This window comes from Heterodontus francisci, chromosome 30, assembly GCF_036365525.1.
Source record: "Heterodontus francisci isolate sHetFra1 chromosome 30, sHetFra1.hap1, whole genome shotgun sequence".
Classification (NCBI taxonomy): Eukaryota; Metazoa; Chordata; class Chondrichthyes; order Heterodontiformes; family Heterodontidae; genus Heterodontus; species Heterodontus francisci.
Genome location: NC_090400.1, coordinates 16,056,726 through 16,571,387, shown reverse-complemented (window position 1 = coordinate 16,571,387; position 514,662 = coordinate 16,056,726). Strand labels below are relative to the sequence as shown.

Genomic DNA, 514,662 nt, shown 5'->3' with positions numbered 1-514,662 from the left:
CCTCTGTGTGTGTGTGTGTGTGTGTGTCCCTCCCTCTGTGTGTGTGTGTGTGTGTGTCCCTCCCTCCCTCTGTGTGTGTGTGTGTATCCCTTCCTCTGTGTGTGTGTCCCTCCCTCTGTGTGTGTGTGTGTGTCCCTCCCTCTGTGTGTGTGTGTGTGTCCCTCCCTCCCTCTGTGTGTGTGTCCCTCCCTCCCTCTGTGTGTGTGTCCCTCCCTCCCTCTGTGTGTGTGTCCCTCCCTCCCTCTGTGTGTGTGTGACCCTCCCTCTGTGTGTGTGTGACCCTCCCTCTGTGTGTGTGTGTCCCTCCCTCTGTGTGTGTGTGTCCCTCCCTCTGTGTGTGTGTGTCCCTCCCTCCCTCTGTGTGTGTGTGTCCCTCCCTCCCTCTGTGTGTGTGTGTCCCTCCCTCTGTGTGTGTGTGTGTGTGTCCCTCCCTCTGTGTGTGTGTGTGTGTGTGTGTGTGTGTGTGTACGTGTGTGTCCCTCCCTCTGTGTGTGTGTGTGTGTGTCCCTCCCTCTGTGTGTGTGTGTGTGTCCCTCCCTCTGTGTGTGTGTGTGTGTCCCTCCCTCTGTGTGTGTGTGTCCCTCCCTCTGTGTGTGTGTGTCCCTCCCTCTGTGTGTGTGTGTCCCTCCCTCTGTGTGTGTGTGTCCCTCTCCCTCTGTGTGTGTCCCTCCCTCTGTGTGTGTGTGTATCCCTCTCCCTCTGTGTGTGTGTCCCTCTCCCTCTGTGTGTGTGTGTGTCCCTCCCTCTGTGTGTGTGTGTGTGTCCCTCCCTCTGTGTGTGTGTGTGTGTCCCTCCCTCTGTGTGTGTGTGTGTCCCTCCCTCTCTGTGTGTGTGTCCCTCCCTCTGTGTGTGTGTGTGTGTGTGTGTGTGTGTGTGTGTGTGTGTGTGTCCCTTCCTCTGTGTGTGTGTGTGTGTGTGTCCCTCCCTCTGTGTGTGTGTGTGTGTCCCTCCCTCTGTGTGTGTGTCCCTCCCTCTGTGTGTGTGTCCCTCCCTCTGTGTGTGTGTCCCTCCCTCTGTGTGTGTGTCCCTCCCTCTATGTGTGTGTGTGTGTCCCTCCCTCTGTATGTGTGTGTGTGTGTCCCTCCCTCTGTATGTGTGTGTCTGTGTGTGTGTGTCCCTCCCTCTGTGTGTGTGTGTGTCCCTCCCTCTGTGTGTGTGTGTCCCTCCCTCTGTGTGTGTGTGTCCCTCCCTCTGTGTGTGTGTGTCCCTCCCTCTGTGTGTGTGTGTCCCTCCCTCTGTGTGTGTGTGTCCCTCCCTCTGTGTGTGTGTGTCCCTCCCTCTGTGTGTGTGTGTCCCTCCCTCTGTGTGTGTGTGTCCCTCCCTCTGTGTGTGTGTGTCCCTCCCTGTGTGTGTGTGTGTCCCTCCCTCTGTGTGTGTGTGTGTGTCCCTCCCTCTCTGTGTGTGTGTCCCTCCCTCTCTGTGTGTGTGTCCCTCCCTCTCTGTGTGTGTGTCCCTCCCTCTCTGTGTGTGTGTCCCTCCCTCTCTGTGTGTGTGTCCCTCCCTCTCTGTGTGTGTGTCCCTCCCTCTCTGTGTGTGTGTCCCTCCCTCTCTGTGTGTGTGTGTCCCTCCCTCTCTGTGTGTGTGTGTCCCTCCCTCTCTGTGTGTGTGTGTCCCTCCCTCCCTCTGTGTGTGTGTGTCCCTCCCTCCCTCTGTGTGTGTGTGTCCCTCCCTCCCTCTGTGTGTGTGTGTCCCTCCCTCCCTCTGTGTGTGTGTGTCCCTCCCTCCCTCTGTGTGTGTGTGTCCCTCCCTCCCTCTGTGTGTGTGTGTCCCTCCCTCCCTCTGTGTGTGTGTGTGTCCCTTCCTCTGTGTGTGTGTCCCTTCCTCTGTGTGTGTGTGTCCCTTCCTCTGTGTGTGTGTGTCCCTTCCTCTGTGTGTGTGTGTGTCCCTTCCTCTGTGTGTGTGTGTCCCTTCCTCTGTGTGTGTGTGTCCCTTCCTCTGTGTGTGTGTGTCCCTTCCTCTGTGTGTGTGTGTCCCTTCCTCTGTGTGTGTGTGTGTCCCTTCCTCTGTGTGTGTGTGTGTGTGTGTGTCCCTTCCTCTGTGTGTGTGTGTGTGTGTGTGTCCCTTCCTCTGTGTGTGTGTGTGTGTGTCCCTTCCTCTGTGTGTGTGTGTGTGTGTGTCCCTTCCTCTGTGTGTGTGTGTGTGTGTCCCTCCCTCTGTGTGTGTGTGTGTGTGTGTCCCTCCCTCTGTGTGTGTGTGTGTGTGTGTGTCCCTCCCTCTGTGTGTGTGTGTGTGTGTGTCCCTCCCTCTGTGTGTGTGTGTGTGTGTGTCCCTCCCTCTGTGTGTGTGTGTGTGTGTGTGTGTGTCCCTCCCTCTGTGTGTGTGTGTGTGTGTGTGTGTGTCCCTCCCTCTGTGTGTGTGTGTGTGTGTGTCCCTCCCTCTGTGTGTGTGTGTGTCCCTCCCTCTGTGTGTGTGTGTGTGTCCCTCCCTCTCTGTGTGTGTGTGTGTCCCTCCCTCTCTGTGTGTGTGTGTCCCTCCCTCTCTGTGTGTGTGTGTCCCTCCCTCTCTGTGTGTGTGTGTCCCTCCCTCTCTGTGTGTGTGTCCCTCCCTCTCTGTGTGTGTGTCCCTCCCTCTCTGTGTGTGTGTCCCTCCCTCTCTGTGTGTGTGTCCCTCCCTCTGTGTGTGTGTGTCCCTCCCTCTGTGTGTGTGTGTCCCTCCCTCTGTGTGTGTGTGTCCCTCCCTCTGTGTGTGTGTGTCCCTCCCTCTGTGTGTGTGTGTCCCTCCCTCTGTGTGTGTCCCTCCCCCTCTCTGTGTGTGTCCCTCCCTCTCTCTGTGTGTGTCCCTCCCTCTGTGCGTGTCCCTCCCTCTGTGCGTGTGTGTGTGCGTGTGTGTCCCTCCCTCCCTCTGCGTGTGTGTGTGTGTGTCCCTCCCTCCCTCTGCGTGTGTGTGTGTGTTTTTGTCTCCCTCCCTCTGCGTGTGTGTGTGTTTTTGTCTCCCTCCCTCTGTGTGTGTGTGTGTGTGTGTGTGTCCCTCCCTCTGTGTGTGTGTTTGTGTGTCCCTCCCTCTGTGTTTGTGTGTCCCTCCCTCTGTGTATGTGTGTGTGTGTGTGTGTGTCCCTCTGTGTGTGTGTGTCCCTCTGTGTGTGTGTGTCCCTCTGTGTGTGTGTGTCCCTCCCCCCGTGTGTACCTGTCCCTCCCTCTGTGCGTGTGTGTCCCTCCCTCTGTGCGTGTGTGTGTCCCTCCCTCTGTGCGTGTGTGTGTCCCTCCCTCTGTGCGTGTGTGTGTCCCTCCCTCTGTGCGTGTGTGTGTGTCCCTCCCTCTGTGCGTGTGTGTGTGTCCCTCCCTCTGTGCGTGTGTGTGTGTCCCTCCCTCTGTGCGTGTGTGTGTGTCCCTCCCTCTGTGCGTGTGTGTGTGTCCCTCCCTCTGTGCGTGTGTGTGTGTCCCTCCCTCTGTGCGTGTGTGTCCCTCCCTCTCTCTGTGTGTGTCCCTCCCTCTCTCTGTGTGTGTCCCTCCCTCTCTCTGTGTGTGTCCCTCCCTCTCTCTGTGTGTGTCCCTCCCTCGCCCCGTCTTGCTCCTGGCCCCCCTTCGCGCTCTTGTGCCTGGCTCCCCCCTCGCGCCCCCTCTCTACCCCTGGTTGCGCCTTGCCCCCTCTCTCTCCTTTCTCTCCTCTCTCTCCCACCCCCCCCCCCCCCTCTCTCTCTCTCACCCCCCCCCCTCTCTCTCTCTCACCCCCCCCCCCTCTCTCTCTCTCACCCCCCCCCCCTCTCTCTCTCTCACCCCCCCCCCCTCTCTCTCTCTCACCCCCCCCCCTCTCTCTCTCTCACCCTCCCTCTCTCGCTCTCTCACCCTCCCTCTCTCGCTCTCTCACCCTCCCTCTCTCGCTCTCACCCTCCCTCTCTCTGTCTGCGCATCCCCCCCACACCCAGTTTTTTTTCGTTAAGTTGTGCTGTCAGTTTCACAGCCGTCAGGTGTTGACATCAGAAAAAGCAGTTTCCCAACTTCGACATATTCGGGGTTTTATAAAAAAAAATGTTGGAACCTGTCAAAAACTCTGAATCTGTCTGAAGTTGGAAATCGCTGTTCCTGATATAGCAGCTGTCAGCTGTGAAACACGCAGACCGGATGGAAACCTTTGGTGGGCTGGATTCTGGCCCGGCGCCTTATGTTGGATAACGCTGTTCTACAGGGCTGGTAGGATGCAAGCATAGTGCTTATGTTTGGGATGTCAAATTTGAGCCAAGCAACAATTGCCCCCTAGTTGCTCATCAGTATTGAGTACAATAATGGAAATAGTTATGAAGTGTAGGCTCGTGGAGTACATGTATAACAATATGATTTTAAAAACACCCAATATAAATTGAGATGGGAATATCTGGCTGGTAAACATGGTTGACTTTTCTGAGGATGTTACAAATGAAGTAGATAGCAGAATACCCTGTGAGGGATCTTTCAGAAAACATTAAGTCCCAATTTAAAGATTCCTAATTAACCTTGAACTTATAGGAATCCAGTATAGAATATAGGACTAGATTAGAAATGGAGAGCGATACAATGTCAGATTTGATGGGGGGGGGGGGGGGTGTTGCGTGGAATATCTAAGTGGTCACCGCTTTAATTGCTGTTGTTTTTAATGTATGTTCATAATCTGGATATGAAAATGTAATGTAGACTTGCCAAACTGACTGGTACAGATCAAGAATACAGCAAATGTTTTACTGAGCGGAGTGTCTCCTGACAATGCAGAGCACATGCAGAACGATTGCCGACATCATCAGTGCGTCCGAACATTTGCCAGCTGGCCAGTATGAATCAGCGCATGCGCGTACTGACGTCATCAGGTAATGATGTCTGAGAGTTGCCTCACCTCATCCCTCAATGGCTGCAATCCATTTCCCCCCAACAGTACCCCGCTTTGGCTGTTTGCTTCCTGCCTTGCCGCTCCCCTCCCCCCTTCACTCACTCACGGCCTTGCCGTTTCCCCTCACCCCCTGGTCAATCGCTCCTCATCTCGCCGTTTCAGCCGCTTTCCCCGCTCGGCCGATCACTCCCCACCGTGCCACCTGGGGAACGAGCTGCCAAGGCTGGTGCGAGTGGCCAAGGGGGAAAAGCAGCAAGGCCGGGAGCAAGCGGCGAGCAGACAGGTGCGGGAGAGAGCGGCGAAGAGAAGTGCGATGGCAGGAGGAAGCAGGATACTGTTGGGGCTGGGATGGAGGCAGCGATCACAGCCATTGAGGGTGTTTGAGTTTAATTTGTTTTTTGTGACAAATTGAGCAGCACCAATTTCTTTTTACTGGCAGCTGCCTGCGATGTTGCAGATAGTGACGTTTCAGTCGACAAGGCTGCACTTGCGCATGTGCCAGTACTGAGCCACCTAGTGTTTGCATTGTCAGCAAACAAAGCTTTTACTGAAAGATTTGTGAGAAATGGCAACACCTTATATTTCTGTAATGTTCCTTATAATAGTGAGACTTGGAAACTGGAGGAGCAAAGGGATTCTCTTGAGTTTACAAGATTGAAAGGTGATCTAATTGAGGTCTTTAAAATGATGTAGGATTTGACAGAGCAGATACAGATACATTATTTTTTTCTGCTGAGGGAATCCAGAACAAGGACGTACAATCTTAAAATTAGAGCTAGCCCATTCAGGAGTGAAATCAGCAAGCACTTTTTTTTAACAGTGGGACTCATCACAGCCGATCATGACCTTGCTCTTAGCTGATGTCTATATGTGCACACATACACATTTCCCTTCAGATATCACTGCCCAAGATCCTGCATGAGGTCGATTATAGTACATCTGCTACCCTAGCTGACATCAGCTAACTTAACACAGATCATGGATCAAACCTGGGTCTGCCCAGTAAGAGGAGAGCTCCACTGTATATTTCTGTAGAGACTGAGGAAGAAAAGCCGAATGATATATTAAAAGAAATGTATTGTGTTCATTTCCTTAAGTTCTAACACCTACTTCCTGTAATAGCGCTCTGTCATGGTATTTCAATCATGCCTGAATTACCTATTTTGAACCATATTTCTTATACTCCCGTCAAGTGAAATTTTCAAGACTGAGATTGACAGGCATTTTTGGGTAAGGGTAACAAGTGATTTGGATCAAAGGTGGGTAAATTGAGTTAAAGTGCAGATTAGCTTTGATCTAAATGAATGGCATTATAGGCTCGAGGAACTGAATGGCCTACACCTGTTCTTATGCTCCATGTACAGAAAGATGTCTCAACACTTTAGAAAGCAGAGAAACAGTGCAACTGAAAAAAGAAGTAAAGAGGTAAGGTAGTAAGTTGGGAGTGGTAGGTTTAGGGAGGGAAAACTACGGCAGAGGAAGTTAGAGGATAGATACATAATTACTTAAAGAGCAACTACAAATAAGGGGGCCAAGCAAGAAATAATGACAAATAAGGCAGGGTGAATGTAGTGAGACTGTGGAGATGTTTGAAAGTGAGCATTAAAATGTAAGTCAACTTGTTTGGGTACCGGGAACCAGTAGAGCTTAGGGATGAGAGTGAATACATGGGCCAGCATTCTGATTGAGTTCTACTTTGTGAAAAGAGCAGATAAGATTGGAGAAGTACAGACCTGAAAAGATAAAGGTGTTGACCTTGGCGGAGCTGGGCAATGCGTTTGGCAGGCAACTTAAATCTAACTTTGCTGAATATGGTTAAAACAAATGGGATAGAGCTCCCAGAAGGAGGCTTGAAAAATGATAAACTGTTACATTCAGCACTTTCAATGTCAGGATCATTTGATTAAGCAATTAGGAAACGAACTAAAATGTTGAAAGATATAGTTGAGAATGTTTTTTATTTATTCATTCGTGAGTTGCACCCATCGCTGGCAAGGCCAGTATTTATTGGCAATCTCTAATTACCCTTGAGAAGGAGGTGGTGAGCTGCCTGCTTGAACCACTGCAGTCCATGTGTTCGTGTGTTGTCGGTACACCCACAGTGCTGTTAGGAAGGGTGTTCCAGAATTTTGACCCAGTGACAGTGCAAGAACAGCAATATAGTTCCAATTCAGGATAGTGCGTGACTTGGAGGGGATCTTGCAGGTGATGGTGTTCTCATGTGCTTGCTGCCCTTGTTCCTCTAGGTGGTAGCACCTTCCAAACTCACGACCTCTATTGGAGGAGCTTTGTTGAGTTGCTGCAGTGCATCTTGTAGATGGTATATACTCCAGCCACAGTCCACCTGTGGTGGAGGGAATGAATGTTTAAGATAATGGATGGGGTGTCGATCAGGTGGGCTACTTTCTCCTGGATGGTGTCAAGCCTGAGTATTGGAGCTGCACTCATTCAAGTGAGTGGGGAGTGTCCCATCACACTCCTGACTAGTAGATGGTGGACATGTTTTGGGAAGTCAGAAGGTGAGATACTCGCTGCAGAATTCCCAATCTCTGATCTGGTCTTGTCACTGTATTTATGTGGCTGGTCCCATTAAGTTTCTGGTCAGTGATGCTCACCCGCTACCAAGGATGTTGTGGTGGGGCATTCAACAATGGTAATGCCATTGAACGTCAAGGGAAAATGGCTCGATTCTCTCTCATTAGAGATTGCCTGGAACTTGTGTGACTTGAATGTTACTTGCCCAAGCCTGGAATGTTGTCCAGGTCTTGCTGCATGCAGGTAAGAACTGAGCACTGCAATCATCAGTGAACATCCCCACTTCTGATCTTATGATGGAAAGAAGGTCATTGATCAAGCAACTGAAGGTGGTTGGGCCTAAGACACTCCCCAGAGGAATTCATGCAGCGATGTCCTGGGACTGAGATGATTGGCCTCCAACAATCACAACCATCTTCCTTTGTGCTAAACATGACTCCAGTCAGTGGAGAGTTTTCCCTCTTATTTCCATTGACTTTAATTTTACTAGAGCTCCTTGACTCCACACTGGGTCAAATGCTGCCTTGGTGTCAAGGAGTGGTCTCTCATCTCATCTCTGGAATTCAGCTCTTGGGTCCATGTTTGAACCAAGGCTGTAATGATATCTGGAGCTTAGTGGTCCTGGTGGAACCCAAACTGAGCATCGGCGAGCAGGTTATTAGTAACTGTCACTTGATAGCACTGTTGATGACACCTTCCATCAGTTGTTGATGATTGAGAGTAGACTGATGGGGTGGTAATTGGCTGGATTGGATTTGTCCAGCTTTTTGTGGACAGAACACACTTGGGTAATTTTCCACATTGTCGGGTAGGTGCCAGGGTTGTAGCTGTACTGGAACAGCTTGGCTAAGGGCATGACTAGTTCTGTAGCATAAGTCTTCAGCACTACAACCAAGATGTTGTGGGGCCCATGCTTGCTGTATCCAGTGCACTCAGCCATTTCTTGATACCACGTGGAATTAATCGAATTGGCTGAAGAGTGGCATCTGTGATGGATGGAGACCTTAGGAGGAGGCCAAGATGGATCATTCACTCGACACTTCTGGCTGAAGATGGTTGCAAACACTTTAGCCTTGTCTTTTGCACTGACGTGTTGGGCTCCATCATCATTGAGGATGGGGATGTTCGTTGAGCCTCATCCTCCTGTTAGTTGTTTAATTGTCCTCCACCATTCATGGCTGGATGTGGCAGAACTGCAGAGCTTAGATGTGATCCGTTGGTCGTGGAATCGCTTAGCTCTGTCTGTTGCATGCTGCTTCCACTCTTCAGCATGCATGCAGTCCTGTGTTGTAGCTTCACCAGGTTTCCATCTCATTTTTAGCTGTGCCTGGCATGCTTTCCTGCATTCTTAATTGAATCAGATTTGGTCCCCTGGCTTGATGGTAATGGTAGAGTGAGGGATATGCCAGGCCATGAGGTTACAGATTGTGAAGGAATACAAATTCAGCTGCTCCTGATGGCCCACAGCAGCTCATGAATTCCCAGTTTTGAGCTGCTGGACCTGTTCCGAATCCTTTCCATTTAGCATGGTGGTAGTCATAGTCATAGAGTTATACAGAACAGAAACAGACCCTTCGGCCTATCGTGTCTGTGCCGGCCATCAAGCACCTAACTATTCTAATCCCATTTTCCAGCACTTGGCCCGTAGCCTTGTATGCTATGGCGTTTCAAGTGCCCATCTAAATACTACTTAAATGTTGAGGGTTTCTGCCTCTACCACCACTTCAGGCAGTGCGTTCCAGATTCCAACCACCCTCTGAGTGAAAAAGCTTTTCCTCAAATTCTCCTGCCCCTTAAATCTATGCCCCCTGGTTATTGACCCCTTCGCGAAGAGAAAAAGTTTCTTCCTATCTGTGCCCCTCATAATTTTGTATACCTCAATCATGTTCCTTCCTCTTCCCCCCCCCCCCCCTTCAGCCTTCCTGGCTCTGAGGAAAACAACTCTAGCCTTTTCAGTCTCTCTTCATAGCTGAAATGCTCCAGCCCAGGCAACATCCTGGTGAATCTTCTCTGCACCCTCTCCAGTGCAGTCACATGCTTCCTATAGTGTGGTGCCCAGATCTGTACACAGTACTCCAGCTGTGGCCTAACTAGCATTTTATACAGCTCCATCATAACCTCCCTGCTCTTATATTCTGTGCCTTGATTGATAAAGGCAAGTATCCCATATGCCTTCCTAACCACCTTATCTACCTGTGCTGCTACTTTCAGTGATCTATGGACAAGTACACCGAGGTCCTTCTGACCCTCTGTACTTCCTAAGGTCCTACCATCCATTGTATATTCCCTTGCCTTGTTTGTCCTCCCAAAATGCATCACCTCACACTTCTCAGGATTAAATTCCATTTGCCACTGCTCTGCCCATCTTACTAGCCCATCTATATAGTCCTGTAATCTAAGGCTTTCCTCCTCACTATTTACGACACCACCAAATTTTGTGTCATCTGCGAACTTACTGATCATACCTCCTATATTCACGTGCAAATCATTAATGCACACTACAAACAGCAAGGGTCCCAGCACCGATCCCTGTGGTACACCACTGTTCACAGGCTTCCACTTGCAAAAACAACCTTCGACCATCACCCTCTGCCTCCTGCCACTAAGCCAATTTTGGATCCAATTTACCAAATTGCCCTGGATCCCATGGGCTCTTACCTTCTTAACCAATCTCCCATACGGGACCTTATCAAAAGCCTTACTGAAGTCCATATAGACTACATCAACTGCCTTACCCTCATCTGCACATCTAGTCACTGCCTCAAAAAATTCAATCAAGTTAGTTAGGCACGATCTGCCCCTGACAAAGCCATGCTGACTATCCCTGATTAATCCCTGCCTCTCCAAGTGGAGATTAATCCTGTCCCTCAGAATTTTTTTCCAATAGTTTCCCTACCACTGATGTTGGACTCACCGGCCTGTAATTACCTGGTTTATCTCTGCGACCACATTCGCTGTCCTCCAATCCTCTGGTACCTCTCCTGTGGCCAGAGAGGATTTCAAAATTTGTGTCAGAGCCCCTGCAATCTCCTCCCTTGCCTCACATAACAGCCTGGGATACATCTCATCTGGGCCTGGGGATTTATCCACTTTTAAGCCTGCTAAAACAGCTATAACTTCCTCCCTTTCAATGCTAATATGTTCAAGTATATCACAATCCCCCTCCCTGATCTCTGCACCTACATCGTCCTTCTCCATAGTGAACACAGATGAAAAGTAATCATTTAAAACCTCACCTACGTCCTCCAGCTCCACACACAGGCTGCCATTCTGGTCCCTAATGGGCCCCACTCTTTCCCTGGTTATCCTCTTGCTCTTGATATACTTATAAAACGCCATAGAATTTTCCTTTATCTTGCCCACCAGTGTTTTTTCATGTCCCCTCTTTGCTCTCCTAATTACTTTTTTAAGTACCCCCCCCTACACTTTCTGTACTCCTCTATGCCTCTGCTGTTTTCAGCACTCTGAATCTGCCATAAGCTTTTTTTTTCCTTATCCAATCCTCTATATCCCTTGACATCCAGGGTTCCCTGGACTTGTTGGTCCTACCCTTCACCTTAACGGGTACATGTTGGCTCTGATGTCTCCCTATTTTCTTTTTGAATGACTCCCACTGGTCTGATGTAGACTTTCCTACAAGTAGCTGCTCCCAGTCCACTATGGCCTCATTTGAGGAACCTTCTAAGATATCATCCCTCCTTACTGCAGTAATTGACTCATTGATCAACAGTGCAATGCCATTTCCTCTTTTACCCCCTCCCCTGTCTTGCCTGTAGATTCTATACCCTGGAATATTGAGCTGTCAGTCCTGCCCCTCCTTCAACCATGTCTCTATGATAGCAATAAAATCATAATCCCGTGTACTGATCATCACCTTCAATTCATCTGCCTTACTAGTAAGACGCCTTGCATTGGTAGTGCCACACAACACAGTGGAGGGTGTCCTCAGTGTGAAGCTGGGACTTTGTTTCCACAAGGACTGTGGCGGTCACTCTTAGTGAATGATGCGTTGGTACAGTGCATTGATCAGACCATACTTGGACAGCCATATTCCATTCTGATCATCATGCCGTATAAAGAAAAATATAGAGAAAAGAGCCAGAGTATAAAGGAAATGAGTTTTGTGGAAAGCTAGAGGAGGTCTACATTCAAGAGGTTAGGGAGAATCTGATTAAACAAACTGTTAAGCAACGATGAAACCACTGTAATCCCTCATTGTAATAGACCAGTAGAGAATTTACATTCATGAAAAGGATTAGAAACAACTTATTAGCGCGATGAATGTTTGGAATCATCTGTGAGGTAAATAATTGAGGTACATTTTTAAATGCAGCTGGATGAGATTATGGTACCAATGAAGGAATTTTGGAGATGAATATCTTATTTTTTTCCCTTGACTCTTCATAAATTTTTAAAGAAAACATTTTCTTAAGTGGAAATTAGTTTATAGTATAGGAATTTGCTGACCAGTTAGGTGTGTCTGAGATGCTTGGGATTTTTAAATTGTTTATTTCAGTTGGTATTGGTACTCAGAGCATTAATGGTGAAAGAAACTGCCCATTTCCTGTTGTCATCAAAATTTCCAGCCTTTTTTTTGGTACATCATTTCGATCTGTTGAGGTCACGTAGCTTAAGTTTACTGCTGAAGGACCTAATGGAAGAAGTGGTCTAAAATAGTTGGAGATTAGATAATTCTTGCATGTACTTTTTATGTTGTTCACCCAATGATGAATTTTAGGCTGGCCTCCCAAAATGGTATTACCATGTTTTGCTACATTTATGAGCCTGGGTCTGAAAAACGCATCTTTGCTATTTGCTCCCACTTTGAGAGAATCAAACTGAACATGCTTATAACTAAAGTCATATGTTTCAATATCTAATCTTTGAATATGCAGAGTAACAACTTGCCAATGTGATAGGCAAATATACTTTTAAATCAATTCTAAGTTAAGCAATGAGTGTTCTTTACATTCGCCACTACCTGTTCCTGGGCCATCTGGATTGATGGATTCAAGAGTGAGATTGTGTTTATATTGTAGTGAAATTAGATCTTCACCTTGTAAAACAAAAAAAAATTGGGAAGTGGAAGAATTTCTGTGAGTCATGCATTATCAGCATTGCCAGGTTCATGTATATAGTTCCTTTTACAGAGTGCCAACATCAGTACGCCTTTTAAAAGTCTATAAAGTTTATACTATCACAAATAGCAGCCATTGATGTTTATCTTTTCGGATAGAATGTTATGTAAATGCAGGTGACACTGGTAAAGGAGCTGGGAGAAGTTAAAGCCCAGCAGCATATGGTGGATCACACTAACTTATGGTTGAAATGGCTCCATGCACCCTTAATAGTTAATTTCCTCAGTACATGGCACTTGATTAAAAGCAGGGCAATATAGTTAATGTGTGTTGCAAGTTATTATTGAGGAGTTGACATACTGCAAGATTAAAACTCGAATGTCAATTGATATTTGAACCCTGGAATGTTATTTCTTGTAACACGCTTGAGTTTGTTTTCTTTTGAATGGGTGAGGTGCCGTGGTAAATGATGGAAATTTTGACTCCTGCTTGTGCACTGCATGATTTAGACAGTACAAGGTTTATTTAACTTTCTACTACCATAAGTGGATTACTCTGTCATTTCTTTGTATCAATTTTATTTGATCTGCATTTAATTGGGGGCTCTGATGGTGAGACAGTTTCTTAAAATTTCTCAATGCAGGTTTAGGAAATCGAGCTGCTGGGTTACCCACTGCAGCAGGTGTGGAAGACCTTAACATCATTCAAGTTACAGTCCCAGGTAGGGTGTAATTTTATGCTTGTTACACCTGTGCAGTTGTCTGAGCTTCCTCATTATATTTGTCACATAATTGTAAAGGTTTTTCTCCCAATTTCTGTCCATTCTAAAATCTGCTTTTAGGGTAGAACATCCGATCAGCAAAGATTAAGTATGAACATTTGATTGTACTCATTCTGTATTCCTGTGTGTCCAAGTCTTTTGTAGGCGCTAACGCATTTAAAATAAATTGGTTAATGTTTGTGTAAAAATTACATCAAAGAATGGAGTACTGCCTCATTAAAAATTCATGCACAAGCTTTGCTGATCAGAATTTTATACCCTTTTGTTTTCAATTGAAATGTTGAGAACTTCCCATTTGTATGAAACGCTAACTACGCCACATAAAACAATGTAATCTCTTCACTTGGGGCGGTGACCAGGGGTGAGGGGATAGTGGATCAGATGGGCACTCACTTCTCGTTAGTTCTGATAGCAGAACCAAAAGCAGATTTCACTGCAAGATTCAATATAGAAGGGCCAAAAAAGGCTACCTGACTGCAAAAGAGGGAATTTCTTAAAGCATTTGTCCCTGATAGATATGGGCAATATATCTTGTAGGGAGAAGTAGTACTTTTAGTGAACAGTGAAGTCCATACCAATGGCAGGCAACTAGTTATTCTGCCCCTGTAATTTGAAAAAATTGCATTTTATATCTGAGTAAGAATTTCTCTTCTCTTTCAGAAGGTGAAAGTGAAAAAGTGTCCAAGGTGGAAAAAGCCAGACAACTGAGAGAACAAGTAAATGACCTGTTCAGCAAGAAATTTGGTAATGTTTTGATATAAATGTTTAAATGTTAGTATCATGTGATTGCTTTTGTTAAAATTGGATTAGATGTTTTGTTACATAAGAGATGGAAGCAAATGTTTAAATGTAACCTTTATTATAGGCGAAGCAATTGGAATGAATTTCCCAGTGAAGGTTCCTTATAGAAAGATAACCACCAACCCCGGATGTGTTATAGTTGATGGTATGCCTCCAGGAGTTCCATTTAAAGCACCCAGTTACCTTGAAATAAGTGCCATGAAAAAAATCCTGGAATCTGCAAACTTTATCAAATTTACAGTCATAAGGTAAGTTGTCTCGGGCTTTTCACTAGAATGTCTAATCTGGCATCTCACTTTACACAGCATTATGAAATGTTAAATGCTTATGCTATGTATAAAGCTTTTAAAGAGTGGACACCACTGATGGTTAACACTACAATGTAGGAAGAGCTGGATGGTGCTGTACCATAGAGCACTAGGATATGAGTTCTGTCCTATAGTCTATGAATTTGTGATCTTGGTTCAGGCATATAGGAGGGAAATGCAGAATAGAAGTAAAGCCATGTCAGAAGGAAACTAGGTTGCTCTCTGTATCTTTCACAGCGATTTGAGAGCAGCCAAGAATGGAGGTAAAAATTTAGGGGGAAAAACTTTTTTTTTTAAAAAGAGGTTGGTTTCAAATTTTTTTAATACAATTTTTAAAAATTTACCTGCTTTTTTCCCCTCCCACAGACCTTTTCCGGGGCTTCTGATTAATAACCGTAAGTGAAAAGTACTACTAGAATGAAATTTCAATGTACATATAACACAGTGAATGTATATGTGTAAGTAGATTTTATGCTTAATCATTTGCACCTCAAAGACCAGTGCTCAACCTGACTCATTTTTGTTTCTTCAACTTTGCAGAGCTAACTGAACAAAGTGGAACAGAAGCACCAGCTGCACTAGCAGCACCATCAGAAACACCACCACCTGCATCGGTGGTACAGACTGTCCCATTGGTACCACCTGCATCAGTGCTGCCGACACCAGTGCTACCGACTGTATCACTGGTACCGCTTGTACCAGCAGCACAAGGTCAGTGTACTGTTCAGCACATTGATGTAAATCAGAAATCACTTTCTGGAGATACTTTTATTTGTCTTTTACTTTGTGTAAAGCTATCAATATCTGAAAAGGTATAACTCTTATAATGAAAATGTCATAATACAATACTTAAGACTTACTTCACAATCATTAATACAGGATTTTTTTTTTTACACGTGCCTGTGGACTTGGAAGTAACTTAAATGAACATTGGTAACACAGCTCTACCTGAAGCCCTGTTTACACTTCATTGATTTGAAGCTGATTAAATCCAAAATGCAGCAGTGTTTGTGAGAAGCCAGAGAATGGATGGTTTCACTGGCTGTTTGTAGTCATTAGCTGTCTGCTGCCTGGCTTTAATCTTTAAAAAAACTGGCTGCAGATTACGCTTCTTAATGTTCTTGGCAGCCAGAGTGAAATATAAACTTTATATTTTTGTTTTTGTTATTTTAGCAAAAAAATGTGTTTTGTGTATAAAGCAAAAGCACCATTTTACACTCGTACTGACTTTTCTTTGCCAATTTTAGTGAATGAAGGAGTGGCTCATTTTATATCTCAGCCCTGGTTTCAAACAGATTCCGAAGTGAATTCATATCCTGTTAATTTTTTTTTAAAGGCCTAGTTGCTTTTTACACCACAGTGTGGTACACCACAGCACATGTGCTCGGACCCAAGTACGTTTATAATTTTTTTATTTGTCCATGAGATGTGAGCATCACTGGCACCACCAGCATTTATTGCCATCCCTAATTGTCCGTGAGAAGGTGGTGGTGAGCTGCCGCCTTGACCCACTGCAGTCCATGTGGTGTAGGTACACCCACAATGCTGTTAGGGAGGGAGTTCCAGGTTTTTGACCCAGGAACAGCAACATAGTTCCAAGTCAGGATGGTGTATGACTTGGAGGGGAACTTGCAGGTGATGGTGTTCCCATGTGTCTGCTGTCTTTGTTCTTCTTGGTGGTAGAGGTCGTGGGTTTGGAACATGCTGTCGAAAGAGTTCAGTTGATCGGATTTGTCTCTTCATGATTAGGTTAAGCTCTGATCTAGTGTTTGAGGATATAAAATTAAAGAACCAGATCTCCACTAGGAAATTGATGTAGGCAGAAATCACTAGCTCCTGCATCACACCAACTTTTCTGATCAAACCTGATTTTATTACTGTGATTCATTGAATTTGTTTGGTTTCTGTTCTACCAGATACACCTCAAACACAAGAACTGCCTAAAATAAAAGAAGAGCCAAACTCAACATGGTAGTAGGAACTCAAATGAGTGCAGTAAGTTTAGCTTTTAGTGGGCTTCTGCAGCCAGCTCATGAAACATCTAGTGGTTCCTCTCTGCCAACAGTGTCTTTGCTAGGATTTCCCTCTGATATATTTATCACTGTTACTGCCACCTTTTTGTAAAATGGCCTGTTCTTTCCTTTCCCTCTAGCTCACTTAATTTATATCACTTAAACTCTGCATGCTCTGATTTTTGTTATACTAAATTAATATTTTTATTAGAACTAAATAAGTTGCAGCCTACATTTTAGCAGTGAAGTGTAAAACTGATGTGTAGGTTTCAATAAACTTGCATTACAAAGAGTCTAATAGAAGTCATCACATAACCTGCTCCCATAGTTATCTGAAAGGCCTGTTAAAGTTGGGTTTTCCCCCCAATTTAAAATCCTATTTTTTCCTGTCAATTGTTCTCAATTATTTTTCCTGATGGGGTAGAAAAGCAGGAGAAAAATGAGTTGGGACAAGTTGTGCCCCAAAATTCCTGGGAAATTCAGAGAAAACAAGTTTTAATTTTTTTTTTATTTTGCACATTGTTAAAACTCAAAACAAGGGATGGATTTAAAGTATAGTCAAACTAAAGGACTACCCGTAATTATTTACACAGTTCACAAATAAATTTTATGGGATTTGCCATCAAACTCATAAAAGTAAGATTGAAGAACTTTTGCTTGTGGCTCCACCCATTAACCTCCCACTATGATGGTGGGATATTAAAAATTTTGTGCACAGGGGAACAATTACGATCTTATGTTTAGTAAACACCACCTTGATATTTGACCTGTGTCAGGCTTTGATTGATAAGACTGTATGGTAACTGTCACTGCACTACTGTCCTTACTCCATACTTAACAGAGTGAAAGATTTGCTGAAGCCATTTGCTGTAGTATGAAGGATAAGGTCTTCACAACAGTACGTAATGATGGTCCAGGTCCTCTTTATTTAAAAATACATAAGATTTGTTTCACTTTCTGACAAAAATTGGATCCAGAGAGGCTGTGCATATCAGAGACCTCTATCTAGCATGTATTGCGGTGCTGACTTCATCAGTGTAACTCTCAGGGCATGTTCAGATGTGACTTTTATAAGGAAAAAAATGGGAAATGTTGTGGGGCTTTTTCTCTCAGATTTGGGAGGAAATCTATTTTTACTGGCTCACCATCCCATTTTTAAAAAAAATGGAAGTTTACTGGTGGGAATGGTTATAAGTTATATTAGTGGCCCCAAGTTAGCTTGTTGAAATTGTTGGCCTTATTACCATCTTAATTTTTTAAATGAGACCAAATTCAATTTAAGAAGGAGCACCACCTATCTTTTCCAAAGCTTTCAGGTTACCATTCTCAAATTATATGGTTGGCTAATTTATATTTATGTTTCATTTCTTCTCAGATACAGTTTCTGAGTAAAAGACAATATTGGTTATGCACCCGACTGACAGGGCAGTAGGAGATGATGATTATTTCCCCCTCAGTGACCTTGCTTCTCTAGTTCCTTTTGCTGTGCTTATACTATTTCTATGTCACTGATCTTGGCCATTTTTATGATCTGAAATCCTTTTTTATTTTGTTTAAATTTCTAAAAATGTAAGCCTCGATATGAACTGTACTGATGTGGAAACTAATTTTTTGTTCCCCTCAAACTTGCAGGACCTGATGTCAGTCTGCATGAGAAATCCCAGCCTCCAGAATCATCCAGTGCGGAGGTGTGAGCTTCAGAAAGCTTGGGCATCAGCTGTGTATTATAACTGTACAACATAGGAAAAATGTTTGCTTATATCCAGACCTTTTTGTACCATTGGAAAGAATTTTTTCTTTTTTTAATCAGCACAAGATAAATTGCTTCTGTGAAATTCACCAAATGTTGTCTCTTTGGTTGAGGGAGTGTTCTGTACATCTGACTTGTCAACCAGAATACCTTTATTAAAGTGAAGAAAAAATACTTGGTTTGTACTGGTGGCACCATTTGTGATGAATGTTTGGTTCAGTAATATTGATGACCTGTCTTGTATGACACTCAATACTACAGGCAATACTTTGATTATTGTAACTGATTATGTTGAATTGTTGCCCCCAAAAACTGTATATGGTGTACCTAGAAACAGTGAAAATGAGAGAACTTAACAGTTTGAATATTTTCTCCCTTTTTGCTATTTGCAGGGTTCTGTGTAATCCTTTGGGAGATGGTGGGAGGGAGGAGTTAAGAAAATATAATTGCACCAATATCACAGTTTTTATTAGTCTGTTTTTACTCAGTAGATGAAGAGGGATCATCCTACCTACAGTCAAGTAGTTCACTGTAAGGGAAATTTGGAAGATGAGGGTTGGGTTTGAATACAAGCTTCCCAGCACATGGCATTTATTCTATCTCCCATAAAAATTACACATTATTATAGTGTACAAACTAATGAGACAGTCAGCCTGCCTCATTAATGAGAGCTGGGATCCTTCTCTCTACTCCAGCTAACCCTGTAAGCTCAATTTGGAAACTGTTTCTTGAGATTGGAAAATTGCACGTCACTCTGCTATTTAAGAAGGGTGAGAGGGATACCAGGGAATTATAGAGCAGTTAGCCCAATATCTGTAGTCAGAAAATTACTAGAGTCTATCATTAAGAATAGGGTGACTGAAGGCTTGGAAAAATTTCAGCTGATCAGAGAACTTGCATGATTTGTAAAGGGTAGGCTATGCCTGGTGAACCTGATTGAATTTTTGATGAGGTGACTAAAGTAGTGAACAGGAGAATGTCACTGGATGTTGTTTATATTGACTTCCAGAAGGCACTTGATAAAGTTCCTCATAAGATACTGTGAGCTAACATTGAAGTTCATGGAATTAAAGGCAAATTATTACCTAGTTCAGAAATTGGCTGAGCAGTAAGAGGACAACGTCAAGGACAAAATTGTCATGTACATTATTTGGTAGGATGTGACTAGTGGCATCCCGCAAGAATCTGTGCTGGGGTCTGAACTATTCACCATATTTATTGATGACTTAGATGATGGAATAAAAAGCCACAAATTTGTTAATGACACAAAGATAGGTGCCGTAAGCAATGTAGATAGAAGCATAAAATTACAGAGATATTAATAGATTAAATGAATGGACAAAACTACAGCAAATGGATTTCAATGTAGGCAAATGTGATCCACTTTGGACCTAAATGTCCAAAACAGGGTACTTTCTAAATGGTGAAAAGCTACAAAGAGTGGAGGTTTTATTTATTCTTCCATGGGTTGTGTGTGTCACTGGCATGGACAGCATTTGTTGACCATCCATAACTGCCCTTGAGAAGGCTATGGTGAGCTTGCCAGGCCATTTCAGAGGGCAGTTAAGAGTCAACCACATTGCTGGTTCTGGAGTCACGTAGGCCAGACCAGATAAGGACAACAGATTTCCTTCCCTAAAAGACATGTGAACCAGATGGGTTTTTACGACAATCAATGATAGTTTCATGGCACCATTATTGAGATTTTTTAATTAATTAATTGAATTTAAATTCTACCAGCTGCCTTGATGGGATTTGAACCAGTGTCTCCAGGACATAATTTGGACCTCTGGATTACTAGTCCCATGGTATTGCCACGACACCACGGGTGGGTGGGTTCAAGTACATAGATCATTAAAATATTATGAACAGGTCCAGAAATTTTTTTTTTAAAAAAAAGTCTTGTGGAATACTGGCCTTTATATCTAGAGGAATAGGAACAAGGGGATAGCAGTCATGCTTCAGCTGTCGAAAGCCCTGGTTGGACCATACCTGGAGTACTGAGGAGTTCTGGGTACCACACCTTAGGAAGGGATATATTGGCCTTGGAGGGAGTGCAGCATAGATTTACCAAAATGATACCTGGACTCTCAAGGGTTAAATTACAAAAAGTAAGGTTATATTCTCTGGAATTTAGAAACTATTTCTGCTGGATTGGGCATTGTCTAAAAATTTGAGCCAGACTTTCTCAGGAGTGAAATTATGAAACACCACGCAGAAAGGGGTAGAACTCTCTTGTAAATGGCATTTGATACAAGATCAATTGTTAACTATCAATCTCAGATTTAAAATTATCAAGGGTAATGGAGCAAAGACAAGTATATGGAGTTAGTTCGCAAACCAGCCCAAGAGCTCATCGAATGGCGGAACAGGCTCAAAGGGCTAAATGGCCTCCTGCTGCTATTATGCTCCCAAGCTGATGCCCTAATATCTAAGATGGTCTTCACTGGGAATCCTATTGGTGCTGTAAGCATTGGTCTCAGCTGGTTAAACACCATATGTCTGACAAATCATGGAGCTCTCGAAACAAAACTGCATCTAAACTGTCTGGACTTTGTAAGTTGGATCTGTCCCTGCAGGGAGAGTGTGTACTTTAAATTGGGCCCACAATTAATGTGTTCAGTATAGTGTGCAACTCTGAAAAAGGGATTGTGTTTTTTTTTCTCCTGTTCGGATGATATTAAAATTCAATATACAAAAAATTAGATATCCAGTACAAAATGATTTCACTTGATCTTCAAACTTGCTCCAATCAAATAAACACTTCTTAAGGGGTTAAAAACAAAATGCTGGAAATACTCAGCAAATCGCGCAGTATCTGGAGAGAAACAGTTAACGGTTCAGGTCAATTTTTTTTTTCCCGAAGTTTTCAAAGCATGTACAGACTCTGAAAGAACAAAGGGAAGGTCTGTGATGGAGGGGAAGGCAGGAATCATTAAATGAGAAAAGGAATGATGGTGCAAGGCTAAAGAGGGTGGCATAGGAAAGTAAAAACACAAGACTGATCTAGAAGAGCTGTAAATAGCAACAGCCAAACCATTACCCAACACTTGCTGTGAGAAAAAATTGAAACAGTAGTTATGACATGCAATTGTTAAACTCGGTGCTGAGTCTAAAAGGTTGTAAAGAGCCTAATGGAAAGATGAGATGCAGTTCGTTGGGCTCCTGTTGAGCTTTATTGGAATAGTGTAGGAAGCCAAGGACAGAGGATTAAATTGGTAGATGGGCAGAAGTTTGTCTTGATTGTAAACTGAACTGTTCAGCAAAGTGATCATCCTAGATTTGTTTGGTCTATAGAGAAGACCATCTTGTGAGTACAGAAAACAATTTAAAAGCAAAAAATCACAGGAAAGAGTGCTTGGGCCCTGGATAGTTGGGAGGAGGTGTAATGGTAGGTGTTTCCATTTGTACAGTAAGGTGCCATAAAGGGGAGTTGGTTTTGGGAGTGATTTAAGAGTAAATCAGGGTGCCACGGAGGGAATGGTCCCATCAGAATACTGGAAGGGTAGGATCGGAGATTTATTTGGAAATCGAAGTGATCTGTTGAATGGAGGCTAGTGGGGTAGAAGATGAGAACAAGGGAGCACTATGATGGTTTGTGGAAGGAATGGGTATGGGCAGTAGAGCAGGAAATGAGATGGACACAGTTAAGCACCTGTTGACCACTGGAAGAGAATCCTCAGTTGAGTCAAAAGGATGAATCTGAGCATTGGTGTGGAAGGTGACTGTCAGAAAAAATGCAATGGAGAAACTGGGAGAATGGAATAGAGTCCTTACAGGAAGTGATGTGGGAGGAAATGTAATCAAGGTGTCACTGAGAGTTGGTGGGCTTATAATAGATGCTAGTTGACAGCCTATCCCCAGAAATAGTTAGAGAAGTTGAGGAAAAGAAGAGCAGGAGGGAAGGATGGAAATTGGAAGCAACACCAATAGTCATTAATATATGAGAAAAAAAAGTGAGGGAGGGGAATCTGAGTAGAACTGGAACAAAGAATGTTCTGCGTCCCATGAAAAGGCAGGCATAACTAGGACTCCTACAGCTTCCCATAGCGACACTTTTAATTTGGAGGAATTGAGTGAAATCAAAGTTACTCTGCAAAGAGTTGATGTGATCACATGTATCTGGCACTTGTGCTATCCATTTGAATTGAGCAGATTCTGAATTGGTATAACATTGAGACTTGGTGCTGATTGTCAAGAAAAGGATAAAGTACTGAAATGGTCAATGCCATAACAATGTTGATAAATATATTCAAAATCCCATCCATTTATATTCAAATGATTGCCAAAATTTCACCTCAAACTGGCATCTGACAAGTCAATTGGATATAAACACTAGCTCCTTTTTTGAAATCTGGCAATCAGTGGAAGTGAGTTGGAATTTTTACTATATATATATTGAATGATAAACTTTAATATTTTCATTTTCAGAGATCCCCTTAATTAAAAACATCCTCATTTTGAATTCTCCCCAAAGCATAGCCTATTTAGTTACATAGTTCTGAGAAACTAGCATACTGGGAAGTTAATTTAGAATGTGTTGCATATGGGTCTGTCCTTCTGCACTGGCTAAAAGTTGTTCACTTTCTGTTTGATCTCTGTCAAAGATTGGGTGGAAAAAAAGATTATATAGTAGCAGCTATGACATGACATTCAAAGCAGTTGGATGTTGGTCTCAGTTGACATTTTTTAGTAGCTACTTTGGAAGATTTAAACTTCTAATGCATATTCTTTGTTATTTTACCCTTAAGAATAAGTTGAAATGTTAAAGCATCAACACTACATGCAAACATTTAATTCCTCAGTCCAAACAGGATCTGATGAGGGCCAGTCCCTATAGTCAGGTAGTTTTGACTGTTCTTGTCAAATCCCTCCTTTTCACTTAAAAATAAGATTGTGATCTATTTTTAAGTTAAGCACTGAAGCTTATTTGTATAGTTTGCTGCAAATAATTTACTGTTGTTCCTGTTAGCATTTTTACTAGGATGTGACCCTGGAATGATGAACATTTCTGCAGATGAATGCTTGAGGTTGTCCACACAGATCTGATGCTGAATGGCTAAACCAGTTATGCACCAGATACACACAAGTCTATGTCCTTTGGATCTGAGGGAGTAAAGACTATTACAGCCTTGCAAAGCTAGTCTGCTCTCCCCCAGCTTCTGTCATAAAATATGAAAATCCTGTGAGGAACAACCTCCATTCTTGGTTATTAGAATAGTTGGGGAAGTTGTATTGGTATCCTGGCCAACATTTACCCCTGAAACAGATTATCTAGTCAATTTAATTACGATGTGCAAGTTGGCTGTTGCATTTCTATATATTAGTGATTATAAAGCACTCTACAGTTATATTTTAATGTCCTGAGGTCATGAAAGGTGCTACATCGCATAAGTCTTTGTATACCCCCAGTACAGTGTCATGGTGTGAACTGCTTCCAAATAATCACTAACAAATTGACACTTAAATGAGACAAAGCTTTATTTTATCTATATTTTATATAGCAAGACATCAGTGAAACAATGATTCTATATTTTTTTTAAAATCAAATGCATATGGAGGTCCCTGACCTAAAAATAAAACTTCTGCCATAACAGCATTCGAGATCTGGCAACTTCTCATTCAATTCCTTCTTGTTTATCTTTAATGGCAACCTGGAATAGAAGATAATGATAACTTATCATTAAGTTTTATTGCTCATCAGTACAACAGCAGTGGGGTGGGGAATTATCAATTCCCAAAGTTTAAATAATCTCAACAAGACCAAGAGGTTCATATGGAACCAGATCAAAGGCAAAAACATACTGGTTTCTTCTGAAAGTGATGTGCAACATGAGGCACTTAAGTAATCCTACACTACAGATGTTTGTGGGTACTACTCATTCATCCAGCCAGGGTCAACAAACAGCAATCAGGAATACTGGACAATTTTTTTTCTCCCTTCGCTGCAGGTTCTGAAATCAACTGCAGCCCCCTCTACTCCAAGACTGCAACCTCACAACAGAATAGGAATTTAAACTGGGATCTTAAAGGTCATTCTACGTTATTACACCATATGGTCCACTGAAGATGGGAAAAGGATGAGTTTGTTATAATGAACAAACTGGTCAGGATAATTAAACTTAAAAAATTCAACTCAAAAACAGCTGTACATCTCAGTAGACTCTGTGGCACAGTTCACAACACAATGCAAGTTAAATGATGCCTAGACAGAAAAAAAGTCAGTTACAAACCAGTTATTCCAAAATATTAATCTGTCCAGGACAAAGACTTACTAGGTCAATCACCAGACACTCCTGTTGTCACGAGAAGTACGTCAGGTCAAATTGCTATCAAAAGAAACCAGATTCACTTTGTCGAAGCCACTAAAAATTATAGAATCACAGTGGCAACAGGGTTATGGTGAGGATATGAATCCCTTTGTATTCTAAGCCAAGACCATACATTGCCCCTACGGTTCTGACAATGCCACTCAGAACTAATCAGCATGAGTTAGCAAAGACCAACACAGCCTCTACCTCCGACGGGAGGTATGTATTGTCAGCCTGACATCTCAGCAAGATGGCTACATCAAGAACTCGCCTCAGAACTTTGGAAATGGAGCTGCAGTTTGCAAGGATAAAGGGTCAGGGGAGGTTTTCTTGACGGATGTGGTGATGGTGGCAATTCTGAAATAGAGGGGGAAAGGAATCAAAGCAGACACAACCATTTTCAATGTTAGCCAGCATGAGGGCCAGGAAAAGAATTTGGGTGGTCAACAGTTTAGTGGGAATGGGGTCATAGGTGTAGGAGGTAGACCTCATGGATGAGTGAGCTTGAAGAAGGCATAAGGGGAGAGACACGGGTTCAGAGCTTACGGCTAAGACAGGAGGTTTGGTTTAGTGAGCAGAGAATTTTTTTAAAAATTCATTCATGGGATGTGGGCGTCACTGGCCAGGCCAGCATTTATTGCCCATCCCTAATTGCCCTTGAGAAGGTGGTGGTGAGCTGCCTTCTTGAACCGCTGCAGTCCATGTGCGGTAGGTACACCCACAGTGCTGTTAGGAAGGGAGTTCCAGGATTTTAACCCAGCGACAGTGAAGGAATGGCGATATAGTTCCAAGTCAGGATGGTGTGTCACTTGGAGGTGAACTTGCAGGTGGTGGTGTTCCCATGCATTTTCTGCCCTTGTCCTTCTAGTTGGTAGAGGCCGCAGGTTTGGAAGGTGCTGTCTAAAGAGCCTTGGTGCATTTCTGCAGTGCATCTTGTAGATGGTACACACTGCTGCCACTGTGCGTCTGTGGTGGAGGGAGTGAATGTTTGTAGATGGGGTGCTAATCACGCGGGCTGCTTTGTCCTGGATGGTGTCAAGCTCCTTGAGTGTTGTTGGAGCTGCACCCATCCAGGCAAGAGGAAAGTATTCCATCATACTCCTGACTTGTGCCTTGTAGATGGTGGAGAGGCTTTGGGGAGTCAGGAGGTGAGTTACTCACTGCAGGATTCCTAGCCTCTGACCTGCTTTTGTAGCCACAGTATTTATATGGCCAGTTCAGTTTCTGGTCAATGGTAGCCCCGAGGATGTTGATAGTGGGGGATTCAGCGATGGTAATGCCATTGAATGTCAAGGGGAGAAGGTTAGATTCTCTCTTGTTGGAGATGGTCATTGCCTGGCACTTGTGTGGTGCAAATGTTACTTGCCACTTATCAGTCCAAGCCTGGATATTGTCCAGGTCTTGCTGCATTTCTACACAGACTGATTCAGTATCTGAGGAGTCACGAATGGTGCTGAACATTGTGCAATCATCCCCACTTCTGACCTTATGATTGAAGGAAGGTCATTGATGAAGCAGCTGAAGATGGTTGGGCCTAGGACACTACCCTGAGGAACTCCTGCAGTGATGTCCTGGAGCTGAGATGACTGACCTCCAACAACCACAACCATCTTCCTTTGCGCTAGGTATGACTCCAGCCAGCAGAGGGTTTTCCCCCTGATTCCCATTGACCTTAGTTTTGCTAGGGCTCCTTGATGCCATACTCGGTCAAACGCTGCCTTGATGTCAAGAGCAGTCACTCTCACCTCAAGTTCAGCTCTTTTGTCCATGTTTGAAGCAAGGCTGTCGTGAGGTCAGGAGCTGAGTGGCCCTGGCGGAACCCAAACTGAGCATCACTGCAGGTTATTGCAAAGCAAGTGTCGCTTGATGGCACTGTTGATGACACCTTCCATCACTTTACTGATGATTGAGAGTAGGCTGATGGGGCAGTAATTGGCCGGGTTGGACTTGTCCTGCTTTTTGTGTACAGGACATACCCGGGCAATTTTCCACATTGCAGAGTAGATGCCAGTGTTGTAGCGGTACTGGCCTCCTGCACTCTTCATTGAACCAGGGTTGGTCTCCTGGCTTGATGGTAATGGTAGACTGGGGGATATGCCAGGCCATGAGGTTACAGATTGTGGTTGAGTACAATTCTGCTGCTGCTGATGGCCCACAGCACCTCATGGATGCCCAGTTTTGCATTGCTAGATCTGTTCGAAATCTATCCCAATGAGCACGGTGGTAGTGCCACACAACACGAAGGAGGGTATTCTCAATGTGAAGGCGGGACTTCGTCTCCACAACGACTGTGCGGTGGTTACTCCTACCAATACTGTCATGGACAGATGCATCTGCGGCAGTGTGATTGGTGAGGACGAGGTCAAGTATGTTTTCCCCTCTTGTTGGTTCCCTCACCACCTGCCGCATACCCAGTCTAGCAGATATGTCCTTTAGGACTCGGCCAGCTCGGTCAGTAGTGGTGCTACCGAGCCACTCTTGCTGATGGACATTGAAGTCCCCGACCCAGAGTACATTCTGTGCCCTCGCCACCCTCAGTGCTTCCTCCAAGTGGTGTTCAACATGGTGGAGTACTGACTCATCAGCTGAGGGAGGGCAGTAGGTGGTAATCAGCAGGAGGTTTCCTTGTCCATGTTTGATCTGATGCCATGAGACTTCATGGGGTCCAGAGTCGATTTTGAGGACTCCCAGGGCAACTCCCTCCGTACTGTATACCACTGTGCCGCCACCTCTGGTGGGTCTGTCCTGCCGGTGGGACAGGACATACCCGGGGATGGTGATGGTAGTGTCTGGGACATTGTCTGTCAGGTATGATTCCGTGAGTATGATTATGTCAGGCTGTTGCTTGACTAGTCTGTGGGACAGCTCTCCCAACTTTGGCACAAGCCCCCAGATGTTAGTAAGGAGGACTTTGCAGGGTCGACAGGGCTGGTTCTGCCGTTGTCATTTCCGGTGCCTAGGTCGATGCCGGGTGGCCCGTTAAGTTTCATTCCTTTTTATTGACTTCGTAGCGGTTAGGTACAACTGAGTGGCTTGCTAGGCCATTTCAGAGGACATGTAAGAGTTAACCACATTGCTGTGGGTCTGGAGTCACATGTAGGCCAGACCAGGTAAGGACAGCAGATTTCCTTCCCTAAAGGACATTAGTGAACCAGATGGGTTTTTACAGCAATCGACAATGGTTTCATGGCCATCATTAGACTATCTTTTTAATTCCAGATTTATTAATTGAATTCAAAGTCCACCTTCTGTTGTGGTGCGATTTGAACCCATGTCCCCAGAGCAATACCCTGGGTCTCTGGGTTACTAGTCCAGTGAGAATACCACTACACCACCGCCTACCCTTGAAGAATGAAGCAGTTGAACAAATGGTTTCCATCTTAGTGACAATGCCCATAAGATCGGCATGTTGGAAGTGTGAGGGGAAGGTTTAAGGCAATGATTGGTCGAAAAAAGAAACCAGTGGTTATCTATGATCTCCAGGATGATCCTGGAGTAGTGGGCAGTTTTAGCAGACAGTGAGGCTGGTAGGATTTGAGATGTTTCAGCCAGACCTGAGGACATGGCTAAACCAACTGTGCTCCTGATACGCTCAAGTTTAAGTGAAGATGGAGCCATACTAGGGAAACAACCAGAAATGGACAGATAAGGATTTTGCTGGGTTCAAGAATATCATAGATGGAGGACGTGCTTTAGCAAGCTGACAACTGCATAAGCATCCTTGTTGTATGAGTTGGCGATCGGTTGAGGGGTAGGGGATGGAGAGTGTGGATAAAGGGAATGAACTGTGATTGGCAGGAAGTAGCGAGATGCGTTACCAAGTGATCTGTACTGGGGCCTCAGCTTTTATATATATCAAATACTTGTATGAAAGTATAGAGTTGTATACCCAAATCTGCAGATGATGCTATATTCAGAGGCACAAGTTGTACAGATGGAAGTAGAAAGTTTCAAACAGACATAGAGAGACTAAGTGAGTGGGCAAAACTGGCAGATGCAGTTCAATGGGAGAAATATGAGAATGATCCACTTTGGACCAGAGCAAGATAAATCAAATAATTTTCTAAATGGTTGGAGACTGAACTGTAAAAGAGCAAAGGGATTTGGATGCCCATGTACAAAAATCACTAAAAACCCAGTGCACAGCTGCAAAAAGTCAAATAATTGTGGCTTTTAGCTCAAAAGGACTGGAATACAAAGCGGGGGGGGGGGGGGGGGGGTTTGGCAAAGTTAATGCTTCAGTTGTGTCGAACCATAGTCCGGACCTATCTGAAGTCCTCCATCAGTTCTGCACACCACATCCTGAGGGCAGGTGATATAAACTTGGCTTGCGTTTCTTTTAATTTTAGAAGATTGTTGGGAGATCTAATCGAGGTCTTCAAAACGATAAAAGTAATTGGATAGATACGGAAAAAATTGCCTCTGACAACAAGGGCATATAACCTTTAAAATAAAGCTAGCCCATTTAGAAATGAAACCGGTAAGTATTTTTCACACAAAGGGTAGTAGAAATATGGAAAGTTTCCCCCAACTGCACCAAAATGACTGGATGCTGGGCCCATGAAGCTTTTAAAACTGAGACCAATAGACTTTTGTTAGGTAAGAGTATCAAGGGGATATGGAGCAGGGGTAAATGAAGTTGAGGTCAAAATGAATGGCAGATCAAGCTCGAGGGACTGAATGGCCTACTCCTGTCCTATGTATTGTGACAAATTGAATACTATAGGTTAGATCAGGGGGTCAGCAACCCTTTTTAAAAAATGATTGCTGAAATTAAAAACTATTGGTCGCCACAAAATGAAAATTCAGCATTTCTAAATCAAATACTTGGCAACTTGCCAAGTGTCTCTGTTAGAATGCATAATTTGCATATATAATAAATATACATGTTGAATTTATGTATCAATAGAAAAAATCAAAATTAAAATACACCTAACTGAATTATACTCGTTTTGGATCTGGAGCTGCGGCTGGGGACACTGGAGCATCCGCGAGGCTGAGATCATCGTGGATAGCACGTACAGGGAGGTGGTCACACCGCAGGTGAAGACTGCTCAGGCAGAAAGGGAATGGGTGACCACCAGGCAGAGTAGAAGAACTAGGCAGGTAGTGCAGGAGTCCCCTGGGTCCACCTCCCTCTCTAACAGATTTTCCGCTTTGGATACTGTTGGAACAGACAGCTTCTCAGGGGAGTTCAGCAAGAACCAAGTCTGTGGCACCACGGGTGGCTCAGCTGCACAGGAGGGGAGGAAAAAGAGCAGGAGCACTACAGTGATAAGGGATTCTATCGTTAGGGGTACAGATAAGCATTTCTGTGGCCGCAAACGTGACTCCAGGATGGTATGTTGCCTCTCTGGTGCTAGGGTCAAGGGTCTCGCGGAGCGGCTGCAGCATATCCTGAAGGGAGAGGGTGAACAGTCAGAGGTCATAGTTCACATTGGTACCAACAACATAGGGAGAAAGAGGGATGAGGTCCTGCAACAAGAATTTAGGGAGCTAGGTAGCAGATTAAAAAGCAGGACCTTAAAGGTTGTAATCTCTGGATTACTCCTGGTGCCAGGTGGTAGTGAGTATAGAAATACGAGGATAGAGCAGATGAATGCGTGGCTGAGGAGATGGTGCAGGAGGGAGGACTTTAGTTTCCTGGATCACTGGGTCTGTTTCTGGCAAAGGTGCGACCTGTACAAGCCGGACGGGTTGTACCTGAACCGGAACAGGACCAACCTTCTTGCAGGGAGGTTTGCTAGTGCTGTTGTTGGGTGGGTGGGGGGGGGGGGCGGGTGGGTGGATGGTGGTTAAACTAATTTGGCAGGGGGATGGGATACAGAGTAGAGGGTGATGCACAGTCAAATATAGAAGAGAAACTAAGTCAGTCTGGAAGGCAGAGCAAATATAGACCTGTTAAATACAAGCAAATAATGCAAGGCTGGATTACATCTATTTTAACACAAGGAGTCTGACAAGGCAACTGAATTGAGGGCATTGATTAACACATGGGATTATGCTATTATTGCCATCACAGACACATGGTTGAGGGAAGGGAGGACTGGCAGCTCAATATTCCAGGGTATAGAATCTTCAGGCATGACGGGGGACGGGTGTAAAAGAGGAGATGATATTGCACTGTTGATCAAGGAGTCAATTACTGCAGTAAGGAGGGATGATATCTTAGAAGGTTCCTCAAATGAGGCCATATGGGTAGAACTTAAAAACAAAACGGGGGCAATCACTTTGCTGGGAGTGTACTACAGGCCTCCAAACAGTCAGGGAGAGATAGAGGAGCAGATATGTAGGCAAATCTCAGAGAGGTGTAAAAATAATAGGATAATAACAGTAGGGGATTTCAACTTCCCCAATATTAACTGGGATAGTCCTGGTGTAAAAGGTTTAAAGGGGGCGGAATTCTTAAAGTGCATCCAGGACAGCTTTTTGAGCCAGCACGTAGAAAGTCCTACAAGAGACGGGGCAGTACTGGATCTAATCCTAAGGAATGAAGCCGGACAAGTGGTAGAAGTGTCAGTGGGGGAGCATTTCGGAGATAGTGACCATTTCCTCCGGGTGCTCCGGTTTCCTCCCACATGCCAAAGACTTGCTGGTTGATAGGTTAATTAGCCATTATAAACTGCCCCTAGTATAGGTAGGTGGTAGGGAAATATAGGGAAGGTGGGGATGGGGTAGGAATATGGAATTAGTGTAGGATTAGTATAAATGGGTGGTTGATGGTCGGCACAGACTCGGTGGGCTGAAGGGCCTGTTTCAGTGCTGTATCTCTAAACTAAACTAAACTATAACTCTAAGGTAGATATGGAAAAGGACAAAGATGGACCGGAAATAAAGGTACTGAATTGGGGGAAGGCCGATTTCAATATGATAAAACAGGATCTGGCCAAAATGGACTGGGGGCAGCTACATGTATGAAGGTCTACATCAGACCAGTGGAAGTCATTCAAAAAGGAAACAGTGAGAGTTCAGGGCCAACATGTTGCCGTAAAGGTGAAGAGTAGGACCAACAAGTCCAGGGAACCCTGGATGTCAAGGGATATAGAGGATTGGATAAGGAAAAAAAGGAGGCTTATGGCAGATTCAGACGGCTGAAAACAGCAGAGTACCTAGAGGAGTATAGAAAGTGCAGGGGGGTACTTAAAAAAGTAATTAGGAGAGCTAAGAGGGGACATGAAAAAACACTGGCGGGCAAGATAAAGAAAAATCCCAAGGCGTTTTATAAGTATATTAAGGGCAAGAGGATAACCAGGAAAAGAGTAGGGCCCATTAGGCACCAAAGTGGCAATGTGTGTGGAATCGGAGGACGTAGGTGATGTTTTAAATGATTACTTTTCATTTGCGGTCACTATGGAGAAGGACGATGTAAGTGTAGAGATCAGGGAGGGGGACTGTGATATACTTGAGCAAATTAGCATTGAAAGGGAGGAGGTATTAGCAGTTTTAGCGGGCTTAAAAGTGGATAAATCCCCAGGCCCAGATTAGATGTATCCCAGGCTGCTATGTGAGGCAAGTAATGAGACTGTAATGATTGCAGGGGCTCTGACACAAATTTTCAAATCCTCTCTGGCCACAGGAGTTGCCAGAGGACTGGAGGACAGCGAATGTGGTACCATTATTCAAGAAGGGTACTAGGGATAAACCAGGTAATTACAGGCCAGTGAGTCTAACACCAGTGGTAGGGAAACTATTGGAAAAAATTCTGAGGGACAGGATGAATCTCCACTTGGAGAGGCAGGGATTAATCAAGGATAGTCAGCATGGCTTTGTCAGGGGCAGATCATGTCTAACAAATCTGAATTTTTCGAGGAGATGACTAGGTGCGTAGATGAGGGTAAAGCAGTTGATGTAGTCTACATGGACTTCAGTAAGGCTTTTGATAAGGTCCTGCATGGGAGATTGGTCCAAGGGGTCCAGGACAATTTGGCAAACTGGATCCAAAACTGGCTTAATGGCAGGAGGCAGAGGGTGATGGTCAAGGGTTGTTTTTGTGACTGGAAGCCTGTGACCAGTGGTGTACCGCAGGGATCGGTGCTGGGACCCTTGCTGTTTGTAGTGTACATTAATGATTTAGATGTGAATATAGGAGGTATGATCAGTAAGTTTGCAGATGACACGAAATTTGGTGGTGTCGTAAATAGCGAGGAGGAAAGCCTTAGATTACAGGACTATGTAGATGGGCTGGGAAGATGGGCAGAGCAGTGGCAAATGGAATTTAGGCCCGAGAAGTGTGAGGTGATGCATTTTGGAACGACTAATAAGGCAAGGGAATATACAATGGATGGTAGGGGACCCTAGGAAGTATAGAGGGTCAGAAGGACTTCTGACAACAGCAGCACAGGTAGATAAGGCGGTTATGAAGGCATATGGGATACTTGCCTTTATTAGCAAAGGCATATATTTTAAGAGCAGGGAGGTTATGATGGAAATGAATAACGCTAGTTAGGCCACAGTTGGAGTACTATGTACAGTTCTGGTCGCCCCACTATAGGAAGGATGTTATTGCACTGGAGAGGATGCAGAGGAGATTCACCAGGATGTTGCCTGGCTGGAGCATTTCAGATATGGAGACTGGATAGGCTAGGGTTGTTTTCCTTAGAGCAGAGAAGGCTGAGGGTGGGACCTGACTGTGGTATACAAAATTATGAGGGGCAGAGATATGGTAGATAGGAAGAAACTTTTTCCCTTAGCGGAGGTGTCAATAACACGGGAAAATAGATTTAAGTTAAGGGGCAGGAGGTTTCGAGGAGATTTGAGGGGAAAAAAATTCACCCAGAGGGTGGTTGGAATCTGGAACACACTGCCTGAAGGCTTGGCCAGAAACAGTAGTAAACCTGAGGATTGGTTGGATTTTATAATACAGCAAAGGAGGACCAAGGAATTGATAAAGAAAGGGAGAATAGAATATGAATGTAAACTAGCAAAAACACTGCCTGAAGGAATGGTAGAGGCAAGAACCCTCACAACAGTTAAGTATTTATATGAGCATACAAGGCTAGGAACAAGTGCTGGAAAATGGGATTAGAATAGATAGGTGCTTGATGGCCAGCACAAACACGATGGGTTGAAGGACCTGTTTCTGTGCTGTATAACTCTATGAAAGCATTTTTTGACTTTTTTTTTTAAACTAAGATATGTAGAATTAAGATACTTTTTTCAGCTATTGATCCTCGTGATTAAAACAAAGCTTCTAATACAGGATTACAACAATTGTACATTCCTGTCTGGTGCAAAAATAAAACAGGAAGGGTGGCTCAACCATGGCTTACAAAAGAAATTAGGGATAGTATTAGATCCAAGGAGGAGAAATATAAAATGGCCAGAACAAGCAGCAAACCTGCGGATTGGGAGCAGTTTAGAATTCAGCAAAGGAGGACAAAGGGATTGATTAAGAAGGGGAAAATAGAGTGTGAGAGTAAGCTTGCAGAGAACATAAAAACTTCTATAGACATGTGAAGAGAAAAAGATTAGTGAAGACAAATGTGGGCCCCTTACAGTCAGAAACAGGGTAATTTATAATGGGGAACAAAGAAATGGCAGACCAATTAAATACATACTTTGTTTCTGTCTTCACAAAAGAGGACACAGATTACTTCCCAGAAATGTTGGGGAACATAGGGTCTAGTGAGAAGGAGGAACTGTATGAAATCAGTATTAGTAGAGAAATGGTGTTAGGCAAATTGATGGGATTGAAGGCCGATAAATCCCCCGGGCCTGATAGTCTACATCCCAGAGTACTTAAGGAAGTGGCCCTAGAAATGGCAGATGGTCATTTTTCAGAATTCTATGGACTCTGGAACAGTTCCAACGGATTGGAGGATAGGTAATGCAACCCCACTATTTAAAATAGGTGATGGAGAGAAAACAGGGAATTATAGACCGGTTAGCCTGACAGCAGCAGTGAGGAAAATATTAGAGTCTGTTATAAAAGATGTAATAGCAAAGCACTTGGAAAACAATGACAGGATTGGACAAAGTCAACATGGATTTACGAAAGGGAAATCATGCTTCACAAACCTACTGGAATTTTTTGAGGATGTAACTAGTAGAACAGATAAGGGAGAACCAGTGGATGTGGGTCATTTGGACTTTCAGAAGGCTTTCGATAAGGTCCCACATAAGAGATTAGCGTGCAAAATTAACGCACATGGGATTGGGAGTAAGGTACTGACATGGATGGAGAACTGGTTGGCAGACAGGAAACAAAGAGTAGGAATACACGGTCTTTTTCCGAGTGGCAGGCAGTGACTAGTGGGGTACCACAGGGAATAGATGAGGGAATTAAATGTAATTTATCCAAGTTTGCAGATGACACAAAGCTGGGTGGCAGTGTGAGCTGTGAGGAGGATGCACAGAAGCTCCAGTGTGATTTGGACAGGTTGAGTGAGTGGACAAATACATGGCAGATGCAGTATAATGTGGATAAATGTGAGGCTATCCACTTTGGTGGTAAAAACAGAAAGGCAGATTATCTGAATGGCGATAGATTGGGAAAGAGGGAGGTGCAGCGAGACCTGGGTGTCCTTGTGCACAGAAAGTAAGCATGCAGGTGCAGCAGGCAGTTAAGAAGGCAAATGGTATGTTGGCCTTCATAGCGAGAGGATTTGAGTACAGGAGCAAGGATGTCTTGCTGCAATTATACAAGGCCTTGGTGAGGCCACATCTGGAGTATTGTGTGCAGTTTTGGTCTCCTTATCTGAGGAAGGATGTTCTTGCTATGGAGGGAGTGCAGCAAAGGCTCACCAGACTGATTCCTGGGATGGCAGGACTGACGTATGAAGAAAGATTGGGTCGATTAGGCTTGTATTCGCTGGAGTTTAGAATAATGAGAGAGGATCGCATAGAAACCTACAAAATTCTAACAGGACTGGACAGACTAGATGCAGGAAGGATGTTACCGATGGCGGGGGAGTCCAGGACCAGGGGTCACAATCTAAGGATAAGGGGTAAGCCATTTAGGACTGAGATGAGGAAGGATTTCTTCACCTAGAGAGTGCTGAACCTGTGGAATTCTCTACCACAGAAAGCAGTTGAGGCCAAATCATTAAATAATTTCAACAGTTAGATAAGTTCTTAGGGCTAAAGGGATCAAGGGATACGGGGAGAAAGCGGGAACAGGGTACTGAGTTTGGATGATCAGCCATGATCGTATTGAATGGCGGCGCAGGCTCGAAGGGCCGAATGGCCTACTCCTGCTCCTATTTTTCTATGTTATCCAACCTTTTCCCTTGGGGGGCCACATTACAACTTTTTCCCTACATAGGGGGCCGGTAAGCAAGTTTCAGAAAGATAAAGGCATTAAAAATTCATTCCACTATCAAAACAACAAATGTCCATTTTTGTGAAGAAGCTTTAAATGAGAAGACTAATTTATTAACTTACTTTCTCGTTACTATATTGAAAACTGATTTAGTGGCATATCTAGCATTGTTTTTGCTTGCACAAGTAATCAATCTCTGCCTGCACACTTGATGTAGTGATATTCTGGATACTTTTCCATCTGTCGGGAGAGAACTTGATCTCTCTCCACCCCCTCTCCCCACACTCTGTGTGTGTGTCTCTGTCTCTTTCCCTCCCTATAGGATAAGGGGACACAAATTGCATGTTTTGGGCAAAAGATGCAGGGGGAATATGAGAAAGCACTTTTTTTACGCAGCAGGTGGTAATGACCTGGAGCTCGCTACCCACGGGGGTGGTGGAAGTGGAAACTATCAATTACTTCTAGAGGAAGTGAATGGCTACCTGAGAGAAATAGACTTGCAGGACTATGGGGATTGGGCTGGGAAGTGGGACTGACTGCATATCTCCGTAGAGAGCCAACATGCACTTGATGGGCCGAATGGCCTCCTTTTTGTCGTAAATAAATGACTCTATGACTCTAGTTCTCTCTTCCCCCCCTCCCACTTCACTCTCCACTCTGTGTTCCTCACTTCGTGTTCCCTGCAGCAGCCATTCCCACAACCGGATAATTACCATGCCTATTTTACAAAAGGTGGGGCAAGCAGAGGCGGGAACTTGCCCAGCGTGCAGGATACAGGACATTTACTGAAAGCAGCAAGGGCGGCTGATCCCAGGGCACCTGTGCCGCATTCCATCAATCAGCGCTAACGCAGCCTGGGCGGTCCCTGTCAGTCACAGAGAGTGATCAATCACAGGTAGGGGTCCCTCACCCGTCAGACATGGGTTCCCCCTACCCCCTCAGCCTGACGTACGGGGGAAGCTGTCAATCAGAGCCAAGCCACAGGCTCATTGGCGGGCCGGATACAATCCTTTGGCGGACTGGATACTGGCCCACGGGCTGTATGTTGGACACTCTGTTTTAAAAGCACATTCAGAATAATTTATCATTTCATCTATACTAGAAACAATAATGGTCGCAACCATAAAACCTGTTCCTTGAAGCAAAGGCACTATCTATAACCGTGGTGTAGCTATACCACTCAAACACATTTATTTAGAACATGATCATGTCTTTTGTTAAAATCATTTGCAACCATAAAGTGCAGCATAACGATTAGCTTTTTATGCCCACAGGCTTTTTTCAAGTTAATATGATCCAACTGGAAAAGGTTGGGAGCTGCAAATTAGATGTTAAAGAGCCGCAGGTTGCAGACCCCTGGGCTAGACAGTTAGGTGTTTAAAGGTGTAGTTGTTAGTGAGTTGGAAGTTATTTCTGTGCCAGTTGCAGAAGGAAGAAAGATTAGGAGGGGCAGGGGGATGTGTTTGGTAAGGGATAAAAATAAGAAATATTCAGCAGGTATGGCAGCAGTTGTGGAGAGAAACAGAGTTAACGCTACTGATTGATGACCTTTCATCAGAACTCAGTTGATACAAATAAGTGGATGGAGATAACTTGGTCAGTGGTCAAGGCCATGGGAGTAGAGACTACAGGAAATGGCAAGGTTAAGGCCATGGCATTCTCAGGTCAGGTATATGAGCTGGTTAAACAGTAAACTCCCTTTATACTTTTACAATAATATGCATTATCCCCAAAATTCAAAGAGCATATCTAGTGCAACATCTGTGTGGCATTTCAATTCTCACACCAACCAGGCATATGGCGTCCAAGGAGACTGACCGCAGCGGCAATGTCAAGATTTTTGTCCTCTACACACAGTCACATGACATTTAGGACTCATCCAGACAGACATGAATGGACACTGCTCTAAACTACTGCATTGCCTCAGCTGCACAATGATAGATGTCCAATTTAGTGAAACACATCCAAAACAGCGTTTTTTAATCTCCGCTAAGATTAATTAGTTTTGTCAGCACCAGTGCTTCAATCTCCAAACATGAACTTACTCGGAACCGTTCCTCCAGCAGTGATAGCTCACTGATCAAATCAGTGATGGCATTTGTAAAGGCTTCCTGTGGACTGTAGTCAGGGGTGGTCTGTACACGGATAACAATTTTATGCTCAAGAGGATGGGGCACCTTGTAACCTGCAAACAGCACCTGAGGGTCTTTCAGCAACTGCCTGTAAAACAAAACAGGATATCAAACATGTTATCTTGCAATCAAAGGCAACTTTCCCTCAATATCCTTCACTTTTCCTCACAAATTCCAACACTTGATGTTGACCATGAGCACTACACTGCTGACCTGCTGTAAATGGGCAAGTGTGAAACATACATATGTTCAGGCTGCTCATTTACAGAATCAAACTGCTGTCCATGTTGATACCACTTATTAGTGTGATACATAAACCACTACACAGGTGTGAATTTCTCTCTGGCATTGGAAGGCCTCTACATACCATATTTTCCATTTGTTCTGCAGAGGACTCCAGTGGGAGAGCACTCCTTGTTAAGTGTAGTCTCCGTCTCTCTTGTGTTTGCAAAGTTCTCTCCCATGTACTAATTTTGCTTGTGAAATTACTCATATGAAATAATTACTCATTTAATTCCTGTAATACTTGCATGCAAAAAAATGGACAAAATACAAGTCCAACAAATATAAATCAGCAACTTATACAGAATTTTCATTATGTTAATGGGAGAGGGGCAGAGGCAAAAATTACTTTAAGTATAAACCACCCTGTTATCGGTTAGTGCAGGTTACTTTGCAGAAGGAAGCAATTTCCATGCTGTCCTCACCACAAATGACTTCTCAAACCATTACAGAGCTGTGCAGCTCAGTCAGCAAGCAGCACATACAATCCAGTAAAGGTGGGGTGGAGGAGGGCGGAGGTCACTGCCCATTTTTGATTGGGGATGCAGGTCAAGAGCCTTGAAACCTCAGCAGAGGTCTGGTACAGCACCTAGCAGCAATCAATTTTAACCCTTGTATGAAAAACCTTAAAATCCTTATGTGAAGTAACTTTAGGTAATGCAGCTTTGGCATAATAACTAAATGTAATCAGTGCATTAGAACATTCATTAGCTGCTATATGTATAATAAGCAGCAAATATTAGTGAATAAACTGCCCATCTCACATAGACTTGCTCTGCATGGTGGATATTTTAGAACCCGAAGACATGTTTTTGAAGTTTCTGTAGACTTCTGCGCTTTCTTGGGTTATGACATATATCTTACAATACATGGCACAGAGGGTCTTAGTGAGTTTTGTACATTTTCTTCTGAGTTGACAGGATCAAGATCTTTCCTTGACTGAGGCACCCCTGAAACAGAAAAGGTGGTGGATTGGGGGCTCTCTGTGAATTGGATGAGTGGGGCTTGCTGGTGTGTGATCTACTTTGGGGTCTCTTTTTGATAGGTGTGGTGGGGGGGTTGGTGAGGATGAGTCCACATCTTGTGGTATGCGTCCCAACCCACGACCCAGCCAGTTCCCCACAATTACCTGTTCACGTTTGAAGAGGGCTAATTTACCATATCAGCAAGATACAAGCTCTCACTGCGAACAGTAATAATTGAGCAAGAAGCTGCTGAAAGTAGGCAAGGTGGACACAGATAATATCTGGGAAAATGGAAAGACGAGTCATAGTCTAACAGTAACTAGGCCAAATAGGCCAGGCATATCGACTCGTGGAAACACATCTCAGCAAGCGGGTGCCCCTGGGGAGAGGAACTTAGGAAAGAGGGTGGAGGAGAAAAACCATCAGGAACCCACCATCACTACAACTTAGTTAGAATGGAACAGCCTTGTGTGCTGAAACTGTACACTTACGATCTGATGGTGTTACCTAGGGTGTGGTCCTCCTTGTTAATGGTGAACAGGCAGGCATTTGGCACTTTTGTGTCTTTTATTATTGTTATCCTACAGAAAAAAAGGAAAATGGTAATAGTACAAAACCACCTCATCAGCCATAGCCAGAGAATACCTGCAGACAAAACAACGCAGTAGCCACAGGAGCAACAGGTCAGAATTCAAGCCAGCATAGAATAATGTCAAAAGAATATGCTATGAAAGGGAACATTTCCCGAGTAGCAAATTACCTGGTAAACACTCTTCAAAAGGCACCATTCTTGGGAGTTCTGAAGACTGAGCCATTACTGGTGCCATTGTTCAGAATTCTGTGACTATGTTCCTGTGAAAATGTGACAAGTGATTTGAATGTGGGTTTGGGCAGAAGCTCACCTAAAAGGAAGCACTTTCCTCAGACAGTCCATACTGGCCTGGCCATCCATACGTAATCAAGAGGTGATTTAATTGCAGTTTTTGCACAGATCCTAATGACCCATTCATTAGCAATGTCTGGTCCGGTCATTCAGAAGATATCGAGCACCTTAAGTGTTGACAACTCTTTTGACCAGGACACAGACACCAAAGAGTCAGTCAGGTACCATGAGAATCTCTGCCTTGGCAAGGAGAGTTCATACCTTTACATTAAGTAAAAGCCCCACCAAAGTAGCCCGGAATACACTTGTTCTTTATTTTTGTAATAGTATGCAAACAAAAGTTATACTGATTGTCTCTCATCACACTCAGTGTTCAGTATGCTTTGCCTACTGTGGAATAAGCAGCTTTCACACTGAACCAAATAACGTCTCGCCTACTGTTATCTTGCTCTGCCTTAAGGATAGATTAAAGTAGTGCATGCCTGTGAGACACAGATGTCACTGTTACATTCCTGGGCCCTATCATCATGCTAGCAGATACAGGGCAGTGGAGGAAGTCAACTTCAATTTAAAAAATAACCAGCCAAACAGACCAATGAAACCACTGAACGCAAGTAGTTACCTGCAGCAGATCCAAATTCCTAACACTTGACGAGTGGGCAGTATCATTATATTCTCTTTCGCTGCCATCTATCCACATATATATTTAAATCTTCTGCATCTGATGTGTAAAGGAAACTATGGGAATGTATCCCACTTCCCCACAGCGTGCAAACTGGTTGCTTTTAGTGAATGTGATATTTGAACCAGTCATAAAAACATATACTGTCTTTTACTACTTTTAAAAATTCCCATTCACAAAAAACTTCTTTTGAAATCCTTTGAGTATTAGTTACCAAAGAATAAAATTTACAACATAAACTCATTGAATATATATAATATTTAACTTAAAACATGACCATTCCAATGCTTCCAAACTCACTCTCTCCTCTTTTCTGAGGGCTTTTGGGCTTGCTAGTCTGCTCCATCCCCAAAGGCTGGAATCGGAGTTACAATTTCTGGGCATGTACAATCTGAGCAGTCAATGTCCCTCCTGCTGCTTCTGTGCCGCTCCAAAGTGAGAACATTCTGGACCTCAGTTTTGCAAATTCCCTTACACGCACAAGAGCAGTGTTTCTCAGCTTGCATACATGTACCATGACGAAATGCCCCTGTATGGGCAGCAAGAATGCAAAGAACTAGAGGTGCAGAGGAAAGAGGGGCAAACAGTTCAGAGAATGAGAAAACGTGCATGTGAAAGACAGGAAAGCAAAAATATGAATAATGAATGTCAATGCAAGAAGCATGAGAGTGCACAACAGAAGGGAAAAAGTGGGAGGAGAGCAACAGAGGGGAAGAGAGGGAGTGGGATGGAGAGCAACAAAAGGGAAGAGCGGGAGTGGTGGGGGGAGGAAAGAGCAGGGGGAGCATGGGAGGGGGGAGGAGAAGAGCGTGTGAGTGGGGGGGTGGGGGGAGAGCGGGGATGGGGGGTACAGCGGGGGTGGGGGGGGGAAAGAGAGTAGAGGGGATGGAGGTGGGGGAATGACAGCAAGAGGCAAAGAAGCGGAGGGGGGAGGATAGAGCAAGACTGGAAAAAGCAGGGGGAATGAGAGAGTAAGCGGGGGGAGAGAGCAAGCGGAGGGAGAGGGGACGGGTAAAGGGCAACGAAAGCAACAGAGGGAAACAAGCGGAGAGGAGAGCAACAGAGGAGGAGCAGCAGGAGAGAGCACGAGAGGAAAAGGAGCAGGGAGACAGAGCAACAGAGGGGAAACTAAAAAGCAGAACCACAAAGGTAATAATCTCTTAATCACTACCTGAGCCACCAGCAAATTGGCATAGGGTAAATAAGATTAGAGAGCTGAATGCATGGCTCAAAGATCAGCGTGGGAGAAATGGGTTTCAATTAATGGGGCACTGGCATCAGTACTGGGGAAAGAAGGAACTGTACCATTGGAATGGGATTCACTTGAACAGCGCTGGGACCAGTGTCCTGGCGAATTGTATATCTGGAGCTGTAGAGAGGGCTTTAAACTAAATGAAGGGGGTGGTGGGGTGGGAGAGGGTGCACGTGTGGGGAGATTTAGAAAGTTAACGAGAAAGGACAAGGCAATAGTGCAGGGTAGCGATACGCATAATGATAACCAGAGTGTGACAGCAAGGGACACAGGACACAAACATAAAAGTGCACCAGCAAATAGGGTCAGAGTAGGGAAAAATGGCAAAAAGACAGAACTAAAGGCTCTTTATTTGAATGCACGCAGCAGGAAGATGGGGATATTTGTGGAGAGTCCTCCTCTGGTCAGATATTTAATTGTCTAGCACCATTCACAATTGGATGTGGCAGGACTGCAGAGCTTTGATCTGATCCGTTGGTTCTCGGATGGCTCAGCTCCATCTATCACATGCTGCTTCCAAAGTTTAGCATGCCTGTGTTGTAGCTTCACCAGGGTGGCATCTCCTTTTTAGACATGCCAGTGCTGCTCCTGGCACCCCTTTATGCCTCATGGAACCAGGTTGATTCCCTGGCTTGATGGTAATGGTAGAGTGAAGGATATGAGATTACAGATTGTGGTTGAATATAATTATGCTACTGTGGATGGCTCACTGCGCCTCATAGATGCCCAATTATGACTGGCCAGATCTGTTGTGAATTTAGCTCATTTCGCACAATGGTAGTGCCACAAAATATGATGGAGGATGTCCTCAGTATGAAGACTGGACTGTGCCGTGGTCACTCTTACCAATACTGTCATGGATAGATGCATCTGTGCCAGGTAGATTGGTGAGGACGAGGTCAAGTAGGTTTTTCCCTCTTGTTGGTTCTCTCACCACTTGCTACAGGCCCAGTCTGGCAGATTTGCCCTTCAGTGATTCTACTGAGCCACTCCTGGTGATGGACATTGAAGTCCCCCACTCTGAGTACATTCTGTATCCCCAACATGAACGAGCACTGATTCATCAGGTAAGGAATGGCAGTTAGGTGGTAATCAGCAGGAGGTTTTCTCACCCATGTTTGACCTGATGCCATGAAGACTTCATTGGGTCCAAAATTAATGTATACCACTGTGCCGCCACCTCTGGTGGGTTCGTGCTGCCGGTGGGACAGCAGATACCCAGGGATGGTGATGGAGTAGTCTAGGACATTGGCTGTAAGGTATGATTCGGTGAGTATGACTATGTCAGGTTGTTCCTTGACTAGTCTGTCAGACAGCTGTCCCAAGTTTGGCACAAGTCCCCAGACGTTTGTGAGGAGGACTTTGCAGGACTGACTGGGCAGAGTATGCCATTGCCATTTCTGGTACCGAGGTCAATGCCAGGTGGTCTGTCCAGTTTTAGTCTTATTTGTCTTTTCTGTAGCAGTTTGATACAATTGAGTGGCTTGCTGGGTCATTTCAGAAGGCAGTTAAAAGTCAACCACATTGCTGTGACTCCAGATCCACATGTATGCCAGACTGGGTAAGAATAGCACATTTCCTTCTCTGAAGGTAATTCGTGAACCAGATTTTTATGACAATCCAGTAGTTTCATGGCCATCATTAAAGGCTAGCTTTTTATTCCAGATTTTTAAAAATTAATTAATTGAATTTAAATTCCCACAACTGCCAGTCCAGGCCTCCAGATTACTAGTCCAGTAAGATTACCACTACACTACTGTTCTCTGATCTTAGGGCAAATAACCAAAGCTTGGTCAAAGAGGTAGGTTTTAAGGAGCACCTTAATCTAGAGGCCTCGACTAATGGTCTGGAACCTGTGGGAATTTAAATTCAATTAATTAATTTTTAAAAATCTGGAACAAAAAGCTAGTCTTTAGTGATGGTCATGAAACTACTGGATTGTCATAAAAAGTCATCTGGTTCACGAATTACCTTCAGAGAAGGAAATCTGCTATTCTTACTCAGTCTGGCATACATGTGACTCCAGATCCACAGCAATGTGGTTGACTTTTAACTGCTTTCTGATATGACCCAGCAAGCCACTCAGTTGTATCAAAATGCTACAGAAAAGTCAAAGACGACTAAAACTGGACAGACCACTTGGCTCCCATTCAAGCAACATCTCTATTTTGAAATTCTCATCTTTGTTTTCAAATTCCTCCAAGGTCTCGCTCCCTCCCTGTTTCTGGAATCTCCTCCAGCCCAACTACCCTCTGAAATATCTATGCTCATCCAATTCTGGTCTCTTGAGCATCCCCGATTTTAATCATGCCACCATTGGTGACTGTGCCTTCAGCTGCCTAGGCCCTAAGCTCTAGAATTCCCTACCTAAACCTCTCCGCTTCACTACCTCTCCTTTAAGGCAGGGGAACAGGACTTGGTGCAGGCAGCAGAGTTTTGGATGACCTCAAGCTTATGGAGAGTAGAATGTTGGAGAACAGTCAGGCCTGTGTTGAAATAGTCAAGTCGAGAGGTAACAAAGGCATGACAGAGGGTTTTAGCAGCAAATGAGTTGACATAGGGGCGAAGTTGGGCAATGTTAGGGAAGTGGAATCATGTGGTCTTAGTGAAGGCACGAATAGGAGGTTGGAAGCTCATCTTGGGGTCAAATGTGACACCGAGGTTGCGAATGGACATTTAATCTCAGACTGTTGACCTGGCAACGGGAAGGGAATGAAGCTTGGACCAGGACTTAGGCTTTGGCCAACCTCCACTTGCCGCCCCGTGTTGAAGTGTTTTGGCAGTAGCCCAGGATTGGCGAAGACTCCGAGCCAGGGGAAAGGGTGTTCAGTGCTGGTGAAACGTTGATATTGTGGAGCCGGCAGTGCAGACACTGTTCATCCACGGCTGAGGAGAGGGATGGAACGGGTAGCTCGGGAACAGAGTTTTGATAGGGACCAAAAACAATGGCTACAGTCTCCCCAATATTTAATTGGAGAAAATTTGTCCTCAATCAGTACCAGACGTTGGATAAGCAGTCTGATAATTTAGCAACAGTGCAGGAGCCAAGAGAAGTACATACGAACATACAAATTAGTAGGCCACTCGGCCCTTCGAGTCTGCTCTGCCATTCAATCAGTTCATGGCTGAACTGATTACTCCATATTTCCACCTCCCACTGACAATCTTCCACACTTTTGCTTATCAAGAATCTATCTACCTCTGTGTCATGGAGGCCCCCCCACCTGCCAAGAATGTGAGACATATTTCGCCACATGAACATTGATTTTTAAGCTGTTACTGGGGTAAAGAACTTGTTTAAAAAAAACAGACCCTTGACTAGAAAGACATTTGCATAGTAACATACAGTACTTGGAAAGGACAAAGGGGCACTCACTGCTCCAATTTAATCCACAATGGACTTTTGATTACCAGAGTTGAATGTGGAGAGGCTAGCATTCCCGGTTAACTACCAAGATGGCCGAATACACAAACAGACGTGGTCAGGCCTGTTAAGTCACATGACTAACTGGCTGCTGGAGGTTTTTTTTTCGAATTTGAACTTGCCAACGAGTTTTAAAACTCAAAGCTGTTTGCTCCTGGACTGGAAAATACCTCTTGTGGCTGGCTTGCCGCCACCTCTCTCCTGTCTGCTCAACTCTTTCGCACCAGCTTTGGAATCCATTGAAGACACAGGAACCCCAAGAGAGAAAAGTTTCCTACAGTGAACAAGGTTTAAGAATACTGGGCCACAACGAAAAGCAAGAATTAACTACAAGCCAGAACTACCTACAAAGGACTACAGTGAGCTCGAAGCACAGTAACAAGAAACTCTTCTGATATTGTCTCAAACCTCTCCACTTTATTTCTCTTCTGCTCTTTTCTGTCTCTATTTGCACGTGTGTATCACGTATGAATGCTAGCGTGAGGCGTGGCGTGTATCCGTAGGCATTAACCGAATTAGAGTTTAAGATTTAATAAATTTCACTTTGCTTCTTTAAACCTGAGAAAGCTTGTTTGTGCTCATTTCTTTGCCTTATAATTGGAAAGTGGTGAACAAGGATTCACCAAAGGGGAGCTCAAAACACGGTGTATTTAAAATCAAACCCTATTACAATGAGACCATGAGAAAGTCCCCTAGACACCTTTCTCACCCGTCACATTCTGCCTTAAAAATATTCAAAGATGCTGCTTCCACCGCCTTTTGAGGAAGAGAATTCCAAAGACCCACAACACTCAGAAAAAATTTCTTCTCATCTCTGTCTTAAATGGGTGACTCCTTATTTTTAAACAGTGACCCTAGCTCTAGATTCTCCCACAAGGGGAAACATCCTTTCCACATCCACCATCAAGACCGCTCAGGATCTTATATGCTTCAATCAAGTCGCCTCTTACTCTTCTAAATTCCAGCAGATACAAGCCTAGCCTGTCTGAACTTTCCTCGTAAGACAGCCCGCCCATTCCAGGTGTTAGTCTAATAAACCTTCTCTGTACTGCCTCCAATGTATTTACATCCTTCCCTAAATAAGGAGACCAGTACTGTGCACTTTACTCCAGATGTGGTCTCACCAATGCTCTGTATAGCTGAAGCATAACCTCCCTACTTTTGTATTCAATTCTCCTCGCGATAAATGATAACATTCTATTAGCTTTCCTAATTATGTGGCTGTACCTGTATACTAACCTTTTGCGATTCAAGAACTAGGACACCCAGATCCCTCTGCATCTCAGAGCTCTGCAATCTCTCACCATTTAGATAATATGCTTCTTTTTTATTCTTCCTGCCAAAGTGGACAATTTCACACTTTCCCGCATTATACTCCATTTTCCAGGTCTTTTACCACACACTTAACCTATCTATATCCCTTTGTAGCTCCCTTATGTCCTCTTCACAAGTTACTTTCCTACCTATCTTTGTGTCATCAGCACACTTCGCAACCTCATCCAAGTCATTTTATATAAATTGTAAAAAGTCAAGATCCCAGCACAGATCCTTGTGGAACACCGCTCATTACATCTTGCCAAACAAAAAATGACCCATTTATGCCTACTCTCTATTTCCTGTTGGCTAGCCAATCTTCTATCCATGCCAATACGTTACCTCCTACACCATGAGCTTTTATTTTCTGCAATAAGCTTTGATGTGGCATCTTATCAAATGCCTTCTGGAAATCTAAATACAATACATCCATCTTTATCCACTGCGCATGTAACTCCCCCAAAGAACTCCAAGAAATTGGTTAAACATGATTTCCCTTTCACAAAACCATGTTGACTCTGCCTGATTATCTTGAATTTTTCTAAATGCCCTGCTATAATGTCTTTAGTAATAGCTTCTAACATTTTCCCTAAGACAGATGTTAAGCTAACTGGCCTGTAGTTTCCTGCTTTCTGCCTCCCTCCCTTTTTTGAATAAAGGAACTACATTCGCTATTTTCCTTCCCTGAATCTAGGGAATTTTGGAAAATTAAAACTAATGCATCAACTATCTCACTAGCTACTTCTTTTAAGACCCTAGGATAAAGTCCATCAGGACCCGGGGACTTGTCAGCCTGCAGCTCCAACAATTTGTTCAGTTCCACTTCCCTGGTGTTTGTAATTTATTTGAGTTGCTCCCGCCCTTCCATTTCCTGATTTACAGCTAATACTGGGATGTTACTTGTATCCTCTATAGTGAAGACCGATGCAAAATATCTGTTCATTTGCCATCTCCTTATTGTCCATTGTTAATTCCCCAGACTCACTTTCTATAGGACCAACACTCAATTTGTTAACTCTTTTCTTTTTTAAATATCTATAGAAACTCTTACTATCTGTCTTTATTTTTCAAGCTAGCTTTCTCTTATACTCTAATTTTACCTTCCTTATCAATCTTTTAATCATTCTTTGCTGTTTTTTATATTCTGTCCAATCTTCTGACCTTCCTCCCATCTTTGCGCAATTATATGCTTTTTCTTTAAGTTTGATACTATTATTACTGTTTTAGTTAACCATGGAAGGCGGGTCCCACCCTTGGAAGTTTTCTTTCTTGTTGAAATGTATCTATTCTGTGTATTCTGAAATATCCCCTTAAATGTCTGCCACTGCATCTCTATTGACCTATCCCTTAACCTGATTTACCAGTTCATTTTAGCTAGCTTTGCTTTCATGCCCTCATAATTGCCCTTATTTAAGTTTAAAATACTAGTCTTAGGCCCACACTTCTCTCCCTCAAACTGAAGGTAAAATTCAATCATATTATGATCGCTGCTATCTAGGGGTGCCTTAACTATGAGGTCATTAATTAATCCTATCTTGTTGTACAATATCAGGTCCAGTATAGCCTGCTTTCTGATTGGCTCCAGAACATACTGTTCCAAGAAACTATCCCACAGACATTCTATGTACTCCGCATATAGGCTACCTCTGTCCATCTGATTTTTCCAGTCTGTATGAAGGTTAAATCCCCCTTAACTATCGCTGTACCTTTCTGACAAGCTGTCATTATTTCTTCCTTTATACCCCGTCCTACAGTGTGGTTAATGTTAGGTGGCCTGTACACCACTCCCACAAGTGACTGCTCACCTTTTAGATTTCTCATCTCTACCTAAATCGCTTCCACATCCTGGTCTCCTGAACTTAGGTCATCCCTCTCTATTGCGCTAATACCATCATTAATTAACAGAGCTACACGTCCATCTTTTCCTAGGTTCCTGTCCTTCCTGAATGCCATGTACCCTTCAATATTCAGGTCCCAATCTATGTTGGCCTGCAGCCATGTCTCTGTAATGGCTATCAGATTGTACTTATTTATTTCTATTTGCACTCTCAGTTCATCTGTTTTGTTTCGAATGCTACGTGCATTCAGATACAGAGCTTTTAGTTTTGTCCTTTTATTATTTTTGTAACCTCTAGCCTTATCTGTTGATTTACTCAGATTTGTACACTCTGTCCCTTCCTGTCACAGTCTGTTTATCATTTCTCATATTAATACTTTTCTCTCTTGCCTTGTCTCTACTCCTTGATTTACCATATCTTCCCAAATTTGATCCCTTGCCCCCACTATTCAGTTTAAAACCCTCTCTACTTGCGGCTCACTAGAACACCAGCCCCAGCAGGGGTGTTCAGGTGTAGACCATCCCAACGGTATTGCCACCACTTTCCCCAGTACTGGTGCCAGTGCCCCACGAACCGGAACCCACTTCTACCACACCAGTCTTTGAGCCACACATTAATTTCTCTAATCTTATTTGCCCTATGCCAATTTGCACGTGGCTCAAGTAATAATCCAGAGATTACCTTTGAGGTTCTTTTACTTAATTTGGCACCTTGTTCTTCATAATGACTATGCAGAACCTCTTTCCTTGTCCTGCCTATGTCATTGGTACCTACATGGACCACAACGACTGGATCCTCTCTCTCCCTCTAAATTCCTGTCCAGCCCTGAGCAGATGTCCCAAACCCTGGCACAGGGCAGGCAACACAGCCATCTGGACTCTCGCTCTTTACTGCAGAGAACAGTGTCAACTCCCCTCACTATACTGTCCCCTACTACCACTACATTCCTTTTTTCTCCCTCCACTTGAATGGCTTCCTGTCCAATGGTGCCATGGTCAGGTTGCTCATTCACCCTGCAGCCCCCACTCTCATCCAAACTAGCTGAAAGAACCTCAAACCTGTTGGACAATCGCAAAGGCTGAGGCTCCTACACGCCTGCCCTCTGGGTCCCCTTACCTGACTCAGCTGCAGCCACATTCTCCTGTCCCTGACCAAATCAGAAGACCCTATCCTAAGGGGCGTGACCGCCTCCCGGTACAAAATGTCCAGATAACTTTCCCCCTCCCTGATGCGTCGCAGTGCCTGCAGCTCAAACTACAGTTCAATGACTCTGAGCTGAAGCTCTTCGAGCCGCAAACACTTACTGCAGACACGTTTGCCCTGAATCACACTGGCATCCAGGAGCTCCCACATGCTGCAACCATGACACATCACCGATCCTCCTGTCCTTAAAGTGTTTTAATTAATTACTTAATTATTTTGTTCAATTATTCATTTTACTTTCCTTTTTTAATATACTTTATTAAACTTACCACTAGTTCCTTTACTATTTTAAAAGTTAGGATTAGAATGGACCTTAATCACTTACTAAATGCTGGTAAGTGATGGTGAGCTGGGTGTGGTCATGAAGATGAGAAATCGGAGGGGACCAAGGATAGATCCTTTGGGGAGAACAGAAATAACGGTACTGGGGCAGGATGAGAAGCCAGTGATGGCGATTCCAACAGTGTCCGTACTGCCGCTCCACAGTATCAACATTTCACCAGCAGTGAAACACCCTCTCTCCCGACACGGAGCCTTCGCCAAGCCCGGGCTCCTGCGAACGTTCAGGTAACACCAAAACACTTCAGCGCGGGGCGGCAAGTGGAGCTTGGCCAAGGCCTAAATCCAGGCCCCAGCTTCATTCCTCCCGTCCCCGCTCCTGGCTTCATTTCCCCTCCTCCTCCTCCTCGGCCCCGATTCATTCCTCCCGGCTCTTACTCACTTTTTCTCTCCCTCAAAAAGCAGAAAACTCTCAAATGCCGGCGGCGCGTTCATTTCCTCACAATAGACAACAAAGGAGACAAGAAGAGCTTCTATACTCACGGCAACAGCCGATGGAGACAGCGCCGCCGTCTGGGTACGCCGAGAACAGCGCCATCGCCTGGCTGCACCGAGAACAGCGCCACCGCCTGGATACGACGGGAACAGCGCCACCGTCTGGGTACGCCAAGAACAGCGCCATCGCCTGGCTGCACCGAGAACAGCGCCGCCGTCTGGGTACGCCGAGAACAGCGCCATCGCCTGGCTGCACCGAGAACAGCGCCACCGCCTGGATACGCAGAGAATTGCGCCGCCGCCTGGAAATAAGGCGCATGCTCTCCATTCCTCCTCTTGTCCTATGCACCACCCCCACTCCAGACAGCTTTGGTTCTCTTAGCTCCCTCAGTTTGTCAGAAAAGTGTGACCAGGATGACGCTAAGTTAAATAAAAATATGATCAACAGATTAAAATAATTTTTGCTGGACTAAAGAAGGCAGAAGAGCGACATGGGCGGCACAGTGGCGTAGTGGTTAGCACCGCAGCCTCACAGCTCCAGCAACCCGGGTTCAATTCTGGGTACTGCCTGTGTGGAGTTTGCAAGTTCTCCCTGTGTCTGCGTGGGGTTCCTCCGGGTGCTCCGGTTTCCTCCCACCGCCAAAGACTTGCAGGTTGATAGGTAAATTGGCCATTAGCAATTGCTCCTAGTATAGAATTAGAATTAGAATTAGAATATTACAGCGCAGTACAGGCCCTTCGGCCCTCGATGTTGCGCCGATCATCTGACCTACACTATTCCATTTACATCCATATGTCTATCCAATGACCACTTAAATGCCCTTAAAGTTGGCGAGTCTACTACTGTTGCAGGCAGGGCGTTCCACGCCCCTACTACTCTCTGCGTAAAGAAACTACCTCTGACATCTGTCCTATATCTTTCACCCCTCAACTTAAAGCTATGTCCCCTCGTGTTTGCCATCCTCATCCGAGGAAAAAGACTCTCACTATCCACCCTATCTAACCCTCTAATTATCTTGTATGTCTCTATTAAGTCACCTCTCCTCCTCCTTCTCTCTAACGAAAACAACCCCAAGTCCCTCAGCCTTTCCTCGTAAGACCTTCCTTCCATACCAGGCAACATCCTAGTAAATCTCCTCTGCACCCTTTCCAAAGCTTCGACATCCTTCCTATAATGCGGTGACCAGAACTGCACGCAATACTCCAGGTGCGGCCTCACCAGAGTTTTGTACAGCTGCATCATGACCCCGTGGCTCTGAAACTCGATCCCCCTACTAATAAAAGCTAACACACCATATGCCTTCTTAACAGCCCTATTAACCTGGGTAGCAACTTTCAGGGATTTATGTACCTGGATACCAAGATCTCTCTGCTCATCTACACTACCAAGAATCTTCCCATTAGCCCAGTACTCTGCATTGCTGTTACTCCTTCCAAAGTGAATCACCTCACACTTCTCCGCATTAAACTCCATTTGCCATCTCTCAGCCCAGCTCTGCAGCCTATCTATGTCCCTCTGTACCCTACAACACCCTTCGACACTATCCACAACTCCACCGACCTTCGTGTCATCCGCAAATTTACTAACCCACCCTTCTACACCCTCATCCAGGTCGTTTATAAAAATGACAAACAGCAGTGGCCCCAAAACAGAACCTTGCGGTACACCACTAGTAACTAAACTCCAGGATGAACATTTGCCATCAACCACCACCCTCTGTCTTCTTTCAGCTAGCCAATTTCTGATCCAAAGCTCTAAATCACCTTCAACCCCATACTTGCGTATTTTCTGCAATAGCCTACCGTGGGGAACCTTATCAAACGCCTTACTGAAATCCATATACACCACATCCACGGCTTTACCCTCATCCACCTGTTTGGTCACCTTCTCGAAAAACTCAATAAGGTTTGTGAGGCACGACCTACCTTTCACAAAACCGTGCTGACTATCGCAAATGAACTTATTCTTTTCAAGATGATTATAAATCCTGTCTCTTATAACCTTTTCCAACATTTTACCCACAACCGAAGTAAGGCTCACAGGTCTATAATTACCAGGGCTGTCTCTACTCCCCCTTCTTGAACAAGGGGACAACATTTGCTATCCTCCAGTCCTCCGGCACTACTCCTGTCGACAATGACGACTTGAAGATCAACAACAACGGCTCTGCAATCTCCTCCCTGGCTTCCCAGAGAATCCTAGGATAAATCCCATCTGGCCCAGGGGACTTATCTATTTTCACTCTTTCCAAAATTGCTAACACCTCCTCCTTGTGAATCTCAATCCCATCTAGCCTAGTAGGCTGTATCTCAGTAATCTCCTCGGCAACATTTTCTTTCTCTACTGTAAATACTGACGAAAAATATTCATTTAACGCTTCCCCTATCTCCTCTGATTCCGCACACAACTTCCCACTACTATCCTTGATTGGCCCTGTTCTAACTCTTATCATTCGTTTATTCCTGATATACCTATAGAAAGCCTTAGGGTTTTCTTTGATCCTATCCGCCAATGACTTCTCGTGTCCTCTCCTTGCTCTTCTTAGCCCTCCCTTTAGATCCTTCCTGGCTAGCTTGTAACTCTCAAGCGCCCTAACTGAGCCTTCACGTCTCATCCTAACATAAGCCGCCCTCTTCCTCTTGACAAGCGCTTCAACTTCTTGAGTAAACCACGGCTCCCTTGCTCGACAACTTCCTCCCTGCCTGACAGGTACATACTTATCAAGGACACGCATTAGCTGCTCCTTGAATAAGCTCCACATTTCGTTTGTGCCCATCCCCTGCAGTTTCCTTCCCCATCCTACACATCCTAAATCTTGCCTAATCGCGTCATAATTTCCTTTCCCCCAGCTATAATTCTTGCCCTGTGGTATATACCTGTCCCTGCCCATCGCTAAGGTAAACCTAACCGAATTGTGATCACTATCGCCAAAGTGCTCACCTACATCTAAATCGAACACCTGGCCGGGTTCATTACCCAGTACCAAATCCAATGTGGCATCGCCCCTGGTTGGCCTGTCCACATACTGTGTCAGAAAACCCTCCTGCACACACTGGACAAAAACAGACCCATCTAAAGTACTCGAACTATAGTATTTCCAGTCAATATTTGGAAAGTTAAAGTCCCCCATAACCACTACCCTGTTACTCTCGCTCCTGTCGAGAATCATCTTCGCTATCCTTTCCTCTACATCTCTGGAACTATTCGGAGGTCTATAGAAAACTCCCAACAGGGTGACCTCTCCTCTCCTGTTTCTAACCTCGGCCCATACTACCTCAGTAGACGAGTCCTCAAACGTCCTTTCTGCCGCTGTAATACTTTCCTTGATTAACAATGCCACACCCCCCCCTCTTTTACCCTCTTCTCTGTTCTTTCTGAAACATCTAAATCCCGGAACCTGCAACATCCATTCCTGCCCCTGCTCTACCCATGTCTCCGAAATGGCCACAACATCAGGATCCCAGGTACCAACCCATGCTGCAAGCTCACCCACCTTATTCCGGATGCTCCTGGCGTTGAAGTAGACATACTTTAAACCAAGTTCTTGCTTGCCAGTGCCCTCTTGCGTCCCTGTAACCTTATCCCCTACCTCACTACTCTCAACAGCCTGTACACTGGCACTGCAATTTAGGTTCCCATTCCCCTGCTGATTTAGTTTAAACCCCCCCGAAGAGCACTAACAAATCTCCCCCCCAGGATATTGGTACCCCTCTGGTTCAGGTGAAGGTAGGTGGTGTGAGAAACGTAGCCCACTTGATAATAATTTACACCAAGTCAAACTCTGAAGTAAGTTTATTTAACGTTCTTGCAAGATCGGGTGTCCTACAAGCAGGCACACCGATCAACATATTCAGTTCATGTTTATACAATACAAATCCATTTTTCCACGCCTTTAGTTTACATTATTGGTTATAACATATTATGACAGTAACCTATCCTATAGTTGCTACAGTCTCCTCCTCTGTTTACTTCTCCCCCTACTCTAACTTTCTAGCCCCTAACTCTTGTTTTTGTTTTACCTTATTTGGCTCTCCATTATGTGTTTTAACTTGCAGCTGTCAGCCTTTATCTGAGTGGGGCAGTTTCTTATTCACTACATCCTTTGTTCTAACTCTTGCTGTTTCTCTTTTATCTGCCTAAGCACAATTTTTAACTGCTGTACTGTCTCAAGGTCTTTACTTACATACCCTTATCAGTTCTCTTTTTCAGTGATTTCATTATGTTGTGTAAAAATGACTTCTTGGTAACTTTCCACAAGCTGTAGAAACAACATTTCAGTATTTCTTATTCTCACAATTCCCCCTTTTCTTTTACTTAATCCTTGTTGTTTTCTACATACTGCGGAGGGTTCTCATATGTCCTCTCAAATTCTCTGAGCATTATTTCAGCCGCCTTTTCAATGTCTGTATTTCCGTTGATACTATCCACTTTGTCATTACCTAACAGGTACATACTCTCTTCCTGGCCTCTTTGTATTGACATCTGCTTCGTCAAAGCTGTCTCAATCAATCGCTGTGTCAGCCCTCTTACACAAGGAATAATACAACACCCGATGGCTATTAGTATTCCGACAACCATGATCAGGGAGGTAAAAACCGAGATTATCATGCCTTTCCATTTTCCAAACCAGGATTCAAGCCACCCCGTCAGGGAAGTGTCTGCTCCTGAATTTTCGGCCATCTCCTCTGCTAAAGTTGTTAACCCTTGCAGTGCTCGGGTGATTGAACCATCGGGTGCTGTGTTATTTGGGATAAATGTGCAACATTTCCCTCCTAACATTATACACACACCTCCTTTTTCTGCTAAGATCATATCTAGAGCCAGTCGATTTTCCCAAGCCATTCTACTAGTGGCATCTAATTGTTCAGCTATACCTTTTACCGCATCTCGAGTATAATTTATAAATCTTTGTTGGTTGTAATAAATATAATTTATCCAATCTACATTTTTGTTAATAGTGACCCACCAAAACAAAGATTCGAAACCGGCGGTTATTTGGTTTCGGGCCTTGAATTCATCAGGTACCCCTCTTGGGACCCCTATGAAATCCATGTATACCTGGTCGTCAAAAGAGTTCGCTATCGCTTCTCTTTTACCCCTTTCCCTCGTTATTATCTTTTGTTTCTCAAATGCCAAGGTGAATGGTATTGCCAATTGAACAATTGCGCACGTCCCCTTCCACTGGGAGGGTAGGGTCTGTCTCAGGATTTTTCCTCCGCAATACCACCATAAATCCGCTCTGGGGACATTCAATGATGAGTAGTTCCCTCCCCTGACTCTTCCAGTTACGTCCTCAGTCTCTATGCATGACTTCAACTCTCCCATATTTCTGGTTTGCTCCGCACCGTGTCGACTTACGCATGATGTGTGATTCACACCGGTGGCTAAAAATGAAGGGGGAGTCCTTGAATCTTTTTTCTCTAGGGGAGGGAACATTAATGACAAGGATATGCAAGTTTGAATACCCCAAGCCGTCTTATCCTGATATAGGGCTAACATGCATTCCATGCCCTTTCGGTCACGCTCCCACCCCAGTGGGAAAGGTACTACTTGAGCTATCGGTCTACCAGATGCACAAGCATAGCAATTGTTTTTGTTCAAACTTTTTACAGGTAATTTTATCCATTCTACCCAGGCATTTGTGTCCCCGTAACCAGTTTCTATCTCAATTGTCTTTCTCAAGTCTTTTACCTCTATTATTTTTACTATGTTAGGATCGTTATGAGAGGTCCCTTTTAGTTTGTTAGATGGTTTACCAGTCTTATCTATTGTTACCTGAAAACAACATTTTAATTCACCTTTCTTTTTCCCTTCTCTAACTGTTACTCCAAACACCTTGTTGTCTAATTGGAAGTGGGTATTTTTGATTTGTCGTTCTTCTGTTATTGAGCCATTCCAATGGCGTTGGATGGATATTCCACCAGTCGTTTCTGTCCACTTGGTTCTTTTTATTGTCAAATATATAGGGTTGCATTCCTTATCTGGACAATCTGGGCCTGGTTTTATGGGGCTCTGGTGAATGGATATAATTGGTGGGAGTGGGTCTCCTGTTAGTAGTCCATCCCCATAATAATGGAGGGACTCCACATAATAATTTCTTTGGTTGTGTATGCCCCCACATGGGATTAGGAAACATAAATCTACTTCTACCACCTGAGGGTCCTGGCTCTTGGGGATTTCAATTTGGGTAACCCATGGAATCTGTGTACTGTTGTCCCCGTCAGTTCCGTTCCACATTGTTATTTTTCCCATTACTGGGATGACTAATGCTACATACAAAAACATCCAACCCATTTTAATCTGGTTCTGTTTTCCTGGCTGCTTTCGAAAAGAAAGAGAGAGAGAAAAGGCACACAATATTACAGACAGTATTTCCGCGCTTGCGCCGCTATATAAAAAAAAAGTTCGTTACTCAAAGTCTTTTTAGCTTTATTTTCAATGGTTCTTCGGTTAATTCGGTTGTCCAAGTTCCTTCCTCGGCCGGGGGTTGTACCGGCCCCTTGATTCTCGTGTAGTGGGTCCAACCTCTTTCTGCTGTTCTTATGGCTGTTTCAGTGGTTAGGAGAGTCTGGTATGGTCCTTCCCAGTTCGGTTGTAGTTTAGTCTCTTTCCACGATTTCACCAGAACCCAATCTCCTGGTTGGATCTTGTGCACTGCAAATTCGAGAGGTGGGGTCTGTGCTAACAGGCCTTGCTTCCTGAGGAATGACAATGAGGAAGACAACGCCAGTATATAGTTCTTGAGAAACGAATCTTTAGTTTCTAAGGTTGGCATCTCGCCCCTGGTTCCCATATAGGGTAATCCGAATAGCATTTCATAGGGGGACAGTCCCACATCTTTTCTAGGGGCTGTCCGAATTCTGAGTATCGCTATAGGTAAACATTTTGTCCAGGGTAACTTTGTTTCAAGTACCAGTTTGGACAGGTGTTTCTTTAAGGTCTGATTCATTCTTTCCACCCGCCCCGAAGAGGGAGGGTGCCAAGGGGTATGGAAGTCCCATTGGATTCCCAATCCCCTAACTATTTCTTGTAATAGCTTCGAGGTAAAATGACTTCCTTGGTCCGAATCTATGTTTTCTACAATTCCGTATCGGGGAATTATTTGTTCCAATATTACTTTAGAAGCTCCTCCGGATGTAGCTGCAGTCATGGGATAAGCTTCCACCCACCCTGTCAAATGGTCTACTAAAACTAGAATGTATTTTAGTTTCCCTACTGGGGTTAATTCGGTAAAATCTACCTGTATACTTTGGAATGGTCTCAGACTTGGTTGTCTCCCTCCCAACACTCTTTTTCTCAAAGACTGTTTGTTTATCTTTTTGCAAATTAAACATCCTTCGCAAACCTGTTTGGCAATAGTATAAATCCCTTTACATCCATATTTTCTTAAAACCAAATCGCACATTGCTTGGGTTCCCCAATGACTTCCTTGGTGCAGATTAGTCATTATTTCCCTCATGATGGGTTTATTCACTACTTCCCTACCATCAGGTAGGATCCATTTCCCGCTAGGTATCTCGTGGACCCCCCACTTCACTAATTCCTCTTTCTGAGCTTCTGTAAAAATAGGGTTTACTGAGGGTCCGATTAAAGCTGGGGTTAGGATGTTTATTGGTATTGGCTGAGGGTTCAAAGCTGCTTCCTTTGCTATTTCATCTGCCAATCGGTTCCCTTTTGCTTCAAATGTTTCATTTTTCTGGTGCCCATTTATATGGACCACTGCAATTTCTTTTGGCAATAATAAGTTACTCAAGACTTGTTCTACCAGCTCCTCATGGGCCAATTCTTTTCCTCTACTGTTTATCAGACCCCTTTCCTGCCAGATTTTTCCAAACGTATGTACCACTCCAAACGCATATTTGGAATCAGTATATATCGTTCCTTCTCTCCTTTCCAGATTTTTAAGAGCCTGATTTAGAGCATATAGTTCACAAGTTTGGGCAGACCAGGTATTGGGCAATCTGTCTGCTTCAATTACACTATTTTCTTTCCCGTCGATTAGAGCGTACCCATTATGTTTCTTTCCGTGTATTACTCGGGAGGATCCGTCTATGAACAAACGATATCCTGCATGAAGGGGAATGTCTCTCAAGTCCTCTCTAACCTTTGTCTGGTATTCTATAATATCTAAACATTGATGCTCAATGTCTTGGCATCCCCCTTCTTCTCTCCATAAGAAGGTGGCTGGATTTAGACAGGAGTCTGTTACAATTGTCAAGTCATCTTTTTCCAACAGGATTGCCTCATATTTTAGGATCCTTGAGTCGGTCAGCCAACGTCCCGCTTTCTGACTCAGTATCGTTCTCACCTGGTGAGGAGTACTCACTACCAGGGCTCCTCCAAAGGTCAATTTTCTACTTTCTTCGACCAACAGTGCTGTGGCTGCCACAGCTTGCACACTCTCTGGCCATCCCCTACAGACGGGATCTAAAATCTTTGATAGGAAAGCTATGGGCTGTCTCTTTCCTCCTTTCTGTTGAGTCAACACCCCCAAAGCCGTTCCTTTATTTGCCGTAGCGAATAAATGGAACGGTTTGTCTAATGACGGAAGGGCTAATACAGGTGCTTTTATCAAAATTTGTTTTAGGTTCTCAACTAATTTTTCTTCCTCTTCTGTCCATTTTAACACATTCGGTTCTTCCTCCAGTAATTTAAAATATAGTCCTTTTGTGTGTTGGGCATATTGTTCCATCCATAATCTACAGTATCCTATGAGTCCCAATAACTTTCTCAATTCTCTTTTCGTCCTAGGGAGGGTTAACTCTACAATGCCCCGTATTCTCTCGGGACTTATTCTCCTTTTTCCTTTGCTCACTAGGTGTCCCAAATATTTTACTTCTTTTTCTACATACTGGAGTTTACCCCTGGAGACTCTCAATCCTTGTTTTCCCAAAAAGTTTAGTAAGTCATTGGTTCCTTCTTCTACGATATTCTTATTTTCTCCCGACACCAGAAGGTCGTCTACATATTGTAATAAGGAAATCCCCGGAGGGGGCTGAAATTTTTCTAATACTTGTTCTAAGACTTGGCCAAATAAGTTGGGTGACTCCGTAAACCCTTGCGGGAGTACTGTCCACCTAAACTGTTGTTTCCGTCCTGTGTTTGGATTTTCCCATTCGAAGGCGAACAAATCTCTACTTTTCTGGTCCAAAGGGCAGGCCCAGAAAGCATCTTTTAGATCGACTATGCTAAACCATCCATAGTCATGGGGTATTTTACTTAACAATGTATATGGATTTGGAACCACCGGGTGCCTTATTTGGACTATTTTATTAAGGGCTCGCAAATCTTGTACTAATCGGTATGTCCCGTCTGGTTTCTTCACGGGAAGTATGGGGGTATTAAAGGGAGACATGCATGGTTCTAGAAGTCCATCTTTTATTAATCCCTCTATTACTGGTCTTAATCCTTTCCTTCCCTCGAGAGGTATGGGATACTGTCTTACGCATACTGTCTCTCTTTCATTTTTAAGACTGATCTTAAGGGGTGGTATGTTTAATCCTCCTCTGTTTCCCTCTTTTACCCATACAATAGGATCTATTTGCTGTTCTTGTTCTTCTGTAAGTATTGCCATGGTGATTACTAATTGTTTGTCCATTACTCCAATCTCTAACCCCAATTGTATTATCAAATCCCTTCCCAATAAGTTACTCCCAATTTCGGGTATGTATAATAACTGTCCCTTGATTTCCTCGGAGCCCAATTTGAGAGTGGTAGGTTCAAATATGGGAACTGCGAATCCCTCACCCTTCACCCCTGAGACTGTCATTTCTTTCCCTGAAAAGGGTACATCCTGGGGTTTAAAGTTTAAGGATGACCTTGTTGCCCCAGTATCTACCAAAAATACTGTTTCTTCCTGATGGGGACCCACCTGTAGGTTTATCAAGGGTTCCCGGTGGCTCCCCGGGGGTAGAAACCCCTGACCCCCCTATTGTTCATCAAAAGACATTTGTTCTACAACCCTTTGTTCTCTCCTTAGTCCCGGACAGTTCCTTTTAAAATGTCCCAGTTGTCCGCAATGGTAACAGCCTGCCTGTCGGGCTCTTTCCCACCGTTCCTGTCGGGGTCGCCTTTGAGTCCCTTTTCCCCTTTTTTCCCCATTTTGCCACTCCGGTCCTTGTTGATTATTCCCCTGTGGTGTGATATAGGGAGGCGGGAGATGATCTAAAACTTCCCACCTTTGGGACTGGGGCGCCGTTGGGTCCCGTTCCTTAGTTTGTAACGGATACAATTTGCAACCCTGTACACCCAACCAACAGGCAGCATAATCCGCCTCTTGTTGACTATATGGGACCTTTTCATTAACCCAAATGTTCAAGGTCTGACAGACCCAATTTTCATCCGATCCGTACTTTGGCCAGAAGACGGAGGGATTTCGGATTGGTTTCTTTGTCCAAATGAAACAACAATATTTGATCATAACTTTCTTATCTTTCTCCTTGGTTTTTGACTCTAAATCCCAATACTCCAACATCCGTCCCAATGGACTTTCTGGAGGGATGTTGCCGGCAGACTCTCCTTGTCTCCCATCGTCTTCCTTTTTAGACGATTTATTTCCCATGGTAAACTGAAGGGTCTTGTACCCTACGGTATTCACCTCCTAGCTGAAGGGTCTTATACTGCCCCACAGTATTCACCTCCTAACTGAAGGGTCTTGTACCCTACGGTATTCACCTCCTAGCTGAAGGGTCTTATACCTTACGGTATTCACCTCCTAACTGAAGGGTCTTATACTGCCCCACAGTATTCACCTCCTAGCTGAAGGGTCTTATACCTTACGGTATTCACCTCCTAACTGAAGGGTCTTATACTGCCCCACAGTATTCACCTCCTAACTGAAGGGTCTTATACTGCAGTACTTAGAAGGTCTTATCCTACAATTAACCAGTATTCACCTCCTAACTGAAGGGTCTTATACCTTACGGTATTCACCTCCTAGCTGAAGGGTCTTATACTGCCCCACAGTATTCACCTCCTAACTGAAGGGTCTTATACTGCCCCACAGTATTCACCTCCTAACTGAAGGGTCTTATACTGCAGTACTTAGAAGGTCTTATCCTACAATTAACCAGTATTCACCTCCTAACTGAAGGGTCTTATACCTTACGGTATTCACCTCCTAGCTGAAGGGTCTTATACTGCAGTACTTAGAAGGTCTTATCCTACAATTAACCAGTATTCACCTCCTAACTGAAGGGTCTTATACCTTACGGTATTCACCTCCTAGCTGAAGGGTCTTATACTGCCCCACAGTATTCACCTCCTAACTGAAGGGTCTTATACTGCCCCACAGTATTCACCTCCTAACTGAAGGGTCTTGTACCATACAGTACTCACCTCCTAGCTGAAGGGTCTTATACCTTACGGTACTCACCTCCTAACTGAAGGGTCTTGTACCCTACGGTATTCACCTCCTAGCTGAAGGGTCTTATACCTTACGGTATTCACCTCCTAACTGAAGGGTCTTATACTGCCCCACAGTATTCACCTCCTAACTGAAGGGTCTTATACTGCAGTACTTAGAAGGTCTTATCCTACAATTAACCAGTATTCACCTCCTAACTGAAGGGTCTTATACCTTACGGTATTCACCTCCTAGCTGAAGGGTCTTATACTGCAGTACTTAGAAGGTCTTATCCTACAATTAACCAGTATTCACCTCCTAACTGAAGGGTCTTATACCTTACGGTATTCACCTCCTAGCTGAAGGGTCTTATACTGCCCCACAGTATTCACCTCCTAACTGAAGGGTCTTATACTGCCCCACAGTATTCACCTCCTAACTGAAGGGTCTTGTACCATACAGTACTCACCTCCTAGCTGAAGGGTCTTATACTGCCCCACAGTATTCACCTCCTAACTGAAGGGTCTTGTACCCTACGGTATTCACCTCCTAGCTGAAGGGTCTTATACCTTACGGTACTCACCTCCTAACTGAAGGGTCTTATACCATACAGTACTCACCTCCTCGCTGAAGGGTCTTATACTGCAGGACTGTAAAATTCACTCCTCAAGGACTTTTGGTACTTAGAAGGTCTTATCCTACAGTTAACCATAAGTCACCAAGATAATACTTAAAAGTCGTTTTTCTTACCTTGGTCCGTGCACGGAGTTGCCTGACTTCACGTGTGTACCTGCCGCACTAAATACTCGTTCAGAGTGACTTCCCTAGGATCGTTTTCAGTCGATTACTCGGGTCCGCTACCAACGAGAGAAACGAGACCGTTTTTAAATTAACGGGACGCGTCTTCTCGTCTGTCGTCGGCCGCGGTCCCGGCAATGATGAAGAGATCCCGGACGAGCCCCCAATTGTGAGAAACGTAGCCCACTTGATAATAATTTACACCAAGTCAAACTCTGAAGAAGTAAGTTTATTTAACGTTCTTGCAAGATCAGGTGTCCTACAAGCAGGCACACCGATCAACATATTCAGTTCATGTTTATATAATACAAATCCATTTTTCCACGCCTTTAGTTTACATTATTGGTTATAACATATTATGACACTAACCTATCCTATAGTTGCTACAGTCTCCTCCTCTGTTTACTTCTCCCCCTACTCTAACTTTCTAGCCCCTAACTCTTGTTTTTGTTTTACCTTATTTGGCTCTCCATTGTGTGTTTTAACTTGCAGCTGTCAGCCTTTATCTTAGTGGGGCAGTTTCTTATTCACTACATCCTTTGTTCTAACTCTTGCTGTTTCTCTTTTATCTGCCTAAGCACAATTTTTAACTGCTGTACTGTCTCAAGGTCTTTACTTACATACCCTTATCAGTTCTCTTTTTCAGTGATGTACTGTCTCAAGGTCTTTACTTACATACCCTTATCAGTTCTCTTTTTCAGTGATGTACTGTCTCAAGGTCTTTACTTACATACCCTTATCAGTTCTCTTTTTCAGTGATTTCATTATGTTGTGTAAAAATGACTTCTTGGTAACTTTCCACAAGCTGTAGAGACAACATTTCAGTATTTCTTATTCTCACAGTGGTAGGGCAATATAGGGACAGGTGGGGATGTGGTAGGAATATGGAATTAGTGTAGGATTAGTATAAATGGGTGGTTGATGGTCAGCACAGACTCGGTGGGCCGAAGGGCCTGTTTCAGTGCTGTATCTCTAAACTAAACTAAACATGACACAGGTCTTCAAAATAATGAACAATTATCAAAGATTGAACTAGGAAAGCTGTTTAACTTGGCTAATTGTACATGAGTAACAAGAGAGTGGCAGCAATACGAGGGGCTGGAGGATATGTGGGTGTTTTAAAGGGATTTAGGGACAGGAATGGGACAGAAGGAATAGTTGACAGGGGAGAGGTAGTGAGAAGGCCAAGGATTCAGAAACACAATGGGAATAAGAGGCTGGGGGAAGAATTAGTAATTAGGGAAGGGAAAGGAAGGGGAGACAGCAAGTGCAGCCTGCAGCCCTTAGGAGCTCCTTTCCCTGCCACCCATCACATCCCATGCTAGAAATTTTTTTTTTTATTCATTCATGGGATGTGGGCGTCGCTGGCCAGGCCAGCATTTATTGCCCGTCCCTAATTGCCCTTGAGAAGGTGGTGGTGAGCTGCCTTCTTGAACCGCTGCAGTTCATGTTGGGTAGGTACACCCACAGTGCTGTTAGGAATGGAGTTGTTGGATTTTGACCCAGCGACAGTGAAGGAATGGCAATATAGTTCCAAGTCAGGATGGTGTGTGGCTTGGAGGGGAACTTGCAGGTGGTGATGTTCCCATGCATTAGCTGCCCTTGTCCTTCTAGTTGGTAGAGGTCGCGGGTTTGGAAGGTGCTGTCTAAGGAGCCTTGGTGCATTTCTGCAGTGCATCTTGTAGATGGTACACACTGCTGCCACTGTGCGTCGGTGGTGGAGGGAGTGAATGTTTGTAGATGGGGTGTCAATCAAGCAGGATGCTTTGTCCTGGATGGTGTCGAGCTTCTTGAGTGTTGTTGGAGCTGGACCCATCCAGGCAAGTGGAGAGTGTTCCATCACACTCCTGACTTGTGCCTTGTAGATGGTGGATAGGCTTTGGGGAGTCAGGAGGTGAGTTACTCGCTGCAGGATTCCTAGCCTCTGACCTGCTCTTGTAGCCACAGTATTTATATGATTAGATTTTTAGATTAGATTAGAGATACAGCACTGAAACAGGCCCTTCGGCCCACCGAGTCTGTGCCGAACATCAACCACCCATTTATACTAATCCTACACTAATCCTATATTCCGACCAAACATCCCCACATGTCCCTATATTTCCCTACCACCTACCTATACTAGTGACAATTTATAACGGCCAATTTACCTATCAACCTGCAAGTCTTTTGGCTTGTGGGAGGAAACCGGAGCACCCGGAGAAAACCCACGCAGACACAGGGAGAACTTGCAAACTCCACACAGGCAGTACCCGGAATCGAATCCGGGTCCTTGGAGCTGTGAGGCTGCGGTGCTAACCACTGCGCCGCCAGTTCAGTTTCTGGTCAATGGTAGCCCCTACGATGTTGATAGTGGGGGATTCAGCGATGGTAATGCCATTGAATGTCAAGGGAAGATGGTTAGATTCTCTCTTGTTGGAGATGGTCATTGCCTGGCACGTGTGGCGCAATTGTTACATGCCACTTATCAGCTCAAGCCTGGATATTGTCCAGGTCTTGCTGCATTTCTACACAGACTGCTTCAGTCTCTGAGGAGTCACAAATGATGCTGAACATTGTGCAATCATCAGCGAACATCCCCACTTCTGACCATATGATTGAAGGAAGGTCATTGATGAAGCAGCTGAAGATGGTTGGGCCTAGGACACTACCCTGAGGAACTCCTGGAGTGATGTCCTGGAGCTCAGATGATTGACCTCCAACAACCATAACCATCTTCCTTTGCGCTAGGTATGACTCCAACCAGTGGAGGGTTTTCCCCCTGATTCCCATTGACTTCAGTTTTGTGAGGGCTCTTTGATGCCGTACTTGGTCAAATGCTGCCTTGACGTCAAGGGCAGTCACTCTCACCTCACATCTTGAGTTCAGCTCTTTTGTCCATGTTTGAACCAAGGCTGTAATGAGGTCAGGAGCTGAGAGGCCCTGGCGGACCCCAAACTGAGCATCACTGAGCAGGTTATTGCTGAGCAAGTGCTGCTTGATGGCACTGTTGATGACACCTTCCATCACTTTACTGATGATTGAGAGTAGGTAATTGAGAGTAGGTAATTGGCCAGGTTGGACTTGTCCTGCTTTTTGTGTACAGGACATCCTGGGCAATTTTCCACATTGGAGGGTATTTGCCAGTGTTGTAGCTGTACTGGAACAGCTTGGCTAGGGGCGCGGCAGGTTCTGGAGCACGGGTCTTCAGTACTATTGCTGGAATATTGTCAGGGCCCATTGCCTTTGCAGTATCCAGTGCCTTCAGTCGTTTCTTGATACCACACAGAGTGAATCGAATTGGCTGAAGTCTGGCATCTGTGATGCTGGGGACTTCAGGAGGAGGCCGAGATGGATCATCAACCCGGCACTTCTGGCTGAAGATTTTTGCAAATGTTTCAGCCTTATCTTTTGCACTGATGTGCTGGGCTCCCCCATCATTGAGGATGGGGATATTTGTGGAGCCACCTCCTCCAGTTAGTTGTTTAATTGTCCACCACCATTCACGGCTGGATGTGGCAGGACTGCAGAGCTTAGATCTGATCCGTTGGTTATGGGATCGCTTAGCTCTGTCTATCGCATGCTGCTTATACAGTTTGGCATGCAAGTAATCCTGGGTTGTAATTTCACCAGGTTGAAACCTCATTTTGAGGTATGCCTGGTGCTGCTCCTGGCATACTCTCCTGCACTCTTCATTAAACCAGGGTTGGTCTCCTGGCTTGATGGTAATGGTAGAGTGGGGGATATGCCAGGCCATGAGGTTACAGATTGTGGTTGAGTACAATTCTGCTGCTGCTAATGGCCCACAGCGCCTCATGGATGCCCAGTTTTGTATTGCTAGATCTCTTCGAAATCTATCCCATTTAGCACGGTGGTAGTGCCACACAACACGAAGGAGGGTATCCTCAATGTGAAGGCGGGACTTCGTCTCCACAGCGACTGTGTGGTGGTTACTCCTACCAATACTGTCATGGACAGATGCATCTGCAGCAGGCAGATTGGTGAGGACGAGGTCAAGTATGTTTTCCCCTCTTGTTGGTTCCCTCACCAACTGCCGCATACCCAGTCTAGCAGATATGTCCTTTAGGACTCAGCCAGCTCAGTCAGTAGTAGTGCTACCAAGCCACTCTTAGTGATGGACATTGAAGTCATTCTGTGCCCTTGCCACCCTCAGTGCTTCCTCCACGTGGTGTTCAACATGGAGGAGTACTGACTCATCTTCTGAGGGAAGGCGGTAGGTGGTAATCAGCAGGAGGTTTCCTTGTCCATGTTTGACCTGATGCCATGAGACTTCATGGGGTCCAGATTTGATGTTGAGGACTCCCAGGGCAACTCCCTCTCTACTGTATACCACTGTGCCGCCACCTCTGGTGGGTCTGTCCTGCCGGTGGGACAGGACATACCCGGAGATGGTGATGGCAGTGTCTGGGATATTGTCTGTCAGGTATGATTCCGTGAGTATGATTATGTCAGGCTGTTGCTTGTGGGACAAGCCCCCAGATGTTAATAAGGAGGACTTTGCAGGGTCGACAGGGCTGGGTTTACCCTTGTCATTTCCGGTGCCTAGGTCAATGCCGGGTGGTCCGTCCGGTTTCATTCCTTTTATTGACTTCGTAGGGTTAGATACAACTGAGTGGCTTGCTAGGCCATTTCAGAGGGTATGTAAGAGTCAACCACATTGCTGTGGGTCTGGAATCACATGTATGCCAGACCAGGTAAGGACAGTAGATTTCCTTCCCTAAAGGACATTAGTGAACCAGATGGGTTTTTACAACAATCGACAATGGTTTCATGGCCATCATTAGACTAGCTTTTAATTCCAGATTTATTAATTAAATTCAAATTCCACCTTCTGCCGTGGTGGGATTTGAACCCATGTCCCTAGAGCAATACCCTGGGTCTCTGGGTTACTAGTCCAGTGACAATATCACTATGCCACCGCCTCCCCATGTGACTATAGGAAAGAAGAAAATGACAGCAGCAGTCACTGTTAGCAACAGGCAAACCCATCCAGCCTTTCTGAATTTTAATAAATGGCTTCCTTTTAAGTGAAAAAAAATTATCCCCTTACAGCACTGCACAGAACAAAGTGGGAAGACTAGCTTAGAGATAAAAAAAAATCAATCAAAAAATTAGAGCAAACAACACAACCAACAAATTACTTTATTGTCTTAGATCATAAAAGAGAAATTTACATGCATCTAGGACAATATCTTACATTTATTAGATATTAGTGTACAGACATTCATACATATCAATTACATCATTGTCAGTCAATATTGTGGAATGAGCAGATATGGTACCTGATTAATAAAATTACCAGTCAAGAAAAGGTTAAAGATCTTTTAGCATAAAGAAATTAAGTTAAAAAAAAAATCCTGGCACATCTCTGAAGAAGAACCCAAGAATAATTCCATTCCAAATCCATCTAACCTGATATCACTTAAAAATCTATTTCAGCCCTCCCTCAACCTTTGTATCAAAAAGACATCTGGGACTTTTCTGCAACTCTGGAGATGAGATGCGACCTCCAACTTGATATCTAAACGTACAATAGTCTTTGAATTGTTGAAGTCCCAATGCTGCTCAAAGGGCGGTTGACCACGTCCTCTGCACCCAAAGTGTGGGAGAGAAGGTAGTACAAAGTTCTCATTCAAAAAATGCAATGCCCAGATGAGAATGATACAGCAAATTTCCCCCGACTGGATAATAGGTCTATTGTGCAGTGAACCCTGTAAATTACAGACAGCGACTGACATCTGCTATCCTTTTCTTTTGCAAGTGTCCTTATGTTCAAAATGGTCATTGTATGCACTGTAGAATGGGGAATTCTTCACTCAGTGACCAAAGGAGCAAGAAACTGCTCCAGTCCTGGGATTGAGCCCTGCCAGCATCCAATCCCAGACTGAGCAGTTTCTTTGACAATATAGACACTGGGTAAAGAGATTCCCCATTCCATGAAAGCCGTTTCTTTCCCAAAACCCATGGCTGCATTACAGTGATCTGTAGACATTGTCCTCACAAGAATTTGGAGGCAGAAAGCAACCAAGATCTGAGGGGAAACACCAGGGAACCTGATTCAATAAAAGATCCGGCTACAGCAGCTTTGTGTCCCATGTTTTAAGGTGTAAAAGGGCATGACGCATTGAAGACTGTCAGGAGTTCATAGGATCGGAGTGCCCATGCTTTCAGAGTGCTTTTTGCATATCTCACCACGCAAGTTATTTGTGTCTTGCCATAGCAGTTTATTTTCTACAGGTGACTGTTTTTTGTGAGTATAGTTTATACAAGTTTCACGTAATTAACGAAGTAATGCTTAGATTGCTTAGGCATCTCATTGTAACACTCAGTAATATCAGATACTAACATCCTCGTCTGCTGTTATCCCCGACTGTACATTTAATTATTGAGGGTCAGATACTGCAACACCAGTGTTTGGCAGATGTATTCATTTACTTCAATCTCTATCTTATGAAATGGGCTACTGCAGAGGTACTAAAATAAAAGCAAAATGCTGCAGATGCTGGAAATCTGAAACACAAACAAGAAATGCTGGAAATACTCAGCAGGTCTGGCAGCATCTGTGGAGAGAGAAGCAGAGTTAACATTTCAGGTCAGGTGTTCTGAAGAAGGGTCACTGACCCGAAATGTTAACTCTGCTTCTCTTTCCACAGATGCTGCCAGACCTGCTGAGTATTTCCAGCATTTCTTGTTTGTAGTTAAGGACAGGTACTGTTGGATATCGAAGGGTAATGAAGGGGTTAAGCAGAATGAAGTGATGTATTTGAAAGGCACGTCAACAGAATATAATTAAGTCAGGATGAGAAAGAAACAGACAAGCTGTTAGGGTAAAGGCAGGATTAGGGAGTGAAGATTGATAAGCTGGGATCTGTACAGACTATGGAATGTTCTGACTAATGTGAACCAAAAGATAATGGACTCAGGCTAGAAACATCTGGAATGGGCACTGATAAAGTCTAAGGATGGTGTATTCGTTAGAGTGCATGATCATCTATTGCTTGACCATATTACGTGAGAAGAACAGTATATAAGTTTGTATCCTCGTGTGTAACTTCAGAGCACTATCTCAGACTGCCGGAGGTGGACTCTCCCTGCATATACTTGAATAAAGGATCAAAACTGTACCTGAGTCCCCTTGTGTGGTGATTGAGTTGTTCCACAACAGTTTGGCGTAGTTGGCAGGATACTTGCATTGGACCATTGGAACGGGCACTGCAAACGGGTGAGTATATTTATTTACCAGCCATAGTTAGGACAGTAAACCTACCCGAGTGAAGGTCCCATCAACTACCCAAAGAATCTGAACGACGATTCAGGACAGGAGGCTCCGGGTAAGCAGGCAGAACCACGCTGGCGGGACAGTAAGTCTGAAGCCGCACAGAGGTCAGAACCAGTTACCGTGAGCTAAACAGGATGTAAAGCCGCACTGGTCGGGAGAGACGAAGGGGATAGGAGACCGCGATGGGCGGGAGAGACGAAGGGGATAGGAGACCGCGCTGGGCGGGAGAAACGAAGGGGATAGGAGACCGCGCTGGGCGGGAGAGACGAAGGGGATAGGAGACCGCGCTGGGCGGGAGAGACGAAGGGGATGGGAGACCGCACTGGGCGGGAGAAACGAAGGGGATAGGAGACCGCGCTGGGCGGGAGAGACGAAGGGGATAGGAGACCGCGCTGGGCGGGAGAGACGAAGGGGATGGGAGACCGCACTGGGCGGGAGAGACGAAGGGGATAGGAGACCGCGCTGGGCGGGAGAGACGAAGGGGATAGGAGACCGCGCTGGGCGGGAGAGACGAAGGGGATAGGAGACCGCGCTGGGCGGGAGAAACGAAGGGGATAGGAGACCGCGCTGGGCGGGAGAGACGAAGGGGATAGGAGACCGCGCTGGTCGGGAGAGACGAAGGGGATAGGAGACCGCGCTGGGCGGGAGAGACGAAGGGGATAGGAGACCGCGCTGGGCGGGAGAAACGAAGGGGATAGGAGACCGCGCTGGGCGGGAGAGACGAAGGGGATAGGAGACCGCGCTGGTCGGGAGAGACGAAGGGGATAGGAGACCGCGCTGGGCGGGAGAGACGAAGGGGATGGGAGACCGCACTGGTCGGGAGAGACGAAGGAGAGAGGAGACCGCGCTGGTCGGGAGAGACGAAGGGGATAGGAGACCGCACTGGTCGGGAGAGACGAAGGAGAGAGGAGACCGCGCTGGTCGGGAGAGACGAAGGGGATAGGAGACCGCGCTGGTCGGGAGAGACGAAGGGGATAGGAGACCGCGCTGGTCGGGAGAGACGAAGGGGATAGGAGACCGCGCTGGTCGGGAGAGACGAAGGGGATGGGAGACCGCGCTGGTCGGGAGAGACGAAGGGGATAGGAGACAGTGCTGGGCGGGAGAGACGAAGGGGATAGGAGACAGTGCTGGGCGGGAGAGACGAAGGGGATAGGAGACAGTGCTGGGCGGGAGAGACGAAGGGGATAGGAGACAGTGCTGGGCGGGAGAGACGAAGGGGATAGGAGACAGTGCTGGGCGGGAGAGACGAAGGGGATAGGAGACCGCGCTGGTCGGGAGAGACGAAGGGGATAGGAGACAGTGCTGGGCGGGAGAGACGAAGGGGATAGGAGACAGTGCTGGGCGGGAGAGACGAAGGGGATAGGAGACAGTGCTGGGCGGGAGAGACGAAGGGGATGGGAGACAGTGCTGGTCGGGAGAGACGAAGGAGAGAGGAGACCGCGCTGGTCGGTAGAGACGAAGGGGATGGGAGACCGCGCTGGTCGGGAGAGACGAAGGAGAGAGGAGACCGCGCTGGTCGGTAGAGACGAAGGGGATAGGAGACCGCGCTGGTTGGGAGAGACGAAGGGGATAGGAGACCGCGCTGGGCGGTAGAGACGAAGGGGATAGGAGATCGCGCTGGTTGGGAGAGACGAAGGGGATGGGAGACCGCACTGGTCGGGAGAGACGAAGGAGAGAGGAGACAGTGCTGGGCGGGAGAGACGAAGGGGATAGGAGACAGTGCTGGGCGGGAGAGACGAAGGGGATAGGAGACCGTGCTGGGCGGGAGAGACGAAGGGGATAGGAGACCGTGCTGGGCGGGAGAGACGAAGGGGATGGGAGACCGCTCTGGGCGGGAGAGACGAAGGGGATGGGAGACTGCGCTGGGCGGCAGAGACGAAGGGGATGGGAGACTGCGCTGGGCGGCAGAGACGAAGGGGATGGGAGACCGCTCTGGGCGGGAGAGACGAAGGGGATGGGAGACTGCGCTGGGCGGCAGAGACGAAGGGGATGGGAGACCGCGCTGGGCGGGAGAGACGAAGGGGATGGGAGACTGCGCTGGGCGGCAGAGACGAAGGGGATGGGAGACCGCGCTGGGCGGGAGAGACGAAGGGGATGGGAGACCGCGCTGGGCGGGAGAGACGAAGGGGATGGGAGACCGCGCTGGGCGGCAGAGACGAAGGGGATGGGAGACCGCGCTGGGCGGGAGAGACGAAGGGGATGGGAGACTGCGCTGGGCGGCAGAGACGAAGGGGATGGGAGACTGCGCTGGGCGGCAGAGACGAAGGGGATGGGAGACCGGCTGGGTGGGAGAGACGAAGGGGATAGGAGACAGTGCTGGGCGGCAGAGACGAAGGGGATAGGAGACCACGCTGGTCGGGAGAGACGAAGGGGATAGGAGACCGCGCTGGGCGGCAGAGACGAAGGGGATAGGAGACCTCGCTGGGCGGGAGAGACGAAGGGGATAGGAGACCGTGCTGGGCGGAAGAGACGAAGGGGATAGGAGACCGCGCTGGTCGGGAGAGACGAAGGGGATGGGAGACCGCGCTGGGCGGGAGAGACGAAGGGGATAGGAGACCGCGCTGGTCGGGAGAGACGAAGGGGATGGGAGACCGTGCTGGGCGGAAGAGACGAAGTGGATGGGAGACCGCGCTGGGCTGGGCGGGAGAGACGAAGGGGATAGGAGACCGCGCTGGGCGGAAGAGACGAAGGGGATGGGAGACTGCGCTGGGCGGGAGAGACGAAGCGGATGGGAGACTGCGCTGGGCGGAAGAGACGAAGGGGATGGGAGACCGCGCTGGTCGGGAGAGACGAAGGGGATAGGAGACCGCGCTGGGCGGGAGAGACGAAGGGGATGGGAGACCGCGCTGGTCGGGAGAGACGAAGGGGATAGGAGACCGCGCTGGGCAGGAGAGACGAAGGGGATAGGAGACCGCGCTGGGCGGGAGAGACGAAGGGGATGGGAGACCGTGCTGGGCGGAAGAGACGAAGGGGATAGGAGACAGTGCTGGGCGGGAGAGACGAAGCGGATGGGAGACTGCGCTGGGCGGCAGAGACAAAGGGGATGGGAGACCGCGCTGGGCGGGAGAGACGAAGGGGATGGGAGACCGTGCTGGGCGGGAGAGACGAAGGGGATAGGAGACCGCGCTGGGCGGCAGAGACGAAGGGGATAGGAGACCTCGCTGGGCGGGAGAGACGAAGGGGATGGGAGACCGCGCTGGTTGGGAGAGACGAAGGGGATAGGAGACCGTGCTGGGCGGGAGAGACGAAGCGGATGGGAGACTGCGCTGGGCGGAAGAGACGAAGGGGATGGGAGACCGCGCTGGTCGGGAGAGACGAAGGGGATAGGAGACCGCGCTGGGCGGGAGAGACGAAGGGGATGGGAGACCGCGCTGGTCGGGAGAGACGAAGGGGATAGGAGACCGCGCTGGGCAGGAGAGACGAAGGGGATAGGAGACCGCGCTGGGCGGGAGAGACGAAGGGGATGGGAGACCGTGCTGGGCGGAAGAGACGAAGGGGATAGGAGACAGTGCTGGGCGGGAGAGACGAAGCGGATGGGAGACTGCGCTGGGCGGCAGAGACAAAGGGGATGGGAGACCGCGCTGGGCGGGAGAGACGAAGGGGATGGGAGACCGTGCTGGGCGGGAGAGACGAAGGGGATAGGAGACCGCGCTGGGCGGCAGAGACGAAGGGGATAGGAGACCTCGCTGGGCGGGAGAGACGAAGGGGATGGGAGACCGCGCTGGTTGGGAGAGACGAAGGGGATAGGAGACCGTGCTGGGCGGGAGAGACGAAGGGGATAGGAGACCGCGCTGGGCGGCAGAGACGAAGGGGATAGGAGACCTCGCTGGGCGGGAGAGACGAAGGGGATGGGAGACCGCGCTGGGCGGGAGAGACGAAGGGGATGGGAGACCGTGCTGGGCGGAAGAGACGAAGTGGATGGGAGACCGCGCTGGTCGGGAGAGACGAAGGGGATAGGAGACAGTGCTGGGCGGGAGAGACGAAGGGGATAGGAGACAGCGCTGGTCGGGAGAGACGAAGGGGATAGGAGACAGCGCTGGGCGGGAGAGACGAAGGGGATAGGAGACAGCGCTGGGCGGGAGAGACGAAGGGGATAGGAGACAGCGCTGGTCGGGAGAGACGAAGGGGATAGGAGACAGCGCTGGTCGGGAGAGACGAAGGGGATAGGAGACCGCACTGGTCGGGAGAGACGAAGGGGATAGGAGACCGCGCTGGTCGGGAGAGACGAAGGGGATGGGAGACCGCGCTGGGCGGGAGAGACGAAGGGGATGGGAGACCGTGCTGGGCGGGAGAGACGAAGGGGATGGGAGACCGCGCTGGGCGGGAGAGACGAAGGGGATGGGAGACCGTGCTGGGCGGGATCAGGAGGATGGCAAAATATCAGAGAAAACGTTGAGTAATGAAATGCATTTTGACTGGGGGCCAGTGGGCTCCATGACTGAGTTTATGGCAGAACAACATAAAAAAATATTGAAAAGATGCAGAAGGACGGGTGGGACCCAGAGGAAACCCCCAAGAAGCAGAAAACTTGGTGGATAGGTCAGAAGAAAGATAGGAAACAGAAAGGGGCAGTCATTGTTACTGCACTATACTTGCAACAATGCAGGCGGGTGAACGCCCTTTTGCAGCAAACAAAGACTGAGGATTGTCAGGTGGTGGCGGTATCCCCCCGCCTCCGATAAAAACACCGATGATGCAGTTGATTGAGGAAGCCTGGCAGAGGAGGCAGCCGAGTACGGGGAACATCCACCCCCACACGAGGGAGTGGGAGTAATCCCCCCGGCACTCCCTTTCGAATTTCTCAAAATGGTACCTATGACGGTACAGACCAAAACTTCCTAAAAAAAAGTAAAGGATGAAAAGGGTAATGTTAAAGTTGATGAAGATGGCAATGAAGTAGAAACAAAAGAGGTAACGGAGAAGATAACGCACGTCCCCTTTAGTCCAGGTGAAAAACAGATGTTGCGTAAAGAATTGCCCCACCTTAAGCCCCGTTATGATAATAGGGAATTTTGGACTAAATTTGGGGAAATGCAAGAGTTCCACTGTATGCACCCAAAGGACACACATGCCTTGGTGAAGGCAAAGTGCCCCGGGGACATATGGAATGGGTTGTGCAATAACTAACACACAGGTGGGTGGATAGTGACGGGAAAGGGGACAACCACTGAGGAGAGAGCGGGCAAACATCGGGCCTTTAAGTATGAAATGCAGGAGAAATTGGGAAAGGGTGAATCCAATTGGGGATATATTATGTCCATTGCCCAGAAGAAAGGGGAGTTGGTAATGGACCAAGCAGAGCAAAAGTGGGATGCATATGTCCAATACAGTGGGTGTGAATTCCCATCGCCTAACAAAGAAATATTTTTGAAAATGTTAAAGGAAGGATTTGGCCCAGAGCACCAGACGGTCCTAAAAATGGGTTTGTCAGTGGGAGGAAATTATACAGATATCATGCGATGGGCTACCGGCTTAGACCAACAGGGAAGTAAAATAGGAGCGATAGCAGCGGTGACCACACTGAAGGGATGCTATAACTGCGGCAAACAAGGTCACATGGCAAAGGACTGTAAAGTGCCAAAGAAAGGACAGGCACCGTCCAACAACTGGTGTACAAACTGCAGAAAGCCCGGGCATAACCGGAATGACTGCCGGCTGCCCGGTGGAGGAAAAGAAAGACAAGGGCCTAGACAGACCTCTAAGGCAGCAGTACTTGACAGCTGACGAGGTCCAGCAACCGTTCCGGGATATGGCCGGGAACAATGCATAGGGAATCTCGGCCCTCGGATCATCCAGGACCGGAGACCCCCAATTGTTTGTTGACGCACTGTTAGGGGACCGGCAGTGCAATATGTTAATAGACACTGGGGCGTCTGTATCAATCACGGACCTGAATTTGCCAGTAATGACACAAACAGTAACTTTATCTGGAATAGGGGGACGAAAATCGAAGCAAAATGCATTGAAACTATTCCTCTAGAAGTGGGCGGATTAATGATCCCCATCCAGATATGGGTCTACAAGACAATGGAAGGGAATATCCTAGGAATGGACCTTTTAATAGAGCTGGGGGCCTTGATTAGCCCAGGTGATCATAAAATACTAATGTGGGGGACACTCAAGAGGAAAAGAATCCCTATGATTGCTCGCAATATAGCAGGCTGACCTGGACCTATGGGAATGCCAGGGTCCATGGGGAGCGCTGTGCCGACCACTGGAGTTTGGGCACAGCACAAACATGAATGTGGAAGGGTTAATATGGCATCCATCTATATACCAGGACCAGAGCATTCCCCAAGGAAACAGTACCCCATTAAATGGGAAGCGCAGGAATCGGGGTGGGAAATAGTACAAAGCCTAGAACGTGAAGGAATTGTGAGAAGGATACAGTCCACCACAAATTCCCCCATTTGGCCAGTCAGGAAGCCTGACAGATCTTATCGACTAACTATCGATTACCCAGCCCTGAATGAAGTGACACCCAAAGAACAAAAGAACATATGAATTAGCAGCAGGAGTAGGCCACTCGGTCCTTCGAGCCTGCTTCGCCATTCAATAAGTTAATGGTTGAACTGATTACTCCACATTTCCACCGACCCCACTCCCCAATAACCTTTCATCTCCCTTGCTTATCAAGAATCTATCCACCTCTGACTTAAAAATATTCAAAGACTCTGCTTCCACCACCCTTTTGAGGAAGAGAATTCCAAAGACTCACGACCCTCTGAGAGAAAAACATTCTCCACATCTCTCTCTTAAATGGGTGACCCCTTATTTTTAAACAGTGACCCCTAGTTCTAGATTCTCCCACAAGGTGAAACATCCTTTCCACATCCACCCTGTCAAGACCCCTCAGAATCTTATATGTTTCAATCAAGTCACCTCATACTCTTCTAAATTCCAGCGGTACTAGACTAGCCTGTCCAATCTTTCCTCATAAGAAAGCCCACCCATTCCAGGTATTAGTCTAGTAAACATTCTCTGTACTGCCCCCAACGCATTTACATCCTTCCTTAAATAAGGTGACCAGTACTGTACACAGTCTTCCAGATGTGGTCTCACCAATGCTCTGTATAACTGAAGCATAACCTTCCTATTTTTGTATTCACCTGATAGCAGCTAGTCCTCCTACTATATTTAATGGCTTGGGGCCAGACTATACGATTTTCTCCGACATAGCGAACGGGTTCTGGGCTGTCCCTTTGCATCAGGAATGCCAGGACAAATTTGCATTCACGGCAGGGCACCGGCAGTACACTTGGACGTGCCTGCCTCAGGGATTTCACAATAGACTGGCAATCTTTCACCGGGTTATATGTGATACACTGAGTCAGGCAAGCCTAGATGAGAACAGCACCATAGTCCAATACGTAGACAACATCCTGATTGCCTCAAAGACTGGCAGGAGACATGTAGGGGCCCTACTGAGAATTTTAGAACTACTGGAGGCGGCGGGATTTACGGTGAGCCCAAAGAAAGCTCAACTAAGACAACGAGAGGTCCAATACTTAGGGTACTGGGTCACACAGGGCAAGCGGGAGCTCCCCAAGAGCAGGAAGGAGGCCATAGACAGAATAGGCCCAGACCAGTGGACGTAAGAGGAGTTAGAAAGGTCTTGGGCCTATTTAACTATTGTCGGAACTTCATAGAGAATTTTGCAAAAATCGCAGCACCAATACAGGATCTGACCAAAGTGGAGGGGAAGGCATCCCAGGGCAGTATAGACTGGGGCAAGGAATAGGAACAAGCTTACACTGCATTAAAACAGGTGCTCATCAGCGCACCGGCATTAGGGTTACCCTGCATTTGAAAACCATTCTACCTGTATGCCCACAACGAGGACAGATTTTACAGCGCGGCACTAACCCAGAAGCACGGGGATCAGATGAGACTGGCAGGATACTTTTCAACCAAGCAGTCCCCTGTAGTGAGTAGCATGCCCCACTGTGTGGCAGTGAAGGTCTGTGAACCTATAGTAATGACAGGAGAAGTATCTCTTCATGCAAGACACACTATTGTGGAATTACTAAAAACTTAGGATGGTATCCGACAGTAGATAGGCGGCCTGGGAAGCAGTATTACTACTGAGGGATAAATCGGTTGTGATAGTCCGTGACAATAGGGTTTATCCAGCAGAGAGCATGCTGCAGGAAGGGGAGCAGCACAGTTGTCTGCTCAAGATAGAGGAAGGGACGTCAGCAACTTTAAAGGAGGATGAGATAAAAGGGGTGGACATGACCCTGTTTGTGGATGGGTCCTGTAGATGTGTGGATGGGACCCCATGTACCGGTTGGGCAGTTGTTAATGAAGGAGGACATGTTGTCGGCAGTGGAAAAATATTATGAGACCTTCCAGCTCAGGTAGCAGAAATGATAGCCTTAAAAGAGGCCTCATGTATAGCGAAAGGAAAATGGGCTAATATTTACACTGACAGTAGATATGCCTTTGGGGTAGTACATGATTACATGGTGGTCTGGAGCCGACAGGGATATGTCACCTCAGGAGGGGGGCATATACAGAATGAGGCAATAATCAGGGAGCTGGTAGAGGCAACGAAACTGCCACTGGATGCAGCAGCATGAGAACATGAGAACATGGGGGCTAGACAGGTTGTTTGTGAGCCCTTACTGCAGGGTTGACCCATACAGATGGTGTAGTCAATTGCCTTTGCAAACCTAAACTCAATACCTGGCCAGTATTAATGAGTGTGGAGAGCAATGAGAGTTGAGCACATCACTGTTTAGGTCTGTTGGCCATCTTAGGCTAGGTCAAGGGCCAAAATGGGGGACTGAACAGGTTAAGCTGAATTAAACAATGCATTTGAAAGGCATCTCAACAGAATATAATTAAGTCAGGATGAGAAAGAAACAGACAAGTTGTTAGGGCAAAGGCAGGATTAGGGAGTGAAGATTGTGAAGTCTGTACAGATCCCAGCATATCAATCAACAAACTATGGAATGTTCTGACTAATGTGAACCAAAAGATAATGGACTCAGGCTAGAAACATCTGGAATGGGCACTGATAAAGACTAAGGATGGTGTATTCGTTAGAGTGCATGATCATCTACTGCTTGGCCATATTACGTGAGAAGAACAGTATATAAGTTTGTATCCTCGTGTGTAACTTCAGAGCACTATCTCGGACTGCCCGAGGTGGACTCTCCCTGCATATACTTGAATAAAGGATCAAAACTGTACCTGAGTCCCCTTGTGTGGTGATTGAGTTGTTCCACAACAGTAAGGTCGGGTACTATTGGATATCGAAGGTAAGAACAGATATTGTTGGATATTGAAGAGTAAGGTCAGGTAATGTTGGATACTGTAAAGCAGTTAGTCAGTGTTGTACATTATAGGGTATAATCAAAGGGTACAGGACAATCTCACAGGGCATAGTAGGGCACTGAAAGGTTCTTGCAGGTTTTGAAGGATACTGAAACAGATGGTTGGATACAGCAGGGTTTGATCAGGTACTGAAGAATGGTTTTGGGTCCCGAAGGCCACAGTATTGTAGTCTACTGCTGGATATTGAAAGGTATGGTAGAATATTAAAACAGATGCATTTTAGGTGAGTACGATTGATTACTCCGGACCTCAGCACTTGCCCTATCATACTCAGCAGCAGAGTACTGTGCACCTGTCTGCATGAGTCATCATACACACATCTTGTTGATACTCAATTGAATGCAACAATGCACATCATAACTGGGACCCTCCGCTCAACACTCCTCCCCTGGCTTCCTGTCCTCGCAATCATCATTCCCCCATACATCTGCCATCAGATGAAAGCCTCCAAGCTGATGCTGCACCTCACTTACCACTCCAAAATGACATGTCCAATTCAGCTACTGCCCGCCTTCCATCTCAGTGCCCCATATGGAGGAACCTTCCTGAGCAAGGTCTACCTTTGGATCAAGGAATGGGAAACATTGGAAGTCACTAGCACGTTCCTTGTGACAAACTCCATCTGTCGAATGGCAGGCTTTGAACTACCACGGCGAGTGTGGTCCTTGCTAAACAGGTTCAGGACAAGCCAGGGCCCCTGTGCAGCCAACCTCCACCGCTGGGGCCTCAGTACAAACCCCTTATGCATTTGTGGAGAGACACAAACAATGCTGCACATTACAGAGCAGTGTCCCCTCTACAGACTAAGTGGCAGACTAATCACCTTAAACTCAGCAAATGAGAGCACTATTGTTTGACTCCAGGGATTTTCATTCGCTAAATAAAAATAACTAAAGATTATTTATTGTGGGGGCACCAGATGATACTGTTAAGTATGGAAGATATTGAAAGGTTCAGCAGGATGCTGAACAGTATACTGGGGTATAGTATAGGGTCAGGGTAGAGTGCTACATAAGGGAGCAGTAGTTAGTAACGGATCCTCAAGCATATGGTAGGGTATTGTAGGTTATGGTACCTATTTCAGGGTACTGTAGGGGTTAAGAGAATACTATAACATACTCTATTTGAATACAAAATGAGATGTGTAATTGTATAAGATATGGTAACTTACATGTATATATATATCTATTATTTTAAGAGTGAGTGTAACCTCTGTACAATATATTGCGGCTGTGAGAATTCGATATAAGGTGCAACATAATGTATGCACTCCCAGATACCTGGTCTCAGTATAATACACAGTAGCTTTTACTGATTGCTACTGAAAGCTATGGTAGAGGACTGTAGGTTTTTGTACGGACTGAAGAGTATACTGGGTAATGTAGGGTAGTGAAGAGAATGGAGGATACTGCATACAGTGGGGTAAAAACATAGAAAATAGCAGCAGGAATAGGCCATTCGGCCCTTCGGGCCAGCTCTGCCATTCAGAAAGATCATGGCTGATCGTCTAATTCAGTACCCTGTTCCCGCTTTCTCCCCATATCTCTTGATCCCTTTGGCATTAAGAAATATATCTATCTCCTTCTTGAATATATTTAATGACTTGGCCTCCACTGCCTTCTGCGGTAGAGAATTCCACCCTCTAAGTGAAGAAATTTCTCCTTATCTCGGTTCTAAATGGCATACCCCGTATCCTGAGACTGTGACCCCTGGTTCTGGACTCCCCAGCCATCGGGAACATCCTCTCTGCAGCTAGCCTGTCTAGTCCTGTTAGAATTTTATAGGTTTCTATGAGATCCCCTCTCATGCTTCTAAACTCTAGTGAATATAGGCCTAGTCGACCCAATCTCTCCCCGTACGTCAATCCTGCCATCTCAGGAATCAGCCTAGTAAATCTTTTTTGCACTCCCTCCATGGCAAGAACATCCTTCCTCAGATAAGACCAAAACTGTACACAATACTCCAGATTTTCACCAAGGCCCTGTATAACTGCAGTAAGACATCTTGCTCCTGTACTCAAATCTTCTTGCAATGAAGGCCAACATACCATTCGCCTTCCTAACTGCTTGCTGCACCTGAATGCTTGCTTTCAGCAACTGGTGTACAAGGGCATCCAGGTCTCGTTGCACCTCCCCCTTTCCCAACCTATCACCATTCAGATAATAATCTGCCTTTCTGTTTTCACAACCAAAGTGGATAACCTCACATTTATCCATGTTATACTGCATCTGCCATGCATTTGCCCACTCACCCAACTTGTCCAAATCACATTGGAACCTCTTTGCATCGTCCTCACAGCTCATATTTTCCCCTAGCTTTGTGTCATCTGCAAACTTAGAAATGATATGGGTATTATAATCCACATACATAATCAGCTCCCCCCAACCCCTCACTTATTGTCCCTTTCGTATGGCTCCATGTGTGCTCGGCTCCCTCTGGTACTTCACCCAAACCTCAATCTCTATCCACGATCCTCATCAGTGAGTGGCATTCAGCTATTCCAGCAGAGGCAATTGCTGCCAAGCCACATTGTGGCCTCACATTGTCCATGGAGAATTTCTATCATTGAATAGCAATCAGGAGGCAAACCAAAGGTGATTATCTCGGCTTTTCCCTAGCCCAGTGATGTCCTTCTGTCCTGAGAGTAAGAGGTCTCTCTCTACTGGGAGCAGGAGTTCCCTCTGTCCCTGGGCGGAGGAAGTACCCAGGAGGAGGCGGTCCCAGTATCCCCAAGAGCAGGAAATCCCTCTGTACCCGGGAGGAGGGGATCCCGGGAGGAGGAGCTCTCTCTGCCCTTTATTTTGTTGTATCAAGGAGATCTTTGAAAGTGAAAATAAAGATATCCAAATTCAAGTGTAGGGTTTGGTCTAGGATCCTTTGTTATACCCCATCAATCTCTGCACACGCTCAATGGGATGATATTCTCCCTCAGAATTATGCACATAGTAGCAGTTTGAAGTTAGTTGTATGGTTTTGTAGCTCTTACCGCATATTACAGAAACCAGAACATTATACACTGACAACCTGCAGCCTAGAAGAGGCTTGAATTAGGAGAAGCCGGTCTCTCTGTAGACTGCAGCTAAGTCAAAATCATGAGCATCAGTCAATCCGTCACCATGTAATGAGATGCAAATACATTTACAAACAATTTAAAAGATTAATTACAGGAAATACACATTTACATTTTTTTTGCCACGGACTATGTTTTGCATAATTCAAAACAGGTAAGAATGTCTGGGCCAAATGTGGATGCAAGAAGATACCATTACTAATGTAATTTAGTCATTAAAAAATAGATTTTGAAATTGAAACATCCAACTCAAATACATTCATTCTTTCTCATGAAGTTATGTGAGCAGATCAACAGAGCAGTTTTTGTCCTTTGATGTTTCCCAACGTTCAAAGTTTCGGTGAGCCCTCTCCAGATCCTGGATGATTTGGAACAGTTGGTTTGGAATGTCCATCTTATCGATCCCTGCAAAGGAGAGACAGTTTAGGAAAGACAACTCTGTGATCTGTCACCCCCATTGAGGGAGCCACACTCACCCTGTACAGGAGGGGCCCAGCACTGTTCTGCTCATCATAAACCACATTTCCCAAAGGATTCCTTACACAGGCATTGGGCTGCTCATTAACATATGCAAGGGGCCTAATGCCTGCCCATTTTAGGCAGCCACCCAGGATGCCTGACAAATTTAGCACTAGAGGATTATGAGCAGGCCATCCCATTGCTAAATTTATCATTGCACCCGAAAAATGGACACAAGACAGACCAATTTTTACCCCATTATTTTGCCTGTACCTCATTCTTTCTTAGGACTTCAGAACTGTGAAACGTCTTGTGTCCCTCCATCTTTCCTTTCTATACGTTACAGATTTATAAAAGGCTGCGCTTGATGACAATGCAACCATGTGCAAATGCAGCCTCATGCACGGAAACGTCACTGTCTGTGACATCACAGGCAGCTGCCAGGATTAAAGATGGCGCTGCTCAATTTATCACGAAAAAATTAAATTCAGTTGCTGCAATCCCGCTCCACCCCCAATAATATCCTGCTTCTCCTCCCCGGCACTGCTTCCCATATCCGCCTGCTTGCCGCTCGCTCCTGGCCTCGCTGCTGCCTTCCCTCAGCCACTCGCTTCCCACTTCAATGCCCCCCTCACCGGCCAGTCGTTCCAGGCCTCGCCGCTTCATCCCTGCCCCGCACCCCCCACTGCCTGCTTCATTCCCCACCCCCGCTCCCTCCCTCTTCTCCCCCCCCACCCCCCCCCACCCCCTCCCTTCCAAATCCACAACATCTACTACCTAGAAGGACAAGGCAGAAGATACATGGGAACACCACCATCTACAAGTTCCCCTCCAAGTCTCACACCATCCTGACGGAACGATATCGCCATTCCTTCACTGTCGCTGGATCAGAATCCTGGAACTCCCTCCCTAACAGCACTGTGGGTGTATCTACACCACATGGGCTGCAGCAGTTCAAGAAGGTGACTCACCACCACCTCTCAAAGGCAATTAGCAATGGGCAACAAATGCTAGCCTTGCCGGCGACATCCACATCCCGTGAAATGAATGAAAAAAATTAATTAGCAATCTCATAATAAGGGATCTTCATAATATGATAGTATTTCACATTGAGTTCAAGGATGACATACGTAAGTCCAAAACTAGAATATTAAACTTAAGTAATGCCAATGACATAGGGATGAGGGATTGGTAGACCAAGGGAGATTTAGAAATTAAAGTAAAAGGTATGACGGTAGATTAGCAATGGTGAACATTTCAAGAAATATTTCATAATTCTCAACAAATATACATTCCATTGAGAAATAAAAGCTTCACAGGAAAAGTGGTCCACTCATGGCTAACTAGTTAAAGATAGTTGTCAAGAAAACCCCCATGCCAAATGAGAAATATTAATTTAATCAATGGAAACTTACATAGACTTTTAATGGGAGAAAATCCTACAGTAAATTTTTTTTAAAACTAGCAGCCAAGATGGCCACTGCAATTTGAATTTGAAACACCTTTTCATATTTAAAATATTCACCCAGAGGCAGAGGTTTGAGCAGTATGGACCCAGAACAATGGCTTACTCTAAGTGATTGAATTACCTAAAAAGGCTTCATTAGCATGGCAGTCAAGGCAATCCTAACATATTGACTTTGAAACAGCAAACCCCTCTAAGTGTAAATGGGCATTCTGGGGCATGTGGAGCCAAATCCTAACCTTGAATTTCATTAGAAGGTTCCAGAAAACCTGAAGCAGCCACGTGACCGTCTGTCCATCTCAGGGGCAAGCTGGTTTTGTTTCCTTTGGATAAGAAGACAAGCAGAAACTGAGACTGCAGCAACAGAGAAAGTTGTGGGCTTCCCTTTCTCTCTCTCTCCCCAGAAAATATCAAGTTTGAAAACTGTCTGCGACTGAGAACCCTCCAAGCCTATAAACTGCAACTGCCAGCGACCAGGGGAAGAGAGCCAACTACAATTTGGCCTTCAAGAAACCCTTGAGCAAAGCAGGCTAACCACAAAGTGCATTTTGACCAGCGAGGGCTTCAAGAATACAGCTTCAGCCAAGGACGACCAGATCACCCACTTCACAGACTGTGTTTTAAGTTCCATTTATTCTGGACTTTAATCCAATCACCCAAATCTAATTTTTCATCTGTAATCTATTTGTGTGTGTGTGATTCTCATGTGAATCTGTGCGTGAATGTGTAGCATTTTTTTTAGTATTTTTAAATTGGGGTTAAATATAATAAACTTACCTCTTTCTTGTTTAAACTCAAGAAAACCTATCAAATTGGTTCCTTCATGATCACATTAAAGGAAAAAGGTAAAACACTCACTGAGGTGGTAAGCACAACCACTGTTTAAAAAAGGAATAAACCCTGTTGCTGTCAAATAGGAAAAAGGGCGAGAGGGGAGCCCGAGACCCCCTCCTCACCTGGCTGTATCATCGTATTGGGTTAAAAGAAGAGCCTTATAATGTTGCCAAGAAGCCTGAGGATTGGGAGAGATTTAGACCAGCAAAGGATGACCAGAAAAATTGATAAAAGGGGAGAGAATAGAATGAGAGTAAACTAGCAAGAAATAAAAAAAAGATTGTAAGAGCTTCCGAAAATATGTAAAAAGAGAGTAGTGAAAGTAAATGTGGATCCCTTAGAGGCTGGGACAGGAGAATTTATAATAGAGAATAAGGAAAGGGCAGAGATGTTAAACACATATTTTGTATCTGTCTTTACAGTAGAAGACACAAATTGCACACCAGAAATAATGGGGAACCAAGTGTCTAATGAGAGTGAGGAACTTAAAGTAATTAATATCAGTAAAGAAAAAGCACTGGAGAAATTAATGGGACAAAAAGCTGACAAATCCCCTGGATCTGATAGCCTATATCCTAGGATTCTATAAGAGGTGGCTGCAGAGATGGTGGATGCACTGCATCTTCCAAAATTGCCTAGATTTTGGAATGGTTACAGCGGATTAGAAGGTAGCTAACGTCGCCAGCTATTCAAGAAAGAAGGGAGAGAACAGGGAAAGAGAGGGCAGTTAGCCTGATATCAGTCATCAGAATCCATTATCAAGGAAGGGGTAACAGGGCACTTAGAAAATATTAGGCAGAGTCAACATGGTTTTATGAAAGGGAAATCAGGTTTGGCATATCTATTATAGAGTTTTTTGAGGGCATAACTAGCAGGCTAGATAAATAGGAACTAGTGAATGTATTTGGATTTTCAAAGGGCATTTAATAAGGTATCACACAAAAGGTTGCACAAGGGTTGTTCAGGGGTTGGTGGTAATATACTAGCATGTATAGAGGATTGATTAAAGGATAGAAAACCGAGAGTAGGGATAAATGTGTCATTTTCAGGCTGGCAGACTGTTACAAGGATCAGCGCTGGGGCCTCAGCTATTTACAGTCTATATTAATGACTTGGATGAAGGGATCGAGTGTAATGCATCCAAGTTTGCTAGCAATACAAAGCTAGGTGGGAAGTAAACTGTGAGAAGGACACAAAGGGCAGAATTGTAACTACCAAGGGAAGGCAGGTTTGGGGGTGACCTGCATTTCGGTCCCTGAAAAGTGGTGCCGGTTGGGAACCCGACATGATTGCACTTCTGAGTTCAATCCAGGCAGGTTTGCAGGTGAGCGGAGAACCCCCATGGAGCCGTTCAGTAAGTAATTAAAATATTCAAAGATGCAATTAATTGAGAATTTAACTCAGCATTTTACCTTTAAAAGCCAGTGTACGGGTTTCTCGAGCTGTGTGAAACTCACAGTGTCAACCAGGTTTTTAAAAATCTTTATTCTTGGGATGTGGGTGTCGCTGGCAAGGCCAACATTTATTTCCCTTCTCTAATTGTCCTTGAGAAGATGGTGATGAGCCACCTGTTGAACTGCTACAGTCCATGTGGTGTAGGTACACTCACAGGGCTGTTAGAGAGGTAGTTACAGGATTTTGACCCAACGACAGTGAAGGAGCAGCGATATAGTTCCAAGTCAAGATGGTATGTATCATGGAGGGGAACTTGCAGGTGGTGGCATTACTGTGCGTCTGCAGCCCTTGTCCTTCTAGGTGGTAAAGGTTGTGGGTTTGGAAGGTGTTGTCGAAGGAGGCTTGGTGAGTTGCTTCAGTACACACTGCTGCCACTGTGCACCGATGGTGGAGGGAGTGAATGTTTAAGGTGGTGGATGGGGTGCAGATCAAGCAGACTGCTTTGTCTAGGATGGTGTTGAGCTTCTTGAGTGTTGTTGGAGCTGCACTCATCCAGGCAAGTGGACAGTATTTCATCACACTCCTGACTTGTGCCTTGTAGATGGTGGACAAGCTTTGGGGAGTCAAGAGGTGAGTTACTCACCACAGACTTCCCAGACTCTGACAGTATTTATATGGCTGGTCAAGTTCAGTCTCTGGTCAATGGTAACCCCCCAAGAATGCCTTGTAGATGGTGGACAAGCTTTGGGGAGTCGGCGCAACATCGAGGGCTGAAGGGCCTGTACTGCGCTGTAATGTTCTAATTCTAATGTTGATGATGGGGGGGGATTCAGTGATGGTATTGTTGGTGAACAAAGACTGATAGTTAGATTCTCTCTTCTTGGAGATGAGATTTACCTGGCACTTGTGTGGCACGAATGTTACTTGCCACTTATCAGCCCAAGCCTGGATGTTGTCCAGGTCTTGCTGTTTGTGGGCACGGACTGCTTCAGTATCGGAGGAGTTGCGAATGGTGCTGAACATTGTGCAATCATCAGCAAACATCCCTACTTCTGACGTTATGATGGAGCAAAGGTGTTTGATGAAGCAGTTGAAAATGGTTGGGCCTTGGCCCTGAGGAACTCCTGAAGTGACTTCCTGGGGCTGAGATGATTGGCCTCCAGCAAACACAACCATCTTCCTTTGTGCTAGGTATGACTCCAACCAGTGGTGGGAGCACAGTGGGGTCGCATTGAACAATGAAACTGACAGGCTGGGAAGCCTTTAAAGAGTAAAATTGCAAAACTCGTGGTCAGCCACAGTGAAAAGTTTGTACTTGCAGGACTTGTTCTGAGAGTTTGATTTCACCTTTTTTGAGGGTCATTTTGAACTTTATGGAAGTATTTTCAACTGCCTTGGAGTTTACTCTCCTTCATCTCAATTTTCCTGTTGTCAGCCTTCACTGCAGCATGGGAGCAACCTATGCAGCAGTAGCCTGGATCTCTGATGAGGAGAAACAGGGGCAGCCACACCAACAGCTGCAGCACCAACAGCACCAGGAGCACCAAATACACCAACTGCAGCTGCCTTCTCCACAGTTACATGCCGCTCCACATGACAGGGGGGATGGACAGAGAGCCACAGCTCGAAGAAGCACAGGGTCTACAGACAGAGGATGAGCTTCCTCATCATGACAGAGCAGCAGTGCCTCGGGAGACTCAGGCTTTTAGAGCAGGTCATTGCTGATACCTGCAGCCTCCGGAAAAAGACTTCCTTCCAAGAGGGCTAGGTAACACACATTGCCTGTGGCTGTCAAGGTCACCACAACCTTGAATTTCTTCACCTCCGGCTCCTTCCAGGGATCTGCTGGTGACATCTCCAGGATCTCTCAATCTGTTGCCCGTAAGAGCATCGCCCAAGACACCGATGACTTGTTTTCAAAGCCGCCACTTATGAGCACTTCACCATGGATGAGGCCAATCAGAGACAGTGGCAGTCAGAGTGTGTAGGCTATTGGCCTAGACCAGCATGCACTCGGTGGCCTGCCACATCTGATTCTCCATGCAAGTGGCCACTCTTTCTATGGAGGCGGACATTAGCACAAATGTCTGAGACATCACTGCATTCATGCTAGAGACAGACTTCTCCAATCACTCTCCAAGAGTGCGCACTGCCTCTGAAAATTCTGACAGAGCACACACACATATCCTGTTGCTGCTCCCTTTTCATGGATTATCCCCGAGGATCAGTATCTATGTCCAGCTGAGCAGTGATTGAAGTGTCCTGCATCCTCCGATGGGGATTCTCCACCGCTGTCCCTGTCTCCAGCACCTGCTCCTGCTCACATGTGATGTGCTCCTCACCATGTGACAACCTAACTATCTGTACTGCGGTTCTATCTATAATGCGGTATCTGTGTTGGTGGAGGCTGCGCATGAGTCAAGTGATGAATACTCGCCCTCCTCTGAGGACTCCTCAGTCTGGCCCCTCATCAGCTGCTCTGTCACCTGTGAAGGGCCTGTGGGAGCTCAAAGACATGAGTTAGTGCTGACATTGAGAAAGGGTACAAACTCAGCAGAGTGCACATCATGTTGTTTCAGTTTGTGGAGACATCAATTTAACATGAGTGACTGTTAAGTGCCAACTGGCAGTGATTTTTAATGCTGTCACCAGGTCTGTGGGCCACCCCCATCTCTCCAATCACCAGCGCCCAGCGTGTGTGCCACCCTACCAATCTCCAAGGCATCTCCTCCAATGCGGTCAGGGTGGTTATGACAGGTCCAGCCTCAGTTCTCTGCCTCTCCCTGAAGTTGTACACTCTCTTCGCCTGCAATGAGAGAAGGCAGAGAGTTATCAAGGCTGGATTTTTGTGTGGCCCCATGAGGCTGGATTGGAGGCGGAGGGGGGTGGGGGTTCATGGAGTATCACGATGGGTGGCGGCCAATGATGGCCTTCCCTCCTAGAGGCTAATTGAGTCCCTTAAGTGGCTTATTAACAGCCAATTAAGGGCCTCTTCCCGCCGCCGCTGGGATCTTACCAGTGGCAGGGCGAGCCTCTGCTGCGGCCTTGTTACACGAGGCGCCCTCCTTGCGGGTTTGGGGTTGGGGGGGGGGGCGTCCCTCCTCCGTGGCAATTTGTGGCCCATAGAGGACCCCCACCAGGAACCAATTGACCCCTCTGGATTGCAAGACCACACCCCAGCTCCCCCCCTCGCCGGGGCCTTCCAGTGTGGTCCCGGCGACCGCACCTCACCTACCTATCTACCTCTGGTCCGGGGTTCCACCACCAGCTGCAGTACCAGCAGTGGCCACCACTCCCAGTGGCGCTGTTGGTACTGCTGAGCTGCTGGCTATCTGATTTGGCCTGTAGCTCTTGGAAGCGGAATTTCCGTCTTTAAAGGGACAGGGATGTCATCTCCTGAAACTTTGGTTTAAAAAGACTGGAGGATCGCTCCGGGGAGCGCGTAAAGGCAGAGGCGGGGTTTCCCCGCCTTTTCGGCCCAGCACCAGGAGCCCCACCCCCAGCAAAAAATCCAGCCTATGAGTATGAGAAGTGGAATGTATTTTGAGAATGGAATGAGAACTTTTGAGGAGGGTGACTGAGGGATGTGTGCAAGAGGACAATAGGATGAGGGTCAGTGTGAGTGTTGACTGTTCAGATGGAGATTTGAGGAGGTGCTGGAGAGAGAGGAATGTGTGGGACTGTAAGATGTGTCGGTCAGGGGAGTGCTGTGCAGGAGAATGCTATGGAGGTCACAGAGTGATGGATGCCATTGAAAATGGTCGGAGACTCACTTTTCCAGATTTAATGAGTTCTAAACCTTTTTTGATACACACTCCTGCTGCTCATGCCCTCTGTAACTTACAGCCACGCCTGCTTCATTTGGGTGGCTGGCCTCTTCCATCCATCCACAGGAAAGAGGACCACACTTCAGGCCCTCACTGCCTCCAAGGAACAGTCAGAGCCAGGGAGCAGCATTCCCACATCTTCCGTCCATCCTCTTGCCTTCAGATTGCTTCAGCAGCAAGCTTTTCTGCAGCCATTCTGACCCCTGCCGGGGTCCCTTTAAATACAGATCCTTCATTGACAGACTGCGGGTCATCATCATGCCTGCACTCTGTGATTGGTTGGGAAACCCAGAAATGAAATGCTAATGCCATGGCTGCTGACAGAGTAAATGGGTTCCCGACTGCTACCAGCCTCCCTGGGTTTCATTAAGATTCTGCCCAGAGTCTGCAAAGGGATATAGATAGGTTAAAATGGGGAAGAGGGTGGCAGATGGGGTATAATGTGGGGAAATGTGAGGCTATTCAATTTGGTAGAAAAGATAGAAAACATTTTTTTTAATGGTGAGAAACTATTAAATGCTGGTGTTCAGAGGGATTTGGATGTCCATGTACATAAAACACAGTAAGTTAACATGAAAGTATAGCAAACAATAAGAAAGGCAAATGATATGTTGGCCTATTTTGCAAGGAGGTTGGAGTACAAGAGTAAGGAAGATTCTCTGAGGGCTGGGCAGGGTAGATGCTGACAGGCTGCTTCCTCAGGCTAGGGAACTTGTGGACACAGCCTCAGAAGACAGCCATCGCAGTCGGAGATGAGGAAAAATTTCTTTACAGAGGGCGGTGAATCTTTGGAATTCTCTACTCCAAAAGGCTGTGGATGCTCGGCTTTTGAGCATATCCAAGGCTGAGTTTGATAGGTTTTTGGATACTAAGGGAAGCAAGGAATATTGGGATCGGGCGGGAAAGTGAAGTTGAAGTCGAAGATCAGCCACGATCTTATTGAATGGCACAGCAGGTTCAAGAGGCTGAATGGCCTACTCTTGCTCCTATTTCTTATGTTCTTATTAAAAGTTCTATTTCATTAAATATCCAAATTTAAGCCAGCCAACAAATAATAAAAAAAACTCTATCTCTGATATTCTGGCTCTCCCCATTTGTCCCAATATGAACTCTCTAACTAGGTTTTTTTAATTCATTCATGGGATGTGGGCGTCACTGGCCAGGCCAGCATTTATTGCCCATCCGTAATTGCCCTTGAGAAGGTGGTGGGGAGCTGCCTTCTTGAACCGCTGCAGTCCATGTGGGGTAGGAACACCCACAGTGCTGTTAGGAAGGGAGTTCCAGGAGTTTGACCCAGCAACAGTGAAGGAACAGCGATATAGTTCCAAGTCTGGATGGTGTGTGACTTGGAGGGGAACTTGTAGGTGGTGGTGTTACCATGCATTTTCTGCCCTTGTCCTTCTAGTTGGTAGAGGTCGCGTGTTTGGAAGGTGCTGTCTAAGGAGCCTTGGTGCATTGCTGCAGTGCATCTTGTAGAAGGTACACACTGCTGCCACTGTGCGTCGGTGGTGGAGAGAGTGAATGTTTGTGGATGGGGTGCCAATCAAGTGGGCTGGTTTGTCCTGGATGGTATTGAGCTTCTTGAGTGTTGTTGGAGCTGCACCCATCCAGGCAAGAGGAGAGTACAAAGAACAAAGAACAGTAGATCTTGATGCCTGCCTAAACTAACACCTTCTGCAATTCCGGGGCCCATATCCCTCTATTCCCTTCCTATTCATGTATTTGTCAAGATGTCTCTTTAACGTCGCTATCGTATCTGCTTCCACCACCTCCCCTGGCAGCAAGTTCCAGGCACTCACCACCCTCTGTGTAAAAAACTTGCCTCGCACATCCCCTCTAAACTTTGCCCCTCACTCCTTAAACCTATGTCCCCTAGTAACTGACTCTTCCACCCTGGGAAAAAGCTTCTGACTATCCACTCTGTCCATGCCGCTCATAAATTTGTAAACCTCTATCATGTCGCCCCTCCACCTCCGTCGTTCCAGTGAAAACAATCCAAGTTTTTCCAACCTCTCCTCATAGCTAATGCCCACCAGACTAGGCAACATCCTGGTAAACCTCCTCTGTACCCTCTCCAAAGCCTCCATGTCCTTCTGGTAGTGTGGTGACCAGAATTGCACGCAATATTCTAAGTGTGGCCTAACTAAGGTTCTGTACAGCTGCAACATGACTTGCCAATTTTTATACTCTATATTCCATCACACTCCTGACTTGTGCCTTGTAGATGGTGGACAGGCTTTGGGGAGTCAGGAGGTGAGATACTCACCGCAGGATTCCTAGCCTCTGACCTGCTCTTGTAGCCACGGTATTTATACAGCTACTCCAGTTCAGTTTCTGGTCAATGGTAGCCCCTAGGATGTTGATAGTGGGGGATTCAGAGCTGGTAATGCCATTGAATGTCAAGGCGAGATGGTTAGATTCTCACTTGTTGGAGATGGTCATTGCCTGGCACTTGTGTGGCACAAATGTTACTTGCCACTTATCAGCTCAAGGATATTGTCCAAGGCTTACTGCATTTCTACACGGACTGCTTCAGTATCTGAGGAGTTGTGAATGGTGCTGAACATTGTGCAATCATCAGCGAACATCCCCACTTCTGACCTTATGATTGAAGGAAGGTCATTGATGAAGCAGTTGAAGATGGGTGGGCCTAGGACACTACGCTGAGGAACTCCTGCAGTGATGTCCTGGAGCTCAGATGATTCACCTCCAACAACCACAACCATCTTCCGTTGCACTAGGTATGACTCCAACCAGTGGAGAATTTACCCCCGATTCCCATTGACCTCAGTTTTGCTAGGGCTCCTTGATGCCATACTCGGTCAACTGCTGCCTTGATGTCAAGGGCAGTCACTCTCACCTCAGCTCTTTTGTCCATGTTTGAACCAAGGCTGTAATAAGGTCAGGAGCTGAGTGGCCCTGGCGGAACCCAAACTGAGCGTCACTGAGCAGGTTATTGCTAAGCAAGTGTCGCTTGATGGCACTGTTGATGACACCTTCCATCACTTTGCAGTATCCAGTGCCTTCAGTCGTTTCTTGATATCACACGGAGTGAATCGAATTGGCTGAAGTCTGGCATCTGTGATGCTGGGGACTTCAGGAGGAGGCCGAGATGGATCATCAACCCGGCACTTCTGGCTGAAGATTGTTGCAAATGCTTCAGCCTTATCTTTCACACTGATGTGCTGGGCTCCCCCATCATTGAGGAAGGGGATATTTGTGGAGCCACCTCCTCCAGTTAGTTGTTTAATTGTCCACCACCATTCACGACTGGATGTGGCAGGACTGCAGAGCTTAGATCTGATCCGTTGGTTATGGGATCGCTTAGCTCTGTCTATCGCATGCTGCTTATGCAGTTTGGCACGCAGATAGTCCTGTGTTGTAGCTTCACCAGGTTGACACCTCATTTTGAGGTATGCCTGGTGCTGTTCCTGGCATGCCCTCCTGCACTCTTCATTGGACCAGGGTTGGTCTCCTGGCTTGATGGTAATGGTAGAGTGGGGGATGTGCCTGGCCATGAGGTTACAGATTGTGGTTGAGTACAATTCTGCTGCTGCTAATGGCCCACAGCGCCTTATGGATGCCCAGTTTTGCATTGCTAGATCTGTTCAAAATCTATCCCATTCAGCACAGTGGTAGGGCCACACAACACGATGAACGGTATCCTCAATGTGAAGGCGGGACTTCATCTCCACAAGGACTGTGCGGTGGTCACTCCTACCAATACTGTCATGGACTGATGCATCTGTGGCAAGCAGATTGGTGAGGATGAGGTCAAGTATGTTTTTCCCTCTTTTTGGTTCCCTCACCACCTGCCACAGACCCAGTCTAGCAGCTATGTCCTTTAGGACTCGGCCAGCTTGGTCAGTAGTGGTGCTATCGAGCCACTGTTGGTGATGGGCATTGAAGTCCCCCACCCAGAGTACATTCTGTGCCCTTGCCACCCTCAGTGCTTCCTCCAAGTGTTGTTCAACATGGAGGAGTACTGATTCATCAGCTGAGGAAGGGCAGTCGGTGGTAATCAGCAGGAGGTTTCCTTGTCCATGTTTGACCTGATGCCATGAGACATCGTGGGGTCCGGAGTCAATGTTGAGGACTCCCAGGGCAACTCCCTCCCTACTGTATACAACTGTGCCGCCACCTCTGCTGGGTCTGTCCTGCCGGTGGGACAGGACATACCCTGGGATGGTGATGTCAGTGTCTGGGACATTGTCTGTCAGGTATGATTCCGTCAGGCTGTTGCTTGACGAGTCTGTGGGAGAGCTCTCCCAACTTTGGCACAAGCCCCCAGATGTTAGTAAGGAGGACTTTGCAGGGTCGACAGGGCTGGGTTTGCCGTAGCTGTTTCCGGTGCCTAGGTCAATGCCAGATGGACCATCCGGTTTCATTCCTTTTTATTGACTTCGTAGGGTTAGATACAACTGAGTGGCTTGCTAGACCATTTCAGAGGGCATTTAAGAATCAACCACATTGCTGTGGGTCGGGAATCACATGTAGGCCAGACAAGGTAAGGACAGCAGATTTCCTTCCCTCAAGGACATTAGTGAACCAGATGGGTTTTTATGACAATCGACAATGGTTTCATGGCCATCATTAGACTAGCTTTTTAATTCCAGATTTATTAATTGATTTCAAATTCCATCTTCTGCTGTGGTGGAATTTGAACCCATGTCCCTAGAGCAAACTAGGTAAACTAATATCCAAGGGGTTACAAGGTAGGATAACAACAATAACATAGGAAAACAGCCCAAGGCATTTTATAAGGAGATATCAGTAGGGTGATTAAAATCTTGGTCAAAGAGGAGGGTTTTAAGCAGGGTTTCAAAGGACGAGAGGGATGTAGGGTGGCAGAGAGGTTTAGGGAGGGTATTCCAGAGCTTAGGATCTGGATGGCTGAAGGTGCGGCTGCCTGTGGTGGGGTGAAGGAAGTGGGGAATGTGTAAAAGACCAATTACTACTAAATAAACATTAAAAATTTAAGTGTAAGAGACCATACTGGGCATTCACATTTTACACGGCATAAGTAAAACAATGTCATCCCATTAGATGCTTGACATTTATTTAGGTCATCCCTTTATAGGTTCTCCAGCTCATACACTGCTCCTCTAGGAGAATGGGTTCTCAGTGTGACATACCTTCATCTGCACTCATTGGGGCAGTGACACTGCTCTTCTCTTTGCATTCCAGGTATTTTTCTCTGTGAACAAATAAGAAAACTGTTCCATTAAATAAACTGTTCCATTAAATAACAAAGTATTGCATTAAATAATAAGCAAACTGTCACATCAGACCATTCAACATTCACATTCTATACATATTTTAACAATGCTATGTGCTGCTGGGTACGGTAGTGTAGTAGTTTTGTTACTTGACTGATATTCCATAATAATAATTAGTAATAATACCACCAGGGCTGCTTGAGAATTTGGATTCTGTTTAAAACTCTGGAAATAAAAAACAATTGGGATCAGTAGCAGTGGTCATGAAGCTGTCGGATTGTTATGAAAACCTAACTGACTCACTGGTAGCCTTTAGGGAAGGAAACCAGCCGTCCTTACCCAGTCTTGCCTATATGTGAATCCAGTCCGACAACAATGTGATTAATTCTTAACTGCCCTCTGAAGTGGCCTCGCAACTATCTTCACAGGGCAACTTGAAAGTGTAAGTATGTTGCTTTTGCTGAAAAAGAATGGGTTTTATTAATGCTATTTGGGCAATCCATATAAGAAGATAAGAAATAGGAGCAGGAGTAGGCCTTTCAGCCCCTCAAGCCTGCCCCACCATTCAATAAGATCATGGCTGATCTGTCCCAGGCCTTAACTACTCTTTTGGGCCTGCTCCGCATAACCCTCAACGCCCCGAGATTTCAAAAATCTATCTCCCTCCTCCTTAAATACATTTAGTGACCTAGCCTCCACAACTCTCTGAGAGAAGAAATTCCTTCGCATCTCAGTTTTAACTGTGTGCCCCCTTATTCTGTAACTATGTCCTCTAGCTCGAGATTCCCCCACCAGTGGAAACATATTCTCAACATCTACCCTGTCAAGTCCCCTTAGAATCTTATATGTTTCAATAAGATCACCTCTCATTCTTCTAAACTCCAACGAATAAAGGCCTAACCCATTTAGCTGTTCTTCATAAGACAACCCCTTCATTCCAGGAATCAGCCAAGTGAACCTTTTCTGAACTGTCTCCAATGTTAGTATATCCTTCCTTAAATATGGAGATCAAAACTGTACGCAGTACTCCAGCTGTGGCCTCACTAACGCCCTGTACAGTTGTAACAAGAATTCCCTATTTTTAAACTCTAACCCTCTAGCAATAAAAGCCAGAATTCCATTTGCCTTCCTAATTACTTGCTACACCTGCGTGTTGACTTTTTGTATTTCATGTACAAGAACACCCAGATCCCTGTGTACTGCAGTATTTTGTAGTCTTTCTCCATCTAAATAATAATCTGCTTTTTTATTCTTCCTATCAAAGTGGATGACCTCACACTTTCCCACATTGAACTCCATCTGCCAATTTTTTGCCCACTCACTTAACCTATTTATATCCCTTTGCAGATTCTTTGTGTCCTCATCACAACAGGCCTTCCCACCTATTTTTGTATCATCAGCAAATTTGCATACATTACACTCTGTCCCTTCCTCTAAGTTATTAATATAGATAGTAAATAGCTGAGGCCCTAAGACTGATCCTTGTGCCACCCCACTAGTTACAGCTTCCAACCTGAAAAAGACCCATTAATCCCGACTCTCTGCCTTCTGTGTGTTAGCCAATCCTCAATCCAAGCCAACACATTACCCCCAATAACCTGAGCTCTTATTTTGTGCAATAACCTTTTATGTGGCACCTTATCAAACGCCTTCAGAAAATCCAAATATACAACATCTACCAGTTCCCCTTTATCCACTCTGCTTGTTATATCCTCAAAGAACTCTAACAAATTTGTCAAACATGATTTCACTTTCATAAAACCATGTTGACTCTGTTTGATTGCATTATGTTTTTCTAAATACACTGCTATTTCTTCCTTCACAATGGACTCAAGCATTTTCTCAATGACAGACGTTAAGCTAACTGGTCTATAGTTTCCTGCTTTCTGTCTCCCTCCTTTCTTGAATAGGGTTTTTCCAATCCGCTGGTACCGTACTGGAATCCAGTGAGTTTTGGTATATTATGACCAATGCCTCCCCTATCTCTGCAGCCACTTCTTTTAAAACCCTTGGATGTAGGCCATCAGGTCCTGGTGACTTGTCTGCCTTTAGTCCCATCAGTTTGTCCAACACCTTTTCCCTCATGATAGAGACTGTTACAAGTTCCTCCCTCCCATTTACACCTTGTTCATCTATTATTGTTGGGATGTTCATATATATAACATATAGGAATGCCAGCTTCCCATCATTCAGTCACCACAGGCACATTATATATAGATTAGTGTGAACCAGTCAGTATTGGTACCTCAGTGTTTCTGCTTTATGGTCGCACAGTGGCTGGTGATCTGGAACACTTACAATTGAGAAGTGGGTCATGGGCGTGTGCCAGTCAGTCCCACATGTTAGCTTCATAATCCTGCTAATCCTGTTTGTTGGTAGCAGCCTCTTCACAGCAGCCAATGAATGACTTCCATCCACAGGCCCGACCCAGGAAGCTAAAGCCTATTTCCAAGTGGTTGGCTCAAGAATGACCATAGCATGGGCCTGGGAAGAAGTTGTCCAATCATTCCTTTGGGTGAAGGACGCCATGTGACACAGGAAGATCTAACAGGTGCTAATCCATCATATTTCCTGCTTCATCAGATACTCACGTTAATGAATCCCTGGCTGCAAGCAGCTGCCTGTAAATCAGATGGGATTCTAGATCGGGATTAAGTGGGTCGTTCCACTCCTGGAGTGTCACACCAAAATGGGTTTTGTCACATCCTGCAGCTGTCAAACAATAAATATATGAACAAAGTCACCTCCTGCTCAGCAACCTCTCTGTCTCAGAGTCATTCCACTTAAAGAAATTCTTTTAAATGATGGTTAGATTTTCCTGCTCTACAATATCATTATATTTCTGATGATATTGGAAGGCTCTGTGGTGGGTAATATCACAGTTACTGGTCGACGTTAAGGCCAAGGAGGTGATGCAGCATGTGATACTGGCTAGTGCTGTGAGTAGTTTATAGCTAAGATAATTCCATTAACAGAGGGAATGTAATGATAAGGCTGCTGCTGTGGAGTGGAATATTTAATCACTTTTTACAATAAGTGTGTGGAAAATGGAGTGAGTTAGTCAGTGAGCAGCTGAGAGAATGAGGCAGGGAGATAGAGCGAGTGAGTGAATGAACGTGTGTGAATGTGCATGTAAATGAGCAACAGCACGTGCGACTGAAGGAGAGAATGAGTGTGTGAATGAATGATAGTATAGGAGGGACTGTGTGAGAGAGGAAGTGAGTAGGAAGCAACTGATTGTGGGATAGAGAGAATGAGCAATTGTGCAAGGAAGAGAACGACACTTTGGACATTTTTTCCTTTTTACCTCCCTCCACCCAATGTAACCTCGGGACTTCTGCAGTATGGTCACACAGTGACCGGTGATCCAGCATGTTTACCATCGAGCAGTGAGACAAGGGCATGTGCTAGTAAGACTTGCATGCCAGCTTCCCACTCCTGCCAGTTGTTGTCGGATAGAGGGTCAGCACTTCTTCACAGGTGGAGAGAGAACATTAGCCAGTGAGTCACCGCCAAGCACAGGCCCAGCGGGGGCACCAACTGCTCATTCCTATTTCCTTCTCTCCAAGGCGCCACTCCTGCCTCTCTCCCCCACTCTTACTTCTCCTATATCTCACTCCTGCTTCACTCACTCCCAGTGTTTCTGATATCCCACTCCTGTCTCAGTCTCTCCCAATTCCCTATCTCACTCCTGTCTCTCTCTCCCAATGTTTCTGATATCCTACTCCTGTCTCTCTCTCCCAGTATTCCCTATCTCACTCCTGTCTCTCTCTCCCAGTGTTTCTGATATCTCTCTCCTGTCTCACTCTCTCCCAGTATTCCCTATCTCACTCCTGTCTCACTCTCCCAGTGTTTCTGATATCTCTCTCCTGTTTCACTCTCTCCCAATATTCCCGATCTCACTCCTGTCTCTCTCTCTCCCAGTGTTTCTGATATCTCTCTCCTGTCTCACTCTCTCCCAGTATTCCCTATCTCACTCCTGTCTCACTTTCCCACTGTTTCTGATATCTCTCTCCTGTCTCACTCTCTCCCAGTATTCCCGATCTCACTCCCGTCTCTCTCTCTCAGTGTTTCTGATATCGCTCTCCTGTCTCACTCTCTCCCAATATTCCCTATCTCACTCTCCCACTGTTTCTGATATCTCTCTCCTGTCTCACTCTCTCCCAGTATTCCCTATCTCACTCTCTCCCAGTATTGCCTATCTCACTCCTGTCTCTCTCTCCCAATGTTTCTGATATCCTACTCCTGTCTCTCTCTCCCAGTATTCCCTATCTCACTCCTGTCTCTCTCTCTCCCAGTGTTTCTGATATCTCTCTCCTGTCTCACTCTCTCCCAGTATTCCCTATCTCACTCCTGTCTCACTCTCCCAGTGTTTCTGATATCTCTCTCCTGTCTCACTCTCTCCCAATATTCCCTATCTCACTCTCCCACTGTTTCTGATATCTCTCTCCTGTCTCACTCTCTCCCAATATTCCCTATCTCACTCTCCCACTGTTTCTGATATCTCTCTCCTGTCTCACTCTCTCCCAGTATTCCCTATCTCACTCCTGTCTCACTCTCTCCCAGTATTCCCTATCTCACTCCTGTCTCTCTCTCCCAATGTTTCTGATATCCTACTCCTGTCTCTCTCTCCCAGTATTCCCTATCTCACTCCTGTCTCTCTCTCTCCCAGTGTTTCTGATATCTCTCTCCTGTCTCACTCTCTCCCAGTATTCCCTATCTCACTCCTGTCTCACTCTCCCAGTGTTTCCTATCCAATATCTCTCTTCTACCAGTCTCTCCAGTTGTTTTTTCCTCCTACCTTGCTCTTTCCTAGTCTCAGTCGCAACAGCAACAGCAACAAGTACAACTGAAAATGGACAAGACATCAAGTGGATCAGCACACCTGACAGAGCACTGCATCTGTCGGTAAACTAACAAAATACATGTATAATTTAGAAACAAATCTACGGAGTTCTTGTCTGACAATTTTTATACATCACTAAAAGGCCGGCAATAGAAGTGATGTATGTGAACAGTTCACAGCCTGCATGTTACTTGGAGACCACATACACTCGTTAAATCACAAAATCATTTATGTCATTTATACTCATGTCAAATGGGCGTCTCACTCAGGAAGCTATCATTACAAACTTTTCACTGGATGCAAATAACTGCAGTACCTGCTTTCTCCTTTTGGTGGCAGCAACTCCACTTCTCCGCTTTAAACACTCCAGGATGGTAGGAGTTCAGCATTTGCTCATTGCTAACACAGTATTTCCTCAATGACGACAGCCACTGATTTAGTTCATTCACATTCTAAGAATGAAATAAAATAATCTGTCAAAATCTATTTTAATTTTCAAGGGAAGGTGAAGAGGATAAGTAGATGCAATGAAGCCCAGCTGTTATTGTTTGTATCACATAAGCTACTTATCGCAAAGGTCGATATTAAACCCACCAATTATTACACTCATAATCTCCAATAAGGGTTCCACAATAACAATTACCATATTCCTTTACATCATCCACTTATCACAGAGCTGCCAATGATGAGTAAAGACCAGCAATTAGATAGATTACTTTCAGAAAATAAGATTTTTGGGGTAGTATATGAGGAATTTGTGACAGGACATGTGGTAAGTATTCAGGAAGAACAGGTAAGCTCTCCAGCAGTGGAGTTTTGTCTGGGTCTGTTGTAGAATAATCGATTAGTCGACAACTCCAGCATTGCAGTATCATCTGAATAGCAGCATGGTAGGTGAGCTAGATGGACATGGAGGCTTTTCTCGTCTCGAAATTCCTATGTTCTGAGGAGTGGAATTTACGATTGATGACTGAGACAGAGACAGGTCCCACACAGAATGAGACATTAAAACAGGTTACAATTTAAAACCAAAGTTAGTGATTTTCACTCTGAATGAGTGAGAATTGGCTGCTCGAAATGATAGTACGCGGCCTTAGCTCACAATTAGAATAAGGGGAAGAATGACATCATCAATTGGGGGAAGGGGAAGAATCATAGACTCATAGAAAGGTTAAGGCACAGAAAGAGGCCAATTGGCCCATCATGTCTCTGCCGGCCGAAAAATGATCCCCCTATTCTAATCCCATCTTCCAGCATTTGGTCTGTCGCCCCGCAGCTTTCGGCACTTGAGGTGCATATCCAGACTCCTTTTGAATGAGTTGAGGGTCTCTGCCTCAACTACCCTTTCAGGCAGTGAATTCTATTTACCACTTTTCTGCCCATCTGATCAGACCATCAATATCTTCCTGCAGCCTACAGCTATCCACCTCGCTATCTATCTTTGTGTCATCCGCAAACGCCTTGATCATGCCCCCTACATCTACATCCAAATCTTTAATATATACTACAAAAAGCAGGGGACCCAGTACTGAGCCCTGTGGAATGCCACTGGAAACAGCCCTCCAGTCACTAAAACAGCCATCCACAATTACCCTTTGTTTCCTGCCACTGAGCTAGTTTTGTACCCACCTTGCTGCACTTCCATGGATCCCATGGGATTTTATTTTTTAACCAGTCTGCCATGTGGGACCTTTTCAAAAGCCTTGCTAAAATCCATGTAGACCACATCAACTGCACTACCCTCATCTATCTTCCTTGTTACCGCTTGAAAGAATTCGATCAAGTTGGTCAAACAAGATCGTCCTTTAACAAATCCATGCTGACTATCCTTGATTAATCTGTGCTTTTCTAAGTGACAGTTTATCCTGTCTCTCAGAATAGATTCCAATAATTTGCCCAATACTGAGGTTAGACTGACTGGCCTGTAATTATTCAGTTTAACCTTCGCTCTCTTTTTAAACAGAGATACAACTTTAGCAATACTCCAGTCCTCCGGCACCACACCTGTATCCAGTGAGGACTGGAAAATGATGGTCAGACCTTCTGCTATTTCCTCTCTTACTTCTTTTAACAACCTAGGATACATTTCATCTGGCCCTGGTGATTTATCAACTTTCAAGGATGCTAATCCCATTAATACTTCCTCTCTCCCTATGTTTATCACATGCAATACTTCATACTCTTCCTCCTTAACTATCTGCATCATCCCCCTCTTTTGTGAAGACAGATGCAAAGTATTCATTAAGAACAATACCAATATCTTTCGTTTCTACACATAGGTTACCTTTTTGGTCTTTTATGGGCCCTACTCTCTCCTTAGTTATCCTCTTAACGTATTGATAAAACATCTTTGCTTGCCAATATTCTTTCATGCCCTCTCTTTGCTTTCCTAATTTCCTTTTTGATTTCACCCCTTCATTTTCTATACTACTCTCAGCTTTCTGTATTATTGAGTTCTCGGTGTCAGACATAAGCTTTCCTTTTCTGCCTTATCTTACCCTGTAGGCTCCTTGACATCCATGGGGCTCAAGATTTGGCCACCTCACCCTTTTTCTTCGTGGGAACATGTTTACCCTGAACCCCTTAAATCTCCCCTTTGAATTCCTCCCACTGTTCTGACAGTGACATTGAGTGCCATTTAACTGAATTAGAGGGGGAAAGGAATACTTGCTGACCGGACAAGTTGAATTAATGGAATGAGGTAGGAATGTAGTGTGAACGTGTAGTATTGGAGGAGGGGAGCATGTCTTTGGATGAGATACAGGGCTGGAATATTTACAGCAGCGGACAAAACCAATGCCAGCCCACGCAGACCACACATCGCTTAAAATTAACCAGAAAGCTCAACTTTTAATTGCAAAAATTCAAAATTTTCAAGGGAAGCTTGTCCCCACATCCCCCTAGAAACATAATGTATTTTCAGCATTTAATTTTCCCCTTCTGGCTCTCATGCCTTTATAGGTCTGATTTTAACTGGGAGCAGGAATTAGGTGAGTGGGCGATGAAGTGGGTGCTAAATCCCTCTGACATTGGTAGCATGAGGCCTGGGTAATTTGACAAGATGAGATGCTTTAGTGATGTTGGTTGAGGGATAGATATTGGCCAGGACACCAGAGAGAACTCCCCTGCTCTTCTACGAAATAATGCCATAAGGACTTTTATGTCTACCAGAGAGGGCAGACAGGGCCTCAGTTTAGCATTTCATCTGCCAGGGGAAGGGTTGGGAGAGTACTGCGATCAAGTAGTGGGGAGTCTGGCACAGGGCAGGCCCAAACATTTTCTTATGGGGCCTGGAGGAGAACTCCTGCTCCACCTTGTTTCACAAGGAAATTAAAAAATGATTACAAAAACGTATCTCTTTAAGCCACTTTTGGCCCGACTCTTCTTCCCATCAGCTTCCCCACAAGGGCTTCCCCACTCAGGCATCCAGTTAAAATCGCAGTCGGGCCCCAATCAGCCCAACTTGATTTACATATTGATAGAAGGGCCCAGGCAGTTCCCAGCAGTGTCCTTCTGTCCTGCTCAGAAGAGCAGGTTAAAACTCCTGCCACATCCAGTCGTGAGGAGGAGGCTCCACAAATATCCCCATCCTCAATGATGGGGGTGCCCAGCACATCAGTGCGAAAGATAAGGCTGAAGCATTTGCAACAATCTTCAGCCAGAAGTGCCGAGTTGATGATCCATCTCGGCCTCCTCCTGAGGTCCCCAGCACCACAGATGCCAGACTTCAGCCAATCTGAGATTCATTCCACATTAAGAAGCGGCTGAAGGCACTGGATACTGCAAAGGCTATGGGCTCTGACAACATTCTAGCAATAGTACTGAAGACCTGTGCTCCAGAACTTGCCGCGCCCCTAGCCAAGGTGTTCCAGTACAGCTACAACACTGGAATCTACCTGGCAATGTGGAAAATTGCCCAGGTATGTCCTGTACACAAAAAGCAGGACAAATCCACCTGGTCAATTACCGCCCCATCAGTCTACTCTATCAAGCAGCACTTGCTCAGCAATAACCTGCTCAGTGATGCTCTGTTTGGGTTCCGCTAGGGCCATTCAGCTCTTGACCTCATTACAGCCTTGGCCCAAACATGGACATCAAGGCAGCATTTGACTGAGTATGGCATCAAGGAGCCCTAGCAAAACTGGAGTCAATGGGAATCAGGGGAGAACTCTGCGCCGGTTGGTGTCATACCTAGCACAAAGGAAGATGGTTGTGGTTGTTGGAGGTGAATCATCTGAGCTCCAGGACATCACTGCAGGAGTTCCTCAGGGTAGTGTCCTAGGCCCAACCATTTTCAGCTGCTTCATCAATGACCTTCCCTCCATCATAAGGTCAGAAGTGGGGATGGTCGCTGATAATTGCAGAATGCTCAGCGACTCCTCAGATAATGAAGCAGCCCGTGTCCAGCTGCAGCAAGACCAGGACAACATCCAGGCTTGGGCTGATAAGTGGCAAGTAACATTTGCACCATACAAGTGCCAGGCAATGACCAGCTCAAACAAGAGAGAATCCAACTATCTCCCCTTGACTTTCAATAGCATTACCATCGCTGAATCCCCCACTATCAACATCCTGGGGGTTACCATTGACCAGTCGCTGAACTGGACCAGTCACATAAATGCTGTGGCTACAAGAGCAGGTCAGGGGCTAGGAATCCTGACTTTCCAGTGCCTGTCCACCATCTACAAAGCACAAGTCAGGAGTGTGATGAAATACTCTCCACTTGCCTGGATGGGTGCAGCTCCAGCAACACTCAAGAAGCTCGACAACATCCAGGACAAAGCAGCCCGCTTGACTGGCACCCCATCCACCACCTTCAACATTCACTCCCTCCACCACCAACGCACAGTGGCAGCAGTGTGTACCATCTACAAGATGCACTGCAGCAACTCACCAAGGCTCCTTCGACAGTACCTTCCAAACCCGTGACCTCTACCACCTAGAAGGACAAGGGCAGCAGATGCATGGGACCACCACCAGCTGCAAATTCCCCTCCAAGCCACACACCATCCTGACTTGGAACAACATCACCGTTCCTTCAATGTCATTGGGTCAAAACCTGGAACTGCCTTCCTAACAGCACTGTGGGTGTAGCTACACCCCAAGGACTGCAGCGGTTCAAGAAGGCAGCTCACCACCACCTTCTCAAGGGCAATTAAGGATGGGCAATAAATGCTGGCATAGCCAGCGACGCCCATATCCCATGAATTAATAAAAAAAAACTGAAGAGTATGGAAAGGGAGCAGGAAACTGTCAGGTTATTTCCATCTAATACGAGTGAAGGAATGCAGTGTATATCTTATTCCTTAAGTCATAAAGTCTATGTTATACTTGTTTTCATGTGTCAGGACTGGTCTTGTCGTGCCAGCTCTCTGGGATGAGACTGCCTTTCTGCAACTGTTGGTCAGTTTTTGCTAGTCACAATAAAGACAAATACAGAGATAAAGATGGAACAGTTCTGAGGAACACACCTCACCTTTCAACTGGGCACTCTACAGCCTTTTGGACTCAACATTGAGTCCAATAGTTTTAGATCATAACCTCTGCCCCCATTTTTTTTTGTTTTTCTTTGCTGTTTGTTTCTGTCTTATTTCCTTTGCTTTTCATGATTCTTCCATTCACACCTCCTCTAGACACACCTTTTGTTTCTTTACTTGTCCCATTACCACTCCCTTTGGTCATGTACCATGAGCCCACCTGTCATTTAATCTGCTCTGCCCTCCACCCTATCACGGACCTCTCCTCATGTTATTCTTCCCCTTTCATTTGCTCAAAACCTATTACATTTCCAACTTTTCCCAATCCTGATGAAAGGTCACAGACCTGAAACGTTAACTCTGTTTCTCTCTCCACAGATGCTGCCTGACCTGCTGAGTATTTCCAGTATTTATTTCTGAGTGTTTGACATTCTGTGTAGGCTTTCCTTGAAGGGAACGTAGGACTTCATCCCAACATTGGCAGCCATGCCTTCAGCTTTCTAGGCCAGTAGCTCTGATATTCCCTCCCTAAACCTCAGTCTCTCTCCTTAAAACCTGCCTCCTTGTCCAAACTTCTGGTCCTCTGTTATAATACCTCCTTCTTTGACGCGGTGCCAAATTTTTTTGTCTGATTACACTCCTGTGACCTTTACTACTTAAAGGTGCTATATAAATGCAAGTTGTTGTTTCCATATGTGAGCTGTCCTATGAAATGGCTGACAGTGTGACAGCAAATATTTTAAAAATCGGATTCGATTGCAGTTATGACTTTTGTGCTGCTGGGCCAAGTAAATATTACATATCATTAGAAAACAGATTTTACATGACCAGATGGGAGTTTCACATGCAGGAAGTGTTCCTTAAAGGAACAGGCCACATTTCACATGCAGAAATGTTCCTTAAAGGGACAGGCCATGTTTCACATGTAGGAAGCATTCCTTAAAGGTACAGGCCATGTTTCACATGCAGGAAGTGTTCCTCAAAGGGACAGGCCATGTTTCACGTGCAAGAAGTGGTCCTTAAAGGGATAGATGGAGTTCCACATACCTTGCACTGTAAGTACATTATCTCAAATTGTCCTCTGCCATCAGTTGAAATAATCTGCATGACGTATGGGCTGCCAAAACACTTCTCGTCGACTTTCTCTATTGCTCTGATCTTAGACAGTGGAATGCATGCACTTTGCTGTAAAATGGATCAAACAGTGCAGTCAGAACCAGTCACCTTGTTTGAGCTGAGGTGGAGGTTTGCTGCATCTAATTGGGAAAAGCCCTTCAATAGAGAATCTGCGCTGGGTCAGCTAGACTGGGGAGAGGGGCATCAAATAGAGAGCCGGTCATAGAACTTGCTGCCAGTCAGAATTCATTTGCTCTTGGCCTTTTTTAAAATATTAATTCTCGTGATGTGGGTGTCACTATCTAGGACAGCATTTATTGCCCATCCCTAATTCCCTTGAGAAGGTGGTGGTGAGCTGCCTTCCTGAACCACTGCAGTCCATGTGCTGTAGGTACACCCACAGTGCTGTCAGGAAGGGAGTTCCAGGATCTTAACCCAGTGACAGTGAAGGAACGGTGATATAATTCCAAGTCAGGATGGCGTGTGACATGGAGGGGAACTTGCAGGTGTATCTGCTGCCCTTGTCCATCTAGGTGATTAGAGGTCATGGGTTTAGGAGACTGTTTTGGACAGTCTCAGGATATGCCTTTATCTCAAGCGAGGAACTGTGCTGAGGGGTATGTTAGGAAGAGGACATCATTTTAGGGTTTTCTATAATGCGGAAGTCAATAATGTTGGATGTTCATTGGGGTATTTGGAGAATGTTACAGTGATATAGGGTGAATATGATAAAGAGGGTGATATAGAGAGAGTGTTATAGAGAAGATGTGGCCTTATTCATGGAGGTGAATATTGTTGTAAGCGGTTTATTATTGAAATTTTATGTAGCCTGGTATAATGAAGAATTTTACAGTGAGGGTTATGTTATAGATGGTGAGTCCTAAAGTCAGATAGTGACTCCTGGGTTAACTTTAATACAATATTAAAATCACGTACCTTTGCATCAGACATTTTGGAATGACACAGTGCCTCAGAATTTAAGCAAAAATAATGCTTTTTGAAGTGAGACGATGTTAGAATTCCCCTCTCCTTGGCTCTGTGCATTAATAAATATCCTTCTTTAATGGTGGATGTTGTTTGCAGTGTCACTCGTTTCTGGGATTCCAGCTCTGAAAAGAAACAGGCACCAAAAAGGATGACTAGTGGATTTTCAATCTCTATCTGTGATGATGCATGTGTTCTCACTTCATTCCCTCTTTCCACTCTTTTCCCTGTGCACTGTGGACCCTCCCAAACTGAGAGGACAGACGGATGACCTGCACCCAGCCTCTGCCAGTGCTGTTGGCGAACCCTCCACCAGGGGGCAGGCAAGACCACTTCTCCGACTGGCTTCCCACCCCTAGCAAAAGCACTATGACCCCGAACACCTGCATCGAAATCTGGTGTCATGGCACCAAATTGGTGGCAGACTGGAGCTTGTGCAGGCAAAAACTGGAGTCAAACCTTGTTCCCCCCTTTCCCCTGCCCTGTACACGGGAGTTTCCACCAGCACCTCAGCCCGGCAGGAGTGGGGTCCACACATCTTTGCAAATAACTTTGCCAAAAATCGTCCTCAGACATCAGCTGCCTGGTGCCACTGCTAATATTGCTCTGCCAGCTTCACACTCATTGCCCCCGACCCCAGGAATTCAGCAAGAGCAGGGTCACAATCGGCCTCAGGTACTCTGTGGATTGGAATTTGTGGTCTTGCAGCATCTACTTGTGTGATGGCTGTAGTCCCTGTAGCGAGTGATCACCAGTCTGTCAGCACTTCCTCACAAGGCTGCTTCTCTCAGCTGAAGCACGTCACTAAGCTTTCACAATGTTCTGTTGGGCTAGGGTCAATCTATGCAAAGGGGTCAAGCGGTTAAAGGAGCACGTAACCGATCCCTAATTCCTAATGCGATAGGTTCGATTGCTGCCCTGTGCTCATTTAGCTGATCACAGCCATGGTGCCAGTATTGACACTGTAATTGGCCTCAGCTGCCTTGAGATAAGGGAGGGCAAACCCACCTGGGGTCTTTCTTATTGCTCACTATCCAGAGAGCTTCACTGGAAATATGCTCGTGTCAGTCTGTGATGCTTCCCATGCTTGAATAGCCAGGCGATGATCACTGTCTAGACTCAGGCATCAAGAATCGCCACTCAAAAAGTTACCAGAGAGGGACCAGTGCCTGTGGAGTTGTGGCACTAGGAGTCAATGCCTTCAGGAGAAATTAGTAGATTAAAGAGGGAGAAAGTGTCAGTGAACCCAAACAGACCCAGTTCCCCGTCTCACTGGGACTATGCAACTTTTCAGCTCACTATCGCATTCAAATTACAATAACAACAACTTGCATTTACATAACGCCTCAATGTGGTAAAATTTGCTAAGGCCCCCCTCAAAAACAAAATTTGACAATGAGCCACATAAGACGATCTTAGAACGGATGACCAAAAGCTTGGTCAAAGAAGTAGGTTTAAAGGAGGTATCATAATGGAGGAGAGAGAAATAGAGAGGCAGAGTGGTTTAGGGAGAGAATTCCAGAGCTCGGGGCCTAGGCAGCTGAAGGCATGGCTACCAATGGATAGATGAAAATCGGAGATGCTCAAGAGACCAGAATTGGAGAAGCACAGCTATGTTGAAGGGTTGTGAGGCTGAAGAATCTTACAGAGATGGAGAGGGGCAAGGCCATGGAAGAATTTGAAAACAAGAATGAGAATTTTAAAGTCGAGGCATCTGGAGCCAACGTAGGTCATGGATAATGGATGAACAGGACTTAATGCGATTTCAAACATGGGCAGCAGAGTTTTGGATGAGCTGAAGTTAATGGAGGATGCAAGGTGGGATTCCACTGGGCCAGCAGTAGAATAGTTGAGTCTAGTGGTAACAAAGGCACGGTTGAAAGTTTCAGCAGCAGATGAGCTGAGACAGGGGCAGTGACAAGGCGATGTTACGGAGGTGGACATAGGCAGTCTTGGTGGTAGCTCATCTCGGTGTCAAATGGGACTCCATGGTTGGGAAGAATCTGGTTCAGCCGCAGACAGTAGCCATGGAGAGAGACATAGCTGATGACTAGACAGCGGAGTTTGTGCTGAGGACCAAGGAAAATGGTTACCGTCTTCTCAATACTTCATTGGAGGAAATTTCTGCTCATCCAATACTGGATGCCAGATAATCAGCAAGAGAAATCAGAACTGCAAAATTGCAGAACTATGATACTTGAAACTTAGTTCAAAATTGTAAATAATTTAATTCTGCTTGTCCGATCACCCCTCTTACCCATTTTGTCTCTATCCCAATTGATTCATTTTTAAAAACTATAATTTAAATCCTGCTTGACCTCATCTACTGCAAGGATTCAGCCACGACTGCCAGGGTTCCAACTAAATCACTGCACAGCACCATGTATAAATATAATGTATGGCATGTTATTCTTCATCTGCATCAAAGACTGTGAAATGTTAACCAAGATTAATTAGCCATCGGCTGGTTAGATCCCACAACCTGCTTGAACACAAGATCACACAAGGGCCTATTTGATATCCTTCATGCCCCTCAGCACAGTGCAGTTGAGGTTGTTAACAGAGTATGGGTTCAATTTTTATTGTTTTATTTGGCACTCACTACACAGAACATCGCCAAGCAGGAGGATATATTGGGAAACTGATATGCACACTTTTCCTCTTACAGCAAATTACTTTTTAATCTTAAGAAGCAATTTTTAGTGTGGGATGTTCCCCCTGCCAAGGTGCAGTTAAATGATGGGGGGGGAGGGACAGTATGATGCACACTGTTGCCATGGTAGGTTGCTAAGATTCTGAGCAACCCTATCAATCATGCTAGTACACTGTGACTGTTTAAGTTGTGGTCGGTTATAATTCTTCCTTTTGAATGGAAAATTAATCAGATGCCATTTTTAGTTGAATAGGCAGAAAAATTGAAAGAATGGGCCCATATCAAAACATCCCACATTATCTAATGAATCTATAAATACCGGAATGAAGACAATAGGTAGTTGACTAGTCAACACCAGTACCTGAAGATTGATTAATGCACTGCTTCAGGGAAATGCATTTCTATAGAGTTCTGAATATATTCACCTTCATCCTCCTCAATGTCAATTAGCTTGATGATGAAGTCTTTAAAGAGCACAACTCCTTGGAGAATATGGGGCTGCAATGGTGCCATGAAGATTTCCTTCCCCCGGGCTACGTTGGTATCCATGTTGCCAATACTTTGGATTGCCTACAAGACAGAAGTCATACAGTCTGCCCTTTATGACATCGTTGTGAAAGGATGATGTAAAAAGATGCAAAGAACTTACATTTATATAGCGCCTTTCATGGCCTCAGGACATCCCAAAAGCGCTTTACAGCCAATTAAATACTTTTGAAGTGCAGGGCTGGATTTTGTGTAGGACGTGGGGCTCCTGGTGCCGGGCTGAAAAGGCAGGTAAAACCCCGCCTTGGTCTTTTCCTGCCACCACCCCCACCACTCCCTCCGCAACCCACCCCCCCCCCCCCCCCACCCCCCACCAGAGCAATCCTCCGATTTTTAAAAATCAAAGTTTCAAGAGGCTGGATCCCTGTCCCTTTAAAGATGGGGATCCCGCCTCCATGAGCAGCTGGCCAATCAGAGGGTCGGCAGCTTAGCAGTATCGGCAGCGCCACCAGGAGGGGTGGCCACTGCTGGTACTGCAGAGGCCTTGGACCCAAGCCCAGCGATGTAACCCCAGACCAGAGGTAGGTGAGGCAGGGTCGCCGAGGCCAGTCCGGAAGGCTCCGGCGAAGGGGTGCGATTGGGTGATTGTGCAGTCCAGGGGGTGGGGTTCCGGGGGGTGGTGGTTCCCGGTGGGGGTCCTCCATGGGCCAGTGGGGGTCCTCCATGGGCCACAAATTGCCCACGGATGGAAACCCCCCAAGCCCGCAGGGAGGGCACCTCTTTTTACAAGGTATCCTCCCCGCATGGCAGAGGCACCCCCCACTAAGATCCCAGCAACGTCGGTAAGAGGCCCTCAATAGGCCACTTAGGGGCCTCTGGGCAGTAAGGCCATCATCGGCCTATCCTGCCCCCGGTAAGATTACTTGGTGATGGGTAAGTGACGGGCCCTCCTCCACCCCGCCACCCATTCCGATTTCTCCATGCACCCCCGCATCCGGCTCAGGGCACACCATAACATCCAGCCCGTTATGTGGAAACAAGGCAGCCAATTTACACACAGCAAGCTCCCACAAACAGCAATGAGGTAGTGACCAGATCATTTGCTTATCGTGATGTTGGTAGAGGGATAAATATTCCCTTTCAACAAAGACACCTTTTTTGTTGGTGCTAGCCCTTTGTCTGTGTTTCCTGATGATCTGGTTCTGATGTTTCTGTTCATTAATGTACAATCTTTTCCTGCTGTTCTCTGCTTACCATGTTGTGCTTTTATGCTCTATACTCTTGGAACAACAGGCACTAATTATGCTCATCTTTGACTGATTCAATTAAAACATCTGACCTTTTAATAGTTCATTACCTTTTGTCTGTTTAATGTGTGCCTGGTCATGTTGCACATCATTTTCAATTTAAACATAAACATTTATTGTAGAATCATCTTCAATCTATAATGAGAGATAAATCTAGTTCAATCTATAAATACCTACCGAGACAGTCAATTTTGACGCTGTAAATGACCTCCAATGATGTGCGTGTTTTTGATGTTATTATTGGATGTCTGATGCATTTATATTGTCTGTCTCACCCTTGTTTGATACAAGGTTTATCTTTGGAGTGTGACGCATGTTCTGATTGCGGGCTGCTTATAGAATCATACAGCACAGAAGGAAGCCATTCAGCCCACTGTGCCTGTGCCAGCTCTTTGAAAGAGCTATCCAATTAGTTCCATCCATCCGCTCTTTCCCCATAACCCTGCACACTTTTCCTTTTTCAGGTAAATATCTAATTCTCTTGGAAGTTACTACTGAATCTGCTTCCACTACCCTTTCAGGCATTGCAGTCCAGATCATAACAGCTCACTGCTTAAATAATACCTCCTCATCTTTCCTCTGCCTCTTTTACCAATTATTTAGATCTGTGTCCTCTGGTTACCAACCCACCCACCACTGGAAACAATTTCTCCTTATTTACGAAACCCCTCAATTTTGAACACACCTATTAAATCTCCCCTTAACCTTCTCCACTTTAATGAGAACAATCCCAGCTTCTCCAGTCACCCCCACATTCCAATTTACCTGCTGCTCCTTCAGGTACGGTACGGTGCACAACTTTTTTTATTCTTTCATGGGATGTGGGTGTCACTGGCAAGGCCAACATTTGTTACCCCTCCTGAATTGCCCTTGATAACTGAGTGGCTTGCTTTGCCATTTCAGAGGGCACGGAAGAGTCAACCACATTACTGTGGGTCTGGAGTCACATGTAGGCCAGACTGGGTAAGGACAGCAGATTTCCTTCCCCTAAAGGGCATTTGTGAATCAGGTGGGATTTTACAACAATCGATGATAGTTTTATGGCACCACTACTGAGACTAGCTTTCAATTCCAGATTTTTATTAATTAATTAAATTTAAATTCCACCAGCTGCCTCAGTGGGTTTTAAACCTATGCCCCCAGGGCATTAACCTGGGCCTCTGGATTACTAGTCTAGTGACATTACTACTATGCCACCGTCTCCCTCATTGGTACAACACAGACCAAGGGTACCAGACCAGAGACAGATAAAACAAAGCCTAATGGTCAAAAATGCCTCTCCTTGTTAAGTGTGTGCTGGTGGCGAGAATACAGGGTTAACTCCAGGGCCTACACAAGACTTTCAGGGGCTGGTCCCCTGCTCCAGGTGGGGAGTGACACTCACTCAGAGCGTCCACCACATTGTTTTTACACACGTCCACCTACATCATCTTGACAGTGCGTATGAAAATGGAAGAAGCGCAGAATTAACTCAGGCAAGGATGCAGTAATAATTTGAATTAAAAAAAAACCAAAAATGGCTAATTCATACTGGACGTTGTCAAGCCATCATGTTGTCAGGACAGTTTACCTTGGCCAGAAGCAGCAACGTCCTGCTGGTCCGTGCATCTGCGTGTTTAGGGCGTAGGTAGAAGAGTTTGGGAGACATGATGGCCGGTGAGAAGAAGCGTAAACACAGAAAGCTGGTGACTGCAACATACTTGATGTTCTGTATGGAAAGCAACAGGATGATTAAAAGGAGCATAACATCTCTGGGTCCACCGTCTTTGAAAGAGCTAACCAATTAGTCCCTCTCCCCTGCTCTTTCTCCATAGCCTTTCCAGCTCTTCCTTTTCAAATATTTATCCAATTCCCTTTTGAAAGTTATTATTGAATCTGCTTCCATCACACTTTCAGGCAGTGCATTCCAGATCATAACTCGTTGCATAAAACAAGGCACTGGGTTTAACCACTGCAAAAATCATTAACACAGCATTTTAAAAAAATACTCACAAATGCTCAAATGCGGAAATAAAACCAGGAAATACTGGAAATACACAGCAGGCCAGTAAACATTTTAAAGAAGAATAAAAAACAAGCATCTCTTTTGAAGGGTGTGCATGCTTCTTCAGAATCAGGCATTTAGTTACACTGGGGAAAGGGACAAAAGAGCACTCAAGCTAATGACAGCCCAAATAACCAGCTAGTGGTTTGGCGATACACTTCCTAAGTATAACCATTTGTGACAGAGAATGATTGAATGAGGGCCTCTTGTGTAGAACTGTTGGTATAATGCTCACGTTTTTGCATGGGATATGCACTAGAATTCTATAGCCAATGGGTGAAAACCCAAGCCCCAAGAATTCGAGGACTCTGGTGTGGGCTGTCAAGAACCTGTTGGATGTATGTGCAAATCTAGTCCAGCAATGAGGAGCCCAGTGAAGACTCGAGACTAGCAGCATTGCCAAGCCTCACTGTCACCTGAGTGATAAATTATTTCCCTAAAGCAGTCTAGATTTCCTTTCCCATGTGAAATTAAACTCAGTAGCACTTTAACATATACATACTCCACCATAAAGATCCAAAAATGCTGTGTACATTTCAATATTTAACCCTGTCTGTCTGCTGACATGTTCTTCTTGCCCTTTCACTCAAAGTGAGGACCTTGACAGATCCAAGAAATCATTTGATCACTGATATTTTAACTAGCTTTACAGAGGTACTTCCAATTTTAAAAAAAATGAAATAGTAAAAAATATGCTACTGACACGTGAAACATTTGGGGAGATATTTGTTATCCAGCCTCTTTCTGCTCTGAAATAAAAACAAGAGGTAGCTGTGGGAGTCGGTGGGCTTATAATGGAAATTAGTAGACAGCCTATCCCCAGAGATGGAGACACAGAAGTCGTGGAAGGGAAGGGAAGTGTTGGAGATGGACCATGTAAAGGTGAGAGAAGGGTGGAAATTAGAAGCAAAGTTGATAAAGTTTTCCAGTTCGGGGCGGGAGCAGGAAACGGCACCGATACAGTCATACGCAGCAGGTCTGGCAATATCTGCGGAGAGAGAAGCAGAGTTAACGTTTCAGGTCAGTGACCCTTCTTCAGAACTGACAAATATTAGAAATGTGAAAGGTTTTAAGCAAGTAAATCGGGGGTGGGGCAAGAGATAACAAAGGAGAAGGTGTAGATAGGACAAGGTCACAGAATAGCTAACCAGAAGGTCATGGAGCAAAGGCAAACAATTTGTTAATGTGTGTTGAAAGACAAAGCATTAGTACAGATAGGATGCTAACAGACTGAAAACTGAACATCTGCAAGTACAAACATGAAACAAAACAGTGGATAGGCAAACTGAACAAACTAAAATTAAATAAGATAAAATAAACACAAAAAAAATATAAAAAAAGAAAAAAGAAAAATAAATAAAAATAAAAGTAAAATGGGGGGCCCCATCATGCTCTGAAATGATTGAACTCAATGTTCAGTCCGGCAGGCTGTGGTGTGCCTAATCGGTAAATGAGATGCTGTTCCTCGAGCTTGCGTTGATGTTCACTGGAACACTGCAACAATCCCAAGACAGAGATGTGAGCATGAGAGCAGGGGGGAGTGTTGAAATGGCAAGCAACCGGAAGCTCAGGGTCCTGCTTTCAGACTGAGCAAAGGTGTTCCGCAAAGTGGTCACCCAGTCTGCATTTGGTCTCCCCAATGTAGAGGAGACCACATTGTGAGCAGCGAATACAGTACACTACATTGAAAGAAGTACAAGTAAATCACTGCTTCACCTGAAAAGTGTGTTTAGGGCCTAGAATAGTGAGGAGAGAGGAGGTAAATGGGCAGGCATTACACCTCCCGCGATTGCAGGGGAAGGTGCCGTGGAAAGGGGACGAGGTGGTGGGGGTAATGGAAAAGTGGACCAGGGTGTCGCGGAGGGAACGATCCCTTCAGAACTTTGACAGAGGAAGGGAGGGGAAGATGCGACTGGTAATGGTATCATGCTGGAGGTGGCGGAAATGGCGGAGGATGATCCTTTGGATATGGAGGCTGAAGGGGTGGAAAGTGAGGACAAGGGGAACCCTGTCGCGGTTCTGGGAGGGAGGGGAAGGGGTGAGGGTAGAGGTGCGGGAAATGGGCCGGACACGGTTGACGGCCCTGTCAACCACAGTGGGGGGGGGGAATCCTCGGTTGAGTTAAAAGGAAGTCATATCAGAAGCGCTGTCATGGAAGATTGCATCATCAGAGCAGATGCGTCGGATACGGAGAAACTGGGAGAATAGAATGGAGTCCTTACAGGAGGCAGGGTGTGAAGAAGTGTAGTCGAGGTAGCTGTGGGAGTCGGTGGGCTTATAATGGATATTAGTGGACAGCCTATCCCCAGAGATGGAGACAGAGAAGTCGAGGAAGGGAAGGGAAGTTTCGGAGATGGACCATGTAAAGGTGAGAGAAGGGTGGAAATTAGAAGCAAAGTTGATAAAGTTTTCCAGTTCGGCGCGGGAGCAGGAAACGGCACCGATACAGTCATCAATGTACCGGAAAAAGAATTGGGGGAGGGGGCCTGAGTAGGTCTGGAACAAGGAATGTTCGACATATCCCACATAAAGACAGGTATAACTAGGACCCATGCGGGTACCCATAGCAACACCTTTTACTTGAAGGAAGTGAGTGGAGTTGAAGGATAAGTTGTTCAATGTTAGAACAAGTTCAGCCAGGCGGAGGAGGGTGGTGGTGGATGGGGACTGGTTGGGCCTCTGTTCAAGGAAGAAGCGGAGAGCCCTCAAACCATCCTGGTGGAGGATGGAGGTGTAGAGAGATTGGACGTCCATAGTGAAGAGGAGGCGTTTGGGGCCAGGAAACTGGAAATTGTCAAAATGACGTAGGGCGTCAGAAGAGTCACGGATGTAGGTGGGAAGAGACTGGACCAGCGGAGAAAAGATAGAGTCAAGATAGGAAGAAATAAGTTTAGTGAGGCAGGAGCAGGCTGACACAATCGGTCTGCCGGGACAGTCCTGTTTGTGGATTTTGGGAAGGAGGTAGAAGCCTGCTGTCTGGGGTTGTAGGACTACGAGGTTGGAGGCTATAGAGGGAAGATCTCCAGAAGAGATGAGGTCAGTGACAGTCCTGTGGACAGTGGCTTGATGTTCGGTGGTGGGGTCATGGTCCAGGAGGTAGGAAGAAGTGTCTGAAAGTTGGCGCTGAGCCTCTACAAGGTAGAGGTCGGTACGCCATACAACAACAGCACCACCCTTATCTGCAGGTTTGATGACCATGTCGGGGTTAGACCTGAGAGAACAGAGTGCCTCAAGTTCAGTGGGGGACTGGTTAGAGTGAGTGAGGGGGGCAGAGAGATTGAGATGACCAATGTCTTGCCGACAGTTTTCAATTAAAAGATCAAGAGCGGGTAAGAGGCCAGGGGGAGGGGTCCAGGTAGAGGGAGAATGCTGAAGGTGGGTGAATAGGTCTGCCGGTTGGGGGGAGGACTCCTGCTCAAAGAAGTGAGCACGGAGGCGAAGGTGACGGAAGAAGAGCTCGACGTCATGCCGAGCACAAAATTCATTGAGGTGGGGGCGTAAAGGGATAAAACTGAGACCTTTGCTGAGTACAGAACGTTCAGCGTCAGAGAGGGGGAGGTCAGAGGGTATAGTGAATACACGGCAAGGGGTCAGATCAAAAGGGGTGGGGTCAGAGGGAAGTGAAGGGGAAGAAGGATCTGGAGGGGCATTAGTCCCCATCAGCTGCTAGAGCTTGCGTTCCTTGACACCTGAAAGGAAGAAAAAAAGTTTTTTGTTAATGCGTCAGATGAGACGAAGGATGAAATGAAACTGCGGAGTAGAACAGCTTTGAGATAAGGTGAGGTGGTGCTGCTGGAGAGAAAGGTTCAGCATGTACATGTGGCAGCGCATAGCACTGAGTGTGGATCTCAGGATGCGGAGAGAACAGCAGTCCGAGGAATGTTGTATTTCTCGGAGATACCTGTAATCCTGGGTGGATTCTAAACATGATGGGTGAAACTGCAGTTGGAATCCATGTGGAATAAGTTGGAGCCAGAGACAGTCACTGAGGAAGGAGATGTGGCTGTGAAAACGAGTTTTGGGATACACTTTATCAAACACCAGAAGGGAAATAGAAAGCTCTGGTTTGAGTTCATCACAAGGAGTAATGGATGGAAGGGTAGGGGCAATGTCTGGTTTCATGATGAACTCAGTCAGTAGAGAGAGGAGTGGAAACTCAGCCAATTACATTATTCAAGCAGAGAATACATTATTATTTAAAAGCAAATACAAGAAGGTGAATTGAAGGGCAGTTTGTTTTGAAGATATTTTCTAGTTTCTCCCCTCATTCTGTTTTTCATTGCTGCTCCTAATGTGGGTGGGAAACTGGGTTAACAAGCCATCCCAACTTTTTACCTACTAGTGATGGACTGTCCCTCTGATTTTCCTTTCCTCACTGTGGGGATATGCATGCCCATGGCTAATGCTTTCAGTGCACAGTGGAGATAGGGAACTCAGAGGAGGGGATTTAAATCTGAATCCCATATGTTGGAGTTCCTGTAGCAGCACATATTTGATGTTAAATTAGTCTACATGTTTTTTTTATGAGAAGCTACACATTAAACAGACCTAGTTAGTACTGAAGGCTGTGGAATTGGAGGGAAATGGTATACATATCCCATGTCTGTTGTTATGGAAGTGATTCTTTTATTTTTTATTTAGAGATACAGCACTGAAACAGGCCCTTTGGACCACCGAGTCTGTGCCAACCAACCACCCATTTATACTAATTCTACATTAACCCCATATTCCCCACCATTCTCCTACCACCTACCTGCACTAGGGGCAATTTACAATGGCCAATTTACCTATCAACCTGCAAGTCTTTGGCTGTGGGAGGAAACTGGAGCACCCGGCAGAAACCCACCCAGACACAGGGAGAACTTGCAAACTCCGCACAGGCAGTACCCAGAACCGAATCCTGGTCACTGGAGCTGTGAGGCTGCAGTGCTAACCACTGCGCCACTGTGCCGCCCAAATATTTTTTTAAGGAATTCATAGTCAAACTGAATAAATGTTGGACCAGCTTTTTTTCAAAAGGGCACTGAAAGAACTAATTTGGCAACAATGTTTACTGGTTGTCACATGACTCAAGTTAAAAATAGAACAGAAACCCTGGTAACAGGGAGATGTAGGCAGTCATGCGCCCCTTGATTGGACAAGCCCAGGGAGCAACAGAGAGCACCTGAGAGGGCAGCAAACTCACAAGCTTTTGGCTGTGTATCAGAGTTGTTTTACCTTCGAGAGTGAGTGGCTGATAAAGTTAGTCTGAAGAAGAAGTGAAGTAAGGAGAGAAGACCACAACCCAGTTTGCTGTCCAGCAAATCTCTAAAAGACCCTGAGAAGTCCACTGTATCAATTCATCTTGTCTCCTGTCTTTGAAGAAAGCCTACTACATTAATTCTCACGCCGCGTGAAAAGAACTGTTCTAAAAGATCCCAGTGACCTGTCTACGTGTACTCGGAAGTTAGACTGTATGCCAGTTTGGAACAACATATCTCATTTGCTGTTTTCTTCAAAAATGAGCAAGTAATCAGCCCAGGTGTTTTTTTTTTGTCTGTAACAGAGTTCTGAATTTAAAAGTCCCTTTTATTTTTTCAGTTAACTGGTGTGCGTGTGTGTGTGTGATTGAGTGAGAGAGAGAGAGCATGTGGGGCTAAGATAAAAAGGGACTTGAAAAGTTGGTTAAGGTAAAAAGGGAACTTAAAAAATTTCTATCTGTGTGTTTATGCTTTACTTCATTACTAGTGTTCTATAATAAACTGTTAATTTTGTTGTTCATTAAAGAAACCTAGTTAGTGTGTTCTATTCTGGCAAAAATAAGAGTATATGATTGACTGTATTAGTAAGTCAGAAAATTTTAAATATTTTTTTTTAGAGATACAGCACTGAAACAGGCCCTCCGGCCCAACGTGTCTGTGCCGACCATCAACCACCCATTTATACTAATCCTACACTAATCCCATATTCCTACCACATCCCCACCCATCCCTATATTTCCCTACCACCTACCTATACTAGGGACAATTTATAATGGCCAATTTACCTATCAACCTGCAAGTCTTTGGCATGTGGGAGGAAACCGGAGCACCCGAGAAAACCCACGCAGACACAGGGAGAACTTGCAAACTCCACACAGGCAGTACCCAGAATTGAACCCGGGTCGCTGGAGCTGTGAGGCTGCGGTGCTAACCACTGCGCCACTGTTTGATCTGTGGAGAATTGGGATTAGAATAAACAGTGCACTCCTCCCGCTTTGGTTGTAACACTGTTCACAAGGACGCAAAGCCAAAGATGGCTTTCTCTAATGCGGCTGTTGTGTATGAATGAGAATAGGCTCTAATCTCCAATAGAGTGGGCGGCACAGTGGCGCAGTGGTTAGCACCGCAGCCTCACAGCTCCAGCGATCCGGGTTCAATTCTGGGTACTGCCTGTGTGGAGTTTGCAAGTTCTCCCTGTGTCTGCGTGGGTTTTCTCCGGGTGCTCCGGTTTCCTCCCACATGCCAAAGACTTGCAGGTTGATAGGTAAATTGACCAGTAGCAATTGCCCCTAGTATAGGTAGGTGGTAGGGAAATATAGGGAGAGATGGGGATGTGGTAGGAATATGGGATTAGTGTAGGATTAGTATAAATGGGTGGTTGATGGTCGGCACAGACTCGGTGGGCCAAAGGGCCTGTTTCAGTGCTGTATCTCTAAACTAAACTAGTGAGTCAGAGAAGAGGTGAGAGAGACTGGACTTCATTCAAATACATCATTGCATATATTATAAAAAAACAAAGGATTAAAATACACAGCAGGTCAATCAGCATTAACTAGATAAAAGGTCACATCTGAACTACTGAGCTAACTTTCTCTTTCAAAGGCTGATGGGAGGCTGTGCATTTTTTGTTTTGATTTCAGAATCCAATCTTCTTCACATCAATGTGCAGAGAGATCTAGAGAAACATAAGACTCTTAAGAAAGCTGGTAAATTCGAGGCAGCTTCTGCAGTACACACCTTGTAGTGATCCTGAGGGAATCTCTCCTCCACACTATTAAAGAGCTGTCTGAAGGTGGCTCTGATAATGGAAGGGCACTGTTCCACTGACTTCACAATGGCTTCAACCAGCTCTGTCAGGTAGGATTGCAGACACTGTGCGCTCTGCTGAATTATATCCACCTCAGTCTGGCACCGATGGAGTCCTGAACAACTGGAAGGAAAATGTTTTAAAATAGATATATATATATCTTTTGCAATTGGCTTTCCCGTACAGTGTGTTATACACTACTGTCAACCATGGCACAGTGTAATGTAACAGAAGGAACTGTTGCAGAGAATACATGGTGAGTGATTTGCTGCTCTTCTGTACTGCCAGACAACATTGTGGTGCCTATATTTCTCTGAACAGGTTGTCCCTGCACCTCTTGCCGTTATACTGCGGCTAAAAGAAAGCAGCTTAATGCATGACAAACTCTTGGAGGTCTCTTAGCCTGATTCTTTCAGCACTCTATCAAAGGGGAGAATGGGAAGAAGGCAGAAAGGGGAATGATAGAAGTAAGAGAAAACACAAGGGAGGGAGAGAGAATGAAAATACAAGAGAGAGAGATAGAAAGAGAAAAACAGAGAGAGAACATGAGAGTAAATGGGTTACAAAGTATATTGAATAAAATATGTAAGTGGACAGCACGATAACAATTACTGCAGACAAGTGTAAAATATTTCACACAGGAAGTAAAACTGGTCAGAGTGATAGCTGCATGATTCGTCAGTGTCATTTATAGGTTTTGTTTCCACAGATTGATTGTTATTTGGGACTTGACGGTGCCAACACATTCTTAAATTTGAAACTATTACTGCTGTGATTTAGTTTCAACACCTATTGTTCTGTAACAATTTCCCAGAGAATGGTGGATATAGCCAACCTGATATAACACATCAATGAGTTGCACTCAAGCTGGTGCACACAGTTTTAGCCATCGCTCTGCCAAAGGGAGGTGATTCATGAAAACACACACCACACGCCGACTAAACCGTCATGGTGCAGAGAATTCAGTCATTAGTAGAAAAGAGAATGCGTGGCATAGTCAACTAGCCTGCTGTGCTTCCACCTTAGTGAGTATTTGAACTCATCCATGAGTGACAGAATGAGTCTCCCTCTGCCACCTATTAAGGGTACTACAAGAAATGAGTTGGGTCGTATCATTGCCATTCCCAGGAGTAACTACCTACAGTTTGGAATAAATTGGTTTCAATTTGACCTTCTTCTTCAGAGAGCTCATAGTCATGATGGCTGGTACAGATAATGGGGAAAAAGACTCAGATTTTGCAGTAATGGATTGTCCCAAATTTAGAGCTTTGCTTTAGATATTCTCTCAGGTAAAAGACATGCTAGTTACTTCTGTAAACTGTCTCAGCATTTTACATTTAGGTGTGCGCTGGCCAATATTCAGCTAAATTATAGTAGAACCGAGAGGTGCAGCAATAGTATCCCCTTGTGATCTGAATTGACTATCTGTGTCTTTCGCACATGATCCATGAATTGATAAGGTGAGGTCCAATACAAATCATTAAGGTGGCTTATTTTAAAGCAAGTGAACATACAGAGCACCAGGCATGTTCAAACTCACTGGGATGAATTCGGCGGGAGGCAAAAAAAATGGAGGCCCATGCGGCCAAAAAGCCACCGCGCTTCCTCATTTAAATAGCTGGGGAGGACCGCACCCCCCCCCCCCCCCAGTATCACGTGGAGGGGGTGGGCTGTCCGTCCCCGGCAATGCGTCAGCTGCCTTTGTGCAGGTGTGCCACCATTTTTAAAGGGCTGTTAACCCTACAGGCAAATTTAAATATTTAAAGAAAGATTAAATTAAATTAAATTAATTACATCTCTTTTACCCCCCTCCCACCCCACAATAACAATTAAATTAATTATTTGTCCTTCCCCCCCCTCAAAACACATACCTTTACTGTCTGACCTTCCCCTGCCAACTGCATAAACTTTAAACTATAATCCTTCCCACCATCCCCTACACCCATGACACTAATTTGACCCCTCTCCCTCACTGAGAAACTTACCTCCTCCCCTCACCCACCAGTATTGGCGCCTCGTTTTCCCCGACGAGGATCCAAAGGCGCGGCAGTGCTGGCCACCGTGGTGAAGATCGCGGCAGGACATTAGGAGGCGAATGGAGAGTAACAAATTCAGTTATTTTAATTAATTTAAATATTTAAATTGCGGTCCCGTCGCCGAGCAGCGGAGTGGGGGGGGGGCGGGCACGAGGCTTCACTGCCGTCTGCAATATCAGGCCAGGCCCTGCCAGTGCCGGGGTTTGGGGCAGGCCTCATCCAGGGCCATCTTCAGGACCGCCCCCCCCCCACCCACCATGGATCCCGACGTCGAGGGCTCTATAGAAACCCGCCCACTTACTACAATCAGTAGAACTGGTTTTGCCTAATAATACAAACTGGATCATCTTGCTTGACTTAAGTAACTTCTAACTACCCTCTTGCATGCTAATATTCTAAGCCTGATGAAAGCTTGACTTTTCAACTCTGGTTAAAAATCCGACTCTCTGTGTTCACATGCTGCGGTGAGAGGGCCAATGTCAGACAATCTCCATCAAGTGCCTGGGATCAAGAACCTCCCAACACGGTGGGTGTGAGGCATTTATTGATTATCATAACATCCCCACAAATTGCTTATTAGGTACAATATTTGGCAGTAGAACTCCAAAGACAAACTCATCAGCATTCTAACCATGCCTCATCTCAGTACCTTTCTATTTAAAATTGTATGAATATACATTGTGTGAAAACACAACCTTTAACTATAACTCTTGTTTCCAAATCCTTTCTGTGGCAAAATGGCCGAATAAATCCCGAAGTGTGACAGAATCATTCTTCTGAGTTTGTGGCTAAGGCACAAGATGAAAATGAAGAGTGAGGAGAGACAGGATTCTGGTTTTCAAAGTAATACAGAATATAGACAAACCAAGAAGTGATAAATTCTTTAAAATTAAACGGAACTGTAGGATGTGACGACATACTTATTAGGCGGGGCACCAACCCTTCATTACCAAGTGATGAGGTGCCCATCGTACTGAGTTCATTGTGATGCTTTGGCACTAAGTGGAACCCAGGCATCTCCCCATGACAGAGGGCAATTGGAGGAATTGTCATCACTGGCCTACATTTGTGTGTCTCCTAGTGGCTGGCTCAAGAATGCTAGAAGGCCTGGAAGCTTTGCCTGGGCCACCAACAACTGGAAGAACAGTTAAGAGTATTGTTGCAAAAAAAAGTTAACAAACTTGGAAGAGATTCTTTCTCTGGAATAAACTGAGACTAGTGCAGTAAATGCCGAGTTGTGGCCTTTAAAGAAAGGAATGCATAATTTTATTTGCAGGATAAAAACCTTAAATTTAGGCCAAAATTGAAGGCATTATGACTTGATAGATAAAAGACTCAGAGGGGGACAATGGATGGAGGTATCAGCTGTAGCAATCTTCCAGATGCTTAAAAAGGCAAGGCATTTTTCTTTCTTTTCACAGATTATTGTGCCTTTGTTACCTTTTTTTAAAAAGAAATTGGAAAGATAAAATCCCTGAAGTGGTACCCAGGGGTAAAATGTCAAATACAGCACCTTTGAGCAAGAATTAGCTTTACAAAGAGCAGTACAGGCTTTTGAAACACTGCTGTCACCTCTCAATGAACCCATACTAAATCCAAGCACCAAATCCAAATGCGTCATTCCTACAACATTCCCATTGTCCTCCTCAGACAAATTCAGTCTTGGTAAATGTTTCATATATTTATGGTGGGGTCTTATTAGGCTAACAGGGTGAGAAGACAATTAGTTGATCATTACCCTGCTTCCTTGAATTCCACTTTATTTGGGTCCAGCTCCACATACTTTTTTTCTTCAAATACCCGGTTTATGGTTGGTCCAAGGATATTGTGCAAATATTGCATCCCAACCACCTGTAGCATTTAAAAGACAAACAAATGAATGCACAACAGAGGCAGCAACATACCAATAATAATGATGATTTAGTTCTTCATTTTCCTAGATTTCCTATTTTCCTGTTTATAGAATCATACAGCAGAGAAGGAAGCTATTCAACCTATCACATCTGTGGCAATCTTTTGCAACAATTATCCAATTCATCCATTCCCCACTCTTTCCTCATAGCCCTGTAGATTTTTCTTTTCAAGTATCTATCAATTCCCTTTTGAAAGTTACAATGGAAGTTGCTTCCACCACCCTTCCAAATCATAACAACTTGCTGCATGGAAGAAATTCTCCTAATCTCCCATCTTTTGCCAATTATATTAAATCTGTATCCTCTGGTTACCGACCCTCCTGCCAGTGGAAACACTTTCTTCTCGTTTATTCTATCGAAATCATAATTTTGACTATCTCTATTAAATTTCCGCTTATTCTTTTCGGCTCTAAGGAGAACAATCCCAGCCTCTCTAGTCTCCACACAACTGAAGTCCCTCACCTCTCATATCAAGCAAATTTCAGCTGCCCCCTCTGCAAGGCCTTGACATCCCTCCTAAATTGAGGTGTCCAGAATTAGAGGCCTGCTACCCGACCCGAACCCGACGGGGCCCGACGACATGTGTCTGGTTCGGGTCGGGTTGGGCCCATCATCCAGGGTCGGCTTTCGGGCTCGGGTTGGGTCGGGCCGAGTCCAGATCGAGTCACGTCGAGTCGGGTCGGGACGGACACACACAGGAAGTGCTCTGCTGGCAAGTATTAAAAATAAAAAACTTATCTGAGCTAGGAGTCCGGGACGAAACTGAGTCTGCGCAGTGAGCGAGTGACGTCGCTATGACGTCTTGCGCATGCACTGCAGCTTCTTGCAGATTCGATGACAGCAAGGTAAGTAAACGGATGGTTGGGTCGGGCTAGGGTTGGGCCGAGTAGTGACGGGTCCGGGTTGGGTCGGGCTTGGGGCAAAATCGGAGGGAACTCGGGCCAGGTCGGGCTCGGGCCTGCTGTGGTTCGGTTGGGTTCATTTTCCCGACCTAAAGCAGGCCTCTACCCAGAATTGCTCTCAATATTTCAGCCAAGGTTTAGGCAGTGATTATTTACTGATTGAGCCACTGAATATCAAATAATTTCCCTTTCCGGTGGTAGCTCTGCTGCACATATGCAGTCTCATATTAAGTCCTGCATATGCCTCACCTGCCTGACACACATTGCTTCCCCTTTTCCTAATGTTTAAAATTCTCATCCTAGTATCAACGTTCCTCCATGACATCTCCCCACCCTACCTCTGCAATCTCCGGCAGCTGTTAATTGTATATCTTTGGTGGAAGTGATCATAACTCAGTAAGATTTCGGGTAATTATGGAAAAGGACAAAGATAGACCAGGAATAAAAGTTCTCAATTGGGGAAAAACTGATTTTACTAAGCTGAGATGTGATTTAGCTAAAGTGGACTGGAAACAGCTGCTTGAAGGCAAATGAGTGCCAGATCAATGGGAGGCAATCAAGGAAGAGATAGTGAGGGTTCAGAGCAAGTATGTTCCCTTAAAGAAAAAATGGTACAACTAACAAATCCAGAGCCCCCAGGATGTCGAGGGCTTAAAGGAGAGGATAAATTTAAAAAAGGGAAGTTTATGACAGATACCAAGGGTTCAATACTGCTGAAAACTTCGATGAGTATCAAAAGTGTAGGGGTGAAATTAAAAAGATTAGGAAAGCAAAGAGAGGGCATGAAAAAATATTGGCAAGTAAAATCCAAAGTTTTTTTTTATATAACCACATAAAGAGCAAGAGGATAACTAAAGAAAAGAGTAGGGTCTATTAAGGACCATAAGTGTAACGTGTGTGTGGAGATGGAGGGCATGGTTATGGTTCTTAATGAATACTTTGCATCTGCTTTCACAAAAGAGAGGGATGATACAGACTTTGCAATCAGGGAAGAGGAGTGTGAAATATTAGTTGAAATTAACACTGTGTTACAACCTCACTGAGACCGTTACCATTAAAATACGAGATATGAAGCCCCAGAACAATTTAAAGAATTACACGACAAGATTTCACGTTCTAAGACTTTTATTATAACAATTAAATGAAAAGAAATCCCCATTAACTAAATAGTACTTTGTAAGTAGCTAATACTCCAAATTACAAAGAAAGGTATTTTCTTTACTTATTAAAACACTTGAAAACCTCACACCACAGTTATATGTTACACAGTCCTCCTTGATGGCAAAATCTTTGTGGCTAAAAGTCCCAAACTCCTCCCAGTTGCAGAGAGTTGGATCTCCCAAGCCTTTCTCAAAGTCGATGTCCTCTTCGCTGACTGTTCCGAGCACTTTCTTCCTGGACGTCCGTGTATAAGGTGATCCCTGATGATCCTGTTGGTCTTATACTTGCCCGCAAACCTCAACTTTCAAAAAAAGTTCAAGTCTTCGCAGCCTTTCAATGTATATCTTCTGAGAGTAAGTGTTCCCTCTCGCTCTCCCTTTAGGCTGCCACCACTGGTCATCTCCCTTACAGCCTACTCTGAGGCGACAGCTGCTGGTCTCCTTTCTTACAGCCTCACTGCCATCAGAAAATTTGTTAAATTTTTCTGGAATCAAATGTCAATAGCCCATTGTCCTTTTCCAATATGCAAAGTCTACAAATCTGGCTTCAGCAGAGCCAGTCAGGTTTCCATTGCTTCCAGGTATTAGCAGCTGCCATGCATATTTGCATTCTCAGAATCACTGATTCCTTGTTTATGATCTGAAAGTCTGGGAGGGTGAAAACCATTGTTCTTCAGGTGTTATATCCCTGCAGTCTCTGATTTTCAAAAAATTCTTTGATCTGAGTTGTCTGTTGTCCTGGTAACCAGGATTTTTGTCTTGTCTTTAAGCAGAGTTGATGTGAGGTCACCAGACTTCTCTGACTCTATCGTAAACTTTTAAAAATCCCAGTTTTTAAAACATAATCATGTTACAAAGTCCAGCATTCAAAATAAGTGGGAAAGGAAGTATTAAGGGGTTTAACATAATTGAAAATGGATAAATCCTCAGGCCCGGACAAAATGGATCCTAGGCTGTTAAGGGAAGCAAGAGAAGAAAAAGTGGCGGCTCTGACTATCATTTTCTAATCCTCTTTGGCTACAGGTGTGGTGCCAGAGGACTGGATGACAGCTAATATTTAACCATTGTTTAAAAAGGGAGAAAAGGGTAGGCTGAGTAATTACAGGCCAGTCAGCCTAAACTCAGTGGTGGGAAAATTATTGGAAAAAATTCTGAGGGACAGGATAAATCTTCATTTAGAAAGACACAGGTTAATCAAAGACATCAGCACAGATTTGTTAAGGGAAGGTCGTGTCTGACCAATATGATTGAATTTTTTGAGCAGGTAACAAGGAGAGTCAATGAGGGTAGTGCATTTGATGTCATCTATAAAGATTTTAGCGAGGCTTTTGATAAGATCCCACATGGCAGACATGCCGCAAAAGTAAAAGCCCATGGGATCCAAGGCAAAGTGGCAAGTTGGATCCAAAATTGGCTTAGAGGCAGGAAACAAAGGGTAATAGTCAATGGGTGTTTTTGTGACTGGAATGCTGTTTCCAGTGGGGCTTCACAGGGCTCAGTATTAGATCCCTTGCCTTTGTGCTATATATTAATGCTTTGGACTTTAATGTAGGGGGTATGATTAAGAAGTTTGGAGATGATAAAAAAAATTGGCCTTGAGGTTGATAATGAAGACTGTAGGAAGACATCAATGGATATCAGGTGGGCGGAACAGTGGCAAATGGAGTTCAATCCAGAGAAGGGTGAAGAATGCATTTGGGGAAGGCTAACAAGGCAAGGCAATACACAATAAATGGTAGGATACTGAGAAGTGTAGAGGATCTGAGGGACCTTGGAGTGCACGTCCACAGATCCCTGAAGGTGGCTGGATAGGTAGATAAGATGATCAAGACAACGGGATACCTGCCTTTATTAGCCGAGGCATAAAATATAAGAACAGGGAGGTTATGCTGGAACTGTATAAAAGTCTGGTTAGGCCACAGCTGGAGTACTGTGTGCAGTTCTGGTCACTGCACTATAGGAAAGATGTGATTGCACTAGAGAGTGCTGAAAGGAGATTTACAAGGATGTTGCTTGAACTGGAGAATTTTATCCATGAGGAAAGATTGGATAGGCTAGGGTTGTTTTCTTTGGAGGGGAGACCTAATGGAAGTGTATAAAATTATGAGGGGTCTAGATAGAGTGGATAGGAAGCCCCTATTCCCCTTGGTCGAGGGGTCCATAACCAGGCGGCATAGATTTAGAGTAAGAGGTAGGAGGTTTAGAGGGAATTTGAGGAGAATTTGTTTCACCTGGAGGGTGGAGGGGATCTGGAACTCACTGCCTGAAAGAGTGGTAGAAGCAGAAACCCTCATAACACTTAAAAAGTACTTGGATATGCACTGGAAATTCCTTAACCTACAAGCCTACGGATCAAGAGCTGGAAAGTGGGATTAGGCTGGATGGCTACCTGATGGCTGGCAGGGACACAATGGGCCGAATGGCCTCCTTGGTGTAAATTTCTATAATTTTCTATATCAATTGTGTTTAACTGTATGCATGCGGCGGGCATTAAATGGAGTTTCACTTGAGCACGTATAATGAGACAGTTTTTGAAACTGTGGCGTGGTTGAGTTAGGAGGTGAATGCTTGTAATGATTAACTCTGAAAATAAATGTAAAGACTGTGTAAAGATTGGCTCCAGTACTATCCTTCACCAGCTAGCTTTCTGGAATATAACACAAGCCCTCTAGCTTCCTTTGATTCTGTGCCTCTTGTGCCTCCGCTGTTTGTTTCACCTTTAGTAGCAGTCTTCAGCGAACTGAGTCCTACTTTCTGGAAGCCTCTCCCAAAACCTCCACCCCTCTCTCCTCTTTTAAAAATCTCCTCAAAATCCATCTCTTGGACCAAGCTTTTGATTCCCTCCTTTTAACTGCTTTGTTCCTGGATCAGCTCTCCCTCCTGGTTCCAGGGTATGCCAATCCATCTCAGAGACCCTGAGAGTGTACAGCCAAAGGCATTGGACCAAGGGCATTAAATGTGAATGAATTATTTAAAGGTATCAGTCAGAGATTGTATCTCACTGTAAAAATCATTTACGAAGTATTGTGATCCCCATCTTGGTCTTTTCCATCATTCTGTTCATTAATTTGAATATAATTGTTCAAACAATGAATGCAATGACATTATTGAGGTAAACTGACTGAGTTGAGAGATCGATATTGAGGTACAGAGTCCAGAGGGGATATTTCTCTCTCAGTCAGATACAAACCCATGAACCTAGAGTTAAAATGGCACTGGTTTGACTCACTGTGGCATCGCTTTTGTCTTGATGGATCAATTTGGAAAATGATAAAAATGTATATTGTCCTCTTGTGAATTCTTACAATTATTTCCTTCATTAAGTGTTTCTTTTTGCAGGAACCTTGCAATGGAGTCATCCCTGGAATATCCCCCACACTGAATACCATGCAATTCTATAGTCTACATAATGTTACTGCTGTACAAAAGGCATATCAGACTGAAGAGATTTTGCAGAATTTACACTGGGTTTTTCCAATCTCCCACAGTAACTTTGGTGAAAATCCTGGAGAAAGAGCAGAAACTGTTTAATGCAACTGGTCTTCCACTCAAGCACCCAGCAAGAATTCTACAGGAGAATGATGAAATGATGGAAACACAGATTCTGAAATTGCAGTCTGTTAGGGAATGTTATAGTGGAGAGCTGCTGGACTGTATCAGGCCTTTGTATGGAACTTTGCAGAATGTGATAGGTACAACTATACCCAACCACAACAGCTCTGTTGCCATCAGCAGTATTGGGTACCCAGGGGTTTTCTAAATGCTGCCCATATATCCCAATTATGAATACATACAAAATAATTTCTTCAACCACACCACTTTCATTTGAGTCCAACCCAGTCGATGGAATGGAAGTTACTTCTCTGAATGTGAAAGATCCCATGGCACGATTCAAAGAAGAGCAGGGGAGATCTCCCAGTGTCCTGATCAATAATCATCCCTCAATCAACATCACCAGAAACAGATTAAGGAAGATTTTAACTTCAGGCTGGTGGTTGGAAGGGTAAAAGATGCCCTCTTTGCTGCCATGAGGCCTGAACCATTTTGATGCCTGGGCATCAGTTATAAGCTGCCAGTGAACTCCAAGCACCAAGCAGCTGTGCCCAACACCCGCATCCCACCCTGCAGCTTGGCAATAGTGAGAGGGCCGGAAATCAGTTGGCTCCCATGCAGAGATGGATGATAACTGAAGGCAGGGCAAGGGGATAGGTGATCCCACCTCATTACTGACACATTGATCAATGACACACCTGTACCCAGCTATACCTGTATGTATATGTGACTTGATGTATCTATTCAAAGAGGTTGAAACAGGTATTGTGAACTGTCTAATCTGTCACTTTTGGGATACCCTAAAAACATTAACTATGAGGCCACTGCTCTACAATCAAAGAGATTTCATCCCAGTCTACCTCTTACCTTTAAAAAGCATTCCATAGATTTGGAAGCTAAAGAGTTATTTCGGAACAAAGTATTTGGTTCACCTGAAAAATACAAAAAAAAGCACAATTTCAAAATGAATGATAAATTCTGTCCTGTCCCAACCTGCATTAAAATCTACATCTGAATGCTGACATTCTGCCTAATTTCTTAAATCTTAACTGCTTTTTGGATACAGAAAATTTGCTATTGGTTAGACCTGGAAAGCTATTGCTGCATTCGCCTGCAAAACAACAATGATTCGGCTTCAAACATAGTTCTTTGGATGTGAACTGTTTTGGGATGTCATGAAGATGTGATAAGGTGCAATGTAAGCTCTTGCCCTCTCTCAGGAATTCAGCTATCACCAGTCACTCCACTGCCTGAGAACTAACTATTACTGAGGATTGGAAGCAGACTGAGGTGTATTAATACTGAAACCTTCAGAGCGAGGATCGTGTAATATGCACTCTTACTCCTATGCTCTCTTGTCTCGGTTCGATTTCTCATATGGAATTCAACTGGAAGAGACATTAATGTATGGTGTATCCAAAATATTAGAGTATATAGTAAGAACAGTATTCTAATATTGATGGACAGTTAAAGGAACAATGGTTCTTTGCAAGCTATTTTACTCGTTCTGTCAAAACATGCACATGATATTGTATTAACCTTATATTTAAGCAGCCATGCATTATAAACATGTTCTAGTGTAGAATCTTGTAGGAACTGAACTCATTTCACAACACCCTCTGACCAGAGAGTCTTTAAAATTTTGTTTTGTGTATATATGCTGAATGACTAAACTTCTTACTTGTTCTGTCCAGTTCCAATTGATTGACAAAGTCTAGGAATTCTTTCGCCAAACCTTGCCCCAGGTAAAGTTTAACCAAATTGGTTGCGACCTCTTGTCTGTTTTCAGCAGTGGTGATGTCATCAATCAGTGCCAGCAGGTTCCCCTTTTCACCCTAGAGGGGAAGAGGATATGCTCATTACCTATCACAGCTTGTTGAGTGAGTGCAAAGTTCCTACAGCTCAGTTAATGAGCACAACTAATCGTTCACAATTTTTAAATGCTTGTTCCTGGTTAAGATGGGTGGGGGGTGCGGTGTGGTGGTGGAGCCAAGACCTCTTGGTATGACGGGACAGGTGAAGGGTGAATAATGTGGGATAGGATTGATGTGTTAGACATGCTCAATTTGTTCTTAGGGGCCGGGATAATGTTAGCAAAACGTTTGCTCAGGAGATTGAATGGGCTGAATGAACCAGTGCAGGACATCCATGGCCTGTGGATAAATGGGTTTGATGGAGTGAATGGCCTTTTCTCATTCTATTGTTCTGTGTTTTGCACTCTGTCCACTGAGGTAACCTCATCTTGGCTTTGTAATCAGCTACCTGTTTGATTGGCAGTCCATTCACCACATGCACTCCATCCACCACTAGTGCACAGTGGCAGCAGTGTGTACTATCCACAAGATGCATGGCAGCAACTCCCCAAGGCTTCTTCAACAGCACCTTCCAAACCCATGACCTCTACCACCTTGAAGGACAAGGACAACAGGTGCATAGGAACACCACTACCTCCCAGTTCCCCTCCAGGCCACACATCATCCTGATTTGGACAAATATTGCCATTCATTCATTGTTGCTTGGTCAAAATCCTGAAACTCCTTACACTGCACTGTGGGAGTACCTTTCATCTCATAGATTGCAGTGGTTCAAGAAGCTGGCTCCCCACCACCTTCTCAAGAGCAACTAAAGATGCACAATAAATGCTGGCCTTGCCAGCAATGCTCTTATCCTGAGCATAAATAAAATACATCGAGTTGAAAAGATTCCACACCACTAGGTCGGTGCAAACCGATAGTGCTGAAAAACTTAATAGTATTCTCATCACCTTTTTCATACACGCACGAGAATTGTTGTGGTCACTCTGCATAGAAATAGCACGCAGTGTTTTTGTTAATGCATTTACATTGTCATGACACATTGTGATCTGAGTGCCTCCTGTTCTCAAGCTGACTCCATTAGTGTCCCTCTTGACTGGCAAGTCCTCATCCTTAAGAGCAAGCTAAAAGATGTCCAAGTTTGTCGTAAGAAGATAGTAACAAAATCAAATCTGTTGGCACTGTCTCCTTGGAATATGAAGAGGGAGAAAAAGACAAGGAGAACAAAGGAGAAGGCCTGATGAACCACAAGTAGTCATGAGTGACAAAAACCAGAGAAGGGTCAAAGTTTCATGTGTACATGCCTTGCTAATGATTGGATAGTATAATGTATACATGCTTAGAATGTAATAGGGTAACCTAGCTATGTACAAGTAGACACAATTGGACGAGATAAGAGAGTAAGAATATGTAACTGAATGATTGGTAAATGCAAATGAACTGTTATCTGTAAAATGGTATAAGAATGATGTTTTGAAACTACTCAGAGAGTTTGCATGCCATCTTGTATGGGTGCAGCCTCCCCTGCATATGCTTGAATAAACCGGTGAACAAAGAAGCTTGAGTCTCGTCTGGTCTGCCGCGAAATCGGAGGGTGACTGAACTCCCTTTCAGAATGGGTATAGTCACAGCTTCTTTTAAACTGCTTGGGCTCCCGTTGGTTTCCAAGTGGGTTACTATACCATGATTTGCGATACTGAAGCGAAAGATGAAGATGCGCTCCAGTTACCTTGATAAGGTTTCTGACTTTTAAAAAATTTGTTCATGGGATGTGGGTGTCGCTGGGAAGGCCAGCATTTATTGCCCATCTTTAATTGCCCTTGAGAAAGTGGTGGTGAGCACTGCTGCAGTCCGTGTGGTGTAGATACACCCACAGTGCCAATATGCCACATCCTCTGACATAATGCATATTGGTACACCCAGCTAGCAGCATGCATTCCTAACTGGATGGGCTGGCATTGTAACATTCATTGCAAATCTCGAGCCACTCACTATCAACCCAGTGGCCTGGCAGTAAGGGAGACCCAACCTGGTGGACTACTCCTGGATTAGAAAATTGGCATTTAAAAAAAATCTATTTTATTTCAAAATCTAGGAGGTCACAGCGGGGAGGGCTGGTAAAATTCTGCGGGGAGAGGCCCGCCTTGACCTGTGACGTCGAGAAGGGCCCGCCACATATTACCGGCGTCGGGGTGGGAGGCCGTGTGGCCTCCCCTTGTCACCTGGCAGTGGGCCCTTCATCCGCATATTGAAATTAACAATAAAGACATGTAAATTAACTTATCTGCAGGCGGCGGCTGTCCCACGCCGATTTTATGGCCGCCGTTCGTCCTTCGCGCGCCTTCGGAATTCCGTACGGAGTTCCGAGGCGAGAACCTGGTGGGGAGGTGGGGAGGGATAACATTTTCAGGGTGGGAGGGGTCGGGGAGCGGGGAAATCACTTTTTATTAGATCTGGGGATGATGGGATGGGGTTGAAGGGCAAAAGTTAGAAGTTTTGAGGGGAAAGTTCGGGTAGGGAAAAAGGCAAGTGTTGGTCAGATCGGGCATTGAAATGACCATTGGGGGCATTGGGAAAGGGCCTCCATATCATTATTATCTGTGAATTAAAAATCCTGAATACTTTACCTTTAAAAATTAAAATTTCATCGAAGAGCTTAAAGATCTTTAAAAATGGCGCCAGCGCCTGCACGGTGGCGCTGGACACCGTTGCTGGGGATGTGGCCGCTCCGCCCCCCTCTATTTAAATCAGCCCCCTCCCCCCACCCCCGTGTAATATCATGGGGGCTGTGTGGCGGCTTTCAGGTCGGAATGCCACCGAGTTCAAAGCGCACTGCCGCGGAGTGTGGCGCGCGATTAAATTCCAGCCCTAGTCTTTGCTTTGGGTCCGGAAGATTGTGTAAACTGTTCAAATGTCATTTGGCTATGGCATAATGCAAATTACAGCAATGTACCTTACACATAGAACCCATTACTATTTATATGGCATATTCTCTTTTTTTAATGTCAATTCTCCTTTTTTGTTTCTTTCATCCCATTCCTTCTCCACCTAGTTTAATAATTCTGTAGCTGAAAGCAGGAGGTACAAGATCCTGGAAAGCTGCCAATGCTCCCCCAATCTTTTCCCTTTCTGCCTACTCTGATACACTGCAGTCCCTGCTTGCTCCCTTCTAATTTCCCTATTTGTCCACCACCATTAATCATGCGACAATGTCATTCTGCAGTAAGCACAGCAATACTGCCTCAATCTTTAATCAAAGTCATTTCAGCACCATTTTGAACTGAACCCAACAATGGTTTTCATTTTAGTTTTTAAAATAAAACAATTTATGTCTGCTTGACTGAGTAAAAGGATATAATTCAATTTCAGCATCTGGATGATATCCATAAAGCACTTGAGCTTTTTTCTCACAGTTTATGGTGTCCCTGTATTCCTGGAATAAATTACAGCTTCATTATTCACTCCTACAGCATCCTTAATTCTGTGGAAAAGCTTTGGATTCAGACATCAACTTATTACTGAAGCACCCCGTGGAGACACCAATTCTGCTCATCAATGAGAGAGACACCAGGAGCCTGCGTGCTTTAAACAAGCTTCCCTTTTACACAGAATATATTACCATTTAGCAGGGAAGCAGCCTCCTTCAAAAGTCTACTGGGAATAGAGACAGTGACTCACTTACTCCAACAACAGTTCACTGGAGAATATTCCACAGGGCAGCATGACCATCGAGGGGTTCTTACATATGGAAGCTTATTCAACTTGTATAGCCATCTCAATTATGTCACGCTGTTAAAGCCCGTCATAAATTCTCAAAATATGGTGCCAATTTTGGGATAATATCAGTAATAATTGTGTGCCATTACAGCCCTCATCCCCCCCATCAAAAGAAAAGTATCTTTATTAAATGTAAAGCAGTGGCTGAATATGTCGACCCATATTTAAATATACTCTCACGTTTCTGTAACAGTAATAGCGTCCTAGGCACTGCTGGGGAAGAGATTGTTCCCTGATCATGAAATGAAAGGAGCTTTGTAGAAAATGCAACGGAGTTATTAAAGCCTAACAACAAGAGGGAATTGAAATCATGCACATTGTCAACATGACATGATTCATGAAGACCCCTAGTGTGGCCTGTGCGCTGAAGGCAATCTGTTAACTATACCAGTCATTTGCACTAGTAAGTAGCGAGCTTTGGTTGGCTTAACCCAGCACTATACAGGGCATTATTACTGCTACAGAAACGTGAAAGTATAGTTATATATGGGTCTAAGTATTCAGCTGCTGATTAACATTCTCCAAAGACATTATTATTTTTGAGAGGGGTTGGTATGGCACACAATTAACAGCTTGACTCAGTTGGCAGTACTCACTCCTGAGTCAGAAAATTCAAGTTCCAGTCAGGACCTGAGCACCATGCAGCTCTGGGAGAATGGCAGCATTGGTGGGGGAGGTGTATTTCAGATGCCTCATTGAGGCAGGAAGTCCCGCCTAATGGAGCTGCCAGCCAATCAGCGGGCCGGCATCTCTTAATCCCAGTAGTGCCGCCAGAAGCGGTGGCCATTGCTGGGACCACACCCAGCTGCAGGAGGAAGGTGACAGATAGTCCCGGGAAAAAAGGTACGTTTTTGGGGCCTCACCGGGAACAATCGTTCAGGCCCCACCGAGGCAAGGGGGTCAGTTAGGGGGCGGTGGGTGGGCGTGCTGTGCGCTGGGGCTTCGGGAGCGGCCCTCCATGCGGCACAGGGTGCCCGATCAGGCGGGCCCCCGACCAGCCCACCAGAAGGCCACCTAGTTTTACCAGGCTGGTTTTCTGAGGCCTCAGCTGCCCGTCAGCCAAAGATAATTGGCCACTTAAGGGCCTTAGAGTCATAGAGTCATACAGTTATACAGCACAGAAACAGGCCCTTCGGCCCATCATGTCTGTGCCGGCCATCAATCACCTATCTATTCTAATCCCATTTTCCAGCACTTGGCCCGTAGCCTTGTATGCTACGGCGTTTCAAGTGCATATCTAGAGGGTTCCTGCCTCTATCACCCCTTCAGGCAGTGTGTTCCACATTCCAACCACCCTCTGGGTGAAATTTTGTTTTCTCAAATCCCCTCTAAACCTCCTGCCCCTTACCTTAAATCTATGCCCCCTGGTTATTGATCCCTCTGCTATGGGAAAAAGTTTCTTCCTATCTATCCTATCAATTTTCCCTCATAATTTTGTATACCTCAATCAGGTCCCCCCTCAGCCTTCTCTGCTCTAAGGAAAACAACCCCAAGCTATCCAGTCTCTCTTCATAGCTGAAATGCTCCAGCCCAAGCAACATCCTGGCAAATCTCCTCTGCACCCTCTCCAGTGCAATCACATTCTTCCTATAGTGTGGTGACCAGAACTGTACACAGTACTCCAGCTGTGGCCTAACTAGTGTTTTATACAGCTCCATCATAACCTCCCTGCTCTTATATTCTATGCCTCAGCTAATAAAGGAAAGTATCCCATATGCCTTCCTCACCACCTTATCTACCTGTGCTGCTGCCTTCAGTGATCTATGGACAAGTACACCAAAGACCCTCTGTACTTCCTTTAGGGTCCTATCATCCATTGTATATTCCCATGCCTTGTTAGACCTCCCAAAATGCATCACCTCACACCTCTCAGAATTAAATTCCATTTGCCACTGCTCCGCCCATCTTACCAGTCATCTATATCGTCCTGTAATCTAAGGCTTTCCTCCCCCCTATTTACGACACCACCAATTTTCGTGTCACCTGCGAACTTACTGATCATACCTCCTATATTCATGTCTAAATCATTAATGTACACTACAAACAGCAAGGGTCCCAGCACTGATCCCTGCGGTACACCACTGGTCACAGGCTTCCAATCGCAAAAACAACCCTCAACCATCACCCTCTGCCTTCTGCCACTAAGCCAGTTTTGAGTCCAATTTGCCAAATTGCCCTGGATCCCATGGGCTCTTACTTTCTTAACCAATCTCCCATGCGGGACCTTTTCAAAAGCCTTACTGAAGTCCATTAGACTACATCAATTGCCTTACCCTCATCTACACATCTCGTCACCTCCTTGAAAAATTCAATCAAGTTTGTTGGACACGATCTGCCCCTGACAAAGCCATGCTGACTATCCCTGATTAATCCCTGCCTCTCCAAGTGGAGATTAATCCTGTCCCTCAGAATTTTTTCCAGTAGTTTCCCTACCACTGATGTTAGACTCACCGGCCTGTAATTACCTGGTTTATCCCTGCTACCTTTCTTGAATAATGGTACCACATTTGCTGTCCTCCAGTCCTCTGGCACCTCTCCTGTGGCCAGAGAGGATTTGAAAATTTGTGTCAGAGCCCCTGCAATCTCCTCCCTTGCCTCACATAACAGCCTGGGATACATCTCATCTGGGTCTGGGGATTTATCCACTTTTAAGCCTGCTAAAATAGCTAATACTTCCTCCCTTTCAATGCTAATTTGTTCAAGTATATCACAATCCCCCTCCCTGATCTCTGCACCTACATCGCCCTTCTCCATAGTGAACACAGATGAAAAGTAATCATTTAAAACCTCACCTATGTCCTCCGGCTCCACACACAGACTACCACTCTGGTCCCTAATGGGCCCTACTCTTTTCCTGGTTATCCTCTTACCCTTAATATATTTACAAAATGCCTTGGGATTTTCCTTTATCTTGCCTGCCAGTGTTTTTTCATCTCCCCTCTTCGCTCTCATAATTATTTTTTTTAAGTACCCCCCTACACTTCCTATACTCCTCTAGGGCCTTTGCTGTTTTCAGCGCTTTGAATCTGCCATAAGCCTCCTTTTTTTCCCTTATCCAACCCTCTATATCCCTTGACATCCAGGGTTCCCTGGATTTCTTGGTCCTACCCTTCACCTTTACGGGAACATGTTGGCTCTGAACTCTCACTATTTCCTTGTTGAATGACTCCCACTGGTCTGATGTAGACTTTCCTACAAGTAGCTGCTTCCAGTCCACTTTGGCCAGATCCTGTTTTATCATATTGAAATCGGCCTTCCCCCAATTCAGTACCTTTATTTCCGGTCCCTCTTTGTCCTTTTCCATAACTACCTTAAATCTTATAGAGTTATGGTCATTATCCCCGAAATGCTCCCCTACTGACAATTCTACCACTTGTCCGGCTTCATTCCCCAGGATTAGGTCCAGTACTGCCCTTCTCTTGTAGGACTTTCAAAGTGCTGGCTCAAAAAGTTTTCCTGTATGCACTTTAAGAATTCCTTAATTGGCCTGCGGCAGGTGGGCCATTTCTCGCCGCTGCCGCCCCGCATAAATTGGCAGCAGAGGCCTAAGCGGGTCGGGAAGGCCCCCCCCACTGCCTCCCACTCTATTTTACACCTCCCTGCCATGAGCCCACTCTTTTGGGGGGTATAAACTCCGGCCTTCATCTCATTTACTGCAGGTAAACCAACTGGCCCACTTGCCTGCATAATAGTGACCCATTGGCTCTGAAGTGCTTTGGGACTTCCTGCAGACATGATCAAATGTTTTGGAAATGTTGTTCTTTTTTGTTTAAAAATAATGGTGGAAAGCCGAGGGTTTAAGTCAGATGGAGGGAGATGTTTCCTGAATAATGTTGAAGTGTGTTCCTCACCTAGAAGTAAATTTAATTGTGTCCATGAACAGATTGACTAGTTATATTGCCTGCTGATGTGGCAAGGGCTATCTCAACTAATCCAAAACCATGGAAGCTGGTTGTAGGATGGTAATTCTGAGGCCTTCTTCCCCACAATTTTATCATCCCACACCAGCAAGAACCCACTGTCTTTGTGTGGTCATCACCAGAAATCCTATTCCTCCCAGCTCTGGACCAAAAAAGCAGAGAGATTCCTGCCTCGGCCAGCTGGAGCCCTGCGGCACGATTTTACAGTGCCGAGCCAATTAACAGCCTGATGACGGGATCCCTGTCCCTTTAAGGGTGGGGATGCTGCCGGACAACCAGAAGGCTGGCAGCTCAGTAGTATCAGCAGTGCTACCGGGAGCAGTGGCCACTGCTGGCATTGCAACAGGCCTTGGACCCAGGCCCAGCACTGGAGACTCGGACTTCAGGTACAGAAGGCTGGGTTGCCAGGGACAGTCCGGAAGGCCCCGGTGATGGGTTGCGGGGGGAGGTGGGAGTTGAGTACAGGAGGAGTGGGGTACAAGGAGTTACTTTGTTTGCTGGCAGTGGCCCTCCGTGGACCACAGATTGCCCATGGAGGCAGGCCCCATCCCCCCCAAACTCGCTGTGGGGGGGGGGGGTCACCTGGTTTTACTGGGCGACCTCCCTGTGTGGCGGAGGCCCCCACCCCCCACTTCCCCTGCTGACTTAATGTCACCGGCGAGGGGAGGAGGCCCTTAAGTGGCTGTTAATAGGCCTTTCTATCCTGAGTGGCGTGAAACAGGGCTGTGTTCTCGCACCCACATTTTTTGGGATTTTCTTCTCCCTGCTGCTTTCACATGCGTTCAAGTCCTCTGAAGAAGGAATTTTCCTCCACACAAGATCAGGGGGCAGGTTGTTCAACCTTGCCCGTCTAAGAGCGAAGTCCAAAGTACGGAAAGTCCTCATCAGGGAACTCCTCTTTGCTGACGATGCTGCTTTAACATCTCACACTGAAGAGTGTCTGCAGAGACTCATCGACAGGTTTGTGGCTGCCCGCAATGAATTTGGCCTAACCATCAGCCTCAAGAAAATGAACATCATGGGGCAGGACGTCAGAAATGCTCCATCCATCAATATTGGCGACCACGCTCTGGAAGTGGTTCAAGAGTTCACCTACCTAGGCTCAACTATCACCAGTAACCTGTCTCTAGATGCAGAAATCAACAAGCGCATGGGTAAGGCTTCCACTGCTATGTCCAGACTGGCCAAGAGAGTGTGGGAAAATGGCGCACTGACACGGAACACAAAAGTCCGAGTGTATCAAGCCTGTGTCCTCAGTACCTTGCTCTATGGCAGCGAGGCCTGGACAACGTATGTCAGCCAAGAGCGACGTCTCAATTCATTCCATCTTCGCTGCCTCCGGAGAATACTTGGCATCAGGTGGCAGGACCATATCGCCAACACAGAAGTCCTCGAGGCGGCCAACATCCCCAGCTTATACACACTACTGAGTCAGCGGCGCTTGAGATGGCTTGGCCATGTGAGCCGCATGGAAGATGGCAGGATCCCCAAAGACACATTGTACAGTGAGCTCACCACTGATATCAGACCCACCGGCCGTCCATGTCTCCGCTTTAAAGACGTCTGCAAACGCGACATGAAGTCCTGCGACATTGATCACAAGTCGTGGGAGTCAGTTGCCAGCGTTCGCCAGAGCTGGCGGGCAGCGATAAAGGCGGGGCTAAAGTTTGGCGAGTCGAAGAGACTTAGCAGTTGGCAGGAAAAAAGACAAAAGCGCAAGGGGAGAGCCAACTGTGTAACAGCCCCGACAAACAAATTTTTCTGCAGCACCTGTGGAAGAGCCTGTCACTCTAGAATTGGCCTTTATAGCCACTCTTGTCTTGACTATGGCAGCCCCCCCACAAACCTCCCCCCACCCGGACGTAATTGCAAACTGTGCAGTTCTCAAGATGCAAAAGCAACAGAGGCTTCTTCCATGCTGACCATTATACAATTAGTCCGATTTGAAAACCATTTTGGTGCAGCTTGTTATTGTTATTGTCAGCTGTCCCTCTACCACTGTTGTAAAAAATGTTCAGCAACATTATTGATTATTTTGTAGATCGTTTGGAAAGTCTCCACTGACCCCATAGGAATCTGCGGACCCCAGTTGGAGAACCAGTGCAGCAAGAGATCCCAGCCCCAGGGTAAATGGTGAGGTTCAGTCATTGCTCGCCATATGGTGATCTGGTGTCACAGATCACTGGACACTTTCCTAATTGGGATTATCCGATTCAGCAATCGGCTAAGTCCAGTCTGAAAATGGGCACTACTGTGTCACAGATAGGCTCAACCAAAACTGATCCTAATTTTAGATTGAGGTTTATTCAATTCAGTGGAAACGCACTAAAAGTCGGAGACTACAGTCAAATTCCCAGGATGGCCTGGTGGTTTGAGATCAGAGACAGGCCGGCATTTTATCCTGGCACAGTGGCGCAGTGGTTAGCACTGCAGCCTCACAGCTCCAGGGACCCGGGTTCGATTCTGGGTACTGCCTTTGTGGAGTTTGCAAGTTCTCCCTGTGTCTGCGTGGGTTTTCTCCAGGTGCTCCGGTTTCCTCCCACAAGCCAAAAGACTTGCAGGTTGGTAGGTAAATTGGCCATTATAAATTGTTACTAGTATAGGTAGGTGGTAGGGAAATATAGGGACAGGTGGGGATGTTTGGTAGGAATATGGGATTAGTGTAGGATTAGTATAAATGGGTGGTTGATGGTCAGCACAGACTCGGTGGGCCGAAGGGCCTGTTTCAGTGCTGTATCTCTAATCTAATCTAATGGGGGTCTTGACCTCTGGCAAAAGTGCTGCCGAGAACCCTGCATCACCCATTCTGTTGGGGGCCCACCAAATCAAGTGCCAATAAGCACTTAACTGGACAGCAGCGGGCCTTCCACCAGATCAAGGAACCCAGCGCCGGACGTCCCGCCCTCTGACAGCTGCAAGCCAATCAGAGGCGGGCAACTCCTAACTGAGCAGCATCACAGTGGAGCAGCCACCTGAGGCCGAGGAGCAGCGCTGGACCCAGGCCACAGATAGGTCAGGGCGGGAAGGGTTTCATGGGGTGGGGGTCACGGGAGAGGGGTGTGTAGGGGGGGTCAGCAGCAAGAGGAAGGGGGGTGGCTCTCAGCGGGCCCCCTTCCCAATGCTAGGTGCCTCGTTCAGGCACTGTGCCTTTTAACGAGAGACCCCCATCCTTCCACCCCTCCCCCAGAAGCGGCAAGCAACCCACGTGGTTTCTCTGTGTTTCCCGTGCGGCGACAGGCCCGTCCACCGCTGGGCTAATTGCAACGACAGTGGGATGAGGCCCTTAATTGGGCATTAATTGCCCACTTAAGGACCTCAATTGACAGTGGGGTAGGAAGACCGTTCACAGGCTTTCTCATCCCAAATGTAATTTCAGTGGAGGCGAGAAGGCGGTGGGGTCCCCCACTGCCACCATCCCACCTGATTATATACTTTCCCCACCTCCAAACCCACCTCGAGGGAGAGCATAAAAATTCCCCCGAGATTTCGTACAACTTGTCCACAGGAAGTTAAATGAGAGTCAACGGGCAAATTATACAAGATTGGAGAAAAGTGGTTTGATGGACCAAATGGCCTTGGTTCATTCTGTGCTTCCCAGGTTCTTAGAATTGGTGCCCGGATGGCCCCATTAACACAAACCTTATCTGGGAATATGGAGCGCTAGGCACTGAATTTCTGCAGGATTCCCTCAATCACCTACTGAGACTCCACTGGAAGATCTGCAGAAACCCTGGAAAAATGATGGAAACGCACAAGCTACAGCAGATGACTGCGAGACCCGTCTCCTTGCCCTCAGCAGAAATTTCAGCCTCTTTCACCTAAAGTTTATCATTCCTGCTGGGATAATGTAACAGTGAAGAAGGCACACGATTCCTGGCTGTTGATATTCCCTGACCTCATCTAGTCACTCGGCTACTGTGAAACTAATTCCAATACCCCACCAGCTCTTGTGGTTTTGGGAGATCACTGACGTCTGTTCAACGTTTCAGAGGTGTGATGTGTAATTTAGGGACTGCATGCACAATTAGTCAGAATTTGAGCATTTGCACAGCATTGTGAAGGTGTTGGAGATGTGTCCAGTGTGTTCATATTCACACTGCATCTATGTGTGCTCAGTATGAAAACCTACAGCTCTTTGTACTTTCAGACAGAAAATGACTGTTTTCGGCCAAGTCACAGCAAATTAAAATGAGTTTGTCACTTCGAGTGGTGCAGGAGAGTAGTGTTGCTGTAGTTACACACTATGTCATAAAATGCAGGACATAGGCTTGTGCCTGTTATATCCTATGTGCTGGGTTGCTGAGTCTAGCTAGGGCATTAGGAAGAAGTCGAAAGGTGCCCGATGCCAGGAAGGGAAGAAACTGCACCAGTAAATACTGGGCTGGTGTCCAAACTTCCTATGGTAATTGGGCAGCAGGGCTGGAAAAAGCCTCCCGTCTCGTGTTTACATACTCATTTCTTGAGTTTCATTTTACTAGTATCTGCCACTTTTATTCAACTTTATGCATTGGTGTTTGTCCAACTCTTCTTGCCATTTTCCAAACCCACCTAGGGTGAAAATTGGAATTGAAACGTAAGGCCTATATTACTAACTTTGCAGTGAGTATATCTAATTGAAAGGTTCTAAAGAAGATTAAGGAAATAATGTTTGGAATAGCAAGGTTAGGGTTAGGGGATGTATAGGGAATGTGTAAGGGCTGTTTAGGTTTAGGGGTTAAATTTAGGAGTCAGGTTAGGGTTAGGGTTACCTTAGGGTTAGGGTCACAGAGCTGCATCAACAAATGCCTGGGGGCACCTGCATCATATGAGGAATGAAAAGCAATAGGGTAAGTTACTCACATTGTTGCTTATTTTGACTGACCGGAGGAGTAACTCAGTGAGGGGCTGGTAGTAACTGGAAGGAAGAACACTCTCATCTCGTAGTCGCAGCTGCAGCCTCAGTGAACCTAAGTTTCCCCTGAAAGACAACACATTTGTTAGATCACATAATATGATACAAAGCCATTGTACACTCTGCATGGACAGACAGTATGTCAGTAGAACATTAGGTTAGTTGCCATGGCAGCAATACATGCTGAAGGGTTGAAGCAATTCACTTGATCTTGGTCCCTAATGTTCTGTTGGATCAATAGTTAATCTTTGACAATGTTTTCTGAAGAATAATTGAACGTGTATTATTCTTGTCATGTATTGATCCCATTTGGATACAATCAGAATATATCACAGCCTATTAGATTTGGCTGTTCTTTTATGTTTTTCTTCAAGAATCAGCAATATCACAAACTGTACATATCCTGATTAAAATATTATATCTGCGCTTGCTGCATGTCTACAAAATCATACTTCCTATTGTCACTCATCTTATCACACTTTCGTGATGACTTTTTCCATAATATTTATAACTGAAATCACTTATTTAAACCAATTATCCTGTAGCTGCACAATATGGCCACCGTACTGCACAAGATGGGTCTCTAAAAAATTTTCCCCTGAAAATTCTTTCATCGAAAACTTTTTTTCCTCAGTAACTAAAATTTCTAATGCCCAAAATAAGGAGGTAAACACCAAAAATTCAAAACAAATGATCTTGTATCATAACACAATTAAATGTAGCAACTGGTGTGACTCTTGGGCCTTGAAGTAAAGCCTCAGCTTCTCTGAAAAGCCTCGGCTTGGATTTGAGGCTTTTGCTCAGAGCTAAGGCACTGTGCCCACAATATTTACTGGGATGTGGAGCAGAGGGGAATGGGTGGTTATGGAAAACTGAAGATGTGAGTAATGAGGAGGTCCTGCGGAATTTAAGAGTCTGGCTGGCATGTGGGAAGACTTGCATGAGAAAGACGCAGCTGGAGAACAGAGAAGATGGAGGGAGAGATCGCTGGTTAGGAGAGTGATCGAAGAGTGCACCGGGGGATGGGAGAGTGGGTCAGGGGACGGGAGAGTGCTTTGGAGAGTGGGTTGGTGGGGGAAGAGCAGATCGTGGGTCGGGGGGATTGAAGAATGGTTTGCAGGGAAGTCAGAGAGTGGGTCAGGGGATTGGAGATTGGGTTGGGGGAATATAAGAGTGGGCTGGAGCAACTGGTGCTTGTGTCATGGGAGATCAGAGTCTGGGTCAGAGGATTGAAGCATTAGTCTGGGGGAGATTAGAGCATGGGTCACAGGAGGAGATGGCACATTGAAGGAAGGGGTTGTGAAGCAGTTAAGCAGGGGTTTGGGTGGGGGCGAGGAGTCGGGGTAGCATTCCAGTTGGATCTAGCCCTTCTCGCCATCCTCTCACCTTCCAGATTTCCCAGCACTGGGAAACCTGTCCCACAGCTGTTAAAGCTGAAAATCTGTTACATTTTGAGGCACGCAGCCTCATTAATATAGTTAATTAATGACCTGTCTCCGCAGAGCAGGTTGGCCAATTGCCCCGTCATCCCCGCCCAATCCCCCTCCATTAAAACTGGAAGTTGGAGGCGAGTTAAGGTTATGTTTCAGATTTTTGAAATTTTAAACTCACCCCATTCCAGTGTTGTGCAGGGTGAAAATTACCCCCAGTGTACGGAACATAAACTGTATAGTCTGACTACATGCAGTGAAACCAACTAATGATCTCATCTGTGTTTTGTTGACAGTTAGAAACGCTCCATGTTAATTGCTTATACCCGTGAAAGAGAAATTCTAATTACTAACACCTGTGAGGTAGAAAAAGATAAACAGACAGATAGAGAGAAATATGGAGATATCGAGATAGTGACTTACATTATTCTAATTTGATTTCTTTTTTTAAAAGTAGTTGATTTTTCAAAGTAAACAAAACTCTGAGTGAAACAGGTAGGACAGTACGGTAGAGGGGAGAGATGAGAGGAACAGATTGAGGGTGAAGGGGCTTCCGATCTGTTGCTATCTGCTTTTGGAAGAAGCGAATAGGAGTGGGGGAGTGTTAAGGGTAAGGTGAGTGACAGCAGAGCAAGAGGGAGACTAAGGTACAGGGGCTGAGCAGAGAGTTCAAGGGTGAAGGGGTAGAGAATGCAATGGGAGTAAGAGGATCGGAGGCCCGTCACTGAAGGGCAGTTTTTCTTGTAAGTCCCCATCTTAAATGTGGCTCATCACCATTGATTGGCACCTTTCCCCCACAAAGCATCAAAATGCCACAGATTTTAACATCAGGGTAGCTATGAGCACATTGGGATGGTTGGTCTATAAATTAGAGGGATTTGGTTTAAATAGCCAGCTGCTACTTAATAGATGTTCCACATTTCATTGGTGTTTGTCAGCTTTCTGGTTTGGGCTATTGTAATAACTTCACTGAAATTGTTCAAAATCTGATTGATAATTACCATCTGCATATAATGTATTGGCACAAAGTTATAGTGCAGGGTTGTGTTTAACTACGACTCTTTTCATTTGGGTTTAACTGTAAATGGGATGTGCTATACAACCGTTAATGAATTTCAACCCAATACAAAGGCATGAAATCAGCGATCTTAACAGCCAACAGAGATTGGCCATTATAACCCAATAATCTCACAAATTCTCTGAGCATCCCAGCAGCACTCTACATATTTTTTTTAAAGAAGCAGTGTTACTCTCTTGGTGTTTCTTGTGCAGTCGAGAGAATACATGGGTGAGCTGCTCCATCTCGGTCACAATTCAGCTGCCCTGCAGAAGGTGGGCAACAGCCACCTGGCAATGACTCTCATTCCAGTTTTCCCTTGGCCATTACTTCTTCCCTCCCCAAAACATCAAAGCTGAAATCTGGAAGTAGATTGAACCCCAATTGCCATGGCACAGTTTGTCAATGACACTAATGCCCTGTCCCAATCTGACAATAACCACATGTGAGCAGACAGATACCATGAAGGTGCCTCCCTTGTATGCCAGTATTGCACCTGTTGCCTAATGATGTTTGATGCTGTTATCAGAGATGTGGGGCCGGGGGTGTGGTATAGTGGTAATGTTACTGGACTAGTAATCCAGAGGCCTGGACTAATGCTCCTGAGACTTGAGTTCAAATCCTGCCACAGCAGCTGGTGGAATTTAAATTCAATTAATTGATAAATCTGGAATTAAAAGCTAATCTCAGTAATGATGATCGTGAAACTATCGGATTGTCATAAAAATTCATCTGGTTCACTAATGTCCTTCGGGAAGAAATCTGCCACCCTTACCTGGTCTGGCCTGCATGTGGCTCCAGACCCACAGCAATGTGGTTGACTCTTAACTGCTCTCTGAAATGGCCTAGCAAGCCACTCAGTTGTATCAAACCACTACAGAAATGGACGGACTACCTGGTATCGACCTAGGTACCGGAAATGTCAAAGGCACACCCGGCGCAGTTGACCCTGCAAAGTCCTCCTTACTAACATCTGGGGACTTATGCCAAAATTGGGAGAGCTGTCCCACAAACTAGTCAAGCAGCAGCCTGACATAGTCATACTCATGGAATCATAGCTTACAGCCAATGTCCCAGACTCCTCGATCACCATTCCTGGGTATGTCCTGTCCTACTGGCAGAAAAAACCCACCAGAAGTGGCAGCGCAGTGGTATACCGTCGGGAAGGAGTGGCCCTGGGAGTCCTCAAATATTGACTCCAAACCCCATGAAGTCTCACTGCATCAAGTCAAACACGGACATGGAAACCTCCTACTGATTATTACCTACTGCCCTCCCTCAGCCGATGAATCAGTACTCTTCTATGTTGAACACCACTTGGAAGAAGCACAAAGGGTAGCAAGGGCACAGGGTGGGGACATCAATGTCCATCACCGAGAGTGGCTTGGTAGCACCACTACTGATGCAGCTGACCGAGTCCTAAAGGACACAGATGTCAGACTGGGACAACAGGTGGAAAGAGAATGAAGAAAAGGGAAAATCCTACTAGACCTTGTCCTCACTAATCTACCTATTGCAGATGCATCTGTCCGTGGCAGTATTGGTAAGAGTGACCATTGCACAGTCTTTGAGGGACTAAGTCCCTTCTTCACACTGAGGACATCCTCCATCGTGTTGTGTGGCACTACCATCACGCTAAATGGGATGGGTTCAGAACAGATCTAGCAACTCAAAATTGTGTATCCTTGGGGTGCTGTAGGCCATCAGTAGCTGCAGAATTGTATTTAACCACAATCTGTAACCTCATGGCCTGGCATATCCCCAACTCTACCATTACCAACAAGCCAAGAAACCAACCATGGTTCAATGAAGAGTGCAGGAGGGCATGCCAGGAGCAGCACCAGTCATACCTCAAAATGAGGTGAAACTACAAAATAGGATTACATCCATACCAAACAGAGGAAGCAGTATGCTATAAACAGAGCAAAGCAATCCCACAACCAAAGGATCAGATCAAAGCTCTGCAGTCCTCCCACACCCTGACGCATACAGTGGTGGACAATTAATCAGAAGAGGTGGCTCCACAAACATCCCCATCCTCAATGACGGGGAAGCCCAGCACATCAGTGCAAAAGACAAGGCTGAAGCATTTGCAACTATCTTCAGCCAGAAGTGCTGAGTGGATGATCCATCTCGGCCTCGTCCTGTGGTCCCTAGAATCGCAGATGCCAGTCTTTAGCTAATTCAATTCACGCCTCGTGATATCAAGGAATGGCTGAACGCACTGGATACTGCAAAGACGCAAAGGCCCCAAACACATCCCAGCTGCAGTACTGAAGACCTGTGCTCCAGAACTAGCCGTGCCCCTAGCCGAGCTGTTTCAGTACAGCTACAACACTGGCATCTACCCGACAATGTGGAAAATTGCACAGGTATGTCCTGTCCACAAAAAGGAGGACAAATCCAATCTGGCCAACTACTGCCCTATCAGTCTACTTTCAATCATCAGCAAAGTGATGGAAGGTGCTGTCGACAGTGCTATCAAGCGGCACTTACACAGCAATGACCTGCTCACTGATGCTCAGATTGGTTTCCACCAAGGCCATTCAGCTCCAAACCTCATTACAGCCTTGGTCCAAACATGGACAAAAGAGCTGAATTCCAAAGGGCATGTGCGAGTGACTGCTCTTGACATCAAGGCAGCATTTGACTGAGTGTGACATCAAGGAACCTTCATGAAATTGAAGTCAATGGAAATGAAGAGGAAAACTCTCTGCTGGTTTGAATCATTACGAGTATAAAGATTGTGGTTGTTGGAGGCCAATCATCTGAGCCCAGGTTATCACTGCAGGAGTTCTTCAGAGTAGCGCCCTAGGCCCAACCATCTTCAGTTGCTTCCCTCCATCATAAGGTCAGAAGTGGGGATGTTCACTGATGATTGCAAACTGTTCCAAATTTCCAAATCATCTGTGACTCCTCAGATATTGAAGCAGTCCATGCTGCATGCAGCAAGACCTGGACAACATTCAGGCTTGGGCTGATCAGTGGCGAGCAGGATTTGCGCCACACAAGTGCCACGCAAAGACCATCTCCAACAAGAGAGAATCTAACCAACTCCCCTTGATGTACAATGGCATTACCATGACTTAAACGGTCACCATCAGCATCCTGGAGGTTACCATTGACCAGAAACTGAACTTGACTAGTCATATAAGTACTGCGACTACAAGCGCAGGTCAGAGGTTGGGAATTCTGTGGTGAGGAGCTCACTTCCTGACTCCCTAAACTTGTCCACCATCTACAAGGCACAAGTCAGGAGTGTCAAGTAATACTTTCCTGGATGATTCCAGCTCCAACAACACTCAAGAAGCTCAACACCATCCAGGACAAAGCGGTCTGCTAGATCGGCACTCCATTCACCACATTAAACATTCACTCCTTCCACCACCGACACACAGTGGTAGCAGTGTATACCATCTACCAGATGCACTGCAGCAACTTGCCAAGCCTTCTTCAACAGCACCTTCCAAACCCGTGAACTCTACCATCTCGAAGAACAAGAGCAGCAGATGCATGGGAACACCATCAAGTTCCCCCCAAACCTCACAGCATCCTGACTTGGAACTAGATCACCGTTCCTTCACTGCTGCTGGGTCAGAATCCTGGAACTCCTTTCCTAACAGCACTGTGGGTTTACCTACACCACAAGGACTGTCGCAGTTCAAGAAGGCAGCTCACCACCACCTTCTCAAGGACAATTAGGGATGGGCAATAAATGCTGGGCTTGCCAGCGACTCTCACATCCCACGAATGAATAATAGAAAAAAGCCAGATTTCTACAGAAGAATTGCTGTAAACACCTTGAGCTTTTCAATAACTGAACTCTCGATAATCCACTTCTGCAGCGCACTCAGTGTGAACCAATTTATCTTAATCTCAGCGGGTTGTTTGAAAGTGCCACGAGATTATCGATGCAGAATATGATTTTTTTTAGTTAATCCTCTTACAGGTAATCCTAACCCTTCAGTGAACCCTGAGTTATAGTGTTCTGTTGGACTGATTATCTGTCACTCACCATCTGTCAGCAAGACTTCACACTAAAAACAATCACTTTCTACTCAGGACTAAAGTAATGCTGGAGGTTGCTGAGGCAAAGGGTAGCTGCATGTCTCATTGACCCATGACCCATGTGCTTGCTGACTACATTGGCCCCTGGTACGGCAATGTCTCAATTTTAAAATTGTGTTCAAATCCCTTCATGGCCTGGCCTCTCCCTGTCGCTGCAATCTCTTCCAGCCGTACAACCCTCCGAGATATCTGCGCTCCTCCAATTTTGGCCTTTTGTGTATCTCTTGTTTAATCACACCATCATTGGTGGCTGTGCCTTCAGCTGCCTGGGCTCTAAGCTCTGGAATTCCTCCTTAAACCCCTCCATTTCTCTACCTCTCTCCTCCTTTAAGATGATCCTTAAAACCTACCTCTTTGACCACGTTTCTGGCCACCTGTCCTAATATCTCATATGACGAGGTGTCACATTTTGTTTGGTAATGTTGTTGTGAAGTGCCTTGGGACATTTTGCTATGGTTAAGCTGCTATAAGAAGATAAGTTGTTGTTGCAACAAGCAACCTCCAGTGTATTTTTTAAAATCTGAATTCTCCTCTATTTCCATATTTCTCCCATGATTGTGCATCCTGGACCAGACCTCACAGTGGGTAAGTATTGAACTGACTCCTCTATTTTGACAGCACTCGTGAGTTGAGAGATTGCTGTCGTGCTCAAGTCTTCTCGGAGATTGACTGGACGCTGTCGTTTTCGTTTCACAGGAACGCCTGCCTTTATTGTTGAGTCAGTAACATGGCACTGGGTGAGATCACAAAAACCTCCTCCATGAATCCCCCCACTGCCTGATGTCAAAAGAGAATTACATGTTTTAAGAACATCAGTCACAGAGTAGGGCTAGGAGCTTTTGTGTACATATAGTAGGGAGGAGAGGAGAATGAATTTTTCTGTTTCTATGAATAAAGAAAGAAAGAAAGAACTGGCATTTAAATAGTGCCCTTCAAAGCCTTAGGACATCCCAAAGTGATTTACAGCCAATGAAGTACTTTTTGAAATGTAGTCACTGTTGTAATGTGGGAACTTACAATAACATTACTTCCTGTCACAAATTCGTTAATTGGAAACTCAGAACAGAGATGAAAGGTCACAGACCTGAAACGTTAACTCTGTTTCTCTCTCCTCAGATGCTGCAAGGCCTGCTGAGTGTTTCCAGCATTTTCTGTTATTATTACATCTCTTGCAGTAATGTTCTCCTTTAACAATGTCCCTAAAATTAGCAAACTGCTTAATTCATGTACTTCTGCCGCAGATATTGTACATGGTTCACTTTTCAACCTGCTTAGCTGAAGTATTTTTCCGGCAAACTGCACAAGACTCTTCATACAAGCCCTGCTTTACCGGGGCAGACCAGGAGCAATCAGTGTCCTTGACATTTTTCCTTCACTGGCCGCAATGATAAAGTGTGATTGGCACCAGACAAAATGTAACACTAGCAGAATGAGAATGTCAGTCCTAGTTGCTACGTCAACATACCAGCAAGAAAAAACTGAACCAATTCCTGTGCTACTGCTTATATGTTAAAGTGAGTTCTGTGTTTCTTAACCAGACCATCAGAGGGAGCACTTTCAACAACTGATATCCCATTGGTTGTGGGGAGGAGGCTTGGAGAGGAATACAGGAGAAACAGGAATAGGGGGTTATTTAGGATGAAACCAGGTGCCAAATGGGTGCTGTGCTAATTAGACACACCTGTTTGAAAGTCTGAATTTAGCACGCAATTTTGGGCCTAATTGCTGATTACCATAATTTGGACTTTCCCGGAGGTGCGAAATCTGACATCTGCAGGATTAGCACTCAAGAGCAGATTGGACACAATTTTCATGGAGCAGTATATGTGGAGTGTCTGGCTGACACACAGCAGCCGGTTTCAGGATGATTCATGGACCGAGGGACACAGTTCTCAGACGTGGCACTGGAGGTCCTGGTGGAGGAGGTTCAGAGGAGGAGGGATGCCCTTTACCCACAGGGAGGAAGGAGCCCACCTAGCCATCCTGTCCCTGCTGCTCTGCCTGGTCTCATGGTCTCGTCCCATTCCTCATCCAGACCAACAGGACCCCTAGTAAGACGCTGATGACCAAGCACTCCCGTTCATCTGGTGACTCCTATAAGGTGTCCAATAACAGAATTACAAAATCACAGAATTGTTACACTGCAGACGGAGGCCATTCGGCCCACCATGTCTGCACCGGCTCTCCGAATGAGCAATTTACCTAATGCCATTCCCCTGCCTTCTCCCCGTAATCCTGCACATTCTTCCTTTTCAGATAACTATCCAATTGCCTTTTGAATGCTTCAGTTGAACCTGCCTCCACCACACTCTCAGGCAGCGCATTCCAGACCTTAACCACTTGCTGCGTGAAAAAGTTTTTCCTCATGCCACTTTTGCTTCTTTTGCCAATTATTTTAAATCTGTGCCCTCTCGTTCTCGATCCTTTCATGAGTGGGAACAGTTTCTCCTGATCTACTCTGTCTAAGGTAGAGTAGCACAGCACTTACCCCTTTTAAGGGAAATTCTCAGAGAATTTCCAGAATAAATGTTGATAGAGTTTTGGTGAAGTTTTAACAGACTTTTTCCAGAAAGTCTCTTGATGTGTTTCAAAAGTCCTCTTCACACCTCCGACAACAAATGAACAAGTAAAAGACGATAAGCCTTTAAGTAGTGCTCAAAAGTGCTTCACAGCTTATGAAGTACTTTTGAATTTTAGTCGCTGCTGTCATGCATAGCAAGATCCCACAAAAAACTGGGCCAATTGAAACATCCGTGGCTGAAAAGGAATTTTGTTAGGCAAGAGTATTAAGGGATATGGAACCAAGGCAGGTAAGTGGAGCTTAGGTAAAGATCAGCCATGATCTGTTTGAATGGCAGAGCAGGTTTGAGGGGCTGAATGGCCTACTCCTGCTCCTAAGAAAACTGCATCAGAGACCCAGATTTAGCTGTGTAAATGCCAGGAGCTGGCATACAGTTCTGGGACCCAGAAAGCACCTACTGAACGAAACGCCATCAACTCCAGCGGGACGAACACTGGTGTCAGTTTCTCCTGCTGCCAGGCGATGCCTGCAGGACAGCTTCACACATATAAAGCAAAGAGCTGATGGTTTGGGAGGTCAGAGGGAATCCCTGGAATCTAGCACAGCAGAAAATAGCAACATTTAGAAATTGAGGAACTGACTCAGTTCACTGCACATTTCAATGTGTCAGTGTTGCAGCTAAAAAAAAAATTGTCGGTTAGCTGCAGACTTAGCTGCTGTTTCTCCTTTAAAGCAGGCCCCAAGATCTGATCACCACCTCTAATAGCTTTGACCAAACAAACCAGACATTTTGAAGTTATATAAAAAAGGAACGAATTGCACTCAAATCTGAATATAAAAATATTTGTTTTTAAGCCTTTATTTACAGATGAAAAGATCAATTCAGGCGACTGTATTACGAAGGAGTTAATCAGAGGATCATTCCCATGAAATGATCCAAAAAATGCGGGACTAGCTTTATTCTTCATGGTAATCTGGCAGAGGGCATTATCTACCTATTTCAGAACCTGTCTATTTCTCATTCCAATGTAATCAATGGGTGGAAAACTAGGCGGGTTCAACAAGTGAGTGATCTGCTCAACTGGATTACTGACAAGGAGGTGCAGGTAAAAAATTATGGGAATTGAAGTTAACAGCCTCAGTTTTAGGACTTAGATCTCAGGAGTTTGCATTGATGGTTTAGGAAACTGAAATAAGAAAAGTTCTGAATTTGAGGCCAAATCTAACAGTGAGGAAAACCATCTAATCAAAATATCAGATACTTGTGAACTAGATATACCAGTCACAAATTCAAAATATTTGCCCAAAATCAGTCTCGTCAACAATGAGTACCGGCGGATTCAACTAATATCTGGCTGGCAGTTGTCGGCTTGCATACCGATTGTAGGACAGACACCACAGTCTAATAATCCCTATTGGCAATATTGGTGAACAAAGGTTTAACACACTCATTTGTCTTTCCATTGTTTACTATTTTATTGGAAGTGCCTCCATTAAAATTACAACAACAAATTGTACTTACTTTTAATATAATAAACATAATTAAACATTGCAAAAAAGCGAGCAGCGAAGGAGAGTTAAGAAAGATCTCCGAAGACCCAGAGGTCAATGGGTAGGCTTTGAAAAGACTTTTGGAGGAAGGCAGAGAAACGTCTTACAAAAGCTTTGTGTTGATTCACTAAAATCAACAGTGATTTCTGCATCGTTATTACAGTAAAACAGTTGTGCAGATATCAGGAGTGATTTTATTAAAAAGAAATAAGAACTTGCATTTATCCAATATCTTTTATGACCTCAAGAAGTCCCAAAGCGATTTACAACCAATGAGGTAAGTGTAGTCACTGTTGTAATGTAGGAAATGCAACAGCGAAGTCCCACAAACAGCAATGAGATAATGATCAGATCATCTGTTTTAGTGATGTTGGTTAAGGGATAAATTTTGGCCAAGATATTGGGGAGAACTCCCCTGCTCCTCTTCGAAATAGTGTCATGGATTCATTTATGTCCACCTGAGAGGGCAGATGGTTTCTCAGTTTAATGTCTCACCCACAAAACGGCACCTCCGGCAGTGCAGCCCTCTGTCAGCACTGTACTGACATGTCAACCTAGATTATGTGCTCAAGTCTTTGGAGGGGGTCTTGGACCCACGGTCTTCTGAGGTAGAGGTGAGAGTGCAACCACTGAGCCACAGCTGGCACCTACTATAATATTATTTCTACAAAACTGAAATAAATACTTGGTTTTGTTAACTTTAATCCTATTCAACCAGCCTTTCCTTCCCCATTCTCTCTTTGTCCATTCTGTGGCTAATTAACTTACTTTTATTTGTTTCTTAACAAATATACATTCCTCTATAGCCTTTCATCCTTTCGAAATATTTTTATTTACCTGTTTGACTTTCCCTTCAGAGTCCCACCATTCACTTTGGAGTCAGCAGCATGGATATTTGCGTGGGGTGCACTGGGAAGTTGGGATATCCGCTGGCCTGGGAAATGCCATCATGACCACAGGGATATTTCTGGCACCAGAATCATCTCAAGGTAGGGAGTCGAGTTCCCATATCTCACAAGAGTTGTGCTCGACTGGGTGCGACCTTGATGCTGTGAGGCTTGGGAACATGCCGCAGCTACAGCAAGAGATGCACAAACCTTTCAATATTGGCACCTAGGTTCAAATTAAGGCCAGAATGAGAGCATGGAAACCTCCTCTGTATTGACTGTAAGGGTTCTATGTGAATGGGTTTATGACAGTGCCAGCTCAGTGCCCAATGGGCATGACCTTCAAAACTGCCCATAATGTTTGCACTAACTGACATCTCACTCACGGGCACCAGGATGGCTGGTGTAGATTAATTGATTTTTTTGGGGGGCATTTGGGCATTGTTGTCAAGGCCAGCATTTATTGCCTAGCCCTTCTTGAACTGCTGCAATTCATGTAGTGAAGGTTCTCCCACAGTGCTGTTAGGGAGGGAGTTCCAGGATTTTGACAGTGAAGGAATGGCGATATATTTCCAAGTCGGGATGGTGTGTGACTTGGAGGGGAGGTTGGAGATGATGATGTTCCCGTTCTGCCCTTGTTGTTCTTGGTGGCGGAGATTGTATGTTTGAGAGGTGTGCTGAAGAAGCCTTAGTGAGTTGCAGCCACTGTGCACTGGCAGTGGAGAGCACGAATATTAAAGTCGGCGGATGGGGTGATGGTCAAGTGGATTGCTTTGTTCTGAATGGTGATGAGCTTCTCAATTTGTTGTTACAGCTTCACCTATTTGGGGAAGTGCAGAGCATTTTATGACATCAGACTTATGCCTTCAGGAGCTACGAGGTGAGCCCCTTACCGCAGAATACCCAGCCTCGAGGAGCCACAGTGTATAGGTGCCTGCTCCAGTTGGGTTTCCGGTGACCCCCCCCACCCAAGATGATAATGATGAGGAATTTAGGGAAATTCCATTGAATGTCAAGAGGTGATGGTTAGGGATTTTCTTGTTGGAGATAGATGTTACCTGGCACTTGTATGGTATGAATGTTACTCAACAATCAAAGCCTGGATGTTGTCCAAGTCTTCTTGTATATGGGAATTTCTTGCCTCATTAGCTGAAGAGTTGCGAAAGGAGCTGTACACTGCAATCATCAGTAAACAGTCCTATATTCTGAGCATATGATAGAAGGAATGTCATTGATGAAGCAGCTTGAAGTTAGTTGGGTCTAGGACACTGCCCTGAGGAACTCCTGGGGCTGAGATGATTGGCTTCTAATAACCACAATCATCTTACCATCTTCCTTTGTGCTAGGTATGACTCCAGCCAGTGAGTGGAGAGCTTTCCCCTGATTCCCGTTGACTTCAGCTATACTAGAGACTCCTTGGTGCCACACTCAGTCAAATGTTGCCTTGATGCAACTCCCACCTCACCTCCGGAATTAAGTTCGAATCCATGTTTGGAATGAGGCTGTAATAAGGTCTAGAGCCGAGTGGTCTTTGAGTATTATTTATTTTTAAATTTGGGACAGAGTAGAAGCTTTGCATCTAACTATCTGTACCCGATCTTGATACGGAGACTGGGTGGGTGAAATGTTCCATTTCCAAGTACAGCCGCTCACCTTGACGAGCACAAATTTGAGAAGAATTGATAATGCTTTCCTTCCTATGGGGAGGAACAGTCAGTCTGCTGTTATGCATTGCTCTTAGTACACAGTTCGAGAGGTCTGCTCGTTTTCCTGTCTGGTGACTGGTGTCTGACTCAAGGCAAAGGACGAAGAGGCGGGGGAGGGGAGAGGAGCTAAAGATGATTGAAATCGCAGGAGGGAATTCAAGGGAAAATGTCTTATTAAATTTTAAGCATAAAATAATCTTAAAATGACACCATGCAGGTATGACTAAGAGATTAAATTTGCTCTTTCTTTTGAATTGCGGGCAAATCCCAGAGATGGTCCATCACAGCCACACTTTGAAGCTTGCTTAATAGTGTAATTTGGGTAGATGGCTCCAGTAGCTGAAATGAGGTGATTCACCATTTGATGACTGTCACTGAGGCATTGTATAGTATGCATCATCTATGACCCACGTAACTATAGTGTGAGGCAATGGCTAATAGTCAAAGTCTTGAGCACGTCAGTGCTGTGCGAAGGCTGGATTTGATTTGGTCAGAATAAAAATAAAACCTTTTGTTTGTCATGTCACAGTTATTTAACAGACGTAATCGCAGCATTACAGTCCGAAATTCTACAAGTTCTTTCTTTTGCTTTCCTCTATAACTTTTTATCTCCCCATTATAATTTTATTAAGTTAAATTAAAATGCTCAAGACATATGCAGCAATCTTAAAATTAGGAATGTAAAAAAATGGCTTAGTCCTGGTCCTATGTACTGAGATATTACCTTACACCAAACTCGGGTATTGGAATCTCACTAAGAACTTGTTACTGAGGACTTCCTGTAACAATGAGGGTGATGCACTTTGGGAGGACTAACAAGACAAGGGAATATACAATAGATGGTAGGACCCGAGGGAGTACAGAGGGTCAGATGGACCTTGGGATGCTTGTCCATAGATCACTGAAGGCAGCAGCACAGGTAGATAAGGTGGTTAGGAAGGCATACGGGATACTTGCCTTTATTAGCCGATGCCAAGGAGGACCTCCAAGAGGTGAAGAGCCAGCAGGCCTCGCTCTTTGCCAAGGAGGCCTCCAAGATCATCTTCCGGTCCAGAGTCCGCTCCATCGAGCAGGATGAGACGTGCTCGCGTTACTTCTTCCAAAAGGTACACAGAGAGAGCTCTGTTATCAGCAGCCTGAAGGAAGAAGATGGCTCGGTAACGTCTTCGCAGTCCGACATACTAAGGATCAGCAAATCCTTTTATGCTGGGCTGTATGACGCGAAGCCCACAGACAGCAGAGCCTCCCAGTCCTTCCTGTCATCTATCACAGAGGTCTTAGATGACAGCAGGAGGGAGGGACTGGACAAGCCGCTAACTCTGGACGAGCTGACAAAGGCCGTCGAGTCTTTCGAGACGAGTAAAACTCCCGGGAGCGACGGCTTACCGGTCGAGTTGTACTCGGCCCTGTGGGACTGGGTCGGCCCGGACCTGCTGGAAGTATACGAGAGTATGCTCCTGGCCGGCAGCATGTCAGAATCCATGAGAAAAGGCATCATCACCCTCATTTACAAGCAGAAGGGGGAGAGGGCAGAAATCAGAAATTGGCGGCCCATCTCACTGCTTACTGTTGATTACAAGATTCTGTCCAAAGTCATAGCCAGTCGAGTCAAGTCTGCTCTGGAGTTGGTGATTCGCCCCGATCAGACCTGTACTGTACCCGGCAGGAAGATCTCTGATAGTCTCGCGCTACTCAGGGATACGATCGCCTACGTACGGGACAGGAGGGTGGACACCTGCCTCATCAGCCTGGACCAGGAGAAGGCTTTTGACAGGATATCGCACACCTACATGATGGACGTGCTTTCCAAAATGGGGTTTGGGGAGGGAATCTGCAATTGGATCCAACTGCTCTACACAAACATCAGTAGCGCAGTGTCAATCAACGGGTGGGAATCTGAAAGTTTCCCGATCAAATCTGGAGTCAGACAGGGCTGTCCTCTGTCCCCGGTCTTGTTTGTTTGCTGTATTGAACCCTTTGCTGAGTCTATTAGGAAGGATGCGAGCATAAGAGGGGTGACAATCCCAGGCAGCGGAGGCACTCAGGTCAAAACCTCCCTGTACATGGATGACGTCGCCGTTTTCTGCTCGGATCCGCTGTCCGTGCGCAGACTGATGAGCATCTGCGACCAGTTCGAACTGGCCTCGGGAGCCAAACTTAACCACGGCAAGAGCGAGGCCATGTTCTTTGGCAACTGGGCTGACCGATCCTTTGTCCCCTTCACCGTCAGGTCAGATTACCTGAAGGTGCTGGGGATATGGTTCGGAAGGGCCGGGGCGTGCACCAAAACATGGGAGGAGCGAGTAGCCAAGGTACGACAAAAGTTGGGCATGTGGGGGCAGCGATCTCTCTCCATTGTGGGTAAGAACCTGGTCATCAGGTGCGAGGCGCTCATGTTGTTGCTCTACGTGGCGCAGGTCTGGCCCATACCCCACTCCTGCGCCGTGGCAGTCACCCGAGCCATTTTCCGCTTCGTCTGGGGATCTAAAATGGACTGGGTCCGGAGAGACACGATGTTCAAATCTCTGGACAAGGGCGGGAAAAATGTACCCAACGTGGCCCTCATCCTGATGACCACCTTCGTGTGCGGCTGCATCAAGCTGTGTGTAGATCCCCAGTACGCAAACCCCAAGTGTCACTACGTGCTGAGGTTCTATCTGTCCCCGGTGTTGCGAAGGATGGGCCTGGTCACATTGCCGCGGAACGCTCCGTGCAGTTGGGCGGTGCCGTACCACCTATCCTTCGTGGAGCAGTTTCTGCGGGAAAACACCTTTGACCACCGGTCCATCAGGCAGTGGTCTGCACGGAATGTTCTCAAGGCCCTACGGGAAAAGGAAACGGTGGATCCTGTCGGATGGTTCCCCGAGCAGACCGTCAAAGTCATTTGGCGGAATGCCTCATCACCAGAACTTTCAAACAAGCACCAAGACGTAGCTTGGCTGGTGGTGAGAAGGGCCCTCCCCGTCAGATCCTTCATGCACACCCGAAGTCTCGCCCCCTCCGCACAGTGCCCCCGCGTTGGCTGTGGTGGGGAAGAGACGGTCGCCCACCTCCTCCTGGAATGTGCCTTTGCAAAGCAGGTGTGGAAAGAAATGCAGTGGTTTTTGTCAAGGTTCATCCTAAGCAGCTCTGTAACACAGGAGTCTGTGCTCTACAGGCTGTTCCCAGGGACGCACACCGAGACAAACATCAACTGCTGCTGGAGGACTATCAATTCGGTGAAAGACGCCCTTTGGTCTGCCCGAAACTTGCTGGTCTTCCAGCGCAAAGAGTTGTCCACCACCGAATGTTGCAGACTGGCACATTCCAAGGTTCAGGACTACGTGCTGAGGGACGCACTAAAGCTTGGGGCAGCCGCAGCAAAGGCTCAATGGGGAAAGACCACAGTGTAAGGTTCCCCCACCAAGCTGGACTGAGGGGCTGGATCCATGGGAAACCCCTCGAACTGTATCGTTATTATTCTCAATTGCTGTAAATGTAAAACTGTAATTGACATGACAATTGTGAAACGGAAGGGTTGGGAAGAAACTCATGACAGTATTGAAGGAAACTGATCTACCTTGCAATGTTTGTATTTTTTGGTGCTGTTTGGAAACTGTTTGGCAATGTAATTTTTACAGATTTTTATGAATAAAGTATATTTTGGAAATAAAAAAAATAAAAAAAAGCCGATGCATAGAATATAAGAGCAGGGAGGTTATGTTGGAGCTGTATAAAAGGCTGGTTAGGCCACAGCTGGAGTACTGTGCACAGTTCTGGTCACCACACTATAGGAAGGATGTGATTGCACAGGAGAGAGTGCAGAGGAGATTCACCAGGATGTTGCCTGGGCTGGAGCATTTCAGTTATGAAGAGAGACTAAATTGGCTGGGGTTGTTTTCCTTAGAGCAGAGAAGGCTGAGGGGGGAGCTGATTGAGGTATACAAAATTATGAGGGGCATTGATAGGATAGATAGGAAGAAACTTGTTCCCGTAGCGGAGGGGTCAATGACCAGGGGGCATAGATTTAAGGTAAGAGGCAGGAGGTTTAGAGGGGAGCTGAGGAAAAATTTTTTCACCAAGAGGGTGGTTGGAATCTGGAACACACTGCCTGAAGGGGTGGTAGAGGCAGGAACCCTCACAACATTTAAGAAGTATTTAGATAAGCACTTGAAACACCATATCATACAAAGCTACGGGCCAAGTGCAGGAAAATGGGATTAGATTGGACGGGTGCTTAATGGTCGGCGCAGGCGGGTTGGGCCGAAGGGCCTATTTCTTTGCTGTAAAACTCTATGACTCTATGTGTCTATGACTCTAATAACTTGTCACTGGCTTTTATCGTCACCTTATAATATAAACAGCGCGTCGCCTCCGCCCTTCCCCTCCCCCCCACCCACCCACCCCGAGCCTCCCTTCCCCCACCCGGGAGAGAGACCGAGAGAGAGACCGAGAGGGAATCGCTGCGGTCCAGAGTGTCTGCAGCCACGGCATGCGGTAAGTCCATTGAGGTGAAGAAGGAGCTGCGGGACCCGAGAGAAGTCCTGTGAAAAGGTGCCCCGAACACCCAAAACATCCACGAGCGGCCCCCCCGGCCGCAACTTCAAAGCGCCCGCGGGAGATGGCTCGGAGAGCATCTGCAGCGCACTGTCGGCAATGCTGCATGCCTTTATTTAAACCACTGCAAAAAAAAAAACCCTTAGCAAATGTAACCACCTCTAAGTCTGCCAAATGATGCTTCACCTCCCGAAGGACGTAGATGAGCTTTCCGGACGTCGATGGTGGGCACTGAGGAAATGGCTTATTACCTGCACCAGATTCCACCCCCCCTCCCCCCCTTTACCCCCCTTCCACCCCCCCCCACCCCCGTCCCCTTCCCTGCTCCACCCTCTCAGCTCACCCCCTCACAACCCCGTCCCAGCCCGCCCCCCCCCGCACCATCTTCACCCCGCACCCCCTTCCCCTGCACCCGCCCCCCCCACCCCCTCCCTCTACCCCTCCCCCTTGCATCCCCTCCTCCCACCGGCACCATCCTACACCTGTGTAGGGGCCCCAACAACCCCACTGCCTTGTGGGCGTCTCGGGAGAGACCAAGGCTAAGGGAGTAAACCCTAACAGAAAATCCGGAGCGGAACCCCGTAGGCGGTCATGTGTCACCTTTGGCATGTTTCCGGCAGTTCCTGCAGCCATACTGGTGCCAAACGTCGTGTCCTGCACTCCTTTGGACCCCACCAGAAAGGCCGAGAGGGGGGTTTTGACGACTGGGCAACTCTCAACCTCCATAAATTTGCCCAGGCATGCGCCATGGAGAGGTCACTCCATAGTTGCCTCACAGCGACTGAAACAACACGGAAGGCAGCAGTTACGGGTTATAAGTCCAGATAAATTGGCGTAGAAACTGGGCGCCACGGGTTGCCTTTGTCGGTGGGAGAGGTCATTGCACCTCACTGGACAGCTACCGCCCGCCTCAAACCGGGCAGCCCCCGGTCAATAAGGTTCTGTCCCGCCACAGTCTGCCTGCTTCAATGGGTGCTTGGAGCTCAGGGTCATTGCCCGAAAGGTGGACTGATACACCGCACCAAACAACATGAAAAAAGGAAAGAAGGTACCAGCCCTTCGCTTTGCAAGCTGGAACGTCAGAACTATGTGTCCTGGCCTGTCGGAAGACCTTACACAAATCAACGATTCTCGGAAGACCGCCATCATTAACAACGAGCTCAGTAGACTCAATGTGGACATTGCAGCACTTCAGGAGACTCGCCTCCCCGCGAGTGGCTCTCTAGCAGAGCAAGACTACACCTTCTTCTGGCAGGGCAGGGATCCTGAAGAACCAAGACAGCATGGAGTGGGCTTCGCCATCAGAAACTCCTTGCTCAGCATGATAGAGCCTCCCTCAAATGGCTCGGAACGCATACTGTCCATCCGACTGCTCACCACCTCTGGTCCAGTACACCTACTCAGCATCTATGCTCCAACACTCTGTTCCGCACCTGAAGCTAAAGACCAGTTCTATGAACAACTCCATAACATCATTAGCAGCATCCCCAACACCGAACACCTATTCCTGCTGGGGGACTTTAATGCCAGGGTTGGGGCCGACCATGACTCATGGCCCTCCTGCCTTGGGCGCTATGGCGTTGGAAGGATGAATGAGAACGGGCAGAGACTGCTTGAGTTGTGTACCTATCATAACCTCTGCATCACCAACTCGTTCTTTCACACTAAACCCCGTCACCAGGTTTCATGGAGGCACCCAAGATCACGTCGTTGGCACCAGCTAGACCTCATTGTCACAAGGCGAGCCGCCTTAAACAGTGTTCAAATCACACGCAGCTTCCACAGTGCGGACTGCGACACCGACCACTCCCTGGTGTGCAGCAAGGTTAGACTCAGACCAAAGAAGTTGCATCATTCCAAGCAGAAGGGCCACCCGCGCATCAACACGAGCAGAATTTCTCACCCACAGCTGTTACAAAAATTTCTAAATTCACTTGTAACAGCCCTTCAAAACACTCCCACAGGGGATGCTGAGACCAAGTGGGCCCACATCAGAGATGCCATCTATGAGTCAGCTTTGACCACCTACGGCAAAAGTGCGAAGAGAAATGCAGACTGGTTTCAATCTCATAATGAAGAGCTGGAACCTGTCATAGCCGCTAAGCGCATTGCACTTTTGAACTACAAGAAAGCCCCCAGCGATTTAACATCCGCAGCACTCAAAGCAGCCAGAAGTACTGCACAAAGAACAGCTAGGCGTTGCGCAAACGACTACTGGCAACACCTATGCAGCCATATTCAGCTGGCCTCAGACACCGGAAACATCAGAGGAATGTATGATGGCATGAAGAGAGCTCTTGGGCCAACCATCAAGAAGATCACCCCCCTCAAATCTAAATCGGGGGACATAATCACTGACCAACGCAAACAGATGGACCGCTGGGTTGAGCACTACCTAGAACTGTACTCCAGGGAGAATGCTGTCACTGAGACTGCCCTCAATGCAGCCCAGCCTCTACCAGTCATGGATGAGCTGGACATACAGCCAACCAAATCGGAACTCAGTGATGCCATTGATTCCCTAGCCAGCGGAAAAGCCCCTGGGAAGGACAGCATTACCCCTGAAATAATCAAGAGTGCCAAGCCTGCTATACTCTCAGCACTACATGAACTGCTATGCCTGTGCTGGGACGAGGGAGCAGTACCCCAGGACATGCGCGATGCCAACATCATCACCCTCTATAAAAACAAAGGTGACCGCGGTGACTGCAACAACTACCGTGGAATCTCCCTGCTCAGCATAGTGGGGAAAGTCTTTGCTCGGGTCGCTCTGAACAGGCTCCAGAAGCTGGCCGAGCGCGTCTACCCTGAGGCACAGTGTGGCTTTCGTGCAGAGAGATCGACTATTGACATGCTGTTCTCCCTTCGTCAGATACAGGAGAAATGCCGTGAACAACAGATGCCCCTCTACATTGCTTTCATTGATCTCACCAAAGCCTTTGACCTCGTCAGCAGACGTGGTCTCTTCAGACTACTAGAAAAGATCGGATGTCCACCAAAGCTACTAAGTATCATCACCTCATTCCATGACAATATGAAAGGCACAATTCAACATGGTGGCTCCTCATCAGAGCCCTTTCCTATCCTGAGTGGTGTGAAACAGGGCTGTGTTCTCGCACCCACACTTTTTGGGATTTTCTTCTCCCTGCTGCTTTCACATGCGTTCAAATCCTCTGAAGAAGGAATTTTCCTCCACACAAGATCAGGGGGCAGGTTGTTCAACCTTGCCCGTCTAAGAGCGAAGTCCAAAGTACGGAAAGTCCTCATCAGAGAACTCCTCTTTGCTGACGATGCTGCTTTAACATCTCACACTGAAGAATGCCTGCAGAGTCTCATCGACAGGTTTGCGTCTGCCTGCAATGAATTTGGCCTAACCATCAGCCTCAAGAAAACGAACATCATGGGGCAGGATGTCAGAAATGCTCCATCCATCAATATTGGCGACCACGCTCTGGAAGTGGTTCAAGAGTTCACCTACCTAGGCTCAACTATCACCAGTAACCTGTCTCTAGATGCAGAAATCAACAAGCGCATGGGTAAGGCTTCCACTGCTATGTCCAGACTGGCCAAGAGAGTGTGGGAAAATGGCGCACTGACACGGAACACAAAAGTCCGAGTGTATCAGGCCTGTGTCCTCAGTACCTTGCTCTACGGCAGCGAGGCCTGGACAACGTATGCCAGCCAAGAGCGACGTCTCAATTCATTCCATCTTCGCTGCCTTCGGAGAATACTTGGCATCAGGTGGCAGGACTATATCTCCAACACAGAAGTCCTTGAAGCGGCCAACATCCCCAGCTTATACACACTACTGAGTCAGCGGCGCTTGAGATGGCTTGGCCATGTGAGCCGCATGGAAGATGGCAGGATCCCCAAAGACACATTGTACAGCGAGCTCGCCACTGGTATCAGACCCACCGGCCGTCCATGTCTCCGTTATAAAGACGTCTGCAAACGCGACATGAAATCGTGTGACATTGATCACAAGTCGTGGGAGTCAGTTGCCAGCATTCGCCAGAGCTGGCGGGCAGCCATAAAGACAGGGCTAAATTGTGGCGAGTCGAAGAGACTTAGTAGTTGGCAGGAAAAAAGACAGAGGCGCAAGGGGAGAGCCAACTGTGCAACAGCCCCAACAAACAAATTTCTCTGCAGCACCTGTGGAAGAGCCTGTCACTCCAGAATTGGCCTTTATAGCCACTCCAGGCGCTGCTTCACAAACCACTGACCACCTCCAGGCGCGTATCCATTGTCTCTCGAGATAAGGAGGCCCAAAAGAAAGAAGAAAAGAGAGATATAATACCGGCAGGAATTAGTGCAATTTTTCACACTGGAAGATCGTCCACTTGAAAAACTCTGCAAATAAGACAATCAAGCAAGTTCCAAGAGATCATATTACCTGTGACTAGACAAATTTAACTGCCCCACCACTACCCCCTCCTTCTTATATCACTGTACATGGATGTTACAGCACAGAAACAGGCTATTTGCCCACCTGCTCTAAGCCCTGTGTTCATGTTCCAAACGAGGCTCCTCCCACTCTGATTTTCTCTTCCCAAATCTCTCTATTCCCCTCTCCCTTGTGCACCTATACTTACTACACATCAAGGGGGAGATTTTAACTTCCTCTGTCTGGTGAAGCAGGGCAATAGAGGAGTTAAAATGGAGCTGTTGGACTTACCAGCCCGTTCCTATTTCCACCAATTGTTCTGGAGCCTTCTTTGAGGTGGCCGAGATGCCTGCCTGAATCAGTTGGCAGGCTTGTTAATGCATGTAAATCAGGGACTGTGATGCACATAGGCCTCTTCAACTGTGAAGTGGGAGCTGTGGTCACTAGAGTCATAGAGTGATACAGCACTGAAACAGGCCCTTCAGCCCACCGAGTCTGTGCTGACTAACAACCACCCATTTATACTAATCCTACATTAATCCCATATTCCCTATCACATCCCCACCATTCTCCTACCAACTACCTACACTAGGGGCAATTTACAATTGCCAATTTACCTATCAACCTGCAAGTCTTTGGCTGTGGAAGGAAACCAGAGCACCCGACGGAAACCCACACGGTCACAGGGAGAACTTGCAAACTCCACACAGGCAGTACCCAGCACTGAACCCGGGTTGCTGGAGCTGTGAGGCTGCAGTGCTAACCACTGCGCCACTGTGCTGCCCCATGCAGTAAAACTCGGTGATACAGCAGAACCAAGTGCTAAAGTTATCTATGTGTGGCCAGGAGGAGCAGAAATGTTCTTCTAAGCTCTGCTAGAATAATTTGGACCTCAGCTGCCCTGGTTCTTTTCCACCCCCCCACCCCATCTGACTTTTCCCTGACTGGGTTGGCCTCCGGCTCCCCAATATTGCACTGACCCGGCTCCTGCAAGAACTGGTTATCTTTCTACTTCCTTCCTAGTTCAGTGTTCCTCTTCACAATGGCCTGATTCCTGCAGCTATCCCATTGCCCTGAGGTTTTCTGCAGTCTCTTGGGTTTGATCAGCATCAATTTGGCAGTGTAGACATTGAAGTGCGTGAACATGTGTCAGTGGGAGCCTCTGTGTGCCACACCTAGCTATACACCATTGCACTGATGGGTATCTGTGATTTACCTGGTTTCTCATGTTACACCAGAGCACTTTACAGCAAGGGACTGCCATATCTCAGTGGTGGAACTCTCACCCCCGAGTTAACAGGTTATGGGTTCAAGTCCCACTTCAGAGACTTGAGCACAAAATCTGGGCTGACGCTCCCATGCAGCACTGAGGAAGTGTCTGCACTGTCAGAGATGCCATCTTTCAGATGAGATGTTAAACCTCTCAGGCGGACGCAAAAGATCCCATGACGTTATTCAAAGAACAGCAGGGCAGTTTCCCCCAGTGTCCTGGTCAATATTTATCACTCAAGCAATATCACTCAAACAGATTATCTGGTCCATGTCACATTGCTGTTAGTGGGAGTTTGCTGTACACAAATTAGCTGCCACGCTTTCTAAATCACAATGGTGACTACACGTCAAAAGTATTTAACTGGTTGTAAAGTGCTTTGGGACACCAGAGATTGTGCGATATAAATGCAAGTTCCTTCTTTCGTCCTATCTTGCAGTAAAGCAGGCAAGAAGCTGTGAAGAAAAGATGACTTACTCAGTCTCACTCCTCCGAGCCTCATCAGGGAGCAGCAGGAACCAGCCTTCTTTCTGCTGAATCGTCAGCAGCTTGTTAATGTTGAATGCCACCTTGAGAGCAGAAGAAACAACAGATGTTGAAAACCTAGTTGTAGTCCACAGTGATCCTTATCCTACATCTCTTCCATTTAGGCCTGTACCTTCCAAAGTCCCTAACTGACAGGACAAATCCCATCTTGGCAGTTTGGGAATTTGAATTCAGTTTAAAACAGCTGGAATCTGATCCAAGTGGCTCACATATGTCTTTTAGGAAAGGAAACTGGCCATTTTTACCTGGTTTGGCCTACGCATGACTCCAATCCCACATCCATCCAGTTGATTCTTAACTGCCCTAACAAGCCACTGTATTGTAAGGGAAACTCAGGGTGGGTGATAAATGCTGGTCTTGCCAGCAACAGCTACAACCCAAGAATGAAGAAAGAAACATGTTTTTTTTTAAACTGATGTCCCCGTGGAGTGCAGACTCCCGTCTTTCACGATTAAAGATATACAATACAGACACAGCTATTTTTCTCTCTATCATTTTACCTCACAGATTCGAACAGGACCAGAAAACAATTTCCACCCACTGTAATGTCTGAATCCATGTTTGACTCCCTCCAATCAGGTTTCCATCCCTGCCACAATAACGAAATAGCTCTCAAAGTCACAAATGACATCCTATGTGACTGTGTCGAAGGTAAACCTTCCTTCCTAGTCCTGTGTGCAGCCTTTGACATGGTTGACCACATCATCCTCCTCCAACAGCTCTCCACCGGCGTCCAGCTGGGTGGGACTGCACTCACATGGTTCCATGCTTATCTATCTAATCGTATCCAGAGTATTATTTACAATGGCTTCTCTTCCGCTCCTGCACCATTACCTCTGATGTCCCGCAAGGATCTATCCTTCACCCCGTCCTAGTTCTCATCTACAGGCTGCCCCTCGGCAACATCATCCAAAAGTACAGTGTTAGTTTGCACATGTACCCTCACAATGCCCAGCTCTATCTCACCCCCAACTCTCTCAAGTCTTCCACTGTTGATAAAGTATCAGACTGCTTAATCGACATCCAGAACTGGATGAGCAGAAACTTCCTCAAATTAAATATTTGGAAGACTGAGGCCTTTGTTTTTGGTCCCCGCTCCAAACTCCGTTGCTTTGCTACCAACTCTATCCCTCTCCCTGGCAACAGTCTGAAATTAAATCAGTCCATTTGCAACCTTGGTGTCGCATTTGACGCCAAGATGAGTTTCCGACCACATATTCGTGCCATCACTAAGACCGCATATTTCCACCTCTGTAACATGTCCCAACTTCGCCCCTGTGTCAACTCATCTGCTGCTGAAACCCTTATTGACGCCTTTGTTACCTCTAGACTTGGCCAGCAGTCCAATGCACTCCTGGCTGGTCTCCCATTATCTACCCTCTATAAACTTGAGGTCATCCAAAACTCTGCTGCCCATATTGTAACTTGTACCAAGTCCCGTTCCCCTATCACCTTTGGGATCACTCACCTACATTGGTTCCCGGTCAAGCAACGTCTTGATTTTAAAATTTTCAGCTGTGTTTTCAAATCCCTCCATGGCCTCGTCCTTCCCTCTCTCTGTAATCTCCCCCAGCCCCAAAACCCTCTGAGACATCTGCACTCATCTAATTCTGGCCTCCTGAGCATTCCCAATTTTAATTGCTCTATGACTGGTGGCTATCCCTTCTGTTGCCAAGGCCCTAAGCTCTGGAATTCCCTCCTTACACCTCTCCACCTCGCTTTCCTCCTTAAAACCACTCCTTAAAACCTACCTCTTTGACCAAGCTTTTGGTCATCTGACCTAATATCTCCTTACATGGCTCGGTGTCATATTTTATTTTACAATGCTCCTGTGAAGCACCTTGTGACGCTTTATTACATTAAAGGTGCTATATAAATATAAGTTGTTGTTGTAACCCAGAACCACTTGGAACATGAAAAATATATTGCAAAATATTTTTCAAGAATAGAGATAAATGATTTCTGTAATCTAATCATGGGATTGAGTTATCATAATATTTATGAACTTTGTCTGACCCTCTTAATTGCAGTACAGCCTGTAGTTACACCCGAGTATGTACTAACCTCTATGTAAATCCGTAATGTTCACGTTATGAGTACTTCCAATCACACCATTCTGAGTCACCAGATGCCAAGTTTATGAGCGATTGGTAGCATTCAATTATTTGAGTCAGTTAAATGCTGATGAAGGGTCACATCCAAACCGCTGGGCCTGAGTCCACGACCTCTGCAGTACCAGCAGTGGCCACCGCTCCCGGCAGCGCTGCCAACCCTGCTGAGCAGCTGGCTCTCTTTAAAGGGACCGGAATCCCGGCTTGTGAAACTTCGATGTAAAAAGACCGCACCGTCACTCAGGGGACACAGGAAAAGGCCGAATCAGGGCTCCCCCTGCCCTTTTGGCCCGATGCCGGGGGTCCCACCTCCTCCATAAAATCCAGCTCACTGGATGGGATTTCAATTCTGGGGTCGGCAACATGTCCGTACATGGACACCAGTGTCCGTGGTACAAACTTTGAAGTCCATGACTGGTAATTTCAGGCATGAGAAATTTCCCGTTGACGACTTCTTTTCAACCAGTCCGGCTTTATAAAAAATTAACAGCCATCAGTTTCCCAGCTGTCAGGTGTTTAGAGCATAGAGAGCGCTTCCGAACCATGGACAAGTTTGTGGTTTTCGGTGGATTTAAAAAAAAAAATCGAACCCACTGGAAAACCACGAACTTGTCTGAGGTTCAGAAGCGCTGTCTCTGCTCTAAGCACCTGTCAGCTGTGAAACTGCTGGCTGTGAGTTATTTCAGAAACGGATCAACTGCAAAGCTGGCCAGCTGAGAATTCCCACTCTCTGAAATGGTCCGTGCGGGGTGGGAAAGAGAGAGAGGGAGGCACAGGGAGAGCGAGAGTGGCAGAGAGAGAGAGAGAGGGGAAAGAGAGGGGGAACAGAGACAAAAAGGGGCAGAAAGGGAAATGGGGGGCAGAGAGAGGGGGAGATGACACAGTGAGGGGGGAAAGACACAGAGAGGGTGGACATGCGGAATGCTCCGTATCATTGCACAAGTGTGCGGGCAGACATTGACTACTTGTGTAAGCAAAAAAATGCCAGGAATCTCACTAAATAGTGACGAGAAAGTAAGTCAATAAATTAGTCTTCTCATTTAAAGCTTCTTCACAAAAATGCATGTTTGCTTTTTTGATTAATATAAATGCCTTTATCTTTCCAAAGTTGTCTCACTGGCCCCCTATGTAAGACAAAAATTGAATGTGGACCCCACACGAAGAGATTGGAGACCCCTGCTTCAAGCCTTTAACCTTGTGTTTTAAAATAACTTAGCAGCTAGGTTATTTTAAAACACAAGTTTAAAAGCTTGTGTTACGTAAACTCTTTTTAAAATGGCAAAAGTCGCTTAGAGAATGTCTTGATTTCTGCACTCTGGCAAGCATTACTTTCACTTGAGACACAAGCTTAGTCACATGTTGCAAGTTGTTGGACTTTTACTTCGATATAAATGTCGTAATTCTGCTGCTATCCATTTGGAATTGCATTGTTCTAGAACTTGTATTGAGAGGAAAACAGGCAAGAAAATCCAAGTAATCTCCAGAAGTCAGCATTGTAATTTCCTCATGAATACAAGAGCACAGTGTAATGGGGCTGAGTGATATTGGCAAAAACAGGCAGGGCATCCTGAGGGTGCTTGGAGTTCTCCTGATGTGTGCTCAGTAGCATAGGTCAGAACCCTGGTGCTGCTGGACAGGAGGCTGGAATGCAGACTGCAGCAGTGTATGCAATTGAAAAGCTGCGAGTGGTGAGGGAGAGGGGAATTGTCCAAACTGCAGCTTTATTCACCTTGCAGGCCAAATGGAAGTTAAACAGCAGAATGTGGGGGAATGCCTGGATGGCAGGTGCCACGGACCGCCTCACAGACGCACTTTGAGGAGTTGGTCCTTGACTTGGCCAGAATGCCAAGCCACAGGGATGCTGGAGACAGAGAAATGGGGGTCCGCTGTAGACAGGGTGAAAACATCTCAAAATCTCCAGGTTCAGGGGATGCAAGGCAACGCCCATCGTGCAATGATCTATCAATGCCTAAACTGTCATTTCATTGCTTTCAGCAGCGTGACTGCCCTAATCTCTCAAAGCCATCAGCAGAGGGGCAGGAGGCCAAACAGAGACAACACGTCCCCAAGGAGTCAGAGGAGGATGACACCTGAGTCTGCATGACACATCTTTCCTGTGCACCCTGCACCAGCGATGATATTCACACCTCGGTGGGTCGTCGCGTTATTAGAGAGGGTGGCACAAGATGAAGTGCACCGCGCATCAAAGCTGGAAGATTCGGGGAGGCAGAGTCATATGTGGCCAGTCTTACTTGGAGGATGGAGGACAGGGTGCAGCCCTATTCAGTAGGGTGGAGATGCAGAGCCTAGGGAGTTACGAAACAGGCGGCTCTACCTGGAGAATCAGTGTGAGATGTGTGCCCACATGTCAGAGTTACTGGAGGCACTGCAGAGTCATGGGATGACAACACAGGAGTCCATTCATCTCAGTGCAGAGGTCCTCCAGTGACAGAGTAGTCAACCTCTTGGAGGACCATATGCGGCACCATGCAGAGTGGATGCAATGACAGCATGCTGACATGTACGGAATGTCTGTAGCATTGATCAGTCAGTGGTGCGACTGGCACAATAAAGCATGGAGTGGATGCCAGCGGCACCCCACCTGGTGATCCCCTCCAGCAACCAAGGGTGCGATGAACAGGCTGAGGAGGCGACAGATGGTAATGAGGGGGCCACCTCTCACGGGGCTCCGTCACCACCATCATCATCATCTACCTCCATGGCTACTCCGATGGGCAAAGCATCTGTGGACTCATGCCCTGTGACAGAGGCTGCCCCTGCAATGATGCTGGTGCAGCAGCCTTTGGAGGTGCCCCCCACCGCGCCCCCCCCAGCATCTCCACACCGAGGCTGACTGCCACGGGCGTCTCAAGCCCAGACAGGCACTAGCGAGCAGTCTGCCTCCACCTCATCCTCAGCCACAGGGGGAGCAGCTCGTAGGAGTGGCTGTGAGCGGAGGCCACCATGTCGGTAATGTCACTTTATGGGCCACTTGGGTATTTGTCATGTAAATAATAGTGAAATGTTAAGCGATAAAGCACTGGGAAAGTTGTTGCACTAAGGCTGACTTGTGTGTTTCCATTTCGTGCTGGTGGAACGCAACAGAATGGGAAGTGAGGATTGGCAGAGTGATGGAGTGAGCTGGTGAAGACTGTGTAAGGTGGAGACTCTGGAGCCCTCCTGCCCCTCCTCACCCATTTGCCCCTGTTGCCCAGGGATCTGCCTATGCTCCAGCAGGTACTGCTCCTCATCGCTGCTCAGGGCAAGCTCGAAGAAGCTTGATCCTATTTCCTCTAATGTCCTTCCTTCATTGGCATTGGACTGTGGAGTTTTCCTGAACCACCTCCCCCCCCCCCCCCCCCCCCCCCCCCACTCATCATGAGCCTGTGAGACCCATTAGCAGAAGGAGCCATCTCTGCACACCCCACTTCCCTCCGCCCCAATCACTGCACCTGCAAAACGCCCGCATCGAGAATGCAGAGATGTCAAAGACAATTCTTTTCACTGAGCACTGTTTGCCTGTGAATGAGGGCCTTCTCTCAACCTTCCCTCTTCAATGCTGTCTCTCTCTGTCCCGTCATTCCAGCTTGTTCCCTGCTGTGTCACCGCCTCCCCCTCCCTGTCGTAGTTCTGACGGTGCGTCAAATCCGCACCTTAGAAAGAAAATACAAAACTGGCGCTTTAACAAGCTGATAACAAGCCAGCTGCATGGAGCAGGTGGATTGCCCTTCCTGCTCCTGACGCTACCATTTGAACTCAGAGTGTGCTGGTTTTGTGTTGGGAAACTGACATGCTGAACCAGAGGTGGGTTTAAGCAACCGCTGGCGCCCATTCCCGCCCTCAGGAACAAATAAAAATGCTGTCCATTGTTCTTCATCGATTGACCTCCCAAAATGTAAATGAGCTAAGGTTTGGGGAACCAACAGGGTCACAGACCTAGAGGTACCATTGGGTTAAAGGTGGTGGCTGTTTGAAGTCAAGATGAAGAGTCGAGCTCTGTGTTTGCAACTCTGGATTGCTGTGTTCCACATTCAGGCTAGCTTGCCAACACAGGCTAGCTCCTGAAGTCATTCTCCCTAAAGCAGGGAGCCAGAAGCAAAACCATCTTCATCGTTATTTGTATCCTTACTCAAGCTGGTCCCATTATTTATGTCTTGCAGTCAATTAGTATTCAAACATAAGCCTAGGCCCAGTGGTCGTACCTCACCTCAGGGTCAGAAGGTCATGGGTTCACATCCAATCCAGCGATTACAGCACGTAATCCAGGCTGATGCAACAATGCAGTACTGAGGGAGTGCTGCACTTTGGGATGCCTCACCTGTCCTCTCAGGTGGACATAAAGGATTCCATGGCAGTATTTCGAAGAACAGCAGGGGAGTTTTCCCCAGTGTCCTGGTCAATATTTATCCCTCAATCAACATCACTAAAACAGATTATCTGGTCATTATCACATTGCTATTTGCAGGTCATTGCTGTGTGCAAGAACAACATTAATCCACTGACTGTGAAGCACTTTGGGACAACTTGAGGATGTGAAAGGTGTTATATAAATGCAAGACTTTTCTTAAGTGTGAAACAGTATTGTGTCAGCTGTAGAATTACTATAAACAATCAAAAATCTGCAAGCCAAGTATTAATCGAGGTGTTACCTACCTTTCCCAGGAAATCATTTTTGCTGACCAGGTCCCAGTCCCACACCTCCACGTGCAACGTGTTCTCTGTCCCTGTGTCATCCAGGACAAACTCAAAAACCTCATTCCAGCGGGGGTAACAAGACTTTTTCACAACCTACATCAAGAAAACTCAGTATGAGGAGCTTTCACTCGATTTTAATAACATCCACCCACCACAGCTAATCTAAGTATTAAAAGTGTTGAGCGGCAGCAAGTTACTCAAGCAATAATGACAATCAAGCTGCTATTTACTACAATATGCTTCTAGATGCTCTCTCAATCACTAACAAAAGAGCAAGGTAGGTGTGGAAGGAATCATTTTTTCTGAAATAGTGTGGGGCCTTGCAAGATGCCAGCGTAGGTCAGAGACAGCACTATATAAGGCTACTGGCCCAATTTTCTGACCCATGCCTATCTTTAGCAAGACTTTATGCCATAATGGAGCCTTCTGAAATTTGCCCAGTGGTTAGCGGATAAGAAGACTCTGCTTAGGTGTGTGGAAACCAGATTTCTATCAAGCCAGACTGATGAGATGAAAATCTCCACTGCCTGCTAAGCCTAATGGTCCAGGGTGAAATGAGTTTGCAGGTCTTCAGCCTGGTTGCTCATGGATTTGAATCCACAGCACAAAACTACTCAATTCAGAGAGTGCATTAAATTAAGTCTCACAAAGACGGCTGGTGTGTGGGAAATGGAAGTATTTATATTGGTTTAATGGGTAATGTTCCACAAGAGATTACATTAAATCACAGTTAGGGGGCAAAGCCAAAATTGGCAGTGTTTCATCTCCCCAGTACTGAAGTTCTTCACCTTAATGAGAGCAAAAGCTCACCAAAATAGAGGTATTGAGTACAAAAGCAGGGAAGTTATGCTGAACCTTTATAAAGCTCTGTTTAGGCCCCACTAGAGTATTGCATCCCGTTTTGGTCATCACACGTCAGGAAGGATGAGGTTCCTTGAGAGGCTGCAGAGGAGATTTACCAGACTAGTTCCAGGGATGGGGGATTTTAGCTACAAGGTAAGGTTGGAGAAACTGGGGTTGTTCTCCCTGGAGCATAGGAGATTGAGGGGAGATTTGTTAGAGCTGTACAAGATTATGAGAGGTTTGGGTAGGGTAGACAAAGGAAAGTTGTTCCCATTAACCGATGGTACAAGGAGTCTTTTGGGCCTCCTTATCTCGAGAGACAATGGATACGCGCCTGGAGGTGGTCAGTGGTTTGTGAAGCAGCGCCTGGAGTGGCTATAAAGGCCAATTCTGGAGTAACAGGCTCTTCCACAGGTGCTGCAGAGAAATTTGTTTGTTGGGGCTGTTGCACAGTTGGCTCTCCCCTTGCGCCTCTGTCTTTTTTCCTGCCAACTACTAAGTCTCTTCGACTCGCCACAATTTAGCCCTGTCTTTATGGCTGCCCGCCAGCTCTGGCGAATGCTGGCAACTGACTCCCACGACTTGTGATCAATGTCACACGATTTCATGTCGCGTTTGCAGACGTCTTTATAACGGAGACATGGACGGCCGGTGGGTCTGATACCAGTGGCGAGCTCGCTGTACAATGTGTCTTTGGGGATCCTGCCATCTTCCACGCGGCTCACATGGCCAAGCCATCTCAAGCGCCGCTGACTCAGTAGTGTGTATAAGCTGGGGATGTTGGCCGCTTCAAGGACTTCTGTGTTGGAGATATAGTCCTGCCACCTGATGCCAAGTATTCTCCGAAGGCAGCGAAGATGGAATGAATTGAGACGTCGCTCTTGGCTGGCATACGTTGTCCAGGCCTCGCTGCCGTAGAGCAAGGTACTGAGGACACAGGCCTGATACACTCGGACTTTTGTGTTCCGTGTCAGTGCGCCATTTTCCCACACTCTCTTGGCCAGTCTGAACATAGCAGTGGAAGCCTTACCCATGCGCTTGTTGATTTCTGCATCTAGAGACAGGTTACTGGTGATAGTTGAGCCTAGGTAGGTGAACTCTTGAACCACTTCCAGAGCGTGGTCGCCAATATTGATGGATGGAGCATTTCTGACATCCTGCCCCATGATGTTCGTTTTCTTGAGGCTGATGGTTAGGCCAAATTCATTGCAGGCAGGCGCAAACCTGTCGATGAGACTCTGCAGGCATTCTTCAGTGTGAGATGTTAAAGCAGCATCGTCAGCAAAGAGGAGTTCTCTGATGAGGACTTTCCGTACTTTGGACTTCGCTCTTAGACGGGCAAGGTTGAACAACCTGCCCCCTGATCTTGTGTGGAGGAAAATTCCTTCTTCAGAGGAGTTGAACGCATGTGAAAGCAGCAGGGAGAAGAAAATCCCAAAAAGTGTGGGTGCGAGAACACAGCCCTGTTTCACACCACTCAGGATAGGAAAGGGCTCTGATGAGGAGCCACCATGTTGAATTGTGCCTTTCATATTGTCATGGAATGAGGTGATGATACTTAGTAGCTTTGGTGGACATCCGATCTTTTCTAGTAGTCTGAAGAGACCACGTCTGCTGACGAGGTCAAAGGCTTTGGTGAGATCAATGAAAGCAATGTAGAGGGGCATCTGTTGTTCACGGCATTTCTCCTGTATCTGATGAAGGGAGAACAGCATGTCAATAGTCGATCTCTCTGCACGAAAGCCACACTGTGCCTCAGGGTAGACGCGCTCGGCCAGCTTCTGGAGCCTGTTCAGAGCGACTCGAGCAAAGACTTTCCCCACTATGCTGAGCAGGGAGATTCCACGGTAGTTGTTGCAGTCACCGCGGTCACCTTTGTTTTTATAGAGGGTGATGATGTTGGCATCGCGCATGTCCTGGGGTACTGCTCCCTCATCCCAGCACAGGCATAGCAGTTCATGTAGTGCTGAGAGTATAGCAGGCTTGGCACTCTTGATTATTTCAGGGGTAATGCTGTCCTTCCCAGGGGCTTTTCCGCTGGCTAGGGAATCAATGGCATCACTGTAGGGGACACAGATTTAAGGATTTGGGCAAGAGATGCAGGAGGGTGTGAGAAAGAACTTTTTTTTTTACACAGTGGGTGGTAATGACCTGGAACTCGCTGCCCACGAGGGTGGTGGAAGCGGAGATGATGAATGATTTCAAAGGAAATTGGATGGGCACTTGAGGGAAATAAACTTACAGGTCTACAGGGATAGAGTGGGGGAATATTACTGCTTGGATGCTCTACAGAGAGCTGACATGGACTTGATGAACTGAATGGCCTCATTCTCTGCATTATGACTATGACAAAATATAAAGATTAAAATTCTAGGAAAAACATAGCTTGCCTCAGAACGACTAATATTGGCACATTAATTTACACGACCATAGTTTACAAGAAAGGATGACAATGGGATCCGTCTGCACAGTCTTAACAGCAGACACACGAGACCCACTACAACCATGCATGGATGAAACACATAAAAGGGCCAGCAGCCAACTGTGATGCTCCAGAATCCCCAGATTTTACTATGCATCATGTATTCATGTATTATTCTGCTGCTAAGGGGTAACCCTTTTGAGGCAACAAGATCCAATTGTGTTTCAGACACATCCTTAGATCAAGTAGAGGTCAATCGCTCTTAGGTTTCATCAACACAGCATGGAAGCACCACCACCCCATCACAAGCAAGTTCCTCTCGCTGGGTCAAGATCTTGGAACTCCCTCCCTAACAGTACCACATATGAACTGCAGCAGTTCAAGAATGCGGCTTACCACCATCTCCTCAAAGGCAATAAATGCTCGTCTTGCTCGTGACATTCACATCCCATGAATGAATTAAAAAAGGGTCAATTGGTGGTATATTCTGTTGCTGAGGCAGCCTCTCTGTAAATTGGTAGAGGCATGTGAATCCCAAATGCCTTCCCAAAAGTTCAAAGAAACCAAGAAATAAATGGTTTTCTTTTCAATACTTACCCCACCCTTCCCCAAGTGTCACGCTGAAATTTACATGCAACAACTTGTGACTCTGCTAGTCTGGGGACTGATGTGCAGTTTGCAGACCTTTAGCATTGATTTAGTCTGAGCTGGAGAACAACAATGAGACAGGGTGCAGAGCAGAGCCCGTGGAGGCAGGCAGCAAGGGTGGAGGGAGTTGGGAGGGGAGCAAGGTACAGAGTTAGAGATAGAAAGCAGCAAGACTGGCCAGTCAAAGAGTGAAATACAGCCTCCTTTTTGTATGCTCCATGTTCCCTGCCTAGCCCCATATTGGAATGAGGAGATAGTGGAAGCTTTTAACTGAACTCTGGGAGTTGTAGCCTATTAGGGAGAAGGCTACGTTTGCTGACAACACAACCACTGGTGGGCGCAGTACTAGCACATGCGCAAATGCAGGCTCTTCAACTGGAACGTCAGTGTCTGCGATGTTCAGGCAGCTGCCAGGATTAAAGATGGCGCCACTCAATTTATCACAGGAAATGCTTAAGGTTAGATCGTTCTAGCAAACTAACCTTACATTAACTTGGATGGAAGCCCAGTAATATGCTACTATGTAGTTATAGGATACTAACTGTAATCCTCAGATCCATTTAATCTTCCAGTAATCCTATTAAATACAAAAGGAATTTTATGATTGAATTTCCATTGGAAGATAGTGAATTGGAATCCTTATCGATGGAAAAGAAAATCGGGCAGAGTATAAAAGGTGCTGCCAGTTCGTTATTGTGATTTGTTTATATGACTGACTAGGACTGATTTCACCCGAACGCAGCTAGCGTTCTAGCTCCTGCTCCACTGGCCGCGCTCCCCCCTTGGCAACTCGCTTTCTCCCACTCCCCACCGGCCGCTTCCCCCCCCCCCCACCAGCCGCTCACTCCAGACTTTGCCGCTCCCCCCCACTTTCCTGGCCAATTTTTCCCCGCTCACGCCACACCGCTCTCTGATCAGTCGCTCGCTCCCCGCACCCCCTCCCCTCCAGCCGCTAGTTATAGGCCACGCTGTTTCCCTCCTCTTAGCCAATCGCCTCCACGTTAGATCAGTCACTACGTGCCGCCCGAAGAAGCAAGGCGGACCATAAGGGACGATGGGGTGACGTAGGAGCGAGTGGCCGAGAGAAGGGAAGCGGTGCGACCTAGAGCTAGCGGCTGGAAGGGAAGGGGGCGGTGCGGGGAAGCAAGGAACAATCAGCCTGGGGAGTGGCGGGGAGCAGCGAGGTCTGGAACGAACGGCTGAGAGGAGGAAGCTTCGAGGCCTGGAGCGAGTTGCCGAGGGAGGAGAGCGACCAGTGGGGCAGAAGCGAGTGACGGGGATCGAGCTCCAGCCTCAAAGTCTCCCATTCAGCTGCTTCCTCCATCCGAGTTGGGGGCTGTATACCCGATGACGCTTTTTCGCGCATGCGTGAAGATGGATCAGGCGCGGATATGCGATGACGTAATCCCGTGCATGTGCCACGTAGTCCTGGCGAGATGTAGCTGCGCATGTGAGAAGCTTGACGCGCTTGGATGACATCAGCAGGTGGCTGCGTTGTCAGTAATCACTTTGTAAGGAGAAATGCTCATTGGGCACAGTGCATTTTGGGAAATGGTGCACAGAAGGATTCTGGTATATTCCAGGAGTTTGTTACTTTGTTAAACATATTTACTCAGAAATCTGGGTGGATGCAAGAAAATTCAAGCCACACACAGACAAAGATCAACTGTATCATAGAATCATAGAATGGTTACTGCACAGGAGGCCATTCCGCCAATCGTGTCTGTGCTGGCTCTCTGCAAGAGCAACTCACCTCGTCCCACACCCCTGCCATTTCCCTGTAGCGCTGCAAATTTTTTCTCCTCAGATAATTATCCAATTCCCTTTTGAAAGCCTTGACTAAATCTTTTTCTTTGAACACTTATGTTTATTAGTTATTAGGAGATATGGACAAGGTGGTGCGTGACTGAGAGAGGCAAGGCGATTGGAGGGGGGAGATCATATGATGAAACCTCCAGGAATATGTCCAACCAGAGTTGGCAACCCTAATTCCTGCTGGATTTGGACCCACTAAATCTTCCAGCTTTCACAGAGGTTGCTGATAGGTTGAGGTGCTTTGTCATACACTCCAGAAGCTTGATAAATTTTTGTCTGCTCTCTTGTGACCCACTCCTTTAATTGTCCACGTTCCTTTAAATTTGACATACACACAGTTTTCCTCTCCTACCAGTAGTGTCACCCGAGTTTTCCCCTGGAGTTGTGCACAATTATGCATCTGAGATTAGATCAGAGAATTGAGTGCTATTGAGAGTTATTTTATCAAATTAATGAAACAGGTTTTAATTCCTAATAGAAATCACTGAATCATATGAGTCATCGCTCAGATGGAATCAATAAAAGTGGTTCTAAAATGGGAAAAGCTGATTGTAAGTGAAATGGAAGAAGTAGATTTCTATAAGTTTACTAATGACTCAACTAATATGTCAAATTTAAAACCCTTATCCTTGTGTTTAAATCCCTTCATGGCCTTGCACACCCACCTCCCCCTCCCCCCCATCTCTATAACTTTGTCAATCCCAACAACCCTCTGAGAGCTTTCTGTTCCTCTGACCCTGAGCTCTTGTACATCCCCAACTACCTTCGCCATACCACTGGCAGCCACGCTTTCAGTCATCTAGACTCTAAGCTCTGAATTCCCTCCATAAGCCTCTCCAACTACCTCTCCTCCTTTGAGACAAAAACAAGAAATGCTGGAATCACTCAGCAGGTCTGGCAGCATCTGTGGAAAGAGAAGCAGAGTTAACGTTTCGGGTCAGTGACCCTTCTTCGGAACTGACAAATATTAGTTTCCTCCTTTGAGACCATTCTTGAAACCCAATCTGACCAAACATTTAGGTGTCTCTCCTAATTGTCCTTCATTCGCTCAGCATCCATTTCTGTCTGATTACACTTCTGTGAAGTGCATTGTGAGATTTTTCTCTGTTAAAGGCGCTATATAAATGCAAGTTGTTGAATCTCCCCTAGCATTGCTCACAGTCAGTCAGAGGATACACTAGCCCCCATTTTAAGCTAACCCACCCAACAGGAATGAGGGGTCTTCAGGGTGGATACCTGCTTTACATCCTGCCGCATATTTGCTTGGCTGATGTCAGCACAGCGTAAATTTGGGCGATGTGTAAAATGGGGGTCCTTTCTGAACCTCTCCTGTTCCCACCAGGTGGGTTAGGTTAAATTTGGGCTAGTGTAACTTCAGGATTCATTATGGAGAGAAATAGAAAGATCAGAGATGGGAATAGGACTCATTAACCTGGGATAAATGATAGGCTTTCCGAAACCTATATTGCCCAGTGTGCAGTAGTACATGTTATTTTAAGTGTATTGCATGTACTTTACATTTAATACATCTGTGAATGCTTAGCCTCAACATTTCAAGAACCTTATTGGTTTTAAGGACTAGGTGGAATATTTTATCATAAAAAATGCTTCCTCTAATAGAATAAAATTTGAAGTTTTGTGCTAATGCTTTAGTTTAATTACTGTTAATGCCTGACAGATTCCTGTGCACCTGTTATCTTGTTGCTTGAGATGAAGCTGACAACTGATCTGAATGGTACACTGTTGTTCCTCTGAAGCCAGATAGAGGGCAGGACAGGACACAGCAGAAGGCTGAAAGGTTGTGCACATTTGGAGAGTGCCCAAAAGGCACTGAGGGGCAAAGCTTCACAAAATGCATTATGTTGATAAAGACAAAGTGAAGGGGAGCAGTGCTAGGGCAGGAGGAAAGAGCAGGAGAGAAGGTTGTGGATAAGAAGCAACTCCAGGAGTGGAGCACAAGGACAGCCCACTGCTGCTGAGAAAGGCAAACCTGTGGAAGTGAAAGCCGGTGAAGAAATGATAGAACCTAGTTTTTAAAAAGAAGTTTCTGGAATATAATATCCTTTTGTGCAGTGTGTTTATATTAGCCTGCTGGTTATATGGCGGTGATTAGATTAGCATAAGAACAACTCAACACTTCTTACCCAATAACCAGAATGAGGATATTAAATTGCAAGTTATTAACACCTTTAATAGGAGTTGGTCAATTCTGAATTAATGCAGAACGAACAGGCTGAACTCACAGAGCTTTCTTGCGATTTCCCGTTGTACTGTACTCTGACAAAGGGATCTGAAGCTCCATTTAGATCTTTCCGAGCCAGGTCTCTGAAAAGAAAGAGAAAGATTGCATTTACATAGCACCTTTCATGACCTCAGGCTGTCTCCAAAGTACCTTACAGCCAAATTGCAGCCAACTGAGTACCATTGCTGGAAGTTTGGGGGAAGATGACGGGCCCAGGGCTGGTGTACAATAAATGGAAGGAAAGCAAATAAAAATGGCTTTTCAAAAAATTGTCTAAAACCTTTAAAAAATTTCAATGCTTTAAAAACATCATCGACTACAATAACACCATCTAGAAATGTCTTTTTTTGTACAAGACACAGAATGAAATGCCTACTGTGCTTCAGGCACCCAACGCAGTGAGTATTACTGGGGTAGTTCAGTAGCAAGACAAACACAATGGCAAGATTAGGATTCTTCATAACACACAGAAAGCACGATAGACTAACAAAGGCCTGAGTGTGCATTTCTTTCACTGTTTCCTAATTTGCCCCTTGTGTGCAACATGCCCTTTGCAACTGTGGCATGGGGAAGTGGAAGGGCTTTGTTCAGAGAGTGACAGAGGACGAGGCTGGGGAAAAAAAGGTGAATAATGCAACCTCTCTGTGTATTCCACCTCCTCCTGATTTAAAAATAGCTCAATGTAATCTGACGCTGTAACAGTCACAGAATTTCCACAGGGAGACATTTCTGAATGATTTGTTATAGGAGACCTTTTACAATCTGAGTCATAACCAGTGCCTGCTCCAAACTAGGCAGAGGTGGGCTGATAGATTTTTTGCCAATTAGATCAAATGACTGAATCTGTGACAATCACCGTTCTACATCTGGACCACTGCAGCCCATATTTACCTTTGCATTCAGTTTTACAAATTCACATCACTAGTTCACACAGTAACCAATTCAAAAGAAGTCAGTCTCTGGACTGTCTCTTTAATAGGTCCCTCCTCTGACACAACTCATGAAGCAAAATGGAGCTGGAGAGTTAGTTGCTACAGTGCAAACTGCTGCTGAAATATATCACTTGCAGATTCAAGGCTCTTGAACAGCTTTTTGTATAGTTGATTAACTCTTGATGTGACTGTTAAGAGTATAGAGCAGCAAGCAGAGTGTCAGCTGAAACAATGGGTCACAATTTGCTGAAAAAGTAATGGTGTGAGTGACGCACACTGTTATTATTGTGCACGTCGGCCAGCAAGTTCAAGGCATGAAGAGATACACCATGAGTCGCAAATTTCCAGAACATGCTGATCTATTTACACCACTCTGCCACTTGCTTTGCACAAACTGCATCTCGCCTTCAGTCTCCCCATTATTTTTAAGAACTAGCAGAATTTGCACATTAATTGCCCATTGAACTCACCACATACAGTTAAGCCTAGTAATTAATCACGTAAGTACCCTTTTAACAACGTGATATATCATAGCTATTACAGAAACATGGCTTAAGTAGGGACAGGAATGGCAGCTCAACATTCTTGGTTAGAGGGTTTTCAGATGCGATAGGGAGGGGGATAAGAAAGGAGGGAGTGGCAATTTTGGTCAAAGGAACTATTACAGCAATGAGGAGGGATGATATGTTGGAAGGTTCATCAAATAAGGCCATATGGATTGAGCTAAGGAACAAAAAAGGGGCAATGACACTGCTGGAAGTGTACTACAGACCCCCAAACAGTCAGAGGGAGATAGAAGAGCAGATACGTAGGCAAATCTCTGAGAAGTGCAAAAACAATAGGGTAGTAATAGTAGGGGACTTTAACTACCCCAATATTAACTGGGATAGTTTTAGTGTGAAAGGAATTGAGGGAGCAAAACTCTTGAGGTGCATTTCTGGTCAGTATGTAGCAAGTCCAACAAGAGAGGGTGCAGTTTTAGACTTAGTTTCAGGAAATGAAGCTGGGCAGGTGGAAGGAGTGGCAGTGGGAGAGCATTTTGGTGGTAATGATCATAATTCAGTCAGTTTTAACATAATTATGGAAAAGGACAGAGATAGAACAGGAGTTCGAGTTCTCAATTGGGGCAAGGCCAATTTTACTAAACTGAGGAGTGATTTAACGAAAGTGGACTTGGAAAAAGCTACTTGAAGGTAAATCAGTGTCAGAACAGTGGGAGGCGTTCAAAGGGGAGATTCAAGGGGTTCAAAGTAAACATGTTCCTACAAAGAAAAAGGGTGAGTCGGCCAAATCTAGGGACCCATGGATGTCGAGGAGCTTACAGGGTAAGATAAGGCAGAAAAGGAAAGCTTATGTCCAACAACGAGAACTCGATACTACAGAAAGCCGAGAGGAGTATAGAAAGTGCAGGGGAAAAAAGGAAATCAGGAAAGCAAAGAGAGGGCATGAAATAATATTGGCAAGCAAAATCAAGGTGAACCCAAAGATGTTTTTATCAATGCATTGGGAGTAAGAGGATAACTAAGGAGTAGGGCCCATAAAAGGCCAAAAAAGTAACCTATGTGTAAGGGCAGAAGATTTTGGTATGGTTCTTAATGAGTACTTCACAAACGAGGGAGACAATGCAGATATTGTAGTTAAGGAAGAGGGGTGTGAAGTATTGGATGTGATAAACATAGGGAGAGAGGAAGTATTAATGGGATTAGCATCCTTGAAAGTTAATAAATCTCCAGGGCCTGATGAAATGCACCCAGGCTGTTAAAAGAAGCAAGAGAGGAAATAGCGGAAGGTCTGAGCATCATTTTCTAGTCCTCACTGGATACAGGTGCCCGAGGATTGGAGAAATGCTAACGTTGTACCTCTGTTTAGAAAGGGAGCGAGGGATAGGCTGAATAATTACAGGCCAGTCAGTCTAACCTCAGTAGTGGGCAAATTATTGAAATTTTTCTGAGAGACAGGATAAATTGTCACTTAGAAAGGTACAGGTTAATCAAGAATAGTCAGCATGGATTTGTTTGACCAACTTGATCGAATTTTTTGAAGAAGTAACAGGAAGGTAGATGAGGGTAGTGCAGTTGATGTGGTCTACATGGGTTTTAGCAAGGCTTTTGACAAGGTCCCACGTGGCAGACTGGTTAAAAAAAAAAATCCCAGGGGATCCAGGGAAATGCAGCAAGGTGGATTCTAAATTGGCTCAATGGCTGGAACAAAGGGTAATTGTTGACAGGTATTTTTGCGACTGGAGGGCTGTTTCCAGTGGCGTTCTGCAGGGCTCAATACTGGGTCCCCTGCTTTTTGAGGTACATATTAACGATTTGGACATAAATGTAGGTGGCATGATCAAGAAGTTTGCAGACAACACAAAGATTGGCCATGTGGTAGATAGCAAGGAGGATAGCTGTAGGCTGCAGGAAGATATTGATGGTCTGGTCAGATGGGCAGAAAAGTGGCAAATGGAATTCAACCTGGAGAAGTGTGAGGTGATGCATTTGAGGAGGTCAAACAAGGCAAAGGAATACACAATTAATGGGAAATTACTGAGAAGTGTAGAGGAAGTGAGGGACTTAGAGTGAATGTTCACAGATCCTTGAAGGTAGCAGGACAGGTCGATAAGGTGGTTAAGAAGGCATATGGAATCTTTTCCTTTATAAGAGCACAGAGGTTATGCTGGAACTCTATAACTCATTGGTTAGGTCACAACTTGAGTACTGTGTGCAGCTCTGGTCACCTCATTACAGAAAGGATGTAATTGCACTAGACAGGGTGCAGAGGAAATTTACAATGCTGTTGCCGGGACTGGAAAAGTTCAGCAATGAGGAAAGATTGGATAGGCTGGGGTTGTTCTCCGTGGAACAGAAAAGGGAGGGGAAATCTGATTGAAATGTACAAAATTTTGAGGGGCCTGGATAGAGTGGAGGTGAAGGGCCTATTTACCTTAGCAGAGAGGTCAGTGACTAGGGGGCATAGATTTAAAGTGATTGGTAGAAAAATTAGAAGGAAGTTGAGGAAAACATTTTTCACCCAGAGGGTGACAGGGATCTGCAACTCACTGCCTGAAAGGGTAGTTGAGGCAGAAATCTTCAACTCATTCGGCTAGCACAGACACAATGGGCCAATTGGCCTTTTTCTGTGCCTTACACTTTCTATGATTCTAGGATTCTATATTGTTAATGACTGTTAATCAACCTCTCTTGCTGAGAAAGTGAACAATTTAAACTGGATTCTCATTACTTCAAGTAGCAAGTAGTACTGCTGGTGTAGATTTTCAAAAATGGCTAATTTTACACTTTCCTGTTCTTTCACTTTCCTCTCTCTCACTCTTAATCTAATTTTTCTTTCCCTCTCTTTACTTCTCTTTCTGTACTTGATTTGACTCTAATTCACCCTCCTTCTCTGTTTCGTACTCAAAGCTTAAGTCTCATTTGCTAAGGATACACAATGTTGGCCCTGTTGTTCACGGAGGTCCCACATGCCCTGTTTCCCTCACCTCACTGTTATCAGCTCACACATCCAGTAAGTTACATTGAAAAATAATTTGCACTTGAACGGTGCAGGTAAAAGTCTATCTCATGGCGCATGACATGAGATGCATCACTCCAGCAAGATTCGGTCCACGCAACAACAGATATAATTTGCTAAAATCAACAAATACAGAAGAAATCTGAGCTCAAGGGCCTGGTTAGATAGAAATCTGATGAATATGTCAACCCCTGGTATATACCTGTGGACCTCCTGTAGTCCTTGCAACTCAACTTGAAGATTTTTGCTGCTAAACACAAAAGGAGCAGCTGAGAGACATTAGTTAAGTAAAATACCTCTGATTATCAAATTAGGATAAATTCCAATAATGGAGAATCGTCTCAGGATGAGGGTTAATAGCCATTCACTCGACCACTTACTAGGTCACCTCGTTAACCAGTTAATGTATTTATCAGTTAATACTGAACAATTCACTCACTCACAGGGTTAATACAGATTAATTCATCTTTTTGTGGGTAAACTTGTGGGTCTCTCTCTCGGTAAATGTGTGGATCTCTCTCTCTCCCTCTCTGGGTTTCTCTCTCTCTAGGTAAATGTGTAGCTCCCTCTCTCTCTCTCTGGGTAAATGTCTAAGTCTCTCTGTCTCTGGGTAAACGTGTGAGGGTTTTCCCCGTGTGGTTTAAACAGGTTCACCGTCTGTGATGGAGTTTGTGGGGTTAAAATGGTTTGTAGATTTTCATTAACTGTTTTTGACTGGTTCACGATTAACAAAACAGGTAATTAGATCTGTTTGAATGATGTGGGGAATGCAGGCATCCCTGACCTATTCCGCTGGGTGTTGTGGCTGTGTCTGTGTGATCCATTCTTTGTGAAATGTGTCATGAAACCCAAGATTTATCATGCACCATCAGGTTGCCTTAATTAACAGCACAGCCTATGCAGACAGAGTCTGCCAGCCCATGTGCCGTGTTTGAGGAGCTCAGCATCCAATTAATTGCTATCCAAATATTTTCTCCATATTTTCTGCAACTCAGTATGAGGTACCATACAACTGTTGATATTTGCAATAAAAATATTGTTTTCCTTGCGGGAGGCACATCAAACTCTCTTTGCTTCAGATAACATTGAGGTAGGAGAGGGCTGAGTGGGAAGAATATAAATAGATCTACAACATTTATCAAAGCACATTGTCTTCAATTTCAAAAGCAGAAGTCGATAGCTAGTTCCAAAGAACAAAACTCTAATTGATGCTGATTTACTTTTCTAAGATATGACAGATCATGTTGTTCTGACGTAGATCACAATGTTTTACAGGAGGAGACCATTCAGCCCATCACATCTGTACTGGCTCTTTGAAAGGGCTACTTGCTTCTTCCCATTCCCTATATCGTTTAAAATATTTTTAATACAAGTATGCATTGATACTCTCGTAGCTTGTGGAAAATATAGAGAAACATATTTAGGGGATTGGGTGCACAAATAGGAGCACAGTGAAGGGGGGATAGGGTAAGGAGTGCAGCAGAGTGGGGGAGGGGTTGAGCAGAGTGGCAGAGGGGGTGATGTGTAGAGTAGAGTGGGGGAAGAGGTTGAGCAGGATGCAAGGGAAGGAGTGAAGCAGAGTGAGGGGGAGGGGAGAGAAGTGGAGCAGAGTCGGGGGAAGGGAGGGGGAGGAACGGAGCCGAGTGAGGGGTTGGGGACAGGGAGGAGGAGTGGAACAGTGTGAGTGGGGTGAGGCGTGGGACAGAGTGGGAGTGGGGTGAGGCGTGGGACAGAGTGGGAGTGGGGTGAGGAGTGGGACAGAGTGGGAGTGGGCTGAGGAGTGGGACAGTGGAGTGAGTGAGGAGTGGGACAGAGTGGGAGTGGGGTGAGGGGTGGGACAGAGTGGGAGTGGGATGAGGGGTGGGACAGTGAAGTGGCTGAGGAGTGGGACAGAGTGGGAGTGGGGTGAGGAGTGGGACAGAGTGGGAGTGGGGCGAGGAGTGGGACAGAGTATGAGTGGGGCGAGGAGTGGGACAGAGTGGGAGTGGGCCGAGGAGTGGGACGGAGTGGGAGTGGGCTGAGGAGTAGGACGGAGTGGGAGTGGGGCGAGGAGTAGGATGGAGTGGGAGTGGGGCGAGGAGTGGGACAGAGTGGGAGTGGGCTGAGGAGTGGGACGGAGTGGGAGTGGGCTGAGGAGTGGGACGGAGTGGGAGTGGGCTGAGGAGTGGGACAGAGTGGGAGTGGGCTGAGGAGTGGGACGGAATGGGAGTGGGGTGAGGGCTGGGACAGAGTGGGAGTGAGGTGAGGGGTAGGACAGTGGAGTGGCTGAGGAGTGGGACAGAGTGGGAGTGGGGTGGGGAGTGGGACAGAGTGGGAGTGGGGCGAGGAGTGGGACAGAGTATGAGTGGGGCGAGGAGTGGGACAGAGTGGGAGTGGGCCGAGGAGTAGGACGGAGTGGGAGTGGGCTGAGGAGTGGGACGGAGTGGGAGTGGGGCGAGGAGTGGGACAGAGTGGGAGTGGGCTGAGGAGTGGGACGGAGTGGGAGTGGGCTGAGGAGTGGGACGGAGTGGGAGTGGGTTGAGGAGTGGGACAGAGTGGGAGTGGGGCAAGGAGTGGGACAGAGTGGGAGTGGGCTGAGGAGTGGGACGGAGTGGGAGTGGGCTGAGGAGTGGGACAGAGTGGGAGTGGGCTGAGGAGTGGGACGGAGTGGGAGTGGGCTGAGGAGTGGGACGGAGTGGGAGTGGGCTGAGGAGTGGGACAGAGTGGGAGTGGGGCGAGGAGTGGGACAGAGTGGGAGTGGGCTGAGGAGTGGGACGGAGTGGGAGTGGGCTGAGGAGTGGGACAGAGTGGGAGTGGGGCGAGGAGTGGGACAGAGTGGGAGTGGGCTGAGGAGTGGGACGGAGTGGGAGTGGGCTGAGGAGTGGGACAGAGTGGGAGTGGGGCGAGGAGTGGGACAGAGTGGGAGTGGGCTGAGGAGTGGGACAGAGTGGGAGTGGGGCGAGGAATGGGACAGAGTGGGAGTGGGCTGAGGAGTGGGACGGAGTGGGAGTGGGCTGAGGAGTGGGACGGAGTGGGAGTGGGCTGAGGAGTGGGACAGAGTAGGAGTGGGCTGAGGAGTGGGACAGAGTGGGAGTGGGCTGAGGAGTGGGACAGAGTGGGAGTGGGGTGAGGGGTGGGACAGAGTGGGAGTGAGGTGAGGGGTGGGACAGAGTGGGAGTGGGGTGAGGAGTGGGACAGAGTGGGAGTGGGCTGAGGAGTGGGACAGAGTGGGAGTGGGCTGAGGAGTGGGACGGAGTGGGAGTGGGCTGAGGAGTGGGACAGAGTGGGAGTGGGCTGAGGAGTGGGACAGAGTGGGAGTGGGGCGCGGAGTGGGACAGAGTGGGAGTGGGCTGAGGAGTGGGACAGAGTGGGAGTGGGCTGAGGAGTGGGACAGAGTGGGAGTGGGGCGAGGAGTGGGACAGAGTGGGAGTGGGGCGAGGAGTGGGACGGAGTGGGAGTGGGCTGAGGAGTGGGACAGAGTGGGAGTGGGCTGAGGAGTGGGACAGAGTGGGAGTGGGGCGAGGAGTGGGACAGAGTGGGAGTGGGCTGAGGAGTGGGACAGAGTGGGAGTGGGCTGAGGAGTGGGACAGAGTGGGAGTGGGCTGAGGAGTGGGACGGAGTGGGAGTGGGCTGAGGAGTGGGACGGAGTGGGAGTGGGCTGAGGAGTGGGACGGAGTGGGAGTGGGCTGAGGAGTGGGACAGAGTGGGAGTGGGCTGAGGAGTGGGACAGAGTGGGGAGCAGGGAGGGGAAGAAGGAAATTTTAAAATTGAAACCATTGGATCTTGAGGGAACTGCAGACTGACTTGTTTAATTGGACTGGGAAAGGCTGCAACTGGGAGAAGTTTCTGTTGGTCCAATGAAAAGATTGGGCTCTCTACATCAGAACTATTTTTTAAACAGTTGACAGCCTAGACTGACTTTTCATAGAATATCCCCTGACTACAAATGCATTTAATTTGGCAACCTACTCTTTTGATGTGTGATGCTTGGCAATGCAAGCTTTCTGATTCTATAGACAGATAAACACTGGACGAGTTGATTACATTTCTCAGGTGAAAATCGAATTATTAGTATTTGTCAATAATTATTATATTTCAATTGTATCTATTAATCCTCCCCCCCCACCCACCCTCATTGCTCTGAGCTGTCTCAGCTGGAGCAGGCTTGATGGGCCATGTGCTACTCCTGCTTCTAGTTCCTGAGACAATGGGTCTGTCTGTACAACTTACTGTCAACGTCACTGGATAATCAGTCAACAGGGAGGCATCTGCTCTCCCTCCTCCCTTTCTCAACAATCACAGCAGCAGATCATTTTATTTGGAGCTTGCCTGTTCCTCTATTTTCTGAAAAGTAACATTCCAGGCTCACATCGCCACTTGCTGCTCAGCAGATTACGAGGTTTTATACAGATCTGCTTTGGAATATTAATTACAGAATGAAGCCAGTGCGAGCTAACAGAAAGAGACATGCCCATGACCTTTCATAAACCAAGAGGGTACTTGACCATATTTGAAAATAGGAAAGCATTCAATTTTGTTTTCAAATTGTTTAGCTATTATTAATGTTCTAACTACATTCACTGGATATTCTATTCTGGGTAGGTTATGATGTAGTTAAGGCTGGCAAAGGTAGCTGATGAGTTATTGTTACATGCACTTAGCAAAGCCTGCGGGGAAGTTTTTTTTTCCCATCTGGTAAATGGGTTCTACTATATTGTGAGGCCAACTGGAAAGTTCCTGTCATTTTTTTTTCGGAGAAGACTGGAGCTGGATGTGATGAAGCATGAGGCTTCTGCAGGAGGTAAGATGAGGTTGCGTCGCAGACCTGAGGTATCCTCTCATGAGGGAGCCATCCAAAAAGTCTCCAGCATATACATAAAATGTGTAAAATGCTCAAATCTGACTGCAACTCACCTCTCGGGCTGACATTTATGGTGCCGCTGCCATAATCGGCAGCAGATGAAGGCCGCACGCCGTGGAGCAGCCACAATATTAAACCCGGCGGCTCATTTAAATGGCTGGGGCGGGCCCCTCCCCCTCCCCCTCCCCCTCCCCCTCCCCCTCCCCCTCCCCCTCCCCCTCCCCCAAAGACATTATGATGTGGAGGGGACGGGCAGTCCGTCCCCGGCAATGGTGTCAGCTGCCTTTTGCAGGCGCTGTTGCCATTTTTAAAGGGTTTCGAGCCCTATCATTGCATTAAAATATTTAAAGGAAAACTGATTTTATAAAATTAAATAAATTGATCTTGCCCCTCTCCCACCCCCTCCAAAAAACCATAGATTCAATTATTTGCCCTCCCCCCCCCCAAAATACTTACCTTGTGCACCTGACCTTCCCCCCCACCCCAAAAGTTCATAAACTTTAAACTTTACCCCTTCCCACCATCCCCTACACCAATGAAAGGACTCTGACGCCACTCCTCCCTCCCCACCCCCGCACTGAAAAACTTACCTGCTCCCCCCTCCCCACCAGTGTTCCGCCTCGGATCCCCGGATGGTGGCCACCGGCACTAATATCAGTCCAGGACGGACGGTGGGAGTGAGAATTTATTTAAATTTATTTAAATATTTAAATTTGGCTTCCATCACCAAGCGGTGGGAGGGGGAGGGAGGTGAGATGGTGGGTGTTGCTGGGACATTTTCTGACCCCTCCCCACCATGACCCCCGATGTCGGTGGGGGCTATAAAATCCAGCCCCTAATCTGCCCACTTCCGGTTTAACAGAGGTACATTTGGCTGTTTGAGTAACCTGCTCTCTGAAGCAGGTGAATCATTATCACTGAGGTAGATCATTCTCATAGGGAGAGGATCATTATCCCAGGGGTTGAATGATTATTACAGTGGGTGGATGAATATCATGGGGGTGATCATTATCACAGGTTAATGAGGTGCACTTTAACAGATTTCAGCAGGGATTTTAATTTAATGCTCCAAAATGCGTTTCCCATGGCTCGGGGAACTAGTCAGTGAAAAGGGAACTCCAAGGGTCGCTTCATGGAGGTGTTTAAAGTTCAGATTATACAACATGAATAAAGACTCAGTGTTTACACAGCTTTTTCATTTCCCTCTGGCAAACATTTTGGATAGAGGTCTTGTAATAAACATGTCTCAGAAATCACCATCACCCTCAACGTCTTTGCCTCTGGCTCCTTCCAGTGCGTCACCAGAGACATCTCGAGGGTCTCTCCGGTCAGTTGCACATAAATGCAAACGGCAGGTCACGAATGGGTTGTTTGTCAGGGTGTCAACTTGTGTCAGCCTCCCCAGCGACAATAGCCCAAACGTATGGACAGCCTCTCTGGCCTGCAGGTACCTGGTCCATTGATTACACACATGTGGCAATCTGAGAACAACCACAGAAACCAGGAGTTTTTATCAACCCGTTGGGGGGTTCATTCCATTCATGTACAGCTGTTATGCAACCACAAGAAGAGATTTGTACAGGTCTGTGCCAGATACCCTGGGAGCTATCATAATGCATTCATACTGCAGCAAACATTCCAAACCTCTTTGTACTAGGAAACGGTCTTAAGGGCAGGCTTGTGATATTTACAATTCTCCAGTTCTTTGGCACCACCCTTGGATCTATGGAGGATTGGATGACTGTGGTCAGCACCTTTGCAATTTCTTTCCTTACTTTCCTGAGCAACCTCGGATGCATCCCATCCTGACCAGGGGACTTTTACACCTTAAGCACTGACAGCCTTTCTAGGTCCTCCTCTTTATCCATTCCTATCCCACCCAGTATCCAAGCCACGTCCGCATTTACCATATCTTTGGCAAAGTCTACTTCCTTGATAAACCCCCTCCAGAATGAAAGCAGTACCAACTGTCCTGCAAAACACTGTTGCAGCGAAGAGGATTAGAGGCAGAGGACAAGAAAGGCACTGAGCCATCATCTTCTGATGATGAGAACACTGAAGAGGAGGAGGACGAGGGTAATGAGCAATCTGAAGATATGCACCCATCAAGTCGCGTAGATTGCTGCAAGGGATGCCCTAATAGTTTGAAATCCTGTGGCTTGCCCCCACTAACCAACCCAGCCACACCTCACCCCCACCCCCAACACTTTTCAGCAAACAGTCCTTCAATCAAGCATACATTGATTGCACATCCCCCAATTGGTCCAGACATGCATTAGCATTCATCAGGAAGCAAGTGAGTGAGTTGCCACTCGGGACACAATAATGGGCAAGACTGGGAAGTGCTGTGAATAATTACATTTTATATGTGATTACAAAAAAAAAAGAAACTTAACAACATAACATTTTGTTAAACACCCACATGCATACCCTTGGTGAATTACAATAACTTTCCCTTGCACTTTCTACTGCTTCTACATGGTGCATCCCTTGTGACTTCAGCAGAGTTAGAGGCAGGTTTAATTAGTAGCATTGTGGCTTTGAATTGTAAGGACTGCTTTGTACAGATTTGCATGTTGAATGAGGATATGCAAAGTGTTTATATCTTTCAAGATCATCATCATTGTATTTGTGAGAAGAAACAGATTGATCTTGTTAGTTAACAACAAAACTTTGGAGGCTCCTGTACTCAGTCTGAAATTATGTTTAAAGATTGAGAAGCCATTACAGACTTCACCACAGTATAAGTGTCCGTATTTCCTGATGTTTGCAGCAGGTGAGAAGTGAAAGTGCTTTGGGGGAATTTTATCCTGGTGGCGAGGGCCTCAGTGTCCGGGAAAAGCAACGCTAAGATTTCCGCCTCACCTCTTCTCCGGAAGGCCCACCGAATCTAGTGCCAATCAGGCACTTAAGTGGACAGCTTTCCACAGGATCAAGGACCCCATTGCTGGAAGTCTTGCTCTTGGAGGGCTGCCGGCCAGTCAGAGGCCGGCAGCTGCAGTGCCGCCGCGGAGGAGGTGGCTGCTGCTGGAGGAGCACCTACTGAGTAGCGTTGCTGCAACTAGGCCTCAGGTAGGTCAGGATGGGAGGGTCTCATGGGGTCAGAGGCAAGGGGAGGGGGTGGCTTTTAGCCCAATGCCATGTCCCTCGTTCAGGCACTGTGCCTTTAAATGAGGGACCCCACCCACCAACCCCCGGAACCGGGACGCTATTTCTCATGCTGTGTTTCCCATCTGGCGACAGGGCCACCTGCCATTCGGTAATTGCAGCTGCGGCGGGAAGAGGCCCTTAATTAGGGATTAATTGCCCGGTTAAGGGCCTCAATTGGTGGCGGGGCAGGAAGGCCATTCACAGGCCTTCCTGCCCTGGGTTAAATTTTAGCAGAGGTGGAGTGCCCTCCCTCCCGCTACCATCCCACCTGATTTTATGCTCTCTTCCCGCCTCCAAACCCACCACGGGGGAGAGCATAAAATTCCCCCCTTTGAGCGGAGTTTCCACCTCCATATCTCCTTTCACCAGCATCACTCTCCTGGGCCAGTACGACATTACTTCAACCAGTCTGCTGGACAGCAGCTTGGTGAAGATCAGTGACGTATTGTAAGACCACTGATAGGGTAACTGCCATCCTGTTTAAGGCAGCAGACATTTCCTGCACAGCCACCATTATGATCTGCATGGCTTTATTTGAGAGCTGTGCTTGAAGTTCCAGGGCCACTCTCTCCATAGCAGATATTCTTACCATCACCTGCACTACTAATGTTGGAGTTGGCTTTCTCCATCTTCTCCACTATAGTGGAGCGTGCACGTGGTACGTTTGTCAGCACCTGGCTAAGTTGCTGAAGCACCTCCAGCATTCTCCTTCTTAGCGATAGATCCCTGGGTTCAGCATCTGTGTCTAGCTAAGCAGAGCTTGGAGAGGACTGTACCCCCTGACACAGGCTCTCCACAGCTGTTCCTGCCCATCTGTCTGCTCAGGTTCTCTTGTGGCGTGTGAATCATTAGGTTTAACTAGTTGTCTAACTGGACCCACCAAAGTGTGAGTATCTGTGCTGGTGCATGGCTATAGGCCCTCTGACAGTGCACCCTCAGAAGGAATGAGGTCCTCTGAGGAATTGTCATCAGGCATGTTCACAGACTGTTGCTCCATCTGTGAAGGTCCTAGAAGACAAAAGAAATAGGATATGAATTAGTTCTGGCAAGGTAACAGTCTTGACATTCATCACACTCAGGCTTCTCATAGTTCAATCATTGATGAAATAAAATTAGCTTGTGTGTGTCAGAGACGTTTGCCATCTGTGAGCTCCTTGTCCCTTCATCTCTGATTGAGAAGGACGCAAATGTGTCGCTTACCTCCAGGGGATCCTGCTCTGCATCTTTGAGCGGGACTACTTGTGCCGAGCCACCTCCAGTGTTCTTCCTCTCCCCTGTGTTTTGTGCTCTCTTCTCCCATAAGGGGCGAAAGAATAGACTTGTGAGTGATGGTATTTACCTAACAGATGCATCACATTTCATAAGGACAGTAGTGGATAGATAAATGGGGAGGTGAAGAAGTACATACAAAGAAAATTGAGTAATTGGGAGGAGTGATGTGATGGAGTATGCTTGGCAGGACAGAGTGGGGGAAGTACACCACGTGATTTCTTTTTATTCGCTCATAGGATGTGGACGTCACTGGCTAGGCCAGCACTTAACGCCTATCCCTAATTGCCCTCGAGAAGATGGTGGTGAGCTGCCTTCTTGAACCGCTGCAGTCCTTGGGGTGTAGGTACACCCACAGTGCTGTCAGGGACAGAGTTCCAGGATTTTGACCCAGCGACAGTGAAGGAACAGAGATATAGTTCCAAGTCAGGATGGCGTGTGACTTGGAGGGGAACTTGCAGGTGGTGGTGTTCCCATGCATTTGCTACCCTTATCCTTCTAGGTGGTAGAGGTCACAGGTTTGGAAGGAACCTTGGTGAGTTGCTGGAGTGCATCTTGTAGATGGTACACACTGCTGCCACTGTGCGTCGGTGGTGGAGGGAATGAATGTTGAAGGTGATGGATGGGGCGCCAGTCAAGTGGGCTGCTTTGTCCTGGATGTAGTGAAGCTCCTTGAGTGTTGTTGGAGCTGCAAGGCAAGTGGAGAGTATTCTATCACGCTCATGACTTGTGCCTTGAATTCCCAGCCTCTGACCTGCTCTTGTAGCCACAGTATTTATGTGGCTGCTGCAGTTCAGTTTCTGGTCAATGGTAACCCAGGTTGTTGACAGTGGGGATTCAGTAATGGAAAGCCATTGAACATCAAGGGGAGATGGTTAGATTCTCTCTTGTTGGAGATGGTCATTGCCTGGCACGAATGTTACTTGCCACTTATTAGCCCAAGCCTGAATGTTGTCCAGGTCTTGCAGCATATGGGCACAGGCTGCTTCAGAGGAGTTGCAAATGGTACTGAACAATGTGCAATCATCAGCAAATATCCCCACTTCTGACCTTATGTCGGAGGGAAGGTCTTTGAGGAAGCAGCTAAAGATGGTTGAGCCTAGGATAAGCTGTAGGTGAATCAGCAAATGTGCCTACTTTTTCCTGACGAAATTTTGTTTTTACTCATTTTTTTTTTGTGGGATGTGGGCATCACTGATTAGGCCAGCATTTATTGCGCATCCCTAATTGAACTGAGTAGCTTGCTAGGCCATTTCAGAGGGTAGTTAAGAGTCAACCACATTGCTGTGGGTCTGGAGTCACATGTATGCCAGACTAGGTAAGGACAGCAGATTTCCTTCCCTGAAGGATATTAGTGAACCAACAATCACCTTTAGACTAGCTTTTTAATTCCAGATTCATCAACCGAATTCAAATTTCACCATCTGCCAAGGTGGGATTCGAACCCATGCCCCCAGAGCATTAGCCTGGGCTCTGAATTACTAGTCCAGTGACATTACCACTGCACCACCACCTCCCCTGCTTCCTTGGTGCTTCCTGCACTACATCCAAGACCAGGGCACAAAATACCTGCTGCTCACGTCCTCAGCCACCTCCAACCACACCTTCTTGGTGACAGTTTCTTCCTCCCATTGCTGGGGAAAGTTTTCTCCCTCCTACTCCTGATTGCACCCAGCAGAAACTCAAGGGAAGCATCATTAAATCTGGATGCTGGTCTTGCTCTTCCTGAGTCCATGTTCACTCATGCTCACCATCTCCTTCCAAAATCTGCTATTCGACCTGAACGTTACATCAGGCTTTGGTCCACGTTGACCTGGAACTCCATTATTTACTCAGGGCGTGAAGAGAGTTGGGGGAAGTGCGGAGGGTGGGTAGCATTTCCAGACAGAAAACACAAAAATAAAGGTTTCCAGGACATCCTGCTTCGGAACATAGGAACAGAAGGAGGCCACTTTGACCTTCAAGCCTCTTCTACCATTCAGTGAGATCATGGCTGATCTGTGACCTAACTCCATATAGCTGCCTTTGCCCTATATCCCTTAAGGCCCTTGGTCAGATTTAAAATTAACAATTGATCTACCATCAATCGTTGTCTGAAGAAGAGAATTCCAAACTTCTGTTGTGGATAGTGCCGAAGGATGTTGTAGGGTACAGAGGGACATAGATAAGCTGCAGAGCTGGGCTGAGAGATGGCAAATGGAGTTTAATGCGGAAAAGTGCGAGGTGATTCACTTTGGAAGGAGTAACAGGAATGCAGAGTACTGGGCTAATGGGAAGATTCTTGGTAGTGTAGATGAACAGAGAGATCTTGGTGTCCAGGTACATAAATCCCTGAAGGTTGCTACCCAGGTTAATAGGGCTGTTAAGAAGGCATATGGTGTGTTAGCTTTTATTAGTAGGGGGATCGAGTTTCGGAGCCACGAGGTCATGCTGCAGCTGTACAAAACTCTGGTGAGACTGCACCTGGAGTATTGCGTGCAGTTCTGGTCACCGCATTATTGGAAGGATGTGTAAGCTATGGAAAGGGTGCAGAGGAGATTTACTAGGATGTTGCCTGGTATGGAGGGAAGGTCTTACGAGGAAAGGCTGAGGGACTTGAGGTTGTTTTCGTTAGAGAGAAGGAGGAGGAGAGGTGACTTAATAGAGACATATAAGATAATCAGAGGGTTAGATAGGGTGGATAGTGAGAGTCTTTTTCCTCGGATGGTGATGGCAAACACGAGGGGACATAGCTTTAAGTTGAGGGGTGATAGGTATAGGACAGATGTCAGAGGTAGTTTCTTTACTCAGAGAGTAGTAGGGGCGTGGAACGCCCTGCCTGCAACAGTAGTAGACTCGCCAACTTTAAGGGCATTTAAGTGGTCATTGGATAGACATATGGATGAAAATGGAATAGTGTAGGTCAGATGGTTTCACAGGTCGGCGCAACATCGAGTGCCGAAGGGCCTGTACTGCGCTGTAATGTTCTAATTCTAATTCTAATTCTACCATCCCGAAAGGTCTGGCTTTAATTGTTATACCAGTCCTAGACTCCCCAGCTGGTGGAAATAGTTTCTCTCTACCTAGACTAACAGTTCCACTTAATACCTTGAAAACTTCAATCACATCACCCCTTAATTTTCTAAACTCCAGGGAATACAACACCAGTTTGTGTAACCTCCCCTTGGAATTTAACTCTTCGGATCCAGGTATCATTTTGGTAAATCTACACCACGCGGGCGTGTCGTGATTGTGGGCTTAGGCAGTTAAGAGATCAGAGCTCGGAGGATCGGAGTTAGAGTGGGGAGAGAGAGATCGGGATCTGCGGGAGATGGAAAGGCGGGGTGTTGTGTCATGATTGTGTGTGGGGTGTGTTGGCATCAAGGGTTGGGAGATTGGAGATTGGGGGTTTGTGGGTGTAGTTGGAGATCAGGGGTGGGGAGTCAAAGATCGGGTTGGGGAGGGTGTGGAAGATCGGGGAGCGAGGGCATGAGAGATTGGGAGTGTGGGGAGGGGTCATAGAATGGGATGTGGGGTGGACAGAGAATGGGGGTGGGGGAATTGAAGATCAGTGATGGAGAGGGTCAGTGATTGGTGGGGTGGGAGGGGTTGGGCAATTGAGCGGTCTGTAAAGAGGTAAGCTTAGTGGGCTGTGTGGAAACATGCCTGCTCCTCCTGGCCCACAAGCAGTGCTGTAAATGCATAGATCAGGCCCAACTCATCTTCTTTCACCTGCCAGGCTTCCCAAAACTCTGGGAAACCCAGCCTCCATGGTTCAAAAATTGAAATCCTGTTAAAATGGAGGCACCCAGCCTCCTTAAAAACTTTCTCTGACCTACCCACCTAAGAATACCTCGTCCCACCCCCAAACCCACCTCCGTTAAAATTGCAAGTGGGCAGATCGGAGTCAAGTTTGAGATTTAAGAAATTTTTACCTCCCACCCGCCCCAACCCACCCATTCTTGGGGGTCAAAATTCCCCTAATTTCCTGTTTGTAACTGTTTTTTGGATTGAGAACAGCAGTTTTAATCCGATTACAAACTGCTTCAGCCAAGATTTCCTTCAATCTACTGGGGGCTCCTGCTTGGGAATAAAACTGTGCGATTCATTTACAATGGAAAACAAACCTCGTAGCAGGCAATTTAGCTAACCCTTGTTAAAACAGAATAACATTAATGTCCTTGAAAATAATGCATTCACCATTTAACTACTCCGTGTTCTATTCAGAGCTTTTCAGAGTGTTTTTTCTGATTGAATGGGATGAGTCATTTGGATGCGTGGCAGGAGAGTGGGTAGAGTGCTGTTCAGATCTGCATTTATTTTGTTCTTTCATGGTAAAAAGCAATTTTCAGGAAAATGCTTGCAAATCGGTGCCCTGAATACAGTTATCTAATGACCTTGAACACAAGGGACGCGAGCAAACTACACCAGGAAAACAGTGCTCTGTCATCTTCAAAAAAGACAGCATCTCTTTCTGTTTAGCCTAGTGGGATTATGCAAGGTGCTGAATTATCCAATAACAGGTGCTGGTCGATGAAAATCGATCCTGTTTCATGTGCTGCTGCCACATTTCTGTAGCATAAAAACAAAACACACACGTTTACAAAGTGCCCCACAACAGAATACATCTCAGAGTGCTTTACGAGGGGCTCAGAAGGGCATCGAGTTAAGAGCTGGGAAAGGATAAGGAGAAGGAAAGGAGAAGATGAAAGCACAGTCAAAGTGAAAGGATTCCAAGAGGCTTTTCAAGGAAGCCAGAGAAGTGACAAGGCAAATATCATCAGAAAATGCCGGAATAGCTCAGCAGGCCAGGTTGGAGGCCACAGTTTTTATTCCAGATTCCCAGCATCTGCAGTATTTTGCTTTTGAGGTAGCAAGGCAAAGAGAGTTGTAAAGTGCTGGGTGTGATAGGTGGAGGGCTAGATGCTGATGGTGGAGTACAGGGAATGAGGAGTGCAAAAATGATAGCGAGTGAGAGGAGCAGAAGGCATGGTCTGAGAGGATTCTGGAAAGGATCATCCAGTGAAGATAGGAGAGACCATGAAGGATTTGAAATGAGGATGAAGATCTTGAACTTGGTACAGAGTGGGATATGAAAACAATGGAACTTGGCAAGGATGGAAGGAAAGGGCCTGTGGGGCTTGGTGCGTGAGAGGACTTAAGCTGTAGAGTTCAGCATCAACTGAACTGAAAGAGGAGGGGACTAAAAATAGACCCTGAGGTACACCACAGAAGATTATGCAGGCTCTGCATGAGAAACCATTCAAGGAAAGGTAGTGTGACAAAGAGGGAATCAAACCAGGAGAAAGTAGCACTGTGAAGATAGATTGCAGAGGAGAGGAAATGGAGTGGTCAACAGTAGTGATAGCGGTAGAGAGATTCCGGGGCAGAGACGTACAGGCAACTAGTGAAATGAGCCACTGCTGTAGTCACATAGGGTGTCATGGGTTATCTTCACCAGGGTGGCTTCAGTGCTGTGGGCATGTCAGAAAACAGACTGGAGGAAGTCAAGAACAGTGTGCTGGTAGGGGCTGCCACGAGCTCAGTGGTGATGATGTATTCAAGGATCTTGAAGATAAAGGGCACTTGGAGATAGAGTGATAATTTAATAGGAGGAAGGAATCAAGGGTGGACTCTGTTTTGTCTCCAAAAGGGGAGCTGGCAGCAACAGTTTTGAAAGAGGTATGGACAGTGCCAAAGGATAGAAAGAGCAAGACATTGGCATTGGGTTCTCAAAGTAGATGGCGAACAGTGTGAGGGGAAAAGGTGGTGGGTTGTACTGAGGAAATAAGCTTGAGAGTTCAGAGGGGGAAGTGGTGGAGAAACTACAAACTGAGGGTAGTTGGGGGTGATTTGGGACAGGGCAGAGGTGGAACAAATGAAAAAATACCATTGCTTCCGCTCTTAGACTTATTTTTGTTTCCCTAGATGTGAAAAAGGGACATTTACTGAGCAATCAAAGGAACAATGATTTTTAAACATCAGTTTCAATAAAAGCGATGAAAATGCTTTTTAAATATTCCAACTTACAACATCTGGTGCAGTGGAAAGCTCCAACATTCTCCATCACTCTGGTATCATAGCTGAGTTATTTTTTTTTTTAGAGAGTTTGGATTTATTCATTATGGTGACTAACTTTACCCAAAATCTATCTGACATGGAAAGACTTTGAAGGGGAAGTGTGAACCTTGGCCCAGATGGTAGCACTCTCGCCTCTGAGAGGCAGGTTGTAGGTTCAAGTTCCACTGCGGAGACTTAAGCAGATTCTCTAGGTTGACACACCTCACTCCCAGTGCAGTACTGAGGGAGTGCTGCACTGTTGGAAGTGCAAAGGAGTTGATAAATGGAGGTCCCTTCTCTTGTCACTTGTACATAAGGAAGAGCACTGGAGATTGCTCCAGTGTCATAGCCAAAATTTATTCTCAGCCAAATCCTAAAACAGATGATCTGGACACACTGAACAGGCTGGGGCTTTTTACCCCAGAAAAGAGAAGGCAGAGAGATGATCTGATAGTGTATTTTAAGGGCTAAAATTTCAGGCTCCGCTGGGGCAGAAATGGAGGCAGATGGGGCACAAAAATACTTGCACCAGCCAGCGTGCTGGTTTCCTGATGCCATTCTCAGCCCTTTTAGTGGCAGTGGGATCGGGGTTGGCAGTGTGACCCACCCCCCAAACAACGGGTAGCCAATTAGGCTCTTTAAGAGCCTAGTTAAGTCCAATTAAGGGAAGCCGACTGGAAATTTCCAGTTGGCCTCCAGTTTCCCACACTGGCAGGGGCCAGTTTAGGTGCTTGGAGGCAGGCTGGGGTGGGGGTGGGGGGTCAGCACTCCAGGCAGGCCTAGAGGCCCTTCCTGCCTGCCTGGGTGCAAAAGCAGACACATGATGCCTTGTGGAGGGCTCCCCCCACAGTTTTTAAAACGCTGGTGAGAGGGCACCGCCATGTTGAAGCACCCTCTCTGTTACTTACCTGCCATCGCAGCCTGCTGCTCCTCTCAAGCTGGAATGCCTCTGATTGGCCCTCCAGCTTCAAGAGCCCACCAACTGCCCTTAATTGGACAGGGAATCTGTCTCTATGCCAATTAAGGGGGCGCCTCAGTGAAAATCCCAATGAATGACCTCCCCTCTGCCAGTGGCGTGTTTAGGACCCAGAAACAGTCCCAAATTCTGTTTCCTGCCCCCAAAGGGAAGATCCAGCTGGAAGACTATGATAGAGTAGACATAAAGAACGTATTTCCACTTGTGTGGAGAACAGAACTAACAGCCATAAATATGAGATAGTCACTAATAAATCCAAGAGGGAATTTAGGAGAAACGTCTTTACTCAGACAGTGGTTAGAATGTAAAAGTTGAAGCAAATAGCATTGATTCAATTTAAGGGAAGCTAAATAAACACATGAGGGAGAAAGGAATAGAAGGGTCTGTTGATGGGTTAGATGAAGAGGGATTGGAGGAGGCTCGCGTGGAGCATTGACACCAACATGGACCAGTTGGGCTGAATGGCCTGTTTCAGTGCTGTCAATACTACGTACTTCTATGTCATTTATTTCATTGCTGTGGGAGGTCGGTTAGCTCAGATGGCTAGTGTATGATGCAGAAAGATGTTAACAGCGCAGGTTCAATCCCTGTATCCGCTTTGGTTGTTCATGGAGGCCTGCCTCCTCGCCTTGCCCACGCTTAAGGAGTGGTGATCCTCAAGCTATACATTACCAACTGTCTGTCTAATAGGGAGAGATTCCTTTGGGGCTATGGCTAGAGCAATTTTATTCCTGTGTGAAAATTGGCTGCATGTTTTCATACTTTGCAATAGCAACTACATTTCAAAAGTACTTCATTGACTATAAATCACCTTGGAACATCCTGAGGTTGTAAAAGGTGCTATATAACTACAAGTCTCTCTTTTATTATGAATAGCTCCCTCATCCCAAACCTTAGAATGGAAGATGTCTGCAAAATTATTGCTGTCTCTTAGTTTGTCCTTCTTTGCTAGGTTTGATCTTTAGAAGTGTTGGTCAGCGGCAATTAGTGGACATCAAGTTTAGAATTTTCCCCCTCTTGACATCATAAAAAGTTTATGACACAGAAATAGGCCATTTGGCCCATCGTGTCTGTGCCGGCTGAAAAAACGAGTCACACAGCCTAATCCTACCTTCCAGCATTTGGTCCGTAGCCCTGCAGGTTACGGCACTTGAGGTGCATATCCAGACACCTTTTAAATAAGTTGAGGGTTTCTGTCTCTACCACCCTTTCAGACAGTGAGTTCCAGATGCCCATCACCCTCTGGGTGAAAAATATTTTCCTCATCTCCCCTCTAATCTTTCTAACTATCACTTTAAATCTACGCCCGCTCGTCACAGACCTCTCTGCTAAGGCAAATAGGCCCTTCTCCTCCACTCTATCAAGGCCCCTCACAATTTTGTACATTTTAATCAGATCTCCACTCAGCCTTCTCTGTTCCAAGGAGAACAACCCCAGCCAATCTTTCCTCATAGCTGCATTTTTACAGTTTCGGCAACATCTTCGTGAATCTCCACTGTACCCTGTCTAGTGCAATTACATCCTTTCTGTAATGAGGTGACCAGAATTGCACACAGTACTCAAGTTGTGGCCTAACCAGTGATTTACACTGTTCCAGCAATATCTCCCTGCTCGTGTATTCTATACCTTGGCTAACAAAGGAAAGGATTCCATATGACACTTTATCGACCTGTGTGCTACCTTCAGGGATCTGTGGACATTCACTCCAAGGTCCCTCACTTCCTCTACACTTCTCAGTATTTTTCAATTAATCGTGTATTCCTGTGCCTTGTTTCACCTCCCCAAATGCATCACCTCACACTTCTCCAGGTTGAATTCCATTTGCCACTTTTCTGCCCATCTGACCAGACCATCAATATCTTCCTGCAGTCTACAACTATCCTCCTTGTTATCAACCACACGGCCAATTTTTGTGTCATCTGCCAACTTCTTGATCATGCCCCCAACGTTTACGTCCAAATCGCTAATATATGGCACAAAAAGCAGGGGACCTTGTACTAAGCCCTGCGGAACGCCCCAGGAAACAGCCCTCCAGTCGCAAAAACATCAGTCAACAATTACCCTTTGTTTCCTGCCACTGAGCCAATTTTGTATTCACCTTGCTACATTTCCCTGAATCCCATGGGATTTTATTTTTTTAAAACCAGTCTGACATGTTAGACCTTGTCAAAAGCCTTGCTAAAATCCATGTTGTCCACATCATATGCACTACCCTCATCAATCTTCCTTGTTACGTCTTCAAAAATTCAATCAAGTTAGTTGGACAAGATCTTCCCTTAACAAATCCATGCTGACTATCCAACATTAATCCGTGCCCTTTCAAGTGACAGTTTATCCTGTCTCTCAGAATTGATTCCAATAATTTGCCCACTACTGTGGTTAGACTGACTGGCCTGTAATTATTCAGTCTATCTCTCGCTCCCTTTTAAAACAAAGGTACAACATTAGCAGTCCTCCAATCCTCTGGCACCACACCTGTATCCAGTGAGGACTGAAAAATGGACAGACCTTCCGCTATTTCCTCTCTGACTTCTTTTAACAGCCTGGGGTACATTTCATCCAGCCCTGGTGATTTACCCACTTTCAAGGGTGCTAATCCCATTAATACTTCCTCCCTACCTATGTTTATCACATTCAATACTTCACACCCCTCTTCCTTGACTACAATATCTGCATCGGCCCCCTCTTTTGTGAAGACAGGCGCAAAGTATTCATTAAGAACCATACCAATATCTTCCACCCCTACACATAAGTTACCTTTTGGTCTTCCTTAGTTATCATCTTACTCCTAATGTATTGATAAAATATCTTTGGGTTCACCTTGATTTTGGTTGCCAATATTCTTTTATGCCCTCTCTTAGCTTCTCTTAGCCTTCATGAAGGGAAACAGTGGAACACTTTCATTCATGGTGTTTCCAGTGACAGTCCAACAGAGCCTTCAAGCAAAAAGCAAGCAAGACAGGCCTGAAAATGTCGAGGTATCTATCAGATTTATAAAATTGGAGCCGACTACACAATATATGGGAAATGGGCCAGGTATGTAAGTTGTATAAACTAGGCATTAATCAAGTAACCTGTTGCGTATATAGAGAGAATAAACAATAGCTGGGAGTGTAAGTGAGACCTGTGCACTCGTGCTCGTACAGTTTGTTTCCAAAATGATGGAATGCAAGTTTTAGTAGATTTGTGTGAAAGGAGACAGAGATCCAAATATTTCCCTTTTTGGTGAATAATAATTGCTGCATGTTTTGTTGATGAAATCGTTACAAGATCTTCCAGTTCTTGGTTACGTTTCCATTCTGGAATTTAACATTTGTCCGTGCGTCATAAATTCTATTTTCAATTCAGGGCTGCAGCTCAGTATGCTGGGGGAGCAAGGGGGGAGAGTGTACAAACACCAATTCCTTCTTCCCAAAATATAAGACTCATCTGCCATTACTTCAAATATATTAAATAGCAAATATTTCTGACACACGATCAGTCAGACAGACTCACCAGCTTCTAATTATAACAGGAAAATAGCAAAATGAGTCCAGGGAACAGAAGAGATAATAGATTATTGCCATAGTATCAATGGATGTTAATGAACAACATCTGAGCTCAGTATCATAACATCCATTCTGGCCTTAACATAAACATCGGTCTCCTTCACCAGCACAAGATAAATATCTTAACGCCTATTGTATACAATTGTTATTTAACACTAAAGACTGGGGATATTTTTGATGTTTCTCCCTGAACCCCTCCCCACCTTCCCCATCGCCCCCTCCCCACTCATGTCTCACCATCGTCATTTGTAAATTGTCTGTCTGGTCATCATGTAATGTGGATTGTCACCCAGTGTACTCTGGGTATTGTAGCTCCATAGAACCAGCCTGCAGATTACAACTTCATGATGCATATCGTGCATTTATAAATAAATTTGACTAGTGGTTTAGCCTGATTGCAATAATCTAACAGTTTTGATATTTACAACTTATTAGGAGGAAGAAAAAGAAAAATTTGCATTCGTATGATGCTTTTCATGACCTCAGGATATTCCAAAGCATTTACAGCCAATGAAGTACTTTTGAAGCGTAGTCACTGTTGTAATGTAGGAAACGGATCCTAACCACTCGCTGCATGAAAAACATTTTTCGTGTCTATATTATTTCTTTTGCCAATTACCTTAAATCTGTGCCCTCTTGTTCTTGATCCCTCCTCCAATGGGAACAGTTTTTCCCTATCACAAAAGCATAGCCCAAGATGACTTTTTGTTCAACCTTATGAAGTTGCGCTCTATGTTTTTCCTTTATTTTCCTATCATACAGGTGGCAGCCTGATTGTAGCCTTGACAGGCCCCTTTCTAAATGGCTGGTACACTCAGAAACTCCATTAAACTGCAGTACCACTCACTGCAAGAAAATGACAATCTCATTTCAAGCAAAATCCTCCCTCTTAAACATTTTTGCAAGAGAAAGACAGTGGATAGAATTTTACTGGACTCCGGATGGGGGGAATGAAGGCAGGGGTGCTGGTAAAATAGTGGAGGGCTGCACCAGCACGACTCCCCGATGCAGTCCCACTGCCGGGGCAGTTTCCCAGTGGTGGGCTGCGAGGCAGATCGACCGTTTCAAGGCGGCAGGCAGCCGATTCGCATAATTAAAGGTCCTATGAAGGGCCATTTTACGGAATCTCTGGCATTTTGCCAACAGTAGGGCAGCCCCCTCCACCCCCCTCATTTCGCCCCCCACCCCCCCCAACCACGTGGTGAGGCGACCAGCTTAATGGAAGCAGCCTCCCTGCAGCAGCCAGGGAAGAGAGGGGGCATTGGAACCAGAGGCTCCATGGCCCAAAGAGGGATCTACAGGCAGGAAAGGCAGCCCCCACTGCCCCAATGAATCCCCAAGAGGGCATTCCCCTTCCCCTCCATCCAGTGGGCTCTTCATTCTTGGCCACTATGAATTTTAATTTGTACTTACTTCTATGAAGGCCCCCGAAGTCACCGACCTGCCTCAGCAGTGCTCACCTCTCCCAGTGGATCAGCTGCCAGCCCTGATTGGGCTGCAGCATCAGGAGCCCGGTCACCATCCTCAATTGGACGGCGAGCCGATTAGGAGGCCGCCTGCAGTAAAATCACCGAGCCAGGCACGCTGCTGGCAAGTGCGGGCTAGGAACCCGCTTTTTGGGCCGACATCGGGGTTCTGAAGCCCGTGGTAAAATCCAGCCCAGCGTTTAAGCTCTATTATCCTTATATTCTTTTGGGAGGCCTAGAAGACTGAGAGCAGCAATTACAGGGGCAAATTCCTCCAACACCGTGAATGGCCACTAATGACGCCATTTCCCGCCCTGATCTTCCCATTGCAAGCTTACTCCAAAATTACTCCTGGAGAAAGTCATATTAAATTGATGACAGTTGTGAGATGTGTCAGCAGTGCCCTCAACACCCTTGTATCTGTTACAGCTTTCAAAATTTCCATTCTCACTGGCCAGTCCAATTTGGGGGTGAGTTTCTGTCAGGACAACTTGAGAGAGAACTGGGAAATGTATAGAATCATCAATTGTAAAGAAAGATGCTTGGGGAGTGGGGGTTGCTGGTGGGTTTGGGGGCAAAGGGATTCTAACTGCCAGCTGCTCTCTGGAGATAGACCACTGGTTTCACTAGATTCCTGTCTACCTATGACAGAATGGGGCTACCGGCAATTTTAACCACCAGACCTCTTTAACATGGCAGATACATTTCCACAGCATGAGATGAAAGCACATAGAATGAGTCACCTCCCAGCAGCCACTCAGCAGCAAGGTTGTCCAAGATCGATCAGCACACTCCTCGTCCTCCCCAAGATTGGAAATAACGCAGGAGGCCCCAAGAGAGGAAAGTATTTTGCTTTCAATGGATGGTCTTCAAAATAAAAGTATGTTTGATGATTCCAAATATTCTCTAATTCTCCCAGAAGCAGTCCTGAAAGAACACTCTGTCAAGGGCAGATTGGAAATTTTGAAACATATAACAGATATAAGGGGTTTCAGGGCACTACTTACATGTCTGTCATCACCCCTCAGCACTGTACTGTGAGGTCAGAAACAGGATACCCCTCAGTCAGCGGTCTGATACATCGCTTATATAAGGAACATGACTCGTCATATAACATGCAATACAAGGTCAGAGCCCTCATTTGGCGGAATGCCTCATCACCAGAACTTTCAAACAAGCACCAAGACGTAGCTTGGCTGGTGGTGAGAAGGGCCCTCCCCGTCAGATCCTTCATGCACACCCGAAGTCTCGCCCCCTCTGCACAGTGCCCCCGCGTTGGCTGTGGTGGGGAAGAGACGGTCGCCCACCTCCTCCTGGAATGTGCCTTTGCAAAGCAGGTGTGGAAAGAGATGCAGTGGTTTTTGTCAAGGTTCATCCCAAGCAGCTCTGTAACACAGCAGTCTGTGCTCTACGGGCTGTTCCCAGGGACGCACACCGAGACAAACATCAACTGCTGCTGGAGGACTATCAATTCGGTGAAAGACGCCCTTTGGTCTGCCCGAAACTTGCTGGTCTTCCAGCACAAAGAGTTGTCCACCACCGAATGTTGCAGACTGGCACATTCCAAGGTTCAGGACTACGTGCTGAGGGACGCACTAAAGCTTGGGGCAGCCGCAGCAAAGGCTCAATGGGGAAAGACCACGGTGTAAGGTTCCCCCACCAAGCTGGACTGAGGGGCTGGATCAATGGGAAACCCCTCGAACTGTATCGTTATTATTCTCAATTGCTGTAAATGTAAAACTGTAATAGACATGACAATTGTGAAACAGAAGGGTTGGGAAGAAACTCATGACAGTATTGAAGGAAACTGATCTCCCTTGCAATGTTTGTATTTTTTGGTGCTGTTTGGAAACTGTTTGGCAATGTAATTTTTACAGATTTTTATGAATAAAGTATATTTTGGAAATAAAAAAAAAATACAAGGTCAGAGCCACGAGTTAGACAGAATCAGACAGCACCAGCAATTGTTCACCATTATGCCGAGGAAAATACTTCCTCTTTCACTGTGTTAAATAACATGTGTAATCATGTTAGTTTTTCTGAAATGTAATTGTAAACTGAAATGCAGCACCTTGCCTCGACAGGAAGTTTATTAGTTGGCCTGTTGTGATAGGATAAGAAATAAAGAGGGAAAGAGAAAGAGAGACAAGAAGAGAGAGACAGAAACAGAGAGAGAGAGAGAGAGAGAGCGCAAGACAGAAAGAAAGAGACAGAGACAATGAAAGAGATAGACAGAGACTGACAGGAAGAGAGAGCGAAATAGACAGAGAGACAGAACAAGATAGACAGAAAGAGAGATAGATAGATACAGAAAGAGAGATAGATAGATAAACAGAAAAAGAGAGAGAGACATTAGATTCCCACCTGTTGGTCAATTTTAACCATCACGCCTCATTAACATGTCCTTGTTGAGTTCACATCCAGAACTGACTGAAAGGGCCTATGGAATTCCAGGCAGCTAAGGACCACCTGCTGGCATTCAGGTAAGTGTGAGGACCGGGAATCTGATGGGGCTGTGGGGGGAGGGGGTTAGTCACACTGTATGGAAGTGGTGGGTGGTCCAGGGCCAGAGCATTCTAAACTTTTCTTGTGATGCTCAGAGCAGCACTCCTGCTGCCCTTGGCCTCACAAAGGAAAGTAAAAAAAAACCGAACGCTCAGGTCAGAGTTAAAAAGCGCATTCAAATATTTAAAGGAAGACCCTGTCGACTCCATGCAGGTACCTGTGCTAAATGCTTAGCACAGCAGGTAAAAATTAAAGACAGCAGGTCCTCGTGGGACACTGGTGAATAAGTCACTTGGTCAATTTGGACTGTCTACCAATCCAGGCAGAGAGTGTTAAAATCAACCCGAGAGAGATAGAAACATAGGGAAAGAGGAAAGAGAAAGACTTGCATTTATATAGCACCTTTCACATCCACAGAATGTCTCAAAATGCAGTTTGTTTTTAAAGTGAAGTCACTGTTGTAATATAGGAAACACAGCAGCCAATGTGCGCACAGCAAGCTCCCACAAACAGTAATGCGACAATGACCAATGCTTTAGTGATGTTGGTTGGGAGATAAATATGGCCCAGGACACTGGAAATAAATCCCCTGCTCTTCTTTGAAATAGTCATATGATTGTTTACAACCACCTAGGAGGGCAGACAGGGCCTTGGTTTAGTATCGCGTCTGAACGATGGCACCTCTCTCAGTACTGCACTGAAATGCCAGTCTAGATTACGTGCTCAGGTCTCTGGAGTGGGTCTTAAAGTCAACTTTAAGACGTAGGGGTTATCTGAGCCACTGCTGCCACATTACAGGGATATAGGTGCAACAATTGCCAGCTCCTCACGATTAATGTGCTTTTAATGAGCCCCTGGATGTCTATGGGGTCACAGCTCTTATCTATGCTGGCTGAGGATGGAGGGAGTAGGATGTGCTTATCCATCTGTGACTGAGATTGTGCCGTCATCAGAAATGTCATTCTAGTATATTCCTAAAATATTCTCAACCACTTTTGAGGGAAAGGTCCTATCTCAAACAGAAAGCGTTTGGAACTTATTCTGTCATCATGGCCTCGCAAAGGCGTCACAGCAAGACAGGAGGGAATGGAGGCAAGAGGTTACAGTTTGCTTAGAGTATTGAGTGGTAGGCGGTTGAATGTCATGCCTCTGAAGGAGCTGGCTGATATTATACCAGCAGCATTCCCCAAGCAGCAGAGCCATCAAACCTCTCCGCATGATACCCAATTACCACGCAGCTTTCAAAAAGCTCCTCATCTTACGACACAGCAATTTTCCCTAAATTATTAACACTGGCACTCTGACTAAAGCCAGGGCTGTAATGATATAACAGCACTAACTATCAACAATAACATTTAGAAAATACCAATCTTAATAAGACTATTTGTGTGAAAATGTAATTGTGGCTGACATCTATGACAAGCTCTTTCTCATAGCTCTTTGGAATAGGTTTCTTGGGAGAACACGCACAGATGCCTTAAAGGGACAGTCCAGATCAAACAAAGTGCTGTGTTAGCAATTCAACATCGTGGGCTAAAAATTGGTGTGTGTTTTTTTTTAGGTGCAGGGGTCACGATTCGTGACCTGCCTGTGCCCAGTGTTATGTCGGTCAGCACCATGCAAGTCTGACGCTGCCTTATCATTTACCTGATTGTAGGTCACACCCCCAACATTCACCCAGCAGCAGTCTCTGGCACTCCGGACTCACGCCGAGCATCCAGACAGTGCATCTCATCCTCACACACATTCCAATGATGCCAGCCTCACACCCAGCTCCCACTGAATTCCATATATCTCCAGCTATTCAGCTATGGCAGGCACATCGCCCAAATACAGTGCATCACAATTACTGAATTCTGCGTTCTCTCTCTTGCAGGATATGGTCGTACACAATAGAAGGGAGCAAAGCAAACTGGCAGGAGACAAGAATGCTTCTCCTGAGCGCTGTGCTGAAGGATGGCTCTCAGCACCATGGTCCCTTCTATGATGGAGCCTGCAGAATCCGACATCAATGAAAGCATGGAGGATGATGGTATGTTCCAACCTTCTGCCTCTTGTTCCTGCTAACTGGCATGATGAGCAAGCTGCTGAAGGTGTGACCATGGACCACTTGCTTTCCAATCCACTCCCCTTCCTTCATCCCAACCTTCCCCTTTCTGAGTTCCTGCTTTCAGACCCTCAAGAACTGCTACCTGCCCAGCAACAGCAACTCAGGAGGAGGAGAGAGAGCACCAGCAGAGCACTGATGAAGAGGCCCCGTCTCTTGATCTGACACTCGCAGCCACCAGGTCAGATACTAGCACTGCACTTACCTTAGAGGCTAGCAATAGAGCTGGGATCAGCATGTGGTAAGTCACAAATGGGCTGCAGCTAGACCAGGGGGAAAGGATAGTTCATGTACCAGCTCACTGGCGCATGAGATCGCAGACGAGTTCTACGACAGGGAACTCAGATGAGGACCTCAATGGGGCAGCATACAGAAGAAGGCTGATGAGGATGCAAACCAAGATGCTGGGTGCATTAGCTGGACTGTCAAGGAGTCTGGAGAAGTCCGGCTCTAAATCGGCTGAGCAAATCGCAGAGTTTGCCCTCCCGCAGCCTCAGCTCCAACTCCCTGACATGTTGCAGACCCAGGAGTACTGCAACTGCAGTCCCCATACCTGTTGCTGCCTTTGTGTGGACAAGTCACTAAATCCTCCGCTCTCCCTGTGAGGATGCAACAACACTCCCTGCCAAATCCAGCAACTCACCACAACACCTCCAAAAGCACTCCACAGTACTTCCAGAGACTTTGCAACAGCAGAAATAAGACTAAATTATCTTAATTGCAAGTTGTGTGCCTGGCCCTTTAAATTAGGTTAGTACTGGGCCCCTCTTGCAGCTGAACACTTGTTATTTGGTGAGTGACAAGTGAATACATTGAATGGACCTATGTGGTTCAAGTTTCTAAATTGTGCATGGGGGCTGTCTGACATCATGACAGCACCAGTCGGGAGGCTTCTGGTGCACACAAGGCACGACCACTTGAGCACCTTTCTCAGCAGGGGGCGCCATGCGGGCTGTGCCAGAAGTGGCTGGAGATGCTACAAGCCCCACTTGGAGGATCTCCAACTTCCATGGCGCCATTTCCAGCAGTGCTATGGATCTGAGTTTCGCATACTATATCTGTGCTCCACGGACGATCCGTAAGCAACACCATGGGACATCTGCTAGTTTAATTGAAAATTGTATTTAAAAGTACAATTTGAATTGATGTAGCGCCTTATCACATTTTCAGCATCCTAAAGCACTTCACAACCTCTGGATTACTTTTGAGGTGCGGTGACCGTTATTAGGTAAACAAATACAGTAGCCAGTTTTCACACTGCAAAATCTCATACACAGGCTTAAAGTAATCATGGAACAGGACAAGGAAAAATTAAATGTTACAATATTTAACTGGAGGAGGGATAATTTCAGTGAGTTGAAAAGATCTGGCCCAGGTGGATTGGAACCAAAGATTTGCAAGTAAAACAGCAATGGAAAGCTTTCAAAGAGGAAACAGTACAGATTAGACACATTCCAGTGAGGGGAAAGGATGGACAGTCAAAACTAGAGTTTCCTGGATGACTAAAGATATAGAGATATTAGTGGCTAACATAAAAAAAAACCCTAAAGTCTTTCATAAACATGTAAATAGTAAAATGGAAGTCAAAGGAAGTGTGGGGCTGATTAGGGACGAAAAAGGGGAACACTTTGTGAAGGAAGAGGATATGGCTGAGGGACTAAATGAGTTCTTTGCATCTGTCTTCGTGACAAGAGGATGCTGCGAATGTAGCAGTAAAGGAGAGGGTAGTAGAGAAATTGAATAGGATAATAATAGGTAAAGAGGAGGAACTTAAAAGATCGGCAGCTCTCAAAGTAGAAAAGCCAACTGGTCCAAATGGAATGCATTCGATGTTGCTGAGGGAAAAAAGGGTGGAAGATCCTGAGGCTGTGGCCACAATTTTTCCCATTCTCCACAGAGGACTGGAAGATTGAAAATGTTACATCCCTGTTCAAGAAAGGGAAAAGGGATAAACCAGGTAACTGCAGGGCAGTCAGTGGTGGGTAAACTGTTAGAGCCAATAATCCAGGACAAAATTAGTTGGCACTAGGAAAAATATGGGTTACTAAATGAAAGCCAGCATGGATTTGTTAAAGGAAAGTTGTGTTTGACGATCTTGATTAAGTTTTTTTGATGACGTAATGGGCAGGGCTAATGGCGGTAGTGCGGTTGATGTGTATATGGACTTTCAAAAGGTGTTTGATAAAATACCACATAATAAACTTGTTAGCAAAATTGAAGCCCGTGTGATTAAAGGGTTGTGGCTGCATGGATATGAAATTGGCTAAGGGACAGAAAGCAGAGAGTAGTGATGACCAGTTATTTTTTTCAGACTGAAGGGAAGTGTGCAGTGATGTCCCACAGGAGCCAGTATTGGGACGACTGTTCATTTTAATACATATTAATGTCCTGGGCTTCGGTATACAAGGGATCATTTCAAAGCTTGCAGATGGCATGAAACCCAGAAGTGTAGTAAACATTGAGGAAGATAGCAACAGACTTCAGTGGAACATAGACTGGTAAAATGGGCAGCCCCATGGTGGATGAAATTCAATGCAGAGAAGTGTGAAGTAACTCATTTTGATAGGAAGAATGAGGAGAGGCAATATAAACTAAATGTACAATCTTAAAAGGGCTGCAGGAACAGAGACACTTGGGGATGTAACTACACAAATCTTTGAAGGTGGCAGGACAAGTTACGATGTGTATTGAAAAGGCATATGGGATCCTTGGCTTTATTAATACAGGCATAACATACAACAGCAAGGAAATAATACTAAACCTTTATCAAACACTGGTCATGCCCCTGCTGGAGTATGGTGGCTAGTTCTAGGCACAACACCTTAGGAAGGATACCAAGGTCTTGGAGAGGCCTAGAATGGTACCAGGGATGCAAGACGTTGAACAGACCGAAAATGATGTGGTTGTTCTGCTTACAGCAGAGGTTAAGAGGCTATTTGATAGAGGTGTTCAGAATCATGAAGGGTTTTGACAGAATAAGTAAGGAAAAACTGTTTCCAGTGCCAGATGGGTTGATAACCAGATTTATTTTGCAAAAGAACCTGAGATGACATAAGGTGGTGGAAGCAGAATCAATGGTAACTTTCAAAAGGGAATTGGATAAATATTTGAGGGTAAACACTTGCAGGGCTATGGAGAAAGAGCAGGGAGTGGGACTAATTGGATAGCTCTTTTAAAGTAAAAACAAAATACTGCAGATGCTGGAAATCTGAAATAAAAATAAGAAATGCTGGAAATACTCAGCAGGTCTGGCAGTATCTGTGGAGACAGAAGCAGATTTCACATTTCAGGTCAGTGACCCTTCATCAGAACTGGCAAATATTAGAAATGTAAAAGGTTTCAAGCAAATAAAGTGGGGGTGGGGCAAGAGATAACAAAAGAGAAGGCATTGATAGGACAAGGTCACAGAGAATAACTGACCAGAAGGTCATGCAGCAAAGGCAAACGGTATGTTAATGGTATGGTGAAAGATAAAGCAATAGTACAGAGGGTGTTAATTGACAGAAAAATGAACAGCCCTGGCCCAAAGTACAAACATGAAAAAAACAGTGGGTAGGCACAGTAAAAACAAACTAAGCAAAAAAAAAAGTAAGTTTAAAAAAATGAAAAATAAAAAGGGGGGCCCATCATGCTCTGAAATTATTGCACTCAATGTTTAGTCTGGCAGGCTGTAGTGTGCCTAATCGGTAAATGAGATGCTGTTCCTCGAGCTTGTGTTGATGTTCACTGGAACATTGCAGCAAGCCCAGGAGAGAGATGTGGGCATAGAGCAGTGGGGTGGGGTGGGGGGTGGTGTTGAAATGGCAAGCGACAGGAAGCTTGGGGTCATGTTTTCGGACTGAGCAAAGGTGTTCCGCAAAGTGGTCACTCAATCTGCGTTTGGTCTCCCCAGTGTAGAGGAGACCACATTGTGAGCAGTGAATACAGTATACTACATTGAAAGAAGTACACGTAAATCCCTGCTTCACCTGAAAGGAGTGTTTGGGGCCTTGGATAGTGAGGAGAAAGGAGGGAGAAATGCAGGTATTACACCTCCTGCAATTGCAGGGTAAGGTGACGTGCTCTTTTAAAGAGCTGGCACTGGCACAATGGACTGAATGGCCTCTTTCTGTGTTGTAAGATCTATTAGTAAATGAGATGGATTACTGCTTAATTTGTTGTTGGCCAAGGAAGGGAAAATTCCTGTACTTCTTTACAATGGCCTAGAAATTTGTGTGCAGCGATATTTTGGGTGCGCAAAGATTAGTCGTCGATACTGGTCCTTGGGCCTCATTTCCATGATGCTGCAAGCTGCCACAGGGCTAACCAATCCAGCAAGTGGGGAAGCTCAAATAAGTGTTAGGCCTATTAGTTGCATATGCAACCAGCCGACAGGCTATTTCTGGTGTGGGCACTGCATGCTGATCTTTTACCAATATAGAAAGGGCACACCTGCAGCTTGTAATGAGCATTTGCTTCCTGCCACTGGAGAGCCATCAGGCAATTAGATCCATCTCAATAGCCAAAATAAGCATCAGTTTAACACCTCCTCTAAAAAGACAGCACCTCCAACAATGCAGCACTCCCCTAGTACTGCACAGAAGTGACAGACTAGATTGTGTTCTAGTCTCTGAAGCAGGTTTAAACCTTCTGACTCAAACGTAGGTGTGCTACCACTACACAACCTGTCACTAAATGCAAATTTAAAATGACATTCCCAAAAAGCAGGTTACTTTAATTCTCAGGTTTATGTTGTGCAGATGAAGTTCCTAGAGGTCTCAATCCACCCAGATACTGGACCTTGCATTCACATTCATTTTGATTATTGGGTTTGTTTTCTAATTTGCAACTTTTCACTGTCGGTTTGAATTATTTCAGGTTCTTTATTACAATTCATCCCCGCTTTCTTCTCAAAGGCAGTCCCTGTCCCTTTCAGACAGCTGGTTTTGGTTAAGGGTCAGAAATGCAGAATTACTTTGGAAGACGTCTACGCCAATGTGTCCTTATGCCACTCACGTAAAGCTCTTATGCTGGATCTCTGGGCCCGAGCTGTCCTGAGTTGGGCACAGAGAACTGCTATTGTGCTTCTCTGGATGCATACATCCCTAAAATTAAAGATGAGGCTCCCACTCCTGGTAGGAGTGTGAAGTCGGAACGTTACACCTATGAAATATAGTGCCACCGCTGCACCTCCTCTGGGTGTTGTGAGCTGCTCATCGTGCCTGGGTTACCCATATTGCACAATAACCCATAGCCACGAGAATCCCAGTGGCAGGCTAATAAAACACTCCAAGACTAAGAGAACAGTGGAAAAGACTTGCAATGATATAACATCTTCCATGCTCTTCGGACATCCCAAAATGCTTCACAGCCAATGCAGTGTAGTCACTGTTATAATACAGCTGATTTGTGCACAGCAAGGTCCCACAAACAGCAATGAGGTAAATCAACAGATCATCTATTTTAGAGGTTGGCCAGGACACAGGGAGAATTCCCCTGCTCTTCTTTGAACAGTGTCATGAGATTTTTCATTTCGCTCTGATGGGGCCTTGATTTAAAACTGAAAAGTGGTATCTCCGACAGTACAGCACCTTGTCAGTACTGCACTAGTGTGTCAGCCTAGGTTTTGTGTTCAAATCTCTCAATTGGGGCTTGAACCCACAGCCTTCAGATGCACAGGTAAGGTTGCTACCACTGAGCCAAGGGATTTAAAGTAGAAATCCCCTGCCATGTTCCCAACAACCCACAAGTGATAGTGTAGCCTCGTGCCTTAACCTAAGGCTTGTAAAGCCCCTTAATGACTTTGCTGACATCTTGGGCAGGGTTTTCCCCCTGGGGTCATTTCCAGATCCTGACCCTGCCCTGGCGGCAGGGGCAGAGTGTGGGGGTGGGAGTGGGGAGAGTAGTCACAGCCTGTGATTTTTGTGGAGGTGGGCCACGAGTTGGCTGGAGGGCGGATTGGGCTGCCAATTATTGGCTACGGGTGCAAGATGGAGGCAGAACCCTGCAAGTATGGGCCCCATTTAAAAGACATCTTTGGTTGCCAACTGAATGAAAAAATGGATGCAGCAGGGATTCAGGAGGAGAGGGAGAGGCCCTCCTCCCGGGGCAGGGCTGCTCCTTGACTCTCTGATGCCAACCTCGAGGTTCTCCTGGAGACTGTGAGGGAGAGGAAGGAGGTCATCTTTCCAGAGAATGGAAGGAGAAGGCCACTCATCCAAACAAAGCTGGCATGGCTGCAGGTGGCTTAGACCGTCAGCAGAAGTGTGTTCTGTAGGAACTGGGTCCAGTGCCAGAAAAGGTTCAATGACCTTCTTCACTCTGACATGGTGAGTGCAACGCCCAACCCTGAGACAGGCCTTTGCATATTCAACCTTCAGCAGCTACACCAGCTGAGGAGTCTGAGGGCATATGCTGCTCCTGAAGATGGGAGGAATGTTTGTCCAAGGTACTTATAATGCTCAGAGCCCTAGTGCCTTTGAGGATTTGCCAGCAACAAAAACATGCAACTTCTTATGTATATGAGCTCCGGGCATTCATCAAAAAGGCCAGCAGTGCCTTATTTCTCTCTCTCTTTCTTTTGGTTTTGCAGGAAAAAAGGGTTCATAATGCCCTAGAAAGGGTGCTGACGGGAGGAGGAGAGTGCCATCTCCACATCATGACTGCCCTGTAGAAGGGAGCCGTGGAGATCTCAAGGGTGGCCCTGCAGGAGCAAGTTGGGGAAGGAGAGGTTGGCATTCCTGGTGGAGAGGATGAAAAGATATCACAATCTGCAAATGAAGAGAATGACATACACTCCTCCCCTTCTGACAGCATGCCAAAGACTCAGCTGCATTGGGAAGCCTCAGTACTGCAGAGGCTTTTGATCTCAAATGCTAGTTCTCATGATCTCTTACATCTCCCACAGGTTCTGACGTGGAGGAGGAAGACCTGAGTCCAGTCACAGCACCAAGTCACTCACAAGAAACTGAGACAGCAGAGCAGGCATCATCACCACATCTTCCAAGCACACCCTCCACCAGCGCAGACACGCTCACATCATTGGGTCATGGCACATGATTAGATAAGATGGCACTGGGTGAAGAGCACGTGACGAGTGAACAGGAGGAGGTGAGAGAGGCAGAGGCAGCTGTGGGCAGTCCCCCTCGGAGGATGGAGGACAGACACAGCCCTGCTCATCTGGGCACAGATGCAGGGCCTCAGGAGTAACTGGAAAGGAGGCTCTACCGAGACCAGCAGTAACAGACGTGTTCCCACAAGTCAGAATTCCCTGAGGCAGCGTGGGGTCCATTCAGCTCATGTGTGCCATTATGATTCAGGGCTTTGAACACATAAGCTCCTGCATTGAGAGTGGCCAACCTCACGGAGAGCATTATGCAGCAGTACTGAGTGCATGCAGGAACAGCGCACTGACATGTACAGAATGCATGCCATGCTCTGTAGCATTGGCCGGTCAGTGAGGGTGATGGCGCAGAGATGTTTGGAGCGGATGCTCATCCACAGTGCCATCCAAGGGATGAGGCAGACATGGAGGAGGATGAGGGTGCCACCCCTCACAGGGCACCATCATCATCAGCCTCATTGTCCCCGCTGGCTGAGGGACCATCTGTGCAGCAGGGCCCAGTGACAGAGGCTGCCCCTGCAATGATGGTGGTGCTGCAGCTCTGAAGGTACCCCACTGACACCTCCATGACGAGGACAACCGGCACGTGCGTCTCAGCCACAAGCAGAGATAAGCAACCAGCCTGCCTCCACCTCATCTGAAGCTGCAAGGGGAGTACCATGTAGACATGGCCGAGAGCGGAAGCCACTGCGTCAGGCAGAGCACTGAGTTGGTCACTGGGGTTTGCTTCATGTGTAAATGTGCACTTTGTAATATTTTGAAATATTGACACATAACACCAGTGTGTGAGTCTGCATTCTTTAATGGGAAAACTGGAAAAGAGGGAAAAAGTGGTGAAGGGAAGCAAAGGCCTTTGAATGGGGACAGTGAGACTTCTGGACAGATGTGCATCCTTCATTGGCGGTAAGAGTGGATCTATTCCAGGCTGTGTCTTCAATGGAAATGTTCTCATAGGCAGGTGAAAGTGAGTTCCAGACCATACCTTCCTCCTGCTTAAAGGGCTTAGCTGAAACGTGCCTGGGTCAGATGACCCCTGACGTTGACAGCAACCTGAGGAGACCCTGAAGTCCCGTGCCGGTCCCAGACACCTCCCTGTGCTGTTAGGGCACCTCGGTTTTCTGCATTTTCCTCTTCCTCTGATGAGCTGTGTCATTTCAGGGCCTTATCCTCTTCAAGGTCCGCACTTCTCTACAGGGCCATGTTACGGAGAGCGCAGCAGACCACCACCATGCGCGAGACCCTTGCAAGAGTGCACTGCAGGGCGCCACCCTCCCAGTCCAGGCGTCAGAACCATATCTTCAGAAACCCGATGGCCTGCTTGATGGTGATCCTAGTGAGCAGATGGCTGCGGTTGTAGCATCTCTGTGCCTCCGACTCAGGCTCATGTAAAGGAGTGAATATCCATCTCTTCAAGGGATATCTCTTGTACCCTGGAATCCATCTAGGTAATTTGGGGGGTGGAGTAAAGAGCTGCAGCATCCTGGATTGCTGGAGGATGAAGGAATTATCACATCTGTCAGGAAAGTGAGCACACACATGGAGGGAGCTCTTATATAAAAAACAAAATACTGCGGATTCTGGAAATCTGAAATAAAAACAAAGTGCTGGAGATACTCAGCAGGTCTGGCAGCATCTGTGGAGAAAGAAACAGAGTTAATGTTTCAAGTCAATAGCCTTTCATCGGAATTATTGTGGTTGCAGACCAGTTGAACATTGAGGGAGTGTTGATGAATCTCACTGGCTGGTCAGTGGGAGCAATTGATGATGCCCTACACCTGGGGTCATCCAGCAATGGAGGCAAATTGCACTGTCCTTTGTGCCTGCGAGGTCCCATCTGTTTGAAAATGAATGTTCTGTCCAGCTTTCACAAAAAGGGCATCAGTGACCTGTGAGATGCAGTGGTGTGCTGCCACTTGTGAGACATCGTAGTCTCCTTCAGCAATGATTCTCTGATATGTCCCGGTAGCTCTGTCTTCAGTGGTAGATCCAATGCCGAGCGTATGGCCTCCGTTGCCTTCCTGCCCCTTGTCCCTTTCTTCTGCCCTCTTCATGCCTGGGGCTCGGCCTTTGCTGCTGAGGGTGCTGATCTTCATTGCCACTTGACCCAATATCTGAGAATCATGCTTCCATAACCAGCTGTTGCCTTACTTGTGCTCAGCTGCACTCACAATAGTCTCTGGAACCCTAACCCCCTCCTCTGTTCCCGCAATGCCAGGTAGGTCACAATCCCTTGCACCGCCCGAGCACAGACAGACCACTCTCCCCACAACCTCTACACACCCGATGGAACCTGTGTGCCAATGGCTGAGTGCCCCTCTCTGCCATGCTCCCTTTTATGGATCCACCTGGTATAATGGTGCAGCCGTGACTGGCTCCCCACTGTGTTCCTGTCTCCATGCACCTGTTCTGTCCCTGATCCAGCGTGCAACCTGTGTGCCCCCACCAAAATCCCAAACTGGCCCTCAAAAGGCTCTATTTTGAGCACCCGCTGCTGTTCCCCAAAATCCTGCCCTATAAATAGCACTGAATCATTCAGCAGTAATTCATTACAAGGACAACCAGGAAGTGACTGGAATAACAACATTGAACAAGCTCAATAACTGGGGGTTTTGATTAGGCAAACAGAGGATGACCGCTTTAATCAGTGAAAACTGAAAATCCTGTCTTCTATCCAGGAAACAACAGAATTAATCTAGCTTTGAGTAAAACCAGAAGCTGCCAAGGCTGCTTTATGCCAACAAAGCTGTTTCATTTCCTGATTTTTAAACTTGAAAAAAAAATTGGCAATCCTTCTGAGAATGAAGCACTCCAAATGTGGAATTAAAGTAGCACTGTTCCTTCTACTTCAAAGCAAAACAGAAATCTAATGTTTTTCTCAAAGTGATTCAAAAATATTTAGTTTCCGACCCATTTTAAATTGCTCCCATTTGTGTATCATGGTCAAAGTTTAAAGAATAGTTTGTAAAGAGGAAAGAGTGATGTCCTTTCAACTCTGGAACCAGGTTTTGAATCCAGCCCAGAATGATTGATTGGAAAAGGTGCCATCTTTCAGATGAGACGTTAAACCAAGGTCCCATCTGGCCTCTCAGGCGGACACGAGAGATTTCATGACACAATATTGAAGAACAGCAGAGCAGTTCACCGAAACAGATTATCTGGCCATTATCACATTGCTGTTTGTGGGGTCTTGTTGGGCTGGATTTAGAGTTCCCGACGTGGCTTCCGGCGGCAGTGGGCACCATCACCGCTTGTCACACGTGTGGCAGGCCCACCGCAATCACGGGATGGATGGCAAATTATAATAATGGAGGCGCAGGGCCTGGCCAATTGCGTGACGGGGGCAGGATTCAAAGCGCCGAATGTGGCGTTGGATGACTCCAGAGCAGGTGCTGGCACCATATTTAAAGCCCTGCTTTCATTGCTGCCTTAGAGTCAATCGTTGTTTACTGCTGAAACTGGTGTTGGAGTGACTCCTGGACTCCCCGCCCCCCCAACAAGGAAACTGCAGGATGGCAGAGGCAAGAACCAGTTGGCTTTGTGGCTTAGTGATGCCACCCTGGAGATTTTCCTCCAGGCTGCAAAGGAAAGGCAGGAGGTGTTCGTCCCCAGCGATTGCAAGAAGAGATCCTCCCACCTGATCAAGCAAGCCTGGGTGGAGATCGCAGAGGAGGGCAGCAGAAGTGGGGCTCACCACCCCCACCCCCCCACCCCGAACATGGGTCCAGTGCAGGAAAAGAGTCAATGATCTCTTTTGTTCTGCCAAGTGAGTGCTCCACACCTCTCCTTTTTGGGGATTGCATGAGGCTCTACAGCGCGACATGGGGAGGGAGACATCATAGAGGGGCTGGCAAAGGAGGTTAGGCATCACCACATCCTGCCAGGTGCATGGCTGCATCTCAGCCACAGGCCACCTTCTTCCTCAGCTCACCCCCATTACAACCTCTCAGACAGAATGTGGGGCTGAGCTATATAGGAAACCCCAGCACTGGACAAGGGGCTGCCATTAGCATAACTGTCCTGTAGCTCTTCCTGTGAATTATGACTATCTGCCTCTTTCCACATGCAGGACAAGAGGGCCTGTAACTACAGGGAGACCTCGAGGAATTGCAGATATACGGCCTCTCTCAGCAGCTGAAAATAAGACATCAGAGTTGGTGGGGACCCAGGGCAGCCGCTCAAAAGCGGATATTGAGCCTGAAGTCTCCGCGCAAGAGTGAGGATTATCTTCATTCAACATCCAACACACTTTTGGAGATTACATCAAGCATGGATACCATCACGAGATCTGCTCTGCCTAACCCACACGTTTGTGTTCTCTCATGCAGGTCAGCATCCGTAGGAAACTCCACCTGAAGGGGAACAGCTGTCAATCTCTGAGGAAGCAGTTAGAGGATGCACTGTCACATGACTCTCCTGCACCTTCCACCTCGGTGGGTTACCACTCGGCTGTAGAATCAGGCTCATAAGCTGGTGAGAGCAACACACCCGCACCCAAGCAGGTGGCTGAGGCTGAGACAGCCGAAGGCCTCTGATAGTCAGGAGACTGTGGGTGTCCAGGCTCATGCTGAGCCTCAGGCTGATGACAAGCCTTTTGTGTCGACAGCACAGGGAATGCTGAAGTTGCAGGGAGAGGTACGGTACCATCTGGTGGAGATGCCAGAGGCCATGCGCAGCCATGAGCAGACGATGGAGGAATACATCCATGCTATAAGTGCTGCCATGTCTCAGGCATGTGAGCACATGGCTTCCTCCATCAAGAGGTTGGCACCCCTCACGGAAAGCCAGATCCCACAAGTGCGTGCAGACCTGCACACTATAGCCTTGGCCATGAGCTCAATGCAGCAGTGGCAAGGCGAGAGAAGGGCGAGATGCCTGGAGTCTTCTCCAGCTCCTTGTCATTCTCTGGTGTGCAGGAAGGTTCAAGTCAGCCTTGAAAGAGAGGAGAAGTTGACCTTCAAAGCTGAGGGCTCCCCTCAGGGTGCTCTGAGCGTGCACAGCGACTCCGCAGCTATTCCGACAGTGAGCCCAACTCCAGTAGCCATCACGCCTGAGGAGAGTCCTGCACCTGTGCAGGAAACCCCCAGGCAGCTGGGGCCCTCCAGGCCTCCGGCATCCAGAGGAGGCCCGCTGAAGTCATCCCAGGCCAAGGGACAGTATGATCAGCAGCCTGCCTCCAGCCCAGCAGTTATCACAGGGGTCAAATCTCATAAAAGCACTCGAAAATGTATAAAACCACCTAGACACACTTGGGGTTTCACGGGTGTTTGAAATTTGCCATCTGTTTTCTGTTACAAAGTTTTTTTGTTATTGAAGTTAACATTCATTGTGGAAAAGTGTATATTCTTACATAGCTTAATTGTGAGATGCTGACTTCACCCTTCTCGCTTATTGGGCTGTCAGTGTAGCTACATCTCTCCCTTGATAAGTGTCTCAGTTGTGCCAGAGCACATGGTTATAACTGGGCTCTAGGCATGGAAAGGAGGCAACAGACTGAATGCATTGAGATGAGTTTTTATTGCTTTCACTATGAGAGGCCATCATGGTGGCTGGAAGCAGTTAAGTATGAGATTGTCTCTTGCCTCCTGACCCTCCCTCCATCGGAGCTGCAGCGCCACGACTTTTCAATGGCCGTGAATGCAAAGGCATGTGAGGGTTGCCCGTCATCCACTTAATTCCAAACGCCACCAACCACCCCCCCCCCCCCCCCCACCCCACTGAATCACGCTCCAGATTTCCAGATTTCCATGACTGTTTCCATGATAAAAGCTTCCTGATTTCCCTCCTGAATAGTCTAATTCTAATACCTTCCCAACCTGCGACCTCTACCACCTAGAAGGACAAGGGCAGCAGTTGCATGGGAACACCATCACCTGCAAGTTCCCCTCCAAGCCACACACCATCCTGACTTGGAACTATATCGCCGTTCCTTCACTGTCGCTGGGTCAAAATCATGGAACTCCGTTCTTAACAGCACTGTGAGTGTCCCAACCCCACATGGACTGCAGCAGTTCAAGACGGTGGCTCACCACCACCTTCTCAAGGGCAAATAGGGATGGGCAGCATCCTAGCCAGCGACGCCCACATCCCATGAATGAATAATAGAAAAAATTCTAATGTTAGATAATGTCCTTTGTTCTGGTTCACCTACCAGAGCAAGTAGTTTCTCTGTATTGACTCTATTGAACCCCTTTATCATTTTAAACACCTCAATGAGATTACTTCTCAACCTTCTAAACGCAAGGAAATACAAGCCAAGTTTATACAATAGGTCCACATAATTTAACCCTTAGCACTGGCATCATTCTGGTGAGTCTATGCTGCACCTTCTCCAAGGCCAATATATGCTTCCTGAGGTTCTGAGCCCAAAACTGAATGTACTACTCCAAGTGGACAAGACTTTGAACAACTGAAGCATAATTTCACAACTTAAGGGTACAATTCTAAAGGGGGTGCAGGAATAGAAGGTCCTGGGGGTACATGTGCACCAATCATTGAAGGAGGCAGGAAAGGTTGAGAAAGTGGTTAAAAAGGCATATGGGATGCTCTTTTATAAATAGAGGCATAGAGTACAAAAGCAAGGAACTTATGATGAATTTTTATAAAACATTGTTTTGGCCTCAACTGAGTATTGTGTCCAATTCTGGCCCCCACTTCAGGAAGCAGATGAAAACTTTAGATTTATGAGAACTGTTCCAGGGATGAGGGACTTCAGTCACGTGGATAGATTAGAGAAGTTGGAACTGTTCTCCTTGGAGCAGAGAATATTACGAGGAGATTTGAAAGAGGTGTTCAAAATCATGAAACGTCTAGACAGAGTAGATGGGGGGTAAATTGTTTCCATTGACTGAAAGGTCGAGAAGCACAGGACATAGATTTAATGAGATTGTCAAAAGAGCCAGAGGTGTCACGAGGAAAAACTTTTTTGCGCAGCGAGTGATTAGGATCTGGAATGCACTGACTGAGAGGGTGGCAGTTGCAGATTCAATCATGGCTTTCAAAAGGGAATTGGATAAACACTTGAAGGGAAAAAGTTTGCAGGGCTATGGAGAAAGGACTGGGTAGTGGGACTAGTGGAGTTGTTCTTAAAGAGAACCGGCATGCGCTCAATGGGCCAAATGGCCTCCTTCTGTTCTATAACCATTCTAGGATTCCTCACTTTTGAATTCTAGCCCACTTGCAATAAAGACTAAGATTCCATTGCCTTTTTGATGCTGTTACTAGCTGTGCACTAGCTTTAGTGATTTGTGTCCATGAACACTTTTGCTCCTCCACAGCTCCTAGTCTCTCACCATTAAGAAAACATTCCAATTTGTCTTTCTCTGATCTAAAGTGGATGACCTCACACTTCCCCACATTGAGCTCCATCTGTCATAGTTTTGCCCGCTCACTTAATCCGGCTTAGTCCCTTTGTAACTTCCTGCTCCCGTCCAAATGACTGGCTGAGCCTGCCGTGTTATCTGAAAACATGGAGATGTAACTCTCTATTAGCTCATAAAATTTAACATAAATGGTGAAGAGTTGAGAACCCAGCTTCTGATGGGTATTTGCCCATCAGAGTAAATAGGAGCCAAATCATCAATTTCATTCGGACACCAGAAGGAGAGCTGGTGTGAGAAATGGAAATGGGACTCAAGGTGAGGAGGAGGTGCTGGTCTCACACTTGGAGCAGAGTGCCAGGAGCTTGGCTTTGCAGCTGACTATGCTACACCAGGCCGGAAGTGCTCATCACCGATACTGGGTTTCCTGGTGAATAGCTTCCGAGAAGCTGGCACTAAATTGGCTCTGAGGCATTTTATTTCCCAGCTTGGGCCATGATGGGCACAAAACAATCATCCAAAAAAGAACAGGAAAGCAAAAGTGGAGAAAAAAAAGAGATCCCAATTGAAAGAATAAGTGGGATCCAGAGAAATGAGCTTCTGAGAGAAATATTTGTACCAGTTATTATTAAAAATATAATTTATAGTTCAAGGACAAACTGATACATTATAATTGTATTACCCAGATAACACATTTTCTGATTAACTGTTTCTTAATCTCTAAAATCAGATAATCCATCAGAAATAGCTAGACATTTAAATGTCACCCATGCAATACATTGTCAGTTAGTCTGTAATGGAGAAGCTTTTGCTACATGAATCATGAGAAAATAATCTTCACCCACAAAGGACACATATCAAATAACAATTTTCTTTGGGCCTCCTTATCTCGAGAGACAATGGATACGCGCCTGGAGGTGGTCAGTGGTTTGTGAAGCAGCGCCTGGAGTGGCTATAAAGGCCAATTCTGGAGTGACAGGCTCTTCCACAGGTGCTGCAGAGAAATTTGTTTGTTGGGGCTGTTGCACAGTTGATAACAAATAACAATAACAATAACAATACAGTATTTCAAACCTATGACTACAATAAATATCAGCACTCTATTTACAATTTTTGTTGCACTTGCTCACTCCCCCACTTTATGACTCATCTCTAGACTTTAGTCAGGGTCCTATCTGAAGCCCCCATCAGTACAGCCAGAGTTTTGTGTTACAAAATACTTCCATTTTGAGCCACTGGCTCATGTGACTGAACAAACTTGTTTGCTTACCCACTGTTTTTTTCAGGTTATTTTTCAGGTTTGCACTTGCTGCTGTTCAATATTCAGTGTATTCACACCTAATCTGTACTAATGCTTTGTCTTTCAACACACCATTAACATATTGTTTGCCTTTGCTCCGTGACCTTTTGGTCAGCTATGTGGCCTGGTCCAATCTGCACCTTCTCCTTTGTTATCTCTTTCCCCACCCCCACCTCACTTGCTTATAATCTGTGACTTTTCTAATATTTGTCAGTTCCGAAGAAGGGTCACTGACCCGAAACGTTAACTCTGCTTCTCTTTCCACAGATGCTGCCAGACCTGCTGAGTGATTCCAGCATTTCTTGTTTTTGTTTCAGATTTCCAGCATCCGCAGTATTTTTCTTTTAATATTACATCATACCTTACATATCTTTGACCAAACAGCCAAAACAAAGGCTCTGCTCTTTGATAAAATTTTAACACAGCAATAATTGACAAAATAACAACAGCTGAAATTTCTATTGTGTCTTTAACATAATAAAATGTCCCAAGGCACTTCACAGGATCACAACCATACCATAAAAGGCACTGAGTGAAAGGAGAAAACATTAGTACAGGTGACTAAAAGCTTGGGCATGAGGTAGGTTTTAAGGATTGTTTTAAAGGGGAAGGGAGGTAGAGAGGCAGAGAGATTTATAGAGGGAATTCCAGAGCTTAGGACCTGGGCAGCTGAAGGCACACCCACCAAAAATGGAGCAAAGGAAGTTCAAGAGGTACAAGAGACTAGAATTAGAGGAATGCAGAGATCCCGGAGGATTATAGGGCTGGAGGAGGTTACAGAGACAGGGAGGGGCAAGGCCATCGAAGGATTTGAACATGAGAATGAGAATTATAAATTTGAGGCATTGGCAGATTGGGAGCCAAATTGGTCAGCGAGCACAGACGTGAGGGGTGAATGGAACTTGGAGCAATTTAGGATACAGAGAACCAGCAGCTTAAAACACAGCTTCATTAATGACAAAAGGGTATCGAGGCCCTTTAGTATAACATAGTGTCATTCTGCAGGGTTTAATTAGTGAGCTGCAGTGTGGCTTTCATGAAGATATTTTAGGACAGTACAGTATTGCCACTTCAAAGGAAATCTTCTTTCATCATCCTCAGCTATACATTTTGTTATACAATCTTCACTTCATGGGGCTATTCTTTGGCTTTCCTTTGTGAATAACATTAGTCTGCTTGCTGTGGATTTGAATCAATGCAATCTGTCTTATCAAATGGCAAGGGCATTATCAGAATATTTAATTTTCTTTGTAATTTGTTAATCGAAATGCAAGCTGCTATTAAATCTTATTAAAGACAATTAACTCCATAGAGTGCTGCCGGCTCCAGGTGCCACTCATTTGATGGAAGCCCCTCTGAGTCTGAATGCTCAAAACATGTTGTGCAGATTTATTTCCTTTTCTAATGTCTCCAATAAGAAAGGAAGGACGGAAGTTAGTTAATGACATTTATATAGAACCTTTCACACCTCAGGACCTCCCGAAGTGCTTTACAACCAATGAAGTACTTTTGAATTGTTATCACTATTGGAATGTAGGAAATGTAGCAGCCAATTTACACATAGCAGGTTCCTACAAATGTGATAATGACCTGTTTCAGTGATGCTGGTTAATAAATAGATATTAGCCAGGACACTGGGCGAACTCCCCGGCTCCTCTTCAAGTTGCTCTTCGGCAATCCTTTGCATCCGCCTGAGAGGGCTGACAGGGCCTTGGTTTAACATCTCATCTGAAAAATGTCTCCAACAGTGTAGCATTCCCTCAGTACTGCACTGCAGAGTCAGCACAGATTTTGTGTCTATGCAGTGGGACTGGAACGTATGACTCTCTGACTGAAAGGTGACAATTCTACCATCAAGCCACAGCTGACACCGATATGTTTGAGAGTGCCACAAACTCCATGTGCAGCGACACAGGCTCAAGCTTAGATTACAGAAGATGCACAGACAGATTAGATACAACTATATTGTGCAGAAGGATGGTAAACAGGTAAAGTAATTGCCCTGGGTGGCAGTGGGCAGGTAATATGGAAAATGTGAGGGAGAACTAGGGGATCAGATAGTTCAGTTGGCTAGATGGCTAGAGTGTGATGTAGAATAATGCCAACAGCACAGATTCAATCACAGCACTGACTGAGTTAGTTGTTGAGGCCTGCCTCCTCACCTTGCCCCATATTGATATCATGGCATATGCCATGATTAGCAACCTGCAGACAATGAGGATGCTACATAGAGAGTGATTTGGATGGATAGTTCAACAAGTTTGTGTTTGGGAGAGATTAGTTTTTGGGTCTGGCCAGAGATGCGCTACAATGTCTTTTCCAGTCTTTTTGCCTGTATAATGTGAAATATATATTAATTTAGAATTTATTTCCAGCATCTGAGTGATGCTGGCAAGGCTGGTGTTTATTGCCAATCCGTAGTAAAATCAAGTGGCAGTTTTGAGTCACATATGGGCCAGACTGGGTGAGGAGGGCAGGTTTCCTCCCCTGAAGGACATTTGGGCTTTTATGACAATATGACATCTTCATGGTCACTTCTATTGAGGCACGTTACAGGAGCTCAATTCCTGTACTCTGGATTCCCCATCTCAGCAGTCTTCTCATCATCAGTGTCGAAGATTAATTTCTTCTTGATATTTCAACTGCATCATTAGATCTTCCCCAACTGAAGCACAATTGAAAATGCTGGGCAGGTCAGGAGATCTGGTATTTTTCATAGTGCCATGCAGACGAGGTGTGAATAAATCTTCAGCCCGACCTTGGGGCGTTAATCTGTCCGTTGGTTGCTTGATTTGTGATCCACAATTTATAGGCACAACACAATCTCTGTTATAAAGAAATTTGACCGGGCTTACTCATTTTTTTACATTACATTTGATGTTGAAGTCATTAGAGCCTACATCTCTGCATAATATACAAAATGCTGGCTTCCTGAAAACATTATTTACTAGTCTTGGCACATTTTCTACTCCAATATACCTCATCCATAACAATTCCCGTCTCTAAATGAACAGACTAAAATACAAAGGGCATTTTCATTGGTGCTAATTTATGAAATATTGAATAATGCAGCCCACTTAAGTAAATAGCCCATTTGTCAGCAAAATACATTCACTTGCCTGGTCGATCTCCTAAATGATCTTCCCATTTTACCATTTCTTGAGATAAATATTTTCATAAAATTAGGTTGCTTCAGATCTTCACTGCAAACAGACGAGTGCGACAATCTGAAGGACGCTCCACTCTAGCTGAATCAACAGTTGACCAGCCAGATGTGGTGCTCTATCCTGTCTCCATTGCTTCTGCATAACGAACTTGTTCACTACTTGTTGGCTTGGCTCAGTGATTTCACTCGCTTCCAAGTCAGAAGATTGTGGGTTTAAGCTTGGGTTCATGCCCCACAACAGGCTTAAACATATAAGCCAGGCTGACATTTCAGTGCTGTTCTGAGGAGGTGCTGTAATTTTGAAAATGCGGTATTTTGGTTATGATGTGGCCCTGTCTGCATGTTCAGGTAGATGTAAAAGATCCCTAGGTGCTATTCAAAGAACAGCAGGAAGTCCTCCGTGTCCTGGCCAACATTCATCCCTCAACTAATACCAATAAAACACAGTAACTGGTCATTCACCTCATTTGTGTTTGTGGATCCTCACTTCATGTGCCTGCAGACAGCAGTGGCTACACTTCAAAAAAAATGGTCTTACTTCTTCCCAGAGCACTAAGTTCACTCAGTGACACTGGATTCCAGATAACATTTCCACAGTGGATCAAAATGGTTGATCAATCAGAAATACAAACCAGGAGACAAGTTCTCTAAACTGACGCAGGTTGTCAAAGCAGAAGTAATGGTTGTGGGTTGGACATCAGAGCAGGTGCTTAGTAAGCAATGAAATTGCAGCCTTGGTTCTCTATTAACTGGCTATGCTTAGTCTTCAGTTGACAGAACAGAAGGATTTAGGCTTTACACTAAGATCTACTCTTGATAATACAAGCTATTTTTGCATTAAAAATTGTATCAATAATTTTTGTACCTTAAACTCACTAAGGCTTCCTCAACAGCACCTCCCAAACTCGTGACCTTCCCCTGGAAGGGCAAGGGAGCTGCACGGGAACAGCACCACGTCCAAGTCAAAAATCATCCCAACTTGGACATATGACCTATTCATTCATCGTCGCTGGGTAAAATTCCTGGACTCTGTACTTAATGGCACTGTGGAAGTACCTTCAACACATCGTTCAAGAAGAAATGCTTACCAGCACCAGCTCAAGGACAACTAGGGACGGGCAATAAATGCTGGCCTTGTCAGCGACGCCACATCCCGGAAATAAATTTTAAAAATTGAATTAAGCAATGTAAATCATGCAGCAATGTGGGAATTTTGTATTAAAAATTGAATTAGCTGATCATTTGAATTATGTGTAGACCAGAGAGCTTTGATTTTTGGATCAGCATTCTTTTAGCAATGGCAGTGATCCATTTTAATTTACATAACTCTAATCCAAAAATCTAGGTTTGTTGAAGGGCCTTATTTGCATATGAATTGCAGGTAATCAGGGTTAATGACCCACGTACAGTTACGAAAGCGCATCATTGTCATTTTGAATGGGCTAATCATAGCTGCAGCTAAACTCCTTTTAATTCATTTAAGTGGGCTCCGGAATTCAGTTAGCAATCTGGATAACATGAGAAATCAGAAGGATTTGTGCACGGATATTTTACTTAAATGGGCACCTAACAGTGTGCAAATTAGCTGCTGTGTTTCTTCCTTATAACTATTTCTTTGGCTGTAAAACGCTTTGGGACGTCCTGAGATAATGAAAGTCGCTATATAAATGCAATTCTTTCTTTCTGTCTAATATTCTTTTAAATGGGCTCAACTACTAATTAGTTCTTCTGGATCTCTGCTCCAGTGGTTCTGAAACTTTGGAGGATGAGGGGCATGACTTTTGATCTAAAATGAACAGGATAGTGTTGTGAAACAATAATAAAATTAGGTCCTTTTCAGTTTTGCAGTTTTTCTCTACTACAATAGATTCAACAGTGTTAAGAAAATTAGAGGAATTGTTGTTAAGATGACCAAACTTCCTTTAATGTCCAGGAGTCTCCAGGAATCCATAATTAATCTCTTGGGAAATAAAGCAACAGTTTCAAGTTTCAGTGCCAAACCCTTCCCGGTCGTGCCCTGGTGAGGCTAGGGTAGTCGTTTGGGGGAAAGGGGCCATCTTGGGTCCCGGGGGTGGGTTGGGAGGCGGAGGCGGCCCTCAATTGGGCACCCTGTGCCCAACTGCCATGCACCCCCCCAGGCGTTCGGAAAGGCCGGCAGCTATCGCTGGGCAGCCTTTAACATCCCCAGCACGCCCGCTTGCCATGGGTAAAATACCAGTGGAAGCGAGTGAGGGCCCTTATGTGGCCATTAAGTGGCCACTTAAGGGCCTTGATTGGCCTCCGGCAGGCACCCCGTAAAGTTGACCAGAGGCGGGAGTGGGGCAGGTAGGCCTCCCAGAGCCTCCCGCTCAATTTTACACCGCCCCCAACCACCTCCACGCCACCATCCGACCCGCTGGGGCGGCGTAAAATTCAGCCTGATATGTCTAAAAATGAATCAAAGTGCATAGGAGATCAAATTGGACCACTTATGATTTTTCTTTGCTAAATAATCGATTATAAAATCGAGTAACTAACTCATCTTTTCTACATTTAGGGAAATAGCTTGGACTGACGCAACTTTTAATCCTTCCAAAATAAATAGTCTAAAAATGTGGATGCATCTTAGAAATACTGAGTTTGCAATAGATAAGCTGGCTACTAAAAAAAAGTATGTAGCTATTCTTATTTTTGTAATAACACTGTTATGCGGAAGTAAAGACACTCAGCTACAGGTATCTCAACAGTTAGAAGAAAAATGCAAAAGCATCTGCAAACTGTGGACAAAAGTCACACAATAAAATGTCACGTTATTGAGTGTCACATGATCAAATGTCACATGATCAAATTACCAGGAATATGGCCAACCAGAGTTGGCAATTCAAATATTTGTTTAGTTTGAAAAATCATCCTGTAGATATGTAAATGTGTTCTTTGTGTGGGAGAGGTCTGGCAGCCTAACATGTCATTGAGTGGGAAGCACTCAGTAAAAAGAACTTTGTTTAAACACTGCAAAAAAAATTAGATTTATGATCATTTTTTAAGATTACTTAAAAGATTTTTTTTTAATCTGGAAATTAAAAGCTGATATCAGTAAAAAGTGACCATGAAACTGTTCACTAATGTCCTTTTAAGGAAGGAAATTTGGCATCCTTACCCCATCTAGACTATATGTGACTCCACACCCATACCAACTTGTTTGCTTGAACTGCCCTTTGAAGTGGTCTAGCCAGCCACTTAATGGCTCAAGAAGATGGCTCAATGTCTCCTTCTCAAAGACAACCAGGGAAGGGCATAAATGCCAACCTTGCCAGCAGAACCCACATCCTTCTATGGGAACTAGTGCTGTGCGTTTCCTCTCTGTCTTGTTTTTGGTAAAATTTTAAACTTAAAAGCCACCAGAGGTCAAATATGTATTGATCTTCTTGTGGCATTCAGGGAAAGTGGGAGAGTTCAGCATTGCTTCAACTAGCTTTAAAAGAGAAGTTGGTTTGGAGAGAGGGAGCTGATGTTTAGGTGGGGAGATTAGAGGCTCTCAGAATGACTCTGGATAACACAAGCAATTTGAACATGATTTTTTTTTTTGATTTATAGATACAGCACTGAAACAGGCCCTTCGGCCCACCGAGTCTGTGCCGACCATTAACCTCCCATTTATACTAATCCTACACTAATCCCATATTCCTACCACATCCTCACCTGTCCCTATATTCCCCTACCACCTATCTATACTAGTGGCAATTTATAATGGCCAATTTACCTATCAACCTGCAAGTCTTTGGCTGTGGGAGGAAACCGGAGCACCCGGAGGAAAACCATGCAGACACAGGGAGAACTTGCAAACTCCACACAGGTAGTACCCAGAATTGAACCCGGGTCGCTGGAGTTGTGAGGTTGCAGTGCTAACCACAGCGCCACTGTGCCTGAATGACAAAAGACGACCAGCTGAACCATCAAATCGGTCAGACTGTTCTTCTACACACAATCAGCCCCCGCCATCGCAACCATCATCAGCCCCTACCACCAACCACGCAATCTCCTAGGATAGGCAAAAAAAAACCCTAAGGCCAATTTAGGAAACAAAAACTGGGAAATTCCTCTCTGACCTCCAGCGGCTTAAATCAGAAAGCTTTTAATCTTTGTGGGCCACTTGAGCACAAACTATGGAGCATCACTGGTCACATATAAAGTCTCATTAATTTGAAGATAATTCTAGTTGCTGGTACTCATGGATCTTGATGTTTGGATTTAGGATTTATCCACTGATGAGGTGTCAGAGTGAGAAACTGCCCTTCCATACTTCTGAAGCTCAAGCTGGAGAAGCCAGCCAGTAGGAAAGAGAAATAAATTGATCGAAGCTGCTTTGGTTTCAAGGACTGGATTGTCAGAATCCAAAAGATAAAGTGTGGACTCCTGCCCATTAAAATCACTTGTTTTGTTTTTGGATAACATGTCCCTCAATCTAAATTCTATCGCTTGCAACATACAATTTGAACAGGAAGCCGGAAGAATTCTGTGTCTCCCAGAAATAGAGAGAATTCCTCTGCTAGACATTGAGGGATGGATTTTCCTCTGGGGCGGGGTGGAGAGAGTTACTACTGGAAGTTTATGTGGACCCTCTTTGACCCTAATGGATCTACTGGGGTCAGGCAGATTGAAATATTCACAGTGGACTCCCAACGTTACTATCACTTTCTGCTGGGAACTTGCCTTTGAGCGGAGGATAGGGCAAAAAGAGAAGAGAGAGGACAACAGCTATGGCCCCTGCACGTTGACAATATCAGCTGGTCAAAAATAATTTCTTTGCGCCTCTGATTTTACATCTTCCATGTTGCCAAGTGCAGTCGATCACTCTGTGGAATGGCTTCCCACCACAATTCCCATTCAGAGCCACTGGGCAAGCTTTCCGAAAGAGGTGGAGATCTGGAGGCAAATCCAGCCCTCTATCTTCCTTCCAGCATTCACAAACAGACATGAATGATTTGCTTTCCTGATTACGGCCAGTGCCCAAGGTTGATGTGATCCATATCCATGGACGTTACACTTTCCCCATGGTAAGAGGAGGGTCAAGTGGCTCGATGCTCTTCGTCAACTCACTGGACTTAATCACATGGGAAAATTTGGGAGAGAAAGAGTCAACGCGAGTCATTCTCCAGGACATCACAGCGATTAGCTGTTGGACAATACTTAATGGCATTTATAACCGGTTGCCTAGGAACTGTTTACCTGTTGCACTGGGCCATTAAATATCACTCATAACACAATTTGCAAACCTTAAATTTTAATTTAGATCTTCAATGCTGCATTTTGACAGTTTGTTGATCTGTGTGATTTAATGTTATAAAACTGCAGCACACAGATCTTCTTCTGAAGCTAGATAGGTAACCCTGCAATCACCCAAAAGGTTTACAATATTATAAAACCTCAGGGCCTCAAAGAGTGATTATTCATTACAGCAGTGACTGTCAAACCATCATTTCTTTTGATCTCAAAGCTGCACTGAACCCCAAAGGTTCTCCAAGGAAGACTAAGTTTTGCAGTTCTGATGGATGCACCTCACTGCAGTCCTCAAAAGAGTTATCTCTAGAGTGAAATTGGTATCACACAGTAGGCAATTTCAACTATCCATTTTTTAGGTTATACGAAATGGGGCACCTAAGAGGGGAGGGAGTCAACATGGAGGAATTAATGGAGGACATCAGTAATTGTTTCTCAACTCAGTAGGTTAGGGGAGAACTTATTAGATTTGGTATTCAATAGCGAGACGATTGGACCAAATTTTCAAGACCGCGTTTCCGGCGGGGAGCCCTGCCCGTACACATCAGAAAATCACAGAGGCACTGCCCACAATATTCCACCCATTCGATATATCACTTCAATGTGGGTAAAGGTCTGGGCAATAGTTATCAATACAATATGATTTTTTAAGGGACAATTTTCTGTCTATAGATTTCAACTGATGGGAAACCATTGACCATGCACTCATGATTTCTCAATATGTGTGGCCAGCGGATGAGGCTCCCACCCAGCATCAGTCAAACAGAAAATCAACTCTCTAATTTAATGTGGTACTCTTAGACAAGGGATAACAACGTCCATGCTTAACTTTTGTAGAGCAAGATTTAAAGACATGAACAAATAGTTTGGAGACGTTATCTCCCTCCACTCCTTGAAGTGCCTCCTTAAAACCTATCTCTTGGCCAAGCTTTGGCCACCAAGTTCTGAAGAAAGGTCAGCGACCTGAAGCATTCTCTGTTTCTCGCTCCACAGATGTCCTTTCTTTGGGTCAATATCTAATATCTCCTTCTTTGGCTTAATAGCCTTTTTTTGATTCAACTTCTTGGCACATCTATCGATGTTGACAGTGCTACATAAATGTAAGCTATTGCTGTAATACAGAAGAAAAATAGATTTTTTTGAATTATTGCAGAAAGATGTCTTAGAGAATCCAGGAAAGAGAGAAGTCAGGGCCCTGGGGTGGTGGGGGTATGAATAAAATGCTCAATTATTGAATAAGGAGCTTCTTAGGGAAGTAATTAAAAAAGTCAGGAAAATAAAGACAAATAAGAAAAATACAACAGTTAGAAATAACTGCAAATAGTATTAGAAAGGCTAAGATCATTATTTCTTTGTTTAAAAAGTTAGCGGAAAATAATTAGGAAAATAGTGAAAAAATGTACATTGCTTTTGGAGATAGTAAACAATCAAGGGCCTTGAAGGAAACATCATCACAGATTAAAAATGAAGATAAGAAAATGGTTGATGGATATTTTAACCCTGGCTGGTGGTGTCCAGCAGGATGTAGATTGAGGCTTTCATTCCCTTGTGAACCAATGCAACCAACAGATAAGAGATTGTCATCCCATCAGTTTGGACTGGATTTTGAGCCAGGCCCCAGATGTAAGGGGTACAACACTTTATAGTAAATTCCTGAGGGGGGGAACCTGCTGCACTATACAAAGGAACACCACTGCCTTTCCTTTTACCTGTATCATTTTAAATGCAATGGAAACCATATTTGTCAATACAATTAAAAGGAAACTCAGATATGAAAATTGGAGATCTGGCAACCATTCTGTTGCTGAGACTGACAATCTCACACTGACCCACAATGCACTGGCAAACCCTTATCAACTTCTGTTTTTCGTTGTTAAAGAGGTTTGTCATTCTCAATGGACTGTGTAAAAACCATATGTACGATGGGCTCCAAAGAGTGTTTGATCCTGAATCATGATGTCATTCTCCCACTCAGCTGCAATTTCACATATCCAGTATGGGTCAAGCATCAGCAGGAATACATGATGCTCTGCAGCAAATCAGCCTGATAATTACTACAAATTGTGCACATCGAACTAAAGCTGCAGTACGGGACCCCATTATTCAACAGAAAGGAAAATTTGGCGAGGGTAAGGGTGTCATAAATACTTTCTGCTCATAGCACTCCAGCATGGGGAAATACATGTATTCGGTGTTGGACTGAGGGAGTGCTGCACTGTCTGAGGTGCTGTCTATTGGATGAGATGTTAAGCCAAGGCCCTGACCCTCTCAATTGAATGTAAAAGATCCCATGGTATCATTTGAAGAACAGTAGAGGAGTTCTTCCAGTATCCTGGCTGATATTTATCCCTCAGCTACCTAACTGCTCTTTGTGGGACTGTGCTTTGCATAACTTGCATGTCACTACCTCAGACCTGTGACCACACTTCAAAAGTACCTCATTGACTGTTCAGCACTTTGGGACATCCTGTGATTGTGAAAGATGCTATATAAATACAAGTACTTTCTTCTGATCTTTCCTGGGCTTCCTTGCTAGGCTGATCCATCCCATCCTGAAAGAGGAATATCTACTGAGACTGCACACGTGTCAATCAGGGATGAGGAGAAATACGAAAGGATAATTCAAAGCTTAAATTATTTATGGGGGCACACAATTGAATTCCATGCAGCTGATCATTGTTCTTACACTGTGGCAATGGCAAATGAGTAGCTTTTGAGGTTCATTCCGAAGTGAGGGGAGCGTCAGACAAGTAAAAATAATATAGCAAATACTCAGCAGGTCCTGGCAACCAGGACCAGTAAAAATGATCTGTAAAAGAGACTACAAACATATTAAGATACATTATGCTCAGTGCTGAATAACTGACATACTGCCACAAAATCCCCACATCCAACCAAATGCAGCACATTTGCACTACTTAAGTGGATAACCACCTGCGGAGCCGAAGAATATGTTTATGAAAAAAAATCTGCTTACAAGGGGTGGACATTATTGGTAAATCCTGCACTTAGTCAAACAGTTAAGGATTGCTATGGGCGTTGGGAGGGGGAGGGGGGAAGGCGGTGGGGCTGGCGTGTGGAGGGAAGTGGGAGAGAGAGAGAGAGAGAGAGATCCACGTGTATTTACCTCCCTGTGTTGCCCGTTAGGAAAACCAGGGCACATAAACATTCTGACTCAGAGGCGAGAGCATTACCACTAAGCCTAGTGGAGAGTTTAGAAGTAAGTACTGGAAATAGTGTACTGCACATGCATTCTTCAGTATAATGATAAATACATCATTTCTATAGTTATGACTAGGCCAAATGAAAATATAAATGAAAATACCCATACTTTTCAGTGCTTACATTTAGGGATAAATACCCCTATACTATCCATATGTCTCAGTCATGGTACTCTTGCCGATCAGAAAGAAAAACTGTAGGTTCTATCTACTCATGCACTTGAGCTCACATCAGGCAGACAGCAGCGCAGCAACTGAGAGAGTGCTGGGTATGAAAGATCTGGCTTCTCCTACCTATTCAGGTAAGTATCAGAAATGGAGCTCCCATGGTATTTCTTTTTGGATGAAGAGAAGCAGAGTTCTCCAGGCCAACATTCAACAACTTGCATTTACATAGCACTTTCAACATGACAAAATCTTGCAATGTGTTTCAAAGGAGCATAATCAGAGGGGAGGTAGTGGAGTAGTGGTAATGTCACTGGACTAGTAGCCCAGAGACCTAGCCTAATGGTCTGGGGACATGGGTTGGAATCCACCATGGTGACATTTGAATTCAATTAATCTGGGAATTTAAAAAAAAAGCTAGTCTAATGGTGACCATGAAACCATTGTTGATTGTTGTTAAAAACCCATCTGGTTCACTAATGTCCTTTAGGGAAGGAAATCTACTGTCCTTACCTGGTCTGGCTTACATGTGACTCCAGACCCACAGCAATGAGGTTGACTCTTAAAATGCCCTCTGAAATGGCCTAGCAAGCCACTCAGTTCAAGGGCAATGAGGGAAGCACAACAAATGCTTGCCTGGTGAATGGCACCCACATCCCATAACTGAATTTTAAAAATTGACACCGCTAAAGAAAGAGACATTAAGGCAGTTAACCAAAGGCTTGGTTGCAGAGGTAGGTTTAAGTAGAGTCTTAAAGGAGGAGAAAGACGTGGTGAGGCAAAGAGGTTTGGGCAGGGAATTCCAGAGCTTAAGGGCCTAGATGGATGAAGACACAGTCACCAGGAATGCAAAACAGGCCAGAGTTAGGAGAAGGTAGAGTACGCAGAGGAGGATACAACCCACAACTATGACCAAAAAAAAAAACAGGTTGACTGGTCATTCATCCTCTGTTGAGTGATCTTGCTGTGCACAAATTGGCTGTTGCAGTTGATTCCTTGTTTGTGAAGTATTTTGGATATCCGGAGGATTTCAAAGGCACTGTATCAATTGCTATACTAAAGCATTAGGGGTAAATACGCATTATTCTACCCCTGCACTAAATGCACACGTATCCTTGGGCAAACCCCTTTATTCTTCTTTAACTTTTTGCAACAGAGTTAGAGGATGAGTGAATCCAAGTTTATGTATTTCTGCTATTACATTCTGTTGTTCACCCAGGACTATGCTTCCATGATGTGCAGGAACTTATTTTCAAAAGGCCTTTGATAAACTACCACAGGGAAGACTCATGACAAAGGTTAGTGCATGAGAAATCAGGGGTCAAACAGATGAATGGATAGCAAATAGAAACATAGGAACAGGAGTAGGCCATTCAGTTTATCGAGCCTACCCTGCCATTCAAGAAGATCATGGCTGATCATCCACTTCAATGCCTTTTCCCCCACACTATCCTCATTTATGTCATTAGTATTTAGAAATAAGTCAATCTCTGCTTTAAACATATTCAATGACTGAGCTTCCACAGCCCTCTGGGGTAGAGAATTCCAAAGATTCAGAACCCTGAGTGAAGAAATTTCTCCTCATCTCTGTCCCAAGTGGCTTCCCCATTATTTTGAAATTGTGTCCCCTGGTTCTAGACTCCCCAACCAAGGAAACATCTTACCTGCATCTACCTTGTCTATCCCTTTAAGTATTTTGTAGGTTTCAATGAGATCACTTCTCTAGCAAATACAGGCCCAGTTTCTCCAATCTGTCTTCATAGGACACTCCCGCCATCCCGGGAGCAAGTCTGGTGAACCATCGTTGCACTCCCTCTATGACAATAATGTCCTTCCTAAGGTAAGGAGACCAAAAATTGGCTAAACAATAGAAAGAAGAGAGTAGGGGTAAAGGGTAGTTATTCTGATTGGAGGAAGGTAGAAAGTGGTGTTCCACATGGATCATTGCTGGGACCATTGTTATTCATAATTTACATTAATGATTTGGACTTAGGAACAAGTAACTCAATATCAAAATTTACAGATGATACCAAACTGGGTAGGGGGAGGGGGAGTATAGGTAACAGTGAGGAAGAATGTAGCATAACATAAGACATTAGAAAAATTGCTGACTGGGCAGTTAAGTGGTAAATGAACTGTAACATAGATAAATGTGAGGTGATGCACTTTTGTAGGAAAAATAGAAACATCACCTATACCTTAGAAAATAAGAAAGTGAATGGGGTGGAAGAGCAAAGGGATCTAGGGATACAAGTGAACTAATCATTAAAAGCAGCATCACAGGTCAACTCCAAGATAGTTACTAAGAAATCCAATAGGGAAGTCAGGAGAAATGTCTTTACTCAGAGAGTGGGTAGATAATGGAACTTGCCACCACTGTAAGTGATTGAGGTAAACAGCTTAGATATTTTAAAAAGCAAACTAGACGAGTACATGAGAGAAATGGGAATAGAAAGGTATGCACACGAGGAAGAATGGAATGGAAGGATATGTGGATACAATTAGATGAAGCAGGATGGGAAGAGGCTTATGGGATGCATAAATAATGGCATAGACCAGTGGGATGAATGGCTTGCTTCTGTGTTGTACATTCTGTGCAAGTAAGTACAGAGTAAGTTGCTTCACTCTCAGCTGTTTGATGTGGACACTAGATTTTAAAAAAGTTGATAAAGTATTCTACTCCCTAGTACCAACATCAGTCACCCTGAAAAATTAAAACTGGACAGATATTTTGCACAGCTAAGCTTCTTTATCATATGTCGAGTGACAGGTTTTCTTCGAAATTAAGTCTAGAGTTGCTGCCTTAGATTAGTTACAGAGCCAGATAGTGAGGAAGTTACATTATGATACGGGATTCAGTCATTAGCCCAGCAGTGCTTCAGTGTCCTTGCATGTATGTGAATTTAAGCTCCCTCACACTGCCAGAACAGGAGCTGCTGCCAGCCATTTGCCCGCTATGAGATCATCAACACTCACTGAGCAAAACACTTAAAAGACCACCAGAGAAATAGACAAAGCAGAAAGGAATTTAACATTGATGCTATTCTATGCAAATTAAATGCTGCACTGATATGATAAGCGCAGAGGAGCAGTGGAGTGTACCCAAGACTGAGCTGTCAGATACCAGATCTAAATCAGAATCCAGATTCTGGATTGTCATCACTAGTCCATTCCATCTGGTAGGCAGTAAAGGTACTGGAGGGAAAGTATTACAAAATCCAGTGATTGTTTATACTGTTCTGGCTTTCAACTGGTGCTAACATTAAACGTACTCCAGAAGCACATTTACAAACATCACTGATACTGAGCACCAATCTCTTCACCCTGGCAAGTGGAAGGGAGATTGTTTGTTTATTGGGTGTCATGGCAAGGCCAACGTATATTACCTATTCCTACTTGCTCTGAGAAAGTTCAACATAACCAAGTGGTTTGCTGGACTGCTTCAGAGAGTAGTGAATACTCAACCACATTGGTGTGGAGCTGGAGTAACTTATAGGCCGGAAAAGGTGAGGACAGTAAATTTCTCTCCATAAAGGACATAAGTGAATCAGCTGTGTTTTTACAGCAATCCACCAGTTTCATGAACATTTTTACTGATGCCAGGCTTCTATTTCCAGATTTATTTGTAAACTGAGTTCAAATCCTCAAAGTACCATGGTGGGATTTGAACTCTAGATTATTAGTCCAAGCTTCTGTGCAGTAACATAACCACTGTGCTATTGTATTCAGTGCTATAGTAGCATAATGGTTCTGTTATTGGACTAGACAAACACTGAGATCTTCAGTTGCTGCAGTAACCAAGCTGTTCGTTCCATGAGTGCCATTTCTCATTTGCACCCACTAGTATTGTACGTTGATGATTTACATGAACATTTTAATGAAACCGCAAGCTGTCCGTATTATCTACGGATTCAGAGATCTGGAGCAAAAGCCAGCATTTCAAAGAAGGTACAGGCTGCCTCTGCTCCAAATTGAAGGGGAGAAATTTCAAGTATGTTGACAAAGATCTAACAGTCCCTCTAGATGATGGTCTCAGAGTTATCAAGAGTGAGATTTTCCCTTCATAATTAACAGAGGCCACACACAGCCATCGAGAGCCCGTGAGTGAGTGAGGAGGCAGGATACACAAATTATTATCTGCAATGAAGTTCTGTGACCAGAGTGGATAGTGAGTGTGCAGGAGTTTTCCCCACAGTCACCTCAGCATTCTCAATCCAAATAAAATCTTGGCATTTCCCAGATTTCGCTACGCCTCATTTCCTTCCAGATTTTATTTCACTACAGCAAAAAGGTAATTTAAAAAAATTCATTCTAGGAGTGTGGGCATCGCTGACAAGGTTGGCATTTGTTGCCTATCCCTAGTTGCCCAAAGTGGTTTGATAAAACTGAGTGGCTCCCTAAGCTACTTCAGACAGCAATTAAAAGACAACCTCACTGGCATGGGGCTGGAATTGCATTTAAGCCAGATCAAGTATGGGTGACAGGTTTCCTTCCCTAAAGGGCATTATTGAATCAGTTGGATTTTTGACGACAATTTGACAGCTCTATGGTCACTTTGACTTATTAATTCCAATTTTTTTTTTTACTGTTCATTCTATTGAAGACACAAAGCACAACAACAAAAGAAGCCACTTGGCCAATCCAAGTTCATCCTTTCACTGATCATTTCAATCAACCATAACGCAGCCTCTACTGAATGCAGAGTTGTATCGTTTGTATTTTAAGTGGTGGGTTGGGATGGGGTAGGGGCGTGTTCACAGTGTAAATGAAACAATTTGCCAAACATTTTTTCATGAAGGCATTGCCCCTTTAAGAACAAATGTCCATGTGGTTTACCTGACTGCTGTCAGTTGAGGATTCGGCATGTCTTTAATCATCAGATACGCAGTACATATTAAACAGGACAGCAACTTACTGCTGTTTTAAGAGTGCTTTATATTAAATCCTGTCACAATTTATAACAAAAACGCTTTGACGCAAACAGGGTGATGCTTTTGTATCAGTACAACTGTCTATGCATTGAAGAGAGAAATAAACAAGGTACAAGAACAGCAAAGCAGAAGGATACTCCTGCGGGGGAGGGGGGTGGATTTTATGCTCTCCCCCGCAGTGAGTTTGGAGGTGGGAAGAGCCTGTAATCGGGTAGAATGATGGTGGTGGGAGGTGGGGGAACTCCGCCACCTTCCCGCCTCTGCCGAAATTAAGCCCAGGGCGGGAAGGCCTGTGAATGGCCTTTCTTCCCTGCCCCCAATTGAGGCCCTTAAGTGAGCAATAATGCCCTATTAAGGGCTTCATCCCTCCACTGTCGCAATTAGCCCAACAGCAGGTGGGCCTGTCACTGCAATGGGGGCATGGCAAGAAAAGCCATGCAGGTTGCTTGCTGGCTCTGGGAGGTGGGGGGAGAGTGGGGGTGCTTGGGGGGGGTTCCCTCATTAAAAGGCACTTAGTGCCTAAATGAGGGAACTGGCATCGGGAAGTGGGGGGGGGGGGTGCGCTACGAGCCACCCCCCCTTGCTCTTGCTGCTGACTCCTTACACACCCCTCCCCCTCGACCCCCATCCTGTGAGACTCCTCCCACCTTGACCTACTGTGGCCTGGGTCTGGCACCGCTCCTGGGCCTCGGGTACATGCTCCACTGGCAGCAGCTATCGACTCTGTGGTGGTGCTGTTCAGTTAAAGAGCTGATTGGCTGACAGCTCTCAGAGGACTGGGCTTCCATCACCAGGGTCCTTGATCTGGCGGAAGGCCCGTTGCTGTCCAGTTAAATGCCTAATTGGCACTTTATTTAGAGCAATTCGTTTTTATTTATTTAGAGATACAGCACTGAAACAGGCCCTTCGGCCCACCGAGTCTGTGCCGACCATCAACTACCCATTTTATACTAATCCTACACTAATTCCATATTCCTACCACATCCCCACCTGTCCCCATATTTCCCTACCACCTACCTATACTAGGGGCAATTTATAAAGGCCAATTTACCTATCAACCTGCAAGTCTTTGGCATGTGGGAGGAAACCGGAGCACCTGGAGGAAACCCACGCAGACACAGGGAGAACTTGCAAACTCCACACAGGCAGGCACACACTTGATTCAGCTGGCCTCCCGCAGAAGGGGCGACACAGGGTTCTCAGCAGCACTTTTGCTAGAGGTCAAGACACCCATCGCCCAGATAAAATCCCAGCCCTGGTCGCCAGTTGACTTGATTTGTAGCACTCTCATCTGCAGGTCAGAAGACTGTGGATTCCTAGGCTGTGAGCATCTAATTTAGGCTTATAGTGAGTGCTGCACGGTCAGGGGTGCCAGCTTTTCACTGAGATATAGAGCCAAGGCCCTGTCTGTTCAGATGGATGTAAAAGATCCTACAGCACATTTTCAAAGAAAAGCAGTGAATTTCCCAGTATCTTGGCCAACATTCTTCCCTGAAACACCACCAAAACAGATGAATGAGCCTTTCTTTTCATTGCTATTTGCTGTGTGCAGATTGGCTTGCTGCATTTGCCTACAGAACAACAGTGACTATGCCACACTGATAATAACTTACTTTTTGTAAGAGCTTTGGGACAATCTGAATCACAAAGGAGCTATATAAATCTGTATTATATTCATTACCGCAGAGGTAAATCCCTGGGCCATTTATCTTGCTCTTTTACAAACACACAATGAATAAGAGATGGCTTAGAAATGTGTTGCATCATAATCTTCTTTGCTAATGACTGCTTTGAGTTTTGCTCTTGTGTATTACAGAAGCAGGAGAATTACATAACAGCCTAAAGCACACATACTGCCACGGACTTGCTGCATTCCCACCTCCGTTATTCTTTTTCCCAAGATAACACACCATGTAGTATGAGTCAAGAAACTGAACAGAATCTTGTTCCTTTATTTTGTTCAGTGGCAATTATGAATCTGCTATTATGAGATGCACATAGTCAGCCTGGGGTGATTTCCCCTTCAACACTCCTGCTCGATCTTTGAGAAAACACCTTGTTCTTCCTGACATCTCATCTTTTTGCCATAGCCAAAATCAGGAATCACTACATAGGCAATCATGGGCACATGGCTGTGTTCAACAGCTCCATGGTTGAGTGTTTTGTAGCACTATATTGCCAACACATCCATCTTTCAATTCTATGCATTCCTTGTTTATTCCTTCAATCTAAAACAACACAGGCCTGTATCCTGCAATTCTCCTGGGCTCTGAACTTACACTGCAAGATATCAGTGTGCAAACAAATGATGACAGAGGAATTCAGGTGAACGTATTAGGCCTTTGTATTGCAGTACCCGACAGCATCATTTCAGGGTAGCAGAGCATCAAGTTGCTGGTTCCTCTTTTCATTTGACCCACTACACTCTAGACATTGATCCATTTGTTGTGAATTGAGGATAAACATACAAGAGAGGAGAATTTGTGAGAACCTAGAGACACCTGGAAGGACAGTGATGGTAACCCATTCAGACAGGAACATCAATATAGGATATAGATCCTCAAAGCATCTAATGAGAGAGTCCAGACTCTTCACTTCATGAACTAGAGCTTCACCTTTCGTTCAGGAGGTGAAGACTGAGTGGATTGGAGCAACTATGCTGAGTGCAGTGTCCTAAAATGGATAAAGCAGTGACATATGTCACACATGATGTATGAATTTATGCAAACTGTGATTTGTACAATGTGAGCAATAGTAGTGTGGGGAACTGCACTAAGTGCTGAAAAATCTTGCAGGGAAGTTAAGTTACGAATCGAGTCTTTGGCCTCCTTGTCTCGAGAGACAATGGGTAAGCGCCTGGAGGTGGTCAGTGGTTTGTGAAGCAGCTCCTGGAGTGGCTATCAAGGCCAATTCTAGAGTGACAGACTCTTCCACAGGTGCTGCAGATAAAATTGGTTGTCGGGGCTGTTACACAGTTGGCTCTCCCCTTGCGCTTCTGTCTTTTTTCCTGCCAACTGCTAAGTCTCTTCGACTCGCCACACTTTAGCCCCGCCTTTATGGCTGCCCGCCAGCTCTGGCGATCACTGGCAACTGACTCCCACGACTTGTGCTCAATGTCACAGGACTTCATGTCACGTTTGCAGACATCTTTAAAGCGGAGACATGGACGGCCGGTGGGTCTGATACCAGTGACGAGCTCGCTGTACAATGCGTCCTTGGGGATCCTGCCATCTTCCATGCGGCTCACATGGCCAAGCCACCTCAAGCGCCGCTGGCTCAGTAGGGTGTATATGCTGGGGATGTTGGCTGCCTCGAGGACTTCTGTGTTGGAGATACGGTCCTGCCACCGGATGCCAAGGATTCTCCGGAGGCAGCGAAGATGGAATGAATTGAGAGGTTGCTCTTGGCTGACATACGTTGTCCAGGCCTCGCTGATGACTACTGGCAACACCTATGCAGTCATATTCAGCTGGCCTCAGACACCGGAAACATCAGAGGAATGTATGATGGCATTAAGAGATCTTGTGGGCCAACCATCAAGAAGATCGCCCCCTCAAATCTAAATCAGGGGACACAATCACTGACCAACGCAAGCAAATGGAACACTACCTAGAACTGTACTCCAGGGAAAATGTTGGCACTGAGACCACCCTCAATGCAGCCCAGTCTCTGCCAGTCATGGATGAGCTGGACGTACAGCCGACAAAATCGGAACTCAGTGATGCCATTGATTCTCTAGCCAGTGGAAAAGCCCTTGGGAAGGACGGCATTACCCCTGAGATAAGAGTGCTAAGCCTGCTATACTTTCAGCACTCTACGAACAGCTTTGCCTGTGCTGGGACATGTGCGATGCCAACATCATCACCCTCTATAAGAACAAGGGTGACCGCGGTGACTGCAACAACTATCGTGGAATCTCCCTGCTCAGCATAGTGGGGAAAGTCTTCGCTCGAGTCACTTTAAACAGACTCCAGAAGCTGGCTGAGCGTGTCTACCCTGAGGCAAAGTGTGGCTTTCGGGCAGAGAGATCCACCATTGACATGCTGTTTTCCCTTCGCCAGCTACAGGAGAAATGCCGCAAACAACAGATGCCCCTCTACATTGCTTTCATTGATCTCACCAAAGCCTTTGATCTCATCAGCAGACGTAGTCTCTTCAGACTACTAGAAAAGATCGGATGTCCACCAAAGCTACTAAGTATCATCACCTCATTCCATGACAATATGAAAGGCACAATTCAGCATAGCGGCACCTCATCAGACCCCTTTCCTGTGCTGAGTGGCGTGAAACGGGGCTGTGTTCTTGCACCTACACTGTTTGGGATCTTCTTCTCACTGCTGCTCTCACATGCGTTTAAGTCTTCAGAAGAAGGAATTTTTCTCCACACAAGATCAGGTGGCAGGTTGTTCAACCTTGCCCGTCTAAGAGCGAAGACCAAAGTACGGAAAGTCCTCATCAGGGAACTCCTCTTTGCAGACGATGCTGCTTTAACATCTCACACTGAAGAGTGTCTGCAGAGACTCATCGACAGGATTGCGGCTGCCTGCAACGAATTTGCCCTAACCATCAGCCTCAAGAAAACGAACACCATGGGACAGGACGTCAGAAATGCTCCAACCATCAATATCGGCGACCACGCTCTGGAAGTAGTTCGAGTTCACCTACCTAGGCTCAACTATCACCAGTAACCTGTCTCTCAATGCAGAAATCAACAAGCGCATGGGAAAGGCTTCCACTGCAATGTCCAGACTGGCCAAAAGAGTGTGGGGGGAGCGGGGAGTGTGTGGATAATGGGGTATTTGAAACAGACAAAGGCCAAATTAATTTTGCTCTCTAGAGCAAGGGTGCCAAGTTTTTGTCTTTATGGGTTGCATAAATGCTGAGTATGTGCCATATTTAGGGGGGGGGGAATTTTAACATGGGTGAGCAGGTGAGATTGAGTGCTAGTGGTGGTTAAATAGGCAAAAAATAGAAGCGTGTCGGGAAGGAAGCAGGCTGGCACTTTAAATATGTTAAACATGCTGGAAACCTCGGATTTAACCTGCTTTGCAGGCTTAACTGGTCAGCCAGGCTTCCCAGAAACTCAGCAGCTGAACTGAGGCAAAGGCAGCCTCAGGCATAAAGCAAGTGCCTTCACAACACTCCTTGGACTGGATTTTCCATTCAAGCACTGGACCCCAACATTAGTATCATTTCCGGGTCACAACCCAGTTCCGAGAAGGAAGCAGTCACGAGTTGTGATTTTCCCAGTGGTCGGCCCAGCCTGATTTAAAGGGATGATGGCAGCCATTATTGTGGCAGCTGTCTTGCAATGCAATGGCAGGCAGAAGTGAGGAGAAAGGAGAGGCACAGGCCAGGCACTCATGGCAGGGCTGCCCCACAGTTTAGTGATGCCACACTTGAGGTCATGCTGGAGGTGGTACGAGAAAGGCGAGGGGTCTTGTTCCCGGAATGTGGCAAGAGAAGGCTGCCCAACCAAACGGCTCAGAGCATGTGAGTAGCTGTAGTATTGGGAGGAGGTCCTGAGTGCAGTTGCCAGAAGAAGTTCAACTCTTAGACCTTCTGCATTCTGGCAAGGTAAGTGCAACGGATCACCCAGATGACAGGTCTGTAGGTGTGCAGCCACCAGCGGAAACACCAGCAGAGGGCTGAAGAGCGCACGGTTCTCCTGAACATGAGAGAAATGTGTGCCCAGGATAATTACTGACCCATGACCAAGACAAAAATCCCTAGTGCGACTGAGGAGCTGATAAGTGAAGTATCTCATTTAAATAAGCTGCAGAAATTGGAGAGAGAAGCCAGTATTTTGTCCTTGCAGGAGAAGGAGGAGCACACAGGAGGAGGAGTGCTCTAGCTCACGATCCTTACTGCAATGGAGGAGGCGACCCTTGACATCGTGAGGTTGGCATCGCGTGAGGAAGTAGATGATGGAGAGATGGGAATACCTGCAGGAGAGGGTGAAAAGATATTGGATTCTGATGATTATGAGCATGGAGTGCACATCTCCCTGTCCGACAATATGCCAAAACTTCAGCTACATTGGGAAGCCTCAGCTCTGAAGATGGATCTGCAGTCAGAGGCAAGTTCCCATGACCTCCTCCTTGTGGCCAGTTGTGGAGGGGGAGCATGTCAGTGCAGCAACATCAGTGGGGTCCATGACTGAAGAAACCAAACCAGCAGAGCCAGCACTGTCACATCTTTCAAGTACACCCTCCACCAGCACAGATACACTCACATTGGTGGGTCCTCATGCACAGGTAGAAAGGATGCACTGGGTGAAGAACATGTCATGAGTGAGCAGAAGGAGGTAACAGAGACAGAGACAGCTGTTGGCAGTCTGCCTCGGAGGACTGAGGACAGACACAGCCCTGCTCAAATGCATGCAGAGCACAGCCTCAGGAGTCTACTTTGACCAGCAGTGCGAGATGTGTTTCCACATGTCCAAGTTCCCTAAGGCAGTGCGGGGTCTTGGGCTGAGAATGGAGGAGTCCATTCAGCTCATGCACCACCATGGCTCAGGGTTTTGAGCGCATGAGCTTCTTCATCGTGAGAGTGGTCAACCTCATGGAGAGCCATAGATGGCAGCATTCTGACTGGATGCAGGAACAATGCACTGACATGCACAGAATGTATGCAACTTCTGCAGCATTGATCACAGTGGCACTGAAGGCGCAAAAACGTATGGAATGGATGCCAGTTGTGCAATCTAGCAATCCAGTCACCTATGAGGATGGGGGTGCCACCTCTCATGTGGTGCTATCATCATGATCATAGGTGTCCTTAGCCCCTCCAACTGAGGGACCATTTATGCAGCAGGGCCCTGTGATGGAAGCTGCCCCTGGTGGTGCCCCCACTGGCATCTCCATGACGAAGACGACTGCCACATGCATCTCAGCTGCAAGCAAACACAAACGAGGAGGCTATATCCATTGCGTCCGAGGCCACAAGTGGAGCACTGCATAGAGGTGCCCGAGAGTGGAGGCCACCGCATTGTTCACTACACTGAGTGGTTCACTTGGATGACTTTCATTTGAGTGTGTATAAATTGTTACTTTTTCATCACATTGGAGATGTTGCGCCATGATCCCTGATGTGTGAGCGTCCCTTCTTTAAAGGCAAAACTGCAAAAGAGGAAAGAAGCGATGAAAGGAAGCAATGGTCTTTGAGCGGGGACGCTGACAGCACTGGACACACGTCTACCATGCATTGTTGGTCAGAATGAAACTATTCAAAGTTGTTTGTTTAATGGATGTGTTCTCACAGGCAGATCAAAGTGAGTGCCAGAGCATGCAGTCCTGCTGAATGAGTAGTGCTGAGGTGAAATGTGCCTGGATCAGATGTGCCCTGGCGTTCATGCCATCTTTGATGAGAGCTTTGATTCTTGACCCGGGCCCGGTCGCCTCCCTGCACAGCATGGGCACTGTTCTGCTCTGCATCTTCCTTCTCTTCTTCCTCCTCCTCTGATGAACTATGTCCATCTAGCACTTCACCCTCTTCAAGGTCCACAACTTTCTGGAGGGCCATGTTATGGAGAGCTCAACAGACCATCACAATGTGCATGAGCCTTGCAGGAGTGTGCTGTAGGATGCCACCCGACCAGTCTAGGGACCGGAACCACATCTTCAGAAGCCCTATGACCTGCTCAATGGTGGTCCTTGTGAGCAGATGACTTCGGTTGTAGCATCTTTGTGCCTCCATCTCAGGGTCAGGTAAAGGGGTGAGTATCCATCTCTTTAAGGGATGTTCCTCGTCCCCTGGAAGCCATCCATGGAGTTTCGGTGGTGACATGAAGAGCAGCAGCACCCTGGACTTAGGGAGGATGAAGGCATCGTGGCAACTGCAAGGATAACGAGCATACACATGCACAATGCACTTGATGTGGTCACAGACCAGCTGAATGTTTAAGTGGAAGCCCATCCTGTTGATGAATCTCATTAGCTGCTCACTGGCACCTTGATAGGTGCAATCGATGATGCCCTGCACTTGGGGAATCCAGCGATGGAGGTGAATCCCACTGCTCCCTGTGCTTGCGAGGCCCCAACTGTTTGAAATATTTGTACTGCCCAGTTTTCACAAATAGAGAATCAGTGACCAGCGAGATGCAATGGCGTGCTGCTGTTTGAGAGGTGCCACCAACGTCCGCTGCTGATCCTTGGAATGAGCCAGAAGTGAAGGCATTCAAGGCCACAGTGAATCTTATGGCTTCTGGCAGGGCATGATGAACAGCACTGTGAGGTCTGAAGTCTTCCTCAACAAGGGCACAAATCTCAGTTACCATCTGCCTAGATTGGTGCAGTCTTCTGCTGCACTGATTTTCTGACAGGTCCAGGTAGCGTCTGGCTCGGTGGTACACTCGATGCTGTGGGTATGGCCTTTGTTTCCTTCCTGCCTCTCAGTCCTCTCCTCTGCCCTTCTCATGCCCAGATCTCTGCATCTGTTCCTGAGATTGTTGATCCTCATTGTTACTCATCCCTATCTCCATGTACCTTAAACCCATGCCCAGTTGTTGCCTTGCTTGCAGTCAGCTGCACTCACTACACTTACTGTACCCCCCTCTTATGGCCGCACAATGCCTGGAGGTTCGCAACCCCCTCAACTGGCTGAGCATGCACAGACCACTTGCTCTGCTAACTTGCTCACTCAATGGTAACTGGATGCCAATGGATGACTGTCCCTTTCAGCTGTGCACCCTTTTATGAGCCCATCTCATTGAATGGCATGGCCATGACTAGCTCCTTGCTGCATTGCTGCCTCCTTCTGTTTCAGATCCAGCTTCTATCCTGTGCACTCCTACAAATATTGCAGACATACGAAAATATAAACATACGAATTAGGAGTAGGCCATTCAGCCCCTCAAGCCTGCTCCACCATTCAACAAGATCATGGCTGATCTGATTGTAACTTCAACTCCACATTTCCACCTACCCCCAATAACCTTTCACCCCCTTGCTTATCAAGAATCTATCTACCTCTGCCTTAAAAATATTCAAAGACACTGCTTCCACTGCCTTTTGAGGAAGAGAGTTCCAAAGACTCACGACCCTCTGAGAGAAAAATTTTCTCCTCATCTCTCTCTTAAATGGGCAACCCCTTCTTTTTAAACAGTGACCCCTAGTTCTAGATTCTCCCACAAGGGGAAACATCCTTTCCACATCCACCCTGTCAAGACCCCTCAGAATCTTATGTGTTTCAATCAAGTCACCTCTTACTTTGCTAAATTCCAGCAGATACAAGCCTAGCCTGTCCAATCTTTCCTCATAAGACAACCTGCCTATTCCAGGTATTAGTCTAGTAAACCTTCTCTGAACTGCTTCCAACGCGTTTAGATCCTTCCTTCAATAAGGAGACCAATACTGTACACAGTCTCCAGATGTAGTCTCACCAATGCCCTGTATAACTGAAGTATAACCTCTTTACTTCTGTATTCAATTCTCCTCGCATTAAATGATAACATTCTATTCGCTTTCCTAATTACGTGCTGTATCTGCATACTAACCTTTTGCGATTCATGTACTAGGATACCCAGATCCCTCTGCATCTCAGAGCTCTGCAATCTCTCACCATTTAGATAATATACTTTTTTATTCTTCCTGCCAAATTGGACAATTTCACATTATCCTACATTATACTCCATTTGCCAGGTCTTTGCCCACTCACTTAACCTATCTATATCCCTTTGTAGCCTCCTTATGTCCTCCTCACAACTTACTTTCCTACCTATCTTTGTGTCATCAGCAAATTTAGCAACCATACCTTAGGTCTCTGCATCCAAGTCATTTACATAAATTGTAAAAAGTTGAGGCCCCAGCACCAATCCCTGTGGCACACCACTCGTTACATCTTGCCAACCAGAAAATGTCCCATTTATGCTTAATCTGTTTCCTGTTATCTATCCATACCAAAATGTTACCCCCTACACCATGAGCTTCTATTTTCCGCAATATCCTTTGATGTGGCAACTTATCAAATGCCTTCCGGAAATCTAAGTACAGTACGTCCACTGGTTCCCCTTTATCAACAGCACATGTTACTTCTTCAAAGAACTCCAATAAATTGGTGAAACATGATTTCCTTTTCACAAAACCGTGTTGACTCTGCCTGATTACCTTGAATTTTTCTAAGTGCCCAGCTATAACAGACTAGCCTTTAATGAGCTGTCAAGCTCATTAACAGGCTTAACTGGTCATTACTCAGACGCGGGCAGAATTGCTGCGTCCCGCCTCCCCCCGTCATGAAAATCGCTGACCATTGGAACGGCATTCGGAAATTAAGCGCCTGCTCGCCTCAGTTTCTGCCCCCATTTGGCCACCAAAATCCTGCCACTTGGGGGTGGGAGGATGAAGAGTGCTTCCTCCCAGGCCACCCAAGCTTCCCGATCATCAGACGCATGCCCTCACCAGCAGGGATTAGACATGACCCTGCCACCAACCCCCTGCCCCCAGCCCCTGGGATTGCAGATAGAGACCCCACTGCCCCTGGGGTTTGGGAGCAGACTAACTCAACGCCACTGCACCCCCACCAACCGCTCCCCCCCCCCCCCCCACCCGCACCGTCTCCCCCTCAGGGTCTGGGAGTAGACTCACCCCCAACTCTCCCCACCAGAATGTTAAAATTCACCCTTTAATATTTAAATCCCTGCTCCCTTTAATATGCATACATTTTAAGTTGTTGGAACTAACAAACCTTGGTGTCCTGACTTAGCATTTATTGACCAATGAGGCTGTCGTTAAAAACAGCCCTTTTCAAACCTCCAGAATGGGCACAACCTTAGGCCCTGCAGCTAAATGTTTCAAGCTCGCTGTTGCTGATTGCTCGTTTGTTACAACATACTAACCTTGACAATAACTGTGACTGAACTGTCTAATTGACCTTTGCTACAAAAATTGAAAGTCATTGAGGAGTCTCTTGCAAACATCCAAACACCTCACTGTTGGCCGTTCCCTTTGGGACAATAAATCAGTCTTCAGCTCTTACAACTGCCAACAGATAACAAGAGACCCGATTTTAGACGAATCAATCACAAAGTTCATGAAAAATTCATGTGAGGTATCAGGTACAGTAGCAACATCCTTTATCCAATTTACTGATTTGTTGAATTAGATTTAAAAATAAGATGAATGATTGGAAAACCTTTCAAACCTGTGACCTCCAGAAGACCCACCACCACCTTTAATAGGGCAACTAGGGATGGGCAATAAATGATAGCCTTGCCAACAACACCCATATCTCCAGAATTAAAATCAAAAGTGCATAATGACCTTCCCATCTTTCCCTTTTGCTCCTTGACCCTCTTACTCCTTCATTTAACAATTGTATTCCTCTCCCTCTTTCACTCCTTCTCAGCAGAATCATTGATAAGCGTAACTGGATGGAATTTGAAGAACACAGAGTTGTATGGTGCCTGCTTGATATGTGCTGGACTCATGAGATGTATATTTTTGTTATGTTTCCAGTCAGCCCTGACCTGCTGCTGCACAAAGAGTTGAGCTATTGTACTGTGCTGGTACTTTAATACATGCCTTTTCCTGATTAAATTAAGTTGGTCGCCTGTGGCACACTGGTTTGCCAACGGCAGGCTTATGAATGAATTACTCTTATCAAAATTTGACAACCTGTACTGTCAATAAATGAGCCTGTGGTCAAATGATAAACAGTCTCTCCCATTACACGTTTTTAAATTAACTCTCAGACAGCTTACAATCTGCTTGAGATCAGACAGGATTTCAGTCATACATTCACAAACACGTGAACCATAGACTCAGCAGCCAATTCCTCCCATTCACCACAGTGTTCCGGTTGACACATCACTCTTGGCTCAGCACCGTGCCACAAGGAGGTTGGCATGTACCTCCAAACAGAAGCTGAGTGTCTTCTCCCAAAATGATGACAGGTTTGATTGATAAACCATGCATATTATGACATGAAAGCTGAGTACAATACAAGCTCTTCAGATGAATATCAGGGGAGGGGGAGGCTGGAAAAAATCCAATCCTTTATCATTTTAAGCTTACACTACTGGCAAATGGAGCCATAATGCAGTTATCACGCATAAATGATTATAACATACAGCCATGGATCCGGATCCCTTCTGTTTCTGTCAGTGTTATGTGACATTTTTAATACAGGAAGTTTGGCCAACACATATAAACCTATTCCATCCTCTCTGACTTCTGCCTCCTCAGTGAAATATTTAAAAGTTGCACAAAAAGCAAAGTGTTTGTGGGTTTGCGCTCCCATGAAGTGTTATCTATCAGTTTGTCTCTCTACACTGCTGGAGCATGCGGAGTGGGAAGGGAGGGTTACCTTTGCAAGTTACCATGTGAATATGCTGCGGTTTCCCCTCAATTACCTTGGGAAATCAGGGAGATTTGTGTGTAACTTTCCCTCAGGAGATTAAATATATGGGGTAGAGTCCTTGAATTTGCACAGCCTGTGCAAGGAGCAGATTTGATGGACTGAATGGCCTTGTTGAATTCTTCTGCTTACAGATAATCCAATAGTTGGTGGGTGTGGCCTCTCTACACCACCAGATCTAAAGGCTGTCCCCCAAATCCCACTAAAGGTCAGTCACACACAGGATTTGCAGATCTTTCGCACAGTGACAAAATCTCCCTAGGATCCACAGAAAGCGCCCTAGTTAAAGTTTAATATAAAAAGAGACAACCATGGCCAGCCCCACTTATGCCACTCTTCAGTTGCACCTCTATGGAATTGCTCAACCTAAGTCAGAATATATTGGCCAGCTCCAAAGGAGGGGAACAAAATCTATCGTTAATAGATTATAATAGCCTGCCAATGCTATTTGGCCAACTGGTCACAATGCTGGATTGCAATGTGTGCCTTTAGGCAATCTTCTTGGATTTGTGTCCATTCCCTTTTACATCTCTCCTTCCAGGCAGGAGCATAACTAATGATCTCCTCATGCTCGACTGAACCAAAAGCCAACTGCAGTGCTGCAGCAGAACAAAAAGAACCATCAATAAAGACTAGCCATTTCTGCCTCAAGTAACTGCTGACATTTCTGATGTGCAACCCGTAAATTACTTTATCTCCAGATGGTTCACCCTTTTAACCTCAACAATAAGATCAAGTGAAATCCACATAAGCGCACAATCACTGTTAATGACTGTTGCGACAGTTGCACCCATCATCATTTTGGGAGCTTCTCGTGTGACTCATATGAAAATGAACAGCAGGGATCGGCACACTGAAGCGGCTGTAAGGTTGAACGCTCCATCTTGACACATTGTTCACCAGTGCAGATCTTAAAGTAGGCAGCAGATTCCGACCTATTCAGTCTTGGGAATAGGGATAAGTTAACCTATTTCCTTCTCACCACCGAGGTCTCGCTACATTCGGGTGAGAAAATTAGTTAACGGAGGAATAACAAGGCAACTCATTAATCCACAAATTCTCCAAAAGCAAAGCCTGGTAGTTTAAAAAAAGCAGAAGGAAAAAAAATCAAAGTCGGCAAAAGGTTTACTTTTCTCCGACAGAGTTATGAACACACACATCACGGTCTCTGCAGCTACCATGACAACTGCTGAGAAACATCTGTTTCCCAATCTGCCACCAGAAGCTTTCTTTGAAGCTTTGCCACTTATTGCTCAATTTCTCTTGATACTGGCTTTAGCAAATTTACAATCCAGGCCCAGGGCACAATGACAGTGTCACACACTCAATGTACCACTATACGTTCAGGGTGCCAGGCTATTTAAAGGAGGCTGATGTTTTGGGAGAAATACGCCCATTCTCAATTCTCCGACAGTATGTTTCCTATTTTAAAAAGCCAGAAGTTAAATATATGTTACATTCGGGGAAAAAAGGGAACTTTGCACAGGACGTGTATACTCCGTTAATTTTGCTGTATTGAGTAAGCACGTCCTGTGCAAAGTTCCCTTTTTTCCCCGAATGTAACATATATTTAACTTCTGGCTTTTTAAAATAGGAAACATACTGTCGGAGAATTGAGAATGGGCGTATTTCTCCCAAAACATCAGCCTCCTTTAAATAGCCTGACATCCTGAACGTATAGTAGTACGTTGAGTGTGTGACACTGTCATTGTGCCCTGGGCCTGGATTGTAAATTTTCTAAAGCCTGTATCAAGAGAAGTTGATATTATAAAACCTTGTTCAAAAAAGGCAGGTTTGAAGGAGCATCTTAAATGAGGAAAGCGAGGTAGCGAGGCGGAGAGGTTTGGGGAGGGTATTCCAGAGCATAAGGCCTTGACAGCTGAAGGCACAGCCGCCAATAGTGAATTATAGAATCATAGAAATTTACAGCACAGATTGAGGCATTCAGCCGGAAAACCTAATCCCACTTTCCGGCTCTTGGTCTGTAGCCTTGTAGGGTATGACATTTGGGCATATCCAAATATTTTTTGCTTTTAAGTGTTATGAGGGTCTTTGCCTCTACCGCCCTTTTCAGGCAGTGAGTTCCAGATCCCCACCACCCTCTGGGTGAAAAGAATGTCCCCTCGAAGCACACAGTACTCCAACTGTGGCCTAACCAGTGTTTTATACAGTTCCAGCATAACCTCCCTGCTTTTATATTGTAAGACTTGGCTAATAAAGGCAAGTATCCCTACGCCTTCTTGACCACCTAATTTTAAATTTTAGTTTAGAGATACAGCACTGAAACAGGCCCTTCGGCCCACCGAGTCTGTGCCGACCATCAACCACCCACTTATACTAATCCTACACTAATTCCATATCCCTACCACATTCCCACCTGTCCCTCCCATCTACCTATACTAGGGGCAATTTATAATGGCCAATTAACCTATCAACCTGCAAGTCTTTGGAATGTGGGAGGAAACCGGAGCACCCGGAGGAAACCCACGCAGACACAGGGAGAACTTGCAAACTCCACACAGGCAGTACCCAGAATTGAACCCGGGTCGCTGGAGCTGTGAGGCTGCAGTGCTAACCACTGCGCCACTGTGCCGCCCCTAAATCTACCTGTCCAGCCACCTTTAGGGATCAGTGGACATGCCCTCCAAGGCCCTCCTGTTCCTCTACACTTCTCAGTATGCTACCATTTATTGTCTTGTTAGCCTTCCCCAAATGCATTACCTCACACTTCTCTGGATTGAACTCCATTTGCCACTGTTCCACCCACCTGACTACTCCATTGGTACCTTCCTGCAGTCTCCAGATTTCTTCATTATCAACCACTTGGCCAATTTTTGTATCATATGCAAACTTCTTAATCATACCCCCTATGTGCAAGTCCAAATCATTGATAAATAACACAAAAAGCAAGGCAACCCAACTGGAAACAGCCTTCCAGTCACAAACCACCCATCAACCATTACCCTTTGCTTCCTGCCTCCAAGCCAATGTTGGATCCAACTTGCCACTTTACCTTGGATTCCATGGGCTTTTATTTTCGTGAGCAGTTGGACAAATGGCCTCCTAATTCATATGTGGGATCTTATCAAAAGTCTTGCCAAAATCCATGTAAACCACATCAAATACACTACCCTCATCGACCCGCCTCGTTAACTCCTCAAAAGACTCAATCATGTTTGTAAGATACAACCTTCCCTTAACAAATCCACGCTGAATGTCTTTGATTAATCTGTGCCTTTTATTTATCCTGTCCCTCAGAATTTTTTTCAATCATTTTCCCCACCACCGAGGTTAGGCTGACTGGCATGCAATTACTCAATCTATCCCTTTCTCCCTTTTTAAACAATGGTACAACTTTACCTGTCCTCCAATCCTCTGGCACCACAGCTGTAGCCAGAGAGGATTGGAAAATGATAGTCAGAGCCTCCGCTATTTCTTCTCTTGCTTCCCTTAACAGTCTAGGATACATTTCATCCAGGCTGGGGATTCATCCACTTTCATATGTTAAACCCCTTAATACTTCCCCTATCTCTCTGTTAATTTCATCTAATATTTCACAATCCTCCTCCCTGATTGCAATGTCAGTATCGTCCCTCTCTTTGGTGAAAGCAGGCACAAAGGATTCGTTAAGAATGATACCCACATCCTCTGCCTCCACACACAGATTACCCTTATGGTCCCTAATAGGCCCTACTCTTTCTTGATTACCCTTATGGTCCCTAATAGGCCCTACTCTTTCTTTAGTTATCCTCTTGCTCTTTATGTGTTTATAAAAAAATCTTTGGGTTTTACTTGATTTTATTCGCCAATAATTTTTCATGCCCTCGCTTGGCTTTCCTAATTTCCTTTTCACTTTCACCCATACACTTTTTATACTCCTCTAGGTTTTCTTCAGTATTGAGCCTTCAGTATTTGTCATAAGTTTTCTTTTTTCTCTTTATCCTCTTCTTTAAGCCCCTTGACATCCAGGAGGCTCTGGATTTGCTAGTCCCACCGTTTTTCTTTAAGGGAACATACTTGCTCTGAACCCTCACTGTCTCTTCCTTGAATGCCTCCCACTGATCTGGCACTGATTTACCTTCAAGTAGCTGTTTTCAGTCCACTTTAGCTAAATCACATCTCAGCTTAGTAAAATTAGCTTTTCTCCAATTGAGAACTTTAGTCCTGGTCTATCTTTGTTCTTTTCCATACCTATCCCAAATCTAGTGGAATGATTAAAATCAGGGATGCTCAAGAGGCCAGAATAGGAGCAGCACAGATATTTCAGAGGGTTGTAGCACTGGAGGAGGTTACAGAGATGGGACTGGGAGTGGGGAGGGGAGGGGGGTTGGCGAGACCATGGAGGGATTTGAAAACAAGGATGAAAATTCTAAATCAAGGTGTTGTTTAACTGGGAGCCAATGTTAGTCAGCGAGCACAGGGGTGATGGGTGAACAGGACTTGGTGCAAGTCACGCCACAGGCAGAGATTTGGATGACCTCAAGTTTACAGAGGGTAGAATATGGGCGGCCATCAGGAGTGCATTGGAATAGTCAAGTCTAGAGGTAACAAAGGCATGGATGAGGGTTTCAGCAGCAGAATGGCTGAGGCAGGGGCACAGCTGGGCAATGTTGCAGAGATGTAATTAGGCAGTCTTAGTGATGGCACAGATATGTGGTCGGAAGCTCATCTCAGGGTCAAATATGACACCAAGGATGTGAACAGACTGGTTCAGCCTCAGACAGTTGCCAGGTGGAGGGATGGAGTCAGTGTCTAGGGAATAGAGTTTGTGGTGAGGACTGAAGACAATCGCTTCTGTCTTCTCAATATTTAGTTGGAGGAAATTTCTGCTCATCCAGTACCGGATGTCAAACAAGCAGTTTGACAATTCAGAGACAGTTGTCATGTTCATGCAAGGAGAAATTCTGAACTATAAAATGAACTGATGAATTGAACTCAAAATGGACACCTTTTGCTGCAAAACAAGATGGAGTAAGAGGTCAGGTGACCTCTCCTGTACTGTAAATACACGTGGTAACTGCTGGAACCCTGAACCAATCGCCATCTCTGGTCAAATTTACAAGCAAGCATTAGAAATGTAAATGGCCCATTCAACGTTAATGGCTACCCCTCTTCAAAAAGTTGGGCGAACAATGACTTTGCAGACATGGAGACTCCAGACTCAAACTCAAGATAAAGGGTGTGAAAAAACACCACTTTATCAAGATGGCATAGAGATGAGCAGCATCCAAACCCATTGTCTAACAACGGCCACACCATCAAACACCATTTATGAAAATACAATGGAAGAAAAACTTTGGTTACCTGATAGAAACCAAGTCTCTGATAAAGGGTTTTAATGAGATATTTTCTGTGCAAAAGCCAGAAGGAAGAGAGAGACCCATTCCAGCAAGAATGACCCTGCCAGAATACTATCTTTAAACTATCTAGAGGTAGAGACAAAAGGTGACCTTTGAAACTCCCTACCTGAGAAACTATAACAGGATTTTAATCATTGCACTGTGACTGAGATTTAACCAAAGAAGTCTGCAGCAGAACATCCGTCCACCTGAAACTTTCCAAAGTTTGACGCCAGTGAACCAGGAAAAAGGAGAAACAAGCCTGTACCGTTATTTAGATTTTCCTCCCAGGGAAACAAACAAGGTTTCACAATGAACTCTTTTTAAAACCATCAGATCTAAATGCATGCTATCTTTTAATCTCCATCTTTTCATGTGTGTGTGTGTTTAGGCGAAGTGGTGAATATTTTTGGGCACTGTTTAATGAACATTTATCTTTCTGTTAAAAAAAACGAGAAGACCAGTCATTTGTCTTTTAGTTGATCATTAAAACACTCGAGGGGTAAAACACAATTCTAATAAAAATGCTGTCTTCGGTCAGTTACGAGGTGAAATAGGAGAACCGTCCCTATCATTTCCCACCTGTCTGTGACACAGTGAAGGAGTCGAGAGAGGTGGTGGTGTGGAAGAGCCGAGTGTGGTCAGCGTACATGTGGAAACTGACTGTGTGTTTTCGGAATATGTTACCAAGGGGCAGCATGTAGATGAGAAATAGGAGGACTAGCTGAAAGAAGACTAAGGTCCAGCTAGTTCGCCTTTTACCATCCTGGTAGATGCTTGATATATGATAATGGAGTTGTTGACTAATCACGGCAATCAATCTCTATCAATGGAGTAGATGTTGATTTTGTGTTAGCCGTGGCTCCCCTCAGAGTCACAAGGTTCCAGGTTTGAATCCCGCTCCAGACGCTCGAGCACAACAATCAAAGCTGACACTCCAGTGCAGTACTGAGGGAGTGCTGCCTTTCAGATGAGGCATTAAACCGAGACCCCGTCTGCCTGCTTGGGTGGATGCAAAAAAATCCCGTCTGACTGTTTTGAAGAAGAGCAAATGAATCATCTCTGGTGTCTTGGCCAATATTTATCCCTCAATCAACATCACAAAAACAGATTTATCTGGTCATTATCACAATGCTGTTTGTAGGAGTTTGCCGTGTGCATACTTGCTGCTGCGTTTCCTACATTACAACAGTTACTACATTTCAAAAGAGATGTCTGGTGGTTGTGAAAAGCGCTATATAAATGCAAGTCTTTCTTTTTTTCCTTTTTGTGCATAAGTACAAAAGGGTGATAGTGAGTCAGCAGCCCATTTTACATCTCACAATTTTTCAATGGAAATAAAAATGGCGAGAGATATAAACTGATTCGTCTACAACAAACTCAGACAAGAGACGAAGAAACCCCAATGGTGGAGGGCTTTGAGAATCACAGGTCCAAACTCACCTGTTGCTCTCAAGCATGCCACACTTATCTAAGTCATGTCTCAAATTATTCATATACTGTATCCCAAAATATTATTTTCTGAAAGAAATCTATTTAATTTGCATGGATGAATCAACACTATTTGCTGCCACCCTTTTCCTAACAAACCTGTTCCATGGATTGAGCACTCGCTCACTGAAATATTGGACTGAATTTTATGGGCCCCCCCAGAGATGAGTTTAGAGGTGGGAGGGGCCTGTAGAATTATGATGGGAGGTGGGAGCGGAGGGCCTGTTGCCTTCCTGTCGCAACGATATTTTGTAGGGGTGGGATAGGCCAAAGACGGCCTTCATACCAGGAGGCCAATTGAAGCCCTTAAGTGGCCTTTACCAGTGACATAAGAGCCTCTTCCAGCCGCCACTGGGATTTAACCAGCAGCGGGTGTTCACAGGGCCTCTGCCACACGGGGAGGTCACCCAGTAAAACGAGGCAACCACCTGTGGGGTTGGGGTGAGGGTCCTCCTCCGTGGGCAATCTGTAGCCCAAGGAGGGACCCCAGTGGGAAAACCTGCTACTCCCTTAACTACCCTCCCCCACCACCCTTGCCAAAGCCTGTGGTCTGGCCCCAGCTATCCCACCTCTCACTTTGAATCCAGCTCTCCTGTGCTGGGCCTCGGTCCAAGGCTTCTTGCAGTATCGGCAGTAGCCACTGCTCCCAGTGGCGCTGCTGATACTACTGAGCTGCTGGCCCCGTGATTGGCCAGCAGCTCTTGGAGGCAGGATTCTCATCTTTAAAGGAATGGAGATCCCGATGCTGGGCACTTCAAGTGCCTAAGTGTTGGTAGATCGCCCCAGCGGGGCTCCAAAAGGCCGAGGCGGGGTTCCCCTCGCCTTTTCAGCCTGGCGCCAGGAACCCTGCCAGTGCGACAAAATCCAGCCCGTTGTTTCCACAAGTTTGTTTTGAATTTACCCCTCTTCAAGCACAAGCCATAACCTCAAATTCTACTGTTCTAGAGAAGATGAAATAACCTGTCATGGTCTACATTATCTAGTCACTTTGGATTCCAAAAAAAAAGCAATCACCACCCCTCTCAACCTTCTCTTTTCCAGTGCTCAATTTACATAATTGCTCCTCATAATCAAATGCCTCCATCCCCTCAATCATTCTGGTTTCTCTCTTCTGTGTCCTCTTAACATCTGCAATAATCTTTCTGTTCGCTGACAACCGGAACTGTATACAGGATTCTAATTACACTAGCACCAACGATCTTTAAAATGGTGCGACTAGTTCACTATTTCAGCTCAATATTGACCTTTTAATACATCCAAACATCTCATTTGCTTTACTCACTGCCACCGAGCATGGTTACAAAATGTCACTTAATATTTTCCACTTCTGGCACAGAGCTTTTCCCGCATTGATTGGAAAATTGACACACAAGTGGAAAATTTCTCCCGTTATCACTCATAGAGGTGAATGGGGATGTACTTCCCATGTCCAAGTTCATCCATTTCAGGCCACCAGCTGTGGTGTACTTCGGGATATCCTGAGAATGTAGAAGCCTTTCAAGTATTTATTTTAATCCTATTTGGATCCATATGAGTTAGACAACAGACTCTGTCTAACAACTATATTCTCCTTTGTGGATAAACTATAAGAAAATAATGATATGAATGGTTGATGAAAGGTCAGTAGAAAGTTATTTTCTCTATCAGCACTTTGCTCCCTTGCTAACAAAAAAACTCAACAAAAATGTACTGGGCGTCATTCAGCAATCAAGAGAAAGTTGTACAGTTTTGCTCAGGCTGGGATAAGTCGTCGTACTGTGGGTTACTTACGCAAAGGAAGGTGAAGATGAAGCCCCCCCCACCTTGACTCAACTCCCAATAGCAACATTAACACACAAACAATTTGACAAGTCTGTTGCTCTTACGATATGATGATCGATATAGATGCAAGTTGAAGTCATAAGTGTCAGTCCTTTTTAAGTTATGAAAGAAATAGACAAAATACACACTTAAATGAATATAATAGTAAAAGAAGGCAGCATTAGTAGCCTAGAGAATGTGCGGGCAATTTCAATCGAACCCACCCAATGGGAAACCGACAGGATCAGGTGCAACACTGGATTTACAAACCCCGCCTGATATAAAGTCAATGGAGAGTAATATTTGTCCAGATGTAAAACCAGTATTCCACCTGATCCCATGGGTATCCTACCCAGTGAGTTAGGTTAAAATTCCCTATCAATGAGCTCAAATCCCATCATGGTAGTTTGAGGATTTTGTTACACCAATGTGCTTTGTTGAATGAAAATTTTCTTTAGTCCAATGACTGCAGATCCGAATTTATATTTTTTTTGAAGAAATTTAAAAAGAACATTTTAAAAAGGATGACTTTGCTGGCAGCTTAAGATGGCCACCTAATTTGCAACACTGTATCTTACACTGCAATGCTTGTGAGGAGGGAGAAGAAATGTCTGCTCATGCCCCAGCAAGAACCAAGACCCAGGAAGCTTAAAGGAACTGCTGTTCATTTTCTTTTAGCCAGGAAAAATACTGCTAATTGCTATGTTTGAATCACTGAGTGACTGTCATGTGACAAGCCCCTCCCCATCTGTGGTTTTAAGCTTGTGTTTTTCTGCAGTCGAGAAATGAGAAGCAACTGGACTCTGACATGTGCAGACACTTAAGTGGCGATCCATCTTTCTCTCTGTCTCACTCTTACTCCATTCCAGCTTGAAAGCTTTCAAATCCTGCCTGTTGACTGACCACCTTTGCATATTGCAGCTATAATCAGAAACCCCGTTGGAGGAAATCATCTGCATCGCTGTGTCCAAGAGACCCACCGAACCAGTCATCTACCTCTTTAAGCTAAAAACCTCAGGACCACCGAATTCAGCTAGAAGCCAGCTGAATCACGAAATGCCACAGACTGTATACCCCTTTTGTCTATGCATTCTAACTCAACCAATCTACCTTTCCCCACTCTGTATGTGTGTGTGTGTGTGTATGTGAGTGAAAGTTGGTGCACTGTTTATTATTTTTATTAGTTCAGTTTAGGTACTTTAAAGCTAACCTCTTTGTTAACACAAGAAAACCTGTCCGATTAGTTTTGTTATGATCATAGCAAGTAAGTAATCAAACACCTACTGAACTGGCCACTACATCCACTTTAAGAAAGAATTAAACCTATTGTGGTCAAACAAGGAAAAGGAAAAGAGGGAAGCCCTTCGACCACCTACCCCCCCCCACCCCCACTCGACAGTAACAATTTGAATTCAGTTTCTTTAAAGTCCGAAAATATAAAACTGGGATCAGTAAAGCTGACCATGAAGCTGTCAGATTGGTGTAGAAACTCAGCCAGTTCACTAGGACTTTCAGGGATCCTACACCGATCCTTCACTAATGTGGCTGATTCTTAACTTGCCTCTGAAGTGGTCTAGCGCGCCACTCAGTCGAGTCAAACTGCTACAATGCCTCAGTTCAAGAAGGAGGCCCATCTTTGCAAGGCAACTAGGGATGGGCAAAAATTGTCAGCCTTGCAAGCATTACCCATTCTTGAGAATGAATATTAAAAAAGGTTGGGTTGGGGGGTCTCTGAAATACTTGTTGGACCATTTCAACTGAACTTTGAGCACTCCACACTGGATGAAAAATGTTTTCCACAGTTTGTCTGTGTTTTGAATGGTGAAAGGAGTGCCATTTCAGATGGGTCCTGTTTGGCAAATTTTCATTCATTAAAGCTAAAAGATTCAGATTGTACAAAACCTACGTTGACAGCAACTAATCACACCCACCATCTTAATTTGAATTCATTCCTACACTATACGAATATATCACCTATTGCACTGCTGACAGAAATCAGAGGATGTCATGTTTACCCAAGTGCATTGTCTATTGTTTATATATTTGTGCAGTAGCAAGGCACAGAATTAAACTCGATTCACAGCTGAACTGCTGAACTGTGTGGGAATATTGACTCCAATCATAATGTGCAAATGAAATTTTATTGGGATCACCAGAAAATATATTTAGATGGTTATCATAATTGGGTATAAATGAAACCAGCTGGAATATAAAATTATAAAACCTGAGACGCAGGTACAAGTGCTTTAGAAACTCAAATGACCAGTTTTCCTGTAAAGAATGAGGAAAGCACTGGAATCGGAAGGGGGAACAGGAAGGAGATAGCACAGAACAGGATGGGGACAATGCCTTCAAGATATAACTATAGACCAATTGTGGATTGGAGGGAAGTGTATTAACACAAGAAATTGCAAATTCTTAGCAATGAATAAGACTGGGATGGGGACAGGACGGGAATGGGACCGAGACCGGAAGTGCAAGACCGAATATGGAGGCGATGGAGCGAAAGAAAAGTAACAGATGTGAGTTACCAGGTGGGTTTGGGCAGATGGCATCAAAGGCAAAGGCCTGATATGAGATAGGTAGATGGTGCTGAAAGTACAGGGTGCCAGGAATGACAGTTGACTCTATAGTAAAAAAATGTGAGGATCTGGCAATACTGGGGAACAGCAATATTCAGCAACCTTGAGGGGCGAGGGGGCAGAAGAATGGGACCCAAACTGTCCTTGGCCCTTTTCAAACCATTAGGTTCCAACTAGGCTTGATTGCATTCCCACCTATCAGCCTCCTGTCTGTTTGCAGACCCTTCTGTGCCCTCAGGTTTCCATGTCCCAAAAATTTCCCATTGTCAATTAGTTCCTGTCTTTTAGTTTCTGTTTTACAGCATGTAAAAGTACACCTCATGCTTCTTAAAATTAATTGATTGAAAATCACAGGCTGGGGGTTTGTATTTTGTTGATGGGCTCTCCTGGAATGCTCCGTGTGCAGAAGGGCGAATCTTACCCTTTTGTGCACTTGCTGTAACGTTACTGACTGAATTAGCATAAATTTCCACAAGCAAAGAAACTCACAAAATGCTCAAAAGTGGATTGTTTATGCTATTTTCAAGTTTTTGATATTAAAAAAAATCCTCAAAAAATGGTTCAGATGAGAAAAGGGTTCTGAACTGGAATTTCCATGGCAATTGTATAGGAAATCTATTCTTGATGAGCAATTTCTTGAAGGACAGAAAACCAAACAATGAAGCCACAATCCCAGGTCCTGCTAATAATCACAGGTGCTGCCAGCAATTTAAGATAGAAAACAGTATTCTTATAAAATATCACTTGTCCAAAATAAAGCTTGTAACCTGAATAGGTCTCTTGAAAACAGCAAAGCAGATGCTCAAATACTCAAGAGTATGAGAGGACTCTTTTACTCTTCTACTCATTCTGCTGCACAGATTGCATGCTGGAAAATTCAGCAAACTGTACCTGCTCAGAACTTCTTGAGAGCTCTGTCTAATTGCTATTAAAATATGCAGTCAAAGCCTAGGCTTCTGAGAGAGGCTGAAGTTTTGAAGTTAAACTTTAATAGCTATATTAAAAGGTACAGAAAGACAGTTTAATGGGTAAAACTCATCATATTATTGAGAAATAAATACATTTTTGAATGCTTTCAAATTGTTAAGACCTTATTTTGTGCATTAAACATTTGTTCATGAATACGGATTTTTTTTTCAAAAAGCATTCAGTTGATTCAAAACATTGTAACAGCAATATGCTATGGCAAAATGTTAGTATATTTAGATAGGGCTTTACCCATTATAAATGTTTACAATTGAAAAGCATTCTAATATAAAAGCATGAAACAGGAAGGAAGATGTGTGTACAGCTAGTATACTCCATATGTGAAATTTTTAATAGATAGATGGGTAACTAACACTTGATTCATGAGAAAGAGCAAAATACAGCCCTACATTTGGCAATAGCTGGACCTTGACAGACCACACATGAATTTATTTTGTAAGCTGACCAACTAAGAAATGACAATCCAAAGGTCCAACAATCAGAATCAAATCCAAACCTGCTTTGTGAAAAGCAGCCCATTCAAGGCTGATTTATAGGCAAAAATATCTGATGTAGATCATTTATGCAGGCTTTATTTTTCAAAATGTACTTTCATACTACTGATGGGGCACACATCACAGCCACTAAAACATCACATTGTTTTTGTTGGATCTCTTCCTTTCATGCCTTCAAACTTTACAGAAAATGTGAGAAATGCTGAACTTCATTGTAATTAAGGTACCAGCCACTTGATTTTTGAATTTTAACAAAATAAAGACTTGCTTATTAATCCCTGGATTTCTTTCCCAGTCAGTCTGATGCCTATAAGGACGGGCAGCACTCACACAGGATTTGTATAATCCAATCTCTATTTCATTTCACGGTAAGCTAAGTGTCTTGTGCCATCAGTGATGAATCACAATTAACAGGCGATCACTCCAAGATTTGTTCAGCCTAATGTAGCTCTTCTGCAATAGACAGAAATATACTGGACTAGATCTGCCCTTTCGACTGCCTTCCGCTGCAGTGACTCAACTTAGCTTACCGTCTTAGGGGAAATCTGGTGGGAAAGGTCAGAACAGACTGCAGTTTGAACTCAGACTGTAATGACCCGGAGTTCTGAACCCCTAGATTCACAAGTGTGTAGGATTTGAATTGCATTTTATTGTATGTTCATAAGTCTTCATCTTGAACTCATGCCCAGAAGGATTTGCTTTATACATTCATTCTCAGGATGTGGGCAACGCTGGCAAGACTGGCATTCCATCCCTAGTTGCCCTGTGAAGGTGGTGGTGGGCCTTTGTTTTGAACCACTGCAGTCAGCCTGGTGATGGTGCTCTCATAATGGTAATAGGTAAAGTATTCCAGGATATTGCCCCAGCAACGATGAAAGAATGGGAGATATATATTCAAGTCGGGTTAGTGTGTAACTTGGATGTGACATTTCAGAGTAGGCATTCCAATTGGCAAAATTAATGTGTGGTTACTAAAATGTACTTGTGATGCCTTCCTTTGTGTACTACTTCTATATATGTCTTTATGCTTAAACAGATTAATGTCAATGTAAGGACAGCCCATGTATTTGTCCCCATATATATGTGGATCAGAATGTCCACCCTTTTTATCTTGTCCAATTCAACAAACGACTGATCTGACTACTTTCAAATGGAGTTTAAAATATTATTTAAAATTAAAATACAAACTCTGGATAAATTCACAGAAAGACAGCAACACAGAGCTAGTAATAAACACCCTGCACCTTATTCAGCGCTGGCACTTACTTTTCGACAAAGGTGATCCTGGATCAAACATTAACAAGCTAAAGCTTTCAAAAATATTTTCAGCATAAATTTTCCAATTGTTGCTTCTTGCCAGGCAGGTCTCTGTATCAGAAACCATGGTAATCAAAAAATTCACCCTTAAATTATCAGTAACACAACTGAAATTCCTAAAACATCTACATAGAAAAGTGTTAAAATCAAATAAGATACGCTACCAAAAGCTGGTTGTTGTTACTTATGGAGGGCAGGGAGAAGCTACACAATAGGGTTAAAGTATTACCAGCAGGATTTAGAGTAACCAAAGTGACGGGAATGTGTGATGAGCATAAGGGAATTTTGTAAGAGTTGAAAAACACAGAATAGCTTCTACACTGTATAACACTTCTCCTAAATAAAATCATTTCCATTTTCCATATGACTAAGCAGCAGTTTCCTGGTTACAAGCAAAATTACCCTGTTCTTTAATTCAGGAAACTCATTTGAATACACACACACACGCACATACGTGCACACCGCAGACAAAATACCAGGGATAGGCACCACCATGTTGCACCACGGACATTTGACAAAATTACTGACACAACCACGGAGATGCGGGCAATTAATCTGTATACAAAGTGCATAGTCAACCTAATGCCATCAAAACACAGTCTGGTTTAAAATGCATTTCTCCCCATTTAGTGAGATACCTGGCATAATTTTTGCTTGCACAAGTAGTCAATGTCTGCCCGCATATTAATGTAGTGATGCGGAAAATCCAGATAGATGTCCATCTGTCCGGAGTGATCTTGATCTCTTTCGCTCTCCTCTTGCTTGCTCTCTCCCTCCCTCTGTGTCAATCCCTATCCCCACTCTGTGTCTATCACTCCCACCCTCACCCTTCTCTCCTCGCTCTATATCCATCCCCCTCCACCCTCTCTCTCTCTCTCTCTCTTCCCCCCCGCCCTCCCGTCTCCCTCCCTCTCCCTCCCTCCCACACCCCTCTCTCGCTCTCTGACCATTGCTGAGAGCGGGAACAGCAATTTCTGAACTTCGGACAGATTCGGGTTTACCCGGGGGCTTTAAAAAAAAATCAAAAACCGCCAGAAATCCCTGAATCTGTCCGAGGTTCGGAAGTGCTGTTCCTGCTCCCAGCACCTGTCAGCTGTGAAACTAACACTTGTGATTTTTTTTTTTTTAAAGCCAGTCTGAAGAAGCCAATGGGAAATTTCTCATCCCTGAAATTACCAGTCATGGACCTCAAAATTCTTTACCACTGTCACTGGTGTCTGTGTGTGGACACGTTGCCAACCTCCACACAACACACACAATGAACACAACACACACAACACATAAAAAACACAGCACACACGAACACACAACACATACCATAATACATACACAACACACAAGCACTCACAGTACTTAAACACACATAATACAAACAACACATAAAACACAATACACACGCACACCAATATTCTGACTGCAAGCACAAGTTATCTTGAGTCCTTATCTGACACAAAACTGATGGCTCCCTCCTGCACTTCGACGCCTTCCTGCATCAGTACTTCATGGAATCATAGAAGGTTTATGGCACAAAGAGGCCACTTGGCCCATCGTGTCTATGCCAGCTGAAAAACAGGCCACCGAGCCTAATCCCACCTTCCAGCATTTTGTCTGTAGCCCTGCAGGTTACGGCACTTGAGGTGCATATCCAGACACCGTTTCAATGAGTTGAGGGTTTCTGTCTCTACTACCCTTTCAGGCAGTGAGTACCAGATGCCCATCACCCTCTGGGTGAAAAATGTTTTCCTTATCTCCCCTCTAATCTTCCTACCAATCTCTTTAAATCTACGGCCCCTAGTCACTGACCTCTCTGCAAATGCAAAAAGGCCCTACACATCCACTCTATCCAGGCCCCTCACAATTTTGTACATTTCAATCAGATCTCCCCTCAGCCTTCTCTGTTCCAAGGAGAACAACCCCAGCCTTTCCAATCTTTCCTCATAGCTGCATTTTTACAGTTTTGGCAACATCCTCATAAATCTCCTCTGTACCCTCTCTAGTGCAATTATATGCTTTCTGTAATGAGATGACCAGAACTGCACACAGTACTCAAGTTGTGGCCTAACCAATGATTTATACTGTTCCAGCAATATCTCCCTGCTCTTGTATTCTATACCTTGGCTAACAAAGGAAAGGATTCCATATGACACTTTATCGACCTGTGGACATTCACTCCAAGGTCCCTCACTTCCTCTACACTTCTCAGTATTCTCCCATTAATCGTGTATTCATTTGCCTTGTTTGACCTCCCCAAATGCATCACCTCACACTTCACCGGGTGGAATTCCATTTGCCACTTTTCTGCCCATCTGACCAGACCATCGAGATCTTCCTGCAGCCTACAGCTATCAACCACATGACCAATTTTTGTGTCATCTGCAAACTTCTTGATTATGCTCCCTACATTTATGTCCAACTCGTTTATACCACAAAAAGCAGGGGACCCAGTACTGAGCCCTGCAGAATGCCACTGGAAACATCTCTCCAGTCGCTAAAACACAGTCAACAATTACACTTCGTTTCCTACCATTGAGCCAATTTTGTATCCACCTTGCTACAATTCCATGGATCCCATGGGATTTTATTTTTTTAACCAGTCTGCCATGTGGGACCTTGTCAAAAGCCTTGTTAAAATCCCTGTAGATCACATCAACTACACTACCCTCATCTATCTTCCTTGTTACTTCTTCAAAAAATTCGATCAAGTTAGTCAGATAAGATCTTCCCTTAACAAATCCATGCTGACTATACTTGATTATCCTGTCTCTCAGAATTAATTCCAATAATTTGCCCACTACTGAGGTTAGACTGACTGGCCTGTAATTATTCAGTCTATCCCTTGCTCCCTTATTAAACAAAGGTACAATGTTAGCAGTCCTCCAATCCTCTGGCACCACACCTGTATCCAGTGAGGACTGGAAAATGACGGACAGCCCTTCCGCTATTTCCTTTCTGGCTTCCTTTAACAGCCTGGGGTGCATTTAATCTGGTCCTGGTGATTTATCCACTTTCAAGGATGCTAATCCCATTAATACTTCCTCCCTCCCTATGTTTATCACATCCAATACTTCACACCCCTCTTCCTGGACTACAATATCTGCATCGGCCCCCTCTTTTGAAGCCAGACGCAAAGTATTCATTAAGAACCATACCAACATCTTTCACCCTTACACATAGGTTACCTTTTTGGTCTTTTATGGGCCCTACTCTCTCCTTAGTTATCCTTTTACTCCTAATGTATTGATAAAACATCTTTGGGTTCACCTTGATTTTGGTTGACAATATTGTTTCACACCCTCTCTTTGCTTTCCTAATTTCCTTTTTGATTTCACCCCTCCACTTTCTATACTGCTCTCCTCTCGGCTTTCTGTAGTATTGAGCTCTGAGTGTCGGACATAAGCTTTCCGTTTCTACCTTCTCTTACCCTGTAAGCTCCTTGACATCCATGGGGCTCTAGATTTGGCCATCTCACTCTTTTTCTTTGTGGGAACATGTTTACTCTGAACCCCTTGAATCTCCCCTTTGAATGCCTCCCACTGTTCTGACACTGATTTACCTTCAAGTAGCTGTTTCCAGTCCACTTTCACTAAATCACTCCTCAGTTTAGTAAAATTGGCCTTGCCCCAATTAAGAACTCAAACTCCGGTTCTAAGCTTGTCCTTTTCCATAATTATGTTAAAACTGACTGAATTATGATCACAACCATCAAAATGCTCTCCCTCTGCCACTCCTTCCATCTCCCCACCTTCATTTCCTAAAACTAAGTCTAAAACTGTGCCCTCTCTTGTTGGACTTGCTACATACTGGGCAAAAAAGTTCTCCTGAATGTAGCTCAAGAATTCTGTCCCCCAATACCTTTCACACCAGAACTATCCCAGTAAATATTGGGGTAGTTAAAATCCCCTACTATTACTAATCCCCTATTGTTTTTGCACTTCTCAAATATTTGTCGACATATCTCCTCCTATATCTCCCTCTGACTGTTTGGGGGTCTATAGTACACTCCCATCAGCGTGATTGCCCCTTTTTTGTTCCTGAACTCTATCCATATGTTGTCATTTGATGAACCTTCCAACACATCATCCCTCCTCACAGCTGTAATTGTTTATTTGACCAAAATTGCCACTCCCCCTCCTTTCTTATCCCCCTCTCTATTGCATGTGAAAACCCTGTAACCAGGAACGTTGAGCTGCCATTCCTGTCCCTCAATAAGCCATGTTGCTGTAATAGATATGATATCATACTGCCACATGTCTGTCTGTGCCTTCAGTTCATCTGCTTTATTTGCTATACTCCTTGCATTGAAATAGATACCCTTGAGCACTGCCAAACACTTTTTTAAAATTTTCTAACCTTTGTTTCCTCTGCCTTCCAGATTCATCCACTAATTTGCTGCCTTCCATTTTCATTACTGATTTTGTCCCAACTGAGTCTACCCTCTGGTCCCCATCCCCCTGCCAAACTAGTTTAAACCCTCCTCAACAGCACGAGCAAAACGTCCCGCAAGGAACTCAGTCCCGGCTCTGTTCAGGTGCAACCGTCCGGCCTGTACTGGTCCCATATCTCCCAGAGCCGGTCCCAATGTCCCAGGAATCTAAATCCCTCCCTCCTGCCCCATCATTCCGGCTACGTAGTCATCTGTCTTATCCTTCTATTCATGCAATCACTTGCACGTGGCACTGGGAGTAATCTGGGGATTACTATTTTTGAGGTCATGCTTGCTAATTTCTTCCCTAACTCAGTAAACTCTTTCTGCAGGACCACATTCCTCTTTCTACCTGTGTCATTGGTACCAATGTGGACCATGACTGCTGGCTGTTCACCCTCCCCACTCAGGATGCTCTGCAGCCGCTCAGTGACATCCTTGACCCTGGCACCAGGGAGGCAACATGCCATCTTGGATTCAAGTCTGCGGCCACAGAAGTGACCGTTTGTCTGTTGAAGTGACTATTGAATCTCCTATCACTATCCTTCTTCCAGTCTTCCTTGTGCCCTCCTGTGCAGCTGAGCCACCCATGGTGCCATAGCCTTGGCTCTGGCTGCACTCCCAGATGAACCATTATCTTCCTTCAAAGTCAGCTGGCCCATCGGAAGTCTACTCATGGGAAATGTTAACAAGAGATATTCTCAAATACATGTTCCAACTGCAAAAAGAGTTCAACAGGTCATCCCACAGACACTTCCTTCATTTCACACTCCTCACCTTGCTTCAAACACATGGCATCGCAGCTTTCGAATTGAGCTATCACCACAGACCTCGATCTGAAGATGGATCTCCCCTTGGACCTCCTCGTCAGGGTCAATTTCACTCAGGCACATCCAGCTGTCCACACCTAAACAGTAAAGAGAAATAGTTCAGAGGGCTCACAGTGTAGGAAAAACAAGATGCACAACTCACAGAAACATGAATAGGCCATTCAGCCCCCTCAATTAGATCATGGCTGATCTGTACCTCAACTCCATTTTTTATTCACATCATTTCATAGCGATTGCTTCAAAATGACAACAGACTATGACAGCTGGCCAGGTATTGCATGAGTGCTCTATAATCCACCCATCAATACTGTTCCCACTTAAAATTAAAATTTATAACCAGATATCATTTTAATTTTGATTTGTTCATCCAAACTGTGATATAATTAGATTACACAATACAATCCATATTACACACTTCATTATCTTGAGACTTGCTGTTTGCATGTTATCAAATCAGCCCAATCATGGGAGATAAATCACACCTCAATGTTTCCAATCATGGTAACTCTACTTAGTGCTCAGCCTTTGATATTGTCCAGTTCTTAGCCTCTAAGGGTGCATTCAGTCTATCGCTGTACCCTTCACTCTGATGCCACAATTACAAAGGCGGTCAGACACTTCCAATGTGGAGCCACACTCACAGGGAGCACTGTACCAGAGATTGTGGTCCCGTAGCATCTAATTCTTTAAAATTAAATCACCTCTCAGTAAGACGGTTGTGAGTTCAAGCCCCACTCTGGAGGTTTAAACATGTATTTCAGGCTCACTCTCCAGTGCAGTGCTGAGGGAGTGCTACACTGTTGGAAGTGATTCAGATGAGTCATTAAACTGAGGTCCCGTCTATCCTCTCAGATAGACGTAAAAGATCCCATGGCACTATTTGAAGAGGAGCAGGGAGATCTCCCCAATGTCCTGGCCAATATTTATCCCTCAACTTACATCACTAAAAGACAATTTCCAGTCATTATCTCTTTACTGTTTATGGGACATTGGTGTGTCAAAATTGGCTGCCACATTTCCTACATTACAATAGCGATTATACTTCAAAAGTAGTTTGATGGCCATAAAGCACTTTGGGATATCTGGAGGTCATGAAAGATGAGACATAAAAGCAAACTCTTTCTTCTGATCTTTCCTGGGTTTAACCTGCCTCTTCAGGCAATCTCACTGTATTGGCCAACAAGAGTGCAGCGAAAGCGTGCTGGAAGCTGGCAGGCACAAGTCTGAGCATACAAATTGCCTTCAGCTGCGATTATGAACTGACGTACAAAGGTGCTAAATTTGACCAGGCCCGATGAAGATATCCCCCACTGGAACCCACCGAAATACACTCTTGGAAAACATTTGTTAGCAACAAAACATCTGTCTAGTGCAGAGGTAGGAAATTGTGGAGAGAGGGGTGGGGTGGCCAAAAATGGGGAACGAAGGGAGGATGCAGTTGATAGTGTACTCGTGAATTTAAAGTCACAAGAAATTATCCAATAATTTGAATTAATTGAAGAAAATAACAGTAAGGATTAAATGCTAAAATATGGTCAAAAATTTAATTAAGAAACTTGTAATTAAGGAGGGCAGACTGTATTTTAAAGACTTCCCTACCATAGCAAGAGTTTCTACTAAGTTACTGTTAGCAAGAGACTGAGACAATCATCCTGTGTGAGAAAGTAATTGGGCGGAATTTTATGCGGCTTGCAAGAGTGGCTTTCGTGGTGGGTGCGGTGACTTAATTAGGCTTTGTGGTGGGCGGGGCTCACATCATCCTGTAGCGGATTCCAACTTTTCAAATGTTTGCACATCATGAATACTCATGACCTTATAATTATTTGAAATTAAGTCTTACCTGCCAGATTCAGTTCACGGCACACAGGAATTTCGTGGCACCCAGTTCACGTCCGTTTAAAGGTGGCGTGCACCAGTCTGCTTTGTGCAGTTGTGTCCGAGGTCAGTGATTTACTTTCCTGAACTCTTTTGCACAAGGAAGGGCACCATTGGACTGGATGTTTGGCTGCACGTGCGGGACCAGATAGGGCGTTAAGGTGACCTGCAGCACTTAATTTTTTTGCAAGCGGTACATTTGTCAATCAGAAAGGTTTTCACTCTTTGAACGTACAACTGGTTTAAAGGCGAAAAATTATGCAGGTCTGTGCTCGTTTCCCAGGGAGCTGTCACGACGCATATATTTAGCAAAACTCACAACTGACTGGAATTTCTGAAGCACCAGCCAGGTTTATGACACCAGTGATTCATCCCCAAAGCGCAGCTGAAGAGCGATACAATGTAGCTAATGCCGCCACCAGAGCCATAATCAGTAATGCTTCAGTATCTGAGGAGTCACGAATGGTGCTGAACATTGTACAGACATCAGCGAACATCCCCACTTCTGACCTTATGATGGAGGGAAGTTCATTGATGAAGCAGCTGAAGATGGTTGGGCCGAGGACACTACCCTGAGGAACTCCTGCAGTGATGACTTGAAGCTGAGATGATTGACCTCCAACAACCACAAAAACCATCTTCCTTTGTGCTAGGTAGGACTGCAACCAGTAGAGAGTCTTCCCCCTGATTCCCATTGACTCCAGTTTTGCTAGGGCTTCTTGATGCCATACTCGGTCAAATGCTGCCTTGATGTCAAGGGCAGTCACTCTCACCTCACCTCTGGAGTTCAGTTCTTTTGTCCACATTTGAACCAAGGCTGTAATGAGGTCAGGAGCTGAGTGGCTCTGGCGGAGATCCCAAACTGAACGTCAGTGAGCAGGTTATTGCTGAGCAAGTGCCACTTGATAACACTGTCAACTTTACTGATTATACCCAAGAAATTTTCCATATTGTTGGGTAGATGCCAGTGTTGTAGCTGTACTGGAACAGCTTGGCTAGCAGCGCAGCTAGTTCTGGAGCACAAGTCTTCAGTACTATTGGCAGAATGGTGTCAGGGCCCATAGCCTTTGCAGCATCCAGTGCCATCAGCCTTTTTTGATATCATGCAGAGTGAATCAGATTGGCTGAGGACTGGCATCTGCGATGCTGGAGACCTCAGGAGGTGGCTGAGATGGATCATCAACTCAGCACTTCTGGCTGAAGATTGTTGCAAATGCTTCAGCCTGATCTATTGCTCTGATGTGCTGGGCTCCCCGATCATTAAGGATGGGGATAGTTGTGGAACCTCCTCCTCCAGTTAGTTGTTTAATTGTCCACCACCATTCATAACTGGATGTGGCAGGACTGCAGAGCTTAGATCTGATCAATTGGTTGTGGGATCGCTTAACCCTGTCTATTGTATGTTGCTTCTGCTTTTTGGCAGGCAAATAGTCCTGTATTGTAGCTTCACCAGGTTGACACTGCATTTTGAGGTATGCCTGGTGCTGCTCCTGGCATGCCCTCCTGCACTCTTCATTGAACCAGGCGGCCCCCCCGGCCTGATGGTAATGGTAGAGTGGGGGATATGCCGGGCCATGAGGTTACAGATTGTGGTTGAATACAATTCTGCTGCTGCTGATGGCCACAGTGCCTTATGGGTGCCCAGTTTTGCATTGCTAGATCTGTTCAAAATCTATTCCATTTAGCACGGTGGTAGTGCCACACAACACGATGGAGTGTATCCTCAATGTGAAGACGGGACTCTGTCTCCACAAGGACTGTGCGGTGGTCACTCCTACCAATACTGTCATGGACAGATGCATCTATGACAGGTAGATTGGTGAGGACGAGGTCAAGTAGGTTTTCCCCTCTTATTGGTTCCCTCACCACCTGCCACAGACTCAGTCTAGTAGCTATGTCATAGAACATAGAACATAGAACAGTAGAGCACAGTACAGGCCCTTCGGCGCAAGGTGATGTGCCGAACCTTTAACCTACTCTAAGATTAAACTAACTAACTACCCTTCATTCTACTATCATCCATGTACCTATCCAAGAGTCGCTTAAATGCCCCTAATGTATCTGCTTCTACTACCACCGCTGGCAGCGCATTCCACGCACCCACCACTCTCTGTGTAAAGAACCTACCTCTGACATCTCCCCGAAACCTTCCTCCAATCACCTTAAAGTTATGCCCCCTGGTGATAGCCCTTTCCGCCCTGGGAAAAAGTCTCTGACTATCCACTCTATCTATGCCTCTCATCATCTTGTACACCTCTATCAAGTCACCTCTCATCCTTCTTCGCTCCAATGAGAAAAGCCCTAGCTCCCTCAATCTTTCTTCAGAAGACATGCCCTCCAGTCCAGGCAGCATCCTGGTAAACCTCCTCTGCACCCTCTCTAAAGCTTCCACATCCTTCCTATAATGAGGCAACCAGAACTGAACACAATATTCCAAGTGTGGTCGAACCAGGGCCTTATAGAGCTGCAGCATAACCTCGCGGCTCTTAAACTCAATCCCCCTGTTAATGAAAGCCAACACAACATATGCCTTCTTAACAACCCTATCAACCTGGGTGGCAACTTTGAGCGATCTATGGACATGGACCCCAAGATCCCTCTGTTCCTCCACACTACAAAGAATACTGTCTTTAAGCCTGTATTCCGCATTCAAATTCAACCTTCCAAAATGAATCACTTCACACTTTTCCAGGTTGAACTCCATCTGCCACTTCTCAGCCCAGCTCAGCATCCTGTCAATGTCCCGTTGCAACCTACAACAGCCCTCCACACTATCCACAACTCCAGCAACCTTCATGTCATCGGCAAACTTGCTAACCCAGCCTTCCACTTCCTCATCCAAGTCATTTATAAAATTCACAAAGAGCAGAGGTCCCAGAACAGATCCTTGTGGAACACCACTGATCACCGAGCTCCATGCTGAATACTTTCCATCTACTACCACCCTCTGACTTCTATGGGCCAGCCAATTTTGTATCCAGACAGCCAACTTTCCCTGAATCCCATGCCTCCTTACTTTCTGAATGAGCCTACCATGGGGAACCTTATCAAACGCCTTGCTAAAATCCATATACACCACATCCACTGCTCTTCCTTCATCAATGTGTTTTGTCACATCTTCAAAGAATTCAATAAGGCTTGTGAGGCATGACCTGCCCCTCACAAAGCCATTCTGACTGTCTCTAATCAAACCATGCTTTTCCAAATAATCATAAATCCTGTCTCTCAGAATCCTCTCCAATAATTTGCCCACTACCGACGTAAGACTGACTGGTCTATAATTCCCAGGGTTATCCCTATTCCCTTTCTTGAACAAGGGAACAACATTTGCCACCCTCCAATCATCCGGTACTACTCCAGTGGACAGTGAAGACGCAAAGATCATCGCCAGCAATCTCTTCCCTTGCTTCCCATAATATCCTTGGGTATATCCCGTCTGGCCCCGGGGACTTATCTGTCCTCATATTATTCAAAATTTCCAGCACATCCTCCCTCTTAACCTCAACCTGTTCAAGCATATCAGCCTGTTCCACGCAGTCCTCACAAACGACCAGGTCCCTCTCACTGGTGAATACTGAAGCAAAGTATTCATTTAGGACCTCCCCTACCTCCTCCGACTCCAGGCACAAGTTCCCTCCACTATCCCTGATCGGCCCTACCCTCACTTTGGCCATCCTCTTGTTCCTCACATAAGTGTAGTACGCCTTGGGATTTTCCTTAATCCTACCCGCCAAGACTTTTTCATGTCCCCTTCTAGCTCTCCTAAGTCCATTCTTCAGTTCCTTCCTGGCTACCTTGTAACCCTCTAGAGCCCTGCCTGATCCTTGCTTCCTCAACCTTAAGTAAGCTTCCTTCTTCCTCTTGACTAGCTGTTCCACATCTCTTGTCATCCAAGGTTCCTTCACCCTACCATCCTTTCCCTGCCTCATCAGGACAAAGCTATCCAGCAGTCGCAGCAAGTGCTCCCTAAACAACCTCCACATTTCTGTCGTGCATTTCCCTGAGAACATCTGTTCCCAATTTATGCTCCCCAGTTCCTGCCTAATAGCATTGTAATTCCCCCTCCCCCAATTAAATATTTCCCCATCCCATCTGCTCCTGTCCCTCTCCATGACTATAGTAAAGGTCAGGGAGTTGTGATCACTATCACCGAAATGCTCTCCCACCGAGAGATCTGCCACCTGGCCTGGTTCGTTGCCAAGCACCAAATCCAACATAGGCCGACTAGAGGGGAGACTATCTACATATTGAGTCAGGAAACCTTCCTGGACACACCTGACAAAAACTGCTCCATCCAAACTATTTGCATTAAGGAGGTTCCAATCAATATTAGGGAAGTTGAAGTCACCCATGACAACAACCCTGTTACTTCTGCACCTTTCCAAAATCTGCCTCCCCATCTGTTCCTCCATGTCTCTGTTGCTATTGGGGGGGTCTATAGAAAACTCCCAACAAAGTGACTGCTCCTTTCCTGTTTCTGACTTCCACCCATACTGACTCAGTAGACAAACCCTCCTCGACGACCTCCCTTTCTGCAGCTGTGATACTATCCCTGACTAACAATGCCACTCCCCCACCTCTTTTACCTCCCTCCCTATTCCTCTTGAAACATCTAAACCCCGGAACATCCAACATCCATTCCTGCCCCTGTGATATCCACGTCTCCGTAATGGCCACAACATCATAGCTCCAAGTACTGATCCATGCTCTAAGTTCATCACCCTTATTCCTGTCCTTTAGGACTCAGCCAGCTTGGTCACTAGTGGCACTACCGAGTCACTCTTGGTGATGGACATTGAAGTCTCCCACCCAGAGTATATTTTGTGCCCTTGCTACCCTCAGTGCTTCTTTCAGTTGGTGTTCAACATGGAAAAGCACTGATTCATCAGCTGAGAGGGCGCTTTTGGTGGTAGTCGGCAGGAGGTTTCCTTGCCCATGTTTGACCTGATGCCATGAGACTTATGGGGTCTGGAATCAATGTTGAGGACTCCCAGGGCAACTCTCTCCCGATTGTATACCACTGTGCCGCCACCTCTGTTGGGTCAGTTCTGCCGGAGGGACAGGACATACCCAGGGCTGGTGATGGTTGTGCCTGAGACATTGTCTGTCAGGTCTGATTCCGTGAGTATGACTATGTCAGGCTGTTGCTTGACTAGTCTGTGGGGCAGCTCTCCCAATTTTGGCACAAGACCCCAGATTTTAGAAAGGAGGACTTTGCAGGATCAACAAGGCTGGGTTTGTCAATGTCGTTTCCAGTGTGTAGGTCAGTGCTGGTTGTCCGTCCAGTTTTATTCTTTTTCTTAGACTTTGTAGTGGTTTGATGCAACTGAATGGCTTGCTGGCCATTTCAGAGGGCAGTTAAGAGTCAACCACATTGCTGTGGGTCTGAAGTCACATGTAGGCCAGACCAGGTAAAGACAGCAGATTTCCTTCCCTAAAGGACATTAGTGATCCAACTTATCCTAGCTGACACAAATTTTGGGACATTGTTTAACTGTTGCTTTAGAGTGGGTATTTTAGAATGGTTGGGTGCTGCTGGATAGACAAACACTGGGATGAGTGATTATCTGGCTGAAATGTATTATGGGTAAACACCAAAAAGAAAATTTATTGATGCACAACCTCAGGAATTTCTGGCTGATAAAGCAGAATTTCCTGATATAAACAAGCCGTCTCTTTGCTCAGTACTGTTCAAACACCCGACAGTTTCTTCCAGTTTGTTTAAATAGTGTCGTGTTCATGTTAAGATGTGAACATTGCACTGTTTAAAGTGTACTGTAGTGTAACTGGGAAAGTTAGAATGGAGTGGAAGTCTGACATGATAAATGACACCATTGATACAACACCATTGCAAGCTGCCAAAAGCCAAACTATAATCATTGACCTGCTTCCGCCCACCCACAGGCCAGTACAGCTCATTTTCTGAATGAAGATGCCCACTGGGCAAAAATTGTAGTAGAAATGGGGAATTCTCTCCGCCAAAATGTTGTGGATACTGGAGGTCAATTTTTGTTAGGTAAGGGTATCTAGGGATAAATAGACTTTTAAATAGAGTTAATGTCCAGCAGGATCTAACTGAATGGCAGAACAGGCTTGAGGGGCTGAATGGCCTACTTCTGTTCATATGTCCCTAAAATATTTGCTCCAGAGACAGGCAGTGCTAAAAATGGCAATGTTTTTCGCTACCTACTGCTGGGACAACTGCTACAGATGAAATTGATGGGAGTACAAGAACGTAGCTCCTAAAAATCTACTCAGAGTAGAGTAGACCCAGTTTAGATAGGACTTTGGGAGGATGGGTACTCAGTTCCATCAGGGCTGCTGGAATTATGTAGACCCAGTTCTGATTGGGCTGTCAGGAGTGTGATAACAGAGTGTCATCAGGGCTGCTGGGAAAGCTAGTTCTGATAGGGCTGCACGGCCAGTGATTTACAAGTGCTGGTCAGTCGCTAGTGTCTCTTCCTGAAAGTCTCTTTCTTAGTGGCCCCCACAGCTAAAACCCATCCCAAACACTCTGAAAGCTCTTTGAGTGCATGCACCAACTTTTGTATTGTGCTTGAAGTTTGGAGGACTTGCTCACCATGGTTGTAGACCCACACTGACTTTATCTCAACATTACAAAGTCCAATTGCCAGCCTGCCCTAAGAAGCTTAAAGACAAATTTCACTAAAGAATAACATTAAAAACCTCGCTATCTGCATTTCAATAAAGCATTAGTTATAAGTATTTACCAGTTTCAGTTATAAAAATGCTCTTATTCACCTTTTTTTTTAAGCAATTCATCACATTCTCCTTTATATTTTGTGAACAAAGACTATTCTTTCAGTTTCTCTGCCACAAACAGCGGTAGCAGTGAGAGTGCGAGCCAGGGGGCAGCTGGGAAGGTAAGTTTCAGTATAAAGTACTTACCTAGCGATTCGGCAGCTTCTTTTTGAACAGCGGTAGCAGTGAGAGTGCGAGCCAGGGGGCAGCTGGGAAGGCAAGTTTCACTATAAAGTACTTACCTAGCGATTCGGCGGACGCGGACACGGGGACTGCTGGGTAAGTGAACTTATATATTCGGGCAGTGGCTAAACCCGAAACACTACACGTGTAGTGTCTCCCACCCATCCTCCTCCTCTAACCAAAAAAAACGGACTCTTGTGTGGAGGGTTTGGTAAGGTAAGGTTTTCCTTTATTTTTACTTAATCTCTGTTGTCAATTTAGAGCAGGGGAGATGGAAGCTAGTGCAGTTGCATGCTCCTCTTGCAGGATGTGGGAGGTAAGGGTCACCACTTGTGTCCCTGCTGACATCATCTGTGAGAAGTGCACCCAACTCCAGACCGCGTTAGGGAACTGGAGCTGGAGCTGGATGAACTTCGGATCATTCAGAATGCTGAGGGGGTGATAGAGAGCAGTTATAGGGAAGTAGTGACACCTAAGTTACAGGATAAAGGTAGCTGGGTGACCGTCAGGGGAGGGAAAGGGAATAGGCGCACAGTGTAGGGATCCCCTGTGGCCGTTCCCCTCAATAATAAGTATACCGTTTTGGATACGCTTGGGGGGAATGACCTACCAGGGGAAAGCCACAGCGGCCAGGTCTCTGGCACTGAGCCTGGCTCTGTGGCTCAGAAGGGAAGGGGGGAGAATAGGAGAGCGATAGTGATAGGAGATTCAATGGTTAGAGGACCAGACAGGAGATTCTGTGGTCGCGAACGAGACTCCCAGATGGTATGTTGCCTCCCGGGTGCCAGGGTCAGGGATGTCTCGGATCGAGTCTATAGGATTCTTAAGGGGGAGGGGGAGCAGCCAGAAGTCGTGGTACACATCGGTACCAATGACATAGCTAGGAAAAGGGATGAGGACCTGAAAAGTGAATATAGGGAGTTAGGTTGGAAGCTAAAAGGCAGGACGAGCAGGACAGTAATCTCAGGATTGATACCGGTGCCACGTGCTAGTGAGGCTAGAAACAGAGAGCGAGTGCAGCTGAACGCGTGGCTACAGAACTGGTGTAGGAGGGAGGGATTCAGATATGTGGATCATTGGGATACCTTCTGGGGAAGGTGGGACCTGTACAAGAAGGACGGGTTGCATCTGAACTGGAGGGGCAGCAATATCCTGGGCGGGAGGTTTGCTAGCGCTCTTCGGGAGGGTTTAAAACTAGTTTGGCAGGGGGATGGGAACCGGAGCTACGGATCATTGGATGGGGTAGCTGTTGAACAGGCAGATACAGAGTGCAGAGAGTCTGTGAGGAAGGTTAGACAGTTGACAGGGCAAAGTTGTAGCCAGTATGATGGGTTGAAGTGTGTCTATTTTAACGCAAGAAGTGTCAGGAATAAGGGTGATGAACTTAGAGCATGGATCAGTACTTGGAGCTACAATGTCGTGGCCATTACGGAGACTTGGATATCACAGGGGCAGGAATGGATGTTGGATGTTCCGGGGTTTAGATGTTTCAAAAGAAATAGGGAGGGAGGTAGAAGAGGTGGGGGAGTGGCATTGCTAATCAGGGATAGTATCACAGCTGCAGAAAGGGAGGTCATCGAGGAGGGTTTGTCTACTGATTCATTATGGGTGGAAGTCAGAAACAGGAAAGGAGCAGTCACTTTATTGGGAGTTTTCTATAGATCCCCCAATAGCAACAGAGACACGGAGGAACAGATTGGGAGGCAGATTTTGGAAAGGTGCAGAAGTAACAGGGTTGTTGTCATGGGTGACTTCAACTTCCCTAATATTGATTGGAACCTCCTTAGTGCAAATAGTTTGGATGGAGCAGTTTTTGTCAGGTGTGTCCAGGAAGGTTTGCTGACTCAATATGTAGAGAGGCCAACTAGTGGGGAGGCTATGTTGGATTTGGTGCTTGGCAACGAACCAGGCCAGGTGGCAGATCTCTCGGTGGGAGAACATTTCGGTGATAGTGATCACAACTCCCTGACCTTTACTGTAGTCATGGAGAGGGACAGGAGCAGACGGGATGGGAAAATATTTAATTGGGGGAGGGGAAATTACAATGCTATTAGGCAGGAACTGGGGACCACCAAAGGCCTGCAGGTTGATAGGTAAATTGGCCATTATAAATTGCCCCTAGTAGGTGGTAGGGGAATATAGAGACAGGTGGGGATATGGTAGGAATATGGGATGAGGATTAGTATAAATGGGTGTTCGATGGTCGGCGCAGACTCGGTGGGCCGAAGGGCCTGTTTCAGTGCTGTATCTCTAAACAAAAAACAAATAAAAAAAATAAATAAATTGGGAACAGATGTTCTCAGGGAAATGCACGACAGAAATGTGGAGGTTGTTTAGGGAGCACTTGCTGCGACTGCTGGATAGGTTTGTCGCGATGAGGCAAGGAAGAAATGGTAGGGTAAAGGAACCTTGGATGACAAGAGATGTGGAACAGCTAGTCAACAGGAAGAAGGAAGCTTACTTAAGGTTGAGGAAGCAAGGATCAGACAGGGCTCTAGAGGGTTACAAGGTAGCCAGGAAGGAACTGAAGAATGGACTTAGGAGAGCTGGAAAGGGACATGAAAAAGTCTTGGCGGGTAGGATTAAGGAAAATCCCAAGGCGTTCTACACTTATGTGAGGAACAAGAGGATGGCCAGAGTGAGGCCGATCAGGGATAGTGGAGGGAACTAGTGCCTGGAGTCGGAGGAGGTAGGGGAGGTCCTAAATGAATACTTTGCTTCAGTATTCACTAGTGAGAGGGACCTGGTCGTTTGTGAGGACAGCGTGAAACAGGCTGATATGCTCGAACAGGTTGATGTTAAGAGGGAGGATGTGCTGGAAATTTTGAAAGACATGAGGACAGATAAGTCCCCGGGGCCAGACGGGATATACCCAAGGATATTACGGGAAGCGAGGGAAGAGATTGCCGCGCCTTTGGCGATGGTCTTTGCGTCCTCACTGTCCACTGGAGTAGTACCGGATGATTGGAGGGTGGCAAATGTTATTCCCTTGTTCAAGAAAGGGAATAGGGATAACCCTGGGAATTATAGACCAGTCAGTCTTACGTCGGTAGTGGGCAAATTATTGGAGAGGATTCTGAGAGACAGGATTTATGATTATTTGGAAAAGCATTGTTTGATTAGAGACAGTCAGAATGGCTTTATGAGGGGCAGGTCATGCCTCACAAGCCTTATTGAATTCTTTGAAGATGTGACAAAACACGTTGATGAAGGAAGAGCAGTGGATGTGGTGTATATGGATTTTGGCAAGGCGTTTGATAAGGTTCCCCATGGTAGGCTCATTCAGAAAGTAAGGAGGCATGGGATACAGGGAACGTTGGCTGTCTGGATATAGAATTGGCTGGCCCATAGAAGACAGAGGGTGGTAGTAGATGAAAAGTATTCAGCATGGAGCTCGGTGACCAGTGGTGTTCCGCAGGGATCTGTTCTGGGACCTCTGCTCTTTGTGATTTTTATAAATGACTTGGATGAGGAAGTGGAAGGCTGGGTTAGCAAGTTTGCTGATGACACAAAGGTTGCTGGAGTTGTGGATAGTGTGGAAGGCTGTTGTAGGTTGCAACGGGACATTGACAGGATGCAGAGCTGGGCTGAGAAGTGGCAGATGGTGTTCAACCTGGAAAAGTGTGAAGTGATTCATTTTGGAAGGTCGAATTTGAATGCGGAATACAGGCTTAAAGACAGGATTCTTGGTAGTGTGGAGGAACAGAGGGATCTTGGGGTCCATGTCCATAGATCGCTCAAAGTTGCCACCCAAGTTGATAGGGTTGTTAAGAAGGCTTATGGGGTGTTGGCTTTCATTAACAGGGGGATTGAGTTTAAGAGCCGCGAGCTTATGCTGCAGTTCTATAAAGCCCTGGTTAGACCACACTTGGAATATTGTGTTCAGTTCTGGTCGCCTCATTATAGGAAGGATGTGGAAGCTTTAGAGAGGGTGCAGAGGAGATTTACCAGGATGCTGCCTGGACTGGAGGGCATGTCTTACAAAGAAAGATTGAGGGAGCTTGGGCTTTTCTCATTGGAGCGAAGAAGGATGAGAGGTGACTTGATAGAGGGGTACAAGATGATGAGAGGCATAGATAGAGTGGATAGTCAGAGACTTTTTCCCAGGGCGGAAAGGGCTATCACCAGGGGGCATAATTTTAAGGTGACTGGAGGAAGGTTTCGGGGAGATGTCAGAGGTAGGTTCTTTACACAGAGAGTGGTGGGTGTGTGGAATGCACTGCCAGTGGTGGCAGTAGAAGCAGATACATTAGGTACATTTAAGCGACTCTTGGATAGGTACATGGATGATAGTAGTATGAAGGGTATGTAGGTAGTTTGGTCCTAGAGTAGGTTAAAGGTTCGGCACAACATAGTGGGCCGAAGGGCCTGTACAGTGCTGTACTGTTCTATGTTCTATACCATGGTCAATTTTTGCTACATAATGGTTATATTGGCTACATAAGTATTCATGGAGAAAAGAAACAAAGGACTTCCATCTATATAGCACCTTTCACGACCTCAGGCTGTCCCAAAGCCCTTTACAGGAATTAAGTACTTTTGAAATGTAGTCACTGTTGTTATGCAGGAAACACAGTAGCTAATCTGCACACAGCAAACTCCCACAAACAACAGAGATAATGACCAGATAATCTGTTTTAGTGATGTTGAGAGATAAATGTTGGGTAGGACATCAGGGAGAACTCCCCTGTTCATCGTCAAATTGTGCCATGGAATCTTTTACACCCACCTGAGGGGGCAGAGTCTCGATTTAATGTTTTATCTGAAAGACAGCATCTCCCATGATACAGTACAGAGCATGCTCTACTCAGCTGCCTTCCAAAATGACAACTGGGATCCCGTGTACATCATAAGCCCCAATGAAATGGTCTACTGCATGAAATAGCAGGGTGTTCCGTTGTGGTGTGTTAATCGGCAAATCGGGTGCAGCAACAGGCTGGCAAGTTTTCCCTGCAATTTTTGAAGTGCTGCCAGCATATTTCTGCTAGTTGGGCCGAGTGAAAACCTGTCCCACCAATGTTTCTCAAGCATCTCTTCCTGAGCCTGCCAAGTGAGCCACCATCAGCAAGAGTCAACTGTACATCACACACAAAAGTATGGATAAACGGATCATGAAATACAATGGAATGAAAGGAAGGAAGTAATTTAATCAATTACCTTAAAGCATTGGCCTTGGTTATAGGCCCTTATTCAGGAACTGTGTTTCAACTTTTTTTTTGTGTGTGTGTTGTACGCTTTTCTGATGTTTTGTGCGTTGGGTGTGGGAAAACCAACACTTGTGTCGCAAGCCAGTCCTGGAAGGGTTGCTAGGAATACTGGAATCTGCCAGTGTAAGAACTGCACTGCCCATCCTCAGCAACACTGCCAAAAATCAGTGCTAATATGGACAAGTCCAATAATTGGATGATGATTCTAACCAAAGCCTTGTGACTGTAATGGGGAAACACTTCGGTGAGTGTTTTCTTCCCATGCTGCATCTTTTTGACCCAGTGTTTTAACAGGCTAGTAAAGGACATGGCAGGAATCCAAATATATGGGAAAAGAAACCGTGTGAAATATTGGTTGCGTTTTGGGATGAGTCCCAGATGGCAAATGTGTCCAAATAAATTATCAATGGGTTTGACAGCAGCTCGAGTTTTCAGGAACTGTTTATGTGAGGGTGTCATACTCATTCTGCGGCCATCTCAATGTTTAATAATGAATCATTCCCCTGAGATTCTCTCTCACTCTTATGCTGAGTGCATGTCACACTGTTATTCCTCCCATAAATCATAAACAAAGCTCTTCCTCTATCCTGTGCATGTTTAACTGGCTGCTCAGCACTTTTTCCATGAATCTCTACCAAAACAATTCTGTTTTCCATTGAATGTGTCCAAGAATAATAGTTCACATTGAGCATATTTATCACTGGTGTAATACATTACAGACAGGGAAATATTTGAAAAATGGCAACTCATAGCGTACATGCAACCATCTAAATGATGGTATTTTCATTAACTCAGTAACAAAGTCAACACCCTGGAGGTAGGTCCCCGATGACCTCATGGGTGCTGCCCACCCTCCCCCCACGCCCCCCTAATACTAAGCTACACAAAAGAGAGGCTTTCAGGTTGATCTTCAGCCTGAACTGAGTTAGCTGTTCCTGGGTTAGGGAATTACAGTCAGTGTCCCCAGACAGGGTGATAAAATTTGAACACTATTCAAGGCTCCCATTCCCGAACCCTGCCAGCAAGTGCCAGTTTAGAGTTGGAGAATGGGCTAGATGCAGCCTGCCCATAATGTCTTCCATGACTGAACAGTCTGCTAACATTCACTATTAAACTTACACATGAAATGTGCCACTTGAGTGAGGCAACAATAGGAGACTGGCACCTGTGGCACCATACCCAGCAAGTGGCAGCTAACAGAAAGCAGATTGGCACTTGCGGAACTGTACGCAGCAAAGGCTAGCTAACAGAGGGAAGAATGGCGCCTGTGCAACTGTATCTAACAAAGACCAGCTGATAGAAAGGAATAAGAAAATGTATTGTGATATGTGTTGACTATTCCGGGACACAAGAATTAGGAGGTTTGAAGTAAGAAGGGAAGCAAGGCTGCACTTTTTCATAGCATTAGCCCTCACTATCTCTATAGCCTCCTACAGCTTGACAACCTCACCTTATGAACTTCCTTATTACTGACTTTGGCCTCATGCATTTCCCCCTCCCTTCACACCCCCCCCCCCCCCCCCCCCCCCCCCTCTGTGAAGCACTTTGGGAGGTTTTTCCTAAGTTAAAGGAATTATATAAATGCCAGTTGTTGCTACTTTCAAAGGGTGAGACTTGTGGAATAAGGGAGGATATTTGCATGGACAGCAAAACCGGCTCAAGAAAAATCGATGAGTTTCAGAGAGACAGAAGAGATAGGGGGAAGCAATGAATCACCACTATATATATATATATATATATATATATATATATATATATATATATATATATATACAGAACCACTCGGACAAAAGAACACCTGAGAGCATTTTACAACGTGAGAGAGAAACCATCAGCATGAAATAAAAGAACTTAAGGGAGGCACCAAAGGCAAGGTCACAGAGATAAGTTTTTAGAAGGTTTTTAAAAGGCAAACTAGGTTTGAGACAGGGACACAGGAGAGCATGTGATAGGGAGAACATATGCACAAAACTGAAAGAGAGATGGAAATAGTTGAAAGATCAGTGTCTAATGATGAACTGGGGAGAGGAGAGAAACAGCAAACTGAGGGGAAAGAGCTGTTGGTAGAGGCCAGGCTGCAGAGTTGGAAAAGATTCCCTTGTACCGTGGGTGAGGCCATGGGTGGGGTGGGGGGTGAAATTTGATAATGAGGATCATGATGTAATCTCCCTGAGGTACGGAGGAACCAATGATGGTGGGCGAGAACTGGAGCAATGAATGATGCCAATGGAAATGCCAGGACAAGGTCAGGATCACGATCAGGCCCAGAATCAGGGACAAGACCAAGATCAAGGCCAGGATCAGGGACAGGGCCAGGGTGAAGATCAAGACCAGGGCCAGTAACAAAGCCAAGGATAGGATCTGGGTCTGGGGTAGGGCCAAGGTCAGGACCTGTGTCAGGGCCAGGGCCACAGAGTTCTGAATTAGAATATGATTGGAAGATAAATAGGTAGGATTGCGGTCTAAAACAAACACACACATGCGCCAAACACATTGGTGGATCTGCCGTTGCTTGTGGGGAGGTTGAGGCAATGCTATTTCCGGCTATTGAGCAGACAATATAGTGTCAGAGACACTGATTTAAGACGATTGTAATAAAACAATTATTCAGAGTGTTGTAGGATTGATATATTTTCAGGCTTGAATTCTATGATTATGTGCAGATTTCCTGCAAACTGTAAATCAGTAGCCTCGATTACTGTAACTATATAACAGTTAATATAATCTCTTTTCTTTAAAAAACTCTATATAAAATAAGATGCTTGTGGAAAGGGTAGATAGGAGGTAGATTGTACGAATTGCATTTAGCAGCAGTGGGGAATGGAGAGGGCCGTGTAGATTGAAACGTAGGAACAGGAGTAGGCCATTCAGCCCCTCAAGGCTGTTCTGACACTCAAAACAGATTGTGGCTGATCCGTATTTTAACTCCTTTTATCTGCCTTTGTTCCATATCCCTTGATGACTGCAGCCAATAAATATCTATCAATATCAGCTTTGAAAATTTCAGTCCTCCTTCAGCATCCGCAGCCTTTTGAAGGAATGAGTTGCAAATTTTGACTACCCTTTGTGTGAAAAAGTGCTTCCTAATTTCCCTCCTGAATGGTTTAGCTTTCATTTTAAGATTATGCCCTCATGTTCTGGTCTCTCCCACAAGAAAAACTAACTCTTTGTATCCACCATATTGAATCGCTTTGTCATTTTAAATATCTCAGTTCGAACAATCCTCAACTATCTAAGCTCAAAAGAAATAAAAACCAAGTATATGCAACCAGTCCTCATAACTTAACCCTTTAAGCCCTGGTATTATTCAAGTGAATCTGTGCTTTACTCCTTCCAAGGCCAATATACCTTGAAGTTTGGCACCCAAAACTGAACCCAGTTCTCCAGATGGGGTCTAACCAAGGCTCTGCTCAGCCAAAGCATCACTTCCTCACTTTTGAATCCCATAGTGGGTGGCCCTCGGGTTTGGAAGCAGGGGTCATGATTGTGGGGCCAGAGGGATGGCTGATTATGATGCTTTGGAGTAAGGAGAAGGGTAATGGGGTTTGGTAAAACAAGAGAGGGTCTTAGGGTGAGAGAGAACCGGGCAGGAGATTGGTGGGTGCCACTGCTGAATGCTTGGTGCTAGTGGCTTTCTTGAAGGCAGGTTGGCAGGTGGGGAGAAAATTATGGGATAAGAGTGGGGAGGGGAAATGTACAAGTGCTTAGGATGGGAAGATCTAGGAAAGATTTCTTTAAACGAATTTCCTTGTGCTCACCTGGAAAAGCTGCATTATTCAAATAGATATTTCTGAATTTACATTTCAAATAATACAAGCTTGTCCAGACCACTACCAGGCGAAACCTTTTCGTCAAGTTTCGCCACTGCCACAAAGTGCAACCCAAGCCCCAATCTGAAGTCTTGAGGCCTTTGCCAGTCCCAAGAGATACGTGCTCCTGGAATCTGCTTTCAGTTCCTTAAATGCCTTTTCAAGGCTTCCATCATTTTAATATGCATTGTAAATTTGTTTAAAGAACTGTAAGCCAGTTTGTGGCAATGAATGAGGTTCACAACACTTAAGGCAGTTGATGGGAGCCTTGGGGCTCCTGGTCAGAGGCAGTCAAGGTTGTGAGGGCAGGAAGAGAAAGTGCAGCCGTGAAAGGCAGCAGCGGGCAAGGAACAGGCTACAAAGGCTATAGTCTGATCTCAGCAACTCCAAGATAGATGGGAATGATCGAACAACAGCAGCAGCTAAATTGGGAGATGGAGCTGGGAGGACCGAGCGATAACAGTGCCCTCTATCTTGGAGAGCAAGAAAGGCGAGTAAAAACAATAGACAGAAAAACAAGACACCAGCATCTTGCATTTATACAGCAACTTTAACACAGTAAAATATCCCAAGGGACTTCACAGGAATGATTATCAAACAAAATTTGACACTGACAATATAAGGAGATATTAGAACAGATGACAAAAACTTCCTCAAAGACGTAGGTTTTAAGCAGCATCTTAAAGGAGGAAAGTAGAAAAGCAGAGAGGTTTAGGGAGGGAATTCCAGAGCTTAGGGCCTAGGCAGATGAAAGCATGGCTACTGATAGTTAAATGATTAAAACTGCCCACCTACTTCTGGAAAGTGCCTTTGGCAAAGCAGGTCTGGAAAGAGATGCAGTGGTTTTTGTCAAGGTTCATCCAAGCATCTCCATAACACAGGACTGTGTCTCTGTCTGTTCCCAGGGACGCACGCCAAGATAAACATCAGCTGCTGCTGGAGGACCATCAACTCGGTGAAAGACACACTTTGGTCTGCCCGAAAGTTGCTGGTCTTCCAGTGCAAACAGCTGTTGATGACAGAGTGTTGCAGACTGGCACATTCCAAGGAGGGGCGCACTAAAGCTTGGGGCAGCCGCCGCAAAGGCTCAGTGGGGAAAGGCCACTGTGTAAGGTCCTCTCACCACAGTATACCGAGTGGCTGGAACCTGTGTAAAACCCCTCAGGCTGTATGCATCACAGAATGCTCGACTCAGAATGTAATTGTACATTTTTAATAAAATCTGTAATGGCAGGTGTAGTGAGGCATCCCACGTACTTTATTGAAAGAAACTGATCTGTATTGCACTTTATATAATGTCAAATTTGAATTATCTTATGTACTTTTACAATTTTTGTCAATAAAGTATATTTTTGGAAAAAAAATTAAAACCAGTGATGCACAAGAGGCCAGAAGTGGAGGAGCAGAGATTGTACTGAGATCTAGTAGTTTAGTTTAGTTTAGAGATACAGCACTGAAACAGGCCCTTCGGCCCACCGAGTCTGTGCCGACCATCAACCACCCATTTATAATAATCCTACACTAATCCCACATTCCTACCACATCCCCACCTGTCCCTATATTTCCCTACCACCTACCTATACTAGGGGCAATTTATAATGGCCAATTTACCTATCAACCTGCAAGTCTTTGGCAAGTGGGAGGAAACCGGAGCACCCCGAGGAAACCCACGCAGACACAGGGAGAACTTGCAAACTCCACACAGGCAGTACCCAGAATTGAACCCGGGTCGCTGGAGCTGTGAGGCTGCGGTGCTAACCACTGCGCCACTGTGCCGCCCAAGATATCTTGGAGGAAGGTAGGGCTGGAGGAGATTACAGAGATAGGGAGGGGCAAGGCCATGAGAGATTTAAAAACAAGGATCAGAATTTTAAAATCAAGGTGTTGCTGGACCAGGAGCCAATGTAGGTCAGCGAACACAGGGGTGATGGGTAAATGTGACTTGGTGCGAGTTAAGATATGGGCAGCAGAATTTTGGATGAATTCAAGTTTATGGAGGCCAACCAGGAGTGTACTGGAATAGTCAAGTCCAGAGATAACAAAAGGATGAGGGTTTCAGCAGCAGATGAGCTGAGGCAGAGTCAGGTGATTTACAGAATAGGTGTGACGGGAAAGTGCAAGGAAATAATTGTGGCACTTACAGAAAGCAAGCACAGACACATCTTTTAATATGTTACAGGTAACATTTTCTCTTTGCTGATTTTGTATTCTGAAACTACTCACTTTCTCTGTTCAAACAAAGTAGCAAGGAACTGACAGTTATCTCACTTTATCTATTAAATATGCATTTGAGAAAGCTTCTTATTAAAAAGTCCTATGCAATAAATAGGTACAACTGCTTCATAAGATGCATATTTCATAAAATATATATGAATCTACAGTTAATCATACAATGGCTTCATAACATAAGTGCAAATGTGTGAATGTACAGCATGTATAATGCACAATGGCTTTATAAATATAGATGTAAATGTACTTTCTTCAGAATCCAATGAAAACTATATTGAAAATAACGAGTCTTCCCTCCTGACTGATTGAGAACTGGTAAGAGCTTCTCTATATTTTTACGCACTGCTTAAAGCATCAAGGATTACATCTGCATTGACATTACTCTTGTGAAATTATATTTTTGTTCATATATAGGATACATTTCTTCAAGCAAAATATTTTTGATTGAAGCAAATTCTGAGGAATACCCTTTGTATTACTACAAAAACGTGGAATTTATGGAAGACTTGCATTTGTATAGCATCTTTCATGACCACAGGACATCCCACAATGCTTCAAAGTCAGTGATATACTTTTGAAGTGTAGTTACTGCTGTAATGTGGAGAAACAGGGCAGCCATTTGCACACAGCAAGATCCCACAAACAATGAGATAATGAGCAGATAATCTCTTTTAATGATGTTGATTAAGGGATAAATGTTGGCCAGGACAACTCCCCATATCTGCTTCAAAATAATGCCATGGGGTACTTTACGTCCACCTGAGAAGGCAGACGTGTGTTAATGTCTCCTCCAACAGATGACACCTCTGACAGTGCAGCACTCCTTCAGTACTGCACCGAAGTGTCAGCCTAGGTTTTTTTGGACTGACTTGAATCTGCCATCTCTGACTCTGAGATGAGAGAGCTACCATTTCTAAAGCCACTATAATTTGGAATACAATGGACAAATTTCCTTTGTCTTTTATTTTAACAAAATACTGGGCCATAAAAACATGATATTAAAATAAATATTTAGTGACACATAGACGACAGAGAATTAGCCACCACAGACAGACAATCATTTGACCTCAGAGGCACGGATTGCCACATATGAGCAGCTTCTAGGTTAGTTAACTAGCAAGGGCAGGGTAAAACCAGAAGCCTAAAGGACAGCTCATGTAATTTCAATCTTTGACAGACGAGGCGGGCTCACAGAATTAGAAATCATTAGTTGCTCTAGATTTTGGGCAAGATCCTGGAATCTGCTGGGAAAGAAGAAATTTATGATTACCCTGGGGGGATTAGAGTCAATAAACTAGAAGCCATTGGACTGATGAAAGGGAGGTCAGGCTGAACAGATCTGTGGGCTTTAATAGGAATATGACTGAGCTAATGGGTAAACGAAACATGGTGGAGATTGTATATCTCAAGTCTCAGAAGGCACATGATTTAATACCTCATAGGAGACTTATCGCTTGTGCCATCAAGGCTGAAGCAACAAATTGGACACAAAATTGACAAGAACAAAAAGCAGATAGGAATCACAAATAAACCACTCTTCAGGTTCAGTTGATAGGAGCAGGGGAGTTTAAAAGGGGTCAGTTCTGGGACTTCTGCTACTCAGAATTTTTATTAATGTTCGTGAAAGGAGAACCTTTAAGTAGACATTCAGAAGTTGTCATACGACCCCAACAGACACAGTAGGATTTTCTAGCGATAATACCAGGCAGTTATCAGAGCACCCCTGGTAAACTCAATGGACTGGATTTTCCTGGCCCTGTAGAGACAGGGATGGAGGTTGGGGGTGGTGGGACTGCCAGGAAAATGGGGGGGGGGGGGGGGGTGAGCTGGGTTAGGGCAGCTCCCTGATGCACGCATTCCCGCTGCTGAGGAAGTTTCCCGGGGCGGATTGGGAAGTGGATTGGCTGTCCACACCACCCAGAGGCGGAGAGCCAATTAAGGCGATTGAGACCACAATTAGAGGCAGTTTTGTGGCCTCCTGCCAGGTGCAAAGGCCGTCAGCTCAATGGTGGCAGCCTCCCTGCAGCAGGCTGGAGTGCCGTCAGAGCTAGAGGCTCCCTCCCCCATTGCGGGGGCCATGAGCATGAAAGGCTGCAATCACAACTGATTCCGACCCAGCAGAGGGCTTTTCTCTCCATCCCGATGGACCTGTTGGCCTTGATCTCGTCAACTTCTGCACTGCTCTGCAGGCCAGCGAGGGTGCCGCCTCGTTCAGGCCTTGAGGTCCCCAACCTGCTTCAGCAGTGCCCACCTCCCCCAGTAGGGCTGCCGAGGCTCCAGCGCTGCCACCCCTGATTGGGCCTGCAGCTGCGGGAGCCCCCACCGCTGTCCTTATTGGATGGCAAGCCAATTAAGAGGCTGCCCCCTGGAGGATTCCTGAGCCTGTCTCACTGCCAGCATGTTCGGAATCGGGACCCCCATTTTAGTCCTGACATCGGGATCCCAAAGCCTCTGGGAAAATACAGCTCAAAGTATGTAGACATGATTGAGCCTGATTGTTGTGCTAATTATTCTAGTTTGTCCTTCACCATTGAAAACCTCCTTAGTCTTCTCTATCAGTTACAAAACAGATCAGGAAATTAACTGCAATGTGAATAAATTACCAGCTAATTTGTTTTAGTGAGGTTGTTTCAAGGGTAACGGTTGACTAGCACACCTCTCAGCTCCTCTTCAAATTGTGCCATAGAATCTTTTCCATCCATCCTAGAGGGAAAGATGGTTTTCAGTTTAACATCTCAACTGAAATAAGGCACCACTGAAGCTGGAACTCAGTACAGTGCAGAAGCGTCAGTCTAAAGTCTCTGGACTGGGGCGTAACCCCACGACCTTCTGACTCCTGATCCCAGAAGCCAACTCCGAGACCCAGTTTATCATGACTGTACGAGCCTGCCACGAGGATGAGACAGCCAGATTTAGCAGGCCAGAGGCTAGGAATCCTGAGGCGTGTAACTCACCTCCTGACTCTCCAAAGCCTGTCCACCATCTACAAGGCACAAATCAGGAGTGTGATGGAATGCAGCTCCAACAACACTCAAGAAGCTCGACACCATCCAGGACAAAGCAGCCCGCTTGACTGGCACCCCTATCTATAAACATTCACTCCCTCCACCATCGACGCACAGTGGCAGCAGTGTGTACCATCTACAAGATGCACTGCAGCAATGCACCAAGGCTCCTTAGACAGCACCTTCCAAACCCGCGACCTCTACCAACTCGAAGGACAAGGGAAGCAAATACGTGGGAACACCACCACCTGCAAGTTCCCCTCCAAGTCACACACCGTCCTGACTTGGAACAATATCACCGTTCCTTCACTGTCGCTGGGTCAAAATCCTGGAACTCCCTTCCTAACAGCACTGTTGGTGTACCTACCCCACATGGACTGCAGCGGTTCAAGAAGGCAGCTCACCACCACCTTCTCAAGGGCAATTAGGGATGGGCAATAAATGCCTGCCTGGCCAGCAATGCCCTCATCCCATGAATGAATATTAAAAAAATGTTAGCACTAGGCACCAGTCTCTGAGACTCTGAGTTAAAGCAGCGGCAGCTTGTGAGGATCTTGCAGTACCCAGGCAACTTCAGCAACAGCAGTTGCTGGCAGATTGATAATCTGAGCAGTGCCACGCCCCTCTAGCCCCAAAATCTGTCACTACAGAATCACACAACTGTTACAGCACAGGAGGAGGCCATTCGGCCCATCGTGTCTGCACCAGCTCTCGGAATGAGCAATTCACCTTGTGCCACTTCCCCGCCCCCACCCCCCACTTCTCCCCGTAACCCAGCACATTCTTCCTTTTCCGGTAAACAGACTAATTCCCTTTTGAATGCTTCAATTGAACCTGTCTGCACCGCACACTCAGGCAGTGCATTCCAGACCTTAACCACTCGCTGTGAAAAATTTGTTCATGTCACTTTTGCTTCTCTTACCCATTACTTTAAATCTGTGTCCTCTCATTCTCGATCCTTTCATGAGTGGGAACAGTTTCTCTCTACCTACTCTGTCCAGACCACTCATGATTTAGAATACCTCTATCAAATCATCGCTCAGCCTTCTCTTCTCCAAGGAAACCAGTCCTAACTTCTCCAATCTATCTTCATAACTGAAGTTTCTCATCCCTGAAACTATTCTCGTGAATCTTTTCTGCACTCTCTCCAATGTCCTCACATCTTTCCTAAAATGCAGCACCCAGAACTGGACGCAATACTCCAGCTGAGGCCAAACTAGTGACTTAAACAAATTCAGCATAACCACCTTATTCTTGTACTCTATGCCCCTATTAATAAAATCTTGGATACTGTATGTTTTATTAACTGCTCTCTCAACCTGTCCTGCCACCTTCAATGACTTTTGCATATACACACCCAGGTCCCTCTGCTCCTGCACCCACTTTATAATTGTACCCTTTGTTTTATAATGTCTCTCCATGTTCTTCCTACCAAAATGAATCACTTCACATTTCTCTGCATTGAACTTCATCTGCCACTTGTCCACCCATTCCACTAACTTGTCTATGTCCTTCTAATGTTCTACGCTGTCTTCCTTATAGTTCACAATGCGTCCAAGTTTGGTATCATCTGAAAATTTTGAAACTATGTCCTGTACACCAAGGTCTAGGTCATTAATACATATTAGGAAAAGCAAGGGTCACAACACTGACCCCTGGGGAACTCCACTATAAACCTTCCTCCAGCCCAAAAAACATTCATTAATCACTACCCTCTGTTTCTTGTCACACAGCCAATTTCGTATCTATGTCGCTACCGCCCCTTTTATTCCACTACTGGAGACTTTTTTCCAGTCATCTCAGCAATCTCATCTTCCTTTTAAGCAATGGAATCCATTTGGACTCATTTCAATCGCCTAAGGGGTCAGAGAGGAATTTTCAGAATGTCCTCCCCCCCCCCAACCCGGCCTGGGTTTTGATCTGTTTTAGCACCTCTACCAGAAGATCACAATTTTTGGGGGGGTAGGTGGGCAGTGTGCATAGTGTGATGCACAAGGCATCACAGGACAGCCTGGATGGACGAGTATCCTGTCTGTCATTGTTTATGTGCTTGTATTTCAGCCAACCCATAGCATGAGCTATCAGCTAGTTACCTTTGCCATTACTTTTCCCGGTTGCATGTACCTTATCCAATAATAAGAGAGTGTAGTTGTAAATAGCCCTTCCCTATACTGCTGGATAAGCCAAATGACAGGAACAGCACTGGCTGTTGTGACTGCTGGCGTCATACCAATAAGAAATGGAGCAAAAGAGAGTGGTTCTGGGAGGGAAACCTTGCCAGTCATAACAAGTCCGGTTAGAACAGGTTTACGAATACAGATACTACAACGTACATTGTACTCAAGAAACCAAGAGCACAAAAGACTAGAAAGAGAAGAGCAGGAGATCAGTTCATGGGGATTTCAAAGTCACTAAAATACCTAAAAATGTTGCAATTAAATCCCATTCAACTTGATGCTTGTGACTAAGACCACACAAAATAAACTGAAATTCAAGACTCCATGCACAGGGCACAGAGAAGAGCAACGTGACCAATCCAGGTATAATAAAGGGAAGAATTTGAGAAATCATTGAAAGATTCGAGAAGCTTAAGTTGTAAAATCTGGCAATGAAGTGCTTAATGGAAGGTCTAACTGAAGAATATGAGATGTTAAATAGCATAGATAGAGTTTACCTCCATAATTACTTCTAAGTAAGCCAGGATAGTAGGGGCAGAGAACAAAAATAGAGAATAGTTAAAAGTAAATTTGAAGCAGATTTGTTAGAAAGAAGGTCTTGTTACGACCGAGGCGGGAGGAGTGCACTGTTTATTCTAGTTCCACTTCTCCACGGTCACAACATATATTTAAGTTTTTTCCCACTTACCGATACGGTCAATCATAGACTCTATTTTTATCCCAGAATAAAACACACCAACCAGGTTTCTTAAATAAACAAGAAAATCATCAGATTATAAAACAAGTCTGAACCAGTAATGAAGTAAAGCAAAACAGGTAGATTGAAATATTAAAGTTCCCTTTTAACCTTAGCCCCTCATACTCACCCACAGACATACACCGGTTAACTGGAAAAATAAAGGGATTTTTGTTTTTAGAGCTCTATTACAGACAAAAAATACTTGGACTGAATACTTGCTCATTCTTGAAGAAACAGCAGATGAGATATGTTGTGTTCCAAAACTGGCATAGTCTGGCCTTCGAGTACACATAGACAGGTCACTGGGATCTTTTAGAACAGTTTTTTTCAGGCGGCGTTGAGAATTAATTTAGCAGGCTTTTCTTCAAAGACAGGAGACGAGATGAGTTGACACAGTGAACTTCTCAGGGTCTTTGAGAGAGCTGCTGGAAAGCTGAGCTGGGTTGTGGTCATCTCTCCTTCCATGGGAATTCTCTTTCCTCCTTGTATGTTCTCTCCCTTTTTATACAGTTTAACCCCAACTCAACAATTCAAAAGCGAAACCGACAACACGAGGTCAACCTTTTTACCTCCATCAATCTTGACCTGTCACTTCTTTGTAAACAACTTCTCTAGGTATCCAAAGTTCTCTGTTGTTTATTGAGCTGGAAGTCAGGTGGTTTCCTAGAAAGGCTTGCTTTCCTCACAAGACCTTTCAGTGCCCTTTTAAAAAACATTTCCAGGAACTATTTTTCCAAAGTCAAGTGGCCCTTACATGACCCCTTTGAAAACCCCAAATTTTACCATTTCTTCAATCTTTCAAAAATGAATCCTCAAAAAATATATTTAACAAAACATAGAGGCACTTTCATAACAGTCTGTACTCAGAGTGGGAATATTTGGAAAATTCTGACAGAAACATAAATTGAAAATCACTGCAGTGTTTCAAAATATAGCAGAATGCTGTGATGGGAGAGTGAGGGTATTAGAGGAATGGACTTTGATGAACTGAATTTGCTTCTGACTGTTTTCATGCACAGCTAATTTGACACATCTATTTGTTATTTATTTATTTTTACTGTTATTTTGAGGAAAACCCATTTATATAGCACCTTATCACAGCTCACAATTTGCAATGAACCAATCTGAAGTGAAAAACTGCTTATCTATATAAAATGGACTGCCAATTTGCACATAGCAAGATCCCACAAACAGCAGGAGGATGGATGAACAAATAATGCTTGCAGTGAGTTTGGTTGAGGAGGGAAATGTTGGTCAGTGCAGTGGGATCTTTTGACATTCTCTGGAACAGGAAATCCTCGGTTTAACACCTCATCTAAAGGGCAGCACCTCCAACAAAACAGCCCTCTCGGTATGGAACTAAAACGTCAGCCTAGATTGTCTACCAAGGTCCTACAATGGAACTTGAACCCGCCACAGCCTTCTGACTCAGGAGGTGGGAGGGCTACTGATACAGCAAAGCTGAGACCATGCTGCTACGACAATAAAATGTATGTGTCAGTAACTTTACTTTGTGAAGACAGTGCATCATTTTGAGCCAAAGCACATAACTTGCATCCTGTTGTGCAACGTCAGCTTCAGGCACGGAAAAGTGTTATTTTTCCAGTTAGCCCGGTGCTGTTTCCAAGTAAATGTTAGCTAGTGTTACAGTAAGACAGGAGGAAACTCCAGTCGACCACTAATCACGGCTAATTCTGTTTCTAGGAAACAGAGAGGGCCGAAGAAAATCTGAAGGCAAGAATTTCAGGCAAGGATGAGCAATTGCTTGAGTCTCTTTTGTTATGAATTTATCATCAAGGTTTTCAGCAGCAGTATCAGCACAGAATGCAGGACATTAAACATACTGAACGGGAAGTTTTCACAAATATAACTTGCATTATACATTTTGAAAGCTTTTCTTTCTATTGTACAGCACATTGTTTATGACCTGAACCACACATATAATCATGTCATAATAAAGCAGTGGATGATTGATATACCTCCTCATTGGGACAATGAGACCCATCAATGGTTTTGAGCTTGTCTGCGGTCTAGCCCTGCCTCCTCCACTCCCCATCCTCCATTGTGGTCTCCTGGCTCATGCTGTCCATTTGGTTGGCTTAATATTTAAATCCCCATCAACCCCCCCCAAGGCCAAAAAAACTCCATCCAGGAGATTCTGCAAATCCTACTGTAATGTCAAATCCTAAAGCACCATGAGAAGTTGATGGTTTGCTGGGTTGTCCAATATATTTTCACCTCTAGGATTTCATTGAATCCCAGTCAGACTGATAGGATGAACGATTCCCCAGTTTGTAGAGTTAAGATGATATGTGAAAAGAGTTTAGGCAACCTTAATTCAATTGGCTGGCACCCATAGCACAAAACTAAGATTAACTGGTAATTTTCATCAGGGCACAGAAGGTTGGTGTGGAAATTGGTATGTGCTGTTCTTCTGAGGTTAGAATTAAATCATGTTGTTGTAGTAGAGAAAGAGAACTTATTTCTCTCTAACCATGGGAGATCTGTCCTAGAAGTGGTTGATGTAGATACCAAATCCCTGAATTCTTCCAACCCCATCAGCTCTATCACTGCAATGAGTTAGAGGCAGCAAGAACACGGGAACAGCATCACCTCAAGTTCTCCTCGAGGCTTATAATTTTGTAAAAAATCATAGTAACCTTGAGGATTGGAAATATTTTGGACACCAGCAAAGGGTGACCAAAAGGAGATAAAAAGGGAAAAAATAGAATGAGAGTAAACTAGCCAGGAATATAAAAACAGATTTTAAGAGCTTTTACAAATACGTAAAAAGGAGAGTCGCTAAAGCAAACTTTGGTCCCTTAAAGGCAGAGACAGGAGAAATTATCATGGGGAAATGGCAGAGACACTGAACCAATATTTTGAGTCTGTCTTCACAGTAAAAGTCACAAATTACATAACAGAAATAGAGGGTAACCAAGGGGCTAATAAGAGTGAGGAACTTGAGGTAATTAATATCAACAGAGAAAAAGTATTAGAGAAACCAAAGGGACTAAAAGCTGACAAATCCCCAAGACCCGTTGGCCTCGATCCTCGGGTTCTAAAAGAGGTAGTTGCAGAGATAATGGATGCACTGGTTATCATTTTACAAAATTCCCTAGATTCTAGAATGGTCCCAGCAGACTGGAAGTTACCAAATGTAACACCGCAAGTCAAGAAATGAGGGAGAGGAAAACTAGGGAACCAGAGTTCAGTTAGCCTAACATCAACCATTGGGAAAATGCTGGAATCCATTATTAAGCAAGTCTTAACAATGCACTTAGAAACCCATAGAATGATCAGAGAGTCAACATGGTTTTATGAGAGGGAAATTATGCTTGAGGATGTAACTAGTAGGGTAGATAAAGGCAACCAGTAGAGGCAGTATACTTGTATTTCCAAAAGAATCATAGAAAGTATAAGGCACAGAAAGAGGCCACTCGGCCCATTGTGTCTGTGCCAGCCGAAAAACGATCCACCCAGTCTAATCCCACCTTCCAGCATTTGGTCCGTAGCCCTGCAGATTACGGCACTTGAGGTGCATATCCAGACTACTTTTGAATGAGTTGAGGGTTTCTGCCTCAACTACCCTTTCAGGCAGTGAGTTCCAGACCCTCACCACTCTCTGAGTGAAAAGATTTTTCCTCAACTCCATTCTAATTTTTCTACCAATCACTTTAAATCAATGCCCCCTAGTCACTGACCTCTCTGATAAGGTGAATAGGCCCTTCACCTCCACTCTATCCAGGCCCCTCAAAATTTTACATATTTCAATCAGATCTCCCCTCAGTCTTCTCTGTTCCAAGGAGAACAACCCCAGCCTATCCAATCTTTCCTCATAGCTGTATTTTTCCAGACCTGGCAACATCATCATAAATCTCCTCTGTACCCTCTCTAGTGCAATTACATCCTTTCTGTAATGAGGTGACCAGAACTGCACATAGTACTCAAGTTGTGGCCTAACCAGTGAGTTATACAGTTCCAGCATAACCTCTCTGCTCTTATATTCCATACCTCGACTAATGAAGGAAAGGGTTCCATATGCCTTCTTTAATCACCTTATCGGCCTGTCCTGCTATCTTCAGGGATCTGTTGACATTCACTCCAGGATTCACTTCCTCTACACCTCTCAGTAGCTTCCCATTAATCGTGTATTCCTTTGCCTTGTTTGACCTCCCCAAATGCATCGCCTCAGACTTCTCTGGGTTCAATTCCATTTGCCACTTTTCTGCCCATCTGACCAGACCATCATTACCTTCCTGCAGCCTACCACACAGCCAATCATTGTGCCGTCTGCAAACGTCATGATCATGCCCCCTACATTTATGTCCAAATTATTAACATATACCACAAAAAGCAGGGGACCCAGTACTGAGCCCTGCGGAACGCCACTGGAAATAGCCCTCCAGTCGCTAAAACACCCGTCAACCATTACACTTCGTTTCCTGCCACTGAGTCAATTTCGTATCTACCTTGCTGCATTTCCATGGATCCCATGGGATTTTATTTTTTTAAACCAACCTGCCATGTGGACCTTGTCAAAAGCATTGTTAAAATCCATTTAGGCCAAATCAACTGCACTACCTTCATTTATCTTCCTCATTACTTCATCAAAAAATTTGATCAAGTTGGTCAAACAAGATCTTCCCTTAACAAATACATGCTGACTATCCTTGATTAACCTGTACCTTCCTTAGTGACAGTTTATCCTGTCTCTCAGAATAGATTCCAATTATTTGCCCACTACTGAGGTTAGACTGACTGGCCTGTAATTATTCAGTCTTTCCCTCCATCCTTTTTTGAACAGAGGTACAACGTTAGCAGTTCTCCAATCCTCGGGCACCACACCTGTATCCAGTGAGGTCTGGAAAATGATGCTCAGACCTTTCGCCATTTCCTCTCTGGCTTCTTTTAACAGCCTGGGGTGCATTTCATCCGGCCCTGGTGATTTACCAACTTTCAAGGACGCTAATCCCATTAATATTTGCTCTCTCCCTATGCCTATCATATCTAATACCTCACACCCCTTTTTCTTAACTACAATATCTGCATCGGCCTCCCCTTTTGTGAAGACAGATGCAAAGTATTCATTAAGAACCATACCAAGATCTTCCACCCCTACACATAGGTTACCTTTTTGGCCTTTTATGGGCCCTACTCTCTCCTTAGTTATCCTCTTACTCTTAATGTATTGATAAAATATCTTTGGGTTCTCCTTGATTTTGCTTGCCAATATTCTTTCACACCCTCTCTTTGCTTTCATAATTTCCTTTTTGATTTCACCCCTCCACTTTCTATACTCCTCTCGGCTTTCTGTAGTATTGAGTACTTGGTGTCAGACATAAGCTTTCCTTTTCTGCCTTATCTTACCCTGTAAGCTCCTTGACATACATGAGGCTCTGGATTTGGCCGTCTCACCCTTTTTCTTTGTGGGAACATGTTTACTCTGAACCCCTTGAATCTCCTCTTTGAATGCCTCCCACTGCTCTGACACTGATTTACCTTCAAGTAGCTGTTTCCAGTCCACTTTCACTAAATCACTCCTCACCTTAGTAAAATTGGCCTTGCCCCAATTGAGAACTCGAACTCCGGTTCTATCTTTGTCCTTTTCCATAATTATGTTAAAACTGACAGAACTATGATCACTACCACCAAAATGCTCTTCCACTGCCACTCCTTCCACCTGCCCATCTTCAATTCCTAAAACTATTGACCATAAAAGTTCTCCTGAATGCACCACTGCTCCCTCAATTGCTTTCACATTAAAACTATCCCAGTTAATATTGGGGTGGTTAAAATTCCCTACGATTACTGCCGTATTGTTTTTGCACTTCTCAGAGATTTGCCTACATATCTGCTCTCGATTGTTTGGGGATCTGTAGTACACTCCCAGCAGTGTGATTGCCCCTTTTTTGTTCCTTAGCTCGATCCATATGTTGTCATTTGATGAACCTTCCAACATATCATCCCTCCTCACAGCTGTAATAGTTTCCTTGTCCAAAACTGCCACTCCCCCTCTTTTCTTAACCCCCTCCCTATCGCATCTGAAAACCCTGTAACCAGGAACGTTGAGCTGCCATTCCTGTCCCTCCTTAAGCCATGTTTCTGTAATAGCTATGATATCATACTGCCACATGTCTATCTGTGCCCTCAGCTCATCTGCTTTATTTGCAATACTCCTTGCATTGAAATAGATACCCTTGAGCACTGCCAAACTCTTTTTTTATGTTCTAACCATTGTTTCCTCGGTCTTCTAGACTCATCCATTAACTTTTTGCCTTTCATTCTCATTTCTGATTTTGTCCCAACTGAGTCTACCCTCCCAAACTAGTTTAAACCCTCCCCAAGAGCACTAGCAAAACATCCCGCAAGGAACTCAGTCCCGGCTCTGTTCAGGTGCAACCCATCTGGCCTGTAGAGGTCCCATCTCCCCCAGGAACCTAAAGCCCTCCCTCCTGCCCCATCATTCCAGCCACGCATTCATCTGTCTTATTCTTCTATTTCTATTCTCACTTACGCGTGGCACTGAGAGTAATCCGGAGATTACTACTTTTGAGGTCATGCTTGCTAATTTCCTATCCAGCTCCCTAAATTCTGACTGCAGGACCACATCCCTCTTTCTACCTATGCCATTTGTTCCGATCTGGACCACAACTGCTGGCTATTCACCCTCCCCCTTCCGGCTTATTGTTTATTGCAAGAGGAATGGAATATCAAAGTAGAGATGTTTTGCTACAGTTGTACAGGGCATTGGTGAGACCACATCAAGAGTATTGTGTACGGTTTTGGTCTCCTTACTTAAAGGATATAACTGCATTGGAAGCATTTCAGAGAAGGTTCATTCGATTGATTCCTGGGATGAGAGGGTTATCTTATGAGGAAAGGTTGGACAGGTTGGGTCTGTATTCATTAGAGTTTAGAAGGATGAGAGGTGATTTTATTGAAACATACAAGATCCTGAGGGGACTTGATAGGATGGATGTGGAAAAGATATTTCCCCTTGTAAAACAGATTAAAACGGGGGGTCAGAGTTTAAAAATAAGAGGTCTCCCATTTAGGACAGAGATGAGGAGAAATTTTTTCTCAGAGGGTCGTGACTCTGAGAAACTCTCTTCCCTGGAGAGCGGTGGAGGCAGGGTCATTGTTTTTAAGGCAGAGGTAGACAGATTCTTGACAAACAAGGGAGTCAGAGCGTATCGGGGTAGGGCAGGCAAGTGGAGTTGAGTCCCCAAACAGATCAGCCATGATCTTATGGAATGGTGGAGCAGGCTCAAGGGGCCGAATGGCCTACTCCTGGTCCTAGTTCATATGTATGTTTCCATTTGGCACGACAACTGTCTTTTAGACTCTCAGTGTGAGTGTGCCAGTTTTGGTCTGGAGCCCAGGCCCACTAGGCATGTGTTGGGATCGCTAAATATCATTCCCAATGGTTTCCCTGCAGCCAATAGATAGATGACTTAATCTCATCTTCCTGAGCTGGAGTCAAACCCATGGAAGACTAGCTTCTGGTCCAGTGTAACATCTGGTCCATCATTTTACTTGCATCTTATCAGCTCCCAAAAGTCTTTCACTGCAGAAAACAAAGCACAGAGCTGAATAATTGAGTCACATAAGAACATAAGAAATAGGAGCAGCAGTAGGCCATTCGGCCCCTCAAGCCTGCTCCATTATTCAGTACAATCATGGCTGATCTGATTGTGGCCTTAACTCCATTTTCCTGCCTGCCCACTCAGCCTTGAATATATTCAATGACCCAACCTCCACTACTCTCTGGGGAAGAGAATTCCAAAGATTAAACTACCCTCTGAGGGAAGAAATTGCTCCTCATCTCTGTCTTAAAAGGGAGAGTCCTTATTTTGAAACTGTGTCCCCTCGTTCTAAATTCCCCCACAAAGGGAAACATCCTCTCAGCATCTACCCTGTCAGGCCCCCTCAGCATCTCATATGTTTCAATAAGATCACCTCTCATTCTTCTAAACTCCAGTGAGTGTAGGCCCAACGTGCTCAACCTTTCTTCATAAGACATGCCCTTCATCCCAGGAATCAGCCTAATGAAACTTCTCTGAACTGCTTCCAATGCAATTATATCCCTCCTTAAGTAAGGAGACCAAAACTGTCTGCAGTACTCTAGGTACGGTCTCACCTATGCCCTGTAAAGTTGTCGCAAGACTTCCCTACTTTTATACTCCATCTCCCCTGCAATAAAGGCCAACATTCCTTTTACCTTCCTAATTACTTGCTGTACCTGCATGCTAACTTTTTGTGATTCATGTACAAGGACTCCCAGAACCCGCAGTACCACAGCATTCTGCAGTCTCTCTGCATGCAAATAATATTCTGCTATTCTATTCTTCGTGCCAAAGTGGACAACCTCACATTTTCCCCACATTATACTCCGTCTGCCAAATGTTTGCCCACTCACTTAACCCATCTATATTCCTTTGCAGATACTTGGGGCTGAATTTTACAGGCCCCTCGACACCGTGGGTCGCGGTGTCGGGGCCGGTAAAATGCTGTGGGGAGAGGCCCGCCTGGACCTGCGACGTCGAGAAGGCCCGCTGCATATTACCGATGGCGGTGGGACCTCGGTGTGACCCCCCACCCCCCCCCACTGCCTGGCCCTGCATCAGCATATTTAGATCAACAATTAAAAATATGTAAATAAACTTACCTGCAGGCAGCGGCTGACCTACTCCGATTTTACAGCCTCCGTTCGGCCTTCGCGTGCCTTCGGAATTCCGTATGGAGTTCCAGGCGAGAACCTGGTGGGGAGGGGGGAGTAATAAAATTTTCAGGGTGGGAGGGGTGGAGCAGCGGGGAGAACATTTTTTATTGGCTGGGAAGGGGTTGAAGGGCAAATGTTAGAAGGTTTGGGGAGAAAGTACGGGTAGAGAATAAAGTGAGATTTGTTCATATCGTGCAATGAAAAGACCATTGGGGGAGTTGGGGAAGGGCCTGCATCACCTAAGTATTTATTTAATAAAAATTTATTGTAATGCACCTTTAAAAATGTAGATTTCTGCTAAGGTCTTAAAGCCCTTTAAAAATAGCGTTGGTGCCTGCACAGTGGCACCGGATGCCGTTACCAGGGATGTGGCAGCCACCCCCTCTACGTCACTGGGGGCAGCTGCTCTGCCCCCTCTATTTAAATAAGCCACTATGCGTAATATCGCGGGGGCTCAGGGACGACACATCCGCGGGGGATGCTCGCCGTTTTTAAGGGTGCGCCGCCGCAAATTGCGGCGCACTCAAAATTCAGCCGCTGGTGTCCTCCTCACAACTTGATATAATGGAAAGAAGATAGCAAAAAAGAATGGAAGGTAAAGAAAGAAAACACAATGTAAAGAGGAAAGAGAGCCAATGGCCCTGAAATAGATGTTGGTGAAATTAGCAGACTATTGTTTAATGTGTTTATATAACATTCTGCTGTCCACAATTTAGTGCAAGCCATAGCCCATTGATTTTAAATGGGCTATCATCCTACAAGGCTGAATGGAAGCAAATACATTAAGCATTCCTCCTGCACTATCGGCAATAGTAAGACACATTTACACAAAAGCAATGAGACACACAAACGGCAAAAAACAGAACACTAGTAGTATAGATGAAGGCTAATTTCAGGAAATGTGGCCTGAACCTCAACACTCTATGTTGTGGGTTTTAGTTCCAGTACATACTGCTACACTCTTTACTGACCTGCCTCAGGTTGGGTTAATACTCACTAAATGTTGACAAATGCTTCTGTATTTAGGGGAAACAGCAGTCCACAGATATGTGGCTATATCTAAAATGTGCTTACCTTTTGGGTTGGCAGTAAGAATGTCTTTAGCTATAGTAACTTTTCCAATGACATCATCGCGGCTAAATGTAAATGATAAAGATTGATAGTTAGCGAGACTACTGTTGTTTAAAGATCATGTTTCAATACTTACTGAGAATGCAAGAATCAATAAGCTGGGAATTGATATTAAAATTACCTGATCGCGTCCTCATCCATCACATAAAAGGAAATGGAGTGAAAGGTGCTGGGAAGGTGGACGTTGTATTCTTCTCCCCAGAATGGAGATAGTGTCTTCCATATAGTTGCAGTCCTGTGGAAAGAAATTCTGTTTAAAAAATGCTGCCATTCCAAACCTTACAGCCTTACTCACTCTCTGATATATGGCTCTACCTCACAAATAAAAAGGAAGTCCCTACAGACAATTACAGTCAGGCCTTTGCAGCTCTTTCATTTTCCCTGCTGGGGTATAAATACCGACTTTTTTTTATTCCTTTCTAGCATGTTAGCGTCGCTCGCCAGGCCAGCATTTATTGCCCATCCCCAATTGCCCTTGAGAAGCTGGTGGTGAGCTGCCTTCTTGAACCGCTGCAGTCTTTGGGGTGTAGATACGCCACAGTGCTGTTCGGAAGGACTTTGACCCAGCAACAGCGAAGGAATGGCGATATAGTTCCAAGTCAGGATGGTGTGTGGCTCGGAGGGGTACTTGCAGATGGTGGTGTTCCCATTCTTCTGCTGCCCTTGTCCTTCTAGGTGGTAGAGGTCGCAGGTTTGGAAGATGCTATCGAAGGAACCTTAGTGAGTTGCTGCAATGCATCTTGTAGATGGTACACATTGCTGCCACTGTGCATCGGTGGTGGAGGGAGTGAATCTTTGTAGATGGGGTGCCAATCAAGTGGGCTGCTTTGTCCTGGATGGTGTCGAGCTTGAGTGTTGTTGGAGCTGCACCCATCCAGGCAAATGGAATACTCTCCATCACACTCCTGACTTATGCCTTGTAGATGGTGGACAGGTATTGGAGAGTCAGGTGGAAAGTTACTTGCCACAGAATACCCAGCCTCTGATCTGTTCTTGGAGCCACAGCATTTACATGGCTGAGCCAGTTCAGTTGCTGGTCAATGGTGACCCCCTGGATGTTGATAATGGGGGATTCAGCGATGATAATGCCATTGAATGTCAAGGGGAGATGGTTAGATTCTCCCTTGCTTGAGATAGTCATTGCCAGGCACTTGTGTGGTGCGACTGTTATTTGCCATATATCAGCCCAAGCATGGATATTGTCCAGGTCTTGCTGTATATGGACATGGGCTGCTTCAGTACCTGAGGAGTCGCAAATGGTGCTGAATGTTGTGCAATCAGTGAACATCCCCACTTCTGACCTTATGATGGAGGGAGAGTCATTGATGAAGCAGCTGAAGATGGTTGGGCCTTGGATACTACCCTGAGGAACTCCTGCAGTGATGTCCTGGGACTGAGATGATTGACCTCCAACGATCACAACCATGTTCCTTTGTGCTAGGTATGAATCCAACCAGAGAAGAGTTTTCCCCAATTCCTATTGATTCCAGTTTTGCTAGGGCTCCTTGATGCCACACTCGGTCAAATGCTGCCTTGATGTCAAGGGCAGTCACTCTCACCTCTGGAGTTCAGCTCTTTCGTCCATGTTTGGACCAAGGCAGTAATGAGGTCAGGAGCCGAGTGGCCCAGGCAGAACTGAGCATCACTGAGCTGGTTATTGTTGAGCAAGTGCCGCTTGATAGTACTGTCGATGACCCCTTCCATCACTTTACTGATGATTGACAGTGGACTGATAGGGCGAAGGTTGGCCGCACTGGATTTGTCCTGCTTTTTGAGTACAGGACATACCTGGGCAATTTTCAACATTGCTGGGTAGATGCCAGTGTTGTTGCTGTACTGGAACAGCTTAGCTAGGGGCATGGCAAGTTCTGGACAAGTCTTCAGTACAGTTGCCGGAATGTTGTCAGGGACCATAACCTTTAAAGTAGCCAGCACCTTCAGCCTTTTGTCGATATCACGTGGAATGAAGCGGATTGGCTGAAGACTGGCAACTGTGATGCTGGGGACCTCAGGAGGAGGCCGAGATGGATCATCCACTCGGCACTTCTGGCTGAAGATGGATGCAAATATTTCAGCCTTGTCTTTTGCATTGATGTTCTGGGCTCCCCCATCATTGACAATGGGGATATTTATGGAGCCTCCTCCTCCTGTCAGCTGTTTAATTGTCCACCACCATTTACGAGTGCAACATCTCCAAGCACTGACGGGCACCCTCTTCCCTAAGTGATTCCCAGTTCCAGCTCCCATGCTCAACTTTTCCTTGGCCTCAGCTCCTCCGTGAATGTCAGGCTGTGCTTCTCCTGAGTGCTCCCAGCCCAGACCCACTTCATGCTTCCAGGCACTAGCCCATTCACTTCACTCCCAAACATTTCCCCTAGCCCCACTCCCTTCCAGCCCCAGAGTACTCTTCCCCCTCCAAAACATGTGCTACGATTTAAGTGTGATAAATATAACCATTAATGAAGACAGGGGCATCTTGTTCAGTGAAAAGGCCAGGTTTGCTTCCATGACCTGGCATTGAACTGAAGAGAGCTGTTTTCCAACCCAAGCACAAGTATTATTTGATGAGTCGCTTTGAGGGGTCAGTGCTGTGTACTCTGCTTGCTCTGGAGGGTCTCTCCTTGAGAGTGTTATCTCTGAAGTGTAAATCAGCTGCATCAACTAACTGCTGAGGGGAAATGCTGACTTGGGTCCACAGCATCAACGTTTGCTGTTCTGAGCTGAATAGAGGGGTGACACTATTTTAGGGAGACAAATTGCAAAAAGAAAGTCTTTCAGACAAAGCACTGTTTGGGTCATATATATTTATTAGTCAGACTGTCATATTCAGAACATAAACACAATTGTAAAAATTGGGGTCATGTTAGTTTGTGACTCCTTTTTTCCATTTCAACACAAGGTCTTTCAAAGTGCAGCTTCCAATCTATTTGCAGCAATAAATGTTTGAAATGTTGTACTTATTAAAAGCTGACTGATATGAAGGAGCTTCATATCCTGCCAACACTGCATGTTTGGCTTTCCTCTCAAATGAAGATGTGATGTGCGATTTTAAAATTATAAAATGGCATCTTGTTTGATTTAGGAATTTAGTTCCACACATTATCATTTCTCAATGAAAGAGAAGATTAAGTGGCTGGAGTATTATGTGATCAGCCTTAAAGAGTGCATGCATGAAATCAGGCTGAGTGAGTGTGTGATATCAGCCAAAGAACACAAGTGGCAGTGTGCCTCGAGTGTGATAGCATTCCCTAGTAGAATACAGGTGTGTGTCGATGGAGTCATATTATTCCCTAGTCTAGTGCTTTTGCAGGATATTCCTGTTTTATTTGGTAAAGATAATAAACCTGATTCGAAATGGATGAATGCCTGTATTAAATAGCAAACTGAGAAGATGCACAAATGGGTTAAAAGATCAGCCATTTATATCAACAGCATCAGTTCTGATGGTACATACGTCCACCAGAGACGAAAAGCTACCTAACTGAGTCAAAGCAGTTAGTTATATCATCTCTACGGCACATTCAGAGTCCACAAATGACTCTGTAAACCACCATACACACGCCAGGAGCACATTTTCATGGTGCATGTCATGCACTCAATTCCTTTGACTACAGCACCACTGATGCACATTTCTCGAATGTTAAAGGCATCAACCTTTCAATGATTTGGGATGATATTTATTCCCAGTACCGACTGAGCGGAGGAAGAATTGATCGGATGCAGTTGCTCAGCATGCTTAGGTTAGTTGGGTGCCCAGAGATGAGTCACTGAGGATTCATGTCATGTCAGATATTGCTTGAAGGTATCAATTCTAAAAGATTTGAGTGGCAGGCTTGATCACATGACAAGTGTTTATGTATTTATTTCCTTTGCAGGACCAGTTTTAGCGTACGTGCTTGCAGTACCTTAATCGTCATCCTCACTAGGGCCCAGCGGGATCCACTCAAACCATTTCAGTTAATTTCAATTTCCCCAGCACATGTGCACATTCTACCTCAGATCTGCTAAAATTAAGTGGTGCAGAAAAATTGAATATGGTCGATTAAATAAATCAAAAAAAATTGTCAGCTGTGGCTCATAGGTAGCACACTCACTGCTGAGTCAGAAGGTCGTGGGTTCAAGTTCCACATCTGCATAAAATCCAGGCTGACATGGCTGGATGGAGGTGCTGTCTTTGGAATGAGACATTAATTGAGGCTCCGTCTTCCCTCTCAGGTATATGCAAACAATCCCAGGGCATTATCTGAAGAAGAACTGGGGAATTCTCTCCAGTGTACTGGCCAGCAAGGATACAAAATGTACTCTGGCTGGGGGACTTCAATGTCCATCACCAAGAGTGGTTCGTTAGCACTAGTACTGATTGAGCTGAAGAATATGGCTGTTAGGCTGGGCCTGCTGCAGGTGGTGAGACAACCAACATGAGGGAGAATCCTACTTGACTATGTCCTCATTAATCTATCTGCCACAGATGCAGTCCATGACAGTATTGGCAGGATTGACCACCGCACAGTCCATGTGGAGACCAAGTCCATCTTCACACTGAGGACAACCTCCATTTTTTTGTGTGTGGCAGTATCACGGCGCTAAATGGGACAGATGGAATAGATTAAGAACAGATCTGACAACTCAGAACTGGGCATCCATGAGGCACTGTGGATGATCGGCAGCAACAAAATTGTATTCAACCACATTCTATAACCTCATGGCCCGGCACATCTCTCACTGATTCAATGAGGAGTATAGAAGAGGCTGTCAGGCGAAGCACCTAGCATACCTGAGAATGAGCTGCCAACCTGGTGAAGTTACAACGCAGAATTATATGCATGCTAGACAGTGGAAGCAGCATGTTATAGATAGAACTAAGTGATCCCACAACCAACGGATCAGATCAAAGCTCTACAGTCCTCCCACACCCTGTCGTGATCAATTAAATAAACAGCGGGAGGAGGTGGCTCCATGAACATCCCCACTCTTAATGATGGCGTAGTCCAGCATGCGAAGACAAAAAACAAGACTGAAGCTTTCATAAACCATCTTCAGCCAGAAGCGCCGAGTTGATGATCTATCTCAGCCTCCTCCTCCTGAGGTCAAACCATCATAGATGTCAGGCTTCAGACAATTCAATTCACTCCACAGGATAAAGAAATGGCTGAGTACACTGGATACAGCAAAGGCTATGGGCCCTGACAACATCCCGGCTGTCCTACTGAAGACTTGTACTCCAGAACTAACCATACCTCCAGCCAAGTGGTTTGAGTACAGCTACGTGACAAATTGGAAAATTGTCCAGATATGTCCTGCCCACAAAAAGGATAAATCCAATCCAGCCAATTAGCCAATCAGCATACCCTCAATCAACAAAGTGATGGAAGGTGTGTCAATTGTGTTATCAAGCGGCATTTACCAATAATCTGCTCACCGCTGCTCAGTTTGGATTCCACCAGGACCACTCAGATTCATTACAGCCTTCCTCCAAACATGGACCGAAGGGTGTCTGCCCTTGGCTTCAAGTCAACATTTGATCTATGTGGCATCAAGTAGCCCTAGTAAAACTAAAGTCAATATGGATTAGTTGGCAAACTCTCCACTGGCTGAACTCATACCTAGCACAAACAAAATGGTCATGGTTGTTGCAGGCCAAATACCTCAGCCCTGGGACATCACTGCAAGAGTTCCTCAGGGTAGTGTCCAAGGCCCAAACATCTTCAGCTGCTTCAACAATGACCTTCCCTCCATTATAAGGTCAGCAGTGGGGATGTTCACTGATGACTGCACAATGTTCAGCACCATTCACAACTCCTCATACTGAAGCAGTCTGTATCTACATTCAGCAAGACCTGGACAACGGAAAGTAATATTCACGCCACACAAGTGCCAGGCAATGACCATCTCCAGCAAGAGAGAATCTAATCACCTCCCCTTGACATTCAATGGCATTACCATCACTGAAACCCCCACCAACATCCTGGGGGTTATCATTGTGAATTGTCTGAAGTAACTGAACTGGATCAGCCACATAAATTACTGAAGTTACGAGAGCAGGTCAGAGGCTGGGAATTCTGCAGCAAGTGCCTGACCCCAAAGTCTGTCCACCATCTAAAGGCATAAGCCAGGAGTGTGATGGAATACTTTCCATTTGCCTGGATGCATGCAGCTCCAATAGCACTCAAGCTAGAGAGAGTCAGTGAGAGCGAGCAAGAGAAAAATTTCTATTGCGCCTTTCACAATCGCAGGATATCCCAAAGTGTTTTACAGCCAGTTAAGTACTTTTTGATGTATAGTCACTGTTATAATGTAGGAAAGCAGATGGGATGTTGATCAAGCAGCCCACTTGATCAGCACCCCATCCACCACCTTAAACATTCACTCCCTCCACCAGCAGCACACATTGGCAGCGGTGTATGCCATCTTACTACAACCACTCACCAAGACTCCTTCAACAGCACCTCCCAAACCTACAACTTCTACCACCTAGAAGGACGAGGGCAGCAGACGCATGGGAACATCACCACCTGCAAGTTCCCCTCCAAGCCACACACCATCCTGACTTGGAACTATATCGCCGTTCCTATACTGTCGCTAGGTCAAAATCTTGGAACTCCCTTCCTAACAGCACACGGACTGCAGCGGTTCAAGAAGGCAGCTCACCACCACCTTCTCAAGGGCAATTAGGGATGGGCAATATGTGTTGGCCATACCAGCAATGCCCACAGCCAGTGAGCAAATAAATAAAAGTCACAATTAGTAGCTCAGTGCAGTTGGGACACAAAGTTGCTAGACTGCACTGCAGATGGATTTTCCACCTTGTATTCTACATGCTCTGCATTCTGTGTCATTCCTCCTGAACAGAACTATTGTGAGGAATGAAACCACTATTATGGACACACCCAAAAACAGACAGCTGCAAAAAAAAAGTCACAAATCACTAACATTGCAACGTATACAAGAGGCACTCTGCAACCACAGCCAGTCTTAAATTATGAACTAGGACATGCTTCACTACACCAAGTCCTTTTATACTTTACACAGGGGACAAAGCCTGACATCACACTTTAAGATGCTCAATGTACAGCATGGATGAGTTTGAAAATGGTGACCGATGGATTGTTACTGGATTCCTTTTTGTCCATGCCAGTATTGGGGCTTGTAATTCCCCCTGCAGCCATTTTCCCTGATTCCAAAGGTAACCTTGTTGTCAACGCATGTCCAAAGATGTGTGCACACCCAATTCCACGCAGACCCAGAAGGTGCGCTCAATCCCAACCCCACATGAACCCAGAAGATGCTTGAACACCAAGCCCCATGCATTACTGCTGTTTGTCATGAGTATTGTTTGGAACAGATTCAACTGTACAGATACCGTACTTGTATCAGGTTTGTTGTTATATCTGATTCCAAATTTAATCAGCTGCAACAATGCTAAGAATTAGGTGCTGATCATTATCTCAGCTGGTTCTACATGATTGTTGGGAACATTTTTACAGCACATATAATGACCATTTTAAAAATAAGGACATCTGCAAAATAGGACAGCTGATGCCAGTTGCTTAGGTGCCTGTAAATATACAGGTTTCAATGTAATTTAAAAGGAGTGGGAGTGTCAGTGGGGTGAGTTAGTGGTATTGATAACTTAACTGTCAAGATTATATTGACCCCATAAATCTATTAGGTGACGTGTTTTTCTCCAAAAGCATCAATTCAGCAAGAGTTCTCGACCTCCCAAATGTATTACATGCAGATTGTATGAGCACTATGTAAACACACAAGCCAAGACAATATGAGTTTTTCTTTTACACAATTCAGAATGGAACCAAATACCATAAACAATAATGCAAGCCAAGAAAGTTACGACCAGGTGAGAAAAGGGTCTAGGGGGTCCCTCTCAGTCTTCACCTGGTCTTCCCATAACAGGGTTTAATTTTAAACACACCGTATTTTTAGCTCCCCCTTGGTGAATCCTTGTTCACCGCTTTCCAATTATAAGGCAAAGAAACCAGCACAAACAGGTTTCTTAGGTTTAAAGAAGAAAGGTTGAAATTTATTAAACTTAAACTCTAATTCAGTTAACACCTAAGGATACATGATGTGCCCATGCTAGCATGCATACGCGATACACACATGCAGATAGAGACAGAACAGAAGAAATAAAGTGGAAAGGTTTGAGGCAATATCTGAAGAGGGTTTTTGTTATGGTTCTTCGAGCTCACTGTAGAGTCCTTGATTGTAGGTAGATCTTGCTTTTCATTGGGCCCCAGTATTCTTCTTAAACCTTGTTTGCTGTAGGACACTTTTATCTCTTGGGGTTCATGTGTCTTCAGTGGATTTGGAGTTCCATGAGACAGAGATGGCAGCAGACAGGAGAGGCTGTGGTGAGCAAGCCAGGAGAGGTCTTTTCAGTCCAGGAGCAAGCAGACACTGAGCTCAAACTGTTTGTATAATTCAGAAAAAAACAGGTTGCCAAGCACCAGTTGGTCTGACCATGTCAGTTTGTGGATTCTCTGGTCTTAGCCGACCCTGGAATGTCTCTTCTTACGATTCCTGGTGCTCAAAGTCCATTGTGGGTTAAATTGGAGCAGGGAATAGCCTCTTTGTCCTTCCAAGCTGGCTGTTAGTATGCAAAAATGTTTTTCCAGCCAAGGGCCTGGTGATTTTTAAACGTCCTTTCTTCACTTCAGCAACAGTTTGAAATTTAATGTCCATTTGGTGAAATTAATATGCCTCATTCTTGGTAGGTGGGGGTCTAGTATCACAAATCTAAACTTCAGCGATGGTTACAAATTACTTGAGCCTTCTTCTGAGTTTGAGTTCCTAACTCACATTGTTGCAAAAGACTCATCTCCAGATTTAATAAAATGTGATCAATCAGCTGAATACGACAGTGAGCAGCTGATCCCAGATTCCATGTCTACTCGGCACGAAGCAGGCCCGGTAACAGGGGCCACGACAAGGGCAGGGCAGCATCAGGCAATTGGGGCAGTGCCAGGAGCACTACAGTTACCTCGGTGTCCCTGGGTCTGGAAAGTCAGGGGGTGAGGAGAGAAAAATCAGCCAGGAGTCCTGCCGCTGATTGCTGCCCAGGGACCCTGCTAGAAGTGCCTCTGTATGGATGTTGGGTGGAGACAGTAATGGGCTCAGACATGACGACCCCTCCCTTTCCCAATAACCCACCAGTGCTATCTAGGCTAACACACTGAGTATTTCAACCACATATGGTACCCTGGGACCACAGCCCAACATGCCACCAATGCTGGTCTGCGAGAAGGAGGAGGAAAACTGCCAGAACAAACGGAGGCAGAAAGGCAATAAAAAGGATGCATCTCTATATCTCGCCATTCTATTAAAAAAAAGTCCCTTACCTGATAATTGTCTCATTGTCGATTCTTACGATGCAGTATGGATCACTGCTTCCTGTTCTGAAAACAGAGGGAGAACAGAACTGAGTATTTCTCCTTTGTGCCACCTTCTCCATCTACAAGGAGGCTGGCTATTTAGTATGATGCTCACAGTGAAATAATCGAGCTACAAATAGTTTTCATATAGTATCTCATCAATCCTCTCAAACATTTCAAAAGATTTTCAGTGATTGCATTACACCATGCAATTATTATACAAGTAAAGATGAGAGGCGCTTTGCACACAGTAAGATCCCACAAACCGCAATGAGTTGAATGACCAGTTAAATCATTTTTGCTGGTGTTGGCTGAAGGAAGAATTTAAATCAAGACACTGGGTGAACTTCTTACTCTTCTTCCAATAGGGCTGTGGGATCTTTAGTACCCACCCAAAGACTGGGAATGAGAGTCTCAGTTTATAATCTCATCTAGAAGATGGTACCCTCAACAACTGGACTGCACTGGAATGTCAGCTGGATTGTGTGTTCATGTCGTAGCATGGAGTTTAAAACCACAACCTTCTGGCTCACAGCCAAGAGTTTACAGCGGTATATAGCACGCGGTATTATTCTGCTGCAAAGGTGCAGATGAACTTAATTTAATCTGTCCCTTTTCCAGGCCACAAAATCTAATTGATGTACATAAGCAGAGGCTGGAGATCAACTAGAATTTAATTGCTTTTTACAAGAGGACAATATTGCTGAAAAGGTGTCAATTTTCAGCGCCAGCCCATCTGCAAACTTCTCGGTCAATAGTAAATAACTATCAGTAGACCTCAGCATGAAACAACTGGATTCTTTGTAAGTTTAATTGTGATTGTATTTTATATTAAACTTGTCACCTGGAGTGTGATAGACACCCTCAAGACTAATATATATTGTCAGGGAGTCAGACAGATGTACTAGATAAGGGTGAAGGTTGGAGTCAGAGCTACAACACTACAGCCCCAATCTTGTGCCCTATACTTCCTTCTAGCCAGCACTGGAGCCTGCCAATTTCAGCCCTGTTAGGTTTAAAATCCACAGCTCAATAGCACTGCAGTAACAGGAGAAGCACTTGGTACCAAAAGGTTTCTGTGCTAAGTGAAGTAATTTACAGTATAAACTAAAACATACATGCGGAATGCATGAATGCATGTAGAGAGAGTTGACAATTTAGTGATCAGGAGGGACTGGAGAGTACAATTGTTTGCTTCACAATAACTTGTATTTACATAGTGATTTTATTGTAGAAAGCATGTAAGAGATATGGGGAAAGAGTGGGTGAGTTGGATTAATATTGCTCTTTGAAAGCGCCAGTGCAGACTCGATGGGTCGAATAGCCTCCTTCAGTGGGTGTACCAGTTTTGATTCTTTGAAAACATGCTAAGGCACTCGACATAGAGAGAGAGAGAGAGAGAGAGAGAGAAAAAAGGCATAAAGGGACCAAGAATGAGCCCTGGTGCAAGAGCTACAAGAAATGACCAATACCTTGGTTGTAAAGATGGGTTTTGAGAAGGAGTTTTAAAGAGAGTGGAAAGGTTCGGGGCGGGGGCAAGAGAGAGAGCTAGAGAAAGAGAGAGAAAGAGAGAGAGAGAGGGCAGAGGCTGGGAGCCATCAGGAAGGATTTCAGTGAAGAAAACTGGGGTAGGTTTTAAGAAAAACAAATGTAGCAGAAACACAGTTGAGTGGCTGTGAAAGGAAAAGCTGTCAGCCTTCACTTATTATTCACAGGCTCTCCTCAGGAGGAAGCAACTCTAAAACAACAGCTCCATAAAGTTCAGCTTTGTTAGTTAAAGGGAAACTGGTGACAGGACGGCTTGTTTACATTCCTGTTTACATTCCTGGCCTGAACAACGTGCTTGCTGGAAAATAACCCATACTGCAGTGACCGGGTCTTATATTAAAAAGGGTGCTATTTTAAGACAAGAGTGAAGTATTCATGTAAACCTGGAGGATTTAAAACACCACTGAGGTCCAAATAATAAACAGAGAATTGTCTGTGAGTGAAGCTTCACAGTCTAACATGAACTCACTCCTCAGATGGTCAATGGAGAGTCAAACTTACAGTCAAGGTTCTAGGTAGAGCAGAGGACTTTAGGGCCTCCAGATGCAGCACATAAGCTGTTGTCTTGGTTACTGATGGCAGTGTCCTCTGGTGATGTCGTTCTGGTCTTATGTAAATGAAGGCTACAAAAAAATTTGCAGCAGATACCTGAGAATCAACTACCTCACACAAAGTGTTTTGTGCTATGGTTATTAGCTCTGTCGCCACTGACAGTTGAAAGTATAGGATAGAGAGTGGGCTCAGCAGTTTACTGCAAAATAAACAGACTGACATCACCACCTAATGAGTGAATGAGTTACTTTACTCATTTCAGGTTTATTTGTAACCACCTCTCTGTATGTTACGTATCTGGATTATGTATGTACCAAGACAAATGTGTCAGCTTGGTTCACTTGATAGCATTCTTGTTTCTCAGCCAGAAGATCATGCTCCAGTCCAACTCCAGGACTTGAGCACCTAATCTAGGCTTCCTGTGCGGCATAGAGAGGGTGCTGCACTGTCAGCGATGTTGTCTTTCGGGTGATGACGCCTCCGTTATAAGCAATGTGTGGCTACCAAGGCCATAGAATAAACGAGGAATGAAAAAAGCATCAGACTAGATCGATAAGATAAAAATTACCAGCAGGAGAAAGAGGAATGTGGCTGTGAAGGACACAAAGGATGGACAAATAAGAAAACAAAAAAAAAGTTGTAAGTACTTACTGGAACAGAGATTGTTAACATAGAAACATAGAAAATAGGAGCAGGAGTAGGCCATTCGGCCCTTCGGGCCTGCTCCGCCATTCAAAAAAGATCATGGCTGATCGTCTAATTCAGTACCCTGTTCTCACTTTCTCCCCATATCCCTTGATCCCTTTGACATTAAGAAATATATCTATCTCCTTCCTGAATATATTTAATGACTTGGCCTCCACTGCCTTCTGTGGTAGAGAATTCCACAGGTTCACCACCCCCTGAGTGAAGAAATTTCTCCTCATCTCGGTTCTAAATGGCATACCCCGTATCCTGAGACTGTGACCCATGGTTCTGGACTCCCCAGCCATCGGGAACATCCTCCCTGCATCTAGCCTGTCTAGTCCTGTTAGAATTTTATAGATTTCTATGAGATTCCCTCTCATTCTTCTAAACTCTGGTGAATATAGGCCTAGTCGATCCAATCTCTCCTCATATATCAATCCTGCCATCCCAAGAATCAGCCTAGTAAATCTTCTTTGCACTCCATGGCAAGAACATCCTTCCTCAGATAAGGAGACCAAAACTGCACACAATACTCCAGATGTGGTCTCACCAAGGCCCTGTATAACTGCAGTAAGACATCCTTGCTCCTGTACTCAAATCCTCTTGCAATGAAGGCCAACATACCATTCACCTTCCTAACTGCCTGTTGCACCTGAATGCTTGTTCTATTTAGTTTTCAATTAATTGTTGTGCATTAAAAAGCTGTTGCTTCCTTTAAGTGGTTGCTTAAAACCTACCACTATAACCAAGATTTTGGTTACCTATCCCAATATCTGTTGCTGTGGTTTGTCAAATGTTATTTGATAACGCTCCTGTGAAGCGCCATGGGTGTTTTACTACATTAAAAAGGTGCTATATAAATGGAACTGGTTCTTGTAGTTGTAAAAATGTCTGTTCAACTCCCTCCAGCAAGGTGAATGATCACAGAATCTAACCACTTCACCCGATGTGTAACCTGTGAGGAAACAGCAGAGCAGGAACTATAATTTACAGCTTTCTAGCACATGTGAGGACCAAGTGAAAATGTCAACTACTGCACGCAGCTTTGTGGTGAGAGCAAACCACAGCTACAGAAGTAACAAGCCCCTGGTCACATAATTTACAGGAACTGCTGACTTACAAAGTCAACTCACTGCCTATTTTACATTGGGAGTTTTATTTTCCTGATCTTAGATACTTCAAAAGGATTATGTAAAAACAAATTTGAAAAAGAAAAGGACTTGCATTTATATAGCACCTTTTAATGATCAGAGGGCATCCCAAAGCACTTTACAGCCAGTGAAGTACTTTATTGAAGTGTGGTCACTGTTATAATGTACAAAACATGGCAGCCAACTACACTCAGCAAGGTCCCACAAACAGCAATGTGATAGTAATCGTATAATCTGTTTTGAGATATTGATTGAGGGATAAATACTGGCCTGAACACTGGGGTTAACGCCCCTGCTCTTCTTGAAATAGGGGGTGTAAAAGATCCCATGGCACTAAGAGGGCAGACGGGGCCTCGGTTTAATGTCTCTTCCAAATGACAGCACCGCCAACAGTGCAGCACTCCCTCGGTACAGCACTGGAGGGTCATATGAACATAATACGAACATATGAATTAGGATTAGGAATAGGCCTCTTGGCCCCTTGAGCCTCCTCCGCCATTCAACAAGTTCATGGTTGAACTGATTACTCCACATTTCCATCTACCCTCGATAACCTTCCACCCCCTTGCTTATCAAGAATCTATCTACCTCTGCCTTAAAAATATTCAAAGACTCTGCTTCCACCACCTTTTGAGGAAGAGAATTTGAAGACTCACGGTCCTCTGAAGGAAAAAATTTCTCCTCGTCTGTCTTAAATGGACGGCCACTTATTTTTAAACAGTGACCCCTAGTTCTATATTCTCCCATCAGGGGAAACATACTTTCCACATCCACCCTGTCAAGACCCCTCAGGATCTTGTATGTTTCAATCAAGTCACCTCTTACTCTTCTAAGTACCAGCGGATAAAAGCCTAGCCTGTCCAATCTTTCCTCATAAGACAGCCCACCCATTCCAGGTATTAGTCTAGTAAACCTTCTCTGTACTGCCTCCAATGCATTTACATCCTTCCTTAAATAAGGAGACCAGTACTGTGCACAGTACTCCAGATGTGTCTCATCAAGACCCTGTAAAGCTGTAGCATAACCTCCCCAATTTTGTATTCAATTCCCCTCACCATAAATGATAACATTCTATTAGCTTTCCTAATTACTTGCTGAACCTGCATACTAACCTTTTGCGATTCATGCACTAGGACACCCAGATCCCTCTGCATCTCAGAGCTCTGCAATCTCTCATCATTTAGATAATATGCTTCTTTTTTATTCTTCTTGCCAAAGTAGACAATTTCCCACTTTCTCACATTATACTCCATTTTCCAGGTCTTTGCCCACTCACCTAACCTATCTATATCCCTTTGTAGCTCCCTTATGTCCTCTTCACAAGTTACTTTCTACCTATCTTTTGTGTCATCAGCAAATTTAGCAACCATACCTTTGGTCCCTTCATCCAAGTCATTTATATAAATTGTAAAAAGTTGAGGCCCCAGCACTGATCCCTGTGGCACACCACTCGTTATATCTTGCCAACCAGAAAATGACCCATTTATGCCTACTCTCTGTTTCCTGTTAGCTAGTGAATCTTCTATCCATGCCAATATGTACCCCCGTCACCATGAGCTTTTATTTTCTGCAATAAGCTTTGATGTGGCATCTTATCAAATGCCTTCTGGAAATCTAAGTACAATACATCCACCAGTTCCCCTTTATCCACAGCACATGTAACTCCCTCAAAAGAACTCCAATAAATTGGTTAAACATGATTTCCCTTTCACAAAACCATGTTGACTCTGCCTGATTACCTTGAATTTTTCTAAATGCCCTGCTATAATGTCTTTAATAGGGAAAATGTTAGAAGCTAAGACAGATGTTAAGCTAACTGACCTGTAGTTTCCTGCTTTCTGTCTCCCTCCCTTATTGAATAAAGGAGTTACATTCGCTATTTTCCAATCTAACGGAACCTTCCCTAGATCTAGGGAATTTTGGAAAATTAAAACTAATGCATCAACTATCTCACTGGCGAACTTCTTTTAACACCCTATGATGAGGTTCATCAGGACCCAGGGACTTGGCAGCCCGCAAGGCCAACAATTTGTTCAGTCCCACTTCCCTGGTGATTGTAATGCTTGTCAGGATCGATTCTTGTGCTCAAATCTCTGGAGAGGGACTTGAACTCGAGTACAGGAGCAGGGATGTCTTGTTGCAATTATACAAGGCCTTGGTTAGACCACATCTGGAGTATTGTATGCAGTTTTGGTCTCCTTATCTGAGGAAGGATGTTCTTGCTATGGAGGGAGTGCAGCGAAGGTTCACCAGACTGATTCCTGGGATGGCAGGGCTGATGTATGAAGAGGGATTGAGTCGATTAGGCTGGTATTCGCTAGAGTTTAGAAGAATGAGAGAGGATCTCATAGAATCTCACAAAATTCTAACAGGACTAGATGCAGGAAGGATGTTCCCGATGGCGGGGGAGCCCAGGACCAGGGGTCACAGTCTAAGGATAAGGGGTAAGCCATTTAGGACTGAGATAAGGAGGGATTTCTTCACCCGGAGAGTGGTGAACCTGTGGAATTCACAGAAAGCAGTTGAGGCCAAATCAATAAATATATTCAAGAAAGAGTTAGATATAGTTCTTAGGGCTAAAGGGATCAAGGGATACGGGGAGAAAGCGGGAACAGGGTACTGAGTTTGGATGATCAGCCATGATCGTATTGACTGGTGGTGCAGGCTCGAAGGGCCGAATGGCCTACTCCTGCTCCTATTTTTCTATGTTTCTATGTTTTTAACCCACAACCTCTGAATCAGAGGCAAGAGTGCTCCCAACTGAGCCACAGCAATGACTTGGCTGACACAAGCATGAAACACAAGCATATTAAGCACTAGTCAGGCAAACTCCCGAGAAGTCAAAAACACAGAGAAATGAAACTGGCCAATTTCAGCAATTTCCCCTTTGTACATCCAAAATATCCACAAGATTGTACAGGACCATTTATATCCATTAGGCAAGTCCCAAAAGTACCCTCCAAGAGCCCTGTCCATCAAAACTGTAACATCACTTCCCTCCAAAGCGAGGTGGAGAGGCAGTGAGGTGTAGGGACAGCCTCTCAGATGTCAATGTCAAGGATGTCACTGGACGGCTGCAGCGGACTCTGAGGGGGGAGGGTGAACACCCAGATGTCGTGGTCCATATTGGTACCAATGACGTAGGCAGGAAGAGGGATGAGGTCCTGCAGGCAGATTTTAAGGAGCTAAGAAAGAAATTGTAAGATACGGCCTCAAAGGTAATAAGAGGATAGTGCAGGTGAATGCGTGGCTGGAGAGATGGTGCAGGACGGGGAGCTTTAGATTTCTGGGCACTGGGACCTTTTTCTTTGTATTCGTTCTTGGGATGTGAGCGTCGCTGGCAAGGCCAGCATTTATTGCCCATCCCTAATTGCCCTCGAGTAGGTGGTGGGGAGCTGCCTTCTTGAACCGCTGCAGTCCATGTGGCGTAGGTACACCCACAGTGCTGTTAGGGAGGGATACGGGACCCGTACAAACAGACTGGTTGCACCTCAACAAGGCCAAGACCAATATTATGGCAGGGAGGTTTGCTCCTGCTCCTGTTGTTGTGGAGGGTTGAACTAGCCTGGCAGGGGGATAGAAACTCAAGTATAGATTCAGAAGGGAGAGAAGCAAAGCTGGAAATTTAAGGCAGGAGATCAGTAAGCAAGTAAGAGAAAATAAAGGCTAGAAAATAGACAACAAAGGAGTTGCTTGGTGATTAGTCGTATATACTTCAATACTAGTGAACAAATCTAATGAATGTGTTCCACATTCCAACCACCCTCTGGGTGAAAAAATTCTTCCTCGACTCCCCTCTAAACCTCCTGCCCATTACCTTAAATCTATGCCCCCTAGTTATTGACCTCTCCGCTAAGGGAAAAAGTTTCTTCCTATCTATCCTATCAATGCCCCTCATAATTGTGTATACCTCAATCAGGTCCCCCCTTAGCCTGCTCTGCTCTAAGGCAAAACAACCTAACCTATCCAGTCTGTCTTCATATCTGAAATGCTTCAGCCCAGGCAACATCCTGGTGAATCTCCTCTGCACCCTCTCAGCCTAAACTTTGCGCTCAGGCCTCTGGAGTGGGTCTTTAATTCAATGTAATCTAATCTAATTAAGAAGTATTTTAATTCCTCACTATGCCTTACAATAGGAGTGAATGGAAAGTGGTCCATTGGCATTCTATGCCTGGTTCACAATTAAACATGACTTGGCTACACTTTTGTTCAAAAACTCCAGCATGTTGTGATTGGATTGGGATGCTTGGACACTGTGCTAGGGATGAGGATAGTCCTGGTGTGACTATCTTTTGGAGGGATGGCTCTACCACTCGTTTGCACTAGAGTAAATTATTCTATGGGGATTCTGCACAGTCCGCAGTCCTCCAGGGAAACAGCAGAAGTAGCCATTTTCAGTTGCTCGCCTGCTAGAGATATAGCACAGCCTGTTGGAATCAACTGTTTCAAGTGCTCCAACACCACCTGAAATCAGACAATGAGAAGAAAAATAAATCTAGCCCTATGCATTCGAGCACAGTGGTCACTACAGGGAATAGTGCCTCATAAACATTGATGACAATGTTATGATTTAGCTGGTAAGGTTCCATTTAGTTTTGTTGGGATTTTGTTGCTTATTTTGGCATCTGTTCATTTGAATGGACCATATAGAAGTTTAATTTTTTGGTGGTGCCCTTAAAGGGAAATTTGTGCTAATTATCCACCTCTCTCTTCTGCTTTAAGACACTCCTTACTCTTTGACCAAGCTTTCCGTCCCGCTCTTTGTGACTCACTGTCAGTTTTTTTTTGATAAAGCGCCTGTGAAAGGCAGAGAGAGAAAGGAGTAAAGGGCAGAGAGAAGGGGAGAAAAAGTGGGAGAGAAAAAGAGGCAGAGAGGAAAAGGATGACAGGGAATAAGGGAGAGAGAGAGGGAAAGGGAAGGGAGAAACGAGGCAGAGAGGAAAAGGGAGAGAGAAAAAGGGGGGAGAGCGAGAGCAAGAGGAGGGAGAGAAATACATGATTAGAAAAAGAGTGGGAAGGAAAGGCAGAAAGGAGGAGAATGCTCCCTGCAAACCTCAAAGTGCAGGCATCAGAAGCTAAGTTTTGAATGGATAAATGTAAAAGGAGCCAAATTTGTAGTGCATGGAGCTGGGGGCTGGGGAAGACAGTTTGTGCACACGTTATCTGGTTAAGTATGATCAGCAATGAGTTTTTTGATGGAAACAGGGACACAGCCCCTTTGCAGGAGCAGCATCACATTGAACATGACCGCGACAGAAACCCCCTGGACACCCCCAGACTCCTGTCTCTGATACTGGAACAACATTTGACCAAGATCCGGGAGCAAAGGTGCTGCAAGAGAGCACGCTCAGGATGGATGGACACAGCTCCAGGTACATGACACATCAGCACAAGCAGCCGCCGCTCTCCCTGGCTCCTTCAATACTGAATGAAAATCTACCGAGCGACCCAGATCCCACAGGATTGCAGCAAACCACACAGGATTCCGGGGAAATCTGTCATCCCTGGGAGAGAGAACCCGCACCGTCATTTACCGAGCCCAGCCAAACTCAATCCGAGTCAGCTACCGAACTAACCCCAAAGCAAAGCGAACTATAGCTGGACAGTAATGGACCGAACCGAATTAAATCCCACCGAACCAAGTACAGCCTGCAATAAATCCAAAATTCTGTCTAATAAACTTTACAGTATTTACCTCCACCTGTATTATGGGGTTTTTTTTCAGCTAGAGTTTTCAGAAAGGGGGAAGCAGCAGCTTTCACCTTCACTGTGTAAAGACTGGAGGACAAATTAAAGCTCACTTTGTGGGCTAACAGCTCAAACTGATGGAAGACAGTGAAAAGAAAGCAGCAATCTCAGACTGTCTCATACTCACAGGTCTCTGGCTGGTAATTTCTTCCCTTCAATGATGCGAAGAAATAAGGAGCTGCGCTTTGCCATAGCGAGTTACTAAGAAAACTCCAAGAGGTTAAGAGCAAAAGTTCCCGGCGAGACACTGGCCGGCTCTGAGTGCTGTGTGCCTGGGGAGAGGCTCTGGTGCCGGCGAATGGACAGCTCCCTCTGTTTCTGTCTCTGTCTCACTGGCCAGCAGCTCTGATCGGACCTCTGCTACGCTCTGAAACCTCACTGGGAGTCACCATGTGCAGCTAAACCCCGCTGCTTTCATCGAGGCTTGGGCGGCGCCACGGGGTAGGTGAAGGAACTGTGATTGGTCACACAACCTCTCTGGGAATGAAAACAGCAACAAGAGACGCCCTTTTTAAAGAGAAAAAATAACCTTTATGTCAACAGTGAAGATGAGTCCAGACTTCACAGGCCTGGTGCTTTACAGTCAGGGTTTTTTTTTGTAATACCCCAGGCTCCTCCAGTTATTTACTCTTTATTTTCAAAAGGAACTGTGGAACTAAACAAATTAATTTGGATAAGGTTAAAAAGGAGCAGCATTAAATTACTACCACCACCCCCCCCCCACCACCCCATACTGTGAAACTGATATGGATGGCTCCTTTAATCGGAATATTTGCCATTGGCATTCTGTCTTAATAAAGATACATGTTGTGAAGTTTTGGAATTCTGTACTCCAGAGGATTGTGGATACTCAGGTCATGCATTGAAGACTGAGGTCAGTACATTTCCTGGGCATAAAAGGAATCAATAGATATGGGGTTAGGGCAGGAAAGTCGAGATGAAGTCAAAGATCAGCCATGATCTTATTGAATGGTGGAGCAGGCTCGAGGGGCTGAATGGCCTGTTCCTGCTCCTGTTTCTTATGTTCTTACACATCAGACACTTTGCTTCCCCTGAGACTCGTGCCGTTTACCCAGTTAGGAACTGAGTAAAACAGGGTCCCTCAGCAAAACAGACCAGCAGCCGCCAGATCCTCTGCCAATCTTGTTGCTCTCAGTTAGCTGACCTCAGATGGAGTGCTGGGACATGGTAAGCTGGTGATTTACTTCTCAATGCCGTGGGCGAGGGAGAGGAAATAAATCAGCGTTAACACTGCCTATCGCTCTCTAGTGTAGCTTAGTGGCAGCACTCTCGCTTCTGAGCCAGTTGCTGGTTTAAGTAGATTCCAGAGGCTTGAGCACAAAATCTAGGCTGACAGCTCAGTGCTGTACTGAGGGAGCGGTGCACTGTCAGAGGTGGTCATCTTTTGGATGAGACATCAAAGTGGGGCCCTATCTGTCCTCTCAGATAGACATAAGATATCCCATGGCACTATTTCGAAGAGCAGGGGAGTTCTCCCTGTTGTCGAGGCCAGCATCAAGAAAAACAGATTGTGGTTTGTGTGGCTGATCGTCCACAACTTGGCTGCTGCATTTCTTAAATTACAACATTTGAAAAGTACTTCATCAGCTGTAACGCACTTTGGAAAATGCTGATGTCGTGAAAGGCACAATATAAAGGCGAGTCTTTCAGTGACCATTGCTGGAAGTGCACTTGTGCAGATGCAAAGTTAGGACTGAATCGAGGCTGCTTAACATAACCCACTTTCCCCCTTGGTTGAATAACACACTGATTGTCAAGAATCTAACTGGTGGCTGAGGGACCAATTCTTCACAATGAGTGAATGGGGGCAGATTGTCAAACGCTGCCCAGGTTTAAAACTGGTATGGAGGATATAGAAGTTGCCTGATTTTAATATCTGTTCATTTCATTTGAGATGATGATTGGGTGGTTTCTATAATGGGTCTCAATCCACTGCACTAGTTTTACACCTGGGCAGCATGTTAAAAATCTACAGTAGATTTTATACAGGGTGGAAGGACACATTGGTGAAAATAAAAGAATGAAGCACGAAGATGAATTGTGGGATTTCCGGCACTTTCCCTGTGGAGCCCAGCTGGAGTAATAACTGAAAGTGAAGGGGAGGGAAGGCATCATGCATTCACTCTCCTGCTGGCCCCACAAAAATCTCTGCAACAAATTTGTGCTTATCATTTTCTGAGCAACCAGCAGCAGTCCCTTTAAGGGACACTGGTTAGGCAGCCTGGACACAATCGGCAGAGTGTATGCATCTCTTTCTACACCCATGCTACCTTAAAAATGCATCAGGATCCCATGTGCGTTGTAGGACCCCGAATAGAATGTGCAAAGTAGATTTCCCCTTAAAAGAGGTGGTTGCCTGAGTCTAGTGTTCCTAACCCTGATTGGGCCTATTCCTGGAGTTTCATCCCTTGACCTCTCATCTCCAACTGCCCCACCTCAAGCATTGGTCTACCAACGGGTCTTTTCATACAATGCACCACCTTCCTATGGCTATTGAGAAGTGAACAGACTGGATGATTCTCAACTTCAAACAGCCTTTTTCCCACCTCCAATTTCTTTTATATCTAATAAGTGAAAGTGTTCAGAGAAAATTTTAACAAAGTGCACAATCTTTTTTACGTCCCGATGACATTTATTTTCTTAGATTGCTCACAGCAGTGCCCTGGAGATCAATCTTTAACTCTTAGTTATGCTGAACCTTTATAAAGCTCTGGTTAGGCCCCCAACTGGAGTATTGCATCCAATTCTGGTCACCACACTTCAGGAAGGATGTGAGGGTCCTTGAGTGGGTGCAGAGGAGATTTACCAGAATAGATCCAGGGATGGAGGGTTTTACTTACAAGGTTAGGTTGGAAAAGCTAGGGTTGTTCTCCTTAGAACGAAGGAGATTGTGGGGAGATTTAATAGAAGTGTACAAGATTATGACAGGCTTATATAAGTTAGACAAGGAAAAACCGTTCCCATTAACTAATAGTACTAGGACTAGGGGACACAGATTGAAAGTTTTGGGCAAGAAATGCAGAAAAAATATGAGGAAGCACTTTTTTACGCAGCAGGTCGTAATGACCTGGAACTCGCTGCCCACAAGAGTGCTGGAAGCGGGGACAATTAATGACTTCAAGAAGAAGTCGGATGGCCACTTCAGAGAAATAGACTTGCAGGGCTACAGGGATCGAGCCAGGGAGTGGGACTGACTGCATAGCTCCGTGGAGAGCCAGCATGGACTCAATGGGCCGAAAGGCCTCCTTCGGTGCCGTAAGTGTCTCTGTGACTCTTGGAGACACCAGGCCAATCCTGGAGATTGGCACCAATGATCCCTCTAAGCTGCACACGTGTGCAGGCACATAGCCATCTGGAAAGTACCACACAGGCTGCTCACAAGTCAGTCTATGTATGATACCATGTGTGTGTAGCTGCTCAAAAATACTTAGCAATACCACGCATTGAAATAAATAGGCCGTGCACGAGAAAGAAAAGGGAACATTGAGTGGCAACCCTTCCTGGATCACAGCCATACTGGGAGCAGGAATGGGGTAATAAGTGCTGTACTGCCATATTCCACCCGTGACCAGCACGTTCCTACTGGGCTGATGCCATGAAAATCTCCCCCCATTTTGATCTCCCGGTAAACCGCCTTCAGGAAGAATGCCCATGGTTCTTAGCATTGGCTCATCACTTTTCCCAGAATTCAGCAGGATTATTGAAGACTCTATTTTAAGGGCACCTCCCTGTAATTCTAGGGCACTTTTCTTTAAACTTTCAATTCAGATTTACAACATCAAATGTATTTCTGGTAATGTTGAGACCCATTGAAATAGTTTATAATGGAAGCGGAGGAAATGAAAAGAATATTCTATCATTGTATCATTATACAACAGTATCATGTGTTCATAAACTTATTGTAAAATCCAATTTGTTTTTAAGCTCCTGGATATACCTGATTAGCTTGAGATGGTTTCAGCTGTGAAATCAGCTCAAACAATGGGCTTATCTCTCTCAAAATTTCCTCTGGAGGTAATAAAAGATATTTTGAAAATCAGTGCTCAGTGAATGATTTGAAAGTAGCAGAGCAGCAATTGTTGTCAGCAGAGACTTCAACAGGGGAATCTGAATCCAACATCAGGTTTGGAGTCCATCATTTACAATACCAGAGCTGGAAGGCATTATGCAGCCATTACAAATATGAGACACGTAATGCATATAATACAATATATATTTACCTCAGTTCATTCAGGATAATGTCTGCAATTATCTGATTCGATGCAGGCGCCATTCCCAGGCACACAGAGTTGGAAGCAAAGGAAGAAAATATTGGTGGAAAACTGATGACTGGCTCTGTTGTGCACAGATTGGGAGAAGATTGGTGCTTTGTCTACAGTGGCTAGCAGAATCATGGGAACTCTGACAGGGAAAAGAAAATAATTGAAAAGAAAGAAACAATGGCAAAGGATAGGCGATGGGAAGTTGTATTGATGCAACTGGGAGTGCCAGCGTCTTGGAGGGTAGGTGCAATTTAATTTTGTTACTCTAGTGTTAAACATTGCAAGTGAAGCTCTCCCCACGCTCACCCCCCCCACAATCTCACTATTCTTGTCCTGTTCATTTCCTGACCATCTGTCCTAAGGCCCGTCATAATCACTTAGTTAAATGGATGGCAGTGACTCAGCTTGACCTGTCTCTAATCACTGCAGATACCTGCCTCTGATGGGTTTGGGTGGCCCTCTTTCAACGTATGGATTGTGGGAGCTCATAAAATCTGCCTACCATTCAGGACAAGTGACACTTTTGGTTGATATGAAGATAGTTACGGCCTTGGAAAGAGAATTCACATCGCAGCCTGAGACGACTGCAAATCATAGAATTATAGAAAGTTTACGGCACAGAAAGAGGCCACTTGGCCCATCGTGTCTGCACCGGCTGGAAAACGAGCCACCCAGCCTAATCCCACCTTCCAGCATTTGGTCCGTAGCCCTGCAGTTTACGGCACTTGAGGTGCATATCCAGACTCCTTTTAAATGAGTTGAGGGTTTCTGCCTCTACTACCCTTTCAGGCAGGGAGTTCCAGACCATCACCACCGTCTGAGTGAAAACATTTTTCTCATCTCCCCTCTAATCTTTCTACCAATCACTTTAACTCTATGCCCCCTCATCACTGACCTTTCTGCTAAGGTAAATAGGCTCTTCTCATCCACTCTACCCAGGCCCCTCACAATTTTATACCTTTCAATCAAATCTCCCCTCAGCCTTCTCTGTTCCAAGGAGAACAACCCCAGCCTATCCAATCTTTCTTCATAGCTGTATTTTCCCAGTCCTGGCAACAACCTTGTAAATCTCCTCTGTACCCTCTCTTGTACAATTACATCCTTTCTGTAATGAGGTGACCAGAACTGCACACAGTACTCAAGTTGTGGCCTAACCAATGAGTTATACAGTTCCAGCATAACCTCCCTGCTCTTATATTCTATACCTGGGCTAATAAATCCTTCCACTGTTTCACATTGTTTCCCAGGGGAAGAATGTGTAAACATAATAGTTTCTAAAAAAAAACAAGCAGGAAAGCGATTTCAATACTTCATTTTCCAGGTCAGCAGGCACACTGAGTATGAGACATTTGCAATCATCACCGTTAACCCTTAAAGAAGCACAAGATGAAGTTCCCGATCCCTATAAGTTACCAGATGAGAATAATAAGAGGATGGAAAATGGCAACCATCTCGCAAAGGATGGGAATGCCAGCAGAACCCGAGGTTGTCCTGAGCATGGAGGAATTCAAAGTCTTTAATGCTCAGACCTGGCATCAATTCTCGCCTTCACGACCCACTGAAGTTGGGGGAGGGGTGGCAGTGGTGAGGGGGTGTTGGGAGTGGGTTGCTAAATGGCTGAACATAATCTACATCAGCAAGAAGAACTAGCGGCAGATTGGGAACCAGTCTATAATGTAAGGAAAACTACCAGCTGACGTAACTTTCAGATAGCGAAGGAAGCATTTCTTCAGCCCAGAATAACTGAAGATATAAATAACACTGGTGTGAGAACCTCCATTATTAACTTGAGATTCAATCTTTTCCCAGATTCCACCATCATAATTTATGATAGGGGGAAGAAAGAATGTGCATTATATAGAACATTTCATGTTCTCGGGTCATTCGTGCTCAATGAAATACTTTTGAAGTACAGCCAATTTGCACACAGGAAGCTCCCACATACAGCAAAAAGGTAAGCGACCAGATAATATATTTTAATGATGTTGGTTGTGAGATAAATATTGCCTAGGACACCAGATGAGCTTCCCTGCTCTTCTTTAAATTGTGCTATGGGATCTTCTATGTTCACCTGTGAGGGCAAATGGGGCCTTGGTTTAACATCTCATCACAAACGCACAGGAGTGTTAGCCTGGATTGTGTGTTCAAGTCTCTGGAGTGGGACTTCAACTCCCAATCCTCTAACACAGGGCTGAGAGTGCTACCACTGAGCTACCAGCTGACACTGAGGAATGGAGAGAGTAAAGCAATTTCACAGAAAGAGGGAGAGAGGGAGGAGGGGAAGAAAAATAAATGCTGCAAGAATGATTCACAAAAAAGGTGTTTTTAAAAAGATGAATTTGTAAAAGGGAACACAGCAACAGATGAGATTAAATTTATTGACTGGCATTGTTTTAATGCCGTAATAATAATTCTAACTGGGTTAACGCTGGCAATAAGACTGGAAGATGAAGACATGGCACTACTTGGAGAAGAGCAGGGGAGTTCTCCCCAGAGATGAAAACAGAAAATGCTGCAAATACTCAGCAGCTCTGGCAGCATCTGTGCAGAGAGAAACAGAGTTAACGTTTCAGGTCAGTTCTGATTAAAGTCATTGACCCGAAACGTTAACTCTGTTTCTCTCGCCAGACCGGCTGAGCGTTTTCAGCACTTCCTGTTTTTATTTCAGATTCCCAGCATCGGCAGTATTTTGCTTTCATTTTAGAGTTCTCCCCAGAGTCCCGGCTAACATTTATCTCTGAACCAACAGCACAAAAGAGGATTATCTGATCGTTTACTTCACTGCTGTTGGAGGGATCTTGCTGTCCACGTAGTGACTATCGTGTTTCCTTACAGTACGACACTGACTACATTGGCTGGAGAGCTCTGTGAGCATCCTGAGCTTAAGAAAGGGGCTAGAGAGGGCACGTTCATTCTCTCCTCGTTCCTTTCTGGCTGAGAGTAGATAGGACAGCCAACCCTGAAACAGCTGGAATCCTTATTAAAATACTTAAATCAAGGTTCAAGGACGATTGTAGGATCCTGTGCCCAGTGGCACTGAGCATTGTGTGGCCAAACCAGCAGTGCAGAAAGGGACTAAAACAGGTCATTCCGAAAAGAAACAGCTGTATGCAAATCAGACCCTACCATGAAACTGGTCTGGGTGTCTGGCCAGTGCCACTGGATGGCCACTCCGAGCCCCCACTCCAGCCCAGCCCGATTCCATTACCTACAAAAAGCAGCCCTGGTTTTTCTTTCCATTAATTATTGAAGTCCGAGCAGTAAATATGCATCTCACAAATCGGGATGTGAGTGGCTGCCCACACATCAGGTGAGCGTCCTTTTCTACTGCAGGGATGTGCAGGTGGGCTGACTTCTGACTCACCTTCTAATAGCAAAGTGGAGTGGAAATGAGTCAGCAAAACGGCCCTAGTTTGACAGATCCCCATGTTATAATTTGGTTAAACACTGTGGTGTGTGTAACACTATTACATTTGCCTGTCCAAACATTCCAACTCTAGGATATTAATCTGATCTGCAAATTGTTCCAAGTGATGGTTTCAGTGGTAGTAAGCTCCATTACATCTTCCACTGTTCTCGTTAAAGGGACTGATTTAAGCTGAGATCGTGCTCCCACATGTGACTAGGACTTAAAGTGGCTATCCATCCTAAGTGAGAATAGAAAATGGAAGTTGGTAAGCTATTCAACTGTAGTGTGTTTCGTGCCCAAGCCAATCTTCTCCTAAGGTTCCCCTTGCCATAGTCCTGAACTCACATCTTTCTCTCGATCCTCTGCTATCTCCCTGCATGCTCTCTCCAAGTTTAAACTTGGCCTTGAGATCCATTCCCTATGACTCTATTCCCACTAAACTGCTGACCATCCAACTTCCCTTCCTGGCTGATATTGTTAACGGATCCCTGTCCTCAGGCACTACCCCTTCACCCCGTCTCCTCTTGGAAACCACCCTTGACCTCTCTGTCCTTGCAAATTACTGTTCCATCTCCAACCTTTCCTCTCCAAAGTCCTTGAATGTGTTGTTACCTCCCAAATTTGTGCTCATCTTTCCCACAACTCCATGTTTGAATTCCTCCAATCAGATTTCTGCTCTGCCATATTATTCAAATAACCTTTATAAAAATCATAAATGACATCCTGTGTGACTGTGACTGTGGTAAACTATCCCTCCTCATCCTTTTCGACCTGTCTGCAGTCTTCCACACTGTTGACTATACCATCCTCCTCTAATGCCTTTCCACCAACATCCAGCTGGATAAGACTGCCCTCGCTTGATTCCAGTCCTATCGATTCACTCATAGCCAGGGAATCACCAGATTTTCTACACACACTGTTACCTCTGGACACCCCTGAGGATCTATTCTTGACCCCCTCCTCTGAAAACAAATCAAACTCCACATGTGCACTGACAACATCCAGCTCTATCTCACACACCACCTCTCTCGTACCCTCCACTGATCTAAGTTGTCACACTGCTTGTCCAACATTTAGTACTAGATGAGCTGAAACTTCCTCCTACCTAGCTTGTGCAGTTTAGGGCAGCACAGTGGTGCAGTGGTTAGCACCGCAGCCTCACAGCTCCAGCGACCCGGGTTCGATTCTGGATACTGCCTGTGCGGAGTTTGCAAGTTCCCCCTGTGACCGCGTGGGTTTTCATCGGGTGCTCCGGTTTCCTCCCACAGCCAAAGACTTGCAGGTTGATAGGTTAATTGGCCATTATAAATTGCCCCTCGTGTAGATAGGTGGTGGGAGAATTGTGGGGATGTGAGGGGGTAATGGGATTAATGTAGGATTAGTATAAATGGGTGGTTGATCGTCATCACAGACTGGGTGGGCCGAAGGGCCTGTTTCAGTGCTGTATCTCTAAATAAATAAATACTGGGAAAACCGAGGCCATTGTCTGCAGTCCCTGCCACAAACTCTATTCCATCATTCTGCTTGGACACTGTCTGCGGCTAAATCAGACCATTTGCAACTTTGGCATCCAATTTGACCCTGAGATGAACTTTCCAACTCCATATCCTTGCCATATCCCCTCCAACAACATAACCAACAATTTCCACCCCTGCCTCAGCTCCTCTGCTACTTGAAAATGGCCTTTAATACATCCAGATTCGACTACTCCATTGCTCTCCTGGCTGATCCCCCATTTTGTAGCCTTGCAAATTTGAGTTCATCAAAAACTCTGCTGCCTGTCTCCTAACTCGCACCAAGTTCCATTCACTCGGCACCCCTGTGCTCACTGACCTACAAGAGCTGCCAGTTCAGCAATGGCACAATTTTTAAATTGTCATCCTTATCTTCAGGTTCATCCATGGCCTTGCCCCTCCCTATCTCTGTAATCTTCTCCACCCCTACAACCCTCTGAGATCTCTGTGCCCCTCCAATTCTGGCCTCTTGAACTTGATTTTCATCACTCTACCATTGCCAGCTGTGGCATCAGCTGCAAGAGACTAAGCTCTGAAATTCCCTCCCTAAACCACGCTGCATCACTAGCTCCCTCTCCTCCATTAAGAGGCTCCTTAAAACCTACCTCTTTAACCAAGCTTTTAGTCATCTGTTCTAATATCTCCTTATGTGGCTCGCTATGTCTGATTATGTCCCTTGTAGCACCTTGTGATGTTTTATGATATTAAAGGCAGCATATAAATGCAAGTTGTTGTTGTTGTCCTCTGGTCTTGACACTGAGACCAGATGTAGCAGTCCTACTGCCAACTTACTAAGCACAGCTCACTCAGCACAGCACAACGAGGAGCGGTCCTAATTGGTAGAGCATAACTCAACACTGGACAGTGCAGTCGTCAGTTGAACCATCAAGGAAGCCTGGGTTTGCAATCTGTAAATCCTGTTGACCTTTTACTATCTCTTTGTTCTGCCTTATGATGTTTTAAGTTTAATATCATGATGCGGAAATGTCAGTCAATGAAGCTTAATGCTACAAACATTAAACAGGATAAAACACAAACTGTTTGCGCAAGATAAAAAATGAAAGTGTTTTTATTTAGCAAACTTAGTTTGAATATAATTCACTAAAGGAAGTCTAATACACAAGTTTAAGATCTATTAGCCCTGATAATAACTTCAAGGTCTATTCGGAGTGGGGTGATGTGTGGTGGTGGGGTGGCGGAGGAGGGCAAGGATTACACCTCTGTCTGTGCCAATTTAACATAGCCATCTAATTATAATTTTATTTCTGGGTTTGGCATCAAATGCCTGACATTGGGCTTGGTACAGACATGCATGATATGAAATCAACTCCTGTACTTAAAGAACTAATCCAAAAATGGAATTTGGAAGAGTTGGGAGTCTTGCAAGAGACAATAATCATAGAAGAAGGACTCAAAGGCTGGGCTGCACTTCATTGATGCCTGATTGGATGTACTGCTGGGTGCAGTGAGGAGCCAGGAGAAATACTCTTCGCCAGCATCAGGAAGAAGAAACCTGCTTTTGATACAAAGAAGGCATGGCTGGAGGTGGCTGTGGAGGTCAGCATTGTGCCACCCTCCTGGATTTAGTGCAGGAAGCACTTTAATGATCTAACCAGGTCAGGAAATGTGAGTACAATTGTAAATCCATCTACATTCTGTTGTAAATATTACCCCACTCCCTCTCTGCCTTCTCAAGCCAACTCCATCAATCACTTATCACACCCACTTACCATACAGATGCACCCATCCTTCTTTCTATGCACTTTATCACATCCCAATCTATCCATTCACCATGCCCACTCACCCTGATCCTTATGCAACTTCATGCCTCTCCCTGATAGCCACCCTCACAAAACATACTGCATCTAATGGCTGAACACGTCATTATAGGTCACCCATCGGTTTGTTCTTGGAGAAGAGAGCACAGAACGCTGGGGTGAGGGGGAGAACTGGAAGTCGGCCTCCACAGATTTCCTAGTTGACAACTGCAGAGGAGGATGTACTGGAGATCGGCCAAGTCTTGGCATAAAATTGCAGAGAGAATGGAGGAGTCCACCTCAAGCATGAGTTGGTTGATGTCATTGTGAGAATGTCCTCTTTAATTGATACAGTGGCGAACACCATGCAAAATCAATCACTGCAATGAACTGAGTCTATGCAGGCCTTGACCACAGCCATGCAAACTCTGGATGCCAACATGTCTGCCATCTTAAAAAGTATGACAGATGCATTAGCCTTGACCTTACAGTGCCACACCAGTGTGCACCAAACTGCTCTCCAGCAGAGTGGTAACGGAGATGCAGCTGGTCCATCAGAGGGATTATGGTGGAAGAGGACATGCAAGTTGTGACTCCACTCAAAACACCCCCACTTCTCGCCCATTGACTACCTCACCACGCCACCCCCCCACCCCACACCCAGCCAAACCAGTTCCTCGACATGATGCCTTCTCTCCTGATGGCCGAGTCTGTCCCTGTACAGGTTCCAACACCCAGAGATGAGCAGGCAAAAGCATCTCAGTAGTCAGAGGAGGGATCTGAGCAGCCTGCCTCCACCTCTCCATCGCCTTGTTCCTCCTGCTGCTCCAATCCTTGCTGCTGCACAAAGTTATGCAGAGCACAGCACACCACAATCATTCTGGAGACCCTGGCTTGTGAGTACTGAAGGCCTGTCCAGAAGTGCATTTTCAGTGTGCCGATTGCTAGCTCAATGACATATCTGGTGATCATAGAATCGTGGAATCATAGGATGTTTAAGGCACAGAAAGAGGCCACTTGGCCCATCGTGTCTGTGCTGGCCGAAAAACGATCCACCTATTCTAATCCCACCTTCCAGCATTTGGCCCGTAGCCCTGCAGATTACGGCACTTGAGGTGCATATCCAGACTCCTTTTGAATAAGTTGAGGGTTTCTGCCTCAACTACCTTTTCAGGCAGTGAGTTCCAGACCCTCACCACCCTCTGGGTGAAAATGTTTTTCCTCATCTCCCCTCTAATTTTTCTACCAATCACTTTAAATCTATGCCCCCTCATCACTGACCTCTCTGCTAAGGTGAATAGGCCCTTCACCTCCACTCTATCCAGGCCCCACAAATTTTGTACATTTCATTCAGATCTCCCCTCAGCCTTCTCTGTTCCAAGGAGAACAACCCCAGCCTATCCAATCTTTCCTCATAGCTGCATTTTTCCAGTCCTGGCAACATCCTCGTAAATCTCCTCTGTACCCTCTCTAGTGCAACTACATCCTTTCTGTAATGAGGTGACCAGAACTGCACATAGTACTCAAATTGTGGCCTAACCAATGAGTTATATAGCTCCAGCATAACCTCCCTGCTCTTATATTCTATACCTGGCTAATAAAGGAAAGGATTCCATATGCCTTCTTAAACACCTTATCGGCCTGTCTGATCTGTGGACATTCACTCCAAGGTCCCTCACATCCTCTATGCCTCTCAATATTTTCCCATTTATCATGTATGCCTTTGCCTTGTTTGACGTCCCCAAATGCATCACCTCACACTTCTCCAGTTTGAATTCCATTTGCCAATTTACTGCCCATCTGACCAGACCATCAATATCTTCCTGCAGCCTGCAGCTATCCTCCTCGCTTTCTACCACATGGCCAATTTTTGTGTCATCTGAAAACTTCTTGATCATGCCCCCTACATTTACATCCAGATCGTTAATATATACCACAAAAAGCAGGGGACCCAGTATTGAGCCCTGTGGAACACCACTGGAAACAGCCCTCCAGTCGCTAAAACACTGGTTAACAATTACCCATTGTTTCCTGCCAGGTCTCAGCTGGCCATTTTAGCTCAAAGGACACAAAAATTCTTCTACATCCTCCTCATTGAATTTTGGAATTAGTTGAGCTAGTTTTAACAATTTTGTATCCAGCCCTGAATTTCGGTCCTCCATATTGGCCATGCTTTCACTGGGGTTACCCTGTCACCCCCTAGTTATCTCAAGCCGCTTCAGCTCTCTCTTCATATTCCTTCTGGAATATTCTTTCTCTCCTCTCTCTCTTGTTCCTTCTCCTGTCTTTTTCTTCATGTTCCTTCTGGAAGGCTCTTTCTTTCTCCCTGTCCTCTAATTCAAGTTTCCTCTGTTCCAATTGTATCGTTGCTAACAATACCCTGTCAGATTCTGCTTCTAACCCTGTTTCTGCTTCTTCAGATTCAAGGGAAAGATGGTTGGCCACTAGCCTTAGGAGTTCAGACTTCCTAGCCTTGCCACATACAGTGATCCTGCACTGCTAAGTTATTTTCCTCAACTCCTCCTTAGATAGTGCTTTTAACTTATCCCAAATTACTTCACCCTGGCTTGGAGAGCTACTCATTTCAGTTGCAGACATGTTAGTATTCAATCACACACAACCACAAGAAAATCTGCATTGAAATCGTGTTCTTTTTTGATTGGGAACAATTTGGCTTCCCACTTCCAATTTCTCTCATTTGTCTGTGGGTAAAATCCTGGATGGTAGCCCCCAAATTTCTGTTATGACCCGGTAAGAAAGGTGTCTTTCTGCCTTCACTTGGTCTTACTGTATACAGGGTTTTGTTTTGAAACACACTGTGGTTTTTAGCTCCCCCTTGGTGAATCCTTGTTCACTGCTTTCCAATTATAAGACAAATAAACCCAGCACAAACAGGTTTTCTTAGGTTTAAAGAAGAAAGGTTGAAATTTATTAAACTTAAACTTAAATCCTAATTCGGTTAATGCCTACCAATACAGGACGTGCACACGCTAGCATGCATATGCGATACGTGCAAATAGAGACAGAAAAGAGAAGAAATAAAGTGGAAAAGTTTGAGGCAATATCTGAAGAGGGTTTTTGTTATGGTTCTTCGAGTTGATTGTAGGTAGATCTTGCTTTTCATTGGGGCCCAGTATTCTTCTTAAACCTTGTTCACTGTAGGAGACTTTTCTCTCTTGGGGTTCATGTGTCTTCAGTGGATTCAGAGGCTTGTGAGAAAGAGCTGGGAGCAGACAGGAGAGAACTTCTCAGTCCAAGAGCAAACAGTCTTTCTGAGTTCAAACTCTCTGTGGCTAGTTCAAAAAACCCTGGAACAGCTAGTTTGTCATGCGACCAGCTGGTCTAACCAGTCCTGGATTGCATCACTTTAGCAATCTCTGGAATGCTTCTCTTACCTGGTGATCAAGGTCCATTGTGGGTTGAATGTATCAGGGAATTTCCTTCCAAGCATTGTCTGTTAATATGCAAATGTATTTTCCAGACACAACTGAACTGTTTTACAAGTCATTTCTTCACTCCAGTAACAGTTTAAAATCAATGCTCATGACAAATTAATGTGTCTCATTCTTGGCAGGTGGGAGCCTAGCATGACACTGATGCACAGCTGCATAAACCTTTTCTTTTGGTTTCACCCCAGTTGCACATTGATGGAAAGGAACCCCTTGTGATTTACAAATACTCCTGGTTGATCTGGGGGTGCATGGATTGCCACGTGTGTGCAGTCAATGGTGCCCTGCACCTGTGGGGAGCCAACCAGAAATGTAAACCCGAGGGTCCATTAGTTAACTGCCTTATGCATTTGTGTGCAGCTGACTCGGAGATCCTGGATGTGTCTCTGGGAGTGCCCTGGAAGGTTCAGGAGACAAAACCATTGAAGGCGGTTGTCACTTCCACAACCCCTGGTAATATTTGGCCACCAGGTCCAGCTGGGATTAGGGCTTCCTCTTGGAAGTTGCAGATGTCTGTCACCAGCTGACATGATAATCTCAGCACTGTGAATCTTTGGAATTCTCTACCCCAGAGAGCTGTGGATTCTCAGTCATTGAATATATTCAAGGCTTGGATTCATAGATTTTTGGACTCTAGGGGAACCAAGGGATATGGGGATTGGATAGCAAAGTTGAGGTCAAGATCAATCATGCAGCAGGCTCAAGGGGTCGTAAGGCCTACTCCTGCTCCCATTTCTTATGTTCTTATGTTCACTGCTCTTCCGAGAGGTCAAGAAGTGCAGCCTTTATCTATACACCCTGGGGCTAAATTGTTTAGCCCCATAAAATGGGCACAGGGATTGCGATGCACCCATTAATTGAAATGCAGGCAGTGTGCCAACTTCATGCTACCTGCTCATCATGATGGTTTCTGCGAGCAGCCAGCGCTAATTGTACTGTTCATTGGCTGCACTTATCAGGAGAGGGGTCAAAATCATAACTTCTTAGCATCACGTAAAGCTAGTTTGCACTGTTTAAAGCTAGTCTGCACCTCTTAAAGGAGAGCTGCATTGTGGCTGGAACAGGTGCTGGCAGTCATGCAGGAAGTGAATCTGAAACAGCGAGGGATAGCACAACATGGGAGCGAACAGACTCCAAGGTTTTCGGACATTGTGCTGGGAGCCTTAGTGGAGGTGGAGGCAAGTGGAGAGATGTCCTGTATCCGCAGGAGGCCAGGAAGCCCTCCAGACAGATGGGGAAAAGGCAGTGGGAGCACATAGCCATGGAGGTAAATGCCAGGAGTCTAGCCCTGAGGACCTGATGCAGTGCTGTAAGAAGTTCAATGACCTTGCACAAGTGGTCAGGGTCAGTACATTCATCTTCAAATGCCCTATCCTGTCAACAGCACCACTAGCCTCAGACACTTCTCGATTCACCACATCCACATCACTCGCCTACTAGCAATCTCAAGTAACCAGGATTCATATCTATTATGTATATGCTTCACTGCATCCTCATAACTTCACACTGTTACGAGTCTCATACCCACATCTCACAGCTTTGCACACACTTTGACAGCCACATCACACTTGCTGCCATGCAAGGTCAGACTGCTGATATCAGGGCTGTGGATTACAGTGGTCAAAGGAATTGCAGAGTATCACAGCAGTCCAGCAATCTGACCTCAAGCAGATTACTAAGATTGCAGAGGCACCATCCTCGGGGAGTAGAGCACGAGTCTACTGTCCTCTCTCAGGATGATAGCATTCATCCTCACACCCCTGCCACTCAGCCAGTGCCCTTGCTGTTGCCTGTCAGTGAGCCAGCCCAGATTGCTGTCACCCATACCGAGGTGGTGCAGTCCAAAGTTGGGCCTCTGGGCCCAGAGCTGCTCGAGTTCATCCTCCAAGGCCATCTGCAGTGTCCTCCACTGAAGGTCACCAGCCTTCCACCAGCCCTGCTGCAGCTACTGAGGTAACACTGCATTGGAGCACCAGGACAGGTAAAGGCACAAGGGAAAACAGGAACGAAGGGAATGCACAAGGGTGATTAGTTTACATTTGTATGTAATATGGGATGATTTCATTCATAAATTTGGTTTGGAATGTTTATTTTGTGGTGGTTTTTATGTTTGCATTGTGACCAAGAGGACGCTGTGATGGTCCGTGACAGAAAAAGGAAAAGAAAGACTTGCATTTATATAGCGCCTTTCACGACCACTGGATGTCTCGAAGTGCTTTACAGCAAATGCAGTACTTTTGAAGTGTAGTCACTGTTGTAATATAGGATCTTTGGCAGCCAATTTGCACACAGCAAGCTCCCACAAACAGCAATGTGATAATCACCAGATAATCTGTTTTTGTGATGTCGATTGAAAATAAATATTAACCAGAACATCAGGGGTAAGTCCTCTGCTCCTCTTCAAAATAGCACCATGGGATCTCTTACATCCATCTAAGAGGGCAGACTGGGCCTCAGTTTAACGTCTCATCTGAAAGACAGCACCTTCAACAGTGCTGCATACCCTCAGTACTGCACTGAGTGTCAGCCTTGATTTTTGTGCCCACGTTCTGGAGTGGGACACAAACACAGAACCTACTGACTCAGAGGCAAGAATGTTACCAACTGAGCCACAGCTGACAGGCAAGAAGGAAGGTAAAGAGTGGGACTATTGGTGAATGGGGCATTAGGATTGCGGTTACGAGTATCATAATCAAATTAGTTCTTCACGTACAGCCCAGACAGAAAGTGGCTGTCTAGGTTACCTCCTTCCTTCCTGCCTCTTCATCCTCCTCCTTATCCTCCTCTTCCTCATGCTGCTGCTCCTCAGCTGATTGCTGTATAGCTGATGGCAAGGGCTGTGCCCTCATGATGGCGAGGTTGTGCAGCATAGAGCAGATCACCACAAATCTCGACACTCGCTCTGCCAAATACTGCAGGGCTCCATCAGAGGCTGGGAATTCTGCAGTGAGTAACTCACCTCCTGACTCCCCATTGCCGGTCCACCATCTACAAGGCACAAGTCAGTAGTGTGTTGGAATACTGTCCATTCGCCTGGATGGGTACAGCTCCAACAACACTCAAGAAGCTCAACACCATCCAAGACAAAGCAGCCCGCTTGATCAGCACCCCATCCATCACCTTAAACATTCGCTCTCTCCACCATCAACGCACAGTGGCAGCAGTGTGTACCATCTACAAGATGCACTGCAACAACTTGCCAAGCCTCCTTAGACAGCACCTTCCAAACCTATGACCTCTACCAACCAGAAGAACAAGGGCAGCAAATGCATGGGAGCATCACCACTTGAAAGTTCCCCTCCAAGCCACACAGCATCCAGACTTGGAACTATATCGCCATTCCTTCACTGTCACTGGGTCAAAAACCTGCAACTACCTTCCTGATAGCACTGTGGGTGGGTGTACCTACCTCACATGGACTGCAGCAGTTCAAGAAGGCAGCTCACCACCACCTTCTCAAGGGCAATTAGGGATGGGCAATAAATGCTGGCCTAGCCAGCGATGCTCACATCCCATGAAAGAATTAAAAAAACACAGTCCAGGCAGCAGATGTTGGTTCAGCATGTCACTTGTCTCATCTATCACATTTCTTGTGGCAGCCTGGCTCTCATTGTATGTGTGCTATGCAGGTGTGTGTGGGTTGCGTACCAGAATCATCAACCATGTCGTTATTGGATTGTTCTTGTCGCCCAGTAGCTACCCTCTGGTTTGCTGTGGCACCTCAAAAGCAGTTGGTACAGTGACTGCCTCAGATGAAAGCATCATGACTGTTGCCAGGATACCGGGCATTGACCTGCATGACTCGCTGCGTAAGGTTGCACACCAGCTGGACATTAAGGGAGTGGAATATCTTTCAGTTTGGGTATATGGCAGAGTTGACATACGGTGCCCGCAATGTGATGTGCCTGCAGTTAATGGTACACTGCACCATGTGGAAATGTGCCAAAATGGCACCGCTGGTGTCAAATCAGCATTGCACGCTGATTGACTTCATGATCTGCCTGCTCTACGTACTTCCGGCAAACATTAGCTGCCCACGCACTAACACCCTCACCAAGATGGCATCAGTGCGATTCATGGCAGCAATGTGCACACCTGCATCAGACGCCTTTTTGGTTCTCGAACGGCACCTGTAACCCCAAAACAATGGGTGCTACCAAGCCCAATTTCACGCTCCCTGTGTTGTGAGCAGTGGCTGCAGCAAGTTGCACCCCTCTGCTGCACCACTCTTCGCTGCTGCTCCCCTCCCTGCTCACTACCTGCGGGCCTCTCCACAGCAGGCTGTAGCTGCTGCTGAGGGTCATCTTGCTCCTCGCCCAAGGTCCAACCGAAGGCAGCCATGGCACCACCCATCCTGACCTTGTGACTTAAAAGCTCTAAAATGCAGGAATTAACTGTCACCACACGTACTTTGAGCAAACACATTCCCTGTGGGAGGTACGAAAGCAGTTGTGAGCATTATTAATTGCTGTATTTGCTTGACTTTTAATGAAGCCCATGAATTGTCATCGTGTTCTTGCTTGGTTTCAATGCTGAGTTTCAGGGTGCTTGGGAAAGTGGGGGAGAGGGCGCTGCTAAATTTAAACGCTAGTTAAAATATCGCTGCAATTGAGTGATTTACATATTCAAATCGGTTATCCTCCTCTCCGGAGGGAGTTATGCACACACAGCCGAACATGTCTGAGTTAAACCTGAAAGTTGGCACATGAGACATGCTGATATTTTTGCCAACTTAAACCACCTCCCCTCTCCCACAACCTGCACCGAATCTCATACTCCTCAATGATAAGATTCCCCCATGAACTTTATCTTTGCTGCAGAGACCTAAATAGACAAGCAGATGTCCACATCATCCATTTGTAGGATCAATAAGCTAAATTATGCAAATTATATTTAAATCTACGTAGTGCTTCAACAACATGTTGAAGTTTCATAAAAACAAGCTCCTTCCCATTCCCCCAAAGCACTGTCTGAGGTAGTTCCAAACCAGTGGTTTGAAAACAGTGGTTGTGAGGACTACGGGACACAGATTTAACATTTTGGGCAAGAGATGCAGTGGGGAATGTGAGGAAGAACTTTTTTACACAGCGAGCGACTGCAGGACATTCTGAAAGGGGAGGGTGAGCAGCCAGAGGTCGTGGTCCATATCAGTACTAACGACATAGGCAGGATGAGAGATGTGGTCCTGCAAAGTGAATATAGGGAGTTATGCAGAAGGTTAAAAGCAGGACAGCTAGGGTTGTAATCTCAGGATTACTCCCTGTGCCACGTGCTAGTGAGGGTAGGAATAGGAGGATAAGGCAAATGAATGCGTGGCTGAAGAGCTGGTGTAGGCGGGAGGGCTTCGGCTATTTGGATCTTGGGATCTCTTCTGGTGCAGAGGTGACCTGTACAAGAGGGACGGGTTGCATCTAAACTGGAAGGGGACCAATGTCCTTGCGGGGATGTTTGCTAGTACTACTCAGGAAATCCAGGAAATTACAGGCCGGTGAGCCTTACGTCAGTGGTAGGGAAACTATTAGAGAGGATTCTTCGGGACAAGATTTACTCCCATTTGGAAACAAACGAACTTATTAGCGAGAGACAGCATGGTTTTGTGAAGGGGAGGTCGTGTCTCACTAATTTGATTGAGTTTTTTGAGGAAGTGACGAAGATGATTGATGAAGGAAAGGCAGTGGATGTTATCTATATGGACTTCAGTAAAGCCTTTGACAACGCCCCTCATGGCAGACTGGTACAAAAAGTGAAATCACACGGGATCAGAGGTGAGCTGGCAAGATGGATACAGAACTGGCTCGGTCATAGAAGACAGAGGGTAGCAGTGGATGGGTGCTTTTCTGAATGGAGGGCTGTGACTAGTGGTGTTCCGCAGGGATCAGTGCTGGGACCTTTGCTGTTTGTAGTATATATAAATGATTTGGAGGAAAACGTAGCTGGTCTGATTAGTAAGTTTGCAGACGACACAAAGGTTGGTGGAGTTGCGGATAGTGATGAGGATTGTCAGAGGATACAGCAGGATATAGATCGGTTGGAGACTTGGGCGGAGAAATGGCAGATGGAGTTTAATCTGGACAAATGTGAGGTAATGCATTTTGGAAGGTCTAATGCAGGTGGGAGGTATACAGTAAATAGCAGAACCCTTAGGAGTATTGACAGGCAGAGAGATCTGGGTGTACAGGTCCACAGGTCACTGAAAGTGGTAACGCAGGTGGATAAAGTAGTCAAGAAGGCATACAGCATGCTTGCCTTCATCGGTCGGGGCATAGAGTATAAAAATTGGCAAGTCATGCTGCAGCTGTACAGAACTTTAGTTAGGCCACACTTAGAATATTGCGTGCAATTCTGGTCGCCACACTACCAGAAGGATGTGGAGGCTTTGGAGAGGGTATAGAGGAGGTTTACCAGGATGTTGAATGGTCTGGAGGGCATTAGCTATGAGGAGAGGTTGGATAAACTCGGATTGTTTTCACTGGAACGACGGAGGTGGAGGGGCGACATGATAGAGGTTTACAAAGTTATGAGCGGCATGGACAGAGTGGCTAGTCAGAAGCTTTTTCCCAGGGTGGAAGAGTCAGTTACTAGGGGACATAGGTTTAAGGTGAGAAGGGCAAAGTTTAGAGGGGATGTGCGAGGCAAGTTCTTTACACAGAGGGTGGTGAATGCCTGGAACTTGCTACCGGGGGAGGTGGTGGAAGCAGGTACCATAGAGACGTTTAAGAGGCATCTTGACAAATAGATAAATAGGATGGGAATAGAGGGATATGGTCCCCGGAAGTGCAGAAGGTTTTAGTTTAGGCAGGCATCAAGATCGGCGCAGGCTTGGGGGGCCAGATGGCCTGTTCGTGTGCTGTACTGTTCTTTGTTCTTTGTACTCGGGAGGGTTTAAACTAGTCTGGCAGGGGGGTGGGACCCTATATAGTAGTCTCTCCGATGAGATAGTTGAGGCAAATGTAGAGGTTCAAGCAAGCAAGTCCAGTAGGCAGGCCGGGCAGGGGCAGGACATGGAGCATGGAAAGTCTGGTAGGCTAAACTGCATTTACTTTAATGCAAGAAGCCTTACAGGTAAGGCAGACGAACTCAGAGCATGGATCGGTACATGGGATTGTGATATTATAGCTATTACGGAAACGTGGTTGAGGGTTGGCAGGACTGGCAGCTCAATGTTCTGGGGTACCGATGCTTCCGGCATGACAGTGGTGGAGGTAAGAGAGGAGGGGGAGTTGCACTATTGATTAGGGAGGACATCATGGCAGTACTTAGAGAGGATATCCTGGGGGGAATGTCCAGCAAGGCCATATGGGTAGAACTTAGAAATAAGGAAGGGGTGATCTCTTTGATGGGATTATACTATAGGGCCCCCACAATAGCCAGAGGGAATTGGAGGAGCATATATGTAGGGAAATCACAGTTAGATGTAGGAATTATAGGCTTGTAATAGTAAGTGATTTTAACTTCCCTAATATTGACTGGGACTGCCTTAGTGCTGAGGGATCAGGTGGGGAAGAATTTGTTAAGTGTGTCCAGGATAGTTTTCTGAAGCAGCATGTGGATGGCCCTACTAGAGAAGGGGCTACACTCGACTTCCTCTTAGGAAATGAGGAGGGGTAGGTGGTTGATGTGTCAGTGGGGGTGCACTTTGGGACCAGTGACCATAACTGTTTTAGCTTCAAGCTAGTTATGGAAAAGGATAGGACTGGTCCTCAGGTTGAAGTCCTAAATTGGGGGAAGGCTAATTTCGATGGCATCAGACATTGTTTGGGAGAGGCTGTTTACAGGTAAAGGGACATCTGGCAAGTGGGAGGCTTTTAAAAGTGAGATAGGAAGAGTTCAGGGCCGGCATGTTCCTGTTAGATGGAAGGGCAAGGCTGGCAAGTTTAGGGAACCTTGGTTGACGAGAGATATTGAGGGTCTGGTCAGGACAAAGATGGAGGCATATGTCAGGTATAGGCAGCTGGGATCAAGCGAGTCCCTCGAGGAGTACAGGGGATGTAGGAGTACACTTAAGAAGGAAATTAGGAGGGTGGAAAGGGATTTCCCTGGCAGATAAGATAAAGGAGAATCCTAAAAGATTCTATAAGTATATTAAGAGTAAAAGGGTAGCTAGGGAGAGAGTAGATCCCCTTCGGGATCAGTGTGGTAATCTATGTGTGGAGCCACGGGAAATGGGAGAGGTCTTAAATGAATACTTCTCGTCTGTATTTACCGTGGAGAAGGTCATGGAAGCTAGTGAGTTCAAGCGAGGGAACACCGATATCCTGGAGCATATCAACATTACAAAGGAGGAGGTGTTGGAGGTTTTGAAGTGCATTAAGGTGGATAAATGCCCAGGGCCTGATGAGGTCTATCCTAGGATACTATGGCAAGCAAGGGAGGAGATTGCTGGGGCCCTGGCAGAGATTTTTGTATCATCATTAGCCACGGGTGAGGCACCGGAAGACTGGAGGATAGCTAATGTTGTGTCTTTATTTAAGAAGGGCAGCAGGGATAAGCCAGGGAACTACATGCAGGTGGTGTGAAAGTTATTGGAAGGGATTCTGAGAGACAGGATTTATATGCGTCTGGAAAGGCATGGTCTGATTAGGGATAGTCAGCATGGCTTTGTGCGTGGGAAATCATGTCTCACGAATTTGATTGAGTTTTTTGAGGAGGTGACCAAGAGGATTGATGAGGGCAGGGCGGTGGACGTTGTCTACATGGACTTTAGCAAGGCCTTTGACAAGGTCCCGCATGGTAGGCTGGTCTGGAAGGTTCGAACACATGGGATCCAGGGTGAGCTAGCCAATTGGATACGAAATTGTCTTGGTGATAGGAGGCAGAGGGTGGTAGTGGAGGGTTGTTTTCCAGATTGGAGGCCAGTGACCAGTGGTGTGCCGCAGGGATCGGTGCTGGGCCCTCTGTTGTTTGTCATATATATTAACGACTTGGATATGAATGTAGGGGGCATGATTAGTAAGTTTGCAGATGACACCAAAATTGGTGGTATAGTGGACAGTGAAGAAGGTTGTCTAAGGTTACAACAGGATATAGATCAACTGGGAAAGTGGGCAAGGGATTGGCAAATGGAATTTAACGCAGACAAGTGCGAAGTGATGCATTTTGGGAAGTGAAACCAGGGCTGGACATATACAGTGAATGGCAGGGCCCTGGGGAGTGTTGTTGAGCAGAGAGACCTTGGGGTGCAAGTACATAGTTCCCTGAAAGTGGCAACACAGGTAGACAGGGTGGTGAAGAAGGCGTATGGCATGCTTGCCTTCATCGGCCGAGGCAATGAGTACAAGAGTTGGGACATCATGTTACAGTTGTACATAACGTTGGTTAGGCCGCATTTGGAGTACTGTGTGCCGTTCTGGTCGCCGCACTACAGGAAAGATATGATTAAGCTAGAGAGGGTGCAGAAAGGATTCACAAGGATGTTGCCTGGTTTGGAGGGCTTGAGTTATAAAGAAAGATTGGATAGGCTGGGTCTGTTTTCCCTGGAGAGAAGGAGGCTGAGAGAGGACATGATAGAGGTATATAAAATTATGAGAGGGGTAGATAGCCAGAGTCTGTTTCCCATTGGGGTGACTAAAACTAGAGGGCATAGATTTAAGATGAGAGGGAGGATGTTTAAAGGAGATCAAAGGGGTAAATGTTTCACACAAAGAATAGTGGGTATCTGGAATGAGCTGCCTGAGGAGGTGGTGGAGGCAGGAACAGTAGCAACATTTAAGAGGCATCTGGACAGGTACTTGAATGAGCAAGGCATAGAGGGATATGGAATTAATGCAGGCAGGTGGGATTAGTATAGATAGGCATTATGGTCGGCATGGACGCGGTGGGCCGAAGGGCCTGTATCTATGCTGTACGACTCTATGACTGTAGGGCATTCTATGGGGAGGGACTGACTGGATTGCTCTACAGAGAGCCAGCATGGACTCGATGGGCCAACTGGCCTCCTTCCATGCTGTAATGACTTTAAAACTCAATCTGTCTCGGTCAGGTTCCCGATCTGTTAACTCTTTTCCAATTCCACCCTTCCCCCCTTGCAGCCTATTAATGCTGTCAAAACTAAAAGCAACAGAGGAGTAGAAGGTAAAAATGAAAGGGAAAAATAGTAAAGGAGACAAAGGGAAAGTGAAAGAGGGGGGAAAAAAAGAGAGAACCAGAAGTGAAGGTAGAGAGAGTAACATGTGAAAGAGGCGAAAAAGGGAAACAGATGTGACACAAGCAAAAGAAGGAGAAACAGAAATAGAGAACAGCAAGACTGACAATAATGTAAGCTTTACAGATATGTTTTATTGAGGACCAGTATGCCTAATGAGTTGGGGTGAGACATGAGAATTTTGATTTTTGGTGGGTGACCTGTCCAAATATGGTTGAGAACCAGTGCAGTAAAACATCAAGACTAGGTTCAGGTCCCAGTCTGTGCTCTGAGATCTCAAATGGAGCAGCAGTTGGAGCATTAGAATTGGTTTCAATAACCCAAGTTTAGAAGAGGAATAATGGACGAGGATTCTGATGTTAGTTTGCTATCCAGTGGTTTCTGCTGAAATGTGTGCTGATGCCGATGCTGCACAAGAGTAGGATCAGATTGGGCCATGAGGCTCTCTATTGCTCAATCACCTGCTGACACTGTCCTGGCCCTCGGATGTAGAGTGGCCGCTTAGGTGAGAGGTCAGAGAATTGTCAGTGCCTGCAGACCGGTACCTGAACAAAAGTCATTGCCTTCAGAAGAGAATTGGGAAATTATTGTTAGGAAAATCAGAGATTTGCCACATTCACACTGTCTCCCACAAGATACTACATTAAGTAGAAAGGCTTATAATAAGCACGACTTGAAGTTATTCCTTGATGGCAACACAAACTGGAAAAGGAAAGGTTGTGGCTAATATCAGTGTCTGGAAGCAGCTGCCTGATGTACAGGCAAAAACTCTGGCATCATTCAACAGGAGTTAGATGGAGTGATGGGAGGGGTCCTCGGTCTCTATGGAAGGGTGAAAAGGTGGGCCAAATGGCCTCTCTCATCAGTTGCTTAGCCTTGTGACAAACAAATCCCAAAAAGAACTGACACAAGGCAGAAGTAAGTCAAACTAACAGCCCTGCCAGTCACGGGAGTCAGTGGCCTAGGTCATTCACAACTAAAGTCATTCAATAAAGCTGAGTCACTAGCACAGTGTATCATTTATACTGTACCATGTGTACTGTACACTGCTGTATATTTATATTGTACCATGTGCACTGTACACTGCTATACGTTTATACTATACCATGTGCACTATACACTGTGCTGTATATTTATATTGTACCATGTGCACTGTACACTGTGCTGTATATTTATACTGTACCATGTGTACTGTACACTGTGCTGTATATTTATACTGTACCATGTGTACTGTACACTGTGCTGTATATTTATATTGTACCATGTGCACTGTACACTGTGCTGTATATTTATACTGTACCATGTGTACTGTACACTGCTGTATATTTATACTGTACCATGTGTACTGTACACTGCTGTATATTTATATTGTACCATGTGCACTGTACACTGTGCTGTATATTTATACTGTACCATGTGTACTGTACACTGTGCTGTATATTTATACTGTACCATGTGCACTGTACACTGCTATATACTTATACTCTACCATGTGTACTGTACACTCCTATACGTTTATACTATACCATGTGCACTATACACTTCTATGCATTTATACTATACCATGTGTACTGTACACTGCTATACGTTTATACTATACCATGTGCACTATACACTTCTATACATTTATACTATACCATGTGTACTGTACACTGTGCAATACATTTATACCATACCATGTGTGCTATATGCTGCACTGTACATTTACACTATACCATGTATACTGTACACTGTGCTATACATTTATACCATACCATGTGTACTATACGCTGCGCTGTACATTTATACTATACCATGTGAACAGTAGACTGTTTTCCATGTTTATACTGTGCCATGTGCACTGTACACTGTGCTATACATTTATACTATATCATGTGTACTGTACACTGTGCTGTATATTTATACTGTACCATGTGTACTGTACAATGCTGTATATTTATACTGTACCATGTGTACTTTACACTGTGCTGTATATTTATACTATATCATGTGTACTGTACACTGTGCTGTATATTTATACTGTACCATGTGCACTGTACAATGCTGTATATTTATACTGTACCATGTGTACTGTACACTGTGCTGTATATTTATACTGTACCATGTGTACTGTACACTGCTGTATATTTATACTGTACCATGTGTACTGTACAATGCTGTATATTTATACTGTACCATGTGTACTGTACACTGTGCTGTATATTTATACTGTACCATGTGTACTGTACACTGTGCTGTATATTTATACTGTACCATGTGTACTGTACAATGCTGTATATTTATACTGTACCATGTGTACTTTACACTGTGCTGTATATTTATACTATATCATGTGTACTGTACACTGTGCTGTATATTTATACTGTACCATGTGTACTGTACACTGTGCTGTACATTTATACTATATCATGTGTACTGTACACTGTACTGTATATTTATACTGTACCATGTGTACTGTACAATGCTGTATATTTATACTGTACCATGTGTACTTTACACTGTGCTGTATATTTATACTATATCATGTGTACTGTACACTGTGCTGTATATTTATACTGTACCATGTGTACTGTACACTGTGCTGTACATTTATACTATATCATGTGTACTGTACACTGTGCTGTATATTTATACTGTACCATGTGTACTGTACAATGCTGTATATTTATACTGTACCATGTGTACTTTACACTGTGCTGTATATTTATACTATATCATGTGTACTGTACACTGTGCTGTACATTTATACTATATCATGTGTACTGTACACTGTGCTGTATATTTATACTGTACCATGTGTACTGTACAATGCTGTATATTTATACTGTACCATGTGTACTTTACACTGTGCTGTATATTTATACTATATCATGTGTACTGTACACTGTGCTGTATATTTATACTGTACCATGTGTACTGTACAATGCTGTATATTTATACTGTACCATGTGTACTGTACACTGTACTGTATATTTATACTATATCATGTGTACTGTACACTGTACTGTATATTTATACTGTACCATGTGTACTGTACAATGCTGTATATTTATACTGTACCATGTGTACTGTACACTGTGCTGTATATTTATACTGTACCATGTGTACTGTACACTGCTGTATATTTATACTATATCATGTGTACTGTACACTGTGCTGTATATTTATACTGTACCATGTGTACTGTACACTGTGCTGTACATTTATACTATATCATGTGTACTGTACACTGTGCTGTATATTTATACTGTACCATGTGTACTGTACAATGCTGTATATTTATACTGTACCATGTGTACTTTACACTGTGCTGTATATTTATACTATATCATGTGTACTGTACACTGTGCTGTACATTTATACTATATCATGTGTACTGTACACTGTGCTGTATATTTATACTGTACCATGTGTACTGTACAATGCTGTATATTTATACTGTACCATGTGTACTGTACAATGCTGTATATTTATACTGTACCATGTGTACTTTACACTGTGCTGTATATTTATACTATATCATGTGTACTGTACACTGTGCTGTATATTTATACTGTACCATGTGTACTGTACAATGCTGTATATTTATACTGTACCATGTGTACTGTACACTGTGCTGTATATTTATACTATATCATGTGTACTGTACACTGTGCTGTATATTTATACTGTACCATGTGTACTGTACAATGCTGCATATTTATACTGTACCATGTGTACTGTACACTGTGCTGTATATTTATACTGTACCATGTGTACTGTACACTGTGCTGTACATTTATACTATATCATGTGTACTGTACACTGCTGTATATTTATACTGTACCATGTGTACTTTACACTGTGCTGTATATTTATACTGTACCATGTGTACTGTACACTGCTGTATATTTATACTGTACCATGTGTACTGTACAATGCTGTATATTTATACTGTACCATGTGTACTTTACACTGTGCTGTACATTTATACTGTACCATGTGTACTGTACACTGTGCTGTATATTTATACTGTACCATGTGTACTGTACACTGTGCTGTACATTTATACTACATCATGTGTACTGTACACTGCTGTACATTTATACTGTACCATGTGTACTGTACACTGCTGTATATTTATACTGTATCATGTGTACTGTACACTGCTGTATATTTATACTGTACCATGTGTACTGTACACTGTGCTGTATATTTATACTGTACCATGTGTACTGTACACTGCTGTATATTTATACTGCACCATGTGTACTGTACACTGTGCTGTATATTTATACTGTATCATGTGTACTGCACACTGCTGTATATTTATACTGTACCATGTGTACTGTACACTGTGCTGTATATTTATACTGTACCATGTGTACTGTACACTGCTGTATATTTATACTGTATCATGTGTACTGTACACTGTGCTGTATATTTATACTGTACCATGTGTACTGTACACTGCTGTATATTTATACTGTATCATGTGTACTGTACACTGCTGTATATTTATACTGTACCATGTGTACTGTACACTGTGCTGTATATTTATACTGTACCATGTGTACTGTACACTGCTGTATATTTATACTGTACCATGTGTACTGTACACTGTGCTGTATATTTATACTGTACCATGTGTACTGTACACTGCTGTATATTTATACTGTATCATGTGTACTGTACACTGTGCTGTATATTTATACTGTACCATGTGTACTGTACACTGCTGTATATTTATACTGTATCATGTGTACTGTACACTGTGCTGTATATTTATACTGTACCATGTGTACTGTACACTGCTGTATATTTATACTGTATCATGTGTACTGTACACTGCTGTATATTTATACTGTACCATGTGTACTGTACACTGCTGTATATTTATACTGTACCATGTGTACTGTACACTGTGCTGTATATTTATACTGTACCATGTGTACTGTACACTGCTGTATATTTATACTGTATCATGTGTACTGTACACTGTGCTGTATATTTATACTGTACCATGTGTACTGTACACTGCTGTATATTTATACTATATCATGTGTACTGTACACTGTGCTAAACATTTATAGGTACCATGTGCATTGTACACTGTGCTATACTTTTATGCAAATCCGTATGCATTGTACAGTGTGCTATACATTTATAATATACCATGTATACAGTACACTGTGCTATGCAATTATACTATACCATGTGCACTGTACAGTGTGTTATACATTTACACTATACCATGTGTACTGTGCACTGCTATACATTTATACTATACCATGTGTACTGTACACTGTGCTATACATTTATACTATACCATGTGTACTGTACACTGCTATATGTTTATACTATACCATGTGTACTGTACACTGTGCTATACATTTATACTATTCCATGCGTACTGTACACTGCTATATGTTTATACTATACCATGTGTACTGTACACTGTGCTATACATTTATACTATACCATGTGTACTGTACACTGCTATATATTATTACTATACCATGTGTACTGTACACTGCTATATGTTTATACTATACCATGTGTACTGTACATTGTGCTATACATTTATACTATACCACATGTACTGTACACTTTGCTGTACATTTATACTATCACATGTGTACTGTGCACCCTGCTATACATTTATACTATACCATGTGTACTGTACACTGTGCTATACATTTATACTATACCATGTGTACTGTACACTGCTATATATTATTACTATACCATGTGTACTGTACACTGCTATATGTTTATACTATACCATGTGTACTGTACATTGTGCTATACATTTATACTATACCACATGTACTGTACACTTTGCTGTACATTTATACTATCACATGTGTACTGTGCACCCTGCTATACATTTATACTATACCATGTGTACTGTATACTGTGCTATACATTTATATTATACCATGTGTACTGTACACTGCTATACATTTATACTGTACCATGTGCACTGTACACTGCTATATATTTCTACTATACCGTGTGCACCTCTATGCATTTACACAATACCATATGTACTGTACACTGCACTATACATTTATACTATACCAGGTGTACTGTACACTGCTATACATTTATACCAAACCATGTGTACTCTACATTATGCTAGTAATTTATACCATACCATATGTACTGTACACTGCACTATACATTCATATTATACCATGTGCACTGTACACTGTGCTATACATTTATGCTATACCATATGTACTGTACACTGCAATATACATTCATATTATACCATGTGTACTGTACACTGTGCTGTACATTTATACTATACCAAAAGAACATAAGAATGTAAGAAATAGGAGCAGGAGTAGACCATTCAGCCCCTCAAGCCTGCCCTGCCATTCAATAAGATCATGGCTGATCTATCCCAGTCCTCAACTTCTCTTTCAGGCCTGCTCTGCCTCTACCTCCTCCTTTAATACATTTAATGACCTAGCCTCCACAATTCTCTGAGGCAGTGAATTCCAGAGATTCACCACCCTCTGAGAGAAGAAATTCTTTCACATCTCAGTTTTAAATGTGTGCCCCCTTATTCTGTAATTATGTCCCCTAGTTCGAGATTCCCCCACCAGTGGAAACATATTTTCAACATCTACCCTGACAAGCCTCCTTAAAATCTTATATGTTTCTATAAGATCACCTCTCATTCTACTAAACTCCAATGAGTAAAGGCCTAACCCATTTAGCCGTTCTTGATAAGACAGTCCCTTCATCCCAGGAATCAGCCTAGTGAACCTTTTCTGAACTGCCTCCAATGCTAGTATATCCTTCTTTAAATACGGGGACCAAAACTGTACGCAGTACTCCAGGTGTGGCCTCACCAACACCCTGTACAGTTGTAACAAGACTTCCCTATTTTTCAACTCTAACCCCCGAGCAATAAAGGCCAAAATTCCATTTGCCTTCCTAATTACTTGCTGCACCTGCATGCTAACCTTTTGTGTTTTATGTACAAGAACACCCAGATCTCTCTGTGCTGCAGTATTTTGTAGTCTTTCTCCATCTAAATAATAATCTGCCTTTTTATTCTTCCTACCAAAGTGGATTATCTCACATTTTCCTACATTGAACACCATCTGCCAAGTTTTTGCCCACTCACTTAACCTATCTATATCCCTTTGCAGATTCTTTGTGTCCTCATCACAACATGCCTTCCCACCTATTTTTGTATCATCAGCAAATTTGGATACATTACACTTTGTCCCTTCCTCTAAGTCATTAATGTAGATAGTAAATACCTGAGGCCCTAGGACCGATCCTTGTGGCACCCCACTGGTTACGGATTTCCAACCTAAAAAGGACCCATTGATCCCAACTCTCTGCATTCTGTGTGTTAGCCAATCCTCAATCCATGCCAACACATTACCCCCAATACCCTGAGCTCCTATTTTGTGCAATAACCTTTTATGTGGCACCTTATCGAACGCCTTCTGAAAATCCAAATATACAACATCTCCCGGTTCCCCTTTATCCACATTGCTTGGTATATCCTCAAAGAACTCTAACAAATCTGTCAAACATGATTTCCCTTTCATGAAACCATGTTGCCTCTGTTCGATTGCATTATGTTTTTCTAAATGTCCTGCTATTTCTTCGTTAATAATGGACTCAAGCATTTTCCCAATGACTGATGTTAAGCTGACTGGTCTATAGTTTCCTGCTTTCTGTCTCCCTCCTTTCTTGAATAGGGTTTTTCCAATCTGCCGGTACCCTACCAGAATCCAGTGAGTTTTGGTATATTATGGCCAATGTCTCCACTATCTCTGCAGCCACTTCTTTTAAAACCCTTGGATGTAGGCCATCAGGTCCTGGTGACTTGCCTGCCTTTAGTCCCATCAGTTTGTCCAGCACCTTTTCCCTCATGATAGAGATTGTTACAAGTTCTTCCCTCCCATTTACACCTTGTTCATCTATTATTGTTGGGATGTTAATAGTGTCCTCCATCATGAAGACTGATGCAAAATATTGGTTTAAATTATCTGCCATTTCCCTGTTCTCTGTTATTAATTCCCCATTCGCATCCTCTAAGGGCCCCACATTTACTTTAGCTACTCTCTTCCTTTTTATATACCCATAGAAACTCTTACTGTTCGTTTTTATATTTCTTGCCAATTTACTCTCATAATCAATTTTCTCCCTCTTTATTAGTTTTTTAGTCATCTGCTGCCTGTTTCTAAAAACTTCCCAATCCTCTGGCCTACCACTAGCTTTCGCTGCATTGTACGCCTTTGCTTTTGATTTGATACCCTCCTTAACTTCTTTTGTTATCCACGGGTCATTCATCATTCTCTTCGACTCCTTCCTTCTAACTGGAATAAATGTTTGCTGAGTGTTATGAAATATCTGCTTAAAAGTCTGCCACTGTTCATCTACTGAATTCCCCTGTAGTCTATCTTCCCAGCCTGCTTGAGACAAGTCTTTCTTCATGCCTCTGTAATTGCCTTTGTTTAAGTTGAAGATACTGGTTTGAGACCCGCGTTGCTCATCCTCAAACTGAATTTGAAATTCTACAATGTTATGATCGCTTCCCCTAAAGGATCCTTAACTATGAGATCTCTTATTAATCCTACCTCATTACACAATACCAAATCTAAAATAGCCTGTTCCCGGGTAGGTTCTGCAATGTATTGCTCTAAGTAACAAACCCTGAGGCACTCTACAAATTCGTCTTCCATGTTACCCATGCCAATTTGATTTGTCCAGTCTGTACGAAGATTAAAATCACCCATGATAATTACAGTGCCCTTCTTACACGCCTCCATTATTTCCTGATTAATATCTTGTCCTACAGAGAGGCAACTCCCTATAGACCACTCCCACCCGCGATTTCTTTCCCTTGCTATTCCTTATTTCCACCCAAACTGATTCTACATCATGATCTATTACACCTACATCATTACTCACAACTGCGCTGATCCCTTCCTTTAATAGCAAAGCTACCCCAACTCCTTTTCCGTTCTGCCTATTCTACCGGAACATTGAATATCCTTGAACGTTTAGATTCCAGTCCTGGTCATCCTGCAACCACATCTCAGTGATAGCTATCAAATCATATTCATTTATTTCTATCTGTGCCGAGAGGTCATCTATTTTGTTATAAATGCTACGTGCATTCAGATAAAGAGTCTTAAGCTTTGCCATTTTACCATTTTTACCTACTCTGGTTCTAAATTCTGCTGTATTCTTGTGCTTGTATTCTCTGTCCCTTCCTGTCACTCTCTGATTAATGTATGACCCTTCACTACCCTGCACCTCTGCTCTCTTGTTACTTTTCGACTTTTTAAACTTCCCTTCAATTGAACCCTCCCCCCCACTATTTAGTTTAAAACCTTATCTAGAACCCAAGTTATACAATTCACCAGGACATTGGTCGCTGCATGGTTCAAGCGAAGCCCATCCCAATGGAACAGCTCTCTCTTTCCCCACTACTGATGCCAGTGTCCCATGAATCGGAACCCATTTCTCCCACACCAAACTTTGAGCCACACATTTACCTCTCTAGTCTTATTTACTCTATGCCAATTAGCACATGGCTCAGGTAGTAATCCGGAGATTATTACCTTTGTGGTTCTGCTTTTTAATTTGGCCCCGAGCTGCTCATAGTCCCTCAGCAGAACCTCTTTCCCAGTCCTACCTATGTCGTTGGTACCTACGTGGACCACAACAACTGGATCTTTTCCCTTCCACTCCAAGTTCCTCTCCAGCCCAGAAGAGATATCCTTAATCTTGGCACCAGGTAGGCAACACAGCCTTCTAGACTCTCTATCTTTGCTGCAGAAAGCAGTATCTATTCCCCTAACTATGCTATCCCCTACTACAACTACATTTCTCTATTCTCCCCCACTTGAATGGTGCTCTGAACCACGGTGCTGTGGTCAGTTCGCTCATCCTCCCTGCAGTCTGTGTCCTCGTCCACACCGGAAGCAAGAACCTCGTAACTATTGGATCAGGGCACTGGCTGAGGCTCCTCCAAAGCTAAGTTCTGCATCCCCATACCTGTCTCACTCGCAGTCACACCCTCCTGTCCCTGACCACGGTCCAGATTGGATGTAATTAATCTAAGGGGTGTGACTGTCTCCTGAAACACAATGTCCAAGTAACTCTCCCCATTGCCGGGGATGGACTGCACGCCCCCTCCACGTCATTGGGGTGGGTGGTACGCCCCGGCCATTTAAATGAGCCGCTGCGTTTAATAGCACGGCAGCTCCGCAACATTTACGATCGGCGGTGAAATGTAAAATGCAGCCGCCTGTCTTTACAGATGGAGGAAGGATTGATGCCAGGGAGTTGAGAGAGGTGATTGATAGAATGGTCAAAGTGACGGGCTTCCAGGAAGATATTTAACGGTAGGGAGAGAAATAGAGAAGTGCAGCAGTTTAGCGAGAGAGTTCCAAGAAGGATCTGCTCCCACTAAATCCTGATGGTGCAGCAAAGGGAGGGAGATGCACAGAAGGCTAAAGTTAGCAGACTGGAGAACACAAGAGGAGATGTAGGGAGGGAGAAGGCTGTCGATGTGAAGGGGGGTGAGGCTGCAGAGAGATACATAAAGGAGGACGAGAGCGAGACCTGTGCCTCATTGGCTAGTGCAGGGTAAAGTCGAGCTCAAGGCTGAAGCCGACATTCAGGTGAATGTATGATGTGTTTCAATGTCAGGAGTGATAGGATTTTAGGTAATTCCATATTGCTGAGAGAGCTGCAGTGACGGATAGTGACTGGGAAAAACTGTATGTAAAGCAGCAGCCGACAACTTTTCTTACACATTTTATCAAGGCAAACAATTTAAGAGCAGGTGAATAGTTGTGACAAAGATTAGTCAATAGAAGGTCTTCCAGCACATTGGCAAGGGCAACTCGGGATGGGCAATAAATGCCAGTGACACTTACATCCCGAGAATGAAATTTAAATAAAGTAATCATGCCACAGATATTCCCCACCCTATTTCTTTCCTGCACATGCATTGGGATATAATAATGTGTTCCCAGGACTGTTTTGAAGTCTGTAATCTCATCATGGAAATGTATTTTATGGTCTGAACTCCTGCATGAGATTTACAGCCATTTAATCACATTATTATACAAAAATACATAGGCTGCCTTTGTTTCCAGGCAATTTCTACTCCCCACTGATCAGTGTATAAATCAGATTTGAAGGCACAGGCTATTGATGAACTCTCTAGTCATCAGCTGCTACTATCAAGAGTGGATCATTCACTGTGAGATTCCCTGTGTCAGTGAAATGAGAAAAGTGGGAAAAGCTTACAAATTAATCAGTCAGAAATACTGACAACAACATTCAGCAATCTTAGTCCGAGGACACAATTAATAGCCCTTACTGTGTATTGCTGACAGCAATCCTTGTACATTACTGACAGGGACTGTAATCCACGCTTCACATTACCAACAGTGTGTAAAACAGTCATTACCATGCATTACTGTCAGTGGAGAAGTACTTTACATCAGGGGCATTGAGGCCTTTTACAAGCTGTTCCAATATTTGAAATAAAACTGTCCAAATATTACGCAAGAAGGCGAAATCATCATCAGCTCAAAGTTTTGTTGTATTTGCTCTAAGGAGGCAATCCATTGCCTCCAAGTACAGAACCTGGGAAATCTACTCCAGTTTGTCTCCTACAGACTGGTACTAGCACAGGGAGCTATAGTAGGGGAAATTTTAACTTAAAGACGTGCAGGGAGCAGCGGAGGAATGGGGGCAGGGAAGTGTTTGTGGGCCCCAGTAGCACGCAGGATACCTGGATGTAAGTGTAGTCCGTGTCAGTGGCTTTTTAACCCAGCCCCTGCATTTGCATCTGACTTCTGGCTTTCCAGACCAATTAGGTTGAGCGGGCCTGATGGCGGCTCGCATGAGTCGACTTCAACTCCGGGACTTAAAGGGGCACTGCACAGATGACAGTTGATGGATTCTGGAGGTGGGACAACAAAAGAAGGAACTGTCGGAATGGAATCCCAACATTCCAAGTCTGCATTTCGCTTTAGTGATGCCTCGCTGGGTGTGATGCTGGGGTCTGTAAGGGTCCACAGGAGATACTGTTCCCTAATGACAGGAGGAAGATGCCGGCCTATGAAAGCAAGAAGGCGTAGATGGAGGTTGCTCAGAAGGTGAGCAGCAGGATTTATGGTCACTTATCAGTTTCTTTCCCCTCTTGCAAGTGGCCTTTTTACTTGTGATGAAATAGCAAGACATGAATTGATGCCAGGCAATGGGCTGGGGGTGTGGGGACTGCTGTGAAAGGGATGCTTGGTTGTTTGCAGGACTGCTTTGTGTTGGGGGAAGTGGTGGGGGGACGTGAGTTTAGCCTGTGGCTGCTATTTGGAGGCACTGGTGAAATCTAACTGAACTTCATCATTATGAAGGCATCCTGAGCAGAAATGTGCTCCACTGCTAGTGCATCGACTGCATCATGTTCCTCCTCCTCCAAAGAGGCTCTGTGCTCCATGTCTTGCTCCTCCTGATTATCCAAGCCTCACTGCTGTGCAATGTTGTGCAGAGTGCAGCATACCATGGCCATCCTGGAGACCCTGGCTGATGCCTATTGGAGGGCACCTCCACATTTGTCGAGACACCTGAAGCGTATCTTCAGCATGCCGATGGCTTGCTCAATGACACACCTGTTTTTCATATGGCTTTCATTGTAGTGCTCCTGGGCCTGATCGACTGGGTTCCTCATGTGTGTCAGCAATCACGTTTTAAGTGTGTACACCTCGTCTCTAAGCAACCAGCTAGAGGTCTGAGAGTTCAGGGAGGATGAACTGATACAGCATGAATGCATCCTGACAGCTCTTCGGGAGTCTTGCACACAGCTGCAAAATGAACGTTTATTGATTACAGATGAGCTGCATATTGAGTGGAAGACCTTGTGGCTGACAAACACTTCCGGGTGATCTATGCATGCCTTAACTGCCACGTGCATGCAGTTGTTGATGCCCTGCACCTGTTGTAAGGCATTTTTGATATCTCTTGTATTTCTGTTTGTAAGTAAAATGCAAACAGTTTTGGTGTGGACCAGTGTGTGGAGCTCACCAGGTGGTACGATCGTGGAGTGCCGAGGACGAAGGGAGAAGAATTCTGACTAAAGACATCATAGCTGGAGCTCATATAAAGACAGTTTTAACTGAACAAGCACCTCCCCCCCACCATCACACACAGACACAGACGAATCAGGACATGCCATTAAGGTGGTAGCCCCAGACTATTACAACATCAGACACTCTGTCTATAGCAGCTCCCATGACAATGGCCTCTCAGAATATGTGTGAATGACTTTCTTCCTGTGTTTGCAAGAAACAGATATCACATCCATTACTGGTATGCACCTAAGACCGCCCCCTGCTGAGAGCGGGATATGAGCACATGCAGGTGGTCTTGCATAGCCAGGGTGGGATTGATAAGACACTGAATTCCAATCAGATGACCCAATTTTTGATATTACCTCATATGTCAAGGGACCAGGGTCAGAAAGGGGTATAAATTCACAGCTCACAAGGACATTGTTGCTGCAGCTGGGAAGTGTGACTTGGTCAGTCACAGGAAGTCATGCGGAAGAATTCATTCATCTGACCGACCACCTGGGAACAAGCTCCCATACGCGGATCTAACTAAGCAACTGGTGCTGTAAATATATACTGTTGCTTAGTGGGTTAATAAAAGTGATTATGATTAGATTAGATATACAGCACTGAAACTGGCCCTTCAGCCCACCGAGTCTGTGCCGACCATCAACCACCCATTTATACTAATCCTACACTAATTCCATATTCCTACCACATCCCCACCTGTCCTTATATTTCCCTACCACCTACCTATACTAGGGGCAATTGCTAATGGCCAATTTACCTATCAACCTGCAAGTCTTTGGCATGTGGGAGGAAACCAGAGCACCCGGAGGAAACCCACGCAGACACACGGAGAACTTGCAAACTCCACACAGGCAGTACCCAGAATTGAACCCGGGTCGCTGGAGCTGTGAGACTGCGGTGCTAACCACTGCGCCACTGTGCCGCCCACGCATTTGGGGACATCGCAGGCGTCAGCCCACCCGAAGTGCATTGGGCTAGCCTCGTCCTGGGAGAACCACCTTCTTGATCATTGTCTCTCCCCTGCCAGGTAAAAGTGTTCCACATAGAGTGGAAATTGTATCCAAAGTTTGTTTCTTGTCATTGATACTGAGTTCGAGGTCAGGACCTTACAGCAAAGTGAGATCCCCTGTTTAAGAGTCTTACAAATTCTGGCGACCACGATTAGGGACCCCAAAAGCTAAAGAGATGGCAAAATGGACTATGGAAAGCAATTAGTGTTTGGAGCTTATTGTGTTATTATGTCTCCCAGATAAATGAAGAGTTGCGGTAAAATGTAATAAGTTCTAGTGTTCTGTCCCTTTAAGGAGCTGTGAGTGTAGATTTTACAAGCTGCAAAGGCAAAGCAGTTTTCTTTTGTGTGCAAGCTTACATGCTTCCATTTATTTTGGACTAAATTACCCTTGTTTGGAGTTTTAATTACTGGCACTTCAGAAGTTTAAGGAAAGAAGATAAGTAATGTAATTCGTTTTTTAAAAAATGCATGTGCTATTTTTCGCTGTGCGTGGAATAAATAAACTTTTTGTGTGGATGATGTTTGTGTGCTTCATGCGTCAGTGTATTTCTTCCCGAAGTTGTGGTTTTGTGGTAGTAGTTTCAGCATTATTTCAGACATTGATCACAAGTCATGGGAGTCAGTTGCCAGCGTCCGCCAGAGCTGGCGGGCAGCCATAAAGGCGGGGCTAAAGTGTGGCGAGTCGAAGAGACTTAGTAGTTGGCAGGAAAAAAGACAGAGGCGCAAGGGGAGAGTCAACTATGTAACGGCCCCGACAAACAAATTTTTCTGCAGCACCTGTGGAAGAGCCTGTCACTCTAGAATTGGCCTTTATAGCCACTCCAGGCACTGCTCCACACACCACTGACCACCTCCAGGCGCTTACCCATTGTCTCTCGAGATAAGGAGGCCAAAGATTAGTTTCAGCATAAGTTTGAAAACTCACAGTAAAATTGTGAGCTGGATCGAAAGGGAAACGTAAATTAACTGAAGTAAATGTTTTAAATTATGAGATTTGAGGTGGGATTACTGGCCAGGATCCCAACTCGAATGGGGTTTATTCAATATTCTAATCTGGGTACGAATTCACACATGTTAGAACGGGGTGGTTTTAATGTTAGACAGTGTAAATTGGAATTTGGGTTGTTTGAAGTGATTATGATTTAATCCTGTGTCAGGTTGATCTTGGGTGTTAGACTTTTTCACAGAAATTAAAAGTTTCTTTTTGGGAATCATTGGAGTTCTTGCTCTGAAATAGTTGGGAAAAGGAATTTGGTAAAAGTTTTAAAAGCTTTTCTTTGTTCAGAAGAAGGCAGGTTGAACTGGTTTCGTCTATCCATGGAATGCATTTGTTTCTTGATTTAAAAAAGGGGGAGAGCTTGGATTTTTGATGCACTTGAAAGAGTGAATTAAAATACTGAGCAGAATGTTCTGAAATCTGAGGAAGTTGTAGGGAGAAAAATCAGAAGTGTTTGAAAAAAAAGAACAATCTAATAGGAGAGATCCAGGTATTTGTTTGAAAAAAAAACAGTTCAAACTAGCCAGAACACAAGGCAATGTCTCTGTTCTTTTCTTTTTTTAAAAAGGGAGGGATGATGTTGACATCACTAGTCCATCTGAGGCCTTTTGTCCTGCTCTCTTTCAAAGCAGCAGAGAGTTAACCCTTTCCGCAAGCAGCTTAAGCTAACCACACTCCTTTATAGATATTGGGCATTATCAAAGAAATTTAAGTTTTGGAATTGTCGGCCACGAGCACAATGTATCCTTTGTGTTTTTTTTTAAAGGTAGCTGCAATTGCAACGTGACTTCCAGCAGCTTCAAGAATTTTAAGGACATTTGTCACAGCATTGTGGCAATTCGGAATCTGGGCAGAAGAAATTAGAACTGTTAAAGTAAAATTCAATTCACATGAGTTGGTATTTTAAATATTTAAAGGAAACAATAGAGGTATGTCTTCTTTTTTTCTTCTTCTTCTTTGGCCTCCTTGCCTCGAGAGACAATGGGTAAGCGCCTGGAGGTGGTCAGTGGTGTGTGAAGCAGCGCCTGGAGTGGCTATAAAGGCCAATACTAGAGTGACAGGCTCTTCCACAGGTGCTGCAGATAAATTTGTTTGTCAGAGCTGTTACACAGTTGGCTCTCTCCTTGCGCTTCTGTCTTTTTTCCTGCCAACTGCTAAGTCTCTTCGACTCGCCACGCTTTAGCCCCGCCTTTATGGCTGCCCGCCAGCTCTGGCGATCGCTGGCAACTGACTCCCACGACCTGTGATCAATGTCACAGGATTTCATGTCACGTTTGCAGACGTCTTTAAAGCAGAGACATGGACGGCCAATGGGTCTGATAACAGTGACGAGCTCGCTATACAATGTGTCCTTGGGGATCCTGCCATCTTCCATGCGGCTCACATGGCCAAGCCATCTCAAGCGTCGCTGGCTCAGTAGGGTGTATATGCTGGGGATGTTGGCCGCCTCGAGGACGCACATAGTTTTGGTGGTTTTTATGGATACAAAATAAAGTTTCAGTTGAACAGAAATAAATTGATCTTAACGTTACGTGATCTGCAGGTGGGGGAACTAATATAGAACCAAATGGAATATCAATCTGAGTAATTCAAATGATGGAAAAGGGAAACCAAATAAACAAAGAAGAAAAAGCAGGAGAGAACCTGGTTACCCCTCCCCCCCACGCCCTCTCTCCGCCCCCCCTGCCCCCAGAGGGAGGAGAGGAGAGTACAAGGAAAATCGGCAAGGAAGTTTGAATATGTGTGTGTATATACAACCAAAAGTGTATTAAGTAATAAGTAACCATAGTACACCTTTGACCAAATCTACTCACAGAGCAAAATTTTGTTTTGCTTCATGTTTTACAGGAAATGCGATGAAAATTAGTCTTAATGAGAGTTGCGATTGGAGAAGGTGAAGGGTATAGAACACAACAGTATAGGGTTGTTGTGATCTGGAGGGATCATTACAAACACCCAGTAATGACATCCCACGGTGGATGATTATTCAGCTCCAGTTGCTCCGCTGTTGCACATGTGGTGACACTAAGCTCACCAATCTGAGACTCACTGATCCTCAGGCGGAGGTCGTGTGCGTTAATTCCCTAAGTCACTGGCAGATGGGTCCCTTGTGGCTTCAGGTGGCAAAGAGATGGCCAGAGCAGCCAGTAGAGTGAAGGAGCCGGCCCAAATGGGAGGTGACAACCATTGAAGAGAGGTTTGCAGTTTGGAGAGGAATAATAAACACTTTCCCTAAGAATGCGGTTGTGAGTCTAATCGATGTAGAGGTGGGATGGGGAAAACCATTTTGCATACAGTGTACAGAAGAAGGGTTTAGGCCTGAGGTAGTAATATTTTGGGGAGGGATAATGTCCCCAAGGCTGCGAGTAATAGAGTCAGGGATATGGGTTCTGCTAGAATATGAAAGGGTGGGTTTGGTTGGCAACATCAGGGGAGACAACAAGACGTTTTGTTGGAAGCAATTTCCAGCTCAAGGGGTAGGCATCCCTGTGTGCGAGGATAAAGATCAGGAAATACAGTGCTCAAGTAGCAGGATGAGCAGAGTGCGAGACATCCGGGTGACATTGCCTAGGAAGCCCGGTCTTTAATTGCACAGATAGTATTGCGAGGTGTCTCTAACAGATCCCAGGCCCAAAGAATGGTTTAGTTTTGATACCTACTGGGAAAATATTATATCATGATGTACACCATGAGGTGGCACCGGTGATGTCGAATTTGACAGAGATAGGCTCTGCCCAGGAGATGTGGGAGAAAGAAGCAGAGCCTGTATGCCAAGTTATTGGACAACGTGTTGGAACATGGAGTAAGGACCAGTGGTGACGGGTCTAGTCTCTGGAGACAGGTATGCCTCCCATTCGTAACAAAGGGGGCAAGCCGAAGGAGGAGGTGAGGGCTGGTCAATGACACAGCTACCATCTTTAATTCTGGGAACTCACTGGTGTATAGTTTGGATCTGGCATCTCTGGAAGCAGAGATGATGGATCTTAAGGGAAAGTTAAAGGACATGAATAAGTAAGCCTGTCCACCATCAACAAGGCACAAGTCAGGAGTGTGATGGAATACTCTCCACTTGCCTGGATGGGTGCAGCTCCAACAACATTCAGGAAGCTCGACACCATCCAGGACAAAGCAGCCCGCATGATTGGCACCCCATTTACAAACATTCACTCCCTCCACCACCGACGCAACAAATGTGTACCATCTACAAGATGCACTGCAGCAAGGCATCAAGGCTCCTTAGACAGCGCCTTCCAAACCTGCAACCTCTACCAACTAGAAGGACAAGGACAGCAGATGCATGGGAACATCACCACCTGCAAGTTCTCCTCCAAGCCACATACCATCCTGACTTGGAACTATATCGCTGTTCCTTCACTGTCGCTGGGTCAAAATCCTGGAACTCCCTTCCTAACGGCATTGTGAGTGTACCTACCCTACATGGACTGCAGCAGTTCAAGAAGGCAGTTCACCACCACCTTCTCAATGGGAAATTAGGAATCGGCAATAAATGCTGCCCTAGCCAGCGGCACCCACATCCCATTAACTAATATAAAAAGAAATTATTTGGAAGAGTAAGAGGCGATTCAATTGAAAGATATAAGATCCTGAGGGGTCTTGACAGGGTAGATGTGGAAAGGATGTTTCCTCTTGTGGGAGAATCTAGAACTGGGGGGTCACTGTTTAAAAATAAGGGGTCGTCCATTTCAGACAGAGATGAGGAGAAATTTTTTCTCACAGAGGATTGTGGTCTATGGAATTCTCTTCCTCAAAAGGTGGGGGAAGCAGAGTCTTTGAATATTTTTAAGGGAATGGTAGATAGATTCTTGATAAGCATGGGGGTAAAAGGTTATCGGGGTAGGTGGGAATGTGGAGTTGAGGTGACAATCAGATCAGCTATGATCTTGTTGAATGACAGAGCAGGCTCAAGGGACCGAGTGGCCTACTCCTGCTTCTAATTCGTATGTTCGTATGTTCTTATGAATGAGAATACCAACCAGGATTCACAACTAAAGAAAGATCGAATGATGACAGTCTCTTTAAAGGATGTAGCAGAGCGATTGGGAGACCATGCTAAAGCTATAAACTCATCCAGGAGGATGGGAACGCTTCTGATGAAGCTGCCCGAAATGGTGTCTGAATTATGTATGGTTCCTGGTTGGTAGAGCAGGCCAGGGAAAATCTGAGACAAATTCACACAGGGGAAGTGCCCTCTTTAGTCACTAATGACTATCTGGACATGTTGATGAGGGTTAGAACAACATCACTGTGTGCCAACTCAGAGGTTTGGTGCAGGCATACCCTGCACAAACAGATTGTAAAAGGGAAGATCTCAAAATGATGGGTTTGGTGATGTACCTTCTGGTAATTCCACACAGGGAAACACCGCTCCTGGTCTATAGAATAAAGAACTTAGGAGTCATCAAGGGGGCAGGCATATTAGTGGGAACTATGTTAGAAGGCTGTACCAACAGAAGAGGCAAGGTGGTATGCACCTATCGGTTGGAAAAGCATGCCCAATCAACATGTGGATTCAACCCGAAGTAAACTATAGCATGGAGGCTGTAAGGGTGGCTCTGAAGCCTACACAGGCAGCCTATATGGGGGAAGGGAATACTGTGTAACAACTAAAGAAAAGGGGTACAAGTATGGAAGAGATTTATGGTGCCTGATATCCCAACATACCTTCTTTTTTACCCCTGAAGAGTCTGCAGTGACAGGCAAAAGGGAGGTTTTAAATATTTACAGCCCCCAAGAGCTGCCGGCCAATCATAGGGCCGGCAGCTCAGCAGCATCAGCAGCGCTACCAGGTACAGTGGCTACTGCTGGTACTGCAGAGGCCTCGGACCCAGGCCCAGCACTGGAACCCTGGAGAAGTGGTCGTCGCGGTCAGTCCGGCAGGCCCCGGCGAGGAGGGATCGGGGGGGTTGGGCTTTCAGTCCGGGGGAGGGGGGGTCCCAGAGGGTGAATTGGTTCCCGGTGGGTTCCTCTGTGGGCCACAAACTGCCCCTGAAGGAGAGACCGCTCCCGCAAGCCCAGAGGGAGGGTACATGATTTTCCAAGGTGTCCTCCCCGCGCAGCGGAGGCCCCCCACCCAGTGGTGGCGGGAAGAGGCCATTAGGTGGCTGCTAATAGGCCATTTAAGGGCTTCAATTGGCTTCTGGCGGGAAGGCCGTCATCAGCCTATCCCACCCCCAGGAGAATTGGAACAGGCAATCCCGGCATCGGGTTCCGTGGCGGCCATTGCCGCTCCGATTCTCCGGCACCCCCTGCCACGAAACTTGTCGTTAGGAGGAGAATAAGATCCAGCCTCGTATGTGGAGAGGTTTGGGTACGGCATACCCCCATTGCCTGAGCATTTGACTAAGTTGTAGGAGGAGATTGATAAATTGTGAGAAGTTTATTATCAAATCCAATAAATGAACCACCAGATTTTTCAAGAGATTAATGACATCCCAGAAACACGTTGTGGGATGGGATATGGAATTGGAGAGGTAATATCAAGATACACCCCCAAACACTTGTTGTTGTACAACTGCTTATCGTTGTGTATCTGTTGCATGACCTATGTCACAAATGTAGGAGAGCGGGACAGCGGGTGAAAATGTTACTGAAGGGACAGAATAAGGTGGATGGAGTAGATTCGAAAGTGTTGTCAAATTCGTAGGCAAAATTATACACTTAAGGGCAGATGCTGTAAAGCATTTTTAATATCTCTCATATTTCTGTTTATAAGTAAAATGTAATCAGTTGTGGTGTGGACCAGCGTGTGGAGCTCATCGAGTGGTAGGAACATGGAGTGCAGAGGACATCGGGACGAAGAGAGAAGAATTCTGACTGAAGACATCGTCACTGGGGTTCATATTGGACTTTTTTTTAACGAAGACAGTTTTAACTGAACAAGGACCTACACACACATGCAGATGAGTCAGGGCATGCCATTAAGCTGGTATCCCCAGACTATTACAACGTCAGACACTCTGTCTACAACAGCTCTCATAGACAATGGCCTCTCGGAATATGTGTGAATGACTTTCTTCCTGTGTTTGCAAGATGCAGATATCACATCCATGGTTGGTATGCACCTAAGAACCCCCTGCTAAGAGCAGGATATGACCACATGCAGGTGGTCTTGCATAGCCATGGTGGGATTGATAAGGCACTGAAACCCAATTGGATGACCCAATTTGAGATATTACCTAATATGTCAAGGGGCCAGGGTCAGAAAGGGGTATAAATCCACAGCTCACAAGGACATTGTTGCTGCAGCCAGGAAGTCGTGCAGCCCTTCAGTCTGGAAGACATATTTACTATAACTTCCTGCACTTTTACCAGTCTAGGGGAGACACACTGTACCAACCTCCTTGCAATATCGCTAGTCTGGGGGAGACACAATGAGAAATTAGGTTCGGTAGTGCCGTTTGTTTGGGCTCTACGGGTGGCATTTGGGTGGGGGCTAAAGTGGCACCCAATGAGCACATACACACTTGTGCCATATATCGCGTGGCCGCCATCTTGGTGAGGACATTCATGCACACAATTAATAGTAAGTGGTCTCTCCCTAAACTAGTACAGGGAAGTTAAAAATATTGATGAGGCATTTGCAAATAAGATGTAACATGGAAATGGACATACGTGACAGATAAAAGCTTAGAGCAGTTACAATTAGCAGAAGGAAACAAAGGAGTAACATAGGGGATTTACTTATTAATTCCCGGTGAATCACAGCCCCCTCTGAATACTCCAGTCTTCTGCTGTTAGCATATTTCACACTAAATCCTCATCCCTGGCTATTCTACATTGCAAAACTTTAGTCAGTTTCAACACAAAGCAGGTATATAGTATAGCAGAGCAACAGTATCATCCTGCTGTTCTGCAGAATACCTCTCTCTTTACTCAGGGCCTTAACTTTGACCTAATCTTTAGGCCTCCATTAGAGGCTGATTCACACTGGCTTTTTGGTCTGAAAATAAAATGTTACATATAAATGTCATAGAGGTGAATAAACTGGTAAGGGAGGCTGACAAATCGAATTAAAACTATTATTAGAATGTATATTCATCCCTCAAAGCACTAAAAGGCAAATAAAGTATAGGAAAAATCATTAAGGCTTTGTTAATTGCTCATTAATGCTTGTGAATGGCCTTCTTAGTGAAATGGTAAGAAATATGCAGCATTGCACAGGGAAAACTATCAATAAAAAGGCAGCTGTGGACTTGTAGGGGAACATAGGAACAGGAATAGGCCATTCAGCCCCTCAAGCCTATTCTCCATTCAATTAGATCATGGTTGATCTGTATATTAATTCCATCTACCTGCATTGGATACCTAACCCTTACTATAGGTCAGGCATTCTTTTACAAAGGCAAGGTTAAGTTTTTTAATTGAAAATGTAAAATTGGACATGCATCATCATTCCTTCGTCATTGCTGGGTCAAAATCCTGGAATTCCCCATCTAACAGCACTGTGGATGTACCTACACCACATGGACTGCAGTGCTTCAAGAAGGCAGCTCACCACCACCTTCTCAAGGAGAATTAGTTTTGGGCAATAAATTTCAACTTTGTCAGCGATGTTCACTTCTCACGAATTAATAAAAAAGTGGTTATTAACAAATCATAGCGATCAATTGCTATCAATGAGTCTACAACAGACAAAGAAAATTCCAATGGCGAAAATCTTTGGGAACCATAGGTTCAAAGACTCCTGCTTCTTGCAAATATACTACATTTATCATATTTCATGTCTTAGATTACTCATATAGTGGTGTGAAACAGGGCTGTGTTCTCGCACCTACACTGTTTGGAATCTTCTCACTGCTGCTCTCACATGTGTTCCAGTCTTCAGAAGAAGGAATTTTCCTCCACACAAGATCAGATGGCAGGTTGTTCAACCTTGCCCGTCTTAGAGTGAAGACCAAAGTACGGAAAGTCCTCATCAGGGAACTCCTCTTTGCTGACGATGCTGCATTAACATCCCACACAGAGGAGTGTCTGCAGAGACTCATCGACAGGATTGCGGCTGCCTGCAATGATTTTGGCCTTACCATCATCCTCAAGAAAATGAACATCATGGGACAATATCGGCGACCACGGTCTGGAAGTGTTCAAGAGTTCACCTACTTAGGCTGAACTATCACCAGTAACCTGTCTCTCGTTGCAGAAATCAACAAGCGCATGGGAAAGGCATCTGCTGCTATGTCCAGACTGGCCAAGAGGGTGTGGGATAATGGCGCACTGACACGGAACACAAATGTACGAGTGTTTCAAGCCTGTGTCCTCAGTACCTTGCTCTATGGCAGCGAGGCCCGGATAACGTATGTCAGCCAAGAGCGATGTCTCAACTCATTCCATTTTCGCTGCCTCCAGAGAATCCTTGGCATCAGGTGGCAGGACCATATCTCTAACGTAGAAGCCCTCGAGGCGGCCAACATCCCCAGCATATACACCCTACTGAGCCAGCAGCGCTTGAGATGGCTTGGCCATGTGACCCGCATGGAAGATGGCAGGATCCCCAAGGACGCATTGTACAGCGAGCTCGTCACTGGTATCAGACCCGCCGGTTGTCCATGTCTCCGCTTTAAAGACGTCTGCAAACGCGACATGAAGTCCTGTGACATTGACCACAAGTCATGGGAGTCAGTTGCCAGTGATCGCCAGAGCTGGCGGACAGCCGTAAAGGTGGGACTAAAGAGTGGCGAGTTGAAGAGACTTAGCAGTTGGCAGGAAAAAAGAAGTGCAAGGAGAGAGCCAACTGTGTAACAGCCTCGACAACCAATTTTATCTGCAGCACCTGTGGAAGAGTCTGTCACTCTAGAATTGGCTTTTGTAGCTACTCCAGCTACTGCTCCACAAGCCACTGACCACCTCTAGGCGCTTACCCATTGTCTCTCGAGACAAGGAGGCCAAAGAAGAAGAAGAATATTGTATCCCAAAATATAATTTTCTGCAAGAAATCTATCTAATTTGCATTCCAATGAATCAACAGTATTGGTTTCGATTGTCACCCTCGGGACCCTGTTCCATAGATTGACCACTCACTCACTCTGAAATATTGACTGGGATTTAATGTGGAGGTGGTGGGACCGCCCACTAGCTGAAAAGTCAAGGGTGAGCCCACCTCCGCCGGCCCTGGAAGCCACAATGCTGTTTTGCATGGCTCAGGCAGTTAATTGCCTGACGTCGTGGCTTCCACCTCTCTGAGGCAGGATGTCCCGCCTCCAAGAGCTGCTAGCCAATTAGAGGGCCTGCAGCTCTTCAGACCCAGCAGCGCCACTGGGAGCGGTGGCTACAGCTGGGACTGCAACAGGCCCCAGAGCAAGCCAGCAATGGAGGCCGGAGAAGAAAGTCAGGGGGTGGGCTTGTCAGTGCCGGTCAGGCAGGCCCCAGAGAAGGCAGTGTGGGGGGCAATTGAGAGCCGGGGGAGGATCATCAAGTGTGGGCAACCCGTGCCACTGAGGGGTGCCCTCCAAGGAGCATAGGGTGCCCGATCAGAATGGACCCCACCCCCCCGAGAGGTCGTCTGATTTTACTGGGCGGCCTCCCCAAGGGGGCAAAGCATCCATCCACTACAGTAAAACACTAGCAGCAGTGGGAAGAGGCCCTCAAGAGGCCATTAATTGGCTACTTAAGGGCCTCAATTGGCTCAAAGGTAGGCAGACCACCCACCATCTCTCCCGCTGCTGGTAAAATACCAGCGGAAGTGGGTTGGCGATGGGCGACTCATCCCACCCGATTTACAGCCGCTCCCCCCTCCCCCACTTATCAGCCAGCCAGCTCCCAGCAGAGGAGGTGGGGTGTAAAAATCCAGCCACAGTTTCTGCAGATTAGTTTTTAATTTATGCCTCTTCAGGTGGAGGCCGTGTCCTCTAATTCTACAGTTTAGTGTAAGATGAAACAGCTTGTCATGGTTTACATTATCTGGGCCATTAGAATTTTAAAAATAGCAATCACAGCCCCTCTCAGCCTTCTCTTCTCCAGTGAGAACATGCCCAGCTCATGTGAGCGCTCCTCATAATTCTGTTCCTTTATCTTCTCAATCAGTCTGGTTGCCCTCTTCTGTATTCTCTCAATCGTTGCAATATGTTTTATGTACCGTAGCATCAAAACTATACACAGCATTTCAAGTGCGATCATACCACTGGTTTACAAAGTGGCGGGATTACCTCACTATTACTGCTTAATATTGTCTTTTTAATGCATCCCCACATTTGATTTGCATTACTCGCTGCCACCTAGCATTGTTGCCATTGCTTCAGTTCATTGTCAATGAGATCTCCGAGTTCTCTTTTATTTTTCATGCATATTAATTTCCATCCGTTGAAGTAGTAATCCACATCTGGATTGGTAGTTTCCATGTGAAGCACTTTGCATTTTTCTCCATTGAATTTCATCTGCCGCTTGTCTGCCCAATTCTCAAGTATATTCAAATCCCCCTGTAGCTTTGCAGTCATTAGCTTTGTATTATCTGTAAATGTAGCCATTGTTTTGTGACCCCTTAGCTGTAGATCATTTCCGAAGATGTTAACCTAATGAAGTCCCAAAACAGACCCCTGCAGAGTCCCCATGGTAACATTTCCCCAGTGTGATGATATTTTCTGTATTATCATTCTCTCGGGTCTCTGGGTCAGCTAACCATATCCATTTGAATCACGGGGAGGGGAGAATTTTAACACGGGTGAGCATGTGGGATTGGATGCGGGTTGAGGGTCAAATTGGGAAAAATTCCATGCATATCGGGGAGTTGGCTCCAACCCACTGACTCTTGGGTTTTACAAAGGCAGGGCAAGGACAGGAATCCAATCTACTCCCAGGAGGCGGGCTGTCATTTTAAATATATTAATGAAGCGGGAAGCCTCGTATTTAACCTGCTTTGCGGGTTTTACAGTGGGTGGTGGATTTTCTGATGTCTGGGAAGCCCGGCAGTGCTGTAAAGGCACCTTCTCCCCAGTGCTGTCCTTGCCTTTACAGCACTGCTTGTGGGCCAGGAGGAGCAGGAGTGCTTCCCCCTGGGGGCCCCATGCTCCCCGTCGTCAGGAGCCCCCCAAACTACCATGGGGTTGTGGAGTGGGCCTACCTGATCCTGTGGCCTATGCCGGTGCCGGCCCTGCCTAACTGGAAGCCAACTTTGTCAATCAGGCTGATTTCCAAGTGGGGAACCTGCTCCACAGCTTGCAGGAAAACCTAGAATTCCAGGTTTCTCGCCCAAAACTTTGCCTGGCCCACCTTGGTAACCCCCACCCCCCCCCCCAAACAATAAATATCCAGGCCACAAAACTTTACAGCACAGAAAGAGGCCATTTGGACCATCATGCCTGTGCCAGTTCTTTGAAAGAGCTATCCAGTTAACCCACTCCCCTGCTCTTTCCCCAATAGCCTTGTGATTTTTTTCCTTTTCAAGTATATATCCAATTCCCTTTTGAAAGTTATTGTAGAATCTGTTTCCACTGCCCATTCAGGCAGTGCAGACTGATAAACATCAATGTAAAAATGGTGTGTGAGTCCATCATCTAGCTGTTGGGCAGAAGCTGTTGAGGACGGCACAGTGGCGCAGTGGTTAGCACCGCAGCCTCACAGCTGCAGCGACCAGGGTTCAATTCTGGGTACTGCCTGTGTGGAGTTTGCAAGTTCTCCCTGTGTTTGCGTGGGTTTCCTCCGGGTGCTCCGGTTTCCTCCCACAGCCAAAAGACTTGCAGGTTGATAGGTGAATTGGCCATTATAAATTGCCACTAGTATAGGTAGGTGGCAGGGGAATAAGGACAGGTGGGGATGTGGTAGGAATATGGGATTAGTGTAGGATTAGTATAAATGGGTGGTTAATGGTCGGCACAGACTCGGTGGGCCGAAGGGCCTGTTTCAGTGCTGTATCTCTAAATCTAAATCTAAATCTAAAAAGTGGGATGTGTCTACTGTAACAAATGGCTATCTGACTGCAGTACAGGCTAGCCCTCAGGTATAGATTTGACTAGTGCTGATGCACTTCCATCAGTGCCAGGATGCCACTGTTTCTTGACTGCTGCTCAAAGGTACATGTGTAGCTCCCATACTGCCAGTGAGCTGTCACTTCCGTCACCAACACACGCCCACCAAAACTCAAGAAGGCAGATGAGCAATTTCAAAAATGCTGTCACCAAAAAGATGACAACTCAGGAAACAAGGGACAACTGTAAAATATTGTTGAATCGAGCTTTACAACCAAGGTCACTGCTTTAATGCAATAAGTTAAGCTCTTTATTCCACTGGATTTAGCGTTTGGGATCTCATTCCAAATTTCACTTTATTTTCCTCAATGGCAACTGAAACCCTTACATGACCACTCATTCAAATTCAGGAGTTTCAAACCTCCTAAAAGCAGACCAAAGGATCATTGATGTGGCTCCATTGTTATTATGAACATTAGGAGCAGGAGTAGGCCATTCAGCCTCTTGACCCTGGTCCGCCATTCAATTTAGATCATGGGCTGATCTGAAACTCAACTCCATTTACCTTTTCTCTATATCCTGTCAAGAAAACATGCAATGCCAAATGAGGATTTTTAATTCATCACTTGGAAATTTACATTAAACTTAAAAAAGGAAGGCTAGAATATGACAGACAACTTTTTCAAGACATTGCCACAGCTAAAAACGGCCACCATCATTTGCATTTGAAAACCTTGCATGTTCCAAGGCATCAAAAGTGGAGTCTGATTCGCCTGTACCCAAAACAATGGCTTGTCCTATTGATTGAGCTACCTGAGATTGCTTTAATTAGTAAGACATTCAAAGCCATCCTGGAGCATTAACATTGAAAGGGCGAACCCCTCCAGGGGAACAAACAGACACCATAAGGCTTGAGAGATGGAAATTCCTAAGCTTGAATCTCATTAAAAGGCACCAGAGAATACACTGAGACAGTCATGTGACTGTCTGTCCATCTCTGTGAAAGCGGGAAGTTTCCCTTGGACAAGCAGACAAGCCAGTAACTCAATTTGTGCAGAAGCCAGAAGGGCTGTCTCTCTCTCTCTCCAGAAGACCTGGTGGGGTGTGCGAAGCCTAGCTGCCGACTGCTAGATCCAAGACAAAGACACCAAGAAGGAAGCCCTCTGCTCAACTGTTTCCAAGGACAACTAGCAACACAGAAGTCAGGAGCACGAATTCAACTGGTAGACCACTAAAGTCACCAGACAACATAGACTGTGTATTATTTTTATTTGATCTGGATTCTAATCCAACACAGATCTATTCCTCAGCACTCTGTAATCTATTTGTGTGTGTGCATGTGTGTGATTCTCGTGTGTGTGTGCATGAAAGTGTAGCATTATTTTATTATTTCATTTAGATCGGGTTTAGATTTTTAAATATAATAAACTCACTTCTTTCTTATTTAAACTCAATAAAAACCTGTCCGATTGGTTCTTTTATAATCACAACAAAGGTAAAAGATAAAACACTCACTGACATGATAAGCACATCCACTGTTTAAAAAGGAATAAACCCTGTTGCGGTCAAATTAGAGGAAGGGCAAGAGGGGAGCCTTATGACCCTTCCTCACCTGATTGTAACAATCCCCTAATACCCTTGCCTAACAACAATATATCTATCCAAGTTTTCAAAATTCAATTGATTCAGCATCCACAGCCTTTGTGGGGGATAGAGGTCCAGATTATCACTGTCTTTTGTGTGAAGAAGTGCTTCCTTATTTCATTCCTGAATGCCCTAGTTCTAATTTTAAGAATACGTCACCTTGTTCCAGATTGTCCCACCAGAGGAAATAGTTTCTCTGTATCTACCCTATTAAATCTTTTGTCATTTTAAATACCACGATTAAATCACCTTCAACCTCCTATACTTAAGCAAATACAAGCCTAGTTTATGCAACCTGTCCTCAAAATTTAACCCTCTGAGTCCTGCTATCACTTCACTGCACCCCCTCCAAGGCCAATATATCCTTCCTGAGATGCAGTGTCCCACAAATAAATGCAGTATCCAGATGGGGTGTGACCAAGGCTCTATACAACTGCAGAATGTAAGTACTATTCACTACAGCCCACTCAAAGTTAGCCTCGCAGAGTGGCAACAGAAGTGCTGCTACCTAAATGTAGAAACATTTTATTGAATGTACTGCACCCACAGTACTGAAAATGTTACTCACATCACTGTAAAAGCACTACACCAAGTAAACAAACTTAGACGGGTCAACATAGACCAGATGTCAAGTTGTGGTGAAATGTGCTTGAACAACCTAGCTATGCATCACTAATTTAAGCTAAACACCATGTACAGAACAGTATATCACAGCCTTCAACAAATCTTTAATTTTCATGTAAACAGCCACAGAGGTCATCCCCCGCCCCCGCCCCCCGCCTTTCCCCCTCCTCCACCCTACTCTGCAGGACCCAGGAGTCTCTCGCACCCCCAGAAATGTTCCAACTCTCCCACAGGGTCTCCTATTTAGGTGCTACAGGGTAAAACACCTTCCCCTGCCACCACCTCCTCCAACCCCATCCACCTTCCACCTCTTTCTTGCAACACACACTGACCTCAGGCACTTGACTGCTCTTCTAAAACTGTGACTCCTCATTGGCCCCTGTGTTTCCAGTTCTTTCCACTTCAGCTCGATTGCTCTCCAGCTTTCTCTCTCAGATCATTCACCTACTGGAGTTCAGTCGGCTCCAAATTAGCTGTTTTACATGCACACACTGAAAGAGCATGAACAAGGCCAGAGAAGCTGACGTCTGCACAAAACCGCAGATTGATGAGACAGACAGCAAGGGAAGGTGATAGAAAGAGGTGAGTGAGGTAGAAAAGTCACTAATCAAGATTGGTGATTCCATATCTTCTGTCCTTATTAGTTTGACCCCAGTGGTAACTCTCTCAGCTTCACACAAAAAAGTGGGTTCTACTCAACTGACTCCAGCACCTAAGCTTCTTAATCTAGAAGCTGACACTTCAAAGCAGCACTGAGGGAATGATGCATTGGTGGAGATGTAGTTTTCCCAATGAGATGTTAAGCCAAGTTCCAATCTCCCTTTTTAGGCGCACGTTAGATCCCAGGATACTTTTGAAGAGCAGGGAGTTCTCCCAGTGTCTTAGCCAACATATTTATTCCTCAACCAACCAAAAACCACTTATCTATTCATTAATTCATTGCTTTGTTGTTGGTGGGAACTGCTGCATGCAACCTGGCTGCCACATTCACCTAATTCACAACAGTAAATTATTTGGAGATGCCCTAAGGACATTGTAAAGCACTGTGTATATTATATGAGTGGTTTGTGTAAAAAACAGATGACGTATAATGCTGGAGCACAATGTGGAATATGTTAACATAAGTACCCAGACACTTCAGAAACAGCATGCTGCTATTCAGTTACTCCGTTATAAATATCTCAACACATGTTAAGCCCACTGATCCTGGTTCACCACAGGCAAGAACCGAGTTATACAACAACGGGCACAAACCATCTGATGTGTTCAGTTACACTGCTCCAAATCAACGACTCATCAGTTTAACAGGCCAATAATTGGAAGCCATTGGTTGTTCTGACAAAGGTTGGCACCATTAAAGGCACCTCAACATTCTGATAAAATCCTGCAGTGTTGAAGGGGTTAAGTGTTGGGATAGACCATTGTGACAGAGAAATAGTATCAGGTAAGGACAGCAGCAGCTAGTTGGTTGTCAATTAGCTCTTTGTAGCATAGATTCTCAGTTCACTCTGAATGCTATATATGCTGCTTTCGTTATACCCTGTTGATTCTTTTGATGGCTTTACCATTTAATACACTCTTGTGTTGTATGATGTAGCTTATAACCTCACACTGTGGGTTCATACCTCTGTGGATTCGTTATTGCTGGAACTTTTCTAACTCAGGAGTTTGTTGGCCAGTATTCTCACTCACTGGCCTGTTCTAGCTCAAGGGATTGTTGCTCATTGGCTATATGAATATAATCTGAGATAACATTGCTTCATATTTTCAGACTTTGGTTTTACAGGGTATTTTAATGTGGCAAGTATTTTCTTCCTTTAAAGTGGAGTGAAAATCTTGTGGCCCAAAAATCTCACCCAAATTTCCAATATGTGCTCCGTCTGTATAAAGGTCTGCACTAGGCTAGTGCTAATTTATTAAATCTACCCAAGTATTTGGTAAAATGCTAAACTGACAGGTTCTTCATTGTGGTGCCATAGAACCAGTTGGTATGAGTCGACCCCTCCACTGTCTCTGATTTGACACACTACTTGCCCAACCTTCAACACTGGATGGGCAGAAATTTCCTCCAACAAACTATTGGGGAGACCAAAGCCATTGTCTTCGGTTCTGGCTACAAGCTCCGTTCCCTCGGCACCGCCTCCATCCCTCTCCCTGGCAACTCTCTGAGGTTGAACCAGACCGTTCACAACCTTGATGTTGTACTTGAGCCCGAGTCGAGCTTCTGACCACATATCCACTCCATCACCAAAACCACTTGCTTCTGCCTCTCTAACCTCACCTGACGCCACCCCTGTCTCAGCTCAACTGCTACTGTAACCTTTGTTACCTCTGACTTAACTATTCCAATGCTCTCCTGGCTGACTTCCCATTTTTCCAAATCATAAACATCAGCTCATCCAAAGCCCTGCTGCCGAGATCCTAACTTGCATAAGGTCCTGTTCGCTCATCTGCCTTGTGTTTGCTGACCTACATTGGCTCCTGGTCCGGTAACACCTCAATTTAAAAATTCTAATCTATGTAACCTCCTCCAGCCCTACAAAGGTGAAGGGTAGGACCAACAAGTCCAGGGAACCCTGGATGTCAAGGGATGTAGAGGATTGGATGTGAAAAAAACAAGGCTTACAGCAGATTCAGAGTGCTGAAAACAGCAGAGGCCCTACAGGAGTATAGAAAGTGTAGGGAGGTACTTAAAAAAGTAATTAGGAGAGCGAACAGGGGGCATGAAAAAACACTGGCAGGCAAGATAAAAGAAAATCCCAAGGTGTTTTATAAGTATATTAAGGGCAAGAGGATAACCAGGGAAAGAATAGGGCCCATTCAGAACCAAAGTGGCAATGTGTGTGTGGAGCCGAAGGATGTAGGTGAGGTTTTAAATGATTACTTTTCATCTGTGTTCACAATGGAGAAGGACGGTGTAGGTGTAGAGATCAGGGAGGGGGATTGTGATATACTTGAACAAATGAGCATTGAAAAGGAAGAAGTGTTAGTGGTTTTAGTGGGCTTAAAAATGGATAAATCCCCAGACCCAGACGTGATGTATCCCAGGCTGTTATGAGAAGCAAGGGAGGAGATTACAGGGGCTCAGACACAAATTTTCAAATCCTCTCTGGCCACAGGAGAGGTATCAGAGGACTGGAGGACAGTGAATGTGGTACCATTATTCAAGAAGGGCAGCAGGGATAAACCAGGTAATTACAGGCCAGTGAGTCTGACATAAGTGGTGGGGAAACTATTGGAAAAAATTCTGAGGGACAGAATTAATCTCCACTAAGAGAGGCAGGGATTAATCAAGGATAGTCAGCATGGCTTCGTCAGGGAGAGATCATGTCTAACAAACTTGATTGAATTTTTCGAGGAGGTGACTAGGTGTGTAGATGAGGGTAAAGCAGTAATGAGGGTAATGTAGTCTACATGAACTTCAGTAAGGCTTTTGATAAGGTCCCACATAGGAGATTGGTTAAGAAGGTAAGAGCCTATGGGATCCAGGGCAATTTGGCAAATTGGATCCAAAATTGGCTTAGTGGCAGGAGACAGAGGGTGATGGTCGAGGGTTGCTTTTGCAATTGGAAGCCTGTGACCAGTGGGGTACCACAGGGATCGGTGCTGGGACCCTTGCTGTTTGTAGTGTACATTAATGACTTAGATGTGAATATAGGAGGTATGATCAGTAAGTTCGCAGATAACATGAAAGTTGGCAGTATCGGAAATAGTGAGGAGGAAAGCCTTAGCTGACAGGACGATATAGATGGGCGGAGCAGTGGCAATTGGAATTTAATCCTGAGAAGTGTGAGGTGATGCATTTTGGGAGGACTAACAAGGCAAGGGAATATAAAATGGATGGTAGGACCCTAGGAAGTACAGAGGGGCCTTGGTGTACTTGTCCATAGATCACTGAAGGCAACAGCACAGGTAGATAAGGTGGTTAGGAAGGCATATGGGATACTTGCCTTTATTAGCCGAGGCATAGAATATAAGAGCAGGGAGGTTATGATGGAGCTATATAAAACGCTAGTTAGGCCACAGCTGGAGTACTGTGTACAGTTCTGGTCACCACACTATAGGAAGGATGTGATGGCACTGGAGAGGGTGCAGAGGAAATTCACCAGGATGTTGCCTGGGCTGGAGCATTTCAGATATGAAGAGAGACTGGATAGGTTAGGGTTGTTTTGCCTTAGAGCAGAGAAGGCTGAGGGGGGACCTGATTAATGTATACAAAATTATGAGGGGCATAGATAGGGTAGATAGGAAGAAACCTTTTCCCTTAACGGAGGTGTCTATAACCAGGGGGCATAGATTTAAGGTAAGGGGCAGGAGGTTTAGAAGGGATTTGAGGAATGTGGAACAAACTGCCTGAAGGGGTGGTTGATGCAGGAACCCTCACAACATTTAAGAAGTATTTAGATGAGCACTTGAAACGCCATAGCATACAAGGCTATGGGCCAAGTGCTGGAAAATGGGATTAGGATAGATAGGTGCTTGATGACTGCCACGGATCCGATGGGCCGAAGGGCCTGTTTCTGTGCTGCATAACTCTGTGACTCTAGCCCTCCGAGATCTCTGTGGGCCTCCAATTCTGGCCTCTTGCGCATATCCGATTTTAATTGCTCTACCGTTGATGACCATGCTTTTAGCTGCCCAGGCCTTAAGCTCTGGAGCTCCCTCCCTAAACCTCTCCACCTCTCTACTTCATTCCTTTAAGATATTCCTTAAAACCTACCCCTTTGTTTAATTAAATCCTAATATTTCCTTTCGCAGCTCAGTGTCAAATTTCATTTCATAACGCTCGTGTGATGTGCCTTAAGACGTTATGTTAATGTTGCTATATAAATGCAAGTTATTGTTGTTGTAATAAACCAACATGACAGGCTGACACCAGTGATAAATTAACATGACAGGCTGGCACCAGTGATAAACCAACATTATATACTGATAAATGCTAAAAGCAGAATTTGTGATTCTTAGCATTTCATGAACATTATGGTTTAATTAAAAAAAATATGATTGCCTTCCAAAGGTAAATCTTACAATTATAATCTATCTCAGTAGTTCATGTCTTAGACATAAAGTGAGCAGTTGTCAGTCACTGGTTATTTAGTTCTTTGAGAAGTGTGAAAGGAGTATTATTACAAGAGCACCGTGATTGGCGGTTTTCTGCCATTCCTACGGTCAAGATTACTATGACGTGAATTCATGCACAAAAAAGTCTGAATAAATAACAGCCCATCAGTTTGACTTACGTCTATTATACCCAATCAAATAAAGACAGTCAGTGATTTATTCACAAAGATGACAGATATCTCCCTATAACCACAATCACATGGATCCTTCGCAATAACAAAATAGTTTGCCAGCATCATCATCACTACAATGCAACAATACATTAATTTGAGCTTGTTGCAAACATTGATTTCTGATTACTTTTAAAATAATCCCACTGAGTTATATTGATATGAATCAACACAGATATTACAGCATTGTCAGAGGCTTGCTGGTGAACAGAGATATATCAATGCCCCATCTCAGAGACTATTCCATTTTTCACACTGCCTGAAATGAGTTTAAACACCATTTCCTATATCAACCCTCAGCACAACTTATGAGGCGAATGCTTTCATATAGAGGGTTTATTTATTAATTTGAGGTACAGCACTGAAACAGGCCCTTCGGCCCACTGAGTCTGTGCCTACCAACAACCACCCATTTATACTAATCCTACATTAACCCCATATTCCCTACCACATCCCCACCATTCTGCTACCGCCTACCTACACTAGGGGCAATTTACAATGGCCAATTCACCTATCAACCTGCAAGTCTTTGGCTGTGGGAGGAAACCGGAGCACCCGGCAGAAACCCACACGGTCACAGGGAGAACTTGCAAACTCCACACAGGCAGTACCCAGTACTGAACCCGGCTCGCTGGAGCTGTGATGCTAACCACTGCACCACTGTGCCACCACTCAAGATATGGGTGTCCCTGGCAAAGCCAGCATTTATTGGCCAGTCTAGCTGTCCTTTTTCTTGAACCGCTGCAGTCCATGTGGTGATGGTGCTCCCACAATTATTCTAATATTAAAACACATTGCTACAATTGGCTGGAGAAACAGAGATTATAACACTTTAAAATGGAATTGGATAAGTATCTGGAAAATAAGGATAGAGAGAACAGACAGGGAAATAGGATTAGAGGAGATAGCTCCAGTTGAAGAGTTAAAACTGGCACACATATACTAGGCAAAATGTCTCCATCTGTGCCCTAATTTCTATAGCTCCCTTTTTGTCCCAGTTTAAAGAGATTAGCTGTCCTTACTGGGAGTAGTTCCAAGTACACACCCGAGTTTGTTCTGTTACCTTCTGTCACTGAACATGTGAATCTTCTAATGCAACTAATAATTGTGCAGCAGGCCTGCTAATATAGTTATGGAGATGCCAGTTCTATGGTAAACAGATATTGTTATATTGAGTGCTGCATTCAGCACTAATATTCTTCTCTATAACTGAATATGGTGAAATGTTTTCCTTAGGAATGCAGTGCCCATTTCTTTTATTCACACACCCTTTTTTTTTTCATATGTTCTCACACAGCCTTCATTAGCAAAGAGGACAGGGAAGCTTAAACTTCTTTTTTACACATTCTACAAACGTTTTCAGTTGGACAACCTGAGGCCAAAGAGCTGGTGGCAACTCAAAACGACATTTATATTGCTTGAGAAGCAGTTGGGTTTGCTAAAGTAACCTTGAGCCAGTAAAAGATGGAAAAGGAGGACTAATCTGAAGATACTTTTTCTTGAATTTACACCAATTTGTGTTGAGGTGTCAGTAAAATTCACATTCCTAATCACTGCTGAGAAAGGGCGAGGAACCTCAAGAAAAGTAGCCCCGGAGTCCGAGCAAACAATAACTAACTCCAAAAGTAATGAATATTCAATCCATTTGCAACAGTCCAGTTGGGTTCCAGCCAATGCATTGTGTATCACTCTACAGTGAGCAGTTTCCTTTGGACAAGGTGATGTGTTTCCCGCCCACCCCCCTCCCCTCCCCTCCCCTCCCAATGGATAAACACTGGGCAAGTAGGAGATGTTTTTCTGAGTAAACTAGCAACAAGTGATTTTTCATAAGTCAGAAGCACAGCTTTAAGTGTTTTGTTTCAAAGACAATATTGGCTAATTGGCACAGCAAATTTGTTACAACCTGGTTGTCTATAAAATCACATTTAGTTCATTTGCAAAAGGAAAGTGTTAGCACTTTGGATCTAATGGGGAAATATTATACAACAAGCCTCAAAGGCCAATCATTGCTCAACACACAGATTTATGGATATAATTGTTCTTATGTATAGTCACAACAGAAACACATAAGAGGAGGGTAGGAGGAAGGCAGGACAGTAAAGAACATGGGACTTCATCAGACATGGTCAGTTTATAGTGAGATATTGCATGATCCATCCTGCAGACAACAACCCAAACAGAAGTAATGTGTAGGCCACCAACAGGAAGCCAAGGAGCTCCTGGACCACTCTGAGAAATGTAGCCATTGTCACTTCAAAGGTTGTCTTGACCATGTAGGGACGAATCAGAGGAGCTGCCGCATCAGTTGTGGCTGGAAGAGAAAAGTAAATGCCTTTTTAAGGAGAGAGAGCAAAAATTGTGTTAAATTCAGCATCACAACTAAGAATCTGGAATGTAGGCTGAGTATTGAACACAGTACAGAAATAGGACTTCAGTTACACCATTGTGGCAAAAGTCAGCGACCAAAAGAGCTCAGTTTGCAATAAGGAGACCGACTTCTCTCTGTACACTTCCAATATAGTCTCCCTAATAGGATGGTTTAAAACTTTGATACCAGCTGACCTAATTTGTGTTGACTGTTCCAAGGGTTTTATATAACTTTGGTTAGTAGCTCACACAGGGTGATAAAGATATGTTGAACAATATTAGACAGACTAAAAGTCAAGTTGGAAGCATCAAACCTAATAACCCTGTCCCAGGAAAATAAAATGGTAATGAAAGAAGTTTAGTCAATTTATGGAGATGCCAATGCAATGATAAATAGGTATTGTCTTGTTGGCATGTTTTGTCATCATTTAGCATTAATTTTCTTCTCTATAATTGAATACAAACAAAATTGTCGCTTAGTTATGCATTATCCATTCCTTTTATTCACACACTCTTTAATCGGCCATACCTAGGTCTGGATATAAAGGTGCATCATCTACTTATATCGATAACTAGATGTATTAACTTTAAGGCAAAGTGGAGGACAAATCTGGATCTGAACTTGGCCTGGGAATGGATCTGAGCATTCAACCACGTGAATGAGTTCCAGGGTTGGTTCCAAAGTGGGAATTTTTCTCATCAATACATTTATATTCAGATGACATGTGAGAATGGTGGAACAAAACATAAACTTCATTTCCATGAATGCAGATCAGGTGATGTTAAGGAATTTAAAAGATAAGAAAAATAAGATCTTTACACAGAATTGAAATTCTCTGCTACAAAACATTCCCAGCACTGAGTCCATATATTCTTTAGAAGTGCAATAGATATTTTCTTGAAAAACCAGGAATATTAAAAAGGTATGGGAAGTAATCAGGACAGTAAGATTTGATTATGTGACTCATGGAGAAAAACTGGGGAAGATCCAAAGGTCCCATTTCTCTGCTGTAGCATACAATGATTGTAAAATAATTGAAGATGTTCTGTAGAAAGAAGGCATAAGAATCCAAAGATAATCTTTAAACCCCCTGCCCAGCAAAATGGAATTCTGAATCACAGCTTCATACTTGGATTCCAATCAGACATACCTTAAGGCACATTGGCTCTTCCTTGTGTCTGGCTGCCTGTGTTTCAAAACACTTTGTTGGGAGGCTGACTGTTTCTGTTTAAAGGCAGCATTGGTCCTTTGGAAGGTGCCTGTCAGCAGTGTTGGAAGAAGCATTTTGGCAGGAAGAATGAGTAGAGGCAATATTAATTAAATTATACAATTTTAAAGTGGGTGCAGGAATAGAGAGATCTGCAAGTATATACACAAACCTTTGAAGGTGGAAGGACAAGTTGAGAAGACTGTTTAAGAAAAGCACATGGGATCCTTGGCTTCATTAATAGAGGCATAGAGTACAGAAGGAGGTTATAAAATGGTTAGGTCTCAGCGGGAGTATTGAGTTCAGTCCTGGGTCCCATACCTTAGGAAAGATGTCAAGGCTTTAAGAGGGTGCAGAAGGATTTACTAGAATGGTATCAGGGATGAGGGCCTTCAGTTATGTGGAGAGACTGGGGAAACTGGAGTTGTTCTACTTAGAGCAGAGAAGACTAAGTGGAGATTTCAAAGAGATGTGACAATGAACAGTTTTGATAGAGTAGGAAGAAACTGCTCCCAGTGTCAGAAGGGTCAGCAACCAGAGGACACAGATCTGTGATTAAAAAAAAGTCACCTCTGTTCTTTTGTCAAATGCAGTGAGTTGTTGTGATCAGGAATGCGCTGCCTGATAGGGTGATGGAAGTAGATTCAATTGAAACTTTCAAAAGGGAATTGGATAAACACTTGAAGGGGAAAAATATGCAGGATTATGTGGAAGAGAGTGGGTTTGGGATGAGTTGGATACTCTTTCAAACAGCTGGCACAGGCAATGTGGCCTTACGGTGTCCAAGACCATGCAGCAGAGATCAATGCCTTCACTAACAAGGGCTAAGGCATATTTATGAATCCAGAGCTTGGAAGGGCTGGCGATGGGGCGCCATTTAAAAAATGCGCTACCTCAGTACTGCACTGGAGTGTTGTCTTAGATTTTGTGCTCAAGTACTTGCATCCATAACATGCTGACTCAGATGAGAGTGCTGCCACATTGGAAATTGCAAATGGGACATCCCAGGAGACAGTGAGAGCTGGTAAATCCTCAGGTCATTCTTGGAAACTTCTGCGAATAGAGCAGTCCTGCCAAAGCAGCAGACTTAAAACATTTTCTCAACCCAGTGGATAAAAATCAGTTTCTCACTTTCTCTTTCAATTCTTGCCAGTTAGGATTTCAGGCATAGCATTTAGAAACTGGACACCCAGTTGATATAGGAGCAGCTTGCACACAACCTGTGGCCAGCAGAAACCGACTCCCAACTCACCATGATGCTACTTCAAGGTCTGTTAACTCATTTAAATAGAAGTGCCCATCTTTAAAGCAATGGAGGAGTCCTCGCCTACACTCTGGCTGGAAATGTGTATGACCTGCAAAGGAGGGGAAGAGAGCTGATGTAACACTTCTCCACCCCTTTTTGCTCGGTATTGTGCCCCAGTAATAGACATGTGCTGGATTCCAGTGCAGTGGGAAATCACCCCAAAAAGAGTCTGACTATTTCTAAGCTCTTGGGAAAGAATAACTTGGATGAGAGGAAGAGATGATGTGATAAGTCTTAAATCAATGTTGCAAGAGTGTAAGAAAGAAGAGCAGCTTAGGAGGGACAAGAAAATTCAGAGCCACATTAACCATTAAAATATCATAAAATAGGGTAAAAACGATAAATGGATTGCAACGAAAGGAGAGAAACAGAAAGATACAGGACAGAGACAAAGAGAAAGAGACATACAGAGAAAGTGATACAGGGCGAGATTTCAATTCCAGGGTTGAGACCCCAAAGACGTGTTCATTTCCGGGTCATGACCCTGCACCGTGTTGATAATGCACACACATTGCTATTTAGTTGAAATCAACTTAATTGGCCTAGAGTCATGTTCACTCTCCAATTAGTGGCGGCGGGAAGGAGGCGGGACACAGGAAGCTGCGAGCTGGATTTAAAGAGCGAGTGGCAGCCATTGCTCTGGTTGCCATTTGTCTCAATGATGGAAGGAGGAGCTGAGCAGAGGGTAGTGGGTATGGAGGGCCAGGGCAGCCCCCGGTTTCTCACATGCCTCACTTGAGGATCTGCTGGAGGGAATGACATCACAGAGACATATCCCTTTCCCTGCCAGCAGCTGGAGAAGGCGTGCAAGACAAACCAAGAAGACATGGCTGGAGGTGGCTCGTGACGTCAACAGCAGAGGACTGGTGAGATGGAACTGGGTCCAACAGGAAATGTTTCAGTGACCTACTTAGGTTTGGAAAGGCAAGTCCAAAGATAGATCCAGATGACATGCCCCCTGATCGGCAGTCACTGGAATGCCAAAGGGTGGGGCCCTCCTGACCATGGCAGAGATGTGTGTTCAGCAGCATTGATCACCCATAAGCATAGTTCATAACCCGACCGCTATTGGACAGTCGGATACGGTGAAGACTGCAACATCTTATGTGAATGAGAAGCTGCAACTGCCTCCCTCCCTCAGCATTGTCCCAATGCCATCTTTCTTCACTTCATAAGCCAGCGGATGAACGATGACAGGGAGAGTGAGAGGGCACGTTTGGACAGTGGAGTTCCCCAGCTCGGGTCACTAATGCATTTTGAGGAGCAGGCCCTTGACCTGGCCAAGGTGCCGAGCCAACGGGATGTTGGAGACGGAAAAATGGGAGTCCAACATAGACAGGATGAAAAGATCTCAACATCTCCAGTTTCAGGGAATGCGTGGAAATCCTCCCCATGCAATGAGCTGTCAATGCACAAGCTGTCACCTCATTATTTTAAGCTGCAGGAGTATCTGTTGATTGTGCCAATTTCTCATGAGCACCTTCTCTATGTCTCCCACAGAGCCAGCTGCAGAGGCCGAGGAGTTGACCCACTGACAACATGTTCCCCAGGAGTCAGAGGAGGAAGTCACATCAGAGCCTGCACTGTCACATCTTTGTTACACACCCTCTACCAGTGCAGACACTCACACATCGGTGGGTCTTCAAGTGGTGTTAGAAGTGGGTGAAGCGCCACATCACTTCAGAGCAGGAGGATCCGGGGGAGGCAGAGCCGACTGTGGGAAGTCCCACTCGGAGGATGGAGGAAGGTGCAGCCCTGCTCAGCAGGGCGGAGATGCAGAGCCTCTAGAGTCACAAAGCAGGTGGCTCTACCTGGAGAACCAGCGTGAGATGTGCGCCCACATGTTGTAGTTATCTGAGGCACTGTGGAGTCACAGGATGAGAATGGAGGAGTCCGTTTATCTCATGTGCTCCACAATGTCTCAGTACTTTGAGCACAGGAGCTCCTCCATTGAGAGAGTGGCAAACCTCATGGAAAGCCAAGTGTGGCGTCACTCAGAGTGAATACTTGACAACACGTTGACATGCACTGATAGTGTGTAGCATTGACTGGTCAGTGGTGCAAACGCCATTAGGAAGTATGGAGTTAATGCTATCTGTGCCTCCAGCTGGTGATTCCTCGAGTGACCAATAGCAGCATGAAAGGGCTGAGGAGGCGCCAGATGGTGATGAAGGGCCACCTCTCACGGGGCTCCGTCATCATCATCATCCACCTCCATGGCCCCTCTGATGGATGAAGCATCTGTAGGGATACGCCCTGTGACAGAGGTTGCCCCTGCAGTGATGCCAGAGCAGCAGCCTTTGGAGGTGCCCCCTCCGCGGCACCCCCACACAGAGGCCAACTGCCAGGGGCATCTCAGTCCCAGACAGGCACTAGCGAGCAGTCTGCCTCCACCTCATCCTCAGCCACAATGGGGGCAACTTGCAGGAGTGACCATGAGCACAGATCATCACACTGATGATGTCACTTTGTGGGTCACTTGGGTGTTTCTGTTGTACATGATATTGAACTGTTATGTGATAAATCACTGGACATCTTGTTGCACTAAGGCAGATTTGAGAGTTTCCATTTCATCATGGCGAAAGGCAAGAGAATGGAAAATAAGAATTGGAAAAGCAAAGGAATGTGTTGGGGAAGAGTGTGTCAAGTGGAAACTCTGGACCTTGCAGTGTTTGTGCCATTGGAAGGTCGCTGACTTTTGTTCGTAACGGATGCTTGCTCTCACTCAGATGAAGGAGACTCCAAATGTCCTGCAGACTGAGTCTCCCTCAGGTGAAACGTCTCTGGATCAGAGTGGTCCTAGTATCCTGCCATCTTGATGAGTGCTTCACCACCTGAGCTACCACGGCAACACCCCTGAAAAGCATGGGAACCATTCTCTAGATCTCCTTCAGCCACTTCCTCATCCTAGACTTCCTCCTCTTCCAAGGAGCTGTGCCATTCCCAGGCTTCTCCCTCTTGAAGGTCCGCACTTCTCTGGAGGGCTGCATTAAGGAGAGAACAGCAGACCACCACAATGCACAAGACCCTTGAGGGAGTTACCGGAGGGAGCAACCTGACTGGTCAAGGCACCTGCACCTCATATTCAGGAGGCTGATGGCCTGCTCAAAGATGCCGCTTGTGCTCAGGTGCCATTGGTTGGAGTGTCTCTCAGTCTCCGTGGCAGGGTTATGCATTGGAGTCACCAGCCATCTCTTCAAAGGATGAGCTTTATCCACTAACAGCCAGCCACGGATTTCCGATGGCTCCATGAAGAGCTGCAGCATCTGTGACTGCTGGAGGATGAAGGCAGTGTGAAAGCTTCCATGATAGTGTGCACACACCTGCATAAAGCACTTGCTGTGGTCGCAGGCCAGCTGAACGTTTAGGGATGGAATCTCTTCCTATTGAGATCTCCCTGGCTGGTCAGACAGAGACTTTCATGGTCATATGGGCGCAATAGATGATTCCCTGCACTTGAGGGAATCCAGCTTGGGAAGCAAATCCCACTACGATTTGAGCTCGAGTGCCGCGGTCCACCTGGAATTCAATGTAATCCCTTACCCTCTCAAACAGACCATCCATCACCTCCATAGTGTAATGATGTGCTGCTGCCTGTGAGATGCCACCAATGTCTGCTGCTGCTCCTTGGTTGCAAAAAAACACAAGGCCACTCTGACTTTTACAGCCACGGGAAGACCATGGCGACGATTCCTGTAAACCCTTGGATGACCCTCAAAAAAGGGGACACAGGTTAGCAACCATCTGCTTGGACAGGTACAGCCTTCTGCAGCACTGACTCTCCGACAAGTCCAGGTAGCTTCTCCTTTGGCAGTAGACCCTATGTTGATGGTATTGCCTTCGTTGTCTTCCTTCCCCTCGTTCCTCACCCCTGCATCCCTATTGCCCAGGGATTTTCCTCTGCACCTGCAGATGCTGCTCCTCATTGGTAGTTGATCCAATCTCAGCCTATATTAATCCCATTTCCTCTTATGTCCTTCCTTCCTTTCAACTGGAATGTGGAGTCTTCCTGAACCCTCCTCTCATGAACTCATGAAGCCTGTGTGTGGAAGGATCCATCTACCCCTCCCCCCTCCCACAGTTGTACCCCCAAAATGTCCTTGTCTAGCGTGAAGGAATATTAGATAATTCTTCTGACATTTCACCGCTGCTTGCCTGAGCCTTCAATGGTGCCTATTGCTGCTGTCCCACCATTCTGACTCACTCCCTGCTGTGTAAGTGCTTCCTCATCCCTGTCATGATTGAGACATTGCGTGGATCCCTAACCTCAAAGAAAATTCCAAAGTGGGCCTTAACGAGCTGACAACAAGTTCATTAATAACCTTAACTGGCCGTTTATCCATTTTTGGCGGATTGCTGTCATGAGTTTCTTTGCGTTATATTAAGCAACACAGTGAGGTCTATGGATTCCAGTTCCTTGAGGATCTCTAAGATTTATTGACAGCTAAACTAGTACATACAATACAGAGCAAACTATATACAGAACCTTTGTCCAGGGTGTTACGGTGCAGAGTGAATATGGCTTCTAGGCACGTGACTACATCCTGGTACTTAGCTCTTTAGCATACTGAGTTCTTAAACGGACATCATTTTAAAGCGATCATACAACAGTTGCCTCTTCCCGCTCTCCTTGGAGCCTTTTAAACTTTCAGCATTTTGCTTTCGTGTCAGGAAGCCAGCACGCTGACCCAAGCGGTGGGTTCAACACCCACCTCCTTCCCTGCCTTCGCATGTAAAATCAAAATCCTGGCCACAGAGAGAGCTAGAGCTGAGGGATGGAGAGGCAGAGAAAAATAGAGATAAAAAGTGAGAGAGAGACAGACAGAAACAAGACAGAGAGAGAAGAGAGGGAGAGACAGGTAGATAGAAATTGGTTGAAGACTATGGGGGTCATTCTACACACTCACACCGTCAATGGCTCAGCTTTGCTGCATACCACAATCACCACTGCCCGTGATTCACAACTATTTAGAAAATCATTAGCCTTACCATTTCAAACTACTACACAAACAAGGGTTGTATTCCCTGGAACTTAAAAGGTTCAGGATTGAATTTATCAAAGTTTTCAAGATATTACGGTTCGGTAGATAAAAAAAAACTATTTCTGCTGGTTGGGGAGTCTAGAACGAAGGGGCATAGTCTAAAAATTAGAGCCAGATAGGAACCAGTTCAATACAAAAATAGTGCACCTCCTGGCGCGTATCCATTGTCTCTCGAGATAAGGAGGCCCAAAAGTGAGAAAAGAATTGATGCTGTGTCAAATGATAATATTAAATCCGCGTTTGACAGATTTTCATAGTCATAATGGTGGAGAAGGAAGTCATTCCATGCACTGAGTGAAAGTTGGCTCTCTGTAGAGCAAGCTAAACAGTCCCATTCCGTGGCTCTATCCCCACAGCCCTGTAAGTTTATTTCCCTCAAGTGCCCATCCAATTTCCTTTTGAAATCATTGATCATCTATGCTTCCACCATGAGTTCCAGGTCATTACTACTCACTGTGTAAAAAAGTTCTTCCTCACATCCCCCCTGCATCTCATGCCCAAAGCTTTCAATTGGCGTCCCCTAGTCCTTGAACCAAAGGCTAATGGGAACAACTTTTCTTTGTCTACCCTATCCAAATCTGTTAGAATCTTGTACACCTCTATGCAATCTCTCCTCAATCGCCTTTGCTCCAAGGAGAACAGCCCCATCTTCTCCAAACTAACCTTGTAGCTAAAATCCCTCATCCCTGGAACCATTCTGGTAAATCTCTGCACCCTCACAAGGACCCTCACATCCTTCCTAAAGTGTGGTGACCAGAACTAGACACTCTAGCAGTGGCCTAACCAGAGCTTTATAAAGATTCAGCATAACCTCCCTGCTTCTGTACTCAATACCTCTATCTTTGAAGCCCAAGATACCATATGCTTTGTTAACCACTCTCTCAATATGTCCTGCCACCTTTAAAGATCTATACACATGAACCCCTAGGTCTCTCTGTCCCTGTACATTCTTTAGAACTGTACCATTTAATTCATATTGCCTCACCCTACCCCTTTTGCCAAAATGCATCATCTCAGATTTCACTATATTAAATTCCATCTGTCACTTGTCAGCCTATTCTGCTAGTCTATCTATGTCCTATTGCAGTCGATTGGTATTATCCTCACTGTCTGCCAAACCTCCAAGTTTTGTATTGGCGGCAAATTTTGAAATTTTACTCTGTATTCCAATATTCAAATCGTTTATGTATATTAAAAAAAGCAGTGGTCCAAGCACTGAACCTTGGGGAACACCATTGTCTACCATCCGCCAGTCTGTAAAACAACCCTTACCACAACTCACTGTTTTCTGTCCTTAAGCCACTTTATTATTCAAGCTGACACTGACCCTCCTATTCCATGAGCTTCAATAATGGTAACCAGCCTTTTATGTGGTATTTTGTCAAATGCTTTCTTAAAATCCATGTAGACAAAATCCACTGCATTCCCTTCATCAACCTTCTCTGTTACTTCATCAAAAAATCAATGAGATTAGTCAAGCATGATCTGCCTTTTACAACTCCGTGCTGGCTATTCTTAATTAACCAAAGCCTCTCCAAGTGCCTGTTGATTTTTTTTTTCCTGATTACCCAGCACAAATATTAAACTGACCAGCCTGTAGTTACTAGGAATGTCCTTATACCCTTTCTTGAATAAGGATGTCACATTTTCTACACTCCAATACTCTGGCACCTTCCCCATATCTAGGGAAGATGGAAAGATTATGGTAAGCCCTACCATTATCTCCACTCCCACTTCTTTTAGCAACCTGGGATGCAAGCCATCCAGACCAAATGACTTATCCACTCTAAGCATAGCCAGCCTTTCCAATATATCCTGCCCATCAATTTTCATCGCATCCATTATCTCTGCCATCTCCACTTCTACCAATATTTTTTCAGCATCCTCTCCCTTAGTAAACATCAATACAAAGTACTCATTAAGTATTCTAGTCTTGCCCTGCACCTCTAAGCTTATATCACTCTTTTTGTCCCTAATAGGTCCCAACCAACTACCTGCTTAATATTTACATGCCGGTAGAAGATCTTTGGGTTCCCTTTTTGTTAATTGCCAATTTATTTTCATATTCTCTCTTTGCAAGTCATATTTTCCTCTTCACCTCCCCTCTCAATACTTATTGCATTTCGCCTGGCTCTGGCTTAAAGAATTCTCCTGACATGCAGCATACACCCCCTTTTTTTTGTTTCATCAGACTCGATATCTCCCTCGTCATCCAAGGAGCACTGTTTTTGGTTCCCCTCCCTTTCGGACCTGTTGGCTGTAGCAAGCCTGTATCTGAAGTATCTCCTCCTCAAAGATCACCCATTGTTCTGTTACAGTTTTTCCATTTCACCCTGGCTAGATCCCCTCTCACCCCATTGAAGTTAGTCCTCTTCTAATTCAGAAGTTCTGCTTTAGATTATTCCTTGCTCCTCTCCATTACCAGTCTAAACCTCATGATACAATGATCACTCTTACCCAAATTTCCTCCCACAGATACATGAACACATTTCAGAAATTCCTCCCCTTCCTTTCCCTTTAACATCATCCCAATCAATATCTGGGTAATTAAAGTCCCCCAATATCACCACTCTATAGTTCTTGTACATTCTCTGATTTCCCTGCAGATTTGCTCGTCTATATCTCTCTCACTATTTGGAGGCCTATAGAATACCCCCAGTTGTGTGATCATACCCTTTTTGCTTCTCAACTCTAACTAAATGGATCTAGTCTTTGCCCCCTCAAGGACATCCTCTTTTTCCAACACTACAATGTCTTTCCTAATCAGTACTGCCATTCCACCTCCCTTTTCCCTTCTCTATCTTTTCTGAATGCTTTGTATCCTCGAATATTGAGCACCGAGTCCTCACCATTTTTAAAACGCTTTTCCGTTATTGCCCTACACCATATTCCCACTTGGCTATTTGTGCTTGTAGCTTACCAACCTTATTCACCACTCTTTGTGTACTTACATATATGTATTGTAGACATGTCTGTATTCCTCGTAGTCCTTCTTGTTTGCTCCTATCTAATATGGTACTATTCCTTCTCTACTACTAGCCAACACTCTCGCTCCTTTATGCGTCTTATTCCTCTTTTCTACTTCGATACGCTGGTGCCCACCCCCCTGCCAATTTAGTATAAACCCTCTCCAACCACACAAGTGAAACTCCCTGCAAGGATATTGGTACTAGACCTGTTGGGGTGCAACCCACCCCTTTTGAGAAGGTTCCTCCTGCCCCAGAACTGGTCTTAATGTTCCAAGAATCTGAAGCTCTCCCTCCTGCACCATGCCTCAAGCCACACATTGCTCCTCCCTATCTTCCTATTTCTACTCTTGCTAGTGCGTGGCACTGGGAGTAATCCAGAGATTCCAATCTTTGAAGTCCTACTTTTTAACTGCCTCCCAAGCTCCTAAAAATTTGTCTATAGGACCTCAATACCTGCTCTATGTCATTGGTACCAACACGCACCAAACTTCTGGCTCACTCCCTTCCCCCTGCAGAATATCCTGCACCCTCTCTGTGATGTCCTTTACCCTGGCGCCAGGGAGGCAACACCATGCGGGACTCACCATGATGGTTACAGAAACTAACTAGGGTATCTCCTATAACAACTCCATTGCTACTGTTTGCTGTTCCATCCTGTGCAGTCCCTTGCCAGTTGGGGCCTCTGGACTGCACTCCTTCAAGGTGTTGTCATTTGCAGCAGTCTCCAATGCTGAGTATTGGTTTGAGAGTGGCACACACCCTGAAGACTCCTGCACTTGTGTCTCCTCCTACTCTTCTAGATGGCCACCCATCTACTATCTTGCCTGTGGGAATGTACGATCCAGGAAACTATCATCCTCCCTGATGCTCCACAGTAACCCCAGCTGCCCTCAACCCCAGAAATCTTGAGTTTGAGTTCAAGCAGCTGGAGACACTTCCTACACACGTGGTCCCCCAAGACAGATGAAGTGTCCTGAGGTTCCCACATGGCTTTGGAATTGCAAGCAACAGGTCTCAGCTGCCCATCCATGATCTGAAAAAAAATCTATTTTTTTTTAAATAATCTAGTTATTACCTTATAGGAACTATTAATTTTAATAAAGTGATTCCTGACAACGCAGCCGCCCACTGACGTCATCAGGGTGCGCCAAGATGCACATATGCGCAGCTACATCTTGCTAGGACAAAGTGGCGCGTGCACGGGATGACATCATCATGCAGCCCCAACGTCATTGCGTATTCGTGCCTGGTCCATCTTCGCGCATGCGCGATAAAGCGTCATCGGGTATCCAGCCCCCACCTCGGGTGCAGGAAGCGGCTGAATGGGAGATTTTGAGGCTGGAGCTCGAGCCTTGTCACTCGCTCCTGCCCCACTGGCCACTCTCCCCCCTCAGCAACTCGCTCCAGGCCTCGACGCTTCCTCCTCTCAGCCGCTCGCTCCAGACCTCGTTCCTTCCCCCCACTCCCCTGGCCGATTGTTCCTTGCTTCGTTCCACCCCACTCTCTGGCTGCTCACTCCCCACTTCCCTGGCCCCCCTCCAGCCACTAGCTCTAGGCCGCACCACTTCCCTCCTCTCGGCCACTCTCTCCTAAGTCACCCCTTGTGGCCTGCCTTGCTTCTTCAGGTGGCGCGTGGAGACTGATCAAACATAAGAGCGAGTGGCCGAGAGGAGGGAAGCAGCGCGGCCTCGAGCTTGCGGCTGGAGGGGGGGTGGGGTGCGGTGCGGGGTGTGGGCGACCGACTGGAGAACGGGGTGGTGATAGCAGGTAACAATCGGCCAGGGGAGTGGGAGGTAGCAGTGAGGTCAGGAGCGAGCGGCTGAGTGGGGGGCGGGGCAAGCGGCCAGTGGGGCGGGAGCTAGTAGCTGCATTCGGGTGAAATCAGTCCTGGTCAGTCATATAAACAAATCATAATAACAAATTGGAAATTCAATCATAAAATTTCTTTTTTATTTAATAGGATTACTGATTAAATGGATCTGAGGATTACAGTTAGCATCCTATGAGTACATTGTATATTACTGGGCTTCCATCCAACTTAATGTAAGGTTAGTTTGCTAGAACGATCTAGCCGTAAGCATTTCCTGTGATAAATTGAGCAGCGCCATCTTTAATCCCGGCAACTGCCTGAACATCGCAGACACTGACCTTCCAGTTGAAGAGCCTGCATTTGTGCATGTGCAAGTACTGCCCCACCTAGTGGTTGTGTTGTCAGCAAACGCAGCCTAATTTTAATGAAGATGCCTCTAGATCTGCTCTGTGTTGATACTCTTATTAATACAGTTACTTTTATACTTACCCTGATTGGAATTCTATTAATTAATCTCAGCTGTAAATTTAATACAGTTCTTTAAACTAGCACCAGGAAACTATAAACAACTACCCTAGCCAAAGATGAGGTGCTGTTCTTCAAGCTTCTGTTGAATTTCATTGGAACAGTGTATAAGTCTGAGGACAGAGAGGTCAGAGTGGGAGTGGGACGGAAAATTAAAATGACAAGCGACTGGAAGTTTGGAGTCATGCCTGCGGACTGAATGGAGGTGTTCAGCAAAGTGATCACTGAACCTACATTTGATCTCCCTACTGTAATGGAGACTGCATCGTGTGCAGTGAATACAGTATACCAAAGTGAAATATGTACAAGTAAATTGCTGTTTCATCTGGAAGGAGGGTTTAGGGCCCTGGCTGGTGAGAAGGGAGGAGGCAAAAGGGCAGGTTTTGCATCTCCTGCGCTTGCATGGAAAGGTACTGTGGGAAAGGGAGTGGGTGTTGGGGATGATTGAGGAGTGGACCAGGATGTCATGGAGGGAACAGTCCCTTCAGAATGCTTAAAGGGCCAAAGGTCCTGTTGACCACAGTGGAAAGAAATCCTCAATTGAGGATGATATATTGAAGATATGGAATGTGGCATCGTCTGAACAGATGCGACGAAGAATGGAATAGAGTCCTTACATGAAGCAGTGTGGGAGGAAGTAGAATCAAGATAGCTGTGGAGGTTGGTGGGTTTATATTGGTTGACAGCCTATACCCAGAAATGGAGATAGAGTAGTCAAGAAGGGAAGGGAAGATTCAAAGTTGGACCATGTGAAGGGAGGGGTGGAAATTGGAAGCAAAAGTTTCCAGTTTGAGGTGAGAGCAGGAAGCGGACACAGTTATTAATGCATTTGAAAAATTGCTGAGAGAAGGGACCTGAGTAGGACCAAAACAAAGAATGTTTCACATATCCCACAAAAAGGCAGACATAGCTAAGACCCATATAGGTTCCCAAAGCAACATCTTTTATTTGGAGAGAGCGAGTGGAGTCAAAAGAGAAGTTGCTCAATGTGACAAGTTCAGATAGGTGGAGGAGGGCAGTGGTGGACAGGGACTGGTTGGGCCTCCGCTCAAGGAAGAAGTGGAGGCCCCACAGGCTGCCCTGGTGGAGGATGGATGTGTAGAGGGACTGGACATCCATGGGGAAAAAGGAAATGCTTCAGACCATGAAACCGGAAACTATTAAAGTGGTGGATGTAGGTTGGAAGAGACCTGACAAGGCGAGAAAAAATAGAGTGGAGATCGGAAGAAATAATTTCTATGGAGAAAAACAGCTTGAAAGAACATTTCATAGATCTTCCAGTTCTGTCCTGTTGTAGACTTTGGGAAGGAGGCAGAAGCAGACTTTGCAGGGTTGGGGTCTGTGAGGTTGGAGACCGTGAGGCAAAGATCTTAAGGAGAGGAGCTCAGTAACAGTCTCAGAAATGATGACTGGATGTTCGATGGTCGGGTCATGGTACGGGGTTGTAGGGGAAGGTGTTGGAGAGTTGGCATTCAGCCTCCACTAGGTAGAGGTCTGTTCACAAAAGAACAACAGCAGCTTCCTTATGAGCAGGTTTGATGACAAAAATGTCAGGGTTGGACCTGAGAGAACAGATTGCTGCAAGTTCAGATGGAGGTAAATTCGAACGAGTGAGGGGAGCAGAGAAATCACCAAGACGAAGGTGAAGGTGATGAAAGAGCCCAGTGTCACGTTAAGCTCAAAGTTAATTGAAAGGGGATGTAAGGGGCTGAGGCGGAGGCCTTTGGTGAGGACTGGTGCTTCGCGGCCAGAGAGGGATAGTAAAAGCATGGTGAGGGGTGAAATTAAAATGAGGGATGGGGGTCAGAGGAAAGTGAAGGAAAGAAGAATCCACACAGACAATGGTTATTCAAGACTTTCTGAAGCTTGCAGCCAGTGACACCTGAAAGGATCACAAAAAAGGTTTTGTTAAAATGTCAGACGAGGTGAAGGGGGAAATTGAACTGCAGACCTGGACAGCTTTGAAAGAGAGAAGGAGAGTAGGGGGTGTGGGGGGGGGGGGGGGGGTGGAGGAGGAGGGAGACAGAGAGTGGGGCGGGGAGGAGGAGGAGGAGAGAGAGTAGGTGGGGGAGGAGGAGGAGGAGGAGAGAGAGTGGGGCGGGGAGGAGGAGGAGGAGAGAGAGTAGGTGGGGGAGGAGGAAGAGGAGGAGGAGGAGAAGTAGGTGGGGGAGGAGGAGGAGGAGAGAGAGAGAGTAGGGGGGGGGGAGAAGGAGGAGGAGGAGAGAGAGTGGGGGGGGGGGAGAAGGAGGAGAGAGAGAGTGGGGGGGGGAGAAGGAGGAGAGAGAGTGGGGGGGGGGGAGGAGGAGGAGAGAGAGTGGGGGGGGGGGAGGAGGAGGAGAGAGAGTAGGTGGGGGAGGAGGAGGAGGAGAGAGAGTAGGTGGGGGAGGAGGAGGAGGAGAGAGAGTAGGTGGGGGAGGAGGAGGAGGAGGAGGAGGAGGAGGAGAAGTAGGTGGGGGAGGAGGAGGAGGAGAGAGAGAGAGAGAGAGAGTAGGGGGGGGGGAGAAGGAGGAGGAGGAGAGAGTGGGGGGGGGAGAAGGAGGAGGAGAGAGAGTGGGGGGGGGGAGAAGGAGGAGGAGAGAGAGTAGGTGGGGGAGGAGGAGGAGGAGAGAGAGTAGGTGGGGGAGGAGGAGGAGGAGGAGGAGGAGGAGAAGTAGGTGGGGGAGGAGGAGGAGGAGAGAGAGAGAGAGAGAGTAGGGGGGGGGGAGAAGGAGGAGGAGGAGAGAGTGGGGGGGGGGAGAAGGAGGAGGAGAGAGAGTGGGGGGGGAGAAGGAGGAGGAGAGAGAGTGGGGGGGGGGGAGAAGGAGGAGGAGAGAGAGTGGGGGGGGGGAGAAGGAGGAGGAGAGAGAGTGGGGGGGGGAGAAGGAGGAGGAGAGAGAGTGGGGGGGGTGGAGAAGGAGGAGGAGAGAGAGTGGGGGGGGTGGGAGAAGGAGGAGAGAGAGTGGGGGGGGGGGAAGGAGGAGAGAGAGTGGGGGGGGGGGGGAAGGAGGAGAGAGAGTGGGGGGGGGGAGGAGGAGGAGAGAGAGTAGGGAGGGGAGAAGGAGGAGGAGGAGAGAGAGTGGGGGGGGAGGAGGCGGAGAGAGAGTGGGGGGGGAGGAGGCGGAGAGAGAGTGGGGGGAGGGAGGAGGAGGAGGAGAGAGAGTAGGGGTGGGGAGAAGGAGGAGGAGGAGAGAGAGTGGGGGGGGGAGGAGGAGAGAGAGTAGGGAGGGGAGAAGGAGGAGGAGGAGAGAGAGTGGGGGGGGAGGAGGAGGAGAGAGAGTAGGGGAGAGGAGGAGGAGAGAGAGTCGGAAGGGGAGAAGGAGGAGGAGGAGAGAGAGTAGGGGGGGAGGAGGCGGAGAGTGAGTGGGGGGGGAGGAGGAGGAGAGAGAGTAGGGGAGAGGAGGAGGAGAGAGAGTAGGAAGGGGAGAAGGAGGAGGAGAGGGAGTGGGGGGGGGAGGAGCAGGAGAGAGAGTGGGGGGGGGGAAGGAGGAGGAGAGAGAGTGGGGGGGGGGGGAAGGAGGAGGAGAGAGAGTGGGGGGGGGAAAGGAGGAGGAGGAGGAGAGAGAGTAGGGGGGGAGGAGGAGAGAGAGTAGGGGGGAGGAGGAGGGGAGAGAGAGAGTGGGGGGGGAGGAGGGGAGAGAGAGAGTAGGGGGGGGAGGAGGAGGAGAGTGAGTGGGGGGGAGGAGGAGGAGGAGAGAGAGTGGGGGGGAGGAGGAGGAGGAGAGAGAGTAGAGGGGGAGGAGGAGGAGGAGGAGAGAGAGTGGGGGGGGAGGAGGAGAGGAGAGAGAGAGTGGGGGGGGAGGAGGAGGAGAGAGAGTGGGGGGGGAGGAGGAGGAGAGTGAGTGGGGGGGGGGAGAAGGAGGAGGAGGAGAGAGAGTGGGGGGGGGAGAAGGAGGAGGAGGAGAGAGAGTGGGGGGGGGGGAGAAGGAGGAGGAGGAGGAGAGAGAGTGGGGGGGGGAGGAGGAGGAGAGAGTGTAGAGGAGGAGAGAGTGTAGGGGGGGGAGGAGGAGGAGGAGGAGGAGCAGGAGAGAGAGTGGGGGGGTAGAAGGAGGAGGAGGAGAGAGAGTGGGGGGGGGTGAAGGAGGAGGAGGAGAGAGAGTGGGGGGGGAGGAGGAGGAGGAGAGAGAGTAGGTGGGGGAGGAGGAGGAGGAGGAGTAGAGAGAGTGGGGGGGGAGGAGGAGGAGAGAGAGTAGGTGGGGGAGGAGGAGGAGGAGGAGGAGGAGAAGTAGGTGGGGGAGGAGGAGGAGGAGAGAGAGAGAGTAGGGGGGGGAGAAGGAGGAGGAGGAGAGAGAGTGGGGGGGGGAGAAGGAGGAGAGAGAGTGGGGGGGGGAGAAGGAGGAGGAGAGAGAGTGGGGGGGGGGGGAGAAGGAGGAGAGAGAGTGGGGGGGGGGGAGAAGGAGGAGAGAGAGTGGGGGGGGGGAGAAGGAGGAGAGAGAGTGGGGGGGGGGAGGAGGAGGAGAGAGAGTAGGTGGGGGAGGAGGAGGAGGAGAGAGAGTAGGTGGGGGAGGAGGAGGAGGAGGAGGAGGAGGAGGAGAAGTAGGTGGGGGAGGAGGAGGAGGAGAGAGAGAGAGAGAGAGAGAGAGAGAGAGAGTAGGGGGTGGGGAGAAGGAGGAGGAGGAGAGAGTGGGGGGGGGGGAGAAGGAGGAGGAGAGAGTGGGGGGGGGGGGAGAAGGAGGAGAGAGAGTGGGGGGGGGGGGAGAAGGAGGAGAGAGAGTGGGGGGGGGAGAAGGAGGAGAGAGAGTGGGGGGGGGGGGGAGAAGGAGGAGAGAGAGTGGGGGGGGGGGAAGGAGGAGAGAGAGTGGGGGGGGGGGGAGGAGGAGGAGAGAGAGTAGGGAGGGGAGAAGGAGGAGGAGGAGAGAGAGTGGGGGGGGAGGAGGCGGAGAGAGTGGGGGGAGGGAGGAGGAGGAGGAGAGAGAGTAGGGGTGGGGAGAAGGAGGAGGAGGAGAGAGAGTGGGGGGGGGAGGAGGAGAGAGAGTAGGGGGGAGGAGGAGGAGAGAGAGTAGGGAGGGGAGAAGGAGGAGGAGGAGAGAGAGTGGGGGGGGGAGGAGGAGGAGAGAGAGTAGGGGAGAGGAGGAGGAGAGAGAGTAGGAAGGGGAGAAGGAGGAGGAGGAGAGAGAGTAGGGGGGGGGAGGCGGAGAGGGAGTGGGGGGGGAGGAGGAGGAGAGAGAGTAGGGGAGAGGAGGAGGAGAGAGAGTAGGAAGGGGAGAAGGAGGAGGAGAGGGAGTGGGGGGGGGAGGAGCAGGAGAGAGAGTGGGGGGGGAAGGAGGAGGAGAGAGAGTAGGGGGGGGGGGAAGGAGGAGGAGAGAGAGTGGGGGGGGGAAAGGAGGAGGAGGAGAGAGAGTAGGGGGGGAGGTGGAGGAGGAGAGAGAGTGGGGGGGAGGAGGAGGAGGAGAGAGAGTAGGGGGGGAGGAGGAGAGAGAGTAGGGGGGAGGAGGAGGGGAGAGAGAGAGTGGGGGGGGAGGAGGGGAGAGAGAGAGTAGGGGGGGGAGGAGGAGGAGAGTGAGTGGGGGGGGAGGAGGAGGAGGAGAGAGAGTGGGGGGGAGGAGGAGGAGGAGGAGGAGAGAGAGTAGAGGGGGAGGAGGAGGAGGAGGAGAGAGAGTGGGGGGGGGAGGAGGAGAGAGAGTAGGGGGGGAGGAGGAGGGGAGAGAGAGAGTGGGGGGGGGAGGAGGAGGAGAGAGAGTGGGGGGGGAGGAGGAGGAGAGTGAGTGGGGGGGGGGGAGAAGGAGGAGGAGGAGAGAGAGTGGGGGGGGGGGAGAAGGAGGAGGAGGAGGAGAGAGAGTGGGGGGGGGGAGAAGGAGGAGGAGGAGGAGAGAGAGTGGGGGGGGGGAGGAGGAGGAGAGAGTGTAGAAGAGGAGAGAGTGTAGGGGGGGGAGGAGGAGGAGGAGGAGAGAGAGTGGGGGGGGTGAAGGAGGAGGAGGAGAGAGAGTAGGGGGGGAGGAGGAGGAGAGAGAGTAGGGGGGGGAGGAGGAGGAGGAGGAGAGAGAGTGGGGGGGGAGGAGGAGGAGAGAGAGTAGGGGGGGGGGAGGAGGAGGAGAGAGAGTAGGGGGGGGAGGAGGAGGAGGAGGAGGAGGAGGAGGAGGAGAGAGAGTGGGGGGGGAGAAGGAGGAGGAGGAGAGAGAGTAGGGGGGGGAGGAGGAGGAGGGAGAGTAGGGGGGGAGAAGGAGGAGGAGGAGAGAGAGTGGGGGGGAGGAGGAGGAGGAGAGAAAGTAGGGGGGGAGGAGGAGGAGGAGAGAAGTAGGGGGGGAGGAGGAGGAGGAGAGAGAGTGGGGGGGAGGAGGAGGAGGAGGAGGAGAGAGAGTGGGGGGGAGGAGGAGGAGAGAGAGTAGGGTGGGAGGAGGAGGAGGAGAGAGAGTAGGGGGGGAGGAGGTGGAGGAGGGAGAGTAGGGGGGGAGGAGGAGGAGGAGGGAGAGTAGGGGGGAGGAGGAGGAGGAGGAGGAGGGAGAGTAGGAGGGGGGGAGGAGGAGGAGGAGGAGGCGGAGGAGAGAGAGTAGGGGGGGAAGAGGAGGAGGAGAGAGATTGGGGGGGAGGAGGAGGAGGAGGAGGAGGAGAGAGAGTAGGGGGGGAGGAGGAGGAGTGAGAGTAGGGGGGGAGGAGGAGGAGTGAGAGTAGGGGGGGAGGAGGAGGAGTGAGAGTAGGGGGGGAGGAGGAGGAGGAGAGAGAGTGGGGGGGGAGGAGGAGGAGAGAGAGTAGGGGGGAGGAGGAGGAGAGAGAGTAGGGGGGGAGGAGGAGGAGGAGGAGAGAGAGTAGGGGGGGGAGGAGGAGGAGGAGGAGGAGGAGGAGAGAGAGTAGGGGGGGAGGAGGAGGAGGAGGAGGAGAGAGAGTAGGGGGGAGGAGGAGGAGGAGGAGAGAGAGCGATAGAGAGGGGGAGGAGGAGGAGGAGAGAGAGAGCGATAGAGAGGGGGAGGAGGAGGAGGAGGAGGAGGAGGAGGAGGAGAGAGTGGGGGGGGAGGAGGAGGAGGAGAGAGTGGGGGGGGAGGAGGAGGAGAGAGAGTAGGGGGAGGAGGAGAGAGAGAGTGGGGGGGGGAGGAGGAGAGAGAGTAGGAGGGAGGAGGAGGAGAGAGAGTAGGGGGGAGTAGGAGGGAGGAGGAGGAGAGAAGGGGAGGGGTGAGGAGGAGAGAGAGATAGAGAGGGGGAGGAGAGAGAGAGTCAGTGTTGCTGAAGAGAGAGAGATAGAGAGGGGGAGGAGGAGATAGAGGGTGAGGAGAGAGAGAGAGAGATAGAGCGGGTGAGGAGAGAGAGAGTCAGTGTTGCTGAAGAGAGAGCGATAGAGAGTGGGAGGAAGAGTGAGAGAGATAGAGAGGGGGAGGAGGAGTGAGAGAGATAGAGAGGGGGAGGAGGAGAGAGAGAGATAGAGAGATAGAGAGGGGGAGGAGGAGAGAGAGAGAGATAGGGAGGGGGAGGAGGAGAGAGAGAGAGATAGAGAGGGGGAGGAGGAGAGAGAGAGATAGAGCGGATGAGGAGAGAGAGAGTCAGTGTTGCTGAAGAGAGAGCGATAGAGAGGGGGAGGAGGAGTGAGAGAGATAGAGAGGGGGAGGAGGAGAGAGAGAGATCGAGAGGGGGAGGAGGAGAGAGAGAGAGAGAGATCGAGAGGGGGAGGAGGAGAGAGAGAGAGAGAGATCGAGAGGGGGAGGAGGAGAGAGAGAGAGAGAGATCGAGAGGGGGAGGAGGAGAGAGAGAGAGAGAGATCGAGAGGGGGAGGAGGAGAGAGAGAGAGAGAGAGATCGAGAGGGGGAGGAGGAGAGAGAGAGAGAGAGAGATCGAGAGGGGGAGGAGGAGAGAGAGAGAGAGAGATCGAGAGGGGGAGGAGGAGAGAGAGAGAGAGAGATCGAGAGGGGGAGGAGGAGAGAGAGAGAGAGAGATCGAGAGGGGGAGGAGGAGAGAGAGAGAGAGAGATCGAGAGGGGGAGGAGGAGAGAGAGAGAGAGAGAGATCGAGAGGGGGAGGAGGAGAGAGAGAGAGAGAGAGATCGAGAGGGGGAGGAGGAGAGAGAGAGATCGAGAGGGGGAGGAGGAGAGAGAGAGAGATCGAGAGGGGGAGGAGGAGAGAGAGAGAGATCGAGAGGGGGAGGAGGAGAGAGAGAGAGATCGAGAGGGGGAGGAGGAGAGAGAGAGAGATCGAGGGGGGAGGAGGAGAGAGAGAGAGATCGAGAGGGGGAGGAGGAGAGAGAGAGAGATAGAGAGGGGGAGGAGGAGAGAGAGAGATTGGGGGGGAGGAGGAGGAGGAGAGAGATTGGGGGGGAGGAGGAGGAGGAGGAGGAGGAGAGAGAGTAGGGGGGGAGGAGGAGGAGTGAGAGTAGGGGGGGGAGGAGGAGGAGTGAGAGTAGGGGGGGAGGAGGAGGAGTGAGAGTAGGGGGGGAGGAGGAGGAGTGAGAGTAGGGGGGGAGGAGGAGGAGTGAGAGTAGGGGGGGAGGAGGAGGAGGAGAGAGAGTGGGGGGGAGGAGGAGGAGAGAGAGTAGGGGGGGGAGGAGGAGGAGGAGGAGAGAGAGTAGGGGGGGAGGAGGAGGAGGAGGAGGAGGAGAGAGAGTAGGGGGGGAGGAGGAGGAGGAGGAGAGAGAGTAGGGGGGAGGAGGAGGAGGAGCAGGAGAGAGAGCGATAGAGAGGGGGAGGAGGAGGAGGAGGAGGAGGAGGAGGAGAGAGTGGGGGGGGAGGAGGAGGAGGAGAGAGTGGGGGGGGAGGAGGAGGAGAGAGAGTAGGGGGAGGAGGAGAGAGAGAGAGTGGGGGGGGAGGAGGAGAGAGAGTAGGAGGGAGGAGGAGGAGAGAGAGTAGGGGGGAGTAGGAGGGAGGAGGAGGAGAGAGGGGGAGGGGTGAGGAGGAGAGAGAGATAGAGAGGGGGAGGAGAGAGAGTCAGTGTTGCTGAAGAGAGAGAGATAGAGAGGGGGAGGAGGAGATAGAGGGTGAGGAGAGAGAGAGAGAGATAGAGCGGGTGAGGAGAGAGAGAGTCAGTGTTGCTGAAGAGAGAGCGATAGAGAGGGGGAGGAGGAGTGAGAGAGATAGAGAGGGGGAGGAGGAGTGAGAGAGATAGAGAGGGGGAGGAGGAGAGAGAGAGATAGAGAGATAGAGAGGGGGAGGAGGAGAGAGAGAGAGATAGAGAGATAGAGAGGGGGAGGAGGAGAGAGAGAGAGATAGAGAGGGGGAGGAGGAGAGAGAGAGATAGAGCGGATGAGGAGAGAGAGAGTCAGTGTTGCTGAAGAGAGAGCGATAGAGAGGGGGAGGAGGAGTGAGAGAGATCGAGAGGGGGAGGAGGAGAGAGAGAGATCGAGAGGGGGAGGAGGAGAGAGAGAGAGAGAGATCGAGAGGGGGAGGAGGAGAGAGAGAGAGAGAGATCGAGAGGGGGAGGAGGAGAGAGAGAGAGAGAGATCGAGAGGGGGAGGAGGAGAGAGAGAGAGAGAGATCGAGAGGGGGAGGAGGAGAGAGAGAGAGAGATCGAGAGGGGGAGGAGGAGAGAGAGAGAGAGATCGAGAGGGGGAGGAGGAGAGAGAGAGAGAGAGATCGAGAGGGGGAGGAGGAGAGAGAGAGAGAGATCGAGAGGGGGAGGAGGAGAGAGAGAGAGAGAGATCGAGAGGGGGAGGAGGAGAGAGAGAGAGAGATCGAGAGGGGGAGGAGGAGAGAGAGAGAGAGATCGAGAGGGGGAGGAGGAGAGAGAGAGAGAGATCGAGAGGGGGAGGAGGAGAGAGAGAGAGAGATCGAGAGGGGGAGGAGGAGAGAGAGAGAGAGATCGAGAGGGGGAGGAGGAGAGAGAGAGAGAGATCGAGAGGGGGAGGAGGAGAGAGAGAGAGATCGAGAGGGGGAGGAGGAGAGAGAGAGAGAGAGATCGAGAGGGGGAGGAGGAGAGAGAGAGAGATCGAGAGGGGGAGGAGGAGAGAGAGAGAGATCGAGAGGGGGAGGAGGAGAGAGAGAGAGATAGAGCGGGGGAGGAGGAGAGAGAGATAGAGCGGGGGAGGAGGAGAGAGAGATAGAGCGGGGGAGGAGGAGAGAGAGATAGAGCGGGGGAGGAGGAGAGAGAGATAGAGCGGGGGAGGAGGAGAGAGAGATAGAGCGGGGGAGGAGGAGAGAGAGATAGAGCGGGGGAGGAGGAGAGAGAGATAGAGCGGGGGAGGAGGAGAGAGAGATAGAGCGGGGGAGGAGGAGAGAGAGATAGAGCGGGGGAGGAGGAGAGAGAGATAGAGCGGGGGAGGAGGAGAGAGAGAGATAGAGGGGGGGAGGAGGAGAGAGAGAGATAGAGGGGGGGAGGAGGAGAGAGAGAGATAGAGGGGGGGAGGAGGAGAGAGAGAGATAGAGGGGGGGAGGAGGAGAGAGAGAGATAGAGGGGGGGAGGAGGAGAGAGAGAGATAGAGGGGGGGAGGAGGAGAGAGAGAGATAGAGGGGGAGGAGGAGAGAGAGAGATAGAGGGGGAGGAGGAGAGAGAGAGATAGAGGGGGAGGAGGAGAGAGAGAGATAGAGGGGGAGGAGGAGAGAGAGAGATAGAGAGGGGGAGGAGAGAGAGAGATAGAGAGGGTGAGGAGAGAGAGAGAGAGTCAGTGTTGCTGAAGAGAGAGAGAGAGAGAGTCAGTGTTGCTGAAGAGAGAGAGAGAGAGATAGAGAGGGTGAGGAGAGAGAGAGAGTCAGTGTTGCTGGAGAGAGAGAGAGAGAGAGAGAGAGTCAGTGTTGCTGAAGAGAGAGAGAGAGAGATAGAGAGGGTGAGGAGGAGAGAGAGTCAGTGTTGCTGAAGAGAGAGAGAGAGATAGAGAGGGGGAGGAGGAGAGAGAGATAGAGAGGGGGAGGAGGAGAGAGAGATAGAGGGGGGGAGGAGGAGAGAGAGAGATAGAGGGGGAGGAGGAGAGAGAGAGATAGAGAGGGGGAGGAGGAGAGAGAGATAGAGAGGGTGAGGAGAGAGAGAGAGTCAGTGTTGCTGAAGAGAGAGAGAAAGAGTCAGTGTTGCTGGAGAGAGAGAGATAGAGAGGGGGAGGAGGAGAGAGATAGAGAGGGTGAGGAGGAGAGAGAGATAGAGAGGGGGTGGAGAGAGAGAGATAGAGAGGGTGAGGAGAGAGAGAGAGTCAGTGTTGCTGAAGAGAGAGAGAAAGAGTCAGTGTTGCTGAAGAGAGAGAGAGAGGTCAAGAGCATGCATGCGGAGGCACTTGGTGTTGTGCCTGGATTTCAGGAAGTAGAGACAGCAGCAGTTTGGGGAATGGTGAAACTGTCACCATGGCTGGATCCGCAACATGAAGGGTGCAATTTAAATTGGAATCCAGGTGGAATATGTCAACGCTGGAGACGAGCTGAGCAAAGAAAGACAGTTTTAAAGATTCTTGACAATCTTATCACCCACAAAGTGTGCATCACAATGACATTGGTATCAAGACAATGCCTGTTTAAATTATGTAGGTGTCAGGGTGAACAACAAACTCCCTCCATCACCAAAGTCTGTTACAGAAACCTGGCTTTGAGAGCTTCATTGTACAGTACGCCCACATGAAACCTAATTGTGCCAGCACAGATCTCCAAACATGGTCCAATGTAGCTTTCGAGTGCTGCAGCTAAATGAGTAAGGGCACAGCTCCACCCACCCCTGTGTAATTCTTATGGATGTCAGGCATTATTAAACATACTTTGTGCGAGTATCAGAGAGGGAAACTCATCACCCAAAGCACTGGGCAGTCTCGTAGCTCTCCAAGTGACTTCTCCCCGCTGCTCCATAATTGCACGGCTGAAACTGATGTGGTACATATATAATTACAGGAAATGTACTTTCCTAATTCAATGACTCTCAGACACAGACGGGATCATTAAGCAATTATCTATATGTATATTAACTGTAATAAGGATTAATTCATTGGTGAAAGGCCTTTGAGAGTCTGTAAACAATTGGGCTGCTTTATCAATTAACAAAAAGTCTTGCTTCATCTCAGCCTATGAGTCTTTATTGCTAATTCTCTAAAAGGACAGTGTAATAAAGATCATGAAAAGTTTTGATTCAATTATTTAATTGTCCTCATCTTCCCTCCATGTTATACCTCCGCCCCTGCATAATTCCTCAACTAAAAGGTCAGGCAGTGCGGCTGCTCCCAGTTTCTCAATTACGTGGTCAGCTGATACAACACGAGTTGCCTGGAATGACTGGCTCTTCCCTGTGGGCAAGGGCTGATCCTTTAGTTAATGCATTGCCCTGACAACCTGACCCAGATTGGGAGCTCACAGCCAATGCATTAGCATATTTAATTTTTAGCACACCCAAATAAAAATTCCAAACCAGCTTGGAATAGAAGCAACGCAATAATATTCCAAACGAGAGCACAAAATGCTGGACACGTTCAGCAGCATTTGTGGAGAAATCTAGCATTGTGACAAACAATTACCAACCTGTAACGTTAAACCTACCTTCCTCACTCTGCAGTTTCGGGCCTGCTGCTGAGTGTTTCCAGTATTTGCTGCTTTTGTTCAGCAATTCCAGAACCTGTGGAATTTTGTTTAATTGTACAAGAATATTTCATTTCCCTGCAATGTTGGTTTGATGCCTAATCCAGGCTGGATTTCATGTTCCACTGAAGCCTAATTCACAAACTCAGTCCAAACATCCAGCCAGCTGCCCCAACCCCATGGCCTCATTGTTCCCAGTGCAAACTCAATCACATTAAGCAATATATCTGTGCACCCCTCCTACCATCACTGCGCAATCAAAGTGGACAATGGCTTCATAAAATATACATATTGGTATATTTATTTTAACTATTCAGAAAATATTGTCAGGTACCCATGCAGTTGGCTGTGACTCAATGGTAGCACTCCTGTCTCTGAGTTTGAAGGCTGCAAGTTCAAGTCCCCTTTAAGACGTAAGCACAAAATCCAGGCTGATACTCCAGTGTAGTATTGAGGGAGTCTTATCTTTGGCCTCCTTATCTCGAGAGACAATGGGTAAGCGCCTGGAGGTGGTCAGTGGTGTGTGGAGCAGCGCCTGGAGTGGCTATAAAGGCCAATTCTAGAGTGACAGGCTCTTCCACAGGTGCTGCAGAAAAATTTGTTTGTCGGGGCTGTTACACAGTTGGCTCTCCCCTTGCGCCTCTGTCTTTTTTTCCTGCCAACTGCTAAGTCTCTTTGACTCGCCACACTTTAGCCCCGCCTTTATGGCTGCCCGCCAGCTCTGGCGAACGCTGGCAACTGACTCCCACGACTTGTGATCAATGTCACAGGATTTCATGTCGCGTTTGCAGACGTCTTTAAAGCGGAGACATGGACGGCCGGTGGGTCTGATACCAGTGGCGAGCTCGCTGTACAATGTGTCTTTGGGGATCCTGCCATCTTCCATGCAGCTCACATGGCCAAGCCATCTCAAGCGCCGCTGACTCAGTAGTGTGTATAAGCTGGGGATGTTGGCCGCCTCGAGGACTTCTGTGTTGGAGATACGGTCCTGCCACCTGATGCCAAGTATTCTCCGGAGACAGCGAAGATGGAATGAATTGAGACGTCGCTCTTGGCTGACGTAAGTTGTCCAGGCCTCGCTGCCATAGAGCAAGGTACTGAGGACACAGGCTTGATACACTCGGACTTTTGTGTTCAGTGTCAGTGCGCCATTTTCCCACACTCTCTTGGCCAGTCTGGACATAGCAGTGGAAGCCTTTCCCATGCGCTTGTTGATTTCTACATCTAGAGACAGGTTACTGGTGATAGTTCAGCCTAGGTAGGTAAACTCTTGAACCACTTCCAGAGCGTGGTCGCCAATATTGATGGATGGAGCATTTCTGACGTCCTGCCCCATGATGTTCATTTTCTTGAGGCTGATGGTTAGGCCAAAATCATTGCAGGCAGCTGCAAACCTGTCGATGAGACTCTGCAGGCACTCTTCAGTGCGAGATGTTAATGTCAGCAAAGAGGAGTTCCCTGATGAGGACTTTCCGTACTTTGGACTTCGCTCTTAGACGGGAAAGGTTGAACAACCTGCCCTCTGATCTTGTGTGGAGGAAAATTCCTTCTTCAGAGGACTTGAACGCATGTGAAAGCAGGAGGGAGTACTACACGGTCAAAGGTACCATCTTTCAAATGAGATGTCAACTCCAGGCCTTCTCAGGTAGAGAGAAAAAATTCCATGCTGCTATTTTGAAGAGCAGAGGAGTTATTTACCCACGGTGTCCTGGCCAATATTTATCCCTCAATGAATAATCACGCAAACTGACTATCTAATCATGATCACGTTGCTGTTTGTGGGAGCTTGCTGTGCACAAAATGGCAGCCATGTTTCCTACATTACAACAGTAACTACACTTCAAAAGTACTTCACTGGCTGTGAAGCGCTTTGGCCGTCATGTGGTCGTGAAAGGCGCTATACAAATGCAAGTTCGTTCATTCATTTATATATAATAATCAGCTACTGTGACACATTTCAGGTTTGAAAAAGGGATTGGTGTATGGCCAGTAACTTAAACTGACTCCTGTATACGGCTCAAAGTAAGGTACAGACATGCCCTGAATAGCTAAGTTTGTTTCATTTTGTATTAATTAGGACTGCGTGGCCCAGATTACATACAATTCCCAGTTTTTGGGCCCCTCGTATCTCAACATCACCCTCTGCTGTACAAGTGCAACATTACAACTCCTAGCAAAATGCTGAAAAGTCATGCTGAAGTAACTTTTTAATGAACTGAAATCTATATTTATACCACCGTTGTTTCACATGGCACTTACTCACAGTTTTACTTTGTTTTATTTAACAGGTCAAGTGCAAACAGCCCCTGTTGACATAAAACAAAACTGTGCAAGATTTCCAAAACCCAATAAATGCTTAGTTTTTGATATATATATATATATATAGTATATTATTTCCCTATATCAGTTTTAATTTATGAACAGAAAATGTTGGAAATACTCAGTGGGTCAAGCAGCCATCAGTATTTCCAACATTTCCTGTTCAGATTTACAGCCGCCACAATATTTTGCCTTTTGAATCAGTTTTAATTTAGTTTAGTCTGTTTTAAGCTTGAATTTCTCTATGACTTTGGCTAATTTAGTTTTCCCCTCTCCCATGGGATTTAAAAAATCCAGGTTGAAAGCATAAAAGTTGGAAATTGATGGAGTTGTAAGTGACGATCTATTAAATAGACATAAGAATTGCAGTGTTCCTCATTCTCCAACAGGCGGCTGTACTCACTGCATAGACTCTGAATTCAACAATGGTCAGTCAGGAGGTAACAGAGGGCTGGCACAGGTAATGGAGCTTTGCGCTAGCAAGAGTTGGTGAATTAGAAAGGAAATGAGATGGGTGGCAAGGAGAACCTGTAGTCGTTTAAATCAGGGTTGTCCAACATACAGCCCACGGGCCAGTATCTGGCCCGCTGAAGGTTTCCATCCGGCCCACAGATGTATTTCAGAGATGAGAAATTACCCTTTGTCTTCTTCTTCCAGAGCAGCTTTTTAAAATATCACGCTGTCAGTTTCATAGCTGACAGGTACTGTATGAGAGCGGTAACAGCGGTTTCCCAACTTCGAAAGATTCGTGGTTTTCCGATTTTTTAATATAAGGCCCACTGGAAAACCCCAAATCTGTCCGAAGTTGGGAAACCGCTGTTCCTGCTTTCATGCAACACCTGTCAGCTGTGAAACTCTGATTTTTTTTTTTTAAACTGACCAACTACAAAGCTGCATGATGCAACATAAATGAGATGCGTGGAGTCCAGGTGGTTGAAGATCTCAAACAGGTTTATTACAGCTATTATGTATAGTACAGAGCTAACTATTTACAGAACTTGCCTCCAAGTGTTACAGTTGCTCAGTGACTGGGGCTCTGAGTCACTTGACTGCATCCTGGCACTTGGCTCATTAGCATACTAAGATCTTAAAGGGACATCACCCTTAAAAGCAATCATACAACATCCCCCTTCTTTCCAAAGATAAGTCTTGTATGCTAAAGATACACAAAATTAGATCTCAAAATTATTTACACATGAATAGAGATTGTGAAATTTTACAAATATAGAGGCTCAAAAGTCCATATATCGTCTTGGTGGTTCGACAACTCTTGCTCGGGGAATTTGTGTCTCATCTATTGCTGTTCTTTCTGAAGTTTCTCCCTCTCTGCATTCAGTTTCTGTTGCTCTGCCTTCAGCCTGCAAATGTACTCTGTTGCTTTTCTCAGGATGACCACTTTTGGGACCTTGTCATTCTTGGAAAGTTCAGGCACGTCATCTCAAAGAGCCAATAGACAATGCTTCAACTCATTCCTCCTCTGCCTCCTCAGGCCATTGTGTGTCCTTTGTCTCTCCTCATCCTCCACATCTGAAGGCTTGGGGCTCAAGGTCGAGGACTTGTTGGGGGGAAAAGTACTTGGTCTGATGCAGATACCTGTGTGTTCTGGCTCATTGTGGTTCTGGCAGTTCCTGCATGTGCCTTTGCCTGTCCTAGTGTTCCTACAAAATGCTACCCCAGTGGTTGCAGCATGGCAGGTGGGAGGTTGCTGACTTTCAGTGGGGGAGTCTACAGATGGCCTTGGAGGACAACCTTGACCTCCTCTGGCACTAGAAGACCTGGCTTTGGACTCAACCATCTCACCATGGGCTGCAGTAGTTTCGGTTTTCTGGCTAATGGGCCAGAGCAAGGGCACTGGCAGAGTGGCAAAAGTGGGAGGACAAATGCTTTCATACTGAGAGAGGACAACAGGTTTGTGCTCTGCGATGTCACTAGCACTCCCCAAGGGCAGTGCCTCAGCAATCCTAGTAATCTGCTGGAGGACAGATTGCTGGACTTCTGTGACATCCTACAAACCCCTTTGAACACTGAAATCTGCAGCCATGATGGTAGCAGTCTGAGCTTGCTTGGCAACAAGCTGAGATTGCACGACTTCAGTTTGAGCTTCCCCTGCAGTACCCAGATGGGTGGCTTCTGCTTGTGCTACAGTGGAAGCTGAAACATGGACATCAGATGCTGCATTGGGCACACAAGTGTGCTGATGGAGTTGGCCACAGCTTCCACACTGGAAAGGATGGGCTCCAAGCTCTGTGCAAAGTTGGTGCTGGACTCCTTCATGCTCTACATTGACTACAGGCTTTCTGGCAGGCCTGCCAATGATCCAAGAATTTCATTGTGCATACCCATCAGCCATCTTCTGTAGCCATCAAAGTTCTTATTGGAGTCCTCTGCAGCATAGCAGAAGGTGAGGTGAGCATGAGGTCTGTCTGTCAGAGACTTTCTTTGGAAAGTTAGGAGACTCAGGGAATGAATTAAATAAATTTTCCCTCGCTGAGGCTCAGTGAGCTGACCCAGTGTTGCAAGAGTTAGCACAGGCTGCCCAGTCTGAAAATGAAGCAGAGGGAGTCCCCGATTGCTACTATTTAAAGAATGAGGTACTGATGAGGAAATGGAGTTCTCCTCACAGACCTGACAGCAAGGAGTGGACTGTAGTTCACCAGTTAGTGGGGCCACAGAGGTACCGGAGAGAAATATTAAGAAGGGCCCACGAGACTACAGTGGGTGTACATGCCAGTATATGAAAGACCAAAGCCCACATTAGACAGCAGTTTGACTGGCCAAAACTCCATAAAGATGTGGTGGAGTACTGCAGGAGTTGCCATATGTGCCAGGTTGAGGGGAAACCCCAACCTTCACTGAAACCTGCACCCCTAAGTCCTGTAGAGGGCTGGTGAACTGTAAGGGACCCCCGCCGAGAACAAAAGGGGATGGGCAGGGACAAGGCTGGCAAAAGGTGAGACAGGGAAAGGGCAAAGGTGACCAAGAGGACAGGTTAAAGGAAGCCCAGGAGGAATCCCGGATGAAAGCCCCTACTGTCCAGTCAGCCAAACCCAAAAAATGTGAAAGGTTACACCCCATATCCTTCTAAATAAATGCAGACACTAGAAGCACCTCACCAGAGAGAGTTACTAACAGCATTTACAGGAACCTGCAGAGACAAAGAAAGACCTCTAGGGGGCAGACAAACCATGCAGGTAAAGCCTCATCTTGTCAAAGTGCCACAGGGGAATGCAGTAGAGTCTGCACAAATACCTGCAGGCAGGAGTGTCCTCTGGGACAAAAGGGAGATTAACAAAGAATCCTCCACCATAGTCAGAACTAAAGAGAACTGCCCATCCCCCCAAATCAAAAGCCTTTGCATGACTCAGCAAAGCACTGAAAGAGAGTTCAGGATAGACCCATCCACTACCGACACTCCTGGAAAACAATTTTACCTAAGAAAGAACAAAGACCACAGACAGCCATGGAAATGGGCAAACGGAAGAGAAACTTCCCCAAAAAAGAACCACATGTTTATTAGGCTGCCAAAAAAAGAGGCAATTTGAATAAGTTTAACGATTTGTGAATGAATGAGAGAAATGCATTTTTTTTTCTCTTATATTTTCTCTCGACCCTTTTCATGAAATGCTCCCTTTAAAAATCGCATTTCATTCTGCTGGGTGTGGAGGTGTCATGCTAGGCCCCCACCTTCCAAGAATGAGGCACATCAATCTCGTCATGAACATTGATTTTTAACTGTTGTTGGAACGAGGAAATGACTTGTTAAAAAGATCAGCCGTGGCTGGAAATAAACATTTACATACTACCTGACATTGAAGGTGAGGAAGTGCATTCCAGGGCCTGTTAAGGAGGATACAATCCACAAGGGCCAGGACTGGTTAGACCAGCTGGTCACATGACTAACTGGCTGTTCCCGTTTTTGAACCAGCTCCTGAGAGTTTGGGCAGAAAGACTGTTTGCTTCGGGACGGAGAAGATCTCCCCTGTCTGCTCCCATCTCTTTCTTACAAGCCTCTGAATCCAGTGAAGACACATGAACCCCAAGAGGGCAAAGTCTCCTATAGTGAACAAGGTTTAAGAATAATACTGGGCCCCAATGAAAAGCAAGGTCTTTGTCTCTATTTGCTTGTGTGTATCACATATGCATGCTAGCATGCGCACGTTGTGTATCCTTAGGCGTCAACCGAATTAGAGTTTAAGGTCAATAAATTTCAACCTTTTCTTTAAACCTAAGAAAATGGGCGGCACAGTGGCGCAGTGGTTAGCACCGCAGCCTCACAGCTCCAGGGACCCGGGTTCGATTCCGGGTACTGTCTGTGTGGAGTTTGCAAGTTCTCCCTGTGTCTGCGTGGGTTTTCTCCGGGTGCTCCGGTTTCCTCCCACAAGCCAAAAGACTTGCAGGTTGATAGGTAAATTGGCCATTATAAATTGTCACTAGTATAGGTAGGTGGTAGGGAAATATAGGGACAGGTGGGGATGTTTGGTAGGAATGTGGGATTAGTGTAGGATTAGTATAAATGGGTGGTTGATGTTCGGCACAGACTCGGTGGGCTGAAGGGCCTGTTTCAGTGCTGTATCTCTAATCTAATCTAATCTAAAGCCTGTTTGTACTGGTTTCATTGCCTTATAATTGGAAAGCGGTGAACAAGGATTCACCAAAGGGGAGGTAAAAGCACGGAGTATTTAAAATTAAACCTGGTTACTGTAAGACCAGGTGAAGGCTGAAAGGGAACCCTAGTCCCCTTTCTCACCTGGTTGTAACACTGAGTACCTCCCAGGTCAGGATCAGCACGGAATTACTTCTATCACCTGCTCCAGCCATAGTGCACTTCTCTTTTGGGAGGTACAGGCTGACTTTAAATAGTATAGCCTACTGTTAACTGGTGCTAGTCTCATGATTTTGGCCCCCAGCTGGGGCGTGCAGCCATTCAAATGTGGGGTTCGCACCGGTTTCACCCCACAATCCTGTTAATTAGTAGGTAGCACAAAGTTGGTGTCAGAAGCAATGGGCATGGGGAACCGCATGCCCGCTTTGCGGGGGGGGGGCAATTGATTTTTGCCCCCAATGTCTCCACAAATAACACACTGAGTTACATGGATAGAATGATGATCTACAGAGTATTACAACAAACATTGTCTGTTTACTGTGACCTCGGTCGTGTTTTCCAATGTGTTCACATTTTAATATCTTTAGCACATTCTCTCTTGCTCTTACATCAAGGGAACGTGGTGGCACTTTCTCATTGTCCTTATTGTTTCCCATGTGCTCCATGCACTCTGGATGATGTGGGGAAGCACTCCAATGATCACAGGTCCAGAACCTGTGCCCTGTGGATTATCATCGGACTTTGAAACGTGACTGCACAGAATACGAGGTGGCAGATTTACACTGTGCTCAGTTAGCTAACATTCATTTGCCCGATACATTTGGACTCAGCACCCTTGGTTTAGGGAGGCAACATACAACAGACAAAGCTCCTGTCCGTGACTGCTACCCAGTGACCCTTTATTGGAAAGTGTGCACGCTGACTCGGTAGGGAGGGTGGGGGGGGAGGGGGTGGGGGGAAGGTGAGGAGTTGGGGTGGGGGGTTGTTGGTGGAGAACAGGATTGACCTCTGGTGTTTGCCCTCTATGGTCAAATGTCCTCTTAGCGTCACTGAGGTACCAGAGAATAGCAGGGCCCATCAAACTAAATCCAGAGATGGAAAGAGGAAGGAGACAATTTGGACGTCCTAACAGTCACCCTCACAAGGGGAAACATTCTCTCAGCATCTACCCTGTCGAGCCCCCTTAGAATCTTATATGTTTCAATAAGATCACCTCTCATTCTTCTAAACTCCAATGAGTATAGGCCCAACCTGATCAAACTTTCCTCATAAGATAACTCCTTCATACCAGGAATCAGCCTAGAGAATCTTCTCTGAACTGTTTCCAATGCAAATATATTCCTCCTTCAGTAAGACCAAAGCTGCCCACAGTACTCTAGGTGCAGTCTCACCAATGCCCTGTACAGTTGTAGCAAGACTTTCCTATTTTTATATCCCATCCCCTTTGCAATAAAGGCTAACATTATTCTATTTGCTTTTCTAATTACTTGCTGTACCTGCATGCTAACTTTTTGTGATTCGTGTATGTGGACACCCAGATCCCTCTGTACCACAGCATTCTGCAGTCTTTCTTCATTTAAATAATATTTTGCTTTTCTATTCTTTCTACCAAAGTGGACAACTTCACGTTTTCCTACATTATACTCAATCTGCCAAATTTTTGCCCACTCATTTAGACTATCTAAATCCCTTTGCAGACTCTTTGTATCTTCCTCACAACTTGCTTTCCGACCTATCTTCATATCATCAGCAAATCTCTCCAAAGCCTCTCCATCATCTACATGGCACAAGTCAGGAGTGTGATGGAATACTCTCCACTTGCCTGGATGGGTGCAGCTCCAACAACACTCAAGAAGCTCGACACCATCCAGGACAAAGCAGCCCGCTTGATTGGCACCCCATTTACAAACATTCACTCCCTCCACTACTGACACACAGTGGCAGCAGTGTGTACCATCTACAAGATGCACTGCAGCAACGCACCAAGGCTACTCAGGCAGCACCTTCCAAACACGTGACCTCCACCACCTAGAAGGACAAGGGCAGCAGATACATGGGAACACCACCACCTGCAGGTTCCCCTCCAAGCCACACACCATCCTAACTTGGAATTATATCGCCGTTCCTTCACTGTCGCTGATCAAAATCCTGGAACTCCCTTCCTAACAGCATTGTGGGTGTACCTGCACCACAAGGACTGCAGCGGTTCAAGAAGGCAGCTCACCACCACTTTCTCAAGGGCAATTAGGGATGGGCAATAATTGCTGGCCTGGCCAGTGATGCCCACATCCCATGAAATGAATTAAAAAAATCTGACTGTGATATACTTGGTCCCTTCATCCAAGCCCCAGCATTGATCCCTGTGGTCATAAATACCAGAAGCTGGAGAAGTAAAAGTTATGACAAAGAATAAGGATTATTAAATAAAAGCTCTGCGATTATTCAGCTCAGTCTGTAGCTTGAGTCCTCTTTTGGTCTTCTAATGCATTCCCTCACATGGTTGTAACTCAATCACAGAATACAAACAGGGGTATGATATAATATCGTCTATCAGCTGTATCCATAACATCCTAAATCTTGCATTACAACCTGACCTTTGAAATCCAAACATTCTCTATCGAGACAATACTAAACTTCATCCACTACAGGTGAGATTACACTGTTTAACGTAGTTGTGGTTTGTTCTCATTGGGTAGAAAGTCTGCAAGAGGTTCTCCCAATCTCCAGCTTTAACATCAGTGAAAGAACAATGGAAACTCTAGTGTAAGCAGCTGTTTACTCGGTTTCTCCGGGGTTTTCTCCAGAATCACAGAGGGAGATCAGGATAACCCCATGAAGAATTTCCACCCCAAAGGGGCAGATTTTTAACTTTCTTCCTGGACGAAAGACCAATGTTGTATCTCGGCTGCCTGTTACAGGAACTACCCGATTTTCATTTCTGTTGATTTCAACATAAAAAGAGCTCTATCCCCTGTGCATGACCTCCAGTGACCTGTCTGTAAAGGGAGTCCTTGTCTCTGGGCCCTTTAAGGCATAGCAGCAGCTCTTTTGTGCTACTGTACCAGATATCAGCCTAGAAAGTGTCTCGACCCAACCTCTTGGCATGATCTGGTGATGGGATCAATCTCTGTGCTAGAGCGGGTAGGCCCACATGCCACCCCAGGTTCTGAAATCAAGTTGGTCACTCTCAAGCATCAGCCATTGCTCAGTGATAGCACTCAAGCCTCTGAATCAGATGTTTGGGGGTTAAGTCCCGCTCCACAGACTGACTTTTCCAGTGCAGTAGTGAGGAAGGGTTGCATTGTCGGAGGTGGCATCTTATAGATGAGACATCAAACCAAGGCCCCTTCTGCCTTCTCAGGTGGGCGTAAATGATCCCACAGCAGTATTTAGAAAGGAGCGGGGAGATCTCCCGATGTCCTGGCAAATATTTACCCAACACTTAAAACAAATGATCACGTTTCTGTTAATTGGATCTTGCTGTATGCAGTTTGGCTGGTATGTTTTCTACACTGCAACAGTGACTACAATTCAAAAATGATTCATCGATTATTAAATGCTTTGGAATGTCCTGAGGCCATGAAAGGTGCTATATAAATGCAAGTTCTTTATTTTAATCCTTTCCTGAGCTGTTTTCAGTTTTCTTTCGTGTCAGTCCCAATCCACACTATTTTTTGATTCCTTTTATCTTCTAAAATATTTCTGCCTGCTCTTTGAAGTTCCCTAAATTTGAGCTCATCCAAAATTTTACTGCCCATGTCCTAACTTATCCCAAGTTCTGTTGACCCATCACCCCCTGTGCTCGCTGACCCACGTTGGCTCCTTGTTAAGCAACATTTGATTTTAAAATTCTCATCCCTGTTTTCAAATCCCTCCATGGTCTCGCCCGTCCTTATCTCTATAGTTTCCTCCAGCCCTACAACCCTCCAAGATATCTGCACTCCTCTAATTCTAGCCTCTTGAGCATCCCTGATGTTAAATGCTCCACCATTGACAGCTGTGCCTTCAGGTGCCTAGGCCCTAAGGTCTGGAATTCCCTCTCTAAATCACTCAGCCTCTCTATCTCACACCAGGCAGACCTCAAATGAGGTCTCAAATTGAGGTGTCAGCCTGGTGAAGCTACAACCCAGGACTACTTGGTGCCAAACTGTGTAAGCAGCATGCGATAGACGGAGCTAAGCAATCCCACAACCAACAGATCAGATCTAAGCTCTGCAGTCCTGCCACATCCAGTCGTGAATGGTGCTGGACAATTAAATAACTAACAGGAGGAGGTGGCCCCACAAATATCCCCATCTTCAATGATGGGGGAGCCCAGCACATCAGTGCAAAAGATAAGGCTGAAACATTTGCAACAATCTTCAGCCAGAAGTGCCGAGTTGATGATCCATCTCGGCCTCCTCCTGAAGTCCCCAGCATCACAGATGCCAGACTTCAGCCAATTTGATTCACTCCACAGGATATCAAGAAATGACAGAGGCACTAGATACAGCAAAGGCTATGGTCCCTGACAACATTCCGGCAACAGTACTGAAGACTTGTCCAGAACTTGCCGCGCCCCTAGCCAAGCTGTTACAGTACAGCTACAAACACTGGCATCTATCCACCAATGTGGAAAATTGCCCAAGTATGTCCTGTACACAAAAAGCAGGACAAATCCAACTCGGCCAAATTACTGCCTCATCAGTCTACTCTTGATCATCAGTAAAGTGATGGAAGGTGTCATTGACAGTGCTATCAAGCGTCACTTGCTTAGCAATAACCTGCTCACTAAAGCTCAGTTTGGGTTCCGCCAGGACCACTCAGCTCCTGACCTCATTACAGCCTTGGTTCAAACATGGACAAAAGAGCTGAACTCAAGAGGTGAGGTGAAAGTGACTGCCCTTGACATCAAGGCAGTATTTGACCAAGTATGACATCAAAGAGCCCTAAACAAACTGGAGTCAATGGGAATCGGGGGAAAACATTCCACTGGTTGGAGTCATACCTCGTGCAAAGGAAGATGGTTATGGTTGATGGAGGTCAATCATCTGAGCTCCAGGACATCGCTGCAGGAGTTCCTCAGGGCAGTGTCCTAGGCCCAACCACCTTCAGCTGCTTCATCAATGACCATCCCTCCATCATAAGGTCAAAAGTGGTGATGTTCGCTGATGATTGCACAATGTTCAGCACCATTCGAGACTCCTCAGATACTGAAGCAGTAGAAATGCAGCAAGACCTGGACAATAGCCATGCTTGGGTTGATAAGTGGCAAGTAACATTCACGCCACATAAGGGCCAGACAATGACCATCTCAAACAAGAGAGAATGTAACCATCTCCCCTTGACATTCAATGGCATTACCATCACTGAATCCCCCATTATCAACATCCTGGGGGTTGCCGTTGACTAAAAACTGAACTGGGAGTAGCCATATAAATACCATGTTTACAAGAGCAGGTCAGAGGCTAGGAATCCTGCGGCACATAACTCACCTCCTGACTCCCCAAAGCCTGTCCACCATCTACAAGGCACAAGTCAAGAGTGTGATGGAAAATTCTCCACTTCCGTAGACAGCACCTTGCAAACCCATGACCTCTACCACCTAGAAGGACAAGAGCAGCAGACGCATGGGAACACCACCACCTGCAAGTTCCCCTCCAAGCCTCACACCATCCTGACTTGGAACTATATCGCCGTACCTTCACTGTCACTGGGTCAAAATCCTGGAACCCATTTCCTACAGCACTACGGGTGTACCTACCTCCCATGGACTGCAGCGGTTCAAGAAGGCAGCTCACCACCACCTTCTCAAGAGCAATTAGGATTGGGCAATAAATGCTGTCCTAGCCAGCAATGCCCACATCCCATAAACGAATAAAAAAAATGCTCAGGTTTACTACATCTGTTGGCAAAATTATCAGCCTCTTCTTTTAATATAACAGTATCTTTAACCTTTTTAGGGTTAGCCACAGAAGCATCATTTTTCCTGTTGACTTTTATTTCTTGATGGAATGTACATTCATTGATAATTATGAAATATTTCTTTAAAGGTTCACCATTGCTTTTCTATTGGCACAGTGGCGCAGTGGTTAGCACCGCAGCCTCACAGCTCCAGCGACCAGGGTTCAATTCTGGGTACTGCCTGTGTGGAGTTTGCAGGTTCTCCCTGTGTCTGCGTGGGTTTCCTCCGGGTGCTCCGGTTTCCTCCCACAGCCAAAAAGACTTGCATGTTGATAGGTGAATTAGACATTATAAAAAATTGTCACTAGTATAGGTAGGTGGTAGGGGAATATAGGGACAGGTGAGGATGTGGTAGGAATATGGGATTAGTGTAGGATTAGTATAAATGGGTGGTTAATGGTCGGCACAGACTCGGTGGGACGAAGGGCCTGTTTCAGTGCTGTATATCTAAATCTAAAAAAAATCTAATTTCCCAAACTACCTTAGCCAACTCACCCCTCATACCTAAGTAATTGGCTCGTTTTAAGTTTAAGATTCTAGTTTTAGACTTGTGTGTCACTCTCAAAACACAATGTGAAATTCTATCATATTATGGTCACTCTTCCCCAGAGGATCCCTTACTATGAGAGTAGTAATTAATTCTGTCTCAAGGAAATATATAAAATAGCCTGTTCCTTAATAGTTTCATAGAACAATATGTCATGAAACCAATTTCAAATGCATTACATGATCTTGTTCTCCAAACTATTATTGCCTTTTGATTCCTGCAGCCTATATGAAGATTAAAGTCTCCTACAATTATAGTTGCAAGTTCCTTTCATTTTTTCATTATACTCTATCCAACAGTATAACTACTGTGTGGGTGTCTATAAACTACTTCCACTGGTGTTTTCTGTCCCTTGTTATTTCTTATCTCCACCTATACTGATTCTAATTCCTGATCTTCCCAACTGATCCTTCCTCACTACTGGTCTTTTGTCATCCTTTATCATCAGGGCTAGCTCCCCCCACCCCGCCTTTTTTATTTTGTCTTTTTTAAAATATCAATACTTAGTTCCCACATTCCATGTCAAATAGTCTGTACACACTGTCCAGGCAAACATGAAACTTTGGGCTACGGTCCACGAGAACAGTTGGCACCCATGTTACTACGTCCCACCCCAATTCAGAGTCTGCAAGACAGAGCAGAAAATCAGCAGAGGCAAACAAAATGTATTAAAATACAAGAAGAGTTCCATATTTAATGGGTATTTAACTCCCCTTCCACTGGCTGCACCAGTTATTTCTCCAAAATTATCATCGCCATATCATAGTGCAGACAGAAAATTGAAACACATTTGCAGGATTTTGGGGAGTGTGTTTCAGAGACAAGGGAACACTCAATGCTTATTTCGGTTACACATCCCTCAAACTTTCAGCGACTTTTTTTTTGAAACACTTTCCATCCATTGTGAATCATGCAGTCAAAACGAAGATTTCTCAAAACGACAGAGCTCGCTACCATTGCTGGTAGTTTAGCAATTCTCAACAAGCAGTGCATTTGGAGAAATCATTAACTTTAATGGATGGAGATTCACGGACTGTGAGCCCACGATAGCCCTGGAGGTGTTCCCATCAAAGGCGGCTCCCCACCGAGAGCTCCGGATCAAGGAATCAGCCCTCACAGTTTAAATGCTCAATTGAAATGCCGAGAGTAAGTTAACTTCGAAACCCCACCTTCTGAAACAGTAACTAAAACAATTATCTTAGGCAACGTTCTTCAGAAAGTCCTAAATTATTTTGAGTATTTCTCAGTATGTTAACACTGATTTTCTTAATTACTTTTAATTTACTTATTTAAAATTGAACTATAGTGCATGTCTGATTAACAAGAAGTATTTAAGTAAAATATCTTACAGATCCTGTGGGGGTCAGTTTGGAAGCGGCTGTTAGTCTCTCAGTCTGCTGCAGATTATGAACACACAGCTCCTGGCCTCATTTATAACCATCTCGTCAACAAAGTCACCCATTCTGTTTATGAGACTTTAATAAATGGGTTTTGCATCGCTCACCATGTCTGTGCTTTAACATCATTGCAAACATTGCTGACCTGGAGTGATTTAAATACAACTAATGGGAGGATTAGTTTTAGAGGGATTTTTGAGGGAATTGGGTATCAGTAATCCCAGTAATAATCTTAAAAGCAAAATACTGCGGATGCTGGAAATCTGAAATAAAAACAAGAAATGCTGGAAATACTCAGCAGATCTGGCAGCATTTGTGGAGAGAGAAGCAGAGTTAACATTTCAGGTCAGTGACCCTTCTTCAGAACTGGCAAATATTAGAAATGTAAAAGGTTATAAGCAAGTAAATGGGGTTGGGTGTTATCTCTTGCCCCTCCCCCAGTAATAATCTTGTCTGGTTGTGTCTCTATATGGGCACCGAGCACTCTTGAGTTGGATGAAGAGTGAAGCCACTCTATTTTGCCCTCCCCTCCTCTACTTCGGGGCGACTTCACCAGCAGGGAGTGGGTTTCTGGTAGGGCTGTCAACTCTCCTGCCAACCAGGAGGAGACTAAGGAAAGAGAGAGGTTGGGGATTGAGGCTCAGGGAGAGAGGGGGAATGGGGGACTGAGGAAAAGGAGACAGGGGAATGGGGTTGGGCAGAGAGGGGGAGAAGGTTGAATGGGGGTCAGGAGGAGATGAGGAATGGGGGTTGGGGAGAGAGGCGGAATGGAGGTCGGAAAGAGAGGGAAAATGAGAAATGGGGTGAGGGAGAATGGGGAAGGGGGCTCAGGGATTAAGGCTCGGGCAAGGGAAAGAGAGGAGACTTGGAGACAGTGGGATTGGGGCTGAAGTGAGGTGGGAAGAATGGGGTGAGTGTTAGGCCCAGCATTTTCTGTAGCACTGGGAGCAGCAGCAAGGTGGCAAGTGGGAATGGCACCAAGAGAAGAGCAGCCAGTAAAGGGGGAGTGAAATCCTGTAGACCTTACTGTGGGTAAAAAGGGAAAGATTATTTCCATTGTTGGACAAATGGGGAACAAGGGGACAGAAACTGAGGATTCTCAGTGGAAGAAACAAAGGGGAAGGGAGAAGGAAGGTTCTTGAACTGAGGGCTATTAGGCCATGAGATGCTTCACCACAAATGGCAATTGAGGTTGAGACTAACACATTATTTAAAAGGGAATGGAATAAATATTTAAAAAGGAGGAATATAAAAGGATCTGGAGGCATGGGGTTACTGGAGAGAGCATGAGTACCAGGGAATGAACAGTCTCATCCTGAGCTGTAATTTCTGTCATTTAATATTGAATGCAAACTCAGGGAGTGGGTTAGAAATGTTGGCACTGAGCTGAGTTTAGGACAATGTGCCTTGTGCTGACTATCTCAAACACTGAGCCCACTGCCCTTGGTGTGATTGCTCGGTTTAGTTCAGATCTGTCTGTGCCGGCCAGTTTTGACACGTTGGAATTGAAACCCTAAAATGAGTATCAGGAGAAAAAAAGCTTGCAATAAGGCTGCTGGAGCACTTATTAAGCCACCCACTGCATAAGAGAAACTGGATAAAGATTTGGCTGAAAGAGGAGGTAGCAGGGATTGTAGGGTATGTTGGTGCCTCTGCTGTTTCTAATTAATGTAAATGATCTGCATTGGGATATTCAACTTGAGGTGGTCAGATTTGCAGATAATACTAAACAGGCTGCAGGCTCTGATGAAACAGATAACTAGATAATAATTGCAAATGGGCAGAAATACTGAAGATGCAATTAGAAACAGGAGGCGGCCATTCGGCCTCTCGAGCCTGTTCCACATTCAATTAGACCTTCGTTGATTTGTATCTTAATTCCCTCTACCTGCCTTGCTTTCACATCCTGTAATACCCCAGCCTAACAAAATCTATCAATCTCCATTTTGAAATTTTCAGTTAACCCAAGCCTCAACAGCTTTTTGAGGGAGAGGGTTCAAAATTTCCACTACCCTTTGTGTGAAGAAGTGCTTCCGAACATGACGCCCAACAGGCTAGCTCTAATTTTAAGGTTATACCACTTTGTTCTGGATTCCCCAAGAAAGGAAATAGGGTAGATAGAGAGAAACAATCAAATCCTTTAATCATAGAGAGAGATACAGCACTGAAACAGGCCCTTCGGCCCACCGAATCTGTGCCGACCATTAACCACCCATTTATACTAATCCTATATAATCCCATATTCCCTACCACATCCCCACCTTCCCTCAATTCTCCTACCACCTACCTACACTAGGGGCAATTTACAATGGCCAATTTACCTATCAACCTGCAAGTCTTTGGCTGTGGGAAGAAACTGGAGCACCCAATGGAAACCCACACAGTCACAGGGAGAACTTGCAAACTCTGCACAAGCAATACCCAGAATTGAATCCAGGTTGCTTGAGCTGTGAGGCTGCGGTGCTAACCGCTGCACCACCTCAAATTAGCTCATTCCTTAATCTCCTATACTCAAGGGAATATAAGCCGACTCCATCCAACCTAGCCTCATAATTTAGCTCTTTTAGTCCCAATATCACTGGTGAATCTACACTTTATCCTCTTCAAGGCCTTCCTGAGGTGCAATGCCCAGCACTGAATGCAATACTCGAGATAATCAGAGCTTTATACAATGCAACATAACTTCCACTCCTCTGTATTCCAGCCCCCTTGTCATAATGACTATCATTCCGTGAGCCTTTTAAATGTTTTTGTATTATTCACCAGCTTTTAGTGATTTCTGTACATGGACCCCTAAATCTCTCTGCTCCTCTACAGAAAACCGTATGATCTGTCTTTCTGAGGTCACCCATCCCCACATTAAACTCCATCTACCACAGTTTTGTCCATTCACTTAACCTATCAACCTTTGCTTGGACCTTTCCGATCCCATCTACACAACTTTGAGTGCCACATAACTTAGTGTTGTCAGCAAACCTGCAAATTCATTACCGGTTTTACGCATTGGAAATGTGGAGATGAAGTTCTGCCTTCACACTGAGGATACTCTCCATTGTGCTGTGTGGCCTTACCACCATGCTAAATGGGATCGATTCAGAACAGATCTGGCAGCTCAAAACTGGGCATTCACAAGGCACTGTAGGCCGTCAGCAGCAGCAGAATTGTATTCAACCACAATCTGTAACCTCAGGGCCCAGCATATCCCTTACTCCACAGTACATACAACACTGACATCTACCTGACAATGTGAAAAATTGCCCAGGCATGCACTGTCCACAAAGAGGAGGACAAATACTAAATAAAAAAAGAAAATGTTGAAAATAATCAGCCAGCGAAGCAGCATCTGGAAGAGAGAAGCAGAATTAATGTTTCAGGTAAATAATCTCTCACCAGAGCTGCAGCTCATCAGAATTGGACAAATCCAATCCAGCCAATGACCACCCTATTAGTCTAGTCTCAATCATCAGCAAATTGATGGCAGGTGTCATTGACAGTGCTATCAAGCGGCATTTACACAGCAATAATCTGCTTACTGATGCTTAGTTTGGGTTTCGCCAGGGCATCACTGCAGGAGTTCCTCAGGGTAGTATTTTAGGCCCAACCATCTTCATCTGCTTCATCAATGACCTTCCCTCTCTCATAAGGTTCAGAAGTGGGGATGTTTGCTGATAATGTCCAGTACTATTCGCAACTCCTCAGATACTGAAGCAATCCATGCCTGCATGCAACAAGACCTGGACAACATTCAGGCTTGGGCTGATAAGTGGCAAGTAACACTCGTGTCACACAATTGCCAGGCAACGACATCTCCAACCAGAGAGAATCTAACCATCTGACCTGTCATTCAATCGCATTGCCATCGCTGAATCCCCTACCATCAACATCCTGGGAGTTACCATTGACCAGAAACTTAACTGGCCCAGCCATTTAAATACTGTAGCTACAAAAGCTGGTCAGAGGCAGGGAATTCTGTGGTGAGTGACTCACTTCCTGATGTCCCAAAGCCTATCCACCACCTGCAAGCTCCCACACAAGAGGTTAGTAAACAAAATTAGAGCACATGGGATTGGGGGTAATATACTGGCATGGATTGATAATTGGTTAACTGACAGAAAACAGAGAGCAGGACTAAACGGGTCACTCTCAGGTTGGCAGGCTGTGACTAGTGGGGTACCACAAGGATCCGTGCTTGGGCCCCAAATATTCACATCTATATCAATGATTTGGATGTGGGGACCAAATGTAATATTTCCAAATTTGCTGATGACACAAAACTAGGTGGGAATGTAAATTGTGAGGAGGATGCAAAGAGGCTTCAAGGGGATTTAGACAGGCTAAGTGAGTGGGCAAGAACATGGCAGATGGAATATAATGTGGAAAAAATGTGAAGTTATCCACTTTGGTATGAAAAACAGAAATGCAGAGTATTTCTTAAACGATGGGAGATTGGGAAGTGTTGATGTCTAAAGGGACCTGGGTGTGCTTTGTTCATGAATCACTGAAAAGTAATATGCAGGTGCTGCAAGCAATTGGGAAGGCAAATGGTATGTTGGCCTTTATTGCAAGAGGATTTGAGTACAGGAGTAAAGATGTATTGCTGCAATTGTATAGAGCCTTTGTGAGACCGCACCTGGAGTATTGTGTACAGTTTTGGTTTCCTTACCCAAGGAAGGATATACTTGCCATAGAGGGATTGCATTTCCTAGGATAATGGGATTGTCCAAGAGGAGAGATTGAGGACGCTGGGCCTGTAATCCCTAGAGTTTAGAAGAATGAGATGACATCATTGAAACATACAAAATTCTTACAGGGCTCGACAGGGTAGATGCAGGAAGGATGTTTCCCCTGGCTGGGGGTCTAGGACTGGGGAAACAGTTCCAGAATAAGGGGTAGGTCATTTAGGGCTGAGATGAGGAGGAATTTCTTCACTCAGAGGGTGGTGAATCTTTGGAATTCTCTACCCCAGAGGGCTGAGGAGGCTCAGTCATTGAGTATGTTCAAGATAGAGATCAATAGATTTTTAGATAGTAAAGGTATCAAGGGATAGTGCAGGAAAATGGCATTGAGATAGAAGATCAGCCATGATCTAGTTGAATGGTGGAGCAGGCTTGAGGGGCCGAATGGCCTACTTCTGCTCCAATTTCCTATATTCCTAAGTCAGGAGTGTGATGGAATACTCTCCACGTCTGGATTAGTGCAGCTCCTGTAACACTCAAGAAGCTCGATAACATCCAGGACAAAGCAGCTCGCTTGATTGGCACCCCATTCACAACCTTCAACATTCACTCCCTTTACCACCGATGAACAGTGTGTACTGTCTACAAGATGCACTGCAGCAACTCACCAACCCTCCTTCAACAGTGCCTTCCAAAATTGTGATCTCTACCACCCAGAAGCACAAGGGCAGCAGATGTATGGGAAACACCAGCACCTGCAAGTTCCCTTCCAAGCCACACACCATCCTGACTTGAAACTATATCGCCGTTCCTTCACTGTTGCTGGGCCAAAATCCTGGAACTCCCTTCCTAACAGCATTGTGTGTGTAACTACACTCCAAGGACTGCAGTGGTTCAAAAAGGAGATTCACCACCAGCTTCTCAAGTGCAATTAAGGATGGGCAATAAATGTTGGTCTAGCCTGCGATGCTCACATCCCATGAACGAATAAAAAATTGGGGTGGGCACGGTCAACGAACAATGTTGGACTAGCAGAGGAGACAGTCGGCCAATAAACCTCTCATAGGGTAGCCAATCCGGCATTGCCATTTACACTATTGTCATAAATTAAAATGACCTCCAATAAGAGAGATCTGAGAGTGACAGTTGACTCAACACTGACCAGGTCCAATCACAGTGGTGCAACAATTAGCAAAGCAAACTTGAATCCTGGGCTACACTGTCAAGTTAGTTTAATATAAGTCTGCGGCTACCATACTGAACCTGTACAGTGATCTGGTCAGACCACACCTTAACTGTTGCATCCATTTCTGTTCACTGCAACATCAGGGGAACATTCCAGCCCTGGACATGACAGACAAGGGTCGTGGGGCTGATCCCAGTGTGAAGGGACTCAGTAATGAGGAGAGCTTAGAAAAATTCACGGCTTTTCAGCCTTGAATGAAGGTGAATGAGAAGGGGCATTTTATCTTTAACATACCAAGTGGAATAGGAAAGGTTACTCATGAGTACTATTTCAAGCTAATTAATGATGTCAAGACAAGGGACGGTAGTGTTTGATTGGTCTGGGTTTGATTGTATTAGTCTGTCCACTTATTTCATTGTGTTTGATTGTTTAAGGCTGGTTGAAACTGAAACCAAAAGAGAACGACCAGAATGTTCTTCGGAAAAACACCGACTGTTCTGAAGAAGATATTGTACTGAGATCTAGTAAGAGCTGAGTTATTTTAAAGTGCTGTAAATTAACTTGTCGGTGATTTAATACAAGTGTGATATACATATCTTCAGCAACCTGGCGTAAACCTATCAGGGTCCATGGATTAAAAAAAAGACTTGCATTTATTTAGTGCCCTTTACAAACTCAGGATATCCCAAAGCACTTCAAAGGCAATGAAGTATATTTTTTAAGTGTGGTCACTGTAATGTAGGAAATGTGGCAGGCATTTTGCACACAGCAATCTCCAAAATAAAAAGCAAATAAAAACAAAAAATTCTGGAAATACTCAGCAGTGTCTATGGAGACAGAAAGAGAGTTAATGTTTTGGGTTAATGACCTTTCATCAGAACTGGAAAAGGTTAGAGATGTAACAGATTTGAAGCAAGTACAGAGATAGAGAAGGGGGTTGTGGTGGTGAGGGTAATAACCAAAGGGACGGTCTGGGATAAGATGGTGCAAGGCAAAAGGCAAAAGTCGACAAGTAAAGAAACAATAGTTGGTCTAGAGGAAGTGTAATGGGGAAAGCAGAATCATCACCAACAGCTACCGTCTGAAACAATGGGGGCAGGGGTTATGATCTGAAATTTTTGAACTCAGTGTTGTGCCCAGACGGCTGGGAAGTGTCTAATTGAAAGATGGTGCTGTTTCTCAAGCTTTAGCGGAGCAGTGTAGGAAGCCAATGGCAGAGTGGGAGTAAAGTGGAGGATTTTAGCAATGTGATAATGACCAGATAAGGCTTGCATTAATGACCAGATTATCTGTTTTAGTGATATTGATTGAGGTATTAATATTGGTCAAAACACCAGGAGAACTTCCCTGCTCTTCTTCAAAGAATGCCATGGGATATTTAACCTGAGAGGGCAGATGGTGCCTCAGTTTAATATCTTATCCAAAAGACGGTACCTCTGCCAGTTCAGCACTCTGTCAGTTCTGCACCGCAGCGTCAGTCTAGATTTTATGCTCAAGTCTCTGGAGTGAGACTATGAACCTCAAAGCCTTTGGCCTCAAGATGCTACCCATTGAGCCAGAACTGGCAACATGCAAGTTAATATAAGGCATGTTAAGGGCTGAAGGCATGAAGCAATTGTTTTGTCAGGGTAATGGTTAAAATTTCTGAAGTCATTCAAAAGGTAGTTAGATGCTGTGATTGGGATTTATAGGTTTCTGTGGAAGGATGATCCAGATGAGGGCTTGTCCATCACCAGTTCATAACGCATGAGCCAGGAGCCAGAATCTGTTCTACTGTGTGACACTAGATCGTACACCCTTCCATTAGTAAGTGATATGCAATAAATGACGGAGTGGGGTCCATTGCTACATTCTTGTACAGTGATATAATTTATTGAAACTGACGATTTGAAGTGAAATTATGAAGTGTAAATAAATTACAAGTCCTGGCTATTGTTTTACCTTCTTTTGGCTAAAAATCTACTGCCTCAAAACTAAGTTCTGCTGGTAGAGACCTTGCCCAGTGTGGAATCAACCCAAACACAGAAAGGTCCTGTTTGATCCCAGGCCTGTGGTGAGTTAGCTGATTTCCATCGAACAGGACCACTACACCTTCCTCAGGACACCAGGGGTGAAGAGCAAAAGAAAACCAGCAAGTGATTCTACTCCCTATTGCTCTCCAGTGAGTATTGATCGAGCTTGCCTGTGGCAACCCCCCTCCTCCACATCCCTGATGACACACCTTCTGATACTGTCTGTTTACATTCATCACACTTTTAGGAAGGATGTGAAGGTCCTTGAGAGGGTGCAGAGGATATTTACCAGAATGGTTCCAGGGGTGAAGGAAATTAGCCACAGGGTTATGTTCGAGAAGTTGGGTTTGTTCTCCTTGTAGCAGAGGAGATTGAGGGGAGATCTGATAGAGGTGTACAAGATTATGACAGATTTAGAGAAGCTGGACAAAGAAAATCTGTTCCCATTAGCTGATTGTACAAGGATGAGGAAACACAGATTCAAGGTTTTGAGCAAGAGATATGGGGGGGATGTGAGGAAGAACTTTTTTACGCAGCGAGTGGTAATGACCTGGAATTCGCTGCCAATGAGGGTGATGGAAGCAGCGAAGATCAATGATTTCAAAAGGAAATTGGATAGGCACTTGAGGGAAATAAACCTGCAGGAGTACGGGGATAGAGAGAGGCAATTGGGACTGACTGGATTACTTTACAGAGAGCCGGCATGGACTCAATGGGCTGAACGGCCTCCTTCTGTGCCATAATGACTCTAAGAATGGTCATTTGAACAAGGCCCTAAGGTGCAGTTAGTGTCTATGGATCAGTGCCTCAAGGTGAGCCAGCGCCTTCACGAGATCATCTGCCTCACTGAATTCAGTAGAAACTTCCTGAGAAAAACTGCCTACAGACTGTTGCTTCATTTTTCACTCGAAGAGCGTGTCCAATATTTAATCCCTTCTCACCAGCACAACAAAGTACAAGTTTGGAACCTAAGAGATTACATTTTACTTTTTGAGTTTGTTGATACTTTAGAGAACTTCTCCCAATATTGTAAAGAGTATATTTGAACTTTCAGCGAGTTGAGCGGCCAATTACAGGCTATGCTTTATTGCCATCCGACAAACTTTCACGTGTCAGACTGTCTGACATGAATGTGAACTCATACAGGTCTGGCCTTAGCTTCATGTGCCTCCTTATCATTGGTTGCCCAGCTACCACGTGTCCTTTACATCTCTGTTAGACAACAACTATCAATTGCAATCTAGTGGGTCATTAGCCCATTCACTAAGAAAGCTAAATAAAGTTTTATGCTGCACTAAATCACATTGTAATTCTTCCCTTTTCAGCAAATGCAATCATCTCTGTGTTCCAATGTAATGATCCATCAAATGAACAATTGTATCATCAGCCTCATCAATAGGAAGCAGGCCTTGGTGCTAGGGCTTGTGTTTAATGATAATGCAGCAGCATAAATCTAGCTGCCCTGATGACAGACACAGTAAACTCATTAAATCAATGGGTTTGAATAGAGGCAACCTGCTGCATCCTCAAGTGAGATAAGACACGTGTGACTGCTGGCTTCAATGGGATTGGAGCCAGAAGATATTATTGCTTCGGTTATGAGAGAAAGTGACTTGCGATCCAACCCACCACTCAGAATTTATGGCCCAGCAGCATGTTTTATACCAGTCATATTGCAGCACAAACGTTGCTGAACCCATTGAAGCTTGTTTCACAGTATAACAAAGGCGCTGTTACAACAACAAACACTTGCATTTATAACGCCTTTTACAAAAGAAGACGTCCCAAGGGACTCCACAGGAATGTAATAAGACAAAAATTGACACCGAAGCAAAGAAGAGATGTTAAAGCACGTGACTAAAAGCTTGGTCAAAGAGGTAAATTTTAAGGAGTGACCTAAGGAGAGAGAGGTAGTGAGATGAAGTGATTTAGGGAGGGAATTTCAGAGCTTGGGGCCTAGACAGCTGAAGACACAGCCACTGATGGTGGGGCAAAAAGAGTGGATACACAAGAGACCAGGGTTGGAGGAACATAGAGTTCCTGGAGGAGTGTAGAGCTGGAGAGGGTTACAGAGATAGGGAGGGATGAGGCCATGGAGGTTTATGAGGGTGGAGGTTAGGAAGCCAGCGAGGAGAATGTTGGAATAGTTGAGTGTGGAGGTAACAAAAGCATTGATAAGGCTTTTAGCAGCAGATAAACTGAGGTGGGGTGAGAAGATTTGGGGTCAGAATTCAGTTCAAGATCGAATAGAATGCTAAGGTTATGAACAGTCTGGTTCAGCCCGAGACAATGGTCAGGAAGGCGGATGGAATCTGTCACAAGGGAATGGCGACCAAAGATAATGATTTTTTTTTCTAGTGTTTAATTGGAGCAAATTGCAGCTCATCCAGGACTGGATGTAGGACAAGCAGTCTATAGCACCCAACCAGTGGAGAGGTGGTGGTGATGTAGAGCCAGATATCATTAGTATACATGTGGAACCTGACACCATGTCTTTGGATGACAAAGAGCAGCATGTGGATGAGAAATAGAAGGAGGCCATGGATAGAGGACTCCAGAGGTAATGACGTGGGAGTGGGAAATAAAACTATTGCAGGAGATTCTCTGACTACAACTGAAGTGGTGGAACCAGGTGAGGCAGTCCCAATCAGCTGAACAGCGGAGGAAAGGTGTTGGAGGAGGATTGTGTGGTCGACCCTGTCAAAGGTCATTATGGGCATGAACACATTGGATGCCATTTGGGATTTTGATAAGGGTTGTTTCAGTGCTGTAGCAGGAGTGGAAACCTGGTTGCAGAGGTTCAAACATGGAGTTGCAGGAAAGATGGATGCAGATTTGGGAGGCGACTTTGGAAAGGAAAGGAATGTTGGAGATCTGGCTGTACTTGGCAAGGATATAGGAGCCAAGGGTTATAAATGGAAACTTTAACTCCCTTTATGAATAATAGGTAGCCATAATTTAGGTCTCCATCCAGTAGACAGTGCTGTTGAAGCTCACCTGTCTCCCCATCTCTCTCTCAGCACAGTTTTAGTAGCAACATCTGGGCATCTCCTCCATCCTGCTGCTCTCTGTCTCTGTCTCTCCTTCTCTCCTGCAAGTTCCAAAATGTTTTGAACCATTTTTTGTGATTGATTTTTAATATATTATCTACAGGCTTGTCCTTCAAATTTCCTTTTCATTTTAACCTGGTAGTCTAATCTTTACCAAATCCTACAGATATAGATACAGATATATACCTATATGTGTGTCCAGTGAACTCAGTGACTTCTTAATCTCATGTGGGGTAAATCAAATTGGCTGGACACTCACGGTTCTGGGGATCCAAGGAGGGGACCAGTAGAATAATCTATTCAACACTTTTGGCTGTGTTATGACCGGGTGAAGAAGGGGTGTCAGACTCCCCTCTTGTCCCTTTCCTGGTTTGGCCTTAACAGGGTTTCACTTTTAAAACACAGTGTTTTTAGCTTCCCCTCAGTGAGTCCTTGCTCACTATTCTCTAATTGTAATTGTAAATGAACCAACCAGACAGGTTTTCTCAGGTTTAAACAAGAAAGATGTAAGTTTATTAATCTTATCACTCTAACGCCATTAAAATTACTAAACTACGTGATGCAACCACACTAGCATGCATACGAGATAAACACACACACAAATAGATACAGAGGGAGAAAGAATTAAAGGGGGGGTTGGAGCAGTAAACGGAATTCAGTTTTGCTGTAAAGTCCTTGGTCGGAATTGCGGTCTTGCAGTTCTTGTTGGGGCCCAGTGCACACTTTCAAACTTGTTTCTCTGGTACCAGAAGGCTGAAGAGGTCCTCTGTCATGCGGCTTAAGCTGCTTCCGTGGGTCCCTGGGACTTTGCTTGAGAGAGAGAGACAGGGAGAGAAAGTGACCTTCCTTCTCTTTGGTTTTCAAATTGCAGTCTGCCCCAAAACCCTTTCTGTGAGGCACAATTCAAACAGTTCCCAGTCTGACCAGCAGGTAAGTCATGTGACCGGCTCTTTGTTTGAAACCGCATCTTCTGCGAGGGTTGCTGATTCTCAAAGTTCTCCAGTCACACCTCCACCTCTCGCCGAATGAAATGTGACATTAGGGGAGCATTTCATTGTAATTAGAAGCAAGAGAAAATACAGGAAAGCACACGTGCATTTCTCTCATTCATTCTCATTCATTCAGACATTTGAAAATTGTTTTAGCTTGTCTTCCCTTAGTAGCAGTGCTGCTTTAAACCACCCCTTCTTTCCTGAGGTGGGTCTAAGATAGTTATGTGTTTAAAGTTTCTTCACTATCAGCTTGCAATACTTTGGGAATGGGCATCCCAATAAACATGTGATTTTTGGGGAGGTTTGAGGTTTGCACATTTCCATGATTGTCTAGGGTGCCTTTGTTCCTGTTGGGGTCTGCAGGGGAATGGTTAGATTTAATTAGCCCTGGTTTGGAGTTCTGATCATGGGAGTCGGCAGTGGGTGGATCCAGCTGGAGACACTTGAAAACGCTTCAAACGTGTCTCTTGATTCCAAGTGCTGAACTCTACCATGGGTGAGGATAGGGATGTTATCGGGGCCCCCTCCTCCTGCTAGTCGCCTAGTTGTTCACCATCATTCTCGACTGGATATGGTAAGGCTACAAAGCTTTGCACTGATTTGTTGGTATTGGGACCGCTTACCTCTAGCTATAGGCTGCTGCTTTAATGTCCAGCGTGCAGGTAGCCTTGTGCAAAAGTTTTTATTAGGTTGATGCCTCATTCAACGGTATGCCTAGTATACATTTGGAACCAGGACTGGTCTCCAGGCTTGATGGTGATCAAGGAGTGAGGGAAGTGCTGGGCCAATCAATTACAGATCGTAAAAGGCAAAATACTGGATGCTGGAAATCTGAAATTGAAACGTACAATGCTGGAAATGCTCATCACCAAGGCAGCATCGGTGGAGAGAGAAAGAGAGTTAATGGGCTGAATTTTCCCGGTCCCGTGGAGGTGGCTTAGGAAGCAGGACCGGGAGAAAAGTTGCAAAATAGCGTGTTGGGTCAGCCACACAACGCATTCCCACCTCCAAGTGATCTTGCTGGAGGTGGGGTCAATTTGTAGAGGCTACCCATCTGACAGCAGTGGGTAGCCAATTAGACCCATTAATGGGCCAATTGGGGGAAAGGTGATCGACTGCCAGGATCTTCCCTACAGTGGACAGGCTCCCCACTGAGGCTGGAGCCTGGCATTTAACCGGAGGTGGCCTCCCAGTGGCAGGCCAGGAAGGCCATTGATACCTTCTTTCATTGACCCCAGCAGGGACCCACCGCGGTCGTGCGTGATCTTTTTTCACAATGGTGCAGAGAGCGCCTCCATGGTGAGGTACCCTCCGCTCGCCTGTCGGCCTCAGCAGTGCCCGCCTCTCCCAGTGAGGATGCCAGCCAGACATCACTGCAGGTCCCTCCTACTGGGCCTCCCACGTCACTGGACCACCCACTGTCCTGACCCGGAATTGAGGCTGATGTCGGGATCGTGTCACAACCGGGAAAATTCAGCTCAATATTTCTGGTCTATGAACTTTAATCAGAACTGGAAAATGTTTCGGATGTAACAGATTTAACAGAGGCAGTGAAAGGGGGAAAGAATGAAAGAACAAAAGAGAAGGTCTGAGATGTGGAAGACGGAAGTGATTAAATGAACAGCAGAACCATTACCAACACCTGCTTTCCAAAAAAGTGGGGTCAGAGGTTATGGGCTGAAATTGCTGAATTCAGTGTTAAGTCCAGAAGGCTGTAAAATGCGAAATCGAAAGATGAGGTGCTGTTCCCCGAGCTCACGTTGAGCTTCGTTGGAACAGTGTAGGAGGCTGCGGACAAAGAGGCCAGAGGTTCAGGGTCACACTTGCAGACTGAATAGAGACTTTCAGCAAAGTAATCACCCAATCTGCATTTAGTCTCCCCAATGTAGAGGAGACCACATCCTGAGCAGCGGTTACAGTATAGTAAATTGAAAAAAGTACAAGTAAATCACTGTTTCACCCAGAAGGACTGTTTGGGGCCCTAGATGGTGACAAGGGAAGAGATAAAAGGACAGGTGTAGCATCTCCTGTACTTAGATGCTTCCCATCACCCCTGCCTTCCACTCTATCACAGTCCTTTCCTTTTGTTCTTTCCTCCCCTCCTACCTTTCCCTGCCTCCGTACTTGCTTAAAACCGGTTACATCTCTAACGTTTCACAGTTCTGGCGAAAGGCCACAGACCTGAAACCTTACCTTTGTTTTTCTCTCTCCACAGGTGCCGCCTGATCTGCCGAGCATTTCCAGCATTTTCTGTTTCTATTTCAGTTACCGATTGTGGTGGTATGCAAATCAGCAGCTGCTGATGGCTCACAGCCCTTCACAGATGTCCAATTTTGAACCGCTCCATCTGCCCGAGGTCTATCCGAAAGCTTTATTATAATTGTATATCACTGGTCATTTTCTGAAACTGCCTGCCCAAAATCACTGCCTTGCCATCCTCGCAGTTGCCACTAAGTGGCGCCAGTGATCCTTGCCTCTTGGTGATGAGTCAAATGGTGAGCATTGGGGGCAGGATTAATGGGATAAATTGTATGAATTTCAGCTGCTTGTGTGGATCCTGGCCACTGTGAGCACTTAGCAGGTAATTCGGGTGCAAGATTTTCCATTAGCAAAGCAAAAGGAAAATTCATCAAATTTACCCTAAAAGCTCTCGAAAACAGGACATCGGGAGAATGTACGAGAGATGGGGAGGTGGGTGGATTTGCCTGGTGTTGTGCTGTGCTTTTTTGAACTGCTGAGCCTATTGTGTGTTTCCAGCACTTTCTGTTTACGTTTCAGATTTCCTGAATCTGCAGGTTTTTGTTTTCCACCTCCTTTCCATTTCCTTCCCTTTTTCCTAGTTTGTCCTTCCTCCGTGTCTTTTCGCCATCTTTGCTGTTTACACGATTTTGGATTATTGTCTCATTCATATGATCCTTTCCAGCGTCTAACAGCAGATTGGAGCTTAATAGCTTCCTCTGTGCTTGGATTGTCTGTTATTCCTCTCCCCTCATTTTTAAATCCTTTTCAGGAGCTTGTTGACCTTTCAGTTTTCGGTCCTGACATAAGGTTATAGCCAATAATGTCAACCTCTCTTTACAGGTGCTGATGGACCTGCTCTGGATTTCCAACATTTTTGGTTTGTCTCAAGTATCTGGCACTTGCAGTTTTATTTTAATTGATGTGTTTGTTTGGCAGAACCAGTGCCGCAGACTATTGATGCACCTCCTACATTATGGTGCTGTACTGTCAGAGGGAGGCCATAGGGAGTGAGCCACTTGCCTATTGACCAGCAGCTGGTAACCTACCAGGGGTTTTCTGGGCTAAGATTATGATGCATAGCCAGGCAGACTTAAATATAAACAAGTCACAACACAACTAGCAGGTCTACTGTGCGCGCCCTGAAAGTTGGAAGGGGCGGGGATTGTCTTCTGAGGCCATTGGAAAATTCTGAACACACGCCTTCTTTTCTATATCTGAAGAATTGCAAAGTCACTGAGGAGATAGTCTGAGTTTCAAAGGTGTGGCGAGTATCTTGTGATTTTTTGTGTCACTCCCTATCAGAACTGATGTGTTTTCTGCCCAATGTGAATGGGATTTGTGATAACCACTTGCAAAACAGGATTGGTGGTGCAGCACTGTGTTTCATCAACCAACGGCCTCAGGCACCTCTACTGAACATTTAAAGAGAGACTTTCAGTATTTTAATAGAAACAGTTTTTAAAAAATTTCTTCATGGGATGTGGGCAATGCTGCAAGGTGTATTTATTGCCCCATCTCTAGTTACACACTGAGGGTAGTGATGGACAATATCTAGAATAACTCAGGTCCTTGTGATGATGGTGCTCTCACAATTTACAGTTTTTATGCAGCAACCAATTTGCATGCTGCAAGGTGCCATAAACAGCAGGTGGATGAGATGATCCGTTTCGGTGGTGTTCACTGAGAGAGAAGTGTTGGCCAGAAGGCCAGGAGAATTCCCCGCTCCAGTTTAAATAGGATCAAGGTGTCAGCCTTGACTCAGTGGGTAGCCCTCTCGTCCCTGCATCAGAAGATTGTGGGTTCAAGCCCATTCCAGAGATTTAAGTGCACAATGAAGGCTAACACTTTAATGCAGTGGTGAGGGACTGCTCACGGTTGAGGGCTGTCTCTCAGGTAAGATGTGAAATTCAAAAGACAATCTACCCTCTGAGTTGGACTTTAAAAAATTTTTTTTTTTAAGTTACTGATAAACCTCACCACCAGTGCCACTGAATTGCAAATGGAAGTGGGAAGCCCACCTGATTAGCAGCAATAAGGCCAATTATAGCAGAATGGGAATCAAACCTGGGATCTACTGCTCTGCATAGCTAAGTTGCCCATAACCTTTACAAATTGACCTGTGTGGAAGCTGAAGTGTTAATGTTGTTGGTAAAAGCTGTGAAATGGAAGACTGTAAAGATTTGGCATAAAATAGAGAATCCATCCACCCCAGTAGAGTAGGTGAGGAGAAACTATGATGACTGGCAGAAGGGTTGATAACCAGAGGGCATAAGTTAATTAGTCAAAGAATCAGAGTGAAGATGAGAATTTATTTTACACAGTGATTGTTGTGATCTGGAAAGCACTGTCTGAACTGCTGATGGAAAAAGATTCAGGAGTAACTTTCAAAAGGGTATTGGATAAATACTTGAAATGGATAAATGTGCAGGGCTATGGGGAAAGATCAGGCAAGTGGGATTAATTGGATTGCTCTTTCAATAAGCTGACAGGGATGCTATGGGCCAGATGGCCTCCTTCTGTGTTATAAGATTCCATGATTTTAACCCTACAGGCCTTCACAGGGAGTAATACTCTGTCATTATTAGGACTAATTGGGACCGAGATAACCATCAGATGCATAACAATAACAAGTCTATGGAGCAACAGGTTGCTCCTCCCAACACTCCTGCAGCTCCACCAAAGCACAGAGGTAGGTGACATTGGGTGTAACAGCTTGACATTTAAAAGCACGTAGATATAATACTAATAATTGCTATATATATAATTTACTATATGTCAACCAATCTCTCCATCAGCCATGATCTGCAATTAAAGTCAACACAGTCCTTTGCTAATTCAGAATTGAAATGAATTCTTTTGATTAATTTTTTTTTTGCCATGTTCCTCTTCTTCAACCTACTCAAGCATTCCAGGGTAAGCAGTAATCGTCCGGGCTGAATCTGCCAGTACAACAGCCAGTGGATTACCCAATTAGCAGGAGTCAACAACCTGAGAAAACCTATAGGAAAAAGTATGTCTGTACCAGGTGTAGGAGACAGAAGCAGGAACACTTCACTTTCTGTAGCTTAAGAATTTACTATTTTTTTAATCAAAATCCACTCTCTGTTATGTTAATGGCGTTATTCATTAATTTAAAACAAAATGTTTAAGTCCCCAGCATCACAGATGCCAGTCTTCAGCCAATTTCATTCACTCCATGTGATATAAAGAAACAGTTGAGCGCACTGGCGACAGCAAAAGGTATGGGCCCTGACAACATTCTGGCTGTAGTGCTGAAGACTTGCCCTCCAGAGCTAGCCACAGCTCGAGCCAAGCTGTTCCAGTACAGCTACAGCACAGGCATCTACCTGACAATGTAGAAAATTGCCCAAGTATGTCCTGTCTACAAAACGCAGATCAAACCTAATCCGACCGACTACTGCCCCATCAGTCTACTCTTAATCAATAGCAAAGTGATGAAAGGGGTCCTATTCAAGCAGCACTTACTCTAAATAACCTGTTCACTGCTGCTCAGTTTGGGGTCCAACAGGACCACTTGGCTGAAGACCTCATTACAACCTTGGTCCAAACGTGGACAAAAGAACTGAATTCCAGAAGTGAGGTGAGAGTGATTGTCCTTGACATCAAGGCAGCATTTAACCAATGGTGGCATCAAGGAAACCTAGTAAAAGTGAAGTCTAATGGGATCAAGGGGAAAACTCTCCACTGGCTGGAGTCATACCTATCACAATGGAAGAAGCTTGTGGTTGTTGGAGTCCAATCATCTCAGCCCCAGGATATCGCTGGAGGTGTTCCTCAGGGTAGTGTCCTAGGCCCAACCACCTTCAGTACTTCATCAATGACCTTCCCTCCATCATAACATCCTCAAAAAGGACACCTCAAGAAGGTGTAACGCACACTGGAAAAGCGATGATACAACAATCATGGACTAACTCTGAAGAACTTTGAAAAAACGGACTTGATCTTTAAAGAATGAACCTTTATTTTTAAAGTGAACAATGGTCCAAAATGGCCACCAAAGAAAAAAGGGATTGGCCTTTTGTGTATTCAAACTGTCTGAAAAAAAGGACTAATCTTTAAAGCTAAAATGTGTCAATTGAACCTATCCAACACCTGTCCTATAACATTCCAGAATTGAATGTCTTCTTCTGAAACAAAGGAGGTGTGAAGTAGCCATGTGCTGGGCCATTGTGCGGTTGCCACGGGGAAGAGATGCAAACATCTCCTACCAGGAGGTGAGAGATAACAGCTTTATCTTTAAAAAAGAGAGAGAAAGAAAGAAGCAACATCCTAACAGCTTGTGTTCCAGCCAAGCCAGAAAGCACATGCCCTGCTGCAGAAACCTATACCTACATTATACAGCAATGAGAGCGAGAAGTAACCCACCATCTTCAGTTGAATCTTCAATCAAGAGAGAAAACTACAATCATCTCAGGTCTGCACCCATTGAGAACTTGATTTCCAAGAGAATTCAACAGGTTAATCATTACCTTCTCCCCCATTAAAAGTCACCTTCCTTTTCCCTTCTCAATTTGTCTTTACATGTCTGTGTGCGTGAGTAAATACGTGAGTGGATGTAGGTTCGGGTTAAGGCATATTGATCAATAAAGGCTGTGTAGACTGTTTCCATAGAAACAAGGAGCAGGAGTAGGCCATTCATTATGATCATGGCTGATCATCCAACTCAGTAACCTGTTCCCACTTTCCCCCCATATCCTTTGATTCCTTTTGCCCCAAGAGCGATAGCTAACTCCTTCTTGAAAACATACAATGTTTTGGCCTCAACTGCTTTCTATGGTAGCAAATTCCACAGGCTCACCACTCTCTGGGTGAAGAAATTTCTCCTCATCTCAGTCCTGAAAGGTTTACCCCGTGTCCTTAGACTATGACCCCTGGTTCTGGACTGCCCCACAATCGGGAACATCCTTCCTGCATCTACCCTGTCAAGTTCTGTTAGAATTTTAGAATTTTATAGGTTTCTATGAGATTCCCCCCTCACTCTTCTGAACTCCAGCGAATATAATCCTAACCGACTCAATCTCTCCCAATACGCCAGTCCCGCCATCCCAGGAATCAGTCTGGTAAACCCTCGCTGCACTCGCTCTATAGCAAGAACATCCTTCCTCAGATAAGGAGACCAAAACTGCACACAATATTCCAGGTGTGGCCTCACCAAGGCCCTGTAAAATTGCAGCAAGACATCCCTGCTGCTGTACTCTAATCCTCTCGCTATGAAGGCCAACATGCCATTTGCCTTTTTTACCACCTGTTGGGCCTGCATGCTTACCTTCAGCAACTGGTGTACGAGAACGCCCAGGTCTCACTGCATATTCCCCTCTCTCAGTTTATAGCCGTTCAGATAATAATCTGCCTTCCTGTTTTTGCTACCAAAGTGGATAACCTCACATTTATCCACATTATACTGCATCTGCCATGCATTAGCCCACTCACTCAACTTGTCCAAATCACCCTGAAGCCTCTCTGCATCCTCCTCACAACTCACCCTCCCAACCAGTTTTGTGTCATCTGCAAATTTGGAGATATTACATTTAGTTCCCTCATCTAAATCATTAATGTATATTGTGAATAGCTGGGGTCCTAGCACCGATCCCTGCGGTACCCCACTAGATACTGCCTGTTATTCAGAAAATGACCCGTTTATTCCTACCCTTTGTTTCCTGTCTGCCAACCAGTTCTCTATCCATGTCAGTACCTTACCCCCAATCCCATGCGCTTTAATTTTACATGCAAATCTCTTATGTGGGACTTTGTTGAAAGCCTTCTGAAAGTCCAAATAAACCACATCCACTGGCTCCCCCTCATCAACTCTACTAGTTACATCCTTGAAGAATTTTAGTAGATTTGTCAAGCATGATTTCCCTTTCGTAAATCCATGCTGATTCTGTCCCATTCTACCACTGTTCTCCACGTGCTCTGCTATAAAATCTTTGATAATGGACTCTAGAATTTTCCCCACTACCAACGTCTTGCTGACTGGTCAATAATTCCCTGCTTTCTCTCTACCTCCCTTTTTAAATAGTGGGGTTACATTAGCTACCCTCCAATCTGTAGGAACTGTTCCAGAGTCTATAGAATCTTGGAAGACGACCACCAATGCATCCACTATTTCTAGGGCCACTTCCTTAACTACTCTGGGATGTAGATTATCAGGCCCTGCGGATTTATCGGTCTTCAATCCCATCAATTTCCCTAACACCATTTCTCTACTAATACTGATTTCCTTCAGTTCCTCCCTCTCACTAAACCCTGTGTTCCCCAACATTTCTGGTATGATATTTGTGTCCTCCTTTGTGAAGACAGAACCATTAGTTGGTCAGCCATTTCTTTGTTCCCTATAATAAATTCCCCTGTTTCTGACTGTAAGGGACCTACATTTGTCTTCACCAATCTTTTTCTCTTCACATACCTATAGAAACTATTACAGTCAGTTTTTATGTTCCACACAAGCTTACTCTTGAACTCTATTTTCCCCTTCTTAATCAATTCTTTGGTCCTCCTTTGGTTATTCCCTTGAATATATAAGATTATTAGGTATTTATTGAGGTGTTTGTCCAAGATCCAGTACCAAATGAGTAGAAATGTGTACCATCTGCTCTGATGATGCTACCTTCCATGACAGCGCTTCTGATATGTATTCCTTTTTCCTCAACCGAGGATTCCCCCCCAATGTGGTTGACAGGGCCCTCAACCGCGTCTGGCCCATTTCCCGCACCTCTACCCTCACCCCTTCCCCTCCCTCCCAGAAGCGCGACAGGGTTCCCCTCATCCTCACTTTCCACCCCACCAGCCTCCAGATCCAAAGGATCATCCTCCGCCACTTCTGCCACATCCAGCGTGATGCCACTACCAAACGCATCTTTCCCTCCCTTTCCCTGTCAGTGTTCTGAAGGGATCATTCCCTCCACGGCACCCTCGTCCACTCCTCCATTACCCCCACCAACCCGTCCCCTTCCCATGGCACCTTCCCCTGCAATCGCAGGAGGTGTAATACCTGCCCATTTACCTCCTCTCTCCTCATTATCCAAGGCCCCAAACACTCCTTTCAGGTCAAGCAGTGATTTACTTGTACTTCTTTCAATTTAGTATACTGTATTCGCTGCTCACAATGTGGGCTCTTCTACACTGGGGAGACCAAACGCAGACTGGGTGACCACTTTGCGGAACACCTCCACTCAGTCCCTAAGCGTGACCCCGAGCTTCCGGTTGCTGGCCATTTCAACAACCCCCAATCCCCCACCACTCTCATGCCCACATCTCTGTCCTGGGCTTGCTGCAGTGTTCCAGTGAACATCAATGCAAGCTCGAGGAACAGCATCCCATTTACCGATTAGGCACACTACAGCCTGCCGGACTGAACATTGAATTCAATAATTTCAGAGCATGAAGGGCCCCCCCTTTTATGTTTAGGTATTTTTTCTCTTTTTCGTTTTTCTTTGGTTATTTTATTTTAGGTTTTTTAGTGTGTTAAGTTTGTTTCTACTGTGCCTACCCACTGTTTCTGTTTTAATTTTTTTTTTAATGTGTGTACTTGGAGTGCTTTGTGCTTTACAGTCTATTCACACCCTCTCTGTCTTTCAGCACACCATTAACACACCATTTGCCTTTGTTCCATGACCTTCTGGTCAGTTATTCTCTGTGACCCTGCCCTATCAACACCTCTTTTGTTATCTCTTGTCCCACCCCCACTTTACTTGCTTAAAATCTTTTACATTTCTAATATTTGCCAGTTCTGATGAAGGGTCACTGACCTGAAACGTTAACTCTGCTTCTCTCTCCACAGATGCTGCCAGACCTGCTGAGTATTTCCAGCATTTCTTGTTTTTATATTAGAGTAGAAATGTCCTCCAACGAAAAATTGGGAAGACTAAAACCTTTGCTTTTGGTCCCCACCACAAATTCTGCATGCTAGCCACCAACTGCACCCCTCATTCCAGTCACTATCTGAGGCTGATCCAGACCATTCACAACCATGGTCTCCTATTTGACCCTGAGATGAGTTTATGCCCATACCTGCTCCATCAGCAAAACTGCCTACTTCCATTTCAGTAACATTGCCTGTCTCTGCCCTGCCTCAGTTCATCTGCTGTTGAAACCACCTTTGTTACCTCTAGACTTGGACTTTTTAGACTTGACTATGCCGACATTCTCCTGACCTACCTCCCACTTTGTACCCTCCATCAACTTGTACCCTCCGTCAATTTGAGCTCATCTAAAACTATGCTGCCCATTCCTATTTCACATCAGGTACTGTTCACCCATCATCCCTGTGCTCGCTGACCTACATTGGCTCCCAATCTGGAAATGCCTCAATTAAAAAATTGTCATCCTTGTTTTCAAATCCCTCTATAGCTTTGCCCCTCTGTAATCTCTTCCAGTCCTACAACTCTTACAAAATCTCTGTGCTATTCCAGTTCTGCCATCCTGCGCATCCTTGATTTTGATTGTTCCACCATTGATAGCCACGCCTTCAGCTACCTATGCCTGAAGCCCTGGACGTGCCTCCCTAAATCTTTCCCCCACCTCCAGCTCCTTTACGACACTGCTTAAACCTACCCCTTTGACCAAATGTCTCCTTATGTGGCTCAAAGTCAAACTTTGTTTGATAACTCTCCTGTGAAGTGCCTTGCTGGGTGACCAATGGCAGATGTATGGAGTTAAGGCAGTTGGAGACCAGATATCATCTGTCGATACCTCGAGGAATATTTCCAATCAAAGTTGGCATCCCTACCCACCCCCAATATCTCACTACCTTCAGGTAAGGAAGAAAACTGGGGATGGACCAGTGGGGACTGGAGTGTTCTGATGGAAAGCGGACTTCCTCCATTCCTCTCCCCAGAAGAAGCACAGCTTGTTACATAAAAGTAGACAATGTTAGTGGGTGTTTCCCACTCATCCACCTGCTCAGTTATGATAAATTCACGATTGAGCTTGAACGGTTTTTCTTTCATATTTAATTACTTTCTATTCAGAATAAACTTACATTCTTGACATGCTATAATCCCCACAGCATTCAGAGTGGTCAAAAGATAATATAATAATATACAAAAGTAATAGATAAAACATTATAAAGAAATAAGCTCTTTTAAAACAGGGCAGTTCTACTAGCACTTCAAACTACTATACACCCGAGGCTAGTATTTTCCACTGGCTATGAATAGTGCAGGTTTCTTTTAACAAATGTATTTTAAATGAGTTGATGTCTCTGGAAAGCACTGAGCACTCACATGATAAACAATTGCAGAAAGCAACTTCCTGGTTTCTGTGTTCGATGAGCTCTCGAAGTACAAGATACAGATGATGTAAGGGGCTTTCTAGAACTCGTACAGAATTACTGCTTGTACTTTAACCAATGTCACATGACAACAAACAGCTCCAATAAGCTCCTGGTGCATGCTCTGCTTTTCCTATATTTCATGCTTCCCTTTCGCACTTCACACACTCTCCTGGGTTGTCTCTGATTCCTCTCGTTCTCTGTCCTCCTTTCTGCTGCTAACATCATGCCTGTCATTCCATCCCCTCCCATCCTCTGCCCATGCACTTCACCGGTCATTCCATTTCTTCACCTGTGTTTGTATGTTCTCCCGTCCCACCTCCCCTTCTCATGTTCTGTTTGAAATGCTGCTCATCTGTAATAATTCCCAATCCTGAGGAAGGGGCAAATAGTTTCAAACATTGACTGTTGGTTTTCTAACATTTATTTTTATTTTATTTATTTGTTTTTTAAAATTTATTTAGAGATACAGCACTGAAACAGGCCCTTCGGCCCACCGAGTCTGTGCCGACCAACAAGCACCCATTTATACTAACCCTACAGTAATCTCATATTCCCTACCATCTACCTACACTAGGGGCAATTTACAATGGTCAATTTACCTATCAACCTGCAAGTCTTTGGCGGTGGGAGGAAACCGGAGCACCCGGCGAAAACCCACGCGGTCACAGGGGGAACTTGCAAACTCCGCACAGGCAGTACCCAGAATTGAACCCGGGGCTCTGGAGCGGTGAGGCTGCGGTGCTAACCACTGCGCCACTGTGTCACCCACATCCTCATTACAAAAAGAGGACTTTTGATTGCCAATACTATTCTTGAAGGTGGGCTTCTTGAAAAGACATGGTGGATAAATCTATTAGGTATGCAAACGTCAACTTTGCTGATCAGAGGTTTACCCCCCTTGCATTCTTAATACACCCGACACCCCCCGGAAGTCCTGAATACACTCAACACATTAACCTGTCCTTCTCTCAATGTGGATCTACCAGTTGATCTTTTCTGACACTTGCTGTTTTTATTCATTTTATCATTCTTGGGTCCACCTCATTAGGTTTTGCTCCATTTATAAATCTATTTTCTCCCTCTCTGGATTCCTGCCCGTTGAGTCTGCGTACATTCCCTGGATGAGAGTCTGGCGGCCTGCCTTTCCTTGGCCTCTCCTGGTGCCAACCTAATATGAGTGACTCTACATCAGATACTTCCTCCTTTGCCGTGGGGATGGAGACTGGTCTGGGCTAGCTACCTACTTTGGGTGCCACAGCTGATTAAATTTACCTTGTGGGAAAGCGTGGATGCAAATTCAAGTTCTACCTTTGTTGGACAGTGTATTTGAACACCAAGGCCTCTCCTCATCAAGTGCTACAGAAATGTAAAATATAAAACTGGGCATGTTAGATTAATTAGGCTTTCAATGCCTAACTACCAAAGTTCTGATAGAGAAATTGCTGTTCTCATATCATACTCATGCCATAAACATATGTCGTTATCAGTTCAAATGTTTTCACACTTTACAGCATAAAGCAAGGGTTTATTTGAGATCACTTGTAAAAGGTTTAAGAATGAATGGGAAGAATGAAATGAGAAACAGTTCTTGCCTTCTGTTGACCATACGTAATCCATTCCATTACAGTCGCTGCCCAATCCTTGGAATCTCAAACTAAACTCTGCAATATCCATTTGGTCTTAAATTCTACTTTATACATCCTTGACACATTGCCTTGAGATGCAAAGACATATACATTCAAAATTCTCCAATTTGTAGCTTTTTCCCGAGGCATTGCAAACCTCCTCAACATCTGGAACTGTTTCATCTGAATTTAGAGTAACGGTCAACTTTACAAACTAACTTTCCCCAGCTCAGAGCTATACATGATTGGAACACGGCGTGGAGGTCACCTGGCCTGACTCACAGCCCCCTGGATTCTCCATCCCAAACTCGGAATATGCACTCCAGTCACAAGAAGCTCTATGCCCGAAGTCTTTAATTGAGATTAACCTTTGCTCTAGCAGCATACTGTTTTAAAAAAATTCTAAATACTTTAACTGTTCAGAAAATATTTCAAGCGGAAGAAATAAAACCAAAAAACACAAAGTAAATAAAGTTGGGAGGGAATTGGGCAGCAGTGGAGGGGGGAGGTAAATGCTTTTTACATGGATCATAGTGTGTCCTTAGTCCAGAAAGGATCAAGGAAAAGAACAACTAGACCAAATCCTTGCCTTGCACAATGACCCAGACACAAAAGGGACTTCATCTGGGCTCCAGGCACTGGAGAAAGTGAAAGCCTTGTTCTAAAATCAGTAAGACCCATTTACCTGCCTAACTGCTGTGAGAAGGCAGAATCTGGGATCTGTAGAAAGAGCAAGAATTGGGCAGCAGCTTTAGTGTCCAGTAAAACAACTCCCCTTAATCGGTTAGACAATGCAAAACTTTAGTCCAGTGGAGGGCAGGGCAAGAAAAGGAGAGAATAAGTCAAATTCGTCTTCTAAACTCTTGGTCACTTAAATCGTTGTTTCATTTGGAATCTAAACTAATCCCCTAATCATGGCGTTGGATTCCCCTTGGTGTAAGAGTTAAAATAATGCCTGAAGCCAAAATGGCAGCTGGAGCTGGACTGGGGAAGGGAGAGAGGCTTAAAAACAATTGGCCCTCCACCGCAAACACAAAGATTTTCTGTCGCTTTGCCTTGTATTGATGTTTGGAAAGAACACCAGCACTATTTAAAGGGGGAAAAGTTAACCGTAAAGGTGGCACACTCACTGACTGGATCATCAGCATTAGGATACTTCATCTTTCCAAAAACTAACACATTATAGTTACATGGATGTTTCACTGTAAATGGGAAATTTGATAGAAGGTGAGCTTCACACGAAAGAAGGAGGCTTCTGGATTCTTGTACACATAGTCTGTGGCTGCACCATGCAGACTGCCTTACATCTTGCCCTTTGGAGCAATGACATCCTGTTGTTTCTGCAAGCTGTGAGTGTGGTATTTTCGGAGGGAGCCGAATGTAGTCACAGGTTCAGGGAAATCAGACACGCCAGATTTTTTACAACTGTAATGAAAAGGAACATAGGTGAGTCGGTTTCTGTTGATACATTGGGCAGTATTTAATGCAGGTGACGGGGGTCCCACCCATCAACTGAAGAGCCGGCGAGAGCCCCATGTCACCTCTTTTCGGGAAGGCCACTACATCACATGCCAATCAGGCACTTAACTGGGCAGCAGTGGGTCTTCCCCGCGATTAAGAACCACAGGGACAGAAGTCCCGCCCGCTGAGAGCTGCCAACCAATCAGAGGCCGGCAGCTCTTTGACTCAGCAGCTCCACCGGCGAGGCAGCGGCTGCTGCTGGTAATGGACCCTGGCCACAGGTGAGTGATGGCGGGAGTGGTTTCGTGGGCTGGGGATCATGGGTGTAGGGGGGTTTGGCTCTCAGTGGGCCCCCACCTTCCCGATGCCAAGTCCCTCGATCACGAGCTGAGTGCCTTTGAACGAGGGAAGCCCCCTGTGAGCCAGCAAGCAACTGCTTGGGTTTGCTCATCATGCTCCCTGCATGGTAACAGGCCCGTCCGCCACTGGACTAATACCACTGGCAGCAGGAAGTGGCCCTTAATTGGGCATTATTTGCCCACTTAAGGTCCTCAATTGGCAGGAGGGCATGTAGAGCTTTCACGAGCCTTCCCGCCATGGATTTAATCAGGGTGGTGGCAGGATCCCCACCCATCATCACTCCGCCTCCAAACCCACCACGGGTGAGAGCATAAAATCCAGCCCATTGTGAGGAATGGATCCATTGCATTGAATCAATGAGAAACAGGACATCAAACTCATGACCTCTACCACCTAGAAGGACAAGGGCAGCAACACCACCACCTGCAAGTTCCCCTCCAAGCCGCACATCATCGTGACTTGGAGCTATAATGCTGTTCCTTTGCTGTCGCTGGGTCAAATTCCTGGAACTCCCTCCCTAACAGCACTGTGGGTGTACCTACCCCATGTGGACTGCAGTGGTTCAACAGGCAGCTCACCACCACCTTCTCAAGGGCAACTAGGAATGGGCAATAAATGCTGGCCTGGCCAGCGACGCCCACATCCCATGAATGAATAAAATAAAATCTGAAACAGTCTGGCATCTTAAATAAATAATTGTTTTTTTATGTTTATAATGTCTTCCTAATAATTTTCCCACCCTTCCTGAAGATGCTAAGTCACACCAGTGTTACAGATCTCAATTAGCCTCATGTACCTCAGCCAAACAACGAATCTATTTATGGAAGTCTAGACAGTGAGTAATCGCAAGATATTTTGAGGGTCGTCATGGTCACGCTCACTTATGTCCTCTCTTGACAGCCATACACTGATCACCAAGATAGCAACTAAGAGCAGATTCCTTGGCTGCTTCTTTTTCCTCTCCCTTGCTTAGCAACAGTGAGGGATTTTATAGCGGCCTCCAACATCACCCCAATAGACAGCAGAAGGATGGAGCCTGGAGCTCTTTTGAGCTCTATGGTTCAGTTGCAGTGCCGGCACTGCACTTGTTGACTGACCCATGGGAGCATTTACAAAAAGACTGTTCTGCTCATTGAGCAGCTCATCATTGCATGGGATCAGAAAAGAAATGGTTGAAGTCATTGCTTCTAGTATGTTTTTTTTTACTCTCACTGATGTAAGGTTGCAAATCCTCCAGGATTGTACTGGAGTCTTGAGGAATTGAAGATTAATCTCTAGGAAACTGCTGCAAGCAACCCAGGAGAAAAATCATAGGAGCATTAAACAAATTATGCTTTTTTCCATTTTCTTTGAACACTTCTGTTTATTAGGTATAAAAATATAGGAGTTAGTCAAAAAAAGCTGTTTGACTGTCAAGAACCATCCAATTGAGTTATGAAGAGGCCGTATCACTTTTCAATTGGTGTGGGAGGATGGTGTGCCATGAGGATGTATGTGTTAAGGTGACCAGTGGTGGGAGTGTAGTGGCCAGACAGCGGAAGGTGAAAGTTCATGTAGCGAAACCTCCTGGAATGCATCCTACCAGAGTTGGAAATTCTACTGAGTCCCCTCTGCTTACTTAATCTCCTGAAGTAGCGAGTCACCATGGGCAACATTCCCGAGGTGGAAAAACTGAAAATTCCTCCCTTCTCTTGGGAGAAAAAGGATACAGGATTGGGAACAATTTGGGAAGGGGGATGGTCATCTACCATTGGGACGTTACCCCAGATATCTTGACATTATTCAGAAGCTCACAGCTGACACCCCCTCCCGTGGGTAGATCTGGGTTGAAGCATTTAACTTACCAAACCATGGCGAGCATGGCCGCAAACAGTGCCAAAAGCAGGAAGAGCAGAATGGCGAGTATTGTCGTTATGACAACCATCCCCCCGGTGCGACGTCCAGGCCTGGTGTCAATGTCATTGGGAGCCACAGCTGGAGATAAAAGCAGCAGTGAAAAGGTTTGAAACATATTGCAGGGATCTGCTCCCACACAGCACCCCTGTCCCAGTCAAACAAAAACCAGACAATTCTGAAAATACCCAGCCAAACTGGATCTCGATTGAAAATCCAGCTGCTCATGATCTTTTGTTCCAGATTTTCACTGTTCTCAGCTTTTTCCTTTCATATTGTTCACGGAGCATCACTTTAGCCTATATTAAATGGGCTCCAACACAAGCGACTATTGAGTTGGAGACTAAAACATCATTTAAAAGGCAATGGGATAATTATTTTAAAAGGAGGAATATAAGAAGATATTTTTTTGGGGGGGGGGTTAATGGGGTTACAGGAGAGCACAAGCATAATGGGCTGAATGGCCCCCGTCTGTGCTGTAATTTCTATCATTGTGAAAACTCTCCTTGATTGATCCCGAGCCCAGGGAATGGTTTCAAAATGTTGTGCTGAGCTGAGTTTAGGACGAGGTGCCCAGTAAGAAGTGGCCCAAACACTGAACCCATTTCCATCTTGTGCAATCTCTTGGTTTAGTTCAGGTCAGCCTGTGGCAGCCAGATTTGAAGTGGGAAGTCCAAGTACAGATAACTCTGAACTGGGAGCCTCAGTCAGAGTCAGTCACATGCACACAGAACCTGAGTCCAAACCAGAGTCCAAGGAGACAAGGAGAGAGATCGGGCCTGTTAAAAATTTTATGCAGTGTGGATGGATTCAGGTTGTAACTGCAGGGTGAATATCAGCGGGTGAGAGATTTACTACTAGTTAGATGCAGTAAATCTAACTACATCTTGGGGAGTTTATGCCTGTTATTACATGCTGCATGTAGGTCATTGCTGAGTTATTGCATTACTGTTGATTATTGATTATGAGGGGAATCTGAGTGTTACCAGTATTACTACGAGTTATTGATGCCATTTTAGTGAGTTACTATTAGTTGCTCGTGGAATCAAATTTCGTCCTACTTCTGGTATCCTTCCCCCATCCTCAACAACTCCCCCCCCCCCCCCCACCCCCCACCACCAGTGAATCACTCTCCCACCCTCGGTTTCCCCACTTCACCTGCTTGGAACAGCTGCAGCCACAAAGTTATGAGCAAAGGCACTCAATTGTAGGAGATCCAACCTTTCTAAGGTACATGAAAAGACATGTATGTGGCCAGATGTCATGCAGTCAAAGCTCCAGCAATGCCTCTAACCAGATTTGACAACCTTGGTGCCTGTAGCGATATGATTGAGCTCGACCTATTTAACTCGTTAACTCATATTACCTTCTGCCGCCCGCTCAACACAATCACTGGCACACTTTCTATATAGTGTAGAGTGAGGATGATCGACCTCCATTTCACCATCAACACTTACCGCTGAGCAGCTTGATATCTCCTGACCATCTTGTTTCCCCAACAACATTGGCAATAGTTACAGCAGGATTAATCAATATGTACTTCACTCTAAAAACAAAAAGAAAAGGTTAGTACTGAGTTAACCCCATACATTCGACTGCCCCTCTCCACCCACCAAATACCTGTAGTTGAGCAGCTGACTTGATCAGATGCTCCTGTCAAGGAACAGAGCTCACAAGGAAACCGCAGGGCCTGACTTCTTGCTGCCATTGCCTGTGGCACTGCTCCTAGATTGGGATGCCCAATTTGGCCCAGTGGTTGGGCCTATCAAATAGAGGGATATGAAGGCTTAGTGGGTTGCAGTGCAGACCTGCACAGAGCACAGGAGTCCCAGGCTTGATGACTGGCTGTGCTGAGTGAGTATATCCCAGCCACAGCTTTATGCTGGCAATTGCCACTCTCGCATCAGCCGTGACTTGGGGAAAAGGACTGAATGCTGTGCTGCTGGACTCAAAATTCACCGTATCCTACAGCAGCAACTACCCCCAACACATTCCTGCTGTTCCCGGTCACTTCACCCTAGCTGTAATTTGAAAGATCATCTCAAGACAGATTGCTGTCAAAGACAATCTATCGCAAGCCCCTTAACTTTTTCTGATTTTGGGTTAATCAACCTGGTCAGTACCTATATCAGAGAAAAGCTGATGGGGGCAAAGACAATGGAATCCTTTAACTGACTTTTAATGTCCTTTGGGGAAGGAAATCTGCTGTCCTTACCTGGTCTGGCCTACATGTGACTCCAGACCCACAGCAATGTGGTTAACTCTTACATGCCCTCTGAAATGGCCTGGCAAGCCACTCAGTTGTATCTAACTGCTACGAAGTCAATAAAAAGGAATGAAACCGGATGGACCACCCGGCATCGACTTAGGCACCGGAAACGACAATCGCTGTTCCTTCACTGTCGCTGGGTCAAAATCCTGGAACTCCCTTCCTAACAGCACTGTGGGTGTACCTACCCCAAATGGACTGCAGCGGTTCAAGAAGGCAGCTCCCCACCACCTTCTCAAGGGCAATTAGGGATGGGCAATAAATGCTGGCCTGGCCAGCGACACCCACATCCCATGAATGAATTAAAAAAAACTTGACAGTATACCCATCACCATACACAATGCCTTGAAATATTTGCTTCAATAAGTCCACTAACCCTTTTACATTCGGCAGGAGACTCGTGAGATTAAGACTGACTTCTAGATTGGAGTTTTTGAGTGTATATTTTGAAAAATCCTAAGATTTCACTTGCTTTCTCACGCTCCAGAACAGGATAAAAGGAAGACAAAGGAGTTGAGGCCATCCCAGAATCCACTGCATCAGTTACTATCCTCGATCAAAACTTGCTGACCCCATAGTTTTAATGGAGGACTGTTCATCTACTCAGGGTGTTGAGATAGCCTCATTTCCAAGGTGCATTTTTTGTTTTCTTTCACCCTCAACATGTGAGAACACTCAACAGCAAAGCAGGATGTGAAGAGAAAAAAAACAAAGCAGAAAAATTATCCATTTCTGCCTTTTTGCTGTCACTCATGGCAGCTGCAACTCCCATTTAAAAAAGTGTCATGTTTTTATCGCAAGTGAATGGCTTGTAACTGTCAGCCGTGGTTCAGTGGTCGTCACTTGCTTCTGAAGGTTGTGGGTTCATGTTCCATGCCAGAAACTGGAGCATATAATCCAGACTGACACTCCAGTGCAGTACTGAGGGAGTCTCTCAGATGAGATGTTAAAATCAAGTCCCCATCTGCCCTCTCAGGTGGACATAGAAGATCCCACGGCACTATTTCGAAGAAAAACAAGAGAGTTTGCCCTGGCCAATATTTATCCCTCAAGCAACATCTAAAAACAGATGATCTAGTCATTGTTGCATTGCTGTTTGCAGGACCTTACTGTGCACAAATTGGCTGCAATGTTTCCCACATTACAATAGTATCAAAAGTACTTCATCGATTGTATAGTGTTTTGGGACATCCTGAGATTGTGAAAGACGTTATATAAATGAAAATCTTACCCACGCTGTGTGCCTTTATATCTATTGCAACTTGAATAAAACATACACCTTGGCATTCACTACTGTGCATAAAAAAACTTGACGGATGAATGTCTGTTGTGGCTTGTCTTACCTGAATGTCCCACCACTAGGTAACGGTGCATTGCAATTCGGAGTTATACAGGGCACTTCTGACCCGACTCGCAAAGCGAAGATCTGACCAGAAGCAACGGCTGTTGGACAAGGGTAAGCACTTCTCTGTGTTCTAACAGTGAGGTAAAAACCATTCTGTCCAGTGAAAGCGTTTAGGTAGGTCCACTGACCAGGAGTCACAAGGCCATTTTTAATGGCATCAAAGCCCGAAACTCCTAGGTTTGAGAAGGAATAAAATTGTAAATCAGTCAATTCATCTCTTTGCAAATGCAGGATCCACAATACAATGAGATTGTGTTGAAACAATTTGTGGTGCAGTGTGAAACATTTCCAAAAACAGGTTTGTTCACCATCCATTTCATGCTTCCATTCACTTCAATCATTTGCAATTCATTCAAGAGTCAAAATGGGGTAGAGGAGCAAAGAGGTCTACGGGTACATATTCACAAAGCAGTAAAAGTAGCAACGCAAGTTAACAAAGCCATCAAAAATGCAAACAAAGAACTGGGATTAATTTCTAGAGGAATAGAATTGAAAAGCAGGGAAGTTATGCTAAACGTGTATAGAACCTTGGAAGACTATGTACAGTTTTGGTCTCCATATCACAAAAAGGATGTAGAAGCTCTGGAGAAGGTGCAAAAAAGATTTACAAGGATGATACCAGAACTGAGATGTTATAACTATCAGTAAAGACTGAACAGGCTTGGGCTCCTTTCTTTAGAAAAGAGAAGGCTGAGGGGTGACCTGAAAGAGGCCTTTAGAGTCATTGAGTCATTTACAGCACAAAAGGAGGCCATTTGGCCCATCAAGTCCATACCGGCTCTCCACAGAAATCCCTTATCCATATGCCTTGTGATGTGGAGATATTCATAAAGTTTACTATGAGTATTCATAAGCTATAAATAAAGCAAATTCCAGAACCCAGGCTATGGTCTCAGCAACCACCCTAACCTGGCAGAAGCTGGCAAAGGCAGCTACCGTGGATGCTCATTTCCGAGGAAAAGCCACTTCAGACTTAACAGCAAGATACTCACCGGTTGTATTAGCCACGACCAACCAAACTTCACAGTTCACACAGGTAGTTTCAGTACGGTTAAACACACAGAGCGGCTGTTCAAGTGCAACTGTTGTTTGAGTGATTCTGCCTACTACCCTTTCTGGCACAATTTCAGGGGTATAAGCGACATCCTCTGGAACTGAAAAAAGGAAAAGCCCAAATGAATATTGAGATTCAGCTGTATTCGGTCAGAGCCACCAGGTTGAAGATATTCAGTAAATCTTTGTAACTCACTCCATCCAAACTGAAATAATGTTCCTTATGACACATCCCACCCACACTTGTTGGAAAAGTGACTCATCCTCTAGCCAGTGCTACATTCACATATATACTTGCACTCCCGTCGTCGCTGAGGTGAAGGTGCAGTCGAGAGGCTTCTCTATAGTTTATGCATCTCACCAACTAAAAGAGATTTTGCCTGTTCCTTTTCCCAAATATAAACACCTAAATATTCTCATTATTCAACAGGATGTGCTATCTGTATTTCCTGTCTTTCCCTGTTTCTGCTGCTTTCTTCCCTTCGACTGATGGTAATGATTGATACTGGGAGTGACATTCAATGCCATCAAGCCAACTACAATTGAAACCAAAATGTCACCATGTCAATATCAGCAGGTGAACCTCAATTGAAAGCAGGATGCCTCATGCCAGGTCAATGCCATTCGAAATCACAATGCCATCGAGAGAGTCCTGGCTGAAACCACAATGCCAGTAGCTAAAATCTCAGTATTATCAAGTATTTAGGAATTTGCATTCTTCTTTGGCCTCCTTATCTCGAGAGACAATGGGTAAGCGCCTGGAGGTGGTCAGTGGTGTGTGGAGCAGCGCCTGGAGAGGCTATAAAGGCCAATTCTAGAGTGACAGGCTCTTCCACAGGTGCTGCAGAAAAATTTGTTTGTCGGGGCTGTTGCACAGTTGGCTCTCCCCTTGCGCCTCTGTCTTTTTTCCTGCCAACTGCTAAGTCTCTTCAACTCGCCACACTTTAGCCCCGCCTTTATGGCTGTCTGCCAGCTCTGGCGAATGCTGGCAACTGACTCCCACGACTTGTGATCAATGTCACACGATTTCATGTCGCGTTTGCAGACGTCTTTATAACGGAGACATGGACGGCCGGTGGGTCTGATACCAGTGGCGAGCCCGCTGTACAATGTGTCTTTGGGGATCCTGCCATCTTCCATGCAGCTCACATGGCCAAGCCAAGCCATCAAGTATTTAGGAATTTGCATAACTCTTAAAAATATCCTAATTCTGCTGCGATGTGTGTAGTTCAAAGCTCTGGAATTAAGACATTCACTGCTTGAACTTACCCATGAAGAATGGCCACCTGGCTTAAACACAAGAGGGCAGGAATTCTCAAAGTAAATGTAACCAAGCACAGGTCAATAACTTCTGGAGGGGAGGGGAGGGGAGGGGAGGGGACATTTCAGTGCAATACTCTGCTAGGCAGCAGGCAGCCCTGTACTCCAGTGGGCAGTCTCCTACCCCAGCTGTGGACCTGGGGAAATTGTGGGCACATAGACCCTGACTTTATATGAATGGCTGACAGGCAGTTCTCCACAAACATAAACTTGGACATTTGCCCTTTTGTCACACTTTCATGGCAAAACCACACAGCTTATGACAAAATCCAATGACATTTCAAACTAATTCTCAAACACAGCTTATGACAAAATCCAATGACATTTCAAACTAATTCTCAAACATAGATTTCTTTCCCCCATAAATTATTTGGCCTCCTGTGTCATTAGTCATGGACAATTTATGCCGCCTGACCTGCTGAGTATTTTCAGCACTTCTGTTTTTATTTCAGATTTCTCTCCAGTGTCTTGGGCCAATATCTATCCCTCCCTAGTCATATACCTCATTGCGGTGGTACCTATAGGGCTCAAGGTGCTCAAAGCACACTGTATTTCTGAGAAAACCAGCAAGGTCACAAAAATAGATACTAATCTTATTGATGAACTCCTTCCCAGCCCCAAAGGCTTTCATCAGGTGTCAGGTGTCCAGTAATCTCTCCGCCACTCCCCCAATTATTCTAATTAAGCTACTCTCTAGTTCAAGGTATGTTGTCAACAGCAGACGTCATACTTCTGCCATCGATCACACCCTTTAACAAACCAGATACTTCCAGAGATCCAGCTGCATTGGAGAACCATGTGATCTTCACCTTAACCTAAACACATGGAGCTAAATTGTTATTGGCTTTGAGCCATGAATCCCAGGTTTCTGGTCTCCAATGGGAGAGTGATGCATTGATGCCTGCGCAAGTGCCATTCTTCCAGGACCACTAATTAATATGGGAACATGTTTCACATTGGAAAAAGAGAAATGATCTGGTTTTAAAGAGAATGTTTAGGCATCTGGACCCCAACTTTTACAATTCCCCCCCCCACTTTGCTCCCTTCTTTGCCCAAAGATACTGACTCATCCGGGAGTGTAACATCAAGGACACCATGAGAAATCCCCTGTCATCCGCCTGATTCAGATCCTAGGGCTGAGCCTCGGTTGACAATCCCGGGGCCGAGCCTCGGCCGACAATCCCGGGGCCCAGCCTCGGCCGACAATCCCGGGGCCCAGCCTCGGCCGACAATCCCGGGGCCCAGCCTCGGCCGACAATCCCAGGGCCCAGCCTCGGCCGACAATCCCAGGGCCCAGCCTTGGCTGACAATCCCAGGGCCCAGCCTCGGCTGACTATCCCGGGCCTAGCCCAGTTTGCAGAACCTCTATCCCCTTCCCATTTACTGCAGGGTAGCTTACATTTTTACAATCTTTTTTTTACATTTATTTCATTTCATCTTTGTTTGTTCAGTTTGCTTACCCACTGTTTTTTTTCAGGTTTGCACTTGCTGCTGTTCAATATTCAGTGTATTTACACCTAATCTGTACTAATGCTTTGTCTTTCAACACAACATTAACATATTGTTTGCCTTTGCTCCATGACCTTTTGGTCAGCTATGTGGCCTGGTCCAATCTAGATCTCCTTTGTTATCTCTTGCCCCACCCCCACCTCACTTGCTTATAACCTGTGACTTTTCTAATATTTGTCAGTTCCGATGAAGGGTCACTGACCCGAAACGTTAACTCTGCTTCTCTTCGCAGATGCTGCCAGACCTGCTGAGTGGTTCCAGCATTTCCTGTTTTTATTTCAGATTTCCAGCATCCGCAGTATTTTGCTTTTAAAATATGTGGTGTATCTGGTTTTATTTGATCTCAGGTTGCTGACAATACAAGGCTCTCCGACAAGCTCTAAAGTTAAACCTCTACTTGGTTAAGACAAAATATCTTTTGTTTATATCTTCAGCCATGGGATGTAGATGCCGCTGGCCAGGCCAGCATTTATTGTCCGTCCCTAATTTCCCTCGAGATGGTGATGGTGAGCCGCCTTCTTGAACCGCTGCAGTCCATGTGGTGTAGGTACACTCACAATGCTGATAGAGAGGGAATTTTTGGAAAGGAGTTACAAACCCAACTCCCCTGACCTAATCACACTTCAATAAAGTTAAACGTTTGGAAATTTCAGAAATAGTGAAATTTCAATCACGTTCTGAATGTCTGTAGCTGCTGGTAATGTACCATTAGCCGTTAGCAGAGAAGTTTGATTCACCTGACCCCACAACCTTTTGGTATCTTACACCACAAGTCAGCTCACCCCCAAGTTGCTAATCTGTTACAAGTATCTGCCATGTTGCCTGATTTTAATTATTTTACACTTTTCCTACCAAACTCAGATAAGATCAAGTATGAGAGGTATCTGATTGCAATGAGGGAGGCCATTCAATACATTGAGCTCATTCACCCATGGGACGCTATCGTCCTCCATCACAGCATCTAACTGCCTCTTGAATACTTCCAAGAGTTTTTGCCTCTACTACTCCACCCAGAGCCCATTACAGGTATCAATCACTCTTTGAGTTCGTACCTGAACCTTGGCCTGGGCACTCTTTGGTCCATGAACTCAGGATTCCTGCCCAAGCACTATCTGGTAACCCATGCTGGAAAATGACTCCCTAAATTTGCCTTTTACCACTTTGTACCCATACCCATTTGTCCTGCACTCATGGTTTTACTTGAAGTAGTTCTCAGTTACCCTTTTCTATTCCAAAAACTTATATAACTTTACAAGATGTCCTCTCATTCGCCTTTTTTTGAGGATGAAGATTCCAAGTTTCTCCAGCCTAGTAGTACATGATGGGAATGTACCTATGGGGAGCTGGAACCATGAGTATGCCTGACTTAGCAAGTCCAACTGTTGCTTTGCAGCGATAGGGAGTGTTCTTTTGAGGCTACAGGAACGGCTGATGTACTGATATTGGGTACCAAAGGATTGTGGTTCCCAAACAGGGACACCCACCTCTGTTACAAAGATCTTTATAATCAAATTCCCACTGTTACAAGATTTCTGTACAACAAACTACTTAATGTTCCAAATCTCTATGTAACAAACTATCCACCCTTCCCCATATAGATCATTTTCCCTGGTCTCTGAGATAAATCACCACTAAACCTGGAAAATAAATTCTCATCTCAACAGAATTCTTCTCCAATTGGAAAAACAACTTGGCTGGACCTCACCAGTCTGTTATAACATGGCTCAATCTTCATTCTGCGCTGCATTAGCAAACCTCAATGGGCATAGCAACATTGCTTGGTTAGTAAGCAGGGGGAAAAAATCAGCCACCCATGCTGGAAAGTGCACATGAGTGATGACACGCAGTGGCTGTGATACCCCTTACAGTTGACTAGTATTCTGGCATTCAATGTCTAAGCTCATACTTGAAGAATGGTACCATGGCATGTGTTGTGGAGGGTGGAGACCACAGTAAGAGTAACAGTGCCCTCAGGAGAGCAGGGGAGAATAGTTAGACCAGGAATTTCCTTGGAGTTGCTCCCAATTCGTTGTTGTTAACTTCACTGGAAGTGTGGCGAACACCCCTGTCTTATGTGTGTAAACTGGCTTTGTGCCATAATTTTTTTTATGCTTTCACAGGATGTGGGCGTTGCTGGCTAGGCCAACCTTCATTGCCCATCCATAATTGCCCTTGAGAAGGTGGTGGTGAGCTGCCTTCTTGAACCGCTGCAGTCCATGTGGGGTAGGTACACCCACAGTGCTGTTAGGAAGGGCGTTTCAAGATTTTGACCCAGCGATAGTGAAGGAACGGTGATATAGTTCCAAATCAGGATGGTGTGTGGCTTGGAGGGGAACTTGCAGGTGGTGGTGTTCCCATGTATCTGCTCCCCTTGTCCTTCTACGTGGTAGAGGTCGCGGGTTTGGAAGGTGCTGTCGAAGCAGCCTTAGTAAGTTGTTGCAGTGCATCTTGTAGATGGTACACACTGCTGCCACTGTGTGTCGGTGGCGGAGGGACTGCATGTTGAAGATGGCGGCTGAGGTGCCATTAAGTTAGGGCCTTAGACTTTTTTATTAAGTTACAAGCCCAAGTGCCCTGACCCAATCACACCTCAATAAAGTTAAACATGTGGAAATTTCTGATGAAATTAATGCAGAAGTAACAAACCAACTGCCTTTAAATTGTCCACATACCACATGGACCCAAGCACGGGCACTGATCTACAAACTGAGTCACCATACACATACACAACAGTATTCCTACATGATACCCTGGATAAACAGAAGAAGGGTATGCTACCAGTTTACTTTTCATTAATTTTTAATGTATTTCCAAATCTCAATAATTAATACCAATTAACTTTGATTTACCAGAATGAGACCAGGGATGAAGGACTTTAGTTATGTGGAGAGATTAGAGAATCTGGGATTGTTCTCCTTAAAGCAGAAATGGTGGAAGGGAGATTTAATTGAGTTGTTAAAGATTATGAGTAAATAAGGAGAAACCGTTTCCAATGTCAGAAGGGTCAGTAATCAGAGGACACAAATTTAAGATAATTGGCAAAAGAACCACAAGGAAGACGAGAATTTCTTTTATACGTGGTGAGTTGTTAACGATCTGGAATGCGCTGCCTGAAAGGACGGTGGAAGCAGATTCGATAATAACTTTCAAAGGGGAATTGGATAAATACTCGAAAAGTTGAAAAAATAAATTGCAGGGTCATGAGGGAAACAGCAGCTGTTTCAAAGAGCCAGTACCAGTCCGAGGGGCCAAATGGCCTTCTTCTGTGCTCTGAGATTCCATGATTCTAGCCCCTGTACAAATAAAATACATATGGGCCCCACTACAGAAAACAACTTGTGAGCCCAAGAAAAAATAATGGTCTTTTAAGCTAGATTTATAATGATTGTGTTGTTTGATTCTGGAACAGCAGCATCTATAAGCTAGTACCCATTGTTTCTACCCAGGGTTCTCAACTGGGGTTCGGCGGCCCCCTAAGGATTTGCAAGAAGATTTCGAGGGATCGTCAAAATCTGACTCAGATCACCCAGAAGTGCTGATGAATTGAAAAATCAATCACTGAGGCAAGGTGATTGGTGTACCCACAGGTGGCAGTTTTCATTCCTGCAGTTTTAACAAGCCAGCCTCGATAGGTTTGAGAAACTGCCACCCAGCTTCACGGTGGTGGACTGGGTTAATTCCAGTATCACTATGTGCCCCTTTACCCTGGCTAACCCAAATGGTGCACCCAAGGTGATTGCTCAATGGTCTGTGGATTTAACAGTCAGAAAGCAGTCTCCTGTTTTACTACTGACACTCCATCCAGCAAAGACACAGTCACATCGGCTGCTACAACCCTCCCCAGCTCCCTTTCATCTGCCATTGACTTGGAGAAGATCCAATGTCCCAACCCGCAATTATTACCAGAAAATTGGCCCCAGTACCCTCGGCTTGTCAGTGGAGTCACTGTTGCACCCTCTTCCCTTGTTCCATCAGGGCCAGTGCAGCTAAATAGCATTTCCAACAAGCCACTCCCGGTGGAAATTAGACTCAGAACTCCAGAGCAAAACACATCCAACCAAAACCACATGAATCAGGGGAATCCACAATGGGAACTCACCTACCAAGGTAATTCCAGGCCCTCACTGACAGAGGGCAGCATTCTTCAGGAAGGCACTGATTAATCATTTCTTACTTTAGATTTAATCTCTGAAAATTATTCTTGGATTTTGGTTAACCATTTCCCTCTTTTTCTAATTTCTGCATGTGTTGGTTTATTATTTCCTGCTTTTTTGTTAATTATTTCCCCTTTCGGACTTGGTCTCTGCATATATTTTTTGACTTTTTTTTAATCATTTCCCACTTTTTTGTCAAAGATACCTCCATGTTTGACAGAATTGTTGTTCAGCACCAACAAGTTTCACATTAAAGTAAAACAAAAATAATAAATATGTTGAATTGTATAACTAATTTTTAGACAGAAAGGATATTGTGCTGTCTTAGAGGGGGTTGGTTCCTTCTCCCAGTAACAAAGTGCAGCCTCAAGGAAAACAATTGTGCCACTGTGATAAGGAAGGTGGATTTAATGCTGGAAATCCTGGGAACTGGCTCACGGATGCCGTTCAGTGGAATCCACAGTTTACTTTTATTTAATCACAGGATGTGGGCATCGCTGGCAAGGACAGCATGAACTGCCCATCCCTAACTGCCCCTTATGTTGGTGGTGAGCCACTTTTTTGAATACAAATGAATGTCTTACAAGGCCATTTCAGAGGGCAGTTCAGAGTCAGCCACATTGCTGTGGGTCTGGGCCAGAATAGGCAAGGATAGATTTCCTTCCCTAAAGATCATTCGTGTATCAGAAGGGTTTTTTAAAAAAAAATCCAATTTATGTAATTAACTGAATTTAAATTCCCTTGTGGGAAGGGAACTCGTGTCTCCTGATCATTAAATACAGGCTCTGGATTACTAGCTCATTAACATGACCTCTTTACTACCACTTCCCGCAATGAACTGAACTAACGCCAAACATCATGGCGTCTGAGCGCACTCCTGACTTCATAGCACCGAGTCAGATATCCTGATATCCAGTTATTTCAATGCCTTATCGCATCAGGACCCAGGACCCAAGAAATGTCACAGACCTGAAACGTTAACTCTGTTCCTCTCTCCACAGATGCTGCCTGACCTGCTGAGTATTCCCAGCACTTTCTGTTTTTATTTCCGAGGACCCACTTGCTGTTTAGTCCTGCCCACCCCCCCAAACATAGGTGGCATTCACACGACAAACTAGTGGCAGCATGAGGTGGTGAATTTTTTCCTCCCAGAGGGTCCTGACTCTTTGGAACTATCTTCCTCAAAAGGCGGTGGAAACAGAGTCTTAAAATATTTGTACGGCAGAGGTAGACAGATTCTTGATAAGCAAGGAGGGGGTGGTGGGGGGAAGGTTATCGGAGGTAGGCGGGAAATGTGGAGTTGAGGTTACAATCAGATTAGCCATGATCTTGTAGAATGGCGGATCAGGTTGGAGGGGCCGAGTGGCCACTCCTGCTCCTAATTCATATGTTCTGACAGCAGTTCCAGTGCAAGGTGTAGCTGACACCTGAGCAAAACGAGGCGAGGCATTCTGCTGGAGGGGATCTTGCTCCCAAATCGCTCCTGAAGCAATTTTGACCGCACAGGTTTAAATCCATTAAAAAATGGAAGTTGCTTTCCAACTATATTAAACTTGAATATGTAAATTCGCCCTTAACAGCAACGTAACTAAAGCCAGCTTTAAATCAGGGGCAAAACACTCAAAAATATGTAACAGAGATATAAGTAAATGGATAAGCAAGGGAAGTGGTTTAAAGAATATGAACCACGAGTGCCCCAGGTGAACAGTTTAGAAACTATCGGCGTTGAGACACTTCATTTTCTGCCCCCTCCCCTTACAGGCCCTGTACCCTCCACAGATAATCTAGAAAAATCATGGCTGTGGTTTGAAATAAAAGGGAAAGCTTAAAAAAACAATTTGTCAGGCTTCAGAACTTTTCAAGAAAAAGATCCAAGAGCATGATTTTAAAAAAATACTAAAAAAGCATTTCACCCACTCTACTTTCAAAATAACCCTGAATTTCACACAGGGGGGAAAAGGGGTAGAATCGCAGGCACAAGTTTTTCCCAATATTTTCTAACCAGACTGACCAGTTATATTTCAGAAAGCTTCCTTAAAATTGTTTCAGATGGTCGAGAAAATTAGGTTCCTTTTTACCTCCATAGCCAGCGCTGCACAGAGCAAACAGCAGCAGAACCTGAACAAGCGATTTCATCTCCTCGACCTGGCTGAACTCTCACTGAAACTCTTCACCGTTTCACTGCTGCTCCAACTAATTCCTTCTGCCCTAGTGCGGTTCAGTCAAGTTCTTCTGACTTTACATTACCCAGCAGAATGTGGCCAAACGAGTTGGACGTGTTCTGACAGCCCTCTCTTCCCAAAGGTGTGGTTTAGTGACAATTAACCAAAACAAAATGAGACACATCGAAACCAAGCAAGGTTAGACTCAGACCAAAGAAGTTGCATCATTCCAAGCAGAAGGGCCACCCGCGCATCAACACGAGCAGAATTTCTCACCCACAGCTGTTACAAAAATTTCTAAATTCACTTGTAACAGCCCTTCAAAACACTCCCACAGGGGATGCTGAGACCAAGTGAGCCCACATCAGAGACGCCATCTATGAGTCAGCTTTGACCACCTACGGCAAAAGTGCGAAGAGAAATGCAGACTGGTTTCAATCTCATAATGAAGAGCTGGAACCTGTCATAGCCGCTAAGCGCATTGCACTTTTGAACTACAAGAAAGCCCCCAGCGATTTAACATCCGCAGCACTTAAAGCAGCCAGAGGTACTGCACAAAGAACAGCTAGGCGTTGCACAAACGACTACTGGCAACACCTATGCAGTCATATTCAGCTGGCCTCAGACACCGGAAACATCAGAGGAATGTATGATGGCATGAAGAGAGCTCTTGGGCCAACCATCAAGAAGATCACCCCCCTCAAATCTAAATCGGGGGACATAATCACTGACCAACGCAAACAGATGGACCGCTGGGTTGAGCACTACCTAGAACTGTACTCCAGGGAGAATGCTGTCACTGAGACTGCCCTCAATGCAGCCCAGCCTCTACCAGTCATGGATGAGCTGGACATACAGCCAACCAAATCGGAACTCAGTGATGCCATTGATTCCCTAGCCAGCGGAAAAGCCCCTGGGAAGGACAGCATTACCCCTGAAATAATCAAGAGTGCCAAGCCTGCTATACTCTCAGCACTACATGAACTGCTATGCCTGTGCTGGGACGAGGGAGCAGTACCCCAGGACATGCGCGATGCCAACATCATCACCCTCTATAAAAACAAAGGTGACCGCGGTGACTGCAACAACTACCGTGGAATCTCCCTGCTCAGCATAGTGGGGAAAGTCTTTGCTCGGGTCGCTCTGAACAGGCTCCAGAAGCTGGCCGAGCGCGTCTACCCTGAGGCACAGTGTGGCTTTCGTGCAGAGAGATCGACTATTGACATGCTGTTCTCCCTTCGTCAGATACAGGAGAAATGCCGTGAACAACAGATGCCCCTCTACATTGCTTTCATTGATCTCACCAAAGCCTTTGACCTCGTCAGCAGACGTGGTCTCTTCAGACTACTAGAAAAGATCGGATGTCCACCAAAGCTACTAAGTATCATCACCTCATTCCATGACAATATGAAAGGCACAATTCAACATGGTGGCTCCTCATCAGAGCCCTTTCCTATCCTGAGTGGTGTGAAACAGGGCTGTGTTCTCGCACCCACACTTTTTGGGATTTTCTTCTCCCTGCTGCTTTCACATGCGTTCAAATCCTCTGAAGAAGGAATTTTCCTCCACACAAGATCAGGGGGCAGGTTGTTCAACCTTGCCCGTCTAAGAGCGAAGTCCAAAGTACGGAAAGTCCTCATCAGAGAACTCCTCTTTGCTGACGATGCTGCTTTAACATCTCACACTGAAGAATGCCTGCAGAGTCTCATCGACAGGTTTGCGTCTGCCTGCAATGAATTTGGCCTAACCATCAGCCTCAAGAAAACGAACATCATGGGGCAGGATGTCAGAAATGCTCCATCCATCAATATTGGCGACCACGCTCTGGAAGTGGTTCAAGAGTTCACCTACCTAGGCTCAACTATCACCAGTAACCTGTCTCTAGATGCAGAAATCAACAAGCGCATGGGTAAGGCTTCCACTGCTATGTCCAGACTGGCCAAGAGAGTGTGGGAAAATGGCGCACTGACACGGAACACAAAAGTCCGAGTGTATCAGGCCTGTGTCCTCAGTACCTTGCTCTACGGCAGCGAGGCCTGGACAACGTATGCCAGCCAAGAGCGACGTCTCAATTCATTCCATCTTCGCTGCCTTCGGAGAATACTTGGCATCAGGTGGCAGGACTATATCTCCAACACAGAAGTCCTTGAAGCGGCCAACACCCCCAGCTTATACACACTACTGAGTCAGCGGCGCTTGAGATGGCTTGGCCATGTGAGCCACATGGAAGATGGCAGGATCCCCAAAGACACATTGTACAGCGAGCTCGCCACTGGTATCAGACCCACCGGCCGTCCATGTCTCCGTTATAAAGACGTCTGCAAACGCGACATGAAATCGTGTGACATTGATCACAAGTCGTGGGAGTCAGTTGCCAGCATTCGCCAGAGCTGGCGGGCAGCCATAAAGACAGGGCTAAATTGTGGCGAGTCGAAGAGACTTAGTAGTTGGCAGGAAAAAAGACAGAGGCGCAAGGGGAGAGCCAACTGTGCAACAGCCCCAACAAACAAATTTCTCTGCAGCACCTGTGGAAGAGCCTGTCACTCCAGAATTGGCCTTTATAGCCACTCCAGGCGCTGCTTCACAAACCACTGACCACCTCCAGGCGCGTATCCATTGTCTCTCGAGATAAGGAGGCCCAAAAGAAAAGAAGGTTTAGTGACAATTAACCAAAACAAAATGACACACATCGAAACCAAGCCTAGAGGGGCGCAGTTTTAATGGCTCGTTTAAAACTTAATCCGTCCATCCCTGTCCCAGTGATATACTGTATATGGCAATTTCAGCAATTCAAAGTCAACCAACTTTTCCCTTGAATATTATTGTAGTAGTTAGATAACGATTGCTGTTAAACTTGTTGAAGCTGGTAGGTACCTTTAGGTACAGTCTGGTCACTGTTTGCGTTGCAAATTCTGAGCAGAATTTCTCATCCACAGCTGTTACAAAAATTTCTAAATTCACTTGTAACAGCCCTTCAAAACACTCCCACAGGGGATGCTGAGACCAAGTAGGCCCACATCAGAGACGCCATCTGTGAGTCAGCTTTGACCACCTACGGCAAACGTGAGAAGCAGAATGCAGACTGGTTTCAATCTCACTTTGAAGAGCTGGAACCTGTCATAGCCACTAAGCGCACTGCACTGTTGAACTACAGGAAAGCCCCCAGCGAGTTAACATCCGCAGCACTTAAAGCAGCCAGAAGCGCTGCACAAAGAACAGCCAGGCGCTGTGCAAATGACTACTGGCAACATCTATGTAGTCATATTCAGCTGGCCTCAGACACCGGAAACATCAGAGGAATGTATGATGGCATTAAGAGAGCTTTTGGGCCAACCATCAAGAAGATCGCCCCCTCAAATCTAAATTGGGACATAATCACTGACCAACGCAAACAAATGGACCGCTGGGTTGAGCACTACCTAGAACTGTACTCCAGGGAGAATGTTGTCACTGAGACTGCCCTCAATGCAGCCCAGCCTCTACCAGTCATGGATGAGCTGGACATACAGCCAACCAAATCGGAACTCAGTGATGCCATTGATTCTCTAGCCAGCGGAAAAGCCCCTGGGAAGGACAGCATTACCCCTGAAATAATCAAGAGTGCCAAGCCTGCTATACTCTCAGCACTACATGAACTGCTATGCCTGTGCTGGGACGAGGGAGCAGTACCTCAGGACATGCGCGATGCCAATATCATCACCCTCTATAAAAACAAAGGTGACCGCGGTGACTGCAACAACTACCGTGGAATCTCCCTGCTCAGCATAGTGGGGAAAGTCTTTGCTCAAGTCGCTCTAAACAGGCTCCAGAAGCTGGCCGAGCGCGTCTACCCTGAGGCACAGTGTGGCTTTCGTGCAGAGAGATCGACCGTTGACATGCTGTTCTCCCTTCGTCAGATACAAGAGATACAAGCGAACAACAGATGCCCCTCTACATTGCTTTCTTTGATCTCACCAAAGCCTTTGACCTCGTCAGCAGACGTGGTCTCTTCAGTCTACTAGAAAAGATTGGATGTCCACCAAAGCTACTAAGTATCATCACCTCATTCCATGACAATATGAAAGGCACAATTCAACATGGTGGCTCCTCATCAGACCCCTTTCCTATCCTGAGTGGTGTGAAACAGGGCTGTGTTCTCGCACCCACACTTTTTGGGATTTTCTTCTCCCTGCTGCTTTCACATGCGTTCAAGTCTTCTGAAGAAGGAGCTTTCCTCCACACAAGATCAGGGGGCAGGTTGTTCAACCTTGCCCGTCTAAGAGCGAAGTCCAAAGTACGGAAAGTCCTCATCAGGGAACTTCTCTTTGCTGACGATGTTGCTTTAACATCTCACACTGAAGAGTGCCTGCAGAGTCTCATCGACAGGTTTGCGGCTGCCTGCAATGAATTTGGCCTAACCATCAGCCTCAAGAAAATGAGCATCATGGGGCAGGACGTCAGAAATGCTCCATCCATCAATATTGGCGACCACGCTCTGGAAGTGGTTCAAGAGTTCACCTACCTAGGTTCAACTATCACCAGTAACCTGTCTCTAGATACAGAAATCAACAAGCGCATGGGAAAGGCTTCCACTGCTATGTCCAGACTGGCCAAGAGAGTGTGGGAAAATGGCGCACTGACACGGAACACAAAGGTCCGAGTGTATCAAGCCTGTGTCCTCAGTACCTTGCTCTATGGCAGCGAGGCCTGGACAACGTATGCCAGCCAAGAGTGACGTCTCAATTCATTCCATCTTCGCTGCCTCCGGAGAATACTTGGCATCAGGTGGCAGGACCGTATCTCCAACACAGAAGTCCTCGAGGCGGCCAACATCCCCAGCTTATACACACTACTGAGTCAGCGGCGCTTGAGATGGCTTGGCCATGTGAGCCGCATGGAAGATGGCAGGATCCCCAAAGACACATTGTACAGCGAGCTCGCCACTGGTATCAGACCCACCAGCCGTCCATGTCTCCGCTTTAAAGACGTCTGCAAACGTCTAGCCAGCTAGTGACTCCAAAGTGCGACAGTCAACATTTAGGCCCTTCATGTCACACTTGCAAGCATCCTTGAAGTGGAGCTTTGGGCATCCGACTGGTCATCTGGCCCCGGCTACCTCACCATACAGAAGGTCCTTGGGTATACGCCCACCTTCCATCCTGCGGACGTGTCCGATCCATTGAAGCTGCCTCTGTTTGATTAGTGCCAACACACTTGGGAGCTCTGCCTTTGAGAGGACTGCCACATTTGTGATATTGTCCTGCTGGGATATACCCATAATCTGCCACAGAGAACAAAGATGGAAAGCTTCTTTTCCTGGTAGCTGTAAGTTGCCCATACATGTATGGCTTGGATAATAAGAATCCAAATTTTTTATTCGTTTGGGGGTTGTGGGCATCGCTGGCTAGGCCAGCATTTATTGCTCATCCTTAATTGACCTTGATGGGGTGGAGCAAAGGGATCTAGGGGTATAGATACACAAATCACCAAAAGTAGCAACGCAGGTCAATAAGATCATTAAAAAAGTAAAGCAAGCACTGGGATTCATTTCTAGAGGGACAGAATTAAAAAGTAGAAAAGTTATGTGAAACTTGTATAGAACTTGGAGTACTGTGCACAGTTCCAGCCTCCACATTGTAAAAGGGATATAGAGGCATTGGAGAAGGTGCAAAAAAGATTCACAAGGATAATACCAGAACTAAGAGGAAAAGCCTGCAGATTGGGGCTCTTTTCTCTAAAAAAAAGAGAAGGCTGAGGGATGATCTGATGGGGGTCTTTAAGATTTTAGTTATTCCACCATTGGTAGTAGTGCCTTTGGCTGCCTAGGTGTTCTCTGAAATTCTCTCGCTAAACCTTTTTATTTACATCTCTCTCTTCCTTTGAAATGCTCCTTAAAACCTATCTGTTTGCCGAAACTTTTGGTCACCTGTCTTAATTTCTCTTTATATTGTTCAGTGTCAAATTTTGTTTGATAACACTCCTTTGAAGCACCTTGGAACATTTTTATTCTGTTAAAAATGCTTTTGTCATGCAGGCCCCCACCTGCCAAGAATGAGGCACATTAATTTTGCCACATGGACATTAAATTTCAAATGGTTGCTGGGAAGAAGAGAAGGACTGTGACAAGGGGTTGCCAGGCCCCTGGCTGGAAAGACATTTTTGCATATTAACAGACAGTGTTTGGGAACAAAGGAGCTATCCCTTGCTCCAGTACAATCCACAAATAGACGTGGTCAAACCAGTGAGTCACATGACTAACCTGCTTGGCAGTCTGGGCTTTTTTCTGAATTGTACAGATTTGAACTGAGAGTCTGCAGAAAGCAGAATGCGCCTGGACTGAAGAATACCTTCTGCCTGTCTGCTCCCATCTCTTTCTCACAGAACTCCAGAATGCACTGAAGACACATGAACCCCAAGAGAGAAAAATCTCCTACGGTGAATAAGGTTTAAGAAGAATACTGGGCCCCAACAAAAAGCAAGATCTACCAACAATCAAGTACTCTACAGTGAACTCGAAGACCCGGAACAAAAACTCTTCAGATATTGCCTCAAACTTTTCCACTTTATTTCTTCTGCTCTTTTCCGTCTCTATTTGCATCTGTGTATCACTTATGCATGCTAGCTGGGCACGTCGTGTATCCATGGGCGTCAACCGAATTAGAGTTTGAGTTTAAGTCTAATGAATTTCACTTTTCTTCTTTAAACCTGAGAAAACCTGTTGTGCTGGTTTCTTTGCCTTATAATTGGAAAGCGGTGAGCAAGGATTTACCAAGGGGGAGCTGAAAACACAGTGTGTTTAAAATTAAACCCTGTTATGGTAAGACCAGGTGAAGGCTGAGAGGGAACCCTAGACCCCTTTCTCATCTCGTCGTATATCAGAAAATGAAAATTCTTTGGCTCCTCAGGGCGCTTTAGAATATCAAATGCTGATTTAATGATCATTCTGTTATACTGATCATTTAGGGAGCAGCCCATATTGATTGCTATAACAGGGAACCACTGTTCTCCTAGGCTTGTGGTGCAGTGAATCTGCCTTGAATAAAAATGGCTGTTGCGCTTTGAATTGAACTCCTGCCCGAATGCCTATTTAAATCAGCACCTGAAGAAAGATTTTTTTTTTTTTATTTCCAAAATATACTTTATTCATAAAAATCTGTAAAAATTACATTGCCAAACAGTTTCCAAACAGCACCAAAAAATACAAACATTGCAAGGGAGATCAGTTTCCTTCAATACTGTCATGAGTTTCTTCCCAACCCTTCCGTTTCACAATTGTCATGTCAATTACAGTTTTACATTTACAGCAATTGAGAATATTAACGAAACAGTTCGAGGGGTTTCCCATGGATCCAGCCCCTCAGTCCAGCTTGGTGGGGGAACCTTACACTGTGGTCTTTCCCCATTGAGCCTTTGCTGCGGCTGCCCCAAGCTTTAGTGCGTCCCTCAGCACGTAGTCCTGGACCTTGGAATGTGCCAGTCTGCAACATTCGGTGGTGGACAACTCTTTGCGCTGGAAGATCAGCAGGTTTCGGGCAGACCAAAGGGCGTCTTTCACCGAATTGATAGTCCTCCAGCAGCAGTTGATGTTTGTCTCGGTGTGCGTCCCTGGGAACAGCCCGTAGAGCACAGACTCCTGTGTTACAGAGCTGCTTGGGATGAACCTTGACAAAAACCACTGCATCTCTTTCCACACCTGCTTTGCAAAGGCACATTCCAGGAGGAGGTGGGCGACCGTCTCTTCCCCACCACAGCCAACGCGGGGGCACTGTGCAGAGGGGGCGAGACTTCGGGTGTGCATGAAGGATCTGACGGGGAGGGCCCTTCTCACCACCAGCCAAGCTACGTCTTGGTGCTTGTTTGAAAGTTCTGGTGATGAGGCATTCCGCCAAATGACTTTGACGGTCTGCTCGGGGAACCCTCCGACAGGATCCACCGTTTCCTTTTCCCGTAGGGCCTTGAGGACATTCCGTGCAGACCACTGCCTGATGGACCGGTGGTCAAAGGTGTTTTTCCGCAGAAATTGCTCCACGAAGGATAGGTGGTACGGCACGTCCCAACTGCACGGAGCGTTCCGCGGCAATGTGACCAGGCCCATCCTTCGCAACACCGGGGACAGATAGAACCTCAGCACGTAGTGACACTTGGAGTTTGCGTACTGGGGATCTACACATAGCTTGATGCAGCCGCACACGAAGGTGGTCATCAGGATGAGGGCCACGTTGGATACATTTTTCCCGCCCATGTCCAGAGATTTGAACATCGTGTCCCTCCGGACCCGGTCCATTTTAGATCCCCAGACGAAGCGGAAAATGGCTCGGGTGACTGCCACGGCGCAGGAGTGGGGTATGGGCCAGACCTGCGCCACGTAGAGCAACAACGTGAGCGCCTCGCACCTGATGACCAGGTTCTTACCCACAATGGAGATGGATCGCTGCCCCCACGTGCCCAACTTTTGTCGTACCTTGGCTACTCGCTCCTCCCATGTTTTGGTGCACGCCCCGGCACTTCCGAACCAAATCCCCAGCACCTTCAGGTAATCTGACCTGACGGTGAAGGGGACAAAGGATCGGTCAGCCCAGTTCCCAAAGAACATGGCCTCGCTCTTGCCGTGGTTAACTTTGGCTCCCGAGGCCAGTTCGAACTGGTCGCAGATGCTCATCAGTCTGCGCACGGACAGCGGATCCGAGCAGAAGACGGCGACGTCATCCATGTACAGGGAGGTTTTGACCTGAGTGCCTCCGCTGCCTGGGATTGTCACCCCTCTTATGCTCGCATCCTTCCTAATAGACTCAGCAAAGGGTTCAATACAGCAAACAAACAAGACCGGGGAAAGAGGACAGCCCTGTCTGACTCCAGATTTGATCGGGAAACTTTCAGATTCCCACCCGTTGATTGACACTGCGCTACTGATGTTTGTGTAGAGCAGTTGGATCCAATTGCAGATTCCCTCCCCAAACCCCATTTTGGAAAGCACGTCCATCATGTAGGTGTGCGATATCCTGTCAAAAGCCTTCTCCTGGTCCAGGCTGATGAGGCAGGTGTCCACCCTCCTGTCCCGTACGTAGGCGATCGTATCCCTGAGTAGCGCGAGGCTATCAGAGATCTTCCTGCCGGGTACAGTACAGGTCTGATCGGGGTGAATCACCAGCTCCAGAGCAGACTTGACTCGACTGGCTATGACTTTGGACAGAATCTTGTAATCAACATTAAGCAGTGAGATGGGCCGCCAATTTCTGATTTCTACCCTCTCCCCCTTCTGCTTGTAAATGAGGGTGATGATGCCTTTTCTCATGGATTCTGACATGCTACCGGCCAGGAGCATACTCTCGTATACTTCCAGCAGGTCCGGGCCGACCCAGTCCCACAGGGCCGAGTACAACTCGACCGGTAAGCCGTCGCTCCCGGGAGTTTTACTCGCCTCGAAAGACTCGACGGCCTTTGTCAGCTCGTCCAGAGTTAGCGGCTTGTCCAGTCCCTCCCTCCTGCTGTCATCTAAGACCTCTGTGATAGATGACAGGAAGGACTGGGAGGCTCTGCTGTCTGTGGGCTTCGCGTCATACAGCCCAGCATAAAAGGATTTGCTGATCCTTAGTATGTCGGACTGCGAAGACGTTACCGAGCCATCTTCTTCCTTCAGGCTGCTGATAACAGAGCTCTCTCTGTGTACCTTTTGGAAGAAGTAACGCGAGCACGTCTCATCCTGCTCGATGGAGCGGACTCTGGACCGGAAGATGATCTTGGAGGCCTCCTTGGCAAAGAGCGAGGCCTGCTGGCTCTTCACCTCTTGGAGGTCCTCCTTGACCTCGACCCCCATTGACTGCAACCGGAGTAGATTTTGCATAATTTTCTGGAGTCGGGACAGTTCCCTCTGTCTCTCTCTCGCCTTCTGAACACCTTTGTGGATAAAGAACCTCTTGATGTTCTCCTTAATCGCTTCCCACCAGTGAACTGGAGACTCAAAGAGGGGTTTCACGGTCCTCCAACCTTTGTAATCCCTTTTGAGTTCCTCAACGTTCTCTGGGGTCAGCAGTGTCGCATTGAGCTTCCACGTCCCTCTGCCAACCCGCTGGTCGTCCTGTAAGTGACAGTCGGCCAGTAAGAGGCAGTGGTCGGAGAAGAACACCGGCTTGACGTCGGTGGATCCGACCGTGACAGCACGGGACACAAACAGGAAGTCAATCCTGGAACGGGCAGACCCGTCCGATCTTGACCATGTGTATCTGCGCTGCGCTCCGTCTGCAGGTTTGCTGAAGACGTCGTGCAGTTTGGCATCCTTAACTGTTTCTACTAGGAATCTGGACGTAGCGTCCAGTTTGCTGTCGTCACTGCCGGATCGTCCAGCCGCATCGATGATGCAGTTGAAGTCACCGCCTAGGATGACCGGCCTGGACGTCGCCAGCAGCAGTGGGAGCTGCTGGAAGACGGTCAGCCGCTCGCTGCGTTGTACCGGGGCGTACACGTTGATCAACCGGAGCGGAGCGTTGTTGTACATCACGTCTGCTACGAGGAGGCGGCCGCCCACCACCTCCTTAACTTCGGAGATGGTGAAGTACCTCCCCGCAGCAGAATACCCAGGCCGGAGGAACGGCAGTCATTACCCCCCGACCAGATCGATGGCCCGTGGGACCACCATCGCGACCACTGCCTGTAGGTGCTGAGGTGTGGTATTCCACACTCCTGCAGAAACAGTAGGTCAGCTTTGACCTTGGCAAGGTAATCCAAGGTTGAAACACATCGCGTAGTCGATTTAATGCTACGCACATTAATGGAAGCAATTCTTACACCCATTTTTTACTAAAAATTAGTTGTTGCTTCCCATACCATTTGTCCTCGCTAGTCCCAGTCCTTCCCCTTCGGGATGTTCCTGCATACCCATCGTATGCGCAAGCAGTTTCACGTTGGTTGGGCTCAGAAACCCCTCCTGATTTTTCCTGCAGGGTTTGTGCCGCTCGGGTGACATCGGGGGGGTCTTGTAGGCAGAGAGGATTGGGTTGTCCTCAGCTGCTTCCATCTGTTCCTCCTCGAAAACATCACAGCTCCCGGTCTCCCGGAGCTCAGGTGCGCCAGACGTGTCTTTGCTCCCGGTGTCCTGGAGCTGAGATGCGTTGGCCACGTCGTTACGTGTGGGGCATTGGGGTTGGGGCACGCTGGGCCCATCACAGCTTCCAGTGCCCGGGGGCTGGGATGCTTTATCATCCATCTCGGAGTTCTGCCGCCTCTTTTGAAGGGGCTGTCGTTCCAGCATTTCCCCGTCCAGTGAAGAGGAGTTGTTGCAGTCTGATTCAGAAGAGAGCCTCCTCTTGCCACTGGTTTGGGTGGTGGCTTTGGGATGTTTTTTCTTTGTGGTTCTCCTCTGGACCACTTGCCACTGACCTGTTTGTCCATCTGCTGCCTCCTCCTCCATTGATTCTGTCTGTGGGGGAGGGGTTTCCGGGCGCTGGGTAGGTGCTGGGTCGTTGGTTTCAGCCGCCTCCCCTTCCTTCTCAGGTTGAAGTTCCTCACTGCGGAGAAGGTTGCTGGTCTCCTTTCGAACAGCGGACGCCTTCGTCGAACCTTCGCCCGGCCATTCCTTGGACCTTGCCGCCTGAGCATAGCTTTGACAACGTTTGGGACAGGTCTTGTAGAGATGGCCTGCCGCACCGCACAAGTTGCAACACTTAGTCTGCTTACAGTCCTTGGTCTGATGGCCTTCCTCCTTGCAGTTCTTGCAAACAACCGTGCTGCAGTTGGCTGCCATGTGACCAGATTTGCCACAGGTGCGACAAACTCTGGGCTGCCCAGCGTAGACCAAGAAGCCTCGACTTCCCCCGATAGCGAAGCTGGAGGGAGGGTGGATGATGGCTCCACTGGGATCTACCTTCAAGGTCACCTTGACCTGCCGCTTGCTGGTCCAGATCCCAAAGGGGTCCTTGACATCAGTGCTGCTGCCGGCCACCTCGACGTACCTGGCGAGAAAGGTGAGTACATCCACCACCGGAACATGGGGGTTGTAGAGGTGAATCGTCACCACCCGGTCCCGTTGTGACGGAAGCGTGAAGAGCGGCTCCGCTGTGAGGATCGACAGTGGCGCCCGGTCCCCTTTCTCCTTGAACGCCTTCAGGAACTTGATGCATCCCGCCACGTTCCGGAACGTCACGTCGAAGTATCCACTGCTGGGGAAATCCTGCAGGCAGAAGACGTCCGTCGCTTGAAATCCGCAGCAATCGAAGAGAATTTTCTTGATGAAGAAGGTGCGATCGACCGGTGCATCTCCTTCCTTGTCCTTCACGACCACCCGAACGGTGTTGCGCACTCCCTGGCCCGAAGCTCGAAAATTGGTTATAGCCATTTTACTCAAAGCTTCCCCAGGATCAAAAAGCAATGATCATGGTCTCTTCTCAATCAAATAAGCACTGATAAGAACAGATACTACACTTGATCTTAGCCAAAAGGCCGAGAAGCACCTGAAGAAAGATAATCTCTTCTAGAATTAGGCTTGAGTACAGAGCAGCGGTTTCCAAACACTGCCTGTGGGCCATGTCTGGCTCACGTAACTTTTACCTCATTCTGTACCTGAACAGTACTGTACCCAAATGTTCTATACGACATATTTGGTAGCTGTATCAGACTGCATCTGAAAAGGGCATAGCAACAAAAATCTCATAGAAAGGAATGTCAGTTGGCTTAGCACATAATTTTTCTATTCATTTTTGGAATGTGTGCAGCGCTGGCAAGGCAGCATAGATTGCTCCCAAGGGAAGCAAGAGCCAATGACATATTGTGGGACTGGAGTCACATATAGGCCACAGCAGGTATGGATGGCAGGTTCCTTTCATGAACGAATATTAGTGAACCAATCGGGTTTCTATACAACAATCCAGCAGGTTTTATGGTCATTTTGGTGCCAATCCGCAAGCGACCAGATTTATAGAATGCAATTTCATAAGTTGCTCGTGGTGGAGCTTGAACTTAGAACCCCTGGGATGGTATTGCAGTACCATAACCCCTCGGCTATTGTAGCACACATAAATATCCTCTAGTAACGGAAGGCATAGATGGAGGACAAATGGCCCCCATTAAAACCCGGCACTGTTGTATCCAGAGTGTACTGTTTAAGCACTATGGGGGTAATTTTGATATTGGGTGAAGTCAATGGAAGTGTAGCTTAGGTAGAAGGTTAGCCATGATCTTATTGAATGGTGGAATAGGCTCAAGGGGCTGAATGGCCTGCTTTAGCCTCTATTTCTTATGTCTTTATAATAAAACATCAACATACACTTGGAGAGGTTCAAGTTAATTAAGGAGAGGCAGCACGCAGTTGTAAAAGGCAGATCATGCTTGACTAATTTAACTGAATTTTTTGATGAAGTAACAGAGAAGGTTGATGAAGGGAATGCAGTGACTATTGTCTACATGCATTTTAAGAAAGCATTTGATAAAGTGACACATAAAAGGCTGGTTAACAAAACTGAGGCTCATGGAATATGAGGGTCAGTGTCCAATTAGATAAAAAATTGGCTTAAGGACAGAAAACAGCAAGTCATGATAAATGGTTGTTTTTCAGACTGGAGGATGGTCGACAGTGGTGTTCCCCAGGGGTCAGTGCTGGGACCACTGCTTGTTTTGCGATATATAAATGACTTGGATCTTGGCATACAGAGCAGGATCTCAAAATTTGACAATGACACCAAACTTGGGGGCGTGGTAACAGTGAGGATGATATGAACAGCCTGCAACAGGACATAGATAGGCTAGTGGAGTAGGCAGACAGCTAGCAGATGGAATTTAATACTGACAAGTGTGAGGAGATGCATTTTTGCAAAAGGAATAGGGAGAGGCAATATATCCTTAATGGCACAGTTCTAAAGAGTGTGCAGGAACAGAGGGACCTGGGGGTGCATGTGCATCGATCTTTGAAGGTGGCAGGACATATTGAGAGAGTGATTAGTAGAGCATATGGGATCTTGGGCTTTATAAATAGAGGCATTGAGTACAAAAGCAGGGAAGTTATGCTGAACCTTTATAAATCTCTGCTTAGGTCCCAACTGGAGTATTGCATCCAGTTCTGATCACCACACTTTTGGAAGAATGTGAAGGTCCTTGAGAGGATGCAGAGGAGATTTACCAGAATGGTTCCAGGGATGGTGAATTTTAGTTATAAAGTTAGGTTGGAAAAGCTGTGCCTGTTCTCCTTAGAACAAAGGAGATTGTGGGGAGATTTAATAGAAGTGTACAAGATTATGCCAGGCTTAGATAAGTTAGACAAGGAAAAACTGTTCCCATTAAGTAATGGTACAAGGACTAGGGGACACAGTTCGAAGGTTTTGGGCAAGAGATGCAGGGGGAATATGAGGATGAACTTTTTATGCAGCGGGTGGTAATGACCTGGAACTCGCTGCCCACAAGGGTGGTGGAAGCGGAGACAATCAATGACTTCAAGAGGAAGTTGGATGAACACTTGAAGGAAATAAATTTGCAGGGCCACGGGGATCGAGAGGGGGAGTGCGACTGACTAAATAGTTGGGTGGAGAGCTGGTATGGACTCATTGGCCAAATGCCCTCCTGTGTCATAAATTATTCTATGGGCTGGATTTTGTCGTACCGCCGCCAGGTGTGGTGGTGGGCATGGAACATGGCGGGCGTGGATCATGATGGCCATCGCCCAGGGGACCAGCACCGCTGTGATTACACAGTGGGTGGCCATTTTACATATTGATGGTGGCCGCAGCCCTCCCCATCCCCCTCCCAATCACATGGCGGGGGTGGCCTTGGCAACACTGTTCACAGCATCACCTTTGAAGGAACAGGTGCTAGCACCATTTTTAAAAGGCTGGCAGCACAACGTAAAACAGCGTTCACCCCTTCTCCCACTTCCCTATAAAAATACTGCAGAGTTGACCCCTTACCCACCTCGGAGGTACCAGCTATCCCTGGATGGGAAAGTGAAGGCGCATGAGTGCCGCACGTCACGCTGAAGATCGGCAACTGAAGGTAAGATCGCTCTGGGTTACATTTAAATTAATGGAAACATCTAATTAGCATATGGAAAGCAGAGTCCCATCGCAGAGCGGTGGAGGAGCTGCCAGGAGCTTCCCCACCACCGGGAAGATCGGGCCCGGCAATCCCAGCGCGGGTTCTGTGGCGAGCTGCTGCTGCTCCATTTCTCCGCTCCCTCCACCACCCCCCACCCCCACCACGGAGCCTGGCGTCGGGCTGGGAACAAAATCCAGCCTTATGACTCTAACAGATTGCTTTATCAATAGCAACCAAAGTCAAAATTACCCCCGATATGTCTTAAGGGACATGCTGGTATTGTCAAGGAGAGTATTTAATTTTGACTTTTGAATTAAAAGGAATGGTTTTTCTGCTTCAGTACTTGTTCAAGTTACAGATTCATGGAAATTCACAGCACATAAGGAGGCCATTCAGCCCATTGTGTCCTTGCCAGCCAACAAGTCACCTTCCAGCTTAATCCCACTTTCCAGCTCTTGGTCCGTAGCCTGTGGGTTACGGCACTTCAAGTGCATATCCAAGTACTTTTAAAATGTTAAGAGAGTTTCTGCCTCCACCAGTTCAGGCAGTGAGTTCAAGATCCCCATCACTTTCCCTTTGAATTCCCTCTAAACCTCCTACCTTTTACCATAAATCTCTGCCCCCTGGTTATAGACCCCTCAACCAAGGGCATTTCTATCCACTCTCTCTAGACCCCTCATATTTTTACACACTTCAATTATGCCTCTCTTCAGCCTACACTGTTCCAAAGAGAACCCTACCCTATCAAATCTTTCCTTGTAACTAAAATTTTCCAGTCTAGGCAATATCCTCGTAAATCTCCTCTTAACCCTCTCTAATGCAATCACATTTTTCCTATAGTAGGTGACCAGAATTGCACACAGTACTCCAGCTGTGGCCTAACTAGATCTAGTATAACCTCCCAGTTATTATTTTCTATGCCTCGGTTAATAAAGGCAAGTATCAAGTATGCCTTCTTGACTGCCTTATCTACCTGTCCAGCCACCTTCAGTGATCTGTGGACATGCACTCCATGGTCCCTCTGTTCTTCTACACTTATCAATATCTGACCATTTATTATGTGCTCCCTTATCTTGTTAGTTTTTCTCAAATGTATTACCTCATACTTCTCCGGATTGAACTCCATTTGCCACTGTTCTGCCCACCTGACCAGTCTATTGATATCTTCCCGCAGTCTGCAGCTTCTTTATTATCAACCCACAGCCACTTTTTGTATTGCCTGCAAACTTATTAATCATACTTCCTACTTTCAAGTCCAAATCATTGATATATACCACAAAAAGCAAGGGACCTAATACTGAGCCCTGCGGAACCCCACTGGAAACAGCCTTCCTGTCACAAAAGCACCCATTGACCATTTGCTTCCTGCCTCTGAGCCAATTTTGGATCCAACTTGCCACTTTGCCTTGGATCCTTTTACATTCATGACCAGTCTGCCATGTGGGACCTTATCCAAATCCACATAGACTACATAAATGCACTGCCCTCATCGATCCTCCTTGCTGCCTCCTCAAAAAATTCAATCATGTTTGTCAGACATGACCTTCCCTTAACAAATCTGTATTGACTGTCTTTGATTAATCCTTTGATAGAAACTGAAGAAATTCTCCAGAGCCACTAAGAAATATTTCCATATAACAGAACAAAGATCGCTCATCCCCCCGATGGTACCATCTGATGGTACATTTGGTGCAATCTGTTCCATCACACCTAAAATGAAAAGAGTCACCTCACAGTCCAACCAGTACCCTCCTCCTAGTCCTGCGCCATCATTCTTCATAACTGCACCTATTTTCCCTGTTCCACCAGCTATTGCTTGTGCTTTTTATCAATTTCCTCTAGGGTCAGATTGCAGGGGAGCCATGCTTGGAGTGTTGCTACCAATCCAGCCATGGCAAAGCAGCACCAACACATTTACAGGGGACTGTACTTTTAACTCATTAAATGTGAAGACCAGCAACATGAAAATTGCAGCTTCAGGCAAGTATAAACAGATTTAAAAACTTACCATTGTCTTCAGATACTGTCAGATGAAAATCCTGCTGCTACAAACTGGTGTTTTTGTGCATTGTCACATGCAAATGTACATCCATTTTTATTACTCATCATGTACTTATTCTTATATGGTAGACAAAATGGAACTAGCGTGAAGGATAGAGCTATAGCGTTGGTGGAGCAGGCTGATTGGAATTGATTGAAGGTCAGAATGGAACTGCTAGCATACAGGTCATGGCGGATAGATGGGTAAGTGGAATGGAACTGCTGGAGGTAACCAACTATTTTGTTCATTTGTCTGTTGGAGACAGTTACACTCTTCCCTAATTGATATCATTGGGTTCAACCCTTTGTGCTGAGATAATAATGGACGCTGTACTGAACATTTTGCACATTAATCTTGACAATCAAAGTAAGATGTAACTTTTGAAAATGGCTGAAGGTACAGAGGCGTGCTAATATGTCAGACTCTAATTAGGCCGTATGAATCCTTGTCAACACCCAGGCCTCAAGCAAGAGTGCAAAACTATAGCAATAAAATAAAAGCAAAGTACGGCAGATGCTGGAAATCTGAAATAAAAACAAGAAATGCTGGAAATACTCAGCAGGTCTGGCAGCATCTGTGGAGAGAGAAGCAGAGTTAATGTTTCAGGTCAGTGACCCTTCCGTTCTGAAGAAGGGTCACTGACCTGAAACGTTAACTCTGCTTCTCTCTCCACAGATGCTGCCAGACCTGCTGAGTATTTCCAGCATTTCTTGTTTTTATTGCAAAACTATAGCGTCACCTTGGAAAGAAAAGGAAAACACAGCTGAAATGGGGCAGGAAAAGGTTTCACTGTTCCTAGCAGCTCAAATATCTTAAATATCACCAGATGATCTCAGGCTGATAAAAGCCACCTCCCATCAGTTACAGAATACATACACTGCAAACAAAATTTTCTTTCCAATTGCTCCCGAGCAATGATGATTTTACAACCACAATTAGTTGTGTAATAACATTTTAACCTTATGATAAATGCATTGAGATCCCAACTCAAGAGGTCACAGGTTCAAATCGCAGCATTGACTGATATTTAAAGTTTGTCTTCTCTCATTAGGTGAGGCTTGGCAAGTGTGTCAAGGAAAGAGAAACAGTCCTAATTGGTCATGCCCTGCAGAGGCTCATCCCTTGTTCAACAAATGTCAAGTGGTTCATGGGGCCAGAAAATGACGACAGGCCAGACTGTTCAATCCTCCTGGGTAAGGGGCAATTGTGGGGTGAAATCAATAGGTGAACCCAAAGAGTACGGAAAGGGGGAGCAGTAAATAAATCACAATCACATTATATAAGTGCTTTAGCCAATTCTTATATTCTAGCAGACGATGAGTTCCTTATTACAAAATACAGGACTCTCACCCTAAACATTCTTACCAAGAAGTATGCTTCCTCACTGAATAAAGATGTTGAAGCATATTGAATGTGGCTCAGCCACATTATGGCAATTATGGGTGTGGTTATCGTGATGTGCGATTAAACCACGCCCAATGCTTCCAATGCAGACAGCACTCAAACTAAGTGTACTGTTGAGTGGCTACAACTCTGAGCAAGAGGATTTAAATTGTGAGTGGCTAGGACTACTTAAAGTCAGCCTGCATCTCTTAAAGGGGAGGTGCATTTTGGCTGGATCAGATGCTGGAGTCGTCCTAAAACTGAATCTGGGGAAATCATAAGAAGGTCACGACATGACAGAGAGTGGGCTCCAAAATTTTCTGATGTTGCACTGGACACCTTGGTGCAAGAGATGGAGCAGAGGAGAGATGTCATTTATCCACAAGGGGCCAGGAAGCTAGGGGTCGGCAACATGTCCGTACACAGACCCCAGTGGCCGTGGTAAATAGTTTTGGGGTCTATGACCGGTAATTTCACAGACAAGAAATTTCCCATTGGCTTCTTCAGTCTAGCTTTAAAAAAAAAAATCGCAAGTGTCAGTTTCACAGCTGAAAGGTGCTGAAGCAAAGACAGCACTTCCAAACTCTAGACAGATTTGGGGTTTTCTGGCAGGCTTTCAAAAAATTGGAACCCACCGGAAAACCCTGAATCTATCCCAAGTTCGGAAGCGCTGTTCCCGTGCTCAGCAATGGTCAGCAAGAAAGCGAGAGGGGGAGAGAGAGAGAGAGAGAGAAGGTTGGGGGTGTACTGAGAGAGAGTGGGGGCGAGACAGTGGGAGAGGGGGACAGAGAGAGCGAGGGGGAGAGAGCGTGGGGGAGACAGAGAGAGTGGGGTTGGGGGTGGGGTACACTGAGATAGAGTGGGGGAGAGACAGTGGGGGGGGACAGACAGATGGAGAGTGGACGAGAGAGAGTGAGGAAGAGACAGAGAGAGTGAGGGAGAGAGAGAGTGGGGGAGAGACAGTGGGGAAAGAGAGTGAGGGAGAGAGAGCAGGAGGAGAGAGAGTGGGAGTTTGGGAAAGAGAAAGGGGGTGAGAGAGAGCAGGGGACAGAGAGAGAAAGTGGGTGAGAGAGAGTGGAAGGGGGAAAGAGAGAGAGTGGGGGGCAGAGAAAGAGAGAGAGTGGGGGAGGGAGAGTTGGGGAGAGAGAGTGTGGGGGATAGAGAGAGATTGGGAACAGAGGGAGAGAGTGGGGGAACAGAGGAAGTGGGGGGACAGAGAGAGGGTGGATAGGAGGACTGAGGTAAAAATGTTTAGGGCGAGAGTTCTGTATTTTGTAATAAGGAACTCATCGTCTGCCAGAATATAAGAATTGATTAAAGCACTGAGAGAGAGAGAGGTGGGGGACAGAGAGAGAGAGCGGTGGGGGGTGGGGGCACAGAGAGAGAGAGGTGGGGAACAGAGAGAGAGAGGTGACAGACAGAGAGAGAGAGAGAGAGGTGGGAGGGGCAGAGAGAGAGAGAGAGAGAGAGAGGTGGGAAACAAAGAGAGAGAGGTGGGAGACAGAGAGAGAGGGAGGTGGGGAGGGCAGAGAGAGAAAAAGAGAGGTGCGGGGACAGAGATAGAAAGAAGAGGATAGAGAGAAAGAGAGGGGGGACAGAGAGAGTGGCGACAACATGGTGGGGGGGGGGGAACGAAACAGGGGGAACCAACACAGAAAGGGGAGGGAGCAACACAGAGAGGAGGGGGACAACACAGGGGGGGGGGACATGGAGAGGGGGGGTCACAGAGAGGGAGAGGGAGAGAGAGACAGACAGATACAGAGAGAGAGAGAGAAGAAGGAGTGAGAGCAAACAAGATCACTGCTGTCAGATGGACATCTATCTGGAATGCTCCGCAGCGCTGCAAGAAGTGTGCGGGCAGACATGACTACTTGTGCAAGCTAGAAATGCCAGGTATCTCACTAAATCAGTGTCCAACATAGTGATCAGAAAGTAAGTCAATAAATTAGTTTTCTCCTTTAAAGCTGCTTCACAAAAATGAACATTTGTTGTTTTGATTAATGGTAAGATAGACTTTTTATGTCTTTATCTTTCCAAAATTGTCTCACCAGCCCCCTATGTCAGACAAAAATTGTAATTTGGTCCCCCCACTCAAAAAGGTTGGATACCCCTGCTCCACACCGTTAACCTTGTGTTTTAAAATAACTTAGCAGCTAGGTTATTTTCAAACACAAATTTAAAGGCTGGTGTTATGTAAACTCATTTAAAAATGGCAAACGTCATTTAGGGAATGTCTCGATATCTATGCTCTGGCACGCATTACTTTTACTTGGGACATAAGCTCAGCGACATGTTAAAAGTTATTGGACTTTTATTTCTATATAAATGTCACAATTCCACTGCTATCCATCTGGGTTCACATTGGCCGGAATTTTACGCCACCCCAGCAAGCCGGATGGTGGCTGGGGGGGTGGCGTAAAATTGAGCGGGAGGCTCGAGAAGGCCTTCCCGACCCGCTCCCACCTCCACTCCACTTTACGTGGGCTGTGGGGGTCGAGAAATGGGCACCCCGCCTCAGGCCAATCAAGGCCACTTAAGGGCCTTCGCCTGCCTCCACAGGGATTTTACCTGTGGCAGGCGGGCATTCGGGAGACGTAAAAGGCTGCCCAGTGAAACATGGCAGTCTCTCAGCGCACTGGGGTGGTGGGGGGGGGGGGGGGGGGTGGGAGTCCCAGACAAACTGGCGCAGGGTGCCCGATTGAGGGTCGCCCCTGCTTCTTCAACCACCCCAAGGACCCAAGACGCCCCACCCCCCCGCCCCCAAATGACCATCATTGCCTTGCCGGGGTGCCACCAATTTTCCCGGTGAGGCAACTTACCTGGACTCCTGGCTCCATGACCTTGACTGGGATGCAGTCCTAGCAGCGACCACCACTCCCGATGGCACTGCTGGGACTAAGAGCTTCCAGCCCGATGATTGGACGGCAGCTCAATGAGGCAGGACTTCCTCCCTTAAGCGGATATAAGTCCCACCTCAGAACAATTAAAGCCCGGGGACCCGTAAAATGCGGTCGGATTCCCGGGCTGGGCAGAAGTGGTTCGCCACTGACTTTTGCGTTGGTGGCCAGTTCCCATCTACCCGACATAAAATCCAGTCCATTATTCCAGAACTTGTATTAAGGGGAAAACGGGCAAGAAAATCCAAGGAATCTCCAGAACTCAGCATTGTAATTTCCTCATGAATGCAAGAATATGGTGCTTTGGGGCTGAGTGATATTGGCATAAACATGATGCTGCTGACCCACATACAATAGTTAGTAAATGCAATATAATGGATAGCTTGAATAAACCTTAATCTATGATGAACTGTCTGTGATTCCTTAACAAAATCCATGTTGCATTTGCAGTTTTGAAACTGTCAGGGAAGACATAGTGAGAAATTATTATGGTCCAATGACCATGTTAGAAACAGTCATTAACTCTTTTTTTTCCGCTGAAAATTGGATTAAAGGACAAGTTTTGCAAGTATGTCAAAGATCAGTAACTGCAATGTGCATCATTTACTAGCCAGTTTGAGGCTAGATAACCTGAGTGGCCAATGTAATTTGAAAGTTGTCTGTATCACATTATGTTTTAAGTGCATCTTTGTGAACAGGTAAGAGATTTGGCTTGGACATAAATTGGTTTGTCTGGAGTATAATCTTACAGATATGCAGTAACAACTGCTCAACATTTTGCAGATAAGCTTTTTGTTAATAATTATCTTGTCTGAGCTGAATCGGAATCGACAGTGATAGACTGAGATCTAGACATAAATGAATTTAAGAGAATCGCATTATTAGAGGAATTGAAGGGCGCTCTTCATTTGTAATTCTGTTTATCTAATTTTGTCACCAGTTTGGGTGACTCAATGGCATTTGTCCACGAGAAATTCTGTTGTTTCTGTATTTTAGAACCCAGGACCTAGTTTAACAGTCTGTCAAGATGAATAAACTAGTCTTGGCTACCTACCATTAATCTCTCTGTCCTTCCTGTCCTGCTCTGCTTTTCTGTTTTACATACTCTTCTGAAGTACTATCTGCTCATTCCTATAAAATTCTCCTGATTTGGAGATCACTGTCCTTTTGTTGGCTGCCCTGTCTTCAGACACATATTACAAGCAGATGGAGAAGTTACACAAACATTGTCCTGGGATTAAATTGTCTTGTGACAACAGCAGTTTTTTTTTAAATTGCTCATGGGATGTGGGTGTCGTTGGCTAGGCCAGCATTTATTGCCCATTCTGAATTACCCCCATTTAGAAGATGGCGGTGAGCTGCCTTCTTGAACCACTGCAGTCCTTGGGCTGTAAGTACACCCACAGTGCTGTTAGGGAGTTCCAGGATTTTAAACCAGCGACAGTGAAGGAACGGCGATATAGTTCCAAGTCAGAATGGTGTGTGGCTTAGAGGGGAACTTGCAGGTGGTGGTGTTCCCATGCATTTGCTGCCCTTGTCCTTCTAGGTGGTAGAGGTCACGGGTTTGGAAGGTGTTGTCAAAGGAGACTTGTTGAGTTGCTGCAGTGCATCTTGTAGATGGTACACACTGCTGCCACTGGCGTCGGAGGCGAAGGGAGTGAATGTTGAATGTGGTAGCTGGGGTGCCAATCTAGTGGGCTGCTTTGTCCTGGATGGCATTGAGCTTCTTGAGTGTTGTTGGAGCTGCACTCATCCATACAAGTGGAGAGTATTCCATCACCCTCTTGACTTGTGACTCGTAGATGATGGACAGGCATTGGGGAGTGACTCTCACCTCACCACTTGAGTTCAGCTCTTTTGTCCATGTTTGGACCAAGGCTGTAATGAGGTCAGGAGCTGAGTGGCCCTGGCGAAACCAAAACTGAGCATCAGTGAGCAGGTTATTACTGAGCAAATGCCTCTTGATAGAACTGTCGTCAACCCCTTCCATCACTTTACTGATGATCGAGAGTAGACTGATAGGGCGGTAATTGGGCAAGTTGGATTTGTCCTGCTTTTTGTGAACAGGACATAGTTGGGCAATTTTCCACATTGCCAGGTAGATGCCAGTGTTGTAGCTGTTTTGAGCATCTTAGCTAGGGGCGCGGCTAGTGCTGGAGCATGTCTTCAGTACTATTGCCAGAATGTTGCCCGGGCCTGTAGCCTTTGCAGTATCCAGTGCCTTCAGCCATTTCTTGATATTATGTGGAGTGAATCAGATTGGCTGAAGACTGGCATCTGTGATGCTGGGTACTTCAGGAGGAGGCTGAGATGGATCATCCATTCGGCACTTCTGTCTGAAGATGGATGCAAATTCTTCAGCCTTATCTTTTGCACTGATGTGCTGGGTTCCCCCATCATTGAGTATGAGGATATCTGTTGCACCTCCTCCTCCTGTCAGTTTAATTGTCCACCACCATTCACGACTGGATGCGGCAGGACTGCAGAGCTCAGATCTAATCCGTTGGTGGTGGGATTGCTTAGCCCTGTCTATCATATGCTGCTTCCGCTGTTTGGCATACAAGTAGTCCTGTGTTGTGTTGTAGCTTCGCCAGGCTGACACCTCATTTTTAGATATGCCTGGTGCAGCTCCTGGTATGCCCTCCTGCACTCTTCATTGAACCAGTGTTGGTCCCCTGGCTTGATAGTATTGGTAGAGTCGGGGATATGCCGGACCATGAGGTTACAGATTGTGGTTGAATACAATTCTGCTGCTGCTGATGGCCTACAGTGCCTCTTGGATGTCCAACTTTGAGTTGTTAGATCTGTTTGAAATTTATTACATTTAGCATGGTGGTAGTGCCACACGACGCGAATAAGGACATCATCAATGTGAAGATGCAGCTTTGTCTCCACAGGGTCTGTGCAGTGGTCACTCCTACCAATACTGTCATGGGCAGATCTATCTGCAACATGTGGATCAGCGGGGACAAGATCAAGTAGGATTTCCTTCTTGTTGGTTCTCTCATCACCTGCCACAGACCCAGTGTAGCAGCTTCGTCCTTTAGGTCTCAGTCAGCTTGGTCAGTAGCAGTACTATCTATCCACTCTTGGTGATGGACATTGAAGTGCCCCACCCAGAGTACATTCTGTGCCCTTGCTACCTTTAGTGCTTCTTCCAATTGGTATTCAACATGGAGAAGCAGTGATTCATCAGCCGAGGGGGGACGGTAGGTGGTAATCAGCAGGAGGTTTCCTTGCCTATATTTGACCTGATGCCATGAGACTTCATGGGATCTGGAGTCAATGTTATGGACTCCCAGGGCAACACCCTCCCAACTGTATACCACTGTGCCGCCACCCCTGCCGGTGGGCAGGACATACCCTGGGATGGTGATGAAGGTGTCAGAGACATTTGTAAGGTATGATTTTGTGAGTATGACTTTGTCAGGCTGTTGCTTGACTAGTCTGTGGGACCGCTCTCCAATTTTGACACAGGCCTCCAGAGGCTAGTCAGGAGGACTTTGCACTGAGAGAAATGGTCCATCTTCCTATTGCTGATTTTTCTACTGCTTCACCTCAATAACCACAATAACAATCCTCTCCTTGAGTTTTATGGTTTATTGGATGAATCTGGACTCCTAACACAGTGTCAATCCACAGATGTCATCCGGTAAGGTCTATCTACCACCCTGTGAAATGATGTAGCCATCAATATTATGTCAGTAAAAGTAATTCGTATTGACATTGCACACTATTTTGCTTGCTAGCTAGCTAATACAGTTGTGCTGCTCCCCATTGATATTTGTATGTTTAGCTACTTTATTTATAGGGAGAAATGTGTTTGAAATAGGACTGTGATTTGATGACATTAGATTGGCTATACACTTTATACACAGATTAATAGCCCCATGTCTGTGGCTGAGTCAATAATTTTGCCAAATGTCCGTGATGCAACATGTTGGTGCCTATCCCTTCAGGAAGCCCTCCAGATAAATTTTGCAAAGGCAGTGGGACCAGATAGAGTTGGTGGTCAATGCCAGGATTCTAGCCCCAAGGACCTGGATGCAGTGCCACAAGAAATTCAATGATCTCATGAGTCATCAAGGTCAGTGAATGAATCATCAAATGCCATATCCTACCAGCTGCACCACTAACCTCACACACTACTTATTGAACATACCCCCATCTCTCATATACCAACCATCTCTATCAATCATGACTCAGCCTAACATTCAGAGCTTCACCACACCCTCACATACTTAGCACTGCTGCAAGCCTCAAACACACATTTCACACTTGCACACACTGCCAGCTATTCAACCATGACAGTCGCATCACCCAATATAGGATGATACTCACCTACACCCTTCCCTCTCTTTTGCAGGACAAGGTGGCTCATAAGGGAGGCAGCAGCATCTAAATGGTGAGGGACAGGCAAGTATTCATGTCTTATCCCCATGGAGGAAATGGTGCTCCCAATCATTGTAGCAGCAATTGCTGAGGCCGTGGCCAGCAGTGAGACTGAAATGATAGAAGATGATGGTATCCTCATACCTAATCCTTCTTCTCACATTCCACTTCCCCCGCCCCCCCCCCCATCCTACAATCTCTTCTGATTTACAAGCTGCAGATGGTGTAAGCATGCACCTCTTAATTTCCTCCCTTCCCTGACCCTAACCTTACCTTTGTGCCAAATTCCTTTCAGATACCCAAGTGCTGCAAACTGATCAGGCAATGGTGGAAGAGTAGGAAGACAGTGATGAAGAAGAAACACCATTACTTGCTCTTACACTCATAGCCACCAGCTCAGATACTGACACTGTGCCTACCTCAGAGGATAACTTAGAGTCGCAATTTGTACGTGGTGAGATACTGAGCATGAGTGGCCTGCAGCCAGGGCAGGGGGCAAGTGTAGCATAATTGCCAGCACATCGGAGGGTGAGGTTGCACACAAGTTGCGCTGCTGAGGACTCAGAAGAGGACTTTGACGGGGTAGCCTACAGAAGACTGCTGAGTATGCACAATTAAATGGTTGGTGCGTTGGCAGACCTGCCAGAAAGCCTGCAGTTAATGCCAACGAGCATGGAGGAGTCCAGCACCAACTTGGCACAGGTCTTTGCACAGAGTGTGGAGAATATCCTTTCCAGCGTGGAAGTGATGGTCAACTCCATGAGAACACTTGTGGACCTGACCACGACACAGCATCTGATGTCTCAGCTTTCACTGCAGCACAAGCAAAAGGCACCCAACATCTGGGAGCTCAGACTGATGTCATGTAAGATCAGCTTGCTACCACACAAGCTCAGACTGCTGCCATCCGAGCTCAGACTGCTGCCATCTGAGCTATGGATATCAGTGCTCAAAGGAGCTTGTAGGATGTGACAACAGTCCAGCAATCTGTCCTCCAACAGATTACTCAGATTGCTGAGGGGGTTGGGGGTGGGATGGCAGTGACTCCATGGAGCATGACCCTGCATTCCTCTCTCAGTATGACAGCATTTGTCCACCCACCATTGCCACTCCCCCAGTGCCCCTATTGTTTCCTGTCAGCCAGCCAACCTGCTGCCCATGCTGAGGTGGTGCACTCCGAAGCTGGGCCTTCTAGGCCCCGAGCTGCTTGAGGTCATTCACCAAGATCATATGCAATCTCCCGCACTGAAGGTCAGCCGCCTTCCACCTGCCATGCTGCAGCCACTGTGTAGGAGCACTAGGACAGACAAAGGCACACGGAAGGCGGGCGTTAAGGAATGCACAAGGGCGATTAGTTGACGTTTGTATGCAATATGGCATGACTTAATGTGGAAATTTAATCTGGAAAGTTTATTTTGTAGCGGCTTTTAGTTTTACATTGTGGTCAAGCAGCTGCTGTGATGTCAGTAACAGAAATAAGATAAAGTGTGGGACTGTTGGTGAATGGGGAATTGGGTTATGTTTACTGGTATCGCAGTCGGATAAGTTGATCACAAACAAACTAGCCAGAAAGTGGCTGTGTTGATTTGTTCCTCTCTTCCTCCCTTCTTCCACCTCCTGCTCTTCCTCCTTATCTTTATCCTCCTCAGCTGGTCGCCATACAGCTGTTGGTGAGAGTTGTGCCCTCATAGTGGCAAGATGGTCCAGTATGCAGTAGACCACCATGACTTTTGACACACGTTATGTCGAGCATGGCAGGCAATGAAGCATTGTTTAACTATCCCAATGGTTTACTCTATCACATTTCGTGCGGCAGCATAGATTGTATTGCATGCATGCTGCCCATGTGTGTGTGGATTGTGCACCTGAGTTATAAGCCATGTCCTCAGTGGGTAGTCCTTGTCGCTTAGTAGCCGCTCGCTGGTTTGTCTTGGTGGCTGAAATGAAATTGTCACGGCGGACTGCCACAGAATGAAGGCATCATGACTGCTGTCAGGATACTAGGCATAGACTGGCATGATCTGCCGCCTATGCTAGCACAGCAACTGGATGTTGAGAGTGGAATCCCTTTCAGTTGCGGTTCCTCTTATGTGATGTGCGTGCAGTCGATGGTACCCTGGACCATGGGGAAGCCTGCAATCCTGGTGAAGCTGTGTGTTCACTCCATCTGCTTCTCTCTGGCAAGAGGGAATGAAATGTACTCAGGTTCTCTTGGAATAAAGAGACTTAGTGACCTCCCTTACATAATAGTAGATGGCAAACTGGGAGACGTTGCAAATATTGCCTGCTGCAGCCTGGAAGGAGCTAGACACATTAAGGTTTATGGCCGTGGTAACCTTCACAGACACAGGAAATGCCATCCTTGCTCTACTCCCCTAATTACTCCCTGAACACCCTGGGTAGATATCGCCTCCTGCTGAGAATCCTTCTCCCCCTCCACCTCCACCCTTTTCCAGTCGCTTGTCCTGTTCTGTGTCACCTCCTCTCATTCTGCCCATCATGCTGTAGAGCAAGGGGATGCATACTATTGCACCCATGTCTAGGAGCAAGTGCTTTGCGCATAACCCTTGAAGTCTGGCCAAAGTCTTACAGCATATGCCCACATAGTAACATGGAACAGGAGTAGGCCCCTCGAGCTTATTGTGCCATTCAATACGATCATGGTTAATCTGTGCCCTAACTCCATTTAGCACCCATTGTCCATATCCCTTAATACCTTTGGTTAACAAAAACCTATTAACCTCAGTTTTAAACTTAACAATTGACCTAGAGTCATTTGCCATTTGTGGAAGAGAGTTCCAAACTTCTATCATCCTTTGTGTGTAGAAGTGCTTCCTAATTTCACCCTTGAATGGGCTGGTTCTAATGTTTAGACTATGTGCCCTAGTCCTAGACTGTCCAACCAGCAGAAATATCTTCTCTCTATCTACCCAATCCGTTCCCCTTAATATCTTGAAAACTTCAAACAAATCACCCCTTAATCTTCAAAGTTACAGGGAATGCAACCCTAGTTTATGTAAACTCTCCTCATAAATTTAACCCTTGGAGTCCAGCTATTATTCTGGTAAATCTACACTGCGCTCCCTCCAAGGCCAATATATCCTTCCTGATGTATGGTGCCCAGAACTGCTCACAGTACTCCAGGTGTGGACTAACCGAGGTTTTGTATAGCTGTAGCATGACTTCTACCGCCTTGTATTCTAGTCTTCTAGATATAAAGGCAGCATTCTATTAGCCTTTTTGATTATTGTCTGAACCTGTTCATGACATTTTAATGATCTATGTACCTGGATCCCCAAAGTCTCTTTGGACCTCCACTATTCTAGATTTTCACCATTTAGAAAGTACTGTTGTATCCTTTTTAGGCCCATAGTGGATATCCTCACATTTGCCTACATAGAAAGCCATTTGCCACAATTTTCCCCAGTCACATAATCTATCAATATCTCCTCGGAATGTTACTCTTCCATCTACACTGATTACAATATTGCCTATCTTTGTGTCATTGGCAAACCTGGATGTGTGGCTTTCTATCCCATCATCTAAATCAGTAATAAATACAATGAATAGTTGAGGCCCCAACACAGGTCCTTACAGGACACCACTAGTCACATTTGATCCATTATCCCTACTCTCTGTCTCCTGCCACTCAGCCAATTTCCTAACCAGGTCAATAATTTGCCTTCAATTCCATGGTCTTAAACTTTAGCTAACAGTGTCGTATCATGCTCTTTATCAAACATCTCCTGGAAGTCCATATAAATAACATTTTTAGACATTCCCCTGTCCACTACTTTAGTCATCGCTTCAAAACATTCAATCAGATTCACCAGGTATGACCTACCCTTGACAAATCCATGCTGGCTCTCTCTGATTTGCTGAAAATTTTCAATGTGTTCAGTCACCCTATCCTTAATTATAGATTCTAGTAATTTTCCGACAACAGATGTTAGGCTAACTGGTCTATAATTCCCAGTTTTTTCTCTCTCACCTTTCTTAAATAGCAGAGTAACATGCACAATTTTCCAATCTAAAAGAATGGTTCCCAAATCAAAACAACTTTGGAAGATTATAGTTAGGGCATCTGCAATGATCTCACCTACTTCCTTTAAAACCCTGGGATGGTAAGCATCTGGCCCTGGGGATCTGTTGCTCTTTTGTGCTATTATTTTCTCTATTACTGTTATTTTGCTTATGTTAATTTGGGTGAGTCCCTGACTCTGAGTCAGTATTAGTTTCCCTGGGATGTCTGGTATGCTGACCTCTTCCTTTATTTAAACACTGACACAAACATTCAACATGTTCACCCTTTCTATATTTTCATTGACAATATCACATTATCAGTTTTTAAGGGACCCGCTTGCTCCTTGATCACCCTCTTTTTCCTAATGCAATTGTAAAAGTTTCTTTGTGTTGATTTTGATATCCCTTGCGAGTTTCGTTTCATACTCTCTTCCTGTAGCTCTTACTATCTGTTTTGTTACACTTTGCTGTTCTTTGCATCTTTCCCAGTCACCAGAATCTGTGCTATTTTTTGCATTGTTGTATGCTTTTTCTTTTAGTCTTATGTTGTCTTTTACCTCTTTAGTTGTCCATGGCTGTCTTTTTTGGCAAGTCGAGCTCTTGCCCCTTAGGGATGTAAACTGGTTCTGCATAAGATTAAATTCCACTGATCTTCTGTCATTTTGCCCATTAACAGATTTTCCCATTTTACTGTAGACTGTCTCTGTCTCATCTCATTGAAGTCAGCCTTACCTAAATCTAGAATCTGAGTAACTGTTTTGCAATTCTCTTTCAAACACAATGTTGAACTTGATAACTGTTCACGCACTGTTCGGCTGTTAACTAAATCTGGCTCATTACTTGTTATTAAGTCTAATATGGCATGTTCTCTTGTGGTTCTCGGACATATCGACGCAGAAAACCATACCGGACATACTCAAGAAATTCACTACCTCTCTGTCATGCTAGTTTGCTTATCCCAATCTATATGAAAGTTAAAATCCCCCATTAAAAGCACTGTGCCTTTACTACTGCTTGTCTAAGCTCTGCATTTATACAATCTTCAATTGTTTACCAGGGGGCCTATATGCGTCTCCCACTGCAGTCTTAGACCTTTATTTATTTCTTAATTCAGGCCATAGAGTCTCCATTGCTTGCTTACCTCTCATTATGTCTTCTCTTATCGTTGAAATTATTTCACCTTAGTCACTAGGGTGACTCATCTCCTGCAACCATTTCCCCTATCTTTCCTGGAGACCTGAGAACCTGGTATATTTAGTTTCCAGTCCTGACCATCTTGCAGCCATAATAGCTACCATGTCATACCCTCTAAGTTGAATTTGTGCCTGCAATTCATTCAATTTGTTGCTTATACACCAGGTGTTTGTATAAAGAACACTCATATGGGCCACACAATCTAACCTGTGCTTCTGCTCTGATGTTTTACTCACATATTTCTGATTTCTCTCTCCTGGTTTAATGACTTTACATCTTTTAGTGTCTCCAGCTCACACTCCAACTCAATGGCTCTGAGCTGGAGAGACTCGAAATGGAGACATTGACTGCGGATGCGTTTGCTCAGGACAGTCTCACTGTGCACAAACTCCCACATACTGCTCTACCATATCACTCCCTGTCAACTTCAGCAACTTTAACAAACTCTGGAAACCACCAACTACTTCTACAATCACCGGCAGAAATCAATCAGCAACTAACCTGAAAGCAGTTGATGATCCCTTTGAATAACACTGGTGGGGGGCAAGAATGGGTGCTTCCTCTACTAAATGCATGCTCAGCTGTGCTCGTTTAAGACTTGAAGTTAGATGCCATCAAATTAGCATTACAGTGAAACAGTCACTTTAAGGCAGAAATGACAGTCACCAACAAGGGTCCTATGGGCCCTGACAACATCCTGGCTGTAGAACTGAAGAGTTGTGCTCCAAGCTATTCCAGTACAGCTACAACACTGGCATCTACCTGACAACATGGAAAATTACCCAGTTATGTCCTAGCCACAAAAAGCAGGACAAATCCAATCCAACCAATTACCACCCCATTTCAATCATCAGCAAAGTGATCAAAGGTGTCGCTTCAGTGCTATCAAGTGGCACTTACTCAGCAATAACCTACTTACCGCTGCTAGTTGGGTTCCAACAGGGCCACGGCTCCAGACCTCATTACAGGCTTGGTCCAAATATGGACAAAAGAGCTGAACTCCAGAGGAGGTGAGAGTGATTGCCCTTAACATAAAGGCAGCATTTGACAGAGTGTGGCATCCAGGAGTCCTCCAAATATTGAAGTCAATGTGAATCAGGGGGAAAACTCTCCACTAGTTGAAGTCATACTTGGCACAAAAGAAGATGTTTGTGGTTGTTGAGGGCCAATTATCTTAGGCCCAGGAGATCACTGTAGGAGTTCTTCAGGATAGTGTCCTGGGCCCAACCATCTACAGCTTCATCAATGACCTTCCCTGCATCATAAGGTCAGAAAGGGGGGATGTTCGCTGATGATTGCACAGCGTTCAGTTCCATTTGCAACTCCTCAGTTCCTGACACAGTCCATGCCCACATGCAGCAAGACCTGGATAAGGTCTTCAAGCTTAGGCTGATAAGTGGCAAGTAACATTCGAGGCACACAATTGCCAGGCAATGATCTAACCATCTGCCCTTGATGTTTAATGGCATAACCATTGCTGAATCCCCCACCATCAACACCCTGGGGGTTACCATTGACCAGAAACTTAACTGGAACAGTGTTATAAATGCTGTGGATACAACAGCAGGTCAGAGGCTGGGAATTCTGCAGTGAGTAACTCACGTCCTGACTCCCCAAAGCCTGACCACCATCTACAATGCACAAGTCAGGAGTCAGATGGAATACTCTCCACTTGCCTGGATGAGTGCAGCTCCAACAACACTCAAGAAGCTCAGCACCCTCCAGGACAAAGCAGCCCATTGGATCGGCACCCCATCCACCATCTTAAACATTCATGCCCTCCACCACCAGCACACAGTGGTTGCAGTGTGTACCATCTACAAGATACATAGGGTCATTGAATCGTACAGTCATTATGGCAGAGAAGGAGGACATTTGGCCCATTGAGTCCATGCCAGCTCTCTGTAGAGCAATCCAGTCAGTCCTATTCCTTCACTCCATCCCCATAGCCCTGCAAGTTTATTAGTTTATTTCCCTTAGGTGCCCATCCAAACTCTTTTTGAAATCATTCATTGCCTCTTTGATGAAGGAATTGATGAAGGAAGGGCAGTGGATGTTATCTATATGGACTTTAGTAAAGCCTTTGACAAGGTCCCGCATGGCAGACTGGTACAAAAGGTGAAGTCACACGGGATCAGAGGTGAGCTGGCAAGATGGATACAGAACTGGCTTGGTCATAGAAGACAGAGGGTATCAGTGGATGGGTGTTTTTCTGAATGGAGGTATGTGAATAGTGGTGTTCCGCAGGGATCAGTGCTGGGACCTTTGCTGTTTGTAGTATATATAAATGATTTGGAGGAAAATGTAGCTGGTCTGATTAGTAAGTTTGCGGACGACACACAGGTTGGTGGAGTTGCGGATAATGATGAGGATTGTCAGAGGATACAGCAGGATATAGATCGGTTGGAGACTTGGGCGGAGAAATGGCAGATGGAGTTTAATCCGGACAAATGTGAGGTAATGCATTTTGGAAGGTATAATGCAGGTGGGAGGTATACAGTAAATGGCAGAGCCCTTAGGAGTATTGACAGGCAGAGAGATCTGGGCATACAGGTCCACAGGTCACTGAAAGTGGTAACGCAGGTGGATAAAGTAGTCAAGAAGGCATACGGCATGCTTGCCTTCATCGGTCGGGGCATAGAGTATAAAAATTGGCAAGTCATGTTGCAGCTGTACAGAACCTTAGTTAGGCCACACTTAGAATATTGCGTGCAATTCTGGTCGCCACACTACCAGAAGGATGTGGAGGCTTTGGAGAGGGTACAGAGGAGGTTTACCAGGATGTTGCCTGGTCTGGAAGGCATTAGCTATGAGGAGAGGTTGGAAAAACTCGGATTGTTTTCACTGGAACGACAGAGCTGGAGGGGCGACATGATGGAGGTTGACAAAGTTATGAGCGGCATGGACAGAGTGGATAGGTAGAAGCTTTTTCCCAGGGTGGAAGAGTCAGTTACTAGGGGACATAGGTTTAAGGTGTGAGGGGCAAAGTTTAGAGGAAATGTGCGAGGCAAGTTTTTTACACAAAGGGTGGTGAGTGCCTGGAACCTGCTGTCGGGGGAGGTGGTGGAAGCAGATACAATAGCGACGTTTAAGAGACATCTTGACAAATACATGAATAGGAAGGGAATAGAGGGATATGGGCCCCGGAAGTGCAGAAGGTGTTTGTTTCGGCAGGCATCAAGATCGGCGCAGGCTTGGAGGGCCGAATGGCCTGTTCCTGTGCTGTACTGTCCTTTGTTCTTTGTTCTTTGTTCTTTCTACCACCCTCGTAGGCAACGAATTCCAGGTCATTACCACTCGCTGCTTTAAAAGTTTTTCCTCACACTTCCCCTGCATCTCTTGCCCAAAACCTTAAATCTGTGTCCCCTACTCCTTGTACTATCAGCTAATCGGAACTGCATTTCTTTGTCTACCTTATCTAAACCTGTCATAATCTTGTACACCTCTATAAAATCTCCCCTCAATCTGCTTTGCTCCAAGGAGAACAAACACAGTCTTTCCAACCTAACTTTGTAATTAAAATCCCCCATCGCTGGAGCCATTCTGGTAAATCTCCTCTGCACCTTCTTGAGGTCTCTCACATCCTTCTTAACGTGTGGTGACCAGAACTGGACGCAATACTCTAGTTGTGGCCTAACCAGAGCTTTATAAAGGTACAGCATAACCTCCCTGCTTTTATATTACAATACCTCCATTTATGAAACCTGAGATCCAATATACTTTGCTAATTAGTCTCTTAATATGCCCTGCCACCTTCAAAGATTTATACATATGAATCCCTAGGTCTCGCTGTCCTTGCACACGCTTTAAAACTGTGCCATCAAGTCAATATTGCCTCTCCCTATCCTTTCTGCCAAAATGTATCACCTCACACTGCACTGCAGCAACTCCACCAAGGCTTCTTTGACAGCACCTTCCAAACCCGTGACCTCCACCACATAGAAGCAAAAAGGTAGCAGATATAAGGGAAAACCACCATCTGCAAGATCCCCTCCAAGCCACACATCATCCTGACTTGAAAATATATTGGCGTTCTATCACTGTCGCTGGCTCAAAATCTTGGAACTCCCTCACTAACAGCTCTGTGGGTGTACCTACACTAGATGGAAGCAGAAATTCAAAAAGGTGGCCCACCAACACCTTCTCAAGGACAATTGGGGACAGGCAACAAATCCTGGCCTTGCCAGTGACACCCACATCCCGAGAACAAATTCAAGAAAAGATCAAATGGTAATTGTAATAAATGATCAGCACACGCCTGTTCGCATGGATTCGGTGACTTCAACAAATTGGTTCCCATGCCTGCTTAGCATGAAATAAGTGAGCTGTCAGCACTATTCATGCTCTTCATTGGCAGCTCGTCTAATGAGGGTAAGCAGGGGTGTGACTCCGACATCAATGGTGTCAATTAAAGTCAGCCAGCATCCAGAGGAGGTGCACTGTGGCTGCGATTTTCTTCTTAATTTGTGCACCAGTGTTATGGCTGGCAGAAAAAATGCTGCAAGGGCTCTCCATTTTTTAGATGCAGCTTTGGAGATGCTGGTGGAGGAGGTCAACAGAATGAAGTTCTTATCTTTCCACACAGCAACCTACTTAGTTTCACAGCTACTGTGGGCAAACGTGACAGAGTAAGTCAGGGTCAGAAGGATTGCTCCAAGGAACAATGCCAAAAAAAAGTTGAATGACCTGAGAAGGGCTTCTAAGGTAACTCATTATTCTCTGCTCAACACCCTCTGCCACATTACCTCATCATCGACCACCCTAACCCTCCTTTCTCCGGGGTCTCCCTGATTGGCCCCTGCAATCCTTGACCCCACCTACCTGCACTCCGAGCCTCCTCGATGGCTGCTGCTCTGGGGACTGCTGCAGTCCCAGCAGTGGCAACTGCTCCCAGTGGTGCTGCTGGGACTGAAGACATGCCAACCCTCTGACTGACCGGCAGCTCTTGGAGGCTAGACATCCTGTCTTGACAGGGGGTGTGGGAGAGGAAGCCACGGCCTCAGGCAATTAACTGTCTGAGGACTGTAAAATATAGTCGTGACTTCCAGGGCCAGCGGAGGTGAGCTCACACCTGACTTTCCAACCAGTAGGTGAGGCCACTTCCTCCTTGTTTAATCCCAGCCCTTGTTTTTCTTCAATTGCCTTTGGTCTTAATATTCTTAGTTATGTAAAGGCAACACCCATAAAGTTGGACTGTATGTGAGCATTCAGATGGTATAATGATCTTTGACATACTGCATTTCACTCTAACAACCTGATTGATAATGCCTCTTGTTATAACACACATTCATTTCTAGCTTCCAACTAAAGAAAACACTCCCCATGGCATTCTGCACTGATGCCACAGCCTCTCCAGTAACTTGCAATATAAGAAGTTGTTGCATAAGCAAATTTTCCATTTACTTTTTTATTAAATTCTATCTGTTTTAGTGCCCTTAATGTAGAAAATAACCCAAGGAACTTCACAGAGGCACCATCAAAAAATGAATACTGAGTCAAAGAAGGGGATATTAGGAGGGCTGACCAAAAGCTTGGACAAAGAGGTGAGTTTTAAGAAGAATTTACAGGAAACAAGAGAGATGTGGAGAGTTGTAGGGGTTGAGGGAAGAAATTCCAGAGAATAGGCCTAGGCAGCTAAAGGCATGGCTGCCAAAAATGGAGCAAAGAAAGAGGGGTTACACAGGAGGTCAGAGTTAGAGGAACACAGAGTCTGGGATGGCTCTAGAGCTGGAGGAGGTTACAGTGGTAGGGAGGGGTGAGGCCAAGAAGGGATTTAAACAGAAGGATGAGAATTTTAAGTCTGAGGCATTGCACAACTGGAAGCCAATAGTAATCAGTAAGGTCAGGGGTGAAGGGTCAGTGGGACTTAGTGAGATACAGGAAATAGACAACAGAGTTTTAGATGATCTTAAGTTTTCAGAGCGTGAAAGATGGGAGGCGGGTGAAGCAAACTTTAGAATAGAGAAACCTCAAAATGACAAAAGGTATAGATAAGCGCTTTAGTGTCTGACGGACTGAGGTGGGGACATCAGCAGGTGATATTCCAGAGGTGGACATAGGCGGGCCTTTGTGATGGAGAGAGTTTGCGGTTGCAAGCTTAGCTTGGG

General features: G+C 45.7%; 4 protein-coding genes and 1 pseudogene across 14 annotated transcripts in view; 1 reads left to right on the top strand and 4 right to left on the bottom strand.

Moving 5' to 3' along the window:
- The window catches only part of LOC137346600 (general transcription factor II-I-like), a 237,451-nt gene extending 219,218 nt beyond the window's left edge, over window positions 1-18,233 (top strand). For 7 of the 9 annotated variants that reach the window (XM_068010145.1, XM_068010146.1, XM_068010150.1 and 4 more), the window contains 6 exons: window positions 13,051-13,128; window positions 13,849-13,932; window positions 14,054-14,237; window positions 14,664-14,692; window positions 14,838-15,008; window positions 17,942-18,233. In XM_068010145.1, the coding sequence (XP_067866246.1) occupies window positions 13,051-13,128; window positions 13,849-13,932; window positions 14,054-14,237; window positions 14,664-14,692; window positions 14,838-15,008; window positions 17,942-18,003 (608 nt within the window). In that variant the 3' untranslated portion in view covers window positions 18,004-18,233. Of the gene's footprint in view, window positions 1-13,050; window positions 13,129-13,848; window positions 13,933-14,053; window positions 14,238-14,663; window positions 14,693-14,837; window positions 15,009-16,213; window positions 16,293-17,941 lie in introns of those variants that run through there. The other 2 variants (XM_068010148.1, XM_068010153.1) reach the window with 2 other exon arrangements.
- Window positions 18,234-23,515: 5,282 nt separating this feature from the next.
- polr2j (RNA polymerase II subunit J) lies at window positions 23,516-50,431 on the bottom strand. Of its 2 annotated transcripts, none has more exons than XM_068009936.1 (4): window positions 50,327-50,431; window positions 39,501-39,590; window positions 37,676-37,850; window positions 23,516-23,713 (listed from the first exon to the last, which is right to left on the bottom strand). In XM_068009936.1, exons 1-4 carry the CDS (start codon window positions 50,377-50,379, stop codon window positions 23,678-23,680), a joined length of 354 nt encoding a protein of 117 aa, XP_067866037.1. In that variant the 5' UTR covers window positions 50,380-50,431; the 3' UTR covers window positions 23,516-23,677. The 2 variants fall into 2 exon arrangements, with proteins under 2 accessions (XP_067866037.1, XP_067866038.1); XM_068009937.1 differs by lacking the exon at window positions 23,516-23,713 and adding an exon at window positions 24,347-24,388.
- Window positions 50,432-82,246: 31,815 nt separating this feature from the next.
- On the bottom strand, window positions 82,247-333,821 carry rasa4 (RAS p21 protein activator 4). Of its 2 annotated transcripts, XM_068010142.1 has the most exons (21): window positions 333,539-333,821; window positions 323,693-323,749; window positions 314,458-314,571; window positions 314,280-314,341; window positions 278,442-278,571; window positions 184,071-184,152; window positions 176,058-176,192; window positions 169,225-169,316; window positions 145,286-145,403; window positions 132,617-132,770; window positions 131,803-131,867; window positions 125,147-125,259; window positions 121,303-121,495; window positions 113,852-113,989; window positions 110,914-111,058; window positions 107,788-107,960; window positions 106,783-106,920; window positions 100,575-100,710; window positions 98,004-98,124; window positions 95,329-95,390; window positions 82,247-82,618 (listed from the first exon to the last, which is right to left on the bottom strand). In XM_068010142.1, the coding sequence occupies exons 1-21, from the start codon at window positions 333,601-333,603 to the stop codon at window positions 82,491-82,493; spliced, it is 2,421 nt and encodes an 806-aa protein (XP_067866243.1). In that variant the 5' UTR covers window positions 333,604-333,821; the 3' UTR covers window positions 82,247-82,490. The 2 variants fall into 2 exon arrangements, with proteins under 2 accessions (XP_067866243.1, XP_067866244.1); XM_068010143.1 differs by lacking the exon at window positions 106,783-106,920.
- Window positions 333,822-458,144: 124,323 nt separating this feature from the next.
- On the bottom strand, window positions 458,145-477,984 carry upk3b (uroplakin 3b). The gene is made up of 6 exons (XM_068009935.1): window positions 477,551-477,984; window positions 468,429-468,590; window positions 467,375-467,609; window positions 465,220-465,308; window positions 463,714-463,843; window positions 458,145-461,473 (listed from the first exon to the last, which is right to left on the bottom strand). The coding sequence occupies exons 1-6, from the start codon at window positions 477,606-477,608 to the stop codon at window positions 461,350-461,352; spliced, it is 798 nt and encodes a 265-aa protein (XP_067866036.1). The 5' UTR covers window positions 477,609-477,984; the 3' UTR covers window positions 458,145-461,349.
- Window positions 477,985-489,948: 11,964 nt separating this feature from the next.
- LOC137346902 (U2 spliceosomal RNA) lies at window positions 489,949-490,057 on the bottom strand (annotated as a pseudogene).
- Between the last annotated feature and the right edge of the window lie 24,605 nt (window positions 490,058-514,662).

Bases quoted from the DNA above. Each gene is read 5' to 3' on its own strand.
- polr2j (XM_068009936.1), bottom strand. From the start codon at position 50,379: ATGAACGCGCCGCCGGCATTTGAGAGTTTTCTGCTTTTTGAGGGAGAG. The intron at 37,851-39,500 runs GTAAGTGTACAG...TTTGTTTTACAG, and splicing joins CTAGGTAACACCATCAGATC to GCAGTTGCTGAAAGACCCTC. The intron at 23,714-37,675 runs GTAAGTTCATGT...CTTCTATTCCAG, and splicing joins TGCTGGAGGAACGGTTCCGA to GTTGCCATTAAAGATAAACA.
- rasa4 (XM_068010142.1), bottom strand. From the start codon at position 333,603: ATGGCAAAGCGCAGCTCCTTATTTCTTCGCATCATTGAAGGGAAGAAA. The intron at 106,921-107,787 runs GTACGTGATTTT...TCCATTTTACAG, and splicing joins CCAAAATGTCTGATGCAAAG to CAAAGTGCATGCATTCCACT. The intron at 82,619-95,328 runs GTATGTCACACT...TCTCCTTTGCAG, and splicing joins CCCAATGAGTGCAGATGAAG to GGATCGATAAGATGGACATT.
- upk3b (XM_068009935.1), bottom strand. From the start codon at position 477,608: ATGAAATCGCTTGTTCAGGTTCTGCTGCTGTTTGCTCTGTGCAGCGCT. The intron at 467,610-468,428 runs GTGAGTATCTTG...TCTCAAACCTAG, and splicing joins GGTCGTGGCTAATACAACCG to GAGTTTCGGGCTTTGATGCC. The intron at 461,474-463,713 runs GTAAGTTAAATG...TTTTCATTACAG, and splicing joins GCCATGCTCGCCATGGTTTG to TTGTAAAAAATCTGGCGTGT.